The 576,716-nt window shown below is 38.7% G+C and overlaps 10 protein-coding genes and 2 long non-coding RNA genes across 23 annotated transcripts; 5 read left to right on the top strand and 7 right to left on the bottom strand.

Moving 5' to 3' along the window:
- Positions 1-10,078: 10,078 nt before the first annotated feature.
- Positions 10,079-102,991, bottom strand: tafa2 (TAFA chemokine like family member 2). Of its 2 annotated transcripts, none has more exons than XM_022189345.2 (6): positions 102,468-102,991; positions 42,745-42,848; positions 25,393-25,548; positions 18,702-18,826; positions 18,061-18,117; positions 10,079-11,027 (listed from the first exon to the last, which is right to left on the bottom strand). In XM_022189345.2, the coding sequence occupies exons 2-5, from the start codon at positions 42,845-42,847 to the stop codon at positions 18,088-18,090; spliced, it is 414 nt and encodes a 137-aa protein (XP_022045037.1). In that variant the 5' UTR covers position 42,848; positions 102,468-102,991; the 3' UTR covers positions 10,079-11,027; positions 18,061-18,087. The 2 variants fall into 2 exon arrangements, with proteins under 2 accessions (XP_022045037.1, XP_051807872.1); XM_051951912.1 differs by lacking the exon at positions 102,468-102,991 and adding an exon at positions 96,595-96,735.
- A 611-nt stretch (positions 102,992-103,602) lies between these two features.
- etv6 (ETS variant transcription factor 6) lies at positions 103,603-147,357 on the bottom strand. Of its 2 annotated transcripts, none has more exons than XM_022189343.2 (8): positions 147,010-147,357; positions 140,157-140,286; positions 118,281-118,445; positions 112,193-112,327; positions 107,615-108,220; positions 106,043-106,185; positions 105,622-105,722; positions 103,603-104,137 (listed from the first exon to the last, which is right to left on the bottom strand). In XM_022189343.2, exons 1-8 carry the CDS (start codon positions 147,037-147,039, stop codon positions 104,035-104,037), a joined length of 1,413 nt encoding a protein of 470 aa, XP_022045035.2. In that variant the 5' UTR covers positions 147,040-147,357; the 3' UTR covers positions 103,603-104,034. The 2 variants fall into 2 exon arrangements, with proteins under 2 accessions (XP_022045035.2, XP_022045036.2); XM_022189344.2 differs by having other exon boundaries at positions 140,157-140,283.
- LOC127535414 (uncharacterized) lies at positions 122,088-124,210 on the top strand. The gene is made up of 2 exons (XR_007944263.1): positions 122,088-123,347; positions 123,618-124,210. It is a non-coding gene; the product is annotated as an uncharacterized LOC127535414 (long non-coding RNA).
- An 8,003-nt stretch (positions 147,358-155,360) lies between the features above and the next one.
- On the top strand, positions 155,361-184,251 carry si:ch73-252i11.1 (uncharacterized protein LOC553517 homolog). Of its 4 annotated transcripts, none has more exons than XM_051953614.1 (12): positions 155,361-155,750; positions 158,007-158,142; positions 159,860-160,502; positions 160,586-160,636; positions 160,747-160,873; positions 161,539-161,704; positions 165,845-165,965; positions 166,056-166,152; positions 166,346-166,427; positions 168,788-168,918; positions 170,224-170,375; positions 179,565-184,251. In XM_051953614.1, the coding sequence occupies exons 1-12, from the start codon at positions 155,473-155,475 to the stop codon at positions 181,271-181,273; spliced, it is 3,693 nt and encodes a 1,230-aa protein (XP_051809574.1). In that variant the 5' UTR covers positions 155,361-155,472; the 3' UTR covers positions 181,274-184,251. The 4 variants fall into 4 exon arrangements, with proteins under 4 accessions (XP_051809574.1, XP_051809577.1, XP_022045034.2 ...); XM_051953617.1 differs by having other exon boundaries at positions 155,362-155,750; positions 166,349-166,427; XM_022189342.2 differs by lacking the exon at positions 179,565-184,251 and adding an exon at positions 173,092-175,196 and having other exon boundaries at positions 155,372-155,750; positions 166,349-166,427.
- Positions 184,252-187,530: 3,279 nt separating this feature from the next.
- LOC110947979 (synapsin-3-like) lies at positions 187,531-342,143 on the top strand. 2 transcript variants are annotated; one of them, XM_051957584.1, is made up of 14 exons: positions 187,532-187,686; positions 206,154-206,617; positions 222,440-222,497; positions 235,904-235,995; positions 251,986-252,142; positions 254,138-254,227; positions 308,908-308,970; positions 316,218-316,360; positions 317,747-317,821; positions 318,843-318,945; positions 329,033-329,164; positions 332,585-332,603; positions 332,704-332,860; positions 333,593-342,143. In XM_051957584.1, the coding sequence occupies exons 2-14, from the start codon at positions 206,214-206,216 to the stop codon at positions 333,714-333,716; spliced, it is 1,617 nt and encodes a 538-aa protein (XP_051813544.1). In that variant the 5' UTR covers positions 187,532-187,686; positions 206,154-206,213; the 3' UTR covers positions 333,717-342,143. The 2 variants fall into 2 exon arrangements, with proteins under 2 accessions (XP_051813613.1, XP_051813544.1); XM_051957653.1 differs by lacking the exon at positions 332,585-332,603 and having other exon boundaries at positions 187,531-187,686; positions 333,593-333,715.
- Positions 254,344-279,335, bottom strand: LOC110947980 (metalloproteinase inhibitor 3). The gene is made up of 5 exons (XM_022189339.2): positions 279,016-279,335; positions 265,507-265,589; positions 263,441-263,552; positions 259,499-259,620; positions 254,344-257,076 (listed from the first exon to the last, which is right to left on the bottom strand). The coding sequence occupies exons 1-5, from the start codon at positions 279,143-279,145 to the stop codon at positions 256,879-256,881; spliced, it is 645 nt and encodes a 214-aa protein (XP_022045031.1). The 5' UTR covers positions 279,146-279,335; the 3' UTR covers positions 254,344-256,878.
- LOC127536682 (uncharacterized) lies at positions 319,974-348,250 on the bottom strand. Its single transcript, XR_007945784.1, has 2 exons — positions 348,133-348,250; positions 319,974-324,251 (listed from the first exon to the last, which is right to left on the bottom strand). It is a non-coding gene; the product is annotated as an uncharacterized LOC127536682 (long non-coding RNA).
- Positions 348,251-358,792: 10,542 nt separating this feature from the next.
- Positions 358,793-426,322, bottom strand: rerg (RAS-like, estrogen-regulated, growth inhibitor). 2 transcript variants are annotated; one of them, XM_022213132.2, is made up of 5 exons: positions 426,174-426,322; positions 413,989-414,142; positions 375,137-375,193; positions 365,647-365,720; positions 358,793-360,233 (listed from the first exon to the last, which is right to left on the bottom strand). In XM_022213132.2, exons 2-5 carry the CDS (start codon positions 414,047-414,049, stop codon positions 359,823-359,825), a joined length of 603 nt encoding a protein of 200 aa, XP_022068824.2. In that variant the 5' UTR covers positions 414,050-414,142; positions 426,174-426,322; the 3' UTR covers positions 358,793-359,822. The 2 variants fall into 2 exon arrangements, with proteins under 2 accessions (XP_022068824.2, XP_051813484.1); XM_051957524.1 differs by lacking the exon at positions 426,174-426,322 and adding an exon at positions 425,457-425,655.
- A 91-nt stretch (positions 426,323-426,413) lies between these two features.
- zgc:194209 (uncharacterized protein LOC570908 homolog) lies at positions 426,414-451,296 on the top strand. Of its 3 annotated transcripts, XM_051957418.1 has the most exons (11): positions 426,414-426,537; positions 431,037-431,128; positions 432,193-432,318; positions 435,507-435,596; positions 437,564-437,685; positions 439,024-439,125; positions 439,519-439,671; positions 439,745-439,860; positions 441,176-441,336; positions 442,354-442,549; positions 450,433-451,296. In XM_051957418.1, exons 2-11 carry the CDS (start codon positions 431,049-431,051, stop codon positions 450,631-450,633), a joined length of 1,347 nt encoding a protein of 448 aa, XP_051813378.1. In that variant the 5' UTR covers positions 426,414-426,537; positions 431,037-431,048; the 3' UTR covers positions 450,634-451,296. The 3 variants fall into 3 exon arrangements, with proteins under 3 accessions (XP_051813378.1, XP_051813345.1, XP_022068826.2); XM_051957385.1 differs by lacking the exon at positions 426,414-426,537 and having other exon boundaries at positions 431,019-431,128; XM_022213134.2 differs by lacking the exons at positions 426,414-426,537; positions 431,037-431,128; positions 432,193-432,318 and adding an exon at positions 433,678-433,924.
- Positions 451,297-451,664: 368 nt separating this feature from the next.
- gnsa (glucosamine (N-acetyl)-6-sulfatase a) lies at positions 451,665-473,375 on the bottom strand. Its single transcript, XM_022213133.2, has 14 exons — positions 473,031-473,375; positions 471,254-471,313; positions 470,964-471,170; positions 467,790-467,855; positions 465,325-465,423; positions 464,340-464,507; positions 463,538-463,620; positions 463,236-463,354; positions 463,028-463,131; positions 461,405-461,506; positions 459,501-459,611; positions 459,308-459,418; positions 458,057-458,217; positions 451,665-456,779 (listed from the first exon to the last, which is right to left on the bottom strand). Exons 1-14 carry the CDS (start codon positions 473,190-473,192, stop codon positions 456,704-456,706), a joined length of 1,629 nt encoding a protein of 542 aa, XP_022068825.1. The 5' UTR covers positions 473,193-473,375; the 3' UTR covers positions 451,665-456,703.
- A 5,527-nt stretch (positions 473,376-478,902) lies between these two features.
- Positions 478,903-515,150, top strand: tbc1d30 (TBC1 domain family, member 30). Of its 2 annotated transcripts, XM_022213128.2 has the most exons (14): positions 478,903-479,514; positions 484,871-485,035; positions 496,698-496,759; positions 497,910-497,975; positions 498,807-498,932; positions 500,438-500,623; positions 501,080-501,149; positions 501,629-501,727; positions 503,011-503,179; positions 503,596-503,701; positions 503,789-503,895; positions 507,130-507,269; positions 509,561-509,794; positions 513,274-515,150. In XM_022213128.2, exons 1-14 carry the CDS (start codon positions 479,001-479,003, stop codon positions 514,425-514,427), a joined length of 3,198 nt encoding a protein of 1,065 aa, XP_022068820.2. In that variant the 5' UTR covers positions 478,903-479,000; the 3' UTR covers positions 514,428-515,150. The 2 variants fall into 2 exon arrangements, with proteins under 2 accessions (XP_022068820.2, XP_022068823.2); XM_022213131.2 differs by lacking the exons at positions 478,903-479,514; positions 484,871-485,035 and adding an exon at positions 490,704-491,257.
- An 8,802-nt stretch (positions 515,151-523,952) lies between these two features.
- Positions 523,953-557,723, bottom strand: prkcq (protein kinase C, theta). 2 transcript variants are annotated; one of them, XM_022222064.2, is made up of 18 exons: positions 557,607-557,723; positions 548,042-548,389; positions 540,835-541,034; positions 538,647-538,707; positions 534,240-534,420; positions 534,114-534,145; positions 533,942-534,027; positions 533,037-533,166; positions 531,226-531,335; positions 530,561-530,690; positions 530,300-530,466; positions 529,670-529,843; positions 529,467-529,558; positions 529,043-529,105; positions 528,793-528,931; positions 528,437-528,625; positions 527,534-527,662; positions 523,953-524,922 (listed from the first exon to the last, which is right to left on the bottom strand). In XM_022222064.2, the coding sequence occupies exons 2-18, from the start codon at positions 548,157-548,159 to the stop codon at positions 524,764-524,766; spliced, it is 2,160 nt and encodes a 719-aa protein (XP_022077756.1). In that variant the 5' UTR covers positions 548,160-548,389; positions 557,607-557,723; the 3' UTR covers positions 523,953-524,763. The 2 variants fall into 2 exon arrangements, with proteins under 2 accessions (XP_022077756.1, XP_051810840.1); XM_051954880.1 differs by lacking the exon at positions 557,607-557,723 and adding an exon at positions 548,822-548,842.
- Between the last annotated feature and the right edge of the window lie 18,993 nt (positions 557,724-576,716).

Here is a 576,716-nt window from a genome sequence, read left to right as displayed (position 1 = left end):
CCCAGTTTTATTGGTGAGAGAAGGACCAGATAACGTCAGCTCTGGTCGGCGTATGTGCTCGGGGATCTATTCCTCATCAAATTTCCAATAACTAAATATAGCAATAACGCCTTGGAGGGCCGTCTTAATGACATTAATGTGCACAACAGTGATGCATCACTGTAGCACCTGTAATAACGGCAAAAATTGTCGTCAGGGCGGTTCAGCATTTACGCAGCGGTTACCGGTACATGTGGTCTGAATTAAAAGTTTTCTGTTGTGCGTGGCGAACATCACAATGATGAACACGTCTTTACCAATTACACCGACTGCATGAAAGTACTGTAGGCACCTGTTGATTAGACAGTAGTTCCTCAGATTATTCAGAACCATTTATTCTCCATTCCAGCTTTTTGCAGTTGCAGTAAGACTTCATTTGCTGCTACAGCATGGGCTACAGATTCAGTAGTGCTGATTTAGGTTTTCTATTTTTCTCTGTTAACTGAAATTCAGTCTTATTTGTTACTCTTTTATTGTATGCACGTCACATGCCCTTCCGCCAGGGGGCCCTACTACTCCTGTGGCGCATGTTATTGTTCCAGAGAGTGACCATGTTTCTGCGGGTGTTGTTGTTCGTGGGCACATGCTGGAGGTGGTGTTACCTGCTAGAGGCAGTGGTCCATGCTAGAGGCATAAGAAAATAAATATTTCTGAACTAAATGAGGAGTTATCTTTCGAACAAACATTATTCACCACATACTTTAAGTCAGATATCAGTCCCACTCCTACATTTGAATTCTGCCAAATTTAGTGCAGAAACAGCAGCAACAAATCATAAATCAGCGTACAGAACCCATGAGTAAAATCTCAAACTTGTTGTGTTAATCAGATTTTAGAAAATCTGAGACAGCAAAAGTTATGTTCAAGCCCACATAAATCCACTGCATCTGTCAGAGGTAATTACAAAGTGCGAAGTAAGTGCTGTCATTTTGGCCCGCTAATTTGCAAGATGTATGATGTGTCGGATTAAGAATTCATTGCTGAAGCTGTAGTTTAATATAACCATTTGTTTTGTATTGAAAGCACATAATGAAAACAGACGTATTGATTTGCTTTACTCAGATACAACCTGTCACAGCAAAGAAGCAATTTACAGGATTCTGCAAAAGTCTTGAAACTTGTGAACGTGTCAGAAACAGCTCTATGGTGTCTTCTAATGTGTGACAACCACAGCACCCCAAACATTTGGTAAAAATACTGCAAATATGTGAGATTTCGCCATGACTGTAAAACTCCTGGTTTTAGCCCAGCTCTAAACTGACTGTTTCAGGAAGAAAACTCTCTCTGCATCAATGCGACACTGTCACTGCGGGGCAAAATAGGGCTGTTGACACAAACATGAGTGTGTTTTTACATGCAATTATCACCAAATTAAAGCACAGAAATTTAAACTCATGTTTGATAAGTTTTTCAGATGATGGTGTGGTTATACGTAGGATCAGTATACATGTAGTGTTAATTGATTGTATTGAATGAAACCTGTTTAACTGGGAATTCATTTGTATTAAAATCCAGTGTTATATGAGCACAGAGAGCAGGAGAGAAGCTAACAGTAATCCAACCAGTCCTTGTTTATGGTTTCAAAGCGCTCCTAAAGTTTGCACCATCTCTGAATGTCCCTCAGCTTTGTCGTTTCCACAGAGCTCTGACCTGTGGACATACGGTCAAAGCTAACGTTAACATTAGCCACATCAACCACAGAACATGCTGACACTAAGGATTTTCTTATTGTTGTGGAGACATTGCCATTAAATGTAAAGGTACCGCTGGATCCACAGTTCTTCAGATGCTGGGAGTGAATGAAGACTCTTGTGTTCACTGTTTCAGCAGAAAATTTGGTGTGTTTTGCTCAGTGCTGAAACATTTTACAATAAGCAGAACCAGATCTAGAAGGTAACTAAACCTGGTGGACTGAGAGGCAGCTGTGCTCCTAGAATAGATCGTCTAGAAACAGTGAAGGGGCAGAATTATGTTAATTTATTCCTCAGGTGAGACATGCCATTTTGGGAAAATTCTTACTCGACTGTAAACTTGGGAGGTTATCTAGTGTTGGGGGCTTAACAAGTGGCAGAAGAAAACCTCTTCATATCGTATATCTCACAACTTTTACTTGACACCTCCAGGTTTATAACCACAAAACACAATAAAAATAGATTTTTGCCATATGGGACCTTCAAATTTAAGAGAGAGGGAGAAGTGATAACATAAATTAAAAAAAAAAAAAAGCCTTTGACCTAAGATTCAATACGCTGCTGTTTGCTTGCATTCTGGTCACGACTTGAGTAGCTGTAGGTTAAACAGCTGAGACAAAGCAAAGTTAGAGCTGGAGTTCCCAGGCTTTACTTAAAGGGATTTCAACACACAGCAGAGAGAGGACTGCTGTGAATCAACACTTCTCACGGCTATAGCCTTTATTAAACCCGCAGAAACATATAAATAATTCCACTACAGCGAGTGTCTCTTTTGTTTTGATGGCTTCATGAATGCATCAGAGGGTTGCTGGATGCAAGGCGCATCAACAAAAAAGCAGCATTCATTAGTTGTATATATCTCACATGCACTGAAATGTCGCACACACTGCTACACTGCACCGGGAAAACAAATTACATGATCAGATGAAAAACTTCCTTTATGCTGGCACCTTGGCAAGTGACATTCTCCACATCTCCTCTTTGTGTGGAAAGTTTTGGAAGATTCCGTATCAGACGATTCATATTCACAACTGTAATTCTCTCTCAAACATGTATTTCTGACAAGTCCTTTTGTTATGTAAAACGATTAAATGAATTTAAAGTACAAAGCTGTTGATAGCATCAATGGGTTTACAGTGGGCCTGTGTAATGAAATTTCTTTTCCCAGAGAATCGATGAGCTCCATTCCCCTGGTGGACTGTGTAATTACAAAACCCTCATTAGATTATGAAACTATACAGCATATGGTGAGAGGAGGAGATTCCTTTGATGTGCTCTTGTAATGACTGCAGCTAAAAGAAGAAGAAAAAAAGAAAAACGAGAATTGCCAGCCTTTTACTTCATTTGAAAGAAATCAAAGCTTTGAAAGTGAGGTTTTTCTGTATTTGCTGCTTCCTTTCCCCCAAACCCTGGACACTCGGATACCAACCGGGAGTTTGGAATTGACCCTGGAAATTTCAAACAGTTTTGACATGCCGAGGCCAGCGGTGTCACGGCCTTTTGATTCACAGCGAGCGTTTTCTCGTTTTCGACAAAAGATGCCTTTGGTGAAGAAGAATGAAGCTTGATGTTTGAAGGAAGCACTCATTCCTCACAGAACATGAGAAAGGCGCTTTAGGCGGCTCTTGTCTTCTGTTCTCGCTGCATTTCAGAGGCTCACTGTTTGGAAACGAATAGCAGGCCGGGAAACACAGTCATTCAGTGTAACTATGTTTGACAGCAGAGACAAGCAACAGCGGCTACAGCAAGTGCAGAGCATGTTACAAAATGAAAACCGAGGTCTATTTAAAAACCCGAATACACAAGGAATATCCCCTTTTTCAAATTGTCTATTTTGTCTCTGTCTGGTGAGCATCTGCGGCTGAATAACCTCCTGATTATGCTATCTTCTCTGTTGTGGAAACATTTTTGTCTTTCCGAGCAAAAACAGGGGGAGATGTCAGCAATGCATCAAAAATAGTGTGGAAAATTCTGAGCAGTAATCTGGAGCAACGCCGCTTAAACTGTGGGTTGAGATCCAAATTGACTTACAGGCTTGTTGCTGGCGGGTCCCTTTATGACGAGGATATGAAATTTTTTAATAAGTCTGTTTCCCAGAGCAGGGAAAACTAATTTCTCACTGGGGTCCTCGGCTAAAACATTTAAGAACCTCTCATCTAGACAACAAAATTCTGTGTAATATTGGTAAATCTGTGGTAGAGATGCTGTTAGGAGCCATGTGTTTATTTAAAGGAAGAATTTAGCCGACATTTTTATATGCACAGGACTTAACATAGTGTTTCTCAGTTCAGAGCTGAGTCAGGCTGCAGTTTCTCTAAATAATCTTATGTAATCCATCAAGACAACACATCCAGTGTTCTCTTGGGATTCTTTGCTATTGTTGCACTCAGTTTAGAAATGCCATCAAGCAAAGAGACCATGGACAGTAATATAAATGGTACACAGCTGTACTATCAATGATTTGATAAATTATGAATTTTTACTGTACAGCAACAACGTCATAAATGAGAAGTTACAGAAACATTTGATCATACATTCCTGTAGTCTGGGGGTTTTCATTGTCATGACACTGTTGCTACTGGAGGTAATTCACACAGTTTTGCAAACAATTGTGTTTTTTGAGAATTAGCAAGATTATAAGTATGCTAAATTAGCGTTTGCAGTGTACATGTGCATGTACACATACACTATCATTCAGAAGTTTGGGGTCACCCAGACAGCTTAATGTTTTCCATGAAAACTCACACTTTTATTCATGTGCTAACATAACTGCACATGGGTTTTCTAATCATCAATGAGCCCTTCAACACCATTAGCTAACACAATGTAGCATTAGAACACAGGAGTGATGGTTGCTGGAAATGTTCCTCTGTAACTCTATGTAGATATTCCATTAAAAATCAGCCGTTTCCAGCTAGAATAGTCATTTACCACATTAACAATGTCTAGACTGGATTTCTGATTAATTTCATCTTCAATGAAAAAAACTGCTTTTCTTTTAAAAATAAGGACATTTCTAAGTGACTCCAAACTTTTAAACGGTGGTGTAATTATCACTGAATCGCTTTGATCATTTCTCTTCAAGTCTTCTTCACCTCTTTTGTTAGATCTTTACAGTAGCTTCATTATTTGTGTGTTACGTACTTCCAACCCTAACTGGAAAGGGTTGTGAGCTAAGCCAGCAGTTACTAACCGAAATTTCAAAACACCAATATTACAGTCGTGTTTAATTACATAAGAAGCTACTTATAGAAATACATTTATGTTTGATTTTATTCCCACAAATTCTAAAATTTGTTGCCGTTGACTGCAAGAGTAAACACAATAGTATTCATGCACTCCCAGCATCTGAGGAACTGATTGTCCAGTGGATTACTATAATTTTTGTTTCCAATGTCACCACAACGATAAGAAAAGTACTAGCATATGGTGCGACTAGTATGGTTCACGTTACCATTAGCTTTGCCTTTATGTCCACAGGTCAGGGCTCTGTGGAAGCTGTAATACTGAGGGACATTCAGAGTTGGTAGAAACTAGAATTTTAAATTGATAAACAAGAACCACGTGAGTTACTGTGTTTTCACATTACCTGTTGTGCTTCAGTGCAACCTAAATTCACCCACTGGCACATTCTAGGGATATGTTGGACTTTCCTAATTTGCTAAGAAAGGACACAGTATGGAACATGTGAAGGGGCAATTTGATTCAGAAAACGGTACTGTTACTATAAAACTGAGAAATGTAGTTAAACTAGTAACGCTGCTATTTGTAGCGACCCTGGTTGCGGTCTTAATGTTGCCTCTAAACACAACGGTATCACTTCATAAAACTGGTGTGATCAATGTGTTAGTTTAATGACCTCAAGACCAAAGAGGATGTGCAAAGTCAGTGACACATAACATTTTGATCCTTTGTTGTATTAAATGTAGATTTTAGCAGCTTTAATTTAGAATTTGTGTGTTTGCTGCAGCTGTGGCAGCTAGAAAATGGTTGCTTTTCTGTTATGAAGCATCAAGGTGTGATTTTGCAACGCTTTCAGGAGGACAACAATTCTCCTCAAAAGAGAAACGCAGAAATAGTCATTATTCACATGATTGTTTCATTTTGCAAAGAGAAAAGATTGGACTCCAAATGGGTCAACATCACAACAGATGGCACTCTTGCTGTGGAATAGAGGATGTAATTTTGGGGGGAAAAAACACAAAAACGAAAAAACAAAAAGCATCATTTGAACAACTGAACAAGAAACTACAAAGCGGAATAAAACTGTGGCAGGGCTGCACATTTCAAAATAAACTGGCCATTTTTCCCGCTGATTTACATCAAACACTTCACTTGTCTTCACTGTGTGATTTCCCCCACTGTGATAGCAGGAGCCATTACAGGCTTTTTACAGACGTGCTGAAAACCAACTTTGGCTGTTGATTTGATAACTGTGGCGTTTCCCTCTGAGGTGATGAGTTTGTAAAGGACCCTCGATGTTACAGGGGGAGTTTGAAATGACAGCAGAGCTGCTGATTGAACTCACATTCAGTCATCTGATGACTGTCTGGAAGCTGTAGATCGGTAAATTCTCTTTTAGAAAGAGTCTTGCACTTTTTTATTATATACTGCACACTCTAATATTTCATTGGACTGCCTTTAGCTTTGAGTATGACACTCATTCACTGTGGCATCATTTTGATAAGCTTTTGCAATGTCGCAGCATTTATTTGTGTCCAGAGTTGGATTCATTTTCTGTCAAGATCTTATATTGATGATGGGAGAGTCGGACCGCTGTGCAAAGTCTTCTCCAGCACATCCCAAAGATTTTTAAAGCAGCTGAGGTCTGGACTCTGTGGAGGCCAACCCATGTGAGAACATCCCCTCATTCTCAATGTGAGCCCCATGAATCCTGGCATCGTCATCTTGGAACATGCCTGTACCTTGAGGGTCCAAAAAGTCATTATCTTTAGGGAAGATGAACTCCACTGATGGACCTGGTCATTCAGTATATTCAGGTAGTCAGCTGACCTCATTCTTTGGGAACATAACTTTGCTGAACCTGACCAACCCCAGATCATAACCCTACCCCCCACAGGCGTGTAGGCATTAGGTATCACTTCATCCACCTCCCTTCTTACCCTGATATACCCATCACTTTGGAACAGAGTAAATCTGGAGTCATCAGACCAAATGACCTTCTTCCATTGCTCCAGAGTCCAATCTTTATGCTCCATAGCAAAATTATTTATTTATTTTTTCTGATTAGCCTCACTTATCAGTGGTTTTCTTAGAGCTACAGCTGTTTAGTCCCAATCCTTTGAGTTCACTTCACATTGTGCTTGTGGAAATGGTCTTACTTTCACCATTAAACACAGCTGTGAGTTCTACTGTTGATTTTTTTTTTCTGATATGATTAAGTGATCTCTGATCATACAAGAGTTTGTTCCAACCACATCTCTTTCTCAAAGATGATGATTCACCACTATCCTTCAGGTTTTAATAATACGTTGGACGGTTCTTAACCCGATTTTAGCATCAGCAATCTCCTTAGTTTTGTTTGCTTGATGCAGGTCAATAATTTGACAGACTAACATCCTTTCCATGACCAGAGGATATGTCTTCCAATATGGTTGTTTAAGAAATGAGAAGCTCCTCACCGCATCAGCTAGGGTTAAATAAGTTGTTGCAGCTGAAACATATTCATCACTGCAGTAATTATCCAATGGAAGGCTCTTACCTATTTGCTTAGTTAAATCCAGGTTATGTCAGTGTATGTCAGACTTTGTCAAAGATGTTAGCTATAAAGGTCTAGTTGTTGGTAACTTTAGTAGTGTGTCTTTTCTGTGCAGTAATACTCTTACTACACATAACTAAATCCAATCCAAGAGCCTTACAAACCCTTATCAAGGCTATCACATTCGTGCTTGGATGAGATTGTTCCCCTCTTTGGTCCTATTAACAGTAAAAAGTGTTTCCCAACATTTTTAGCCACTGTCATATTAGAGAACAACATTCAGTGCAAATCAGTTCTGTCAACACTGTCGGTGGAGCTTCCACAATTACCAGCTGAATCAACACCTCATTGACACAAACAGCGACAAGAGCCGAACATAATAAACTTTCTGAAACGCTGAATATATTGCAAGGCTGTTGTACTGGATTAGAGTAAGATACATTAAGTGTGCTAATAAACCCAGCAACCTGGAATGAACTACTTTATTTTACACTGTGAAAGACAAATAGAAACGGAATATAAAGCGTAAAAATCCAGATTTAAATGCAGGGCAGTTCTTTCATAACAGCATGGAACTTATAACCTGTGCCCCATCCCAGAATGGTGGAACAGAGATTTTTCATACACATTTTTTGCCCCAGTAGGGGAAAAGCACAACCGGAATAAATAACGTTAATGATGACTCGGTTTGTTTCAGGAAGCCATGACAGTGAAGCAGCGAGCCAAATTGCAGGATTTCCCTCTAAGTGGAGTGCAGCCATTAATAATATATCCAGTGTTGTTGCTTTTTTTTCTGCTGTGACATGTCAGAAATGTCAGCTGTGAAAATGGCTTAAAGCCCCAGGATTTAAAATCAAGTCTGACTCTCTTGCAGTTGAAAGTAGGTCTTCAACATACATTTTTTAGTACATCTGCAGCCATATGTGAGGTTATGTTGTGGTTCAGAACTCAGTGATGCTGCAGGTATGTCAGCATTTTAGCAGTACCGACATACAGATATTTGGCAAGTGTGATGTTCTCCTTGTGCAACATTTTAATGTCAGTCACTGGTCAGCTGCAGTCAGCGCGATGGTTTTAGCGAGTGGTGGTTGCAGCAAGACTCAGTTCGGGGAGCACTTCTAAACAAAAAGGTGATTTTTACACTGTAAAGTTTCAGATGCCTTTATCACATCAGCACAGCACAATGCATGAACAGCTAAAGACAAAACACAAGCTCTTTTTAGCACGGAGGCACTTTATATCTTAGCTTTTCTCCTGCTCTCTGTGCTCACAATTATTGTATTTTAATGTAGTCAAATTTGCAATAAAGCTGCTCTTATTTACATATTTTTTTCAGTTTCTGTTGTCGGACAGCGAAACGAATATAAAATAGTGTATAGCTAAGGCAAATATAAAATAGTGACAAACATGAGTTAGAAAAGGCCATGTGAATTAGAGTATAGTTTCATAAAGTTTGAAGCTACTACCAAAGTCAAAGCTCATCCGTCTGTGTGATTTTCCACCATGTTTAATATACAAACTTAACATTTTTACTTTCAAGAACCTTGGATTTCATTTCGAGTTGCACTACTGGACTTAAACAGTAAGTCTTCTTTATTTGTTTTTATCATGTTAGTTTCTTGCTGCACAGCGGAATAGTGGTTGGCACGTTCGCCTTGCAGCGAGAAGATCCCGGTTCGAATCCCGGGGTTGGCCTGGGATCTTTCTGCATGGAGTTTGCATGTTCTCCCTGTGCATGCGTGGGTTTTCTAGGAGTATTCCGGCTTCCTCCCACAGTCCAAAAATATGCTGAGGTTAATTGATCACTCTAAATTGCCCGTAGGTGTGAATGTGAGTGTGATTGTTTGTCTGTATATGTAGCCCTGCGACAGACTGGTGACCTGTGCAGGGTGTCCCCTGCCTTTGCCCTAGTCAGCTGGGATAGGCTCCAGCACCCCCCGCGACCCTAATGAGGATAAAGCGGTGTATAGAGAATGGATGGATGTTAGTTTCCAGTTTAACACTACATTTTTGTACTTAAGTATATAAACTTTTCTTTACATTGAGTACGATGCTGCTCCATACATACAGATTGTCAGAATACAACTAACTTAAATGAAATCTTAGAGGCAAATTCATTTAGATTAGTTGACTACTTAGTGAAATAGACAGAATATTAAATAACAAAATGAGTCATTAGTGGTAGCCCAAATGTGGTGTATAGCTAAGGCAATGTTATTAGATTTGCAGGAATTTGGACATAAATGAGACAAACTGAAACTTTGACCCAGTGATGGTGCCAGACACAAAGTCAAGAAATCACCAAGGTTACTTCACTTAAATCTGAGAGGTTAGTAAATGCTCATACCAAATTTTGTGGGAAGGCAATGCTTCCGACCTTACATGTCAACCTCATGGTGGCACAACAAGAAAACTCAGAATCACCAGAGTCCTAAAGATTACTCCTCTGGGAACCGTCAGTATGGAATGTTCAACCAGTTCGTTCAGTAGGCATTGAGACATTTTACTGGAAAAGTAGAAGGTTTGCTCTGCTGAATCCGTCCTCTGGGATAGTTGTGCTAAATTTCAACGCTAAATAAAAGAGAAATCCAGACTTCATTGGTGCACAGATGGTCAGAAGACTGGAGGCTTTAGTCACACAACCATAGTTTATTACTGATGTCATCACTTACACAGACGAAGGAGGTGTCAGCGATACCTGCTGAGAGGTGATCAGCAAATCATACTCGAGTAACTAGTTTGAAAAACAGTTTTGGGAACGATGCTGTCATCACCCAGCCGGTGCCCAGATGCTGTGCTTTTAATTTACACTGCTCTTGTCAAAAAATCTGAACTCCAGAGCTGCAATACAAAAAAAACAAAGTCTGACAGAAGTGGCAGAAAGTGGCTGAGAGTGATTTTCAGAGGAAAAATAGACCATAGCTGGATTCAACTTTTCAGTCTGTTAACAGCTGGTAGGTTTGATCAGTTTATACAGCTTTCAGTAGCGGCTTAGGCAAGCAGTCCTTGATTTTTCAACAGTATCTGGGTTGACTGGAACACCTAATACACAGATAATGATGAATGTTCCTGTATTCCTTTGAAAATCACTCTGAATGCCTGCTGCTCGGCCGCACATTTTCACCTGTATTTGAACTTTTTGAAAACTACACTTTGTTAGAGAAGAAAGCCACAAACCGACTGATAAAACAAAAGTCACACTTTGTGTTTCAGTATTTGCAATTCTTACACAAGATACTGACCTGCCGCTCACCCTGGACAAAACTTGTGATGCAGAATCCCTCCTGAAGGACATATTACTCTAGAAATTAACACTGAGGCAAAGGTCATTGTTGTATTCCACTACAAGTAATGTCAGAGAATAAATCCTGTCGTCCAGTAAGGCTAATCATACGTCGAGTCCTTCAATGAGAAGCGCTACTCCACTTGTTGATGTCCATAGAGTTCAGGAAGAAGCATTCAGAGTTATTTCCAAAGATTAATTGCAGTCCAGAAGAAAGGAAGTCTCTATTTACAGAAAGGTCCTTTGCATTATTCTTCTCCTTTTAAGATCAGATAGTCCAGAGCTGCTGGTTCATCTGCATCACAAGAAAAAGACTAAATCAGAGTCATGAAATCTACAGCAACACCAGAATACAATCAAAGAAAGGTAACACACAAGTATTACTATAACGGCATTTCCCTATTTATTGTGCAAAAGCGTCTGCGTAACCTGAAAAAACACGACTGGAACTGCATTCAATGTACGCAGACAAAGAAAACAGGAAAACAAAAGGGCACGGCCTACAGTAACAAAACTGAACTTTATCAACTGAAAACTCCCGCCTACACTGACTGACATGTCAAACATGTTGGCAGAGCCGCTACAAAATCAGATGCATAATTCAGCACTGATGCCCATTTTCGTTCTTGCAGTTTTATGCTGGCCACAAAACTCATTATCTTCATAGGAAAAATATGACTAAAGGTCTAAAAACCCCACCAGTGACCCTCAGATGAGAGAAACTGTAGAAATGCTGGACGAAACAAAGAGTATGTGGGCAGTTTTGGCTGTTTGAAGAATCCTAACAGTGGTTGGGTTTAGAGCTAAAGTTTATCAAAAGGGTTTATCCCACAGGAATCATGAATATTTTGCAAATTATCTCCCCAGTAAACACATTGTGTGAAGTTGGTGCCCTGAAGGTGATGCTGAGGGAGAGATTCTCTCCAGGCACCAATCTGTATTCATGAAAATTACATATTTAGAAGTTTTCTCCATAAAAATATTCCCTTCATGCCTTAAAATATCTTAAATGTGACTCTGCCTCCTCCAGTGTGTGTGGATCTATGAATATGTAATTTTTGCTCAAAGACTGTAGAACTACTCTGAACTACACAATGGCAAGTTGTAATATTTAGACCCTCCAGAAAAACGCGATTATGCGATCGCATGAATTCCCGCATTAATCATCAAAATGCTGCTGATTATGCGGGGTTCAATTATTTCCCAAAAGACCGCATAATCCCCGCAAAACAGCGCATAATTCCCGCAAGAATCACACATTTCCACGAAAAGAAGAGAAATATGCGGGTCCCGCTTGATTTCGCAATTTCCGCATAAAATGAGAAAACTGTAACCAATATAAATGGAGTTGTGAGTGAGTTTTTATGTGACGCCCGGCCTGATGTCATCAGTTCGCGCATTCACACACACATACACTAGAAGCACGAGCTGATGCGGAGCGTAGCGCCAGTGTTGCCAACTTAGCGACTTTCTCGCTAAATCTAGCGATTTTTCCAAAGCGTCCTAGCGACTTTTTTGTCTAAAGCGACTAGCCACAAGTCTAGCGACTTTTTCTGCCGTTTTGGAGACTGACAGGAAAACTCGGATCATTCTACAGTTACTGTTTTCAACAAGCAGCAGGTGCTGCTGTGAGCTTCTCCCCCTCCCAAAGCACAGGCTGTCAGTCCAGTAACCCCGCAGTAGACCCAGTGTCTGATTAGAGGACACATCCCTCGGCGGCCAGACGGCAGGTGAATCGCGCATATTTCACAACTATTCGCATACTTTGCAACTTTCCGCAATTTCTCCGCATAAAATGGCATAAAAACCCTGCATGTTTATTCGCATAATCAAGGATTTTAGCCCGCATAATCAAGGATTTTTGCCCGCGTTTTTCTGGAGGGTCTAAATATTGAAGTAATTCAGCCTGTTTAAAAACAATTCTAGAGAAGAAAAATGAAATCCTTCAAGTTGACAAGATTGATTCCTTAGGTTTGTTATGTATGAAACCCCAACTATCTGATTTAGAACCTGACAAATATACCAGTTTTGCCATTATTCTAGGCCTCAGTGGTGCAGAGTCAGGTGGCATCTTCACAGTAACCTGCTATGTTAATCAACAAAAAACCCATCATTTTCCCTTCTTAATGCAACTCTAACCTACAGTCATGAACAAAAGTTTACATACACTTGTAAAGACCATGCCATCACCAGTCTTGAGTTTCCAGTGACTCCTATTACTCTGAATTTTCCCTGATGAAATCCTTGAAGCCCATGATGTGTGTTTGGGTCATTGTCTTGTTGAAACACCAGTTCTTGCTGAAGATTTCAGGTTTTCTTGAAGGATGTGGAGATAATCCTCCACCTTCATTGTTCCGTTTACTTTGCATAAAGCTCCCGTTCCACAGAGCATGGTACTGCCACCACCGTGCTTGATGGTAGGCTTGGAGGTTTGGTGTTTTTGGGGTTAAAGGCCTCACATTCGTCCTTTCAAAATTATTTCTGGGCATTGTGGCCAAATAGCTATTTTTTTTCGTCTGACCACAGAACTTTTATCCAGAAGGCCTTTTCTATGTTCATGTGATCAGCAGCAAACTTCAGTTGGGTTTTAAGGTACTGCTTCTAGAGAAAGGTTTCTCAACCTATACCAATGTAAAACATTATGGACACTGATTGCTATGTTCTTCTAATTCATTACTGGCCTGCTTATGTTTCTTGGTCGACTCCTAACCATCCTAACTAGTTGGCTCTCAGCAGCAGGTGATAGTTTTTCTTCCTGATCACAGCCGTTCCACAACTGTACCATGCGCTTTACACTTCCCCTTTATACCATAGTTTTGGGATTTGTAGCTGCTTTGAATGGCTTCAAGTGACTATCCTGACTTGTTCATGTCAATAATTTACTTTTTCAGATTTGTGTTGTACTCCTTAGGATTTTCCCCTTTGTAGTGTTTGTGGCTGAGTCTAATGAGTGGATCAGATTGGCCCTGTTTAAATTGGCTCAGAGGAGTCATCAGCTGTAGTCAATAGCAATCACTTATGAGAAATTAGGAAGCCATGCCAGTAGAAAAATCTGATTAACACAGCTTTCTACATCACCAAAGACTGGTAAAAAACACAAGTTACTACCAAAATCAGGTAACCTTCAAACAATCAGTTGTTTATTATAATTAAATTGTTTTACTCTTTGTTAGGAGGTTTAATATTGGCTTGTATTTCTTTTAAAGTTGCCCCACTGAATGATATAATAAGCCCTCTTTTAACTCTACAGTTTTGCTCTTGATTATGCAAACCTTTGTTTAAAATTTGCACTGTGCTGCATTATACCATAATATACAGCTTGTCAAAATAAAATGAACCTAAATGAAATGATTATTTAGCTTTTTTTTCACAGCAAAGTCAAATGTTTCAATCAGTCGACTAGTGGTATAGTAGTTGATAGGTGAATCAATTTAAAACATATATTTTTTAGTGGCAGCCCCAGTTATGTGATAATATTGAATAATCCAGCAGCTTTAATGAAATATTTTTCTTAACTGACCAACGGTGGTTTAACTGTGGAAAAAAAGTGGCTCTTTCTCACTGTGTGAAAAACAATAATAAAGGTTACAATTAAAATCAGTTTTGGAAAACACCTGTGGAATTCTTTAAGATTCAACATCTGCTGAGTAACACCATCATGTATGCACATATTTTCCACCCATTAGAATTCTGTACAGTATTTGGGATGAAGATAAAAATGCTGGTTAGTTGGGTTTGAGGTCCACTCTGAGGTTTTTCCTCTCTGAGTTCGCTGCTGTCAGACACTCTGAAGACCTCCGTTCTCCTTGAGATTAAATTGCCTGTCATGAAGCTCAGTGGCTGACTGGCAGCTCCTCTGCTCTTCTAAAAGTACATTCTGGAAAAGACTCTCGAGGAACATAACGCAGCAACCTTCATAACGGCGTCCGCTATCGATTCCAGCTGTCTGTCAGCCGCTTGTTTGACGGACTGAGGGAAGCCATCGGCCGACTTGTAAGGCCCCCATTATCGATGCTGAACTTTTGATAGAAAACAGACAGTTCTGATAGCCAGTTAGATTAATTCACAAATGGGCTTTTTTGACACGTGATGGAGCAAAGTAGTAGCATGCCAGTGCATCTTGTCATATAAATCATCCTCAATTATGCAGAGAAGCAAAGCAATCCGCGAACCATCGGGCCATCACTTGTCAAGAAAACCTGCATAATCATATCAAACGCGGGGTAAAGAGTCTCCATAAATTTAGGTTGTTGCTGCACTTTGCTGGTCGCTGCACAGGCTGCAATAAATTCCTCCCTTTACACAGTCATTTACATTCGGCGCTGTCACTGTGATTAATGTGGTACCAATTTGAGAATAATTTCAGGCTGAAAAGACAAAGAGCAGCGCCGCTTCTTGTCAGAAGAGAAAATGTCTTCAGAGATGGATCTACGCTGTGACTCACTTTAGGAGGGGGGGGATAATCATTAACAGTATTTGAGTGGCTGTCTGAAACAAAGCTAAAAATACTGGGAGGAAACTCTAAGTCTTCCCCGGGTGTTACGTTCGCTTAATTGGTGGCTGACAAGTGCTGATTTAACTGGCAAAGGATTCATCTCCATTTAGTGCCTCAAGTAAGGTTGGCTGAGAGATTTAACACAGCAGGTGCAGGGCTTGTGTTTGTGTAATTCAGCCGTGTAATTGGCACACCGCAGTGTCCTTCTCAGCAATATGTTTGGTGTTATAACTACCGCGACTGGGCCATTTTGAAGATGCACAGGGCAAGATTTTTATGTGTGAATGTGCTGGTAAAATCAGCAAAAGCAGAAAAGCAGAGGCACTGCAGATATGCTTTTCTCCAAATTAAGTTTCACAGTCTGGACTAATGCATTTTTTTTTGGCCACAATTCAAAAACATAGCTTTTCTGTTCTTCAGGGAAACTTAGAGGTGAGATGCTGCTGTGCATTCATTTGAAATTGGTGAATAAATATAGCAGATTAGCATCACAGAAAAGGGAAAGAACGCAGAATTTACTACTACCAGCAAAACCTCTATCTCCTTTTAATTCCTCTTGAACAACATAGAAAACATTTTTGGAAAGAGGGATCTCATTTTCAGTGAGGCTTGAATGTTGCTTTCAGGGGTCAAAGTGATGGAAATCCTAAAGCTAAGGCTTTTTTGGTCTAAAATGTCAGGAAATTATGAAAAATGCTAATCGGTATTTCTCAAGGCGTGAAGTGACATCCTCAAATGTCTTGTTTTGCCCACATCCCAAATATACTCAGTTTACTGTCACAGTGGAGTAAAGAAACCAGAAAATATTCACATTTACGAAGCTGGAATCATAGAAATTGCTTGAGAGTGAATTTAATATTTGACAACTAATTGATTAATTGTTGCAGCTCTGCTTGGTAATGGCTGAAATATCATTTGTAGCTCTTAAGATAATGTGCTCCATGCAAAACAATGCTGTTGTAGATGTTTGATGTTTCTGAGATATACTTGGGATGGTTATGATAATCACAGAAGCACCTGGAGAAACAAACACTTTTGATAAGCAATGCTAAACATTCTAGCATTTGAGGCTAATGTTAGTTAATAAACTGATACTTAAAATCTCACCTCCAATTCTCACTGAAGAATAAACTACCCATGTTGACCACATCATCCCAACTATGGTCAGACTGGTTTAGCTTTTGGTTTTGTCACTGCAGAGTAGTATTAGTATTACAGGAAGTTGTTGCAGTCCAGTCTATATTTTGTTCACGTCTTTGGTGTTGATGATTATTGGTTAAGCGATTAACTGCCATTAATAATTTAACAGATTCAAAAAGTAATGTAGATTAGCTGTAGTACCTGGTTGAGCCACCAGGTGGGGACTTTCTGTTTGAAATGGCAGCAGACAAAGAGGTCACCTGGACTACAGGCAGTTCCATGTTGGCGAGCAGGGGGCATTGGTGGAGTTTGACAAGGGCCACCATGACCAAGTCTCCTGTGAGGAGTAATGCCTGCTGGCCTGAACTCTCGTATTTTAGACGAGCTGAAGTGCATGAAAATGGCATCAATGTGGTCCAATTGTTGATCAGATATGCCATTTAAGTGGCCAATGACCTGTACAGTTGTTTACGCTATGTGCCTGTGTTCAAATCGGCTACATTACTGAGCTCGTTTTGTTTTATATTATCAATTATTGGTTGATTGAAGGCTGCTGTGGACTGATTAAGAAAATTTGCATCCCTAATTAAGATCACATGAGGTGATGCACTACTCCCTGATAGCTAACTCGATTATCTTAATTATATCCTCTAGTGTTTGATGCGCCATTATTTTCCAGTGTTGCAGTCGCATCTGAGATTGCAGAGGAGAATAGCTGTGAAGTTTGTCCCTATATGAGTGATGCATCTCAATTTCAAAATCTGTCAGGACTTTATAACTCCTGTAGTGTGAGCCGGGCCTTATTGCAACTTTAGGAGCAAAACACAAAGCTTCCTGAGGAATAATTCTTCCCGAGCTGAGACTTCCTCATCTGCTCAAATTCGATTGTGAGTCTGGTATGAGCAGGTTATAAAACGAGCAGAAGTACAAACAGTCTAATAAAAAGCAGCGCTGTGTACACACCAACATTAGATTTTTATTCTCTCTCATCCCTCAGGTATAAAGCATCACAGACAGTGCAGGTCTCTGATGTACCTTTTGAGAATTTCTGTATTTATCAGTCTAAAAGACGCTGTTTAAACTGTTAGCTCAGGCTGCCATTTCTGGCTTCAAATGTACAAAACTCAGCAGCTCAAACACTTTGCATGTCAGGTTGCTCACCACGCTGAGATGCGCTCCACATGGACTGTATTCCCCGCTGTGTCCCGGGCTTTATAGTAGCCACTCACAACTTTGTTTACACTTTCAATTCCCAGCGTGTTTGCATTGTGTATGGATGCATTTCTGATGTAGTGCCACAGAGGTCAGTGTAGGGGGGGTTCCAGCTTTCTATTGTTCTGTTTTCCCCCAAACCTCAGCACAGGTGAAGAAGAAAGCACGACCCCCCCGCTGCTTCAAGCAGTCTGCAGAAAGATTTGAAACTTAAGAAACTTGTTTCTCTGGCTGAGATCAAAGGTGTGCAAGATAAATCAGCTGGGTAATGCTCGATGCTTTGAACAGGCTGTTGTGTGTATGAATTGTATACCTCTTCTAGCTTGTCTTTCCATCTCTGGTGTAGCCACACTGCTGGGAAATGCGGTTAATAATACCCTTAGACAATGAAATAGTAATAAGCCACATTGATGATTCATGTTTCTGTCTGTTTCAAACACTAAACCTTGAAATTTTAACATAATAAGAACAGATTAATCACCTGGACTCCGCTGTGAAGCATCTGACGTTACCAAAGCTGGTCTCTGTCAGCAGAAATCTTTCCAGGCGTTTGCGTTAAAGAAAAGAGAAGATGGTTTAGTTTCCTTACTTTGAGGTCTGATAATTAGCAAATATCTGTTCCCAGACATCACTAGACTTTCCCACTAACCCTCTCCGGACCAGTAAAAGAACAAAATGATTATATATAGATACATATGCATCCCATTTTGAGGTCCCGACAACTCCCCTCAATCAATAGCCCCAGGCTCCAGGCTCCCGGCTCCAGGCAGGTGTGGTGCAGGCAGTTTAAATAATTAAGCACATGGAGAGAGGCACAACTGAAGTCTACGGGTCGTCATAACACAGTGAAGGATATGGGCATCGGGTTACAATGTTAAAAGCAGGTAATTGGAGTGAGTAATTGGCCAGTTTGGGTGCTCAAAGTGGCCTGAAAGTGCTAAGGAGACATGACAGCCCATTGATTCGAGGCCCCTGAGGGTCCGAGCACCAGCTACAAACATTAGTTTTAGGTAAAGTCGTAACAGAAGCCACAGCCTGTTGACCTTGCGGAGCCGGAGTTGTCAGGTCAGACTCAACAGGTTCACAGATCATGAAAGTGACGGGTGTGTTTGTCAAACTTACCTTAGTAGTTTTGATCTTGTTCCCCGTAGCACAGCTCCAGCCCTTCAGATCAGGAAGAACTTTGCATTCCTCCCCATCAAGGCACGGATGCATCTGACACCACCACTTCTGTTCCACTATTGAGGCTGGCAAAAGACATGGAAGGTCAAAGAACAAACTGTCAGAAATGTCTTTGTTCACGCTGTCAGCAAAGTTTATAATCCGTAATACGTTCCAAAGATGATGCCAGTTTCCCAAAGCCCACGGTAACTTTGATCACTGACTGAGCATCAACGTTTAATCGCTGATCAATACAGTAATCCAATCAGGTGAGATGGTATAAAGAGCAACAAAAGGCTGTTTTAGACTGTAAAAAATGTGTTTAACTCAAATACTTTTGAGTTAAGACAACAGTTAATGAAATTATGTTCAACAAACAACAATGTTAAAGGAATTGGCTTTTCTTCTTCAGCCAAAAGTATTTTTGTGACTTACCTAATGATGGGTAGTACAGTCACAAGTAGACAAATGATTTACGAATGAAAATTAATTTGTTCCAACTAGTTTAGTAGGCAGAGTTTGGGAGCTTACCTAAAATTATCTACCTACAGTGGTCTAACAATTTTATCTACAGGTACAGAGTATAGTTCAGTCTGTATTAAGCTCAGAAAGAATTCTTCTTTAAATATTTCCATCAACAACCTGGTTATTACCATTCCAAAACATCAAAAAAATCTGGATATTAATGCACCTGAACTTCAATCGCCTTTCTAGACAACAGTCTAGATATTGATGCCCCAAAACATTTAAAACCTGCATATTAACACATTAAAACATCAAAACGCTGCATACTAATGCAACAAAAAAGGGTATGAACAGACCAAAACATAAAAAGTTGGATATTAACACAGCGAAACATTCAAATTTTGGATATGTACATAATGAAACAAAGCAAAACTTGGACAATAACACATCAAAACCTCAAAAACATGGATATTAATTTGCCAAATCATTTAAAACCTGGATATTGAGATATTAGAACATGAAAAACCTGGATATTACAGCACCAAAACCTTAAAAAGCTGGATGCTAATGCACTAAAACATTAAAAACCAGAATTTCCAAGCACCAAAACACAAAAACCTAGATATTAATGCACCAAAATATTTAGAACCGTGATATTAACACACCAAAACATTCAAATATTGGATATTTAAATAATAAAACATAACAGAACCTGGATATTAACACATCAAAACCTCAAAAACATGGATATTAATGCACCAAATAATTTACAACCTGGATATTGATGCATTAAATCATTTAAAACCTGAAACATCAAAAACCTGGATATTACAGCACCAAAACCTAAAAAAGCTGGAGGCTAATGCACTAAAACATTAAAAACCAGAATTTCCAAGCACCAAACCACAAAAACCTAGATATTAATGCACCAAAATATTTAGAACCTGGATATTAACACATCAAAACATTCAAGTATTGGATATTTATGTAATAAAACATAAAACCTGGATATTAACACACCAAAACATTCAAATATTGGATATTTACATACTAAAACATAACAAAACTTGGATATTAACACATCAAAACATCAAAAACCTGGATACTGTTGCACCAAAACAAAAATGTGGATATCAAAACTTCTTTGTCTGCTCTTTGGGTATTTTCACCCAGATCAGGTGTGATAGTATCAAGAGCATCAAAAAATAAATCAATGCAACAGTTTGCTTTTTTTTTTTTTTTGGATAAGATAACTTCTAATGAAATTGTGTTCAGCCATCTACATTGAGCTACATGAATTAGCTTTTTTTCCTTCAGTCAAAGCCACAAACCCAAGTACTTAAGGTGGAGCCAAAGGACTTACTATTTATAATTTACTATTATGAACAGAAGTGGTGTTTTTCTCCTCACATTTGAAAAACTAACTTGCTACAATTAACAGATTAACTGATAATCACTACCATCCTTAGAAAAGCATCATCTGGAGCCAATGAGTTGTTCTAATTCTGTCATAAAAAGTGACTAATTGATTTTTCGCCTTGTGATTTCAGCTCTGCGCCAGTTAGTCGAATTTAAATTTCCTCTTGACGTTAAGAGCCTGAAATGAGGCGTCTCCTCAGATATCCGTCAAATCGTCGCCGCCGTGTCTCATCGGGCCCCGTCACATTCTGACAGATAAGTGATGTAAGATTTGCTTTTTGACTGGTAACGCTCTCATCTATTTTGAGTCTTCAAACGCATGAGACTCCTCGCGATGCGTGTCCGCGTGTCGAGGATGGGATCTGGAAACAGGTGCCACTCCACTCAGAACCTTCAGCTGCAGTAAAAACACCGCCATAACAGAAAACATCAGGCCTCTGCGATGTACAAGGCACGAAGACATTTAAATTTGGCGTATTACAGAGGTCGTTATCCACATCTGCCTCCACCGGCATCAGCGTTCCTCCTAATGAAGAGGATGGTTATTATAATCCACACATAACACCAGAGCCTCGCTGGAGTAAACTGCACAGAATGAAGACTTTATGACATGAGGGAATCAATTTGTATTATACAGCCGTGGTTATGGCAGCGGTGCGATGTAAAAAGTGCATCAGGTCAACTGCGAGCAGATGGTGGTTGTGTAACAGCGGCTATTAAAAAGCCACAAAGGTATCTCGTGAAATGAAATGGGACTATTGATGACCAAACACACAAAAAAGTGCATGGGATTCATTCCACTTAACGGTTAATGATGCTTTAAAAACACGAGGGCAGCTCAGGCTGAAAACATCTGGGAGCAAGAGGCTGAGTTATGCTCTCCTGTATTTATTTTAATGTTTTATTTTTTTCCACTGGAGCTGTAAAACCTGCCAGTAAATCTTTGCTTTGACCTTGAGCTCGTATTCATAAATGAGCTGGAATGTTTATTTTGCATGTCTGTGGATGTTCAGTGCTCACACCTCAGTTCTTATGGGGTCAGTACATGGTGACAGCACATTGGTCAAATCTGTTCCACACTTAGAATAAAAAGAACTGTTGAAATGTGCTGGAGTCATACTATAAAAGTTCTGCTCAGTCCTGCTCATGTGCCAGTAAGGAAGTAAGATTTTTCAGGTGCTTTTTCCTCCCCTGCCATGAAAGAGGTGCTTCCAAATACAGAACTGCAAGATGAAAACACACTACTTTTGTTTAAGTAGATAAGTCTTTCACTTTGCAAATATTAATCTGATGGATTGACTTGACGTGGTAATGTTGCATCAACTTAATATTTTCTGTAATCGCATCTTGAATTTCTACATTATAACCAAACTCAAGATGCGGTAACAAAATGACGGTTAGGGTTGTGAGTTAGAGGACCTACAGTCCTAACAAACATGATACAAAGGTCTTTTTTTTATTTTTTAGAAGTAAATTCCATTAAGACAATGAATTCGGGAATATTTTCAATTATTTGACCAATCTTGGACTCTGAAACGCCTGTTTATTACACTTGCTCATACACTTGGTGAAATATGTTGTGCTACAAAATTTACTTAACGCTAGTTATCTTTAGCAGCGAAAGTTGTCCATCGTTACCCAACAGTTTAGCAAACTAATGAATAGGGATCAGAAAGTTGCATTTGCTAGAAGGCTTTTTTTCTATAGTCGATATCATATGTTGATTTGCACGTCTTGTTGTTGAATTAAGTAGTTTCTTAAAAGCTACAAAAACAGGAAGAGGCCTAAAAGTACTGAAGAAAATCTATTCTAAGCAACTTGTGTTCATGATTATGGTAATAAAGTACATAATAAACACAAGGAGCCTTCGCAATAATGTGGAAAACATGTTGGGATAAATCAGTTTTTGTAAGTAATGACCTTAACTATGTGTGTCCATACTACCAATCATTGAGTAAGTGGCAATTAAATAAACCTTTGATTGGAGAAGAAAATCTAATTCAAGTAACTCAATGTAGTTTGTTGGTTGAACATAATTTTGTTAGATGTTGTCTTTACTCAAGAAGATTGATGTGAGCTGTTGCTTTGATTTATTTGTTGTTCTTGATACTATCTCACCCAATCTTAGTGATAATACTTCTGATTAAATCTGAAAATGGAGCCAAGAAGACGTAAAGAAGTTTAGTTTCATCTCAGATCACTTGACGTACAATATACTGAAGGACTCTTAATTATTAAGGATTTTATTAAGGATGTTTGCCCTAAAGACACTAATAAAATGCTGCCAACTCCAGCTTTAAGCCTTCTTTGCTATCATCACATGACTGCGACAGTAGAAGCCACCATGATTGTTCAAGAAGTTTAAAATTTCATTTAGTCAACTTTGCTTGTATTTTCTGTGGCTACTGCTCATTCAGATCACTTCAGGTTTTCTCAGATGTCTGGAGGTTCATTTATCTTCATAGATAAAGAGGTTGTCTCGCACCGAGCGCAGCTAAAGGTAATCCCTGGTCGTAGAAGAAAGAATAATTAAAAGGTTAAGTGCTGATCATTTTTTTTCCTGAGATCACCCATGGAGCTTTAAACCGGGGCCAGCGGCTCACAGCTCTAATTTGCAGAAAATGTCAATAGGAAAATGTCAAGGAATAGGTCAAACATGTCTGGGTCTAGAGTTGAGCCAGAAATCCGCGCTTTTCAGACCAAAGTGAAGCAGCCACTTGTGCCGAGCCGGAGGTCTGACACATTAGCATGCTAAGAGACCTTCCAGGTCGTCTGCTCGACAGTCTGCACTGGACAGTCACAGTCGTTTATCTGTGAATTTAAAAACCCTCCAGGAGCATCTTTCATCACACAGCTTACAATTCTGTGTTTATAATGGCAAAAATAGTAAAGCTATTGCAGACTAAATAGAGAGCAGACTGTCATCACACAGGACAGGGAGTTCCAGTGAGTACTTCTTACGCTGCAGTATCACTTAAATTAATGTTCGCACTGATGCAACTGCTTGTAGTGCTGAACAAGACAAGTCACTTCATTCTACAACTACTTCTGGTACATTATTAGCCTACAACTAGTTCTATGCCTTCTGGCAGTATTAATCAAACTGCTGTACATTTAAAAGGACAATAGCAATGAAGAATTGAGGAAACTACAACAGCATAAAGCTTTAATTTTATATAAGCTGGAATTCAGGACTTATTTCACTGACTTTTGAATTCTAAAACCCAGCTGTGGGGAAGTTTGAAGAAAATCAAAAACTGTGACAAATTTTTTAAAGACTTGAATTTGGGAGTTTTCCTCAAAATATATTAAGGTACAGATGTCTAACAGTTTAGTATATATGTGCAAACCTGGATGTGGACATGCCAAAACATCCAAAACCTGAATCTTAGCAAACCAAAACATAAATAATATGGATATTAATACACTACAACATAATACAACTGGATATAATGCATCAAGCATATAAAATATGCATAATTATACACCAAGGTACCAAAACCTGGATATTAATGGGCAAAAACGTAAAACAAACTAGATATTTAAGCTTGAAAACGTCAAAAACATTTATCTTAACATACCAAAACATATAAAAATGGACATTAATGCCCCCAAACATTAAAAACCTAGATGACAATATACCATAACCTCATATATCTGGGTGTTAATGCTATAAAACACCAAAAATATGGGTCTTAACCAGATCCCCAGAAATTAACTCCTCACAGCGTTAATAAACTGGATATAAACACACCAAAAAAAATAAAAAAAAACTGGATATTAATACACCATAGCATCATAGAAATGGATGTCAATGCTATAAAACATCAACAACATGGATCTTAATATACCTAAGCATTCATAAATTGGATATTTATGCACCAATACATAATAAAAAGCAGGTAGTAATGCAGAAAAAACAATAAAAACATGCAAGTTAATGGGGCAAAACATAAATAAACAGATTACTAAAGCACCAAACTATAAAAAACATGGATATTAGTGCACCTAAGCATCAATAACCTGGATGTTAATATACCAAACCATCAAAAAACTCAAAGTTCCTACCATTTTCTGGCTCCAGACACTCTTATGTGGAGATATGCTCCTTTTTTTTTCTTTTTTTTTTTTCTTTTAGTCTTTTATGATAGCAAACATATTTGGGTGGTGTTGTTCGGACAATACAAGCAATATAAGCAGTCCAACTTGGGCTACATAAAATAGTGATGGACATTAATCAAGGTTTCCTGACATTTATAGAGGCTGAAAAAAGAAGAACCTCGTTTATCTTCTCATCTTCTCTCGACATTGTAAACGTTGTCCTTGGTGGAACACGCATGAAACGGGACTGTAGCCTACTGGAGCATGTTTTCATGTCAGGGATATAGGGAATAGCTAATTAATTAATCAACAGATTAATTAAAAACCCACAGGGTAGCAAGAGTTCAGTGAATAATTTAAGTATTTAGATATAGAAATTTAAATGGCAATGGCAGTTATCCCCAGCCCCTTCCTTTTATTACTACTTTATTAAATTTTTTGGATCCTGTTAAACAACAAATCACATACAGTTTTAATTCGATTAAAAAAACCAACAAAGAAATTGTCGATTATAGCATCTCTTAGACATCAGACTCTGTGTGCGCTGACACTTGCTGATGATTTCAGCAAAACTATCCCCCAAGATTGGCGGAAAGGAGTATCAGCAAAAAATAAAAAGACAGACAGGAAGGATCAGCCATGAAATATTCAGGTGTCAGGGTCGTACCATCTACACATGACGGGGCCGCTCTGGTGGTTCCGGCCACTTGTCCAGGGAAGCAGGAGCACTTCACAGTTTGCGATCGCTCCTCGATTTTGTTCTTGTTGCAGCAGCGGTGCAACGCCACGACCTCGCAGGTGCCTGTTCGGACGTGGTGCGCTGCTGGAAAGAGGAAAAAAAAACAAGTGGGATAATCAGCTGTAGTCGATAATTAGCGGTAGTTATAATCTGCACCCACAGTGCTGCTAGCAGTCTGTGATGATTCAAAACATGTCCAGAATAACTAAACAAAAATGTCCAGAATTATTCAAACTGACTCAAATATTGTCTATGCAAGTCCAAAATTACTTTAAAATAGCTGAAAATTATTCAAGTTGTGTTCGAATGACAATTTTTGTGCCATAATGGACAATTTTATTTTGGTTTGAAGTCTCTGTACCTCAACGTTAGAAAGATGTTTCACTGTGAACGTATCTTCCAACATCTTCCATTCATCACAGAAGGTTTGACTTGATTTTTATCACTTTTACGTGCTTATACATGGAGCATTCTGTAAAGTTGTTGGGCTCAGAAGTGACAGATTTATTGATTTAATCTTCATTCAAATCTGTAGGAGTCACTGAGGGCATGCATTCATTGGCAATAAAGTCGAGAGTGCAATCAAAACGGAATAAATAGGGCAATAATGAGAGAACAAATAGTTTCAAGAGAAGAGTAGTTTGTGATAATGGATTCAAATTGGTGCAGTTGTGTTAATGTTTGTCGGAAAATGTCATTTAAAATGAATTTTCACAGTGGAGGCAGCAGGGGCCAAAATATCCTGAGTTTTCATCTGTAGTATAGGTCCAAAAAATGCTGGATCTCACCCTGTAAAAAAAAAAATCAAAAAATATAGTACTAAATGCTGAGACATCAACAAATAAATCATCATTATAATGCAGTAAGTTTCCATTTTCTTATGTTTACATTTTTTTACTTAAGTTTACTTAATCATACATATTTCTTTAAATGTTAATGTTTTAAACTGAAAATGGCAAAAAAAAACAAAAAAAAAAACAGGTCAAAATTGTAAAAAGCGTCCCGATCAAAAATGTAATTTTTCCCATATGGTAATTCATTCATTTTTACAGAGTTTGACTGTAAAATCAAATGTTTTTGACTGGTTTAAAATAAGCAGAAAACTGCATTATCTTACAGGAAAATTTTGGGCCCTGAGGACTGAAAATTGATTCAAAAATGATTGTTTTTCATTTTTCAAATGTTTCCTTTTTCAATATTTCACATGTTGACTGTGACAGAAAAACAAGAAAACAGCCAAAACTGTTAATAATGTCCACATCAACAATCTGAGTTTTTCCACCCCCCCCCCCCCCCCACACACACACACACACACACACACACACACACACACACACACACAAAGTTCGACTATATGATCCCGTTGTTTATCTGGATTAAAATATGCAAAACATTTCTTTGTTTTACACATATTTGCTATAATTTAAAAAGAAAATTGTATGCCTTGAAGACTGAAAAATTATTCAAAAAATTTTTTTTACAGATTAAAATGTTTTAATGTATTCTTATTTATTATTTCAGATGTTAACTGTTAAAAACATAAGAAAAAACCAAAGCTGTAAATAATGTCCACATTAAAACAATATTCTGCTCTTTTGCAATGTGTGAACATAAAATTACTGCTTGACTTTATTTGAATCAGTTAAAAAATATCATTCTTGTACAGATACACCCAACACAAATATAAACGCGACACTTTTGTTTTTTGCTCCCATTTTTTATAAGATGAACTCAAAGATCTAAAACTTTTTCCACATACACAATATCACCATTTCTCTCAAATATTGTTCACAAATCTGTCTAAATCTGTGATAGTGAGCACGTCTTTGCTGAGATAATCCATCCCACCTCACAGGTGTTCCATATCAAGATGCTGATTAGACACCATGATTAGTGCACAGGTGTGCCTTAGACTGCCCACAATAAAAGGCCACTCTGAAAGGTGCAGTTTTGTTTTATTGGGGGGGTCCACTCCTCTTCAATGGCTGTGTGAAGTTGCTGGATATTGGCGGGAACTGGTACACGCTGTCGTATACGCCGATCCAGAGCATCCCAAACATGCTCAATGGGTGACATGTCCAGTGAGTATGCTGGCCATGCAAGAACTGGGACGTTTTCAGCTTCCAAGAATTGTGTTCAGATCCTTGCAACATGTGATGTTCTTGGATGTATGGCACAACAATGGGCCTCAGGATCTGGTCACGGTATCTCTGTGCATTCAAAATGCCATCAATAAAATGCACCTGTGTTCTTGGTCCATAACAGACGCCTGCCCGTACCATAACCCCACCTCTACCATGGGCCACTCCATACACAACACTGACATCAGAAAAACGCTCACCCACACGACGCCACACACGCTGTCTGCCATCTGCCCTGAACAGTGTAAACCGGGATTCATCCGTGAAGAGAACACCTCTCCAACATGCCAGACGTCATCGAGTGTGAGCATTTGCCCACTCAAGTCGGTTACGATGACGAACTGGAGTCAGGTGGAGACCCCGATGAGGACGACGAGCATGCAGATGAGCTTCCCTGAGACGCTTTCTGACAGTTTGTGCAGAAATTCTTTGGTTATGTGAACCCATTGTTTCAGCAGCTGTCCGAGTGGCTGGTCTCAGACCATCTTGGAGGTGAACATGCTGGATGTGGAGGTCCTGGGCTGGTGTGGTTACACGTGGTCTGCGGTTGTGAGGCTGGTTGGATGTACTGCCAAATTCTCTGAAACGCCTTTGGAGACGGCTTATGGTAGAGAAATGAACATTCAATACACGAGCAACAGCTCTGGTTGACATTCCTGCTGTCAGCATGCCAACTGCACACTTCCTCAAATCTTGCCACATCTGTGGCATTGTGCTGTGTGATTAAACTGCACCTTTCAGAGTGTCCTTTTATTGTGGGCAGTCTAAGGCACACCTGTGCACTAATCATGGTGTCTAATCAGCATCTTGATATGGCACACCTGTGAGGTGGGATGGATTATCTCAGCAAAGGAGAAGTGCTCACTATCACAGATTTAGACAGATTTGTGAACAATATTTGAGAGAAATGGTGATATTGTGTATGTGGAAAAAGTTTTAGATCTCTGAGTTCATCTCATAAAAAATGGGAGCAAAAACAAAAGTGTTGCATTTATATTTTTGTTGAGTGTATTTGCTGTTAATTTTACAAGATTTTACAGTTTTTGAGTTTTCCACCTTTATGCACACTACTAAGAACATTGTTTTTTGTCACAAAGGCACCATTTGAACAAATAACTCAAGTGTGATTCCAGATTTCTCTCTACAAGCAGCAGACTTAAAAAAAAAAAAAAGGAAAGAAAAAATACTCGGATATGTGAAGGCGAAAGTGCAGCGCTGCAGTATTTGGAGCCAATTTCCAGATCACGCTCCATTGTCTGAATTATTTAGAGCCTGAGCTGCTCCATTCTCTTTTAATTGCATGTGACATTTTCATGAGGTGTCCTTCTGCAGAGATACTTGCTGCCGCTGCGGTAAACAGTAAATCTGAAATGACTGCATGAAACCGGTGCTAACTGTCTGCACTGTAGCAGCTCCACTACACACACTTAATATCACTCGCAACAGTTTCTGGCTGCTGTAATGAGAAACTACTGACACTAAACAGCTACTTTTGGATACTGATTGATAATAAATGTGATAATATTCATCACATATGTGCACATCTTTCATTTGGGCCATGGAACTCATTACTTTTACACTGCAAAAACTCAAAATCTTACCAAATCTGTTTGTCTTATTTTTAATCTCACCCCACTTGATTTAAGATAAATTCACTTAACAAGTGACATTTCAGCAAGATGTAGGGACTTGTTTTAAGAAAATGCATCTTAAATATCTTAAGTCAAACAATCCCGAAATTATCTTGTTTTGAGTTGAATTTTACAAGAAAACTCAAAATAAGTTTAACCCTCGTGTCGTCCTGCGGATCGAATTGACCCGATTTAAAGTTTGAACATGTGGGGAAAAATCTAAATATTTTTACAGTGAAACTTCTGATGTCCACATTTTCAACATTTTTGAGAAATCTTCAAACATTTTTTAGTGGAAAAAAAGACATTTTAAAAATGTTTCTTCAGAACATTCACAAAAAATTATGTGAACGTTCTTACAGAAAATATTAGAAGTTTTACTGATATATATGGAATCACTTCAGATACTTTTTAGGATTTTTTTTGGAAGATTGTTACTCATTTTTGAAAAATATTTACAAGAATTTCTTGCCAAATTTGGGGGATTTTTAAAAATAAAACTCTTAAGGGAAACTTCTAAGGAATCATCGGAGCTCTCTTCCTGAAGGTTCTGCAAATTTTCAGAAATTTGGGGAATTTTTTGTTGAATTTTGGGATTTTTTTTTTTCAAACAAGGAGACAATATTTTTTGGTGACCATAAATGAGGACAACAGAAGGGTTAATACATCTCTAATTAGGTGGTTAAATGAAAGCGAAAATCTGTTTTTGAGCAAAACACTGCCTTTTTTTTTTTTTTTTTCAGATCTGGCTTATTTTAAGACGCGTAAGCTTGACAATCCTGGTAAAATATCACTTAAAATAAGTTTTCCCTGCTAATTTTAAGATCTCAATATTCTAAATATCGTATCTTATTTCTACAAATCTTACCAAGCCATTCTTCACTTATTCTATTGGCAGATTTTTTCCACTTATTTCAAGGTAAATGTTCCTTGAAATAAGTTTTTTTTTTTCTCTTGTTTTGAGAAGGGCATTTTTTCCAGTGTATATTCAGATTAACTGGAAATCTATTATTCTTTGCAGCGTATTGTGTTTTCTGCTCTGTGTGACGGGATAGCATCAGATATTTTGTCTTTCACTGCTGCTAGAATATGAAAGAAGTGCACAGCAGGTAGGAGAATACAATATAAACGGCTGAGAAACATGCAACAAACAAAAAAGCAGAAAAAGGTTGCCAAGTTCTGGTTATGCAACTTTTGATAGCGTTTCTGCTGCCACAGTCTCTCCACTGTCTTTCTTCATGCATCAGAAATAATGCAGGTAGGGGCCCAGAAGTAGCGGGATGCTCGCCGCCGCTCTGCCCCCGAACAAGCAAAGATATGAAACACAAACACACAGCAAGCTGAGCTGCTTTAGATGTTTGTGAGGGAAGCTGCTGCCAGGAGCTTCACACTGAGAGTCTGCGGCGTTTCTGACTGGATTTAGAGTTCTACTTGGACGCCTGCTCGGCCTCCCCTGCCAGCGCCGACAAAGAAAAGCATTTCGCCCAGGAATCAGTCAAACCCAGAGTCCATCTTTAAACCTGCTGCAGCTGAGGGGATCCTTCCCGCCCTCGGCTTCAGCTACAGTTGTGTTTTGCTGTTTCGTCTTTCAAAGTTTTATAAGACGCGGTGCCGTGAAATTTGAATAACAGGATGCAGAGGCACCCTGGTGGCAAAACATGACGTATAACTGCGACAGCTCCGGTTTAATTCTGACTGGGGAGCTTTTGTTGCATGTTGCAGCCTTTTATGCTTTCCCCATGTTTACTGTCAGCATCTTAGCTGTCTCTATGCACAAAAAGGTAGAAATAAAACTTCCTTACATGAAAAATTAAGGAGATATCTTGGAGAAAGACACTTAAAAGGGAATTGTAATTCTATGCAAAGATGCCTGAGCTGTCAGTACTGATACTGAACTGATATCACAGCAAAGAGCTAAAACTATACAGGATGTCCCTGAAGTCTAGACACACAGGAAATCTCATTACTTGTAATTTTTTTTGCCTCCACAAATTAAATATGGCTTTGTTGAAAGAAGAAAGAGTTGAACTTGTACCTCTCAGTGGACATGAAGGATGGATATATCAAAAGACAGCAGATGAATTTAATGCACGTCATCCAAGGAGGATTCCTCTGGGCTTTTCCACGGTGGTGAAGGTGGTTCAGAAGTTTAAAGAAACAAGCAGTGTCATGGACAAACCCTGTTCTGGATGACCAAATGTATCAGCCTAAACTGAAGAACGGCTCACGCCTAAAATTCACATTAGACCCAAAAAATCATTTCCCCTAACCTTAACAGTGTCTTTTGATATCGTGTTACAGCTTACAGTAACACGGTTTAATGTTACTTGTATAAAAGCTGTGTTTGCATGTAGAAATGTTTGACACATGAGTAAGTTTGATAGTTATGAGTATGTGGAGCTAATTAACTCTTTAAGCTAAAAAAAAAGTTTGCTTGTTAAAAAATGTATAAATAAAGTGTAATTATTGAATCATCAGAGACTGTCTCAACTGAAAACATATTTAGAATGTATTTACCATTGACACATCTGTGCATAATGAAGACGATCAAGACATTTTTCAAAGTAAGGTACCAAATGACCCATGGCCCGTGGGTTTTTTGGTACCGTATTTTGAAAAATGACATCGTCTTCCCGTCACTTCTGTCTGTGCTCGTAAAAACTATTTTTAATCATTTACTTTTTAAAAACAAGCGCAGGCATGTGTTATGCACGTGCACGTTATGTACGGATACTGAATCGTGTGACCTAAATATGTAGCGGGCGGCAGGAATTAATGGGACTCTGAAACACCCCCACAATTGAATCACTTGTTCCTTGTATCATTTCTGATGGATAAGTCCTGAAAGTCTGCAGTGGTGGATTTGTAGTAGGATCACAGTCATATGATCGTCATCAGGCAGCTGGTGTAGTGTTCCCTTGTTATACCGTAATTACAGTGACACCGTGCTGCCATCTACCAATGATACTAGGGCTGGACCCCAATATCCGAGTATTTGGTCGTGACAGTGGTATCCGAATATTTATTTTGAGATCCAAATATTTATCTATCTTCAGTTTGTGGAACATTTTGATGATTTTTTTGAAAATAGTTGAATGTTGTTAATAGTAAAATGGGGGTAGAGATGCTTTGTGTAGTTTATCAAACTTTCTAAGACTGTTGACAAAAGTATAAATATTGGCTGTAACAGTATTTATGACTGGAACTGGACTGGCGCTACACAAAATATAGTTTGACACAGTAATGTGTGTTGAGTGCAATGTGAAGTCAGACAAATTACATCAGACTTCATCAACTGTTTCTGCTGCTTGATACAAAAAGAAAACTCACTTCTCATCTCCGTGACTGATCGGAACATAATTTACTCTGATTTAAGAGTTCTTTGATACACAGACTTGTTTTTTTCTTTCTTTTTTAATTTTATTCAGAAGACTTCACAAGACTTGTCTACTCCACATGTGCACCGAGAAATGTAAGAGGGAAAAAAGGGAGATTTGGTGGCAAAAAGAGAAACAAAGTGAGTTGTATAGAAATATTTCAGCTATAGAAAGCATGATGTTTTAAAAAAAAACAGGTATTTTTTCTGCAGTGTCTTATAGTTTTCGCCGCCGTGCAAAAAATTTGTTTGACCATTTAAATCAATAACAAAAAGCTCTGCAGGATTTAAAGCAACAATCTACTTTGAATCCCGTATCAGGTTTTAACCATACAAGAAACATGTCTTTTTGCATCTTTTTTTCTGAATTTTTTAGTATTTTCAGTGCAGATGCACTACAAAATCACACCAATTATTCAAGAGTAATTATTATTTGCATTTTAAGTTAGCGAGTGAAAATTCCTGTTATTTCATATATTGCCGGAAATATAATTATCCCAATATTAATTTCACTTAAACTTATGAGGTTTATTACATATGTTTTCCACTTTCAGATTTAATAGATGACAAGAACCTATTTATATTTGAACAGAATCTCATGCAGTCTAATTTCACTTCCAAACCAAGCCCTGAGGTATTTTACATTACCTTGCCTGCAGGTGAATAAAGGAAATCGTTTGTAGTAAAAATGGACCCTTGGAAGACTTATTATTTTACGTTAAAAACCCTTCATGCACTGCCTTTTTCTTTATTTACTTTCTTTTCTTTTCTTGTAGCTAAGAACAAAATGACCAAAATACAACAGAAACAGTACAAAGTAGATGCTTTGCTCTGACGGGTCTGCTGATGACTTTGATGTAGTTAAAGCCAAGAAAAGACCAAATGATGCAGAGATCCAGTGAGCTGCTGACAAGCTCTTAAATAGGTAATAGCACCAATGTTTAGATCCTTTTTTTGTACCTGCCTCTCAGTTAAAACGAGCCCTGATAGCTCTCAGGATGTAGATCACAACCGGTGACTAACAGATTTCCGGGACTTTGTGCAAAGCAAAGTGACGTGACTTTCTACATCCACTCAATCTAAAACTTCGCTTTTGAACAAAACCCTAATTTCAAAATCCAGTACATTATTAAACACGAAGGACCAAATGAGCCGTGACAGAGAAAAGATGAGATATTTCATAAATTCTACCCACCGCTCTTCCTCCTCTGCTAGTTCTAAACTGCTTTTATCTCGAGGCCTTTTACTTTGGTCCTTCACTCTCATTTCTCTTATTTCTTTTGAAAGAACATTTCTGGGACTCGATCACAATGGAGCGGTAGCAGGGATATTACCAATATACCACGACTTTGTGTCTCTTTTCTGCCATTAAAATTCCTACCAAGCGACATGTTGTTTAAACCTCTGAACCCGAGGCAGTTTCTGGGCCTTTCTTTGCCTCATTCACATTTTAACTCACTATGGGCTCATTTTTCTCTCCAATATGAACTCCTGCGCTTCTATGGAAACAGTGCTAGAAGTAGAGAGCAGTCGAAAATGTCTTTTGTCCTGCGTAACACAACTATAATACCATAAAACACAAAAAAGAAACTAAAAAGGTTGAATTAGTTTATTTTACAAACATTGAAAAACCTCATATCAACATGTGCAGCATTTTTGTAAGTAGCCACAGGTGCTACCAATACTGGAGAGAAAAAATTGTCTATGTAGTATAGATGCTTTTACTATTTGAGTTTAATGTGTTTCCATACTTCTTTACACAGCCTGCAGTTGAGCTGAAAAATTCCTAAATTTCTGTAATTAGTAACAATTGGATTCGCATTTGCACTGGTGAGGAGCGGAAAATATTTTATCTCTATTATGCTTCACTTTTGGCAAAATTTGAAAGCAGCAAGTAGAATTTAATAATTTGAATGCAATGCAATATAACTAATTTTTCAACAAAAAGCCTCTTCACAGATGAGGGCTTCAAAGACCATCAGAAATGCGAACATCCGATTAGTCATTCTTTCTGGCTTTGAAATAGTATAGTTTGAATGATTTTTTTCTGTTTTTTTTTCTTCTTTTAAACACAAACTGCAGACAGATTTTATGGTATTGGTCTTTCAGAGTTTTTTTTTTTTTTTGCAGTTTGGTTATTTTTCAGTTCAATATAATGCAAAGATGGTTCATTCCACCATGACTGTGTAACTCCTGCTTTTATTCCTGTTCTAAACAAGTTGCTTCAGTGCCTGTAGTTTTAAATGCAGCTCGTCTGCTGCTGTTCTCGCCCTATTCAGGAAGAAAACTTCTCTGTATCTGTTAGACAGCTCGGAGAAAAACAGTTGACTGCATGGCAACCAATACAGATATGAAAGCGGGAGTGGAACCTGGACTTTCTTTGGCTTTTAACTTTCTCTGAACAATCATTTTCTATGCAAATGCCACCAAAAGTTGCTTTTAACTCTTGTGTTTGGCGAGTTTGTCAGACAACATTGCGAAAACGGTTACCATGTAGTCTTTATGGGCCGCGTTTCAGTCACTATTTCATACTTGATCTGTTGTCTGATGACAGAAACAGAAAAACATGTACATGAGAGCGGCTTAATTGGGAATTCTGCTGTCTTGAAATGCAGTAAATGTGAGCACAGAGAGCAGGAGAGATGCTAACAGACATAAACATTGAATGAGTTTAGGTTGTACAGAACTACAACAGGCAACAAACACACAGTTACGCACCCAATCTTTTTTAATGGTTTTAAAATTAAAGGTTTCCACCATCTCTGAATGCCCCTGAGCATTCATTACAGTGTCCACAGAGCTCCGACCTATGGACATTCGATGAAAACTATTGGCAGCATTAGCCACGTTAGCCACACAACATGCTAACAGTAAGGATTTTCCTATTATTGGGGTGACTTTGCCGTCATAACCAAAAGTATTCCAGTGGCTCTTCAGATAGATTTTCACTAAATGCAACCTTTGGACTGGAAAAGTCTTCCCTTTTGATGATCAGTACCACTCTATTAGATATAAAGCTACAGCTAACAGCTATTTAGCTTAGCTTAGCATTACAACTGGACATAGACAAACAGCTTGCTGCTAAACGCATTATATAACATTTATTAGATCTGTATAATAAACAAAATTTTAAACATTTTTGTGAGGCTGTGAGGTGTTTTTTTCAGGTCATTTAAACCCCAACAGCAGCTTGTAATCAAAATTACTTTCAACCCTGAGATCCGACTCCGATGTGAACTCTCGACACTTGGTGTCGACTATCAGACGGCATTTTGTTATTTTTGTTAACAGGCGTTTGTTTCTTTTAGTGGGTCTTTTGAACCAAAGCTGCTTACAGTGTGAAGTGATGGGCTTTTTCTCTGCTCCGTACTGAAATTACTTTGCTGGAGAAGCTTTTATACGTTGGCCTCTGGAGACGCAGAGAAAACTGCAAATGATGCCCACTTTGTATCATTCATGAAGCTGTTGTGAATGATAATGTAATCATTGCGTCGTTGTATGCAGCCAAAGGGAAAAAAAACCACCGCCTCTCATACTGTATATAGAGAAATTATCTATGACGATGAGCTCGCTAAGAATAATTCCCTCTATACAATTGTACATAATGAGGAGTCGAAGCGTCGTGTTAATAGTGACGAACAGCTTTTCTACTCAAAGTATTTGTTGTTAGCAGCACTTTGGGGAGTGACAGATGCTGAACCACTTCAGTTGATCTTATCAGCTGCCATCACAAATCAGATCCAGCAAGCCAGACCTGGTGGATTGATTGTTATATTTAACATGGGGCTCCAGTAGCCTCTCTGACTTTTAGTTACTGGCGCTCTCAAGGGTGCAAGCGGTGTTTTCCTTTCTTGGCAAGATGCTTCTTATGCAACATATAAGTCATTTTTATTGCAAAGTGCAGAAAAGTGGAAGGTGCAGAGCAAGCAACAATCTGAGGTCGCACGTCAGTGTAACATTTACAGTGGAACAGAAAAACAAATGATGTACTGCAAACTGAATATGCACTTGAACCACCTGCATGCTGCCGCCGTCTGAAATTACAGAGTGCGAGCTGTCAAAAAATATTTCATTCGTCTCAGGTTGAAGTTGCCCCCTGAGCAACACGTGTGCTTTGATTCTTGCTAAGTGGTTTCCCATTGTGGACGCTGAAATTCAAGGCTGTAATGTGTCTGCAGGGATCACGCAAGCGCACCGTTTCAAGGTCAGAATTTAAACCTTCTGCACCCACTTGGGCACCTGTAAGTAGTGCGAGCAGAGCAAAGGAATATAAAGTTAAGGTGGAGATGTGCCCCTGCCAGTTTTCTGATAAAGCTGTCAACGTCACAAAGGTGTTTTTTTTTTATATGACTTATTCAATATGTCGTCATTGACTTGGAGCTTCACTGAGGATTAACTCTTACTCAGGCAAATATTGTGGCTGAACACTTCAAAGTTTGACTCTGCAACGTGTTGGCATTGTCAGTGATCAACTTTGTTCGTCTTTGCATTGTTTTCGTTCCTTAACCCTCAAACCCCGAGCAGTTTCTGGGTGTTTTTTCACATTTCCATTCATTGTGGGCTGAGTTTTCACTGCAATTTGAAATCTTGCAGCTCTGTGGAAAAAACACAACCATTGCTGTAAGTGGATAAAAATAAAAGTGTCTTTTTTGCAGTATGGCACAAGTATAGTATGACAAAACATTTAAAAAAGAAAAATTGAATTTCTCAGATTTTTTTTTTTTATGTTCCAAAAAGTGGAAACCCCTGGATTCAACATGGCCAACAATTACCCACAGGTTTTACCAATACTGAAAGAAAATAGTGTTAAATGCAATAGATAATTTACTGCTTACACTTTTAATTTGTTTCCTTACACAGCCTGCAATTCAGCAGAAAAATCCCTGAATTTTTTTTTATCACATCACTGTTTGTCTCATCTGACTCGTAGCATCACAGTTGTGCTAATATGCTCACAATGTTGTTGTTTTTTTTTTTACAGAATTTGGTAAGTGAGCATGGTTTGTTTTTAGTTTTCTTTTAAATGAGACAAGCAGAATAAATAGATTTTTAAGAAATGTCACAATTGTAAAGTCAGATTTAATTGCGTTTTTCCATTGGAACAGTAGGACCATTGAGAACTTGAAAATGAAGTGACTTTTTCTGTTCTTACAGTTTTTTAGGTTGATAAATGCTGTAATTGTGGCAATTTTTTTTTTCCGAATAACAGGCCTTTCAAACACCCTTGCTTTTACAGTTCAGGAGATTACGTAGAAAATGTTCAGGTTGCTGTAAACGCTGTCTTAAAAGCCCTCAGCAAGGGTTCTCAACCAGCATGGTGCCCCTAGAAATTGCATCCACATTGTGTGACCCTGCACTTTCTAATTTATGTCCATTGCCAAGATTTGGCGTAAATGCAGGAAGTAGTGTGACCTAAATGTAACAATGGAGAAACCTTTTCCTGTACCTGCGCTCCACATTTTACGAGTCTAACCTTGCCTAAATTACTTGTTCAAAGATGTGAAGATTTACATCCAGACATGAAGGAGCCGCGATGTAAAAAATGGAGTTAGAGTCAGCAGCTTTCAACAAACACTGAAAATAAGGAGAGACGTCAAATCTGCTAAAGCTCAGACCATTTCTTGACCAGTAGTTGTCCCACAACTTCACAATGACAAGACTGCAGGAGATGAACTACACTGCACTAGCTTTAGACAAAGCCAGGCTAGTTGTTTCCAGCTTTTATACTAAGCTAAGCTAACAAGTTGCTGCCACATGCTTTCTATAGAGAGATGATACTGGTATTTACCGGTACACATCTTACTCTTGACAAATAAGCGTATTTTGCTAAATGTCAAACAGGTTTTGCTTGAAAGGACTAAAAGCCAAAAAAAAATTTAGTAACTGCGTACAAAATATTTCTGACTTGATGTTCAACTTTTTAAACATGGAATATATTTGGCGGCAATAAAACAGTTAATTTCTTAAGGTTGAAAGTTGATATGTTGGGACACCACAAGACACCTTTAGGGGTCCGTAGACTCCAGGCCTCAATGAGTCAGAACTCAGGATGCAGATTTTAAGAATTACCTCAACCGTCAGTAGCCTTAATAATCACTAATCACCTGATTGATAACATGAACTGAGCAGCGTATATATTTTTTTTATAAAGAATATGTATTAAGGACTCATAATGCTTCAGAAACACTGTCCTAGCAGACTTAGGATTGAATAAAAGACTTGACCTCTGGCCAGTGGGCCTTAATTACCACATCAGACTCTGTCATTGTGCCTGTTGTTTAGCTGAACTCCTACAATACTACCTACCAGCTAACACAGTGACCATAGTCCAAGTGACCACCTTTAAAGGATGGATGGATGGGTAGATAGATTCCTCTCCTTAGGGAAGTCCAAGAAATTGGACATTTCGGTTGAAATGAGATGTTTAAGTCCGTTCTTGGCCCGTTGTAACATAAGGAAGACCCACTTGTGTACGCTATTCTTCTCCCAACTATGTACATCATTTCCAGTAAAAAAAAAACAAAACAAAAACACTCAAAATATCGAGAGTGGCGCACAGGAAGAGCTCTGCTACATTATTAATCAATAAGAAACAGATATTGCAGCTAATGTACAATACATTTTCTATTAAATTGGTTGATTTATTCACGAAATTTAATCAATTAACTGTTAATAACGTCCCAAACCAGTGCATGAGGGGGAGTAGGCAGGTGGTTTTACTTTTGGGGTTGAATGACATACATTTAAAATACCAGTCGAACCAGCTGAATCTGGAAGAAGTGTGTAGAAGCACCTGAAAACAAATAACTCTGGGGATCAATTGCAATAGGCGATAGCTGCAAATAAATCAAATGTCCCCTCAAACTTCGAGCCGAGCCAGCCTGAGACTAATCCCTGCCTGATTCCTGCCTCTGCTCTGCTTCTTCCTGGTCAATAAAGAACAAGCGAGCAGAATGACCACAGACACTTATTAAGTTTGTGTTGTAAACATCCACAGTAGTAAAGGACAAACTCCTCTGGCTGTATCGCTGCCTGACTGAAGAGTGCAAAGGCAAACTTTTTTTTCTTTCCTCATACACCAGAGGGGAAAACAAACTGGATTTACATAACTGTCAGAGGAGCATGTTTGATGGTGAAGACATGATCCGTCTTCACTGACACAAACATTACTTGTAGAAACTCACGTGTCCTTGCTGAAATGAACTAGATTTGCCCTCTTATTCTTTCCTTTTCTTCCTTTTTCCTTGTTCTCGCTGTGAAGAAATACATATTCTCTGTTTTGGACGTGTTCTGGGTTCGTTTCATCTCTTGAATGATAACAGGTTTACAGCAACAGAAATAACACCCAGGGGAAATTAGGGGTTTGCGGTAGCTATCAGAGAGAAATTGAATGCATGCGAGATTATTCTGATCCACTTCCTGCCGAAATGATGAGCGCCTTGAGTGGGGATCGCTGCCAATCAAAGCCATGCAGCATCAAAGCGCCGCACTCCCGTCTAATTGGTGGACAACGGGAAGAGAGGTTTGCGTGATTTCTATCATGTTCACAAATGGATGTCCAATCTGGCGGCAGCTCTGATTGTACACCACCAATTACCTCAGGCTTTTCAGTGGGACTCCCAGTGATGAAACACGTGGGCCGGACTCTATTTGTAATGTTGCTGAGTTGCCATAATTGATCTCGGTGGGTTTTTACCAGTGACGACTCAACAGCACTTCTAATTAGACACCAAGTTTGACTCGTACTCTTTAAAATAGCTGCTTCCATCCATCCTTTTGTTTGTGGTGCAGAATGTTGAGAAACACGTCACACGAGAAGTGGCAGCGGTCCTCAATTTGCCCAAAACACAGTGACACCTAGCTAGCAACGGGCACCATAACAGAGTCTTATGTGGCAACTAATGCCCATCAGCAGGAGCTTAACTCTCACTGTGTTTTGGGAAAATCAAACAAGCCTCCATGGGTCTAGTTGCTTCCTGCTGAGCCGAACGAACAGATGGAATGAAACTTGTCGAGAGAGGAAAGTTATGTAAATGTTGGCATTGATGAAGACTTTATGTTGAGCCTCTTTGGACCACCTGGCACTTTTTTTTTTTTTTTGTACCAACCCAGCCTCCACAAAAGTACGTTTCTGTACAACTGAACTGCATTCTCAGTTACATTAGAGGGAAACTATTGATGAGAAACGTGTTTCTAATCGATAGCGTTGATTTGTTTTTTGCTATACTGTTGCTTCTTTTCAGCCAATCAAACAAATACTTGAAGTATTGGTACTAGAGAAATTAAGGAAATAGATTTCCTATTTCTTGTTACTCCATAAACATTATCTATTTTTTGCTATTCCCATTTCAAAAGAATACGAATGATTTAAGAGGCATCAAGAAAGGAGTTTTATTTTGTCATCTCCATTTAAAGAGAGTAAAGTTTATGGCACTGCTCCATCATGCTTCATCTTTAGTTAAGGAGACTTCAGGTCAGTTTAACCTGACAAATTTCACAATGATGTGGCCATTTTGGCTCTAAGTGTCATGCAGCTAATTTTGGCTTCTTCCCTTCTGTTGTAGAGACTCGAGGAGATGAGAAATCGCACAAATCATCTCGACAAACTTGTGGTGTTTCTGCGCTAACTGCTGCCAGATGAGGAGGAAAGCTGCTGCAAACAGTTGAGAAACCAGGAAAATTGCGTGGTGCTACAACTGATGAATCTGCAGCTTGTTTCGACGCCCAAACAAAAGACCATCCAGACTGGACGCTCAACTCTCCATACGGTAAGTAAAGGCTAAAATAGCTTGCTAAATGTCTGTTCAGGCAGCGCATTTCTGTGTTTGTGTTCAGTCTGACTCCATTATACATACAGAATCTGCTTTATTTGGAAAGTTGCAAGGAAATACATCCCACTAAGCTCAGTTTTCCCAAATCTGTACAAAAGAGATGAAGAGTGCAACGTTAGCAAGAAACTTAGAGCAAGGTTAATGTGAAATATGCCAGTTAAAAACACACCAAAATCATCCTTTTAAAGACATTTTGCAATGAATCGCTCTCATGCATCGACCATACATCAGCAAACAGAAGCAGGTGTTTTGGTCTAACTATCTAAACACATACAAGGAATTTAACTCTGCTGTTTTCTGTGCTCTTGAAATATTAAAACACTTTACACAACACAAGCGAATTAGAGAAAAAATATAACCAGTATGTTCAACCATAGACACGAGTTAAAGGAGTATGCTGAAAGTGAGCCAGAGTTTTACTGCAAAATACGGTTATTACTAAAAACATATGATCCGTGCTGATAAAGATGCAAAATAGCAATACACAGAAAAATAGCAAACTGTCACTATTTTAGAGGACTTCCACTCCCAAATATTGCAAGTCATGTTTTTAGGTGGACTCACATCTTATCAAGAGAAGCTCAGTTCCTTGTGGCGTCTCTATAGTTTCATTTTTATTCTTAGTTATTTTCCACAATCAGAGGAATCTGCATGTTTCCACATGTCCAAGAATCTGTACAATATAATAAGTATTTATCTGTGTTTATTATATATTTATTTTTAGTTTTTTTGTGATATTCATTGCATTTTTACACACTGCAAATCCTGCTGCTGTGGGATCAACATCATCTCTTATCTTATAATAAAGCAAGTAGTTATGTGTGTAAACTGTCTATTTAAGACCAAAGCATTTATCTGTGATTCAGATAAGATGGAAAAAATATGGAATCATTGTGTTACATGTTGATTTAAGCAATGCTTCTGTGATTTGTGCTGCTAAAATTTTAAAAGGTGCACGAGAAAAAGTTATGCTAGCTTTCTGTAAGAACACTTTATCAACTTTAAATTGCAGTAAATGACCAGCTATATCCTTTCCCACTATGACAGAGAAAACAAAAGCAGTAAAAAATACATGATTTTGTGTAAATGTGTCTGAGCGGCTCACTCTATAAATAAGCAATAACTTAGCAGGATAAACACAGATGAGGTTTCACATACACATTTGTTCCAATTCGACGTGTTCTTCTAGAAGAAAAGTGTCCAGATGTTGACATCCAGAAGCACTTATAGCTGCACTTGAGAAATCACAGCAACGAAGCCTGAAAGGAGCAACATGAAACCAGATGTTGCTTTTGTCTCACCTGTCGTTCCTTCTGTCGGTTCGGACATCTCGCAGACGCTGATCACGAGCGCCATTAGAAGTAGAGCTGCTTTGCTTCCGATCTGCGTGTATCGCTCACTCATCCTGGAGGAAAAAAGAAAGAAAAGCAGTGAGTGGAGCGTTAACACCAGTTGGTAATTATCTACAGCTGCGTTTTGTTTTTTTTGTTTTTTTGGCAATTTGAGGTGAAGACAATAACAAGAGCACATCATCACACTTCAGTTCATTTACATTTACAGGTGACAGCACCTATTAGCATCTCTGTCAGCTTTCACTTTCATTTTTTCACTGTGAGAGCTTGAAGGCTTCATGGCACGGAGCAGGTTCCACTAACTAGCTTTAGCGTGTTTGCTCTTATAAAGTAGAGATACAGCCTATTATCCTCCTTCTTGCCTTTCAAAACAAACTGCAGCTGTGAGTGCACCCTAAGATCACTGTCTCCAAATCCTCCCCTGCCTCCAGTGAGACCCCCCCCCCCTCCACTGCTCCTGCAGCGGGAGCGTGAACAGAAGGTGAAGACCCTCCACCGCCCTACCAGGCTTCAGAAAACCTCTCCAGGATCTACAGCCGAGTGCAGAGCGGGCGGCCTACAGCGGCTAATCCGCCCCTCCGCAGTACTTTTTCCTCTGCGCTGCCTCTCCCTAATGAAGTGTGGGGGAGCCGAGGCCACACTGCATAAACCATCTGGCACAGTGTGTTATCGCTGACAGACGCCGATCAGATTTCAAACGGGGGATGCAGGAGCGCTACGGTAATTACTGGAAGAGGCCCCGGTATCGTATGGCCGCAGCGTACAATGTTACAAGCTGCGTTTACGCCTTATTTACCGCCTCCCGCCTCTTATCTGCCTGCCGCATTGACATATAGATTGGCTAAACCTCATCGGGGAGCTCAGATTATTTGTGTAATTAAGTTTATTTTTGCAAAGCAAACATGACCTTTATCGAGGTTTTGTTATACCTCCCAGTGTTGCAGAGGAATTAGAACCCAGCGATGTGGCGAAACAGCACAGACAAGACTCGAATGTTTAGCGTGTCCTCTAAAATTACAGATAGATTCTGTCAGGAAGACATGCTGGGTACAAGAACACAAGGAGAACAGTTTCTTATACACTGACTCTGTTCCTGTTGATGTATTTATGTGGAAACTGTTGGCTTTTTTGACATAATTAGAACAGTGACTGTACATAAATATGACATACTTCAACTACACAATTAGGAAAATTCGCTTTTCAATCATGTATTTAACAGAAATATCAATAAATACAATATTTTCTTATGTGAAATATGAAAAACCAGCACTTTTTGGTTCAATCATGAAGCCATTATTGACTCCCAACAGTGACTTTTTGGTTGAACTGGGTTGAACTGCAGGCTGTGTTTACACGAAACAGACAGGAGGAAAGTAGGGAAATGAAGTAACAAACCAGGTAGTAAAATATCTGTCATGTATAGACGCCTTTTTTCAAGTATCAGTAACATCTGTGGGTACTTGAATGAAATGTTGTATGTTTTGTTTTCACTTTTGTACTATAAATAATCAAAGAAAGGTCACTTTAGTGATGATTCATGGCAGTATAACTGTCAACAAAACACTCAACTTCAAAGACTTTGTAGGACTCTATAGGACTTTATATCACTGAACAATGAAACAATGGTGAGTAAAAATAAGCTAATGCTCAGAAACTGCTTGCAGTTTAATCGTGCATGTCGCTAATTACTTAGCAAACAGTTATTTGGATCAGAAGCAGTAGATATAAGAATTATAAGAATTTTGAAACAAGTTTTATTTGAGTATCAATGCTTCTTTTTTTTTAGCATTTTGTGATCGTCAAAGTCTCTTTCGTTGCAGAATAAACCCTTAAAAACTCATCTCTATGCATTAAAGTGACATATTTTGAAGTTTTATACCTTAAAATGATCCCTTCCTGTCTTTAAATGTCTCAATTGTATCTCTTAAATGGTAGCTCAAGCGCATCAGCTCACCTGTTAATCTCCTCAAGCACTGTACTGCAAAAAAGACATTTTTGAATTTTCTGAGCTTCTAGCTATGGCCGTGCTGTTTCAACTGAGGTGCAGGACTAAAAAACGAGACACAAAATGGCAAAAACAAGGCACAAAATAGCCAAAACAGGACACAAAATCATACTACTGAGACACAAACGACAAAGATGAGACACAAGATGACAAAAACAAGACACAAGATGACAAAAGCGAGACACAAAATGGCAAAAAAGAGACTCAAAATGACACAAAACAAGACACAAATTGATCAAATTGAGATTTAAAATGGCAAAAATTGACACAAAATGACAAAAACAAGACACAAATTGACCAAATCGAGACTTCAAATGGAAAAATGAGACGCAAAATGGCAAATATGAGGCACAGCATGACAAAAACTCATTGTCCCGTTGTCCCATTGTCCACCAATTAGATTGGAGCATGGCGTGTCAATGCTGCATGACTTTGATTCCCCACTCAAGGCGATCATTTCAGCAGGAAGTGGATCAGAATAATCTTGCACGCATTCAATTTCTCTCTGATAAAAACACACAGTGAGTAAAAATGTGGCAGGGGCAAAAAAAACACGACCAGAAAGTGTTTTGGTTTTAGAAGTTTCAAACATTTCAACATGAACAGTGTGTGTTTTGTAAAGATGATAAAATCTAAGCTGTGCTCTGGACCATTAGGACTCAGCCACACATCGAAACAGATGAGCATTTTGTCTTTCGTGCAATCATCCTGCTGCCTCCAAGAAAAAATACAGCCGCTTAGAAACCTTCCACTGGACAAAGCAGCCTGCAGCAGAGCCTGTAAACACAATTAAATCTTGTCTTCCTCAGCGATGAAACAACAATATCAGGTGATGAAGCGTTGAAATTAACTTCATTTTCCCAACCTGCCTCGCTTCCATTACTATGTTTCCCAGAACGCTTGCTGAGCAGGATGGAAACATCTGAATGTCAGGTCGTTAAGCCACTTATCCACAAGAGGAAGAATAATACATCAAGCGGCTAAACGGACCGAGGCGCTCCATTATAGCTTCACGGTGGGTTTTTTTCTGTGACATACGGCTACGAGAGGCAGTTCGGTGTCACTTAACGGGGAATTCAAGGCATCCGGAGAAGGAGATTCACTCCAACGTTGAGTGTGATAGCCGTGTAATGGTGAGCTTTATGTATTTCCTCAAATGGAGCTCAGATTGTACGCCCAGGTGCTTGTATTAGAGCGCTGGGTGCTAATGTTCACCTTCAGCGGGGCAGATTTATCGCCGACGGTTAGCCGAAGAATTGCAGGCTGGGTTGAAACGGTGGCCAGTCGATGCAATTCACGCAATTCACAGCAACGAGCGCGTGTGGGAAAAAAAGGGTCATTGGTGACGGAGAGCGGGCCGCAGCGCTACAGCATCATTTGTCGGCCGCTGTCTAAGGGTGCAATTCCATAAATGACATCTCATTGTCCCTGAATGCGTCGTGTTGTCATTGGTGCAGCCGTGTGCTCGGCAGAGCGGCGCGCTGAAGATTTGTTACAGTTTGAGGCCGTTTCGCATCTTGACCTTGACTCTGTGGCAACTTCGGAGAAAACAACAAATACCATCACCGGCAATACAACACAACAAAGCCATCCAGTCTCTTTATAGAGTTCACCTGCATTTTTAAACGACTGGTAATTATAGAAGTAGTGGAATGTTGTAAAGGTGATTCATGTGACAGTTCTCTGATTGTTTAAGGCAGGAGCGTCAAACTCATTTTCATTCAGGGGTCGCATTCAGCCCAATTTGATCTCAAGTGTGCCGGACCAGTAAAATCGGAGCATTATAACCTATAAATAACCACAACTCCAAGTGTTTGTTTTAGTGCAATAAAGTACATTCTGAGCCATCTTTTTATAAAACATTATGAGCATCCTGACATTTCTTAAGAAAAAAAGTTACATTTGAACAACATTATGCCTCAGTTCAGTATCATTTACACATTACAACTTACTGATCAGAGTTTCTACAAAGGAACTAAGCATTTAGTCACAGGTATCTGGAACTGAACAATCTCATATTTTACTTTGTGATCAAACAACTTATCAAGGTTTTACAAATGTACAATTTGCAGTTAATGTCTTCTTTGTGATTTTTACACTTTGCAAAGTTGTCCTGTATGTTTGACACCTTGGTTTAAGGGAAAGAAACCTGATTTCAAGGGCAAAGGAAACCAACATGCATCACCTGCAGAAACCTAATCAGGAAAAAATAATAATGTGAATCCAAATTTAAGATGCATGATTTTTTTCATGTATAGTAGATTAATTGGAGGCTCAGACTCAAAAACCCGTGTAGAATAATCATCCAATCTTACAGTTTCCTACAGAATATTTTAAAAACCAGCTCAGTCTGGGTTTTTACAACCCTCTTACTGTTTTGGTTCAGTTTTACACTACTGTATGCTACCTGTTCAGCACAAAAAAGCCGACACATCTAGCTTTAAACTTAATGAACCGTTTTAGAGCTAAAGACCAAAGTGAAACGAAAACATCACGTTACTGATAATGGTATTGCGTTGCTACTAGTGACTGTATTGATTATTGTCTCTTTTACAGATTAGAAGGTCAATCCAAATGATTAGTTTCCCCACATAAAAGCATAACGACCATTTCATTTAAGTTCATTTAATTTAAAAAGAAAAGTTTGTTATGGTATAACGTCCAGAATGAAATTTTGTTGTATAAAAACGCCAAGCTGTTATACTGGAAATTTCAACACGATGAAAACTGATAAAAAGAAGGCCAAGTTTCTATTAAATCTCTCAAAGTGAAATATTTCATATTAAACCAATTGCCGCATGAACATTGTGGATATTTGACAAAGCAGCTGAAGCAACTTATTTTCATTGTGCTCCAGCCTTGGTAGTAGCTTCAATTTTTAGAAAAATACAACTGAATTCACAGCACAGATGTTTTTTTTTAAACTGGAGTGTATAGTAGGTTTGTCAGATGGATATAAAATCTGGACCACGAAACACTATGTAGGTCGAGGACGTCGTAAACCCATGACCTGGTGTATATTGTGCAACAACAATACACAGTACTACACCAATTACATAGTGATACTGAAGAAAGACATTTGTCAGAATTAACTAATGTTGCTAAAAACACATTTGTCTGATAAAAATATTTATGTTCACATTTTGAGCATCTATGTCATTAATTACGCAGAAAAACTGTGACCACCTGTGTCTGCTGGATGTATAATTAAGTCATTTTTTTGCAAACAGGATTGACCAAACAACATTTTACCGTGGTAATATGTCAGCCTGTGCAATATGTGATAATTCCTGCAAGGTGCAGTAACATTATTCAGTGTGTTAGCTATATGTCTTTCTGCTTTAATCAGTGCACAGAATGGACAGGTTGCAGATTGTAGGGAGATATTGACCAAAACTATAATGAACAGAATCATATACTCCACCTTTAATGCACAAACGTGACATTAGTATCAGCATTTTGTCTTGATATCGGGAAGAAAACAAGAGTATTATCCCAAAATGTAGAACTATTTGCTTAAGTAGCAACAGCTTCTGCATCATACATTCTTCTTGAATATTCCCTGAAATTTCATTAGCCTAAACAATAAAGAACAATAAAGATGATTCCCTCGGCAATAATCGCCCTCAGCTTTAATTCTTTCATTTTATACCTGTTCGGCTGGTGGAGCTTTTATTGGCAGTGGAGATTTTATATTGCAGATTATAACTGTAAGACTCAGATGGGCGTTGGAGAAGAAGCAAAGGCTGACTTGGAAACTGTGTGCAGTGCTTGGAAGTTTTCATTATCATTAAGTCTGACAATATTTTATGTAAAATGTACGCTTTAGCCACAGAATAGGCCCTGCAGTGGAACACATAATGTATGCAGATGAGCGCCATGAGCAAAAAACTGCACAGTGAAGTTGGAAAAGAAAAAAAATACTAATAAACTGGAGCTTAAATGATATTGTGTAATTATCCTTTGATTGTCTGGAGAGCTTTATTCCTCCCTGTGCCAGCAGAGATGTTTTTCTTATCTACTGTATATTGTGCAAGTACACTTGAGGATGCTTTCAAATGCAAATGAACACCTTTTATTGAGGAATAATGCATATTCTTTTCGGCGGCCACCCCAGTCGTTCTCCTGGATTTGTGTGCTCAAATTTATCCGGAGATTGGACTTTTATCCCTTTGTTATGAGTTGGCTCTGTTGTGCGGCGTGCGAGCCCGCCGAGTAGATCATCGGATTTCCTTTTTTCAAGAGCACAAAGTGAATTTGTTTAAAGCCGAACCAAGCAAGAAATCCTCGTCTCTGACCAAAACTCCTCTCCTCCTCCCCACCAAAACAGAACAAAGTGAATGGCAGCAGACCAGTGAGCCGGATTTTAAAAAAAGGCTCCGCTTTAGGCTTGACCTTGGTGAGCGAACACGTCGACTGAGGAGCCATCGCTTCTAAAAGACCCACACACAGATGAAAACCGCTTCAGTACAGTAGCATTAGCATGCTACAGTTCTCATCTCTGTTCTACTGTGGCATTGATGTCCCTGTACAAAGAAAAATAATTTTCTAAACAACGCAAAATCAATTTGTTGCCATTACAAATGCACAATGTTTTAACCATTTTTCAAAATGGGAGTGCAGTTACAGTATGAATTAAATAAAGATTAGTAGCCAGGTTCTGTTTTCACTGCTGGTAAGGATAAACAAGTTGGGCCAGAAGTTTTGACAGGAAAAGTGGAGTGAGTTCACTTTACTCCTGTCAGTGGAGGAATAATAACATTTACAGATGTATAATGTTGCCCAGAGACATAATGAGCAGCCCTAATTCTTAACACTTTGCCCGATCATGCTTATTCATTCCTGAAAAATGTTTCAAGTTATGCTCATAGACTGTATTTAAAAGATGGATGTAGCCTGAAAATGGGAGTTCCTTAAATCTGCATTCTTTCTATAAGCCAGCAGGGGGCAAGAAGAAATGTGACTGTGTAGAAGCCTGTGGTAAAATGCTGCTACTTTTCATTTGATTTGTTCCCTCTGTAAACATGTTTCTGATGAGTTTATAGTCTGTCGCTAGTTTTAAGTCTTCTTCAATACAGGATACTGCACTTTTAGCAAATTGTGATCCCAATTAGAGGAAAAAATATGATAAAGCAAGATATGTTTTGCATTCTGTGCTCGAGTTCTCAGTCAGTCCCACCCCTTCTTTGTTACGTCAAGTGTCAAGGAATGCTAGTGATTGTTACATAATTCTTAATAATTTCATTAGTTAAAATCGAATCGATCTGGAAATGCATGTCAGAAAATGCATAGTACATTAGCTGTAATACCTGGTAGTACCACCAGCTGGAGCCTCTTACTGTTTTGTTAGAAGGAGGCAGTCACATTGACTACCTGTAGTTCCACTTTTGCAACCAGAGGACATAGTGGGAGTTTAGCTAATGAAGTGCAACCATGAGGAAGTCTCCTGTGACACTTAATGGCTGCCAGTCAGAGCTGTGTTGCTGTTAGCATGCTGTCATGTGCTGCAACAGTGATGCAATAACTTACTGGCTGATTACTTGTACCAAAAGAGCAGCATAAGCTACATAAGATCTACCATGGAAGCAGTATATGTCACATGAGTGCAGTCAAAGAGGATTCCGAACTTGCATTACGGATTCGAACAAACCGTAATGGTAAACTAGAGGCTTCAGAAATGTATTCTAAAGAAGCAAACCATAGTGACTGCATCCATCTTTTATATAGAGTCTGTGCTTATATTCTCTTCTTCTACTCCTGAAAGCTGTATTGGAGCAGACTCCAGTATTAACTTTCACCACTTTTTCCTGACTTAACGTAAAGACAGAATCAGGATAACATTTTTTTTTCGGACAAGGAATTTGGTGTTGATTTGGTGCCATACTGAGAGTTTTTATTTGAAAGAAGGCTAAAAATATTCAAAAAGAAAGCAAGTATCGCACGTCAATAGACATGAAATGTTACGAGACCAACAGCAAGTTGACCAAATCCAAGGCCATACAGTTGGGTTGGCAGATATAGCTGAGAAGTTTAACCCCGCTAATTTTTATGAATCAGTTGATATTGATAATAATTACAATTTTTAATACCACAATCATTAAACCAATAAAGGCCAGAAGGACATTGATTAAATTTCAATTTAACCACCTCACATTGATTTCAACTAGAGATGCCCTGATCTGTTAGTATTTTTTAATATCTAGTATCTGCCAATATCTAATGCCATTTCCTGAGATGATACACACTTAAATATCATAAATTAGCTGTAGTACCTGGTTTTGACACCCACTCTATAGCAACCACAGGAGGCAGGCAGTTCTGAGAGAGCGTTGTGGGAGGTTAGCTAGCAAAGGGGCACCATGACAAAGTCTTCTGTGACGCTCAATGACATTCTGCCAGAGATTAAACGCGACAACGAGCCAAAATCGATTAGTGTTCCCATACCCTGAAGTAACGATAGCCTTTGCAGCTTATGTGTTGTTTGCTACTTAAAACAGCAACATCAATACAGGATAGGCTAATAAATAATGAACGATAATGCTGTATTAGAAAAAATATTCAAATTATGACCTTTGCTGACAAAGGTTCAGGTTTAGTATCAGTTAAAATTTGCCACAATTGGTTCATGAATTTAACCACTTCAACCCATTTATTAGCCCTATTTATTAAGGTACACAGTTAATCATTTTAATTGTAACACAATGTAATCTACACTCTGAAATAATCTAACATCACCTGGCTGCATAATACAGAGACACTGTGACAAGCTGCTCAAGCCAACATTCTGTTTCTAACATAATGAACTAAAAGTCTTTTTTTTTCACATATATGGCTGCTGCCAGATTTCTGATGTGTGTTTTCAAGCAGGTGAGAGCTTAAATACAATCACAGAAAGCGCCATTGAAACATATTCTTCAGCCTTTCTACCATCAGTGTGGAAAGAACAGCTACTGTCCTGATTTGGGATAGTGTCAAGACATGAAAAGAAAAAGTGACTATAAAGCACATTTGTTTTGGCAGAACAAGGCTGAGCACTTTAGTGAAATCAAGGAGTGGAAGTAGATTCTGACCCGTTTTCTCCTTGTTGTCCCATTTGTGTCACTTATTTTTCTTGCTTTGATGGGCTCGCACAGAGACACAACACTTTTCATTAGCGAAGTGAAGGACTCTATCGACCTTGGCCTATTAATAGCAAATGTTGTTATCAAAAGAGGTGCAAAAAAAAAAGAGTGGGGAATTAATTCTTCACCTGCTCTCTGCTGGCTCAGAAAGAACAAATTCTCCAACATGTTGACCATGTGTGAGCAGATTAGAAAAGGTTCTCACTAATGTCAAAAAAAGACTTAACAATAAACCATAATGTAGAGACTTTTGGACTAAAGTCACCAGTGAATAAATGTAATGCAGCATTAAAATGCTCTGTTTTCTTTAATTGATGCTGCAGATCAATTTTGGCAGATTTTTCCACCTTTAGTAAACTTTGTAGAAACACTCATGATTCAGTCTGTACATTAGGTTACATAAAATAAATATACCACATCTTCAACACGAAAGGTCACTCCTATAGCTGAAACCCTATTGATCACATTCTATTTATATGGTGTTCAATACAGAAACAGCTCAGGAGCAGCCATGTAAACATATTTTATATCACTTTATATTAAACTGGTGAATAATCTACACCTTTCGTAACAATTACATTAATGCCTGAACTCGTAAATTTGTGTTAAAAACTCTCCTCACCCTCCTGAGCTGCATGTCTTCTCAGTGTGGAGGTGGTGAAGAAGCAACAGAGTTCAGCTTACTTTTTCGTTTTACTGAGGCGACTATTCAATAGCTTTCTTTTGAAAAAGAAAGCTATTGAAGTCTAATGTTGGGGATGTACAAAAAGGACAAAAATCTAAGTCAGACATCTCTTACAGATATGTCCATGGCCCTTTCTGATGAAAATTACATTTTTCACCTTGTTAACACATCTATGTAGTGTTTTTTTATGTGCTGGAACACACATTATGACCAAAACAAGCATACAGATTGCACAGTCCTCCCCCAAGGCTGCTCAGTCGTTATGTCATTTCTGACGACTGAAATCTTTACAAAAAATTGTGGCAGAAATAACAGCACCATAGAATATGTTCATTTAATATAGACGTACCCACAAACAAAATCACCTTGCACTGAGTGCAGGCGTGTGTTATGCATGTGTATGTTATGGACAGATACCATATCGCGTGACCTAAATATGTAGCGGATGGAGGGGATTGTTGGGACTCTGAAACACCCCCACAAGTTAATCACTTGTTCCTTGTATCATTTCTGATGGAAAAGTCCTGATAAGTCCGCAGCTGTCGATTTGTAGTAGAATCACAATCATGTGATCGTCAGCACTCAGCTGATGGAGTGTTCACTTGTCATAGTTAGTGCCGCCATGAAGCTATCTCGCAATGACACAGAAATCTTTAACAAATCTGTGGATCCAGGCTATAAGCCACATCACTGCCGAAATCTAATCACTTGGTCCTTGTGTCATTTCTGACCTTCCCTGAAAATTTCATCCAACTCCATAAGTCCGCTTTTGAGTAATGTTGCTAACAGACAGACAAACCGACGCAGATCGTCACATAACTCTGCTGAGGCTCTGCTTCCTTGGAGTAATAAGCAGTCAGCATAATGACTTAGCGTTTCTATCTTGAATACAGGAACTTTATTCTATTTCAGAGTCAATAGAACACTTTCAATGCCACATTTTTATGCAACATAACGTTTTCAGAAATGTAAAGCAGCTGTTTGTCTTTTTCTTCACAAGCACAGATGCATTTACTTTACACTCCTGCTTCATGTATTTAAAGAATGATGAAGTTCAGTGGAATACCTGAGACAGTTTTCTGGCTCTGATCTGAGAAAATGTGACAACAGCAATCTGAGGGGACGGAGTGACAACTTTACAGACCTGAAACACCGACAGTAAAACCTGCTCCACCAGGAAACACTGCACACAAAGTGACTGATTTATTGATTAATTAGTGTCATTTGTTTGTTTGAGGGATCAAACATTAGAATTTATAGCTCAGATTTTCATAAGTTTTCCAAGTGAATGTCATGTCACCGATGAGTAGTTCAAGGACTGTCTGGAAGTTGAAAATCTGATAATTCTTTCTCTTTTTTTTCTTTTTTTTTTACAGTTTCTGGCTCAAATACATGGTGTAATATTACCATATTTTAAAAATAAAATAGCAATAGCATGAGAATAAATGAGGTAACTGTAATCCTTTAATATATTATAGTTATTTTGTTAAACTGCAGGTAATAACTGGTAAAGTCACTGGAAAAGTATTCATTTGCATGTTGACAATAATAAAACAAAAAAAGAAAAATAGCCAAAACCTGTGTATAATATCCACAGTCTAAATTCTCTAATAATACGAATGGTAATATTTATTTTACAACATTTTAATCTTAAAATGACACAATTTTTACTGTATTTAAGCCAGCATGAAATGCTATTATTTTAGATATATGCTGTTAGTTGGATGAAAAATAACATAGTTAAGCATTGAAAAATAATACATATTATTTGACTGTTACAAATTTTCCCATTTTAAAAAATACAAATATTGAGCAAAACTGTGCAAAATAAGAGTGACTTTACATGTTTATTCTGAAAAAGACCCAAACTACATGTAATCTCCACATCAAAACTTTGTATTAATTGCAGATTTATTCTTTTGCAATGTATAACTGTAAAAATGTGTTTTACTCTATTTAAGACGACTAAAGATGTTATTACTTTATAGATAATTGCCATTATTTTCACAGATTTTTGCAATTTTTGAAAATTACAGCTGCCACATTTTCACTTTTGTGTTTGTGTCTAATTAAGAAACATTTTTAAAATACAAATATGCAAACTATAAGGAAACTACAATGGAAAAATAAGAAATAATGCTGCCACAGATGCTGAATTACACACAAAATGGAATATTGTACATAAATGTCGAACTACTAATCAAGAAAATAATCACCAAATGAATCTAGAATGCAGCAGGATTACAGATCTGGAATCAAAGTGAACACAGAAACTTTCCCCATTCCAAAGATGGTTGTAAAACCAAATTCTGCACTTTCCTCGTGCACGGTGAAGGTCAAACATTTACTGAGGAGACACGTTTTTTTAACGGAGACTCCAAGTGTCTCATTTTGTTGCACCGTATTAAATTCTGTCCTGTTTTGGACACTTTAAGGCTCATAAGCCGGGTGTATTTTTTGCATAAATATCCGGCATGTAAGCAGCTTTAACATAAAAAAAGCTATTTTCCTTTCATGGCAATAATCATTTTAAAAGATTCAATTTGCAGTTTTTGCTCAGTTGCAGTGAGTGTGTAATCCTCAGTATCACAGAGATTGCAGTTCGGGCGGAGGAGTGTTTCTAAACCATGAAGAGCTGGACTTCGCCTCAGTGTTCCTGCAGCTGGATTCGATGCAGGGATTTACTCCCCTCCCTGTCGACTCCCCTCTCCTTCCCCTCCATCTCTATCTAACTCTTTACTTAGAGCGTGACAGAGTCTGTCACCTCGGACGGCTGCAGGGAGCCGATTGCTCCGTCGCAGAACAAACATCGCTCATTCTCCAGAACACAGATGTTCCCCGCTGACAGTCGAGGAGGGACGATCTCAACCCTGTCAAACCGAACAAGGGAGTTCGCCCGCTGTTTGTCACGCGCTCCGCGGAGCATCTGCCACAAATCCCGCTCAGTTCGCTTCATAAACAAGACGAGACATCTGTCAGGACGGTGCTGAAGTTGATGCCTGAACTCGGGGCTGTAAAAGGAGCAGCGCTTTAGCACATTGTCCTGACGACTCGCTAATCAAATCATTATAGAGCCGCCCGCAGCAGCGCAGATCCACACACTGAGAGATCGCTTCACTCCTCGGGCCTGCAGACGCACTCCTGATTATTTCTGCTTCACATCAAGTCTGGGGTGTAATTTATATCAGAACCAAAGCAGCTGACAGCACTGAGAACTATCCACATGCAACACGGATAAATATATCTTTCATTCTCAGCTCAGTCTTTGTCACAGAATCAACTCCACTCCGAGTTTCTTCACTTTAACTGCAGCATCTTCTGCTGAACAAACTTTTTCAGCAAAATCAGCTGATTCCTTCTGCTTTGCATCAAAACACACACAAAAAAATCTGCACTGAAGACAATGTATGGAAAAAAATCACTGAAGTGACCTCTACTGCCATAAATCAATCTTTATAGAATTCTTTCTTCTTGTTTCAGAGATTTTTGAAATTGAAGTTGCAAAAAATGGACTGAAGTTACACATCTAATGCAATGTAAACATGAATTGTGTTCACTGAAAAGTTTAAATACTGACATAAACTTACCGTAATTTCACAAAGATTTCTTCAGTACTAGTATGTATTCTTTTTCTGAAGTATTTATGTCTAAACACTTCAGAAAAATCACTTGATTCTGTCTGTTTTGGAAAAGATAAAATAAATATATTTTATTTTATAAATCCTCTTTGACTGCACTCATGTAACATAATTTTTATAAAATAAAAACTGGAGTTTTTAAAATCTGCGCTGAAGACTTTGTACAGAACTAAAACTTTTAATTTAAGTCATATATACTGTAATTAATTGATTTTCTATGGAATTTGTCCGTCCAATGTATGGATAAAAAAATCCTGTCACTACACCTCAATCTGAAAATCTGTATTTTTACAGGAGCTTTTCTTTTTATTTCTCTTAATTTTTTCTGTATTGTTTTATATGAATGAAAATTTCAGAAAAGTTTCAACAAAATAGGCTGAATTTGCAGTAAAAATGTACTTTATTTTTAAATTAGTGACACTTTACGTAGTATAATTTTACAAAGATTTATTTGGTAAAAATATAGTTTGTACAATTATGTATAGATGTTGAGTGTTTTCATCAGTATTTATTTATTTATAGGTTATTAATTTTTTTACACGTCTAAATGTCTTTCAATGAACATTAAAATAAATCCTCCAAAAAGCAAAATAAAACAAACTAACCTAAACACACACAAAATTTAATGTAAAATTATTAAAAAGTTTATTTTTGTTATAGAAAATTACTGTATTTTTTTGCTAAATGAGTTTATTGTACAATTCATGACAATTTGCAGAAAAAATAATTTTCTGTAGTTTCATGTAGATTTATTTGTTCAATAAATAATAAATCGATATATCTTGCATAATTACAGCCGTTTTCATAACCTGAGTGTGCTTCCAGCAGTATTTCTGTATTTATATGTTTTTTATGGGTTTTTTATGGGTGTTTATCACTTCTAAATGTCCCTCAGTTAACATGAAAAAAGCTCCACAAAATCTCATGTAAATTACTATAAAGCCTAGTTCTATGAAGTTAGTATTTAATATTAATTTACTGTACTTGTACTGGAGTATAATTGTTTTTATACTTTAACCAGTCAAGCTGAGTTTTTCCAGCTCTCTTTTAGTTGTAGGATCCACTTTGATTCCAAAAACTTTCTGCTGTTTGTGCCGATGATTAGCTCTCGAGTCTCGTGTAAAAGAGGTTGAAGCTGATCGGGGCGTTTCCAGCTGAGCGATGGAGGCCTTGATTTCAAGTTTCACCAAAGAAGAAGAAGAGCCAACATGTTACCTGACACTGAGGCTGAGTGCCCTTTCAGAGAGTTAACCACCAGGACGACCTTCCGTAACGACACGTCCAGATGCCATCTGAGAGGCGGCGCTCATCAAAACCGCAGCAGCCAAATGGTCTCAACCCGACTTTTCCTTTGATCAAAGTGTCCGAGCATCACTGGCTGCTATTTCAGTCCCTCTGTGAAGCCGTCGGCAGGTAGCAGCAGCAGCGCTCTCCACTAAAAACCGTCCTTCCACGGTTAAGATCTCATAACACGGCGTCCTATTGTTTGCCTCGCTGTAATTGCTCTCTCAGCTGAGGCTCCTATGAATTATCGATGAGCACAGTCCAAACATTTTAGTGACAAATATGTACGTTTGTGGCGCATTCGAGCTCAGAAAGATGATGTTCAGAGATTTAAAGCGGCTGTGGTGGAGTTTAATTAACAACTTTGACATAAGGAACTTTATTTCACTTGAATATTAGATTTTTTTATGAGTTCATTTCTCAATATATGAGAGAAAATTCTAGTTTTTACTGCACTGCATGAGTTTAGTGGTTTTTTGTTACTTTATTATGAGAGTAATTTAAATATTCTTAAAATATGATCTATATGAACAAAACAAAAAAAACAATAGTATGGAATAGGAGATTTTTATAATCAACTTCTCTGTATATCTAGAACATGTAGAGCAGGGGTGTCAACCTTATTTTAGTTCAGACTGAAATTTGCTAAGAAAAATAAGTTCAATTTGAACAACATTATGCCCCAATTTACCATTTAGACATGCCAGCACACACATCACACAGTGTCTACAAAGGAGCAAAACTTTTAGTCTCAACTATCTGGAACTGAACGGTATAGTGTTTTACTTTATGATCAACACAACAAAAGTCAAACAAAAATGGCAAAAATGAAACAAATGACAGGAAACAAAACAACAAGAGACAAAAAATTAGGAAAAAAGTTACAAAGGGATCAAGAAATGGTCAACTGACAAAAACGAGACAAAAAATGACAAAAGCGGGAAACAAAATGACAACAAAATAGACGAACAATACAAGCAAGACAAAAAAAACCCCACAAAATGACAAAAACTATACACAAAACAATGAATAAAGCAAAACACAAATTGACAAAAATACCACAAAAAACACAAGTGAGACAAAAAGGGAACGCAAAACAACATAAACGAGAAACAAAACGACAAAAACATGAGACACACGACAAAAGTCAGACAACATAAGACAAAAAAGCACCAAAAACAAGACAAAACATTATTAAAATGAGACACAAAGCCACAAAAGAGGGAAGCCAAATGACAAAAAATTAGACAAATGACATGAAGCAAAACAAAAAGACGACAAACTTAAAGAAGTTACAAAGGGACGAAAAAATTTACAAACGACAAAAATGAGACAAATGATGAAAAATAGACAAACACAAGCGAGACAAAAAGGAAATAAAAAAAATGCCAGAAACATGACAAAAGTCTGACAAAAACAACAAAAACAAGACAAAACATTATAGAAATGAGACACAAAGCAACAAAGTAGTGACAGCATATTGAGCTGATATTAATAAAGTTATATACAGTATTATTACACTATTGGATAGCATATGTAATATTAATGGATGTTTTTTTCTGCATTGCTACTCTTTAAGTAAACATTTAACATTTTGGTAGTAGCATTTGTGCAGTACTTTTACTTTAATAATTCTTTTAATAATATTTTTAATAATATTTTTATAATTACAAATATTTTTACAACAAAAATGCTGAATGAATGTGTTTTTACCGGTATGCATTATCTATAAGCACTGGTAATCTATCACCATACAGTTTTATCATTTTATATATGAATACTTTCTCTGTGTATCTCTCTAAATAACTATATAATTATTATATATTGTAGGTTATTTCATGGTTTTACATGTGAATATTCTTCATTAAACATTACAAAGCCAATGATGATGTGTCAAATTAAGACGAAAAACTGAATTTTACTTATAGAGAATTGCTACAGTTTTATGGGACGGTTCATTTCCATTATTTTACAGTTTTTACGTTGGAATATCATCGTTTTTTACAGTGTAAAACACCATGTTAATGTAGATGAGACCCAAATGTAGAAGTAAATGTTCATTTTTTCAGAATCCCTGTATTATTTTGAACATTAACTCGACATGCTAACTGAAGGTTCTTGCTAGCTGAATGGTTTTATTACTTTGTGCTTCCTCCCACTTCCAGTTTTTGTGTTAATTTAAGATAATCAGCTCCTAAATTCTCTCTTTCTTTAGTGCACTTCACTGATAATGCTTCTGTACTAACTTCTTCCACAGCTGAGCATCAGTGTCCTCCAGCTTATTATGTGTTTTTCTTTCAAAGCCAGAGGTGAAAATGTTTTATCTTTGCAAACTGAGCCTGCAGTGTAGTTTCATTTCATTGAATTGTTAAAATAAATACAAAAGATTCAAGTGTGTTTTAGAGTAGGAGCAATAAAAGGAAGAACTAGACTACTTTCACGGAGGTCAAAGATGAGTCGCAAATTATAAGTGTCACATTTCGTAAAGCAGTGAAGGACGTGCAGGAAATGAAGTCAAACTGTCAAAACTGCATCAAGGTCAGAGGAGGTTTTTTTAGTCTGGGCTGTTAAAACGTATATTAGACTAAAATGACAGCGTGGTGTCGGCGTGTCCTCGCTGCTCCGTGGCTGGAAGGTCGCAGGTTTGATTCCCGGCGTCCTTCAGCTCGGTGTGGATGAGCTCCAGAACAACACGCAAGATAATAAATAAATGATGTATGAAGAATTATATTTATCCCCGACAGCCAGTCAGGTGTGTGGGAGTCAGCAGGAAGCGCCACGTCTGATTTAATTTCACTTTTGTGGGTCACAATTTCATGCTGTTGCAGTTTCCAGCGCGTCAGGAAGTTTGATTTGATTAACTTCAATTGGCTGCATTGTCTTTCTGCCGCCTCAAAGAAAAACACAGATTATTACTGCCGTTTGCTGTTGTTCCTGTAGGGATGAAAAAGGGGATAACAGGACATGGCAACCTGAGCCGGAGCCTTTTTCTCCGTCCCTCGGCTCGGCTGTCAGCTACACGATAAGCCACAGCTTTGATTTTTACATGTATCAGAATATTAAATGCCATTTTTCTTTTGTCCCAGTTTGATAACGGTGGAGACGCAGCGTTTTCCAGATTATTTCTACGGTTTGCTCTGTTTATTAAATGCTTGAAAGTTACAGAAAATTAATATGTAGGTGGCAAAGATAGAAAAAATACTGGTTTTCTTGGATTTATTTGCTTTAACACTACTTATATTAACATTTGATAAGTTATTCATGTACTAAACTGATAAAGGGTCGTTTATTTGTAAGACTTTTGTCTTAATACGTGTTTTTACAGCACCATCCACCTCTGGTTGCCTACAGAAGAAGTTACTGTGGTTCATAAATAATTCTTTACATATTTAATCAAATAGGAGAGTTGCCATTTATGTATTTAACATTTGAAATTATGGAAACTCGATAAAACATTCCTACAAATGTATGTCATTTCAGAATTCGACGACATTTTTCCCTTCAAATTTCAAATAATCCACGTACAAAACACTAAATCATGCAGTTGTTGTGTAAATTGACTTCACCTGAGACCAAATCTAAAAAGAAAAAACTACAAGAAAAGAATGCTTGAAAATATATATTTAAAAAACCAAATAAGTTTGGAATTTCCCCTAAAATTATATTTTCTCTTGTCCCACCCCCCTGATGACCAACATGTTCTCAAATAAAAGTTAAAATTAAATTTAAATCTCCGTTTTTGGGTTTATTTTTTTTCATTGATGTCTGTTGTGGGCTGCACAGTGGGGTAGTGGTTAGCACTTTCGCCTTGCAGCAAGAAGATCCCTGGTTCAAATCCTGGCTTGGGGCCTGGGATCTTTCTGCATGGAGTTTGCATGTTCTCCCTGTGCATGCGTGGGTTTTCTCCGGGCACTCCGGCTTCCTCCCACAGTCCAAAAATATGCTGAGGTTAATTGAGTACTCTAAATTGTCCATAGGTGTGAATGTGAGTGTGATTGTTTGTCTCTATATGTAGCCCTGTGACAGACTGCCGACCTGTCCAGGGTGTCCCCTGCCTTCGCCCGAGTCAGCTGGGATAGGCTCCAGCACCCCCTGCAACCCTAGTGAGGATAAAGCGGTGTATAGAGGATGGATGGATGGATGGATGTCTGTTGTAACTGAGGGAAAAATTTTTTAATCAAAATAACATTTTAAATAATAATTACTATGCATGGAATATGAGTCCCAGAACAACCCTGTTAGCACAACCTTTTTAGCTGGTAGAAGAAGAAGAAAATGGTGAATCACTTGAAACGCTGAAATTAACATCATCAGTTTTCCTAAAGAATGAACAAAGCTATGTCCTCTCATCTATTTTTCATATTTTCATAACGTTGTCAGCTTTCATTGAATGTCTCACTCTACCTCATTTTATCAGTACAAGATAAATTCTTTTTACTTTTTTCTTTTCAGTTTCTCATCAGTCAGTTTGTCCTCTTGGTCAGCAGTAACAGCTAGCTAAATATCTAGCTTCTGCTGCTGAGAAAAAGCTAGCATTAGCATGGATTAGCAACCCTGTTACTGTGATTAGAGTAGGGTTAGCAAACAACAAATAAAACATGAAATAAAAATGGTATCATTGACGTGTAAGATGTCGTCCAGTTGTGGAGTGACCCATGTATTTATGCAGACCCACTAATTAAAAAGACGTTGCAAGCAAACTTCTCACAACATCCTGCTGTATTTTACAACGCTGGTGTCACCAGAATGTTTTTGTTGCATTTTTTTAAACAAGACTGACTCATTTTCAGTCGCCTAATGGAAATAATTGGAGTTGGCAGCTACAAAAAGATAAATTTTTGTTTACTGATGAAACATTTCAATTAAAGCACTTGAAATAGAATCTTATAATTTTGTTCTGCCTTTTAGTTTTTGTTTTCCACCCTTAGATTTTCAGTGCATCTGTCCGGTCACCATAATAATAATATATTTCTATAGGCGTCCTGCTGCAGATTGTTAGGGCCTTTAATGTTAATCTGAATGAATTAGAATAACCTTGACTTGGCTGATTATGTCTCAGTGGCGAGTTTTTTTTTTTAGACAACAAAAAAGAGCCTTTTGCTCGGACAGCCCAGATGAGATTAGTTTTGTTTAGCAGCAGCTTTACATTTTTTTGTGCATAAAGAACCCAAAACACAATCAAATTACAGCTAAATCGTGTCCGAACTGTGGAGGGGCCCATCGCTGCCTCTGTAGCTATTCATTTTTAAACTCTCAGCGGAGCTTTCTCACATAGAATAGGAATACATTATACTGTGAGGTAGGCCGACATTTATCATCATTATTAACCAAACGCCTGAGACCGAGCACCTGTACGGATACTTCCTCTCCCTCTGCACCTTCTTTACCCTTCATCCTGACAAGTTAAAGCACTTAGAGGAGCTTTTCGGCAACTTTTCCTTTCGCTCTGTGAAATAACACACCAGTCAACGCTCTCAACTTGCATAATTGGCTTTAAATCCTGCCTTTTTTTGCTTAGGAGATGTGCAGCAAACATGGAGCAAAATGAAAGAAAATAGAAACATTTGGGAGCAGAAATGCGAGGCGAGGCGAGTGTCAGTCAAAACACCGTGATATCCATTGTCACAGCTGTCAAAGCCGCCTTTGTAAACGCTAAATCGACTAATAAAATTAGCGGGACTGTGAAGACAACACTACAAGAGGAGGTGAGATATGAAAAGAACGTGAGAACTTTTCCAGCCATGTTTAAGAGCAATGACAGAAGCTTCTTTTCTCCTTCCTGACTCCGACTATAAATGCACTTCTTTGGTGACAGTCTCCGGCTCGGTGCACTTCCTTCACTCCCTGTGATCGGAAACCCTAAAAATTCCCACCTCGGATCAGTTGCAACCAATAAGCGTCGGGGAAACATGAATAAAGTCGCGCTTTGATGGGAAAGAAGAGGTGAGGAGCGAGGTGTCGGAGCACAGGGGAAATCTATTTTTAAGTGTCTAATGAAACTTCTCAGCGCCTCACCAGCAACAGTGGAGGAGTTGACAGGCGATTATGATTCTCTTTAATTAGCTCCCGAGTTTTGGTTTATATATGTTAGCCAATTATCGTCACTCAACACCGCGTTTCATCTTTTTCTACCTAGGTTTCATGTCAAACTGTTAAGAAATACGCACTGAATTTGTATCTGTGCGGGACTTTTCATTTGGGAGGCTTCGTGACAACGTCGTACATTTCATTTATTATCGCTGTCGACATGCATGTGCACACGTATGACGCATTCGACAGCAAAAATGCCGTCGAGATATTCGCAGCAGCTACAAAAGAGCAAATTTTTCAGACGCTTCACAAACGTGTAAAGACAAATTCATCGTCGAAGAGTCAAAGAGGCCAATTTTATAGATAAAGAGCTGCATGAATCTGTCTGTCTTCCAACACTTCTGTGATGAGCATTGTGGGAAATGTAAGAAGCCACTTTGATGTGTAATTCTAAAAGATTACAACTCGAAAACCTGCATTTAATGGCTGCAAATGCAGTTATTCGTCAACAATCTGAACCACAAGCAGTTTCTGGGTGTGTGTTTTTTTGCTACCTTCACATTTTTACTCTGTGTTGGCTCATTTTGCACTCCAATTCAAAGTCCTGCACCTCTATGGAAACAGAACAACTATGGATAGAAGTCGACAGGTGTTTTATAGTCCAGATCTGGTGAAAATGTTTCAAGTGAGGCATGTAAAATAAAGCACTTTTGACGAACTATCGTGATTTTAAGCTTTGTTTTGGTTAGTTTTTGTGACGCACATAGCACACAATTGCTTAAAGAGCTGTCTGAAAGTTAAAAATCTGATGGTTCCTCCTGTTTTTACATTTTCCGACTCCAATAATTGATGAGAAACATTTTTTTCAAACCCACTGGCAGGTTTTGGGGTTCAGAAGGTTAATCTTCTAATTATTTTGTTAATTATTCGAATATTGTTTGTTCTTTAAAACACCAGACCCAAAGATCTTTTATTTTGCAGGGAAAATCACCACATCCTTGTGTTTGAGAATGCTCTCTAATCTCGTCAGACAGATGTAGATATCTCAAATTGGATTTTTGACTAGTCAAATGTAATTACAGATATATTGAATTACAGTCTTGACTAGGTGAAATTGCATTGCAGATATGTTATTTCGTCAAAGGTACGGTAAGCTGGAGGCGGAAACATACTACTGCAGATGTAGCCACAACTGTTTTACTGCAGCCTTCTAGTTAATTACAGCCAAGTTTCCACAAGCTCTCCACTGATGAGCTGTACCTACTTCACAGCATTTTCTAACAATCTTAACCACAACAGCAGCCGTCATTACTCCTGCTAACACCGTTCAAATACTTTGCCAAACTAATATCCAGTGGAGATTGAATGAACAGCATCATGCACAGAAGGTTGGACAAGTCGCAATGAGTTATATGGGATGTAGAATGTTGTTCTATTCGATCCCAGTTTGTGTTAAACTCATGAGCTGTGGTCAGAGGTCATTAAGCATCCACAAAGACTTTGTCATGGTTCCTGTTTCTAGCTAAAAACCCCTGCAATGCTCTCTGCTTACCAGCTTGTACTATCTGTAGTCTGAGGGTGCTTTCACACCTGTTAGTCCGTTAGAGTGGTTCGTTTGGACCCAAAAGTTGTTACAATGTTGCTAATTTCAACTGGTTCGGTTCGCATTCACACCAGTGTTTTCGCAGTTGAACCAACTACGATGAATGTTATATCTCCCCCCAGTAGTTTGGCGGCGCTGTTCACAAAAATAAGGTGTTTTAGATGACGTAGGTGAACAGTGATTGCCGCAGCATGTGAAAAGGGAACAAAACAATGAACTATGCTCTCCCGTTCGTTCTTGTTGCCATATATTCGTATCATTACTTTATGCGGCAAGCACAAATACTCCTGTTGTTCCAGCATGAAGCTCTCATTCAGTACGAGAACATTACACAGTCGTTTTTGGCACGGAGAAGATGCATTGCAAGACGTTATCATTATCCCAAAATTCCCTGTGCAGGTTGCTACGGAAGCTCCCGTACACCAAAAAGTCTGCTGCGCCATCAAGCCGGTCCGAATGGAGACAGGTTTGTGTTCTCACCAGGAGCGAACCGAACTGGAGTTCACATAGAAGCGGACCGAGACCACCTCTCGAAGGTGGTCTCGGTCCGGTTCTTTAGTCCGCACCAAAAACATCTGGTCTGTTTTCACACCAGCCCAAACGAACCGTACTTGCTGGTGTTGCGGACTCCAGTCCGCTTTAAGCGGACCAAAAGGCGTATGTGTGAAAGCACCCTGAATGACACCTCCTCTGGTCACTACTGTTTTAAACAATAAGAACATCCATCTGGTTCAGCAACCAGGTACTACAGCTAATCTGCAATACATTTTTTGACATGCATGTCGAAAACACGGGGCTTGTTTAGCCACACACCGTTTAAATGCGTTTCAGATAGCATCTCACTGGAGCTTTATGGCAACATTCATAACCTAAATAACAATAAGGGACAGCTTGAAACCTGTTAAGTTGTCAAACATATGCACTGGACTGATTGTAATTTACTTGGAGTGTGTGTTTTGTAGAAAAATGGAGTGAGATTGGAACTTGGTTTTTGCATACACGAAATATTAAATGACTTGGATGGCACTGGGGGCAAAAACTTGATCAGGATAGATACCTGGAATAAAATTTGGACTAGTCACAGTTTAACTAGTCAAAATTACATTTTGATATGTGTAATATTAATTCTAGACAGTGAAACTCCCTAAATGTGAAAACAGCCATAGAGACAGTAGTCAGATGTGAGACAGACTGAGCTTTCAAGTGATTGTAACTGCCCTGGAGATTTAGAGGCAGTAAAGTTGCATGAGTCAAGCTAACTAAATGCTTTTGTAATTGTAGTGGCATGAATGTGTGTGTGTGTTTAAGTAAAAGGCAGACAGGATGAAAAATAAAGAGAGAGGACAACCCTGCCAGCTTTCCACAACTGATCCCTCAACACTACTGCACAAGTTGTATTTACATCCCGATCGTCTTTTGCAGTACACCGACGACGGTCCCGAACGCGCCTCGAATGACAACCTCCACCGACACAAGCCATAAATCAGCAGCTCCTCTTATCTCCTGCTTTCTCATGTCGACATCTCTCGGGTGTCTCCAACACCGGAGGCCGATTAGGTGGCCGACGCTTCCCTCCGAAGGCCGGCGGAAGGCTGCCGGGACGGGCCAGAAAAGGGGAAAAAAATCAATTTAATTACACAAAGCAATCGAGCAGAGCACATAAGCTTTAACTTTAAATTGCAGCAGTTTTTTTCTTCCTTTTTTTGGGTTCTCTCCCTGCTGTTTTACATCACGGAACAACGAGGCTCAAGTTATTTTAGCCATGGCCCTCGTGAGGCTTATAATCCAGGCTAAGTGACAGGCTAATTTGTGGTATTAGATTGCTTTCATCGGGTCGTTTGGGCCTGCTTTGAACGATAGCGGTATGAAAAGGCTGCTCTGCCTCAGCGGTCACATTGACTCGTACGCTGCGCGACTGCTGGGGGGTAAAAGCGGGAAAAGAGGCGGCAGCAGCGGGGTCGAAGTGACTCTCGGAGGCCATATTTCCTCGTCGTGTTCAATCTTCTCGCTGTAGATAGAAAACAAGCGAGAGGGAATCGAGCCGAAGGTAAGAAACCGGAGCAGCGTTGGGAGGGGGGAAACTTCCAACCAGCCGAGAGCAGTCGAGTGTTCAGTCTAATCATAGTGTGAATTTAGCCTGTTTATAATGAGTGTTGAGAGTTAAATTGAACTAAAGGTCCATGGAATGAGAAAATAGGTTTTCTGCAGGAATGGAAATCCATCAGAAAGGGACAAGAGGCGACTCTTGTGGTGTTAACACGGCTCAATTGTGAGACAAAAACATCCAGCTGAATGGGAGAGAAATCAAAGAGTCTGTGAGTGTTTGGAGGGCGTGTTAATGCCCGGCTAAAGCTGCAAGATATACCCTTATACACAGACACAAGGCTGTTTTTGTTTAACAATAAGATGGGACCCCTGCTAAGTCAACTTATTGCTGATGACCATTCAGAGTGTCAGAGGCCGGAACAAGTAATTAAAGGCAATAGAAAAATGGGGGATTAGCTGGAATTAATCCGCAACTTTTCCCATTTTCCTGCAGAAAATGCTGAAATGGAAGGATATGGAAATCTAGCAGAGCATAGCAGAACTAATGGGCTGGCAGCTCTTCCCCTGAAATGAGAAGGGACTAATGGATCGGCGGCCCTGGCTAAGATGGCTGAGCCAGATTGCATGTGGATTTAAGTGATTAAGAACACGGTGGCCCTGCTCCTCCTTTTGTCGGAGCAAATGTAATATATGAGAATGAATGCTAAAATATGAAATTCTTTATTTAAAAATTCGAGATACAATTGGGATGTGTCTTCTGAATGCACACTGGGGATGACATGGATGCAGAAGGCGTGTCGGGCAGGACGACAGATTTACTCTTCCATAGTCCGACTTAAATAACAGTTTTGAGAAGAAGAAACATTCTTTGCTTGAAAGGAGTTTTCTAAAGTGACATGACTTTTGTTCAGTGGAAAGTTTGGGGCTGAAAATGTTGCTCTAGAAACTTTAGGAATACAGTACCATTGAAATCACAATATTACAATATAGCCCGTTTACATCAGTGACAATTTTCCAATAAAGGGTCAAATATGTTACAACAAAACATTTTAAATGAATTGTGGTGCTACAGAGATTCCCCGGGAAATAAATGTTGTCTCCAGACCTGACCTGAAGAACCATGTTTGGCACAGATTGCAGCAAAAATCACATCATTTTGAAAATGTTGCTTTGTCGTGACCATTCTCACTAAAATTTTGAGTCATATAGAGATCGCATTGTCGTTTTTATTCTTTATTTTGTCATGTCAGCCAGTGGCTTGGTGGTAACACTTTCACCTTGCAGCTAAAAGATCCCCAGTTTGCTTCCCGACCTTCCTGGGATCTTTCTGCGCGGAGTTTGCATGTTCTCCCTGTGCATGTGTGTATTTTCTCCAAGCACTTTGTACAAGTACAATCCAAAAACATGCTCAGGTTTACTGGTGATTCTAAATGGTTCGTAGGTGTGAATGTGAGAGTGACTGTTTGTCTGCATATGTAGCCCTGTGATAGACTGGTGACCTGTCCAGGGTGTCCCTTGCCTTCACCCTAAGTCAGCTGGGATAGGCTCCAGCACCCCCGCGACTCTAATGAAGATTAAGCAGTGTATTGATAATGGATGGATGTTCAGTCATACTTTGCTAAGTATCTATATTCAGCTTTACTGTGTATCGCAAAATGATTCAGAGACAGAAAACAGCGAGCGACTCCGTAGCCTGTGACGAAAGTTTTTTAAACCTTATTGCAGCACCAAGTGTGCTAATTTTGAAGCATTTTGTATCAGATTGGAAAGAAGATTTTAGAAATGCAGTTTTTATGTCCTGGTGATAATTGAAATTGCAGATATAATTCTTCTTTCATTTAATCCAGTTCAAATCCAGTAGAAAGTTTAAAGTTTTTTTAAATTTTCAGTTTCTGGCTCTACTAAATGGTGTTTTTGGCAATTTTTTTAAGTAAATGAGAATTTCAGAGGGTTAAACAACACAATAAAATTATTTCTAGAAAGGAAATAATTATTATTTTAATTTAAAAGACATGCCCCGTATTTTCTTTTGTATATTTGCTGTTGCTTCCTCATGAAACAAACGCATTCTCCATCTGATTAATCTATTATTCTATGGAATCATTGGTGTAATGCTTGAATTAATATAAATAATAAATAGAGATAATATCTCACAGCTGCAGCCTGCACTGGATGAAAGACAACCGCTTGAAAAGACAAACATTATTATCTCATCATTTAGCAGAGTGTTTATTTCAAGTTTAATTACGAGTGGAATTAATAGTTGTCACAGGCAGCGTTGTCATAAAGACTGACGTGATTTATTCCAGTAATTAAAGCGTATAAAAGTGAGAATCTGACTGTGAATTTGTAAAAACAGTTTATGGATTAATGCTGCTCTTCATGTCAAAGTTCCTCCACATTTCTGACTAAGGGCAAGATTATAACAGTATGACAAGAAAAGAAGGAATTTGACAGTATTGGCTGTCGTTACTGCTTTAAATTTTATTGGATCATCATTTAACATCATCTCACACGGAGACAGGACAGCATAATGTAATACTGTGATGTTATGTTATCTGAGGATTGATTGCCTGACCAGACTTTATTGCATTTTCAAGCCATGTAAAGACGCAATTTATTACACTGCACCGAGTTATTACATAATCTATCAACAGGTAATGAAACACCAGAGGACATTGTGAGCGTGTGTCAATCTGACAAAGTAGAAACTGAGTTTGGGTTTACACATTAGAAAGTTACAGAAGTCATATGCAGAAACAGAAAAGAAAGTTAGAACTGTGGTTAATGTTAGATTTGTTTTCGAGAAAGATCGCTTGGTACCTCTTCCTCATAATTTTTCTACTTAAAATAAAGAACATGGATCACTTTGCAACTAATTCCAAGTTCTGAACAAACAATTGTCAATGTTTTAGGAATCTAATCTTATATTTTGACTGAAATTTGGGTTTTTATTCAACTTAGGCTGTCATAACATACTGATATTAGAGAAAAAAATGAAATGTGGACATAATTTTCAATAATGATTAGAAAATAAATTATATATGTGATAATATTGTACAATTAAAAAAACTCCAGTGCCAATAACTACATTATTCATACTCCCATAGGAACATTAAACAGCACAGTTATGGTTCCAGGCAGATTCTTGGTGTTTTTTGTTAGTTTTTATTCACTGTAGCCTCATTTTTTGTTGCAGTATAAAGTCCTGCTCCTCTATGGAAACAGAACAGTCATGGCTAGAAGTAGAGAGAAATTACAAATGTCTTAAATGCAGTATGGCATAGTCATGTCAGAAGACATAAAAAGAAAGTTACATCCTTTTTATTATTCATTTTATAAGAATGGACAAAATCTGGAATCTGCATTTGCAATATTTGGTGCCTGCAGATATTACCAAACCTGGCAAAAGAAAAGGCGACTGCACACTATTAATATTTTACGACTTGCATTTGAATTTGTTTCTATAAACATTCCCTATCTGTGTAAACACTGCCTGCAGTTCAGCCGGAAAGTGAGTGAATTTTTGTCGCATGACTTTGTTGCAAGAGAGGCACTATAGGGGGGTCTTGACGTACATTGGAATTCCATTCCTACAGCATGACGTAACGCAATTTTCAGCGTAAATCTGATCTGCCACATATACATAAGTACCTATGTCATTCACCTAAGCTAACATGAGCTAGGACTTAAAAAAAACCACTGTACAGTTCAAATCAGAAGAGACTGACTTATGCTTGGGAGAGCAATGAAGAGCAAAAAGTTCCAAAAAACAACACAAACGAAAGAAAGAAAATGCAGCACATTCCAATGTGGCGTACAACCGGCGAATATAAGCAAGTGTATAGTGCCACTTTCCACTTGCCAACTTGTTCCCATGTACAATTAGTTTCAATTTTGCAAACACTGTATGTCAGAATGATGTGACAAGACTTTGTTAATAAATTTATGGGAGATGGCAACATAACCATGAAGCACGGTAGGTCGAGGACGTCGTAAACCGAGGACCTACTTTAATGGGTTTATAGTGATGCCAAGGGGTGCAATAACTTTAGTTTTTGGCTAACGCTTTGTTTATTGTGAGATTTTTTGTCCTTCTTTCTGACATGGACGAATGGTGAAAGGATCATCTAAAAGTAAAAAATCACTGAGCGGTTTTCTCAAAATATAGAATATTTTGGAAACCAGCTGGTGGGCTTTGCCATTTAGAGGGTTAAAGATGAAATTGACTGAACTGAAAGTTTTATTTTTTCTTCAAATTTGCAACACAAATTCTTTTGGCCTTACATCATAATAATCTGATACAACCACAGCAGTAGTTCAAACATTTAATCATTTTTTTGAACGTGTTGCTCCACTAAGTTGGGAATGAAAAACGTCAGAACTGGTTGTAAACAGCAAAGTGAAAAGCCATTGGAGGGAGCGTTGAGAGCACTAAAGTGTCAAGGTTTCCATATAATCTTACATTCACTGCTTTGGAGTGAGTGAAATAGAAAAGCCTAAAAAGAAAGATCATTTCTACAACTTCTACAAACTCACATTCAGAAAATGAACTTCTGTAGAGAAAGAAGTTAATTGAAAAGTTGTAGAAACGTTCAGAATGTCTGCAGCTATTTGACCCAACAAGCAGTTTGACCACCAGTTTATAGTGAAAACTGTTACTTACTGATAAAGCTGCTTATGCAACAGTTCAGTCAGGTCATTTAAAAGCGCTGTAGTTGCCTGGTTTCTGTCGTTCTGCACATACGTGGCTAATTCAGGTATTTTTAAACCTGAGCTAGATGCTATAACCAGAAACCGTGAAGCGGCTGCAGCGTAAAGCCACCGGCTTACCGACTGTTTGTTTGTTCTGTTTTCCTGCCAGGCTTTAGTCGGCACCGGTGCCAGGTCAACAAAATAACTTTACCTCCGCTCTGTCTGCAGCAGGTCTCTCTGCTCTCAGAGAAGCAGTTCTTGTTTAGGAAAGGGTGCTTTAGTTTTCAGCTTCTTCTGCTGTTTGACTGGCAATAGTCGTTCAAGACAGTATAATGACATGATGGTCCATGGTCATAGACGGACACCAGTGTTTTTATCTGTTTGTAGCACAGCTGTAGCGTCCCCATGAACACCAAAGGTTGTCTGCAAAAGTTTCACCAACCGTTTTTTTTTTTCATTTTCTTTTTACCACAATTTGAAAATTACTATCTGTTTTTTGGACCTCAGTGAACATCTGGCAGCAACGGTTCCATAAACAAAAGTAGAAACAAAATGGTGGAATACTGTAACATTAAAGACTATAAAAAAATAATGTTTAATATCTGCCAAATATGGACATAATTTGCTGATTCAAAGGCAGTAAAACAGTGTAATTTTATGGTGAAACACTGTAAAATACGGCCTTTGGTTGGACACGATGAGTACAGAATCTGTAGCGAATGTCTGAATTTGACAAATCATCAAATGACTTAAAGAAGTTGATACTTATTTTAAGCTTTTTTCATGCACATTCTGACAAAAAGAGCTTTTTGGGAGAATGGTTGCATGAAAACACTGCCAAGGAAATCTGCATTAGACATCAAGAGGAGGAAACTGTTTTTTATCTTCAAACCAGTTTGAAGACAAAAAAAATACTTAAATTCACATAAAAATGCCTCATATTTGTTAAAACAGAGTTTATGAAGTTGTCAGTGGAGTTTGTTTTCTTATTATTTGTCATCTCCATTTGATTTCATGAATACATCTCTGGACTTGGAAGTAAACAGCAGCTCCTTTGACTCAAATGAAGTAAAACCTCCTAAGTGAAAGAGCTGAAATATCTAATGTTCGTCTACAAATCCTGGAGAAAAACTCAAATGAGTGAACGTCTTTCAAACGGCCTCTTTTAAAACAAACAATCTGGTGTGTTTGTTCCACAGCAACCCCTTTCTCATTACAGGAGCCATGAGGATGTAGCAGAGGGGTGGGACTTTACGCATGCCGTTTGAAAGCACCGTTGCGTTTCGGCCGCGACCGACTTCGACAGGTGCCGGCGGATAATTGGGCGCCGTGCCGACTACAACCGCGGCGCTGCTGTCTCCTAGAGCTCATTACTATCACTCAGAAGTTCCCCCTTAAAAACCTCCACAGCCACATGACTCGAGACGCATTTGCTAAACCGACAACTGGAATCTCCTCAAAATGCTGACATTAAAGGAGCCTGTGAGTTATTGACGCGGCGTCCGGACGGTAAATGAAAGCCTCGGGGGTTGACACACAGGTTCAAATGCATGCAAACACACACATATCATCCATCATTTTGTAAAATGGGCAATTATGGGTTTAAAACAGCACCTTTCTCAGAGATTAAACACTTGTATGTACATTTTGATTGGTTGTCCGTGATGTTTTCTGCACTTCTGCCTTCATTAGACACTTTAAAGCAGAGATATGATTGGATTCCACTAAGACAGCAGCATGTTATTACCCCTCTGACTAACTGACCGGGCAGAACGCCACCCACAGGGGCTGTTCGGACCCAGTATAACCGTCAGCAAATCGCCCTTCTGCGTTGGTGTTGTTGTGTTTTGCCGCTGAGAGTCTAGTTTAAAGGCTCGTCAGATGTCACGACAATGCATGAGCGGATGTTATGCTCCATTAGCGCAGGTTGTTTTTTGCAATAACGAGCAATAACTTTTTCTCCACCGTCTCGATGTCTGTGAGGTAAATTGTGAAATTAGAGAAACAACACAAGCTGCTCTGCCTAGCGGAGGTTTGCACATAATTAAAGGGCTGAATGATGTCACGTTGCAGCAGAAGTTGAGCTGTTTTTGCATTTGGTAGAACACTTCCTAAACTTCAGTGGCCTTTTCAAAGTGGTTCGTGTTCACTGTGTTCCCAAGAGGAGTCCATGTAAACCCCTTAACTTTTGGACTATTTGATCCTTCTGCAATTAGTTGGCAGAAACTGAGCCCGTTAGTGGAAATAAAAATGCATTTTTACATTGACATGGAGAAGTTTCCCATAGAGTTGCATTGTCGACTTTTGCAGTTACCAGCTGTAGCGTTCTTGCGGAATATTGGTTGACCTGTAAATATTTTGTCCGATTTATGTCCAAAAATATGGGACAATACGGCACTTTTTAAAATGCTAAAGACACAGTAAGAGTGCAAGGTTTGTAGTGGCGGACAGAATCAGCCATGTGTTCGACATATTCAAACTTGCAGATGTTAATTTGTGATGGTTCAGTGGTATACACAACTTCAATGTTAAAGTTTAGAGAAACCCAAGGCTTTGAAAGTGTAAGAGTACTTCGAATTATCACGAAACAGAAATGTGGTTTGTATACGTTACCTGAGTTTGGAAGGTCGACCACTGAAATTACTCCTCTCCTGCTCTCTGTGTTCAAATATACTGCATTTAATACAGCCAAACTCACAATAAATGGGCCTATAGACTCACTTTTCCAATGGTAGCACTGGTGCTACTAGCCTTCTTGGTCTAAGCTGGGACATCCATCTCTCTCTCCATTTTGTTTTTATAAAATTATGAGCTGTAGATAACAGCAAAACCAAAGAGAAAAGTACTACTTTTAACCACAGTGGCTAGTGCAGTAGTTGCGTGTGCTGGCTGAAGAAGCTCTAAAACATCCTGATGCATTTGGACCAATGAGACGATCTAACATTTCAACTTGCACTCTCTAAAAAAGGTTGCACATGCCCTGCAGTTGTTCTTGTTGACATATTTTTCTGTTTCTCTTGTCTGACAACAGAACAACTATAAAATAAAGACTAAAAGCGGCTCATTAGGAATACATGTTAACCAGTGGTCACTTCCAAACTACTACCAAACTCTCAGAACAACACAACACAGACAAATGGAGTTGGTTTACTAGGACCGTGTGTGTAAAATATACTTTAATATTCAGTCTGAGTCTACATGTTAAGGAGTTTGAAAGAAGCTAAGTGGATTGTAAGTTAATTAGGTTCTTATTCATCATTTTTTGGTGGTTTAGAAAAATACTGATGTTCCCAACAGCCTCATATTTACATTGTGTGTTTGCATGTCCTACATTACATAACCTTAAATTGTTAGCTTGCTAAGTGGTGAGGTCAGCAGCTGTGTTCTCTGTGTTACTACTTGAACACAAATTTTGTGTATGTAAGTTTCAATTGAAGGCAGCAACAGCCTGATAAACTTTTCTTTCAAAAGTCACTGTTTTCATGAGGATATTTTGTCATAAATTCTGGTCAAAAATGAACTTCCATGTTTAATGTCCTCAACTCAGCACTAAACAATAGCTCAGCAGTACGTATTATGTTGAAAACCTGTTGCTTTTCTGGTAGTTTTAATGTTTTTCTCTAATTACCTGTTTTACTGAGTTAAAAACAGTCTTCTTGTGTTGTTTATTGTCAGCCCAAGGGAATGAGAGGACGTTGTGGTTTAGAGTTTCCCAGACTTTTGTTTGGAGGAGATAAACTTTACAAATGTTGTTGCGGCTCCCAACTGCTACCTAAAGCAGTCAATAAAAACTGTAATTACTCAGCGCCTCTGTGACATCAGAGCTGTTATTGAGTCACGCTATTCTGATAACTGATTTGATTTCACTACACAACATTGTGACTGGGAGGCATCGTTAAGCTTTCAAACACACACCAAGCCTGAGATCAGAGACCAGACCTCCACGTTTACAAGCCGACTCTTCGGCTGTGATTATTTTGCTCCGTGGATGGAAGCCAAAGTCTGGAGGTGGACGACTAACAATGTCTAAGTAAGCAGTCAAACTGTGAGGTGGAAGAATTAGAGGATTCGATCTGCTCGGTCACTGCAGATCTTCTGAAAATGTTGTCATTGGGCACAGCTAGCCATGCTAAAATGGCTAATATTCTACTTCCTGTAGTCGATTTACATTTTCACAAACTTTCCTCTGAAATTACACCCTATCGACAGCTTCAAAAACACTTATTTTACATGTTGACAATAGTTCTGTAAGCAGATATGTCTATAAGTCTATATTCTGTTAGTTTGATTCTTTGGAGAACAGTTTGTTCTTATTAGCAGACTTTAAAACTTCTGTATACTCCCGCACAGACCTCAGTCTCATTAGAGTTCCAGACTGAACAGTATGTTTCAGAACTTACACCTCTGAATAATGTCTGGTGAAGAAAACCTACACCCCAGGAAGCGACTCTAAGTTGTTAGAGCGCTGATACCCTGAGTGCTTTCATAAAGAGGAAGCTAGCACAACATTTACTCCTTATTAAAGCCTTCAGTCTTCTCACATCAAAGCGTTTCGTAATCCGAACCCAATCTGCTCATTAAATGAAATAAATATGAACCCTCTGAATCCCAAAAGGGCAAAAGCCATTTTATCTTTTTTTAAAAATTGCAAAATTGCATCATTTATCAGAGCCAGAAACTGTAAAAACTAAAAGAATCATCTGTCATAAATTTTGGTCGGAAAAACCTTTGGTCCTTGAACTAATCATTTATGAACTGAGTTTGACTGGGAAAATTGAAATATTTCCTCAAAATTAGTTCAATTCACATCTCATTTGTAAAATGGCTGTTTGCTTGAACCGGATTCTGTCAATACCACAAAATTCTTCGCTCCCTTCTGCTACCAGCAGTCAGTTGTTGGTTGCGTTCCAGCACTGGAACCAAGTTAAAAATGTCATAGAATATCAATAATGTGCCACTGTTTTTTTGTTTGTTTGTTTGCTTGCGGTCTTGGTTACACTCATCGACACTGAAAAAATTGTAAATGTTGAGTCCAATTCTCTCAATTTTGTAAAACGGATAATTAAAGAAATTCAGCTGTTGTTGAGGTGCAAGACTTTGTATTGCAGTTAAAGTTAAAATGGAACAGGAGAAAAAAATGCCCAGAAACTGCTAGGAGTTCAGAGTGTTCAGTATGAAACAGCTTCTCGTCAGTGCAGGTATTGCTTTGTTTAATTTGCGTTTCCACACATGTAAAAACTGTTAATTAGCAACGTTCATGTAGTTTATTGTAAGTAGGAAGTACTTGATTATTCTAACCTAACTGATGTGTTTTGGTAACCTGGCAATAGCCAGATTAATAATTGTGTAGTACTTGATAGTACTCCACAATATCAATCTGGGACTGCTCCATGTAAATCCGTTCGGAGGAAAGAGGCACGGATTGGACAATGCAACAGTATGTCCCGCCTCTGACAGGTTTGTTTTTAGCCAATTGCGGGATCTTCACAACGAGCGGAGCCAATTGGTAGATTAGACTCTTACCAAAACCCGGTAGGTAAAAAAGCACAAACATCTTTACCATCCAGAAATGTGCAAAGCGCCTCTCGTTGTTCTTCCTTCAAAGAAGCGATAGGAGATTCAGCTAAAACTGACTTAATAGCAGCATCTACACAATCGTTGTCCTCCGTTGCCATGTTTGTTTTGATCTACTGGCGCTTGGTGTCGTCGCGACACCCGGATATCCCGCGCATTATCCCGCCCCACACACGAATACTGCTGCGTGATTGGCCCGAACCAACTTGGTGCTGTACGAAAAGTGAAGGCGGGAGCGGAGCAAGATGGTTTCTTGAGAGATTTGTGAACTCACAAATATCACGAGAAATCAACTTGCTGGCAAGGTTAGTGTTTTGGTCATTTTATTAGTATGAAATTTTGTAGCTTTCATGCTATATTTTTAGTGAAATTATTTCCCAATTTTCAGATTTCTTCAAACTTTATTTTGATCTTTACTATTAAGTTAATGAAAGCAAATGCTGATTATCTAGAGAGAATTAATCTTTAATAATGACGTATTTCTGCATTTAGCGACACATAACTCTCCGCTTTAGCATCTTGATGCCAGTTGTCGAAAATTCGCAACATACCAGTTTCATTCGGATTGCAGCCGAAATAGTGTACCCATTCCCCCAGTGCCAGTTTGTGCATATTCAATACGTACATCAGAACCGTTTGCAAGCACTGGTTTCTCATAGGACCGGTCGGAGTGGGACCTAATATATCTTTTGTTTTTTATTATTATATATCTGTTCTACGTGTAATAGATAAACTAACAATCTCCACTTATTTTAGCATCAGTTGGAAAGCAAAAACATGAAAAAAAATCATTTAATTGTGAATAAATTCAGTTGTCAAAGGTTAATTGTTGGTTTTTGGTTATCCATAGTTATATGGTGTGACAGCACATCACGAGAGCCCGATTTGTTTGTATTTCTTCAAACAATGACCTTAAAGCTCGTGTCCGGAGTTTCCGTTTGTTTTCAATTTATGTATCATTCTTTAACAAAGCTTAAATGTGTTAGTCTAGTTCGATACTATAATATAAAGTTAGTATAACGCGATATGAAAATTCATGAGCTCCGCCTTCCTCTCATAGACCCCCATGTTATTCCAAAAAGCGACCAATCAAGTTCGAGCTTCAGCTTTGTCATGCTGTCAATCAATGGTTACGCGCACAGCAAGCACGCCCATACAGAGGTGGGCGAGCTACGCACTACGCAACCGCGCGCACATTTGTTTTGCTTGTAGAGGAGAGAGCATCAGGGATCAGCAACTTCCAGAAAAGTTACCAATCCCACGGCTTGTCAGGCCAAGAGACTGCAGGACGTTTTTTGGCTCGGGGTGCTCGCGTCGCTCCCCGACCACAGCCTCCATAGGCCGCCTGACGGCTTCATTTAGATGCCCGACCTCTGGAGGAAGATGTTGGGGCGTCTGGGACATACTCTTCGTCAGAGGAGTCATGCAATTCTGAACTCTAGATAGAAATAAATAAACAATGTAACACATATACACGTGTAAATGCACTAAGTTTGATAAACAACGTCATCGAGAGGGATACACGAGTGTAATCACATATTGAAACTTTACTCGTTAGTCCTAGCAGATTCATGTTATTTTGGTATTAGGACAAGTTAGACTCAATACAGAATTCTAACGTAATTCCTTTATTATTTACTAAATGTACTAAATGCAGAAGAGTGGAAAACAGCAAAACAGGCGAGATGCTGCAGCACTCCGGGCACTCCTCTCATGTACTGCGCGCGTGCACAAATAAAGGGGCGAAATCAGAGGGAGGGAGGGACCAACAGTGTTTTGGGAAACGCTGCGATTCAAACTCCGGACACGAGCTTTAAGTGGTGTTTAGCCCAGGACAGAGGAATGGTGCCCCAAAAGATAAGCATGGGGGAAGGATTGTTTTGGTGGAACATTTTCATGCAGAGAGGTGTCTAATTGATCCAAAAAAAAAAAAACAAGCAGGCCTTCCTTACTGCACAATCCAAATCATTAGGACAACTTGACATTTTCAGTGTAACACAAAAATCGTCGGAGAGGAGGAAAATATATTGTGGAATGCCTTCTAAAGAACCAGAAGCTTTTACCTAAAGACAGCGTCTGGTGAGGTTTTTCACATTACTTTCAGAGAAGTTTTTTAGCACAGCAGAAGTAAAGTTGGATTTATTCTTCTCTGTACGCTTACAAATAGTGTCCATCAGCAGAAATAATGTTTGGGTCAATATGGTGCGTCTTTAGTGCCTCACCTGGTCAGTCTCCAATGCTGCAGTATAACCTGATGAAGGTTGTAGTTTCACACAGCTCTGAATATGACGACTCTCAACAGGCCGATGTGCTGTCTGACCAAGACAGAATTCTCTTTGCAAGTGTTTCCTCACTCTGGGCTTTGTAATTAGCTGTCAGCACCTTGAGCTTGACGACGTAATTGGTTCCTATGCTGTTTTAAACTCATTAAAGTGGACTGCTTGACAACTTGATTTGCGCTGTGTCCTTCAGAGTGACGGAAAAGGAAACATTCAGTTCACTGCAGTGTTTGAGCTATGAGGAGCAAAAAACAGTCCTTCACCACTGAGGACGTCTCAGAGGTCGGGGCTCGTATTGTATAAGACTGTCTTTGTACTCTTACAAAGACACTGTAGTTTTTTTTTTTTTTTAGATATTTGGAGGCCAAGCAGTGAAACTGCACAGGCATTTGTCGTGGTCTACCTGCTATTATACACTGACGAGCTACAGCGTTAATACCACCTGTCTAATATTGCATAGGTCTTTCTTGTACCACCATAACAGCCAGGGCTGGAGTCGGACTCATTTTCAGCCCTGGACTTTCATGCCTCAGACTGGCCCACTTTAGATCACGACCAATTTTTATTAAATCGTGTAATTATAACCTTACATGTTAAGTCTACAATAGTGCACTGTTCTGTAAACCCTTGTAATTCAGTGTCCATCCATCCATTCTCTATACACCGCTTTATCCTCACGAGGTTCGCGGGGGTGCTGGAGCCTATCCCAGCTGACTCGGGCGAAGGCAGGGGACACCCTGGACAGGTCACCAGTCTGTCACAGGGCTGCATATACAGACAAACAATCACACTCACATTCACACCTAAGATAAGATAAGATAGACTTTATTAATCTCACAAAGGAGAAATTTAACATTACAGGGCTCTTAGAAACAAAAAAACGGGCAATTTAGAGTAATCGATTAACCTCAGCATGTTTTTGGACTATGGGAGGAATGTAATTCAGTGTATTTTTCAGTGTATTTTTCTATAATATTTCCAATTCGGTGCAAGTAAGGGTTGCTTCACAATGTGGATTTATTTCAGCGTGGCTGCTTGATGTACATTGTTTTTCTATGTTTTCTGTGAAACTATCTCATTTTTTCTTCTTTGTTTTTTTAAGCTTAGAATAATTTGCAAATCATCTGTAAATATAAAGACATATGACATAAAGTAGGAGTAGCAGGTTCTTGGATACATATCCGGTCAGTCAGATATGGAAAAACACTAGCTGTGATTTGGAGTTGTTTCTGGTCACCTGCCAATTGTGAGACTAGTGTTGACTCTAATTTCAGCTCTGTTTTTGGTCACCACCAGCTTCTACATGTTCACCAGCTGACAACTAAGTTTGCCTCAAGGACTGGCATATAGATTCAGGGCAACATTTTGAGGAGCACTTGGCCACTAGGTGGTGCTGCAATGAGAAAAAAATTTGCTTTTTCTAACAACCTTTGATGCGTTCCACTGTCATTAGTGTGGAATGTCTCAAGGCCAATACATACATTTACCAGGTCAACCTAATTGATGCAACAGCCTTAATGGATTATTTTGAAAGTTTATACCACCAGTTTGTTCCACTCTTCACCTAAACTGGTACAGATGATCTTCAGACCAAGCCTCACAAAAATTATCACATGGATTTTAGATTTCCTTAACTGTTCATTCCTTTGAGCCAGTTGAACTTGGCGGTATCTTGGAATCTTGTTCGCGATGGACAGGAAAACGGGTTGGTTACTGCAATGCACCCTCAGTGTGTGGACCTTCCAATTCTTCTAGAAGTTCTCCAAATAAATGTGCAATATAACCACCAGCCAGAGTGGAAGCCCATTTTTCCTAATGTATTTGATGTGTTGGTGTTATCAAGGCAGTTGTAATGTCTGGTTATATCTTGGAAGATCCCTGTGATGGGACCTGACGCCAAGTTATGTCAACAAGTTTGTGCAGCCCCTATATTGAACTCAATCATGAACTTTGAAAAGTTTTCAGTGGGCAAAAATATCAAATATCAAAGGTTTAGCCAGTATAGATATGTGCACTTCTGCAGTTCTTTAAGCTTGCAGATCCTCAACTCAACGTGCGTCATCTTGTGCAAAGCAATCAAACCACCAAAACAAGAAGTTATCTCATGTGTCACTCAGACCCCATCTCTAAATTTTAACGTCAGTGCTTCCAGCCATGCTTTTACCATGATCAGATCAAGTTGTCATGGCAACTGTGGCCTGCTGAACTGCTTTACCCCCTCATTGCTGCTTGCAGCTATATTTTCTTTCATATATATTTTAATTACCGCTAATTAATTGCCATTGCTGTTTTTCACACATTTGATCCGATCCAGTACACGTCCTCACCTACTCACCCTGTCTTTGCTTCTTTACTTTTCATCCCTGTAGCCTGTGCTTAATCTGCCTCATTAAGCAGATCATCTGATTATTTAAAACATTTTACAGGGTGGCAAATAGTGTGATTAAATAAGCTGCTTTTCCTTCAGTAAATCAGGCGCGAGCAGCTATAATAGTAATTAGAATAAACCCATCCCTCATTTGTGCGCTGTCTGGCTGACGCTCATTAAAATACATATTCATCAGCTCCGTGGCTCAACTTGATCCTCAGGGAAATCCTTGCATATAAGCAATAAATAGGAAATAAGTCATAAATATGTTTTTTTCTCTGCATTATAGCAGAGACAGTGGAATTATGGTGGTGTCGGTGTGGACTGGGGGTGGCAGGGGATCAGGATGCTGGGCTCGGCATCCTGTTGATTGTCAGCCATCAGCCCAACGCTAATTAGAAACTCTTTGGATACACTGGTGCTGTTGTTGCGGTAACTAGTTGTCCAAATAAAGCAAAAAAGCCCCACATCTCCCAGAAAATACAAACCCAGCATGTAGTATTTTACAAATTCTGTCCATTAATTTAACATAGGGAAATGAGTATTTCCAACACACAGCAAGTCTCTACAACAGTTCGGATGTCATTATACCGTACATTATGATAGAAATGATAATGAGCAAATGCATAGTGGAATCCTCGACCAGCCAAAAAACGCGTCCACCATTTGCTCATCTATGACTCATAGTTATTAAGGTGGGTGCTGCTAGCTAATGCAAAGTCGTCCCACTTTTCCTGAAGGGCTTGGCGAAGTTGGCCGACATTTTTGTGTCAAAGATCGCATAGCTGGGCATCAATCTAGAGCTGATTTCTATGTCAACAAATGGTGAAATTCTGTATGTGGAACCAGTTTATACGCCCATCTCACTGCATTTTCCCGTCACTCGTGAACAAGATTTCAAGATACATTGAAGTTCAATTGGCTCTATGGGATAAATGCTTTTGAAAATCTAAAATCCATCTAATAACTTTAGTAAGGCGTAATCTGAAGATCATCAATTTTGTTGAAGATTAAAACAACGACGCTGTTGCATCAGTTCCATTGACATGACAAACTGACACATCTCAGTTTTGGAATGGTGTTCCAGAGTATTACCAGACACGACTATTTGTTAAAGGTGAGCACATCAACAGCTATTAGGAAAAACGCATTTAGGCTTATTGCAGTGCCCCCTTAAGGTCAAATGCTGCAAAAATGGTGTCCCAAGCCCATGTATAAAGTTGTGAGAGTACCAGGCTACAGCCCAAACTGAAATACCAGCAGCTGACAGCTTGTTCTCGTCTTTCTCTTGTCATCTGTGACATCACACTATTTGAAAAATCTGAGGTTTATCAGCTGGCCAATTACTAGTAAGAAACTACATTTGCAGCTCCCCCAAATCAGATGCATGAATCCAGTCTTGGGTCGATTGAAGGTGGCCAGTGAGCACCTTATCCTTACCCTCACAATAAAAAAATGACTAAAAGCATTCTGGTTACTGAACATGTCATGACAAATCTCTGTGGACTGTCACAAATTGCCAATGATATATTAGTTCTTTGACTTCTCGGCCTTAAGGCACGGAATCTGATGATCTCCAGCTTTTACTCATTTCAGTAAAACACTATTAAAATTCCACCTTTAATATATGATACTGTCCACAGGCCAAAACACACTGCTAATTGAATAATTTCAGCACAGACCTGTCCGGCAAACTATAACAAATTGGCGTTGGTCCCGGGCGGCACCTGGAACATCTGGCTCGTACATCAACAAATCAACACATCCTGAAGCCTTGAGCCTGGAGTTCAGTGGGCTCGGCGGTCTGGAGGTTTGCCGTTACTCAAATTTGGCATGTTACTCGACTTGCAAGCCAACGCAACTCCATTTTTCTCTTCTTTTATTCCCCCTCTCTCTCTCTCCCACAAGTGTATCGTAGCCTGACATTCAGCCAGAGTGGATGGGGAGCTACAGAGGCAAGGACGTGATGTAGAGTTTATTCATCAACGCCTCCACTGCTGCTTATTTCTCTTTCAGACTGAAAGAAAGGCAGCTGATATAAGACTACAGGATCACACTTAGATAGAGAAGGCACTCTATGTGACATTTAATTTAACGCTACAGGCCAACAGTGGAGCAGATTTGGTGCAGACTGGTTTTAATTTGACATTGATTTCTCAGAAGCAGAGACGCAGGACTGAAGGAACATGTTCCCATCGTGAAATACAAACACAGAAGGCAAACCTGGTTAACACTCTTTGACACTCAGCTTTGTTTCTGGTCTTGAGATTAGCATAGCAAAGCATAGGATGTGGTTGGTTTGAAAGAGGAGTTGCACATGCTCGTGATTTAGCAGCAAAAAATAAAATAAAGACTTAAAGGAGCAGTTCAACATTTTCAGAGTTATTGATTTTAGATGTCAGTGCGGCACACTGTAAAAGAAAATAAAACTAAATCCTGTAAAAAAAAAAAAAAAAATGGTGAAATCTGCCAGTGAGGGTGCCAGAAAAAAATACATAAAAGTAAAATATTTTTAGATGAATCTAAACACAGTAGAAGTTGCAAAGTTTTACAGTTAAATATTGTAAGAGGACAAACTACTATTTATAGAATATAACGGCTGGACGTTGAGACAGTTAACAAAGTTGTCAATTCTTTAACAAATTTTTCATTCAAGTACCAGAAAAAATTTGTAAAATAATGTTTTGCTAATTTAAATTTAGTAAGAATAGTGTGATTTTAGGGTCAAATGTTGTAAATGAATGAAGTACCATTTATAAAAAATACAAATATTTAATGTAGATGTTATTTAGAGTTTTGGCCAGTTGTTTAACAAATAAAATATAAATGAATGTCATTTTTCAGTGATTTCATTTGTTATTATCCATTTTAGAACACAATAGGATTTTTTTCTTTTTTAAATGTTCTCTTAAAAACTTAGTTGATTTTTTTACAGTGCACGCAGAAAAACAAAAAAACAATTCAAGAATTAGTCCCACACATAACCTCCATTAAACCACAACTTGTTATTTTTTCATTTTCTTTTTTGTGTGGACGGACCCAAATATGTTATTTTCATCACCAGTTAATCTGTTGATTAGTTTCTTGATTATTGATTAGTTGTTTGGTCTATATAATATGAGAAAATGGTGAAAAATGTCCATTAGCACCAAAGGCCAAGATGACAAATGTCTTGTTCTGTCTACAACCCAAAGAATATCAGTTTACTGTCACAGAGGAGAAGAGAAACCAGAAAATATTCCCATTTAAGCATCTGGAATAAGAGAACTTTAACAGTTATTTTCTTTAAAAATAACTCAAACAAATGAATGAATGATTCATTTAGCAGCTTAATTGTTGCAGCTCTACATGTGAACTAATTAGAGGTGATAGTGGGCAGATTTTGTTACCTTTTATTTCTTAGTTCTTTTACCAATTTTTAATTGAAGCTACGCTAATGGAGCACCATCCTTAGCTTCATATTCTCAAGGAAATATTTCCCAAAATACCACATGTCAGAGCATGCCTTAAATGTTTGCTAAATCATCCACTGGGTCTGAAAATGTATTGGGAGCCTCAAAAATGTTCATTATAAATAATGATGTGCTGCTTTCTCTGAACAGAGCTTTTCGACAGCAGTCGTTTAGTCTTGTCATGGCTGGAGAAGCTCTGGTATAATTCATACATTGAAAACGACTGTCTTCCATTAAGGTGAGGTGGTTGAAGGATCCTTGTGTTGAACAGTTTGGCTCACTGTCAGGGTTCGCTGGGAGGTTGTTAACCAAATCTCCCTCACCTGTGCTTTTCCTGCTGTGACAAGTCAAAACCTCTGTTAGCCATCAGATAGCCAGTTGCAGACCAGAGTGATTATTTCTGTGCTAATATTAAGGAATATGAACGTCTGAATTCTGAAAATGTGATGGTATTTGGTGTATTTGTGGTACAGTAGGTGTTAGAGATCCTGGACACCAACATTTCTAATGGCAGTGGTAAGTACAGCTGTAATAATGAGTCCACTGCAACATGTGGGGAAAAAGAGACTAAAGAGATGAAGATACTCGCAGCATTTGAGTCAGACGACCAGTGACAAGTTATAGAACACCACAAGTCAGCATGCAAACAGTGTAGGAGCATTTCAAACACGAGAAAACACCTCAGACCTATCTAAGCGGCTCAACCACGTTTATTAATTTTGTTGGTTTCCATAATGCATATTGACGTACATTTTGAAATTTTGCATTAGAATAGCTAAATGAAACGTCAAAATTCTAAAATAAAATTGGTTGGCAAAAATGTTTTACAGTCACTCGAGTCGTTTTTCTGTTTTTTTGAAAAACAGTTCATGTGCTTTATGTGAGATGAAAACACCCTTTCCAGCTTCTTTTTTTGACAGAATTTATTAATTAACACCTGTTTGCACTTGGGGAAATGCTGTACATGCTAGTTACACTGTTTTCAACTTTTGTAGAATAAATGATCAATGGAAATTTAACTTTTTTTTTTTTTGAATAGCCGTGTCATACTACATAAAACACATGTGAATTCTCTTTATTTCTAGCTGTGATTGTGATGTTTCCATAGAGGTGCAGGACTTCATATTGCAGTAAAAAATGAACCACCGGTGTGTAAAAATGACAGGAGCAAAAAAAATAAAAAATGCCTAGAAATGTTTTGGAGGTCAGAGTCAGTACCTGCAATTTTTGACACAATCTGACAAGATAAAAATACAGATAATTGTAAATTACTTTTTATTAGTGAAGTGTTGGGTTCTAATTGTGGTGTTTGTGGTCTTGTGATACTATTTAGAATCTGATCAAAACCATATTTTTTGTTTAACTTTCAACCCTTAAAGTTACTTAAACCTTCGTTCATTCATTTATTATCACTGTACAAATTTGACAGGGAACATGTCTAGCTGACTTGGAACATCAGTTGTATTTATTTGCGGTGGTGTTTCTGGCCATTCCCTTCTGTTTTAACTCAGTTTTTGGTCTCCACCACCTTTTCCTGATTGTTGGACCTAGTTTATTAGATTTTTTTTTGCAGAAAACAGCTGCCTTGCAATGACAACCGCAACAAAATGGCCTGAAAGGTGCTAAAATGCTACATAGACCTAAAAAGAACTGCAGCCTGTTTCTCTCTGTTTTATCACATGCAGTCATTTTGTCCAGTGTTAATGTGAAAATACTGCTTTGTTGAGCTTTAACTTAAAAGAAAATATCCATTCAGGGTCCCACCCTCTGAGGTTTAACTGAACCAATGACATCATTTGTGCTTCTGAGAAATATTTGCCGACCTAAAACCAACATGTTTTCTCCTGCTGCTTCATTTCTTTCCAGCTCCCTCTCTGCTCTGTCTCTCCCCTCATATCTCCAGCTGTCGCCTGGTATAATGTAAATGAGGCTCTCAGCAGAGCCTATGATGGTGTCAGCCCTCTCCTTAGTCTCTGGTCTCATTAGAAGCCTAGTGTAGCTGACATTTACCCGGCTACTGTGTTGACTAGCTCTTCATGCGGGGCACATGGGTCAAAACAATACACAGTGAAACTTCAACAATCCAGATCCCTCGGGATAGTGGGAGGATGCTGATTATGTGACGTGCAAATGCTTATATGAAAAGCCATTTTATTCTAAAGGGCCCGTGTGTGCTAATAATTTGAAGTGAAGCTGAAATTTCAAACCAGTCACACCGTGTCCTTGCTGCGTTGTGTTTGTGTTCTAGTGACGAATTCTTGGCAGCTGGACTGATTCCGATTCTGAATTAGCAGCAGATACTCCACATTTTTGTGCTTTTTATCAGCACAAATGCACTGCAACCTCCCGGCCTGCCCATTGATAATGCCACACACTGCCAACTTAATTCAGATTTGCTTTGATTTGGGTGAACTACATCTCCTGAGCCCCGTAGTAAGGTGCAGCAATGGCTCTGTGAGTTTGAAATTAATAGGATGGCCGCAGCTATTTCCTGACTCTTGGTTCTCTCGGGAGCTTGCAGCTCTGTTTTTTTTTTTTTTTTTTGCGGTCCTCTCATCCTGTTACTAATGCCCCGACTCTGTGTAACCCTTATCTCCATGCTGACTACATGGCCTGATAGGGCTCTGTGTGTAAGCAATTAAAACGGCTTATTTGCCAGATAAGTGAGGGAGAGCGGTCAGATTGAAAGCCACAGGCTGCAGTATCAGGTCTTTAGGTTACAGCCCCCGGGTTAAATAGCCTGGGGGGCTCACAGTGAGCCAAACGAGGCATACAGCTCAGCGAGATGAAACTCTGCCAGGGGGAAACACACACAACACACTCTGCATGTTTTCCACATACACCAGGATGAATATTTAACCGTCGTCGTGGAAAAAGGTGGGTCAAAAACCTGTTTGTGTGTGTGTGGATTTTGTACAAATAGAATAGAATATATTCATATTGTATGCTCATATCTAATGAGTAACAAATTCCGTGTGAAGCGGTTTATTTCTGGGCATCAAAGCGTGTTTCCACCTCAGATTTCTGACAAACAGCTGCAATATGATCTCGCACACACTCGCTTCAGGGACTCCAGCGATCTGCCACAGCATTAAAACCACCTGCCTTATCTCATGTAGGTACTCACTATCGCTGTCAAAACATCTTAACTGTGAGGGCATGGACAAGTTTTTTGGAGGTGTCCTGTGGTGTCAGGATGTTGGCTGTGGGTTCTTTGGGTAGTGACGTCTCCATGGATTCAACTTGGTCTGGTGCAACCTTCAGCTTGGGATCTGGGGAGTTCGAAGGTCAGGTCAATGCCTCAAGCTCTTTGTTGTGCTTCTCAACCCATTTTTAAGTAGTTTTTTATTTGTCATCAGGAGCTTTGTCCTGTTGGGAGAAGTCATTATGTTTAGGGGTTGGACTTGATCTGCAATAGTATTTAGATAGGTGTTACATGTCCACATAAATTCTACATGAACGGCAGGATTGAAAGTTCTGCTAGCAGAACATTGCATTGTGACTGGATGACCAATGTTTTTCGTGTTACCTGTCAGTGGTTTTAGTGTTGTGGCTGTAAATTACATAAGATGAACTTCCTTCAACATCCATCCATCCATCCATCCATCCATCCATCCATCCATCCATCCATCCATCCATCCATCCATCCATCCATCCATCCATCCATCCATCCAAGTTCAGGTCTTGGTGTCATCAGGCTAACCAGACCATTCCCTACCATCCCTTTTCCTAGCAGTTCTTTCCAGTTCCTCATGGGGGATCCCGAGGCGTTCCCAAGCTAGATGAGATACATAATCCCTTCAGTGAGTTTTGGGTCTATTGTGGGATCCGAATGAGGTACCTGAACCACCTCAGCTGGCTCCTTTTGAAGCACCAAATTTACTCCAAGCTCCTCATCAGATCTGAGTGAGTCCAGCCACCCTACAGAGAAACCACCTTTCAGCTCCTTATGTCTGCAATCTTATTCTTTCAGTTACCATTCAGAGCTCATGACCACAGGTGAGGGTTGGAACGTAGAGATGCGCGTTTTGGCTCATCTCTGTCCGGAGAGTCCGATACAACTCCAGCATTACTGCTAACACTGCACCAATCCGTCTTTCTATCTCGCCATCCATTTCACTTGTAACTAAGATCTCAAGACACTTAAATGTCTTCTCTTGGGCAGCAACTCAAGCCGAACTAGGGATACAAAATTTAAGCAGCTTTCTTAACCAATGTCAGCAGCGTTGCCAGTCGGTAATAAACTAATCATTAGCGTGATTATCCCGGCATTAGGAACGCCGCCTTAACAGAATAAGACATGTCTCAGAAGGATGAGCGCTACTCACAAGCCACTGACCAAAATAGAAGTTTTTGTCATACTGCCCCATTGCTAGTGAAACTGTGACAATGGAGAGCATCATGGGGAGTAATTAATCAGTACAGAGGACATTCTTTCAGCTATAGTCGGTTTTAGGGTGGCAGGGGTTAAACGACGACCATGTGTTTGCCCCGGTTTTAGAAATGCTGTCCTACCAGAGTAAAGTTTGACTTGAAAACGGAGGCACTAGCTACAAGCTATTGGCCACCATAGCAGTCTGTCATGGTGCCTCTTTGCTAGCTAAACCTCCACAATGCTCTCTTCTTGCCAACATGAAATTTCCTGTATTCTGACCTCCTCCGGTCGCTGCAGTGCTGAACAATCAAAAAGGTAGTACAATCATTATCATCCTTACATCCAATCCTAAAGGACTTCCTTTAGATTTATATATTGCTGTAAAATCTCCGCAGAGTCATCAGCTCTGGTGGTTCTTTAGCGCTAATTGTAAGAGAGTCACTGGCAGCTGCACAGTTCATCCATCCCACCTCGTTATGCTGTGTTTATTTCCTACTGTGTCTGAATTCTATATTTAAAATTCATCCCTTCCAAACTTCCCACAGTGGAACAAAAAAAATGCAGCCTTCATGCTATTATTGCCAAAATATCCACAATGCAAAGCTTTGCCCCCGTGTACAGTATCTATATGATGGTCCAAAAATGCTGAAACTACGTCAATATGCTCCTACGCTGATGCACTGCTTGTCATCTTCCTTCATTACTGTAGTTTATTCTGTGTCAGTCCCACATACACTGTCCGGCTGCCAGAAATCAGTTGCTCGAGCCCCAGACAAAAAAATTCTTTCAGTTTCAGTAACAGCTGCTAAAAACTGCAACTGTGACCGGAAGTTATAGCCTGTTATACAAAGAAACATTTTCAAAGAAAGACAGAGATGATAACAGACCTCCAAGAGCCTTGTCACATGACTAATAGCAGAATAATTAGCATTAGCCGGATCTACATCGGGTTTTCTGTGGTGTTGCTGAATACATACAAGTTGTAGACGTTTGAGTTTACCCTTTTTGCATTTTTGTTTTTTCTCTTCTGTCACGTTTTTCCTCGCTGTGGGGTCTTTTTTTCCTCTGCGACATAAAGTCCTGCACATCTATAGAAACAGTAAAACCATGACTAGAAGGAGATGAAACTCAGAAGTGTATTTTGTGTGGCCGAGCAGTTATAACATAAATCATAGAAAAAGAAAAAAAACTAAATTGACTTTATTTATTTTACAAAAATGGGGGGGGGGGGGGGGGGGGGGTGGAATTAACATGTTCAACATTCCAACAGGTGATACCAATACTGAAAAAATGGTGGCTCTACATAATATAGATATTGTACTGGTTAGGTTTGATTTTTAGCATACTATATTTTATCTAGTCTGTGTAAATACAGCCTGCAGTTCAGCCAAAGTCCCTAGTTTTTGGTGGTGTTCACAGTAAAGCCACTAAGTGCAGAGAAGTGCAGATTTTTTTTTTGGCTTGTTTTGTTTTCTGCACAGTTTGCTCAGAGCAAAGGGTTTATTTGTAGCAATTTTTTAATTAAAACATGTAGAATAAAGGGAAATATCACCATTTTAGGCTTAGATTTGATGAAGTTTTGCAACAGAATCACATCAGGGAAGATTAGTTCATCAGAAAGTTGAAAATCCAACAGTCCTCTCTGTTTTCACGGTTTCTGGCTGTAAAAAGTACTGAAATTTTGTCACTAAATTAGAAAATATATATAATAATCCAACATGCTTTCAAATCCATTGGCATATTTGTGAGGCTAGATGATTAATACAAGATGATTAATATTATACAGTTCGTGCATTTGCCAGAGACAAACATGGATATTACATTTATTTCTTTTCTTTTTAGTTATATTTTTAGTTGTGTTATGCTATCATTCTGTTTACATCAGATTTTTGAAGAAACGTAGACATTTCTGTTACAGAGATGAACATTTTTCCACAAATTCTTGAACAAATGATGTTCTGTAACTGAAAATCTTCAATACCAATATAATGATAATAATAATGCAAACAATTGTAAGTGTTTTTTAGAGACAATCCAGGAACTACAAGAAATGATTGAGGTGGGTTTTTGCAGCAGCTGAGTTGCACTAATTTTAAAGCAGATTCACCACATCAGGTTTATTTATTCTTACAATAAGTTCCAATCAACCTACAAGCAGTACCAAATGCCTCGCTATTATCTGGTGGACCACCATAACAGCCTTCAGATGTGGCTGCCGGGAGATTTGCTCTGAAAGCGTGACACGAAGACATGTATAGATTGGAAAAGCAGAAAAAAAATAAAAAGCAGCAGCAGCAGCAGAGTCTGCTTTCTGAAGTCGACTGAGCAGAGTGACGGAGAGGCAGAAGACTTCGACCTTGCCCGTGACCTGAACAAACTGTAATGAGTTCTGAACTTCTGACTCAGCTCGGTATTGTTGTGGTTTTCAGAGTGCTGAGAGCTGGTAAACAGGATATTGAGTCCCAGATGGGTTTTGGCTCACATCATGAAAGTACTGGAGGCCCACAGCTCTGCACACACTGCCGGCCGTCGAAATGAAACGGAGGGAAGAGGGACGGAGGAGGAAAGGATGTTTCTGCTGTCCAACGTATGAGTTTGTTTGGAGGCTTTCGGAGTTATCCTGCGTGACGGCCGCATGTTTATAAGCCACTGGGCCACACGCTGAGCAACACTAAGACGCTGCTGAAGAGATAAAACAGCCACATGGGGGGGAAAACCTGGACACGGACCAGCGGATCTCCCGTTTTCCCCCTCAACATCTTCTCTTCTTCTACTGTTTCTCCGCCTTCTTTCTCCCTCTGCATGAAATAGGATCACATCTAACTGGAGGAGGACTGTTGCATGAGGAGAAGGACAGCATGGAACGAGGAGGACCAGGGAAATACAGCAGAGAGGAGGAATCCTGGGATGGATGGATGTAAAAAAAAAAAGACAGCACAGCAGCTCCTGTAATTTGCCTTTTTTCATCACTTTACCTGTATTGGAAAAGCTTAATGCTTTCATAGAGGAGAGAGCGCTTCAAATTTACTCAGCATTATTCGGTTATTTTTCAACCTGGGCCTCGCTTTGGCAATTCTGCCACCGTTCCAACGAATTCCACCCACATTGGACTCCACGTCTCACGATTTACGTCCACGGCCAGCATTCAGTGCCAGTGCTGGAAGTAGTGTGTCCCTTTAAAGGTTCTGTTTGTTCCTTTAATAACCAGCAATTTTTATTTAACCACGAGGTTCGGTTGTCTTTCCTCGGTGACCTCAACTCTGAATTAGTCATTCAGTAGATTAACAGGAAGAATCAATGTTGGAATTTTGATTTGTTTGAAACTCAGGCAGGGAATAACCAAGTAATCCATCAATTATTTTACCAGTTAATAACTTAATCTAAGTAACTACTCCACCGATTATTCTCAGTTATGCAATGATCGGCGTAAGTTAGTCTGTCTGTCTGTCTGTCTGTTCACAACATTATTCAAAAACAGACCAACGGATTTGGATGAAATTTTCAGGGAAGGTCAGAAATGATACAAGCACCAAGTGATTAGATTTTGGCAGTGATACGGCTTATAGTCTGGATCCACGGATTTGATAAAGATTTCTGTATCGTGAGATAGCGGCACCTATCACTGTAACTATGACAAGTGAAGACATCAGCTGCCTGCTGTCAATCACATGATTGCGATCCAAAGACAAATCAACCGTACGGACTTATCAGGACTTATCCATCACAAATCATACAAGGAACAGTTGATTAAATTGTGGGGTTGTTTCTGAGTCCCATCAATTCCTGCTACTCGCTACATATTTAGGTCACGTGATTTGTCGTCTGTACATAACGTACACATGCATAACACACATCTCAGTGCAAGGTCATTTTGCTTGTTGGCACATCTATATTAAATGGCCACATTCTATGTTGCAGTGATTTCATTTCCACATATATTTCAAAATAGAGAAATGGCATAGATGTATCCCTCAACTTTGGAAAAAAAAAGTTGCACAATATCCCGTGGTTTTGTGTCTAAAGATTCTTATGTGTACTTTATTGTGTATTTTTACAAACCCATCACTGCAATGAAAAACTCTCTGAGACCTGGTGAATGTGTGAAATGTTTGTGGAACTCCCCAGTTTTTACCACCAATCAAAAAATGAATATAAAATCGTAGTGTCTGCGCTTTACTGGCCTCTATAGGGTTAAAATCAGTTTCACAACTCCGAAAGAAATCCGAGTTTCTTCCAAACCAGTGAACAAGTTGACAATGCTTCCAAGTAGTTTGTGAAATGGTTAATAGACAGTGATCAGTCCATTTTCTCTTGACAACATAACTCTAATTTGCTGTATGTCTACAGAACAGCAGGCGATGGATTCCAAATTTTTCTTCCACCAATATCAGGATCTAATTGCACGGATAATAAGTTGATCTAAAGTGTCTGTTTGCGAATATGAAGACCCTTAAAATTAGATCTTTCAAAACAAAAACAAAAAAATCAAAGCTATAAAAGAGCAAGGATGGTTAACGCTATCAAAATGTGATCAAAGTAGACTTTTTCTTCACATTTCTTACTTTCAGTTGTCAATTACAGACTGAATTAAGGGTGCTTCTTTTGTCGTCATCGCTGGCAGTTGGTTCCTTTCTGTGCAAAGTTTCGGTTTCCTCCCTACAGTCCGTGCAGTTTTAGGTTGTCCAGCCGCTGGTGTCAGCTCTGTGATTGATAAGCGGCCTGTCCAGCTGGGATCAGCTACCGGTAATGGATAATTTTCAGATATGCTTCTAATTTATCAATGCTGGCAGGTCAAGATGGATCTCGGTTATCATGTTCTGCTGATGGGCCCCTTTTTCCAGTCTATAAATCTTTAACAGTGTAAAAACCAGATATGTTTGTGCTCAAAAACAGCAAAGATCATTTGTTGTTTACAAAACTCTTGCCAAATCTGCATCAGTGCACTGTCATTCGGTGTACAAAGGAAGCCAGCACACCACTGTCTTTCAGATGTCGCTTCATTCAAAACTGTATCTCCTCTCAAGAGCTACATTATTTCTAAGTGGAGAGATAATGAAAAACATATACTTCAGGGAGACAATATTGAAAATACAGGCCCCAAAATAGAAACTGAAACACAAGTTACACAATCTATTTTCACTGGAACAGAAGTCCACCTGTGATCCCTTATTAGTCCCCCTGCATGGACACGGTTAGAAAATACTTGAGAATCGTTTTGGACCAATGAGCTGACTTCATGTGCATGTCTGCATTCTGGCTCCTTAAGAACTGCTGGAGGGATTGAACAAATCTGATTGTTTCACTCAGAGATGGAAAGATGGAAAAGGATACAGGCGGATCAGTGGAAACATTATATCAGTATTGGCAGAAATCGGGAGGTATAAAACGAGCCACGGTGCCACAAACCAGAGCTGCAGTGGTCGTCTTAATAAAATGTTGCCACACATTACCTGCACAGTTTAGCTCTAATAAACAAATACTTAAAACTTGGCAATGGGTAATCAATAAAAATCAGCTTCTGACAGTTCAGACAGTGTGAAAAACGGCCGATAATTTCAACCTCTGAGGACCGCATTGAAGAAAAACACCCCTGTTTGCCTTCTTTTTTTGCTAAATAACACAAAAAAAATAAATCTGATGAATGTTGGGAGCTCATTCTTTGATCAAATGAGACCGAGATGAATCAGTATGACTCGGATGGAGTCCAACATGTCGGTGTGAACCTGGTTAACACTACCACAGTAAATGCATAGTCCTGACAGTGAAGCATGGAGATGGGACTGTGATGATATGAGGATCTATGATGTCTTTAGATGGCACCTTGAATATTTGTGTGTATGCCAAAATGCCAGCTGCAGAAGCTTTGCAGAAGAGGAATATTCCACAAACAACAAAACTGTGACCTGGATAAGTATGTTGCCTGATTTTGGTCCAACAGAACACCTTTGGGGTATTTTAAAGAGAAAAGTGGAGCAAATCCACTAAAACATCTTCCCAGAAATATGATTTTTTTTCTTATGCAATGGTGAAGTGAGTCATCTAAAATAAAGGTGGACACATGAAGGATTGAAACAACAGAACATTTAAATCTCATCAGTGACTTTAGTTGCATTGAGTTCCTACTGTGTGGGTTGGTAGATTTTATGATGATTAGTCTGAACTGTTAATTGTTCATTTTACACCAAAGCAAATACCGACTATTTAACTTCTGCATTTACTCTAAGGCGTTAACTTCTGCTCTTTACTGTAATATTCAGGTGAAAGGGTTAAAACCAGCAACATCTGCCGTCACAGCCTGAGTTGTCAGTTTTTCGTAAAGATAGGTCCAAGTCTACAGCACCAAAAATGAAAACCAATGAAAGGAACAGTGAAAAGAAAAGCCTGCCAAAGACTGCCAGCAGACAAGTGTAGAGGGGAAAAAAAATCTAATCAGACGACAAAGACGGAGGTCAAAGTGAAAAATGTATAAGAACGCTTTGCTGTTATTTTATCATTGAGCTGAGCCGCTGTTTATTCAGCGACTGGTGAGTTTGCTTCACTTCAAATGAAACAGAGAGAGAAGCGAGTGAGCTGCACATCAAATGGAATGTGAAAGAGAGTGAGAACAAAAAAATAATAAAATGAAGCCCTCGCTTCCTACTTACATCAAACGCCGGCGCTGTGGGTGCCAATCAGCCGCCGATATTTTACACAAATTCCAATGGTTTTGTGGTGAGGAGGCAGAAACTCGCCTGTCAAGGAGACACATGACCTCCTGTGAAGCCTTTTATTTGGATCGCAGAGGATAAAATGTGCTTTATGCTTATAACTCATACATTACAAAGGCTTTAACTGCAAGAAAATGTCCACTTTGTCATATTTTAATTACTTTTTCCCAAGAAAAACGAGCTGCTTCCGTATTTATAAAGAAAATGCAGAAAGAAGGTTAAACAGAGCTGGGCAGTGTGGCCGAAATGGAAAAATCTCAACCATTGATTTTATTATTTGCACACTACCGTTCAAAAGTTTGGAGTCGCACAGGTAATGCCATTACAACGCAGATTTTTATTCATGAGCTACCATAACTGCACAAGGGTTTCTAATCATCAATGAGCCTTTCAACACCATTAGCTAACACAATGTAGCATTAGAACACAGGAGTGATGGTTGCTGGAAATGTTCCTCTGTACCCCTATGCAGATATTCCATTAAAAATCAGCTGTTTCCAGCTAGAATAGTCATTTACCACAATAACAATGTCTTGACATTTCTAGGTGACCCCAAACTTCTGAACGGTAGTGTATGTTTTTGCTGAAATGTCTCTTTCAACTCCACTAATCTCTTTTGGATTTACTTGTTAGGACTTTGGCTTCGTGAGAACATTATCTGGTGCAGTGGCGGCTGGTGATGAAATTTGTTGGGTGGGCTAACAAATGCATAATACCGATTAAATGGTTAACACAGCTGCAAAAGCAACATCACCTATGATACACACAGTTCAATTACAGGTACACTATACTTTTTTTAGTGCTCTACATCAACGCACGCGCACACACACACACCACTACAAAACGTGTTCCAACTGCAACGACTGCCCACAGATAGCCTACTGCAACTGTCTTATCTCCTCCAAAAAGTAAGCATGGGAAACAGAAAAGTGAATTCTTAGCTACACTTGCTGTTAGCCAGTCCTTTCTGTCAAACCAAGTAATGCAAAACTTACAATTTTGACGTTTGTCTCATTGAGTTATTTGAACATCGTTTGGCCGATGTGATCCCAGTCTCTTAACTTCTAGCTTTTCTTCCAAAGACATTGAGGAAAATGGACATGAAAGCAAATAATCCACCTCGTTCATGCTAACGCCCGCCATTGCTTAACCTTTTCTCCCTTCCCAACTCTGGCACAAATAGCAGCACTGCTGTGTTAACTCGCTGCTATTGGTCAAAGTCAGTGGCCTGTGGGCTGCCTGAAGTTAGCCCAAATGATCAGTAAATCACGGGGGCGGGACATGAGACCTGTCAATCACTTACAAGAACGAAATGAATGAAAGCGGACTGTATCTGCTGGGGCTGTAAAAAATAAGCCCATTTCGAGATATTCTATGTTTTTCTGTTGACTGATTGGTGCTGTTGCTACCTTTGGTTTCACCTAAACTTAAAACAATCTGTTGTAAGTTATTTGAAAATAATTTTCTCATCTTAGCCCTGTTAGCCCATTTATACCAGCCATCCCTGTTCTGGTGTGTTTTTATGTTTCACGTGGTCCAAGATGTGTGCAGTGTTTATGAAGGAGTTTCTTTAAAAGACTAACTCACTGACCCTCCCTCTGCTTGTGTGTCACAGCTGCTCAGATTCAGCGCTAACTCGGCCCGGTCGGCGAGGAGCAGTGGACCATGAAGCCTTCGGTGTCATCGCTCTGGATCGATGGCGAGGCAGCGCCAGGACGAGGCCACGTGACCCGCCGGAAGAAAGGTGACATTGGCTGATATGGTGGTGCTGGCCAGACAGTCGGCACCAGTCGGCCCAGCTGGACAGGGGTAGGTGGTGGTGGAGGGGATGGAAGGGGTCGGTCTGACCTGAGCCAGGAGGCCTGGAGCTGCTGGAGCTGCTGTTGCTGCTGCTGATGCTTCCAGCTAATGGGGGACCGACTGGGCTGCCAGTTCTTTTCTGAGGGAAGTAGGTGTTGGCTGCTAGAAAAGTTGCTCGGAGTTGCCAGGTGACGTCATAATATGTGAGAGACGGCAGCAGCAGCAGAAGAGGCAGTCGGATGCTTTATTCGAGTGATAGCATGTAAAAATACACTGTTAAATAAGTATTCAAACAGAAATACATATTAACCCTCTGAGCCGTTTTCTGCTTTTGCCACATTTTTACTCACTGTGAGCTCATTTTTCACTGCAATATTAAAGTCCTGCACCTCTATGGAAACAGAGCAATCATGACTAGAAGCAGAGAGAAATAAGAAATATCTTCCCTGACACATTTATAATGCCATAAATCATCAAGAAAAGAAAGAGAAAAAGCAAAATTGCTTTGATTACTTATTTGGCAAAAATTAAGTCTAACTTCCCACAAGTGTCACCCATACCGGAAATAAGTGGTAGCTTTGCATACTAAAGCTATTTAACGATAGATTTTTCCTACCTGCTCTGTGTAAACACAGCCTGAATTAATAACAGTTGATCACAGTCAAGTGACTAATAACTTCACAATTACACCAAAGAATGCAGATTTGTTTTTGTTTTCACAAAATCTGGTTAAAGAAAAGAGTTAATTTTTGGCACTTTTTCCAAATGAGACATGTAAGATAAGTGATTTTGATGAAATATCAAAATTTTAAGCTTAGATTTGGTTTATTTTCCTGTTGTACTGACACATTCAAGGACTGTTGGAATGTTGAAAATCAGACAAATCCTTCTATTTTTACAGGCTAGTTTTTTGGCTGATATCATTAAAAATATTTCTTTCAAACCTGCCGCCAGGTTTTGGGTTCGGCGGTTTAAATGAATCAGTTTCAACTATTCAATACACAGTTACGTTTTTCAGTGTTTCCCAACATCAGGGCCGGGCCGATCTGAAGAGTCACAGGACACATTTTTTGAGAGATGTGAGATGATAAAAACTTTCGTCTGAATCTATGATTTTGGTAATTTTTATTCTAGTTTCACCTCAAATAATCTCTCTTGACAAGAGACCTCAAAGTGTATATTCTGCTTTTATGTAAGAGGCCACTGGGCTGTATCTGTAAGTGCAGTAAATATCAGTGTGAATAGTAGTGAGTCATCAACGTAGGGGCAGATTCCAGAAATAATGCAGCATATACACCCCCCTTAATATTTAGTGCATACAAGTTTGTGTTTAGACATTGTGCCTGAATTTTGTGCTTTATACACCTATAAAATGACACAAAAAAGGAACAAATTGGTGCATAGAAAATCATCAGAATGTAGGAAATTTAGTGTTCATGCTCAAAATTTCCTCTAAGTGGACACCAGCACTCCTGTTTAATGAATATGATGCAGCAAAAAGCATTCTAAAAAATATGTATAATTGTAAAATATCTTGAATTAGAAAATACTAAACTGAAGAGCAAGTATTTAAATACAGTAACTGAGTCAAAGTAGTTGGTTAATTTGTGCCACTGAGAGACAGAAGTACTTTGTATCCATTTTGGGTTAGTTGAGCAAAACATGCACAAATTACAGCGGCGAGATTTTCTATTTTTATTTTGTTTTGGGGAAATTGAGGCGTGTGAACCTGAGATGGAGGCTGCTGACAGTAATTGGAGCTTCACAAACAAATGTTTCATGCAGAGTTTTTAGGGAGGACTGTTGTGATTGGTTAAAGGTCAGCAGGTGAAGTCGCAGGTTTTCTGGATGTGCGATGTCAAAGTAAAGGTCAGGAAGAAGGTGAGAGAAGAGGAAGTAAAGGAGCAGTTCTGAGAATCTGAGAACATTTGTGGATGAAGTCTTTTAATTTTGTTCTCGCATATAACAGTGATTGTAATTAAAGTCAGTTGTTGTGGGAAATGAAGTGTTTTTGGAGCATGTTAGAACTGAGAATCGACCACTGGCAATCACAGCACTGATATCAGTCTGACGATGGTGACATTTATCGGTCGGAGAGGCTGAAAACATTCAGATTACACATTGTGAACTGAACAGAATGTCACAGTAAGTTTTTAGCAACACCAAACCTAGTAGGAGATGTGAGGATTCTTTTATCTGACATGTCAGCAATAAAAGCACACCACAAAAAAAGTCAAATTATGTAGAAATAAAAAAAAAAAGTTAAAGTATGGCAACAAGGATGCCAGAAATAGTGGAATATTGTGACACTCAAAAGCTGAATATGACGGTAAATATGGAGTAAATATCCATATATTTTTAGCTGATCTAAACGCAATTTAAAAACGGTGTAATTTTAGGGTCAAACATTTTAAATTAATTAAAAGCTATGCGTAAAAATAAAGATTTTTTTCCATTTTTTTTACAGTAAGCATGTAAATTATTACCTTTTCTGTGATTTTATGAGCTCTTATGGAACAAAACAGTGAAAATCTGTAAAATAACGTTTTTATTCATGTATTTTATTTTTAAAACTATTTTCACTCCTTAATATACACAGTTCTTCTTTTAAACAACGGCAAATATCTGTAAAAATAATTCTATGTTTTGCTGATTTACAAATATTTATAAAAATGCTGATGTTTTCTGCTGGCCTGTTTTTTGAGGTTTACATGTAAATTAAAACATTTTTTCCTGTGATTTTAATGTGGATTATGTGTAATTTAACAAAACAGGGAAAACTGTAAAATAAAAGTAAATTGTCCAATTTTTTTTTAAAAAACAGCTGAAATTGATGTAGACCATTTTTTCAGCATTTTGAACTTTTTTATGTAGTTTGAGGGACAGCTGATTTACAAACAAACACCATAATTATTTAATAAATCATTGTGTTTCTGTAACTTTCAGGTTTAATAGCAAATGAGATGCAAATACTTAAACACCAGTAAATAAATGAAAGTTGAAGGCATTTAGACTTCTCATTCATATTCTCTGCAGTTTCTTCTGCCATTGGAGTTTCTGTAGCTAAATTAATGATAATAAATGACCTTCAGGAACTCACTGTTTTTACTTTTCTATAGTTAACAGAAAAGGCATGTAAAATCTGTCAAATCCCCTTTTTATTGCTGCTTGATTTGATGAAATTAAAAGTGCCGTGGCAGCAGGTGGAGCTGGGAGATGGGCCCAAACCTCCTGCCACTGTGTCACTGTGTTTCATCATCACAGGACTTCTTATTATTTGCTTCAGGTGCTTCTGCTGACATTAGCCTCAGCGCCGGAGGTCAAGCCGGTAAATAATAAAATAAAATTTTGCCTGCTATCATCCTGCCACACCTCACAGTGACGCCAAACCCAGAATAAATGTATTTCTAAGGGCTGCACTATATAGCAGCTTTGGGCAGCAGAGTCAGACTTGAAGCATCTGTTCCAGACTGAGTTAACCTCCACTGACTCCACTGTCAACCCCTTCTAGACGTCTATAAATGTTTATTTTTGTGTATTTATGTGCAGCCAGGACTCCCAGGAAGGCAGCAGTGATTTATCCAGTGATTTGCTTGCAGAGCTCCTTTGCTGTATTACTCAAACACTTTGCAAGGTTCTTCAAGTTTTAGAAACAACTAAGAGGCATCACTGTCAGGAAAATGACGCTGCAATGCAAATCAGACCATCTGATGTCTATTAGTGGAAGCCAGTGAAATGAATACATTAATATGTTATTTTAGGAGTGGATAAAGGGGTATTTTGCTCCACTCTGAGACAGATTCAGGACTGATCGGCCTCCACTCCTTATTCCTGTAATTGTTTCAGCTTTGATTGGATTTTGAGTAAACCCTGATGCTCCACACACGCAGCGGTTCGGTGCTTTTTCCGCCCCGGATCGTGCGCTCTCACCGGCTGGAGGGGTGGAAAACTCTCCCCAGCACCCCGGAAACAGAGCAGGAAAAATTGAGTGTCGCTTGAGCGAGTCTTACCTGTAATTGTCCCACTCCCTTCCCGCACCTTAACGCCCTTTTTAAACCATCTGTGGGGCTTCTGCTGCTACAATCCAGTGGCGAGTCTGTGCCGTGGAGACATTTGCGTCCTGGACTGGCGAAGATGGGGAAAAACGGGAGTGGTGGCTTTGTTTTTTCTCTCTTCCACTGAAGAAATCACGATTATTCTTCTGTTGGCATCTCATCCACCATCAGAAGTGAAAGTCTTCCGCATCCGAACCTCCTGCTTCTTTAAATTCCGACGGTCCGAGCAGAAACCGATCAGACTCGGGCTGATAATGAGCGTTAATTGCGTCCTGTCGGTGCGCCCTTTTTTTTTTTTTTTTTTTTTTTTTTAGGGTGACCAACACCCAGCAGATCAGACCTCACAGTTACAATGAATCAGTTGTCAAAGTACTGGATCCGTCTCGATCACTTGAGCTCCGAGTCTTTGCTCCGCCGCGTCTCTTCCCAGTCTGACAGCTCCGCTCTGTGCGCACTAACTTTTATGGAGACTCCGGAGCGCACGGCGCACCGCCACTACCTCAGCAGTAATCAGATTACTGTCACGGATTTCTGACGTTTTTTGACTGCAATTTACTCCATCTGCGAATATCCTACGATAATCGATTACATAAACGTGTCTAATTATCTTAGATTAAGACAAGCAGCAGTTCAAAGTGATATTTTAAAACCAAAAAAGTGCGCATTTTTGGTTTCCATGATGAGTAAAAAAAAACCCGAAAGCCTAAATTATTCAGATTCGTTTGTTTCAGACAAAGTAAAAAAAAAAATCACCAAAATAGGTCTTATAACGAAAAAAAAGTGCCACAGGTTCTGGATTGGGCGCATTTGGTGAAGCAGGACACACAAATGACCAATTAATCAGTGATAAATTGCATTAATTAGTGAAACTCGGTGCCAGTAATTACCCATGAAGACATCAGCAAAAGCTTTACATTCCCAAGCACCTGTGCCCATCTTCTAGTCGCTCTGGCAACCTCCTGAACTCATAAAACACTCTTTAATCAGGTGAACTGCAAACATACAGGAGCCTCTCCCTTCAAACCTTGTCCACTAGTGTCATCATGTGGAAGTCTGATGCAATAGCAGGGAAACTGCTCCACTATAAACATACAGTTTGATCAAAAATGTTTATTCCATGGTGAAAACATTCCTATCACATGTATACATCCAATTTTCTTTTTTGTTTTTACAAACAGCAAAATTCCAATAATGCATGTGAGGACACGGGGGGGAAAAATCAGAAAAGTGACATTAAGCACAAAGTGATTGGCTTTTGCAGCTCAGGAATAAAAGGGAAACAGTTAAAAAGTCCTTTCAGCTCCGTCCGTCGGAAAAATCGAAACTTTCTTTTTACTTCAAGATAATATCGTCCGAAGGCAAAAAGAGTTAGAGATGGGGTTTAATTTCCCTCTCCCGTGTTGGACTGATATGACTGAACGTCCGCGCGTTCTGGATTAAACATTGATTCTTCAAGCTGCTTCTGAAAGGCATCAGCGGCTGTAGTAGTAAGTAGTCCATGGACTCCTTTTCCCAGAGTTCCTCAGGATTCCTCCTTGATGTAGATTTGTTCATATGAGTCCGTCTCAAGGTGCTCCAGGCGGTCCGTCTGTCCGTTCATTATCTCGTCAGGGGTTTTCATAAACCTGGGGAACATAACAAAGACGAAAATCATGTTTTTACTTTGTTTAATCAGTAGTTCAAACCAAACAATAAGACCAGCTGCATAACCACTCCCAAAATATCAACACAACCTGGACTCCACAGACCTCTCAAGGAGTCCCGTGGTATCTGCCAAGATGCTAGCAGAAGATCCTTTAAGACCTGAAGGCTGTCAGGTGGAACTTTTATGGATCTGACCTGTTTTTCCAGCACATACCACAGATTCTCAATCGGATTGAGATCTGGAGGCCGATTTAACACCTTAAACTCTTTCTGTCATTCTCCTCAAACCCTTCCTGAACAATGTTTGCAGTGTGGATCGGACATTATCCCTTTGCCATGACGGGGTGTATGTGGTCTGCGATAGTGTTTTAGGCAGGTGTTGAGGTAAAATCCACATTAGTACAGCATCTTTCAGACTTTAAGGGCCGTTCTTGCTAAATGTGCGAGTCCTCAGGTTTGTCCCACTGTCAAATCATTAAGTATATGAGGCCTCTGATGCAGATTTTTTGAGGTTATTGTGAACCCTTTCATTGAGTCCACACATCTCTAGACTTTGATGGGGGACTACTGGCCCATAGTTCATGGGAAATTGGTGACATAAAATGGCCAATTTATGGTTTCTACCATTTCAATGAATATTCTTGAAAGGTACGTAGTGGCACGGGATATCTGGAGATAAGTTAAACTTTCCACGGTGTTTGGACTCCATCTTTGGAAATCATGTACAAATCAAAATTCCACTCAAGTCCTGCAGCAATTACTTCAATTACAACTCTTCGTGATGAATTATGAAGGTGTGGATGACTGAGAATTTCCTTGTACAGCATCTCCTGTGACCGGACTTTTGTTTTTTTTACCAGCATTTGTTTTCTTGACACGTGCAGTTGGCTTGATTGTAGCACCAACAGTCCCTTGCAGGTTTGAGTGAATGACGAAATTTACGTCATTGTGAAAGCAGAAAGCATGAATTGTAATATGTGATTCCTGCACTATATAAGATGTACTAGAAAAAAACATTGATGGTGTAATGAAGAACTCTGCAGTGAAGTTTATCTGTAAGGAACAGCATCTGCCAACTTGCTGTTGTAGTTTGCCAGAATCTTCTAAAGATATTCTCCATGTGCATCAATGAACCTTGGGCACCGTTGACCCTCTTGCCAGCTTCTTAATTGTCCTTCCTTGGACCACTTTTGGAAATCGCTGGATACTAGAAACACCCCACAAGACCTACTGCATCTTGTCAAAGTCACTGAGATCCTCCTGCTGCCCATTTCTCCTGCTTCCAACATGTTCCAATTTCACAAACTAACTGTTCACTTGCTGCCTAATACATCCCATCCACTCATAGGTGCTGATGGAACAAGATAATCAATGTTATAATCAACGTTATTCACTTTGTTGTGGCTGATCAGTGTCTGCTACAAACAGTTTAACAGATTTTAAGAAGATCTTGTACTTCATCTACCTGAATAGAAGTCTTTGTCCAGGCTCTTTCCTGATAATGTTGAGTTTGTAGTAGTGTCTCAGTGCTCGCGACATCTTCTCGTACGTCATGTTGGTCCTGTTCTGTTGGAGTTAAAGGAGCACAAGTGTCATTAGCGATGATAATACAGGAACATTTTCAACAATTCTGCTCTCTCAGTGCCATTTAAAGCTGCATTAGTTTGAAAAAGAGAGATCTGACATTTTATCTTTCACCTTATAAAGTTACAAAGGCAATTAAATTGGAAAACATTTTGGCAAACAACTGCCAAAACAATTAGCTAAACACGGTTGAGCGGGTTAAACAGTTGTAGCAAAATCTTTTCCTGTTGCCTTGATTGTGTGGTTTTCCTGCTAGCTGATGGAAGACAATAAGCAAACTCCTGCTGATAGTGTGTGTTTACCTTGTGGTTGCCCCAGAGCCTGGCCAGGCCGTTAGGGTCCAGGATGCGGAAGACTTTGTTCTCCGGATCCTCCCAGCGGATGTAGTTCTCGTACCTGCTGTCCGACAGGAGCTGGTAGACGTAGTCCCACAGCAGCCTGCAGTCTGAGAGCAGCCAACAGGGAAAACACTGAGTGAGCCTCCAGAGACTGTGGATCTCTGAGGAAATTCTAATGCAAGTCCAGCGTTGAAGGACTGAAGCCTCACGTGAGAAGATTTTTAATGCTTTGTGTAGAGAATAACGTAACTAGCATCCAGCTCTGGCATTGTGAAGTGCCATGTCTTGCAACTTTAACCTTCAATTTAATATAGGTTGTAATTTATTTATGATCTTACAAGCATTCAAAGCTTTGAATTTAAAGGATATAAATAAAAGTCTGACCAAAAGCTCTGAATGTTATGGAAACATATTAAATTTCTGTCATATGTGATGCTGGACGGCAACTTACTCAGATTTCCTAGATGGCAACATAAACAAATCACTAACTTTATACAAGCAGCAACCACCATCGCTAAATGCTAAAGCTGTAATATCATACACCTAAACTGATAATACTGAAGGGACTTTAAAAAAAAGTACATGAAATGGTTTCTGGTTTGCTAGTTTTGCCACAAAATGTTACAGTTTAGTAAAAACAAAAGAAATAGAATAATCAGGCTTTTTGGGGGGGTTTATTGACTAGCAATGCTGATGCACAAGCTAGCTAGTCAAATGAAACTTTAAAAAAAAACATAAGGTGAAATTATAAGTTAGAATGTAAATAATATTACATTTATTTATGATGGTTCAAGTCTTTAAATCTTTCAAATTTAAGAGCTTATAGAGACAGCAACACTTGCTAACTTCAAAAAAATATATATATATAATCGTTTTAATTCTTTTTCGTCAATGGAAGTATAAGGGGCTAAATAGCTAACTTCAGCATCACCTTTCTTACCCGATTTAGCTCAAACAAAAGCAGTTAGTGGAAGAACCATACATTGTATATTAAAGATGGACGTAGCAGTCATCTCTGGTAATTAACATTTTGAAGTCTTTGGTTGGGTTTTTAATAAAAAAAAATCATTCTGTGTAGTTTATTTATGATGCAAGTCTTCAAATTTAAGAGCTTGCACTAAAATATGAGGTCTAAAAAGCTAACATCAGCATCACCTTCAAAAGACCTAGTGCTGTAGGACTGCATACCTTCAGTTGTGCTCAGTACCCGATAAGTGGTGTTTTGGACCACTTCCTCTGTTTAGAGATGGTCCGCCTTTGAAGACATAAATGTCCAAATTCTGGCCAGAGATGGTATGAAAGAGGAGCTAAAGACGCTGTCCATGTTGAACTGGAACAACCGTACAGAGGTTTATGACACCACTTACCAGGTAATTATAATAGGGTGCTGGGATGCCTTTTAAAACAGTGTAACCGCCATTAATACCTTCAGTCACCCATCACCTGGTATGCTTTGTGTTGGGGATGAGATAACTACCATCCTGCTCTGACATTATGAGGCGTCATGTCATGCAGCTTTAACCATCTAAATCTTACCCGCTATCCGTCCGATGGGCATCTGCTGCTCCTCTGGAGGCGACACCGGCATGATGACGTGGTTCCTGTATAGCGCCTCCTGCTGCTGCAGTAGATGCTGCTGCTGTTGCTGCTGAGCCAGCTGATTGTGATGTCCATAGGCTTTCTCTTCACGACCGTTCTCCAGTGTCGCCTGGGTCGGAGGTCCTCCTCGGCTGTGCCTGAAGTCTGTGCCACCTCCACCTCCACCTCCACCACTCCGGCTGGGGCTGAGCAGCAGAGGGTTCATGATGGCGCTGGGCATGAGCTGGATGACTCGAGGAGGGCCAGCCTCCTGGGCCCCGGGACTGCCCGGGCAGGGGGCATCTCGGGGCGTCGCACAGCGGCCGTTTGGTGCAATCGGGGACACCGACAGAGGGTACATCTCCTCCGGCAGGTGGTGGTTGCTGTCAGGCAGCTGGGAGAAGGTCTGGTGGGAGTCCTCGTTGGCGGAGCGAGGGTGGTTGGGGTCTGGAGGGGAACGTCGTGGGGTCGTGTGGTGGGGGGAGCGGGAGCGGTGTCGCAGTTCGATGGTTGGTGGATGCTGGGGGATGGGTTCTGTACCACGTGGTCCTCGCCGTACCGTTTCTGAGGATACAAAGGACACGAATGAACCTTCTGAAACCCAAAAACTTCAAAATTGCTGAAATTACACCGTTTATTAGAGATAAAAATGGTAAAAACTGGGAGAATCATTGGATTTTCAACTTCACAGTCCTTGAACTCATCGTCTGCGGCATGCTGTTCAGTCATGATACTACATTGAAGCTTGAAATCATGGTATTTCATCAAAATAGATTTTTTTCAAGCATGCTTCATTTAAACATTTACTGAAATTCCAAGTTCAGCTACACTATTTTACCCTTTTGATTCCCCAAACATGCTCTTTAATCCTAGCAGCTTCAGTAGAAAGCAACTGGTCTTCTCTTTAGATCCTTGAACAGTTCACCTCTCATTTAAGAAGTCCAGCTGCTTTCTACTGAAGCTCCTATTATTAACATGACTGAGAATCTACACGGTCACATGTTGTCAAAACTACCAAACATTACACCGGTTATTAGAACCAGAAACTATACAAAGACAGAGACAAAACTGTTGTATTTTCAACGGTCCTTGAACTGATCATCAGTAACATGCTGTTCAATGCGAAAGCCAAACTGAAGCTTAAAATAGTGATACTTTATCAAAAATCACTTTATTCTACCTGCTTTATTTAAACATTTACTTGAACTGAAAAATTTGACTTCAACCCTTTGAATCCCTGAACCTACTGCCAAACAGCACCAAAAATATACAATCTATTATAGAAAAAAAACCACTGTTAAAACAGGCTCCTGTTTTCAACTTTCTGACTCTGTGAGCTACTCAAATGAACCAAATCTAAACTTTAAATCTCCTTAAAATCACTTGGTTCTGTATGTGCCATTTAAAATGTAGCTAAAACAACACCTTTGTTCTCATCAGATTATGTAAATAAACGAAAGAAATTCTGTGATTCTCGATGCAATTAGTGACTTAGCTGCGATTAATTGGAACGCGACCAAAATTCAGGGACTTCTCGGCTGAACTGCGGGCTGTGTTTAAGCAAAGCAGATCGAAAACAAGTATGGAAGCCAATTAAAAATGCAAATAGTAAATGATCAGTTGCATGTAGAGTCACCATGTTGACGCCCAGTATTGTTAACACCTGTAGGAACTTGGAAACATGTGAAAATAATTTTTAAAAAATTCAGCTTTAAATGTTTTCTTTTATGATTTATGACATTATAACTGAGTCATGTTACACAGAATCTATTTTGGAGCTCTCTCTGTTCTATTCATGTTTGTTCTGTTTCCACAGAGGACCTTAAATTGCTGTGAAAAATGAGCCCACAGTGAGTAAAAAAGAGCAAAATATACCCACAGGCTGACTTTGATTCTGTGAGTTAAATATCCAAGTTACAGTTTAGCATGAAAAAAGCAGATTTAGCCTCACAAATTGCTTTTTAACTTTATAAAAGTAATGAAAAGGTTTGTCAACCGTGAAAATAATTGTAAATATCGGTCAAAAGTCCGTCAAATGCCTGGTGGTTACACTGGTGTTTGCTGTAGAGGTGTGCCAACAGTAAAATAAATACAGACTCTGTCGATGGTAGAGCAGCAAACCTCATAAAGAAGAAAGAAAACAACACTTGGAGAAGATCTGATGTAAAAAAAAAAAAAAAAAGCCAAAATAACCGAAGCAGCATCTTTAACAGTCCTAACTAACACTCAAAACGGAAAGGGTTTGAAAAGTTGCACTAATTTTATTGGCTTGTATTAAAGTCTAGAGAGTTGTGATTATTTTGTCCACCGATTTAAGTTTGTCTTTGCTTTTAAATGCAGCAGCCTGAACAGAAACTGCAAGTAGCAACGCCTGAAACAATTTTCCCTTGTGCTGGAATCCGTTCACACTGCTGGAAAGTTGAAACGAAACTTTTTATTATTCAACTGTCTTCTCGCTATAAAACCACTAGGTGTCACTAATGTCCTACTGTTTGGCTGAATGAGCAGCTTTCATTCGATTTCTGATGAGTTTTGGTGAGAGTTTGTGTAAGCAGCAGCCTGAATGTGACCCTGAGTCGGTCAAAATCTATCTCAAGAGTGGAATTAAAAACAAGGAAGTCGGCGGTAGAAATCAAGCTGCAGTTTGTGTTCTGTTGTCTAAATAAATAAAGCAACGTTTCCTCGTGGAGCGGGTTTTACGGTCTGTGTTTCAGGTCTGTACAGTTACCGTTCCATCCCCTCTGATTGCTGCTGTGTCACATTTCCTCAGATCAGAGCCAGAAAACAGTCTCAGGTATTTCTCTGAACTTCATCAGTACTTCCTTGAATCCGTCAAACAGGAGTTTAAAGTAAACGCGTGTGCTTGTGAAGAAAGACACAAGCGGCTGTCTGACGCATTATGTTACGTAAAAATGCAGTCAAGCTAAAACTGCACTACTTTAACCCTCTGAACTCCAAAATCTGCCAATTAGTTGGAATTTTGAGTCGTGTATTTTTTTTAAAAATCCCAAAATGGCACCATTTAATATCGGAATAAACATAGTGTTGTTCTGTTGGAAAAAATGACTACATCTGAGCTTAAAATTCTAGTTTTATTTTTAAATTTGCCAAAAATAGAGCAAATGTTCTGAGCAGATTCTGTAAAAAACAAAAAATTTAGCACTCTTTGACACAACTGTGAAGAGATTAGTGATTCAGCTGCGACTGACACTTCCGTGATAAACATTCAGGGACTTTTTGGCTGAACTGCAGGCAGTGTTTACACCCAGCAGATAGGGGACAAGTATGAAAACAAACTAAAAATATAAGCAGTAAAATATGTATGCTATGTACAGCCACTGTTGTGTTTTTTTCCCAGTGTTGGTAATGTGTGCAGATCTTTCTTATAATTTCTTTGCTGTTTCCATAGAAATGCAGGATTTTATGAGCCCACAATGAGTAAAAATGTGACAAAAAAAGGCCTTGAGTTTAGAATATTAAACAAGAAGCCCTTTAATTCACGCAAATGCTTTATTTTCTACGTCACTGAATTATTGTATGCAGCTATGTTTGGATCAAATCAGCCTGACAGTAAATCACTCTACAGTGTTTTTGTGATTTACTGTGAACAAATGAAATTAGCATAAACATTCATTTATTGTTAAGCAACAAACAAATCACTGTAGCAATCTCTGCTATTAAAAAGGCTGTTTTACGTAGCCTAAACTGAGTCTAAAAACATGTCATAAAATAGTGAAAAATGACCAAACGTTTAGCTTTATTGTATACAAATCTGTACTAAGCTGAAGATATTTAACTTTTAGATCTCCAAGTAGTTTTTTGGCTTTTTCTTTATACATTTCTACTCACTGTGGGCTCATTATTCACTGCAGTATAAAGAGTCTGACGTCTTTTGTGCAGTATGATAGTAGTTCTACATTTCCTTCCAGTTTCCATACCTGCCTTATCTTTGCCCTGTAAACACAACCTGCAGTTCAGCCGAAAAGTACCTGCATTTTTGTCTCTTGTGGCCGTTTGTCGCAGCTGAGTCACTTGTGGCTTCTTGGAGGTCAAAAGTGCAGATTTTTATTCATTTTTTACAGGATTTGTTTAGTGCAAAAGGTTTAATTTGGTGAATATTTTGGAATAAGACATGTAGAATAAAGTGTTCTTAATGAAATATCACGATTTCAAGATTAGATCTGGTTCGTTTTCTCTTGTTTTTACATTTTCTGGCGCTGATAAATCATGTGAGTTGGGCAGTTTTTCCAGACAACATCCCTTTCAAACTACTTAGCTAACTCAGAGCTGCTGTAAATATGTGTTAGTTGCAGATAAGACACTAATGTCAGCTGGACATCTGTACGTATGTATGGTAGTGCCACATCAATCACTATGCCACACTCAGAACTCTCTTTATGTTGTATTGAAACAGTCCTAAGAGGAATCCATGATATAGTTCCAGAATTTTTCTTTGAATTTGTGTAATAATTTCAAGAAAATTCATTCCAGTGCTGAAAATGTGTGAATGAGGAATAAACTGCTGCTTGTACCGACCTTCGAGCTTCACGTGCGGCACGCCGTGTTCGTGCAGCGAATGGAAGGAGTTCCCAGGGAAGTAAGCGGACGGGTAAAACACATGAGACTTCCTTTGCTTCAGGATGTGCTGCAGCAGCTCATAGAGGACGTCTCCTGCAGAGATGCAAAGGTCAGAGGTTATCGAACGGCTCTCGATTGCATCAGTGCCTGCATATAGTGAGACATTAGCATTGGCGTCATCCACAGAATCGGGTTCCCCTTCTTGTTCCCTGCACTTTCCAGGCAGCGAGGGACTTAAGCAATAATGGAAGAACCACGGAGAGGACAAACACCCTGACGGAGTAGCACAAATCAAGACTCGTTTGTTCTTAGATATGTAACAGTTAATATTGACAAGTACAGAAGGTGCCAAAGGTGCAGGTTTCATCTCAGGTGACTTCTTGGTAAAACCTAGTTTACTTCCACAGAGCAACATGATACGTTAAATTCACAGAACTGGCAGTTTAGTTTGTACTTCTGCTGCATTTTTACTCACTTTACGCCCATTTTCCACTCCAGTATAAAGTCCTGCTCCTCTATAGAAACAGAACAACCATGACTAGAAGTAGAGAGAACTCAGAAATGTCCTTAAAAAGTAAAAGTTGAATTTCTTCGATGATTTATTTTATAAAAATTGCAAAAACTTGGAATCAATATTCGCGTCCTGGCTTTCCTGGGATCTTTCTGCATGGAGTTTGCATGTTCTCCCTGAGCATGCGTGGGTTTTCTCCGGGTACTCCGGCTTCCACCCACAGTCCAAAAATATGCTGAGGTTAATTGATGACTCTAAATTGTCCGTAGCTGTGAATGTGAGTGTGACTGTTTGTCTGTATATGTAGCCCTGTGACAGACTGGCGACCTGTCCAGGGTGTCCCCTGCCTTTGCCTGAGTCAGCTGGGATAGGCTCCAGCACCCCCCCAACCCTAGTGAGGATAAAGCGGTGTATAGAGAATGGATGGATGGAATCAATATACACCTTTCTAAAGGTTATACCAACACGGAGAAAAAATGGAGCCTCTACATACTACAGATATTTTACTACTTGCATTTACCTTCACAAACCAGGCATTTTTAACAACTAGGCATAAAAGAATGTCAGTTTGATTAAATATAATGTTAAGCTTAGATTTAGTTAATTTTAGTAGTTGACAGACAGCTTTCTGTTTGTAAAGTTTCTGCCTATAGTAAATGGACTTTTTTAGTTTTTGCAGAGTCGTATTAGTTTTATTTGTGAATTTTTAATTGAGACACGTACAATAATGGGATTTTGATCAAATATCCCGATTTCAACCTCAGATTTTGTTAATAAGCATCACAGGTGAGTAATTCAAGGACTGTCAGAAAGCTTAAAACTCTACAGTTCAATTTAGTTTTATTTATATAACGTCAAATACAATTCAGATTGTCTCAAGACACTTTACAGAACCCATATGCCTGAAGTCCCAGAGCAAGCCTGAAGGCGACAGCAGCAATAAAAGTTCAGTTCACTGTTTTTGCAGTCTCTCGCTCTGATAAATGGTGTCATTTTGGAAAAATTTTAAAAGATAACTTGCTTTTCAAACCTGCTACTAAGTTTGAAGGTTCAGAGGGTTAATCTGTGTTTTGAATCAGTGCCAAATTGAAAAATTGTCTGTTTTTGGCACTAAAAAGTAGAAATTTACAGTAAAATGTTGGTTTATACTGTAAAGACTGGAGTTAAAAAGCTAAAAAAAATCTAAATACCTGTGCACATGAGCTACTGCAGGCAGTTTGGTGTCTGTTGACATAAGTAAATGACCCTGGCGTTCTGCTGTAAGTGGTTATACAGTGGCGCTGTCACCGGGCACGAAGCCTGAGCAGGAAGTTGGATAAATGATTTACAGCTGTTTGTTTAGCCTCAACACCGACTCTAACCGCTCAGGGTCTGGCGTGACAAAACATTTCCCCGGCTAACGAATCACCGCAGGTACAGTTCATGTGATCTCGCAGGCTTTGTTAAAGACTTACCATAACAGGGAAATGATTCTCATAAAGGAAGTGATGGCGAACACATGCACACAAACAAACACACGCCTCTTTCGGTTCTCACTTCTTCAAGTCCTGTGGCATCGAACTGGAAGATTCCCGCTCTGACTCTGTATTTAAGCTTCCCACTTTGCCTCATATCTGCTCACAAAGGAGCAAACTGATAACAAGAAATAAGGACATTTCAGAAAGAGCTGCTGTTGAGCGTTTTCAAGTCCAAACAGGCCGCTGTAACGAAGCTGTGCAGGCTGTAACTGATTACTGGAAGTGAGGTGAAGACGTTCCAGGAAAGAAAACATGTCGTGTTCTATCGTATTATTATTCTCAGAGCCTCTACAAAGGAAAGTGTGCCACACAGCTTGGACTGATGGGAACTTACAATCATGCTAATGTGGAAAAAGAGCCAAATGACGGCCTTTTTCAGTAAGCTGACACACGGCTGAAACAACAACTGATGCTGACATGTAATTAATCCAAGTTTTATCATTTGAATTTGGGGGGGGGGAAGTGACCAGAACCTGTTGATGCACAAAACAGCCACAAACATTGAACAAAACCTATCATGTGAGTCACATTTTCCAGATTTTTTTCTCAGCCGTTTCTCGACAGGATGTGAATATTTTGCATAGATTGAACTTGGAAACATCCTGAAAACATCTGTCAGCTGGATCACATCAGTCTATAGCTGCAGATTGATCCTGACAACATGCAGTGTCATTAAAAAAAAAACACAAACTGACCCGAACAGAGCAGCTTTTACTGACTTTAACCGACTCACTGTTAACTTCTGTAGAAGACTTAACATGGTTCGTTCAATTAATCATTAGAATACATAAGGGAAAGCTGAAATATGTAAATAGCAAGAGACGAACAGATGAACACAATCAAATAAATTCCCACACAATCAATCAATTAATAGATGCTGCAGATAATGCAATGTGAAAATGGCAATTTAATTCAAATATGTTGTTTTTTTAACCACTTTTTTGCTGCTTGGTACAAAACAAAACCTGCACGACTCTCATTTTCCAAACTAATTTACAAGAGAAATCAAATCAAATGTAATTTAGCTGGATTTAATAGTTTTTAACCTTTATTTACAAGACATAAAGGTTGTTAAAGTGTTTTATGCATCATTATTTTAGCTTCTGACAATGAAAAGAACACCATCAGCTGCGATATCCACACGTACAATGCACCACTTGAAGAAAACAGTCCATTTTTATTGAATAATTTTGTTTTCTTGTTGATAAGTCTGACACTTGAATGCCTTATTTTACTCTTATTAAAATAAGTTTTGGTCGCACAGCTGTCTGAGCTGCTGTGTGAAGAAAGAATGACTTGGTGTTTATAAAATTAAAGATTTTTCATTATGTACAGTTCTAGCTTGTTTTTTTTAGCATCAGTATGTAAATTAATATTATTTTTCAGTGAATTCACCAGATACTGTGTGTAATTTTAAAAAAAAAAACTGAAAAAAATCTAAGATATAAACAAAAACTAATAATTTTTCAATCTTTAATATACTATTTTTTCCAGTTATCGAGTGCAATACCTGTAAATGAATAATATTTTTAGCTGATTTAAATACAGCAAAAGAATAATAAGTGAATAGTTCAGTGCAGCTGGTATTGGTGTTTGAAATGAAAGCATTTTAAGTGCGTTATAGCTGATGTGTATTAATAAAGTGATAGTTGTCTCATGGCTGTGTTATCTTTTTATAATATTTTACTCGTTTCCTCCCGTTCACATGACATCATCCTCGTCTCTGTGGCCTTTTCTTGTAAAATCTAAAATTTCCAGGTTGCTTCACTCAGTTGTCAAATCCTGTTTTGCGTCTAAAACCGAAATTAAGAAAAAAAAACTGATTGTGGAAAAGAGTTCAGTTGTTTTTTTTCTTGTTTGTTTTATTTTCGTCTGCCCGGCCGCTGGCGTTGCCGGGGTGACGGTTGAGGTTGCTTTGTGCTTCCTGATCAACCGTCTTGTACTTCCTCCCCCTGCAGCCTCTAACAGTCGCTCTCCATCCATCCAGCTGAGGGCATCGATTCTTCAAAAGGTTGTAATTTCTGGAAACGCGATGTTTTAAAGATGCTCTTGCGTCGGTTTTCACCTTAAAACTGGTCAGACTAACAGAGCAGGGCTGGTTCTGTGAATAAATGTGGGGTTTTTTTCAACTGTTTCACTCTTCTGTGGGTATATCGGACATTTTATTTTTGTTTTTCCTCTTAAAAACAGTGTGAAATGGCAACAAATTTCTGTGACGTTTCTGCTTTTAGTCCGTCTCCAGGATCTAAAATTGCTCTGCCTTCATAACTGCACTGTAAAAAAAAAGAAGCTTAAAACCAGTTTTTAGCGGTTATATATGCAATAATTTACTGTCATTTTACAAATTGTTCCTGTTTTTATAAAATCACAGAACTGTACATAACATCCACGTCAAAAATCTGTATTTTACACGTGATCATTTGTCCTTTTGGAATGTTTGACCATAAAATTGCAGCATTTTTCTCACTAAAAAGCAAAAACTAATGTAATTTTCCAGCTATTTGCCCCTATATAAAATAAACTATATTAAGAGTTGAAAAGTGTTAAATATGTTTACTAGTAGTTTCACAGATTTTGCCTGTCTTGTTAAATTACAAATAATATAATTCATCCCAAAATAAACTATTAATTTACATGTTAACTGTAAATAATGTCTACATCAAAAGTCTGTATTTACACAAATGGTAGCTTGTTCTTTGGCAATGTTTGACCATTAAAAAAAAATCACAAAATTATTTATATTTTACAGCCATTTGCCACTTTTTGAAAGAAAAAAATATATGGGTCAAAAAATGAAACAAAAATCCCCATAATTTTACAGATTTTTCCTCTCAATAAATGAAAAATAATTGGTAAAATAACATAATAAAGCATTAGTTTACATGTTAGCTGTTTTCAAAAAACAACAAAAGCTGTAATTGTCATCAAAAATATCTTTTTACAACATTTTGCCGTAAAATGACACTAATTTTACTGTACTGAAATTGGCAAAAATATGATTATTTTCCAGGTTTTTGCTGTTATTTGAAAGAAACATTATATATTATGTATAAAGAAGATTGGTTAAAAATAGTAATAATAAATTACCAGTTTTTTCACATATTTTCCATGCTTTGTTCAATTACAGATAATTTCTGGTAAAATTACAAAAAATAAGAATACGTCTGTGTTGACTGTAAATAAAAATATCCACATTAAAATCTGTTGTTAGGAGAGATTTGTTCTCAAACAATGTCTGACCAAAAATTGCACAGTTTTACAGTATTCACAATTAGCTTAAAAATAGAATTACTTGACAGATATTTGCTGAGAGTTTTACAGTTTTAAAATGTTGCAGTATTCCACAGGTCTTAATGTATTTTTTCTAGTGACATTTACAGGTTTGCTGTGTTTAAAACAGTAAAAACTAATCATAATTGTACAAATTTTTGTTGCTATTTTTGTCCACTTGCAGGTAATATCTACAAAAATTACAGAAAATATGAATACATTCATGTGTTGACTATAAATAAAAAATAATTTAAAAAATGTCCAAAACAATTTTTTTTAAAAATGAAGGAATAATTAGTTCTCTACCAACGTGTGACTGCAAATTACACAGTTTTACGGTATTTAAAATTAGCTAAAAAAAATCATTATTTTACAGATATTTGCTGTTTTTTTTGTTTGTTTGTTTGTTTTTTTGTTTTTTACAGTTTTAGTGTTACAATATTCCACTGTTTTTAAATGGGGTTTTTTCTGGCATTATTTACAATTTTGCTGTATTTAAATCAGCATAAAATATAACTGTTGCTCCGTTTTTACAGCTTTTGAACGTTATGAACTGTTTGTAAACGTTTTTTTTTCTGGCATCCTTGCGGCCACATTTTTAGTTTTTTATAGTCTTAATAGTTTATTTTTTGCAGTTTGAGTGCAGAAGTATCAACTGCAGTTAATTGATGTGACTCATTTGTAAGACATCTCCAGTTTTACGAGGCCGGACCGCTCCTCTAAACCAGGATCTATAAGTGTGAAGTACCGGAGTGGGGGGATCGGTAGCGGAAGTCCTCCTTGGTGAGCAGCAGCAGGGCTTTGCCGTTCATCTGGAAAGAGCCGCTGGTGATCGGCCGCAGGGCGAACTCCTTCTCGGCCCATCGCAGCCACTGGGCCACGTCCTCCCGACTCCAGAACACCGGCTGCAGACCTGGAGGACGGAGGAGGAAGAAGGTCAGGGTTTGGTGTAGGAGCAAGAAAATGGAGGTGAAAAGAAAAAGATGAAATCAGTAATGAAGAAAATGCAGAAGGATGGGGGCGGTGGGGGTTGGAGGGAGGGAGGAAGGAAAAAAGAGAGGAAGGCAGGAAGGAGGGAAGGGAGGGGGGAGAGGAAGGAAGGAGGCAGAGGCAGTAAAAAGGATATTGAGGAAGTGGAGATAAAAGCCAAAAGGAGGGAGTGATTACGGGAACGGCAGCGGAGATAAAGCAAAAAAAAAAAAGATGAAGAAGGAGACAGAAAGGCAGAGGAGGTTAGAATAAAAGATTAGAAGATGATAGGTTAAGGGGAAGAATACAGAATGAATCAGAGGCAGAGGCAGGCGAGAGGAGAAAGCCGGTTTTTATTTGATCTGTTATGATCTGTTCTGCTCTTTGCTCTCTGAACTGCAGACAGCACATCAGAGGACGGACACTTTATTGGTTTGTGTATAAAGAGGACAAGGACACATGGAGGGAAAAGAGAGAGCAAAGGAAACGGCAATGACAGTATCTTCTTTTTATTCTCCCTCCCTCGCACTCTGAAATGTTTCTTTCACTGCCGTGGGAACAGCAGTGTGAAACATCTGCACTGGTGACCAGCAAGCATTTAGAAGGCAACAGAGAGAACAGAGACGACTGTGGCCATGAAGAAAGCCGAAGAAAAGCTCAGAATGTTGTGCAGAAGAAAGGTTTAGTTGTAGAAACATTTTTTTACAACCGCTGTGGAGGCAGCTTTGGGAAAAAATAACAAACTAAAGATAGAAATGCACTTAATTTATATCATTTATGATGCTGGAAGACAACGTACCGAGCTTTTCTAGATAGCAACACATCCATATTGTTAACATGTAGCATCCGTCGCTAAATGCTAGAGAGATGCCATTGAAAAAAACTTTAAAACATGATTAAATAGTTTATTCTTTACAACTGTTGGCTTAAAGAATTGCAGTTTAAATTTTAAAAAAAATGCAATAATAGTACTTTTAATTGTTCTTTTATCCACCTAGGAAAAGCTGGCTAGCCAAATGTAGTGAAATACACCTAATTTTTCTCATTTATGATGCTGGAGGACAATTATTTGTGTCTAACTTTATATCAGTAGCAACCAATGACGTTTAAGACATTATTTGTAAGTTTGCTTCACTTTCCATATACAGCTTTTGCCCAGAATCCTAAAATCCATTTGCTAAGTTACCTCTATCTTTGCCAGTTGTCTTTTTTATAGAGACTCAGTCAGGTTTTGTGGCACTAAACTGGTCTGTGGTTCTGCACACTGAGGTTTATTTTAGCTGCTGTGATCATCTTTAACCATCGCCTTCTTGGTTTTTTTGAAACCAGATATAGCAAGCTAAAGCTAAAGTAGCAACTGAGACCGAAAACTCATCAGGAAAGTGTTTACTGAGGGAACAAATTAAATGAGTTGTTGTTGTTTTCCCTTGTAAACATATATACTGTATGTTCATTTTGTGTTTATTTTGCAATCAAAAGAGTCGTCCCCTGCTGGCTATTAGAGAGAATGCAGGTTTAAATCATTTGTATTAAATCCAATTGACTCCTCCATTTCTAATTATCTCAGTCAGATTTCATAAACCTAAATTGGTCTGCGGCTCTGCACGCTGAGGTTTTATTTCAGTCGCTGTGATTATCTGTGACTCTGATACGTCTGACATAACAGAATGCATATGTTTAGCATTACTCGTTGACCCTTAATCATCCCAGTCGACAGAGATACGCCACCTCATCGTATCATTTTGAGCTCTTGGTGTAACCAAATGATTTACAGCATGACTCAGGCACAGCTCCCTTCTTTTCTTCCCCTCCCTTATCCTATCGTCTTCTTGCTTTCACATGCAAACCCAGACTTGCAATAGCTCCGACCAGAACATCCGTGACACCCACAGCTACTCGTTTCTTGCATCCAAACTTATCGCCGGGCCTCAAACACTTCCCCCGGGAGTCGGACGGCTGTTATCTTTGGCCACCAATGTCACTGTCACACAAGTAATAGGAACCTCGTGCTCAGCCTCCCCTCCACCCGTCAAACAAAGGAAGTTTTCGCAGCGAGCAATCAATATAAAATGAAACCCTGTCTAGATTGTCAGCTTCCCATTTCTTCCCTTCCCCTTCCAGTCCGCTGTATTCAGATAGCGACACGAGCGGCGCTGATAAGCCAGGGAAGGCCTAGGTTATCTGAAGCACAGCTCGAAGCCTGTCAAAGCTCTGACCCTCAGCTTGTCAACAGACATCCAAAGAAAAGTGTCAGGGAATGGGATACAGGTGTTCCACAACCACAGGAGCCAGTGGTGGGCAGATAAGGAACTGTATTCTTTGGGTTTTCTTACTGGGTGTCTACTTTCTACAGGGTGGGCTTCTTGGCACAGAAACACAAATCGACATTATCTTAAAAATATACTGTACTTAAATGAGCAAATTCATTAAAAATCTGCTTTTCTGTAGAATAGTTCTATTATATTTAATGACTACCTTCACACAATGTGCATTTTCTGAGACACGGGCCTTTAAGTTCATATAGGTGGGTTAAAATTTTCACGCTTTTTAATAATTTTTTCAGCATTTTTGAGCCCTCATAACTTCGTAAGTACAAATGATAGAAACATTAAATTTTCAGGGGATGATAAACCCACATGAGCTCTGTGAAAAACTGCAACCAAACTGATTTTACATCCACTAATCCACTGCAGGTGGCAATATTTATAGCCAAAATCTTTTATTTTTCCAGCACGATTTGTCTCCAGCCTGTAGTAATATACTAGATGTAAATGAGCCATTTTATGAAAAATCTGAATCAGCCTATTTATTCATTTTTCTCTTCAGTAACTTTACCTTATTCAGTGACTCCACGTAAAATGTTACCTTCATACAAGGTGTTTTCTAAGTTACAGGCCCTTTAAGCACATATAGGTGGGTTGAAATTTGACGCTTTATAAGATTTTTTTCAGCATTTTTGAGCCCTCATAACCTCATGACTGCAGGTGATAGAAACAGTAAATTTTCAGAGATGTAAAACGCATCTGACCTCTGCCAAAAACTGCAACTAAATCAGTTTAATATCCAGTACAGTTAAAGTAATATACTGTATATAAATTAGCTAATTCATGAAAAATGTGAATCGGTTGATTTGTTTATTTTTTGTACCATAATTAATATAGCTGTGCAAAATTTTACCCTCACATATTGAATATTTTCTGAGTCGTAGAACATTAAGCTACATATAGATATATATATTTATAGTGTGAAAGTAGAATTTTGCATGGCTTAATAAATATAATGAAGTTAATGTGAGGGAAAAAATCAGCTGATTCTAATTTGACTTTAAATGAAACAACCCAAATGTGTTTATTCCACTATTTGATCATTAAAAGTGTGCATTTACAATCAGTAGTGGGAGAATTCTTCGAAACAATCCCAGAAAATTACCGCCAATATGTGAATTTAACTGGACTACACAACAGGATAGACGCAGCCTCCACTGGAGTACTACTAACCGACGACGTCACCGACTTTCTATCAATATTGAATCAAGCTGCCATCTGTGCCGCATCCACCAGCTGTACGCTCGCCTCTCGCAGCCGACTTGTGAGAGCGGCGAGTCCGGGCCGAGCAGCAGTGCAGTCCAGGTCGAGAGGTCATGGCTGCGGTATGCTTTCTCCAGGGCCGGAGAGAGGTGCTGCGCTGCCAAAACCCCTCCGAGATCCGGTCTGCCGGCCTCAGCCATCTGCACAGAGCCCAAAGGAGGAAGCAACAAGGGGAGCCGGGGGAGGAGGAGGAAGAAGGGGGCCCGAACAAATGTGTCCCACAACGCACTTTGGCAGGAAGCAATCCAGCGTGGGCTCAGTTTCAGCACAGGAAACTTCCCGCGGTAAAGGTTAGAGAGCAGAGCCGGGAGGTTTATTAATCGACAGAGGCGGATGGTGTGTGGTGACACAAAAAGAAAAAACGAAGGCAGATCAGGTAAAACAAGAGGACGAAATAAAAAAAGGGGAAGGAAAAGCAAACGGGAACGGAAACGAAGCCAGTACTGAGATGAAGTTCCCAGAGCAGGACAGCTCTATTCTTCAGGCCATCTGTATTTATTCTGGGAGGTAAATCATCTACAAAGCAAAGAAAGAAAAGCTACTTCAGGCAGTGCGCTCCACTCACAGGACATTTTCAGGTGTATATTCAGAGAATTTAATGCGAACAGAGACGGAATTGTCGGTTTTCATTCAGAATTTCTAAACCAGCATCCACTAGTCTGCTCTCCATCATCGTTTCTCCCAACTAGAGCTGCACAAATTTATTGAAGACAGCATTTCGACTCCAATGCTACGCCTTTTTCTGCTGCTTGACACCAAAAGAAAACTCACACCGTTCACAATTTTCAGGATTAATCCACAGAAGAAATCTGTCTGAACTAGGGATGTAACGATTACCGGTTAAAATGATAAACCGCGGTCTGACGGTTAGTACTACCGTTTCAAATTTTAATTACCGTTAAACCGTGTCTGATTGCTACAATCCGGAAAATCTCAGGAATAGGCCTACTGCTGTTGTGAGAAGTGCAGTGGCAGGCAGCCGATCGGATACATGCGCCCCGCGCGCATGCGCACTGCACAGTAAATAACTCGTAAATATGGCGGAGAACACCGGCAGTGGAGAGATTTTTTCACCGTCCAAACGTACTAAGTCCGAAGTCTGGGCGTACTTCGGATTTTATAAAGACGCGCAAGGGAGACTGGTGGAAGAAAGCAACCCAGTCTGCCGAAAATGCCACAAGAAAATATCGGCAAAGAGTGGAAACACGTCCAACATTCTGGCTCATCTACGGGACCCGCAACTGTGCAGCAAGTTAAAGGTAAGTTAACTTGGAATGAATGCATGTGGGGCTTAGGGAACCGTGAAAACTGTGCGTGTTCGTCTCGTTTCTGCTCCAGCACAATACTAGCTCCGTGGCTAAAGCTAAATGCACCGTTGTTGCCGACAGAAAGTCCGGTTAATGTTCAGAAGACAGCGTTACATGGTGTGGGTGGTTAGGGAGGGGTGTGTGTGTGCGTGCGCGCGTGTGATGATGAATAATAATTATTTAATAATAACCATTATAAATTTGCTTTCCTCTTATTTACAGAGAGGGCGTGTAGTGGACAGAACCAGGACAAATCCTCCAACAGCTTCTACTTCTTCGGTCACAGTGGCATAAACAATAACCCAGGCGTTTGAAAGGAAGGCTGCTTATGTACCGACATCGAAACATGCCAAAGACCTCACAGCAGCTATCTCATATTTTATTGCAAAAGACATGCCATTTCAAACTGTTGAGAGGCCTGGATTTTTGAAGCTGATGAAGGTTGCTGTGCCTCACTATAAAGTTCCTTCACGAAATCATTTTTACTTTGTTTTATATAGTAGTGTTATTGTATATTATATTATATTTGTAAGACTAGATCTTTCTGAGCACTGAATGTGAAGATAGTTACAATTTGCACAATATAAAGAATGTAATTTTATTTTAATTTTATTTATTTGTTAATCTTTATGAGGCAGTGGCACCTTACTTTTTTTGTTGGACTTTGTTATTCCTAATGTTGCTTTCAAGCAAACGGACTACCTCCTGGCTCTTTTAAGGTCCCCACTTTAATTTTTTAAGCTTTTTAATATGTTATTTAAGGTTTAAGCTCATATTTTGATTGGTTTTTCTAAAATAAAAATGTTGTTCATTGATTTAAGTGTGCCTATGAGTACTTTTTAAACATTTTGAACATATTTCACAATACCGTGATAATATCGATAACCGTGATAATTTTGATCACAGTTATCGTGATATCAGATTTTCATATCGTTACATGCCTAGTCTGAACATTACATAATTTGATTTAAGTGAGGTTTTTTTGGAACTCTATAGATGAGACATTTTTGCTCATTTTTTTCCAAATGAGTGAGAAACTGAAATGTACGATTTTCTTTCAAGATAGTTGTACAACAGCACAATTATTGGAGCTGTGATCATGATTTTGGCTTCTTATAACTAAATTTAACATCACTGACTATGATATTCATGCTTAAAATGTGCAACAGTCATATAAAATAGTCCATGTAGATAAAATTATTTGGTTTCAAATTGAGTAGATTGGACTTTTTTCACGCCTTTTTCAGTCATTTATGGTCACACAACTGTTTGAGCGTCTGTACTGCAGTAACTGAGTGGAGACTAGAAGCTTCTATGTGCACAGCCAACTCAGTTAGGTTAGCTTAGCCTCTGTGTGAGGCATTTAGGGGACACTGGTAAATTATAATGTCCGTCGTTAAGCAAATGTCAGGCTAATTGGGTGCAATTTGATTTATATTTTGCCTCTCTGAGAGTCTCTGGATTCAGGTTAACATTATTTTAATTGTTAATTAAGCACTGATTTGTACGCTAGCAGGAATGTAGTGTGACATGGACATGAAAAATTGTGTCTTTTCCAGAATTATTCAAGCCATTTGGAGAAACGTTGCTGTGTTTTCAAATCTCCATATACATCAGAAAATCAAAATACTGCAATGTCAGTTTTTTCCAACTCTGTGCAACCCTGATACAAAAAAAAAATGTGTAAGCAGAACCAAATCTAGAAATCTGTTCCAGTCGGATGTGATTGTAATGCTAAAGATGAATTAATGCACCGACAAATCTGTGCAGTTTCTGTTGCCATCTAAACCAAATCTTTTGGTTTTATCTTAAGTTTCGGCTACATACAGATCATATCATTCAGTTTCTCTCTCTCTTTGTCCTCCGTGCGAGTCGAGTTGACAAAATCTGATACTTGTTCTGCCGTCTAGTCAACGCGGATCATTTCTGATTCTCATTGAAGTTGCAGTTTCAGGATCTCGTTATAGCAAATATCTCATATCCGTGCGGTGAAGACAGGAACTGATTCTGAACATGATGGGAAACTCTCTGTTGCAATGCAGCCAGCAAGACACAAACATCCTTTTAGCTTACTCGGAGGTGGAGGGAAAATGGATGGACGGATCGTGAAGGGAGCAGAGAGAGAAAGCACCTCTGACCCTGACAGTCTGTTCGCTTTAACACATTCACACGCTTTCTGCAGCTGATAAATTTGTCCTTTCTGGTTGTTTTCTGACACAGAATCTCCAACAGATTTGTTGCAGGAAGAAAATCAATTTCAGTCTCCCTTGTCACCAGCCTGCCTTTGTTAAATGCATCTCAGGTTCACTGTGTTCATGATAAATGGAGCATATATATATATATATATATATATATATATGTGTGTGTGTGTGTCTATGCATGTCTGTTTTTGAGCATGTGTGTGTTTACGTTGAATAAAACCCTCAAGCACGACAACAGCAGGATCCCAAACCCTTGACTAAACCGTGGGCTCCTAATCCTCTCTGATGACACATAATTTTCACTCTGTGGTTTCTCAGGCCCCCGCTAATGCTCGCTAACACACACACACACAGCGCACAAGTTGCCAAGGCAACTCATAAGCGCTTGGGATGAATGAAGAGAAGAGGAGGATGAGATCACTGGTATCTTGTTTCGTTGTTGCGGTACAGAAGCCCTCCACTTCCCCTCTCAGCCAGACGAGTTAATGAGGTTCGTCCTGCGGCGAAGCTGAACGGTCCCGTCCAGAATCACAGCTCGGATCGCCGCCGCCGCCTGTGCTGCTTACACTTTTCCCAGCCCGATGAAACTTCAATGACTGCTTCTTGACTGACAGAAAAATGGCTTAAAATCGTAACCTCCCCCACCAACAGCTGTGCAGCTGTCCACCAAAGACCAACCATGCATTTCTTTGACTATATTTTGATTGGGAACTGATGATAGGGATGTACCGAACAAGTTTTTTCCTTTTATGTTTCCAATCCAACTCATGTCATTTAATATTTGTCAATATGATTTTCAGAGATAATAGACTTCATGTATTGCAGATTAGCCTGGTCAAGCACTCATTCTTTTTGTTTAAAATACTGTAGCAACCAGAGGAGGCAGCCAGAGCGTTAAGAGGTTTTAGCTAATAAAGGGGCACCATGACAAAGTCTTCTATGATGTTTAATGACGTCTGTCCAGCAAAGGAGTATTAAGTCTATGCCACAGCCCAGCAAAGACCAATTGTTATTTTCTTTCTAACCCTTTTTGCTTTAAGGACTGCAACTAACCATTGTTTTAACTTGACTGACAATGATGTTGATGCTTAAAATGCACAACAGTCATAGAAAACAGCCTCTGTAGATACAGTAAAATTACTTGGTTTTAAACTGAGTAAATTTGACTTTCTTCACTCTTCTCAAAGTAAGTTTTTGGTCACACAACTGTTTGAGCGTCTGGACTGCAATAACTGAGTGGAGACGAGAAGCTTCTCTGTGCACAACGATATAGCTTAGCCTCCATGTAAGGCTACCAAAGGGGCACCATGACGGTCTTCTATGATACTTAATGACATCTGGCCAGTAAAGGCGTGTTAAATATATGTCACAGTTAAGCAAAGACCAACTGTTAATTTCTTTCAAACTCTTTTTATCTTTTTAGGCTGAAACTAACTCATGTTTTTAGGGATGTCCCAATCAAGTTTTTTTTGCTCCCAATTTGATACAAATTATGTAATTTGTAGCATTAGCTGATACCATAATACACATTTATTTTCACTGTTTAATACTGTAGTGACAGAGGAGGCAGTCAGTGTTGGAAAACAGAGCATTATGGGGGTTTGGCTAGTAAAGCACCACCATGGCAAAGCCTATGGTGGTTAATGACATCCGGCCAGCAACGAAGCGTTAAATCTGCACCGCAGCCCGGCAAAACGCAACTGCTAATTAATTTAGAACTCTTTTTAGTTTAAGAACTGCAACTAGCCATTGTTTTTAGGGATATCCAGATCAAGTTTTTTCTTTCTGTGCACCCAATCTGATCCGAATCAGCAGACGTTAAGTCTGCTGAAACCATAACTGCAGATAATACACACTAAAAGTATAACCTGTAGTACCTGGTTGCACCACCTATTCTTACTGTTTAATACTGTAGTGACAAACCACTTCCATGTCGGCTAGCAAAGAGCATTGTGGACGTTCAGCTAACAAGCGGGAACCATGACAAAGTTTTCTGTGATTTAATGATGTCTGGCCACCAAAGGCATGTTAAATCAAATTGGGATGACTAGGATGGCATTCCTACATCGCAGTGGGACATGTGATGGTCGTTTTCATGACTTTTGTTTGTGAATGAAAAAAGCGAGTGAGGAATGAGGTATACAAGCAGAAATAAGGTCTTTAAAAAATGAATTCTATTGAATTAGTATTTAAAAATGTAGGGCATTTTGCAATTGCAGAAAAAATCTTTTCTGAGTAACAGAGTAAAGAAAACAGTATTAAATTCATTGTGCAGCTGACAGGCAACTGGCAGTTACTGTCACATTTTAAGGTGGAATTTTTTCTTGCATATTGCTAAGTCCACGGCATCATAAATCTATCAGTGTTCCTTAAAGTATCAAATGCTAACTGTGACCATTTGTTTGTATTGGCTCTCTTGCTTGATGTATGCTTTCATGGTGACTGGATGTTAAAGAGCATAAAAAACACGCACATAAGAGGCATTAAAGTCTGTTTAGAAAGAAACATGCAGGACTATTTCTTCTATTATTCTGCTGTACTGATAAAACAAACAAACATTTGGGGCTTTAGCTGCGAATACCTGGGCCCAATTAGCATTAATGGAAGTGTTTATCCTATTTTACAGCAAAATAAGCAGTTAAACTGATGTGTAGCTAATTTCATGGCATTGGTATGCCTTACAAAGTTAGAATATTAGTATTAATATTGGCCAAAGTGTTCATTTATTCTGGTATATAGCTAACTTTACAGTATGTAGTAGTGCAGAACTGGGGCACAATGTAGGAGAAGCTAGTATTCAAAATTAGCATTAGCGTCAGGGATTTTTTATTAACCTCGACTTTTCTCAAAATTTAGGGTATTTTGGTGTAAAGACCATATAGTTTTCTCTTATGTCTCTTTTCATGTTGCTTGTTTGGTTTTGTTGCTGTTTCCTAAGCAGGTTGGCAGATATCTAATCATTAAATCAGTCACGCTGACTGAGGAAGCGGTTTGTTCTTTGTATGTGATCAGTTTCATTTACACTTTCCATTCGCATCTATACTGAAAGGAATACATTTAACACAAGTTTCTTATTGTCATTATCCAGCATGACAGCCAAAGGTCAGATAAGTCTTAGTTGTTTCCAAACAGCTGCTGGTTGACTGTTCAGAGCTTCTTGTGCGTCACACATTTCTGCTTCCTATCTCCTTATTTGTTGGAAAAAGAAGCTGCACGCACGCTGTATTTTGAGTCATACTGAGGATCTGAAAGTCAGATATTTTCTGTCCGAAACTCCTTTTTTCCCCCCCATGTACAACAGTCTAAATATACACCAGCGATGCACAAACATCTCAGACAAAAGAATTTCAGCTTTGCCTGACCTGGACGAACCGTAACTAAATAAACAAAACAAAAAAAAATGGCTGCTTCGGGGAGGCTGAGGGACTTTGCTCTCAAAACTCAGAGCTCCTTAGTCACTCTGTTCTTCAGTAAATGTTTGCTTTTTCTCTCAAAGCAGAAGTAGGCGGATATTGGTGTTGCTATCTCAATAGGGTTTTTTTCTCTCTCCAGACAGAAGAGGAGGAGGAAGAAGGAAGGAGGAAGGAGGAGGAGGAGGTTTAGTGGTGACCTTCTGACACCTGACTCAGGGACATGTGGGTATGAGAGCGACATTATTTCCTCCCCTTCGCTTTGTCTCTCTGCACGGCGATTTCCAAGCTAAAACACACCTCCACATCTCCTTGCGCACTTTTACTTTTTCCATCCGGAGAGAGAAATCCCCACCCTTCCCCCCTAAACAACTGCATATTCATCCTCTGCTTCCTCCACCGGCATGCACGTGCCTGTCCCCGTCCGGCAAGAAAAAAGAAAAACTGGACGCCATCCAGTCAAAACAAACATAAAACAGATCATCAATCACACTCAACTTTTATGGCCAGGAAGTAGCACGACCTGTTTTTGATAGTTTGCTGTCGAGCGCAGGAGCAAGCCGGCTCTTGTAGGTTAGTTCCTGAATCCAGCGTCAACTGCCACTCTTCCTTTTGTTCAGCAGCCAGTTTTTTTTCCTCTTCCCCCTCCTCTCCTCCTCTTCTTTTTTTTCGAATTTGCAGCAGCTTCAAAGACATTTGTTAACTAAATCAAAAGGCCTTTGCTTGTCTACACACACACACACACCCTGCAAGCGCTCAACAGTCATTTTCTTCCTTCCATGTGCTGAATGGGAAGTCAGTGTTTAATGGAAGTGATTCTATCTAATGCAAACCTTTCTGTTTTAAAATTAAACAATGTCTACCACAGTTTGCATTAACCCTCCGAACCTCAGGCACTTTCTGAGCTTTTCTTGGCTCCTGTCACATTTTTATTCACTGTGGGCTCATTTTTCACTGCAATATAAAGTCCTGCACCTCAATGGAAACAGAACAACCCTGACTACAAATAGAGAGAACTCAGAAGTGTCTTCTGGACTGTATGACACAGTTATAATGCCATCAGTCCTTTAGAAATGGGGAAAAGGTAGATTTTCTTTCAATTTAAATTTTACAGAAATTTAGAAAAACCTGGAATCAGCATGTACAACATCTAAATTCTCCGAGGTGAACGAATAGTGGGAAACAAATGTCCTCTACATACACTAGATATTTTACTACTTGCATTTTTAAGTTGTTCCTATACTTGTCTTCTCTAGGCTCTCTGCTGTGTGCAAACACAACCTGCAATTCAGCCAAAAAGTCCCTGAATTTTTGTTACATGACTGTTGGTTGCAGCTCAATCACTACTAGTTTCACAGTTGTGACAAAGACTACAAAATTTTAGGTTTTTTACAGAATCTGGCTAGACCAAATCGTTCATTGTTGGCTTTTTTTTTTTAAATGAGACAAGTAGAATAAAGTAATTTTGTTGAAATATGATAATTTTCAGCTTAGATTTGGTTAAGTTTCCTGATGCAATGGTACAACACAGATGAGGACCATCACAAAGCTGAACTCTTTCTGTTTTCACAGTTTCTGGCTCTGATAAAAAGAGTAATTTTGACAATTTTTTTTGTAAAGATACTCGACTTTTCAGACCGACAAGCTGTTTACTGAGAGAAGCTTATACAATGATTGTCTGTTTCATTTCAGCTAGAAAGCTTTATAAAATGGGGATATTTGAAGAAAAATCATTTTATTCTGCATGTCTCATTTACATGTTTGCCAAAAATAATAACCAGATTTTGTACAACTCTGTTCTGTCTACTGGTGTTACCAATACTAGAAAAAAGATGGTGGCTCTAAATACTGGAGATAGCTTTACTGCTCACATTTGTCTGCTCTGTGTAAACACTTCCTGCAGTTCAGCCACATATTCCCAAAATTTTTGTCAAATGATTGTTGCAACAGAATCAGACATGCAGCAACTTGAATTATCAGTTTTGGTCATGTAGAAAGTTGTGTTAATACAACTGTCCTCGTGGCATGGGCTCTTAACTTCTCGTGAGTGATTACAGTTGACTACAGCTGCTGACTCCTCTGAGCCAATTAAAATAGGGCCCATTTGATACACTTTAAACTCAGGACTACCATGATATATATGATCTTTACAAGTGTATGGAAATTACATTTTGTTGATAAAGAAAATTGTGTTAAATACATTTTCTTGGTGGCATACATGGCATATGTGATTACGGTTGATTACAGCTGCTGACTCCTCTAAGGCAATTGAAATAGGGCTCATTTCATAAACCTAACACACACAACTCTCAATGTGTACATGGTCTTTACAAGTGTATAGAAACTCAATTTTGGTAGTGTAGAAAGTTGTGCTAATCAAATTTTGTGGTGCGGTGTGACCTCTTAACCCTTTAAGCTTCAGTCATTTCCAGCCGTTTTCAGTACAAAAAAATCGCTAATATTCTATTTTTAAATAAAAAAAATTACAAAAAATACAGGGAATATTGGACGGGCATCACGAGGTGCATTTCCTTGAAAACGACCGATTCGGGGATTTTATACGACTTCAGGACATGTTTTGGACAAAACAATTTACTGGCTTGTGTCGTCTGGATGTAAAAGGTTGGATTATGGCCGTTTTTTGTGGAATCTTTTTTTTGTGTGTAGTAATGAACCCGGAAATGTGAGTCGCGCTGTGTGCGTTGAAGCCGTGTATAGAGAACGGATGGATGAATATTCGTTTTTGTCGGGCAAATGTGTTTTTCTCACCTGCTGTAGTAATCGCATCTGAAAGTGGTTTATACCGGCGGATTCATGAGAATCTAAGCTTTCCATCGGCGTATAGTGTTTGTATAATCACGTTTGCACCCGTCGGACATTCTTGAAATTCCTATGCAAATTAGTAGGTGTACCGCCGGCGGTACACCTACGACGCACTGAAGCGTAAAGGGTTAACTTCTCATCAGTGATTACGTTTGACTACAGCTGCTGACTCCTGAGAAAATTTAATTGGGGCCTATTTTATGCACTTCAAACCTCAAACTGCCATGAGACATGGTTTTTACAAGAGTATGGAAATTCAGTTTTAGTGATGAAGAAAGTTGTGTTAACATAGTTTTCTTAGTGGCATGGCCTCTTAACTGCTAGTGAGTGATTATGATTGACTACAGCTGCTGACTCCTCTGATGCGACTGAAATAGGACCCGTTTCATACACATTTAAAACACAAAACTACCATTATGTACATGGTCTTTACAAGGCTATGTCAGTGGTACAGCACAGATTCTTTCATGCATAGAAATACTTATAGAAAAGTATTAATATTGCATGGATATGTCCCAATATTAGCCAGTCATCAATTATAATTAGTTCTCTTTTCTTTTCCTATAGAAGCCTAAGATCAGCTTTGTGATGTTTCGAGTGCAGCCGCCCCCTCGCTAGAAAAACGCCATGTGGAGTGTGTCGCGAACAGGAAAGAGAAGGGGGCTGCGCTCAGCTCAGTCGCTGGCATGTGAAAACAGTTTCCCTTTCAGAGGAGAGTTAAAACGCGCACACACTCACGCATGGTCACACACACACGGACACACAACAACAACAACAACATTTATTCAGGAAGCGCCGTCTGCCCACTCAGGAAATTCCTGAGGACAAGAGCTGCTTCCAGGGGCAGGAAATTTCCCCTCAGAAAGACCAAACACACACACACAAAAGCACACACAGCACACAAAAACATGAGCACACACACAGGACACACAAACACGCACACATACACTTTGTAACACCAATTCCCCTGCAGTAAAATGGGTAATATACCACAAAGAGACCAAAGGAAGCTTGTGGGGTGGGGGGGTGTTGTTGTATGCTGCAGTCATGTACGGTAACACACACACACTTACACACAAACACACACTTTTTCGCACACACACACAGTATACACCTACACTACCTCTGGCGAGCTTTGCACAAAGACACAAGATTCACTCACACTCATCCACCCACTCGTACAAGCATGCATAGTGCAAACCCAGCTGTGAGCGCACACACACAACACACACGCACACACCAAGGAAACCAGCCAGTCTTGTTTCCATGGACATAGATATTTTTTTTTAATCATCCAGGAAGATATTTCTGCTCTCACAGTCGCTGTTCTTTTGTGTTTTCATGTGTGTTTATTGCAACAAATTTTTTTTTTTAAAAAAGCACACAACCGCATTGTGTTGTGGACTTTAAATAACAATTTTTCTCATCGGAATCACGCTCTGAGTATGTAGGCGCCTGGACTGAGATTGAGTTCAAAACCCAACAAATCAGTTCAAGTCAGTGTATGTCTGTAGAAAGTATGTTAAGAAGTCGCACAAATGGCTACACAAAACAAAGTGACACAGTGGTTGACAGTTAACTCCTCCGCTGTGTGTCGGCTGTGTGATTCTTTTAATGGTTGGATTTTTATTATTTCAAAGCCACAGTGGGATGCAAAAATTAATTTATGGCTCAGTCTATTTCCTGAAAATTCTCTTTTAAAATAAAGCACATAGTTGCTACATACTTCAAAGAGATGTGTGTTTCAACCTACTTCTAAATAAAATGAAAGATGTTTTCAGAAAGATAAAGGTTCTAAACGTATTTAGAAGCTATGGTTCTTGGTGTTCTTTGTGTGATTCTTTGAAGTGCTACAGGTTCTTCATTTTTATTGGGGTTATTTGGTTGGTGGCAGCTAATAGCATACAATTATTTTCATTATCGATGGATCATCTGATCTATAAAAACATCAGACAATGGTTTGGAAATCCAAGAGCAGGGAAGAGCAAAAAATTATTGTCATTATCGCCCAAGTCTGGAACCCAAAATATTAAATGTGTTCTAAAGGTAGAGACTGGAATTGTTGGAATTGCTGCAAATTCTCTCCATTTGACTTGTTATGCTTGAAAAATACTTACAGCATTACTGATTTCTAAAAAGAACCAACTGAATCTACAAAAAACTACCTTGAAAATGGTTCCCTAAAGTAGTAGTAGTAGGAGCATTTTTTGAGGCACTTTTGATTATTTTTAAAGAACCTCTTGCTAAAATGTTCTTTGTGTGGTTCTTTAAATTGCTAGAAGGTCGGCATTTTTATTGGGGTTATTTGGTTTGTGACAGATAAAACCATAAATATTTTCATTACTGATTAATCATTTGGTCTATAAAACAACAGAGAACAGTTTCCGAAACCCCAAGTTAGCTCCTTGTATTATGTTGTTTTGTCTGAACAACAGTCAAGAACCCAAAATGCTCAGAATTGCTGCAAATTCCCTACATTTGACTTTTCTTGCAAAAAATTAAGTTCTACATAGAACCAGCTCAATCCATAAAGAACCGTCTTGAGAATGGTTCCCTTAAATACCTATTTGTGCTAAAGTTCTTGAAAGCACCTTTTATGAGGGCTAAAAAAAACTGTACAGTTTCAGAAACCCCAAGTTGGTATCTTGTAACATGTTCTGTCTGATCAACAGTCCAGAAACTGAAATATTTAATGTGTTCCAATAGAAAGAACCCAAAGATGCTGCAAATTCTTACATTTGACTTCTTCACTTAAAGAATACTTACATGATTGTCATGTTCTAAAAAGAACCAGGTGACTTCACAATGAACTGTTTTGAAGATGGTTCTTTAAAGAACCTATTGTTGCTAAAGTTCTGGGAAGCACCATTATGGTGCCTAAAGAACCATTTTTTGAGGCAGCTTTGGTTGTTCTGTAAAGAACCTCTTGCTAAAAGGATATTTTTAGAACTTAAAATGTATTTTTCTTGTAGGGCATCACTGGAAAGATCAATATTTTGGTTCCTTTAAGTGCATTTTTTTTTAGTGTAGGGTTTATTTTTAACCTCTGTTAATCGATTAGTCTGCAAAATGTCAGAAAATAACAACAAATTATGACGTAATTGTGCAAACACAACTTTCAAGAGGTGAAACATTTTTCTTTTTCACTTTTTTTTTCAGTCCCTACTTGCGCTCACAGAAGTCTTTAAGTTCCAGCTTTGACCTCTAAACTCGTCATATCATCTGAAAGCACTTTGAGGCTCAGAGAAGGAAAAACTATCGGGTTTTCTACAAATCAGCAAAGATTGAAGATAGGAATCCAAATTTGTGCAGCAGAGTCTCTTTTTTTTTTTTTAACCTGATTCTTGATGAAGCTCTGGTGACTCACAGCAGAGGATCTCGCCCTCTGGGTTGGGAATCGGCGACATAACACAAAGACAAGCTGGTACTTGAGCGGAAATTTGGCATTTTTGCTTGGAAAAGAAATGACAGAAATGAATTACGCAGTTATTAAAATAGCCGCAAGTCATTTTTCTGTCCAAAGATTTATCTTTTCAGTACAATAAGTCCTGTATGACATACAAGAAAGCATTGTTTGAAAAGATATGAAGGTACAACCAGAAGACCGTTAGCTTAGCATAGCATGTGAGTGAAAACAGGTGGAAAAAAGTAGCCTGGTTCTGTCCAAAGTAAACATCGACTGATTACTGAGGCCTATATTTTGCATTTTTATTATTATTGGTATCATTCCATTTCCAGATTATTGCAAATATAAGTTATCTTTTTAATAAACAGAGAAAACACCAGTAAGGACCAGCATTTCACTGAACTTTTGAGCTGGAGTTTGTGCTATTGTAAATTTTGATGACACAATTCTTAAATTTACTTGATATATATAAACACAGATGCAGTTTATTCAGGATTTTCTTTCAAATTTGATCTTTAATTTGATTTGATTTAATTATTTTATGACTGTAGATCTGTGTTTTATTATAAATGTACATACAGAGTTTCTATACTGTAGTATGTATGGATTTGTTTTATCAGGATTTGATGCATTTTCAGCACAAAAAATGTCTCGTCATGTATATTACAGATAAAAAGCACTGGTAACAATGTAGTTTGACAAAATCTGAGACGCTTTTTTGAAAGAGTCTCTTCTAATAAATGAAAAGAACAACTTTGCTGCAGCGATAACAACAAAAGCAAAAAAGGAAGCAAACTTTGCACCATCACTCGTAAATTTTACCTGTATTATTTATTGTTGTACTTTTGCAGTCCTTGGTGTGCTTCCGCCACACCTTATCTTTATCTAGCTGCTAGTAACAAATCCATTTCCTCGATGAGGAATCCAAGTGATTGATTTTATCTTATCTTAAGTCTCTTTTACTGTAGGCACATGTTTTAGTGCGTCGGCACATGTAGTCTATTTATATTGTAGCATGAATAGGTTTGCTCTATCATGATTTAAGGCGTCTGGAGCACAAAAAGAGTCTTTTGTCTCGTGTAGTTTGATGTTGCAACAAACTGCACTATTAACTACAGTAAATCTGAGGCGTTTCTATTGAAGTGTCTTCTAATGAATGAAAAAAATACTTGTAGTGATAAAAGCTAACAAAAAGTGGAAGCAAAACCTCTATAAACAAGGTAAAAGCAAGCCAATAAAATGCGTCTTCACTGGTTTAGAGTTTGTTACGTCCAACTTCTGGCTGAAAGGGTTCAAAATAAAACATAGTAACTGCTAAATATTGGTTAGCAATCTCTTTGATTGCTAATTACTAGCAACAGCCTTGAATATAGATCTGCTGACCCAAACATGCCAGCATAGATGCAGTTTATTTATTTTGCACCATCATTTGCACATCTATTCACTGTTTTCTTTCAAATTTGACCTTGAATTAATTCTATACAATACAAATGTGCGTTTTATTTTGTGTATACGTAGTGTGATAGATTCTATACTGTCGTAGTTGATGCATCTGGAGCACAAAAAAATATCTCTTGATTCTTATGGATGTACACTACCGTTCAAAAGTTTGGGGTCACCCAGATATTTTCATCTCAAAACATCTCTTATCCTGTAGATAGAGGTTTTAAAATACTGCACTGCTAATAATTTATCCACACAGGATCTGAGGGGTGTCTTTGCTGCAGAGATAAAAAGAAAAATGGAAGCAAAAGAGAGGCGGACGTCAGTGCGTTAAGTGTTGAACGGTGTTTGCTGCAGTGACGTCTTTCTGAAAGGGTTAAAAATGGAGTCTGGTAGCATTCTTTGGTGTGAGGAGCAGCAGGCTGCAACTCTCCCCGATCTAATCCACTTCCTCCTCAGGAAATGGAGAAGGCGGATTTCTGCCCACACTGCAATTTCCTCCCTCATTCTTTTTCTTTCTGTCTTTTTTTTTTCTCTTCCTCCCCTCCCCTCCCTCTCCTCCCCCTCCTCCTCCCTCCTGGACAAATCTCTCTCTGAGCGCTGAGGGTTAATGGGTGGTTTGTTCTGCAGCACGTGTGTTTAGATAAACGGAGAAAGACGTGTCTCCGTCCATCTGTCTGCCCGTCCATGGAAAAAAGAGAAAGATCTTTTAAACTAAACACTGAGGAGAATCCTGAGCTGCACAGTGACCGAGTTTGACATCTGATTAAAACAAACTTCCACGTCTGCGGATGTGAACCGACCCATCAGTCAGGAAACCCGACGCGTTCTTCCTTTTTCTGCGACAATGTGAAAAGAGGAAGCGGGCCGAGGGAGTTTCCTGAGCGTCCGCCGAGAAGGACCTGAACTTCACACTTTGCCAGAAAGAAAACAAACAACTGGTTAATTATTGACGATGCACACGGCTGAAGCAGCAGGTTGATCTTTGAACCAAACTGTGGAAGCGATTGGGCAACCAACCGAACCGAGGACTCCAAACATTGCTTCAATTTGTTTCCCCAAACTCGTTTTTCCGTCCTCTTTCAGTTTCTGCAGGTAGCATCCAATCTAACACCTGCAGTTGGTTTCTATCGGTCTGAACAAACACCAGAAAAGTTGTCTCTGCTGTTTGTTCTGAATCGCAGCAGCCAATTAATACAGACAATGACGGAGTCCAAACAGAAGCCACATGACTCCCAACTGTTCACTGGTCTCATCAGAAACGAGCTTCTTCTCTTCTCTCCATTATTCAAACCAGTTAAGGTCTCCAAAAAACAAGCATATATAAAATAAAAAAGGTGCAACATGGAGTTTGCATGTAAACAAACATTTAGGTGTTGAATGCGCTGCAGGCAGTGTATCACGTCGGACACATTAGCTCAATCATTATACAGTTGGACAGCTCATTTTAAAACGTATTTAGGTCCTGTATTATTTATCATGACAGACCAATTAACCGTAACAAATAAATGCCGTTTTTAGATCATTCACATAACTGATTACCATGGAAACGACAAACAGAGCTACGTTTAAAACCCAACCGATATGTCTGTTGGCCTTGATCATCAGCTATATTTAGGCTCTACAAAACCTAAAACCCCAAACACAGAAAATGGTTGAATGGTTCAGCGTTAACCAGGTTTTATTAATGAAACTCAAAGTGGCATTTGATGCATCATGTGACTCTTTTTCTACACGAAATGAACCAATGGCGTACCACCAGCTGTAGTCAAGAGGAACAGGTTGTGTTTAAATGGAGATCAAATAGTAGGAATATTGAAAAATATTACAGTAAAAAGCACTGTTGAGAGCAAAGTTGATGATCAGATTTGTAGAAATCACTTTAGATTTGGCCAAAATCAAAGTGAAATTAATGTTAGAACTTAACGATCCAATAGACTAATCTAATCTGTGTCTAAAACCAGCAGTGGATAAACAGGACCAAGCATTAAAACACAATTGTTCATTTTCTGCATCACCAACTGAATGCATGGCGGTTCCCGTGGCAACACGGTGTATATAGCTTGTCTGCTTTAAGTGCACGGCTTCATTCAGCTGCATCACTAACGTACAGCTCAACAGGTTTGCAGATCAAACCAATTCCCTCAACTGAGAATCTGTACCAGTCACAAGAGAGGAAACGAATCAGTGAAAGGAAGACGATTCTTGTAGCTGATTTAAACCCTAAACTCTGAACAGAACCTCTTCTTTAGCAGGTTAGCGAGCACAAAATCCACCTTTGTGACACCGAAAACTACGACTTTAGGTTCAACATACGCTGCTAACCCACTAATCTTGATCCGCAGTACAGCAGTTAGCTCTCAATGAACCAAAAGGAGCCCCAGCAAAACCGAGAACAGAACTGATATATCGAGTTCAGTTAAAAACAAAGCTCCAAAGGGCTACAGGTGATCCATTAAGTTGCCTGATAATCAGACTTCACCACTGATTAGTAGGTTTTGCTAAAGAGCTGCAGGAGACCATTGAATGTGAACAAAACACAGCAGCGGCACAAGTTGAGAAGCTAGCTAGAGATGCGAACATTAGCTGCCACAAGGTACTCATCAAACCAGACCAAAAAATGGTTGCAATGTTCGCTTTTTTTTTTGGCTCTTAAATTCCACTTTTCTTTCATAACAGAACAAATATATCTTTTATTCTTTCAGAATTTCCCTTTGGTGAGGGTTTTGTGAGACCTGTGCAGCTCTGTTAATAACATTTTCACAGCTATTTCTTTGGCAAGCTCTTACCAGCTCTGTTTTTTTTTTAGCAGGAGAGCAGCTAAAAGGAAGTGTTCAATCTATTTAAATCAGTTTTTTGTGAAAATGTGAGATGTCAGAAGCAGTTCAGACCTAATTTTATTACATAATGGCAAACTATTTATGTATTTGTTTGATTAAAGCTGGAAGCAGCGACTAACTCGGTGGATTCGAGGGTGTTCAAGGACGCTTCTAATTCACCGGTCAGAAGAAACATAAAGCAAACATCTCATGTATTGAATTAAAACTGGATCCTTGAAAAAGAAAACCTGCACAGATGGACGGATACGAGCGTCCAACTCCTTCACTTCCACTATTCAAGGCTCCACCTGAACCTGGTTATTCCAGAGCAGTAGGTCTGTCAGTTCTGGTCCAGTGGAAGCATGTACAGTTCAGAAGTCTGACCCCAGATCTGCTTCAACGCCTCTCAGCTGACGGCGTGACTGGATCCGCGATCATGCAGCCGTAATGGAAATATAAAAGGAATATTCCACTACATTTTTAAACCACTTTTTATATTTTCTGACGGGTGATTTCTGGGATGAGGCAAAACATTCACAGCTCGAGATGCAAAAAAAAAATCAATCTGTTCAAACGAACGACTGATCGATCGCGTGTAGGAGTCGCTGGTCATTTCGTGTGTGTGTGTGTGTGTTTTCATTAAAGTGTGTGTGACTCACGCAGGTGCGCAGGCAGCTTGGCAGGCTCGTCCTCCATTCGGCTGGCTGGCCTCGCGGCGGGAGCATGGACGGGGGAGGAAGTGGAGTTTGGCAGCGGGTTCGCGGAAGGACTGAAAGAGCTCCTCTCCTGCTATGAATAGACACAGAGACACAAAGCATGGCTCACAAAGCTCCACGATGCACCGGCCCTGAACCCAAACAGCCCCCACGCCGACTCGCCTTCACCTCGCCGTGCACCCACAGCAGCCACTCGGCATGCAGAGGAGAGCCGGCGCCGCTCGTGAACTGATGCTAAGTCGACTTCTGGAGGCCCGAATGTACAGGAAGCTCCACAACATGCGGCGGTATATGTCCTAAATGCTGGACAAGATGACGATGGGGTTCTCTTTGATTGTCAGGTGCATTTATATCAGAAAACATTTCAAAATTCTGCCATAATTTCAAAAATCAATCCAAAACCTTTGAGTTGTACATTTACACTTCCGTACAGAAGTTTGGGGTCAACCTGGCAATTTCATGTTTTTCATGAAAACTCACACTTTTATTCATGTGCTAACATAACTGCACAAGGGTTTTTTAATCATCAATGAGCCTTTCACTACCATTAGCTAACACAATGCAGCATTAGAACACAGGAGTGATGGTTGCTGGAAATGTTCCTCTGTACCCCTATGGAGATATTCCATTAAAAATCAGTCATTTCCAGCTAGAATAGTCATTTTCTACATTAACAATGTCTAGACTGTATGTCTGATTCATTTAATGTTATCTTCATTGAAAAAAACTGCTTTTCTTTCAAAAATTAGGACATTTCTAAGTGACCCTAAACTTCTGAACAGTAGTGTAAGTGATGTAAGGCAGATTTCAACCGCAAAAACTTGCACATATTTTCCGTTTGTTGCTGACGCTTTGCCAATTAATTGGCAGCAAAATCTAGAAGCTGCAGCTGTTACTGATGGATCCGTCCTTTGTTGTTTAAATGAAGCAGTTAGTGACTTGCAAAAATGACTTGATGTCTGATGTGCTGGAAGATATTCAGCTTAAGCTGTGACAGAAAATCGTCAAGTTTCAGTTTTACTTCATTAGTCAAAATCTGAACAGTGTTTTCGCAGTGCGTCTTTTTTGTTGGTGAGTCAGCTGAACAATATCACTTTATTCAGCTGTTTTGATGATAGATTTATCGTTCAAAGTCATTTTATCAGGCAAAACGCCACATGATGTTATATCTTTGGCTTTTTGATTGGTCGGATGGAGAAGAGAAGGTGTCACTCTCAGCTCTTCAATACACACTCAATGAATGAACAAGAAACGTAGGAAATAATCAGCAGTAAGGAAGTTGCTTGCATTCATGAACATGTAAGTGGGAGAATGTGACACAATGTAAAGCCCGACTGATATATTGCTTGGTTTGTAATCGGCAGATATCGGCATATATGCACCAATATGGACACTTTCTTGGGATAACGTAGAAATAGTCACATAGTTCGTCCAGCTTGTAGTTTCATGTCACAATAATACAAAACTAAACACAAAATAAATTATATTATGAAATACTCCTCACAAAATATAAAAAAAATGTTTTAAAATGTTTTTTTGTTAAATTTTTATAAGTGATTGAGCAGGTTTGACAAGTTGTGCCACAAAAATAAGCACAACTTTAGTTCTGGAGAGAAGTATTTCATATTCAATAGTACTGTGTATGTTTAGTTTTGTATTTTTGTCAGAAAATATCACCGGTTGACTTATGCAGTGTAAGTGTTTTGTTCAGGTGAGCTCAAAGATGGAACTTTTGATTATTTTTTGCCATATTTTAACTCGGCCATAATCACAGATTATTTCATCTTCTTGCCTGATATTGCAGATTATAAATCGATGTCCTGATGAGAAATAACAGAAAATTTCAGGCTTTTATCTTCCTGAGATATCGTCGTTGAAACAGCCTCAAATTTGCAAAAAAGGTGTGAAAAAATGTGCTTAAAGTGAGTGGACTGGCAATTTCAAAAGCATTTTATCTCAGAAATTACATGATATATGAGGCTACAATTTCACAGATCTCTTCATGATTATCCATATTTAAAATGGTACAAATTTAAGGCAAATCGGGGATGAAACTTTTGTAAAAATGAGATGATTTGAGATGATTCTTAATGAATGAATCTCTCCAGGAAGCTCTAAACTCTGCTCCTGTACCGAACACGACCTGCATCTAGATTAAAGCTGTGAGGTTTTCCACTTTGCGGTCGCCCGACAGCTTTCCTTTCCTGCAAACGAAGGCGGCGCACAAAGTTTCTCGAGGAAATGCTGCTCAGGTTTTTTTTTTCTTTCTTTCTTCTCTCCACCCTGCTGCTGTGAAACCTGCACACCAACTGCATGTACCAGGAATTTCCTGTGGAAGCCGAGCGGTAATCTGCCGGTCGTCTATTTCCTCCTCCTCCTCTCAGAAGCGAAGGCCTCTTTCTTTTCCCACTCGCTAGACATTCATTTTCTAAAAATCTAGTTGGCCGTGTCACTTTTGGAGGAGTTCAGCTCGTGATAAAGACAAATGCCGGCGCTGGAGGTGAGGGGGAGGCGTCCTCTCGCTAAAACTTCCCTCATCACTCTTCGGCCATCCAGCTCTGACATCAGACTCAGTAATGAGCCGACATCCCTCATAAACAAGACACCATATTTCACTTGCAGTCGCCCAACAGCTTGCATCGCTTTCAGCTATTTCAAGACTGACCTTGACATCCCAAATAATATTCCTATAATTATATGTCCCAATTAGAGCTGCGACTGGCCAAACGTCTGTTTTTGAAGAACAAAATGCACCAAAAAGGCCGCAGATGTCTTGTTTTTTCTGAACAAAACAAGTGAAAAAGCAGTAATTTCTGAAACAATTAAATGATTACTTATCTTTTTTTTTTTTTTTTTAAAGCAAATCCCCTGATCAATATTTGCTTTAATCTCTGGCTGTTTTCCTTTTTCCTCGGGATGTGACTATGGATTATTTTCATTACTGATTACTGGATGAATCACTGGGATTACGACACGGCAAACATCCAAAGCACAGAGTGGCTCAAAACCGTTTACACAGTCTGAGCGACGGACACGAGGGCCAGAATATTCATCTAAAAAAAAGGCATTTTAATTCTTCTTTGACTAGGTAATTGTGGGAAAGTCAGGCATTTCTCAGAGGTGATATGAGGAACGCTGACTGTCACATCTGTAGACAATTATTTGAGCTTATTTATCAATCAGTTTCTGATCAGATGACTAATGTTCAGCTGAAAAACAGAAAAGTTTAGGTCCGTTTTCAATGAAAATGCGATATTACGTTACAGATAAACTGGGGTAAGAAGCCCTTCTTAGCCAAAATGTTGATTTTCTTTTAATATATACACATTTTGAATATTAATTTAACGTGTACATGAGGTAAGTCAATAAATTTAGATGGCAATTCTCACAGACGATTATAATTATAAGATTAAATGTAAAATCTGATCCGTACAGGCATGTTTTTATGCATAGGATTGATTTTTATCACTTTAACTGCAACACGAATCTTGAAAAACACAAATAGAAATAATTTTTTACATTTTTTTTTAGCCTTTTTGATTTTTTTTATGCTCCTGTTTAGCTATTCTGTTACTGTATTATACAAAAGTGATCATAATTTATCTGAATCATTGATTTCCATGAGCTGTCTCCACACTTTCACATACTTCAAGCAAAATATTTGTTGTTTTTAGTTCAAACTGAAGGATAATCCTCCATATGACTCATGTAAACACTAAAAATATGTTCATATTCTAATAGTAAAAACAATGATTCTTATCTTTTTGTTCCATCTAAATGCTACATCAACATCCCTCCAAACCTCTTCCAGTGGAATGATTTCAATACTATTTAAAGATTAGAAAAAGGATGCTAACATTCATTTCAGAAAAGTTCTGAAATGAAAACCGATTAAATCTAGTCAGGAGGGAAATTATGAGGAAGGGGCTTCTTATCTCAGGAGGGCATCTCACTTAGTTTTACCCCGATGTGGTGCCAGAATGTGATTATCTGTCAAAAACTGATGCTTAAAGCCACTTCATCCTCATCTCCAGCTGATTTTAGGAGTTAATCTGCTCATAATGCACCAAAGCAGTTTATAGTGTGTATCTGGTGTGTCCAGTATGCTTGTTTAGACTGTAATTTACATGATTTACAGATTAATTTTACATATATATTTGCTAATCCACAACCCTGACGACTGAAATCAACTAATTTGGATGCATTAATAAGAGCTGTGACAATTAATTGATTATCAATAGGGTTGAGTAACATTTTAAGAGGGGAAAAAGGTGGAAAACCTCTGATTCCAGCCACTTTATACTTTTTATTCTGCTTTCTTTGCAGCTTTGGGAAACACTGATTGAGATTTTTCATATTTTTTGGCATCTTTTTAGACTAAGCAAGTAATCAATCAAGATGGAAATTAGGCATTACTTGACATCCTAATCCATATTTCTGTGACAATATTGAGGCTGCAATCGCTTTTTTACAAGTCAAAAACCGCATTATGCACTCCAAAAATGTGTGGGTTCAATCTGTCTTTTTGAGTTAGTTGAACCCAATTGCGTTAGAAGTTGTACAAACAAATTATAATAACTGAGCAAGATTAGCTTTACCTCTGCAATCAAAGTTATTTTTAACTACCTGTCGTGGCATGTTCAGATAGAAGAGGGAGCATGAAATCCTGAAATTAAGTTATTAAACCACCTCAACTTGGTTTTTGTTTTAAGTCAACTAACACTAAAATTTGAGTTGAAATCACACAAAATATTTAGTTGATGCAAGTACCGACAGCATTTTGTCAACATGACCCCTTGAAATGATGTTTACAACTGAACTAATTTATCTAAATCAGCAAATTAGATTTTTATTTGTAACTATGAATTGCAGTAAGTGGTGGGAATCGCTAACAGTGGGGATGCAAATTTGAGTTAAGATAACGTCTAAAGAAATTAGCTTAAACCAACAAACCATATGAAGTTAGTGGGATTAGTTTCTCCTCTTCAAAGAATGTTAGGATCACGGTGGTACTTTAAGAATTAAGTTTTTGAGCCAATTTTATTAGGTTACCTCAACTTGTATTTTGTTTTAAGTCAATTAGTGCAGAAATTTTAGTTGAAATTAAACAAAATATTAAATAGATGCAATTACCAACACTATTATGTCAACAAAACCCATCAAAATCCTGTCTGCAGGTTAAATAGTTGATCTAAATCAGTAAATTAGACTATTTATTTGCAACCATGCATGGAATTAAGTGGTGGGAACCAGTAGTTGAAGCTCCAATTAGCAATGTTTTAATCCCACTGTTGCTGCAATTTAACTTTTCTGAGTTCAGACAAACTTCTGATCAAATTATGTTCAACCAACAAACTGTAAGGTATCAAAGGTATTTTCAGTCAAGTAAAACTGTCCAGGCATATTGAGTGTTAAGTCAACTAAAGCAGAAATTTGAGTTGAAATTACACAAACTGCAAAGTTGACGTAATGACATCATTATGTCAACACAACCATGTTTGCAGCTTAGATTGTTGATCTAACTTAGTAAATCAGACTTTTAATTTGCAACCATTCCTTAAATTAAGTGGTGGGAATCATTATTTGAACCCCTAATTAGTAACACTTAAGTCCCAAAGCTGCTGCAACTTAACTTTTTTGAGTTCAAACAAGTTCCGATGAAACTATGTTCAACCAACAAAATATATTAAGTCAGCAGGATTAGCTTTTCCACTGTAATCAAAGGCATGTTAAGATTGGGGTGCTACTCGAACAATTAAGTTCTTGAACCAATTTTGTTCAGTTACCTTAACTTGGATTTTGTTTAAAGTCAACTAGTGCAAAAATTGTTGTTGAAATTACACAAAATTTTAAGTTGATGCAATTACCAATAATATGTCAACACAACTTATCAAAATAATGCTGGCAACTTAAATAGTTCATCTAAATCAGTAAATTAGGTTATTTATTTGCAACCATTCATTGAATTAAGTGGCAGGAACCAGTAGTTGAAGCCTTAATTAGTAACATTTTAGTCCCAATGTTGCTGCAATTTAACTTTTTTGAGATAAGATAAACTTCTGATGAATTTATGTTCAACCAGCAAACTATATTAAGTCAGCAGGATTAATTATCAAGCCAGTTTTATTAAGTTACCCCAACTTAAATTTGATTTTAAGTCAATACAGAAATTTCAGTTGTAATTAAACTGAATATAAAGTTAATGCAATTATCAACGTTGTTATGTCAACATAACCCATTGAAATAATGATGCTAAATCAGTAAATTAGACTTTAATCCTGCAGTAATGCATTAAATTAATGGTTAGATTAGATTAACTGAATTACTTTTCAGAGTGTTTGGGTTGAATTGGTTATTTAAAGCTGCTTCTACCACTAAAAATAACTGAAATGTTCTATTTTAGGTCCACAGTGGAGGATCAAATTTAAACATTCACTTTCATATTTGGCTCAACACTCGAATGTTCCTCAAGCAGAGACTTCAGCAGCTCCATCTCATATTTATCTCTGCAGAAAACCCTGATCTGTGCGGGTCAGACTACACCGATCAGACAGTCACGACTTGTTCCCGTCAGCAGCAGCAGCAGCAGCAGCAGCAGCAGCAGAGTGGAGGCGAACTGGAAGCGTGGAGCAACAGATGGCGAGCAAAACAAAGTGAATGGCGCCGCGGCGCTGCGCTCCGGAGCTCCGCGTCTGGAGGCGCCGTCGCGGCCGCAGCGAGAGCGAAGAGCCTCCGAGCCTCCGAGCGGCGGAGAGTCCGGAGGCGGGAGGAGGCGCGCACACGTCGGACAGCCTACCTTGCTCGCAGCGGAGGAGGATTCAGACATGATCTCCCGTCAACTTCTTCTCTCCGTCCACTTTTACGCAGCGCTTTTCTCTTTTATCTCCGCGCCTCTCCGCACAGCTGCAGCGGTCCGCCCGCTCCTCGGCTTCTGCTGGTGGGAGAAGAAGTTGTTTTTCTCATGAATCCCGCTTCTCTGCCGGGCTTTTCTTGTCTTTTCTGTCTCTATGTGCAGGCCGGGTCCATAGCGCGGCTGTCGGTGTGAAAACTTCTTTTGTCTGCGAGTGTTTTCCTTCACATGTCGGCAGCTTAATAATCCTTCCTGGAAGAGCGTGTCTCTCTCTCTCTCTCTCTCTCTCTCTCTCTCTCTCTCTCTCTCTCTCTCTCTCTCTCTCTCTCTCTCGCTCTCTCTCTCTCATTGATCTGGATGTGTGTAAAACGGTGAAATGACGTGAATTCCCAGCATCGAGCTCTGCCCCCTTTTAAAGGGAAACCCGAAGCAGGAAACCAGCAGCTCGCACAACTGCAGACAGACAGACAGACTGGTGTTTCTGTTTCTTATTTAATCGCAGCTTAATGCGGTTCCACAGTGAGCTGCTTTAATTAACAGGCTGTAATTAGACAAATGCAAAAGCGCAGGAGCTGGAAAAATAGTCAGAAATGCTGCACAGTAAGCATTAAATCATGATAAAACTGCAAAGTTAATCACAAACCAATGCCTCATATAACTCCATATCGATCATTATTGATAGATTTTGAATAAAAATGGACAGTATTTTTGATATGAAGTTAACCACTTTAAGCTAAACTATAATACATAGAAGTACGCTATAGTGTCAGTAATCATTCTGTAAAATCAAAAAGCAAAGATTTTAAATGTTGAAAAAAGTAAATAGGAAATCTTCACTGTAAAGCAGAGCTGGATGATGAAAGTGCAAAATTAAAAACAAAAAATGAGAAAAAAGTTGTAATTAGTTTGTAATTAGCTTAACTATAATACGTACATAAAACTAAAATAGAATAGAATGGAAACACTGTATTCACCCCCAAGTGGAAATTTCTTTGTTACAGCAGATAATCAAAAATGTGCAGTAAATAAAATAAACAATAAGAAAAATATCAAGTTCATAACATCCTAAGTAAAGAATGTACAAATGTTCAAGTGAAAAAAAATGACCAAATATGTCAGTAATCATTTTTAAAACCAAAAAATCATAATTTTGAAAACAATAGTTGAGGAGAAAAATAATCACATCACATTGATACACATTAAATATTCCATGCAAAAGAACTTAACACTGAGATAATAAAGTAAAACTGCTAAATTAATCACAAAGCATTCCTTATGTAACTCGATATCAATAATTATTGATGGATTTTCAAATAATAATGAGCAGAATAAATGTTTAATATGAATTCAGCCGCTTTAAGCTCAACTACAGTACACACAACTGCACTAAAAGTGATCAAACATTTCTGTTATTTTTTAAAAATGAAAGTCATGATTTTAAAGTTTAAAAACTCATTAAATATTCCATACAAAATCATCTTTCTTTAATGATTTACTGTTAAATACTACTAACAATAAAGATAAACCTGAAAAATACACACATAAAATTGCACGCACACACACAGAAGTTACAGTGCCTTGCGAAAGTATTCGGCCCCCTTGAACTTTTCAACCTTTAGCCACATTTCAGGCGTCAAACATAAAGATATAAAATTTTAATTTTTTGTCAAGAATCAACAACAAGTGGGACACAATCGTGAAGTGGAACGAAATTTATTGGATATTTTAAACTTTTTTAACAAATAAAAAACTGAAAAGTGGGGTGTGCAATATTATTCGGCCCCTTTACTTTCAGTGCAGCAAACTCACTCCAGAAGTTCAGTGAGGATCTCTGAATGATCCAATGTTGTCCTAAATGACTGATGATGATAAATAGAATCCACCTGTGTATAATCAAGTCTCCGTATAAATGCACCTGCTCTGTGATAGTCTCAGGGTTCTGTTTAAAGTGCAGAGAGCATCATGAAGACCAAGGAACACACCAGGCAGGTCCCAGATACTGTTGTGGAGAAGTTTAAAGCCGGATTTGGATACAAAAAGATTTCCCAAGCTTTAAACATCTCAAGGAGCACTGTGCAAGCAATCATATTGAAATGGAAGGAGTATCAGACCACTGCAAATCTACCAAGACCCGGCCGTCCCTCTAAGCTTTCACCTGGAACAAGGAGAAGACTGATCAGAGATGCAGACAAGAGGCCCATGATCACTCTGGATGAACTGCAGAGATCTACAGCTGAGGTGGGAGAGTCTGTCCATAGGACAACAATCAGTCGTACACTGCACAAATCTGGCCTTTATGGACGAGTGGCAAGAAGAAAGCCATTTCTCAAAGATATCCATAAAAAGTCTCGTTTGAAGTTTGCCACAAGCCACCTGGGAGACACACCAAACATGTGGAAGAAGGTGCTCTGGTCAGATGAAACCAAAATCCAACTTTTTGGCCACAATGCAAAACGATATGTTTGGCGTAAAAGCAACACAGCTCATCACCCTGAACACACCATCCCCACTGTCAAACATGGTGGTGGCAGCCTCATGGTTTGGGCCTGCTTTTCTTCAGCAGGGACAGGGAAGATGGTTAAAATTGATGGGAAGATGAATGGAGCCAAATACAGGAGCATTCTGGAAGAAAACCTGTTGGAGTCTGCAAAAGACCTGAGACTGGGACGGAGATTTATCTTCCAACAGGACAATGATCCAAAACATAAAGCCAAATCTCCAATGGAATGGTTCACAAATAAACGTATCCAGGTGTTAGAATGGCCAAGTCAAAGTCCAGACCTGAATCCAATCGAGAATCTGTGGGCAGAGCTGAAGACTGTTGTTCACAAACGCTCTCCATCCAACCTCACTGAGCTCGAGCTGTTTTGCAAGGAAGAATGGGCAAGAATTTCAGTCTCTGGATGTGCAAAACTGATAGAGACATACCCCAAGCGACTTGCAGCTGTAATTGCAGCAAAAGGTGGCGCTACAAAGTATTAATGCAAGGGGGCCGAATAATATTGCACGCCCCACTTTTCAGATTTTTATTTGTTAAAAAAGTTTAAAATATCCAATAAATTTCATTCCACTTCACGATTGTGTCCCACTTGTTGTTGATTCTTGACAAAAAATTACAATTTTATATCTTTGTTTGAAGCCTGAAATGTGGCAAAAGGTTGAAAAGTTCAAGGGGGCCGAATACTTTCACAAGGCACTGTATATGGCTTACATTTTCTATAGTCAGATTTAATAAGTACAAAAAAATACTTTAAACACAGAAGAAACTGGGGTGGTTGATATTGATAGCTATCAATATTTTTTTTTGAATTAAGACCAGCAGAAAAAAAGGTTTTATTTGAATTTAACTACTTTAATTTGACGTGAAATACACCTAAAGACACTGAACATGACATTAAAATGTATAGAAATAGTCAGAATATATATTAATCACAGAAAGTTCCGAAAGTTATATTAACACAAAGGTTGTTTTTTTTAAATTGAATTATTATTATCCGCTGCTCATTTCGAGTCTTTGTGTAATCTTGCACATTCTGAGACAAAATGCAACTGGAGCATTGCAAATATTTCTATTACTTTTTAAACCTCGGAGAATGGAGACGCATTAAATCAAATATTCCATCGAACAATTTTCTTTCTGTAATTCTCAAAGTGTCAGTCGCTGTCATTTTATTTAAAGTTCACTACGCTGTAATGCAAAGGGAGTATCGTCTTTACACATCAGTAGAGACTAAAACAAAGGGCACACATTCAGTATTTTCAAATAATTGCTGTCGAGTTGATTTAAACTTCTCTCCATTTCACATTGGAAAGCTTTTTTTAGTTTAAATGTGCAATATGTTGGATTTTGAAGATAAATATAGCAGTAAACAAGTATTTGTTTGGTAATATTAGTGGAATAATGACGTCCCTAGAGCGTGAAGTCACACTCACTCTGTTTGTTCTACAGTAATCTGAACGTCTCTGGTTCATGTTTTAGCAGTAGAGCTGCTCACACATTAGTGCATGTGAGTCCCTCCCTTTGAACCGTTGACCCTTCCAGTGCTTATAATCAAACCCAGAGTGACGGCCTGCGATGTGTTCTAATAGCAGAAGTGCAGCTCCAGAAAACTGAGGTATTTACAAAGCAGTATTTGAAGTCTTTTATCAGTGTCTCTACTGCTGTTTTTATTTTCCTTCTCCGTTCGTTTGTTCTTCTCTGATCTTTGTGTATCTGTTTCCAAACGCACGTTCCCTGAGGTTCGACGGACTCGAGGAAATAAACACAGAAAGACTGGAGCAAATACAACACATGTGAAGTTAAGATAACAATATAGAAGCTAACAGCAACTTCCATCCATCATCTACACACCGCTTCATCCTCAGTAGGGTCGTGTGGGGGGCTGGAGTCAATCCCAGCTGTCTTAGGGTGAAGGTCACCAGTCTATGACAAGGCTGCACATAGAGACAAACAAGCATACTCATGTACAATTTAAAATCTCACATTAACCTCAGCATGTTTTTGGACTGTGGGAGGAAACTGGAGTACCCGGAGAAAACCCACACATGTACAGGGAGAACATGCAAACTCCATGCAGAAAGATCCCAGGAAGGGGACGTGAACCAGGGATCTTCTAGCAGCCCAACAACTTGTTCAGTGTATTTTGCATTTGTGACTGAATAGTTTTTTGTCGCCCGTCTTGTACACAATCTTTGTAAATCCAATGCAGCTGTTTGTTTTGGTGCCGTGGCGACATTTAGTGGATTAGGATGACGCATACAGAACCTTTAAGCTGCATCATCTTTGAATGAATGAATGCTTTTTTTAATCTCGGACATGTGAGGGGGGGAAAAAAGCCAAAAAACATCAAAATATTCAAAACAACAACAAACAAACAAAATAAAGCAAAAAGTAAAAACCCAACATTCTCAAAAAGGAGTAGGACAAGGCATAAGCTTATGTTCTCCGACCCCTCCTCCATCTCAACCATCAGTCATTCAGTACATAGATTTTTATGTACATAATTACAAAAAAATAGAAAATAAATTATATAAACAAACAAATCCTAAATAATCTGTCATATACCCATATAGAATCCCCCCTCCTCTGTGCCTCATGAAAGCCATGTTTTGGTGCTGCTTTTTAAACTGGGCTTGCTTGATCTTTATCTTTATATTAACAGTTTATAAAAATTACTGAAAGTGACGCTAAAAGTGACAAACTAACAGATAATTATCGCCGCTTTGCAGAACTTTTTAGCCTGTATTAGCTAATTGTTTTGGTTTGGTTTCGGTTTCTTTTTAGCTTTGCAGAACTTTTTAGCCTGTACTAGCTAATTGTTTTGGTTTGGTTTCGGGTTCTTTTTAGCTTTGCAGAACTTTTTAGCCTGTACTAGCTAATTGTTTTGGTCTGGTTTTGGTTTCCGTTTAGCTTTGCAGAGCTTTTTTAGCCTGTTTTAGCTAATTGTTTTGGTTTTGGTTTTTGTTTAGCTTTGTAGAGCTTTTTAGCCTGTTTTAGCTAATTGTTTTGGTTCTGCTTCTCACAGTAAAAGACTCAAATGGCACTTAGCAACTTGCTCATTAGCCCTTTTTAGCATTTAGCAGCTGCAAAACCAGATATTTACCTCAAGAGATGGTGGAGACCAAAGCAGAGCAAATCATTTAGGTAGCATAAGATTACATTTTTAATATTTGTCAACTTTATAGGTTGGTGTTGTGTTGATGTCTGTGCTGTCTGCTTTAAATATTTCAGTTGCTACACACTCAGGCCATTGAAACCACTTGATTCAAACGGCTGCATCAAGTAAGTGGTTTGCATCTTTCGCTGCTGCACCATTAAAGTCGAACCATAAATCTACAGTTCAGCTGCAGCTTCAGGTTCGTCTGTAAATCTGGATGTTTGTCTTAAAACAGGAAAAAAAGGAGCAGTGAAATCTGAATAGTTTGTGGTGGCAGCAGATGGTGGAAAAAAAATCACTTCCAACATCTTTATTCTCTTCGGCATCGGAGGGGAGGGGGAGCAGGAAGTAATGAAGCTGATGGGAAATGTGCCGCCGGTTAACGAGAAAATGCAGAAGAGCGACTCTGAGGGGTGATAAATGTTCGTCCTGATCCTGCTAATGAAACATATCCATCCTCCTGTTGAGTCCAAGTCCATGAATTAGTTTGTTTTTGATGCATTTTTCTCCAAATCAAGGTCAAAACAGGAAGAAAAGTGCACTTTAATGTGGAAACAAATGTCCTGAATTTGATTTAACTCGTAACGCATGTCAGATTGCTCTTTTTTGTGTTTTGAGCTACAATTTGAGCTGAATTGTGGAATAATGGAGCAATTTGGTGGAATTAGACACTGTAAATATGTTGAATTTACTGTTAACTCACACTAAAACATGAGGAACCGTAGGCAGGTTTCTGGCTGGTGGCTGCAGATTACATTAACGGGATTAAAGCAATCGGATTTTAAAAAGAGGCAAATGTAATCTTACACACCTACTGTAAAAACACCGATTACTGACACTCTGAAAGGAAATAAAAGGAGGTCTGCATGCATTTAAAGTAAAAAATACACATTTCCAGTGAGTTCAGTTTTTTTTTACAACTGACAAACAGCTAATACGATGAAAAAAATGATGTTTTTTCTGTGTAATTTCAGGTTAATTTTACATTTCATGGGCCTGGATGACACTAAAATAGCAGTATTTATTGTTTGATAGCATGTTTGATGGTTCACAGAGATTCTTTAAGTGCAAACTGTCATGAAAAGTTCAGTTTCATGATTAAACCTCAAGGTGAGATGATTCCTTCATCCTTATTTATTGCTGTTTGTGTGTACATTTGTTTATTACTGTGATTTATTAAAATTATTAGCTTAATAATCAGAATAAAGTGCTTAAAGTCAAACTGAGATGGTTTTCTGCTGGTCTTAATTTCAAAAAAGGTCATTAAAAATGCCAAATAATTATATGTATTACAGAAATAGACTAAATGTAAAACATGTCAGCGTTATTTAAGGTGCTGTTGTTTCTTTATTTTCGTATATTTGCTACTTCCAGGCCTCTTAGATCCTCAAATTTAGAGAAATCCTGATTATTTTAGCATTCAGTTGCTGTTAATGGTCTTAATATGTAGTATTTGATATTAATATTATTTTAGAAATTTATCTTACAGATTTCTACCCTATTTTGCCTTCTTCACATTTTTTAGACTATTTTATTTTGTTGTATAAATACATTTTCTGAGTCTTTATGCTTTCTGGTTTTTGCCGCATATGTCTGTTAAAAGGCTTTCTTCAAATAATTATCAATATTTTGAAGATATTCTGTAAAATAATACATATTCTGGTTATATATATGTATTAAAGTCATTTTCAGTGTTTTTATATGTGGGTTAAAGTGCTTAGATTCAAATTAAACCTTTTTTTCTGCTGGTCTTTATTAAAAATCCATCAATAATGAGCAAATTTGAGTGACCTGGGGCATTTTATCATGATGAACTTTACAGCTGCATAGCCTGGTCCGGTCCGGCACTTTTAAAAAATGAATTACTGTTATATTTAGGAAAATGCCATTATAAATGTATAGTTTGACTATTTATATATTGTCATTTTCAGTGCGTTTGTATGTGTGTGACTTCAGGAGGTGACTGAACCTTTATTCTGCTCACTTTGATTAAAAATCCTTCCATAATTATTTATATTAATTATGGACATGAGGCGTCTTATCAGGATGCATTTTTAGAAACTGATTATCACTTTTTAAATTCTAAAATCTATCTATCCATCTGTCTATCTATCTGTAGACTTATTTTCAGTGTCTGTATATGTGGCTTACAGTAGTTAGATTCAAAACAAACCTTTTTATTGCATTTTTTTATTAAAAATAAATTAAAAATCCATCACTAACGTGTAACACTGCAATTTTAAACAAATTTGCATGAGTATTTTCAGGAAAATTCTGCTGTTAGTATTGTTAGTATGTAGTTTGACTATATATTTTTACATCGTTCAATATGTTTGTGTGGAATTTAATATCATTACATTCAAATTTTAACCTTTTTTGCTCAATCTTATTAAAATTGTCAATAATTACTGATATTGATTGACATGAGACGTGATATCCTGTTTTGTTTTGCTTTGTGTTTTACACTTATTGTCCGTATTTGTAGTTAGTGTCTGGTATTAGAGTATAATCAGATTATTTAGGTGAACTTGACTCCACTGAGTTCAGCTTAAGCAGGCCTGATGTCTAAACTACAGATCGGTGTCGCTCCCAAGCGGCCAGCAGCGGCGTTGCAGCTTCACTCAGTTAACTTTCGGTTTCCAATCATCAGAAATGAAACCCAACTTCCCCTCCTCCTCTCAACCCACAGCAGCTGCGGTCAGCCAGCCTGTCTGTCGGCCTGGTGGAAGCAGGGATCCGCAGTCTGAGCTCCATGGAGGCCACAATCCTCAAGATCATCTGCGCCAACCAGGGCGCGGTGGGGACCGACGACCTGATGTACAACCTGTTTCCAGGGGACTCCTCCAACGTGTCGCAGGTCATCTGCAACCAGGAAAAGTTCGTTCTGTGCTGCCCGAACGGACAGCCGACGGTGGTGGTCCGGACCCGGCTGAGGCTGTGCAGAGTGAAGGGGTGTCCTGGAGGCTGCAGGGGTTTACACCTGTGCCAGTTCTACCTGTTCAAAGGCTCCTGTGGCTTCGCTCTGCTCAGGTAAAGTCCTAGCAGTAAGGTCTTCTGACCAGGACCTGACTGCTGCCGTTGCACAGGAAGGTTAAAATAGTCTGTAAAACATTTGAAATTGTAAAAACCATGTCTTTATACTGTAATTTAAAGTTATTTTAAGCATAAATGAGCTACCACAGATTGTTTTGGTGGTTTAGCTGGAAATTTAATGTGGTTTAAAGGCCTTGTCATGGTGCGTTCAAGTACGAATGGGAAATTTCCTTTCCAGTGTGACTCTCGCATGTCTCCCAGTCATTGTGTTTTTATTGTGTTTCACAGTCAGCTGGTTTATTTTTACATCACTTAGCTTGTAGTTTTAAATGTGTTTTATAACAAAATTAAACTTTGACCTGCAGTTTTGTTAGAAAACTGACCTGGAACAAACACGGACGACGTCAGTTTGAGCAGTTTTCAGTTGGAATAAAACTCAGAAAAATTAGATATGTTCTTTTGAATGAGAAAAGAGAAAAAATAATGCAAAAGTGAGTCACAGTTTGATCCACAATGACTTCTGATGTGAGTTTTAGCAACATTTTAAGGAATAAAAGTAATAATATCGAGTTAAGCTCAAACGTCTTCTCTATATTTGTTATGGTGAATAAACAGTCAAACGTACAACCTGCGAGTCACCGTGTTGTTTATTTTGTAACATCTGGGTTTTGATTTTGAGGGCAGTCCTTATTGTTTGTTTCTAAGCAGGCAGTGTCTGTGTTCAGTTGTGACTAACACCAGATAATTTGGGTGTGTTCCCTGAATCACCAGCAGCTGTTAACCGACTGATAAAGTAAACATGACCTGTCTACAGGCAAAGCAAGGTGTCACTGAGAGAAGTCATTTTACATTCCATCACTGGTTTAAAATAGTTCAGTCAGCCTGTGCTGTCATAAGTGAACAGGCATTTATATGTGCAAAGACAGGAGGTATGTGCAGGTGAGTCAGTGATTGAGTAGCCCGATGGCCTGTGGATAGAAACAGTTTTTTAGTCTGGTGGTCCTTGCTTTCACACTCATGCAGCGACAGTGGAGGCATGGCTGTACTGTCTAAAAATATAACATGTACTTATACTTCAGGATGTGAGGCATCCCTGTAAATAATTGGTTTGGATCTAAAATAAACAGTTTTTAAAATATAGCTTTCAAAAATAAAATACGTGTTTTCTTAGCTCAGCTTTAAAGAGATTGAGCCCTTAGAGAAAAACTCTATTTGTTGCCATTTTTATGTCAGTGTGAATCGATTATGTTGAAGTCAATCTGTCGCCATTTGTTCATCCGAAACCTGGTGGGCACATCCTGTTCTCTTGAACCCTGTTCTGGTTGCTAATTGTTTGTTTGTTTGTTTGTCTGTTTGTCTGTCCATGAATCACTTTAAAGTCATTCTGTTGATCTTCATCTGCCACCAAACGTATGGACTTTCCATTCTTTACTTCTTCTGCAGCTCTCTCCACATGCTGAAGAGAAGTTGAAGTCCTGTCTGCCTTCCACTTGTCTCAAAATCTAAATTCAACAGCATTTTGGCTATAAAATGAAAAAAAAAAAAAATACGATGTCATTATTTACCAGTAATCATATGTGGGAGTCAGTGGCTCAGCTTCACCCACTGCCACCTTTTTAACTGAAGTGCATCATCCAAGCACTTTAGAGCTGCACTACAGTTCAAAAGTTTGGCCTTGGTTTTCCATGAAAACTCACACTTTTATTCATGTACTAACATAATTGCACAAGAGTTTTCTAATCATCAGTTAGCCTTTCACTACCATTAGCTAACACAATGTAGCATTAGAGCACAGAAGTGATGGTTGCTGGAAATGTTCCTCTGTACCCCTATGGAGATACTCTATTAAAAATCAGATGTTTCCAGCTAGAAGACTCATTTACCACATTAACAATGTCTAGACTGGATTTCCAATTAGTTTAATGTCATCTTCATTGAAAAAAAGTCCTTCTTTCAAAAACAAGGACATTTCAAATTGACCCCAAATTTTTGAACGGTAGGCTAAATGTAAAAGTGGTGTCAGGGTAATGTCACTGCTGAACAAAATGTGTCTGAAACCTCAAAACCATAACATTTTTAAACAACAAATACAGTTGTATTTATGAATGCAACTCCATATCCATTCAAGAATGTGTAATTTTCGAGAATTGTAATGTTGTTATGAAACATTATGGAGGAATTTCTTTCATTTCTGTGCAGCTGGTTGTGATGAGTGACGGTCTTGTCTGAATCGTGTGAATTCTTTGGCAACAGGAGAGGCTGCAACTTCTCCCATGAGCTGAACTCTGACCACAACCAGAGGATACTGAGGGAAAATGAGCTGGAGAGTCTGACCCTGGAGGAGCTTCGAACGCTGCTGCTACAGAGCGACAACACACTGCTGCCTGCTGTAAGTCTGGAAACACGCAACCACAGCATTTTTTTCTGTTATCGTTTCTTTTGTCATCTCTTTTTTATGTATCTTCACTCTCTACACTTGGTCTTACGGCAGTAAACTTTAACCTTACGCCCTTTCTTATTCCCTGACACTTTATCAAAATATATTAGCTCATGCTATTAACAATTTTCTGCCAGACAAAATGCCAATATTGGCCATTATATTCAGTCTGCCACTAAAAGAAACAACTGCCGTCTTAGTTCAGCCTTCAGACAAGCAGTAAGAATAGATGAGTATTGATGTTGAACTCCGACTGCGTTTTGAAGTGTTACATCATGTAGAAACCAGGTTTTATCCACTTCAGCCTGTTGTGCACCAGTTAGAGAGAATGTTTGGGGTTTGTTTATGCAGCCATACTTTGCGTTTTCTAATGCATTTAAGTGAAACTAGAGCTCCAGACTCACTTTTATTTACTGGTGGCACTGGTGCAATCAAAAAAAAAAGATTCAAATGATGCATCAAACAAACACTTTTATAGGAGAGTGCTCAAAGCCTGATGAAGAAAACGTGATTAACGAATAAAGTTGATAACCACCGAGATCTCTAATTGGGGTTTTATGTTTGCTTGATCCGGTTAACTCAAAGAAAGCCTGGGTATGTTAAGTTTGCTTAGTAGTAAATCTCCCAGATGAGAACTGATGTCACACTCTTAACAAAATGTAATATCTTATAGAAACCAGGTTTTACCCACATTAGCCTGTTATGATAGCCTAGCCGCGCTAGACCCATGTTCTGAATTCTGAAGGCACAAGGGTCTGGGGCCGCTCAACAGGGAGGGAGGCGGGCTAAAAGGTTGTCTTTCAAATCACTCTGCAGCAATTGGGTAGGTATACAACCAATCAGCGCAACGAATAGGCTGACGGAGTTCCTAGAGCACAGGCGGATTGTGGCTAAGTCCCATTAGCTTCCCAACCAGCGGAGCTAACTGGTATATTAAGGATTTGCCATATCCCGTCGGCATAAGTCCAAATACGTCTTTCTTTTCAATGAAACACTTCAGTGCCGTCCTTTGTTTATCTTTCAAGTTGAATTTTAGCTTCAAATCTTTAAGGGCTGTGGCCAAAGCCGAGTCGAAAGATAACTGTTTATTGTGCGCCGGTTGTTTCTGTCAGAAATGTCACGCCTCTGTCGTCACTTAGTTACGCCCGCCTTCTGACTCTACACTTCATGGTGATTCGTCCGGCCAGTTTTAGGAGAATCCAGCCTCGAGCCTTATGGAGGGTAACTAGACCCACCCTGGCAGAGAATTAAATTCATTGCCGTGGGTTGTCTAGCACGGCTAGGCTACTGTTATGAGCCAGTTAGCAGCCAAACTTTGTATTTTCTAATGCATTTCAGTGAAACCAAGGCTCCAACCAAACTTCCTAACAGTTAGCACTGGTGCAACCACCGAAAAGAGTCAAACAATTCGGCAAACTACTACTTTTATTGGAGCTTGATAAAGAAAACCTGGTTAAAGTTGATGAAGACCGTTGTGTTACCCGTCAACTCCGATTGGGGTTTTAGGTCTTGTTGAGCCAGTTAAGTCAAAGAAAGCCTGGCTATGTTGAACTTGTGTCACATTAAATCCCTCATATAAGCGGTGAAATGTTACCTCAGACAGTGTCCAGGTTTTTTCAATTCTGTATTGTAACTATCTTTCCTCCTTGTCTCTTCCTCACTGCGTCAGGTCTGCTATGATTACAACAACGGTCATGGAGAGTTTGGTCGCTGTCAGGAAGGAGATGCCTGCAAACGACTCCACATCTGTGAGAAATCCTTCAGGAGTGAGTGCATCTGCTACAGGAACCATGATTTCAATGCTCCACAGCCACTACGAACCCTGCAGGAAAAAGGCATCCCAGACACCCTGTTTCAGTCCCTGAAGGCTGCCTACGTGAATAAAAAGGCTCTGAGGTTCTCTGACAACACTGATGGAAGAGGAAGAGGTGGCAATAGAAGGGGCAGGGGCAGAGGAACCCCTGGCAACCAACCAAGGGAGACACGAGCCGCTTCCCTCAGCGACATCCTCAAAAACATCGACACCTTGGATCTGTACGGCGCTGATGAATCGTCCGATGGCGAGGCATCCATCGCGAGTAGTGAAGGCAGCAGGCACAATGAACATCTGAATAAAACTTCTGCAGCTTTCAGAGGAAGAGGTGGCAACCGGGGCAACCGGGGCAACCGGGGCAACCGGGGCAACCGAGGCAACCGGGGCAACTCTCACCCCATACCAAAAACCTGCTCCACCAGTGACCTCTTCGCTGCTGCCGACGCCGAAACTGTAAATGCCAGTGATGCTCCGAACAGACGACCAAGGCCTGTTAGAGGTAAAATATGTCAGCTGATTTCAACGAACTGCTCTCCATTTGTGTAGAATGTAAAATAAAACTCATACTTTTGTTTCTTCCAGATAAAACTGAGATCTGCATGTTCTTTGTCAAAGGACACTGCATCCATGAGGGTGAGAAACCAATCACGGATCACAGATCATTATGTGAAATAACACTGAAAGTTCTTTTGTGTGTTTATTTGACATCAGTTTGACCATTAATCTTTGTTGTGTGTTCTCAGATCGTTGTTTCAAAGCTCATGACAAGATGCCGTACAGATGGGAGGTGAAGGAGGGCGACCAGTGGAACGCCATGCCTGAGAACGAGATGATTGAGAAGGATTACTGTGATCCCAAAAACACGTACAGGTACTTTGATTTTCACCAAACTCAACACCTCAAGGTTTTTACTGTGACATATTTCCGTAGTAGACCTAAAATAAACATGAACTTAATCATCATATACACAGCAGAAGCACAGTGATACCTTTAGTAATGAGATTCTGTTGACAAATCGCAGCATTTCTGCTTTTAATTCTGCATAGTAAAGGATTTAGCACTGTGTTTCTTTAAAGCTGAAGAAACCACAAGAGGAAGATCATAAGGAGTGATTCTGAAAAACCAGAAACACCTTAGCTGTTAGTCCCTGATGTCTCTGAAAACATTCGATCCTACGGCTTCCTAAATGCTTCCGATTCCAAGCTTCAAACTAAGATAACCCTGTAAACCTTGATGTGTAAAATCAAAGTGTTTTTGTAAATTGCTGGTTAACACAGAGAAAAGAGTAAGCGTTAGCTGAAAGGGATGATTTTGTTGCCACACTAAAATGCAAATGTTTCTGTGGTGTTCCAGGAAGCTAAACTCTGGATTTAACCCAATACGTGACTTTCTTTTGGATCCTGTAAACTCCAAAACTTCCCGGCGGGTTTCATGATATGTTATCCAGCAGTGAAAAATTTGATTACTAGAAGGGTTTTTTTCTTTTCAGTGAAGTTGATTATGTTATTAATAGATTCCTGATTTGTTGTCTTTAGTACCACCAGCCAAGTTGTGCATTTCGACACGATGACCTGTGGACCGAACAAAGTGCGACGCCTCTCCACCGTGAACTCTTTGCTTCAGCCGACTTACATCCTCACCACTGAGTGGCTTTGGTACTGGCAGGATGAGTACGGAAAATGGAACCAGTACGCTTCAGATGTGAGTAACTCCAGACAACGTTACACTTTTCTGGTGTGGATGCTCGAAAAATGCCAGGAATTCTGAAACATATGGTCCACCACAAATTCAAACCCAAAATCTAACCAGTTTCAGGGCTCTGAAAAGGGCCCCCGCACTCCAGAATCGACATTTTTATAGAAACAAAGGATCAAACTCAGCAGTTGAGCTCACCAAAGCATTTTAGAGCTTTTCAGCTTTTGTGTTTTGGTTGCTTAGCTAGCCGCTTTATCAATTTTGTTCAGTATTACAGCTCATTAGCATTGATTGAAACTGGCAGCCTTTTTTCAATTAAAAGAACTTAAAACTACATTACACACTGCGTGTTGAACACCAAACAAAGTTAGGTACTAGCTGGTTAAAATAGTGGCATATTTAACACCTGTAAAGCTAGTGTTGCTAACAGACTGCTGGAGACTGCAGCTGTTTGCTAACATGTTCATCACATCAGCTTTTAAAGGTCCCATACTGAGCTTCTATCCAGCAAATTAATGGAAGTTGAATGTCCACAGAATGTGTAATTTAATTTTTTCTGAGCAGTAGGCTATACCACAAAGAGGGTTCATTTTGCCATGACAGCATAACTTCTGGTTTTAGTTCTGTTCTAATGGGCTGTTTTAGTGTCTGTAGCTTTAAATGTAGCCGAGTTGTTGCGGTCCCTGCCTCCTTCAGGAAGAAGACTCTCTCTGTTGTTATTATTTTGCATGAAAATATTGCAAATTTCTTTGGTGAATTAGTCAGAAAATTTCAGGAGCGTCTTCATTTTGCTCTGCGTTTCCATGCAGAACTGGATTGTTGATTAACACACAGAGAAGAGGTTAAACATGAGTTGAAAGGTTATTTTTCGAAGCTGCAGTAAAATGCAAATGTTTGTGGGTTGTTCAAGCAAGATAATGTATTGATAAAAAACCAGTAGACTTCTTACAGCAAACAGTTGTAAAATCCGTAGATTAGCGGCTCTGAAGTGACTGCTGGTTAATTTGTAGTTTCAAAGAGCTGCGTTTCAGTGACTGTTTGATACTTATTTCCTTGTCTGACGACAGAAATAGAAAAATATGCAACTGAAAATAGCTTTTTTTAAAAAAGGATTTCAGGACAAACAAATCACAATACAGCTGGATTTTTAACCAAATTGGTGCTTTAATATTTCTGTCATTTTTGTCATTTGTTGCTCTGCCAACAAGGAGCGAAAAAATAACAGTAAATTCTAAATATAGTAAATTTCTATAGATTTGCTCATGACATTGGGCAGTATTTTCATCATCTCAGTTCTAAAATGCTGAATTGATGCTCTGCTATCTCCTCTCTGAACAGTGGTCAGTCAGCCTTGGGATTTCTGCTCATTCTGACACGATCAAAGTTTGAAGTCTTTGCCCTCTGCAGCGCCACGTCACAAAACTTGTGCAACGCTGAAAAATAGCAGTGCCAGTTAGAAAACCGGCATGGAAATCCAGCTGCAGCAGCCCAGAGTTTGGCTGAAGATATGCTCCCTGACAGCACGTCTCTGCTAGCAAACCTCGTGGAGCTGATTTGGGCTAAAAATGGCCATCGCACTTCTGTTGCCGTGACATTTTAGAAGCCTCACCGCAAATCTAAAAGCTGCTGCAGTGACCGCTGTTTTTGTACTCAGTCTGATAAATGCTGCTCATGATTTTAAAAAAAAAGACAGTCAGAGATTTATTTAAAAATGAAACTGATAAAGTGATGCAGTGCTCAGCTATGTGGCTGTGGTTTATGTGGACAGTTTTAAACACATTAGACACTGAAATGTGGCTGAACTTCCCACTCGCGGTCCACTAAACCTGCAATGAACTGACTACTGTATGAGTTTACATAACGCTGTGCTTCTGTATATTCTCTTTTATCTGGTTTATCTTTCCTTTTTCTCTGATGTATTCTCTTGCTAAAGCTGGTACTAAACATACAGCTCTTCATTACAGTTATAATCTTATTTTTTACACTTTTACATCCATACAAAAACATCCAACCGAGGCACCACACAGCTCAGACATCTCTGAGGAGAGATTAGCAGCTGATTGCTGCCAGATTGGACAAGTTTGAATTAGTCGTGCTCATATTCGACTGTTGGATGAAACAAAAGTTTGAAGATTCAGCTCTCAAATTCTTGTTTATCTTTTGCCCCTCTGGTTTACATTTTCCAAGAGAACATTACATGAAGTTACATCTTTCAGACCTTTAGTGAGCATAAAATTCTGAATAAAAGACGCTAATTGTCGGATATACGTCCCTCTTAATCTGATCTGGGAACAGACGGCAGATCCTCATATTTTAGTCAAATTAGTTCAAGTACTGAATTTTCAGGGTGCACTTTTAAATTTGGTAATCCTGCTCCCAACTGAGAGCTCTAAATTCACCATGTTAGAATATTTAGGCCTAAAATAAGTTTAAAAAAAAAAAACTTAACCAAGGAAAAATTAGACGTTAACATCCCACTGTTTTCAGTATCAGATCTACTTTAAAGGTCCCATTTTGTGGTAATTTTTTTAACAAATTAAAGTCCCAGAATAGGTTTTTAAATCTTTCAACAGTTGAAAAGATGGTTTCATTATGACTATACAACTCGCTGGATAACATGTAGTCTGAATTGATTGCATTTCAGTCACTATTTAGTATTTATTTTGTTGTCTGACAACAAAAACAGAAAATATGGAAATGAAAACAGCTTTTTTTGAGAATTCAGTTGTATTCAAACACAGAGAGCCGGAGAGAAGCTAACAGATGTAAACATCAACTAAATGTAGGTGAAAACCCAGTTATACACCCAGTCCTTGTTTATTAGTTTCAAATTGGTCTTCTGACCATCTCTGAATGTCCTTCATGTTTACAGCTTCCACAGAGCTATGACCTGTGGATGTACAGTCAAAGCTAATGGTAATGTTAGCCACATTAGCCACACAGCATGCTAGCACAAAGGATTCTGCTATTGCGTTGGTGACATATTTATCAAAAATCAAAGTAATCCACTGGATCTTCAGCTCCTCAGATGCTGGGAGTGCATGAAGACTCCTGTGTTTACTCTTGCAAACAACAGCAGAACATTTGATGGTTTTTGCTCGTAGCAGGGACATTTTAGAGTTAGCAGAAGCAGCTCTAGAAAGTAAACAAACCTGGTGGGTTCGCTGCTCTTTCTAATAGTGGTTTTTGGTTTATTACTGTTATTCTTAGCTCAATAACTTTTGGTTTCTTAGTTAAAACATAGAAGTGTGGTAAAATTCTTGTAACGTTGGGAGCCTAGCTAGTTTTTGGAGCCTTAAGGAGAGACGTCTTCATATTTTAGCAACTTTTACTTTACACCTCTGAGTTTATAACAACCACAAAACACAATAAAAATAGTGAAAACTAAACATGTCTTGGTCCAGTGGAGTGCTGACTTCTGAAATGATAAAAATTGTCTTCAGCAACGGAGTTTGTCTGTCAATGGTTCATTTCTTGCAAGAAAGGTCAAGCAGGTCAACAGAGCATCCCGGTCTGGAGAAGAAAAGTGACAAATATAAGGAAATGCACAGAACCCTGAAAGAAAGAAAGGAGGAGAAAGGGAAAGGGGAAGGATGGGTTGAGGACTAGCAGGTGTTCACTAATGCATACTTTTGTGAGCTGGCCTTGTGAGATATCATCCCTGTCTCCTCAAAACTATGATGCCCCAAAACGGAGCAGAATATTGTAACCGTGGCTACGTCCTTGAGTGGTGTAGATAGGAGATTAAAGCTGTTTCGGTTACATCTGCAAAAACTCTTCTACAGGATGAACTATGCTGGTCAGTAATTTTCCATTACGATCTATTTTCACCATATGGGACCTTTAATTCTGCAAAACCTTTACAGTTTACCATCTCTTGACTAAAACCGACAGGCAGCAGTCAGTCAATTATGCTACTAAACTGGTTGCCTGAATGTTAACAACATTTGGCAGATTTTGTTTCCTTCAAACAGTTCAAGGCTGTTTTACATATTTTATAGTTATTTCCCTAAGCTAAGCTACCAGCTCAAGGGAAACAGCGGCTTTTACTTATTTTCAGGTTCTGCTGGTGATAATACTTTGGTCATTAGGCTAATGGAGGTCAGTTTCAGGGTTTAAAACGGACTCTCTTGTCTTGTGTTGCAGACCGGTGGACACAGACCATCAGACGTCGACAGCGCAACTCTGGAGCAGAAGTTTCTGGACAATGACAAAGACGTGGTGGAATTTAAAGCTGGTTCACAGACGTACTCGCTCAGTTTCCAGGGTAAACAAAGCTCTGTTTTTTTTTCTATATTCTGCTGTTTTAAAAAAAAAATAAGAATTACAGTTTAAAATGAAACTTCTTTCCCCTCAGACATGATCCAAACAAACAAGCAGTTCGGCACTCTGAGGATCGTGTGTCGACGCCCTCGCTTTGTTTCTGCTGCCGATGTTAAAGAAAAGAAAGTGAGGTAAAGAGGCCCAAATAAAGCCGCTTCAGAAAGCATTCAGAACCCTTTCAGTGGTAGAACTGAGGATGTCTTGAGAACTTATGCTTTGGTACCAAAGTTCTGCACACTGCACTGCTCTTAGTTGTGTTTCCCACATTTGAAACAGCGTTTTATCCAAACCAAGTCACAATAATCATCCTGACCTTCGTCTCAGCAGAAAACCTCCGGGTCAGGCCAACTCCACCCCTGTGCCAGACAACTGGGACAAGACTCAGATCCCAGCCAAAGGATACTCGGTACAGTGAACACACCACATCCTCAACCTGCATGGCAAATACAACTTCAAAGTCTGTGCAGCTAGTTAAAAAGTAGATGTAACTGCTTTAAAACTGTGTGTATTTCTTGCACATCGTATATTTGGTTATTTAAATATTTGTTTAAATGTGCTGTATAACTCATGTTTTTCTGTTTTCCTACTTTCTTGTTTCTTTCTATGTTAATTTTATAAACTCTGAATAATTTGGAGGGGAAAAAATGTTTCAAAATTACAACAAAAGATGATTTGCAAATATATAACTTACATTGTTTGTGTTGTTTTTTGTTTTAACTCCAGTTTCTGTTGATATTTAACCATATTAATACTTCAACAATCTTTAAATCTTGTCCATTCTTTGTGCAAGTGCTTCAATTTCTACAAGGAAATCAGAATCTGTTGTCAAACCTGAAATCTTCCAAAGCTCATTAGGTTTACCTTTCATAATTTTCAGCTAATTGGATTTAAATGACCTCAAAAAGTCTGAATACTGGTGTTCTTAATGATAGATTCTAAATATATCAACAGAAACATTAAAAGAGGAAATAAATAATGTAAGAAATCCAATTTTTTATGATTTATGGCATTTATAAGGATGTCAAAAGCAATATTAAACCTTTTGTAATTCTTCTTTTTTTTTTTTTTTTTTAAATCCTGCTTCTGTCACTGATCATTCCGAATCGTGTTTTCTACATGTTGTTAAACACAAAAAAGTCTGTTCTCTGTTTTCTTACCTGTTTGATTCACATATTTGAAGATGAGGCAGAATCTTTCCTTATTCTAAGCTCGTTCAGTTAACTGCTTTTTCACAATTTATTTAAACATCATCTTAATTTCTGAAGGAGGCTCCTCAGTTTTCCCTAGAAATATATTCAGACAGGATTTAGGGAATGTCTATCTTGTTGTTTGAATAACTGAAGGTGCAACTTTTGTCATTCTGCTGAATAAAATGGTGTGCAATACCTGGAGCTTTTATTGTTTATTTGCTGCCAAATATGTCTGAGTTTAAATATATTTATTGTAGTCTGGAAGCTGTTTTGTTAGATCTAATAAACATATTTATTATTCATATAGAGGAGATTTTAATTGATTAAAAGTGTTTTAAACATCTGAACACCAAAATCTGACGGCAAGATTGAAAAAAAAGTTACATAAAAAATAATCAAAATTCATCAGAGCTAGAAATGGAAAAAACAAAACATAACAAAAAAAAACTAAGAAATGCCATATTTTTGACTTTCTGACACTCCTTGAATTACTCATTTACCATAGACTGTTTCATTGGGAAAAATAGACATGTAATCAGAATCTCCTCATTCCATGTGTGTGATTTCAAATTTGACCAAAAATGAACCATTTGTGCTAATCATAGTGAGTAAACAACAAAAATAAATTGCATTCCTTTTCTCAACTGTGAAACCATTAGTGACTCAGCTCTAAGCAACAGTCAAATGACAAAAATTGAGGGATATTAAGTGAATATATTTCAAAAATATTACAGAGAAGACATTTCTGAGTTCTCTGTTCTTCTAGTCATGGATGTTCTGTTTCCATAGAGGTGCAAGACTTTATACTGCAGTGAAAAATGAGCCCACAGTGTGTAAAAAAACACCCAGAAACTGTATTCATATAGCGTTAATTTAGGATTTGGGTGTCACTATTCTCCCTTTGTCTTTGAAAATTATACTTAATTTCACTTGTGAGAGCTGTTTACCAGACATATTTCTCATCAAATAACATGCTTTATTTGGATTAAATGTCTCTGCAAAAATGGCATTTCATAATCTTGTCAAATGGGATCCTTTCTACCTCATGAGGATTTATATGGGACATCTAAAAGCCTGCTATATGTCCTCTCATTTAAAGTCTAATTCAATTTCTTCTCTGCTATTATCATTTCTGTAATTCAGGCCTTAATGCATCCCAAGTAATACATCAGGAGAGGGTTTATCTAGATGTCTGTGCGTCCTCCTTAAATCACAAATGTCCTTTTTTCTTTCTGTTCCTACAAGTTTGTCACATCCAACTTTACAACCCAAACACCCCCCCACCCCCCATTCACATCAGCGTTTGGAGGAGAGGTATCGAACAGAATAAGAGTAGATCTGATGGTAGATATCTTAGTGCTCCTGCATATGAAGGCTTTTGTGCCTTAAAAAGTCAAACTCTCAAAACGTGCGAACAAAAGCTAATTTTGTTTTTCAGCTATTTGAAATGTCCTTAAAATCATGTTGGCATTCGGTGCAGCATACATTTGTCACTCATTTTAAATCTCTGCAAAAAAAAGGTTTAAAAATCCAATTTTGCAACTGATAGTGACTGAAAATGTACCTGTCTTTCCAGAGAATCACTCTAATGAGCACCTCGGATGAATACAAGGAGGTTCAAACTCTTTTCTGTAGAACCATGCAAGGCTTTGATATCGTCAGCATCGAGAGAATTCAGAACAGAGCTCTTTGGGAAGTCTTCCAGTGGTACGTATTGTATTTAACATGTTCTTATCAACATTGCTTTACCAATATACGATACAAGCCAGCCATGGATATATTGGTGTGGACATACTGGTTGTAAAATGGTCTTTTACAGAATGTAGAATAAGATCCTTGAGTTCATTTAGATATTATGTCATTGAATAGTTTATTCAGAAGAGTAGCTCCATTGTTTGCAATGCTGGTAGGTTTGTCTGCAGCACATGTAGAAGAGCACAAGTAGTGCGGAGTCAAGCGTTCATTATAAGTTCCTAACTAGTTTTTGAAATATAATAGACAATGTCCCCACCATTTTCCATTTTGTAATGTAACTCTAACATATATCTGAACATCATCTGCCAATCAATACTGGATTTTCTTCCTCCCTAAAGTTGGCATCATCCTCTACAATCCAGTATTGGTTGAGATCTACTTATCATTTCGTCACTTAATTTCTTAAAATAACCGATTCTTAACTTCCTTGTATCTCTACAAGCAACCTCCTCTTTCTGATCAACAAAGGAAACCTATCCAACTTTTTAAAGTGAAAAAGACTCATTCTTATTTTTACAAAAGTTCAATTTCAAGCTTTTGCCACTACAAGTAGCGTTAAAGGCATTATGGAGGATGTTTTTTTTTTTTGTTTAATTTGTCTGATTCACATAAAATGAATATACTGACCTTTAGTGGACTTGTATGTATGGTTTCTTAAAAATAAAAAAAATTACTGTGGACATGGCAGGACCTGAAAAACATCAGCCAATCAACGCGCTCGGACCGAGGCGTTTGGTTTGCTCCCTTTCCTGTCAATCAAATATCTTCCGGCTCAGGCCTAGTTACGTAGATTACGTACGCCTTGGACTTACGTGTTTTCTGTATGTGTTGCTTTGGTATAGCTTCATAGTTAGCTGGCGACTTGTTTTGCTCATCTTTTTTTACATAATGGCAGATAAAGATCCAGGGGGACCCAGCCGTAAAAGACAACTTCACGAGTGCTACGCAAGTTTCTGGAGGGCAGCGTTTCTTCGTAAATGTTAAAAGGGGGGAGGTTAGAGGGGGGTGAGGGAGAGGTTGTATGTGCGCATGCGCATGCTACGTTCAAAGTCGTAGGAAATTAAATCTCCTCTAATGCCTTTAAGGATGGCTATTGCTAGCAAACATTACATAGATATTGCTCAGTACCTGATAGTATTCTCTGTTGATTTGCAACATATTAGCATTGCAGTACAACTTCTGACAAACAACAGAAGCTGCAATATCATACTTTGCCATTTTAATTTGAGTTTTCTGATTTATTTGTCTAAACTCAAGGCAGAAGAATCAGATGAAGACCAACAATGGAGGCCGCACTGTGATGGAAAGGAAGCTTTTCCATGGCACTGACAGTAAACACATAGAGGCCATCTGCCTCCACAACTTCGACTGGAGAGTCTGTGGAGTTAATGGAACTGCTTTTGGCAAAGGTGGGTAGAAGACATAGTCATTATGAGTTGCTCAGTGGATTGAGAACTAAAGATAAGCTTTTGTCTTAAATTACAAAGAAAATTTGCAGTGATTGGGAGGAACAGCATGTAAAACTCACTTAACACTAACTCAAGTTTGAAAGAATATTTTGCAAAATCGCTTTATTTTGCCATTTTTCTGTTAGAGACTGTTATCTTTGCAAAACAGCTGCAGCTGATTTGATAGTGGATCAGTTGTTCTACAATTCTACAATTTCATTTAGCAGACGCTTTTGTCCAAAGTGACGTACAACACAAGCAAGAATTCAGACATAAGGAAAAACCTGTAGTAAGTGCAAAAAGTGCTTCAAGTGCGATTGGTCAAAGGTGTTGCCATCAAGTTGCAGAAGGATTGCCAACCACCCCACCCCCCACCCCTTTTTTTTTTTTTTTTTTTTTTTTAAATCTTTGTCAGCGCTAAATAAATGCTGGGTTTTGGACCACCTGACTTATTCTACCCCTAAGGTGGAGTCAGATTAAGTGTCATGGTGTTCTCTAAACAATTGAGTCTTCAATTGTCTTTTAAAAGTAGAAAGGGACTCAGCAGAATGCACAGAGTTTGGTAATTTGTTCCACCATTTGGAAACAACAGAGGAGAAGAGTCTGGCTAGAGATATCGAGGGTTTTGGACCACCTGATTTATTCTACCCCTAAGGTGGAGTCAGATTAAGTGCCTAGGTGTTCTCGGAACAATTGAGTCTTCAATTGTCTCTTAAAAGTAGAAAGGGACTCAGCAGAACGCACAGAGTTTGGTAGATTGTTCCACCATTTGGGAACAACAGAGGAAAAGAGCCTGGCTGGAGATATCGAGCCGTGCTGGGCTGGAAGCACCAGGCGTCTCTCACATGCAGAGCGAAGTGGGCGTGAAGGGGAGTAGACCTGGATCAGGGAATCCAGGTAGGCTGGGGCCGTTCTTGTTAATGTTTTGTAAGCCAGGAGGAGAGTTTTGAATTTGATTCTGGCTGGAACTGGAAGCCAGTGAAGAGAGATGAACAGGGGAGTGACATGAGCTCTTTTGGGCTGGTTGAAGACCAGACGTGCTGCTGCATTCTGGATCATCTGTAGAGGTTTGACTGTACATGCAGGGAGACCTGCCAGAAGAGAGTTGCAGTAGTCAATGCGTGACATCACAAGAGCCTGAACCAGAAGTTGTGTGGCCTGTTGGGTCAGGAAGGGTCTGATCTTCCTGATGTTGTAGAGGGCATAACGACAAGATCGAGAAACTGAGGCCACGTGAACCCTAAAGGTCAGCTGGTCATCAATCATGACACCCAGGTTTCTGGCTGAGTTTGTGGGCACAAGAAGGCTCGAGTGAAGTTGGACACTGATCTGAGGCTGAACAGATGGACAAGAGTTGTTAATATCTGTTTATTTGTGTGTCCCCCTTCTGGCAGCAAGGGTTGTTACACAAATGCTATCAACAAGTACTTTAGACATACTTGGTGTTAATTGCTATCTTTTTTAGACTGCAATCCTTCCAAACTGCTAGTTGCTGTAGCTGATTATATCTCTGTCATTATGGTTGCTTCGGCTCTAACAGACTAATCTGATGCACAAGTTTGGGAATACACTGCATAGTAAAGAGGATGTACTAGATGCTAACAGATTTAACTCCCTTTCCAACATGCTCATGCTCATGGGCACATAGTTGTTCTAAATTATACTACTTTCCATTCCTCTTGGACGACTTGTGTCAAACATACGACATCAACGTCTACGTCTTCCACTCTCACATATTACTGTGAAACATGAACAGTTCTGCCCTTGTAGCACAAATTTTGGGCTCCATGTGGATGTCCACAGAGAGATTTGTACTGATTTTGAAGGACTTGCATAGATGGAAATTTGTACAACTTGGACCCTAGTGCACCTTCTCATACTCTAATGTGGAACACCACTCTTAATCAGCATCACAAAAACTCTTGTCAAGAGAATGTAGACATTTATCTAACAAAACAATTTTGACTTTTTGGGACAACCTGGGCGCTCCAAAAGGATGTTGTTATGATTCAGATTTTCCATTTTCTTCTGCAAGTTGAATCACGGTTGCAGCAGGCAAAGCAGCAAAGTTCTCCATCTCCTCCTAGGGAATCCGAAGGTGTTCTCAGGCCAGATGAGATATGTAAGCCCTCCAGTGAGTTCTGGTTCAAACCCCAAAGTCTCCTTGTAGTTGGAGGTCCCGAAAAACCTCCTAAGGAAGGCACCCTAATCAGACTCCAACCTCCCTCCGGGTGTCTGAGCTCCTCACTCTTTCTCTAAAACTGAGCCCAGCCATCCAACCCCAGAAAACCCATTTTGACCACTTGTATCTGAAATTAAATACTTTCAGTCACTACCCAGTACTCCTGAATGTAGATCGCCTGGCAAATCAAGACCTTTACCTTCTGGCTGATCTCATAGTACTGCATCTGTCCATGTCACATTTCCCTTTCTCGTCACTTTTAAACAAGATCACGAGATATTTAAATTCCGTCATATGGGGCAACAACTTGCATCCAAAAAAGAGGAATTCATCCACCAGTTTACGACAGAGATTTTTCACCTACAAAGAATTGCCTTTTCAAGCAAATAATTTGTTTATCAGTAACTAATATCATACTTTGTTGCCCTTGCCCTAGAATCTTTGCCCGTATGATGACATGTTTTCTCACGATCATGTCTTTGTGTCCAAACCCAGGTAGCTACTTTGCCCGGGACGCCAAATACTCCCACGACTACACTGGCAACACCGATGTCAAAACCATGTTTGTCTCACGGGTGCTGGTGGGAGATTATACCAAAGGGGAGTCTGAGTACCGCCGACCTCCTTCCAAGGATGGCGGAGACATAAACTTCTTCGACAGCTGCGTAAACGACGTTATGAACCCGTCCATATTTATTGTATTCGAGAAGCACCAGATCTACCCCGAGTACCTGCTAAAGTACAAGACCACAAAGCTGCCAGGTGACATATTCGGTGCTGCGACATACCCTGTAGCAGCACCAAACCCTGTGCCGGTACCGAAGCCAACTCCGGCTCCAGCTCCAAAACCAGTACCTATTTTGAAACCAACACCTGCGCCGAGACCTGTTGTCCGACCAAGCGTATCAGCTTCCCAACGCAGCACAGTCTCATACACACCACGCAGCACATCCTCATACCAGTCCAGCACCTCGTCTTACCAACCTATGACCTTGCCTTACCAATCCAGCACTTCGTCTTACCAATCCAGCACTTCGTCTTATCAATCCAGCACCTCATCTTACCCACATAGCACAACATCCTCTTTGTACCGACTCACTCAGTTTTCTCCACCTTCCCCACCTCCAAAGAAGTCTAGCCAGTGTGTCATTGCTTAGGGAGGATGGTGAAGTGAGGGCAGATGTTGTTTTTGGAACAGAAAATAATATCTGAAGGAGCTGGATGCTTTGGGCTATTGGGCGAGCAGCTTAGATATAGCAGTAGTATAGTTAAAGTATAGAAGCGTGTGGCAGTGTAGCTGAAAGTGCTTTTTACTATGGAGGGCCAAATAGCACTAAAAATGTTCATCACAAATTACACTAAAAAGCTTAATGTTAGTGACTGCTGCATGCTTCACAGTAGCCGGTTAAGTTTCCAAAATCGGTAACAGACAGCATGAATGTTATTCCATCCACTGCTGTTAATTCTAATCAGAAAGTGGCGCTAAGTGGTGGGATTCAACATTTTCCATTTGATTTGAAACATAAACAATATAGAAACTTAATATAAATACGGAAGGGTGAGTATGTTAACCACATGCTAATACGATTAATTCACTACCTTTTAGATTGCACTTTGTAGATTTTATCTATACACCACTTTTCGATGTCAACTAAATGTAAAAAAAAAAAAAAAATATGAGCAAACTTTTGTCCCAACACTTCACTCAGGTTTTTTCAACTAAAAATATGCATAAAATGCTGATGGAGGTGTGGTTTACAGAAAGTGCAGCACATGTCAGTCGGTGTTGTAAAAAGCAGCAGTCGGCTAAACGTTTAGCAAAAGTTCCCGAGACTAGTTTTTATAAATCTTGCTCAGGAATTTTTATTATTAAAAATCCAATATACTGTTTTAAATGTGTCAGATAAGGCTGTTATGGAGTCACATGTTCTGGTGTTGACTCGGCTGAGACACATAACAGAATACTCGCTGGTAACCGACCAATCACTGCTTGCTGTTTTTGATGACCTGCGTCATATCATTAAGAAGCTATTACTAGAAACATACATTTAAACAAGCAACGGCGTCACAAGCAGTGTGTTGTGTCTGGTGGGATAAACATAAATAAGAAAAACACGATGGATACACTAAAGTGACAATATGGTGGTCGTTCAGTCCTGTAGCCTGACTGTCACTTTGCCTTATTTTCAATGTTGTGAGGGCTCTGAGCTCCTATTATTTAACGTCAATGTTGCGGTACAATGTAAAAAATAAAACGGAAGAAAATCGAGGGCTGCACCAGATACAGCATCAGTTTATCGTCAACAGCGGTGAATGTTCGCACCACAGCCTCTACCAACCAGTAGAGGGTGACAAAATACCCGTTGGAGCTCACAAATATATAAAAATAATACATTGAGGATGAATGAGGCTTTGTAGTGTGCTGAACAGATGATTTGTTTTGCATTATGTTTAGAATTGTTAGAAATTGCAGATTTTGTGTTGAATGTTCTGATTTCACTGCAAAATAAAAAAAAAAAACATGCTGTTTTCCGAAATTATTTGTTAGCACTGTTGATTTTGTGCTTTCAAAAATCAATAAATTTTAGATTCATCTTAAAGGCACTCCAGCAGTGTTTTATTTTCAAGTTCATATTACACGGCTTGTGTTTTGTTGAACATTTTGTGTCCTTTCCACTGTAAGTGTACTTTTCAGCCGTTTTTAGATATTTTTCAAAACAATTTATGGTTATTTCATACATATTCCCTGTTGTTTTCAGTTTTGGATAACTAGTAAAATTGCAGAAAAAAAGTGTTAATTGACACACTAACACGGGAAAAAAATAGCTAAAGCGCAGATATGTCCACATCAAAACCTGTAGTAATCTTGGGAAAATTAGCTAAACCAGCAAATTAAAAAATGTAATATTCAGGTAATAACATTATAGAAAAACTTTATAATAAAAAAAACTTTATACTTTATAAACACAGCATAAACTGTGAAAATGTAGTTTTGTTTTTTCCCCACAGTTTTAACAAGAATCTTTTGAGCAGTTTACTGACATTTTATAGATTTTTCCTGGTCTGATAAATTATTCTATTAAAAAATAAAAATCACAGGAAAAAAGCTGTTGATTAAAGCATTAATCTATATGTCACTGCTAAAAAGAAAAGCAAAACATAATTGGGCATAATATTAATTCTTGATTTTCAAATTGCACTTTTTTCACTGTATTTAATTCAACAAAGGATAATTTCTGACACATTGTTTACCGATTTACACAGGTATAAATCATTTTTCATGACTATATTTGGACATTTCTTTTCAAATCTGACAAATAAAAATGATTTATATCTAGGACTGAAACAATTCATAAATAATTTTTTAACTGTTATTTTACAAATTTTTGCAATTTTGTAGTAGAAAAATCAGAAAAAAATATGAATTTATATATTAATTAAAAGCAGCCCTAATCTGCCCATTATGTCAACATCAAAAATCTTTATTTTTTTTACAAATATAATTAGTTCCTCGACATTTGAGCATAAAATTAGACATTTATACTATAATTAGTTCAGCTAAAAATGATTGTTTTAGTAATATGTGCCCTAATGTTCAGTTTTTGAACTTTACGATATTCTATAGTTTTTGCTTTCTGACACCATTGCTGCCAGGTTTGTGCAGTTTTTTTTTAATAGCGTGTGTCATTCAGGCAGCAAATCTACTTGGCATTCACACATTTTTTTTAGCGTGCACTGCAAATATGATGAAGTTAGAGGGATGGTCATCTGGCAGTAGAAAGAGCTGTGGATCTAAGGTAAAAGAAGAATGATCTCCTGATGCTGCTGCAGCAGATGAGTCAGGATGTGAGAGAGGAACTATAAGTGTGATCCTGGGTTGAACATGGCCTTATAAAGCATAAAAACAAAGTGAGATGACCTGACATTGCCTTTTTTGAGCCATAATTAGTTTTCCCTGAAGCATCTCTGCTACTGATCTGGTGATTGAACTACTAACAGACAGAGAAAGGAAAAAAAAAAAGAGGGAACTTTACAGAACAACCAGAGCAGAATAGAGGAAGGGAAGCCATGAAGACAGATGTTATCAGATGGAGAGTCCACTGATTAGACTGCAGTAAGTAATTAACAGAAACAGAATCCCGAATGATGTGAATTTGTGACTGGAATAATGAGATCTGATCACCCCTATAGGATGGGATAGAGCATTTGCTTTTGTGCAATAAGATAATAATTGGTGTCCAAATGACTGTGAGAGTCTGTGTATAAAATCAGTGGATAAATAACATGTTTATGGTCAAGAGATACAACTTAAAGGAGCAGAAGTGAGATTTTTTCTGCTTCAGATAATAGCAATCATAATAGTCAAATAAGGCTGCTATTTTGATTTTGTGTCGTGAAAGGCAGCTGCCCGACCAAAGCCTTTCAGTTCAGAGTGCAGAGTCTCACGTATTCATTTATTTTTGCTCGAGTGACTTAAAAATGTCTTAAAAGCACCTCTGGGAATTGCAGTTGTGTTTCTGTCTCTGTAGGTCTCATAAGTTGATTAACAACAGCAGCAGCAGCAGCAGCAGCAGCAGTCCAGTCGGAGTCTTTAGTGTAATGAGGGAGGGCCTGAAAACTGATCGATATGGCTGCTGCTTCCTGTGACATAAGAGGCATGAGGCCTGTAAATAACCACCATCACAACCCCCTCCCCTCAGCACACAGATGTTCCTCCAATAGCAACCTCCTCCTGGTGTGTTTCCAGACAAACTGCAGGATGAATGTTATGTGTGCATGCTAGGATTGGATATGTCTGTATTTATGCGTCCTAATTTGTTTCCATTGGCGCTGACTGTACATAAAAATGTGCAAATCCTTCATCACCCAAAGTTGCCCTGAATAGTGGTTTTTGAAACTCAGTGGACTGTCCGATGACCGTCAAGCAGCTACACCATTAATCATGTTTATCTTTAAGTAGGGTGACCATATTCTGTTTCTCTGAAAAGAGGACACATTTCCAGCTCGCGCACGAAAAATTTTCAGTCCCCCCCCCCCCCCCATTTTTAGGGGTTTTGCGTGGGTCAGGGGGCTTTCTGTGCTTCAAACTCAGTTAAACAGATATTCTGAATTCCCCAGAAAAGAACACTTTACCTGGATATACAGAAAAATAGCCCAAAACACTCACAAACAGTTGCTTTATAAATAATATATTTATTAAATTAAAGCAATTCTCCTAAACAATATAATGAGTCACATACAAATATGGCATGCTCTAGTCTTTAATAGTTATTGACTCAAGTTGTGTAGGAACACATGTATTCAGATGTTTAACAAAATAAGAAATAATCATCTCTCTTAAGTCTGACACTTACACCTTAGTTAGGAACAGTGAGGTAGAGTACCATTCTTCAAAATAACCTCCAAATTATCAATTATGTAAAAATAGAAATAATGCCTCAAAATATTAAACAAAAAGAAAAAAGAGAGGTAGCCTATTCTTCAATGTTCAGTTAGCCCATTCTTCAAAATAATGTGTCTAATGGCAAATGAAAAAAATATAGAAATAATGCCTCAAGTCAACAGTCCTTTTTCCTTCTTTTTCCTTTTCTTATTAGCTACAGAGACATAAGTCCCAGCTTTGCAGACTGTACATTCTGCCTCCCATTTGACACGACCCGGACGAAAACAGGGGTACTTTTTTTGCATTTCATCAGTGAAATGACATTTGCGTTTCGGCATTTTCTTTCTGTTCGAGTGCTCTCTCGCAGTGTGCCTACCTGCCTGTCAGCCTGCGAGGAAGCGAATCTCCAGCGCCGGCGCTTCAGAGACGCAGCGCTGGCGCTCCGCAGCGTGTGCAGTGGAAATTGTCTGATAGAAGAGAATGGGTTCTAAGTGCTGCGCAGTACGATTCAAGAGCGCGGCGGTTTCGCGTTATGTGGAATTTAGGGAATCAAAAACCCGGACATTTGAAGGACTTTATAAACACCGGCCGGACAGCCTCTCAAAAGAGGACATGTCCGGGCAAAAGAGGACGTATGGTCACCCTACTTTAAGACTTAATACAATTTAAATGGGCCACATAAAAAAATTACATCCCACACTGCTGCCATGTGTGGAGCTTCCCCCCCCCCCCCCCCTTTTTTTATGATTTATGCCATTACAGCTGTGTCATACTACACAGGAGAGTTTTTTGAATTCTCTCTACTTCGAATTAAATTTGTTCTTTTTCCATAGAGGTGCAGGACTTTATGTTGCAGTTATAAAAGAGCCCACAGTGAGTGAAAAGATGACTTAATCCAAAAACCAAACAAGGCTAACAGGGTGTATGCAACCTGCCCAGCACTAATCTCTGACAAACAAAGGTGGTAGCTAATTAGTGACCTTTGTGGAGCAGTTCATAATTAAAGATCCAAATATTTGCTTCAGAAACTTGTTGGAACCAAAAAACTGAGATTAAAGTTGATGCTGCCATAAATATGACTTTTCAGTTTACAGCTTATACATTATTAGCAATATCAGCAACTGCTAAGGCTGAGCCCTTATGGAGAAAAGCCCTTTCAGCCCCTTGCGCCTGTCGTCTTATTCTTTCATTCACTATCCAGACTTCATGACCATTGGTAGGGTTAGAATGAGAATCACCTGGTAAATCAAGAGCTTCACCTTCACCACGACAGTCCAGTTCAACACCCATATTAATGCTGATGTTGCACCAATCCATCAGTCCATCTCCTTTTTTCCATCATCCGTGAACAAGAACACAAGACACTTCAATTCCATGACCTTGGGCAGTAACTCATCCCCATGCAAGACGGAGCAATCCATCGGTTTCCAGCAGCAATTTTTTGCCAAGCAAGGAATTGCCTTTTCAAGGAGACCATTTGTATATTTATCAAGAATTACAATAATCCTTTGTTGCAGTCCTGGAGTCTCTGCCTATATCTGCCAATGTAATTATCTCACATTCATGTCTTTGTGTCCAAACCTAGGTAGCTACTTCGCCCGGGATGCCAGATACTCCCACAGCTACACCGGCAACAGTGAAGTCAAAACCATGTTCGTCTCTCGGGTGCTGGTGGGAGATTATACCAAAGGGGAGTCTGGTTACCGCCGACCTCCTTCCAAAGATGGTGGGGAGGTAAACTTCTTCGACAGCTGCGTAGACAACATCATGAACCCATCCATATTTGTTGTGTTCGAGAAGCACCAGATCTACCCCGAGTACCTGCTACACTACAAGACCATACACCTGCTGGTCGACATATTTGATGCTGCACCAGTATCAGCACAGAAACCAGCACCACAACCAGCACAGCACCCAGTACTGAATTCAGCACTGGCACTCAAACAGCTACTGGCAATGCAACCAGTACTTAAACCACAACCAGTACTAAAACCACAACCAGTACTGTCATCACAACCAGTACTTAAACCACAACCAGTACTAAAACCACAACCAGTACTGTCATCACAACCAGTACTTAAACCACAACCAGTACTAAAACCACAACCAGTACTTAAACCAGACCCAGTACTGCCATCACAACCAGTACTTAAACCACAACCAGTACCTAAACCAGAACCAGTACTGCCATCCCAACTAGTACTAAAACCACAACCAGTACCTAAACCAGAACCAGTACTGCCATCACAACTAGTACTAAAACCACAACCAGTACCTAAACCAGAACCAGTACTGCCATCACAACTAGTACTAAAACCACAACCAGTACTTAAACCAGAACCAGTACTGCCATCCCAACTCGTACTAAAACCACAACCAGTACCTAAACCAGAACCAGTACTGCCATCCCAACTAGTACTAAAACCACAACCAGTACCTAAACCAGAACCAGTACTGCCATCACAACTAGTACTAAAACCACAACCAGTACTTAAACCAGAACCAGTACTGCCATCCCAACTAGTACTAAAACCACAACCAGTACTTAAACCAGAACCAGTACTGTCATCACAAGCAGTATTCCCACCACAACCAATACTAAAACCAAAACCAGTACTGCCATCACAACCAGTACTTAGACCACAACCACTACTAAAATCAGAACCAGTATTGAAAGCAGACCCAATGCTGCCACCGCAACCAGTACTAAAACCACAACCAGTACTGACACTACAATCAGTACTTAAACCAAAACCTGTACTGCCAACACAATCAATATTTAAACCAGAACCAGTACTGAATCCAGAACCAGTACTAAAACCACGAGTTCTGACACTACAATCAGTACTTAAACCAAAACCTGTACTGCCAACACAACCAATATTGATACCACAACCAGTACTAAAACCTGAACCAGTACTTAAGACAGAACCAGTACTGAAACCAGAACCAGTACTTAAACCACAACCAGTCCTGTCATCACAACCAGTATTTAAACCACAGCCAGTACTAAAACCACAATCAGTACTGAAACCAGACCCAGTACTGCCAGCACAACTAAAACTTAAACCACAATCAGTCCCTGCACTGAAATTGGTACCGGCCCTGAAACCACCAGCAACACAAGCAGTTCAGTCACCACAAGCAGTGCTGGCATTAAAGCAAGTGCCAGTACTGAAGCCAGTACTGCCACCACCACCAGTATTGGCACTGAAACCAGTACCAATACTGAAACCAGTACCGGCACTGAAACCAGTACTGCCACCACAACCAGTATCGAAACGGGTGCTATGAACTGGTATTTACAGGATGTTGTATGGCCCCCAAGTGCGGAAACAAAATCAATTCTTACTGCTATAAGATACCAAATCCATAAAAACTCTTTGCCCAAAGTGTTTGCTCGTTTAATCACATGTATAAGAGCTGGAACAGTAAATTGGCCACAAAATCTGCCATTAAGCTCTCTGATGAATTTGTAAGTTCTTCAGTATCTGTACCCATGCAAAACATTTTAAAAAAGGAGAGTAGTTTCACAAACAACCTGGGACCTCTGAAGTAACTGGATCAATTAAGGGCTACAATAAATACAGTAGTAACCTGATGTCATCTGGTTTCATTGCGTCAATTTTACCTAATCCTGAGTCATTTCAAAGTAAAGTATTATTATAAGGTTGGAGGATTGACAGGACTGATGTATGTGATTAGCTATAATTGAGCATTTTTTTTCTCTTTGGTTTAACACATATAGTAGCTGCTTTTTCCTTTATGGAAAAGGAAAACGGATCCAACTATGCATTAGTCTACAAAAAGACAATTCCCAGGGTGAAAACAGATTTGGCTGTCGCTTCCACTGCATCCATTTATCCGCCACCCGTGCTTCATTGCTGCCCATTAAGATGGAGCAGTCCTATGGGAAATGCAGCTGTGCCATGCAGGATGCAACAGCCCACCCGGTGACAGTAAATATCCACTGACATTAACCAGCCCAAGCAACCCCTTCCTGCCTGATGCGTGCCCATGCCGGCCGCTGTGTCTTTCCCCGGCTGCTGTTTCCTGGTAGGCTGAGCAGATCCTACAGAGCCAGCTGCCAGGAGCTTCCAGGCCTCAGCATATCGGATGATCTGGTTTTCCTGTATTGCACGAGCTCATGAATAAAAAATGACTCCTTCGCCTTTGTTTGCGTGCACACCTCCTCCCGGTGTTTGAGATGTTTATGTTTTTGCTGAGTCACAGTGGTTTAGCACCAGTCGATGGAAGAACGCTATGGTGGCAAACCCCCTGGGTGAAGGGAAATGACTCAGATCTTTATTTGGCCGAAAGCGGGAGAAGTTTTTGTCGAGTTTGTGATGAATTAAATAACAGCTGCAGTCAACAGATCTACTGTATGTGTAGTCTCAGTGGATCAATGAAGCATCTGTTCAGCTGTTTATAAAAGATGTAAGGTGACAGATGCATTATTCGGTATTATTTCTGTTTTTAAGGTCTTTTTTATGCAGCATTTTCTATGCACCAGTTCTAGGGTAATGTTGCTGTATACAGCAGAAGCAATCAAAACTACATAATCTGTTAATAATTGCATGATTTCAGGGCTCATATGTAGAGTATTCTGACTTATAAACAAACATTTCAAAGAGACTGTAAGATAAATACATCCCCCAAAGCAGTAAATCACTGCAATAAAAGTGAAAACACCTGTGATCACCAAAGCTAAACTGTGTGTACCTATGATTTCCAAATAGCCGAACCCATGAACACCAGAGTTTTCTCGGTTTTGGATCCTATAAGATGCCGATCCACATGTCTGCATCGTGGGTCCTCGTGAAACAACTGCAACAGGAAATTAAAAATCTGATTGTGAGACTTTACAAAGATGGGAATGATAGTGGAAGACCATTCACCAACTAGAAATGAGTGAAAACACAGTTGCACGCAGTAATCAGAAGGTATAGAACGAGACATAACACCACTGATCAGAGCTGCAGTGGTCGTCCTCCGAAATGACACCATGTTCAATAATGTACTTAAACTATACAGCTCTGAAAAACAGATGGACAGCTACTTCACAATTGGTTTTCAGTGGAAATCTGAGTGTCTGTGATTGCTCAGGCAGTGTGAAAGGCAGTACGTAACGTCAACCTCTATGGATGTTGTCCGAGGAATTTACCGTCAGTGCTGTTTGGAAAGAAAAACTGCAAGATGAAGTTTTGTTCAGAAAACTTTAAAAGTAGCTTCATTGTAATTGGGAGCACATTCTTTGGTCAAATGAGACCAAGATAAATTTGTCTGGCTCAGATGGTTTCCAACATGGTTAATGTGAAGTTACCTAGGACTACCATAGTGAATGCATAGTCCTGATAGTGAAGCACAGAGGTGGGAGTGTGATTCTATGTGGCAGAAGATTTTGTGGAGATTACATTTATAGATGTACCATGGCTGTATGAGGATAAAGCAAAAATACTGGCTGACAAGATGATTTTCAGTTTACAGAAGTTTGTCAGAAAAGGAATATTTCAGCATGATAACAATCAGAAGCACGTCATCAAAACATACAAACAGGAAAAAGTGAAAATGATGACATGGCCCAGTATGGTGGGTGACTTGAATCCCATGAAACAGCTCTGGGGTATTTTAAAGAGAAAAGTAGAGAAACACAATCCCTCCTGCAAAGAACAACTGAAAAATCTATTGAATATATTGAAAACATTTTGGTACAGACTTCTTTGCATGGACTTCTTACTGTGGGTCCTGATTTTTAGATATAGGAAACCAAAACTCTGAGTACTAAATCGTACCTCAGTCCAAATGCCTGCTGTTGTACTTAGAAGTAATACATATACTGTAATTTGATATTGTTTTTAATTATTTGGTGGTTACTGTACATATTGTAAGTACTGTACATGAAGCCAGTGGAACCACAGAGGAGATGACCAAAGCTTTCAGATATCCTGTCCATGTTCATCCACATTCACAACTGTAATCCTTAATTATTGATGTGGTTAAACAGAAGATGTTTTTGTTCTCTCTACGTGAAATAAGCTGATATATTGAAACTGGAATTTTTTTGCTGTAAAATCCAGTATCTATCATTCAGTATATATTGTGCCATTAGCTTCAGTGTATATAAGTATGAAATATTCCAAAATGCACCTGTGCTGACATAAAATGAAGAAGATAAAAGTGTTGAAAATGATTTTTTTTTCTATTGCTTTCTATGCTTCGACCTCTACTTCAATTTCTGTACCAATATTTCTTATATCTAATAAAAATATACAAACCTGTGCAACAGGGACCTGAGTCATCTGTGGCTATACCTTCATGTCGGCTTCTATTTTTGTGCGTCTTCTGAATGCAGATGTGTGCTGCTGTGGCTGGATGACAACATTTGTGTTGCACTTTTGAGGATTCAGCTTTTGACACAGATACATGCAACAGCTGCTTCACAGATGTGAGATGACCTTATTGAAGCACAACAAGAGGCTAAAAGCTGAAATGAAGCAGCATAAAGCATACGTATAAAGGCTGATTCATGTATGTGCCTATAGATAACCATCGTCATGCCGATGGAGAGTTTTGCTGCAGTGCAATATAAAAAAAAGCGGAATTAATTAGTTGCTATCGCAGCATCTGTGAATGTGTTTGTATCCAGAGTGCTGGGAGCTGGACCACAGCTTCTCATTAAAGTGTAATTAGCTCCAACACAATCTTGGGATTTGTACATTCATTCACACTGTTACCCATGAATTTATTAAAAGTTTTCTTGATCCAGCTTCGTGCTTATGATGCTTTTGTGTGACCGGAGAGAGTAATGTCATAATTGGACTTGCTATTATACAGACATTTTGGACAGAAGTGAAGACATGAATATTTCAAACATGATCCCAGTCACTGCATTGGCCTGCAGCTTTGATTCCACAGAAGCTCAGCAAAGCGTCACCTTTGGAGCCGCTCGGTGACGTCATGTCTGGAGACGGTGGCTTGAAAGAGATTAATGATGTTGTTATTGCGCTGGGTTACATCGGTGACAGCTGTGGGTCCACTTACTCTCATGTTCTGCCCAAATGTTGTCATCAAATATTTACCGCTGCTGATATCAGCAAGACAGGTTTCACAATCGTTTAACAGTGTTTTGTAGGTTGATTGTTTTGTCATTAGGGCGGTAGCCGGTCATATGACCACTTGGAGGCAGCAGAGAAACCTGTGAAAAGAAGACACATGGTGGTTATGTTAGTGGAGAGTTGCTCATATCAATATGTATATTCATTTGGAGTTCTGTTTGTACCTTGTTGGTTTAGGTCCAATATTCACTCATCTTTTAGCTCAGTTTTGTTCGCCACCAGGCTCTTTAGTGGCAAAATGCACCCCTGTTCATTAGCTAGCTTCTTGAGATCTGTCATATTATCAGCATCATAATTCAAATCTATGTTTACCAGGGCCAGAGTGGGACTCATTTTCAGCCCTGGACTTTCGTGCCTCAGACCGGCCCACTTTAGATCACGACCTATTACTGTTAAAATCATGTAATTCTAGCCTTGTCTTGTAATTCAGTGTGTTTTTCTAAAACATTTCCAATTCAGTGCAAGTAAGGGTTGCTTCACAATGTGGATTTATTTCAGCATGAGTGCACATCTCCAACATTATTCTTTACAACAATATCAGAATCTATATTCTGTTCAAATAAGTGTTCAAGGATATCCAAACCTTAAAAATGAAATAAAATAAGAAATAAGAATATTAAATTTAAAAACAAACAAATAAAATAAAAGGTGTTGCACTTTCTAATAACACTATCATCTATTTTTCCTCTGCAAGGAAACAGTTCCATCACAACTAAAATTTCACAAATATGAGAACATCAGTTAAAGGGCTAATCCCCAACACTATTCTTTACAACATCACAATGTCCTTTTATGCAATATCAAATATCAAGCAAATTATTGTTCACAGATATCTGATCCTCATGAATAAAGAATAGTTATTGCACTGTTGTCTGCAAGTTTGTTATTCACCGTATAACATAATTTGCTCATGAAATTTTAAAAATGCTTTGATTTTCATTTTATATTTACAATAACAAGAAAATAAAATCAGTGAGAGACAGAAACGAAAAAGGGTCAGTTTTTTCATTTTCTGGGACCGGAAGTGGTCATCAGCAAATGTGGAGCCAAACAGAGAACGGTGCATAGACTGTATATATATTTTTTCCGTTAGTTTTCATGGTCAAAATGAGAGATCAGGTGGCCGATCTTAAAATAAATCAATATTTTTTTTATAGAACGTTAAAGTTTTGCGAAGATATCTATCTATCTATCTATCTATCTATCTATCTAGCTATCATCTATCTCTGTGCATTTCATTTGGATGCTTTCATAGATTTATTGTAGGTCTTTTGGAAATATGACAAAATCTGTTTGGTCAGATTTTCTTAGTGGGATGAACTCCTCATAAGTGGTTACAATTGACTACAGCTGGTGACTCCTCTGAGCCAATTTGAATTCGCTCCATCTGGTACAATCAATAGACTCAGCTTCAAACACTACAGTTGCATGCTGGGAACATGAGGGTTGTAGTCTTTTTATTACTGCAATGTGGCTCATTGGGTGAATGACTCAATAACCTTATAAAACAAACATCTAGGGTTAGGTAACCTCAAACTTAAAGGGCAACTTCGGTTTTTTTCAACCTGGGGTGTGTTTTCATATGTCATGTCATACATGTGAGTGATGGAGAAATGAATTTTCGACATAGCTCCAGTATATAGCCAGGCAGGCAGCTTAGCAGCTCAGCTAGCAGCTCAGCTAGCGGAAAGTATGGGGCAACTTGCCCCCGTGCCGAAATCGCGCACGATTTCAGAACGAGATTCACTTTCTAGCGTCCCGAGATTTGGATACAGACCACAACAAATAGCGATTGCCAGGTAATGTGGAGGTTTTCGTTCACTTCTCATCTCTAGTATGTTGTGGGACACTCATTGAGACTATCCGAGCTGGTCAGTGTGGGGAAAAAAAGCACGTTAGGGCGGACTTTGACGCGGGGGGGGGGCAAGTTGCCCCATACTTTTCACTAGCTGAGCTGCGAAGCTGCCTGCCTGGCTAAATACTGGAGCTATGTCAAAAATTCATTTCTCCATTACTCACATGTATGAAATTACATATGGAAACAGACCCCAGGTTGAAAAAAAACGAAGTTCCCCTTTAACTATCTTATCTGTTTTAATAATATATTTACAGAACTGAACTCAAATTAAACACAATGATTTAGTAAAAATACGTTTCAGACTTATTTAAAAAGCTTATTTTACTGGGTAATGGGGTTTAAAGTGTAAATTTGTTATATTTTAATGTAATTTTTATAATGATATTTTTCCGCATTTAAAAAATGAAAATATCCAGTTAATTATAAATAAAAAAATAAATCCTGAAAATTACAGATTTTTGTATTTACAGGTTATTTGTTTGTGTATCCACTGCGGTAATGAAAAGACTACAACCCTCGTGTTCCCAGCATGCATTGTGGGAGGAGAGAGAGAGGGAGAGGGAGAGGGAGCGAGAGAGAGAGAGAGAGGGAGCGAGAGAGAGAGAGGGAGGCTGGAGGAAGACCTGAGCGCAGAAGAAGAAGAAACATCATCATCCTCATCTTTAGAAGAAGAAGAAGAAGGAGCAGCAGCAGGGTCATCCTCTAACCGTCGCTAATCACTGACAGCTGCTCAGGTAAATTCTCTCTCTTTTTGAAATTGTTCTTATTTTTGGCGCATTTTTCCTCCAGCGTCTTTTCCTGCACGTTTGCTCTCCAGCCTTTTGTAGGAGGTTTGTGTTGCTGCTTCGGGGAACCAGCTGCAGCACACAATGAAGCTCTTTCTGTTCCGGGTTTTTCATTTATCTGCTCGTTCTCGTCGCGATCACCTGGGAGGTGCAGCGTCGGTCGCTAGTGTTCAGGGATTCCCTCCGCCGAGCCTCCGCAGACCCTCAGTCCAGGAGGTGAGCCTGGCAGAGCGGATCCATTTCACGGCGGTGACCGGGGGAGCCGCTGCGGTGGAAAGTCAGTTTATGGCACAACGAGGCAGATGTCTGTATCCTGTCAGCAGCAATCAAAAATACAGACAAAAAACAGTGCAAACCTCATTTAGAGACACAAAAAAGCTCTTATTGGTCCTAATTAAGCTGCTTTATTTTCTCTGTTTTGCTTGCTTGCCCACCCAGAACCATTTAGATTTTTTTTTAGTATTTAACTATTAGTATTTTTAAAAAAATAACCTAAATTGCCGTTATTTTAAACCTGCAGCACCTTAATTTTTCCCCATTTCGTGCCAGCAGAAACAAATACAATGGTGACACAGTCTTGCAGGTTGCCAGGATGTTTTTGTTCTTATTTATCATCTCAAAAATACTTAATAATATACTTAATTTCACCATGACTGTTTAACTTGTGGTTTCAGTCTTGTTCTCAGTGGGCTGTTTCAGTGTCTGTAGCTTTAAATGCAGCTGAGCTGTTGCTGTCCACGCCTCCTTCAGGAAGAAGACTCTCTCTGAATGTACACTACCATTAAAGAGTTTAGGGTCACTTAGAGATGCCCTTATTTTTGAAAGAAAAGCTGTTTTTTTTTCACTTGAGTTAACATTAAGTTAATCAGAAATCCAGTCCACACATTCTTAATGTGGTAAATGATTATTCTAGCTGGAAATGGCTGAGTTTTAATGGAATATCTCTATAGGGGTACAGAGGAACATTTCCACCAACTATCGCTACTGTGTTCTAATGCTACATTGTGTTAGCTAATGGTGTTGAAAGGCTAACTGATGATTTGAAAACACTTGTGCAATTATGTTAGCACCAAGTCATTTCTGACTAACATGTCATCTTAATGGGCTGCTTTTCAGGCATAATTTTGTAAGATTAAAGGCCTTGAGGCTGTTCCACTATCTGTACCTTTAAATACAGCTGACCTATTGCGGTCTGTGCCCCTTTCAGGAAGTAGACTCTCTGTTCCGTGATTGACAGTGCACAGCAAGCAACACGTTAACCGTCACAGTTGCATCCATAGAAGTCATTAATCATTGCATCATGGGAATATCGCAGAATTCTCAGTCGTTTATGTACTCGTGTCATCAAATCATTCATTTAGTAGTGCAGAGCAGCTGCTGGAACACATAAACCTAAAGCTTATATTTAGTGAAAATCCATATATATTGTATTTTATATGTAGGAGGTGTAAAGTATACGCTGTGAGAGTACAAAAGATGATTACTACTGCCATTCCTCCACTCGACAGACTACTAGCTTTTTTAAATGCACTGCTTCCACCTGATCATTTCAAAAGTGCTGCCGGCATACACTCAGCAGGTTTATTTAGTGCTAGAGCTACTTTTGCTAACTCTAAAATGTCTTGGTTATGAACAAAAAACACCTAATAATCTGCTGTTTGCTGTAAAAGTGAACACAAGAGACTTCATGCACTCCTAGCATCTGAGGAACTGAAGATCAAATGGCTTACTTTTAATTTTGATGGCAGTGCCAGCACAACAATCCTTAGAGTTAGCACATTATGTGGCTAATGTGGCCAATGTTGCTGTTAAATTTGATCATATGTCCACAGGTGACAGTTCTGTGGAAAGCTGAAACAAGGACTGTGTTAAGGTGTTTTCATGTCACCTGTTGTGCTTCAGTTCAACCTAAACTCAGATGTTGTTTACATCTGTTAGCTTCTCTCCTGCTGTCTGTGCTCACCAATACTGCATTTTATTACAGCCAAATTTCCAGTAAAGCTTATCTTATTTCCATATGTTTATTTTTCTGTTGCCAGACAATGGATAAATTATGAGAGAGCCACCGAAACGCAGCTCATTGACATTGCATGCTAACCTGCAACTAAAACAATGACTTTATAACCCCATAACCTCGGTATTGTCAGACAAACTCCCCAAACATGAGTTAAAAGTAACACCTGTACAGTGAATTCAGAGATATTTCCATTAAATGATGCTCAGAGACAAAGTTAGAAGTTGAGCTCTGGTATCAAATACACATTCACGTCTTTGTGGTCAGTTGTTTTGCCACAGAGAGAGTCTTCTTCCTGAATGGGGCATGGACAGGAGCTCAGCTACCTTTCAACCTACAGACACTGAAACAGTCCATTTGGAACAGAAGTAAAGCCAGGAGTTACACGATCATAACAAAATGAACCATCTTTGTGGTATTTCTGGTAACATTTGCTGAAAAGGGATTTCTTGACATGCAGTTGGTTAACTATTTACACACCCAGCAAAGACTGAGCCACATCAGCATTCCTTGAGGGTAATTATGTCTAAATGGCAAATTTAAGTCCAATATAGGCTGTTTTTAATGCTTCTGTGAACTAAAACGAAGAATTTCTCTTGAGCCTTCTAAATAGCTTAGACACTAACTTTACTGTTTTGCAGTAAACTGGACATAATAGAGCTTTTTTGCTGAAAACAGCTGCATGCTGCAGACATAAGCTTTGCTAATGAGAGCCGTAAGAGTCAACCAAAACACTACTGGAGGGCAGGAAGATCAAAACGATGAGCTTTAACATGATAAAATGCCTTGTAATGCTGAAGGGATTGTTGCACCTGGTGATAATTGTCTTTGGGTTTGTCTACAAAGTGACATCTTTACATTCCATGCTGTCTTTAGCCCATTTTAAACTTGAAAACATTTGTTTTGTGAAGCTTTAAATGCAGTTTAAAGGCTCAGAAAACATATTTTTTTATATTCAGATTGCGGTAATTATTTCTTTATGCTTTTCTAGCTGGACTTAAACTGTTCGCCAGTTGGAGCTATGTTTTTCCCCCTCCAGAATCTCATAATGACTGTAGGCTTTTTTGTTTTTGTTGCCGTGCAGCTGTCAATCACACCTAATTAGGCCACGCCCACACAAAATGGTGGTCTAAACTAGATTTTCTCTAAATTTAGTCTAACTGAACTGATTTAAATTGCTGAGTTCATCTTTAACATTGGAAAAAAAAGCTTTAAGAGTTGGTCACAACACAGTTTTACTAATTTCAGCTATAAATATCCAGTAGAAGCCATGTCAGACCTCAGCTCTGAACACTGACTGAGAATGACGCCATAGTACCAAACAAACACCATGAAATATTAATCAGGCCATCAGGAGGCGGACACAGGCTTTCCGTCCATAACTAGTTATCTATATTTCCTCCAACAGATGCTCGTCAACATGAAAGGCCAGCAGCTAATGATCCCCGTTTTCTGGCTAAACGATGATTTGCAGAGCAGCGTTGACCTTTTCATGGCTAATGAGCTGCAGAAAACCGACCAGTTTGTAAACACTGATGCAGAAATAAAGTTGTAGTAATGCGGGGGCTGGTTTGTCCTGAATGAATCGATACGCTGCTGATGCTGTTTGTATGGAAATGATTCATTGACAACCTCTTAGTCATAACTAAGACTCGAAGCGGCCGAACGGTGGATTGTTTTTCAGTCGGTTTGTAGTTTTGTTTGAAGTGCAAAGCGGTGAAAATCTTTAGAATTACTGCATTTTACATGAACACAAATCCTCATATTGGCTGGTTTATTGAGCTTTAGTCCAGCATTTTGGTTCCTCTGATGCTCAGCTGCTGTTCTCGAGCCAGATTAAGTTGTTTCAAATGGACCTGTCTAATCTCTGCAGCGGTCCTGTGTACGAGCAGATAGAAAGACGTCTGCAGTGAGGTCGGTGTTTGGTGACTCGGCTGCAGACTTTGACGCTGCTGTCGCCGAGCTCTTTCTGCCACTGCAGTCGATGAGGTTCACAGTTCAAAGACCTCAATTCTGGTGGCTTCTCTCTGTAAGAGCAGAAACCAGCCAGAGTGTCAGATTAGGTCGTAAGCTTCATGGTTTTTATATTATAGGTCGATTTAGTCATCATAATTACGTCCATGTTAGCTTAACCCTCTGAACTCTAAGCAGTGTCTGGATGTTTTTGCTCTTGGGCTCATTTTTCACTGCAGTATAAAGTCCTGCACCTCTGTGAGAACAGAACAACCATGACTACAAGTAGAGGGGACTCAGAAATGTCTTCCGTGCAGGATAAATCATGAAAAAAGAAAAAATATGAAATTTATTTGATTGCTTATTTTAAGAAAATTGGGGCAAGGAAAATCTGGAATCAACATGTACAGCTTTTTTCCAAGTGCCAACAGATGTCATCAATACTGAAAACATTGAAGCTCTGTATAGCCTTTTGTTCTCGATTTGTTTTTCTACTTATTTGCTCTCTGCTCTGTGTAAACACTGTCTGCAGTTCAGATGAATAGTTTTTGATTTTTTTTTTTTACAAAATCTGTGCGTTTGAAAGTGTTTACTTTTTGCTATTCTTTTAAATGAGATGTAGCAAACAGTGATGTTGATGAAATATCAGTATTTCAAGCTAAGATTTGTACAGTTTCCCTACAAAACGGCACATCACTGCTAAGTACTTTCAGTAACTGTTCGATCTGTCAATTCTTTGTGTTATCACGGTTTCTGATGGTGTGATTTTGCCAGCCTTTCCAAGATATCTTGCCTTTCAAGTGCCCATGGGTATTTCCAGTTCTGGAAAAAATGGGGAGTTTTTTTTTCCTACGATAGATATTTTTCTACTTGCATTTTTATTTTTTTTTAAAGACTTGTCTCTTCTCTGCTTTGTGTAGACACTGCCTACAGTTCAGCCAAAAAGTCTCAATATGTTTGTCATGTGCCTATTGGTGCCAGATGAGTCAGTCATGGTTTCCTGTTTGCAATGCAGCAAACCATGCGCAGTTTTTTTGTTTTTTAACAGAATCTGGTTCAAGCCAAAGATTTCATGCTTGGCAAATTTTTAAATGAATTTTTAAATAAAAGTGATTTAGATGAAATGTCAAGATTTTTGGCTTAGATTTGTATGAGTTTCCTGACAGAACAGCAAGTCTGACGACTCTTCAGTTTCAGGCTGTAATAATGTATATTCTGGCAATCTTTCTATGATAATACGCCTTTGAAGTACCTACAGAAACGGTGACTGCGTACTAGACATAATTTACAATTATGTTTAATTTATTTCTATACGCGTCTCCTATCTTCTGTGTAAACACTGCCTACAGTTCAGCTGAAAAATTCCAGAATTTTTGTCATGTGACTCTTGAACGTAATTGAATCAGTCGTTGCTTTTATGGTTGCGCTTAGGAGTGGAGAATTTTCACTTTTTAAAGAATATGTTTAGTGCTCACAATATATTTTTTGCAAAATTTTAAATGAGACATAGTGAAAGATGATGTGATTAAATGCCAGTAATTTAAGCTTAGATATGTATGATTTTAAGAAGTTTGACTGTCATTGTTCAAAGTCAAATTTGTACAATTTCTGGTGCTGATAAGTGGTGTAATTTTTGAAAACATTGCAGTTCAGCCGAATAATCCATGAATTTTTGTCAGGTGACTGTTGGTCCCAGCTCAATCACTCGTGGCTTTTTAAGTGCACCGTAAAGAGCAGAGTTTTTATTTTTTTCCACAAAGTTTTAGGGTGCAAAGTTTGTTTTTGGTGAATTTTTAAATAAGGCTTGTAGAAAGAGTGATTTTGTGAAAATACACAATTAAGGGTGCTTTCACACATATGCCTTTTGGTCCGCTTAAAGCGGACTGGAGTCCGCAACACCAGCAAGTACGGTTCGTTTGGGCTAGTGTGAAAGAATTGTTGGATTCAAGAGCTTTCAGAAAGCTGAGAATCCAACAATTCTTTCTGTTTTTACAATTTCTATCTCTGATAAATGGTGTGGTTTTGATGAAAGGCAAAATACCTTTCTAACTCGCTTAGCAAGTTTCGAAGTTGAGAGCATATCAGAGTGTCTTGGTTGCTTGTCCTGTTTGAAAATGTCTCCAAAATAGCAGCAAAGCATCTCACAGCATGTCACTTCTTATTGGTGCACTGAAATCAACAGCCCGAGCCTAATAGTGTCTTCGCAAGCTGCCGTTTTACAAGTTTGGCAAATGGCTGATTAAAACAAGCAGCAGGATTCCACACACGCTCTGACAGGAAATCAAACACCGAGGCTGAGAAGGTGGTTAAAGATACCGAACATCGTGTGTAGAGCGTGTTGTTGTGTGACTGTTGCTGGAAAAGATGCTGCAAAACCTCTTGTATCTTCACATTTGACTTGGATTTTTGAGTTCTATTAAAAGCCAGCTGCAATTTTTGTATAGAAATTCCAATAATGGCTTCTAAAATGCTAATTAAATGCTAGTTTACTGTATGTTGTATGCAAATACGGTATATTTTGTTAAGAATGTAGAACTGGGCATTAGGGATCCACTGATGTAGGTATTCCAGGGCTGATGTTGATTCTTTATGATCAGCTGAGGCTGATAACCGATATTTGGAGCCAGTATTCATCAGATGTAATGTTTTAACAGCATGCAATAGCAGAAAACCTGCCATCCATAACTAGTTTTCTTTATTAATAATGGTGACTATAACTGAATATGCAGAATAGAAATAAATTCTGACGCTCTCGACTGATATTGATCTGTTTATCTCCCGCTGTTCTTCTCTGTTTTCTTAATATTTCACAGTTTTACCACTTCTATTACTCACTAAGATCCATATCTTGAAGCTTCATTAATTATTGTTTTCCTGACTCTGTTTCATGTTAATCTGTGGCTGCCTTCTAACTTAGCCGCTAACCGTTAGCATAGCCACTTAGCTTAGCAACTGTGAGAGAAGCTGTTTTCCTGGTTTGTTTCTGGCTCAGTTTTTGCTGCTTGAGAGACATTTCTGAGACCACAAGAGGAGGCTGTATCAGACTTGAAGTAGAGCATTTAATTTATCAATAATCAGCCAGTAGAAATACCGATACTGACAAACTGGAAACCGAAAAATATTGGCCACAATAAAGGACCAGGCTGTTAATCGATCTAGTCCCAGTGTTGAGTCTGTTGTGGTGTGAATGTTGCTGGAAAGATGCTGCAGAACTTCTTGTATCTTCAAATTTCACTTGGCTGTTTCAATTAAATTAAAATCGAGCTATTTTTTGCGCAAAAATTCTAATGTGTTTTTTTGCATTTGTCAACATTACAGGAATAAAATCAGTAATCTGTCGTCATAACAGCAGCTTAGAAATGTCTCTGAAGTGACTTCTGGCTAAAATGTTGTCTTACCGACCTGTTTATCTGTCATTATTTCATCTGGTTATATGCCTTGCAGCTGTTTTAGTGTCTGTAGCTTCAAATACAGCTGACTAGCATCTGTCCACGCCCCCTTCAAGAAGAAGACTCTCTGTTCTGTGATTTACAGCACAGACCAAAACAGTTGACCGCACGAACGCCGTCACAGTTGTGTGCATCGCAGTCATTTTTACATGGAAATATTGCAGAATTTTCCTCACAGTCATTGTGTTTTTCACTCATGTTTGATAAAAATCTAGTGTGATATTCATAGTGTGGAGTCTGTTGTGGCGTAAATGTTGCTGGAAAAGATGCAGAATTTCTTGTATCTTTACATTTGACTCAGACTTTTGAGTTTTATTAAAATCCAGCTGCTATTTTTGCATAGGAATCCCAATAATGGCTTCCAAAATGCAAATTGAATATTGGCTAAGGTCTTGCAGAGGTCATTTTATACTATAATGGTCAATATATTCTGCTGAAACTGTAACACCATGCATTCAGTGTAACAGCAAAAATGTGAAGTTTTCTGGCTCGAGTCGTGAAGTTTGGGGCTTTTATTGTGGCGGTGTTAATGCACAGTGACAGTTTGTTGGAGGAAGCCTCTGCAGATGCTTTATTTTTCCCTCCTCGCAGCAGCACTAAGGAGGCGGCAGAGTGCTCGACACACAACGATGACTCATGATGTCAACATCAGCGTTCCCTGAGAAGTCGGAACGTTGTGCTACCCGGTCGGGCTGCTGCCTTGCATGTAGGACTAAAGGTGAAAAAAGGCGGCAGGTTGCCAAGCGACTGCAGAAACCCTTGTCTGATGCTGTTTAGTTGTTACAACCTGAACAGGACGGTGTAGGATACAGTCAGTGGTATGTAAAGATGAGTCAGTGTGGGATAGTCCAGTTTTTTGTGGATTCAAGGATGTTTAAATGACAATATCTCAGGAACATTTAAAGATGAAAGCCTGAAAATTTCACTCTTATTTCTCATCGTGTCTTTGATTTAGAACCTAGAATATTGGAAAAATAGATCAAATATTCTTTGATTATGGTTAAGATGAATTATGGGGAAAATTTAAAGTGTCATGAAAAGTCCCAAATTAACAAATAAACTGATAAAGCAGAAGTCGGTGATATTTTCTGAATAACACTACTGTTCAAAAGTTTGGGGTCACTCAGACAATCATGTTTTCCATGAAAACTCACACTTTTATTCATGTGCTAACATAATTGCACAAGGGTTTTCTAATCAATTAGCCTTTCAACACCATTAGCTAACACAATGTAGCATTAGAACACAGGAGTGATGGTTGCTGGAAATGTTCCTCTGTACCCCTATGTAGATATTCCCTTAAAAATCAGTCATTTCGAGCTAGAATAGTCATTTACCACATTAACAATGTTGAGACTGATTAATTTAATGTCATCTTCATTGAAAAAACTGCTTCTCTTTCAAAAATAAGGAAATTTCTAAGTGACCCCAAACTTTTGAACGGTAGTGTATATGTAGCTGCATGTCACAATAATACGAAACTAAAGATAGAATAGTATTAATATGAAGTATTTGGTTGCAAAAAATGGGGGGAAAAGTAGATTTTGTCAAATTTTAACAGATTGGGGAGATATGACCACAAAAACAAAATAGTTCTAACTTTTTTTGCTTTTTTAAAAAAATTATAGAACATTTACACACAAAAAAATAAAATATCTATGCACTCTTTGGCACAACTAAAACTCAGGTATGATCAGCAGTAATGTGATAAAAATTCAGGGACTTTTTACGCTGAACTGGGTTGAACTGCAGGCGGTGTTACACAAAGCAGAGGGGAGAAAAGCAAGGAAGCAAATTAAAAGTATATATAGTAAAATATCTACAGTATGTAGAATCATCATTTAGTTCCCAGTATTGGTAACAGCTGTGAAGACTTGGAAATTTTTTTGCATATTAATTCCATTTTTTTGTTTTTTATGTTTGTGAAATAAATAACCAGAGTAATTCAACTGTGATTTTTCTTTCTTTTTTTTTAAAAAAAATTCTTTTTATAACGCTGTGATTTTTGCCATACTGTACAAAACACTTTCTTGAGTTCTCTCTACTTCTAGTCATGGTTGTTCTGTTTCCATAGATGTGCAGGATTTTATATTGTAGTGAAAAATGAGCCCTCAGTGAGGAAAAAATGTGATAGAAACAAAATACTTGTGGTTAAATAGAGGAAACTCACACAGGGAGAAAATGATGGACAGAGATGATTAAGTGAGTTGACACATAATTATAATTTAATAACAGCGATGATACAAACACACACTGACGGCACAATGCAGTGAATAAATCATAGGTCCAGATTTTTACATTTTTTTAAGGGTATTTTTGCTTCTTCAGTTACAGATATTTTGGTGCCATCGAGTCAAATGTTCACGTCAGATAATCTTAGATGCTGTAAATAATTATTGTATTTTATTTAAGGGGAAACCAAGAAGCCCAGCAGTCTGGTTTTAGTTGAATATCAAAGTAGAGGAGAGGGAAGCATCGGACGGAAGCAGAAGCACAACAATGATTTCATTATTCTGAGCGCCTGGAGGCAAGACGGAGCTACAGAAGAGGTCAAGGAAATTTAACGAGGATCCAAGAAATGGGCTCGGCCTATTTCCTGGCTGTCTGCCTTTAAGATTTCCATGTTTTTACATTTGTATATTTTTTTTTTTCCTCAGTTGTTTAAACTGTTGTTTTGTTGGGATCTGTCATCCTCTGGGACCATGAATGTTAGCGTCCGTCTGATCACTGCCGGATGGTGATCGATGTACGGTAACCATGGCGACAGAGCAGCCCCTCACTGTAAAATCTCAGGATGGCAACTGTCGCCGACATCCATCTGGCAGCAGGTCCCACTCGTGTATTAATAATCCCCAGAATGCCTCGGGGCAGGTTTTCTCTGCCTCCTCGTCGCAGCTTCACATCGTTCCCACCTCAGTTTCATTTCTGAGTCCAGCCGGCGACGCTCTCTGCTCCGACTGTCATGAATAACAAAAGCTTGTAGTGACTCGCTGATCCCTGTAAGCCTGTTTCAGTTTAACAGCGATGGACAGTGATGCTGCATGTGTCAGTGTTTTTTTACTGTGAGGTGTGAAGAATTTTGTACGCCTTTAAAGGCTGTTGTCTTTTCAGATTAAGCCTGTAAACCTCAGAACCCACCAGGGAGTTTCAGAGGGAGGCTGTCATTTTAAAATCACCAAAATTACACCCCTTGTTATAGAAAAAAACAGTAAATTTTCAACTTTCTGATGGTCCATGAAATAGTGACGTACTGTTTGAATGGTAATATTAGCCAGGCTTAAAGTTATTTTAGTTTTACCAAAATTGCCTTATTCTCCCCAAAGTGAACAAATAAAGTGAAAATAAATCACGCTTTAAAAGTGTTTTTATTTTACTCTAACACAGAAACCTAAAATTTAAACCTCTGAACCCCAAAACCTGTTGGTGAGTTTGAAATCTTTAAAAAGATTGCCAAAGTCAAGCTCTTTATCATAAAAGGAAATTGTACAAACAAAAAAAAACTTTTTCAACTTTCCGATGGTCCATGAACTGCTCATCTATGATGAACTGTCTCAAGAGACAAATAAGTGTAAAAGTAGAATGTTTTATCAGAATTCTCCACAAAGAGAAAGAATTGAAGTGCAAATACTGCTGAACACTCATTCAAGTTTAAAATTTTTTTTCTTAATTTTATTTACTGAAACTTAAAAGTTAACCCTCTGAACTCCAAAACCTGTCAGCAAATTTGAAGAGTATGTTATCCTTTAAAAACAAAATACAATTCTATCTATCATAGAAAGAAACTATAAAAACCAAAAATATGGTCAGATTTTCAACTTTCTGGCATTCCATGAACTGTTTCAACAGAAATATCTAAGCTTTGAATTGTAATATTTTATAAAAATCGCATCATTTAAGACGTAGCCAAAAATAAACCACCACAGAAAGGGTGGATCTGGAGAAAGACAATAAAAATGCTTAAACACTGAGGCCCTTTGTTAATATTCCTCCAAAAATATATTAGTGTTTTTTAATTCATTCTAACACTGAAGCCTAAAATTAATCCTCTGATCTCCAAAAGCCATCTACAAATTTGAAAGGTGTACTGTCTTTTAAAAAAATCACCAAAATTGCATCATTTATCAGAGCCATGAACTGTAAAAGCAGGAGGAGTTGTCTGATTTTCAACTTTGTAGTGGTACTTTAACTTATCATGTGGGACTTTACGTTCCAAATCGAATCTTAAAGTGGTGATAATTTGTCAAAATCACTTCATTCTACATGTTTCATTTAATATTCTACCAAAAATAAACTTTGTGCACTTAAACAGATTCTGTATAACCAAAGAATTCTGCTTTTCACAGCGCAATAAAAAGCAACGACTGATTAACCAAATCTGAGCTTAAAACTGTGATATTTCCTCAAAATCAGTTTGTTCAATATGATTTATTTGAAGATATCCCAAAAATGAACGACGTGCAACATGAAAATTCTGTGAAAAACAATAAATTCTGCTTTCCTCAACACAACTGTGAAGCCATGAATGATTCAGCTGCAACATACAAAACATGGCAAGAAATCAAGAACTTTTCAGTTGAAGGGGGCTGAACTGCAGGCAGTGTTTACCGCAGATAGGAGGAAAATATAGAAACAAATTGAAAGCGAAAGTAGTAAAATATCTGTATTATGTAGGGAAATGTTTTATGCAGTATTGGTAATACCTGTAGGGACTTGGAAAATGTTTTACGTCTTATTGATTCAATTTTTTTCAAGTTTTGTGACTTGAATAATCAAAGAAATTCAACTTTAGCTTTTCTCTCCTAATGATTTATGACATTTTAGATTTGTCTTACTGCACAAAAGACATTTTTAAGTTTCTCTACTTCTAGTCATGGTTGTGCCGTTTCCACAGAGCTGTAGGACTTCATTTTGCTGTGAAAAATTAGTTCATAGTGAATAAAAATGTCAAGAAAACACCCAGAAATGTTCTCTGTGACATAAATAAAGGAAAACCAAGTAATTCTGAAGATAACTCCTCTTAAACTCCCAGTTTTTTATTCTATACCCGAAATAAAGATAAAATGTGACGGATGCTGCTTCGATCATCTCTACTCCGCTTCAATTTTCCACCACTTTCAGATAAATGTGCTTTCAAGCTGTGAGCTGCTAAAAGAGGAAGGTACTTGAAAACCGGAGTGAGGAGCCACTAAGCCTCTTGTTATACATCTGATAGCCACCGATAAGCCACAGTATGGGATCAGTGCGAGTAGAACGGGGATATTGAATGGTCAAAGAAGTCTTTTTTGTATCGGCTGGTCAACAAATCTAACAGGCTTTGATGTGTAAATTCACAGACCGGCGATGGATTTAACAGATTCGCAGATCGGATGTGAAAAGCGAAGGAGCTGCCGTGTCCCCTCGCGTCCTCTCTTCGAGATTACGAGATTTTTAAATATAGAAATCCGCACAGTGTTGATCAGCGGGGATCTCAGAGTCTGGTGTGGTATTATCCTGCACCTCCCCGTCATTATAGCAGCGAGGTGTTTAAGGACTTTCATGCTGCTCAGTGACACTCAACGACTCTCCGTCTGGAAATAATGAGCATCAGATATGATTTTGACATTAAAGCTGCATTGTTGAATTTTACGATGATCCTCAACTGGCTCCTCTAAACCCGCATGTGGGTTTTCTTTCCAAAGTAACACCAAAAGTACAACATTTATTAGAGGCAGAACAAGTAGAATTTCAACTTCCTGACAGTCCTTGATCTCCTACAAAATGGCTACAGATGTTTTAGTTTTTACTGTTTATTTCTGAGTTGTCTTTGCTTCTAGTCATGGTTGTGCTGTTGCCATAGAGGTGCAGGATTTTTTTTATTGCCGTGATAAACCGTTTTTTCAATCACTGCTTGGGGTTCAGAGGGTTAAACTACAACACAAGGATTATTCAAAGAGCATGAATACGTACGTTGGTATTACATTTTTAATATACCACAGGAGCTTTGCTGAACGAATCCGGAACTCTCTATTCTCTGTTTGACCCTCTTTCTGCGACTTGGTTTTTCTAACACAGTCTTATCGGTGATGTTTGCCACCAGGTCAGCACTAACACCGGATTGCTCCCAGTGTGGAAATAAGAAGCCTTTAAGGACCTAATAGCTTCAGGCACAGACAGAAAGCAGCTTATGGGGTGTTGAGAAAGTGCCAGTGGTGTAAAGGTAGTGATTTCCAGCGCTCCTTATCTGTCCGGTGGGATGGATCGGTTAGAAGGAGGCCGGAGCTGGCAGTCGGGGGGGGCATCTGTGACTCTAATTGCCACTGTTTGTCTTCATTCTGTCTGCTTTCTAGCAATTCTGTATAATTTGACATAAGCCACGGCGGTTTTGCTGCGGAGGAGGAGCTTTATGTTGAGTATAATTCTCAGAGGGAAGCCCGTTCACTCTGTGATGGGATACAGTGTTCATCCCCACAGCTGGGAGGCATCTCACATCTCCTGTTGTTACTGTTAGTTGTCACAACAACAAACATCTTCCTCACTGAAATACCCCCGGGCGAAACACCGCAACACCCACAAACTCGAGAATTAAGGATTACTCTGATGATTTTCTGTATTTTATTGCTGTCCACACAACCCAGGCAGAGATAACTAATTAGGAAGTGATGCTGCTGAGAGAATAAATTGGATGGAGGTAAATATTCCACAGCTTTGTTCTCGTCCACCAGTTATTACCACCATGTTGCTTTATTAATTTGAACATGTCGACCCCTGGTTCACCACCATGGCCATTGAGTTCCTTCCTGGCCTCCATGGATAGAGCTTTTTCTGATGGATGATGGATCGATTTGGGTTTTGAGAACGTTGGAGGCTCTTGGTCGTGCTCCTCTAGCAGTTCTTTTGGTGTGATGGAGCACATTGTTCAGTGGTGATGTTGTCATTGGAAGGTACCAAAACAATATTTAACTGGGTGATATATGTCAAATTATCATCCACATTAATGCCAAGATCCCAACGTTTCCCAAAAGAACATTGCATTGAAACGAGTACTGCCCGACTGATTCTGGATTTTGGGGTTGAAACACATTTTAGGAACAAAGAAATTCTGATATGGGTATATTGGCAGATATTGTTTATATATATATATATATATGTATATGTATACTTGTTTGTATATACACTGTAGAGAATAAAACCACAGAGCTTTGTCATCGTCCACCAGTCGTTACCACCATGTTCCTTTATTAGTATTAACATGTCAACCCCTGGTGCTCCAACATGGACATTGACTCCCTTGGGTTGCAGGATATGGTCTCCATGGATAGAGCTATTTCTAATGGATGATTGATTAGGACCTGTCCAGAGTGTCCCCTGCCTTTGCCCTACGTCAGCTGGGATAGACTCCAGCCCCCCTGCAACTCTAATGAATGAGGAATAAATGGTGTATAGATATTGGATGGCTGGATGATTGATTGGTTTGAGTTTTGAGAACTTTGGAGGCTCTTGGTCGTGTTCCTCAAACGGTTCCTGATCTGTTCTTTGAGTGCAATCGAGCACATTCTCCAGTAGTGGTGCTTTTTGAAATTTGAAATGTGTTCATCGTGCCTGCTGTCTAGCAACTGGTTTGATGTTTATTTTGGTGTCTTATATGCCCATGTTGGGGCTGGGCATACTTAATGTATGTAACACACAATAATAAAAAAAATTCATTCATTCATTCATTCATCGAAAGGTGTAACAGAACAACGTTGAAGTGGATGGTATGAAAAAGCTACTAATAGAGTTGGTTAATGCGCTAATGGGATTTAGTGTCATTGTCGTAGTGTATCAAAGCTAAATTTAATAATTGCGCACTGACTGGAAGTTATTACGCCTCATATAAGTCTTTATCATGGTGCTTCTATACTGACTAAACCCCCAAAATGCCAACATGGAAGTGACTACCTCTTCTGGTCCCCTGGTGATCCAATCTGGTATTACATCTGCATTTATAATGTAATATAATATAAAACCACAGGAAAAAATATTTAAATACAATATAAATCTTGTATTTCAATCAGCAGAAAATCATTGTTTGCTGTTGTTAAAAATAAAAATGATGAATATTAAGGAAAATAGTAAATACTTTATTTACATGTTGACTGTGGAAAAAAATGCACAAAACAGACCAAAACTGCACATATTGTCCACGTTAAAATCTGTAGTCAAGTTCTTCCACAATGTCTGAACGTGTAATTGGACTGGATTATATTAGATACTTGTCACTTTTTTAAAATAGTTTTTTCCAGTTTCAAATCTTACAGTATTCTACCATTTAGAATGTATTTTTCTGTCACCTTTGCTGCAGAGTTTTAGCATTTTTTATAGTCTGTCTTTTAATATTGTGGTTAAAAGTGCAAGATATTGATTCAACGTTAAGGTCAGAAATTAGTCAAACCATTGACCGTTCATTAGAACGCTGCTAACAGCTCTGACCATTAGAAGAATAACACTTTGCTGTAGGGCTGCTTTAATTAATTTGATTAATTCGCATTTTTAAAACCTGACGATTTGAAAATTTGCCAAATCGTGGAATCGAGGAGAGCTTAAATATATAACAATACAGATTCTTCTTCTGCCTTTCATGACTTATGCACTGGCGTTTGCTTCCACTTCTTATCTCCTTCGGCCAAAACACTCTCACCCCCGTCATGGCGGACAGAACAGCAGACGAAGAGTTGGCCGCGAGAAAAGGGCCTCGTGTTACATTGATTATATGGAAGTGGTTCGGCTTTGACAAGACTGACATGGAGCAAACTACAGTCATGTGCAAGGTTTGCAAAAGTACTGTGAAAACGAAGAGTAGCAGCACAACTAACCTCTTTCAGCACCTCCAACAGAGGCATCCTACAGAATGGGAAGAGTGCCCGTAGCTACGGGAGTGCGGTATGGCTAGCACTAGCCATAGCAAACAGACCGCAAAGAAACAACAAAAATCGATTAGAATTGTAATCGTCCAAGATGGCTGAAAAAAAATCGCGATTTTATTTTTTGGCCATATCGCCCAGCCCTACTTTGCAGTCTCAGTTTGGCTCAGATGTGAGGTTTTGCCTTCAATCTAGAATCTGCATCTTTCAGACATCTTGATGGCGATCGCCCGACTACATTAACTTGTCAAGATGAAACGTATTTTCCTGCAGCGTTGGGCTTGTTAGGCCCTCCTCCCCCTTTAACTACAGAAACACAGCTCCAAACACCGTCTCGTCGCCTGGGACGTGACGCCTCGATAAGAAATGCACTTTCATCTCATCCGAGCTCCATTTACTATGAGCACAGCCCAGTTTTAATCAGGTTTAAGAGTTTCTTCTCTGCAGCATCCCTGTTTCACTGATAGCTAATCTGTTCGAATGTCTCCTCTCTGCCACACTGACTTCCACGTCTTATGTAACTGTTTGCTTTCTCCCAGCGGGCTCTATCTGCTTTACAATGAAATGAGCTGTGAATCCCTTCCAACTCTGCATCCTCACTGCTGTGTCACTGAATTATTTGCCAGCGGTTTTCTCTTAATCTTATGCAAATTAAACTCCCAGCAGAATACCTTTTCCAACATAACAGCAGCATCAGCTCCCGTCTGGCACCTTTATAAACGCGACACATGAGGGTTTTCCAGGTTTCTCCAGAGATCCGATGTTTGTTAATTAGTGTGAACATTAGAAAGTAGAAGAGTGTCGTATTTTTAGCAGTTTGCTCCTGGGAGAATCTTCTGCCACAAAATCCACTCCTCAGCAACTTTTGCTCTGACTGCAGCCAGTAATTGTCTACATTGTTGAACAATCTGTTTGTTATTTTTTGAATCGATTAGCTGATAGTTAAAAGTGTCACAGAATGGTGACAGATGTCAGTTAGTGTTATTTCATCCAGAGCCTAATGATAGTCAGTTTACTGTCACAGAAGAATAAATAAATCAGAAAATATCCACTTTTAATTAGCTGGAATTAGAAAATTCAGACTTTTTATTCTTAAAACCTCACTCAAAGTGATTAATCAATTATCAGAATATTTGTTAATTAGCTTATCAACACTCCAGAGTTATGTGTTGTTACAATAATCTTATTTTACTCACTTTTGGAAGCGTCTAAAACCTTTCTCAGTGAAATATCTCGCTATGTAGCTGCTACAATGGCTTTAATTTGTTGCAAAAGCACATAAATTACTGTTACAGTATTAATATTTTGCCAAAATAAGATAAAACTTATAACTAAATAACTTGGAATCAACATTTTTTCCACATGCCCTCAGGTGATACTAATACTGGAGAACAATAGTGACTCAACATTCTATAGATTACTTAGATTTTTTATTCATACTTGTCTCCTATCTGCTGTGTGTAAACACTGCCTGCAGTTCAGCCGAAACGTCTGAATTTTTGTCCTGCTACTGTTGGTTGCAGCACAGTTAATAATGGCTTCTCTATTGAACTGAAGAGTTCAGAATTTTTATATTTTTACAGAATCTGGTTGGAGCAAACAGCTATTTTTAGGTGAATTTTAATTTTTAATTTAAATGAAACATGAAATGTTGTGACTGATTGTAAAAAAAAAACATGATTTCAAGCAGGTGGTTAGTTCAAATAATAACCAAATCAAAAGTTTGGTGACTATTTTTATTTTTATAATCTCTGGTTTTGATAAAAGTTGTAATTTTGCTGACATGCCTTTCATACTTACCAACCGGTTTGGTGATGCAGAGAATTAACGGAGTACTATGAATTCCTTTTAAAGCACTGCTAATTTCGGTGATTTTGATGAAAGATCATCACTTTAGGCTTTGACTTTTCCCAATCCAATGAGACTTTGCACACTACACAATTTCCTCTTCTTTTCCAGTTTCTGGCTCAGACAAATGGTATAGTTTTGGAGATATTGTAACAACAACATGCCTTTTAAACATATTGGTGGGTTTTAGGGTTCAGAGGACTAAAACAGAACTCTAAGGTGAGGTAAAATGACAAATAAAGAACTCTTCCTGTCTTTCTGTCTCCTGTGAAGGACCTCAGGTGTTCTTCCCCCTCACCTCCTCTGGCCTGACCGACCCACCAGCCCGTCACCATGAACTACCTTCGCCGGCGCCTGTCAGACAGCAGCTTCGTGGCCAACCTCCCCAACGGCTACATGATGGACCTGCAGAGGCCGACGCCGCCGGGTTCGTCCACTTCGTCCCCCGCCTCCCCGGCCACAGAGAGGCGGCAGCCCCCGAGCCTCCCGACCCAGCCTCAGGGCTCCGGATCGGCCCCGGTCTCCGGTTCCGGTTCCGGGTCCGGCAGCTTCCTCAGCTCCTTCTCCAGCGTGGTGAAGAGCGCCCAAATGGCCCAGAACGTGGCTGCCGCTGCTCACGCTAAATCGGCGGCAGCTTCTGCAACTGAAGGCGCCTCTGCAGCAGGAAGTCAGCCGGCCAAACCTGTGATACGCAAACCCAAGATCCTGCTGGTGATCGACGACCAGCACACAGACTGGTGAGTGGAAAATGAATACATTCACATTATGCTGCTGGTTTTCTGAAGATCAGTTCAACAAATAATGAACTGAGCTGTGGGGTGTTTGTTTTTTAGTGGTTCTTCCAATTCATTTAAAGTTTTGCTCCATCAGTGAACATCTTGGCTCACTTACTGATTTCACCGAGTGGAAAGAGCATTTAAACAGTTCTGCTACGTGAAGCTGAGCAGAATCTGGAAATAGGAACTGACAGATCAAACTTTGTTTTCTTGTTCTCCTGTCTTTCTTTAGTTGAACCTCTGTAAGACAAATTTACTACACCACCTGTCATAAAAACAAGAAAATATATTAGAAGTCTGTTAAAAACTTCTTTCAAACTAAACTTGTATTATTATTTATGAGGTAAATAACAAACTGGAGCAACTAAACAGTCTTTATTCACATATATTAACCAAAAATCTTCATATTTTCGATGACCTTCTTTAGTCCTGATAACAGCTGCATTCTTGCTGCTGTTGTTTTTATGTTCTTTTCCACAGTCTCTTTTGTTATTGAGTTCCAAATGGTTTCTGGCTGTTCCCAGAGATTTGCTTTGGATGAAACTTTTGTGCGATCGATTTTTGGATTCAATAAATCCCAGATCTGTTCAACAGGATTCAAGTCTTGACTTGGCCAGTACATCAGTTCCAGTGCTCCAGATTCTTTTTTTCTTGGTCCAGTAGTCTCTGTTCAGGTCTGAAGTGTGCTTGGGGTCATTGTCTTCTTGGTAAATGAACCCACAACCAGTCAGGTTCAGTCCAGAAGGGATTCTTGTTTTTATGACAGGTGGTCTTATAAATTTGTTAAGCACTGTAGGTGCCAGCAGAAAGACATTCACATGTATAATTACCATGCATTTGCATTTTAAATTGAGCCAGAATGTTGTTCCTTCTCATCTCTAGCAGAATAGTTTATTTGGGTGCATGCACTCATTTGCTTTTGGACAGATGGATTAAAAAAAATGTTCAATGGAATTTTCACTAGTTTCACTTAAATGCAACTTCAGATCATCTCCCTGAAAACCAATCTGCAAGTTACATGAGAAAATTTAACAGGTTGCTTTTCGATGATATTATGCAATAAAACAACAAAGTCAGTCTGACCAAATGAGTGCAGACGAAGAGAAAGTTGTGGATCAAAAGGACAAGTCAGCTCATAAATATGGCAAACTCATCAGATTGTCAGCTTTCCGACGCCCTTTGAACTACTCATCTGAGACACAATGTTTCATTGAATCTATTGTTACATTTATTTCAGAGAAATCACTAAAACTCTACAAATTTTGTTTAAAAAATTAAAGATTCTGTACAAAACAAAAAAAACTGCCTTACTGTGTGCAACCAAGAAGCCATCAGTGACTCAACTGAGACCAACAGTTATATGTAAAAAAATTCAGGGACTTCAGCCAAATTCAGGATTCAGATGAACTGCAGGCTGTGTTTCAACAAAGCAGAGAACACGAGCATGAAAGCAAATTAAAAATATAAGTAGTAAAATATGCATATGTAGAATACAGAGCCTTTTTTTGTATTGGGAACATCTGTACATCATCTTGTTGTACATCTTGAGTTCATTTAAATTTTAGTTTTGTAAAATAAAAAATCTAAGAAAGTATACTTTATTTTTTCCCTTTTAAATTACATAATTTTAGTATACTTTTCACAAGGCATTTCATAGGTCTCTCTGCTTCTATTCATGGTTGTTCTGTTTCCATAGAGATGCAGGAGTTTCAATTGCAGTGAAAAATGAGTCCATAGTGAGTAAAAATGTGACAAACAAAACATGCCCAATTTTCTCGTACTTTGACCAAAGAGCAGCTTTAAGATGCAACTTTAGAAACAACTTCTGAGCAAATTCTAAGCAGAATTCATTGCCATGTGACGAAAAATTCTACCTAGTAAGTGGCTTGGTTTGACTTTTTTTTGTCCTAAATCAAAACGATTGTTTTGCTTCAGTTTTGAAAACGATGAGACATCTTTTTGTTTATAACGGATTCAAACGTCCTTGGCTTCAGCAGGTTCGCACTTTAGCTCTGTGCCGGAATAAAAATCGTCATGGTAACGAGAGGGAAAAAGTCCTCTTCAAAGGAGATGACAGGAAAATAAATGGGCTTTAATTAGACGAGATGGGTTCATCTCTCGGCAGCAGCACATGTATGAATGTTGGAGGCCGATATCAGCTGCCTTTAGCCGGAGGAATTGATTTCCAGAGCTGCAGCCAAGACATGCAGCAGCCCCGTTTATCATGTTTGTCTCCCCGGATCGATAACCCGCTCTTTCATTTCATGAATTGTTATTCTGTTGCCTGACATTTGCTGGCAGATCGACCTCGATGAGGCTGTTATTAGCCACATCCAGCCCTTTGAATTTATCTACAGAATTAGAGGGGATCATTACGTACAGCAGCCTCCTCTGCAGGGGAGAGCGGGTCGGGGTCTAAAAATGATCTCTAAATTAAAGCTCCCCGCTGACAATCGTGTCAAAAGCCCAGAGATTGCTCTCAATTTTCTGTAAAGCTGGAAGGCGTCCTCTTTTCTTTAAGCCGGCTGGCTGAAATCCCAAAAGGGCTCGATTCTCTTCATGGTCTGGTGTTTCTGAAATGAGCCGTCAGGGGGGATGAACCTCAGTCTGTAGAGGAGCAGCAGCTTCAATTCATCTAAACAGACTGAGTTACTTAAATAAAGACACAAGAATGACAACAGACAAGTGTTCATCTGCTTTGGTTTGGTACTTTTTGTGAAGGACTGTGGTTTGAGCAGCACATGTGTGAGATAATGCAATACAGAGCAACATCCTGGCAATACAACCTACTGTTGTGAAGTTTTGTTTTTGATGATACTGTCATATTCACTTGGATCAAAATAAAAACAATACATACATATATGTATAATTTATACATATACAACAAAATAAAATAAAATTGTAGCTATGACAGCATTTTTTTTTGTACTACCAATAATCAATTTCATAACCAGATTTTGTTCGAAAAAGGGTGTAGGAAGAAGTAAAAGAACTTATCTAGTCCCACCCCTTATTCCTTATCAAAATGCATCACTAAATTCACCCTGAAACACTGTTCAGGTCATGGCCAGTCATTAGTTAACAACAAAACAAACAAACTGTGATGAAAAGGTGTTGATTCAGAGTTTGTGTTGTTGTTGTCATGGATTACAACCCCAAACAGGCATATGGTGTGGTGTCCTGTTTCCACTGTTTGTTGGAAAGAGTAGTTGGAGACGAGTGTAAGGTTTTTGCTGCACAAGTTGCTTAGATTTTCATAAGTGACGAAAACTCAAAGTTCCATATGGGGAAAATCCATTTTGTTGTGTTTTGTGGTTGTTATATACAATACCGTTCAAAAGTTTGGGGTCAGCAAGGCAGTGTTTCAACAACTTTTCCATGAAAATACAGTTTTTTTTTCATGGACATAATTGCACAAGGGTTTTCTAATCATCAGTTAGCCTTTCAGCACCATTAGCTAACACAATGTAGCATTAGAACACAGGAGTGATGGTTGCTGGAAATGTTCCTCTGTACCTCTATGGAGATATTCCATTAAAAATCAGCTGTTTCCAGCTAGAATAGTAATTTACCACTTAAACAATGTCTAGACCATATTTCTGATTAATTTAATGTTATCGTCATTGAAAAATAATGCTTTTCTTTCAAGAATAAAGACATTTTTAAGTGACCCCAAACTTTTGAATGGTATTGTACATGGAGGTCTAATTTACTAGGAGTTTTATTCAGTTTCTGTGTATAAACTAAGGAACCAATAGTTGTCTAGTTCAAACTTTTTGTAATCCTTCACCGCTTCCAGGTGACACATTCAAAAAGTACAGCTACCTCACAGTTCTCCAGGTTAAATACCGTCGAGAGCTGCTTCGACAAAACTCTAAAACTCACCAAATGGCCGCAAGAGTGAACACAAGAGTCTTTATGCACTTCTAGAATCTGAGGAACTGAAGATTCAGTTGATTACTTTGATTTTTGATGGCATTGTCACTGCAACAATAGGAAAATCCTCAATGTTAGCATGTTCTGTGGCTAATGCAGCTAATGTTACCATTGTTTATATGCCCACAGGTCAGAGCTCTGAGGATACTGTAACACTAAGAGACATTCAGAGATGGTAGAAGCTTTAATTTAAATCAATAAACAAGGACCAAGTGGTTTACTGTGCTTTCGGGCTTCAATTAAACCTAAACTCAGCTGGTATTTACATCTGTTAGCTTCTCTCCTGCTCCTTGGGCTCATAAAAACTGCAATTTAATGCAGCTAAATTTTTAATGAAACTGTTCTTGTTTACATATTTTTCTGTTTATGTTGTCGGACAACAGAATAAGTCTGAAATAATGACTGAAAAGCAGCCCATTAAGACAACATGTTAACCAGCAGCTGGTTTTATAACTCACCAGACACATTAACAAAAACAAGTTCTGAGCTGAGAATTTTCACAACAACGATGTAAAATGCTCAGGGAGAACGTCTGAAGCGAAAGAAAGTCCTGGTCTAACTCAGTTAATCACAACAGTTTTACTCCATCATGTCAATCACAGACACAGAGGTAGTCTTCTTCCTGAAGGGGACGGGCACAGCTGCAGTTCAGCTGCATTTAAAGGCACTAAAACAGCCAGTTTAGAACAGGAATAAAACCAGAAGTTATATAGTTATGGCAAAATGAACCAACTTTGTAATATTTTAAACTGAAAAAGATACATTGTGGGAACATGTGAAACTTTCAGTAATTTGCTTAAAAGGACTGAATATGAGTTTTTAATGTGTTTTGCGTGTTAATTCATTTGGACGGTTGAGCTTCACTGTGCAGTTTGACACTGGAAGACTGAGCTAAAAGCGATCGGTTGCATCACTTTCTTATCTGTCGACAGCAACTGCACCTGCAGTCTGACGAATCAGACGACCGCTGGCAGGGAAGTTGAGGAAATGTACCGCCAAATTAAAGCACTGTCTGACGGCAAGATGAAGCTGTGAGAGCATTCTAAATATAGCTTCAACAGATAGTGATTTTTTTTTTTGTATTAGGGGGCTGAAATACATTTTGCTGCTGACCCCGTTCACAGCAGTACGTAAATGAGCTTCCTGACTTGACTGTGACGCACTGAATATAGATACAACTCCACTTTAAAGGAACCGAAGTTCATTTAAGATGTGTACTGTAGGTTAAAATGCATCTTCAGGCATCACAACTGTCTGCAAAACAAACTAGATCCAGTATGCAACTTGCACAAGCTTATGTGGATAATTAAGAAATGTTTTTATTTCTTCAAACATGTCTGGAGGGAATCTTTAACATCAGACAAAGCAAGAACTTTATGAAGCGTCTTTCTCGCAGCTTTCCTTGTTTCCTAAAAGCAGCGTTTCATGAAAAAATCGAAAGCTGTTGGATGAAAAGATGTTCCCTAAGTCTAGCAGCAAATGTTCAGATCTTTGTGTTTGTCTGTGACAGCTTCTCATTATGTGCTTTGTCTGCCTCGTACACTGACGGATAATTTCACTGGTTTTAGTAAAATTCAGACTGAATGGGAGATAAAAGGATGTTTGTTCCACAGAGCTGCTAAGAAAATGTTTAAATGTTTGGCTTTTTATTCCTGAGAGCCAAAATCAAAGGAATAATGTAGAAAATCATCACGATTGGATATTTTTTTTCTACTTTTACTGATCAGAAAAAAGCAGTTTTCAGAAATTAACATGCAAAGTGAGTTTCAGGTTATTTCTGACTGTATTTATTGAGGCTGGACTATATTAGAGGAAACAGACATTGCATTGTTTTTCTGATGTGTATTCTGTGATACACTGCAAAAAAATCAAAGTTTTTAACTGTTGCTTTTTTTTGGAGCAATTTGCTGTTACTTGTTATTTTGACTATTTTCAGTTTTTTGTATTTAAATAAAAATGTTATTTAAGAGATTCTTACAGTCTTTAATTAGGTATATTAAGGATTGAAAAATTTCATGTAGTTTTTTAAACTGTTATTTTACATATTTTCTGCTTTGTTAAATTACTGATAATATCTAGTAAAATCACAAAAGAAGTTTTAATTTGTGGGGGCTAAAACTAAACATAATGTTCACATCAGAAGTCAATATTTTCCACAATTCTTAGTTATTTTACAGTGTATCACCATAACATTGCTGTTTATAGTCTGTGAATTGGCTGCACGATGTTATTATTTTATAGATACTTGCTTTCTTTTTCACAGAATTTGCAGGTTTTGAGCATTACACTTTTGTAACATTTTTAAAACGTGTTTTTTTAACACTGTTTTTCTAGATTTTGTTCCCTCAGTGTATGAAACAGAAAACTTGTCACTAGTGCCTTCTCAAATGCACCACGGAGCTCAGAATTATTAGCTTTGTACAGAAGCTGATTTGAGTAAATGGTTGTTTTTTGGTGGTTTTTTATTATTATTTCAGCGAGATTATGGTAGAAAATGATATTTTCAAGTTTTATGACACAATGTTATGTCACAGATGAGTAGTCCGAGGACCATGGCAGAGTGAATAATTTGACAGTTATCTCTTATGGTTTTTGTGGCTGCAATTTTGGCCGTTTCTGTAAAGATAGCATGTCTTCCAAACCTGCTGGCAGAGTTTTTGGACTTGAGAGATTCATTACGAATTTGGAAAACCATTATTTCATCATTTGTACATGAACACTGATCCTATCCCCTCTATTGTCTCATTTTGCTGCTAGAACAGCTTTTAACCCAGTACAGCACTCAATATTTCTCTCTTCATTCTTTTGAACTTGAACATTTCCATTATTTGCCACAAGATGTCACTGTAGTTCACCTAAATCCTCTCAGATCTCAGTTCTTCTGATGCTGTGACGACTGTTTGACCAGCAGATGGAGACGTCTGACAGCTGCTGAGGTTCATCTCAAACACTCTTCTCTCACTTCAGTCACACGCAGATTAAAATTCTTCACAGTGAAATGATTCATAGGTTTAAATTCACCAGCAGAAGCAAATGTGGTGCACAGCAACACTGGACATGAACGGGGGTTCTGCATACTGTAGATATTTTACTGCGATGTGAACACTACCTGCAGTTCAGCTGAAGAAACCCTGAATTTTTGTCAACTAACTGTTTGTTGCAGCTCAGTCACTAATGGTTTCACAGTTGTAGTGTAGACCACACATTTTTTCACTTTTTACAGAATCTGTCTCAGCCACAGGGTTGAGTTTTGGGATTTTTTTAAAAATGAAGAATATAAATTAAACGATTTTGAGGAAACATCATGATTTTGAGCAAATTTCTTCTTGAGATACACCATTAAAAAAGTTGAAAATCATAGAATTACTCCTAATTTTAGAGTTTCTGACTGTGATAAATGGTATAATTCTGGCGGTTTTCTTTTAGAAATATGTTTTTTCAAATCCACCTGCAGATTAAGAGGTTCTGAGGCTTAGGTTTCAGTATCAGAATAAAATGAAGAACATTTTAATTCCTCTTATAGAAGAATCTCTTCAGTCTGTAGCAGATTATGGTCTTTCGTTCTTCCTCTCCTCCAGATCCACCTGTTCTTCAGTGGTTCATTTGCAAGGTATCACCAAATGTCAGCTGTAAGAGCGTCTGTTAAAGATAAACCCGCAGCAGCGCGAGGTCACGGCTCTAAATGTCCTGACGCCCGCCTCGTTTAATAAATGCTCAGAAAGTGGCCGTAAATCCCAGACCTTTCTCAGACTGTTAATTTCAAATGTCACCGAGTCTCAGAGGCCACTTCAGAGGCTGCAGGTAGAAGCAGCTCCACAGACAGTGCTCGGCTCCAGACGAAAGAAAAACTCGTTAAAAAGCCAAATATTTGGCTGCTGCTTTGGCAACGTGACACGATGCGCCTCTAGGACGATGAGAAATCTGGTTGTGAGCCACTCGTCCTGTTGATCTGTTTGGAAACACTGTTTGTTGCTCTGCTGCTGTAATCTCTGCTCGCTCAAAGGGAAAAGTTAAGATAAAAGTCTCTGAGGCCAAAGTTCTGATTTACTTCATGGCCCCGTATTGATTCCAGATGTAATTTAGTTTTTATTTTTGAAGCCACGTGTGTCCGAGAGGCTTCCAGCAGTCGCTCTCCTCACAGATGTGTCGGTGTTTTTCATGCATTTCCATAAATCAACATTGATCTTATCCAGTCTGCGGTTTAACTGCCAGCAGAACTGTTTTATCTGGAGGAAGAGCTGTGACGGACGGCTGAAGACGCGTCTTTACTCTGCTGCTGGCAGATGTTCAGCAGATAAGGAGACAAAATAAACTGTAACTTCCTCCAACACCTTTTCTCTCCCTGAATCAGTTCTACATCATTTTAACTCACTGTGGGCTCATTTTTCACTGCAAAACAAAGTCCTACAACTCTTTGGAAACAGAACAACCATGAATAGAAGGAGAGAGAACTCAGACATGTCTTATGCAATCGAATAGAATTAGAATGCCGTAAGTCATAAAAAAAATACAAGTAAAAGTTGAACTTCTTTGATTATTTATTTTTACAAAAATTGGGGGAAAAAATGGAATCAACACGTACAACAATTTTCCAGGTGCTCATATTTGTTGTCACTACTGGACAAAAATATGATGGCTCTACATACTACATATTTTACTACTTTCATTTATAATTTAATGCCTTGTAAGCAGTATAGTAGAATAAAAATGGTACAATTCATCAAAAAACTAACAATCTAAAGTACATTTATGTTTTGTTTTTAAAATATGTTGTGCAACATAAGTGTTGGGATGGCATAAATCAGATAAAAGAAACAGCAAAAATTAGGTTTCTTCGATTACTTATTTTTACAAAAATGTAAAAAAAAAAAATTTCAAAATTGTGGTTATTTTTAAAACAAAAAAATCAGCTTCTTTGTTGATCATTTTTTTGTTTCTTGCTTTTAAACCAAAAATAATAAGAAAAAAAAAACATTTTGTTTTGCAGTTTTAAACCAAAAAATTAGAAAACTGTCCTAATTTTCAGTTTTAAACCGACCAACCAAAAAACAATCTTTCTTTTTTAAAGCAAAAAATGGGAAAATAAGTAATCTGGTCATTTTTGTTTTCATTTTTCAAAAAAAAACAAAAACAAGGAGGAGAAACTGTCAATTTTTTGTATGTTTTAATCCCAATACGAGTAAATAGGTCCATGCTTTTATTTTTTGTTTTAAACATAAACAAACAAGAAACCTTGCTTATTTTTTTATCATGCTCTTTCAGATAAAAACAAACTAACAAATAAAAAACAAGGGACTTGTCCCCATAAAAACATTTTAAAAAGAGAGAGAAACTGGGTTCATATTTCTAATTATATGGGCAGTGGAAAAACAAAAAAAGTTTGGTTGAAGGTAGAAAAACCAAACCTAATAAAACATGCTGAGTCACAAACCAATCACTGCTCATTTATATAAAATTAGTTGCTACCAGGGCAGGAAAGTTGAACACAAAAAGCAGCTCTGAAAGTCCAGTAAATTCTAAAAAAAAGTCCAGTTGAATAATTAGCATCGACTCTTTCAGGTTGACTGTAACTGATGTTCATCTGTATGAACGCTGCAGCTTTATTCACCAACTCAGTCCATTGAGATCATTTTAAAGCCTGTAATTGCTTTGTGCCATTTTTTTTTAGCAGTTAAAGTTGTTTTATATCATTTGTGATTTAACAAATGTGCATCTGGACAGATGTAAAATTTTCCTTCATAAATTTACGATTTATTTAATTTGAGCGGATTTATCGTAGACTCTCTATTTTTTTAAATTTTTATTTTAGAAATTGGATGTTGGCCATCTTAATTCTACGTTTCCTGCAGCACGGTATAAAGGAACTGCAGCATTTTGTAAAGAAATAATGCTTTGAAGGATCTCCAAATCATGTTCTTGAAAGGTTAATCACCTGGAGAAAGTCTGTAAGCAGGTGAATGTTTGACTCAGTGCACAGAGAAAGGTTTGAAGTTAGTTTAAGGAGAAGATATCTGCAAAATCTTGCATCCCGTCAGGTTGTTATCAGACTTTGCTGTAATCTGAGAATCCTGAGGTTGAATTAAACGAAGACGATCTCATCAAATCTGATGTGAGGCGCTGAGATGTCATCATTTAGACTCTCAGATCTGCTCAGAAGCCTGCAGATAACAGGATTAAGTTCCCCTAATTATGTTCAATACCGTCTTATCCTTTTAAGGACTTTTTAAATAGTTCTTTGCAGCGTCGGCCTGCTGCTACTTGCACTTTGCAGTTTCTGAACTTTTGCCCTCTCTGCGAGGATTAACAAATGCCACGAGAGGATTTTCGGCTTCTTCTTTTTTTGTGCCAGTGTGTGGACTTCCTGCTTCTTCATCTTCATCTTCTTCTGCAGACAAACATTAAAATCAAATCACAGCCGTCTCCGTATGGCTCAGGGCGACCGGGAGGATCTTACGGTACATGAAGAGGCCAACGCTGCCAGAAGCCGCTGAATTGAGCAATCAGACGCTCCTATCATTCAGGACGCTGTTCAAACACTCTGACAGCTACTTGGCGGACGCTGGTCGGCGTCGGCCTGGGAGAGAGCTGGGGAGGCAGAGAGGGAGACATGGAGGCAGAAAAGGAGGGATTGTTGCCGGTTGCGGTGATGCTCTCAGAGCTGTGTACCGCTTTTGTGCATCAGTCATTGCTGGAGGCCAAAGCTGTCAGTGCAGAGCGCTGTTTCCCCGGAGACCTCAGCCTCTCCGCTGGAATGCCCAGGAGGAAATTCAGCCTCAGGGGGTGAAGGATGGACGGACGGACACCACCGGCCTCCACTCTGATACGTCCACTCAGCATTCGAGTCCCATTGTTCAGGAAAAACCGGAGAAAATGATGAATAACCTGCAAGACGTCAGAGGGAAAGATCAAGACAAGACTTGACACCGAACACCTGCAGATTTTAGTGGTTAAATTTGGGCTTCAGGATTTTTCACTATTTTCACCGATAAGTCAAACAACTGATTTAATTGTCAGTGATATCAAAGAGACTTGGACACTTGTGAACTTGTAAAATGTCAGTTACTGAGCAAATTAATTTAGATAGCATGTAATCACACATTGAAGAAGTTATTCAAAGTGCTTTACGGGAAAAGGTTTAAAAAATGTCAACTAACAAGTTATTTTAATACAAGATGTGATAACAAGAAAAGCACTGAGAGAATCACCAAGGCTGCTCAGGCGTTGTATAATTTCCAACAGATAAATACACAGAGGTCAATTTGTAGAAGAATTGTCAGCAGGCAGCTGATTTAGTGTTCACGTGTTGTCATGGTTACATTTAGGGATGTGCTCGACTAGTCCTTTAATCGTTTAACCGCCTACTCATTTATTAAACATTCAGTATTTTACTAGTCAGTTAAACGCTGCATTAAACATCATGCACCTTGTTCTTCGTGCATCTGCCTCGGATTCTTTGTAAACAGGCTGAGCAGCCAGGGAGAGAATCGCTCCTCCTCCCCTCCCCTCACCTCACACATAGCAGGGGGCGGGGCCACACAGTCTGGGGAAGAAAGTTTGGAAAGGTAAAGTGAGAAGATGGCGACGCTCCCGCATAAGAAAATCAGCACCGTTTGGCAGTATTTTGACGCAGCAGATGACAAGGTCGGCTGTGTAAGCAGAAACTCGCTTATAACCACTCTACCGGAGCGATGAGAAACCACATCCATAGTAGACACCTCGATGTAGACCTGCAGGGTGAAGATGGCGCGGCCGGGCCCGGCGGGCATGGCGGTGTGATGACGCTGTGATGCTCACCGCACAGCAAAGATTACACAACTGATTTGTGAAATGACTGCCCGTGATATGCTGCCGCTGTCTTTTGTTGAAGGCAAAGGCTTCACAAAGTTAATGCAGTATATCGAGCCTGAATACACAGTGCCGATTCGCAAAAAAATAAAAAAAAAACATTTGCATTTTAAACTTTTAATGAAATATATGTACTAAATTGCAAGTTTTCTGGCTTTATGGACTAGCTGACTAGTCGCAAATAAAATTTGCGACTAGTCGGTGGGGAAATTAGTCGAAATTCCCATCCCTAGTTACATTAAAGCCATGCTGCTATCTCGCAAGGACATAGAAGTCTTTAACAAATCTGTGGATCCAGAATATAAGATGCATCACTACTAAAATCTAATCACTTGGTCCTTGTGTCATTTCTGACCTTCCCTGAAAATTTCATCCAAATTTGTTAGTCCGTTTTTGAATAATGTTGGTAACAGACACAGATTTAAATAAACAAACCCCAGTACCGACAAACTGAATAAAGTGTTGTTTTATGTACATTTAAATCAAAGGTTCAAAAAACAAAAAATGTAACACGTCAAAGACAAAACTAGGATAAAATTAGATTATTTAAATTGATCACAAACAGTATAGAAAAGCTGAATAAAGTGAGAAAGTTATTATTAGTGTGTTTAAAAATTCAATTAAATAAACAAAATAGATATGTGACAAGTTGAATAAAGTGCACAAGTTATTTGACTGTGAAAGTACAGTTTTCACTGTATTCCATCAGGCAAAAAAAGTTAATTTGCAGATTTTTGAAATATGTTATGTAAATTAATGATTGAAAAAATTGTAATTTTTGAAATCCTTAATTTACAAACTTCACTTTTTTTTTTTAGCTATAGGTAATATTTAATAAAATAACAGAAAAAAATATTTTTCATAAAAACATAAAAACATATAAAAAAAATCTATATTTTGCAAACAGTAATTTGTTCTTTTACAATTTGTGAGAGAAACACTGCATTAATCAATCAATCAACCAGACTTTATTTATATAGCGCTTTTCATACAGTTAAAGCAACACAAAGTGCTTTGCAACATTTAAAAACATTTAAAACAAGAAAACCCATCCCTCCCTCCACACACACACACACACACACACACCACTGACTGACTAGCTGATTTACTGTGTTTAAATCAGCTAAAAATTGCATTATTTTACAGATATTTGCCATTAATTTCACAATTATTTAAATTTATTTTACAGTTTTTAAACATTACAGTATTCCATCGTTGCTTGTTGCTGGATTTTTTTTTTAGTGTTACATCCAGTTTTGTGGAGGAGATACAAATAGAAGCAGTGATAAATGCTGAAACCCTGGAGGGACAATGCAGTCAGTTTTGTCCCCATCTATGACTCATGCGCTTCCTATTAGTGGTACACAAAAGAGGGAACATATTCTCATGGTTTAAAAAATCAGGAATCCAGCTTCTCTGTGTTTATGTAGTGGGTGTGTGCTCGGCTGAGGGACGGAAAGCCCAGAGCTCTCTGCGGAGCCGAATGTTTACGTTTGAACACATGTAAAACTCTTGTCGAGGCCCGGAAAACCCGGCAGCCTGTAAATTAGATCGATCGCTCAGAGTGACGACATGTTTTTGCAGCACCTTGAAACGCATACCGGTCATTTTTAACCTCTTAGCCGCTGAACGTATGTAGGTCGCTGAAGATTCACGGCTTGCAAAAATTACACAGAATGAGCAAAGCAAAACTTTCAACTCCAGCAGCTGGGAGACGTTAAGATCCTTCTTGGTCGCCGTGATGAAAAAACAGAGGAGGCGGACAAGTGAGATGCAAAAAGGGAAATGTGTTTAGGTTCAAAGGTGCCCAAAATCCCCAACCAGCCCGTCCCAGTAACCGACGCCCTCCAGCATGAAGCTCAGATCTCCAGCCCGAAGCCAAGGACAGATTGTCCCACGCCTGCGATGGGTGAGAGGTCAACGCTGAGACCCGGAGATCTCTGAGATGAGGCCATGAAGACGAAACAATCACAAAAGTGCTCCTGAAAGCGGAGATCTGGAATTAAACAGCTAATATGCATTGTCAAATTAACATGAGAACATGCTGGAGATGATTGCTGCAAGTTGTATGTTCAGTTTTCCTCCAAATCACACCAATGATAGAACTTTTTGCACCTAAAAAGCTACATTTTAGCAAGATGTGTTGCGTCTGTCCTCAGGATTTGAACTAAAGTTGGTCACCACTGCACGAAACTCGACTGTTCTTGCAAACAGCTTCAGTAAAAACTTAAAATAATAAATCTTTCAGAGGTGTTGAAGTAACCCTAATATGAATTTTATGGTACAGGAAAGGTTGTTGCAAAACAAACTAGCAGATTTCCCTCTAATCTGAACTTGTGGCTCACAATGTGAAAAGAAGATTAGAGGTTTGTGGTTAAAGTTCTGCTGCAGCGGTTCAAAACTCTGCATTTCTACAGTGGAACAAAAAGGCCTCTCAGAGAGCCTGTGCTTTCTTGTGAAAATCATTTCTTCTTCCTAATTTTTGAGGACACGTGCATTTCTCAGTAAAACGTTATCTACTGTGTGCTTGTGATTGTTCATGTTGTCAATACCTCACAGTGAAAATCCATTTTTATAGACATAGAAACGGAGGAACGAGTAGTCATCGAGCTAAAACTTTGCAAAATCCTACCCCTTCACCGATCTATTCAGAATGAGCAGCTGTCTCTCAGTCCACCAGGTTGATTTACCTTCTAGATGTGCTTCTGCTTGAGTGATGCTGCTCAAATATTAGGAAACAGCACAATGGTTGGTTGGTTGATTGATTGATTGATTGGTTGGTGTTTACTTGGTGGTTGGTAGGTTGAGCGGTCGGTTGGTCGATCAGTTGGTTGATTGGTCCATCCAGAATATAATATCTCAAACACTATTGCATGGATTACTATGATAGTTAGTTCAAGACGAATCCTATTAGACTTAATGAACCCATGACCTTTTCTTTTGCCACCAGCTTGAGTTTGGCATTTGTGATATTGAGTGAAACATCTCAATGACTACTGAGGTGCCAGTAAATTTACTGCAGACATTAATGTTCACTTTAGGATTGATTGTAATACCTTTAGTGGCGTCTTCACTGTTTTCAACTCGTCCGTTACTTTGATTTATGACCAAATACTTGCAAAACAAACAACAGCCTCAATTAGAAAACAGTTTGGTTACTGGAAACTGTGTTAGGTTGGGTCTTAACCTCTGATTGGTTGGATAACATGTTGGCAGAACTAAACAACCAATAAACAAGTGTGATTGTCCAATGTACACTTAAAATAACCAAAAAAACAGGACCATGTCAACTTTCCACAGTGGTTTTTTTTTGTTCTGTATACAAACTAGGCCTTTAAATAGCACAGAGAATCCACATGTGTGTGTTGGTTGGCCTAAATACTGCAGGTCTGATGGTCAGTGAGATAATTCTGCCAGTAACTGGAACCTCCGAGTCTCAAACCGAAAGCAAACCGAATGCTAAACTTTAAATCAGTGACTGGATGCTTTGATTTGTTGGATTAATTTAGTTTCACCTTGACCACAAACCAGATTATGACTGGAGTAAAAAATAAGTAGAAATAACAGGAGCTATCTCTCAATCAGTTATTGGAAGCCTTTTATTTCACTAGTTGCTCTTTGTCCAGCGATTCTGTTTGCTCAAAGCAAGGTCAGATTCTGTAATCATGGAAAATATGAGTCATTATTTTTGCCTACTTGCAAGGTATTTTGGAAGGTCTGTTGAAATTTCAGCTCCACTTCAATCAAATAAACAAAGATATTTTAAGGTTGTTTTGACTGTCGGAAGAGTTCAGAGCACGAACTCTGTACTGAAAGGGAAGAATCCACGTTTAGGTGCACATGTGGCTAAAAGGTAGTAAAAAAATCAACCTGTGCAGTATACATTTAGCATTTGAAAGTTGATTTAAATTGCAGAAGTGGCATATGTGCAGGGTAGAACCTAAATAAAATGCTCAGTTTTTTGTCTTTTCCTTCACATTTTGTTTCCTTTTTCGATTGCAGGGCGAAGTATTTCCGAGGAAAGAAGCTGAACGGAGAGTACGAGATCCGAGTGGAGCAGGTACGGCTTATTTATGAAAAATTTAAACGCTACAAAACTCTGTTTTATACATTCAGACAGCCTTTAATGCATTCACATGCTGGATGATGTTTACAAATGTGGTGTAAATGAGCAGATTACCTTCTGCCAGCCATGATCAAACTGAATAATATAATAGATAAATAGAATTTTTTGAAAAGCGGTGGACAAAAGTGACAAAACCAGAAATGAATAATGAGCCACAAGATGTAGCATGAAACGAAAGTGACTGTTTTCTTTGCTGAATGAATTGTTTTTCTGTGTCAGAACACCTCAGAGTATATGATCAGTCTTATTCCATGTATAAATCAAAAACTGTTTTCTTGTGAAATCTATTGTATTATTGTGACCTGGCTTACTTATCATATTCAATAGGATACTAGCATTTGTCCTTTTAAACTTTTTGTAAAGTAAAACTTGGACACTTTGAGAAATGTGGAGGTCATAGCTGGGAGGCCATTAGCTTAGCTTAGCATAAAGACTGGAAGCAAGGGAAATAGTTAGCAGGTAAAGCAAAAATCTGCTTACTAGGATGTCTAACGCTTACAATTTCCGTCTTATATCTCATTTCTTGAATCTGTACAAAACCCAAAAAACAAAATTTGCGATTTTGTGAAGGAATGCAGCGTTTTATATTATTATAGTAAGAATTATGGACAATTTGACTTTTGGATGTTTTCATTTCCTAAAAGTAAATGAAAATGGAGAATATATTTTTTGCCTTTTTTGTTTTCAGTCCAACTGTGACTCCAAAACTGAGATAGATTTTAGATTCTTCCAGTCTTTTGCTAAGCTAAGTTTAGCTAATCACCTCCTATATGTAGCTCCACAAGCTTCTCATTTAATGCTTGGATGGATTTTAATCCGATACAGTTGGGACAATATTTCATACAGTAAGCATAGAAATCTGTTTATATGTCTAGACATGCTGTATTTGTGTAGATGGGGTCTAATTTACCTCAAAGAACTGCTCGGTGATGCATGTGTGAGCCATTGTTGAGTCGGTCTTTGAAACGGAGTGGTGGGTTTTTATTGGAGGAGGGACTAGTGATTTTACAGCCTCTGTACTGTTGTGGTCACATCGTCTTTCTGGGACTTTCAGGGTTGGAGAGAGTCGAAACTTTACCATGATTTGTGATTTTTCCTTTTTTGTGGCGTCTTAGTTATTGAACCCCAATAAAAACTGGACAAATTAAGTCGACCCGTTGACTTAATAGACCCAATGAACCCCTCAAAGCTCAGATACGTCTTTGGCTGACCTATTTAGAGCCCGTTGGACCCTCCACTCTTTCCCAGAAGCCTTTGCATTGACGATAACAAGCCAGTCACTAATTGCCTTCAGCAGCCAGACTCTTCCTCGGCTGTTTGTGCACCTCGCTGAGCCCGAGGACGATGGAAACCTGATCTCTGTGTGAAAACTTAGCGACATGCAGAGATGAACCCTTTTAGGGGATGACAATAAAACCCCAGAAGCCCTTTGCACTTTCTCCTCCTTTCTCCAATCCAGCTCTTGTTGGCTTTTAACGTCTTTAAGTATCTCAACCCAGCAAACACTTGGACGTTGAACAGTCTTTTTACATTGAACTGAACTTATATTGAGAAAGTACCGATATTAACCCTCTGAACCCCAAAAACCACCAGCATGCTAACTTCTAAAACATATTTATACCATTTATCACAGCCAGAAACCTTAAAAACAGAATGTTTGGCACTTTGGGAAAAAAACAACTTCAACACAAACTTCAAATTTTTCTAGGGAGTAGTGGTAAAGACAACTTGGACATGGACAAAAATGCATAAAATGTTGTTTTTTTTTGCACGGGAAATATTAAGTAGGAGTTCCAGTTGAACCCACTGAACCCCAAAATCCACTGACAGGTTTGAAAATCATATTAACTTAAAACTGTTGCCAGAAACTGTGACAATTTACACACTTAGGCACTTAGCGTTGTAAATTTTTATATTCTTCTTTTTTATTCCTATTTAATTGCTAACCTCTCCATTAATTGTGTATATTTCATTGACCTTTGCTTATTGTACTCTGGCAAAACAGTTTCCTCCGGGATGAATAAAGTTTATTTTCTCTTATCTGAAATAAGCAAATGTAACTTTTACTGTTTCTTTTTTATGATTAATAGCATTCTGACTTTAACACAAATTATATCTCCTCAGTTTTCTTAATATTCTGTTTCAATAGAATAAATTATTCCACAGTGAGTAAAAATGAGACGGTTAGGGAAAAAAAACCCTCAAAAACTGAGCTACAGCAGTAACAGTGACAGTTTTATCATATTCTGATCTCTGTCATATTGTGTTTGTCTTGTTTAAATGGACTTTCCACTCGGCCAGCATATGCTAGATGCATTGTGGGTAAACTCCCCAACCATCACTCTGCTGCCATATAAGGTGCCATCTTCAGCCTCACCGCAGCATGTGATGCAGAGAAGAGGCCTGACGCCGATCTGTGTGAAGGAGCTGAAGACAGAGCGAGCGGCTTTGAGTAAAGCTGCCACCTCCACCATCCCCAGCCGCTGCCTTGTGGCTCATTTGTGCAGCCATTATTGTGGATTACTCCCTCTTATTTACATGACCCACTTTGAAGTTACATTTGGCGGACGCCGGAGGTCCTGTGTCCACCGGGCAACTCCGTTTTAACCACCGAACAGATGCTCTGGGGAGCGCCGGTGGTGGTTTCTTTGTACTCCTGTAAGTGACTAATAAAAACAGGCTGCTTTTATCACAGAATCACGACATATGTTCAGTAGTAGCTCTCGAAGCTCCCGGTGCCGTAAACATGCCAAACCTGCCTCACAGCTTGATCTCTTTAACAGCCAGGGGTTTCCGACTTCAAGGCCAAATATTAAAAAGGTCCCTAATACACTGAGCATGTCCAGAGCTGCTCTGTCAGTTAATCCTCGGTGGGCTGAAAGCAGAGTTAATGTGCAGTCACATCAGGTCAGAGCTGATACATCATCGTGAGCCTCTGAGTCACTTAAATCCTGGAAAACAACAACACAGAAATACAAAATGCTTCCGCTCACTTTCCGCTCCAGCATCCGCTTTTTTTCATGACCCGAGTCGTGTTTTTAACCAGATTAGCTGCACTAACAGCTGCGTGAGGCTGTATTTAGACCTGGCTGTGCTCTGAGCTACATGCTAATGGTAATGCTAACACGCTAATGTTTAGCAGGTATCATGATTTATCTGTTCACCGTGTTAGTTTAGCTTGTTAGCATGCAGCATTAATGACTATTTTTCTATGAATTGATCGATTTTACCATTTAAAAAAAACAATAAAGCAAAATGACTGTTTCTTTAAGGTGCTTTCATTTTGACAAACCATGCAATACAGTATGAAATGTCCTATTTTCACATTTTTTTTAAATACAGCTTTTGAGGATTATCATATTACGCTATTTTTCACATTTTTTCTGGTTTGTGCTGCCAGATTTTCTTCTTTTTTGTTAGTTTCTTTTTTATAGTGTACACAATGTCAACATTGATAGTCAGTATATTTACAAATAGTATTTTATTGTTTTTTCTGTATGTAAATCAGCTTAAAAATATTACTTTGCAGATATTTTTTCAACATTATCATATTTCATTATTTTTCCACATTTTTTCTTGCACACTAGCTGTTTTTTTGTCTTTTTTTAAACACAATTTTCTTAATTTATTTTAGTTATGCATTTTCTTTATTTATCTTTTACAGTATGCATGGTGTCTGCAGCAAAAATCTGCATTTTTACAAATAATAATAATTACTGTTATTTTACAATGAGGGATGTAAAATGACCCTGTTTTACTGTTTGTAAAGCAGCTAAAAATATAATAATTTTACATATATTTTCTATTATTTTAGTGTGGTTTTTTTTTTACAATTTTTGAGCAATGTAGCATTCTACTTTTTTTTTTTTTTTTTACATATTTTTTATGGCACACTTGTTGCCAGATTTTCATGTTGATATTTTTTCTTTTCTTTACATTTATTTTTCATTTTTACAGTGTACATAATGTCAACATTAAACATCCCTATTTTTTACAGTAAGTGACTAGAAAATTACACTGTTACTCTGTTAATCAACTAAAAATATCTTTATTTTACAGTTATTTGCCATTGTTTTCTGTTTTTGAATTTTACAATATTCCATGCAGTTTTTATGAGAATTTTATCAACTTCTCTTCAGTTAATTATTTTTTGTTACATTATAGAAATTAGTTTACTCTCCTCTCACTTATGTGTTACGTCGACACATATGGTCACCACTTTACATTAGGAGTTAGAGGTTTGGTGTGATCATTCACTATTCACACAGATCTTTGGAGCTCAGAGGATCAGATGTCGACTTTTATGTCTTTTGTGCCCTTTGAGGAATCTTAGACTTGAGCTTTTCCAAGTCCTGCTCATTTGACATCTTGCACCCTGAACTCTTCCATCAGGCCTGCAGTGTTTATTGGCATTTTAGAAATGACGACGATCTTTGGTAAAAAAAAAATAAAAATCTCAAAAATGTTCTCAGCAATCAAAGCTGATCACATTTGTAATGACGCCCAACAAAAGCCTCCCAGACAAACTGCCTGTTTACTGCCCACAAGTCATAAACACTGCAATTTACACAGTTGGACAAATTAAACAGAACTGAAGAGCTCCGTTGTTTGGAAATAAAGAACAAGGGGCGGTTCTGTCGGGGCTTTTGACGGCCCATGTGGGGTTTTGGGTCGTGCGGGGCAACATCTGCTCAGCAGGCGAATGACCTCAGCGCTGTCCACACTCAGCTGTCTGTACGATAGTCTTCTTCGGCGGGTATTTAGCCATGACACGGGGCATCTGGACAAAAACTCAAGACACATGATTCGGTTTGTTGTTTGCTGCAGACTTTTTGCTACTCTTAGACCTTCTGTTGCTCTTTTTGCATTCAGCATCTGTCTTAAATTTCACCATTTAATGCCCCAGTGGATTAATTCACTGCTGTACAAGGTGGTAGTGATTAGCAAATACTTCTCTGTGGGTCGCATGAATAGTTCACTGTACTTCAGACTTCACAATTGCATCAGTGTGCGATTCAACCGAGCTTATCGAGAATTACACAAGAATTTCAGATGTAGTCAACAAGAAAGTATCTGCCCTGCAACTACTGTATGTTTCCCATGTGCCGAACACTGCAGTCTGCTTTCTTTTAATTAATGCGTAAAACTGATAAACTGCCACATTGAACGATAAAACAACACACAATGCAGGTATATTTAACAGCTGTATTTTTGTCGTATTTTCTCTTCAAAGTTGTTCATCTAGGCCTTAGTTTTCCCCAATGAAACGAGCAATAAAAGAAACTCTTTGTTTCAGAAAACGTCTATTTTCAGGTGAGCAGAAACCACACAATAAGAGTATGGGACAGAGTGATTTTTATCAGCATCCACTGGGAACCCAAAATGAAAAAAAACAACTATCATTGGAACAAGGTCAGCATTAAAAGGAAAATAATAGGCACTTGTGAAGGGGAACAAAATGAAAGTTCACTCGGGTTAATAATAGCTTAGATCTGCGCAAACCGTTCTGGGAACATCTATTTTTTTTTTAAATTTGCCTTTGTGGCCTCCCTAAAACACATGTTTCAAGTGCTCTTTTTCATAATTATATCTATGAAGTAGGCTTTGCTTTCAGTGTTGAATGTTTATTTAGGATTTTTAAAAGTAATTTATATGTAAATACACTCAACAAAAATATAAACGCAACGCTTTTGTTTTTGCTCCCATTTTTTATGAGATGAACTCAGAGATCTAAAACTTTTTCCACATACACAATATCACCATTTCCCTCAATTATTGTTCTCAAATCTGTCTAAATCTGTGATAGTGAGCACTTCTCCTTTGCTGAGATAATCCATCCCACCTCACAGGTGTGCCATATCAAGATGCTGATTAGACACCATGATTAGTGCACAGGTGTGCCTTAGACTGCCCACAATAAAAGGCCACTCTGAAAGGTGCAGTTTTATCACACAGCACAATGCCACAGATGTGGCAAGATTTGAGGGAGCGTGCAATTGGCATGCTGACAGCAGGAATGTCAACCAGAGCTGTTGCTCGTGTATTGAATGTTCATTTCTCTACCATAAGCCGTCTCCAAAGGCCTTTCAGAGAATTTGGCAGTACATCCAACCAGCCTCACAACCGCAGACCACGTGTAACCACAGCAGCCCACATCCAGCATGTTCCCCTCCAAGATGGTCTGAGACCAGCCACTCAGACAGCTGCCGAAACAATGGGTTTGCATAATCAAAGAATTTCTGCACAAACTGTCAGAAAGCGTCTCAGGGAAGCTCATCTGCATGCTCGTCGTCCTCATCGGGGTCTCCACCTGACTCCAGTTCGTCGTCGTAACCGACTTGAGTGGGCAAATGCTCACACTCGATGGCGTCGGAGAGGTGTTCTCTTCACGGATGAATCCCGGTTTACACTGTTCAGGGCAGATGACAGACAGCGTGTGTGGCGTCGTGTGGGTGAGCGGTTTTCTGATGTCAGTGTTGTGGATGGAGTGGCCCATGGTGGCGGTGGGGTTATGGTACGGGCAGGCGTCTGTTATGGACCAAGAACACAGGTGCATTTTATTGATGGCATTTTGAATGCACAGAGATACCGTGACGAGATCCTGAGGCCCATTGTTGTGCCATACATCCAAGAACATCACATGTTGCAAGGATCTGTACACAATTCTTGGAAGCTGAAAACGTCCCAGTTCTTGCATGGCCAGCATACTCACTGGACATGTCACCCATTGAGCATGTTTGGGATGCTCTGGATCGGCGTATACGACAGCGTGTACCAGTTCCGCCAATATGCTGCAACTTTGCACAGCCATTGAAGAGGAGTGGACCCCCCCAATAAAACAAAACTGCACCTTTCAGAGTGTCCTTTTATTGTGGGCAGTCTAAGGCACACCTGTGCACTAATCATGGTGTCTAATCAGCATCTTGATATGGAACACCTGTGAGGTGGGATGGATTATCTCAGCAAAGGAGAAGTGCTCACTATCACAGATTTAGACAGATTTGTGAACAATATTTGAGAGAAATGGTGATATTGTGTATGTGGAAAAAGTTTGAGATCTTTGAGTTCATCTCATAAAAAATGGGAGCAAAAACAAAAGTGTTGCGTTTATATTTTTGTTGGGTGTATATTATCTGCAGATAATAATTTTCCTATCCCACAAATGCATAGTAGTTGCTGTTAAACTCCTTTCTTGTCTGCTTGGAGTCCACTTGGTAGATTCCTACAATTTCTTGCTCGGATACATAGTGTCAATTTGGTGATTTTTCTGAAGATAATGTGCCTTTAAATACCGCTTTTCATGTATGTCCAGTTTTCAAAGTTGCAGTTTTCACCTACAATTATAAACACCAGCAAACACGCTTTCTTTGAGAAAGTAGTAATCATCTTTGCTTTCAGAAGAGGTTTCAAATCCTAGTTTAGTTGTAACGTGTCAAGCTCTCTCTAGTGTTGACGGTTTGATTCCTGACCAAACAAAAAGCACCTTAACCTCCTGAACCTCAGTGACACCGGTGAGTCCAAAGCTAAAAATACTCGCAGAGATGAGCTGCTGTCAACTGGTGTTTACTGCACTGTCCACAGGATCACATGACTGAGTACACACAACACTGCAGGAATACATGACACTCGCCTGTAAATTGCTCTTCCTCTGTGCTAATATTGCCTCAGACCCTCAAACTATTTGTCAGGTTTGAGATATTGTTAGCTAAAGCAGAGGATGGTGTTGATTCAAATGACACTGGCATATGAATAAATGCTTGTGCTGCCCTGTTGTTTTGACACAGCAGTGATGGAGCTTTTACAAGAGCTGTTGGAAAGAAAGAAATGTGTACTTTTCTAGCTGGCTTGCATTGCTCTATAAACAAATCAGGTAGCAGTGGGCAGTGAGAAAGATTTAAAGATTTAAGTTAATCTTGAGCCACAGTTGATCTTAATTACAAGCTAACTTACTGACGAGCAAGTCCTTTATTACCCTTCAGAACTCCCAAAGTGCCAAAATTACACCATTACACGGTCAGAAAATGTAAAAATGGAATGAGAATGGAACATTTGTCATCTTAAACTTTCCGGCAATCCTTGAACTACTCATTTATGGTGTGACACTTTGATTTGGAATTTTGATGTTCCATTAAAGTCAGTTAATACTGCAAGTCTGGTTTAAAAATTTGCCAAAAAGAAATAATTTGCTCCAATTAGATTCTGTAAAAAAAAAAAAAAAAAAAAAAGAGTTCCTTTGTGCAGCTATGAAGCTTGTAGTAACTGACCTGTGACCAATAGTCATGTAAGGAAAATTCTGTGATTTGTTGCTGGCTGTGTTTAGACAAAGCTGATACAAGTATGGAAAACGCTTAAAATGTACAATATGGGGGTGTCACCATTTCTCCAGTATTAACATCTGTGGGCTTTGTAAAAGAGTTATATGTGTTGATTCTGGGTGTTTTCATTTTTTGTAAAATGAAAAAATTGAGGTAATTTTTAATAATTTGTTACCGTATAACTGTGTCCTAATGCATGTTTTAGTTCCCTCTACTTCTATTTATGGTTGTTCTGTCTCCATAGAGGTGCAGGAGTTTATATTAAAGTGAAAAATGACCCCACAGTGACTGAAAATGCGACAGGAGCCAAAAACGCCCTGAAACTCTGGGTACTCGGAGGGTTAATTCAGCCTAAATGCAGGTCAGCAGATGAGAAGAATCGGCTCTGGAGGCAGTTGTCGTGTATATGACTTCCTGTTTTCCTTTCCCAGGGCGAGAGCTGCTCCAAGACAAGTGTCTGAATGTGTTACCGTGATGGTAACCATGGTGCTGTGAAAAGCCTCCTGTCCTGGCTTCTGGGCCTGTGCCCTGCACCAGCCACTCCATCCATTACCGCCCAATGACGGCGCCTGTTCGCGGCCCTCTTACCTCCGACCAGCCAATCGGAGCGGCCGTGGAATGCCCGGCCTCTGCCAAAAAGCTGCCCACTCTCTGGCTTTATCTGTCTGCAGCAAAAGTCACCGTAAGCCCCTGTGTTTGGACTTGTTTGGAGGGCAGAAGGTGTGGCGATGCGCACATGTGCAATGGGAGTGTCTGTGTGCATTTTGGGTGTGTTATGCATTTTCTTTTTTGGCAAAGGCCGCTGTGCACACAGATGTTTCTTTCTGGGTATCCGTAGAGAAGGAAACCAGAGCCAAGTGCATGTCCTTGAGGCACAGTGAGCGTGAGTGGCGCCTTGTTGTCCCTTAAATAAGATTATGGCATTTACTCGCCCCCTGCTCTTCCCTTGAGAGTGCAAAACAATAAATAAAAGAAGTGGGTGTTTTTTTTCCCCCCCTCTCTCTGTCTTGGTGAATAAAAAATCCCAACTTTGTTACATTGGCTCATTCTTTTCAAAGCACTCCCTCATACAGAGTTGACACGGGCCACAGCACTGGATGAAAGGGAAATTTATCTCTGAGAGAATATTGCTGATAATATTCCCTTTTTGTGTAGATGAAAGCCCGTGTAAAGCTCAGCAAAGCAGGCTTAAGGTCTCAAATGACGATCGCAGCATGAGAACGTGGAGATAGCGATTCATTTAACTTGCTATGCAAATTGGCAGAGCTGGGTTGAGTAGAGGGTCAGCTGCAGGATTTGCTTCAATCTCCCTCCAATGTTGGCGTTCAGGAAGGCTGATCTGTGAGAGACGTGCTGCACCGCCGTTCTGTTGAAGTGCACAAAGCATGCAGGTTTATTGGCACTATCACATTTGCTCTACATTGTGCAAATCAAAAATGTTTGTAGATAACAAGATAAAAATTTCTTTGAGTTTGTAGAGAACTGTTGCAAGTTCTTGTGTAACCCTCCGAGCAGACGGGGTTGGAAGTCATGTTGTTGTTACAAAATCACCACAAATACATTTCTCAGAGCCAGAAACTTCAAAAACAGGAAGATTTATTGGATTTTCAACTATCCAGTGATCTGCAGACTACTCATTTGTGACATGTCTGTTGGAAACATGATCCATATCTAAGCTTGAAATCATAATGTTTAATCAAAAATGTTATATCTACATATGCTATTTTTAAAAAAGGCCAAAAATAAAGTAATGGGTCTAACCAAATTCAGTAAAAAACAAAAGAAATTATGTGTTTGTCAATGCAAATGATAATCCATTAATGACGTAGCTGCACCCAACAGGCATGTGACAAAAATTCAGTTACTTTTTAGTTGAACTTTGAAGCTATATGATGTAAATTCACCTGGGCTGAACTGCAGGCAGTGTTTAAACAGCAGCTAAGTAAGGAGACAGTTTTAGATGTGCAGATCAGTCTTCACAAATAATATCAGGATAAAGTTTCTTGAAGTTTGTAGCGTAGTTGTATGTTGCAGCTGATTTAGCTCAAATGTGCCCCCCAAAAAATCGCAAAAATTGCCAAATGTATACCATTTATCAGTGCCCGAAACTGTAGATGTATCACTTTACAACTTTTTTTTCACCTTTCTGACAGTCGTTGAGCTTGTAATGTGTGCCTTTGTGCTCCAGTTGTAAAATAAACCAAATGTAAATTTATAATCATATTTCAAATGTGCTCTTTCATGTGCAAATGAAACTGTAACATTTAGACATTTCTTCAAGTTCTTGTGTAACCCTGTGAACCAAATCTAAGCTAAAAATCAGAATCTCTTCAAAATGACTCTGTTTAGTTGGAAAAAATCTGCACTTCAAGGCACAACTGTGAAGCCATTAGTGACTCCAGTTTGGAAACTATTTGGAAATCACAGGGTCTGATTGAATCCACATCACCAGCTATAAAGTACGAAAACAAAGTGGCAGCGTCTTCATCTGTGGGGTCAACAAAGCAACGAGTCTTTGCAGTCAGAGAAAACTTTCTCACAGTTCTTCAGTCTTCTCAAGTTTCTCATGCAAATGTTTCAGATGCAAAACGACTCCAAAGGCTTCGTGCTCTCGTGTTTGGTTATTTATTCATCACAGCCAGTCGAGGATTTAATCAATGAACCCTGCAGTCACAAACCCATTTCTTTGATTAGCTGACTGCTACATGTCATTAGCCATGTGCTGGACATGTGTGCACTCCAAAACACAAATTTGTTTTTCTCCTCTGTTTTCCCGGAAAATGATTTTTATAGCCAAATTGGTCTGTTTTTAGTAAATGTAATAACTCAATTCATATGAAATGGCTCTAATAGAATGGGAGCATTATGTTGCAGAGAATAGAACAAGATGTATTTTGTATTTTTCATATAATAACGGCGTCTTCCGTTGGAGTCTGTTCAATGTGATGCACATTGATGCAATTCCAGTCATTCTGGCTGAGCTTCTGCAGCCATAAAGCAGCGCTGACGCACACTGCTGTTGAGTTTTTGTGTTGTCTTCGGTTTCAGGACGCTGCAGCCATGTGACAGAGCGGAAAACAAACCCAGCTTCCAGTTTCTGCTGATGGCGGTTTCACTCGGTTATTTTCCCTTTGAGGAATATTTCGCTCACGGTGGTGTTTAAAGCGAGTGTACGGATGACTCAGGATCACGGCCCTCACAGATAAATGGACCGCCGCCATGTTTCTCTGTGTTTGGTAGCCGGCCACGCCATGTCAAATTGAATTTTTGAGAGTCAGCAGGCTACTTGTTTCAGGCCCATTAAATCTGAGACATTACTGTCACGTCTCATCATTTAAAGTGATGTGAGGAGCAACAAACGGCAGCATTTCGTGTCTTTAGGGCTTCTGCACCTGCAGCTGATTGAACTTTACAGTGACCCCGACAAAAAACAAACAAACAACTGCCAAGAAACATGGGACACTTTCTCATTGTTCTCAGCAGGCCTCAACAATACCTTCACTGCTGAGTGGATAAATGGATGCATAGTGAAGCAGACTCTTAAGCACTATAACCAGAGTATTATTATCATATATACTTTAATCCTTTGACTCCTGAATTTATTTACAATTTCAAAAAAAGTTTTGTGTGTGTTTTTGCTTTCTAGCTGATGCTAAAATAAGTGGAGATTGTTAATTTGTCTATTACGCATAGAACAGATATAAAATGATAATAATAACAGATATATAATAATTAGGTCCCAGTCTGACTGGTCTTACAAGAAACCAGTGCTTGTGAGGTACGTATTGAATATGCACAAACCAGCACTGGGGGAATGGATACGCTGTCTTGACTGCAGTCTGAATGAAAGAGGTATGATGTGAATTTGCGACAATAGGCGTCAATTTTAGTTAATTTGCATAACTACCTTTAATAGACACGGGTAGTTTTGCAGCAGATCTTCAACCCTTTTAACCCCAAAACTTGAAATGCATGAAAAAATCGCCAAAATTACACCATTTATGACAGCCAGAAACTGCAAAAACAGAAAGACTATCATCTTAGTGGTATTTTGAGGTAAAAAATGTAAAAACACATTCTGGGAACATGTGAGACTTTTATTATTTTCCTGGAAATGGGCACAATAAGGGACCTTTAAGCCAGACAAGAAGCCCTTTTGTCTCAAACTGCATTGTCACTCTTACGTAATTCTACACCATTAATGTGACAAAATGATTATTCTCAGAAATGCAAAGTTTGTTCACTTGCATCAGTCATTACAAAGAACATTGAATTGTCTGTCTTGGGTCCCGTCTGGGCTGCACAGTGGTTGGTGGTTAGCACTTTCGCCTTGTAGCTAGAAGATCACCGGTCTGCTTCCCAGCCTTCCTAGGATCTTTCTGCATGGGTTCCCAAAAATATGCTGAGATTAACTGATGATTCTAAATTGTCTGTAGGTGTGAATGTGAGTGTGACTGTTTGTCTTTATATGTAGCCCTGTGATAGGCTGGTGACCTGTCCAGGGTGTCCACCACCTTCACACTAAGTCAGGTGGGATAGACTCCAGCACCCCGTGACCCTAATGAGGATTAAGTCTTGTGTAGATAATAGATGGACGGATGGATGGGTTCCGTATATTCCCAGAAGTCCCCTCCTTTCCAGTGTCTCTGGGAGTTTGACGGAGTCATTAGGTAGCCGGGTTACGCTCTTTCACAAGGCCTGCACTGTCCAGGCCACAGACTGAGGATAACTCAATTTGCCTTCTCCCACCAGCTCACTCTGTCGCTGCAACTCTTCTCTGTGGAAATGAAACGGAAACATGAAGTGAAAGAATCTATTGTAGCAAAGACATGATGCTTTTAGGAACCTTTTCTGTAAATTCAGAAGATGTCAAGTTAAAGAGTCTGAAGATCGACACGAGAAAGCATTTTACTTTCACTTTTAATACCTGTGTTTCTGCAAAGAATCCAGGAGAAATAAGAGTCAGTTTCTGTGCATGATGTTGGTGTTCGTAGCCTATAAACTCTTGTCTTTTTATTCCCTCAGGCGGAGTTCTCAGAGATCAACCTGGCCTCCTATGTGAACTCCGGATGTATGGTTGACATGCAGGTCAACAAAGGTGGCACCAAAGTGGTCAGGTGAGAAAATCATCTTAAACCATCCTGCACGGAGGCATTTTCTCTCTGCATGTTTAAGAAAACACAGATTGCACTCAGAGAAATCCAGCCTGTAATGTGATCATGTCAGTGGGTAACCTAAACACAGCTCAGTGCATATTTTTAACTTCTCTGGGTAATGTGTTAACAAAGAATGCTTCAAAATATATCATCTCGTCGCCTCTTCTGCTGTTTTAATGTGCTTTTGAGAACAGGTTTTAGCTCCTACAGTGTCACCGTGATGTTATTCTACTCTGCAAAATGCTTCTTAAACAACCAGGAGTTGCAGCTAAGTAGCTGATAAATCCTGCTGGCTCACTGGTTGCAGTGCCAGCACCTTATCGGTAATCAGGAAGCTACTTATTAGCTAGCAAAGCTGGTCTTAATTAATCTGCAAGGTAAAAAACAAAATCAAAAAACGGTAACATTCCGGCTGCTGTAGTGCCAAAAAAATACCGTAAAATATGGTAATTTTTCATAATTATGTATAACTTTACATTAGATCAGGTGTATTTTTTGCTTTTAATGTTTAACAATAACAATTTGCATGCAATAGTAATAATAATAATATGAAGAATGTAGATGCATAGATCACATATCAGATTTTTTGACAGGTTCTCAGTGCTTATAGCGACTAAACACATTTATTCTACATTTTTGTTGTGAAACTTACAAGATATTTTTCATTCCACAAACAAATCTGTGTAAAGTTTCCGAAGCAATACTTCTTTTTCTGTATATTGTCACTAATTTAATGGCATTAACTTCACCACTAAAGCTTGCTATTGTTTTTTTTGTTTTGTTTTTTCTATAAATCTAAAATCTGACTGCATATTGCCTCCACATGTACACACTACAAAAAACTGTGAAGAAAGTGGAACATTTAGCTGCTCTAGTGCCTGAGAAGAAGCGGTTGAGACCAAAATTGTGCCAAAATGAGAGTAAATATAACATTTACTTTTGTCTTGTAGCCAGAAACACTTACTGCTGTTGTTGCAAACATGTCAACTTAACTCTCAAAATACCACAAAAAGTGGTATTAAATCACTGCTGCAGCTACAGGTTGTTGAAATTAGAAAGAAAATTAGATTCTTTGTTAAACATATTCCACTTGACAATGTGGTTTTCCTTCAGTAATGTGTGTATTATATGGAATGCCCCAGAAATCTAACAAATTTCACTGCATATTTCAGGGGTAAAGTCATTGTCATAGCTGTTAATATAAATAAATGTGCACACCATTCCTGTCAGCTAATCTGTGTTTTTGGCCTCGTCTCCACACACTTACGGGAACGAAGTGAGAACAATCGAGCGGCGCTAATGTGTCCGACGTTACAATGAAACCTGTTGTCGGCTGACACTGAGGTTTATTGTGTGGACGGCTGTAACGACAGAGAAGCTGAATTGGAAGCAGATGGTGCAAATGTTTGTTTCGCTTATCATTTATTACTTAACTCCAAATAATAAGACGGCTGTTTCAAGCTGGCAGCCTGATTGGTTGATAATATTGTTGAGGTCGCCGACAGTGGAGGGTTCTTTGGATGGAGGAACTAGCAACAATAACCATGATTAAGATCTTTTTATAGATGAAACTAATGCTTTCTTTGTGACTAATGTGTTTGATTAACCACCAGATGATTGTTTAAACACAGAGGACACATGAATCACGCTCTGCAGGACTGAACACATGCGTTCAGGCACGTTCCTGTCGTGTATTTAAAGCAGGTTCCGGTTTTTCCACGTGTCCTCGATGGTGTGTTCACTGCAGTCCGACCTCTGACTTGAACACGTCTCCTCTGCTGACTTTCTCACGGTTCTGTGGTTTCACTGCTGCTCATGCCATCTTTCTGTCACTCTTGTCATGTTTAGCTATGAATTGGATAAATATTAATCTGCTTTATGGTTCAATATGTCCAATCCAATTGGAGACAATGTATCGTACATGATACCTAAAGAATATTTAACCCTCTAAACTCCACGCAGGTCGTTTTTTTCTCCTTTTTCCCCCGTCAGTTTTCCTCCATGTGGGCTTATTTGTCACTGTACTATGAAGGTCTGCACCTTTATGGAAACAGAGCAATTGTGTTTAGAAGTAAAGAGTAGGGCTGAACCCGAATATCCGAATATTCGTTTGCTACGGCGGTATCCGGATATTAATTTTGATATCCGAATATTCGCTCCCCCCCCCCCCCCCCCCCCCCCCTTTTTTTTAACAGAATCTAGTTAAAACAAACAGTGCATTTTTTTTTTGTACAGCTAAATATTTTGGATAAATGATCAATATTTGTCAGATGTTCAGCTGAAAAGTCTTGTCACATGACAGTTGGTCATGACTGAGTCAGCAGTCACTTCACGGTTATGCCAAGAACCACGGAATTTTTTGGTTTTTACAGAGTCTGGTTAAAACAAACTGTATATTTTTTCTAGAATAAGCTCTTTTTGATCAAACATTTAAAAAAAAATCTTTTCATACTGTTCTACTACCTGTTCTGTGTAAACACTGCCTGCAGTTCAACCAAAAAGTCCCTGAATGTTTACAAAATGGCCGTTGATCACAGCTGAGTCACTCATGGTTTCATAGATGCAGATTTTTTTTGTTTTTTTACACTATATACTGAACTTTTGAATGTAGAATACAGTGTTATGAATGTTTTCCTTTTAAAGATCAGATTTGGTTGTTTTTCAGTGAGAAACTCAAAGTCACACATGAACTATCTGAAGATCTGATGTTTCGTCCTGTTTTTACAGTTTGTCGCTGTGATGAATGGTTTAATTTTGATACAAACTTGTCTAATACACTATCCGCTGATTAATTGAATGCACTGAGGAACAGAACCTGAACAACAACTAAAATACATCTGACTGTTTGAATTCATATTTTCTGGACTGTGCAGATCACTGTGAAGTCGTGCAACGTGGCATGAGCTGCACATCCTCCAGCGCTGCAGAGCGTCGAGCTGCAGCAGTTATGTCATGTTCCCTGCTGCACTGCTGTAGTCAGCCCTTTGGCTTCTCCGCTCGCTGCTGCCAAAACCTCCAGCTCAGAGCGGGAATCTGGCCGATCACAGCAGCCAGAGGATGGGAAGCCACAGAGCAGCGTTCCTGTCCATCCTCACAGCACCTCCTGTGGTCAATAAAAGCAGGCGATTAATTAGTGCTGATTAAAGGGGAACTTCGGTTTTTTTCAACCTGGGGTCTGTTTTCATGTCATTTCATACATGTGAGTGATGGAGAAATGAATTTTCGACATAGCTTCAGTATATAGCCAGGCAGGCAGCTTAGCAGCTCAGCTAGCAGCTCAGCTAGCGGAAAGTATGGGGCAACTTGCCCCCCCGCGTCAAAGTCCGCCCTAACGTGCTTTTTTTCCCCACACTGACCGGCTCAGATGGTCTCAATGAGTGTCCCACAACATATTAGAGATGAGAAGTGAATGAAAACCTCCACATTACCTGGCGATCGCTCTTTGTTGTGGTCTGTATCCAAATCTCAGGACGCTAGAAAGCAAATCTCGTTCCGAAATCGTGTGAGAGCTCGCGCCGAAACACCGGTTTTGGCGCGATTTCGGCATTGTGGCGTCTTGTGGCGGAGATGGCCCGAATATTCAGATCCGTTCGTCTGGTTTCCCGGGTCCAAATTTTGCCTTTGTTTTGTCTTCAGTTAAACTGAAGATTTCCCAAACAGCGGAGGTCTTCGGCATCTTGTCTTGTGTTTATGCAACAAAGTGAAGTGAATGTATTAATAATTGCATAGATCCAGTTAATTAGTGCAGTTTCTGTTGACAAATTCTGTTGATTGTGGCACAGATTCTGTTTATTATTGCACACATTCTACTGATTACTGCACAGATTCCATTGATTATTCCACAGATTTAATTGACTGTTGCACAGATTCCGTGGATATTTCATAGATCCCTTTGATTGTTTTACAGATTCTATTGATTATTACAAAAATTCATTAATATTGAGCAAATTCTGTAAATTATTGCACAGATTCTACTGATTATTGCACATATTCGATTGATTACTGCACAGATTTTACTGAGTATTGGACAGATTCTGTTGATTGTTGCACAAATGCTCTTGATTAGTGTGCAGTTTCTACTGATATTCCACAGATTCTTTTAATTATTGCACTAATTTTGTTTTCTTTGTTACAATCCATTAATTATTACTTAGATTCTCTTGATTATTGCACAAAGTCCACTTATTATTGCTCAATTTTTTATTGATATTGCACAGCTTTTAATAATTATTGTACAACTTCTATTGCTATATCATGCAGCCCTCCTCCATAGTGCTACTAGCGGTCAAAAACTCTACAATATAGCATTCATCAGAGGTTGGAAAGCCGCTGTTTTAGTCAGTTTAATGTGCTCATTAAACAGATGGAGGATGTCCTATTATTCATGCTCACCAGGAGGCACATTTATGGCAGTCAGAAGTAACAGACGGACATTTCTGTCTTATTATCACGTACAATTTCAGTCCCTAATGTGACTCAGTAATTTTCTGTGAATATGAAGCCATACTTTAGATTAGCTGACAGCTTTTGAGGAAGCGATCAGCTCTGATAGGCGTTTTTATTCCATGTGTGGGCCTCGACTGAACTGCCTCGTCACATTCCTCCGTCCCACAGATGGAGGGAGGCAGATTACATTAGCAGATCCTTGTCTGATTTCTTTTTCTCTCCCTCTCCTCTCTGCTTCTATTTAATTTTCTCTCCTGAAAGCTACCAGAGAGGTCCACCCCCTCTTTCCACCTCAATCCCTTCAGCACACGTAACAAGACTACGCTGCTTCAGTTACCTGAGGTGACAATTTAGCGCTTAGACCACACAGACGATCCTAAAACCCACTCCTTCCCCTTGACCCCCTTCTGAAAACCTATTTTAATCAGTGGAGGAACCGTCTGCCTGGAGCTGCCTCAATACCTAATACCTCAGACAGGTTCATCTTGTTACCGAGCAAATAAATCCCGCTCACAGACTCGCTGGGTTCAGACGTGGCTTTAGGAGGCCTCGGGGTGGTTTCCTTTAGCAGCGCTGTGACTGTAATGAAAGAACTCCACCATCTCCGCTTTTTGTAATATAGCCGTGAATACAAATGGTCCCGCTAATTCACTCAAACTCCTAACAACACTCATTTCCCTTCCTGCCAGAGGTCATCTGGCGCTCTATCGCTCTTGCAGCTCCTTTCCTCATTACATCTGCCTCCCATGGGACTCTTCTCCAAATCCTCAACGTAATCACCGTTAAGCAACTTAAACACGCTCTAATTTGTTTTGCTGGTCGCTTAAACTCTCCTGTTTAGATTTCACACGTGATTGACACGAATCTTTGTTGTTTTACTTGTCGCCGCCTGCTTTATGTTTGTTATCTACGTGACCTTGGCAACTTCCAGTGCAGCGTAGAGACGAGCTCTCGGCTGGAGGCGATGCCGAGCCGCCGCCCAGGATCTGAGACGCTGCCAGGCTACTCTGGTGCCACCGAGCCGCAACCACAGGGAGTCCTAGATCCAGGCCAGGACGCCACAGCATGATGCTAGACTGCAGGGAAGCACTGCACACAGAGAGGAAAAAATATGGGTTCTTCAGGGCCATGTTAGCTTTATATGTACAGTCAGATGAACATAAAATCAAGCAGCTGCCTAATATGTTTCAACTTCAAAAATTCTTGAATGGTTTGAGTTGGGACTCATGTCAAGTTAAATCTCTGGTTTTTACTTAGTACTTACTTTTAGAACCACAGCTGTTGCTCCAAAGTGGTTTCCAGTAAAAAATAGATTATGATTAATGTTACAAAATTGATCTACCAAGTTTAAATATTGGAGTTAAGTCACTGTAGTGTTATAAAAGTGTGCTTTTACCAGAATAATTTACACTACCGTTCAGAAGTGTGAGGGCCACCCAGACAGTTTCATATTTTCCATGAAAACTCACACTTTTTTCATGTCCTAACATAACTGCACAAGGGTTTTCTCGTCATCAGTTAGCCTTTCAACTCCATTAGCTAACACAATGTAGCATTAGAACACAGGAGTGATGGTTGCTGGAAATGTTCCTCTGTACCCCTATGGAGATATTCCATAAAAATCAGCCGTCTCATCTGGAATAATCATTTACCACATTAACAATGTCTAGACTGTATTTCTGGTTAATTTAATGTTCATGTCACTGGAAAAAAATGCGTTTCTTTCAAAAATAAGGGCATTTCTAAGTGACCCCAAACTGTGTAAACATTAGTTAAAACGTTCAACAAAACATAAATAAATACTACTTTACCTGACATTAGGGATGTTAATGGATAATCATGACTCTAATAATTGCTGTTAATAATTTAACTGATTGAAAGTATATTAACTGATACAACAAAAGATGAAAGAAAATGTATTGTAGATTTTCTGTAGTACCTGACTGCACCACTAGTTTAACACTGCTGATACTAGCAGAGTCTTGGACTGCAGGCAGTAGTAAATAAAGAGCGTTGCATCAGTTTAGCTAGTAAAAGGGCACCATGAGAAAGTCTGCTGTGATGCTTAATGTCTACCGACTAGCTCTCTTGTGTTGTTGGCAAACTGAAGCGCACTTAGAGCAGAAAGTTTGTGAGTTTTGGTCATGTTGGTCACAGGTGAGTTGCTCGTGGCTTCTTGGTTGGACCGAGGAATGCAGAATTTTCAGGTTTATACAGAATCTGATTTCTGCACATTATTTTTTTTTGCAAATTTTTAACAAAAACATGTATAAGAAGTGATTTTGATTAAATATCCTAGTTTTTAGATTAGTTCTGGTTGTTTTTCTTGACAAAACGGAAAGCCAGTGTTGGGGTCCATAGGGTTCTCAGAGTATTAAAGAAAGTTCAGTTTTGCTGTGTGCCCACATAATAATTTTGAGTTATTTTTTTCCCTCCAGAGTCTCCTAATAGGAAAGCGCAGACTTTTCTTTCTAAGGTGCATTTCCCTCTGACGACGGAGAGCCAACATGGCACAATGCACCATTGTGTGCGAGCGCTGTGCTGATCCTTGGTATGTACTGTTTGACATTTGTGGCATTCCCGCCGAGTTCTACCCCGATTATCCTTATCAATGAGAGACAGACTGATGCAGGAAGATAAGGCCCTCACCAGCTTTTGAGCCAGACACAGCGCCGGTATGAGGACAAATGTTCCCTACAATTCAGACATCCCTTTGGAGCCTATTAGAAGGTCAGAGATTCTGTATGATAAATGGATCTGGAGACAAAATGGCAGCATATTGTCCTGAGTTTGAATAGTTTCCTGCTACAGGAATGCTGATGAAAACATCCTGTTGGCATACAGTATTTTGTATAATGGGCTTATCTAACTGTCAGGCTCGCTGTGTATTTATCTATAAAGTCTGTTTTTTTCTAGATTCAACCCTTTGAACCCTAAAGTCTGTCAGCAAGTTTAAAAATAATGCTAACATTACATCATTAATCAGAGCCAGAAACTCTGAAAACAGAAACAATCATTGAATTTTTCACTTTACAACAGATTTTAATCATGTGTGACCCTCACTGTCATTGGAATCTAAGCTTAAAGTCATGATATTTCATCAGATAAATCACTTCATTCTGCATGTCACTTTTAAAAAATGTGTGCTAAACGTAAAACGCTGACAATATTTTGTAAAAAAAAAAAAAAAAAAATCTGCAATCCTTAATGTATGTGAGAAGCCATTAGTGGTCATATGACAAAAAATAATAGAGCAGCCAGGAGCGACCTTTTTTTTTTTCTAGTATTGATAACACCTGTAAACATTTAGAAGAAAATATGTAAATGTTGCTTCCAGGTTTTTAAGATTTTATTGTCAAATGAATAATTAAAATAATGAAATATTTTTTTAAACCAGATTCTGTAAAAATAAATAAATAAAATAAAAATTCTGCGCTCTTTTGCGACTTCTTGGATGAACTGCAGGCTGTATTTCTGTGGAGGTGCAGGACTTTATATTGCAGTGAACAATAAGGCACCAGTGAGTTTTTTGAGGCTTTGGTGGTTAGCTGCCTTTTCTGTGTAATTCTTCATCATTGGCTTTTCATCCTCTGTGAAAATTAGACAAGATATCTGGTCTGGGATCTTGGCATGACCGGATGTTTGTCCAAGATCTTTTGGTAATGTTGGGGGTTTATGGATAACTCCGCTGCTCGGATAACATCAGACATGATTGATACTTAGGAATAAAAACCTGGCTGGCCATGATTATTATGTTATCACTATTCTAGTCATTGATGGTGACCTCAGGTACAGAAAAAACTGATAATTAAGCTCTTACCTCCAATTCTCGCTGAAGAATAGACGGCCCATGTTGAAAGGAACTCCCCAACCATTTTCTGATCCAGACTCATTTCTGCCTTTTCTGTTTCTCACTGCAATAAAAGTATTACTAGCATTATGGTTAATCGTTTTACCGCAGTCTCCATTTAGTTCACCCCATGATATCACATGAAGTGGTGTTCTGCTCCCTGACTGCTTTCTCCAGTACAGTAATCTTAATAATATAATGTAGTATATGGCACCATTATTTTCATATCTTCTAAAGTGTGAATGTTGTTTCTTCTTTGGTGTGTGATCAAACGCGATTTCAGTATCTGTTCTGATTAGAAAAGTTGGGTAAATAACTTTAATTCTAAGTATTTGCAGTGCTAACCGAGTCTCTGAACTGCACTTTTTCTCTTACAATGTTTAAGTTTGGACCAACAGTTTCAATGGAAGGGACTCACATGCACTAACTTTTACCAACATTCACACAACTTGCTATCGAAACCTGGACCAGCTATATTATTGTCATATTTCTCCTCACAATCTCGCATATTGCACCTTTTGTGGCTCAGAAATCAGTCAGTGGAGTGAAATGACTCAATTCGAGTTTCATTTTTTGCAAGTTTATTTGAGTTGACTGTGAGGATGAATTGATCGCATGGATATTTTTTTCAGCACAGTGGTCTCTATTCATCTCAATTTACTATTCAAGTGTTTTATGAGTGGGCTTATGATTCCACATGGATCCTCTGTGTCCTCGTGTCCTAATCTATAACCCTGCTATCCCCCATCAGCGCCTCTTATCAGCCTTTATTGCACCACTGATAACCCATTCAAAGGGTACATTAGCATATCGCCCGTGAAGTGGTGCCTCGAGGGCCCGAGCGATTCGGATCGTAAAACACAAACGCGCTGCTTTAGTGCTAATCCATGACTCGCGGGGTGCCCTGATTCGGAAGAGCGAGTCCGAGTGAGGGGAGACAAAAACAAAGTTAATGGGTGACAAACCTCATAACGCTCCGCTGCTATAGGGCAATGCCTCCATTAACTGTAGCTCGGTGAAAGCCATCCCACTGAGCTGAATGTCTCCTGCATCTGGCCTTTCTGTTGTAATGAGGTAGCACAAAGGTCTAGTCCCTCTTATATGTGCAAGCACTTAGCAGCACAGTGAGACAACAGTGTTTCCGTGATGTAAGACGGTTAATCTTTCTGTAGTGAGGAGATCTTTACATAGAACAACAAAAGATAAGCGTCTGTCTTGACTTACTAAACGCTGCAGTGTGAATATGTCAGACACATGGAAATCTCAGTGTTGGAGTGTAAACACGTTCTTGTGAAGTTCAGGTTTGTTTTTAATTGATCACCCACCATAATCCTTTGTTTTTGCTTCTGATCCGAGTCATTTAATATTTTGTATCTGCTGACACCTGATACCATCTTCCTAGATAGTAGTACCTGGTACCTCGTATTACTTAATACTGTAGCAACCAGAGGACACGGTCAGTTTCCTCTTGGCAAGCAGAGAGCATTATTGGAGCTTAGCTTGTAAAGGAGCACCGTGATAGACACTTGTAAGAGGCTTACTGACCTCTGGCCAGGAAACAAGTGTTAAATTAAGCTGAAATAAAGTAGGGCAGTAATCCCATGTCTTATTAGGACATCTGATGGCTGTTTTCGAGGCACTTTTCTCCAATTTCTGCACGACAATAGATGTGAACAATTTCAGGCGTGGGTTGTGTTGATACCGATCACTTTAAAAGTCCTGTGATCGACCCCGATCCCAGAATTGGGATGTCCTTCGTAGAAGACTTGCACACCAGTTTATTACTAAAACACCAAAAATATATAGTTCCAACTTTTCAAATGTGTCTGTTTCACTTTTTGTTTTTTTCAAACCACAGAGCGAGTTTTTTGCCCCCCTCGATCCAATTCATTTAACATTTTATATCAGCTGATATCCAATATAATTTTCCTTGACAATATACACTTGTGGATTAGCTGCAGTACCTGGTGCCTCTTATTGCTTTATACTGACAATCTTGTGCTGTGTTTGTCCACTGTGCTACATCCCAATCTGCCACCAACTGCTATATCCTGTAAAAAGCACAAAGTCATAAACAGCTTTTTAGAGACATCAGTGAGAGTCCCGTGTTAGTTTTTATGCGTTCGATATGAAGGCCGATGCAACCGTCTGCAGACTAAAATGTTGTAGTATGAACAGAAACACCTGTGCTGACACTTTCAAAGTCAGCATCAGTCACCCGAAAATCCTGAATTCATCCAGTAGTCACTGCATGCTCTCCTTGGCTTCGAGTCTATATTTCGTTTCAGCCCGATAAAGTGTAATAAATCTCTTAGTGAAGCTGCACGGTGTTCATTAGAATGTTGCTCTCCTTTAACAAGGTGTTCGCTACAAACAGCATGTTACATGGATGAACTCATATTTTTAAGACACTGAGGAAACCGTTGAGTCTGGTTTGGTTCTGGAGTCCCAATAAACAGCTCTGTCCAGTATAAATAGCAGAGCAGAGTGCAGCAGCAGGGAGGAACAGCTGTAGTCGCTCTGTCGCCGAGGCCAGATCACTCCTCAGCCGTCCTGCCAGTCTTGTCCGAACTGTCTAACATAAGCAACACTTGAGGACCCCGAACCTGCCGGAGGCCCTGGCTGAAATTTCAGCTCACAAACTGCAGCCTTCTGCCGTGTGTGTGTGTGTGTGTGTGTGTGTGTGTGTGTGTGTGTGTGTGTGTGTGTGTGTGTGTGTGTGTGTGTGTGTGTGTGTGTGTGTGTGTGTGTGTGTGTGTGTGTGTGTGTGTGTGTGTGTGTGTGTGTGTGTGTGTGTGTGTGTGTGTGTGTGTGTGTGTGATCAAGTGTCTGCATCTGCAGGCAGCCTTCTCAAAGCTTCGGCTGTTCACCTTTTGTTTGGGTGTTGTATCGTCGACTTGTGACAACCAATTTACAGTCATTTTTACTTTACTCCGCCAAGGAGCGCAGCAGAGTTACGTGATGATCAACATACATCCGTTCGTCTGTCTGTCTGTTAACAACATTACTAAAAAACAGACAAACAGATTTGGATGAAATTTTCAGGGAAGGTCAGAAATGAAACAAGGACCAAGTGAATAGATTTTGCCAGTGATGTGGCTTATAGTGTGGATCCACGGAGTTGATAAAGATTTCTGCAAGATAGCAGCATGCCGTCACTGTAACTATGACAATAAATGAACACGACATCAGCTGCCTGTTGACGATCACATGATTGTAATCCTACTACAAACCAATCGCTGCAGACTTATCAGAACGTATCCATTGGAAATGATACAAGAAGCAACTGATTAAATTGTGGGGGTGTTTCCGAGTCCTATCAATTCCCACCGCCAGCTGCATATTTAGGCTACGTGATTCAGCATCCGTACATTACGTACACATGCAAAACACACGCCTGTACTCAGCACAAAGTAATTTTTTTTAATATTTCATCTGTCAGAAATGATACGACTGAGCAGCGTTGCTCTCTGAGTGATTTTCTTGTTTTATTTAAGCTTCACCCAGCAGAGAATTATTGCAACTCTGGAGTTCCATTAACTCTGGTTTTATGGCCCGCAGGTTTGTTTTGGTTGTGTCTCACTGCTCTCACGATCGCTACTTCCAGCTGCATCAGATTTTTTTCTGTAGAAAAATTCCTGATGAACCTATTGTGCACAACGTGTCCAGCAACAAAGTTACTAACTAGCAACTTTAATTAACCTGTTTAATTTATAATTTTGACTTTACAGTTATTAAATCATTAAAAGATTCATACATTATAAGCCCCTTAAACCTCTGGACAACAAAACCAGGCAATCGTTTAAAATTCATGGTATCTTTTCTTTAAAAAAAAAAAAAAAAGACCAAATTGCACCAATTATCAGAACCAGAAGCTGTAAAAACAGAAAGTAACAACAAATTGCCAACTTTCTCACGGTCTGTAAATGAGTCAGTGGTGAAGTTGCAAAACTTAATCAAATCTGGAACTGAAAATCAGATATTTCATCAAAATGACTTTATGCTAAATTGTCTCATTTCAAAATTCATGGAAAATACCTCATTTGCACGAATTCAGGGAGTTTTCAGCTTAACTGAGATCTTCTTTACTACTGGTAACACTTGGAAAAATGCAGAACTTGTTAATTTCAGGCTTTTCAATTTTTGCAGTCAATAAAAATCATAACTATTGTTGATTCTTTTTTCTTTATTCTGGCATTCTAACTTAACTTCTGGACATCTCTGAGTTCTCTCTACTTCTAGCCACGATTGTTCTGTTTCTACAGAGGAGCAGGACTTTTATATTGCAGTGGAAAAATGAACCTATAGTGAATAAAAATGTGACAGGAGCATAAAAACACCCAGAAGCCGCTTTTGGCTGGAGAACTTTCCGAAACATTTCTAAAGATTTATACTTTATTTTCTCAGGGAAGTGCAGATGGAGTAAATTAGCTTTTCTCTCATGTAAGATTTATGTTTTTTGTACATGATCCCTAGCCTAGCCGCGCTAGACAACCCACGGCAACGAATTTAATTCTCTGCCAGGGTGGGTCTAGTTATCCTCCATAAGGCTCGAGGCTGGATTCTCCTAAAACTGGCCGGACCAATCACCATGAAGTGTAGAGTCAGAAGGCGGGCGTAACGAAGTGACGACAGAGGCGATTCTGACAGAAACAACCGGCGCACAATAAACAGTTATCTTTCGACTCAGCTTTGGCCACAGCCCTTTAAGATTTGAAGCCAAAATTCAACTTGAAAGATAAACAAAGGACGGCACTGAAGTGTTTCATTGAGAAGAAAGACGTATTTGGACTTATGCCGACGGGATATGGCAAATCCTTAATATACCAGTTGGCTCCGCCGGTTGGGAAGCTAATGGGACTTAGCCACAATCCGCTGGCGCTCTAGGAACTACGTCAGCCTATTCGTTGCACTGATTGGTTGTATACCTACCCAATTGCTGCAGAGTGATTTGAAAGACAACCTTTTAGCCCGCCTCCCTCCCTATCGAGCGGTCCTAGACCCTTGCGTCTTCAGAACATGGGTCTAGCGTGGCAAGGCTACATGATCCCTATAATAAACCAAACTATTATCACTATGTGCATGTTTTTTTGCATGTGAAGTACAATGCTAAATCTGCACTGAAACATATGGACCACCAAATTAATGCACATACTTTAAATGCAGAGAAGTACAGTGTGGTTTGTGAATTTGCATTTTTCACCTTTACTCTCCGATCGATTACAGTTTTGGGAAAAGGGTTTCGCAATGTGGAAAACACAAGTATAAATAGTAAATGCTTGTATAATGTCTTTCATCAGCTCTCCGCAGAGAAAACAGAGAGCTTCTTACCAGGAGCCAACAAGTAAGAGCATGAAAGATGGAGGGAAAAAAAAAGAAGCAAATCAAAGGAATCTGAGTTGCACAATGCCCGAATGAAAACTGAAAATATTACAAAAGTCAAAAGTGAATTCCCTGAATTGTGGGCTGGTTTGAAGGAGCCCTGCAGGTGCTCGATGGGCCGTCTGGCACTGCTCCCAGAACAGTTTGTAAAGGAAGGATTAGGCTGTTAATTGGATAGATGGTCCAAAAAGATTAGGTGCTGTGAGGAGCATTTCTTCACCCTCTCAGCCCAGTCGGTGAATAATGGAGCCCCCGACTGTAAACACAAGGCCCAGATACAGTGTGTTAATGTGCCAACAGACTGGGAGGAGCCAGTGAGCTGGAGACGACTGACCTGAGCTCTGTCGGGTCAGGTGTTAAGCAGAAAGGTGGTTCTTTGGCCTTTAATTTGAAAATCATCAGTCAAAAGACGAACATTCTATTGCTAAATATGTCTGTAAATCCACCATTCCTCTCTAATTTAAACGTAAAAGTAAGTTTTTATTGTGTTTTGTGGCTGTTTTAAGCTTAAAGTGTAAAGTAAAAGCTGTTAAGATATGAAGACTTTCAAAATTTCTCAATCTACCCCCACAACTCGATATCCTCCCAGCTTTCCAGGCGAGTAAGAATTTTACTGAACTGCTACATGCCCACTGATAAATCAAGAGTCATTTATCTTAAGCTTTGCATAATCTTTCCCTCCTGAGTCATCCAGAAATAATGGCTCCCTCTCAGTATACCAGGTTTATTTACTTTCTAGAGCTGCTTTTGCCAATTATAAAATGTTTCAGCCATGAGCAAAAAAACACCAAATGTTCTGCTGATGGCTGTAAGAGTGAACATAACAATATTCATGTACTCCTAGCATCTGACGAACTGTAGATCTATTGGAGTACTTTAATTTTTGATTGCAATGTCCCCACACCAATAGAAAAATCCTTACCGTTCGTGTCTTGTCTGGTTAATGTTGCTGATGCTACTATTAGCTTTGATTGTATACTTACAGGATAGAGTTCTGTGGAAATTGTGACACTAAGGGACATTCAGATGGTTGACACGTTTATTTGAAACTTGGAAAGAAATGACTTGGTGTGCTGCTGTTCGTGTCAGCTTTTGTGCTTCAGTTCAGCCTAAAATCGGTTCGTGTTTCCATCTGTTTACTTCTCTCCTGCTCCCTGTGCTCACATTTACTGCATCTTAATACAGTCGAGTTCCCAATAAAGCTGTTATCATTTTCCTTATTTTGCTGTCAGACAACAGAATGAGTTTGAAATAGTCGCAGAAACACAGCCCCGTACTACATGTTAATCAACAGTTACTTTAAAGCCATTTCCCAACTGCAGCTCTGCACCACTAAAGCGTCTCCTGACAAACTTATCGAACATATGAGTTGAAAGCAACAGCTGTGTGGTGCACTTCGTGATATTTCCATGTAAAATGTTGTTCAGCGAAAGTTAAAAGCAATAGAAAGTCCGGGTCTCACACACTCATTCATGTCTGTATCAGCTGTTGTGCAATCACCTTTCGATCACAGATGCAGAGTGAGTCTTCTTCCTGAAAAGAAAGAGGCAGGGACAGCAGCAGCTCAGCTACATTTAAAGCTACAGATACCGAAACAGCCAGTTTAGAACAGGAATAAAACCAGGAGTTCTATGGTCATGAGGAAATGAACTATTTTGAACTGAAAAATTGAAATGTGAATTGTGGGAACATGTAAGACTTTCATTAATTTGCTGAAATGGGACACAGCCTAACCCTAACTTTTAAATGATGTTCAGAACCTTTTAGTGTCGTGTAAAAGAACTAAATGGTAAAGCACTTATCATGCTAACAGTTCAGCAAATAATATTTCCATGTTCAGCATCTTTTTTTTTTTAGCATGTTAGCATGCTAACATTTTCACATTGATGCTAGTATACAGCTGAGGCGAAGTGGAATATTAGCTGAGCAGTTACTGGTCATAAATGGAAGTACTGGACTAATTAAACTGGAGCTGGTCATAGTGCTAGATGAAAATGTACCAAATTTCTTTTCATTGTGATGCTACGGGATCACTAAAGTCTGCAGTAGTTACCCTCTGGGTGTCGTGACTGTCGTTAAAACTTTTGTAGCAATCCATTTAGTAGATGTTAAGATATTTCAGTAGTTTTAATTCTGCCTCTTCTGCCTTTAATTTCACCACCCAAGATCTTAACCGTATGTTTCCAATCTCCCAGAACCCTCCAGATTGATAATCTGAACCTTACAGCATTCACAGCTTCATGGTTTTCTTTCTCATGTCCGTCTCTTTGCAGGTCCTTCAAGCCAGACTTCGTGCTGGTCCGCCAACACGCCTACAGCATGATTCCCGGTGAGGATTTCCGGAACCTTGTGATCGGGCTGCATTTCGGCGGCATCCCGAGCATCAACTCTCTCTTCTCCATCTACAACTTCTGCAGCAAACCCTGGGTGGTAAGCGATCTTTAACAGCTCTCTGTGCTCTACTTTAACCCACACAGAGCAGTTGTGAGTCGCCGCCTGAGTGGCTGCCTCCAACTGATTTATTTGGGCCGTTAAACGGAGCTGTAACACCTGTGTCTGGAGCCGGCGGAGCAGTCGGCGTCCACTACCACGTGTTATTAGTCACTCTGTACTGAGGGGAGCTACAGTGAATAGCGTGTGGATGCTTGAATCTGCAGGAGTTCATAATTGCAGTCTTGTCACCTTCAGTGTGAGTTTAAAGCAACAAGAGATGACGCATCATTTTGCTGAAAAAAGGGCAGTTCTTCTCCACACATTTACAGCCCTGTTCACTATTTTTCAAAGCAAACCTCAAGTTTAAAAGTAAAATGAAAACCTTTGCGGTCAGTTACCAGTTATGCACCTTGCATCTTTGGATTTATGCAGTTGTAAATAGCAGCGCTCCTTTTTATAGATGTCATTTTGCAGACAATTACACAGGAGGTATTTTTAGAGCCAGTGCAGCTCTATAGTCAGGCTTACGTCACCCTTATTTAACCCACTTCTGAATGCAGTATGTATGAACTCTAAGCAGCTTTTGGGTGTTTCTTCAGTTTTCACTGCAATATAAAGTCCTGCACCTCTTTAGAAACAGTACAACTATAACTAGAAGTAGAGAGGACTCAAAAATGTCTTCGGTGCAGTCTGACAAAGTTAGAATGCCATAAATAGTTAAAAAAAAGTTCAAACAAAAGTTGAATTTGTAAGATTTTTTATTTTTACAAAAATGTAAAAAGCCTGGAGTCAACATGCAAAATATTTTTCCAAATGCCCGGAGGTGTTACCAATACCAGAAAAACATATAGTGACTCCACATGCTATAGATGTTTTGCTACTTACATTTGTAATTTGCTCTGTGCACACACTGCATGCAGTTCAACTGAAAATATCCAAAATTTTTGTCGTCTGTTTGTTGGTCACAGCTGAGTCACTCATGGCTTCATTCGGTTAAAACAAACTATACATTTTTGGCAGTTTTTAAAATATGAGATAGATTTGGTTAAGTTTTCTGATGAAACAGCGCCTCAGAGACGAGTAGTTCAAGGACCATCAGAATGAGTTTTTACAATTTGTGGCTGCTAAATGTTGCATTTTCTTTCTTTCTTTCTTTTTTTTTTACAAAAGCAACTGGTCTTTCAAGCTCACCAACAGATTTTTTTCACCAGGCTGTTGGTCTCAGTTAACTCATTAACAGATTCACAGTTGCATTGAGGAGTCCAGAGTTTTTTTCATTTTTTACAGAATCGTGCTGATGCCAAAGAATTATTTTTGGCAAATTTTAAAATAAAATATGTAGAATAAAGTGATTTTGATGAAATATTATGATTTCAAGCCTTGACAAACTTGAATATTTTTACTGATGGAATACCTTGTAAGAAATGATTAGTTCAAGGACACACAAAAAGTAGAAATTTCAGCATTTTTTTCTGTTTTTACATTTTATGGCTCCATTAGTCAGTCCGAATAAACATTTCTTGATTTTAAGCTTTAATTAAGTTTCCGACCAAACGGCACATCACGGATGAGTCATTCAAGGACCACCGGAAAGTTGGAAATCACATCATTCTTTCTGTGTTTACGGTTTCTAACTCTGATAAATGGTGTAATTTCAGCATTTACTTAAAGCTGGTTGGTGCTGCAGGTTAAAGAGTCAACTGAAGCAGATGAGGTGGTTTAATATACCGAATATAAATATCAGTTAATGGATTGAACAACAGGTGTTCAGGCACACACAGTCAGAGTTGAGTCTAACTGTACCAGGATATATTTTATCAGCATCTAAAAGGGTCAAAGAAAAAAAAACTCACACCATCCGAATCCCAGATGTTGACTTCCACTCCGGTGTCTTCTGGTTATAAACGTGAGCACAGGTGTAGCTTCTAGAAGCTTCTTTCTGACCTCCACGGCCAAAATAATGACGTCTGACTTGTTTATTTCTTCTTGCAGTATTCGCAGATGATTAAGCTCTACCACTCCCTCGGCCCGGAGAAATTCCCCCTGAACGAACAGACCTTCTATCCCAACCACACACAGATGGTGAGTGCCTCGCAGATATTATTCTTCATTTAAACCGTACAGAGAAAGCAAGGGAAATACACTTTCACATGCACAAAAAATGGAAAAAAAGAAGATCACCAGAGACCACCTGTGGCCCATTTTTCATTAAATCTTTATTATAAAAATATAAAACACAGAAATTAAGTCAAACATTTCTATAACCCCTACAAGGAAACACCCCCCACCCACACAGCTCAGGAATCAGTGTTTAAACACAGACTGTACACAGCTTCCTTGATTGGATTTTTCTTTTTCTCTGAAAGGATCAAACTTGACTGTTTCTGTGTTAAGCAGACAGTATATTTACACGAACATGAACCACAGAAATAATGACGCAGAAACGCCACAGCTGGAGGAACAGCCTCAATGTCACGTGTAGAGACAGAAATGGGATGTTTTGGAAAGTTGGTTTGCGTTTTTTGTTGGATTTTTGTGTATTTTTAGTATTGACAAGCTGGTGTTGACAGGTTCAGTCGAATCTGATTTAATCTCACTTTAGCTGGTGGGAAAAAAAATTTTCACCAAAATGGGAAAATACTGAATTTTTGTCACCTTGGAAGTAAAGGAATAAAATTCAAGTCAGCGTAAAAACTGCAAGATCTCATGTATGTAATACATTCATTGTTGTTACTCATAAATATTTGTACAGTATGATGGTTTGTAAGTGTACGACACACTGGCAGGCAGATTTTATTGCCATAAATCTGTTTCCTGGTATGCCACTGTAAGCTAAGCTAATTGAAAGTTGCCTTAAGGTTTAATTTTAGACACGAATTGTAACAATTTTCTTATCTAATCAAACAAGCATATTTCCCAACTGTTTTAAACACTTCTTACGATAATAATCTCACTTTTAAGCAGTTAAAAATTAACTATGTTAAGATTTTATTTCTATTCTTATGTTTATTTTTAGAAATGGTGACTGTATATTTGGAATCCCAATCAATGCAAATCAAATGAATGTAGTACAATGGATGCTTTTCCGTTTGCTAATATAACAGCTTTTAACCACTGACGATTTTAGCGCAAAACAAGCTGCAGCCTTCCACGGTAAATAATATTTACCGTTATTAATCTCTTCAAAGCTGTTCCAGTTTCATGGAAGTTCACAAATACTGCTGCAGTAACTCTGTCAGTCCAAAAAAACCTCTCTATTTTTAGTACGTTTTATGCGACTTTATCGCGTTTAACTACAAATTTTCAGTCTTTATTCCCCGTTCGTCTTTGAAAACTAACTTGGTCAAAGCAGCAGTTTTCTATACTATTTTAGAATAAGCAACAAAGAGGCTGTTTCTCCGTTTGAGGCGAGTCTGTGTCCGTTAATGGAATGAACTGAAGGGAAATAAGAGAAAAACCCTCGATGAGAACAGGTGAAGAAGAATGAATTTAGTGACAACATTGTTACTTTCATTTATATATATAATGTCCATTTCAAATAGTTAAATACAAAAGATTGAATATACACTTACAAAATATCTCATATCTCTCTGAAACCTCTGCTTGTACTGCACTTTTATTGGATTATTGGTACCAGTCGGGGATCAAGCAAAAAAAAGAAAAAGAAAAAAAAGTACCATAAAATATTGAACTTGCAGATGCTGGTCCTTCATTCTGGACGGTTTAAACATGCTGCGCTGGTTTTCACAATGTAGTTTTGGCCTGTTTATATATATATATATATATATATAAACTATTCGGCACATATATAACACGGTTACTGTGTAATCCAATAAACATATAAATAAATGTATTACAGAGGTTTCAGCTGAGTTGACTTCTGTAGCTTATGTTATATACAGCAAAAATAAAATATCACTTTCTCTGCAAGCTCTTCCCTGCGTCGGCACTGCATTCCATTTCTTTTTGTTTGTTTTTATCAGTGCACAACGGACAGGACTGGCTGTTTGTGGCGCAACTGCAAAATGAGTTGCGCTACAAACGCTCAGGGAAGCAGAGAATCTACCATCATAAAGACACATGTTACAGTAGAAACTGAACATAATCGATGTGTACTTCACTGTGAAACAATACCGTTTTCAGAAGCCTAATAAGAGCTGTAAATTTCAGAGATCATACCTTATATGTTGGCACGAAATGAAGATTACTGGCTGCTTTCTGTACTTCAGATCTCTAATTTACATCATGTTGTTGTTCTACTGATTTTATTTCATCTTATTCTTTAAGAATTATAGTTTTCAGAGTTCTTGATTGCCGAAAAATTACCACAATACTGTCTAAAATCTTGAATTTATGAAGATTAGTTGAAAATCCCAGCAGAGGTTGATCAAAGTCTTACACTTCTTATTGGCCTTTTGTGTCTTTGCCACCTCTTTAACACCACTGAACCTTAAAGAGACAGTTCGGTGGACTGATTGTTTCGTGAGAAAAACATCATAGATTTACAGGGTGATCTGTACAACAACAAAAAAAGGTATTGTTTTCTATCAGAAGTGCTACGAACAGGCACTGTAATGGATTTTCTCTTTTTTTTGCCCCCTTTTTTTGTTTGTTTTGACAAAGTGGGCGCTCACCCAGGCCAGCGAGCTTCGAAGAGTCCTGTAATACTCTAAAAAGTGATCGGGGATGGAGGGACGGAGTCAGGGGAGGTGGTTTTCGGGTTCAGGGTGGGCTCAGGGGTCGGTGGCGTTGATGGTGGTTTTATCGCGGGCGGTCATGCCTCGGTACCAGCTGCAGTAGCCCTCCTTCTGCTGGATGCAGGCGTAGTGCCGGGACTGGTAGCCGGGGTAGCCGAAGTGGGACAGCATGTCCGTCCATAGGCACTCGTTCTTTGAGGTGACGAAGCAGGGCAGGTAGTGGCAGGGCTTAATCTACAGAGACAGAAGCGACACTAAGGATGTAGCCATGAAGCAGGAAACCAAACTATGTGCTGGCAAGACCTACTGTAGACTCACTGTTTTTATGTTTGGGAAAAAACGGCTTTTTTGGTGAGGATTAGAATACAAGTTTGATACCACTGTCATGTCTGGAGGAGAATGGTAATAAAATCCTCCTATTTGGTCATTTTTGTTTTTGATGGAGCTCCATGCTTCCATTTGCTAGAGTAATGTCATGTTTAGCCTACAGGTATGAGAGTGGCATCAATTTTCTTTTGTAAATCTCAGCAAGAAAGCAAATAAGCATAATTTGAAATATGAAGACATTCCTTTAATGCTACTTAACCCTCTGAATCCAAAAACCTGCTGGCAGGTTTGAAATATATGTTGTCTTGAAAAAATTGTCAAAATGACACAATTTATCAGAGCCCAAAACTGTAAAAACTAAGAAAAATGGCCAGATTTTCATCTTCCCGATGGTTCTTGAACTGCTCATTTGTGAGGTGTGTTTTCATCAGGAAAACTAACTAAATCTGAGCTTAAAATCTTCATATTTAATAGAATTCACCTTATTCTACATGATTCATTTTACAGATTCTGAAAAAAAATCTTATTTTGCCAAAAATAATCCATCTGATTTAACCAGATTCCGTAAAAAATGAAAAATTCTGAGCTCATTTGTGCAAAGTTATTTGCGACTAAGCTGCAACTAACTGTGACTTTACAAAAATTCAGGGACATTTCAGATGAACTGCAGGCAATGTTTACCTCTTCAATTTTGTATGATTTATGGCACTGCAACTGATTTATTCTGCACAAAAGACATTGCTAAGTTCCATTTACTTTTAACAACAGTTGTGCTCTCTTTATAGAGGTGCAGGACTTCATATTGCAGTTCAAAATGAGCCTACAGTGAGTAAAAATGGGACAGGAGCAAAAGAAAAAAATCGCCCAGAAACTGCTTGGAGTGCAGAGGGTTTAAGATTTGCTGCTCTTCTTTTCTAACATCATCAGAAACTTTTACAACAGTGAGTCTACAGTGCAGAAGTTTGTGCAACTAGGCCAAAGTGGAATTAGCTGAATGATAATTATCATATGAAAAAAATGGAATCATTAAAGAAAGCGATGATTGAAATAGTTAAGGAGGGAACATGCACTTAGTGAAACATCCAAAATGTGCACTTAAATCTTCGCTCTACTGCTTTTCAGCACATTAATAGATCAGGTGTAAGGGGAAAAATAAAAGGTTTTTCAACACTCAAGCACAAAACCATTAAGCTGGCATTCTGTGCAACGTTCAATGAGCTTCAGCCGCCTTCCTGAAGCCGTGAAGTTTGTGTAGTTCCTCAAGAATTGGGTTAAAATCTCACTCAGCCCCTCGTGCGTCACTACTCCAGGTGCTGTCACAAAAAGCAGCTTCACGCATGAATATACGGCAGGAAGATTCACACAAACCAGAGAGGTGATGAACGGAAACGCTGCGTTCTAGTGACTCATCGGCTGCAACGAGCTGCACTTATCTGGATCTGAATGCGCCGACAAATTCAATTAGCACATTAGAGGGCACACTTCCCATTTTTGGCTGTTTTTTTATTTCTTTTTTTGAGTGTGTCCTCCACGTTTCAGAGACGTTCGATGTGGCTTCCTGGTTTGAGTGGTTTCAATGATCTGTGGAGAATAGTTTTCTAACTGGTGCAACACGCTCACTGCCTCTCAGTGCAGTAAATCATCGTTTGTGCAGGAATGCGGAGTGTGTTTAATACGTGTGATGATGTTTATGCCTGCCTGCGCTCACCGGCTCTCGTTCTGAAGCCTCGCTTGATCGATGGGCCTCTCCGGATGCCTCTGGGCTGCTGCCACGTTCACTCCGACCACAGTTTACAGGCTCTGGCCCGCATTGGGAACAAATTTGTCTCTCTGCTAATCCACTTATACTGATAGGGGCTGAGTGTGTTAGCAGATGTCCAGGACACTGCTGTACAGTAGGACGTTTATGAGGCAGGTCAGCAGCTGCACAGCGGCAGGCTACATGATCAAGTCACATGAAACTGGGAATGAAAACTTGAGCCAATTCCAGATTTGTTACTTAATAATTCCCAGTGATGGTAGTAAAACTAGTTTTTTCTCCGTCTCTGTCTCCGCTGAACATCCGTGATGTATAATAGTGGAAATTAGAGTCTAAAAAGGAGTTCATATTTCACTTCTAATAAAAATAACATCTCCATTTGCTGGCTTGGAGCAGTTAAACAGCCTGAACTGATTTGACCCTTCACACACCATGAACAATAACAGATTTCCTTCCCCCCTACTGGTCGAGCAGCAGTTTCGCGTTGAGTTTTTTGCAAAAAATCCTCTTGATCCTCCTCCTGCCATCTTTCTTGTCCTTGTCGGCCAGAGGCAGTCTGTCCTCACTCACCCTGCAGTTGCAGCCCAGCTGGTAGCGATGGTTGATGCCTTTCTTCTGGGCCAGCGACAGACGCTCCCACCGCTCGTTGAAGTTGCACAGCCCCGTGTAAACCTTGCCGTCGTACACTCGACCTGCAGACAGGAAAAAACGAAGAGAATCCGTGAGCTGTGTTTGTGTTTGGAAAGACATTTCTGAAGTGCCACTTGAAGATCTGCAGTGGAACTTTTTCCTCATAGTTTTGACTGTGTATCAAGACTAAAACAGTGTCTGTCTCCATGAAATATTGGCTCTGGAGTGCGTGGCTTTTCAGACATGGTGTTGTAGTATGCACAAGGACAATAGGTAGTAGCCCTGCATTTCATTGTTTTCTTGAAATCTTTGCGTGACGATAATAACAATAATGGCTTTACTGACTTTATACTTGCTGGTGAAAATCCATTTTTTTTGTGTTTGTTATAAACTTGGACATGTCTACTTGTGCCATTCCGCAACAAACTGCTACGTTCAAAATGACCAACCAAAAGTCATCGAGGTCAGAATTTGTATAATAATGCCTTCACTGCTGCTCCTTGCTCACAATTCAGCAGGCTTGTTTGCTTTCTAGAGCTGCATCTGCTAACTCTAATGCTAGCATTGAATGTGTTCACTTGTGTTCACTGCTTGCTGTTGGCTGCAAGAGTGAACGCACTCCCAGCATCTGAGGAACAGAAGATCTAGTGGATTATTTCATTTTTGATGGCAGGGTCACAAGAACAACAACCTTAATGTTTGTGTTTTGTGCAGCTAAATTAGCTACTGTTATCATTAGCTTGGATCATGTACTGGTCAGGATTCTGTGGAAACGCTAAGACAATTAGTATTTTTTTTAAGTTTAGTTTTTTGGCCCTTTTTAGTGTTCATTCTGTTGGACAGAGAGAGCAAAAGACAGGAAACATGGGCAGAAGAGTAGGGGAAATGGGGAAAAATCCAGCAAATGGCTGTGGGTCAGACTCGAACCCCTGAATGCAGCATCGGGAACGATAACCTCTGTTTGTGGGTCGCCCGCTCAACCAGTTTGACAGCAGTAAACGTGCTTCAATGCAGCATCTGTTAGCTTCTCTCCTGCTCTCTGTGCTCACGTATGTACCATTTTAATATGACCAAATACCATTTCTGTTCCTGCTGTCTGACAACAAATGTAGTTTGACATAGTGACAGAAATGCAGCTGAATAGGACCACATGTTAACCAGCAGAGCCATTTACAAGCTGTTGCTCTCTATTGAACTATAACTGCAAAATCATTCAAAACATTACCTATACATGAGATAAAAATACCAGCTGAAACTTAAAATTAAGCTACTACCAAAGTCAGAGGGAAAAAAAATACATAATAAGGACAAAAGTTGTTTGTTAGAAACTTGGATTTCCTTTGGAGATGCAGTCCTAACTTGCATAATAAGCCCCCTATTTTCATGTTTTTTAATCATGTTGGATTTATGCACTTTAATATACAAACTTTCACTTGCATTTTGTACTGAGCTTCATCATACAGTGACATACAGCTTGTCAAAATAAATCAAACTTAAATGAAATTTTCCGTTTCTGGGAATAAAGTTAGATGTTTGGATTGACTGACTAATCTTAAATAGTCGATACATTCATCAAGTCCCGAATGGCATCTATACAAATCGAAATGTCTCAAAGAATCTAATAACTTCATTCACTTTAATGTAATTTGCAGTCACTTGATCACAGTTAACTGCTGGTATCTAACTTTGCAAAAGAGCAACTTTATGCCACGAGTGCACACATGCTATTTCATCATTTGTCTAATTTAATAATCTTCCCCGTGTAATACGGCTCCGGCTTGTTTATCTTCGGTAAGACAATCTCATACAGTAAGCCCGTATTAAACCAACACCCCTATTTCTGAATACCCAAAGGTCAGCAGACGTCTATTTTTAGCTCTGGACCGTTTGCAGCTCCCCGGTTCCTGAGACAGGTGCAGCCCAGCGGCCCGAACATCACAATTTGTCACCGCGCGTCTCCTTCACGGTGTTGTCACCATGTGGGAATCTGTCAGCTCACAAATATGCACTTCTTTGACCCCCCGTGAACCTCCTGCCCGGCCTGCCTCCCTCCCAGATTACTGAAGTCGCTGGCGGGCTTATTACATGGTGTTGAGTGTGTGACATGCTCCTAAAATACTAATCAGGGCCCGCAGCACTCGAGGCTCGATCAAAGAGAATCAACCGGGCCTCTTGTGCGTTTAAACTGCGGCCTCCAACTTATTATAGACGCCCTGAGAGCAGCGAAAGACGCTGGTGATGTCACTCGCACCCAGAACCGGGTAAACATAGCCGCCGCTGCCTGGCAACGGCGCCTCGTTGGCCTGCACTTACAGTATTTACAGGTCGGGACTTAGCGACAGTTATACACACCGAGCGCTGCAGGGTCCAAAGTAAACTGCACCTCTGTTGGAAATAGCAAGTCATAAAATGCTCCCGCTGGAAAACGCCAGTCGCTTCCTGCTGCCTGTTAATTACAAGTTGTGAGAAGGAGAGAAAAATCTGCTGTTTCTGGCCTTATGAGCTAAAGGGGGAAATTGGCGCACAGAAATAAAAAAAAAACAACAACAAAAAGAACGGCCCCTGCTTTGAGTCCTGCACAGTGGCAAACGGGAGGTTATAAATAGTGGGAAAGTTTGTGTCACAGGACAAATGAATAAGTCCTTGGGGGGAGCCGGGGAGGTGGGGGGAGCGTCGGGCCAAACAAGCTTGTGAGACTGAAAGAGCCTCTGAGAGGGAACAAGCTTATGCTGGCAGCAGAACGCTAACGAGAACATTTTCAGCAGCTCGCTGGTGGAAATGGATTCTGTTTTGAGAGTCATGTTGTGTAACTTGGTTGAGAAAGCTGTTTATAGTTTAGAGCACTCAGGAGTTCTGCAGACTTATTGGCAGATTTTTCTAGTCGGGCTTTGACCTGATGACAAAAAACTCATTTCACAGACTGAGTAATTACTAATGATGCAAAAAAGGAAATTAATGGAGTTCAGCTTTAACCTTCGCCTGCTTTAAGAGACACTGCAGGAAGTAGTTTGCACACTGAAGTTTATTTTGCACAATTTTTTTATCATATCTAATTCTAATTCCTTTTTACTCTACATATTTGTGTATATATATTTAAATCAATTATATATTTATAAAATTGTGTTTTTGTGATATGCAGACTGCTGCAATTTCCCTTAAAGATTAATAAAGTAAATATCAATCAAGCTATTTGGACCCAAATTTGACAGGTATAGTATTGTTTTTTTTTTAAATCAACAAAATTATACAAATTATTAGATCCAGAAACTATTAAAACAGGAAAAAAATGGTCCCTTTTTAACTTTTCTAAGATCCTTAAATGTATCATGTGTGACTTTCACTTTCTTCGGGAAAATTAACCAAATCTAAGCTTAAAATCATGATATTTAATTGAAATAACTTTATTCTACATGTTTCAGTTCAAAATTTATCAAAAACTGATCTTGTGCTAGAACAAAATTCTGCAAAAAACTAAACAAAATCTGCACTTTTCAGCACACCCATGAAGGCATTAGTTATTCAACTACGACCTGCAGTCATGTCGCAAAAATTCATACACTTTTTGGCTGAACTGCAGGCAGTGCATACACAGCAAGAGGCATGTATGAAAAAAGCTAGAAATGGAAGTAAAATAAAAGAAAATATCTAACAGTATGTAGAGCCACCATTTTTCCAATATTGGTAACACCTGTGGGCAGTTAATTCCACTTTCCAACATTTTTAGAAAGAGATTAATAATCAAAGAAAGCAAAATTTTGTGAGTTAAAAACGAAAACAAACTGCTTCAGCGGGTTAACAAAACAACAAGTCCAGTGGTCTGCATACAAACACACAGTAAAGCAACATTTAAGCATTTATGACCTGAAACTGAAGTCAGCTCACCTGTGATCAGATACTGGTACTTGTTGATGTCAAACTTGACGCCGCACAAACTCTCAGAGGCGTCTGTGTAAATGTGCTGCACGTGCTGGACTTTGTCGAATCCTTTGTACATCTGTAAGACACCAAAGTCAACAGTTTAATTCAATAAACTAAAAGTGAAACGTTGCCCTCACCGTGGCACTGCAGCTCTGACTTAACCGCTGCACATAAATAGTGAGGCATGGAAACCGCTCGCTGGCTTCATCAGATAACGTTTCTTGAGGAATTCCTCGGGGGAGAAGCAGTATTAGGCTCTGCCCTTAACTAAATCACAGATAACATGGTTACATTGTGTAATTTGCTCCGACTTTGATGCCGCTTTGGCAAAGTCACTGCTGATCTGTGGGCATCAGCGCCTTCCATTCAGCTCAGGTATGCAGAACCCAAAAGTCACTGTTTACTCTGAGAACTGTTGTGTTGTTTTTTTTTCCAGAGTAATTTATTTGTCTGGGAACAACAGGAAATCCCTGTTGAGACGCGTCGCTCCCAGAAAAGCAGAACAAACCGTGGCTTGAGCCAGAAACTACGCAGCGTTGGGAAAGCCAGAGGCATCCGTCTCATAGGATTTGTTGAAATTTTGGAGGGAATTGCGTTCTTTCCAAAGGAAAACCGCTGTTTGCAGTACAAACCGGCAGGCTGTAGTGCAAACAAATAACCAAGGAGGTGCAGAGGTCACATCTAATGCCCGAGGATAATCCTTACAGTGATGATTGCTGCGCTCCACCAACGGGAGGCCACTTAATGCTTTTGTTACAAACTGGGATTGTACTGGTGCAGTGCATGACTGTGTTGGATTGTTTGCACTCAGAGCGAGGAGTTTGGTTGAGCTGTAATGCCCGTAAGCCCGCTAATCCTCCGGCCTGGCTCCTGTCTGAGCAGCAGGCCGATGTCAGCATCTGTCAGAAATATGCAGCGTTATGTAAGAACATAGAGGAAGTGAAGAACGGGCTTTCAGGCTAAGATCCCTCAACTGCTTTTCCGCTATTACACAGCAGCTGAAGGGGCGGAGACACAGCAACAAACACTGGCATTATCCTGTTTGTATTCAGTCATATGGCACTGTGAGTTTCAACAGCAGGCCAAAGACTGGAACTGAAAAAACCAAGTCATGACAATATGTAGCTGAATTTAGCCAGAAAACATCCTAAATATTTTAAAGACGCATCTTTGTTGATGGACGTGGCTCCAATTTCAGGACCACATTTCCACCTACTAATTGGTCAACTAATGGAGCAGCATGAACGTAAATCACACTGTATTTGTTCAACACCAAAGGCTTTTCTGATGTCTTCTGTTGGACAGAAAAGTTATCGTTAGCGTGTCAGCTTGAGTAAGTCTTTAGGCTCTGAAAACAGTCATCTTTTAGCTAATGACGGCTTGCTGCAAAACAAACTGCTGGATTAAACTGAAGACGATGATAAAACCAGTTGAAATGATGAATGTTAAAAGAATTCAGGGCAGTCTTACAAAGTTGTATCTTATGAAGTTGTGAACACGTTTATAACCATGCCAAGTTGTAATATATTACACTTATTAGTGTCATTCTCACTTTTTTTGAAAATGTGTAAATAGGTCAAAAGAATTTGTGTAAATTTAGACTATGCGGTTTCCCACTGGTGACAACTGTTGCCGACTATAAAACCTACATTTTCACGAACAAAACCAACATGAAATGAAAAAATGTATACATACTATGTGTTAGGGAGGTCTAAGGAGTAAAACACATGCATTTATTTTGCAGGGAAAAATCTGGGAGTAAACAGGTTAATTAATTACGTCATATCTTGTTTGTATGACATGTTAATTCATGGGTTTTGCATATGAGGCTAGCAGTTCTACCCTTTGTCCAGTTTCTATGCTAAGCTAAGCTAGCCATACTGGCTCTAGCTTCTTATTTATCCCACAGACTGGTGTCATTCTTTTTATCTTTTTCTTCGTAAGAAAGACAGAATGTGTGTTGGACCAAGTTTTCTGCATGTCTTTTGCAGATGAAATAAATTCAGTGTCTTGTTCGTCGATGTTCTCACCTTCATCTGCTTCACTGTGTAGCGCATCGTCCCAAACGGTCCGTCTCTCAGCAGCTTCTTGCCCACAACTTTAGCTCGAATCACTGTGAAGAAAAAAGAAACACATTCCTTTTAGCACTCAGGTTTTAGCTTTCGTTTCCAATCCATCAAATACCGCATCGCCTCGACCAGTAGGAGGCATTACCCCTGATAAATACCATTTCAGGACCAGGTTGGCACCGCAGTTAATCCGTTTATCCGATTTTCTGCATTGCTGCATTGTTTGCCAAGGAGGGCCGATGAGGGAAAAACACTGAAGGGACTTTGGAGTTTGATACAGAAATTAGGGGGAAAAGAGTGAAAGAGGCAGCGTCCAAGTATTATAAAACCATAAAACCACGCGGCTCTGTGGCTCAGATCGGATTTTCTTAGATGGCTGCGCATAGCAACGTGCAGCAAACACTAGAACATCACTTTATTAACTCTTTCATCGCTCATATTCAGTAAAAATGTGACTCCAAACTGATTTTTTTGTTCCTCAAACCCATTTGAAAGGCACGTTAACTTTTACAAATCACACAATTTATCACAGCTACAAACTGTTAAAACCGAAAGCAGTCATTGGATTTTCAACTTTCCAACGGTTCTTGAACTACTCATATGTGATGTGCCGTTATGTCACAAAATTATCCAAATCTAAGCTGAAAGTCATGATATTTAACAAAAAACCATTCCATTTTACATACCACATAGTTAAAATCAGCAAAAAAAATAAACAGTTTGCAGTAACCAGATTCTGTTGCACCCTGTTGGAAAACTTAACGGAATTCAAGCTTAAGATTTGATATTTAGGTCAAATCACTTTATTCTGCATGTCTCATTTAAAAAATCTGCCAGAAATAATCAGTTTCCTCCAAACAGATTCTGTAAAAAACTAAAAATTTTGCACTCATTAGCGCAAAAGTGAAGCCTTTGCTAATTTCACTGCAACCAACAGGCACATGACAAAAAATCACTGACTTCTCGGCACAGCAGACGGGAGACAAGTATAGAAACGGGTGAAAAATCTTAAGTATAAAAGGTATTGGGTTCTGTAAAGCGTCTTGAGACGATTTGACTGTAATTGATGCTATATAAATAAAATTGAATTGAATCGAATTGAATTATGCTTCTTCGGGATTGGTAACACCTGTATTTAAAAAAAGTAAAGAAAAGAAATAACACTATTTATCAGAGCCAGACATACCTGTCTGAACATGTTAACTGCACAAATTACATTAATTAGAACCAGAAAGTGTGTCAAAAATAGAGAAAAAAAATCTTTGGATTTTCAACATTCTAATCCTCTTTGAAATTTTTTCTAGTATTAGCAACATCTATGGACACTTTGAAAAATATTTTATATGATGATTTCAAGTAATTTAAATTTTTGTCTAAAATAAATAATCAAAGAAATTAAACTTTTTTTTCTTTTTCTGATTTATGGCTTTATAATTTTGCTATACTGCACAAAAGACATTTCTGAGTTCCCAATACTTCTAGTCATGGTTGTTCTGTCTCCATTGAGGTGCAGGATTTTATATTGCAGTGAAAAATGAATACACAAGTGACTGAAGCAACAAAAAAACGCCCAGAGGCTGCTTGGGGTTCAGAGGGTTAAACGGCTCTATATTTGGATCAGGGCTTGAACAAGATCTTATCCGCGTGCAGGACCCTCATGTAAACGTCGGCCAGGTGAAAACGCTCAGCAGCGACTTTGATTTGTTTGCTTTCACTCGTGTTTTAGTGGAAGGTCTGGAGCAGGGAGCGTAGAAATAAGCTGCTGGATGAGGCCGAGCCGGAGCTGCGGGACCCTCATGAGCGCCGGATCCTCTGAAGTTCACCTGCTGCCCGAAGCCCAGCGGCCGCAGACACAACTAACACTGGCCATGTTTGTTATCTTCTCTCGGTGGAATTTCCTTTCCACATTCTTTGGGGGCTCACGTTCCCCCAGAAAGGGGGGGGGCTTTCATTCTTTTTTCAACTGGAGAAAGAAATGAGGCATGTGGCATCTTCTGCTGGGTCGTCTCTACTTCGAGGGCAAGTGGAAATTGGGCATAAAAATACAACTCAAACAGGAAGCAGTTCCAGCGAGGCCACCCAAAAAGTGGTGACCGCAGATTTATTTTGGACATAAAGTCCCCGATTTGAACCTGGAGTTTATTTAAATAATCCCAAAAGTCCTATTTTGAGCGAGTATGAACTGTTTAAAGAAACGGCAGCATACCAAGAGAAATACAGAATAACTGGGTGTAGTTTTCTTTAATGTAATGCATTTGAGGAATGTTTCTGACCAGTAATGAAAGTATTAGTATAAAAAATAGTTATTTTATTAGACAATGGTTTCAGTTGCATACATGGAAGTAGTCCTGTACATGAACCAACAAGACATATTTTTACTCGCTGTGGGCTCATTTTTCACTGCAATGTGAAGTCCTGCACCTCTATGGAAACAGCACAACCATGGCTAGAAGGAGAAATAACTTTAAAGTGTCTCCTGTGCAGTATGACAGAGTTACAAAGCCAAAAAGTCATAAAAAAGTTAAATTTCTTTGATTATTTAATTTACAAAAATGTATAAAGCTGGAGTCAACATTAAAACATTTCTACACCCAAAGGTGCTACCAGTACCACCAAAATATGATAACTTAACATACTGGAGATATTTCACTACTTACATTTTCATTTTGTTTCAATACTCGTCCCCAATCTGCTCTGCGTGAACACAGCCTGCAGTTCATCAGAAAAATCTATGAATATTTATCACATGACTGTTGGTCACAGTAGAGTCACTAATGGCTTCACTTTTGTCCTAATGAGTGCAGAATTTTTCTTTTATGGAATCTAGGTACATAAATTGGTTTCATTTTGGCAGATTTTTAAATGGGAGTTACGTAACAATCTTAAGCTTAAAATTGGTTATGCTTTCCAATAGAGTGGAGTTTTTTTAGTTGTTTTTACAGAATTTGGTTTTCTGATGGAACAGCACATCACAGATGAGTAGTTTGAGGACTGTCGGGAAGTTGACAATTCTCTCTGTTTTTAAATTTTCTGGCTCTGATAAATAGTGTAAGTTTGGCAACTGTTAGAATAAAGACTGCATCCTTTTACACTCCTGTTCATGGTGAATTAGGGCTGTCACTGCTTTTTCAAAATCTACACTATTGTTCCTATGTTAAATGTACATTTATACCTTTTTTCTTGTCATCAAATTTGGGCAGTAAAAGCACCACAAGTCAGTTCTATAGTGTAGTTTAGGAAGAGGTATCACATTTTTTTTTAATATAAATCCAAACAAATTTCATGTTACTTTTCATTCATATGAAGTCCATCTTTTTCAGTGAACGCCTCATTCAACACCAGTGGTGCTTTTCAGCTTCACCATCCACTCAAAACGCAGCACAACGGAGCTGCAAAATGCAAAAGCTTTCAAACTGCATGTGAAGTGACTCTTTGCCTCCTCGGCGGAGCTCATTGGAGATTTTTTTCCCTACCTGCCAGCGTTCTGCTGTCACTGACTTTCACCGACGGCTTCACAAGAAAGAAAAAGCCGAGTCCTTTCAGGATGAGCGTCCAGACCCCCCGCCTGCCCGCCGCTTTCTGACCCTCCACAATAACCTGCTGCAGAACATTCGATCCATTAATCTGTCAGCTCGCTTCATTATGAACCCAGGAGCGCCGTTACGTGATCGAGCTCTGCTAAATGCACCCAAATGCCGTTTGACAGACGCTACAATTACAGCAGAAGCGGGGCACAATTACACAGGAATGTGCCAACAGAACAGGATACTTTCTCCTCGGTTAAACACACCGCTGTCGCTATTTTCAAACATCACCCCAAAACCTAGTTTCCTCCTCTGCCCTGAGCTTGAAACCAGCCCCGAGGGGAAACAAATGTTGGTGTTTGAAGCGCCACAGGCCAGCGGATTGGACTGAAGTGCGTCCAGATAGGAGCCCTCTTGTTGGACGGCTGCTACTAAGTGGCCGGCGATGGTGGCATCACCCGGAGGAATGTGTGAAGGGCCTGGGCTTCTCCGGAGACACAGGATTTGTCATTCGCCTGCAGTGACCTCCTGACCTCTTCCGCATTCAGCAGTTATATTTACGCGCGACCACAGGGCCGCCAGCTCCCGTCAAAAAGTCGACATTAAGAGTGTTTATTTAACCCAGTTTCATAATGTGATCTAACATCACCCCGATTCAGCAGGAAACCGTGTCGATAAAGCGTCAATTCAGCCTTCTAAACTACTCCACCTGTACTGACTTTACCTCTGCTTGTACATGTCGGCTCTCATTGCCTTAGTCACCAGTTTACACTTACTGACACTTACACTGCTGTTTTTCCTACAAAGTACCGTAGTTCGATTTCACACTAAACATATGTTTAAAGACACACAGTGAGAGACGTTTGCTAAATAACCTCATTTACGCAACAGATTATAGATAATATGTTAGCTCAAGAGCTTGTACTTGAAACTTTCGAGTCTAATACTTAATATTCTCCCCATTTCAACAAACTAACCTCTGAACCCCAAACTTTAAGTGCAGGTTTGAGGGCTGTGTTGTCTTTTAAAAAATTGCCGTAAGTAACAAAATTTGTCAGTCTGAAAATGCAAATAAATGAAAAAAAAGAAAAAAAATCATTGGATTTTTAACTTTGACTGTCCTTGAACTACTCATGTGTGACAGGTTGTTCCATCAGGAAAAATAGCAAAATTCAAGCTTAAATTTGTAACATTTCATAAAAATCACCTTATTTTATACTTCTAATTTAAATGTTTTCCAAAACTAAACCATTTGCAGTTACCAAATTCTGTTAAAAAAAGAGGAAAAAGGAAAATCAGGTGCGGTTCTATCAGGAAAAACAACTAAAATCATTTTATTTTACATGTGTGACTTTAAAAAAAATACCAAAAATAAGTCGCTTGCAGTAACCAGATTCTGTACAAAACAAAACAAAAATCTTCTCTCCTTTGCAGAACCATGTAGCCATCAGTGACTCAGTGACAAACAGCCAATTGACAAAAAATCAGACTTTTTGGCTGTTTACACAGAGCAGCTAGGAAACCAGTATGGAGACCAATTTAAAAAGCAATTAGTAAAATATCTACTGTATTTAGAGCCACTATATTTTTTAAATCCAGATTTTTTTTGATTTTTGCCAAATAAATGAGTAAATATATCCAACTGCAACTTCTTTTCCCCCTTTTTTAAAGGGATTAATGGCGTTTTAACTTGGTTTTACAGCACAGCAGACAATTTTGAGTTCTCTGTACTAGAAAACCGTTCCCAAAAAGGTGCAGGACTTGATATTACAGTGAAAAATGACACCACAGTGAGAGGAACAGTGCTATATAAATAAAGTATTATTACTGTCAGTACTTCAGGAATAATGCACATGGGATAATAATGTAAATAATCAGGAAAAAGACACAGTACATTGTGGTTATGAACTCTCTCTCAGCCTCCTTCTACTTGTATTTGAGTGTATTTCTTTTCAAAAAAGAGAAAAAACTATTAGACTTTTTCAGATCTTCCTGTAGATAACCATCAAACACAATAAACTGAAAATCTGATTCCACTACACTGAAATCTAAGAGTGGAATTGCAGGCCGGAGCTGTGACGCACGAGGATTCGTCTTCTGCAGAGGATCTGACACACATTTTCGAGAGTGGGAGGTTTTTTTTTCGTGATAAGAGAGGTAACCAGGGTCTGACAAGGAATATAAAAAGAAGAAGTGAATCCATTTTTCGCTCGGTATCTCTTTGCCCAAAGCAGGGGATTACGCAAGCGTGAATTGGACATGCTAAATCTTAAGGTGAGCATGTAATTCAGTTCAACATTTATTTCTGCCCACGTACATTGTGGCAAACTGCGGGCATGACGGGAATAAGGTTACTCATTTTGTGTGTGAGGGATTGAGAGGGAGGGTGACGACGGTTTCAGGATGCAGAAAGTTGCCCAAGCTCGAGGAGGCGAGTGGGAGGAAGAGGAATTCTCAGGACGACACACTACCACGCTCAAAAATAAACACTGAAACCCAATCACTGCTGTAGAGCTTCGTGTCGGATGGAAAACACCGGCGCAGAAAGAATCCGCAAGCAGAGGAAGCTTCTAAAGCACAAAGCCTGTTTATTTAAATCATTCTGACACTTGAGTTGTTGTAGTGAAATCAAAGAGTGTCTTTAATTGAGCAAGAATCCACTTCATTGCTTAAAAATCTATTTAAAAGTGAAGGAATCTGCTCTGTCTTTTGTCATTTTGCTAAGCTGTGGTACACAAAATCACCTCGTCTGTCATTCTGAATATAATATAATCAATAAAAGACAATCAAAACTGTTGTAATGAAAAAATACTGATACACCAGTGGTTAAGCTGCTTATTTTAAATTAGAACCATCTTCAGTTGGCAGAAAAGGTCATCACTACACCAACAAATTTTAACTTCACCAACCAAACTAGTCATTTAACCCTTTGAAGCACATAAAGTTTCTGGATGTTTGTTTACTCCTGTTGCATTTTAATTCACTGTTTGTTCATTTTCACTGCAATTTAAAGTCCTGCACCTCTGTGGAAACAGAACAATCATGATTAGATGTAGAGAGAACACAGAAATGTATTTTGTGTGCAGTAGAATAAAGTTAGACTACCATAAGTGATTCAAAAATACAAGTAAAAGTTGAATTTATTTGGCAAAAATTTTAAATAAACGGAGTCAACATGTACAACAATCTTCCTTTGGTGTCATCAATACTGGAAAAAAAATATGATGACTCTACATGTTATATTTTATATGTTTTACGACTTAAAATTACAATCTTATACCATGGTTTTGTCTCAATGTGTATACAAAGCCTGCAGTTCAACTGAAAAGTCCCACAATTTTTGCTACATGACCGTTGGTCACAGCTGAGCCATGAATGGCTTCATAGTTGTGTTGAGAAGTGCAGAATTTTTAGTTTTTTACAAAATCTAGCTAAAGCAAATAGTTCGTTTTTGGTGATTTTTTTATTTTTATTTCAAACATGTAGAATAAAGTGATTCTGATGAAAAAATATCACAATTTTAAGCTTAGCTACAGATGAGTAGTTCAATTCTTTTCTCGGTTTTTCCAGTTTTTGGCACAGATAAATGTTGTTTTGTCTTTTTTTTCCCCCTTAAGCATGCCTTGAAAACCCACTAGCACTCAGGTGGAAAAATGTGTCATAAATGAGTAGTTCAAGGATCGTTGGAAAGTTGAAAATCCAACAATTCAACAAATTTTTACAGTTTCTGGCTCTGATAAATATTAAAGCTAAAATTAGTGCCATTTAATAGACTTTAGTTGGCCTGCTGCTCAACAATGAAGCCGTTTCTCCACATTAACTGCCAGCCATATCTGCAAACACATGGTGTTACTGTGCATCGCTGCTATCTCAGAACGTGCTTTGCATTTACCTCTTTAACTGCCTTTTCTTTTAGACTCATTACACAGATGATTGTGTGACTGCTGTTGAAATGTCAGTGATATTAAACGAAATCATGTCTGTTCTTGGGTTTTACCTGGATGATCTAGTTTTGTCTGATTCTGGTCTTAGATTTGTAAGTTTGTGGCATATTAGTCGGTGTTTTTCATGTGTTGGTCCGCTGTCCTTCCCCCCTGTTTGGGCCTCTTGTTTGAAACGGAGCATCCTGGGAGGCTGTGTGGTCATCAGCGTAGGGAGGGTTGGACTGGAGATCTGATACTCCTGACTCAGGGGAGGAACATCCCAAACTTGTACGGAATCCAGACCCCTTTGACATCTCATCGCATTTTAACTGACTTTTGGGAAAACTCCGGATCCGAGCTTACACGATGCACGTCTCACTCAGAGTCCTGGCTTTGCTCCGGTTATCACCCGTCACCTGCTGACCCGCGATTTAACGGTACCAGGAGAGCAAATCACAAAAACCCCAGATTTCACTCAAAGCTCCTCTTGTGCACAACGAAATATCCGCAGCAGGTCGGCCCGATACCGAGAATAAACACACATCACGCTAATCCTCGGCGAATGCTTCTCGATGCGAGCGTGCAAAGGTTTGCCGCTGCCAACCCCGAGCACTTGGGAACCTTATATTAAATTTCAGGGTCAAAGCTTAGTGCCGGGCCTCTAATCTTGCTTTGGGAGGCTTTGGAAAAACAAGCGCTGCTCATTTCCCCCCTTGTGAATGGGCTCCCTCAACCCTAATAGGAGCCAACTGGGTCTCTGCAGCCGGGTCAGTGTTCAGGTAGAAACTTGCAGACGTGGCCAAAGTCGCTCACCTCATTAGCAAATGGTCGAAACCGAAAAATGACCCAAGCCTCAACGAGAAACTTCCCCGCACACCTTCAATATTTCAATTTTCTCAAGTAAAGAGACTTCAATAACCCAATTTCCAGCCCTTTTAACCTAATTGTGATTCATCCAGCGGAGTGCCTGCGGGTGATTATGGGTCAGAGCCAAGAAAACAAGAGCCAAAAAAAAAAAAGAAGCTTTGAACTCCACTGAGGGTCTTAAATTGGGAAGATTCGGGCCCGCTGCCTTTGATGTCGACGGTGAGAATTACAGGGTTTCTCCTTCGTCGCATTAGCATTTCAGCCCCGTACCTTCTTTGTTTTCCACCGTCTCTGTGTTTTTAACTAGGCTGGCTGATGAAAGCACAAGTTTAAGCTCGCAGGGAGAAAAAAAAAAGACGTTCGGTTACAGAATTAACACGGATTGAAGGATCAGGTTTGTTAGTTAATAAATAAGAATATGTTCTCTACATATTGTACCTGTGACCTGATGCAGCTCAGCACATTGCCTTAATCTGAACTTAGTTAAACACACTTTGGAAGTTCATGTTTCATCACAAGTTTAACTCTTTGAACTCCAAGAAGTTTCTAATGTCTTTTGCTTCCGTTACATTTTTACTCACTGTTTGTTCATTTTTCACCTCAATATAATCCTGCACTGATATGGAAACAGAACAAGCATAAATATAAGAAAAGAGAACTGAAATTAATGAAAATAATGGTGTCTCTACATACTACAGATATTTTAATACTTTGTGTAAACATGGCCTGCAGTTCAACCCAGTTTAGCTGAAAACTTCCAGAATTTTTGTCACGTGACTGTTGGTGGCAGCTGAGCCATTAATGGTTTCACTGTTGTGCCACGAAGCGTCCAATTTTTTCTTTTTTACAGAATCTAGATAAAGCATATAAAATATTTTTGGCAATATTTCAAATAAGACATGCAGAATAAAATGATTTTGATGAAAAATCATGATTTTAAGCTGAGATTTGGTTATTTTTTCTCAGAAAACCACAAACACATGGAACATTCAAATACCATCAAAAAGGTGCAAATTTTCGTATTTTTTCTATTTATGTCGTTTTTGGTTTTAATAAATGATGCATTTTAGGCATTTAAAAGAAAACATGTTTAGACAATTTAGTTACTCTTTTACAGTGTCTCTGATAAATGGTGTCATGTTGCTGATTTTAAAAAGTAAAGAACAGATGTTATAAATACAAAAAAAAAATTGTTGCTCTACTTATATATTGTTTACTATTTTTTTCTTTACTACTTTTAACTACTTACACTTTTAATTTGTTTCTATGCATTTCTCATTTCTATTCTATGTAAACGGCCTGCAGTTCAGTTGAAAAGTCAAATTTTTTCCATGCGACTGTTTTTTTGGGCTGAGTCATTTTGGCTTCTTAATTGCACAGAGGAGTGCAGAGTTTTTTGTTTTTTACAGAATCTGTCTTGTACAAAGGATGTATTTTTGGCAATTTTTTTAAATGAAGAATATGCAATAAAGCAATTTTGATGAGTAACATGATTTTAAGCTTGAATAAATTCAGATCATTTTCCTCATAGGATGCATTGTCACATGATTAGTTCAAGGACTATCAGGAACTTTAACCCTTTAAGCTTCAGTCAATTCCAGCCGTTTTCAGTACAAAAAAATCGCGAATATTCTATTTTTAAATTAAAAAAATTACAAAAAATACAGGGAATATTGGATGGGCATCGTAAGGTGCATTTCCTTGAAAATGACCGATTCGGGGATTTTATACCGACTTCAGGACATGTTTTGGACAAAATAGTTTACTGGCTTGTGTCATCTGGATGTAAAAGGTTGGATTATGGCCGTTTTTTGTGGAATCTTTTTTTTGTGTGTGTAATAATGAACCCGGAAATGTGAGTCGCGCTGTGTGCGTTGAAGCCGTGCATAGAGAACGGATGGATGAATATTCGTTTTTGTCGGACAAATGTGTTTTTCTCACCCGCTGTGGTAATCGCATCTGAAAGTGGTTTATACCGGCGGATTCATGAGAATCTAAGCTTTCCATCGGCGTATAGTGTTTGTATAATCGGGTTTGCAGCCGTCGGACATTCTTGAAATTCCTATGCAAATTAGTAGGTGTACCGCCGGCGGTACACTGAAGCTTAGGGGGTTAAAATCACACAAATATTTCTGTTTTTACAGTTTCTGGCTCTGACAAATGGTGTAGTTTTGGCATTTTGTGAGAAAAAACATGCCTTTCAAGCCTGCCAGCAGTGTTTGGAGTTCAGAGGGTTAAATTCAGATGAAACTTTGATTAAACTCGACCCAGATTAATCAATGAAACATCAGTGTGACCTCTCAGTGCATCCAACCAGTGTTTCAGCAGCGTTTCTCTCCGAGCGACAGGGTGTAAGAGGGGCCACAAGCATTCAAAGCACACCTCGAGCTAAGCCATGACCTTGGCAATGGGATTTGTGGAGCTCACGACTGCTCACTGCCCCCATTGAAGTCAGTCCCAGATTCAACGCTGGCAGGTCTCAGCGGGCGCCAACACCACGAGCTATCTGGAGATGTGAAGGACTGTGAGAGGCATTGCAGGAGTGTTTGCGGAAGCGGCATTTTCACTCAGTCCAACCGGGTCACTTGGCCGAGGAAGCACCCAGAGGCCTGCGGATGTGGAGCTTCCAAAGTTCTCAGTATCCCGATCCCGTTTCACAGGCTTCCCTTCATAAAGGTGGATCCTCCAAAGTCTCCTCGGCTAAACCTGCAAATTTTCTCCGCTACGGAGGATTCACCAAAGCATCATCATGAGCTACCGCCCACGTCAGAGCTACATGAAGTGATTTACGCCCACAGAGACATTCTGGTTGCGTCCTCTAAATTTGGGCAAAGAAGCCTCGTTTTCACATTCTGGAAAAGCCTTTGGAAAAAGGAAATGCTTGTAGAGCGATTATGATGACACATTGGAAAAGGAAACTGAAGATGAAGTGGCATTTCAAAGGCAGGCTGTGTCCTTAACGTCAAGTTTGTCTTGCTGTTGCAGGGTTGAAACATATAAAGCAAGCAGTAGATGAGTCAGGAAGAGGAAGATTGTTTTGTCTCATGCTAGAGAGCAGCAGAAATGGTTTTAAAAATGCTGTAATATTATTCTAACCTTCTGATTCTAAAATCCACCGGTGGGCTTAACAGCAATGTTGCTTTTCCCAAAACAAATGCCACAGTTGCACCATTTATCAGCCAGAATTTGTTAAAACGGACTGAATCTACAAAGTATCGACTTTCCAACGATCCTTGAACTCCTCATTTGTGACACACCATTCCAGCTGAAAACTTAACCAAATTCTTCTAATTAAAAATTTGCCAAAAATAAACTGTTTTCCTTAGCTAAATACTGTAAAAAACAAAAAATTCTGAAATCCTCAACGTAACAGAAAAGCTATTAGGGACTCAGCTGTGACCAACAGTGACATGGCAAAAATTCAGAAACTCTTCGGCTGAACTGCAGGCTATGTATTCACAGAGCAGACAGGATAAGAAAACAAACAATTAAAATGTAAGTCGTAAAATATCTGCAGTATAAAGAATCACCACATTTTTCCGGTATTAGAAACACTTGAGGGAATCTGAAAAAATGTGAAAAATGTCGAATATAGTTTTTCTATAATATAAATAATCAAAGAAATTCTTTCGTTTGGCTTTTTGTTATGATTTATGGCATTATAAGTTTGTCATACTGGGAAAAAAAAAATATTTTTAAGTTCTTTCTACGTTTAATAATGGTTGTGCTGTTTCCATAAGGGTGCAGGACTTCATATTGCAATAAAAATTAGGCAAAATGAGTTAAAAATGTGAGAGAAGCAAAAAAATAAAAAAACGAGGGTTAAAGTTGCACTTATTCTGACAATGGAAGTAAAGGCACAACTCGGCAGCAGTTTATTCCCATTCATTTTCTTGCTTAGAGTTGGAACTTTGCCATGATTTTCCAGATTTTTAAAAAAAATTGAAGCTTAAAACTGCAGTGAGTTAGCTTAGCTTAGCAGAAAGACTGGAAATAAAGGGAAACAGCTAGCATGGCTCTGCCCACAGCCACCCAGCAACATCTATAAAGCTGTTTATTTGTCTGCACCTTAATTGCAATGATAAGTAAAAGGAAAGAAACATGCGGCTTTGTTTGGGTATTTAACACTGAGCAGTCTTTCATCCGATTTTAAAGCATCACTGAGAACCTGCCGTCGCTGTCAGCCTCTACTGGTGGCCGGCAGTAAGTGTGATCCCATTAAAGTGTGTGTGTTTACAGAGGCGTTGCTGCAGAAACTAGTAAATTCATCAACAGCAGGGATTAGGGCGAACACATGGGCTACACACACGGCTGCAGTGCCTCGGTTCGGACTGAGAGATTATTGTTTGATTGTGCGTCAGGAGCTTTAGAGCGTCTCGTGACAGTTCTGCATTTTTGGGGTCAAATGGGCAGAGACATGAAATGTTTGAGCTTCACTCAGGAACAACGTTGGGTTCGGGACCCTCCTGCAGAAGCTGTCTCATCAGAAACACCACCATTAAAAACAACACACGCTCTGCTTTCCCTACAGGGCAGATCACATAATCCTCCAAAAACAGAGGCCAGGTTGGAGCCGGGAGTTCATATTATTCTGGCGAGTCAGAGAAAGCATAAGCAGGGCAGTAAAACAAGCCGCCTCCCCACAGCTCTGCTTGTGGAGCAGAAGGCTGTCAAATTACAGAAACACCAGAGTGTGAAGATAAACAAGCAGAAGTTTTAAACTAGTTCTCAACTGGTGTCACATCTCAACAGTTTGCATGAGATTTAAGCTGCATGGGGACACATTAAAAGAGCAAAAACAGAGCGATAATTCACCATCCTCAACATCTTATGTGGCTGAATTGATGGAAAATGATGATCAGAGGTAGAAAATGATGTACTATGGAATTAAATGCATGACTTTTATTGTATTAGTGTAAGAAACATCACTTTTTAAGCATCTTAGCTGGAGTAAAGCAGCACAAGTTTGTCATACTGCAAGATATTTATTCCATGAAATGGTTCACTTGGCTGAAATAGAGCAGTCTATCTGTGTTTTCCAGACAGCAGGTCGGTCCTAATTCCTGCTCTGGTTGAAAAATTGCCCCTTTATGTCACCCAACAATACAAATACAACGGTTTTAGCCGGTAATAGGCTCCATATCATAAGTCCTTACCTATGTCGGAGTTGCAGAATGCGTCCTGCGGGTGCGTCAGAGCGCACGAACAGCCCTCCGTCAGCTGGTGAACCTGCAGGCTGCTGAAGACGAACAGCAGGCTGATCAGGTGCTGGTACACCGACTGCATCGCTCCAAAGTTTTCCCCCCGCTTTCTCTGATAAACTGTACGGAGTCCGAACACCCGGCTCTGCTGGTCGTGGAGGCAGTGGGACTCAGTGCGTAACGTCCAAGTGGTTTCTGTTTCTGTCGCTGCCTTTGCTCTCTGCTGCTGCTGCTGCTTCTCGCCTCTGAAGCGTCTCTCTGGACCCGGACACGAGCACAGCCGTACATATAGCGCGCTCACGTTCACGCCCCCTTTTTCCACCTCTGCAGCTCGCGGCCGCAGCGTCCAATCAGAGGCCGGTGATGCCATCTGGACAGGATGACATAAACTGCTGGACTTCACCCTGTTTCTTCCTCTTATGTTCCCAAATAGAAAAAGTGCACAGAAAAACTACTTATGAATAACAGTAATGATTGGATCTGTTTTCTAGTGACTTATTTTTCTCCTTTGCTTCTTTATAAACAACATAAAATATTCAATCATGTGATGCAAATTGCATATTTATGATTTAAATATATGTTATAAATCAAATAAACTTCACAAATTCAGTTAACTGTTGACAAATTTCTCCAAATGTGCCAACTTTATCTGCCTTTCTGGTATGTACACTGTAAAAAATTCAAGTTTTTTTTTGACAAATTATGGATAATTACGACTAAAGTCTGAGAAAAAAGTAAATTTACATTATAGCATTTAAACTCGCCAACATTGTAAATAACGTCCACATCAAAAATATATATTTTTGCAAACCGATTGGTTCTTTCACAACATGTGACTTTAAAAAAAAAAATATTAGTTTCTATTATATAAAAAAGACAAGTGTGTATATCAATAATTAGAAAATGGTACAAAAATCTACAGTTTTTTTTTTTTACAGTTTTTTCCTGTTTTTGGTAAATTACGGATAACTGAAACCGCAGAAAATAAGTATTAATTTACACCTAAAACTTTTTTTTTTAATGGAGCAAAGCTGTAAATAATGTCCATATCAAAAGTATATTTTTGTAAATAGTTTTTAGCTTTTTTCGGCAGCTTAGAATGGGCTCTGAAGTGACTGCTGATTAAGTTTTAGTCTTAACTGATTGCATTTAACCCACTATTTCATACTCGCTCTGCTGCCTGACAACAAAGACAGAAAAATATTTAAATCTATACAGCTTTTTTTTTTAAAATTTGGCTGTATTAAAATGCAGTGAATTTGAGCACAGAGAGCAGGAGAGAAGTAAACAGATGTAAACAACAGCAGAGTTTAGGTTGAACTGAAGAACTTGTTTCATGGTTTCAAATTAAACTTTCACTATCTCTGAATGTGCCTCAGGTTTACAGTTTCCACAGAGCTCTGACCTGTGGACATACGATCAAAGCTAATGCTAACAAGAGCCAAATTAGCCACAGAACATGCTAATCCTGATGATTTTTCATTTGTTTTGGTGACATTTTCTTTGGTATTAAAAGTAATCCTTTGATATTTTAGTTCATCAGATGCTGGGAGTGCATGGAGACTCTTGTGTTCACTCTTACAGCCAACAACAGAACATTTGGTGTGTTTTGCTTGTTGCTGAGGTGTTTTAAAGTCAGGAGAAGCAGCTCTAGAAAATCAATAAACCTGGTGGACTGAGAGACGGCTTTTAGAATAGATCACCTGGAAACATGAGGAGGAAGAATTATGCAAAGTTTTAGCTCGACAACTGTTGGTTCCATTCCAGTTCAGTAAACATCTTAGTGGTTTGTAATGCTGGGAGACTTCCTAGTTGATTGGTGGCTTGCCAGATGGCAGAAGTGAACATTTTCATATCTGAACAGCTTCTATTTTACCCCTCCAAGTACACAACAACCACAAAACTCAATAAAATGGATTCTCACCATATGGGACCTTTAATCTTGCTCCCTCCAATAAAAATGGATAAACACCATAAACCTGTCAACACTTTATTACCCTGTAAAACCATAAAAACAGTAAATCGCCACAGTGACATAGCAAGAACGAGGTAACGATTTATCAAAATATTGGAGTTTAACTACCAATTGATCGATGGTGTCTACTTTAATCTTGGAAACACAGTTTTCTTTCTGAAATGCTTTATTCCTTTATTGTGCTCCAAGCATTTTTCTTTTTGCTCACTTCCCTCCCAGGAGTCGCACTTAGTCATCCTGCCCACCGCCTGACGCCCCCTTAATTAGTAATACTTATTGAATCCAGTCTGCTGCAGCCGTCGGAGGCACCCAGATGACTGTTTATCTCCAAACAGAGAAATCAGAAGACGTGAATTCAAAGGAAGACATGCAGTTCTTCTTTTTAAAGTGGGTTTTTTTAGTTTGTTTCATCCCTCAAGTTGCTGATTAGGCACAAATCAGAGAAATTGGCTAATTTAAACCCCATTTTCTTTCATCCCTGGAGTTGTGTTATCACTGTTGAGGCTTATCTGGGAGCTATGTTAAGAGTCGATGCTACTATTGGTTACATAAGCAAGCCGGAAATAATCAGGTCAGGACCTCTGACCCTGAGCGTGCTCTCATTAACAGCTTAAAGAAGCTGCACGGTCGCTGAAAAGCTGCAAATTGTTGAGCTTAAATTTCAAATAAAGGCTTTTTTCAATCATTTGATGCAAGAAAGTTCAACCTGCTGCAAATAGAAAGATTAACCTATGGTAATATGATTCAAGCAAACTAAACATCCATCCTCTATACACCGCTTTATCCTCACTAGGGTTGTGGGGGGTGCTGGAGTCTATCCCAGCTGACTCGGGCGAAGGCAGGGGACACTCTGGACAGGTCGCCAGTCTGTCACAGGGCTACATATAGAGACAAACAATCACACTCACATTCACACCTATGGATAATTTAGAGTAACCAATTAACCTGAGCATATTTTTGGACTGTGGGAGGAAGCCGGAGTACCCGGAGGAAACCCACACATGCACAGGGAGAACATGCAAACTCCATGCAGAAAGATCCCAGGCCCACCCCGGGATTTGAACCGGGGATCTTCTTGCTGCAAGGCGAAAGTGCTAACCACTACTCCACTGTGCAGCCCGCAAACTAAACACATTGATTAAATTTGAAATAGAACACTGGACAAGTCATCCTTCACCAGTGACTCACATCATCCACTCTCAGTTTGTCCTTTCACTATAACTAGAAAAATAAGCCGGTGTTTGTTCAGCGGTGCATTCAGGTGCAAAGCATCCGCTCATTTCTGTTTTCAGACCGGCAGAGAAGAAACTGCAGGATGTTAGAAATCCAACGTCATCTTCACAGAGTCCAGAATGAGCAGCTCCAGCAGAAATATTCCAGCTGCTCGGCCCTAGTTAACCATTAATGACTTATTGTTTCAGCCTCCAGCCGTCAGCAGGAGCCCACATGTTTGTGACATTCCTTAGTTATGCATTGGATTTAAATGTTGGACGGCCTAAAACAGGAAGGCTCGCGGGAAATCGCAGTGAGGCTGGAGGAAGCAGTGACTCATTAGTATGACTTTGGTTACACATAAAGAGGTGAAATGCCTTCATTCCTAACATACATCCCAAAGATAACAACCTGGAAGAAAGCCTAATAAGGGAATTAATGTGATCAAGACTGCTTTAACCCGAAAGACCTGCCAGCAGGTTGTGAAAGCATGTTTTCAATTTAAAAGATCACCAAAATTACACCAAGAAACTTTAAAAACTAAAAGACTTGAGGCATTTTCAGCTTTCCAGTGGTCCTTGAACTACTCATCTGTGACACACTGTCCCATCTGGAAAATTAACCAAATGTAAGCTAAACCTGGTGATATTTCAGTGGATATTAAAGTTGCGTGGATGATAATCCAGCGTTGTGGCACGACTGTACTAGAATTTAAATGGGTGAGTTATATAAAAATCTGTCCTCTTTATAGTTATTATACTTTATAGGCTGTAAGCATGTTTATTTGTGCTGTTTGAGGCATTTTGACATGAGAGTCTCCACCTTCACAAAAAAGAAAGCTGTTCATTGCTCTTTTTAGATTTTTTTTTGATTTTGGAAATACACAAAATGTATTAAAAGTACAAAAATGGGAAATTAATTTATATGTCAGGTTTAGAATAACATTAAAAGCCAGCAAAGTTAAGTTACCATAACATTTCCATTTTTTGCAAACAATTACCTTTTTTTAAATAAAAATCTGACTTAATATATATTTACCAGTTAATGATAATTTAACCTTTATATATTAAAGATGGACCTGTCTCAATTAAATACTTTAAATATATTTTTCTGAATTAGTTCCATTTACGAATAAATAACAGATAAAGAAGCTTTTTCTCTAGAATTTTCCACAGATTTACGTTTTATAATTACAGGTTATCACAGAAAAAATGTTGAATAAACTGAATTATTTTCCTATAAACACAGGTAATCAGTGAACATACACTTTTTAAATTATTATATCTATCATTTTTGTCATCGCATCTATTTATCCATATATGTTTTTACGCCTTTAAGTGTCCTTCAGTAAATATTAAAAAGTCAAAAAAATACATAAACTTATATAAAATTAATGCAATAAAATATATTTATTTATGGAATATTATGTATTTTTATTATATGGTTATTTTCTTTAATTTTACAGTATTTTTTGGCAACCAAACTCCTTGAATATGACCAATTTTTTCACATTTTTTACAGTGTATTTTGATTTACTTGCCTTTGGAACCAGCCTCAAGTGGAAATTTGTGGAACTGCAGTTTTTTTCTCTTATTGATTGGCCTAATTTTTCAGGCCTGCAGTTTGCCCCTTGGTTTGTACGTTGACATCACTGTTTAGCTCCAAGCAAACTGTAGAACCGCTGCAGTAACTCTGCTTGCCCACGGTGACTTCATTTTGTTCTGGGACGGATTGTTTTGTTCTTTATCTGTTTGGTCCTTGCAGAGTTGCCTGCAGACTTGCATGTGATAAAGAGCTATAAATGAACTTGAACTTGTGCCGCCTTCCAGTCTGTTTATTCCCTCTGTAATCTGGACAGAAAGCACCAAGCGAACCTCGCCGTCTGGTTTCTGTCAGCTAGAATTCTACAAAATGCAGCAAACTGAAGGTTTATGAGGTGCACTGATGGAAATGGAAGCAAATTGGAGCACAACGCTTTGTCGCAAAATGCGTTTTGGAATGTAGGAAGTATCAGAAAGTGATTTTTTTTTTTAGGTGTGCAAACATTGTGTTGATGGGTTGTAGTCAGATAATAGTGTTGGTAATTACTCCAACTAAACATTGTGGGTGATTTCAACTGATTTTTTCTGCATTATTTGATTTAAAATGGTGTTCAAGTTGCAGTAGCGCAATAAAATTTGCTTCCTAAAGGATTTTTTCTCAACCTTGAACTCAGGATTTCAACCTTGTGTTCATGCTACCAATTATTAAGTCACTGATATTTAAAAAAAATCCCATTGATTCTAGAAGAAAAGCTAAATCTCCTAACTAAACATAGTTAGTTGGTTCAAAATAATTTCATTTGAAGTTTTAGCAACTTAAAAAGACTAATGCAAACTGTTTTTGTTTGGCCAAAATATTTGTTTTCAGAGTGCATTTGGATGTGAAGAGCTGCTCACATACAAAAGTGGTTCCATTTTTACAACTGAGAACTAAATATTGCTATAAATATGACTTTTGCACGCTTAAAAAGCCCAAATTTATACACATATACAGATTTTTACGGTCTACTGGAATATGTTTACTTGCTTTATCCCTCTAAACCCTAAAACTCATCAGCGGGTTATTTCATTCTAAACATCCATCAAATTACACCATTTATTAGGACCAAAAGCTGTTAAATTGGAAAAAAAATATATTTGGATTTTTAGTTTTCTGATGGACCTTGAACTTTTTATGTGTTACTTATGATTTCATCAAGAAAGTCTAAACTAAAAATCTATGTTCTCTGAGTGGAATTTACTTGAGCTGTTGTTGCAGAGTTAGTCAGCAGGAAGTGAGAAGTTTGAGTGAAAAAAATCAAGTTAATTATGCTTTAACCTCAACAATCACGGGTCAGTTACATGCAATAACTGCCTGCTCTACTTTAAGTTTACTATCAGAAATGGGACACGGTACAACCGGCCGAGTCACCAGGATATTCTGGAAGTGTGTTTCTCACAGCTTGTCACTGTGACTCCATCCACACACAAAAGAAAAAAGAAAAAACTCAAGGCCCCTCTGGAAATGGTGTCGCCAAAGTAGGACGACATACTGTAAGCATAACGCAGAGCAAAGTGCATTTCATCTGAAAATGTCCAATTATAGTGAAAAGGCCTGCTTGGAGGCCGGCCGGTCGCCGGGGGAGCAGACGGCAGCATTGTTCACTGCAGGCCTTTAAGCCTCTGCGTGGTTCTGCTGGACAAAAGAGAAGAGAGCGGTGACTCAGAGGAAATACCTTTCATCTGGCTGGTCTAAAGAGACAGGAAGAGGCGAAACTTAAAAAGATAGCGACCGCCGGGAGCGACGGTTAGCTAGGGACGACGTCCAGGCCTGACTCACTCATGTCAGTCCGGCTAACTGGGACGGACAGACGACCCCTGAGCTCGGAGGCGGCGGAAGTCGGGTCACCAGAGGCGAACATTAATTGGATGTTTCCGAGTCCCACAGAGCATTTGGCTGCAGGACACGAGGAGGATTTGGGATCTTGTGGTTTGGATCTCTTTCTGACTTGCTGGGTGGTTCTGCTCTGACAGAAAGGAAACACCTGTTGTCGAGTGTAAAAGTGACCAATGATATTAACGTGTAACAAGGTGCTTTTTAATGGCATTACTGGACTGATGATCGAATCTTATCAGTAAGAATTAAATATTGCAATAAATAAGACTTTTGCACACTTAAAACTCCCCTTTTATGCACATTAACAGGTTCATGAATTGATTTTTGTGGTCTTCTAGAATATGCTTTAAAACCCTCTAAACCCATCAGCAGGTTGTTTTACTTAAAAAATCTATCAAATCACATGAACCAGAAACGGTAAAATTTAAAAAAATTATTTGGATTTTTAGCTTTCTGATTAATGATGAACTTATCTTGTGTTAACTGTAATTTTGTCCGGAAAAATAACCAAATCTAAACTAAAAATGGTGATATTTTAGCAATATTAGTTCATTCTACATGTCTTATTTAAAAAATTGTCAAAAATGAAGTGTTTTCATAAAACGAGATTCTGTAAAAAAAAAAAAAAAAAAAAAAGTGCAGTTTTCACTGCAATTGAAAAGCCATGACTGACTGAGCTGCAACCAACAGTCGTGATAAAAATTCAGGAAATTTTCAGGTGAACTGGACTGAACTGCAGGCAGTGTTTACACAAAGCAGATAGGAGCCAATTAAAATGTAAATATAAATAATTATAGTAAATGCTTTGTATTCACTGCTTGAACTTATTGTGTGAGTCTTGCAATTTTGACAGGAAAAATAGTCAAATCTGAGCCAAAAACCATGATATTTAGTGAAATTTGACTTTATTTAAATTTACAATTAAAAATAGATAAATAAGAAAAATCAATCTTCAGTTTTTGCCACAACTGAAAATCTTCAACTGAGTCAGCTGACACCAACAGCCATGTGGCAAAAATTCAGGAAATTTTAGGCCAAACTGGGCTGAACTGCAGGCAGTGTTTACACAAAGCACGTAGGAGAGAACAGAAGGCAAATTAAAATGTAAGTAATAAATATAATAAATACTACAGATGAAGTTAATGTCTATAGTATGTGGAGACACCTTTTTTTTCCAGTATTGGCATCACTAGATCCCCTTATTACTCTGCCAAGGAACGGTGGAGTTACGTGACGATCGGTGTACATTTATCTGTCTATTAGCAGCATTACTCAAAAACGGAGTAATGGATTTGGATGAAATTTTCAGGAAAGGTCAGAAATGACACAAGAAAATTGATTAAATTGTGGAGGTGGTTCTGAGTCCCATCAATTCCTACCGCCTGCTACATATTTAGGTCACGCCTGTGCTCAGTGCAAGGTCATTTTATTTGTGGGTACATCTTTATTAAATGGACACATCCTATGTTGTTGTGATTTCTGCCTCAGAAATGATACAATAACTGAGCAGCCTTGGCGGAGTACTGTGCTCTCTGAGTGCTTTTCTCGTTTATCTCTGGTTAGATATCAGTCGTTGTTCTCGTCCTCGACCTCCCAGCTGTATAGAAATATATATGGAGGCCTGGTGGTGCCTTTGTTAGGCCTCCAATCATCGCTGAGCATTTCAATAGATGCTCACCGGTTTCCAAACTGCAGCACGTCTGTCATCCGATGTGGAGTTAAGACATCAGAGGAGGAAACACAAACATGGCCCTGACCCATGAGCCGGCTCACAACAGGACTCCCCCCTGCAATAAAATATGATGAACGGTCAGTAACTTCCTACTCAGCCGGGCCAAATGCAACCACAGCGCTCGCCGCTCAGACGCAGGGTCCCCTGCTGTACTCTACTGTACATATTTGGTGTGTGTGCGGTCAGGAAACCCCACAAAATGACTATGTTGTATTACGGCATGAGACAATGAGACACCAGGCCTGACCATAAACACGGCCGTATGACAGCATGGAAATAGCTTTGAAGAATTCCTTCAGCTTGAGGGAATGCCTAAACTGGTCCGATGCTGAGCATGGTAAAAACAAGATTGTTGGGTTTTAGTCTTTTGGTGCTTTTGCTCTGCAAAGATGCTCTAAAACTGGGTCATCGTGGCATTAATCTGTCACATTTTTGTTAATAGACGTGTACATTTATATTTTGACTGTTAGATGTATTTTTTAGGGTAACAGAATTATAACAGAGAAGTAAGGATGTGACAATCATGTGTATACAGCTCAGTAGTTTGACAAAAATGTAAAAAAAACAACAAGTAGATAATAAAGGATCAAAGCAGAAAATACATGAAAAAAATCATTTAAAAAACTTCTGATTGACATGTAGATGTTGCTAGTCTTGTTTCGTGACTACATATGAAGAGTGTAATTTTGAAAACACTGAAAATGAGCTCTGTGGCAGTTTAGCATCTCTTTAGTTGAAAAGGCTGACGGCTCTGTGATTTTTTTTTTTTTTAGCATCTTTTTCGGCAAAAGCTGTAACAGCTAAACAAGTCCTCCAAGTCATACGACTGCATCGGTCGTATGCACCGTGCACCGGAATACGACCTATGCGGTCGTATGAACGTTTGCGCCCCTACGGGGAAAACGAACGCATTACGGGATTTAATTCGCGAAACGGCTTTTCCGTCGCAAAACGGCTTTTTTCTCACTTTCCCAACACGTTTTTAGGGTTATGGTTAAGGTTAGGGTTAGGGATAGGGACAGGGATAGTGTTAGATAAAAGTTTGTTCATGATGACGTTTCACCTGCGACTCCAGAGTGTCGATATTTACTCAACCGCCAGAGGTCGCATAGTCAAAACGTAACACTGGGTCGTAATACGGGCGTGTACAGACGACCTATGTGGTCGTTTTTGGTTTGAGGACAGGCTCCTGTGGCGGTCTAGCATGTTTTCAGGCAAAAAGGCAAACAGCTCTGTGGCGCCTTAGCAAATGCACCTAAAATTGGATGAGAAATTGAATTTTTCTGCTTATAGTGAAGTTCAGACTGGACTACAAGACAAAGCTGGCAGCTGCTCCTCATGAGCTGACACGCCAAAGAAGATGACATTTATTTTATTGGTCACATTTTTCATTTGTTCATGTCCTCGTAAAAAGATGCAAATTAAAGGCTGTTTGTCTGAAAAGTACTTAAACTGTTTTGAGAATCGAGAACAAACTGAGAAGAGTGTTCCTCTAGCGGTCCTTGTTATTCTTTTGCAAGCATTGTTAAGGTCGCTTTATCAACTGTTTGTGGTGGAGTGCATCTGGCAGTAAATCGCACCAGATCCTTCCATTGAGAAAACTGTAAAACAAACACACAAAAAAAGGCCAGTGATTCCCAGAAACCTGAGCAGCAACGGGAAGGTGTATGTGGGAGGAGAGAAAGTTAATTTTGGGATGACGGTGGGTTGAGTCATATCGACAGGTCAGAGGTCGAAGGTGTCGGCAGGGTCCACAGGAAGCAGACGTCAGGGTTAAATTCAGGCATTACATCAGATTCTTTTTCCACTTGTCCTTGCATACTGTAAGTTAAGTCTCATTTCAAAACAATTTCAGAGCTTCAGTGGCGACCCGACATGTGTAACAGGAAACTAAGACCACTGATGAGTTACTGTTTGAAGAGTGAGTCACCCAACCTCTCCTTTAAGAAGAGTGATCATCTTAAAAATAGCAATTTCATTGTCTCTGTGGGAAGTGAAAGATGCTAAAGAAGTGGCTGTTTAACAGTGAGCAAGAACCAGATGGGTCTGCAGGGAATTACCGATTAATTCAAGCAATATGCGCACGATGAATTGGATGCAACACTTCTTTGCTCCTATCACATTTTTACTCACTATGGACTCACTTTTCACTGCAGTATAAAGTTCTGCACTTTTATGAAAACAGAACAATAACCAGAAGTAGACAGAACTCAAACATGTATTTTGTGCAGTTTTGCAATATTAAAATGGGATATATGTTAAAAAAGAACAAAATTAAAGTTGGATTTCGTCGATTATTTGTTGTACAAATATTGACATGTACAACATTTTTATAACTGCCCATAGAGGTGTCACCAACACTGAAAAAATACATAGTGACTCTACATAATGCAGCTGTTTCCTTACTGTCTTCCCATCTGCTCAGTGTACACTGCCTGTAGTTCAGCTGAAAGGTTCCTGAAGTTTTGTCACATGATGTTGGTTGAATTGCTGAATTTTTAGTTTTGTACTGAATATAATTTGAGCAAATGATTTTGTTTTTGGTTCTTTGTTTTTTGATTTGAAAGTAAAATAAAATGATTCTCATTAAATATCACAATTATATTCGCTGAGAAATTATAAAAGCTGAGTCGCTAATGGCTTTACAGTGTTGCTAATAAATGCAGATTATTTTTTTATTTTTATTTTTTTACAGAATTAGTTTCAAGCCATCACTTTAATTTTAATTTAACCTTTATTTATACGAATAATCTCATTGAGACAAGGAGTCTCATTCTCAAGAGGGACCTGTCCTAAATTTTGACTTTTAGAATCAAATGAAAAAATTTTATGAAACAGCACGATTTTAAGCTTAGATTATATGGCACAAGTCATCCATTTCTGGTTCTAAATGTTGCTGTGCTGCTTCCATAGAGGTACTGTGAAAAATTAACCCACAGTGAGAAAAATGTGCCAAAAACAACCACAAACTGCTTGGAGCACAGAGGGTTACGCATCTTTATTAAACCCAAAAGAGTCGAGACTTTTCATAAGACATAAAGAAGTTTAAGAGAATTTTGTACAACACAAATATGTTTTTCTGTCTTATTTATTTACAGATTTTGTGACTCCTTAGATCTACTGTCTGGTTTCATATTTTGGAAGTGTCGACATCCATTTTCCAAAAAACATCTTCTGCTACATAAATGTCTAAACATGACGTCTTACGTGCAAAAGAAAATAAAATGCCTCATCGGTGATCTCCCACAAATTTCACCAATATTTGTTTTGAGCCGTAATAAATGGCTGTTGGGAGTTTTTCCTTCGTTTGCATGGCTCAGTTTTTCTGTGGGCAGCGATGAGGCGTCCCTCGGTGAGACCAGAGGGTGTTGGTTTTGTTGTCCGTCGCTCACCATGAGTTTACTGCACAAACCGCAGCAGGAGGTCAGTCATCCCACATTTATTTTTATGGCTGGAATCCCCCATTAACCAGACAGGAGACTCTACACAAACATTCATGCGCAGCACGGAAACACAGTGACGTTACGCGACTGTTTTCATAGCTGCTACGAAACGCATAATAGTGTTTAGATAGTTTCCTGAAGAGGGGATCTCTACCTCTAATCAAAATTGTATCACAAACACTCAACCCTTTGGTATTTTCTTTGTGGTTTCCTTTTTCTGTTGATATGACACAGTGTTTCATCATATCTCTAAAGTAGTGGTTCCCATCGTACGGATTCGGGCCCCCAAGGAGTGTCACAAAACCAATCCAAGCGCCTAAGAAACAAGAAAAAAATACACTACAGTCCATTCTGTGTAGGTTAAAACAGCAAAATTCAGGGATCACTTTCAAAACAATGTATTTAAATAAAGTATTCAGAAAAGGAAAGTGGCTCACGTAATTGCACAGCATTCATTCATATGCAGTCTGTGATAAAGGGTCACAAATAGATGGGGGAAGGGAAAATTAGAATCAAAAAATCATGATTCATCGCGATGGTAAGATTATGGAGTTGATCAACTTTTTTTAAAAATATATTTTTATTGGAGAAAAAATAACAATAATACAATACTTTCAATCACAAAATACAAGTCACCATTTTTTTTTTAAAACATAATCAGTAATAAACCCCCCATCCACTCCCAAGCAGAGCTCAATATGACCAAGGAGTTTATCAACTTTGGCAGAAAGATAAGGAGTTGAATAACTGGATGGACATGGCAAGAAAGTTCTGTTCTGAAGCTCTGCAAACTGAGTGAAAGTGGGAAGGGTCTTATGGTTTTTTACTTTTTTGTAGAAGTTAATGCTAATATGACTGATACATATGACTTTTTTGAATAAAAGCAGGAGAGAAGTAAATGGAGGCAAATACCAGCTGAGTGTGGTGGCTTCAGGAATGGCAATGTAGGTGTCTTTGTGTTTTCAGAGCTTTGATTTTCCACCTATAACTTTTAAAGACATAAAAACATGGAAAAAGAAATGGATATTCAGCATATACGACCTCGATGAAAAAAGCGGTTCCTTTTCTAAAAATTATGGACATCATCCAGTCAACGTGATCTGTCTTGGCGCAAATTAGGGATGGGAATTTCGACTAATTTCTGAACCGACTAGTCGCTAATTTTATTGGCAACTAGTCGGTTCGGAAAACTTGCAATCTAACCCTTTAAGCGCCAAAGTCACAATATTGCGACAAGCGACATTGCTGAACATAAGCCATAGCTTCAAATATGCTGCCTCGTGTGCCTCATGTACTGTACACCAGGAGATGGCGGACATCTGGAACTTCAATCTGTGGGCGTGTTTTCATTCAAAGTTTTGGAGTTTACAGAGTTTGAAAACCGAGGAGACGAGACTCGCCGTCGGAGCGTATCAGAGCGCAAGACGGCACATTTTAGAGTGAGAAAACTTACCATACCCAGAGGTCTGGTCAACGCTGACAAAGTACTTTGTCAAGTAATGGCTTACTCATATTCTGAAGAGGAATATTCACCCTCTGATGAAGATGTTCAGTCGTCCACTGAGACAGAAAGTGCCGCTGCGTCTGTGCGTAACGGCAGCGGGTCGGTGCACCATGACAGTCCACGAGCAGCACATACTGGAGCCGATGCTTTGCTTCGGGGTGGCAGGAAGGGACATGGCGGGTGTAGCTGGAGTGGTCAAAACACCGCTAATGATGAGGGGGATCGCAGGGGTTGAAAAAAGAGACAAGCATATGCTACTGGCAGGATCAACCAGGTAGCCCAGACGGGACGAGCGTGCGGCGCACGGCCGAGCGTAGAGCTGCATGGCGACGCCCGGTCGGGGTGGGGGGGCACACTAGCGTTTAACCGACTAGTAAAATACTAAACATTTAATAAATGAGTAGGCGGTTAAACGATTAAACGACTAGTCCGCACATCCCTAGTGCAAATCCAGATGGGGACTCTATTTTCTTAGCATTTTCTGTTTTTGAAATATATTTAGACTGTTGCAGTTACTGCTCGCTGTCCAGTGGAATTCAATTTCTTGTTAATTTATTAATATTGCTGCAGTATTTTACAGAGAAGCACCCATTTCTGCAGCTGGAACAGCCACATTAGCCTTCCTGTATCCAGCTGTTCCAGAATCTCTTCCTCCTTGATGTCCCCCCTCTGTTCTCCCTACGTACCGGCTCTTAATTGAAAACAGTAGCGCTGCTGACATTTGGGCCGAGCCCTGGTATGTTCTCTGCTGCAGCCCGCCTTTCCTTCCTCTGCTGTCAGAAAAGTTGCCGACTCCTCCTTGCCTCATTTACTGCATCTTATCAGCAACACAGAGCAGAAAATGTTTTATTAATGCATCATTCTTTGACATGTGAGTGAGCTGTTTGATTGTAGAACTCCAGAATGCAGCTTCTGTGTTTGCACCTGTTGCAATTTAAACGTTGAAATCAGTGTTTTATTTGCACATTTACACTAAATCTGCAAACTTTAATGAGACACAATAATCCTTTCTTAGTGGAGATGTCATAATAGAGCCTGAGTCGCCTTCCACCTTTTTTCCCCTCACACCCAGGGTATAATGAAGGCCTGAAAAGACCAAAACAATGTTGTAAAACCTCAAAGTGAAAGCCAACACAGTAATTACAGTACTTTGAGAAAAGAAGCTGAAATATGCAGAGCTTTCAGATTGTGCAGCCTTTATCGAATGCATTTAAAGCATGTAGTTATTATCCCAACAGCCTCTACAGGTGAAAGGGTTTAGATTTAGCTTAGATTTACTTATTTATACAGACTTAGCAATAGCTGCATTAACCCTCTGAATCCCAAAGCCTGCTGGCAAGTTTGAAAGGAGTGTTATTTTTTAAAAATTGGCAAAATTACCCCCTTTCAAAGAGCAAGGAGCTGGAAAAACAGAAAAAAAATCATTAGATTTTAAGCTTCCCAGTGGTCCATGAACTATTCATCTGTGAGGTGGTATCCCATCTGAAAAACAAGAAAAGAAAAAAAGAAAAGAAAAGCACTCAGAAAGCGCAGCACTCCGCCAAGGCTGCTTAGTTATTGTATCATTTCCGAAAGGAGAAATCTTGAAAACTTTGTGGCAGAAATCACGGTAACATGGAATGTGACCATTTAATATAGGTGTACCCACAAGCAAAATGACCTTGAGCATACCGAGACGTGTGACCTAAATATGTAGCAGGCGGCGGGAATTGATGGGACTCAGAAACACCCCCACAATTTAATCAGCTGTTCCTTGTATCATTTCTAACAGTTAAGTCTTGATAAGTCGACAGTGGTGGATTTGTAGTAGGATCACAATCATGGGATCAAAAGCAGACAGCTGACGTAGTGTTCACTTGTTGTCACAGTTACAGTCACGCCGTGCCGCTATCTCACAATGATACAGAAATCTTTAACAAATCCATGGATCCAGACGATAAGCTGCATGGTCCATGTGTCATTTCTGACCATCCCTGAAAATTTAATCCAAATCTGTTTGTCCGTTTTTGAGTAACGTTGCAAACAGACAGTCAGACAAATGTATGCCGATCATCACATAACTCCACTGAAGCTCTGCCTCCTTAGTGGAGTAATTATCCAAATCTAAGCTGAAAACTGTCGTATTTTCAACAAAATTACTTTATGCTTCATGTCTTGTTTAAATAAGGACACAAATTAACCATTTGCAGTAAACAGATTCTGTAAAAGACAAAAAAAAAATCTGTATTCCTTGGTGCAACAGCAAAACCAAGTAGTATTCAGCTGTGACAAACAGTTAAATACAAAAAAATCCTTGACTTTTAGGTTGAACTGCAGGCTGTGTTGACAGAGCAGACAGGAGACAAGCATGGAAACAAATTAAAATTGTATCTAGTAAAATATCTATCGTATGTTTTCCCAGCATTTTTTTTCCAGTATTGGTAACACCTGTGAGCAATTGGGGAAAAAAAGTTGAACATGCCAATTTTTAAAAATTTTGGAGTGTAAATAATGAAAGAAATGCAATTTTTGTTTAGTCCTATATATGATTAATGCCACTTTAACTGTATCTTACTACACACAAGACATGTTTAAGTCCTCTCTTGTTCTATTTATGGTTGTACTGCTTCCATTGACGTGCAGGACTTCATACTGCAGTGAAAAATGAGCCCACAGTGAGTAAAAATATGACGGGAGCAAAAACTTCCCAGAAACGGCTCCATGTCAGGGAATGACAGTGAATTAAACCACTGATTGTTGTAACAGCCACTTCAGCGTTTAGATTTAGCTCTGATTTGCTTCCTAATTGAATGAGTTTACTGGTTGAGCAGTCTCAGTTCCCACTCGACCCGTTGCTGCGTTTCAAAATAACTTGATACCAATTTTGGGGGATTTAATTTATGCTTTGGCGAGCTGTAATTTTCTTGACAATGTTGCATGAAACTGTGGCGAACCACGGAGTCCAAGCCCAGTGTGAACGCAGTTAAAGCGACACTCCATCTGCTCTGTCAAATCCAGACTCTTAACATCTGCTTTACATCCTGAACTCTACAATGAAGCTGCATATTTAGAGCGTCCAGCTTCCTTCGTTTAATGTACTTTCTGTGGAAACAGGATATTGGGCTAGGACATGGTGCAGGAAGGAATTATTCAAAAAAGAAACTACACGGACGTTTTCTTGGAAATCACACGGTCGGAGAGAGAAATAGGCAGCTGAGTGGCTTTAATGGCGACTTCCAGCGGTGACCTCTGACCTCGCTGAGTGGATACCGACATGGCTAAAGGGAAAATGAAATATATTTGACCCTGTGAGTCAACAGTTTGTTCATTTGCGTACTCATTCACGTGTCACGTTGCTCACAGGTGCAGGTTTTCTGATTGTTTTTGCCAGCATCGCTGAGCTGAAAGGATTGACTGAATGATTCCATTCACCCCATGCATCATGTGGGACAGGGAATCCAAAACTGCACACAGCCACCTCATTTCTGCTCAGCCTTTTCCGAGCCCCTGGAAAATGGGAAAGAATCATCGCTTTTCCTCTTAGACTGAGAGGAATGTGGCACAGCGTTGATGGGTTTTGCAGGATTGGCTTCGCCTGAGGCTCGTCTGTCCTTTTTCTTCTGAAGCAGGAATGTAGGTTTGTGAATTGATTATCGCTAATAAGGCCTGTCCAGGTCCCTATTACAGCCGGACCGCAGAGAAGCCGGACCTAAATAGCTCCACTTCAGTACAGTCTGGACATGTACTTAGCACCGACTTTCAAACAAATCTGTGTTTATTTAAAATGAATGGACTGGACTGGAGTGGTGGCTGTGTTCTGTTATTAAAATATATTGGTTAACCATCTGTAATATTAACCACCTGAGATCACTCACATATTACATTCGAGTCTCTCATAAGAAGAGCAGTTTTTCTCAGTTGTTAATATCCTCAAAGATGGGGACAAGGGACATTTATAGTTGTGCTTGAAGAAGTTTTGATGTCGCTTACAGGCTTCTTCAATAATGTAATTACAAGTCAAGGCTGCAGCACAGACGGTACAAAGAGTATGTATGTACATAATCAATCATTGCTCTGTTTCACAAAGTAAATGTTTAGTCTAGAACTAAAGCAGCCGCTCAGGAGGTACAGCAGGTTGTCCATGTGTTGGAATGTGAATATTCAAGACACTAAACCTCAGCTTGCTCTTGTTTATCCTTCTTGAATGTGATGTCGCTAGCAGTTAGCCGCTTTATCAATCAATAACTGATTAATTGGAAACACAACGTGCACTCTGTGGACATCAATCTGTGTTCTGCTTCAAAAATGTGGATGTGGTTTCGCTCCGTGCATTTTATCTAATATAAAACATACGAGGCATTAAGCGACACAGCCAGCATTCTCATGGTGGCCTTTCACTAGCTAAACCCTAACAATGCTCTCTGCTTGCCAACGCAGTACGACTGGTAGTCCAAATGACTACCTCCTTGGGTTGCAACAGTGTTAAACCCTTAGAGACTCCCCCTGGTGGCACAACCAGGTACTACAGTGGATCTGCAACATAAATGGTAAAATGGTAAATGGTTGTATTTATATAGCACTTTTATCCAAAGCGCTTTACATGATACGTCACATTCACCCATTCACACACACATTCACACACTGATGGCGGAAGCTGCCATGCAAGGCGCTAACCACGACCCACCAGGAGCAATTAGGAGTTCGGTGTATTGCTCAGAGACACCTCGACATGAGCTCGACGGGCCGAGGATCGAACCGGCAACCTTCCAGTTACAAGACGGCAACATATTTTCTGACATGCATGTCCTTCGTCTTCTGCCTTATCGGTTGATATATAATTAATCTGTTATATTTTTAATGGTAATTGACCAATAATCATTCATACCTGTAGTGGAGAATAAAAAGTGTGCTGTTGTTGCCAAAATAAAGCACTCAATGCAACTTGAGCTATCCAAATGCTAGAGTTCAATAAGGAAAGATCACAAGAAAGAAACAAACTAAATTTATTGCAGAAATATCAGTATGCCATGTTAGTATTTCAGTAGATAGACTCTGATGACAAAGACAGTTGGAGCTGAATAAGGACAGGATCACCCAGAGTCTAGATGCTGCTGGTAGTGCAGCAAAGTTAGCAGAAGACTGTTGACTGACAGAGATACCCTGGATAACTTGGATGAGGTGGAGATGGGGAGGTGGATGCATTGTATGGACAAGAGTAGTAGCATTCAAACTGAGAATGAAGCAAAGCAAATGACAAAGAGAACAGAGCAGGAGAGGTTGAAGTCATTGAGAAGAACGTAGAAAGACTGCAAGTGAACAGTAGCCTAGTCGCGCTAGACAACCCACGGCAACAAATTTAATTCTCTGCCAGGGTGGGTCTAGTTACCCTCGGTAAGCCTCGAGGTTGGATGCTCCTAAAACTGGCCAACGAATCACCATGAAGTGTAGAGTCAGAAGGCGGGCGTAACTAAGTGACGACAGAGGCACGACGATTCTGACAGAAACAACCGGAAACAACTAGCCTAGCCGCGCTAGACAACCCACGGCAACGAATTTAATTCTCTGCCAGGGTCGACAACAAAAAAGACAACAGTCGTTGAGCTTCATTAGCACCGACTCTGAATAATCTTTCTGTTAACATGTCTGTAATATACTTGAGCTTCACCCATTGACTGTATAAATAAGGCTTCACTGAACTACCTCATCCTCTGATTTCCGGTGCTCTAGGAACTACGTCAGCCTATTCGTTGTGCTGATACCTACCCAATTGCTGCAGAGTGATTTGAAAGACAACCTTTTAGCCCGCCTCCCTCCCTGTCGAGAGTTCCTAGACTCTTGTGTCTTCAGACCCTGGGTCTAGCGCGGCTAGGCTAGGTGAACAGATCTTCAGTACTGAACTCAACCTCAGATGCCTGAGAATATTACAGTAGAACTCGATGTTAACAGTCAGATCCAGGGGTAGAAATTCATGGTGCACCACATTAACATGAAAATTACAACATGCATGGTTCGCTCCTGACTTTCTTGAGGACTGTGGGATCTTCCCTGAAGATTACTGTTTGGTCTCTGGGTCAGAGCCATAGAACAAACACTGCAGCCGATGGCCTCACCTGCTGTCCTGCCACCCCATCCCATCCCCGTATAAATCGTAAAACAAATCAAATAAAAGTTGAATGTCTTTTGTTGTTTGTTTTGCAAAAATTGAAAAAGCATTGACTCAACTTGTGTAACATTTTTCAAGTGCATATACAATACAATACTGTAATACTTTATTACAGTATAATAATAATATATAATATATATTATAACAATATAATAATACAATACTTTTACCAATACTGTAAAAAAAAAGGTTTAATTCAATTCCATACTTGTCTCCTATCTGCTCTCAGTACACAATGCCTGCAGTTCAACCGAGTTTAGCAGAAAACTTCCTGAATTTTTGCTGTGTGACTGTTGTTCACAGTTAAATCCCTAATGATTTTCCAGTAACACTGACGGACATAGAAATTTTTTTTCTGTTTAGAGAGAATTATTTATTTTTGGCACATTCTTAAATTAGATGTGTAGAATAAAGTGATTTTGATGAAATATCACACCTTTAAGCTTAGATTTGGTTTTATTTCCAACAAAATGACCCATCCCATCTAAGTAGTTCATGGATTGTTGGGAAATTCAACAAGCTCTCAACTGTTCACAACTTTTGCACGGGCAGAGTCAAGTCCTGTATCAGCAGAAAAACCAAAGCTGCTGTCCTTTGCTTCCCTTCCAAACACCACCAAGTGGTGATGACAAAGCAGGTGGCTTGACCACCAGAAGACACCACCGACTCAGTCCGTCACGTCTCCATCAGCACCTCAGCACTGTTGGGAAGCATCCGCCCTGGAAACTTCCATCCTCGGGAATAAGTTGTGTTTTCCAGACAGCTGCCCGCCTCATGGAAACACACCAGGATGGACGCTAATGGAAGCCAGATGAGCTTAAATTCCACAACAGTAATTACCATGCAGCATTAGACAGCTTTTACTGTACACACTTTAACACAATGGGCAACTGCTGCAGTTTTGGGCGGATGTTGATCTGGGGGGTTGCTATGACAACTTGTCTGTTACGGGGGTCGTATCCAGGAACTACTGTGTGTGTCATGCTGATGTCACTGTTAGTTTGTGGACACGTGTTGAAGTTGTTTTGATGGTTTACAGTCGCAAGAGTTTAGCCCTTTGGTGTTTTGTGACTCATTGCAGGTTATGTACAAATTAAGAGCCATTTGTAAGTTTTCTGTTGAAAAAAGACCCCAACAAAGACATTATCAGTCATAGTTTATAACACAGAATGGCTTCATATTGGTAGGAATTTAAACTGTAATGCAGTAATTTGATTTGATAGCAGCAACTCGGCTGCATTTCAAGCTGTGAACACTAAAACAGCAACATACAACATGATTTTGTCATTAGACTTACTGTTAGTTCCCTGAATTTACTTATGCTAAAATTAGGAAAACGGTTTTAAAGGACAAAATGTCCTTTCAATTTGGTAGAATCCACTAAAGTAAACTGTCTTCACCAAAGTAGAAAGAAAAGGTAGATTCAAGCAGAACAGCACGTCAACTGCTGCTCAAATGCACTTTTTACAGTGTAATAATCAGTTTCATTTTTAAAAAGACACAAATCAATCCTTAAAGTCTACACCTGTGTCCACCGTAGCTCAAAGAACGTCTTCCCACAGATTTTTGGTGGTTTTTTTTAGGTGTTTTTTTTTTGTTTTTTTTAATCTGTTGGCTATCTCTTAACTCTGCATTTCATTTGAACCAGTCTCAAGTTTACGTGCGACACTTTCAAAGTGAGCTGAATCCTGTCAGGTGTGTGAATCCAGTCGGTAACTTTGTCCTGACTGGCGTGATAAACATGACTGGTCTCTGGAGACTCGGTTAATCCTCAGGCAGGGTTTGATGTGGGCAGGCTGTCTTTAGTCCCAGTGCGGTCGGACTCTTGAAAAGGATTCTGGGTCGGGGTCCCCCATGCTCTCGCCGTCTGTCTAAACCATCGCGCCTCATGTCTTCCCCTTGATGTGGCAGCTTTGAGTGGCCATAATAAAAATTAAGAGATCATAAATGCAGGATGGATGCACCATGTGTTTTGCTTTATAATGCATGTGCCCCCAAAGAGAGGGTTTGACTCCCGCTACCAGCTTCTCGGTGGATCCTGTGTGTGTGACCCATATTTGCTCAGCTTTGTGTTTCAAGCTACATTTTTTGGTTTTATTGTATGGATTTAATAAGCAGTAAATACCAGTTTTAATGCCTTCTATCGAACAAAATGGCCATAATTCTAAGGAACTGAAAGGGTTGCTAATCAAATGTCAAGCCAAGATTCAGCTTTAGAAATACCGACATAAATTTTATGCTTTTCTCTCCCACTGTGACGGCATTAAAGCCACTGACGGACTACAGTAATTTAGTATAGTAATTGTAATGTTTCTGTTTGTTATAGATGTCAGTTAACCTTCTGAACCAAAACCCACCAGTGGGTATAAAAGGCATGCTGTGTTTAAAAAAAATTGCCAAGATTACACCATTTATGAGAGCCAGAAACTATAAAAGCTGAAAAAATGTTGGATTTTCAACTTTCTCACAGCACTTGAACTACTCACCCGTAACATGTGGTTCAGTGTGGAAAATTAACTAAATTCAAGCTTAAAATTGTGACATTTCATCAAAATCGCTATATTTTACTTGGTTAATTTTACAAAATACCAAAAATAAGCAGTTCGCTCTTTCTAGAATCTGTAAAAAACTAAAAATTCTACATTTCTCGCACAGACATTAGCGATTAGCGACTCAGCTATGAACAAAATTCACGTGACAAAAATTCTGACCGTTCGGCTGAACTGCAGGATGTGTTTTCTGAGAGCAAATAGGAGACGAGCATGGAAACCAATGTATTAAGTATGAAAATAACTATATTATACAGAGTCACCATTTGTTTTCCATTATTAACAAAACCCGTGGGCACTTGGAAGAGTGTTGTACAGGTTGATTCTACATTTTATCAATTTTTTGTAAAATATGTAATCACAGAAATTAAACTTTTGTTTTTGTGTTTTTACCATCTATGGCATTATAACCTTTTAAAACTCATCTGCAGTAACCACATTCTGTAAAAAAAAATAAAAAAAAATTAAATTAAATTCAGCGTTCCTCTCTGCAACAGTTACATGACCAAAATTGTGACCTCTCAGCTGAACTGCAGGCAGTGTTCAAAGCGAGCAGATAGGAGACAAATGTAAATGTAAAATCTCTATTGTATGTATTAAACACAATGTAACTTCATTAACTTTATTAGTTAGTAAAAATGTGTCCGAAAGTGCTTAAATTTGGAGTGTTAAGTGAACCTAAAGCTGCTTTCATGAACATTTTTGCATTAATTACTTGTCATTTAAGAAAGTGTTGAACTTGTGATGAACCCACACTGAATTATCACCTCAATTTGTAGTTTAATGGATATTTTTAGCATCTTTCAGCAATTAGTTTTGGTTTTTCAGCTTCACTGTAGCTTTAATATTTCAGTCCAGCCTTTACATTTACATTATTTGTAGCCTCATAAGATTAATTTGAGCTTTTTTCTGAACCACTTTAGAGACATTTTCATTATGTTGTGATCAGTTTTTGTCCATTTTACTGCCGGGATGCTGTTTTTTTTGTGCATTAGTGAGTTTAAATGTCCTCACAGATGCAGCACAGATGGTAGTTTCCAGAAAGGGAATGTCACATGTAGATGTTTTGAAGATACGGAAGCGTGATTCACCTCAGACACTGACCTGAGCGACGATCTCTGCCTGACTCACCACACCGAGCCGGAGGGAGGGCGGAGGTTTGGAGAGGATGGGTTTCCCTGAAGTATTTCCATCATGTGCCAGGTCTGATCGTCTGGCACGTTTACTGCAAAAGCGAAGGCAGCCTGTGTGCTTTCGAAAAGTACACCAAGACTGCTGAAATCACTCGGCATATAATTAGCTTTTTCAGCATGTGATTTCTTAACATCTTTACCACACTGGATACCTTTTACAGATTTCTGCCGGGAACAAAAGGCTGAGTGGAACAGATGAAACAGAAAGCTGAAGTTTTAAACCAAAATTTCCACATCTGACAGCTTCGTGGAAGCTAATGGCCTCCGAGGGTTTTTTTTAAAGGACGGAAACTTGTTTTGTTGAACAATCTCGTTAAGAGAATCAATCACTGTAAAATGAAGAATCTTCCAATAAAACAGACTCCCTCATGTCTGAAGGAAAGGTTACAGACACATAAAATGCTTTCCAACAGCTCTAAGTTATTTAAATTACAGTTCCTGAATAAAGTTAGACAAAACTTCACAAAGAATCTAAACATATAAAAGCTTTCAGTAACTTTAAACTGTCATATTTCCATTCCTTGTAGACTCACCTTTCTCTGTTATATGAAGTCCTGGACTGCTATGGAAACAGAACAACAATGATCAAAAGAGCACACTTATAATGCCATAAATCATAAAAAAAAGAAAAAAAATAAATTTTTGTTTCTTTATCATTTTTTTTAATTGCGAAAGCCTAGAATCAACATATAGAACAATTTTCCAAGTGCTCACAGGTGAAAACAATATTGGAAAATAGAAATAGTGACTCTACATACTATATAAATCCTACTACTTAGATTTGTGATGTGTTTCCATACTTGTCTCTTGTCCGCTGTGTAAACACTGCCTGCAGTTCAGCCCAGTGCGACCAAAAAAATCTGAGAATTTTTGTCACAGGATTGTTCAGTGGACCTGAGTCATGAATGGCTTTACAGTTTCATTAATGAGTGCAGCTTTTTTTTTGTTTTTTTACAGATTCTGTTTAGAGTAAACAGTTTAATTTTTACAAATTTCTAAAATAGACGTGTAGAATAAAATCATTTCAGTGAAATTTCATGATTTTAAATTTAGATTGTGTTCATTTTTCTCATAGAACAATGATTAGTTCATTGACCACATCACAGTTTACAATCAGACATTTCTTTCTGTTTTAATAATTTTTTGCTTTCCTGATTATTGAGCTAATTTTGATGATTTTTTATTTTTAAATGGCAACATGCCTTTACAACCTGGCAGTGGGTTCAGAGGGTTAAACTGCTGCACAACAGTGGAATTATTTGCACACAGTTTCAAGACAACTGTGGGAACTTCTTGTCCTGTTAGCGGCCAAGTTCATTGGGTGTTTATTTGGTGGGACGCACTCGTAGTTTTTAATGACATCCATGTCTTGTTCATTCAACTGTGAATACATGAATCAGAAGTCGCCTTGAACCAAGTATCTGCCAAAGTACATAACACGATGTGATAAATATCAAAGCTTGACGAGCACTAGAGCATTCAGCTTGATAGCATGTTAGCAGTTAGCTCCACTAGCTGTGGATCATAGTATGCTTTTAGGTGTATTATGAAGGATTGCATTTAAAAAAGTTAATGAAAATGAAACTTTTAGAGTTCAGGAAAACCATTCAATGGCTTTAGAAGATATCTTATTTTCAAAACAAGACACCCAAATGTACCATTAGTCAGAGCCAACAACTGTAAAAAAAAAAATAATTGTCACATTTTCAACTTTCCAGTGGTCCTTGAGCTAATGAAGTGTGATGTGCATCTCAAAACATAGCCAAATCTAAGCTTAAAAGTAAGATATTTCATCAAAGCGACTTCATTTGATTTTTCTCATTTTAAAAAAGTGAAAGAAATAAACGATTTGCTGTAACTATATTCTGAAAAAAACAAAAAATTCTGCACTTTGCGACGCAACAGTGGAGCTTTTAATGACTCAGCTGTGATCAACGGTGATGTGGCAAAAATTCAGGGACATTTCTGGTTTGTTTTAGTTTTGCTTTTTTGAAATAGTTTTTTGTGGCATTTTCAAAGTTTGCTTGAAATTCACCTGACACTTTCTGGAAACACGATTACAGATGCACAGTGATACAGATTATTAGAAGTATTCTGAAAAATTGCTTTGAAATGAACCAGTCCAATGTTTCATTTCTTCTTCTATGGTGTCTATAATATCAGTTTTTCTGATCAGTGAAGACAATGGCGAGCAGACGCCTCCGTCTGATGCTCCGGTTTCACCCGGGCAGGAGGATGTGGTCGTCTGCCGTCATTGGCAGGCTGATGGGAATGACTGGGAGGAATGTGTCCAGACAGAGTGGGAGGTTTCCACCCAAAACATACATCCACACCGAGCTGCTCTTCTCACATACTTGGTGAACCTCGGGCAGCTTATCGTTCGTCACACACATGTGACTGCTGGGCAAGTCCTCCACTCCTAGCCGCCCTTAAAACAGACAGAACACATAAATAATTCATATGTGAACCATTAAATCAATGCACTTGTTGCTAATTAGGACAATTTACATGATGGAACATTTCAGTTGAATCTCCTGAACATGTTGAGAGTGATGAGGACGTGTCTGATTGTGCAACAGCAGATCTGCAGAGATGAATGGCCAAATATATCGATGGGAGTTTTTAAGATTGAATTCTGTCACTGTGGGAACAATAGAAGTGACGGCAAAGGATGGTGTGGGATGAAACAGCAGGAATTTACCCACAGAAGAATAAAGACAAAGCACAGGGATAAAAGATGTTCCTTATTGAACTGCTGCCCAAGTTTTATGTGCAAAAGATGAGTGGAAGTAGTGAAAAGGTTCATTTCCAGCTGCATAGGCACCAAAATAAATAAATAGCAGAAAATAATGGAAAATAACCATCTTGTAAAAATACAATAATTTTCCATAATTAAACTACATTTTTGAGCCTTAATTTTACGTGACTAATATGTATTTTCTGTTTGGTAAGGCTAATAAATATTTACATGTGAAAACAAGAAATGACCTATAATAAACACATAAATAGGTAAAAGGATAAGATGAAAAATTATGTATATTATGAAAAAAATGTATTTTCACTGGTTATTTGTATTTATAGATATAATACATGGATGGAATGTTTTTTTCGACATTTTTGTCGTGAAAAATGTCTCCAATTAAAAAAAATCTACATAAAATAACGAAACCAGCACTTCTTTTATCTATTAATTATCACTAATTGTATTTACAATTATAATTACAGTGTTAAATTAGCCCTAACCCTATTGATTACATTTTTTAAAAAATTATGATAAATTGGCAAATGTATTTTACACATTTTTGTATTTATTTAAAAAATAGAATTTCCTTTAAAAACTTTAATTTTAAGCTTATTTACAATTCTGTTAGTGTTATTGTATATTAGAAATGTACATTCATTGTTTATTTTTGTAATTTTACTGATGTTTTTGTGTATTTCAAACATCTGGGGAAAAATGTGAAGTTTAAAGGAAAAATTCTGTGAGATTATCCATTTTTTTTTAACAGTATAGGGTAACTTGTTTTTTTGCATAGCTCCACTTATGTAATGAAAAGAATATGTGAACCTCATTCCAGCTCTGTACATTGTACGCAGCTTTCTGGCTTTTCTATTTAGGTACAAAACTGTGTAAAATCAAACAACATAGTGACTGATTGTGGCACATAATTTCATTGCTGAAGTTAATTACTGTGAATATTAGTGGTGCATTTTCTCCAGTGAGTTTGGAATTAAATCAGCACAAATCAGAAGTTCTCCACTAAATATGAAACTGGGTCTGATTTCAATAAGGGGTTAATGATTTAAACCTTGCAGTCATCCTTGCATTTCCATCCAGGGTGCCTGAGTACACTTCACAGAACACTTCATCCATTCTGTTAATCCCCTGGAAGTGGATGACAAAGTGGACTTCGCATTGCAGCCTCTCCCCCCTTCTCTCTCTTCTGGCTCTTGTAAAGCGATAATGGAGACAATTAGAGCTTCACTTTATCTTGGCAGCGCGTCGACCGGGTCTGCTCTGTCAGAACCTGTCAGAGTTTTACGCCCTCAAGCAGCCTCGTGTCAGATCGAGGCTCGGCTCCAAACAAGCTGACAGCAGTTAGGACGAGCCGTCAGCTATCGGGGAGGGTCTGGATGAAGCTAAAGCAGCTGTTGAGGCGTTGGCGTCCTCCTCACAGGTCTGATCTTATGTTTCCAGGCAGCGTTTGTCCTCAACATCTTCGGTTACCGTGTACATTTAATTGTGGGATTCGTTTGTAGGCGTGTGCGGAGATAATCGCTGCGAACTTTGTGTTTTGATTCTAAAAGTACAGAATGTGCAGCTATGTGTGAACACAACACAGATGGAGCACCAAAGCTGCCATGAAATGACTGTTTTTCTGTCAATTACTTGATAAATGTAGACGATATTTTGCCTGCTACAACCTCTGCAGCATCGATACACACACTGAACAAAAAGATGTCTACAACTTTACACTTGGAAACAATCTGAGCAATAAATCTACAGGTGTTTAGGTCCAGCTGTCCTGTTGTAACTGCAGTGAAGTTATAATGGGGAAATATATTTACTAAACTGGGTGGCTTTTCATTAACTCATTGGCTCATGACATTTTCTGCTTTTTGTACTGCCCATAATTGGCCAAAAATGCCATGAAAGTAGAAAACGAGTAAGAAAATATGAAACAAAACTGTGATTAAGAAGTAAAAAATAATGTGCAGACAATTAGTTTTCTGATAAAAAGGAAAATGACCATTACATTTAAGTTTTGTTTCTAAAAATAATGCAGCACAGTATGAAAAGTAAACAAATGCTTTTATATTGAAGTAGGTCAATTAAAAAAAAAATCTTGAGAAGTTTTCAGTATATCAAGCTAAATGGTTACAATTATCTATATAAACACTGATGTTTTATGCTGTGAAAATTTCAGGCAAATCAGAAAAGATCGAGCAGAAATTGTTGTAAAATTTTGATAATTTGTGATGGAATGAGCCGTATGTGAGCACAGAGAGCAGGAGAGAAGTCAACAGATGCCAAATGTTATTTCTCTTCGGGTTTTTGTGCATTGGAATGGAAACTACAAAGAGTGTATAAACCAACTTTTTGTTTTCTGGTAATTTGAAGCTCTCCTATACTTTTGAAACCTTGCAAACTTTTACACGAAACTTCAATTTTGCAGCGGACCAATGACTGGAGCCAAAAACAACTGATATAATGATGCAATAATTTCACAATGATGCCAAAAAAAACACTTGCATAATAAACTGAAGTATAAAATAAATAAAGATATTTATACAGAAACCTAGTCACCTTAATCCAGCTCTGTGCAAAGTGTACAGATCTAAAATACCCGTATTCCTTTAGATTTTGTCACAGTCTTTGTTAATGTGCATTAGTGGAATAGAATAGAATCACTTTATTCATCCCCGAAGGGAAATTAGTGGTGCATATTCTCTATTAAGTTTTCAGTTAAATCATATGAAAACTGCTGTAATTAGACAATAAAAAGTCTGTCTGGAGAACTGGTTTCAGAAACTGAGTTCAAAAGACATTATTGTAGGTCAAAGCTCAATGCAAATTGGGGCTAATTTTCTCTACAAGTGTTTGCACATCTGTATTTCAACATCCCAGCTGCAGTGAAGTCAACCTAAAGGCCTCCTTTATGTAACTTGGCTTCGCTGCCTGAAAGCTATTTCACACCAGAGTGGAGGAAAGTGCTCCAGAAACTGGAAAAGTCCCTCTTTAGATTACGTCCCATTTACAATGGTATCAGTAGATTTATCAAGGGGCGTTTAAACCGCAGGGAGGTTTGAAGTAATCTGTTGATGTTTCATCCACTGCAGCTCCACAAACTATGAGAAATCGCATGTTTTCAGTCCGTCTGCTTCGTCCCAGTGAGCTGTGGTCTTCCACCCGGCTTCCCAGAACCCTTCTGCGCCATAAACCGACATTCTTCCGACTTCTCCTCGTGCCTCCTAAACTGGGCAACTTCAGCTCAGTGGGATGGCACGAGAGGAGCCGGTGAGTTTCTTTATAAGGCTTCGGTTGTGGACGCTTGATGTACACATCCGATCAGTTGCAGAGGAAATAGTTGTCCGCTTTTGGTCGTGTCTCAATGTGGCATTTACCACACGTCTGTCCAATGCATACTTAGAGGAACGAGCATAATTCTGAATGTCCCTACTTAGTCTGACATCCTTTTCCTGCATATTGTTGGTTTCTTTTATTCTGTAGCTTCAAGTCTGACCCCAATGAAATGTTCCATTCCTGTTTTTCATTGTTCTTTCAATGGATTGACTTATTTAAAGAAGCAAAAATAAACATGTTAAAAATGCACTGACCAAATTGCAGTTTTCAGTAAAAAATAAATGTGATGAACTCACAACATTCAGCAAACACAATGTCTTTAGCGAAAGCTGAGAAAAAGCTCGGTGTTTCCCTCAGAGCTAAAATAAAGTGAAAAATGAAAGTGAAAAATGAGCCCACAGTGAGGAAAAATGTGGCAGGAGCAAAGACAAAAAATGGCCAGAATCTGGTTGGTTTTCAGAGGGTTAAAACAAATGCAACTTTAAGCAAAATAATGGTGAAAAATTTGTGTTTGACCTTTCATCTCCTTGTTGGTGGTTAAAGAAAAGTAGTTTTTTCTGATTTACACTTAAAATCTGATTTCTTTTGTTTGCAGGTTACAACTCCTACCTACCCTGTGGTTGTCAAGATGGGACATGCCCACGCCGGCATGGGAAAGGTAAGATCCTCAAAAAACAGTCAAACACATGAATTTTACTCGTATATCTGAGTTGCAAATCCTGGATTGTGAAATTAGCCACCTTAGTCTTGACTTTTGAGTCTAAAACTGGAATTGAATTGAATTCCACAAAGCAACCTGGATTTGGGGTTGAATTGCTTCAAAGTAATTTCAACAATATGCTAACCCCAAATCCAGATTGTTCCTTGGATAGGCATTAAATCTTAAAACTACACTATAATATCACAGATTAACAGCAGATGTCAGTCTTTTGTTGACCATCACATCCTTGTCAGAATAAGAGAATAGAAGTTGCATCTAGACACATTATCGTAAATGCTGCTCTGGCCGGATGGCATTAAATGTCGCAAAAGTCTCTGTCATGGTGCCCTTTGCTAGCTAAACTTCTACACTTCTCTTTGTTTGTCAACATGAACGTGTCAAGTCTGAAGTTTAAACAACTCAAAACAGAAGCGAAACTTAAAACTGCACTTCTCCTATTAGTCTTCTTGATTGTTGCGAATACATTCTGGGATACTTAAAAAACGTTTACACAAGCCGGCTGCCGATGCATTTTTGAAGAAAGTTTAAATTTCATTGAAATAAACTGTTTAGCAGGTGTTTAGCGTTCATGACAGCACTTTGGTCAACTCAGTCGTTTTAATACGTGTTGTATAAATAAACTTGACTTTTTACTGCTTTGCCTTAAGCCAAGAAGGTTCTCCAAGTCTTTTAGCTGAACCGATGGACTTAAGATTCCTTTCTTTACCAGCCAACCTCAGGCTCACACATAGATTTGTCTTGATTCCAGTCATGCAAATTTAAACATGATATTATCGCGACTGGTGTGTAGCTTCAGACATGAGGGCCGGAAAGCCAAACCCCCATCTGTTCCCGTCTGTACAGACTTTTGTTGTCTCTCTGTGGGCTACAATCAGACATAGTGGCTAAAATCGCTGTTATAATCAGGCTAAAAAGTGTCTCTGAGTTTACTTTCACTGAACAGATTGTTTCAAAGGAGTGATAAAGTCTGAGTACAGTCAACCGGTCATCTTACATTTACTTTGGGTAGTAGATTGATGTTTATCTCTGATTACATCATGAGAAATGAACAGTGTGGATCTTTTCCTCTCCAGAATTTGTTAGGTGTTTATGATTTATTTATTTATTTGAAGGCATTACAGAATTCTCCCTCTTCCAGCAGTTATTTGAATATCTGTTGGCCTCGTCTGTCTGGATGGGTTTGGTTTCCTGTTCGGCAGCCAGACATGCTATAGAATTTCCCATAATGCTAAAGGGGGAACTTGGAAGGAACTTGTAGAACAGGACCTCGTTTAACCCCTCAGACCTCACAGAGCTCTGAGTGCGCTGGAACATGTCGGATTTAAGTCACTGCTGTTCTGTTTTTGCTTTTCTTGACAGTAACTGGAAATACTTAGAGAAGCAGAACAAAGACTATTAATAATAATATTATATCAAACTGACCATAAAATAACTCTCAAAGTTAATTTTAAAAGCAGACAAAAATGTCAACTGTCCATGAACTGCTCATCTGTGATGTGTCGTTACATCAAAAGAATTAACAGAATCTAAACTTAAAAACATGATATGTAATCTAAATCATTTTGTTCAGCATGTCTCATTTAAAAATTTGACAAAATGTTGCCAGGTAGTGTAAAAACTACAAAATTCTTCACTCCTCAACGTAATGAGAATCCATTAGTGACTCAGCTGTACCCAACAGTCATGTGACAAAAATACAGGAACTTTTCACTTGGATTTGGTTGAACTGGAGGCTGTGTTTATACAGAGCAGATTATTGACAATTATGGACGCAAATTAAAAAGGCAAGTACAATATCGATAATATTTTTTTAACAGAATTGCTAGCACCTATGGGCACTTGGAAAAATTTTGCCCTTGGGGATTCCTGTTTTTTTTTCAATTATTGTAAAAATAAATAACTAAATTCTCATCTGCAAAACAAGTTCACACGAGTCTTCTCCAGATGTATACTCAGTGAAGTGGGTGGAACCAAAAGGAAGCGAACTTTGACTTGGAATACTCCTTGGGTTGCAAGTGCAACATGTCTAAGTATGAATATCCTGAGCCGATGTCAAGGATCGAGGTTTTTTCTGAGCCCAATCTTTTGTTGATATCTGCCGTCACACCCATGTGAGAATGAGAGAACAAGCATGGAGACATATGATTTTAAATGCAGTAGTACAGGTCAGATGGTGTTAAGTATCACAGAAATCTCTGTCATGGTGTCCCGTACTAGCTAACCTTTCACAGTGCTCTCTGTTTGGCAACTTCAACTGCTCTCAGTCCAACTGACCACTTCCTCTGGTCGCTACATCAGTCAATAATAGGAGGCTCCACCTGGTGGCACAACGCAGTACTACAGCTAATGTTCAGTACATGCTCTGACTTGCATGTTGAGAATACAGGAGTTTGCCATCTTTTTCTATTGATTAAATTGTCAAACTTCTACACTGAATTGATTTTAATGACCATAATATACTTAGTGTGTGTATTATTTTTGAAAACGGTATGAGATTAGGAGTTGGCAATGGCAAACTAAATTCTGAATGACTTAATGTGTACATTTCTAACAAGAATGCATATTATGAAACACCCATTTTCTCATTGGTAGTTATTTTACAGTAAAATGAGGCACTGTGTTTTCTTGTTTCTTAATGTAGTTTTCATCCTAAGGTTGCTATAGGCAGTGCGATGTCACTGTAACTTCTAAGGCCAGTAAAAGAGCTAACAAATGCTAAGAATATGCTTGTATTAGCTTGGTGATGTTACCTGGATGTTGTTTTCATATTTACAACTTGATAGTCTCAAATGTAGCTGCTCATTTGACCTGTTTTCATCTGATTGTTGACACCAGTAGCAGCACTTTACCCACTTTTCCCATTACGTTGGTTGCACCAGTGAACCTCTGTATTGTCGCAAGTGTGTCATTTTGTCTGAACATTGACCAGCATGACGTGATTTTTTCCACCCGGCGCCGTTATTCTTCCTCCATGCCAGTGTTTCACCTTCTCTGGCGTACCTTCTGTTTCTGCTTGCATCATTATGGTTGGTTTGGTTCCTCAGAGGAATTGTGTAATTCTCTGGACGGGTTTTGGTGCTTACAGCTCAGAGCTGGACCTGCTGCTCGCTATCAGGTTCTACCTCCTGAGCCATGACGTGAACTGTGACTCACATCCCTTCATTCGGTTGGTTTTGTTGCTTCTTCTTCTGCCCGTTCGCTGCAAATGGGAAAAGGTTCAGTTCTTCAGTTTGAAGGTTAAGATGTTTAGCGATGCAGTATGAAAGAAGTGACCTGAATGCCTCCATTCACTTACGCCTATATCATTTAGTAAACGGTACAATCGAGCATGAATAACAATACACATGACAAACTGTTTTCTGTCCAAGTATTTATGATTTTCAGGGTCTTTTCCAACCAAATAGTGCTTTTTTTTTTAGTAACAAACAATAGTTTTGAAGGTTTGCTTCATGCAAAAATACTAATTTATGTCCAAGTACTTGTAGTTGTAAAGATTCGCTCCACCTCAAAATAGTACTGACAGTTTTAAAGTTTTTTTCCCACCCAAATAGCCCTTTCAAACAAACTAGTTATATTTTTAAAGGTTTATTACAACCAAAGTACTATTTTCTGTCTAGTAGTAGTATAGTAGTTGCTACTACTATACTATACTATACTATAATACTTTCTGCTTAAGTAGTTATAGTTTTAAAGCTTTATTCTACCCAAACAGTGCTTTCTAACCAGGACGTTATGGGATTAAATGTTTATTCCTCCTAAAGTACTGCTTTCTGCCAAAGTACTTATAATTTTAAAGATTAATTTCACCGAAGTACTACTGTCTTCCAAATGACTTACAGTTCTAAAGTTTTTCCACCTAAAATGCTATTTTCTGTCCAGACCTTCTATTTAAAACTGTCATTCTATTCCATTCAAACAGGACTGTCTAATAACTAGTACATTATGGAATTAAAGTTGTGGAAATAGTACTTTTCTTATCATTTAAAAAGTTTATTCTACCTACATATTACTTTTAACTACCAAGTTATGGCTTTAACTGCTTATTTATTCATGTCTTATCCGGGAAGCCAATTGAGAGGTTTAATATCTCTTTAATGCTTTAAATGCTTCTTTGTGGGGTTGAAAACACAAAAATTCCCACATCCGAAAACATAAAACTCTCAAAATTGAGCGAAAATCTTTTTTTTTAAAAATAGAACTTACTTTTGGGTTTCAGATAATAAAGAAGTGAAGTTCGTGCTGCACCTTTAAATCTGAATTCGTCTGACATGCGCTTCATTGACTTGAAGATATTTACTCGTCTTTCTTCTGAGCTCATTTTAGAAACTTCACTGATTTAGTCGTGTTTCCACAAGCACATTCATGTTTTTACCCTTCAAAGTGTCAACACTGTTTACTGCACCACATAAACCATCAAAGTTACTCGCCCTTCTTTTAAAAATTCAACCCTGCATTTATTGTTTCTCGACCATTCTCACTCTTGCTAAGCTTCCCTTTATTTGTTTTCCTACAGTCCGTTCTCTTCTTCATTTTCTGGTGAAGGTTGCATCACTTTTAAAAGGGATTTCTTTGTTCCACCCAGATAATTTGTGTCTTTCTCAGCGGTTTGAAGGATTTGTTTGTATGTGAAAATGCTCTGAAAGTGGAATCCTTGTAAACGTGCTGTGAAACCGTTTCCTAAGACCTCACAAACTGTCACATGTTGACGCAAGTGTCTTGTGTCTTGGGTTTCCACTCCATCTTCAAAACTCCGAAACCTCCTTCATCCCGTCTTTAAAGCACATTAACAGAGAGACAGACACGAAATATCTGTCTGACAGCAACAACCATAACAGATTTCTGAATCGTCTGTATGTTGATCTAGAGGCGAGACAGTATTTACTCATGTTATACACAATCAGACCTTGTGGCACAACGCAGAAAAAGGACATAAAACCTGGTTTGGATTAGTTTTCCATCCTGCAAATAAATAAAGAGTTCAAACCCCAGAAGATGAAAAAGGGCCTGTTTTTCTTATCTGGTTTGTCTTTTTTCACGATGGCATGTCGCTGTTCCCACCATTTCCTCTGTGATGATACCAGTGAGGAATATGGTTGATGAGTGACTGGAAGCTCTGGACTGAATCATTTTAGCATCTCAGACATCGATCTCTGACAGCTAGCCGTACATTAAAGCTGTCGATTGACGGGTTTGTCTGCCAAGATTCCCCATTTCCCACGACCTGATGGAATGCACCTCATAAATCTTTGCATTAACTTAATTGACCAGCTAAATTCCAAGTCGTTTTTTGCTCTCGTTACATTTTTACTCACTGTGGGCTTATTTTTCACTCTAATATAACGTCTTGTACATCTATAGAAACAGCACAACCATGACTACAAGTAGAATTTGTCTGATTTTTCATTTTCCAGCCATTGGAAAAAAAAATGGAATCAACATGTGAAGCATTTTTCCAAATGTCCTCGGGTGTTACCAATACTGGAAAATGCAAATGATGACTCTACATACTGTATATATTTTATTGCTTACATTTTTATTTAGTTTCCATATTCGTCTCCTATCTGTTGCCTCGAGCTCAGCCGAAAAGTTGTTGAATTTCTGTCACATGACTGTTTCTCGCAGTCAGGTCAATCATATCATCACAGTTGCACTGGGATGTGCAAAATTTTTAGTCTTTCATAGAATCTGATTAGTGCAAAGGATTTTTTTTTCAGATTTTTTTTAATTAAAAATAATACATGTAGAATAGAGCGATTTCCAAGAACATATCTTTTCCTTAGAAATTAACCAAAATTTAGGTTGGGTTAATGTTCTGGATAGAATTATACATAGTTCATGAAATTTTGGAAAGTCAAAAATCAAACAACTTTCTCCATTTTAACAGTTTCTGGCTCTGATAAATGCGATCATATATGTAATGGAAGGCAATTTTGATCAAATATCCTGATTTTTAAGCTTTGATTTGGTTCAGTTTTCCAACAAAATGGTACATTGCAGATGAGCAGTTCAAGAACCATCAGAAAGTTATAAATATGACAATTCTCTCTGTTTTGACATTTTTGAGCACTGATAAATGCTCGTATTTTACTAATCATATGTGTAAAATGATGCAATTTTGAAGACATAGCCTGATTTTAAGCTTTGGTTTGGTTAAGTTGTCCAACAGATGTCAACAATTAGTAGTGCTTTCAAACTAACAAGTTGTGGTTCGAAAGGTTTATTCCAACCAAAATACTATTTTCTGTCCAAGTACTTGTAGTTTTAAAAGTGTATTTCACCTAAATATTGTTTTTTAAATAACTATGTATAGTTTTAAAGGTTTATTCTACCCACATAGTGCTTTTTAACCAGAAAGTTATGGTATTAAAGATTTATTCCTCCCAAAGTAGTGCTTTCTGCCACAGTACTTAGTATTTAGAGAGTTTTTTCTGATAAATGCTCATATTTTTATGTGTAAAATGATGCAAATTTGAAAAAAATAGCCTGATTTTAAGCTTTGGTTTGGTTACATTGTCCAACAAATGTCGACGATGAGTACTTCAAGGACCATCGGAAACTTAAAAATCTAGAAATTCTGCCTGTTTTTACAATATCTGGCTCTGAAATATGATGTAATTTTGAGAATTGCTTTAAAGAGAACATAGCCATGGGGTTTGAAGTTCAGAAGGTTTTAAAAGAAACCATCTGTAGAAACATCATCCAAATAAAAAGCAAATCAAACTGAAGCTTTTTTAATTGACATGTGACTCCTCTTTGAATAAACAAGAAGTGTTGTAGATCAAAGTAAATGGGGGTCTTAAATTCTGACAGATATTTTCCCCTGAAGTACCTCTGAGGGGTAAATATTTGTGTCAGCGTTACGCAGTCACACCTCGTTGTTACCTCATTATCTAAAGGCTTCGGTGAAAAAAAGTTGCTGAAAATTTATGCGATGGATGCGTTTTGTGTTGCCGGGCAACGTTGCGTAATTTTCCCTCCGTCTGCAGTCTACTGTCTAATAACTTCATGGGAGCGAGGTGACGTAGTTCAAAGCCGCCGCTGGCAGTGTTTCCATCTAGGGACCCTTCATTATCCCGGCCTGTGTACAAGTGTGAGATTCCTGTGGGATCCTGAGTGGCCGCTGCCAGCTTTAACGGCATGCTTTGTAATTAGCCGCTCGCTAACAAGTAGCGTCTCTCCCACAGATTAAAGTGGAAAACCAACAGGACTTCCAGGACATCACCAGCGTGGTGGCGCTGGCCGGAACCTACGCCACCACCGAGCCCTACGTCCAGTCCAAGTACGACATCCGCATCCAGAAGATCGGCAACAACTACAAGGCCTACATGTAAGACCGCCGCCTGCCAATGTTTGGTTGATTACAAAGTCAGAGTGTGTGGAGTTCAACAAGTGCATTTCCAGGCTGTCACAGATAGAGTGAAGCTCCCTACAAAGCTCCTGTTTTGATCAACTATCTGTCATGTTTTCACCATTTTCACATAAAAATTCAGGGGGACAGAATCATATTTAAAAATTTAACAAAATATCACAAAACACCATCCTGTGAGAACAAGAATAATCTCAAATATGGTCACAGGTGAACTTGTTAGCATGAATTTAAGGACTCAAATCATAATGACTCACGGAAATAAAAACATTGCTCAGTATTTTTAAAGAGAACTTGATGCATTTTCAGTTGAAGCAAGGGATTTTTAGACCCGGCATCTAGTGGCCACCGTTGGAATTGCAGGTATGTTTTACAGCTGTGAAGCAGCTTCTTGAATTTGATGTGACAGTTTTAGTTGTAGGATTTGACAATGAGGTAAATTAGTTATCAAGAAATTATAAATATAAAAAAATATTATGTAGAAGGTCATGTAAAGCATTGGTATATTGTGTCCTGAAAGAAAAAAAACTATGAATGTGTTTGTTTTCACCTTTCATTGGTCTTTAAACCACTCATCTATAGTGCTGTTCCATCAGAAAACTTAATCTAACCTTTAAATTGTACCATTTCATCAAAATCAATCTAATTTGGAAATTTAATTTTAAAAATTGCCCAAAATGAGAAGTTTATAAACGGATTTCCAAATTGTGGGAACAAGTAACTCAGCTGCAGTCAGCCAACAGTCACATTTATATAATTCATGGCATTTTAATTGTGTTAAACTTCACAATAGATGTGTTCTAGTTCTCTCTAGAGCTAGTCATGATTTTGTTTATTTCTATAGAGGTGCCAGACTTTATATTGCAGTGAAAATTAGAGAAACAATCTGATACTACTGCTGTAATATTTTGTGCCATCCCTAATTAAATGCACACACAGTTACACTAAAGCTCTCTTCTAAGATTTCTGCTCCTGTTTTCAGCATCAGTTTCTGCACTTTCCTGGTCTAACTCCTTCTTTAAACACTCATTTGGAATCAAGAGACGTCGCGCCGCCAAGCATTTAGTGACGAAGATTCTGAGTAAACATCCTCTTAATCATTTTCAGGTCTCTGTATCTAAACAGTTGCCCAGCCATCTCATCTTGCTTTCCCACGGTCTCATCATGAGAAATGTTTTTAATGGGCTCTGACACAAACGTGTAGGTGCAGGCGATATTCGTGGTCACTGATGAACAGACGAGGTTTTCTCTTCAGCCACACAAACAGATGTTGTGAGTGGCTTTCATGTTGTCCGGAGGCAGGTTGATTCATATCCTGATGCTTATTTGTTTTTTCTAATTTTTCAGGAGAACGTCCATTTCTGGTAACTGGAAGGCAAACACAGGGTCGGCCATGTTGGAACAGATCGCGATGACCGACAGGTACGCTGACTGACTCAGAGACTTTCTGGGAAATTAAAAATCTATTTGCGTGATTCAGTATTTTTTTTCATGATTTATATTTTGAAGCAAAAAGGTCTTCAGTAAAACGCACACTGACTCAACTTTTAAGCGCAAATCTGAAAGTGAAATCGTCTCAGACTTTTTTTTATAAAAAAGGGATTTGTTGAACTCTCTGAGCTCCAAAACCCACCAGCATTTTTAAAAGGAAAGTTGGATATTCAGAATTGTCCAATTTATCAGAAACACATGCATGGAAACGAACAAATCATCAAATTTTGAACTTTTTTGAAATTCTCATTTGCACTGCACCATTTAGCAGGAAATCTTAACCAAATCTCGGCCTGAAATTGTCATATTTCAGCAAAAACACTTCATTTTACAGGACACATTTAAAAATTTTATGAAAATACATTGCATGCTTTGGCCAGATTCTGTAAAAATCCCAAAAATTCTGTGCTTTTCTGCAGAACCGTAAAGCCAATGGTGATTCTTTAGGTCTGAACTGAGTTTCACAGAAAAGATAGTAGAAAAAATATGGTCTCCTAACAAATTAAAGACGCAAATGTTAACTTATGAATACTATGTAGAATCGGGAAGCACCGGTGGTTGTTTGGGAAAATGCTTTACTTTTTTTTTTTACTTTTTTAAATTTTGTAAAGGAAGTAATACAAGCAAATTCAGCTTTTGTTTTTCCTTTTCCAGTGATTTATGGCATTATAACTGTCATACTGCACAAGAGAGATTTCTTTGTTCTCTCTGCTCCTAGTCATGGTTGTTCTGTTTCCACTGAGATACTGCACTTTAAATTCTGGTGAAAAATGAGACTACAGTGAGTAAAAATGTGACAGGAACAGAAAACAGTCAAACTGCTCCAGAGCTCAGAAGGCTATTAGTATCTGTGAATCCTCTAAACCCAAATCTGTCCTTCATGTTGTCTCCAGAGATGATTGTTTGTGCGTTCTTGGTTTTTCATTCAGTTATTGGTGTGACTCTGTTCCAGATATCGGATGTGGGTGGACTCCTGCGCCGAGATGTTTGGCGGCCTTGACGTCTGTGCTGTGAAAGCCGTCCACGGAAAAGACGGCAACGACTATATCATCGAGGTCAGTGTGTTTTCAAAACCTGAGATTGCAGCCTGTGGAGGAATTTGCTGCCAGTAAGATACACTGAATATTCTGCACATTTAGCACATTTTGGAACACTAAGCTCCAAATATGTGTCTGAAATGTTCCCTCGAATGCTGCAGGGCTTCATATCAAAGGTTCTCCAGGTGTTCTGGATGCTCAGAGCAGCTTTTTGTAGATTTGCACGTCCGAACACCAGTCAGTGTAAACGTTACCTTGGATTCAGTGTCTTTTCCTGCTGATAGTACTTCATATCTCGGTGAAGTCTACAGGGAAGGGTGTAGCCAGACTTTGATTGCACACGTGATCGTCGGACCCTTGAAAGAACGATTATGCCGTAGACCAAACACAGGCAGCAGGACCAAAGCAGCTGCGAGAGTCCACGGCTGAGTCACTGTTTCTGCTAGCACAGCCTGTTTATTTGAGTCCACGGGTAAAGTTTGGCGTCGGACTTGTCCTGCAGTTTGTAGACAAATGAAATTGCGGTGGCGCGACCTGACACAACCAGTTTGGTCGGAGGTTTGGGGTTTCGTTCCCCCGACTGGATGAGCACAGCAGTAACAGCCTCGGTTAAAGATGCTAAAGATACATACATTCAAGGCTGTGTCATGTCACATCATGCAACGTGTGCTGAAGCTGCTACAGTCAGCGTTTTTATTTTGACACTCGTCGGTGGACACTGTAAAAAACATGGTCAAACCACTGGTCAAATCTGCAAAATTAAAGTAAAATGACTTGATTTAAATGTATCACAAAAATACTACATTTACAGACATTTTCATTGCAGGATTTGTGAAGAAACACTGTTAAGTTACAGATTTTACCTAATTACTGAAATGAAACACCTTCAATAACCTAACAGATCAAAAAGTTTTACAGTGACAGAGTTTCATTTTACAGATTTGGCCTAAATTATTACTATTAAACACATTAGATTAAGTGTTAACATGCTTAAGATTAGTAAATATCAGTCTTATTTTGGAAGACAAATGAAATGCACACCACTGTTGATTCTAAAGCACTTTTTGTTTAATTTATTCCAGTACAAAATTGCAATATCAGCCAATTATTCACAAATAATTCTGCAAAGCCCCACAGTAGGAACATTTTTGCGTTATGACCCAACTCATATCATATTTTTACTCACTGTGGGCTCATTTTTCACAGCAATATAAACCCCTGCACCTCTATGGAAGCAGGACAAACATGACTAGAAAGAGAAAGAGCTTAAAAGTGTCTTTTGTACAGTATGACACAGGTAGAATGCCGTAAACCATTTTAAATAACGGCCAGAATTGTTAGTTTTTTTCAATTATTGATTTACAAAAAAAAAAAAAAAAAAAAAATGGAATCACCAAGTCAAGTCTTTTCCCATGTGCCTACAGATGTTAACAATGATGGGAAAAAATGGTAACTCCACCTGCTATAGATATTTTACTTCTCACATTCTTAATTTGTTTCCATAACTGTCTTCTCTGTATAAATACATGGCCTGCAGTTCAGTTGAATAGTTGATTAATTTTCATTATGGGACTGTTGCTGAGTCATGGCTTTGTGATTAGGCTGGTTAATATTCCCAATGAAACAGAAAGTCACAGATTAGTGGCTCAAGAATACTTGAAAAGTTTGAAATCTGTACAATTTCTCTGTTTTCCAGCTTGCTGCTGTCATAAATGTTGTATTTTTGCAGATTATTTTAGAAAGAAAGTTTGTGCTGCAAATGTTTTGTGGTTTAGACGGTTACTATTTTCATGCAAGTGGAAAATATACTACTTTAATTCACATAATTTATTGAAATCCAACAATTATTTCTGTATTTACAGTTTCTGACTCTGGTGAATTGTGTCAATTTGGCGATCTTTTAAAGACAGCATGCCTTTCAAACCTACCGGTGAGTTTTAGGGTTCAGAGGGTTAAAGATTACACTAAATCAGGAGACAAACGGTTGCATCGGTTTTGTTTTTAGAGCAGCTTCCTATGTTTCAAATCTGAGGAAACAGGCCGGTCTTGGACTTCTGACATTCCCATTTTAGGCTGAGAGCATGACATCACTCCTCTGTCTATCTGCTTTGTGGGTGAGGTCAGCAGCCTCCTTTTTTAAAACTCATTCTATCTCAGGAAATATCTACCAGCTCCCCTGGGGATGTTCTGACTGTTTGGACAGAGAAGCCGGTGACACAGTGGAGTAGAAATGTTCCTCCTCCATGCGACCGCATCTCTTTCTGGAATTTAATTAACCGCGACAGGGAAGAGCTGTTGGTCCGTCATGGTGGGAATCTGCCGCTTTGTTCGAGACAAAAGACAAACAGCCGTGACACCTCTCCCTAATGAAAAGTAATGAGCTGCTCAGAGGCGCATCATTAACAGTTTACTGCAGCTGCTTTTAACCTCCGGCAAACTCAGCTTCACAAGTAAAGTGTGCAGATAATGGAGGTGCCGTTATGTAACACAATGTACGATGATGTGACACGACAAACACAGTTTAATGACAAATGACAGGACGGCAAAGTACGGTATGGTCGATCAAAAAGTTCCAAGACTGGTGTGGTGCAAAAGGAATAAGATAAAGCTTAGATAAACGTTGGTGATCTTTTATGTGGGGAATTCACATCTTAGATATAAATGAGGCATTGAAGAAGCCAAAAAGTACAATAAAGCTCAAAATAAAGGTGCAATATACACATCTTTCATGTGTACAGAAATGGCATGATGGCTAATGTACATGAGTAGAATTGTGCTTTTATTGACAAAGTGTAAACTCAGTTACAAATCAAGGCCAGAGTCCATGACTTGACCGTGTTTCAAACATCTAAAAAGTTTTTTCTTCAAAAAAAATCCCCAACAGAAGTCATCATATGGAGGGCAACAAGATTTATTTGTCGACAAAAAATCCACGAGTAATTCTTAACATTGATAACACCCGAATAAGAACTGAAGATACTGAGCTGTGCGGCGTCATTTATGCTGTGAGCGTTGGTCATTTTTCCATATCTATAGGGCGTATGATAGAAGAGACAGTTTTGACACCATTATAGCTTTCTAAATCTATTGGTCAGATCATTACGTCAGGTTATCATATTTCAACCTACATCTCACTCTACAGAAGACGTGCACAGACAGTTATCATTAGGTCATCTTTTACAGAGAACATGCCCAGACATGTTCAGATTTTTTTGCTCTACATCTTACCCTTATTATTTTGTGATCAATTTATTATTCCAATACATAACTTATAATACATTTATATCATTGTGTTTTGAGTACACATGTTTTACTTCTGGTCTTCAGTCTAATAGCATTTTCCATAATTATATCATCTCTTATTTTTAGCACATCGTACCCAAAAATATTGCACTGCAGAATATTAGTGCTACATTTCTGTTATTGCACTCATAAAGTTATAGGGTGAGAAGACCAGAGCTAACATGATATAGTTGCACACGAAGAGCTGTTTTTAATTGTTGTAATGTGACATTTGCACTATTGTTCAAAAAATTTGGGTCACCTAGAAATGCCCTTATTTTTTTTTTCAATGAAGATAAAATTAAATTAATCAGAAATAGAGTCTAGACATTGTTAATGTGGTAAATGACTATTCTAGCTGGAAATGGGTACATATGGGTACAGAGGAACATTTCCAGCAACCATCACTCCTGTGTTCTAATGGTACATTGTGTTAGCTAATGGTGTAGAAAGGCTCATTGATGATTAGAAAACTCTTGTGCAATTATGTTAGCACATGAATGAAAGTGTTAGTTTTCATGGAAAACATGAAATTGTCTGGGTGACCCCAAGCTTTTGAATGCTAGTGTATGTTGTGAATTTGCACTATATAAATAAAATTCAATTGAAACCCACTGGCAAGTTTTGATGTTCAGATGATTCATATTTAAGATGCAAATACTGTAGTTTTTGCTCAACTCCACTAATTTCACTGATAGTTTCGGTTTGATTGGTCAAAGATTCAACGTTGTGGATAAAAACAAACATGAAATCTGGTGTATTTGTACAGATTAACGCCTCAGAGCATGATTAACGGAGTCCAATAACATCAGCTAATCTAACACTCTGACAGGACCTTCTGTGTCTTAATTTGAGTTTGAACCATTAAGAACATGCAGCACCAGGCATAAACTAACCGTGACGTCACCCGTTGGTTTCAACGCCGAGAAAATGAAGCCCGGATTTTGCTACTTCCTGGTCGCCGTTTTGGATTTTTTGGAGCCAGTGACGTAAAAAGCGTCATCAAACAGGCTGGACCAGAGAGCAACTAGGGGCAGGATTGGCTGAGGACTCTCTTATCCCGCCCACATTTTGCCGCAGAGGCTTCTGTTGCTGTCAATCAAGTATAGCCACGCCCCCTGGCTCCACCAACTTTAACGATTTATTTAAAATTCAGTATTGATTTATTTTAAGATCGGCCACCTGATCTCTCATTTTGACCATGAAAACTAACGGGAAAAAAATCCTGAGCTGTAGAACATCAGTCTATCAAATTTTATTTTTTCCAAAAATGAATTGGGGACGATGGAGAAAAAGCTTTTTGGAGCCAACCCTAGCGGACGGCGTGATATTGCAAGTTTTTGACACTTCCGGGTTTGCTTCAATTCTGGAGCCAGATGCTACGTCCACTTTATATACAGTCTATGTGCAGCATAGAAGACGGGACAGGACACAGTAACGTTTTGACACTTTGCAGGAAAGAAAACATTGGCTTTTGTGATGAAATTATACAGGATAACACATGATGTGTGCAAAAAAGTGACAGAAGAGGATCATAAAAGTGATTAATCTACCAACAGGGAGGAGCACAAGATGCTGCTATCTTAAAGCTGAAGTTGTTTTCCCAGGAAAGCGTCGCCCTCGGCCCTGCCCTGCACAGCCGCTGCACCATAATTTTCACATGTTCTGCTGGGTGAACTTTCCCATGCAGCCGGCTACATTGTCCAGACAGCTGCTCAGTAAAAGTGCAGAACAACACCTCAGTGTTCCAGCGGCAGCTCCAGCCTGCTGCTCTGTGACTCTGTATCCTAATAAATCAGCAGGGTGGATCCCGGCTCCGCTCGCCACCGCACGCCGTTTGAAGTGGAGGCCGCCGTTGCCCTGCCAGGCCTCCGCTCAGTCCCCTGTGGTCGTGACTCAACCGGCCAAAAACACCGAACCGCGCCCCGCCTCGCCTCGCCGCCAGATCCTCGCCAAGACGCTGGGCAGAGAGAGGACGGGCTTTAGCGGGTTCTCTGATCTGGGTCGTGGTTCTGTGCAGGACAGTATGAACCCAAACAGATCTGAAAAACAAAAAAGAGGAGTGAAAAGCGCAGACAGGTGGATTCGTTCAGTCGGTCAGATGAGTTTCTTCCATCTTAGAAATGGAGATTTTGATTTGAGGTTTGTGGTTTTTCTGCATAAAACATTCACTAGTGTACAAAAGTTCGGGGTCACCCAGACAATTTCATGTTTTCCATGAAAACTCACACTTTTATTCATGTGCTAGCATAACTTTACAAGGGTTTCTAATCATCAATTAGCCTTTCAACACCATTAGCTAACACAATGTAGCATTAGAACACAGGAGTACAAGTGCTCCTCTGTACCCCTATGGAGATTTTCCATTAAAAATCAGCCGTTTTCAGCTAGAATAAACATTTACAACATTAATTAACAATGTCTAGACTGTATTTCTGATTCATTTAATGTTTTCCTCATTGAAAAAAAACGACCTTTCAAAAATAAGAACATTTCTAAGTGGCCCCAAACTTTTGAACGGTGGTGTAATGTTGAAAGTGATTGCAGATCACTTGGTGAGTTCATGTTTTATGGAATGTAACTTTTACAGACTCTACTGAGTATGCAAAGACCTTAATGTGCTGCAAAGAAACAGAGCGAGTGGTATTTTTATTCACTAAAGCAATATGGCCTGCAGTGTATGGTGCAGTATATAACAATATATTCAAGGACAGAACTTCTTCTAACCTTTACATTGTTCTCTACATGTTTCCTCATTCCCACCTTATAAGCTTTTTCCACATCTGTCACTATTAATTATCAAGACGATTGACAGAAATTGAACTTTTTAAAATAAAAAAGTTGTGTAACCCTCTCAACCCCAAAATAATCAAATGAACCAGTCAAAATGCCATTATTTTGCAAGTATTTGCCATTATTTTTGTCATATTTGCATTTTTTTTAACTTTATACTATTCAACATATTTTAATGTATTTTTCCCCTTTTCTTGCATGAAAGCATTTTTTTACTGTTTAAATCAGTCAAAATGGCATTATTTTACAAATATTTGCCATTATTTTCATCATTTTTACTTTTTTCACTTTACTTTATTCAAACATATTTTAATGTATTTTTCCTTTTTTTCATGATAGTACATCATTTTTACTCTGTTAAAATCAATTAAAATTCCATAAGTTTTTTTACAGATATGTGCCATTATTTTTAACATTTTTATTTGTACTTTACACTATTCAAACATATTTTAGTGCCCCCCCCCATCTTAACTTTTCTTTTTTTAAATGTAGCTACAGTATTCTTTGCAGTTTAACCAAATACTGCACCAAGTGATGTTTGCAAAGCAGCTGAACCTGACAGTTTTCTGAATTTAATTAACCTGATGACATTAATAAAAGGAACCTCTGTGTAGTGAAGCTCCAGCTTGCTACTGAACGGTGTATCAGTGTTTAAGTCCTCGGGTCGGTTCGGGCCTCAGCCTGGTCACCACATCTGTATTAGCATCTGCAGCCACACTGCTGCCGTTTGTTTTGATGGTGAGTCTCTGAGCTCCATGTGCTCTGTGGTTCTGCTGTGCACGTGAGAACGCACGTGAGCTCCTGTGGTGGGACGCTGTGGTGTTTTCTGTTGGAGGTTAATTGTTTGTGTGGCGATGATTCGATCTGAGCTTTAAAAAAAAATTCTGCAACGTCATGGAAGAGCTGCTTCAGATTTGCACACAGAGGAACATTTTATCTGCTGCACAGTACTAGTACTGTTACTGCTGCTAGTACTACTACTACTGCTAGTAGTAATAGTGCTACTGTTCCTACTACTACTCCTACTAACACTAAAACTCCTACTGCCACTACTTTTACTCCTACTCTTGCTTCCACTCCTACTACATCTGCTGCTACTACTCCTTCTGCTTTTACTTCTACTCTTACTCGTACTACTCCTACTGCTACTGATACTTCTACCACTATTACACCTACTACTACTTACGACTACTCTACGAATACTGACACTTCTATTACACCTACCACTACTACTACTACTACTAATACTACTACTACTCCTATACCTCCTCCTACTACAACTCATACTACTACTACTACACTTCCTCCTGTTACTAAGACTACTTCTCCTACTATTCCTACTCTATGCTCTATGCTTGCACTAGGAATTTGAAATGAAGAGCCACTGTGGCTCACTCATAAGAATAACAATGAGCCGCAAAAAGCCACAAATTTCTGTGTCAGTGATAGCGGAAAAAATGGAGTCATTTTCCTGCATTCTGGTCCATTTTGAGGTAAAAAATGCTCAATTAAACAGTTCTATCTATTTTAACTATTTTATTTCTACTTATATGTATGTATGTTGTTATTTTCATCGTTAGGGTTAGGGTAAGCTTTCAGATCCAAATTTAATGTTCTTTTCATAAAAACAGGCAGTCAGGGGTGAAGACACATCCCCATGTGTATATGCATTTGGCCATTTAAAAACCTGCCCCTGAAACATGGTCATGATCAAAACTTTTTGACCCATAAAATTATTAATTTCATGTCCAGTTTACCTTCTTTTCCTCCTATGTCCAATTCTTCAACCCTCACTATGTGCCATATCTCACAACTGTAGCATAAACTCAACAAAAACCTCCTCTTTCTCGCTTTTCCTGATTGCAAATGACTCGTCTTGTGGCACACCATTCAGAGATTTCACACAGTAAAAATAGCATGCTTTTCTGTGATTGGCCGAGAGCGGGTCATGACCCGGGCGCGTGATCAAGATTCGGGTGGCTCCAACCATTTCAGACGCCTGCCAAGAGAAAAAGTTTGTTTTTCTTATATTATTGCTTGGACGTTTCGAAGAAAAAGTAAGTTGAACCCTTTTTTGTTGCTTTTTACAAGAAAAATAGAGCGCCATTGTGGCTCACACGGTTCAGAATGACTGCGCCATCCAGCAAAACGATGTGCCAATGGCGCTGTGGCCATCGGTTAGTGCAAGCCTAGTGTACTACTACACCTACTCCTACTACTCCTACTATTCCTAGTCCTACTCCTTCTAGTAGTACTATTACTCTTACGAGTCCTACTTCTACTTCCACCACTACTACTACTACTCCTTGTAGTATTACCACACTTTACTATACTAATAGTACTACTATTTCTATTACTATTACTCCTATACTACTACTATTATTCCTGCTTCCCTGCTATTACAAGTCCTCCTACACTTCCTCCTCTTACTACTTATACTACTACTATTCTTACACTTCCTCCTATTACTATGACTACTTCTCCTACTTAGCTTGGAAAATCCAAACTGAATCTCCATGTAATCTCCTATCTCCATGTTAGGAGATACAGGAGAGTCAGTTTGGCATTGGGCAAATTGAATCGCGTTTCCCTCCTGGGAAAGTTTGGTACGACCAATCATAGCACGGGAGGCGGGAGTTAATGCTGCGCCATCTTCAGCGCCTGGATTACCCATAAAACACATGCGCACCTCCCGTAACCAAACACAAACATTAACAAAGTTATTCCTAACACCGCTAATCGTTCAGAAGGAGTCTTTTGTTGCGTAGCCTTTTCAAAAATAAGTGTTGTACTTGAGAATACCCCATGTATTCGCAGATTTTTGTGACAAAAACAGCAGTAATCATTCACCGCGACGCTTTCTCGGCTGCATGCCATTGTTGTTTGGACTACATGGACTACAAGGTCGATTTGTTTGTGCGTCACAGCCGTGTTACGCTGATTGGTTCTTTCTCGTTCAAGCTGCATTCGTTAGCCCCTCCTTTTTGAAATCGTCTCCTATCATCGGAATGCCAGACTGCCTTTATTTGTATTTATATTAATACATAAATAAAGTCAGTCTGGATTTTCCAGGCAATCTCTTACTATTCTACACTTACTGCTTCTGTTAATCCTCCTATTACTACTACACCTATTATCAATCCTACTAGTTACTACTACTATTACTACTTCCACTACTCCTACTACTCCCCTCCACCTTCTCGTAAACCTTCTACTCTTATCTACTACTACAACTCCTCCTACTACTAATCTTACTACTACTCCTACTGCTCCCCCTCCACCTTCTCATACTGCTTCTACTCCTCCACCTCATGCCTACACCTACTACTACTACTACTACTACTACAACTTCTAATCCTACTACTACTACTACCTTAGACAGACAGGTGAAGTCAACAGTGTATTTATTATTTTCTGTACTCTTCGATAAACCAGAGAAAACTTTCTCACTTCCAGTTCCTGCCTCAGCAGCATAATATTTACAGATGGAGCCACATTTTATCTGCTGCTTTCTGGAACTTCTAACTTTGGTTCTTTTTGTGCTTCTGAGGGCGGCACACAGAAACCGAGGTTGGAAAGATTAGACGAGCATCTTCAAATAGACCTGTTGAGTTTTTCCAAAGCTTAAACGGAGGTCAGAAAGTGTCGACGTTTTTGTCTCGTGAATGTTGGGAATGAAACTATAGCACAAGTTTGTCTCTTCACTTCAACTGGTGTGGTTCAAATCATGAAAGATGGTGGGACGGGTGCAGGGTGAGGGGTTTTCTGATGGGAACAGTGGGTGTCATGCTCAGTGCATCCGGCCTTTAACTGGATTTAAGGGTTGCAGAGCTTCTACCCTCTGACCTCCACAGATCTGCACTAAATGACTCATCATTTCTGGCCTCTCACCAAGGAGTCCATTCTCAGCGGCTTCATGTGGGCTCTGAGTGGCTGTACATGACAGGAGGTGCAGCGCTGCCATCTAGTGTTGGACTTGTGTAGGTTCAGTTGATTTGTGGAGGCTGATTGGATGCTCTGGTCTGTGCAGGTCATGGACAGCTCCATGCCTCTGATTGGAGAACACGTGGAGGAGGACAAACAGCTGATCACGGAGCTGGTTATCAACAAGATGGCCCAAGTGCTGCTGGGAGTTTCCACACCTCAGCCTTCCTCTGTCAAGGTGCAGCTCCATGAGAGGAATCACACACAGTAAAAATCACCAGAAAATAGATTTAAAAACTGTAAATAAAGGTTAAATTAGCACCATGCATCTATAAAATGATATTTTTAACACTTGAATGCCATGAAGCAGTGTAATTTTATTGTTGTGCAATCTAAAAATAATTGCTACAAAATACAGGTTTTTGTTGCTGTCAGCATAAAAAATCAAAACTTTTTTTCCTCTGCAATCTGTAATTTAGAAACAGACAGGAAAGTATGTAAGAAGATAATATTTTAACTGATTTAAATCCATAAAAATTATGTAGTAATAACAATAATAGTAATAATATTGTGTTTATATAGTTATTGTTAAAATATTATTGTTGTATTCATATTATATAAAAACATAATATTCTAATAATAATAATTATAATATTGTGGCAACAACAGTAATCATGTCATGTAAATAATAATAATATTAATAATAAATGGTCACACACTTCTAGAAACACATATTTTAAAAGTGGGTGTTATTTTCAGTTTTGACTTTCTTCTATTTCACAGTCAGCAAATATATATATATATATATATATATATATATATATTAACATTGTCTTCTGTGATTTTAATAAATGTAATCTTTAATTTTTTAACAAATAAAAGGAAAATTTGCAAAATAAATACCACTTTCAATTCTTAATTCCCATACACTTTCAACTGAACTGCAAATATCTGATATTTTTATGGTTTAAATACAGTAAACAAAAAAGAGTTTAATTTTAGTCACACATTGTAAAAGAAAAAAAAATTTCTAAGAAAACCCCAAATGATCTGAGGTGGACATTATTTACAGTTTATTTTTGTTTGTTTGTTTTTTCACAATCAACGTATAAATCAATGCCATTTTTTTCTGTGATTTTACTGGATGTTGTCTGTTACAAATTGGAAAATCTGTGAAATAATAATATTTTAAATTATTTAAATCTATATAAAAACAATGTAATATTATGGTCACACATTTCAACAAACATATTTTGAAGGTGGATGTAATTTTTTCTAGTTTTCACCATTTTTTATGGGGGGTTACTAGATATTATCTGTAATTTAACAAAAAACAAAAAGAGAAACATTTGTAAAATAACTGTAAATTACACACGTGGACAAAATTGTTGGTACCCCTCAGTTAAAGAAGGAAAAACCCACAATTCTTACTGAAATCACTTGAAACTCACAAAAGTAACAATAAATAGAAATTTATTGAAAATTAAATAATCAAAAACAGCCATTACTTTTGAATTGTTGATTAACATAATTATTTAAAAAAACAAACTAATGAAACAGGCCTGGACAAAAATGATGGTACCTCTATAAAAGATTGAAAACTATTTGACCAGAGTGACATGATTAACTCAGGTGTGTCATTTAATTGACATCACAGGTGTTTCCAAACTCATAATCAATCAGTCTGCCTATTTAAAGGGAGACAAGTAGTCACCCTGCTGTTTGGTGAAAAGGTGTGTACCACACTGAACATGGACAACAGAAAGCGAAGGAGAGAATTGTCCCAGGACATCCGAAAAAAAATTATAGACAAACATCTTAAAGGTAAAGGCTATAAGACCATCTCTAAACAGCTTGAAGTTCCTGTGACAACAGTGGCTCATATTATTCAGAAGTTCAAGACCCACGGGACAGTAGCCAACCTCCCTGGACGTGGCCGCAAGAGGAAAATTGATGACAAATTGAAGAGACGGATCGTTGGAATTGTATCCAAAGAGCCCAGAGCAACCTCCAAAGAAATTAAAGGTGAACTCCAAGGCCAAGGTACATCAGTGTCAGATCGCACCATTCGTCGTTGTTTGAGCCAAAGTGGACTTCATGGGAGACGACCAAGGAGGACACCACTGCTGAAAAAAACTCATAAAAAAGCGAGACTGGAATTTGCAAAAATGCATGTTGACAAGCCACAAAGCTTCTGGGAGAATGTCCTTTGGACAGATGAGACCAAACTGGAGCTTTTTGGTAAGGCACATCAACTCTATGTTCATAGACTCAAAAACCAAGCATACGAAGAAAAGAACACTGTCCCTACGGTGAAACATGGAGGAGGCTCAGTAATGTTTTGGGGCTGCTTTGCTGCATCTGGCACAGGGTGTCTTGAAAGTGTGCAAGGTACGATGAAATCTGAAGACTATCAAGGCATTCTGGAGAGAAATGTGCTGCCTAGTGTCAGAAAGCTTGGTCTCAGTTGCAGGTCATGGGTCTTCCAACAGGACAACGATCCAAAACACACAGCCAAAAACACCCAAGAATGGCTGAGAGAAAAGCGTTGGACTATTCTAAAGTGGCCTTCTATGAGCCCAGATCTGAATCCCATTGAACATATGTGGAAGGAGCTGAAACATGCCATTTGGAGAAGACACCCATCAAACCTGAGACAACTGGAGCTGTTTGCTCATGAGGAGTGGGCCAAAATACCTGTTGACAGCTGCAGAACGCTCATTGACAAATACAGAAATCGTTTAATTGCAGTGATTGCCTCAAAAGGTTGTGCAACAAAATATTAAGTTATGGGTACCATCATTTTTGTCCAGCCCTATTTCATTAGTTTGTTTTTTTAAATAATTATGTTAATCAACAATTCAAAAGTGATGGCTGATTTTGATTATTTAATTTTCAATAAATTTTTATTTATTGTTACTTTTGTGAGTTTCAAGTGATTTCAGTGAGAATTGTGGGTTTTTCCTTCTTTAACTGAGGGGTACCAACAATTTTGTCCACGTGTGTATGTCACATTTACAGCCCCTAATATACATACACTTTAAAACAAACTATATTTTTTATTGATTTAAATACAGCAAAAGTAAATAGTGCAATTTTAGTCACACACTGTAAAAGGACATATTAGTATGTCTAAATACAAGAAATATTGCTCCCGACAATATAGCTTCTGTAAAGTTTTGGCCTGTATTTTAAGTCAATATATTCTTTTATCTTTTTTATTTTATTTTACTTGATATTATCTGTGAATAACCACAAAAGAACAACTGCAAACAAACAGTAAAGTGCCATTTCAATTCCTAATATACATATATTTTCTTTCAAATAAACAGTAAGTATCTGTAAAAAAAAAAAACTAAAAATGAAAATTAGCATTAACTTCAGTACAGTGAGAAATAATGTCATTTTATCATTCACATAATGTAAATTACAATTAAAGCAGTTTGCATTGATTTTGCTACATATTATCTGCAATTCAACAAAACTGAGGAATTTGCAAAATGTTACTTAACAATAAATCAAATGGATCTGTTATGGACACTTTGTGTTGGTGGAGGATGTGTTGTACTTTTGCTTGTAGAATGCAAGAAGTTGTTTTTCAGTCAACAATACTCTGTCTGTATTTGTCATGTGTTTTTCTGTGTCTGTCCATATGCAGACCACACAGCCCAGACGAGGTAAGAAAACTGTTCATTACTCCAGCTGTTTGACCCTCTGCAGTAATAAACAGGGAAATCATTAACGTTCATACATGTTGTTTATGTATTCGTCCTGCAGGGGGACACCGCTCTGCTTCCGCTTCTCCATCCCAGTCGGCCCAGGGCTCTCCTCAGAGAGCCCGATCAGCCACCACCTCTCCCAGCCAGGCCTTCCAGCCGGGTCCCATCCCAGCCTCCTCTGGGCCTGGAGCTCAGAAACAGTCACCACAGCTGAAGTAGGTCCTCACTGGAATTACTATCAGTACTGTGTTCTTTGCTCCTGTCACGTTTTTACTCACTGAGGGCTCATTTTTCAGTGCAATATAAAATCCTGTACCTCTATGGAAACAGAACAACCATGACTGGAAGCACAAAATACTGAAGCATATCTTTTATGCATTGTTTATAAGTTATATATCCATCAATCCTAAAAAAAAAAAGAAAGTTGAGTTGTGTTGATTATTTATTTTTACAAAAATGGAAATAAAGCTGGAATCAACATGTACAACATTTTTCTAAGTCACAGAAGTTTTGTCATATGAGACTCGGTTGCACCTGATTCAATTAAAGTTTTACGATTGTGCAGAGGTGTGAAGATTTTTTATTTTTTATGGAGTCTGGTTAATGCAAATTGTTTATTTTTGGTCCATTTTTAAATAAGACATGTAAGATAAAGTGATTTTGATGAAATATTGTGGTTTTAGGCTTTGATTTGTTTAATTTTACCAAAGAAATCTCATGTCAGAAAGTTGAAAATCCAACAATTATTTCAGTTTTTGCAATTTTTGGCTGTGGTAAATGATGTAATTTTCGTGATTTTTTTCAAAAATAATTAACTTCTCAAGCCTGCTTTTAGGTTTTGGGGTCCATTTTGGTTTAAGCAGACATCAGAGGAGTGACGCTGACATTCAGAAGTTTTTTTGCATTTCATGTTTAGTAGCTAAACTGTTGTTCTATTAATTCCACAGCAAATCCCAGTCGCTGACCAACACCTTCACAGAGACGTTACGAGGAAGCCTGACTGACGACGAGGCCAAAGCTGAGACCATCCGCAGCCTCCGGCAATCCTTCGCCAGCCTCTTCTCCGACTAGAAGCTTCCTCATCCTGTTGGTCGTCAGGTTTAAAGAAAAAACAAACAAAAAAAACCAGAAGAAACCCAACTACTTAATCTGTTACGGAGTCGCCTCTGTTCTCCAAACCTCAACTCCTTTGGTCCTCCATGTTTGTGAAGTTTAACACCCGATGCAACCCGCTGTCCTCAGACCAATGACGCATTTAACACTAGAAAGGTCAATACGATGGGAACTTTGAAGGCAGTTTTGAGATGTCATCAAGTGTAGGTGCAGAAACAAACCAAACTCCATCCATTTTCCCACAACTTTTACTGGTTTCTGTTACTTCTTTGCCATTTATGCCGCTTAGAAAACCAATATAAATCAGTTTCTACTATTATTTTGTCAGTCTTTATCTACATTTTCCTCCTTAAACCCATTATGTTTTGTGTTTTTATGAAGCGTGTTAGAGAACTGATACATTTTGGTGCTGTTAAACCTGAAAAACATCCATTGAAAGTTCAGATTGGCCTTTCTAGTGATAAATTCTATCCGTAAATACTCATATTCTAGCTCGTACTGCTTGGTATTTAATGGTTATTCTGCATCGTCTTCGTCCAACCGGTGAAACTGTTTCTGTGTTCACACTTCTGCACTTGTTTGCGTCTACCGTCATTCTTTTAATTGACACGCAGCTTCCGAAATTGAGATATATACGGCAATATCCGCCAAACTAATGAAGAAAAACACAAATCCTCACGGTTCACCAGCGATCTTCTCGAAGCATCTCAGCCAGCAGACGCATTTCTCAGACATCCTTGTGCTGTAGACGCATATTGGCTCCTCTACCTTGGCCTAACATTTACCAAAGTGCTTTTTAATAAAACATAGAAAAAAAATACCCCCACCCCCGTCCCTTTCCACCTCCTGCACTGGGTCAAGAAAACAGCTGAACCTTTGTGATTTTTACGAGGTGCAAACGCTGTACTGGTTTACAGCCGTCGTCTTCCATCCCAGCTCAGATCTTCCCCTGCAGCCGTTCTTTTTCGTAACGTTCTGTGCTTTGTGAATAGCACTAAGAAGTATTTGTCGTGGGGGGGATTTGTACCATAACTTCTACCGCTGGGTCTCTGAAGGCGAACAGTGAGGATGTAATATTTTGAGACTTAAATTTTCCACTGAGACAGAAAATGCTTTTGCTTGTTTAACATCTTCTTGCAATTTCAGCTATGATTGCAGGTAATTCATCATTTTATTGTTTTTTGGTCTGCAGCAGCTGGAACATACACACATGTATGCTGTAGCTGCAGTGGGAGCAGATTTCTGCATGTAAGTGGATGTTGTATGTAGAGTTGAACTGTTTGTTTTTTTTATGGAGAATCAACAGAAGCTCATGATTTCAATTCGTTACCATGATAGAATAGTTATTCTATGGGAACGCTCTCATTTACAACTTCTTAGGACGTTCCCTGGAAAGAAAAATGATTGTTTTTTTGTTCAGATTATAGTGAAATTACATTATAGAGAAAGTACTTTGAGCCTGTTCTAGATGGATTTTCAGATGCAAAGATGGAATGTGAAAACACAACAGAGCCTTGAAAGAAAAATTCAGATTTAATGGATGGAAAACACAGACAAAGATCCCTTTTGTTTTGAGAGTTTTATTTAAAATGTGCCATATGCTACAACATTTTCTTCTTTTACCGACTGTCTTAATTTTCCTTATATTAAATACCAAAATATATCTATTTTTAAGCAATTAGGAAACTAATCAAAAGCTAAAGCAAATTGCTAGCAAGCATTTCTTGCCCAAAATAGTCCCTCGGTGCAAATGTTGTCGCATCCAGCTCACAGAAGCAGACAAACTGCATATTTGGCTTTCAACGCAGAGCACAATCAGAATCTGATGATCTATAAATTGATCCTTTTGCAGGAAATTAGCAAGATGCCTGGTAGTTAGCTCCATAATTATATTTCCCTCCCTGTCTATTTAATTAAAGATCTGTACAAAAACAAATGTAATTACAGACTGCAGAGCGTAGAAATAGGATCTTAGAATGTCTGTGAGCAGTATTAAAAGGACCTGTTGAGATCAATAATAAGAATAATATTAAGAATAAGAATGGCCCCTGTTTTATGGTAAAATTAATTCAAATGCATAAAGGTGTATATAGTTTTGTAGTGGTGTGTATGAGAGTGTATGTGAGCCTAAAGTTGTAAATTTGCTATTATTATTATTATTATGATAGTACCACAAAAAATTTCCTTTGCAATAATTGTATTAATAAGAAGTCTGACGCCATTTTCATTTTAACTATGAAACTTGACACTTTAAGAGAAGCTTTTATTTTTTACCAAGTATTTATTTGGGACTTTGCCTTCTTGTTAGCCTAGCCGCGCTAGACAACCCACGGCAATGAATTTAATTCTCTGCCAGGGTCGGTCTAGTTACCCTCGGTAAGCCTCGAGGTTGGATGCTCCAAAAACTGGCCGACAAATCACCATGAAGTGTAGAGTCAGAAGGCGGGCGTAACTAAGTGACGACAGAGGCGCGACGATTCTGACAGAAACAACCGGAAACAACTAGCCTAGCCGTACTAGACAACCCACGGCAACAAATTTAATTCTCTGCCAGGGTCGACAACAAAAACGACAACAGTCGTTGAGCTCCATTAGCACCGACTCTGAATAATCTTTCTGTTAACATGTCTGTAATATACTTGAGCTTCACCCATTGACTGTCTAAATAAGGCTTCACCAAACTCCCGCATCCTCTGATACCTACCCAATTGCTGCAGAGTGATTTGAAAGACAACCTTTTAGCCCGCCTCCCTCCCTGTCCAGAGTTCCAAGACCCTTGTGTCTTCAGACCCTGGGTCTAGCGTGGCTAGGCTACCTTCTTGTCTCAGTGGTGGTAACTTTTTTTAAATAGAAAAAAAACTGTTTTACTTTTACAAACAGTTTCGCTGAAGGCAGAAATGATCAGATTGGCTGCATAAATCAGCAGTGGGTGAGTCTACAGAATCCCAGGTGTTAGTTTAATTGCTCTTGCTCAAGGTTTCTGGTCTTATAAGGTAATTATTCAGTTTATACGCCAAACGGTGGCAGATTATTAGTGAAATAGCAGGTCCTTGATTAGTTAGCTTTATGATTATCAGCTAGCATGACAACAGTTGCTAACTGGCTAGCTAATTATGCCAACATCAGTTCTATAGCCTGATTTGACTTCATGTTTCCAGTTCAGTTAGTAAAAAATGGCTATTAAATACATGATCTTATGCTAAAAGACTGAGGCTAAACCCCATCAGATGTCAGAATACAAATAACGACAGGATTGTTCCTGTGTCATAGTGCTATTTATTGTAAATTAACTGTACACTGTTATATTAGTTTGGCTAAACACTGTTTATCTACTTAGCCAGCAAACTTTCAGAAAATGCGCTTTACCGTTTGTATATTCAGACAATGTTCCAATTTAGTCCTTTGAAATGAAAGCAAAGCAATATTTTTCCCAAATGCAATGTTTTTCAGGGTTTCTTAACTTTTGAATTCCCCAAATCTGATAAAGAGTTTGACAAATAGGTTTACTGTCAACCAGATAGCTGTTGTTATGCAATGTCATTAAACCCTGAAAATAGAAGACTGACGCAGGTTTTCCACTGTAGGCAGTGAGCCATTTCCTTTTTCATGCTAAGATTAGCTGTTAATCGCTGTTAGTCAATTTAAATTATATGAACTGATGAGGAAGAAGATGAAGATGTGAAGTTTAAGTGTCAGAAAATGTTGCAGTTTTGCAGTAGTAACTGGTTGCACCACCAAATGCAGCCTCTGACTGTTAAATGAGATGGAGTTACAGTTATGTTTGCTGACCGCCTGTAATGTTTACATAAAGCAAACATGCTTCCTTGCTGTCTAACTGACAGTTATGTTGATGAACTCTGTAGCATAAAGTTATAAAAATGCATCTGGCAGCTCTCCAGTTTAGGTAGCTACCTGAAACTTAAGCTAATGCTAAGCTAGGATATTAAAATGCTAACACAGGCTGGGAGCTGAGTGTCTGTCAGCAGAGATCAGCAGCTTCAACCAACATTTGGACCTAATGATGATATCAGTGATATCTCTGAGTATAGATAACTCTTAGAGGAAGTAAATACTGACAGATTTTTTGGACTGATAAAGTTTCTGCAACAATGTTTGTGCACATCTGTTCCAGTTGAGCAGCTCCAGTAAACAAGTCAGTCCATCACGTAGATCAGCAAAGAGGATTATGTTGATATCAGACTACTGTGAAGACAAGTATCAGTGGTAAATACGGTTATATGGAGCAACATTCACTGTATTTCATTCATTTTAACAATAAAATGATTATTGATTGTTGATATAGCCATCTATCGGTTAAGGAAATGGTTTAAAATTGGCATCCTGAAGACCCATTTAAAATCACTCCACTCTCTTTGAATTTAGAGTATTGCTTTTACAGTCAAACACAGAAATCTTCAGCACATATATCCAAAATTTGCTGTTCAGATTGGGTAACTGAAGCAGCCTTTTACAGCAATTTATAACTGTGGTTCTTTAGCTTCCTGCAGTCATCGATTGTAGTTATTCTGCCTTTGAGGGTTGTTTGTAAAAGTAAAAGTTCAGTTCTGCAATCGGCTTTGTCTCTGAGTCAATGCAACCTTTTGTCATTGAGCACTTTTGCAAGCATTTCATAACCTTTGGCACTGTGTCAAAAAGGACCAAATTAGCATCTCATTGTGAGACCCCTTGATGGTTTAAATCATAACGTTGTGTCTTTATTGTAGAGAATATTACCACTTAGTGTGTAATACTGCAGTGCGATAAGCCATAACCAAACCATGAGGATTTACTGTCCCTTATGTGCCACGCAATAATGGCTGTGACATCACTGATAAACTGACATATTGATCACTGTGTCCGTGGCCTGTCCTGACCTGCAGAGACACACAGCACTTACTGTTTTTGATTTTGAGTTCAAAATCGAGATACCACAGAGTTTAATTACTTGCTACTAATCCTTCTGCTGAGATGAAAGACAAACCTTGATGTCACTTTTCTCTGTTTTACCTTTGGGTTTAAAATGCAGTTTAGGATCTTGCTAATGCCATACGTGTGCTGATCTGTTTGGTCAGGCTGTAATCGATGACCAGACGTCAGCGTAGATTTGCTTGTTTAACTCACTTGGCTGCTTTAGCTTCACACACCGAATTAATTTATTTATTTGTTTTTGACTCAATTGGAAATGAGCTGCAAAGTTTACTAGTAACTACCTCAAGTTCAGCAGTGCTCTGCGAAAAATTGACTACAGAGTGGTAGTACTGGACAAGGTTTTGTGAAATGAGCACAGTTCCCTTCACCAAAAAGCAAAAATATAGTGTCTGAGATTTCAAACCGAGGGTGATCAGCTTCTAGATTTCATGCAACATCCAAGTGTCCAGGTGTGCTGCATGTAATAAGTACGACTACTCAGTCACTCAACAAACACCCTCTTCTTTAAGTCTTAATGTTCCCTTAATGGAAATACGCTTAGTTTCATAGTTCTGTGTGCAACATTGAGGAACACTGGATATCACTAAAGCGCCATCATTTCAGGGAAAACAAGCGTGCACATCGGCCACACTTCCCCATCCCTTCGCATTTCATTGCCAACAAGAAAGGTTGTGTACACGAGAACCAACAAAAAATAACTCAACTACACAACCACTACTATTTTCCCACACAGGTGGGCAAAGAAAATATTGTCAGCTCATCTTATCCGCTCTGTTTATATCTGTTTTCACATATAGTTAGACCAAATGAAACAGACCTGGTCTATCCACCAGTATGTAGAAACAAACACACAAAGAACATGAGAAAACCAGAGGTCGAGCCATCAATCCTGGAATCAGCAGGCTAAGACAGACATCCCTCTCCCCAGCAATGTTTTCCAGTTCCTCCTGCTGGAAGCCAAAGTGTTCCTAGGCCAAATGAGATATGCAATACTTCCAATAAGTTCTGGGTCTACCCCTGGGTCTCGTCCCAGTTGAATAACTCAGAAAACCAAAGAATGTTGCCCAGGAAGTATCCAAATCAGATGCCCAAACCACATTAGCTGGCCAATGTAAACTCCCTCCAGATGTCCAAACTCCTCACCCTATCTTTAAGACTGAGCCCAGGCAGTCTGTGGAAGAAACTCATTTGGGCAGCTTGTATCCCATTGTTGCATTCACTACCCAGAGCTCACGACTGTTGGGGAAAGGTTTGAATGTTGACTGAAAGCTTTGACTTCCAGCTCAGCTAGATAGTGATCTTGTCTATGACCTGCATTCCTGCTGATGCTACACTAATCCATCCATCCCATTCACACTCCATTTTACCATCACTCTTGAACAAAATCTCAAAATCTTTTACTTGGGTCAGCAACTCAACCCCAGTTTAGACTGCACTGTCCCTTTTACATTGAGTCATGGGAGAACACCGCTAGTCTGTTTATAAATGTACACTGACAGTCAATAGAAACTTTGAGACCATATTTTTCAACATAATTTTTATTTTGAAGCCCGAAACTGGATTTTCTTCATATGAATCATTTGTTTAGCATATTGGCATACAGAAACAAAAATCTAAAGTTTCAAGAATGATTTCAAAATAAAGAATTTCACAAAAGAAAACGGCACCTGCCAAACACAAAGTCACAACAGTCAATACCGAGTATGGCCTCCATTTGCTTCGGTGCAGGCAGCAATCCGTCGGCACATGCTTTGGACCAGGCTTCTGATTGTGGGTTGGAAACAGCCCATACGCCTGGCTACATCACTGTAGCTCAAACCGGCCTCCACCATACCCAGTGCCCGGAGACGATGTTCATGTGATAGACGCGGCATGATGCTGTTCACTGGACTAACAATGGTGGCCTTTTTTGGGCCTTTACGCCTTCAAAACCCATTCTCAAATTGTGCAGATACTCACTGAGTATTGCTTGGTGTGTATTTGGTTCACTTTTGCAAAGTGACCAACCCATGTGCAATGAATCATGACAAAATGACAACTCATCATTATCTCAACTACCAGGGCACTAGATCATCAGTAAATCCACAATGAATAATTACAACCCCCCTACAAGTAGAATTCTGCGTACATTTCTACATCAAAGTTTCTATTGACTGTCAGTATACTAAGGGCCAACAGTTTCAAGGGGAGGGACCTACATGCACACATGGCCATACCTGCTACCAAAACAGAGAACAGAGAAGCTTAAAAATAACCGTGTGAGTGTGACTTCATTGTCTGCTAAAGACACCTTTACTCCACTACATCTTTGCATGGCATATCGTTGTTTGCTGCCTTATTAATGCTACAGTTACTTACCAAAACTGGATTTCACCATTAAATACATGTATCAAGTACCTTTTTAAAAAAAAATGGACTCGATATGATTTAAAAACTTTCTCCATTCGTAGTATGTCAGTTAACAAATGCCATTTTTTAAAATATGTGTCACTGAAGCACAGTAGAAACTGAAATGATGCAAACATAAAGGTGGCATGTTCCTTTTTAGCTAATTTTGGTCCTTTCTTGTAAGACTTCTGTATCCATATCAAGTTTAAATGCTGTATCTTCATCATTTCAGTTGCTATTGTGCTTATTACACATGCTACATATTGATGTCAGTTATTTTCTTTGGGTTCAGAAATACCACATTACTGTTTATTAATTTAGAGGAACAGTTCAGAGATCATTTCCCACAATAAAAATAATAAGGCTTGAAGAGTGGTGTGTTTTAGATGTTTCGTCCAATCATAGCACCGGTTCCACTCAAAAACTTTCACAGCGTTCTTGGAATTTGTGCTTGTTTCACTAAACATTGTGAGGCAGAGTTGCGTCGCTTTATCCCCGTCACATGGTTTCAGTTGAATATTTCACATTATATGGAGAAAAGGCAATACTCTGCTCCTTTTTTTTGTCTTTTGGGTCTCGACATGGTTGAGCCATCATGATCCACTCTGGGTGTGTTGAAGCGATTAAATATCCGAACACTGAAGTAATATGCAGCCACAGAGACTTGCCATTGAATACAGCTAATACTGCAAGCAAACTCGCGTCCACTTTGAACGTGGCGCATGTACATGAGAGAAATAACGTCATTGCACGGGTTTAGTTGCCGATCTTTCAGTCCACTGTGTCCCTTCCTCTCTGCTGAATGGTGGGTGGTATTGTTTGGTACTTTCAGTGTATTAACGTTCTGTATATTGGTGTAAATGTGGCATGAAAACCAACCCCTCTTGTGTGCCTCAGGTGTGTAAATTTGGTCGTTACGTGATCTCAGTGTCTGGCTGCTTATTTGTGAGAAGTGCGATGCATCTCATGTGTTTCTGTAATTTATTAGTATTAATATTATTTCTGTACTTTTGTTCTTTTGTCTGAAAATCAAGATTTCTGTTATTAAAAGTAACAACTTTTATTATACCCACGGCTTTGCATTCCAGTCTCTATCAGTCATCCATGGGGCTCCACATGAGGAGATTTCAATGTTATTTTCTCCATTTATGGTCACTGCAAGAGAAGTCTTTGCTCTCACTCCACTTTTAAAAAGTCCAGTTTGAAAAACGCAACTTTCAGAATGTGTAGTGATAATCCCCAAATCCCTCCACCATGGCTGAGTAGCGTATTTTATTCGTCTTGGCAAGAAGCTCAGGGTGTTAAAAGCTGACTGGCAACGCAAGGCCACAGAGGGAAACCTGCTGGACTCCGGCATTTCCTTTCATCTGCTGCCCACTTCACGTCAAGATGGGGAATTAATTGCATTAAGCGATGATATGAAACACATTCAGTCGTGGATGCGTCGCTGCACATACACTCGTACACTCATATTATGGCTTTTCAAACAAGGCCATCATCACTCAGATATTTCTGAGACCACTTCATGACTGAATGTGTCCAAAGGATTCAAAATGTTTAGTGTTATTTTTAAGTGAATGCTCAGCTTTAACCCTCTGAACCTCAATAACTGACTGACAGGTTTGAAAGGCACGTTAGATTTTGAAAAATCACCAAAATTATACCATTTGTCAGAGCCAAAAATTGTGAAAACAGAAAGAATAATACGTTTTTTTTACCTTTCCAATGGTCCTTGAACTTAGCATGTGTGAGCTGTGGTTCCTTGAGAAAACGTAACCAAGTCTAAGCCTAAAACTGTGATATTTCATCCAAATTACTTTTACTCTTCGTGACTTATTTAAATTTTTAAAAAATGCAAAAAAAAAAAAAGGCCATCATCACTCAGAGACCACTTCATGTCTGAATGTGTCTGCAGGATTCAAGATGTTAAGTGTTATTTTTAAAGTGCAATCTCATTTTTAACCCTCTGACTGGCAAATTTAAAAGGCAGGCTATGTTTTTAAAGAATCGTCAAACTTACACCATTTATCAGAACTACAATCCATAAAAACAGAAAGAATGCTTGAATCCTCTCCAGTGCCCCTTTAACTAAGCATGGTAGACCTGCCGTTCCTTTAGAAAACCTAACCAGATCTAAGCTTATTTCCTCAAAATGACTTGCTTCTATGTGTCCTTTTTAAAAATAAATAAATAAATAAAGCATTTGCCCTGACTGTGCTCCATGGTGCATCCATGAAGTCGTTGGTGACTCAGCTGCAAACCACCATCATGTGACAAAAATTCAGGGATTTTTCAACAAAACTGGGCTGAACTGCATGCAGTGTTTACACAAAGCAGATACCAAAGTAAGTATAGAAACAAATGTCTATGGTATGTGTAATCACTTTCCTTTTTTAAGTATTAGTATCACCTATGGACACTTAAAGGATTTATGGCATTATAACATTGCCAACTGCAAAAAGAGACACATTTGACTTTGAATTGAAGTGAAAAATGAGCCCATAATGAGTAAAAATGGAGCCAAAAAAAAAAGAAAACACCCACAACCAGCTTGGTATTCAGAGTTAACTTCAAACAAGTCTGCAATTTAAAGTTTCTTCACATTCTCTGCTTTCATTATCTCGCAGTTTGATGTTCTTCCAGATTATCTCTCAGAAGTCTGACTAAGATAATAAAGTGATGACAAGTTAAACTTAAAACACTGTTTTGTTAGAGCTAAAAACACCGCAGACTGCAGACCACCCTGATTATATTCAACAGCAGCCTATTTACCCAGTGATTTAGAGATAAAATGTAGTACTATATGGCAATTTACTACATTATGTGCCTCCTGGAAATGCATTTATCTCCAGCTTACATCACGTAGGTGCAATTTACTGCCATGTTCACTAAGTGTTCACCTCATATGTTGATTTATATCCTCCTATCCGGGACACATCAGTCGACCTCCGGCCCCTACAACCCTGAAACTTCCTCTTAGTTTTGTCTGGCCGTTCAAATTTGTTTCTCGGACCAGAGACACGTGCCGCATACCAGACCACTGGCAGCCTGATGGTAATCTGCTGCCACTGTGATTTCTCGCATTCTTAAGGTGGAATGTCAAATCTTTCATCTGCCACAGGTCCCTGCCTGCCTGGTTCCCTGCAGCCGTCACTACAAACACTGCAACTCAGCGACAGTCCCTGCACGTAACATGTACATGCATGTAAAAATGCTCTAAAAAAGGCAGAATTATAAAACCTATGTTATCTTGCACTCCCATAGTTGATAAAATAAACCAGTAGGGGGCATTGTCCTCCCAATAAACCCCTTCTTCCTTATATCCACTGTTATTCTACCTTCTCATTACAGTATTGGCATTACAATTGTTTTCCATTTTTCATTGCACAATCATGTCAACAGAATCCAGTTTTATCGTACACTTAATATAAAGAGGATTGAAGACAGTTACTTTATGTAACGGATTAGAAAGACATGACACTAAACAAGCAGAAATATTTGAGCTGCGCTAATAATAGCTTTTTGAATGAAAAGATAGAAAAAATGAACTGCGAATGCACGGATTATGTCATCCAGCTCTGCAAATATACAGTGTTTCTCATCTTTTGTCCCTGTTTTTGATAAATCCTCACTGCTGTCTTCAACAGCTCTGATAAACTCTATGTACGCACAACTAAACAAAATTAGTCCGGGGGGAAAAAAAGGCAAACATCCAATGAGGATCTGTATAAAACGAAGTAAACTGCCTCCTCCCTTCACTTCCATTTACAGCCAAAAAGGTTATGTACACAAAGCCAGCAAAAATAATTCAGCTGTAACCTTTTGCCCGCTGTAGCTTTGTAAAACACACTGAACTGCTGTAACAAGCTGTTGTCAGCTTCGGTCTCCCTGATATATCTGCTCTCCTGTGTGGTGTAGAAGAAGAAAGAGAACCATATAACAGCAGTAGAGACTTTTACACTGAGCTGAAATGAAACAAGTGCACATAAAATGTGTAAATAACATAGATGATGCTTTGCTTTGAGTCCCCTCAACCCCAAAGCTTGCTAGTATGTTTGAGAGGCAGATTAGCTTGAAAACCATGCTAAAATACCCCCATTTATTGGAGAGAGAAATTACAAAAATCTAAAAAAAAATGGTTTGATTTTCAGCTTAAAAACTAAATAATAATAATAATAATAATCTGCCAAAAGAAATAAAATGAACAACAAATCCACCACTGTGGACTTAGTGGGACTTCTCTGTCTGAAATCATGCGACTGAACAGCCGAGGTCGAGTGCTGTGCTCTCTGAGTGCTTTTCTTGTTGCTTGTATTTTTTGTTCTTTTGTACTTGTCTCCTATCTGCACTGTATGCACATCCTGCAGTTCAATCAAAAAGTTATGCTGTTGGCACTTTTTTTGTTTTGTAAAGAATCTGCCAGTAAATGGTGTATGTTTGCCTAAATTTGGCAATTTAATGATTTGGATGAAATAGGATTTTTTTTTTTGCTTAGATTTAGTTAATTCATTTTCCTAACTAAACTGCATGTGACAGACAACAGGAAAGTTAAAAATCCAAACTTTTTTTCTGTTTTCACAGTTCCTAGCTCAATTCAATCGTGTAATTTCAGTAATTAAAATAAATTAATTAATACAAGTCACCTACCTTTCAAACCCTCCAATTAGTTTTGGGGTTCAAAAGGTTAATGCTCTATTTATGTTCAAAATCTTGCATAGTACATTTTTAAATACACATATAAAGCAAGGAAGCAACTTTTATTTGTCCACATTTTAACTCAATGTGATTAAATATTGTTCTCCACTGATAGCATGTCAGTAAATAAATGACATTTTTCCAGTGTATGTCATCAGTGCACAGAATAACCTGAAACGAGGGAAATCTACACTACTGTTCAAAAGTTTGGGGTCACCCAGACAATTTCATGTTTTCCATAAAAACTCACACTTTAATTCATGTGCTAACATAATTGCATAAGGGTTTTCTAGTCATCAATGAGCCTTTCAACACCATTAGCTAACACAATGTAGCATTAGAACACAGGAGTGATGGTTGCTGGAAATGTTCCTCTGTACCCCTATGGAGATATTCCATGAAAAATCAGCCGTTTCCAGCTAGAATAGTCATTTACCACATTAACAATGTCTAGACTGGATTTCTGATCCATTTAATGTCATCTGTATTCATCTTTCAAAAATAAGGACATTTCTATGTGACTCCAATCTTCAGAATGGTAGTGTGAATGCGCCGCCTTCAATTTTAGCTAATTTTGGCCCCATCTTATAAGAGTAGTGTGCCCAGATATAGATTTATTCTTGGATCTTTATTATTTGAATTAATATTGAGCTTATTATTGAGCTTATTATTCATGCTACATATTGATATCTTTATTTTCTTTGGACTCAAAGGCTCAAGTTTCCTGATGGGTACTTAAAGGCAGTAGGATGAATACATTCACAGACTGGTTAGCTGGGCCACTGCTCGTATTTTGTCCAAGGCGAACTTGTAGTTTATTATGACCCTGGTCTACTTGCACCGTCTTTATTGCTTTAGAGGAACAGTTCAGAATCATTTTCCATGACAAAATAGTTCAGCTTTTACTCCACTAAATGTTTGCACGGCAGATTGGTTTGCTACTGCGTCAATGCCATGTTTATGTTCCGAATCTCATATTCCTGCACCTTTTCCTGATGCTTTTTTCAGGAGCTGATGGAGTCCAAACCGCCAAGGCCATGCAGACGGCTAGAAATGAATGCTAATGTAGCACTCTATCTGCTGAATGCATGAAAAGCCCATATCAGCAATATGTCAGACTCTTCCAGAAAAATTCACTCGAGCAGCTTTAATCCAACAATATCGAAGTTGGACTTGTCCAATCGGTAAATGTGAGCAGCGAGGATGCAAGAAGACGTTGCTTAGCAACAAAATACACTTTTTTCTTCAACAAATTACATTTCCGATGTTGTTTAAACACAATAGCGCCTTCAATCTTGTACTTTGAGACGCTGTTGTGATGCAGCTTCAGGGTCCCACGTTATCATATTCTGATGGAAAAAGTCAAGCATTGCATTGTGGGATTGTTAGCAGAAGGTAGTGTACATGTCATGGACGTGACTTCCTACTTGTTCCACTGTTGGATTCATTAACGCACTCTAGTACACAAACAGAATAAATGTAATACACAAAATGGTCAGTATGTTGACCAGTGATTTGGCAATTCGTAGTTTCCTCTGATTTCTATGAATCACATGTTGTTGCCATCATGAAAGCTGATGTTTTATTTCCAAATTGCAAATGTGTAACAAGTCAGCCTGCAGGAAAGAGGTTCATTGATTTAAAGGAGTGGAGCGCCATCCCTATATTTAACCTTCACTCCATTTTATTCAGCTCTGTTTATATGTCAGACCCTGAAAGTCTCAGCAGGCACTACAGGATTCATGAAATTATTTATGTTTGTATATGTGTGTGTGTGTGTGTGTGTGTGTGTGTGTGTGTGATTTTAAGTATCCTGCATTCACACACACACACACACACTTGTGAGTGAGAAATCCCTTTTGTCCGCTCTCAGACCTGCCTACTCTACAACAGCGCCTTGGTCACCATAGCGAGTATCTTTAAAACAAGGAAAGACCTTGGTTGTCATGGCAACTGCAATGCTTCACAGAGCACAGATGGGCAGAGGAACATGGAAATCCTCCACTTTAGTTTCTGCAGTTTGTTGTATTTCCACCGCTGACAGTTCTTGTTTCACACAGAAAAGGATTAATGCACTTCTTGATGAAAATGTAAACTACATCAGTGATGGTGCTTTTACATAAATAAACGTCTAATATTTTTTGGCTTTATGTTGAAAGCGACATCTTATCCAAATATGAGCTAGGGGAGCTGAGGATCAAACTGCAACCAGTGGATGAGCTGGTTTACCTTCTACTGCAACTTTAATGTGATGTGTTTCCTGTTTGAGTAGGATGTCGGGTCAAGGCAAAACGTAGGAAAAATAGAAAAGTGGTTGGATTTTTTTTTTAAGTGTTGGCTCACAAAAATCAAAGAAACTCACCCAGTCAGGCATCTATTATTTCACAGGACGTCTGGAGACTCGGGCTACATCCACACCAACATATTTTCATTTCAAAATGCAGGTGAAGTTCTTTCAGTCCCATCGTATTGGGTTAGTTGCACTGTAAAAAAAAATGTTCATAAATTTTATGATAAACTCTCAAACCATGACGGTAAAAATGTGTCAACCTGAAAACACTTTGATACTGATTGTTTCACACTGAATCACTGTAACTAAGGTAATCGGGAGAAAACTGTATTATGTCTCTTGAATAAATACATTTCCCTACTGTTGCATTGTTATTTAATGGAGAAATGCCATAATATGTACACTGTCCATCCATCCTCTATACACCGCTTTATCCTCACTAGGGTTGCGGGGGGTGATGGAGTCTATCCCAGCTGACTCGGGTGAAGGCAGGGGACACCCTGGACAAGTCGCCAGTCTGTCACAGGGCTACATATACAGACAAACAGTCACACTCACATTCACACCTACGGACAATTTAGAGTGACCAATTAACCTCAGCATATTTTTGGGCTGTGGGAGGAAGCCGGAGTACCCGGAGAAAACTCACACATGCACAGAGAGAACATGCAAACTCCATGCAGAAAGATCCCAGGCCCACCCCGGGATTTGAACCGGGGATCTTCTTGCTGCAAGGCAAAAGTGCTAACCACTACGCACTGTGCAGCCCCATATACACTGTAATATAGAAATAAATATATTTTTATGGTAAAATTCTAGCAGCTATGGTTGCCAGAATGCTACTGTAAAGTTACAGTAGAGCATTTTCTTCTTAAAAAATGTGTTGATGCTGTTGACTTTATGGTCAATTTATTCCATATTTTACTATAAAAAAATTTTTTTGAACCTTTAAAGAAAGTTTAGTTTTACTTGGGAATTTACATGAAAATGCCTATAAATAAAGTTTGTGTGACCTATTATAAATATTACAGCATTTTTCCATGATCAGCAGACCTCAGCAGTACATCAATTTGGCAGGTACAAACTATATTTTTTACATGAAATAAATGCAAAAGTCACCATGTTACAGTACAAATCTCAAAAATAATACCTCAAACTGAAACTAGAGACGCCACCAATGATGAAAGAATGGTAGTTTTTGGTAGTGGATTTGGTCCGTGGATGTGGATGAGGACCACAACTCACGATCTATTTACCCTGTGAAATAATTAAATAGCATATCTGCAACTTCCCGAAGTAAATACTTGTATATTGGTTTAACTACAAATGCTAATTTACTGTCATGCCCCTTGCAGTGTATTTGTATGTCTATGGAGGAAAATCCATTTACAAAACAACTCAATAATGTTAAAAAAAAAGACATTTTCCTACTGAGTTTATGTTCTAAATGGGTAGTTACCTCCGCCAAGGAGGTCATGCAATCGGGTCCGTTTATTTATTTGTCCGTCTGTGTGCATGTCTGTGGACAGGATTTCTCAGAAACTACTTGTCGGATCTTCATGAAATTTTCACCAGAAGTGGATCTTGGCCCAGGGAAGACTCCATTCAAATTTTGTGTTGATCCGGATAAGGATCCCTTGGTCCCTTGGAGGTCAGAAATCTCGGATTGCTCTTGTTTCAAGTGCCTCTGTGTGGTGTCTTTAAGTTATCAGTCAGACCCACTCCTCACTTGTCATATTTGGTTTCAAAAGACTAAGATGACTAAATTCCAAATTCAAGGCTTAAAAGTTGGTAGTCCACAAACCAGTTGGTGGTGTCACAAAAGTTTATTATCATTTATGTGCACTGTATGATTTTACATTTCTGACCAATTTAAGTGCAAACGTTCTTACATTTTCAGTCAATTCCGTCAGAGAGAACGGAATAGAAAATAGGCACTGAATCATCCTCGTGGGATGAAGAAAAAACACACTTTCATGACACATTATGTTTGGAATTTCTGAGATGTTTTGCCTTCGGGTACTCCTGTTAAAAGGGCAGAACAAAAATGTTTTCATTTCATCATAACCACTGAAAAATGCCATTTCATGTTTGATTCTTTTGTAAGAACTGAGTGGCTTCAATAGCATAGTTGGATTTGGTTGTGGAGCAGACGTTTAATGAGTTCATTTATCAGTGTCTAAAAGTTTCACATAAAGATTTCCATATGTGAAGCGCAATAATAATAATAATAAAGGATCATTATATCACTGTTTATAATATAATCTGAAGTTGATGAAATTAGATTTTTTTAAAGGTTTTCACAAACTCTGAATGATGCAGTTTTTCACCCTAAATCCAACGAGCCATGGATCACTTTGGAAATAAACTCTTCCAGCTCAAATTAAACAGCATGTCAGTGTATCTTCAGCCCACTCAGGGAAGAAGTATGTATTATTTGTAAAAGACTGGACCGAAGAGGAGAGACGAGCTTTGGAGAGTCAGCCTGTTTACAGAGAGAACGTTACCCCTCCGAGAACGCCTTTCATTTCCTCTGCTATGAAGCTATTGTGTTTTGTTTTCCTCCTCTGCTTTGTAAAGGAAAATTTAATTAAGAAGGTCTCCAGAACATGCCTGCTACCAATTAAGTTCTTAAAAATAAGCATGCAGTACACAGGAACATCCAAAATCACTTTTTATTGACTTGTAATTGATTCATCTCTGGTTGTTTGCAATAAATGATCAGTTACTCTGTGTGAATCTCACTCATGCTGCCCGTCAGTCATAATTCTCCGTCATGGTTTCCAAAATCGCTGCAGAGTTCATTTTCCCCATGGTTGCATGTCTAAACAGGATGTATGGGGACATCAGCATCTGCAAGGATATGGGAATTATTCTCGCTCAAGAGACGTTTGTTTCCCTCCAGAGATATTAGCAGCGGTGGCAGTGAGAGGTACGTGCTTTCCAAGAGTGGATGCTGAATGTTTTTCCTCCTCCTGACCACAAAAGACTGGAAGTTGGTTACCTATAAACATCTTTACACAAAAAAACAAGGTCAAGGTCTGTATAGGAGCTGTTCTGGAGCTTTTAATCACATCACATTGTCTTTATTAACAGATAAAGAGAGGTTATTTTGCCTGCTGTTTCCAGGGCCGAGATTGAACAATAAAACTCCATTTATATGCCAACAATGGCACAAAGTCCAGGAAATGAGGAGAATTTCAACACTTGCAATGCCATGATGCTGAAGTAGGTCACTGATTTTACTCCTGTTGGAATATTTTATTGTTCTTTCAGTTATGCTTTTGTATTTTAGAATTGTGCCTCTATAAACCGAAAACTGTCACTGATTTAAATTTCTCTAACACCTCCATCAAAGTCGTCTCCATGTGCAGCGATGCACCGCTCCCAGTGCTCCTGCAGCTTTTGGAATGCTTCCTGGAAGTCTGGTTCTAAAAACATGGCAAGCATCATCTGTGCTAAATGCTGAATCTCTGAAACCGTGTCAAAACAGCGACCCTTCAACTTATATTTCATGTTAGGGAAGAAGTCACAAGGAGTCAAATCTCGCAAGCATGGCAGGTGGGGAGTGATGATTGCGTATACGGTGGTAATTGCCACTGTGACCGAACCCACATCACATTTAATCTGAATCAATGAGATGATGAGAAATGACAGTGAGAATTTTTAGGGTTTTGCCTTTCATAGTTTCTAAAATATTGTCTTTCAAAAATAAAATTTTAATGTGCAAAAATAAAAAAACAATAAAACTCAAAGTGAGTCGATGGGCAAAATCTATTTAAAAGAAGTGTTTCAAAGTATTCCATATGCTAATCTAAAATTTCACAGATTCAATTTTAAATATCCTTAATGTATGTTGAAGCAAATCAGAGATGCACAAGGCCCCTTATAATTTAAGATGGAACAACCTTAAGATTTCCTGAGTATGCTGAAGTCGCTTCTTACTACACCTCCCTTTATTTAATTAACAGATTTTTTTACACATATTTATAATTTATGTATATTTTAAAAAATTTAAATGATGGTGGTATAACATTGTCTTCATTAATAGGCAATTTATTAGCATTTGAAATGTCCTTCGTTTCGAAAAGTCCTTGAACCTGGTTTATCGGATTGCTTTGTCGTAATTGGTCAATGAAATGTCTGTTTTGTGTTTTAGCCAATCAGCACCGTAGCTATCGCTTCCTGAGTAGGCGGGGTTAAGGAGATACAATGGCGTGAACCGGGATCGATCGGTAAGAGACAGAATGCCACTAGTTAGCGTCACGTTACTGAATGTTTATGAAATGAGTCTTCTTTGTGTCGCTTTTAAGTCTGTTTACTGGGAAAGTAAGTCTGTAAAGGAGCCGTTTTCTGTCAATCCAGTCACTTCACCACCTAATTAGCTCACTTAGCTGCTAATTAGCGAACTTAGGTCGATCCACTGCTTTGGAAACACACTTTAAACAAGCGAGTATGGTCAATATCTACAATTTTTTGTGTTCGTATAGACATTTTGTGGTCAGACAGCAAAGTTTTATTAGGTTTTGTATTGGTTTTTTTTGTTTTTTTGTTTTTTTCAAGATGATGCCACAATGCTGCAGTTCAAGTGTCAGAGGAGCCGATCTGCTGCTGGGAGCTGTGAGTACAACAGACTTGTGCTAACTGTATGCTTTCATAATGCTAGACTGAGGTTGTGGTGGACATTTAGTCAAGTTAAAATGGGAGATTCTTGTACTTTGCTTGAGTACAAGCACCTCAAAATGTCATCTTGGTCATCATGGTGAAAACAAAACCAAACTGTTGTCTGTCAACAGGTCAAACTCTTGCACCTGCATTTCCAGCTGCATTTAAGTTTCATTTAAATATTTCAAAACAGACTGTCGTGTGTAAAGCTTGTTGATCGGAATGCCTGCATAGAAAATACAAAAGTGTGCACAGCAACAGCAATCATTTTAAGCAGTTGTATGCAAAGTTATAGGTCGGTAAACTGAAGTAAGTTCAAAGTGCTCACTGTGAAATTTTATTCAGGACAGCACCACAGCTGTTTCCTGAGCTCCAGTGGCTGCTGTCTCTGTTCTGCATTATGACAGCACTCAGGAATAGATGCTTTTATTCTGGAGATCTTTTGTGGGATGGAAGCTTGTAAAAAGATGTCTTTCCCTGCTGCTGTTATGAGACGTGCAATATGCTGCTTCACAACTTTTCGGCCCGATAACAAGTTTAAGAGTACAAAAATGTGCCATTTCCTGCATTTCCAGTGTCACTGGGGTTGTTTTAACTGGGAGTGAGTACCCCATATGCACTGAAATGCTTGGGTGACTGTGGTCTTCTATAGCTTTAAAGTTCATTACAATATTTGTTGTTTGTTTTAACATAAGTCATCGGAAAGTAGTTTTATTAAAGACCAAGAGGAAAAATGCTTAATTTGAGTTTTACCAGCTTACTTAACCACTTGAGCCTGTTTATCAAGGCACACAAGTCATCATTTTACCCCAGAATACAATCTTGTACTTTCTACTCCACTGCATTTCCCTGACAGCTTTAGTGACTTTCAAGATCAATATTTTATACAGTGGATAAGGTAACAAGCTTTTTAAATTCAATCCATATTTAAAGATTAAAGCAGTAGTTTTTCCAGAGTTTGTGGCTTCTTCCCTTAAAGCTGTGTGTAGTTAGTCTCACTTTTCAGATGTCTGAGTTGTTAACAGCTAAACCAAATAATATTTAAATTTCCCTCCAAGCTTCTCTCATGCTTTCATTTCAACAAATGTTCCAGTGTTTCAAATTAAAACAGCAAAAATCAAAGACTAGAGAAACGCTGAAGCAGATTCATGTTTCAGAACTTCTTCTTGCCTCTTCCATAAATCATATGAAGAACCACTGAGATTTATCTGCTGTCTCTGTATGTTAAACTGCACATATAGTAGTAAAAGTGGCTCCAAATGCAGCAGCTACAACATTAACATGCTGCTGACACACTGATGCTTCGCTATTAATAATCTAATGATGTCATTATAATAAAGTACCAGTCAGAGGAACCCAACTGATACTTTAATTTCAATACTTTATCTTCATTTTGGTGCTTATACTTGTTGTTTTATTAAGTAAAGGATCTGAATACCTCTTCCTTGTCATTGAATTATTATTTAGCCCTGAGCACAAATGGTTTGGAAGTAAATATTTCATTGCGTTAGTACATTTACGCCTTTGCAGTGTAATATTTTTGCTGGTTGCATATGAATTTGCTCTTTAAAGCTCAGGGCTCTAGTAGTTGCTGAATGACAGAATGTGTATTTTTAAGCTCTTTCCAGTATAGCTTTGTCATAAGCTCAGCGGGCCTTTCTGCACTTCCTTCATTCATGAGTCATAACCTCAATTTGTTGCTTTAGACACATCCTGAGTGTAACATTATAGTGGTAATTAACCTGTCATTAAAAGGTGCTTCTAATAATTTTTAGATATGCCGCAGTCTCCTGGTAAATTAAAAATTGTGTGGGTGGGCTATGCAGACGAGGAGAGGGCTGTGAGGTTTTCTGCATGACGTAAATCATCTGCATGAGCTCTCTTTGCTTCACTCCCGACAGTATTCACAAAGTGTTCCCTGTGCAAACCTAAAGGGAACCATTAGAAGTCATTATTACAGTTACCCAGCAACGGATTGCAGCTTCAAAAGTCTTTCTGCGCTCCAACAAATGTCTGTTGTCTACCTGAGACGGTAAAATATCTGCCTTGGACAAAACCTAACCCTATATGGGACTGTTGGTATTTATTGTATGAAAAGTCACAATTTCATTCCAGTATCGATGGTCGCAGCAGCAAGAACAACAACAACAAAAAAATAAATAAAAACACCTAGAAACTGCTTTTGGTTCGGAGGGTTAATGCATAAAAACACAATCACATCATTACAATATATTCAGCATAGCTCAAAACTATACACAGAGGAGCTAGTTGTTGGAAAGTACATTCGGCATGCTGAAACCTGTTCTACATTCAGTGTGCATGAGTAGTAGCTTGTTGAGGTGTAAAAGCATAATTTGGTAACACCTCTGGGCACTTGGAGAAATGTTGTACAAGTTAATTTCCTTGTTTTTCAATTTTTGTAAAAAGGATTAATCGGAGAAATTGAATTTTTATTTTTGAGTGATTTATGACATGCCTTTGTTCCACTGCACACCAGGCGTGTTAGACTCCTCTGTACTTCTAGCCACAGTTACAGTGCAGTCAGTTGTTAGTTGTTCTGTTTTAATCGCCGTATGGGACTTTATACTGCAGTGAAAAATGAGCTGTAGCGAGGAAAAATGGAAAAGGAGCAAAGCAGCACCACAAAAAGTAGCCAAAGCCACCCAGAAACCGCACGGGCTTTGGAGGATTGAAGCAGAAAGACGGAGGAACTGTAGCTTATGCGCTTCAATATTTGGTTGTTTATTGCAAGTTATATCGTCATTGCAATGTTGAACAAGACTTGTTTTAGTGGTGGTGCTCGGCAACGCCAAGGTTAGATGTTGAGACTCACAAAGTTGCTCTTTCTCCTTCCAGTTCCTCTGTCGGTGTCCTCAGTTTGCTCTTTGATTGCTCCCTACTATCCAATAGCTAATCGATGTAAGTTGCAGTTGCACATCTTGTTGCCGAGAAGCAGAAAAACTCTGCAGGCAGCAAGATATGTGTGGCTCAGTACATATTAGTTCCTTGAACTATCAAACCCATTTTGCACCAACTTTCAGAGCATCACACACTTAAAAAAGCAAATCTCAGATCACCAAAACCGGTGTTTTGGCGCGAGCTATTGCGCGATTTTGGAACGAGATTTGCTTTCTAGCGTCCTGAGATTTGGATACAGACCACAACAAAGAGCGATCGCCAGGTAATGTGGAGGGTTTCGTTCACTTCTCATCTCTAGTATGTTGTAGGACACTCGTTGAGACTATCTGAGCCGGTCAGTGTGGGGGAAAAAAAAGCACGTTAGGGCGGACTTTGATGCGGGGGGGCAAGTTGCTCCATACTTTTCGCTAGCCGAGCTGCTAGCTGAGCTGCTAAGCTGCCTGCCTGGCTAAATTCTGGAGCTATGTCGAAAATGCATTTCTCCATCACTCATGTATGAAATGACATGAAAACAGACCCCAGGTTGAAAAAAAACGAAGTTCCCCTTTAAGTTCAGCCGTCATTCTTCCGTCTTTCTGGGGTGTTTTGATTGCTTGTTTTTTTTCAACTGTAGGTTATGGATACAGAACGAATGCTGTACCCATCTGTATGTTCATGTGTGGTCATTGAACTGAATGATTTTGATGTCAAAAGCTGCGATGAACAATATTTTTACAATAACAGTTAATAATTTCGTCACGCACCTTTAGGCATTTCAGTATCATCAAATTTACTGTTGCTCTGTTGAAATTCCGTTAATAATTGTTCAACAGTAATGTTAAATCAACACTAAATTTCACAGTAACTTGTGTGCATTCATGTGAACTTTGGTTTGATTTCCAAAATTAGAAAACCCACCAGAGCCAGGAACTCTAAAATGATGAAACAGTGTTGGAATTTCAGCTGTTAAACAACATTTTCACATAATCACTTGTGACTTAAGAGTTTAGTTGGGAAAATGAATCAAGTCTTAGCTGAAAATTATTGTATTTTCTCAAAAGCATGCCATTTTACATAACTAATTTTAAATAATTTGATAAAAAATAAACTGCTAACAATAACTAGATTCTGTTTAAAAACTAAAAAAAATCTGCACGCCTCGGTGCAGCTGAACGGTCACGACGAACGCAACCTCAGTCATAATAATAAATCAAGTATTTTTGAGATGTTAATCATTTAACATCCCAAATAAGTGTAAATAGTAAAATGTCTGTAGTATGCAGAGCCACATTTTTCTAATATTAGTAACAATTTGAAACACTTGAGTCCAGGTTTTCAATTTTTCTAAAGTAAATAATTGAGGAAATTCAACTTTACTTTCCCTTTTAAAGGATTTATGGCTTGATAACTTTGTCACACTGCACAAAAGACATTTTCAAGTTCTCTGTTCTTCTAACTATGGTTGTGCTCTTTGGGCTTTAGAAGGTTAAAATTGGTAGTAAGATGAACATTGAAGGAATATAACATCTCATTATTTTTTACCACAACCTGCTGGTGGTGTGGAGGAAACTGTGACGTGTCTGTGTGTGCTTTCAGCTTTCTAGTTTCACAACACACTCTTGGGTTGTTTAAGGCCTCAGAGATTATTGTAAAAGTGAGTCTTTGTACTTGGAAGTTGACCCTCTGACTGGATGCTGGTATTTCAGGGCTTTAGGATCCTTCAAAACCACCAGAGAATGATGGGATCTCATTGACCTGCTGCCTGTCAGAAGAGAAAAATACTGCAGTTTGGCCACAAAAACTTAAATTTATCTCTTGTGTCACTAAGGAAGACTGTTCCCATTTACAGTGAATATTTACTGCAGTGATGGGAAAACCTGGAATTGTCTTTTTCTCCAGCTGGTTGGGGCGAGGAGGAGCACTGTGGTTCCTTTCACTGGCTATTATGAGATTTTCTTCTCCAGTAATTAGCTGCCAGATAGCTGCGCCACTCCTTTCTGCTTCACCCAAGCTAAAGAAAGCCATTTTAGTTCTTCTGTTGTCTCCATTAGCCTGCAGTCTATTTAAAGTAACAGGTCGTATTCGGTGGGAGGTTTTGTTTTTTTAAGCGTAGTTGTCTGTCAGAAGTGGGTAACCCCTAAGCTTTGATTTTCCTGGGTACTGTAGAGCATGTGAAATGGAGAAAGGCTTAAATAGGATGTCACTCCAGCCCTAAATCCACTGAACTCCAAGCAGTGTCCGGGCATTTTTTACTTACATTTTTACTCATTGTTGGGTCCTTTTTCACCACAATGTAAAGTCCTGCACCTTTATTAAAACAACATGAGCATGGCTGGAAGAAGAGAAAACTCAAAAGTGTCAAAAATTATCATAAAATAAGTAAAAGAAAGGTTGAAATTCTCAGATTATTCATTAAAAACATTGAAAAAATGGAGTCCTAGTACTATAGATATTTTACTTCTTTCATTTCCACATTTCAGATGTTTCATCATAGTTAACACTTAAAAAAGACCCTTTTGTGCAGTAGAACGGGTGAAAACAAGTTATAATTCCATAAATTGTGAAACATAGAGTTAAGTTTCATTGATAATTTATTATATACCAATTTTAAAAACTGTCAAAATTGAGTAAAAAAAAAAGTGACTGGTGCAGAAAAACGCACCTAGAACTTGCTTACTTTGAGTTCAGAGGGTAAATAAAGCTTAAAAGCATCATTAAATCGTTAAGCTTCCCAAAATCATTTTGTGAGGCTTTTCACTAATGTAATCTATCAACATTTTCTGCGTCATCTTTGATTACAGTGAATGCACCTATTAGTTATTTTATCTCCGTAGCTACATTCAATTATTTGACATGTGAGAAGAAAAGCTTTGAGATTTAACATCAACATTTCTAGTAAATGCCGTAGAAAACCAGATGAACTCAAGGTTGCAATTGAGGATATAAAATTTTATATTTAACAGTCGTTGAGCTGGAGATCGTCGCTATGTAAATGTGACATTTGATGGTCCTCCTCCTGACATTTATTGGTCTGGTTGAAGGCATCTGGATCAATCACAATGATTATTATTTGAAGCTTAATGCGCTGCTAAGTGCCTCTGCTGAATACCACACACCCCGTGATGACATTTACAGCTATGAAACATACGGACTCGTAAAAAGCAAAAACTGGTGGAATATATCAGTTTTTAATTACAAGTGCACAGCTGATTGTTTTGATCAGAGACAGCTCACATAGATATCACATTTATACAATTACAGTATCTCCTACTGTAGATGCCTTTGGGTTCTGTACACACCTAAGACACAGCATCGCTTATATGCTATATCACACACGCTGTAGTTTACAGTATTAACATTACAGCACATGAAGAATATCCCTAAAATGTGACGTCGCGTCCCTTCGTGCGTTTGGAGAAAACAGCAGAAATGTTCACTCTTGAGCCTCGACGTGTTCTAGACCTGTGCTTTGGTTCCTTGAGGAAAAGATCTTGAGTTTAAGTGTCCTGAACAAACACAATGGGTCCGACAGTCCATCGCAGAACAGCTAATGTCAACAGAACATAGTAGATTCACCACAAGGCTTGGACGGACATCAACAACTCTGGGGGTTTGTTTAAGATTGACATAAAGCACAGAGGATCTACCTTTATCTAACAGCAGTGCTCTGATCTTAATGTTCTTTGACCGCTGTCGGCTGAACGGTTACACATGTTGGCAAGAAGTACATCACAACATCCCTCTACAGACAACATACAGAGAAGCAACCATAAATCCTCGTCGTCGGTATTAATACATTTTTGGATTCCCAGCATGCTGGATGGGACACTTTGCATGCATCATTTTCAGACTGCTCTCTGGCTTGTTTAATAGCTTAAGGAGAGATGAATGAAATATTAAAAGAAAGTCAAGAACCTTTCCGTGTTATTGATTCATCTTGATCTCCTCAGTATTCAGAATTATTTGGGTCCAAATGAAGTCTGTTTTAAATAAGGAATCATCTGCTACGGCTCCCGTGCCAAAGTTGCAGCATCATTTACCTCCTCCAGAGGGAAGAGTCATTGCACTTGGGACTTTTCAATCAGAAATAATAAAAAACACATTTTACATTAAGTCACTCATCCATTTTGGAAGGAATAACTGTCTAAAACATTTCCATAAGAGGAATTTACATTTTTTTGTTTCTTTGCAGCGCTTCCCTAACTGCTGATCTTGGTCAGCATCTTGTTGATGGCCTGTTTGACGTGGGTGGTGGAGCTGCGACGTCTGACTTTTCCCTGCACAGCTTTGCGGCGTCGCACCTCTCGGCAGAGCTCGTGGAAAGCCTCGGCCACGGCGCCGCCCTCGTCAGCGCAGGCCGAGCATTCGTAGAAGGCACAAGCCATTTCAGCTGCTAGTCGCTCTCCTTCATCGGTCCCGACCTGCCGGACGTGGTCCAGGTCGGACTTGTTGCCCACCAGGACCAGAGGGACGTTCTTCGGCTTCTTCACCTCCTCCAAGAGGCTTCGGAGTGGCGCCACTTCCTCAAAGCTTCCCCGGTCTGTGATGTCGTACACAATGACGAAGCCATCGCCCCAACGCATGTGGCCCTCCTTCTGCTGGATGTCCTCCTGAGATGAAGACCAGAAATACAGCAATGAAATGGGTAATTCCAAGTTTTAAAGATTCTGAGGAGAATAGCAGTCAACATTTTAGGAAATACACTTGTTAGCTTTCTTGCCTATTGCTAGAATAAGGAATGACCAATTACTGGATCCAGTGTTCAGCATTTTGTAGTTTTTTTTTTGTTTGTTTTTTTAAACCAATTTCCATTAAAATAGTGTACATGTGACTACTTGGTCTTCCTCTATTTGTAGTCACCATTCTGTCCTACCATCAGTGCTGTCTGATTGGTTACTTGTAGGAATGAATAGCCTAAAAACATGAGGATAAATCTTGAGAAGTTCTCTTTAAATAAGCATACATCACCCTCCATAATTATTGGCACCTCTGGGTAAGATGTGTTCTTTAGCTTCTAATAAATTCATTTTTTCCTAAATAATATAGGACCACAATGGGGAAAAAAGAGGAAAATCCCACCTTTAATTTAACTGCATTTATTCAGTGGGGGAAAAATCACACATTAAAGCTGCTGTCCGGAGTTTGAATCGCAGCGTCTCCCAAAACACTGTTGGTCCCTCCCTCCCTCTGATTTCGCCCCTTTATTTGTGCAGGCGCGTAGTACATGAGAGAAGTGCCCGGAGTGCTGCAGCATCTCGCCTGTTTTGCTGTTTTCCCCTCTTCTACATTTAGTACATTTAGTAAATAATAAAGGAATTACAATAGAATGCTGTAATTGAGTCTAACTTGTCCTAATACCAAAATAACATGAATCTGCTAGGACGAACTAGTAAAGTTTCAATATGTGATTACACTCGTGTATCCCTCTCAATGACGTTGTTTATCAAAATTAGTGCATTTACGCGTGTATATGTGTTACATTGTTTATTTATTTCTATCTAGAGTTCAGAATTGCATGACTCCTCTGACGAAGAGTATGTCCCAGACGCCCCAACATCTTCCTCCAGAGGTCGGGCATCTAAACGAAGCCGTCAGGCGGGCTATGGAGGCCGTGGTCAGGGAGCGACGCGAGCACCCCGAGCCAAAAAACGTCCTGCAGTCTCTTGGCCTGACAAGCCGTGGGATTGGTAACTTTTCTGGAAGTTGCTGAGCCCTGATGCTCTCTCCTCCACAAGCAAAACAAATGTGCGCGCGGTTGCGTAGTGCGTACCTCGCCCACCTCTGCATGGGCTTGCTTGCTGTGCGCGTAACCGTTGATTGACAGCATGACAAAGCTGAAGCTCGAACTTGATTGGTCGGCAGCAACCGGCGCTTTTTGGAATAACATGGGGGTCTATGAGAGGAAGGCGGAGCTCAGGAATAAATTTTCATATCGCGTTATACTAACTTTATATTATAGTATCGAACTAGACTAACACATTTAAGCTTTGTTAAAAAATGATACGTAAATTGAAAACAAACGGAAACTCCGGACAGCAGCTTTAAGAAATAATTCTTTTAACATCAAATCATGTGTTCCAAAATTATTAGAACCCCCTTTTGCCAACAAAACAGCACCTAATCTTTTCCTATAATACATTCTTCTACAATTTTCAGTGTGAGAGTATGCTTCTGCAATAAAAATTGAATTCAGTTTAAGGCTTTTAACACATCTTAACCAGGGGTGCCAATAATTATGGAGGGTGCTGTATGTAACCCATAAATCACCAAAGTTAAGCGTTGAGGTTTGTGTTTGTCTGAAATTTGACAATGGGGATTTCAGGTTCACTGCAAATGTATATCCGTTTTAAATTCCATCTTTCACTGCTTTTAAGAATTAAACTAATTAGAAAACACTGGGAAAATGTATTGTAATGTAGCTGTAGTACCTGGTTGTACCACCAGGTTGAGTCTCTTCGGTATGATTGTGAAGGAAGAATTCTGTTGTAGCCCAAGGAGGCGGTTGCTCAGGCTATGGGCAGTTCCATGTTACCACAAAAAATATGGTAATGTTGATGTTCCAATCCAAATTGTTAAATGAACAGTTTCGAGAGTGTTATTTCAGTAGTATTGTGTTTGAATTTGTATTTTTGTGGACAGGGTTAGTGGTTATTTATGGTTGTGTGACTGAGGGTACCATGACAGAGACTTCTGTGGCGGTTAATGGTGTCCGGCCAGTGATCTTATGTAGAAAACAGGTGTAAGTCTACTTGGACAGCCTTCCTGTCTTTATGTTTTGACTGTAATAGAGTGAATTATAGCTTTAAAAGGGCTTAATCGGCAGACATCATCCACTGTACTGTGTTCATATTAATTGGTTATTGGTTGATAACAAGAAAAAAAATTGCTTAAAATTTGCATCCCAAGTTAGTCATAACTGGTAACTGCACTGGCCCTGAAAGAAACAATATTAGTAAATTCCTAATGGATACCATCCTCATGTTTATGTCCTAAGTGTGTACCTGCCACAGTGAGGTGTTGTATAAGAACTGGGAGCAGCTAAACAGGCTTTGTCTTCATCTTTAAAAGTCAGTGAAAAACTGCTAAATCTTGTTTGTTTTGTATAAAACCCCTGTTGCTGTGAACTTTAAATAAAACCTTTCTGGCTGCTCCTTGTTCTGAGGTTTCACAGTAGGCTAAGCTAAGCTAGTTGTCTTCTGGCTCTAGCTTCATATTTACTCTACAAACTTACAACAACATGTTTGTGTTGTGGGTAACCAAAGGAGATAAAGGAGAAAAACATTAAATGCTAGTAGAACAGCTTTAGAGGTTAACGGTTTGCCTTTCTGTGTTTGAACACCAAAAACGCAGCATATGTAAAACATTTAGTTTGTCTGTGGAGAAGCTTTTGTTTTCTGCTCCTGAATTTCTCTCCGCTGTGTCCTTCACCTCCTTAAGGTATAAATTGAATTGTGCAGTCGTTTGACGAACGCAAACAGTCGAGCATGTGCTCCTAATTTGATCACGTCGAAGCAGAAACGGTCCTTTCGGCTGTAAGAGGACCTAACCGGCGGTGTGGCACACTTGAATCACAACCTGACTACGGGGAGGCACACAGACTCTGATCTCATAGTTATTGTTTGGAACGAGCTTTAAGAAAAACACCACATTCCTGCAGAGGACGGATGAGAGAATTTGACGTTTGTGTACCTGACCGATTTCTGAACCAGGAATTTATGAGCTATCGAGGAAAACTCCACCTCCACAAATCACGAGAGGTAGCACAATGCTTTGATGCAATCAGAGCCAGGAGAGGCCTGACATCCACCGGTGCCGTGTCTGGAAACATTCAGACCTCATCCTGATGCCGACTGAAAATAGACTCGAGTGTAATGAGAGAGAGATGACTTGGCCAAAGTGTCGCAGGGGAAATCGGCACCAGCAGAACACCTACGCAGCACTGCAGCATAGTTATCTCCAGCCCGAGGGCTTACGCAAGCTCTCCCTCATGGTCAGAACCAGCCGGTGCTTTTGTTAGACTGCAGGAATTTACCATCTTTAAATGCCATTCAGTATCATTTCCAGTTCAACAGTGGTTCAAACCGGAGCTGAATATCTCCAAGAAAGGCAGCAGAGGGGGAGGATGGCACCTGAGCATGCTGACGACAGGCTTTTCCACATTAAAACAAGTGGAGCAAACGGGCTTTCTTCAAACAAAATTAGAGTTTAACATTCAAGACTTAGATTTTTCCTCTCTATGCCTTTTGTGCAATCACAAAATGTCAGATTGTCTCATTTATGGTAATTTTTAATCAGCCCTTTCATCATTTTATCAATGCAAAACGATGAGTTTTGAGTCATTTGTGAACTGTCTTACTCAGAACCGCGCAACAAAGCTAAAAACGGGCACTGATGATACACAGAGACCGACTTGTTTGTTCGAATTGCAAACACCTAACCACTTACGAGGAAAAAGCCTGGGAGAAAAGGGTCTTATCAAGATAGGCTTCTAAAATCGGGCACATGAACAAAGGTTTCTTCAAAGGTCCCATATGTTTAAAATCCATTTTTATTGTGTTTTGTGCTTGGAGGTATAAAGTAAAAGCTGTTAGGATATGAAGATGTTTACTTCTGCCATTCCTTAAGCCCCCTAAACAGAGCTCCAGACTTGCGGGGGAGTGAGTTTAAACCTTTTGTGATCACATTCATTGAAGGGTTTCGTGATAATTAGGCTGCTTTGGAGACATTTCAATCGGCACTGCAGCTACTACGTCAGCTATTGTGGTTGAAAATGGTTCTTTTTCTTCATCAGTGGCTCAGTCAGTCTACTGGAGTGAAAGAGTCCATTCAGGTGTTACCATTATCCAATGATGAAGCGTCTACAGCTGGTTATTTTAGAAAACAATAGAGAAGAAGAGGCTGGTGTAGATGGAGAGATCTGACACACCTGATGCTAAACAGTTCAGAGATGTTCACTGACCAGCAAAGAAGAAAAACTACTACATTTAAATGGCTAATGCAGTGCAAAATTATGCAAATATTAACAGCAGTCAGGATTTTGACTTTTCACTATTAAATTCACTTGATTCATGGTGGTATTGATATTTAAAATACGCTTCATATATGGAAAACTGGTTTCAACTTGGGAAAATCGTAGATTAGAACGCCTTATTTCACTGTTTTCCTGCAAATTTTTGGTCTTGTGAACTGCAGCTACATGGCTATCATGTAACTTAATCTTACATGTGAGGCGTTCAAGGAGCATTGATAAATTGTATTGTCCATAGATAAGCTAATGTACTTGTGTTTTTTTTCTTGTGTTGTCCCAATTTTACCGCTATGAACTCCTGCTTTGCTTATTTATATTTTCTGATTAAAATGATGATGCAAAGCTAGATTGGTTTAATTGGAAAAGAAAGGTGGATTAATAGTTGTGGCGATGCTGTATCAAAATGAACACGGGGATTTAGTATTTTCAGGTTTAAGCCTCCGGTTTTGCACTTTTGTATTTTTGTCACAGTAAACTGATTGTAAATATGGTATAAAATGGTTATTGTACTTTTTACAAAGAAAGGAAATCGTTCAGGAAATGGACTAATCACTAAATCAGTCGATAGATTAATCGATAGAAAAATGGTCATTAGTTGAAGCCTTGGATTCAGTGTTAACTTTTATAATATTTCAGGGTAAATTATTGTGCCTGTTTGATCACAACTTTCAGAAAGGGAAAGCAGGTTGTTGGTCTTTTTAACACGAAGACACTTCTGGTTCACATGGGAATCAAAATAAACAGTTGATTATATGACTCGGTATTCAACCAAAACACTTCATAACATGAAAAAAAAACATTTGCCAATTACTAATTTAAAAAGTCCCGACTGTGTTCAACAAACTATGTTGTTAATATGAATGAGTTTTGTTTTGCACGACTTTCTGTTTGGTTCCAAATGTTAGGCATATTCAGTAGCGCCAACAATTATCTCATGTTTGTCTTTGAAAAGGTGCTTCACTGTGAGCAATGACGGCTCGGATAGTTTGTCTCACCTGCCCTGCAGTGTCCAGAATCTCCATGGTGACAACCTCATCATCGATATTGGCTTGGTGACGATATGTTGATTCTGTAAGACGAAGAGAGAGTTAATTAGTTTTTAGGAATGCGATGCAATGTGAATCATCATTTGATATTAGTGACACCCAGCGAGGGAGTAGAACTCATTAAAATGCTTTTTTATGTGACTGAATGTCACATCACAGTGAATGTAGGCAGATTTTCAACGTGTTTACAAAAAGTCATCACCACTGAAGAGGTGAATACAATTCTACCCACAGTTCTTTTGAATATTCAGAGGTTCACACATAAGGTGATGATTACTGTGTGTGCATCGTTCTTATGCTAAACCAGTGCTTCTTACCTAATCTTTAATGCTAAAAATATGATTTGCAGTGCTGCTGGAGAGAAAGAACCTGCAGAAAGGATGCATCCTAGAGCTCCACTACAGCTTCTTCAATATTAATCTGATTAGTTTGAAAAGAAGCATGGCAAGTGTTGTACATGCTGGACAATATAAACTTGTGTACCATGGATCAGTATGTTCAAGGATTAACCATTTATTCTCAATGAATTGCGCAGTCTTGTGTAGCCAGACTTATTTCTACAACACTATGTCTTCTCTGGAGAATGGTCTGATTGCACCCATGATCATTTTGCTGTAAGCTCTGGCTTGTTTGTATTTGATTCAACCATTCGCAGTCATCCTGGGCAGCACCAAGCCCAGGATACAGTGATGGTGCCCCTGCAGTACCGCTAACATGCTTAGAAACTTAAAGTTTTGGTTTACAGCAAATGTTGTGAAAGTATTCTTTGCAAAGCTTCACAACCATTTACTGATTAAACCAACCATGATCCAAATCTTTGTCAAACTTGGCCATTTTCTGTGTGCCAATTGTTGGCTCAAAAGGTGTTGTTGTTGTTTCTTGTAGAAGAAGACATTTTGAAACAGTAATGTGCGAAAAGTGAAGAGAATTCCTCATGAAATACACAGCTTGACTTCTACCCACAATCTCCATCCATTGAGTCATTTCATTTTATGGTGACGATTTCATTTTCCTGTATTTTCGGAGCTCAGGAATAAGTTTTGTCAAGGCGCACTTCATTTGAGTTGATAATGATTAGGTTAATACAATGCGACAAGCCTTTGTTCATCTCTCAGTGGGGAAATTTGCATTGTTACAGCAGCAGAAAAATATGTAATAAATAAACCAACAACATGCAAAAGTTCTAGTTTGGTTTCTCTTATCCATCACAGGCCTCTGAATGAAATCGAAATTGTGTTGTGGTTCAGTGAACTGATAAAGCATTGCATCATGACGAATCCTGGGTTTGACACCTCTAGTTAGTAGCTAGCTGGTCATTACCCAGATGATGCACCACCATAGTTGATGGGTTAATGCAAACCCATGTTTTTTAGGAGCCACTCATGATGCACCTTCACGTCTAAAGTGAGGGATTTTCTGTTGTACGTTAAAACCAGAAGACACGATTGTTTCCGCACGGCTCAAAAAGATACTGCGTTTGAAAAGAGAACAGCATGTTTTCTCCTGCTGCTTCTTCCATTAAATCATTATCTTATATTTTGGAGCCGAGTGCGTCAGCTTCTTGTCGGCATGCTGTCGTAAGCTGCTGGTTACCGGATGACTCCTTCACCGACCTGAAACGACCCAAACTTCACCTCTGGCTGATTTGAAAAACAGCGTAAGAGCTTCACAGGAACACAGGTGTGAACTGTGACCATGACCTTTCGTTCCACCTCACACAGGAGTTATCTTCCTGGATTGCCCCCTTGTAAAAACCCCATCTGTGTAAACACCCCGCTGAAATCCTTCTTCAGAAGGCGGCTACTGCTGGATTTTGTCGTCGTTTTCACCGGAGGGTTAAAGGCGGCACTTTCTCAGAGCTTTTCGACTTTGTGATTTAATGTGCGGTTGTTGCACTCGGTCAAGAAATCCATTTTGTGTTCAGTGTTAAAATGCATGTTGATTATTAGCGTTGGGTGAAGAGGAGGCTTGTTCTGGAAGCCTTTTCTCCCCCGTTTCCCATTTGTCTCTTAACGTCAGAGCTTATTCATTACACCGCGAGTCTGCTTTGATAGCTTTTACTGGTGCAGCAGGAAAATTATAAGCTTGTGATTTCCTCCCAACATGGACCTCAGCTGTCATAATTAACCTCTCAGCGAATGTTTGAATGTACGTGGACTTTTAAATTAAAGAACAAGATCATGCCCGACACGGTTGACTAAACCCTGAGAGTGCACCAGGCGTCGCTCATACGGCAGAATGACTGTGCATTTTATCTTTTGTCATAGTGTTTTACACAGAATATTGCTTGTTGATGCTCCCACATACTATAAAATGGAGTGGAAACTGTGCAAATAAAGCATAGTGGTGTTTTAACCATTGCTACTTCTATTATGAGGTTCATAACGAAAAGAAAAAGCTATGTTGACTTGTTTTACTCAGGTCTGGTCCTTGATATATAAGGAGTGTTTTGGCTTCTGCTGGTTTTTCAGTATTTAGTGTTGTACACAGGTATCAAGTGATAGTAAAGCAACATCTTTTTATCTCATAAATTAATCAGTATTGAACTGTAGGCTTAATAAGGCTGATAACGTAACAAGTCAAAAGGTGTTTTACTGGATTTTGTACTGTGACAATGACGTTGATGCTGCACGTTTTTCATTTTTATAGTATTTAAATTAACAAGAAAATTACTTGTTTGTAGGTTGTATCACAGCAGTAGCAGAAAAAGAAAAGCTGGAGGAATACAATTCTTTACAGAAAAATACAGAGCACTAACCGGCACTAAAGGTAGTTCTATCAACCCAACTACAGCAGCAAAGTGTGCAAGAAGCGAGGAATAGTATGTCAGCACTTAATCGATACTCTGGTACATGAAAGATCTAACCATCTAGCCTCAGCGCTCCCTAGTAGCCTCTGTATTTAAACATGTATGGAAAGTAGAGGGCAGTAATTGTATACGAGTGCTGATATCCACAATGCTGACAAAGTATATAAAGTTTTTATATGCATTCGTAAGGCTGACGGACAAAATTCAAGATGGTTTATCAGTGTTGGAGTAGAGTAGTTCTACACGTGTTCTAACCATGAAGTGACCTGAACCTTCAAAGCTCTAATTCAACCCTCTGAACCCACCAGCAGGTGTGAAAGGCTTGTTAGTTTTTCAAAATTTCAAAAATTACACCATTTATTAGAGTCAGTAACTATAAAAACAGGATTGGATTGGATCTGTGGTGGAACAGACTTTGGTTTCAGCTGGAAAAACAACCAAGTCTAAGCTGGAAAAACAACCAAGTCTAAGCTAAATAGTGGGATATTTGATCAAAAACACTTTATTTTGCATGGCTTATTTAGTAATGTTGTAACAAGATTTTGTAAAAAACTAAAAGTTATTTGCTTCTTGGGGCCACTGAGAGGCCATTAGTGACTCAACTCTGACCAACAGTCAGAATTTGGAGACTTTTCAGCTGAACTGCAGGCTGTGTTTATGCAGAGAGAAAGTGTAAAAACGGGAAAAAAAGACTAATACTTCTGATGGTCAATGATGTACTGATCTGCAACACAATACTCTGTAGCAAAATTTAACTAAATATAACTTAAACATTGTGATATTTTCTTACAACATTTTAAAAAATTCACAAAAATAGTTTACACAACATTATGTAAAAATGATATAATGAATTCTGCTGCCCTTGGTGCAACTAGGAGGCCATGAGAAGACATTCTGAGTACTTTGAACTTCTAGTCATGGTTGTGCTGTTTCCATAGAGGTGTATGGTTTTAAAATGCAGTGAAAAATGGGTAATAATGTGACAGGAGAAAAAACTGTCTGGGATAAGGTGTTTATGTTAAATATAAACTTCTTTCTCCTCATCCTTATTTTAAAAAATTGTATAAAATTATAAATATTCATCAATATAAAGTGACATTAAGCATTTCTTCATAACATTTTCAGCCCTGGTCATAAATACTACCTCACCAGACTGACATTAACCTATTGTGATTCCTTTAGTGACAAGTTCAAAAGGTGAAGCCAGCAGTGATTCAGGAAACCCGTCAGACAGATGTTCACACTCTCAGTGACGAGAGAGTTAAGGATGGCAGGTCCTGCTCGACCACCCTGCTGTGTCTCAGGTGTGTTCGCTTCTCCTGGGGAAAAACTGTGACGTAAATGAAATGTCACGGAGAACCGGAGGCAGCAGCTGTAACAGATGTCTGACTGGAGGCAGGAGAACCAGAGTCTAATACTGCATCTTCTGGGACAGTTTATTTCAGGAGGCATCAGTCCCTCAGCTGCACCAGCGCCCACTCTGTCCACCATCAGTGAATCTGTTGCTAAATGCTTTGACAAGGGAGGACTGGCATGATTTAACCGGCCCCGCCAGCTCTGTAAAGGTCTCAGAATGAGACAAAGCAGGAAAATCTAAAACCCAGTCAGAAGGAATTTAGAAATGTCTTCTGTGCAGAATGACATGAATCATAAATACAAAGGTGGAGTTTCTTAGACAAATCATAATCATAATTAGACAAAAAACATTCACCCATACTGGAAAAATGGAGACTGTACATACAATAGATATTTAGCTATTTAATTTTTTCTTTCTACTCCACACATCAGCTCTATAAAGACGCTTCACCATGCTGAATGTATCCAACTGTTTTTGAGCCGTGCTGCGTTTATTTTATTCATCAATTATGTTTTATTTTGCTCTCAGTCTTTTGAATTGGCCTCCCTGCTCGTTTTTTTTCAGTTCTGTCTCAGCACAGCCTGCAGTTCAGCCTAATGTTCTGGACATGACAGAAAAAGAAACTGTCAGCTCACACTAAATACAAATGTGTAAATGTATCAGTTTTAAGCAGTTTTTATTGGTAACTGCCGGAATGATTATTTTACAGGATTTCCATATTTTGTTGGAATTTTAGTGATAAACAAGTTTAACAGTTGCTTTAAAGATTCTCCCTGTCTTTTTTTGTTTTGTTTTTTGTATTAATTTACATTTTAGACATAAAAAAATCAGACCAGAACTGCAAATAATGTCTATATCAAATATAGATTTTTTTTTAAATAAACGGTAATATTAAATAAAATTGCCCAGTTTTTACCGTATTCAAATAAATGTGCAAAAAACATTGTTGTTTTCCAGATATTAGCCGATATCTGAAAGAAAATGGATGTATATTAAGAAATAAAAAATGACAAATAAGTTTATCGGTTACTTCAAAGATTTTCCCGGTGTTTTTGTTGGGGGTTTTTTGTATTAAATTACATTTTAAACATAAAAAATCAGGACAGAACTGCACATAATGTCTACATAAAAAATCTTTTTTATGTGAATGGCAATTAATTCTTCACATCATTTGACCATAAAATTACACTCATTTTATTGTATATAAATGAGCAAGAAATATTATTTTACAGAAAAATGCAGTTATTGAAAGAAAAAATATTGTACATTAATTTTAATATTAGAAAATTAAAATCAGCATTTTTTAGTTATTTTACAGATTTTCCCTGTTTTCCTAAATTAATTAAGATCTGGTAAACTACATTAATTAAAGGTACAGATGTTTTCGATTATTTTCTTATTTTTCACTTTTTTTTTTAAACTTACCTTTACAACTTGCTACCATATTTTCACTGTTTTTGTGTGCTACAGTTGGAAAAAATCTTCTTTTTTTTTCACATGGCTCCACATGCATGTTTCCATACACTGTTACTATAAATCAGAGATAAATGTTTTTGCTTGCACATGTTTAAAAGCACTTTTCATCACCAAAATGTTCACACAAAGACTCCCTCTGCATTATGTGATACAAGCAGCACAAAGTGCATTTGTGTGAGTCGAGGGAGATTAGATTCTGTAACTGGATGGTTTGCAGAGACAGAACTGCTGCAATATTGTGGCCATCTGTATCCTGAACGGCGCCTGTTCTCTGTAGTGCCACAGGAAAGAGATCCAACTGGTCATCTTGTTTTTACGGGATGACACGCTCGCAGGATCTGCCAAGAACATACGTCAGCAGATGGACTTTATGCAAGCGCAACAATCACCTTCCCACAATGTTAGGTTTATTTGTGATGCATTATTCTTTGTGATACAGGTACAATGAATATCACACTTCATTGATAGGTGAGTGACAAGTAAAGATTATATAAGGCGGTAATTATGTTTTCAGCACATTTTCCTTCCCTGGAGCAAAATGTGAGGTGAGATTTGGAGTAGCTGCCATTTATAAGTGAGAGAAAATGTAAATTTGTTCTCTTAGCTCCACTTGACATAAATATTTTTAATTGGTGCATGTTTTTTTCAGTGTCACTGTGTAATTGTTACGGCATGACGCCAGATGTTTGAGCAAAGTCTGACTCAATTCAGACTAAATGTTTCCAAAGTTTCAAAGCTTTGAAAAAATTGAAGTATTTCAAATTGTCCAAGAGAAAAATGTTAGTTTTTAAACTGCAGAATTTTGACGACAATCTACCTCACCGAAATAGAAACACTAGAGGCACTTAACGTGAAGCCTTTTTTCATTTAACTTCTCTCCTGCTCTCTGTGCTCACGAATAATGTATTTAAAGACAGCCACCTTCCCAAAAACACTGTTATCATTGACATATATTTTTTGTTTCTTTTGTCAGACAGCGTAACAAGTATGAACTTGCAGCTTATTAAGACCCCTTTGAATGATACTGCAAGCCGTCAGGGGAACAAACCCATCTTATCTGAGTTGCACTTTTATTATACAGACTGAACTTTTTGACTTTGTTGAAGGTCTGATGGTGAATTTTGCTTAAATAATAAGACTTATTTTTGTTTTTGCTATTTTATTTTTATCATTTCAGACTTCACAGTATTTTCGCACTTGTCAGCTGTTCTGCATAACACAATGACTTGCAGTTTGTCAGAATAAAATAATCCTTAATGAAATGGTAATTTAGACGAATTGACTGATTGGTGAAATGATGTGAACAACAGTAGTGGCAGTCCTACAGGTCTTAATAACAGCTGATCTGGGTCTGCTCTTTATCAGCTTATTGTAAATATATTAATGTATACTGACGTCTGCCAACAAAAAGCAAGAATTTCCAGCTCAGAAATGCCGACGTAGGTTAGAGATAATTTAGAAACAGTGGCTCCACTCCATGGCATTTTTGTTTTTCATTTTTCAAACTGGCACATTTACACACCTCTGCTCGAGTCTGTGCTGATCATCTTAATCAGCTGGCACGCTCCTTTGTTAAAATGAAATTCTACATGATATGTGATTTCCGAGCCCTGAGCTGATGAGAATCCATCTCCCAGCAGGCCTGCACATCAGTGGGTCTCCATTGCCTGAAACAACAACCGAGCCCGTTTCTAAACCTGATGCAAATAAATAGGTAGATAATAAAGGAGGATGAATGGTGAGCCGTCACCACTGAGAGGCATATTGAGAATGATGCAGCGGTAATATTGTGTTTTTTATACCAGCAGTCTGCCTTTACTTTTGACATGCCCATAATTGTGTTTAAATTATGGGTCGGCTACTTCTTTGGTAATTTCAGTCTGTTTGGTCACAAAAACCCTCTGATGATGCTGCTTTTTCCCCATTATGGACATCAATCTGTGCTTTTTGTAGTTGTAACAGCGATTCTTGTGGTAACCAAAGAGGCAGCTGTCGCGCTTTTGTTGATTTCTAAACCACTTGCACCACTTGGAGTTTATACAGCAAACCCATATTACGCTACCACTTCTAATGTTTAAAGGCACCTGAGTTCTTTAATTTATGCTAAATTTTAATAAAAAGCAGCAATATCTCAGTGATCTCCATGTATTGAGAGGGGACACAGAGGACATAAGGCTGCGATCGTCATGCTGTTATGTGAAGACTTAATTAGACATGATAAATAGTGTGTGCACTCTGCTGCATCTCACGTCACCAAAAGCAGATGTGCCATTTAGAAGATCATTATATGACCAATCCAGAGACTCTGACCTGCCATGTGCTGCCAGGAAATGAAAGGCACCTCACCGAGGAAGCATGATGCCTTTGTGTCCTGTAATTACAGTGTAAAGAGTTGGTTCAACCGGCGTCACCGTGTTAAAAAGGCCGCGTCTATATTATGCTTCGGTTAGAGAAAAAGAAAGGCCTTTTTTTGCATTAAATGAGGTTGTGTCACTTCCAGTTTTGCATTCAAAATGAGCAAATCTTGCCTCGTCACAGAGGCTAATTAATGAATCATTAACCTTCTGAACCCTGAAACCTTCTGGCGACTTTGTTACATTTATTTAAAAAATGGCAGATTACACAAATTATCAGAGCCAGAAGCTGCACAAATAGAAAGAATCATCATATTTTCAACTTTTCAAGGTTTTTGAACTTGTGTGACGATCGGCTTCATCCGGAAACCAAATGTTTAATCAAAATTGCTTCACTCTGCATGTCACATTTAACAGCTTGTCAAAAATAAACTATTTGCATTAATCAAATTCTGTAAAAAACTCGCAATTCTATGCTTTTTGGTGCAAATATGAAGCCATGAGTGACTTGGCTGCAGCCGATAGTCACATGACTAAAATTATGGGAATTTTCGACTGAACTGCAGGCAGTGTAACAAGTAAGAAAACAAAATAACACTGTGAGAGGTGAAATATCTTTAATATATATATATATATATATATATATATATATATATATATGTATAAATAGTGTCACATTGTTTTATTTCCCAGTAGTGGTAACATCTGAAGGCACTTGGAAAATGTCATACATGTTGATTCTCTGGTTTTCAGATTTTGTAAAATAAATAATCTAAGAAATTTAGCTTTCATTTTTTTTAAATCATGTATGTCACTATAATTAGTTATATTGTGGAGAAGCCATTAATTTTTAAGTTCTGTCGATTTCTAGCCGTAGTTGTGCTTCTTCAATATGGAGTCACAGGAGTGCCAAATCAAAATATAAATAAATAAATAAATAAATGTGGAAATATAAAGAGAAATAAATAAATAAATGTGGAAATATAAAGAGAAATAAATAAATAAATAAATAAAGGGAAAAAACAGAAAAGGTAAAAGCAAAGATAAAATTTTCCTATTTATTTATTTATTTCTCTTTATATTTCCACGTTTATTTATTTATTTATTTCTCTTTATATTTCCACATTTATTTTTTATTTATTTCTCTTTATATTTCCACATTTATTTATTTATTTATTTATTTCTCTTTATATTTCCACATTTATTTATTTATTTATTTATATTTTGATTTGGCACTCCTGTGACTCCATACATCAATACATATTTGAGGGAAAATAAACCCGTACAGAGTAAAAATGTGACAGGAGTAAATTAAAAAACAGAGCAAGCGTGTAAAGATATAATATATATATATATAAGTAGTGGCATCCTTAGCAGTCAGAGAAAAACAGTTGTACGATCAGTGGCAGTAGTAGGACGAAGTATTTGTTCTGCTGGTCTTACCAAGTGTTGGGTCATACTCCCAGATGAAGCGTCTGGTCAGAAATCTCACCACCAAAGCTGCAAAGAAAGTCAGAAAAAAACGTGTTTATTCTATGAAAACAGAATAGGAGAAACTGAGCAGGCTGGCAGTTTTATTTTCTGTGTTTAGTCTCAATGTATGAAGGGCATGATTTTGTTATACAACACATTATGTTGATTTAGCAACCTGGAAAATAAACTGCCTGGTTCATAATAGTGCTGATTGTAAAAGGCTGCAGCCCTAATGTGAACATTGTCTGACATGTCTGAATCAATAGCTAATCAGCTGTGGACAACCCACCAAGAGGCCTTAGGAAACCGCTTTAATGCACTTTTCATCTAAATGCTAATACCTATTTGAGCAGTTCCAGATGATCAAGGCGTTCAAACTGCCTTCAGGAAGAAACACCGTCTTACTTCTTATATGGGATAGTTAGTCTGCCCTTTATAGCAGCAACCGTCCTCGAAGACAAAACAACATCCCAGTGAGACAGTGAGTCACCCTTCTAATGGTTTACCGTCAACAAGTAATCTGCTGCACGGAAATGTTGATGTCTGTTCAGATGGAATTACACAGCTATCAAACCAAACAGTCTTATCCTCTTTGTGACAGTTAAACTACCAGTGCACACAAACGTAAAATGGGCTTTTTAGTCTAAACGCTGCAACATCAAGTAGGCAAGGTACCACTGAAAATAATGTTGTTTTAGGAAAGAGCAAAAGTAATCCTATAAAGGAATGTGGAATACTGTATTATGTCAGTTTTCTTTATACAAAGATACAGTGGAAAACATGCTTCTACCACTATTTAACCCTCTAAACTCCAAGCAGTCTCTGAGCGTTTTTTTGCTGCTCTCACATTATTATTCACTGTGAGCTCATTTTTCACTGCAGTATCAAGTCCTGTGGTTCTATGGAAACAGGGAAGGAGAGAAAAATCAAACATATCTTATACTGCATAACAATGCTATAAAGGTGCAACTTGATGGCAACACCTTTGACCAATCGCACTTGAAGCACTTTTTGCACTTACTACAGGTTTTCCTTATGTCTGAATTCTTGCTTGTGTTGTACGTCGCTTTGGACAAAAGCGTCTGCTAAATGAAATTGTAGAATTGTAGAAAGGTGTAAGTCTTTCAAACAGAAAATTGAAAATTTTATGTCTTTAACTATTTGTTTCACAAAAACTGATGTTATGTGCCCACAGGTGTGTCCAGTACTGTAAAGAAACGGTGACTCTGTATGCTGTAGATATCAAACTACTTCTAATTTTAATTAATCTGCAACAGTTCACAGTGAAACACAAAAGTCCCTGAATTTTGGACATAGAACTGTTGCTTGCTGCCAAGTCAAGTAATGGCTTTCAGTCCGTGCCAAGGAATGCAGAATTTTCATTTTTTACAAAATCTGGTCACAGTAACGGATTTATTTTTGGCAAATGTTTAAACTTGACATGTAGAATGATTCAATTGTTAGCTTAGAACTGTTGGTTTTCCTATCGAAACCCAAAGTCACAGCTGATTAGTTGGTTGGTTGTGACCAGTGGTTATTTCAGTTACTGTTGTCTTTCTATCATCTCCAACCAGTCTGCCCATTCTCCTCTGACCTCTCACATCAGCAAGGCATTTTCATCCACACAGCTGCAGCCCAGTGGATATTTTCTCTTTTTCAGACCGTTCTCTGTAAACCCTAGAGATGGTTGTTCATGAGAATACGAGTAGATCAGCAGTTTCTGAAATACTCAGACCAGCCTGTCCGGCACCAGCAAGTTCAAAGTCACTTAAATCCCTTTTCTTCCCTATTCTGATGCTCGCTATGAACTTCAGCAAGTTGTCTTGACCATGTCTACATGCCTGAATGCACCGAGTTGCAGCCATATGATTGGCTGATGACCTATTTGTATTAAACAACTGAACAGTACCTAGTAAAGTGGCTGGTGAGTGTGTGCTTCAATGCATTTTTTTTCCTAAGTCCTACAGTGTATAACACAGGGAATTGTTGAGGTATAAAAAATTGATGCCACTGCAGCCCAGTGGTCGTACTGTCAATCACCCTCTCTGCTGGAGCTGTCATGTGCCTGAGCGGTTTCCAAAGGGAAATCTGAGTGGCCCTCTTGAGTCCAGGCGAGTATCTGTGTCCTCATGTCAACCCTCTGAGCTGCTGCTGTGGGAAACAGACAATAGGGGAAATAGTTTTGCCTTTGAAAGTCGCCTTTGAACTGTGGAAAAACATCTGTCTTAACCAGGCCTGTTTTCTAATAAACCACTACAAGGAAAGGGAAGAAACCCGATTATGTTGGCTGCAGTGTCTCTGTCATTTTTATCACGCTCCTAAAGAAGTCACATCCAGACTCTGAGCTCAGGATGGAGGTTGCTGACTGACTTTGTGCAAACAACACTAGCACATATGGAGCAGATTTTTTTTATTTTTTTTTTATTAACGGCATCTTGTTGCTTTTGTTCCTCAGTAAACCTCATCCGCCCTTTCTTCCCTAACACACTTCATGTGTTTTCAGGCAAAGGAAGCATGTGTCATGCTACTTTCAATTATTGGCTACAAGCAGAACAGCAGCACATAATTTGTCCTGCTGTTCAGAAAACAGACTGATGTGGATGTTTCCTCTGCGGGCACGTTTGCTTCCTTGATGGCCCCGAATTTCCCACTGAGGTTATTTAGTGTGGTGTTTCTGCCCACAGCGGCCTGGATTCCAGGTAGACAGAACGGCCAATGGGGTGTGAAGTCCTTTCCTCATTAGAGGTAACTGTATCTGCGGCTTTTCACTGCCACTGGAAAGAAATGTACACATAGCAGAGAGGAGCCTTTGTTAGCGTGCGTCAATATGGACATTGTGGGCCAGATTCAGTGAAGGATTGCAAAGGGAACAACGTGCACTCTATCACCAGGACGACCACATCACAGAAAGCTGATCACAGAAAGCTGATCACAGTGCTGCTCAGAAAGGATTACTTCTGGATGTATCCCTCCACAAACGAGTCAAGTCGTAGTTTACATCCACGTCAGTCTACACTCAAATATGCAGAGAAGGCCTGACTAAAAGACACTTGTAAAAACAATAAGTATATATTCTAAAGAAAAGTAGAAGTTAGCACTATTTTGATGTGTATAATTCCAGTGAGAAACGTACTAACTTCCCCTAAACTATGGATTTTGCTAAGAAGCAACACATTCTAAAATTGAATTCACTTTCACGTTTGTTTATTTGCATTTCCACATACAGAGTTTTTGGGAAATTAATCTTGTTTCTCACAACTTCAAGTGCTAGCACAAGTCTATGTACAAAAAATGTGAACATGCAAAAGTTCAGCTCTTTGCAAACATCATGTGCTGTAAGAAGCGCAGGTAAATAGATAGTAATCACAAGAAAACTGCATAAAACTTCGCCAGTGTCACAATTGTTGAGAATTATGAAAATATAGGTATAAAATGCATGTGAATAAAACTGTGCAGCTGAATTATGGCTTTTATAAAAATAGAAAATAGAAAAATATCAAGCTAGTGATGTTTGGGTACATATCTACACTACCGTTCAAAAGTTTGGGGTCACTTCGAAATGTCTTATTTTTGAAAGAAAATCGTTTTTTTCAATGAAGATAACATTAAATGAATGATAAATCCAGTCTAGACATTGTTAATGTGGTAAATAATGACTATTCTAACTGGAAACAGCTGATTTTTAATGGAATATCTCCATAGGGGTACAGAGGAACACTTCCAGCAACCATCACTCCTGTGTTCTAATGCTACATTGTGTTAGCTAATGGTGTTGAAAGGCTCATTGATGATCAGAAAACCCTTGTGCAATTATGTTAGCACATGAATAAAAGAGTGAGTTTTCATGGAAAACATGAAATTGCCTGGGTATAAATGAATATATAGTGCTGGATTTTACCGACACTTCACCTCAGCTGCACAGAAACTTCATAGAGTTTTGAGATCCAGGATTAGTGTCACCAGTTTAAACCAAATGTGAAATATAGTAAGGATCTCTCGTTCTTTTCCCCAGTTATGGTGTTGAATAACAACCAGGAAAGTGTAGAAGCACTTCATGGTTCTACCCTACTAGACATTTATGAGATTTTTTTATTCTTTTAAAAATTCTTGAATTGTGGCAACAACAACTAAAAAAGTGTTTTGTGAGTTCACAGTCACCTTGAATCAATAAATTAAAATCGGTTCATTGTTGAGGCCAAGTGAACATTTAAGCCGGGGTTGAAGAAATAAGCTCAAAGTGTTCCTGAGGAATATAAAGGCTCTGACCTCAGCTGTCACTGAGGCACGAAAAGAGCAACAACACAACAGTTGCTATGATGTTTCCATAGCAGCAATATGTGACAGGTGTAAAGCGGCTTCTCCTCCTTGATCTTTTTTTCTCATTATTTTTTACCTTACCCACAAGAGCTGTATCGATAAGTCTAAGAGCTACCCATGTTTCATTCTTGTATGCAATGTCATTAATAAAAAATGATTTTTTTTTTTTCTGTTTTGACATTTTCTGATGTCATTTTGACAATTTATCAAACCCACTGCTTAGTTTTGGGGCTCAGCAAGTTAATGTCAGTACATTTCCAGACTTTTCTTTTATGCTAAAGTCTGGATTTACAGTTTGAAAGACTCTTCAAGTTCTTGAATGATTGCAAATTTTGGTTAGCCCTGACATTTCTACAGATTTTTTTTCATCGTTTAATGTTTGGGTAGCAAGTGATTGACGGGACTCCTGAGACTCTGACACTAAATATAATTTTTTTCATGAAATACATACACTACAGTTCAAAAGTTTGGGGTCACCCAGACAATTTCATGTTTTCCATGGAAACTCACACTTTTATTCATGCACTAACATAACTGCACAAGGGTTTTCTGATCATCAACGAGCCTTTCAACACCATTAGCTAACACAATGTAGCATTAGAACACAGGAGTGATGGTTGCTGGAAATGTTCCTCTGTACCCCTATGGAGATATTCTATTAAAAATCAGCTGTTTCCAGATAGTGTAGTCATTTACCACATTAACAATGTCTAAACTGTACTTCTGATTACTTAAATATATCTTCATTGAAAAAGTGCTTTTCTTTCAAAAACAAGGACATTTCTAAGTGACCCCAAACTTTTGAACGATAGTATAATATATGTTTTTAATGAAATACTTAGATTTTGCCATTATTCATGGCTAGTGGAGGAGTCGCAGCACTTTTTGTATCGTGTTAGAAAGTAAATCAGGTTGGTAGAAGCTGCTGTTGGTGTTTATTCTCCTTCAGGGCTTAATATGCCTGGCTGAGAAACTTCCTGCCTGCTAACCGAAGCCATATGATATCTGGGATCTGGCACGTTGGCAAAATCAATACTCGGTCGCCCTCTGAAACCAGCCGACTGTGTTTGTCACACTCTCAGGCTGCACACTGGTTTGCCACAGCTTGGTATTTCTGCACAAATACAGCAGCGGAAGTCGATTTTTATCAAACTCTGCACTCCAGACTTCACAGGGCCGCTGTGAGTTGATGGATGGATAGATGCCGAGTTTTCAAATTGACGTCAAACACATCATCGGCGGGAGGTGTTTGCCAAAAAGCTGCTTTTATCCAAAGTGACCTGATCACATTAGCGGCACAATGTTGGACTAATTGCAAACAAAGCTGGAGCAATTAGCGGCGCCCATGGCCCTGTTCTGAGCCGGTGCTGTGTTACTCATTGAACGGCGTCTATTGATTCCCTGCGGCCATCAGACGGACACCCACGGCTCTTTGGTTCCCTTCGCCCACAAAAATGTCTGTTTAGTGGCTTCCCAGCGCTGTGCTGCTGCAGTCTGGTTCTGGTGCTATTGTGTTCATGTCACATTGGGTCATGTCATACAGCCAGCTGTGCTGATAAGGTGGTCAGACTGGAACAGGCTGAAGGAACTGACAGCAGTAGATTAAAAACTAATGATCAAAGAAGTTGTTACTGTGGGAAACAAATGTAGAGTTGTTGCTAGGTAATGTGTGAGCTCTGTGAAACTACATTTATTGCACCATATTTCAGGAAAACAGCAAACTAGACAGCTAATTTCAGACAGTTATATCAATAGATGTGTATCTGGGGAGATGGCTAGCCTTAGCTAACACGAATGCTATTTTTAAAAATATTTAATTGCCCATAATTGGAGAAAATAACCAGAATACAACTCTAGCTAAGTTCATCTTTGTAAGTAATAGTACTGAAAGATCTTAGCTTGAATGTTCATTTTAGTCAGGTAAATGTGTATTTTTATATACTCTTTTGCAGCGTTTTAATCCCTAATCTTTAAATTGCTCAGGTAAATTCACAGCACAAATAAAATTGTAGGTCTATTCAAACTTGTTCGATGGCATTTTCTTGCATTTCTACTGGAAAGCTCTAAAGGAACTTTAGCTGTTGTCTTTTTTCTAAACTGCTGCTAAACTTAATGTAACTGGCAAGTCTCTGAACTTACCATCTGCGCATTAGACTCTGATGGGAACTTATTACATTGTATATTACTTTAGTATCCTGGTTCAACCCTCTGAACTAACAGTGTTGAGGTGTTTACAATGGAGGCTCTGCATCCTGTACATATTTCATATCTCCAGTATTTTCATTTTTGTGTAATCATGGCATTAGTTCATTCCATTTAACTGATATTTCACAGCTGAGAAACTCATAGCTTCTTGGTTGCATTGAGGACAACTAAAAAATTTTTGTTTCAACGGGATTTGAGAAACACATTTCTCTATAGATTCTGTTTGGGAGCAATCTCCAAGGAGAGTTTTAAACTGCCACTAAAGACTTTTTTTCTGTTGATTAATCTGTTGACTATTTTACCGATTAGTCAATTAATCTAAACAATGAACTTTCCCTGCAAAGAAAGCAGAATGATCTTTTTCAAAAAGCTTGTACAGCTGCTTTCTTTTGTCTTTTATTGGACAGTATCGATGAAAAATGTGTCTTAACCTCGTTTATTTGACACTTAATGCAGTATTTGGACTTAATGTTGTCAGTAACTTTATGACCAACTTTAATAAGCATGTGAGAGCTCAGAAATGTGAAGAATGCAGGAAATCAGTCAAATCAATCAGTAATAAAATGCTAATATTTTAGCGTTTGATGTGATTTGGACGGTGCTACTCGGCTGTGCTGATCAAGCCATCAGACCTGTTGTAAATGTGTTTCTCTGCTGGCAGGAGATTATTATTTCAGAGAAGAAAGTGCATTTCTCATGTTTTATGTGAATAGAAAAAGGCTGAATCATTAACCAGACAAGCCGTTTCTGGGTTTTTTATTGCATTTCTGTCAGAAGAAATGCACACGATCGCTGCCCCGCTGCTCTGTTGGCAGACAAAGAGCTACAATTTACACACAACGTGGCCCCGAGTGCTTGTAAAGGACTAACGCTCTGAAATACGACGTTAGCAGGAGTCTGAAAAACAGAACTGACATTTTTGTTCCAGTTCTGTCAAGTGCTTTGAGATTGGAAGAGTCATTACGGCTTCTAAAGACAATGAAATTACTATTTTTGCTGCAGCCCCTCACCTCTAATCAATATCCTCCCTATTCATTAACAGATACGTCGAAAACAGGACCACAGATCGCTTCAGTTATCTTCAATCATTGATTTATGGTTTCCTCGCAGATCCACTCAGCAGTTAAAAAGGAAACGGAGAAAAATAGAGCCGGTTTTGTCTTAGTTCAAGGATTAATTCTGTGCGTCTGAAAAGCTTCTTCACCAACGGAATCACTTATCACAAAGGAACGATTAGAGAACTGGCATAATGTGAAGCAAAGGACAGACAGAAGAGGCAGCAGCTTACAAGGAAAATGAAAGAAAAACAGGGTTTCCGCAGCTCTTATAGATTTATTCACCTGTTTTGTGACAGATCAGAGTCACTCTTAAGTGCTGCATTAAATCTGTTGGAAGCCAGCAGCAGCCAGTTCTCTTTCTTTTATTGTATCTTCTAAGAAGTGAGAGATGGAGACATTCTTTAAAATTTTTTCTGATTATTTTTGGGTCATTTTTGCTCTTTAACTGTGGCAGTAAAAATAAAGTCTGAAACTGTGCAGAACAAATGATTCACCCACATTTCTGCATTTTTTCCTTTTTCTACATAATATTCAAATGAATTTTTAGCATTCAGGTGTTGATTTGAACTAAATGAGAAGCTCAGAATTTTTTAAACATAATTTATTTATTTTTGGCCAAATTATAAATGAGACAAATGATAAATAGATTTGATTTGATTAAAGGGCAAAAATGACCAAAAATAATCTGAAAAAAAAAGAGAAATGCTCTTATTGTTCCTAAAATGCCACAGGAATCCACAGAGAAATGTCTTTGTAGGTCATGTATTCTTCTATTATTCGATGTTGCAGTACATAAAAATAAAGTGGCAGTCGAGAGAAAGAGCCTGGAAATGTAAGGAAAAGAAAGGGGACTTGATGTGCAGCAAATGGCTTGTCCACATTTCGACATTTTTGAACGTCTCTAAATCATATACAAGCTTTAAATGCCTGTCTAGTTCTACTTTCTCTTCTGCATGCATTATGGTATGGGATTGCTTCTTCACATACGGAGAAGTGACAGCCCTACTGCAAGAAACAAGCAAACAAATGAGCTACAAAAGCAGCCAAACCACTTCCCGAACAGGTCAGGATACTATTCCCAGTCTCGGAGCTTTCCCAGAGTTCCTTTCACCACCACGCTCTCCCTGGGGCACGTCTGCATCCCAAACCACCAGCGCCGAGCCTCCATGGAACTGCTGAACAGACCTAAACTATTTTTCTCACTATGAGGAAATATATGTACGTCTGTCCGGTTGGCACCAGTGGAAATATCCAACCAAAAGATATCATGTCAGACGTCTTATCGTCTCCGTCCCTTTCCAGATCAGATTACAGGTCACCACATTGGCCTCAGTTCATTTTTTTTTGTTTGTTTTCCAGGGTTTAATAAATACCCTAAAAGACCGGATGTGGGAAATCTGAAGTGAGCAGAGTAACAATAACACACAAGGCGGCCGTAAACTTGTCATCTCCCAGGATTGATGGCGTCACTGTCTGGGCCAGTCGGGAATGAATGTTTCAGTTTGTACGGGTAGAAGTAGAGCAGAAGAACTCAGAGCCAAACAGTAGTTTTGCACGAGATGGACGACAAAAAATCCATAAAACAAGGCCTACGTGACGAATAGTTTCTGCATCTGCTACTAGTCACGTTGGGGAGAGTAAGACGACTTAGCTGAAGCATATCAACTTTTTTTTGCTGCTTGATACAAAAATAAAACTCACATGGTTCTTATTTTCCACAGCTTATCTACAAGAGAAATCTGTTTTTTTTTTTTAAATAAATTATTTTCAGGACACAGCTTGTTGACATGCAGGCTCCAGATGTACACAGAAAAATGAGGGAGGAAGAGGATACAAAAACAAAAACAAAAGTCACAAAAGACATGAAGAAACATTGGCTGCAGGGCTCCACAAGTAAATTAATATTAATCGCAATCATGATTTTGGCTTCTTACAGTTATATGAACATGATTAACTGTGATATTGAGACTTAAAATGCTTTGCACCAGGAAAACCTATGCAGATAAAATCACCAGGTTCCAACCTGGGTAAATCTGTTATTAAAATGTTTTATTTCCATCCTTTTAAACTAGTTTTTGGTCTCAGACCTGTGTGAGTTGCTGCAGTAATTGAATGGAGACTAGAAGCTTCTCTGTGCACAGTCAGCTTAGCTAGCATCTGTCATAGCCTGCATGTGAGGCGTTGATGAACATCAGTGAATTGTAGTGTGAATCAATAAGCAAAATATCAGCGAATGGAGGCATCTGGGCTTCAATTATGTTTCTATTTTATGTTGAGAATATGCACTGAAATCACTAATCATTATTCAAATTTTGTTTTTTCAAGCTTACCTGAACACGATCAACTGTGATACCAACACTTACAATGCTCCGTTCAAAGAAAACAACCCATATATAGAAAATCACTTGGCTTCAACTTGAGTAAATCTGACATTATGACACTTATTTCACTCAATCGAAAGTAATTTCTGGTTTTCCATCTTACTGAGCAGCTGCATTACAGCAACTTAGTGGAGACTAGAAGCTTCTCTGTGCACAGCCGCTAGCATAGCTAGCTGCTAATGTAGCTCGTATGTGAGGCGCAGATGGAACGGTCAGTTGTAGTGTGAATTACAAACAAGTGGGGCATTTTGGGTCCAATTTCATTAATATTTTGCCATTAGAAGATGCTTTGAATTTGGGTGAAGATGAATTTAATGCAGATTTGTACACTGGGCAACGTGAACATGGAAGCAATGTAATTGTAATTTTAGTACGCTACCCTTCAAAACTCCCACTTTTATTAATGTGCTAACATAACTGCACATGGGTTTTTCTAATCATCACTTAGCCTTTCAACACCATTAGCTAACACAATGTAGTATTAGAACACAGCATTGATGGTTGCAACAGTTAGTAAGTTAGAGGAAGGGGCTTAGCCAATGGTCAAATGAACCTCAGGTATCTTTACTTTGCTCTTCTTTGTTGTGAGTCATTTGTCTCTGTGCAACTTTTTAAAATTTTATCATCCGTGTAGCACAGGTGGAAACTGACAAAATACAACTTGATGCAGCTTTTCTGCCTTTCACAGAAAATTATTGAAACAACGTCTATTCCCAAAATATGAAACCAGTAATACTTGAAGAAATCTCATCCTCCCTCTCGTTCTCCTGATCACATTTCAGCTGGCCAATTCTCAACACCTGACTCATTGCTTTGTTCTCCGAGCCTGCATATTCATCAGTGACTCAGGGTTGTGGATTCCTGGTTATTACACGTTATTTAATTTAACAAGATGTGGGGCATAATTAGCGTGACTGCTCTTCTGAGAGAAATTGACCAACATGCCATTTTCTGCTCTTTATTTTGCCACTGGTGAATGTATAATTATTATTTTTTAGTAAACAATAGGTAAAAATCCCACGTTGAATATGAGCAGCTCTTCAGTGATGAGTGGGTTTTTTGCGAAACCCTCTTGACCGGTCACTTTCCGGCTTGCGAGCGTTGTCCCGGCTCATCCAAAACAGGCCAAATTAATGACTGTTTTAGCTGCATGATGTTGGTATACTGCTTTTTGAGTCATGAATCCCCAGTGTCGCCCAGGAGAACACCAGCTGTGAAAATGAAAACATCTCTCTTGATATCATCCGCCAGCCTGATGCGGGCAGACAGACTATTTAAATGTTGTTGTGCAGTAAACACATTCCCTGCGTCACAAGAGGGTATTATGGCAGCTAAATTGGTTTTGCCGCCTCAAGCCAGGTTCTCCTTATGAATCAAACTGCAATTAAGCCATCAGATGTCGCAGTGTTTTACTTTCCAGAGCTATTAAATTGTTTCCTCGATGAATCTCTGATGCGGTGGGATTTGGTGTAATTAGATTCGCCGGTAATGCCGCTTAGACGAGGAAAGATAATGATGGTATTGAATGGTACAAATTCAGATTGTGTCCTTCAACACATGCATAATTAAGGATTATATATGATTATGTCACCCAGCCTTGTGGTTCGTCTCAGCTCTACAAAGCGCTTTGGCTTCTTTTGGGTCATTGTTTTGGTTTTACAGCTCTCAATGCCCTCATTAAACTTGTCTTTATTGGACAAAATAAGTCAAATAAATATAGTGTACACTGGAGAATCAGCATGAAACAACAGACAAAGTTAGCAGCGAGCTACACAATGGAGAATGGAGCTGTTGAATAGTCACATACACACGTGGACAAAATTGTTGGTACCCCTCAGTTAAAGAAGGAAAAACCCACAATTCTCACTGAAATCACTTGAAACTCACAAAAGTAACAATAAATAAAAATTTATTGAAAATTAAATAATCAAAATCAGCCATCACTTTTGAATTGTTGATTAACACAATTATTTAAAAAAACAAACTAATGAAATAGGGCTGGACAAAAATGATGGTACCCATAACTTAATATTTTGTTGCACAACCTTTTGAGGCAATCACTGCAATTAAACGATTTCTGTATTTGTCAATGAGCGTTCTGCAGCTGTCAACAGGTATTTTGGCCCACTCCTCATGAGCAAACAGCTCCAGTTGTCTCAGGTTTGATGGGTGTCTTCTCCAAATGGCATGTTTCAGCTCCTTCCACATATGTTCAATGGGATTCAGATCTGGGCTCATAGAAGGCCACTTTAGAATAGTCCAACGCTTTTCTCTCAGCCATTCTTGGGTGCTTTTGGCTGTGTGTTTTGGATGGTTGTCCTGTTGGAAGACCCATGACCTGCGACTGAGACCAAGCTTTCTGACACTAGGCAGCACATTTCTCTCCAGAATGCCTTGATAGTCTTCAGATTCCATCGTACCTTGCACACTTTCAAGACACCCTGTGCCAGATGCAGCAAAGCAGCCCCAAAACATTACTGAGCCTCCTCCATGTTTCACCGTAGGGACAGTGTTCTTTTCTTCGTATGCTTGGTTTTTGAGTCTATGAACATAGAGTTGATGTGCCTTACCAAAAAGCTCCAGTTTGGTCTCATCTGTCCAAAGGACATTCTCCCAGAAGCTTTGTGGCTTGTCAACATGCATTTTTGCAAATTCCAGTCTCGCTTTTTTATGAGTTTTTTTCAGCAGTGGTGTCCTCCTTGGTCGTCTCCCATGAAGTCCACTTTGGCTCAAACAACGACGAATGGTGCGATCTGACACTGATGTACCTTGGCCTTGGAGTTCACCTTTAATTTCTTTGGAGGTTGCTCTGGGCTCTTTGGATACAATTCGAACGATCCGTCTCTTCAATTTGTCATCAATTTTCCTCTTGCGGCCACGTCCAGGGAGGTTGGCTACTGTCCCGTGGGTCTTGAACTTCTGAATAATATGAGCCACTGTTGTCACAGGAACTTCAAGCTGTTTAGAGATGGTCTTATAGCCTTTACCTTTAAGATGTTTGTCTATAATTTTTTTTCGGATGTCCTGGGACAATTCTCTCCTTCGCTTTCTGTTGTCCATGTTCAGTGTGGTACACACCTTTTCACCAAACAGCAGGGTGACTACTTGTCTCCCTTTAAATAGGCAGACTGACTGATTATGAGTTTGGAAACACCTGTGATGTCAATTAAATGACACACCTGAGTTAATCATGTCACTCTGGTCAAATAGTTTTCAATCTTTTATAGAGGTACCATCATTTTTGTCCAGGCCTGTTTCATTAGTTTGTTTTTTTAAATAATTATGTTAATCAACAATTCAAAAGTAATGGCTGTTTTTGATTATTTAATTTTCAATAAATTTTTATTTATTGTTACTTTTGTGAGTTTCAAGTGATTTCAGTGAGAATTGTGGGTTTTTCCTTCTTTAACTGAGGGGTACCAACAATTTTGTCCACGTGTGTATCTGTCAAGGGAGTTAGTCAAAATCATGTTTCTGGTGACCTAATAGACCCAGCATAATTTTCTTTTAGTATTTTTGGCCCAGTTACTATTGTAACGAGCAAATATCAGTAATTATGTGATTTTTTTATTGGGTAAAGCTGCTTCTAAATTGCATATTTAAACACATACAATTGAGAATTACATTATTACTTCGAGCAGTTTCTGGGCTTTGTTTTTGTTCCAGTCACATTTTTAATCACTCTGGGCTCATTTTTCATTCCAAAATAAAGTCCTGCACCTTTATAGAAACAGAAAAACTATTACTATGAAACTATGAAAAGGGACTTTCTCTGTTGTAATGAAAGAAAGTTTAATTTCTTTGAGTAATTGTTTTACAAAAAGAGTCAACTTTTTTTTCACAAACAGTATCCTAATATAAGTTACTATAAGTAATATGCACAGCCTGTAGTTCAGTCTGAATTTCTGTCACGAGTGAGTTATCTTTACAAAATTGTCATTTGTCACTGCCAGAAACTGTAAAAATGTGTAGGATTTTCAGCTTTTCAACAGTCTGTGAACTACCCATCTTTTACACAGCATTATGGTGGGAAAATAATCTCAATCTTGGCTGAAAATATTTAATCAAAATCACTTTATTCCATGTAAACAAAGCCTGCAATTCAGTCGAAAAGTTCTTCAATTTTTGTCACATGACTGAGTTGTCTTTAGAAAATGTGTCACAGCCAGAAACCACAAAAACATGAACAATTTGGGGATTTTAAATTTTGCGACAGTCTGTTAATTAATCCTGTGTAATGCAGCATTCCTCCAGCTAAACTGTCCAAATCCTGGCAGAAAATATTTAATCAAAATCAGCCATAAGCAAACCGTAGACTACTGCAGAAACTACTGGAGGTTCAAAGGGTTAATTACCTCTACACATGAGACACTTCTTACCGGTACTGGAAAAAAGGAAACTCCAAATACTAAAACTTACTTATAGGTAATCTACAATTTACTTTTCTAATTATTTTCCATACTCGTTTCCTATCCTTTCCGTGTAAACACAGCCTGCAATTCAGTCTGATTTTATTGTCACATGACTGAGTTATCTTTAGAAAATTGTCATGTGTCAGACCCAGAAACCGTAAAAATGGGAAGAATTTTCAACTTTTCAACGGTCTGTAAACTAATCATGTGAACATGGCATTCCTTCAGGAAAACTCTCCAGATCTAGGCTTTACATATTTGATCAAAATCATTTTATTCTTCATTTTTCATGTACAGGTTAGCCGTAAACAAACCGCAGAAACTAAAGGTGCTTCCAGACTTCAATAACAATTCCATCAGCCATTATTAGACAGCTAGCCGCTCTCCAGACTGCATCATATTCTTCTGATCAATACACACATTTAGTGGTACAGTCCAACATCTGGTAAACAAAGTGAAACCAGCAACGAGACGCTTCACTTCCAACTTTAATTTGTCTGAAACTGTTCCTCGACACCAGTGTGCTGTACACAAGGCCTCAGCTTTTCAATCCCTTTGCTTAAATGCACTTTGCCTCCTTGCTGTGAAGACGGATGTGCCTTTGTTTGAGCACAACAGTCCATATCAAGTTCACTTTGAGTGACAGTAAAGGTCAGATAAACTCCCCTCTGCTCTGCTTTGGACGAGCTCCATGGACACAACAATGGCTGAGAAAGAGGCGGCGATCCTCCTCAGAGCCCCGCGGCTCCGTAAAATGGAACACCGGAGAGGCTTTGATTTCACGTCTCTGAAGATGCAAAAAGGACAGAAGGAGGGCTGCATTCGCGGGGTTATAACAGGAAGGGCGTGAGGAGCCGAGCGCCGCATTCATCCCTTTAATTTAGTGCCTAACAATAGCATGGCAGCGCTATTCATCACGGAGGAGGAGGCCGATGAGATGCTGTGGCGGCCACACCTCAGAGGGCGATACCCACCGCGATTACAGGCATAAAGGTGAAGCGCTGAGAGCAAGCAGAGCACCTATTTTCACCAAGAATACTGCCAGTCTGGGGGATTAATTCTAAATTTTAAATCATGATCTAGATTTAAATCATTTTAAATCTAGATCATGACAAGTTGTTTTGATCATGAAGTAAAATACTAGATTGCTCGTTGTTCTTTTGTCATTTTGTCTCGTTTTTGTAATATTTTGTCTTGCTTTTGTTGTTTTTTTTGCCTGACTTTTGCCATTTGTTTCATGTTTGTCATGTTGTTTCTTCATTTTGTTTCTCTTTTTTGTCTCGCTTGTGTTTTTTGTCTTAATTTTGTCATTTTGCGTTTTGCTTTATTCATCGTTTTGTTATTTTGCCTCGCTTGTGTTTGTGTGTTTTTTGTTGTTCTGTTTTTCGTTTTTGTCATTTTTTGGTCTCATTTTTGTAATTTGTTCATTTTTTTGTCGCTTTGTCAATTTTTTTTGTCTCCTCTGTTTAGTTTCGTGTTTTTCTCTCATTTTTTTGTCATTTTGTTTCTCATTTTTGTCATTTTGAGTCTCATTTTTGGAATATTTTGTCGTACTTTTTTGTTTTTTGTGATCGAATTTTGTCATTTTGATTATAAGGTAGAATACTATATCATTCAATTCCAGATAGCAGCGACTAAATGTTTAGTGCCTTTGTAGACACACTATGATCTATCAGTTGTAATGTGTAAATGATAAACTGAGGCATGATGTTGTTGAAAATGCACTTATTTTTCTTAAGAACAACAGGTTGTTTACAATGTTTTGTAAAAAGATAATTCCTTACATGTGAACATTTTCAGAATGCACTTTTTTTGCACAAAATCTCGGGAAAATCTGGTGTTGTCATTATTTATAGGTGATTTGACTGATCTGGTCCACTGAAGATCAGATTAGACTGAATGTGGAACCATAACTAAAATGAGTTTGACATCCTTGTTCGATAGCAATTCAGTTAAATTTGGTTCTTTTTTTTAAATTCATCATGAAGTCCAGATATCCTTTCAAGGCACTGAACACCAAAAGGTCAAGACTTCACAGTATTGCTGAAGTGGTTATTTGTGGTAGTTGTGGAGTTCGTGCAGTATCCCCTTTAGGTAGAAGTACAACTTGTATCCTGCTAACAGGTTCTGTGTTGCTCTAACAGCATAGCTTCTATATTTGCTCCTGTCAGCCTTCATGTTTCACAGAAACAACACAAGAAGGATGCTGTTGATTGATCCTGGTTTGGGTGTTGTTACACTCTGATGGTCTGTCTTCTCCCAAAGTTTGTCTGAGGAACTAAGAAAACTTCCTGCCTTCAAAAGCACATGAATGAATGAATGAATGAATGAATGAATGAACGAATACACGCAGAGTGACGCTTTACACTAAAATTTATTGAAGATGAAGTGAAGCCCTGAATATTAAACATTAACCCGAACCCCCATCAGTCGATAGCGGGGGCCTTCAGGAGCAGAACAGAAACTACTTAATGGATCCATCATGAATTTTTAAAAGCGCCGCTAATCTCCAGAGAGCGAGCTTGTTTAGAAATAACCGGCGATGACTCACATGGCGGCCGAGGACAGCGGCGGCCGTCAGAGCAACACGAGTGGAGGACGGACAATGTGCGGAGGCTGAGGAGAGTCGGAGGTGTTTTCTAAAAATAGTCCGGCAGAAGAAATGAGCACGACCACTCATGAAGCCCACCTTCCTGTGGCACAGTCATTTCCCTTTATGGCTCTGCAGCGTCTTTGTGCGAGGCGAGGAAGCAGGACTGATTAGTTTGCTGGTATTTATACCGACAGAACATTGGCTACCTTCACTCCAGAAATACGTCCTTTCTGGAAAAACCTAACATTGACTGAACCTACGTGAGCGTGTGGCAGGTGAATAGAAACATACAGGAGGTTTGAAGAGGCTCACGCAGAAGAGGTGAATGATAGAGGAGGACAAAAGGAAGCTAAAGATAGAGGACGTGTGGGCTCGCTCAGGGAATTCAGGGTTTTTGACATTTTAGTGAAGCCTCAGAGCTAATCAGTGGAGGTAACACTCATTATCTGCTGTCCAAATATAACATTCTGCATTTTGATGATTTCATTCACTGGAAAAAATACAAAAAATATGAAATCTGTAATAAAAAAAAAAGAATTTCATAAGTGGCTGAAAATGTGTCTGCAAAAGTGCCAGAAAAAATATGTAAATGTATAAAAATGTAAAAAAAAACACACACTAAAACTGACATCAAATACCTTTACATTAATTATATTTTTGTGGATTTAAAAAACGGCAAAAAATGTAATTTTATGGTTAAATGTTGGCATACAGATTTTCAATGTGGGCATTACTTACAGTTCTGGCCTGCTTTTCTTTTTTTGTTTTTAAACTAATATGTAAACTAATTTTTGTTTTTTTCTGTGAATTTTCTAGATTCTTTAACAAAACAGGGAAAACCCCGTCAAACAATAGTTTTAAAAGGAATTTACCTCTTCCCAGACTTTCCTATATATTTTTTTTCTTTTAAATAATGGCAAATACCTATGAAATAACCAGATTTTTGTTGATTTAAATAAAGTAAAACTGTACTTACAATCGCACATAAGAAAAGAACAAATTACTTCATATACAGATTTCTGAAATGGACATTATGTACAATTTTGGCCTTTAAAAAAAAATCCATTATACACTCAATCTTTCAAAAGTAGTTTTCCATTTTTCACTCTTCAGCATACATTAATTTTTCTTTCGAATAGCAAAAAAAATCCCGTAAATGAATCGTACTTTTTGTTGATTTAAATGCTAACTGTACAAATAGTGTCATTTTATGGTCATGTGTAGAAGAACAAATGAAGAAGATGATTTTTTTTTTTGCAGTTTTGGCCTTTTTTTTTCCACCTAACATGTAAATTTATACTCATTATTATCTGTATTTAACAAAACAGAATCTGTGAAATAACAGTAAGTTGCTCATTAAGATTATAATTAATCTTCATGTATTGATTCATGTGTGAATATGTTTTCAGACAGAACGTACAGTGAATTTTAGATCAAGCTTAATGGCATTTGGACATGGAAACATGGAAGTTGACGTAAATCCACCTCAGTCAGCGTTGAATAAATATTAATTTAACAGTGTTTTTTCCTGCAGTCACGTTTTTACTCACTGTGGTTAAATTTTGGCAGTGCACCTCTATGGAAACAACATGTCTATTCACACAGTCTTCTCTTTATGTAGCATTAATTAAAGCTCTCCAAGCACCAAAATAGTTGAATTTAATCTACATTAAAGGCAGCTTAATATTATTATCTCTTAAATACATTGCAGCATGTTCCTGTTTTTTTTATTTTATTTTATTTTATTTTACCCACCTGACCTTGGATAGGCATTTGTAAGCGTCTACTTGACTTCAAATTCCAAACAGTTACAAAATGCCAGAAGCTTCGAAACCAAAAAAAAAGAAAAAAAAAACTAGAGCGTGAAGTTTAATAAATTCTTACGTAACGCACTCAAGTACATAAAAGTCACTTAACGGTGTGTGCGACACGTCTCTCACACAGTGAAAGCCACTTTGCAACCTTTTCAGATTGCTTATCTAAAAGAGTCAAATCTACCTCAGATGGCTGATTAGTGCACTTGTGCTGCGGCATAATGCATCGGATGAGTCACACCTTGCGGCTGCTCGGCGTGTCCGGCATGCAGGGAGAAATCAAACAGCTGTGGGCTCTCGGAGCTGTCAAAGGCTAAAGACGTGGCTGGAATCCCAAGCAGCAGGATGGCGACTCAGCTTCTGCTGTATCCTGGTAATTACTGTGCAGATCCAGGAGCTTCACACAGTAATGCAGCTATTTGATCACTCTCCAGGCCTTTTATTCCATCCAGTAGGCAGCGCAGGTAGTTGATTTTGGAAGCAGCAGGGTCACTTTAGCAGCTATTCAAGTGTAGAGGGTTGGGTATGCCAGCTTTCAGCAGGAGGTGTGTTTTAAGGTTTTAAGATCATGAGCTCACAATGTGTCAGATTCATTGTCTTCTTCATAGAGCAGGAATCCAGACCGATTTTCTCAATTGCTCGCACCTTCCACCTTGTCACAGATAAAACGTCTGCTTATCGATAGACACAGCAATTTACCAATGTTCCCTAAATGCTCCACATTGCAGGCTGCGGTGCTCAGACAGGTGTGTGACCAAAAATGACCTTGAAAAGAGGAAAGTAAGACATGTCCGAGATAAAACCAAGTGATTTTTTTCTACATGCGCTGTTTTCTGTAAACGGAAAAATCAACACGTGGAGAAGCAAGAAAAGCGCTCAGAGAGCACAGTGTTCCGCCAAGGCTGCTCAGTCGTTGCATCATTTCCGACAGCTGAAATCTTAAATAAAAAATGACTTTTGGTCACAGTCTGGAGCTCTGGAGAGTCCAACACAGTGGCTGTCTGTCCTGTATTGTTTCTGAGGGTTTGTCCGACCCGTCTGGCCACTTGTTTATATCCCACTCTGAGCACACTGTCCTGGCACTGGAGGTGGTAAACAGTAGTATTTCTCAGGCCACATGTTGGCCGACTGCTTTGTTATTGTTCTGCCTTCTAGCCGACAGACAGGCCAAGAGAGAGAGAGAGAAAAAGGAAAACAAAAGGAAGCTGTATGTTCGAGGAGCAATGAGACTTTTTACGAGTCAACACTACACTCCATAAAGTTAATTTCCTAAATAAACTTCCAGACACCTCCAAAAACACACCGTTAATTCTATGTGACTGTAAAGATACAAAGATTTAGTCCTATTCCTGGATGAAAGTCAGCATGTGGCTTTTTATTAGTATTAACTAGTTCGATTTATGTCTGACAAAAGATAGAAAAATAGATCTTTATTTGTCATCGTACAGAGTGTCCCTAAAGTCTGGACTCATAGGAAATCTCATAAACTATAATTATTTCTGCCTCCACAGATTAAATATGGCTTTGTCGAAAGAAGAAAGAGTTGAACTGGTACTTCTCAGTAGATTTGAAAGATAGGGTTAGGATTAGAGAAATGATCTTTTTATGGGTTCACATGAATTTTAGCCATGACCACTTCTTTAGTTTGGGCTGATACATTTGGTCGTCCAGAACAGGGTTTGTGCATGACACCGCCAGATTCTTTGAACTTTTGAACCACCTTCACCATCGTGGAAAAGTCGAGAGGAATCCTCCTTGGATGACGTGCATTAAATTCATCGGCTACGCTTCCATATGTCCATCAATCACGTCTACTGAGAAGTACTAGTTCAACTCTTTCTTCTTTCGACAAAGCCATATTTAATCTGTGGAGGCAAAAAAAATATAAAGAGATTTCCTATGTGTCCATACTTTAGGGACACTCTGTATAAAGATACAATGAAAAACAGTGAAAAACTTCAGTTAAAAAAGTGGAATCAATAAAGAGTCGAGATAAAAGTCACAATAAAACACTAAAAATGACAGTTTAAAAGGGCAGAAAGTGATCAGTGCATATTTGATATGTGATAGACTTCAGTCTCTTGTGATGAAGGGGAGGAGGTGGGATTATAGTTTACAATTTACAGCTTTTGGAAAAAACAAAACAATATATTTTAGTCTGTTGGCTCTGCATTTGATGACTCTGTATCATTTGCCTGATTTAAGGGGAGAGGGGAGAGAGAGATTTAAGGGTAGTGTTTAAAGTGGGATGGGTCTTTTATATAATGAAAGAAAAGGTGGAAAACATTTTAAACTCTTTTATCCCATAATGCTCCCCTTTTCAGCAAATTAACGAAAGTCTTGCATGTTCACAAAATGTGTCTTTCAATTTTTCATCCCAAAGTACCACAAAAATGATTAATTTCTCCATGGCTATATGATTTCTGGTTTTACTTCTGGTCTAAACTGGCTGTTTTTAGTGTTCGTAGCTTTAAATGCTATCTGTCGCTGTCCCCACCCCCTTCAGGAAGAAGACTCTCTCTGAGTGTTCCTTTCTCTTTTAACTTTCTCTTTGAACAGTCGTTTTACATGAAAATATTGCTGCAAAGACGTTGGTTTGAACTCAACATACAGTTTCTAACAACCACAAAACACAATCAAAAATGGATTTCCAACATATGGGACCTTTAAAGCTGCTTTAAAATAGTTTTTTGGCAACAAAGTGAGCACAAAGCTCACATATAATCACCATATAAAACAGAGTGATTCAGTAGACAGCTGTAAACTAAACTGGTTTTACGCAGCATATGGACAATAAATTCAAATGTTTGTCTACGTTTTGGAATTTAAGCACGATATCTACTCTCTTCATCTGTCTATGTATACATGGGCTACATATTTTGTTATTTTTTTTGTGAAAGCCCTAACATTGAGAGAGAATTTAAACTGTAATAAAGCAATAAAACTATAAAAGAATGGCCTGAAAGATGCTAAAACGTTGAGTGCAACCAAAAGCAGTTGCAGAGTCGTGATAGTTGTCGGTAGGTGTGTCACAACAAGCAATACTTTTTATTTTTTACACATCCCTTGTGTTATTGTTGTGAGAGAAATGCAGCTTTAAATGCTTATCTCATCTGTTCAAGAGCATCTTCACTGGCGGTCCATCAAAGTTTTACCAGACTACAATAATGAGCCAATTACAGGAAATTGAATTAGTTTAATATGATGAAGAAACTGCCACTGGAAGCAGCAGAAAGTCTGTTATTTAGTTCTGTAAACCTTCAAACAATCCAGGCCTGCTGAAGGAATAGAGACTGAAAGTGGCTCTATGGTTAAATATTGATTCAGGATCTCCACAGCGCAAAAATCATCTGCAGTCGTGTCAATAAAAGTCAAATAAAACTGACATAAACATGACTGAAGGACTGAATGTTTTCTTAGTTTACTTCTCACTGCTGGACTCTATACTATGGGGTGCATGTGGGTGGTTAGCAGGGACTCTGTTGGAGGTTCAGCAATTGGATAAATTTATCTAATTTCCGGACTCCACTTTCTTTCCACTGAGTCGATGAAGCACCAGAACAGCCCCGCTAGAATGAATACACCATGTGCTAGATCGCTCTGCAGGAGTCCAGCTCAGACCATCACTAAGGCCCCAGGAAACCCCCCAGCAGGCATGCAGCTGCTCATTAGGAATCATTACTAAGAGCAATTGCCCCCAAGACCCGGCTGAAACAGGAAACCCTGGCGTCCAGAGTAAAGATGGAAACACTGGATGGCAACGTGAAGTCTATCTGAAGCCTGTAGTAGGCACAATTAGAAACAGTGTTTGTCTACATCTGTACTTTTTAATGCTGTTGTAGAAACTGATAGCTGTCAAACCTGTAGAGATGTGGCAACAAGCGTTATTGTTTGGTGTTTCGCACATTTTTTCTCATGAACGTGGATCTTCATTTGAAACATCTTTATTGTCATCTTTGATTGACATGCTAAAATAACACAAATAATACTGTGGGCTCATTTTTCACTGCAACATAAAGTCCTGCACCTCAATAGAAACAACTCAACCATGGAAAGAAGTACACAGAACTATATGTCAGTTTTAATGGCATTAATCATCAAAAAAATAAACAAAGTAATCCAGCTAAAACTGATTATTTATTTTACAAAACCAAAAAAAACTAGAAACAACATTTGTGACAGATGTTACCAATACTGGAAATAAATTGTCTCTCCATATATTATGAGTATTTTAAATTTTTAATCTGTTTTAATACTGGTCTCTTGTCTGCTTTGAGTAAACAATGCCTGCAGTTCAACCGAAAAGTTTCGGAATTTTTGTGAAATGACTGTTGGCCTCAGCTAAGTCCTTAATGGCCTTTTGGTTGTGTCAAGGGAGGCAGAATTTTTAGTTTTTTACAGAATCTGGTTAGTGCACGTGGTTTAAATTTGGTGAATTTTTAAACAAGGCATGTAGAAAACAAATGAATTCACTGTTTTTAAAGTGTCTTGCTTTGATAAATGGTGTAATTTTGGTATTTTCTTAAGATAAAATGCCTCTCAAATCCCACTGGCAGGTTTTGAAGTTCAAAGAGTTAATATTTCAATCTATGAAGTGACAAAAAATGTCAAAAAATATCCTCATCTCATCCCAGAGCTTAATTTTTTATTTTAACTTACTTGTTTTATTTAACAAAAGGTCCACTTGCAACGATACGGAACAGAAACAAAAATAAAAAAGCCTCATGTTCGAGAAGGAAAAAATCTAAACGGTTGTGGCATTTTTGCTTAATAACTTACTACAATTCTATCATGAAATATCAAAAACATCCCCAGATAAGTGTTCAGATAGATACAGCACATGTTTAGAAATTACTGTCTTGCTCGAGGACACTGCGTTTCGGTTTGTCGATGAGAGATTGTTGAAACCCCGTCGCTTAAACGGCTGCACAGTTAATAGAGATTTATAAACTATAAAAGAGAGCTCACTTTAATGCATAAAAGACACAAAACAACATGTGAAATCTGGTTAGCGTCAACGTTTTCCTCCCCCTCTTACTCTGCGTGTGGTATAATTTATTGCCCGTATCCAGATGTTTGAGGAGAAAACCGATTCATTTGCATTATCTGTGTGTTTCTGCTAAAAGGGCTCTGTTTGGATGAGAGCTGTTCATTGTTGGAAGGGATCACCGGGGCTCCGTTTAGCATCAGATGTGACAACAATGACTACTAGTCTTTTTGTGCATGAATAAATATCATAGAGAAGCACGCCGGTGACTGAAGAGGATCAGGAAGAACTGCGTGAATCAGGTGTCCATGTGAGAGGAGAAGCCTTTGTTGTTGTTGAGGAGAGTTTTCCAGTGAGCAAATAACGACTTTACCGCCAGAACAGGAGTGGGCGGAAAACTAGAATTATTGACGCTCCTGTTTGACTTGAGGCTTCTTAGTTTTTGTTTCCTTCAGACTCAGGAGACAGAGAGACAACTGAACTGTCTGGTCTTTTTAGAACAGTTTGATCTATTTGTGCCATATTTTATTAATTCCTTTTATAAATTTAAGGGAGAAGTAATATATGTGGGTTTTTTGGGCACTAGCAGAGTAGCTGTAGGGATGATCGTGTCACTCAGTATGTGGGTCAGCGGTTCCAGACTGTAATTTCACTATTGATTGGGTTCCTATTAGGTTTGGTGTGGAATTTGTGGTCCTGAGAGGATAAAGTCTTCAAACTTTAGTGAGCCCTGACACTCAGAGAAAGTAAAATATATTGGAAACCATGACTAGAGATTGACTGATTTATTTATTTTTTGCCATTTTATGCCATCTGTTGGTAATCAGGAAAGGTCGATAACCAATATTTACAGGGCTGCCAACTTGTGACCAGACTTTAGAGTGAGATCTGGTTTGTGCGGGATGCTGACAGGGGGTCTAATTTAGAAAATTATTGATCCTATTTCCTGCATTCTGGTGTAATTTAAGAGCATCTTGCCTGTTAAAATCTTATTACAGAGATAACATTAAGGGATAATAAAAACATTGAGCTTTAAAAAAGCAGAAAAAAAACAGAGCAAGGGCAGGCAGTATTGAAAATGGTTCTTGTAAAATATGGATGAAAGTTCTGTGGCTGGATGTGCACAACACATTTCAGTATTTTCCATAAATATCTGCATAATTGAAATAACTCCAGCAACCACTTTGTAACATTTGTCTTGGAGGATTTTAATGCACTCAGCAGCTTCAAGTTGACCACATCAGCAACTAAACAATAAAAAGTGCTGAAGGAAAAACAAAACATATCTTCATAACTTAAATTATCCATTCACTGAACAGAATTACAATCAGACACTAAACTCTCTATTAAATGTCAAAACAATCCATGTGACTTAAAAATTCAACAGCTTTACACACTCTAAGATTAAGCAGCTGAACTAAAGACAGACTTTGTGATTTTTCTGCTCACATGTTGTGTTGTTGTAAACTTACTCTTTCAACCTCCTGGAAACCAGTGTTTGTCTTGTTTTTGTGTTGCTCCTCAGTGACCCTAGACAGCCGGTTGTAATGTTTTTTGAGCAACATACCATACTATGATGTTTTTAGAGTGAAGGTTCTACTATGGAACCAGTTTGACATGTTCAGGTGTTCTTTGTGTGAAAAAGAGATTTCAGGGATCAGAAGGTGGTTTTCAACTTTCTGCTTCAACTTTAAACTAAATTTCCTTCACTAAGCCAGCCCTCTGGACTTCCAGTAAGCTGTGTTCCTATTGGCTGTCCAGGTGGCTGCTTGGTGTTATCAGGAACACCTGAGCAGCTCAGTGTCTTCCTCCTTTATGTCTGCAGTCAAACATTTCCTCTGCTTCTCTTCACTGAACCGGGTTTGGTTCTGTTGCTTTAGTTTGTTCTTTAGGGGTTGACTTGCAGCTTCCAGCAGTAAAGTCATCTTGATGTGTTTCTTGGTGTGTTTTCAGGCATTGTACTGGATAGTTGTCTTGGTAAATGTGGTTCTTTAGCCACAGTTAGCACATGGTGCTAATGTGTGCAGTGATCAGTGGATTTGGTGCAGCTGAGTTGTGTCTTTATCTTGGCTGTAGTGAGTCTTTAGAGGTTTGTGGTCAGACACATTCTGTATTCTTGTTTGTGAACCAATGTTGGTTGTCCAGAAGGTAAGAGTTCCTGTCCTGATTCTCTGTTTAAAGCGCTTCTCTGGTAGGCTGCAGGAGACTTTAGCATTTGGGTTGTGCTAGTTTGGTTTTTGTTTGGTTTCATTTGGACGACTGTCTTGAGGCCCCTCGATGTGGTTTAGTGAGGTTTTCTGTAACAGTTCTACAAAGCAACCTGCAGCAGAAGAGACTTTGAGAGTTTTTAGGAAGTTCTGGAGACCAGACTTTAGAGCAGCAGAAACATTTGTAAGCAGTTTGAGCAGGAGAAGGTGAGCTTCAGAGTAGAAATGAGGAGAAGGAAACATGTGGTGAGGTCCTGTACCAAGAGTTTGAGCAGGTTGTGAAGAGTCTGTAGTTCTTTGGTCTGAAAGCACCAGAAGAGTCGACTCATTAAAAGAGAAAACGGGAGATGTTGTTGGTTCTTCTGTCGCTCTGCAGTTTCCTTAGACTGAATATCAAATTTCTATTTTAAATTATTTATCATGTGAGCCCAACAAACCGTCAACAAACGCACTCCGTCCCCTGAACACAACATATTTTATTACCATGTTAATCTTTTTTTATTTAAATATTTTTGAGTTTCAGTCATAGTTATGGCATCGTTTTTTCTCTTTGCTTGTTTAGTTTTGTCATCTTTGTGAAAGGTGCTAAACAAATAAAGTTGAATGGATAAATGGAATAATTGACTAACTCATGATTGTGACAACAGAATTATTTTTATTGTGATTTAAGAGTTTGTTTCAGTTTTAAGGTTGGGGTTAAAATGTTGACAGAAAAAAGATTAAAGAAATTACATTAAAAAGCAATTAAATCAAAAGAAATAAACATTCAATACAATAGAACTTACAATAGAAAAAATTAAACATTAAATACTATTACATTATTTTAAATGGACAAAATATTTAGACAATTGAACAGAAGATACAAAACATGTAACTATGAAATTAAACATTTTTAAACAAAAATATTAAACATTAAAGATTAAATATTTTACATAAACATTTAAAAAATACAATTAAGAATATTAAACATTTAAAAATGCAAAAAAAATAATTAGATTATTAAACCTTTAAAAAGTGAAAAGTTAATTAGAACATTAAATTTTAAAGACAAAACTTTAAATAGGAATTAAACAGAAAATACAATGAAGCATTTAAAAAGAGAATTAAACATTAAAAGGTGGTAAAACATTTAAAAAGAAAAACCTTAAAGATTTAATCTAAAAATTAAACATTGGGAAAGAAAAGGAAATTTTTCAAACAAGCCGTTAAAACATTTGAAAAAACAATTAAACATTAAAAAACCAACATTTCAAAATCAAATCGAACATTAGAAAAGAATAAAAGAGTAAAACTAAACATTTAAGAAGAATCAAACTAAATACAAAACATTTGAAAGACACCAGTTAGACTTTAGAAGATCAAATTTAACAGAAGAGACAAAACTATGAAAAAAAAGCAAAAACGGATAAAGGTCTACAAGTGTTTTCTAGTCTGAAATGAAACCATCAAGTTGTTTCTTCAAACATTTCCACTTTCTATATTCTTGGTTTGATTGTGGAAAGATTTACTAAGAACTCATTTCAGAAAACTGCTTTCCAGATAAAGTCTACTAATAGTTGAAGGCATCAATCAAACTAATGTTACCTTCTGATCTCCACAAACTTTACTGTTCAGTGAAGAGAATCAAAGTTTGTTCAGGATTTCTAAAGAACCCAAAGATGAAGGTCTGAGAAGAACTCAGATCGATGGTCTAAATGTGACATCAAGGCTCACGGTCACAAGTTTTAAGGCTTCTGTTAACCAGAAAGTTCAAACTAACAGAGAAACTTTTAAAACTTCAGTCCTCAGACTGTCTGAAGGTTCAAACTAAAAGAAAACTGCTCAAGAACTTTTCACATTTCAGTCCTCGAAGTGTTGAAAGGTTCAAACTAACAAAGATCTGCTCAGGAACTTAGAAGATATCAGTCCCTGGACTGTCTGAAAGTTAAATCTAACAGAGATCTGCTGTGGGACTTAGAAAATTTCAGCCCTCAGACTGTGTGAAAGCTCAGGTTCTGAGGACTCGGGAGGTCTCGAGGCTTTGGAAAGTCTTGGAACTGAGGGTTCAACCCTCCAGCACAAAGGCTGAAGTCCAACCTCCTGAGAAAAATGGTCGAGACGAGACTTGAGTTAAAAAAAAACAACTCGAAAATGGGAAAAAATCGATGATAAATGCGCAAAAAAAAGAACAATTAGTATCTGAGCAAGTAGCTCAGGGGTAAGAAGAGAGACTACCAAGTGGAAGGTAGCAGGTTCAAGACCTGTCACTGGCCTCTTTCTTTCTTTGGCTAAGTTTTTCAAAATATTTTAGAAGGATCTGGTCTTGAACCGGCAACCTGCAGCTCTATAGGCAAACCCTTGACTCACTGAGCTACAGATCAGACAAAAAAAACATAATTTCGTCCTCCCTTTGTCATCGTAGTTTCCAAGTGACCACATGGGTGGAGCCAAGGCGGAGTCTGGGTGGAGTCTGGGTGGAGTCAGGGCGGAGAGTAGGAGGGGAGGTGGGTGGTGGCATCCCCCCCTCTTATCCCCCACCTCCCCCCACCGCCCCCCTCTACTCCTCCACCGCCCACCACACCTTCCCCCGCCCGACGAGTTTTTCGAAAATCCAAGTCTCGACGGGTTTCCCGAGTTTCTTGAGTTTCCACCAGGTCGGAGGCAGAAGAATTTGTCATGAAGAGGTGTTGAAGTCGGCGAGGATGGAGTGACTTTTTACAGCAACTAGGAGGAAGACAACGAGAAGACCAGGCCTTTAACCACCATCCCTAAAATCCATGGAGTCGGTTCCAGAGAAATGAAGGAAGGTCAACTTTTATCAGCCTCTATCCAGATGTTCAACTTGATATCTTTACTTTGAGATTTTTAGCACCATAAACCTTTAGTATCACACTTTATTATCATTTATTAGGACTTTAATGGAATCCATCAGCAGATTTAGTTTTTGTTGAGAAACTTTATTCTTGTCGTCGTGGGACTGCAGTATTTAAAACTGTTCCTTCTATTTGACCTCATGTTTATTAGTTTTAATGGAGAAAGTTATTTTAATTGTTGATTAGTCTCTTAAAAACAAATAATAAATTGGATTAGTCAAGAGGTTTAAATTTCTTACTTTGTCATATTTTAAATATGACCAAATATAAAAAAGTGTCTTAAGACAATTTGACCTGTAATTGGCGTTGTATAAATAAAATAGATTTTAAATTGCATGTATCTTGTAATGTTGGAGTAATTCAGCCATATATGTTATAAAACACATTTTCTTTGTCCTTTAATCTGTTCATTTTCTTCAGCAATTAATTTCTTGTTTTGGTTTATAAAATGTCAAACCCAAATATATTCAGTTAACTGTCATTAAAACCAAAAAGATTTACATTCATGATGCAGGAATTAGACAGTTTTTCACTTTTTATCTTAGTTTAGTCAGAAAGATACACTATATTGCCAAAAGTATTCGCTCACCTGCCTTGACTCGCATATGAACGTAAGTGACATCCCATTCCTAATCCGTAGGGTTCAATATGACGTCGGTCCATCCTTTGCAGCTACAGCAGCTTCAACTCTTCTGGGAAGGCTGTGCACAAGGTTTAGGGGTGTGTTTATGGGAATTTTTGACCAGAGTTCCTTTCACTGGAACTAAGGGGCCAAGCCCAGCTCCTGAAAAACAACCCCACACCATAATCCCCCCTCCACCAAACTTTACACTTGGCACAATGCAGTCTGACAAGTATCATTATCCCAGCAACCGCCAAACCCAGAGTCGTCCATCACGTTGCGAGATGGAGAAGCGCGATTGGTCACTCCAGAGAAAGCATCTCCACTGTTCCAGAGTCCAGTGGCGGCGTGCTTTACACCACTGCATCCCACACTTTGCATTGCACTCGGTGATGTATGGCTTGGATGCAGCTGCTTGGCCATGGAAACCCATTCCATGAAGCTCTCTGCGTGCTGTTCTTGAGCTAGTCTGAAGGTCACATGAAGTTTGAAGGTCTGTAGCGATTGACTCTGCAGAAAGTTGGCCACCTCTTGGCACTATGCGCCTCAGCATCTACTGACCTCGATCCGTCAGTTTACGTGGCCTACCACTTGGCGGCTGAGTTGTCGTTCCCACACACTTCCACTTTCTTATATTACAGCTGACAGTGAAATATTTAGGAGCGAGGAAATATCACGACTGGATTTGTTGCACAGGTGGCCTCCTATCACAGTTCCACGCTGGATTTCACTGATCTCCTGAGAGCAACCCATTCTTTCAAAAATGCTTGTAAAAGCAGTCTGCATTCCCAGGTGCTTGATTTCATACACCTGTGGCCATGAAAGTGATTGGAACACCTGATTCTGATTATTTGGATGGGTGAGCAAATACTTTTGGCAATATAGTGTAGTTGATAATGTGTGAATTGTTGCAGCTTGTGAGCCGTAGAAGGTTTTAATCTTTGGGGCCGAGTGTCAGAAAACATTTAGAAACCAACATCAACGAAACATTCAAGGTTTTGAACATAAAGGGAAATCCAACTTTTACATGACAATGTCTAATTAAAGGACACTTATTTCCAATGTAAATGTGTGATATTCATCCTCTGGAACTTCTCTTCACATCATCTTGCACCTGGACTGGTTTGGTCAGGAGCATGTGCAACAAACATTTGAAAAACTGCACTTTGACATGAATGAATGACACTGAAGTTTAACCTCTGGATGTGCTGCTTTGTCATTAACTCCTAAGTTTAGGGAAACTTCAAATAAAAGAAGACAATTCAGATAAGACTTAACAATGAGCTTATTTTGAACAAACATCTCAGACTTTCTGAGCTTCAGCACCTCTAGCAAGATATGTGAACAACAAGCAACTCAAGAGATCCAGAAGTTGGAGAGAGTTCGCTTTAGCTGAACCACAGAAGATGTGGGACGCTAATCTAGCAAACATTTCAGACTTTCCTCTGTGAATTCTGAGAAATAATTTCCTATTTAATGACAGAGCTACATATCTGAACTCAGTCTCATTAAAACAGACTAATTCAGTGTCATCCATCCATCCATATTAAAGTGCAGTTACCCAAAATGTTCGCTGCATGAGCTCCAACAAAACCTGTCCAGGGAGAAGGCCACTTTGACAAACAGGAAGTGGAAGATTCCAAGCAGATTTATAGAAGGGGGAACTGGACTGTACTAAGTGTGGTTCAGTATAGAGGGGTGTTTTGTGGGTTTTTAAGGCTGATAATGATTATTAGTGAGACATTTGGAGGAGATATCATTTGCAGTAAATGAAAGTATTTTAAATCTTGGAGTTGATGGCATTTTTTTTTTATCACAAAGGCTACACTATGATGTTTTCTCAGAGACATACTATGCTACTCTGTTTTTAATTTATTTTATTTAGCCTTTATTTATACAGGTAATCTCATTGAGACACTAAATGCCATTCTCAAGAGGGACCTGTCCTTAAATAACATTACAAGACAACACTGAGTCACTGACAAACAACACTAAGGGACCTGTACTAGACAATGTAACAATACAATATAACACTGAGTTCCAGACAAACAGGGTCATGACAAAACACAACATAGACATTAAAATGGATGTGCAAAGCACCGAGCAATGAAGTTGAAATGTAAAAACACTAAGAACAAGAACAAGTCCTAAAAGATGATTTTTCCATAGTGTTTAAAAGACATTTGAAGTTGTCCAGGGGAATCAAGTGGAATCAAGCTTCAGACTCTGCTGAAGTGAGTTCCCTGGGTCGCTGCACTCCTCCTCTGTTATTTTCTGGATTGTTTTCAGCTTCATGCCTTCGTCCACCCGGCCTCCGTTGACTCGTCCCGCCTGTCGTCTCTGGAGCTGACGCTGAATTGGATCAGACCAAAGTACCGTCCAATCACGATGCCAGCTGCCTCTCAAAAGGCTCCTTCATCTGGTGGCACTTCTACTGAGGTGAAGCTGAGCTTCAGCAGAACTTTGGAGATGTGTTTCAGTGGTTGGTGGATGTGTGGGGAGATAGAGAGGGACTTTTGACTTGTTCAGAAAGGAAAACAGGGAACTCCTTGGTAGTTTTAGTTTAGGGTGCTACTGTGGGGTGTTTTTGAGTTTTAAGAGGTGAACAGGAAGAGGTTTTTTTGTATTGATTATCTTTTACTTTGTTCCGGGTTGGAATGCCCAGCAATATTAACGTGAAGTTCACTTTTATTTCTGTTAATTTATTTTTATTTTACTAACACCCATTTGTTTTTAATCCCCTCACATGTTGTGTTGTTGTAAACTTACTCTTCCAAATAAATACTCGTCTAACCCTCTGGAAACCAGCGTTTGGACTGTGTTTGTGTTGCTCCTCACCTACTTCAGACAGTCGGGACAAAACAATGTTTTGTGGACCAAAGGCTAAACTCTGACGTATTTTACCTGCTATACTGGGATGTTTTTGGAGGGCCTGCTATACTATGGACGTTTTCTTGTCTAAAGGCCATACTATAATGTTTGTTGGGCGACACGCTATACTATAGACTTTTTTAATTGACATATTACTATGACTTTTTTATTTTAGTTATTTTTTGTTGTTTTTTTTAGCAACATATAAGAATTTGAACAGTTTTAAAATTACTATGCTTTTACTTGTGCAATGAACTATTATTCTATGGCATTTCTTAGACCACATATTATACTCTGACATTTTCTTGAATAACATACTATTTTTTACAATATACTGCTCTATGATATTTTCTGAACCACATATTATTCATGACAATTTTAGGCAACATCCTATCATTTTGCGCTTTTTGAACAACATAATAATCTGTGGTTCATGGTCTATCATTGGTGTCTATGGAGTGCACGGGGACTGTCTGCAAATTGCAGAACTGCTGCAACAGTGAAGAGAGACACAAATATTCAGTAACTTCACTCTGATACACTGTAGTGTCACCAAAATCCCATCTACTGATTCAAATCTGTGGTCCTATGTACTGATTCATATCTATGCACACTAGTCTGGTCCGTTGCAGTCTCCATGATGATGTTTCATGAGTACGTGAGAACGCAAGTAGGGACAGTTACGTCCTGAGAAACGGCCACAGTCTTCTTACCTCAAAGGTACAAAGCTGCTCATCTTCTCCTCCGGCATCAGGAAACGTCTTTAAAGCTTCTTCAATTCCAAACGAAATACAATGAAAAGATCAAACTAACGTCATTGGTGCATTCAGTTGCAGTTGGACAACGAAGTTGCGTTCAGGAGCGCCGGAAATCGGAGTATCAGTAAAGTGAATTTCCAACGAAAATTTTGGAAATTAATAATATCAAATTTTTCAGATCACGGGGGAGCAGTGGCCCCATGGAAGATCTGCCACTGCCCGGGCAGCGCTACACACAGGCTTTCAAACACAGCTGGTCGCTCAGAGACAGCCAGCCTGACAGCTGCACAATGAACTGGGGGGCGTGTAGGACGGAAAATGCGGACCGGATTTTGACAAACCTGGCATTCTCTGGAGTAAAAACGCGAACTGGATTTCCCCAAAGGTTACATATTCCTATAACAGCAAAGTGGAATGTTTTTTTGTTTTGTTTTGTTTTTTTACCCGTGTGACATTTGGAGTGTGACGTGAGAGCGTGTGAAGGGACTGAGTTGCGTGTGTCTCACGGCCAAAGCGTGAGAGTTGGCAGCCCTGTATTTAAAGCCGATATACTTTAATTGTAATGTTTTAACAACATGTCATAGTAGAGAACCTGTCAATCATAGCTAGTCTTCTTCACTAATACGGGTGACAATGTACTAAATATGTACAATAGAAATAGGAGGGATTAAATTAGGATGTTCTCGGCTGAGATTAATCAGTTTGTCTCCTGCTGTTTTCTGTTTGCTTAATATTTCACTGTTTTTTCACTTTTATTGTCCACTGATGTTGATATTTCATTATTAATTCTTATTTTCTAGACTCTGTTTCGGGTTAATTTGTAGCTGCTTTCTATCTTAGCCATTAGTGTAGCCTTAGCCACTGTGAGACAAGCTAATTTCCTGGTTTGTTGTGTTTCTTGTTCAGTTTTTGCTGCTTGAAACATTTCTGAGACCACAGAGTGATGACAGACAGAGAGAGGAGGTTCCATCAGACCTGAAGTAGAGCATTTTATTCATCAATAATCAGCCAAGCTGGTAATCGGTCTCTTGCTATACCAATACCATAACCAACCATTGCCGTAAAATTGATGTTCTACGTAGGACTAATTGTAATTTATTGTAAACTTTGGTGATTCTCTTCCTTTGCACCAGTGACAGGTTACATTTAAAATGTTCCAACACAATCTGCTAAATGCTATCAGCCTTTGGCCTGTGCATCTGAGGTTGTAGCCTTTAATGTATGATGAATAGCTCTGACTCTTGATAAAAAAAATTTGTTTGTTTTTTGCCCTAGACAACAGTGAAGTCTCAAACATGTTTCTTAGTTTTGAAAATTACACAGAAACTTTGTTTAATCAAACATTTTTTCTGTTGAGAAACAGTCTGCGAGTGTTTCTGTGATCACTCAGTTGCTTTATGATTTCACTGCAAAACTACATTTAAAGGATGTCGAGCAAGAAAAAGATTTATTTGTCTGATGTATTATCACATAAATACCTTTTAAATGTTTTATTTAGGGCTGTTTAACCCAGTAACAGCTGTTAGGCAGCTGCAAATATACCTGTAACAACTCGAAATAAACATCTACAGTAGATATCAAAATTAATTGCTCGGTACAGAAATTCGAAAAGCAGCAAAAAAATGTTTTATTCTGCTATCTTCTGGTACATAAATACAATAAAAACCATCATTATAATTACAGTATTCACTACGACTAAAGAGGGAGGCAGAAAACAAGTGCAATATAGGTTAAAATGCACAATGAAGGTAAAACCAGAGGTGAGGATAAAAGTAGACTAGAGCAAGAGACCTTTAAGATGATACTAACATCTACAGCTGCTGTTGTAAGAAGCTTTTTTAACTTGAAAAGCTAAAAATTTGTGAGTTGGGTTAAGCCTTTACTTTTGTAAAATCCCAACAAGTCTCTGGGCTCAGCTGGTTTATTTTTAGTGCTAATTAGCTGATGCTACCAAGCTAAGCTACAAAGATTAGCATGATAATCAGCAGCATTAAAATAATGTGATTTTTGAGTTTGTTAACATCTTAATGGTCACATTTAGTCCAAGCCACTGCTGTGTAGGGCTATAAATATTTAGTTGATTTTCTTTTCATGATGCCACAGATTTCTGACAATGATAAGAATATTTCCACAGGGCTGAAGCAAGTTGCAGCATTTCTTCTTTTTCATCACTTTACTGGTGTCAGGCTGCACACTGTAGCTGCCTGTGGAAATGCCTGGTTTAACAGATCATTTTATCGAACGTGTTTTATCTAAGTGTGAGCTCACAAAATACCTTTGAACTGCTGCAATAATGGCAAAAAAATCAATGTTTTGACTTTTCCCCTCAGGCTTGCTCAGGGATCACTGAATGTCACGGAGGAACGTACAAGAGCTGAGATCACAGATGGGGCGTTATCAGCCTGTAGCATGACTATATACCTGCATAGTAAGATGCAATGCAGCGGATTCCCATCTTCTATATATTCTACAGAAGAATTATCACTAATGATTTTCAGTTCTGTCTTAACTTTAGCTTGCAAGTTTTGAAATTCAGCAGTCATCACTGAGGTGCTGTTTTCACAGAAAATGAGCAGTAATTTAAGCAGAACAATACCTTGGTCAACTGTTTCCAGAATTTCAAATGCTAAGTTGGAAGCTACAGAGCAGAAAGTCACACTAAAACTGAGGGTAAAAGAAAAAACAAGAAAAGCACTCAGGAAGCGCAGTACTCCGCCAAGGCTGTTCATTCCCCCATATGACATTGTCAGAAATGTAGCATTTTTTATGTAGAAATGCAACATTTGTTTATTAGATATTGGTGATCAGAAATCAACAACAATCTCATTTAAATATAGATGTACCCACAAATAAAATGACCTTGCGCTGAGCACAGGTGTGTGTTATGCATGTGTACGTTATGTACGAATACAGAATCACATGACCTAAATATGTAGCGGGTGGTGGGAATTGATGGAACTCAGAAACACCCCCACTATTAAATTAATTCTTCCTTGTATCATTTCCAATGGATAAATCCTGATATGTTCGCAGTGGTGGATCTGTATTGGGATCGCAATCATGTGATTGTCAGCAAGAAGCAGATGTAGTGTTCACTTGTTGTCATAGTTACAGTGACGCTGTGCCGTTATTTCGCAATGATTCAGAAATCTCAATCAAGTCTGTGGATCCAGACTATAAGCTACATCACTGCCAAAATCTAATCAGTTGGTCCTTGTGTCATTTCTGACCTTCCCTGAAAATTTCATTCAAATCCGTTAGTCGGTTTTTCAGTAATGTTGCACACAGACAGACAAACAGACGGACAAATGTACAGCGATCGTCACATAATTCCACCAAGGCTTTACCTCCTTCACCACTGCCTCGGTTATATCAGCAGTGGTGAAGCTCATCAAGATGACTGACAGGTTTTAAGAGGATGACCTTCACTAAATGAGGAGAAGGTGAACAACACGCTTCTTAGTTCTTGGAGAAAAGCTGCAGATTTGACCTCAAGTTTTCCCGAACAAGACCACAGACTTTCATGACGCCATCACAGTTTCTGTCATGTTTCTCAACCGCACTTCTTTTAACTGAAGGTTATGAACTCCTCAGCCATTACGCTTTTCTGCGCAGCACTTCAGTTGACCTCCTCCGCCGTATTAATGGAACATGGGAGAGATCCCGAAGCATGTTTTCGAACATCTGCTGCACAGAAAAAGCAATCTGTCTTGATTTGCTGCCAACAGGAAACACATGGTCCACGTTATTGTGGAGAAAACGTACAGCCGAGCCGCCGCTGTTGCAGCTTTTCAGAGGAATGCCGAAACCAAACGATAATGACTCGACAGACTTATCTGTGGGAGTAGAGGCATTTAAGCCAGACCAAAAACAACCACCTACTGTAATGTCGACAATGCAAAGAAACTCAGCTGGAGGAGAATTTACAGCGAGCATAAAAATACCCATGGGATGATGGAGGAAGACACTGGAAAGCACAAGACGCACAGTGGAGACGTAAATGAGGCGGAAAGAGATAAAACACCCAAAATCTGAAAACTGTAGATACTCCACAACATGTTTGAGAGTTAAAGTGTCACTTGGGAATGATTTTAACCCTCTGAATTCTCGCCACTGTCACATTTTTATTCACTGTGGGCTCATTTATTACTGTAATATAAAGTCCTGCACCTCTATGGAAACAATAAGAACTAAGAATGTCTTTTGTGCAGCATAAAACAGTTATAATAACATAAATGTTAAATATAAAAACAAATTTTTCATTTTTGATTCCTTATTTCTGCTCTGAAAAAGCCTGGAATCAACATATACCTTGTTTTTTCAAGTGCCTATAGGTGTTATTAATAAGGAAAAAATTGCGACTCAACCTGCTATTGATATTTTAGCTCTTCCATTTTTAACCGGCTTCCATATTTTTAAACACAGACTGCAGTTCAGTCGAGTGTCCCATAAGTTTTGTGATATGACTTTTAGTTTCCCAGTTGCATCCACTGGTGTAGAATTTTACACTTTTTACAGAATGTAGTTCAAACACATTCTTTGTTTTTTTGATTCATTCTTTTCTTTAAATGGCACAAATTCTAAATAAATGGATTTTGATTAAATATTATATTTTTAAAGTTTTCTATTTGGGTAAGTTCCCTGACCAAACTGCTACATAGCACATGAGTATTTCAAGTACAGGCAAAAAGCTGAACATTCTAGCTGTTTTTGATAAATGGTGTAATTTTTGGCAATTTTGTAAAGTCGAAATGTCTTTCAAACTCGCTTTGAGGTTTTGTGGTTCAGAGGGTTAATATCCAGTCTGCAGTTCAAACATTTTCAGCTGAAAGTCTATGAATTTCTGTCATGTGACTGTTAGTCGTAGCTAAGTTAGCTATGGCTTCCAAGTTGTACTGAGGAACCAAGAATTTTTACATTTTTACAGAATCTAGTCAGAGCAAAGGCTTTTTTTTGAGACTATTCAGATGAGACATGCAGACTAAAGTGATTTATTATGATTGTAAGCTTAGATTTGGTTGCGTTTCCAGATAGGTAGCTTTTAGACTGTCGGAAAGTTCAAAATCTAATAGATTCTCTCTGTTTCTACAATTTGTGGCTGTGATAAATGGTGTAATTTTAGCAATTCTGTAAAGACAAAAGGCCTTTCATACTTGCTTTCAGGTTTTGCGGTTCAGGAGTTTAATATCCAGCCTGTAGTTCAAACATTTTCATGACTTTTCTGAAAGTCTCAGAATTTTTGTTGTGATTGTTGATAGTAGCTAAGTAGCTCATGGCTTCCCAGTTGTACTGAAAAATCAAGATTTTTTTTCTTTAGTTTTTACGGAATCTAGTCAGAGCAAAGGCTTTATTTTAGGAGGATTTTCAAATGATGACACTTAGAATGAAGTGATTTTGATGGGATATTTTGATTTTAAGCTTGGATTTGGTTGAGTTTCCAGCTAAGTAGGTTTAGGACTGTCGGAAAGTTCAAAATCTAATAGAGTCTCTCCATTTTCACAGCTTCTGGCTGTGGTAAATGGTGTAATTTTGTCAATTTTGTAAAGATAACATCCCTTTCAAACCTACTGGCAGGTTTTTCAGGTTAAGAGGTTAAAGTCATTCCGAACGCCAAAATGAATCAAATCGGCCTGCTCACAGTCAAAAAAGCAGTCCCGAATCAAAGTGTATTTGAGCAGAAAGAAAGACATGAAGATTCTGACAGCATTTTGTAAGGATAGCACACAAACAAACACTGCAGTTTACCTGACTTGCCCACGCCAGCTCTGCCGAAGACGGCCAGCTTCACCTCCGGGCTTTTGGCCATGACAGCAGCTGCGACCAGCGAAGCTCAGCGAGCCGATCAGCGAGCTCCAAGGTCAGCCGAACATCCTCTCGTCAGCACAGGAGGAAGCAGCGTCTGAGGAGACACACAGTGATGCATTTTTAGAACATGTCAACAACTGCGCCCGCACACACTGGAGTGCAGGATTCTCCTTTCTACAGGTGATATTTCTTGAATGCGCTTCTACTTTTAGCTCAACAAAAAATGCTTCTTCCACCACCATTTGTGAGTCATAGGGATTTGTCAGTGTCCTCCAAGTAACAAATGTCGAACTATGACTGAAAAGATCAGGAAACTCGCAGAGAAATACCACAGTTTGGTTTTACAAAGTAAAGTCATGTAAAGCAAAGACTTTTAAATTGATTTTCAACATGACCGTGAAACCTTGTGCTGCCTGCGAGAATCTAGACAGGAATCATGAAATGTCTAGCTGGATTTGTATTATCAGATATTTCAGATACTTAAAGCGTGAATATTTCCTCATGATTCTTACAAAAAACTTGTTTATATGTCATAGTGTGTCTGACTTAAAGGTCCCATATTTTCCCTGCTATTTTCAACAAATTCTTAAAAACGCGCATGTACCCACAATGCGTCTTTGAGTTTTTAAGCTCAAAATAGCACAAAGATGGTTAATTTTAACATAATTCCTGATCAATGGGCTGTTTCAGTGTCTGCAGCTTTAAATGCAGCTGAGATGCTGCTGTCCATGCCTCCTTCAGGAAGAAGACTCTCTGTGATTGACGGCAACTGGTTACCATGTAGTCTCAATGTGCTGCCTTTCCGTCGCTATTTCATACTTTGCAATGTCTCACAACAGAAACAGGGAATTATATCAATTAGAATAGCTTTGTTGAGGATTTAGTTTTATTAAAATGGACTTTAAGTGAGCAAAGAGAGCGGGAAGAGAAGCTAACAGACGTAAACACTAAATGATTTTAGGATGAACTGAAGCACAACAATTGACATCAAAACAAAGTAACACACACAGGACTTGTCTATTAGTTTAAATTAAAGTTTCCACTATCTCTGAATGTATCTCAGTGTTAGAATTTCTGACCTTTTGGCATAAAATCAAAGCTGATGTTAGCCACATTAGCTGCACACATGCTAACACTAGTGATTTTCCTGTGGTGGTGGTAGTGGTGGCACTGGGATCAAAAATGAAAGTAATTGAGTGGATCTTCAGTTCCTGAGATGCTGGGAGTGCATTACGACTCTCATGTTCACTCTTTCAGAAAAAAGTTTAGTGAGTTTTGCTCGTGGCTGAAACATTTTAGAATTTAGCAGAAGCAGCTCTAGAAAGTAAATAAACCCGGTGGACTGAGAGGTGGCTGCTCATTTTGAATTGATCGGTTTCTGAGTGACTTGTTAAGCTGGGAGGCTTAAAAAAATGCATTTTTCTTATTAATTGTTAGCCTAGCCGCGCTAGACAACCCACGGCAACGAATTTAATTCTCTGCCAGGGTGGGTCTAGTTACCCTCCATAAGGCTCGAGGCTGGATTCTCCTAAAACTGGCCGGACCAATCACCATGAAGTGTAGAGTCAGAAGGCGGGCGTAACGAAGTGACGACAGAGGCGTGACGATTCTGACAGAAACAACCGACGCACAATAAACAGTTATCTTTCGACTCGGCTTTGACCACAGCCCTTAAAGATTTGAAGCTAAAATTCAACTTGAAAGATAAACAAAGGACAGCACTGAAGTGTTTCATTGAGAAGAAAGACGTATTTGGACTTATGCTGACGGGATATGGCAAATCCTTAATATACCAGTTGGGTCTGCCGGTTGGGAAGCTAATGGGACTTAGCCACAATCCGCCGGCGCTCTAGGAACTACGTCAGCCTATTCGTTGCACTGATTGGTTGTATACCTACCCAATTGCTGCAGAGTGATTTGAAAGACAACCTTTTAGCCCCCCTCCCTCCCTGTTGAGCAGCTCTAGACCCTTGTGCCTTCAGAACATGGGTCTAGCGCGGCTAGGCTAATTAATTGTAGGATCCAAATGTGATTTCTAGGTCACAGGCCTGATAACATGTGAGAGGTTTGTGTTTGTAGCTAAGAGATTTCTTTTTGCAGTTTTAGTTTGCTAGCACAGCATGGTTCAATCAGAGAAAGAGAAAGAGCACAATGAGGGCATTGTCCATCAGTAAAAAGCTGAGGGCAGCTTCAGTAGCATTTTGCAAGCTGATTTTTAAATGCATATATTTTCAATTGTTTTTATTTTACAATAATTTATGTTACCTTTCTCCACAAATGATCAATTCAGACACTTGATGCAGCTCTTTTTTTCTGTTTCTGTTGTAAATCAATAACAAAAAAGTTAAATTTACCTATAAATACTCGCTTCTTATCAACTTTTCGCTTCTAAAAGAAGTCCCTGCCTTCTGTACTTAATAATGATGGGTTATAACTTTAAATTCTTCATGCTTTCACTGATATTTATGCTTTAATACTGTTTTGTAATTAATAAAATACAAATCCATTGATGTGCTTTGTTTGGAAGATGAAGTAGAACTCAAAACACGCTTTCAAAGTGAATTAATTTCAAAGTTAGCTGTCAGTTCTTTCATGATGACAATGGTTTCCGTGAAACTACAGAAACTTCCGTTCTAATAAGTATTAGAATGTTGATTATGAGTTTCAAACAAAACTTGTTAAAAGTGGGCAAAATATGTTTTAGCATTAGAGTTCTGTTTGAATAGGGTGCGCTGATTTCTTTTTTTTTGTGATTTTTGGCATATTTATGTTCAAAATATACGGTATTTTATGTTGACTGTATTTATTGGTCACAGTGGCTTCCATTTTGGAATAGATACCAGCCTGGTGTGTAGAAAATCACAGAAAATATTCCACTGGGATCAAACACTGCAGATAAAACACTCACAGACCTCACACACCTCTGACTGTCCATCCAAACATGACGAATCAATAAAACAACAAACTGGGAAGCATGTAGGATAAAGACGGCGTTATCGGTCTGTTTTGGGGAGTTCTTGACCTCAACTTAAATGGAAGTTTTCATGGAAGATAAAGAGAGCAGAAGACCGACAGCATTGGAGTGTAGAGCTGAAATCATCTGTTCAAAGAGAAAACATAACTGCAGCCCGATTAAACAACCAAGTGTGTTTAATAAGAAAACAGCGCTCTGTGAAGCTATCTCGCCTGGTAATTGACTCTAAACTTCTGGCCTGAACACGCTCTCATTTTTCTCCCAGCTTCTGCTCCAACTTTTGCACCACAGAACAAACAGACACCAATGACGGTCTAATTGAAATCTATATCTTTGTTGACTCCAGAGGAATCCTGGGACAGACTGGCTGGAGGATGGTTCATTTCCAATTAGCAGCAACGCTGACAGAGACAACAAACAGCAGCCCGATGGGGAAATGTGTTTATAAAGGGGTCACAGTTCAGCAGCCCTGAAGCTTGTGGCTGAAGAGAAATTCTCGTTCTCCTTAAAATGAGCCGCAGAATAGTGCGACAACAAAAACCTTGACTAGAATACGATAGAAACGCTTGTCCTCCACATCGACCTGATGAAATCTGCAGTGCGAACCAGAAGTTAAAGTGCTGTTGCACTGCAGCTGGAAAAGTAAAACATTTTTCTAGAAGCTTACACTGCAGAGGAGCTACTCAATAATAACAGCACATTGTTAAAGAAAGCAGTGACTCAGGATTACACTGAGCTCTACAGTTCTTATTGGGCTGCTCAGGTTTACATTTTGAACATTTTTGTAATATAAAAAAAAACAAAAAAACATATGGTTTAGCTGATTGTTTATTACTCAGCCAAGGAATGGCAGCGTTATGTGACGTACTTCTGTCTGTCTGTCGGTCTGTCTGTCTGTCTGTCTGTCTGTCTGTTTCTGTTCGCAACATTAATCAAAAACAGATAAACGGATTTGGATGAAATTTTCAGGGACATTTAGAAATGACACAAGGACTGACGGACACTTGGGAAAAAGTTGTACATGGTTGATTCCACTTTTTTGTTGTTTTTTTTTGTAAAATACAAATCAAAGAAATTGAAATTTATTGTTTTTCTTTAAGCACAAAATACATTTTTTGAGTTCTCTCTAGTTCTAGCTATGGTTGTGCTGTTTCTGTAGAACTGTATATTGCAGTGAAAAATGAGCCCACAGTGAGTAAAAATGTGACCTGAGCCTTCAATTATGCTTAAATTTAAATCTTAAAACACTTTAAATGGGTGAATTCTGTAAAATTTCACCCCCTGTACAGTTGTCAGGAACTGGAAAATAAGCAACAGAAACCAAAACCATTTTTGTACCGGGCTGTAAACATGTTTATTTCTGCTGTTAGGTTGGACATTTTAACATGGAGGTCAATGGGGATTGATTCACAGCATCTAGTTGGCATTTGAGGAACTGCAGCTTTTGCCACTTTTATATTGGCTTCATCTTTCGGCCCAAGATATTTCTGCTTGATGCAAACTCTACTATCTAACTGTCGAAAGATAAAAATGATTCCTTAGCTAAACTGTGTTGAGTAACGCTGTAGTGAAACACCGAGTAAGCGATTGTAGCTGACAGAAAAACATTTTGATAATCACGACAGCTACTTTATATCCTGCTTCAGTCTGGCTGCCATGTTTGTGAAAAGATCCATCACCAGCAGCTGTTGTGTACATTAAATCAAATGGGAAAATCTCTTCGCTCGTCTCTCTCTATCAAGCTACACAGCAGAGAAAATGAGAGAAAACTGAAAACAGATCACAAGTTCGGCACACTCTGCCCAGTTCAATAAAGCCTGAAAAATGTGTTCAGGGGTGTGTGTGTGTCGGTGCCAGAGACATGTTTGCCAACTTCACACTGGTTGAAGTTATGAAGTGGCAGACTTCCAGTTTTCTGCTCCTTCATTCCAGACACACACTTATCCACACAAACACACTCAGGAGTTTAACCTTTTTCCTTTGGTACCAACACAAACTTTGCCCATACATGGTTTGTCTTTAGCTCAAGTGGAGGTCCATCATCCATCCATGTTTCCAGTTTCAGACGGGGTCATCGTGGCAGCCGGCGATGTCTTTAAATATTTGTTTTTGTCATTAATAATGTGGGCTCCACCAACCAGACAGCGCAGTCAAAACAATGAAAGATACCCTGGTAATGTTGGAATAGTGGCAGCGGTAACATTTTGTTCCGTCCGATCAGTTTGGTTTGGGGATTTGCAGGCGAAAGATGGAGCTTTTTGTTCCATTACATCCTCCAACTAGCTTTCAAGACATTGTGATTCCTCAGTTTGCAGACGGCAATGATTTGTAGCACCAAGAAATGATATTTAAACATTAAATCTGGCTCTGTCTAAAGCTGGATTCACCTCCCATCTATAAAGCTCATAAAATCATGTGTTATCATGTGTAATCCTCTGAATTCAAAGACGATTCTTGACGTTTTTATTCACTGTGGGCTCATTTTTTACTGCACATAGAGTCCTGCACCTCTATGGAAACAGCACAACCATGACCAGAAGTAGAGAGAACTCAAAAATGTCTCTTGTGCAGTATTCCAAAATTAGAATGCCATAAATCGTGAAAAAAATTAAGAAATGAAAGTAAAATTTCTACCAAAAATAAAAGAATCCTGGATTCAACATATATACAACAATTTTCCAAGCATCAACAACTGTCACCAGCACTATCGGATAAATATTGATTCTGCTATTGATATTTTATGACTTATACTTTTATTTTTGCTTACATACTAGTATCTAGTTTGTTAACACTTCCTGCAGTTCAAGTCCCTGAATTTTTGTCATGTGAGTGTCGGTGGCAGCTGAGTCACAAATATCTTCCCAGTTACGTCGAAGACCGCAAAATTTATTGTTTTTTACAGAATCTGGTTAGTGCAAACTGTTTATTTTTGGTGCATTTTTTAAATTGGACATGTGGAATTAGGTGATTTTGACCAAATATCACAATTTTAAGTTTAGATATGTGGAAGTTTTCTGATTAAAAGGCACCTCATAGATGATTAGTTCTTGGACTGTTGACAGTTCTTTCTTCCTTGTTGTAATTTTGGCAATTAATTTATGCTTTTTGAAAAAAAAAAAGCAACTTTCAAACCTGCTCCTGGGTTTTACAGTTTAGACAATTAAATTTGTGAAATCAATAATACCCAGCCCTCATTTTCAATAATAGATGATGAAACTTCGGAGTTATTGGGCAGCTAATTTTGTTATCATTACACTGAATTAGACTGTTTCCCCTTATTTAGAGTCTTTATGCTAAGCTAAGCTAAGCTACTCATCTGCTTCATATTTAGTTACAAATTTCGTCTATAGACGTGTCATTGGTATCAATATTCTTAAAACAAAAACGTATGATGGCTAAGTCACTCCTTTTACGAATCTGCATCTATAGAGTTTTGACAGTTTCCACGTCGTCCAATTCAGATTTCTAGACACACTCATTCATCAAACACAAAACTTAACTAAAGCGTGTCAGTTGTCTTGAGTGTAAAGACATGCATAAACCATATTCCACCTTTCCGGCAACTGAAAAGTTGTTGGGTTGGTGAAAAAATAGATATTTTCATATTTTTTGTGATTGTTTTTTTAGCATTTGCAGGGACTACCATCACGTAAACCAAAGCAGCACATCCTATAGGAGGGACTGGAATAGTAAAAACCCACATCAATAACCTGCACGGCTCTTTTTAGATTGTTTGTTTGCCTTGTTTCTCACGTTTACTTTCCCATTTCTGTCTATCTGTTTTGCATCTCCCACATATTGCAGTAGCCCGTCGTACACCACTGCAGTGATCCCTCGCTCTCCCACGCAGCAGCAGGGAATCACCAGAGAGGAAGAACACCGACACACAGCAGTGTTTTCCTGCCAACACACTCGATTCTTCCTCACATTTTTCCATTTATGGCCTCCACCCACTCCACCCATCAGCTGGACTCACACAAACACACCTCAGTCCCGCCATGAAGTCACTAGATTTACCACTTCAGTGAGACTCAACACATGGGGAGCAGCAGCCGCTTCCATCAGCACAAGACAAAAACAAATAAAAACCTTGTTCCAGCATCACTCTCAGGCCAAAATAATAACATACAAGGTGTCTGCAGGATCAGACGGAGACAAAACCAACTCGCGCCCAAGAGAAACACTACAGCAGCAGACGTCATTGATCATTATCACCTTTATCTCGGCCGCATCCAGTAAAGAGTTGGACCCGTCATGACAGGTTTAGCCGAGCTTAGCACCAAAACTGGAATCATGGGTTAGCTTAGTGTTAGCAAAAGTGCTATTACATGTTCTGTCTTGTTGGGTAGAAGGCTAGCAAAATGCAGAATGTAAATAGGGTCTGTTTTTTTGTTTTGTTCTGTTGTTCTTCAGAAGACCTTGCAGAGGAAAATAAAAACATCTCTGCAAAGATGAAGCAGGATAATGCAGTAGCTGGCCGACACATGACTGCTTCTGAAATCACAAACGAATGGATATCAAGCCTCTCAGAAGATTTTCGGTATTAAAAGCTGATACGCTATTTTATGTTTTTGTATCGTGCAGCACAGGAACATAAATAGGTGCCTATTTTCCCAAATTATTCCTTTAAATTACATTTCACTTACACTACTGTTAAAAAGTTTGGGGTCACCAAGGCAGTTTCAAGTTTTCCATGAAAACTCACACTTTATCCATGTGCTAACATAATTGCACAAGGGTTTTCTAATCATCAATCAGCCTTTCAACACCATTAGCTAACACAATGTAGCATTAGAACACAGGAGTGATGGTTGCTGGAAATGTTCCTCTGTACCCCTATGGAGATATTCCATTAAAAATAAACCGTTTCCAGCTAGAATAGTCATTTACCACATTAACAATGTCTCGACTGGATTTCTGATTCATTTAATGTTATCTTCATTGAACAAAAATGCTTTTCTTTCAAAAATAAGGACATTTCTATATGACCCCAAACTTTTGAACAGCAGTGTATGTTTAAAAACCTCTTAACAAATCAACTGAAAACATATGAAGAACAAAAATGATTGTGGCTGCGACTGACAAGCTGCATGTTATTTTATAATGCAGCACTGGAGAATAGATACGTGCCTGGCTTGCATAACTATTACTTCAAATTGAGTTTCGCTTTTATTTCAAAACCACTTAACAAATCAACAGCAAAAGCCAAGATAAACCCCAGAGTTAAAAGCTATCAAAGTACCAAGTATTAACTAAATTGCATTACATAACTATCTACATAGCCCGTGGAGTCGGAGTGCATCTTACACTAAAACTATTCCTTTTTGCTTTCGTGGAAGAAGAAAAAACATTTATCCTGAAGTACATGAGACTGATGGACCTGATGCCCTCCATGCAGCATCCACAACTTTTTCTCTTCCCTCTTGGACCTCTGCTCTACAGGGAATCCGTCCAAAACTGTCAAACCGGGCACGTGTGTGTTTTTTTTCCACCGTATGCCCAGCTGGCGTTTGTGTCATTTATACCCTGAGAAACGAATCTGGGTGGTGGTGCTGTGGTTGTGCGAGATTACAGACTTCAGAAGTCCAAACCATGGGAGGAGACCTGCTACACCACAGGCTATAGAAAGACGGCAAACCGCAGGCCTGTCATCAAAATACATACGGGGAAATGGAGCGCTGCCTCTGGAGGGAAACGACTGGGAAAAAGATTTCTACAAAGCCCTGCTCTAACAGCACAGCTAAATGATATTTCAGTTGACTAAAAGAAGAGCTACAAGTCTAAAAATAGATAAATTTCAATTAAAACTACAGATTAAATCTCAAAAATTACACAAACAAATTATTTAAATTGGGGTTAATCAGTAAAAAGTGTTTTTCACAGTTTAAAAAGATTTACTACAGTCACAGTCGATGGTGTTGTCAACTAGTGGTAACACGTCTCTGCACTGACTGGCAGTATACATAAGAAGTGAGTACATCCCTCAAACAGACACTTTACAAAGACTGTATCAAAAACACAAGCCCCAAAATAGAAACTCAACACGATACAACAAAAGTGAGTGAAACAAATTGAGTGCAATTCTGATTTCCAATTGACCTAAGTGCATGAGCATGGTTCTAAAACACACTGTGAACACCAGAACTTTCTCAGTTTTAAACCTGTGGGCTGTGTCCATCTGCATGTTTACATCATGGCTCCAAGTGGTAAATAATTACCAGAGGAACTGATGAAGATTGGCGAGCAACTAAAAATCAATGGAAACACAGTAATCAGGAACCGTAAAAGGAGCCATAGTACCACTAATCAGAGCTCATCTATGATCTGTAACAAGATCTGGGATCACTGTCCTGGGATGATTTGGAGAATGATCTTCCAGATGAGTTAATTCATGGCTCCATGCAGCAAAGAATTATCAGAGAAATAGATTATATGTGATTGTGAGGCTTCCCCCAAGGTTGGAAAAGAATTCAGAAAGATTGGTGAGCAACTAAAACTCATCAATGGGAACACAGTAATCAGGAACTGTAGAAGGATCCATAAGTGCCACTAATCAGAGCTGCAGTGTCTACATCATGTAACCATGTGAGAAAGAATTACTAGAGGAATTGATGAAGATTGGTGAGCAACTAAAATCAATCAACACGGTCATCAGGAAGTGTAGAAAGAGACATAGCATCACTAATTAAAGCTGCAGTCATCATCTTTCTATGACCTGTGTCATAATGCATGTTTACATCATGGCTCCATGCAGGAAAGAACTACCAAGTATTTGATTAACACTGCTTGTGAGGCTTCCCAAAGATGGAAAAGGATCCATGAAGATTGTTTAACAACTAAAAATCAATGGGAACTCAGTAACCAGGAACTGTAGAACAAGCCATAGTACCACCAGTTAGAGCTGCAGCAGTCGTTTATCTATGACCTGTGTCTATCCGCATTTTTGAATCATGGCTCCATGTGGGGGGAAAAAATCCCAGAGGAACCGATTAAATCTGATTGTGAGGATTCCCAGAGATGGAAAAGAATTCAAGAAGACTGATGACCAAATAAAAATCAGTGGAAACAGTAATCAGGAACTGTAGAGGGAGACATAGTGTCACTAATTAAAGCTGCAGTGGACGTCTTTTTAAAATGACATCTTGTATAATGAAGTAATTTCACAATCTAGCTGTGACAGAGAAACTGGCAGCTTCTTCAGACTTGGCTCAGGAGTAATCAACGGAAATCATTTCTGTGAAGCTCAGACAGTGTAAAGGACACTTTATGACACCAACCTCAACGAAGGAGGCCAAGAAAAACACCCTTACCTGCTGTTGGGAGCAAAACTGCAATAACAAGCTCTGCTAAATAACACAAAAAGAGATGAGACTAAGCTCAGCTTTCAGCTCAGATGGGTTGCAGGACGTTTAGTGTAAACCTGTTTAGCATTACCACGGTGAATGCATAGTCCTGACAGTGAAGCACGGAGGTAGGAGTGTAATAATATGAGGCTGCATTAGTTCACAAGATGTTGCAGAGATGTTATTTATACATAACAGTTTGAATATCTGTTGATATGCTGAAATACTGACTGATAAGATGACTCCAAGTCCACAGAAGCTTTGCAGATGAGGAATATTCCAGCATGAAATGATCCAAAGCACAAAATTACCCAAGAGTTTCTACAGAGGAACAAATTGAAAGCTATGGACAAGTATGTCGCCTGACTTGAATCCAACAGAACACCTTTGGGGTATTTTAAAGAGAAAGTTAGAACAACACAGCACCTCCAACAGTGAGCAGCCAAAAAAAAACAAATTAAAGTATCCTCTAGCTAAAAAGGGTCTATTCTTTTATGAAAAATACATGTTGACATGTCAAGTACTCAAAAAATAAAAGATTTGCGATATCGTATAAATTTTGTTGCATATGAGCAAACACCTATTGCTACACTTAAAGGCGATTCCATTAATGTAACGTGTTGAATCATTTGACATTTGAGTGATATTTAGTTGCATACTGTAAATCCACATGTCAACACAAGTAGAAATGTCACGATGCAAAACAAAACCTGTTAGAAGTCTTTGATTTAATCTTACTTAAGCTAAAGTTCAGATGTTTTTGGGCCACAAATGAATAATTTAAAGGTCAAGTTTTGTTTATGTTCAGTGGACCCACCCATGTAAACATTGCTAAGTGTCACTGAGTGCCATTAAAATGTTAAAAGCTGAAGGATTTATAATCCAGAATGGCTTCCAGAGCACAATATATTATATTATTTATGTTTATTAAGAGCACTCGAAATTGCAGTTGGTCAAAGTTGAGATATGAGTCTTTAATGTTAGCTAATGTCATATTGTACAAATTAAAGTATGTTGAATTTTAAATGAGAAAATAACATTTAAGTGGAGTTTAAATAGTGTTAATTAGCAGAAATTGGAAGTAGGCCTACCTTAGAGTAGTAAATCTTCTCAGGGTTGCTGTAATTTTCCCTAGAAGATGTCCTGCAATCTCACCTTCATCATCTGCTGGTGCTGATTTAAACACAGTGTCTCCACTCTACCATGAAAACATTCTGCATTTTTGCTGTGATTTTGCCCCTAACCTTCCTCAGGACCCCTCAGAGTCCTTCAGCCTCCAGCTTGGCAGCACCTGAGTGGGTTTGTGCCGGCTGACCCTAAATCCCATTGAGATGTTGGGTTGTTATGCAACACCGGGAGCTGCTCCTGAATGCCAATGACGTCCTGGAACCCAACAAGGGACGGTGGAGGGGGATCCAGCCAGATGAAACTGCATATTCATGAGAATTAAACCAGAGATCCACTCTCATTTTCACACTTTACCTTGGGTCTGCGCCAATTTAATATCTGAAATGACTCACTGGGAAGATGTGTCTAACTTCTAAATTGTTGTTTTTTTTTTTTCAGTTTTATTATCAGAGATTTTATTAAACTGAGAATCAAACAGAGGGTTTAAAGTCATTCCAGGAGCACATGAGGATTATAGAAATGTTATTTTTTACCGTGCCTGATCTCAGAGGAAAGAGAGAGTATGTCATGACCTTTATTAAAGGTCTCCTCGTGTTAAAATAACACCTCAGACCTGCTGGCCTCAGTGCTGCTGTCACCTGAAGGGACACAGCTCAGACAAACACCGGATGGAGACTCACCAATGACGGCTGGAAGCTGGAGCGATCCCCCGGTGATGCAGCCAGGTGGAGAGGAATGAGGGAGAAGAAAGTTGGCAGGTCGGCTGGTTGGAATAATGATGTGTGTGACCTTCCCGGATGGAGATGCGTCGCACCGCTGGACGGGTTTGAGGGATCCCCAGCTGGAGGTGCAGACGGCGGCTGGACCGACGGATCGTGTCCGGACAGACCGAGCAGCGGCAGCTCCGACCGGGATGAATGAATCCTGGGAGGAGGGTCAGAGTGAATATACGGAGCGGAGCTGCTGGAGTCCCCGACACTCTGCTGCCTTTGACCGGCTGCAGCTGCGTGAGGAACCGAGGGAGGACAGCGACCTCTAGTGGTGGTAGGTGGAAACACAGGAACCTGCCGATGAAGCAGGGATGTTAACCCTCATGTTGTCCTGCAGGTCAAAATTGACCCGTTTTAAAGTTTCAAATATATTTAGGGTCCGAGCACCGAGGGTGCGAAGGACAGGTGGTGCCAGGGCACCGACTGTCCAAGGCACCAGCGGTGCCAAGGACCCTATTGAAACCCTAGGGTTTATTATTATTATTATTATTTTTTTTTTTTTTTTTTCTCCCGTAAAGTAAATTGGCTTTTTGGCGGCCTTATCATACTCCAAAACGCGTGAAATTTGGCATGCACATCAGGACTGGCGAAAAATTTGATATTTTATGGGAGTTGCGCATGTGCGTGGCAAAATGGCTCTATAGCGCCACCTGCAAACTTGAAAAAGTAGTCATTAGGCCAACTGCCACAATGTTTCATGTACAGCTACAATATTTGGTGGGCATATGCAGAACATCTGGACACACCAAAAAGTCAATTACAGCCACGCCCTAAACCCAACAGGAAGTCGGCCATCTTCAATTTGCTGTAAATTTTTCAAACTTAATCGCTCCTCGGGAAATGACTTGCCTTTTTGGCAGCCTTATCATGAACCAAAACGCGTGAAATTTGGCGTGCACATCAGGACTGGCGAAAAATTTGATATTTTATGGGAGTTGCGCATATGTGTGGAAAAATGGCTCTATAGCGCCACCTGCAAAATTGAAAAAGTGGTCATTAGGCCAACTTCCACAATGTTTTATTTACAGCTACAATATTTGGTGGGCATATGCAGAACATCAGGACACACCAAAAAGTCAATCACAGCCACACCCTAAACCCAACAGGAAGTCGGCCATCTTGAATTTGCTGTACATTTGTCAAAATTTATAGCTCCTAGTGGATAAGTCTGAGAGAACTGAAATTTGGCCAGTACATTCACCAGACCTTTCTGATGAAAAGTTATCAAAAACTCAACCAGAAGCCAAAAGGTGTGGCCATGGCGGAGCCTCAAACAACTGATCCTTCGCCATGAAACAGGAATTGGTGTCTAATTCTTCTCAACATGCTCCAATCTGCCTGAAACTTTACATGTATGATGACAGTCCTGTCCTGATGTCATCCACATAGGGATATTCATTGACTGTCATAGCGCCACCTTGTGGTTTCAGGAAATAGACATCTTTTACACTTTCATGCCCTATTGTTACCCGGTTGATCATATTCACTTCAAATGCAGTGACAACAGCCTAAACACATTGATGATGCATCCCAGTGAAAATGGTGACTTGTCATCAAAGGGCGTGTCTGTGGCGGCCAAACCAATTTCGATGTTTCGCCATGAAAATTTAACGATTCATATCTCAGCTGAACAACATCCTATCTGCCTCAGACTTCACATGCTGGATACCAGGTCCAGTCTGAACACATCCACACTCATAAATTTTGAAAAAGTCATAGCGCCACCTGTTGGTAATAGTAAGTTTAAGGCCTTATATTTTCAGGTACAATGGCCCCAAACTTGGTGATATCATGCTGGAAATTGGTCAGTCGAGTCTTCACCTCTTGACAATCACACACTGTGAAGGGTGTGACATTTCATGCAACGCTGTTGCCGTAGCAACCAAATATCGCCATGAAAAACAAAGCCCTTTCTGACAGGTTAGGAATACTCCAATGCTCACAAAAATTACCACACACATCACCATTGACCCAAGGAACAACACTGTATGCATCTCGGCACTGCACATGCTATAGCGCCCCCTACAGTATTTTTAACAAACAGCCCCCCCAGCACGTTTCACCTACATCCATGAAATTTGGGAGGCTTATAGAGCACATCAGGACGCACAAAAAAGCCTCTTGGAGCCATGTCCTAAACCCAACAGGAAGTCGGCCATCTTGGATTAATTGTGAGATTTTTGATGATTTTTCTCATTTTTGAGAGTTAATACCTCCTAGGGGATAATTCCAGGAGACCTGAAATTTTGTCAGTCCACACAGCAGGACTTGGTTTGGAAAAGTTATCAAAAGTTTAACCAGAAGCCAAATGGCGTGGCCATGGCGACCATTAGAGTTTTGATGCTTCGCCATGAAACAACAACTGCTGTATAACTCTCCTCTGCATGCTCCAATCTGCCTCAAACTTTCCATGTGTGATCACAATCCAATCCTGATCACATCTACAGGCCAACAGACACTCTCAGTTGCAGCGCCACCTGTTGGAGGGACAATAAATGCTGTATAACTGGCCTCTACATGATCAAATCAGCCTGAAACTTTTCATGAGTGATCAGAGTCCAGCCCTCATCACATCCACTGTTTGAAATACACTCTGAGTTACAGCGTCACCTGGTGGTGGATGGGCAGGAAATGCTGTATAACTAGTCTGAACATGCTCCAATCTGGCTGAAATTTTACGTGTGATTAAACTCTGGTCCAGATGTGATTCAGAGGCCGACACACACTCTCAGTCACAGTGCCACCTGGTGAACGTGCATGGATTCGCCGACCAGCGTGGATGCGAGGACCCGTCCATCGCTGCTTGCAGCTTTAATTTCACAGTGAAACTTCTGATGTCCACATTTTCAACATTTTTGGGAAATATCTGAACAATTTTTGGTGGAAAAAAATAAATGTTAAACATGTTTCTTTAAGAACATTCGCATAAAAATCAACCAAAATCCAGCGGAATTTGATGAAAATATTAGAAGTTTTACTGATTATATATGGAATCACATTAGATATTTTTACGATTTTTTGAAAATATTTACAAGAATTTTCTTGCCAAATTTGAGAGATTTTTTTAAATAAAACTTTTAAGGCAAACTTAAGGAATTATCGTAATTTTCTTCCTGGTTTTGCAAATTTTCAGAAATATGGGGATTTTTTTTTGCTGAATTTTGGGATTTTTTTTTTCAGACAAGGAAACTGTATTTTTTGGTGCCCGTAAATGAGGATAACAGGAGGGTTAAACCCATTTTAGTTCAGGGGCCACATGCAGCCCAATTAGATCTCAAGTAGGCCGGACCAGTAAAACCACAGCCTGAAAACTTATAAATAACCACAACTGCAAAAGTTTGTTTCAGTGCAAAAAAGTACATTCTGAAAATCTTCACATTTCCCTCATGAGCAATAAACTAGAAAATCATTAAGTACTTCTGTCAGTGCAGTATTCAATACATATACATTATTCAAACCTCATGTGCAATATTCTTATGTGCCATATTGTAATTAAAAAATATTCTAATATATTACCCTGGTTTTACACTTACTTTTACACAGTACTTCTTATACTCAGACTTGTCGCATTTCTTATTTAGAATTCACAGATTTAGATTTGTTTATTTATTCTTTTACTATTTTTTTCTTGTCACTAGGTACTGTTCTCTATACACCAAGTCAAATTCCTTGTGTGCACTCACTTGGTAGTAAAGGCTTTCTGATTCTGGTATAATGAACCGTCTTTTTTACAAAACATCATGAACAACCAGAAATTTCTAAAGAAAAAACAAGTGCAATTTCAACAATATTATGCCTCAGTTATCATTTATACATTATAGCTTACAGATCATAGAATATCCACAAAGGTACAGAACGTTTAGTCACAGGTATCTGGAAATGAAGAGTAAAAAGAGTCCGGGTCTGAACACATCCACACTCATAAATTTGAAAATACTCATAGCGCCATCTATTGGCAACAGCAAGTTATTGTCATTACATTTGCATGTGCCATTGCCCGATACTTTGTCATATCATTCTGAAAATTAGACAGCTCAGTATTCACGTCTTGACGATGCCACAGTGTGAAAATTTTGACGATTTATAAAACGTTGTTGCCGTGGCAATGGATTGTTGCCATGACAAACAAAGTACATTTTGACAGGTTTGGAACCCTCAAATGCTTGCCAAAATTACCACACACATTAGGACTGGTGAAGATTTGATATTTTAGATGAACTGCACATGTGTGTGGAAAAATAGCTCCATAGCGCCACCTGGAACATTTCAAACACTTACTACGGCCAGTACCTGTCATCTACAGTTATGAAATTTGGTAGGCATATGTAACTCGTCAAGAGGCACAAAGATGTAATTGACACCCATGCCCAGAACTCAACAGGAAGTCGGCCATTTTGAATTATGTGTCATATTTTTGACAATTTTGGGTAAATTTTGACCATTTTCAAAAGCTATATACTCAAACAGGGTCACACCGAGAGAGCTGAAATTTGGCCAGGATGTACAGCAGGCATGGGTGATCAAACGTTATCAGACTGCCTTGCAAAAGTCTGAGAAAAAGTTGGAAATGGTGAAACAGGAAATGCTGTGTAATTGCCCTGAATGTGCTCCAATCTGCATGAAACTTTACACGTATGATCAGAGTCCTGCCCTGATGACAGTCACATGCAGATATACTGCCAAAGTCATAGCACCACCTGGTGGATGAAAGAAAATGCTCTTTAACTAGCTGTACATGCTCCGATCTGCCTGAAACTTTACATGTGTGATCAGAGTCCAGTCCTGATGACATCAATCTGCCCAAATACACTCTCGGTCGCAACGCCACCTGGTGGACATGCATGGATTCGTCGACCAGCAAGGATGTGAGTACCCGTCCATCGCTGCTTGCAGCTTTAATTATTTTTTTAAATTTACAATTGTAGACAGTAAAATTACACTATCTCCAGTGTATACAGCAAAAAATGTCATATTAACTGACAAACGATTTATTTACTTATTCTTTAATTCTATATAATATATTTTTCCTATTTGGTAAGTAGGCCTGTGACAGACTGGCGACCTGTCCAGGGTGTCCCCTGCCTTCGCCCAAGTCAGCTGGGATAGGCTCCAGCACCCCCCGCGACCCTAGTGAGGATAAAGCGGTGCATAGAGAATGGATGGATGGATGGATGTTTGGAAAGTAACAGTTACTATTTTGTAAATTCATAGAACATAAATTGTTTTGTTTGTAATTTTGGTGATTTTTTTTAAAGATATGTGCCTATCGATGCCTTTCAAACCTGAATGGGTTCTGAGGTTCAGAGAGTTCATGCATCATTTGTTAGTTGACACTGACACCAAGTAAAATCCCAAATAAAGTTTGCTTTAACAATAATGAATGTGATGTGTACCCACTAGATAGATGTTTCCTTTTTGTGCCAGCAGAGGTGCCGTTTCCCACTTGTTGTACATGGAGATATCCTTTCCCTTGATCCAACCTTCTCTGTTCGGTAATGACGAAACTGATTGTTGTCAGTGTTACCTAAGTACAAAGAATACAAGTCTCTGTTTGCATAAATGATCCAATACTATAACGTTGTCATTATTTTCATGCTAATTTGCATCACAAAGTAGATTATTTTGTTCATAAACTACAGTCCAGCCCATAATGACGTGGACAAATTCACAGTTTTTTGTTCTTCAGACTCGGTGCTTTGCATTTGTTTCTAAGTGACTCGAGCACACTGTCATTTACAGGATAGATCTGATCAGATTGAGTCAAATGCACTGAAACTCATCAGGTGACATTTAATCATTTACTGGACCAATGTTTCCCAACATATGACCAAAACAACAAAGAGCTTTTAAAGGTGAACAGTTGGAAAAGCCTCAGCTGGCCTCGATCATCTGATCTCAGTCTGATGTTGCTGCTTTCCACTTATTGAAGACCAGACTGGAGGAAGAGACCCACAGCAAGGAAGAAGTCTGAAGTAAAGGCCTTGAAAACCTGCACAGATACAAAGTGTGTGGAAGACTTCAGGGGCTTGACCACAAAAGGATTTTCAACAACACAGTAAGTATGATCATTTAGTTTGAGGTAAGAAATCCATTTGGGCTGCTTGTATCTCATTCTTCTGATCAATACACTGAGCTTATGACTGTAGATGAGGGTTGGAACATAGACTGACTGGTGAATCCTGAATTTTGCCTTCTGATGGAGCTGCTTCTTCACCATGGTAAAACATCCACATTAATGCTGACACCACACCAATCCAGTGGTCCATCTCACTCCATGAATTCCTTGCGATTACTACCTGTTAACAAGATCTTGAGATACTTAAACTCCTTCGATTGGGGCAGCAACTCACCTCCAACCCAAAGGAACCCATGGCCCCAGACTTGGCATCTTGGTGAGTCCAACAGCACCACGTTATCCACTAAAAGCAGAGCCAAGAGTAGTCCCCAAATCAGACGTCCTCACCTCAGCTGCACCTTGAGATACTGTCAATCAATAACACAAAATTGATTTTGTACTTTGTATAAAAGCTGTCCAAAGTTCAAACAAATCCTGAAGGGTAAAAAAGACTTTTAGCAATGTTTGCTGCTGTTAAGCTAGTTGTTTTCCTCTGTTTACAGTCTTTATGCTAAGCTAGGCTAACCTAAGTTGATGAGTGCCTGTATCTTCATCATTACTGTGTGTACAAACAAGCACAGTTCCCTCAGATCTTTAGTCATGGCTGTCAGAGTTTCTTTTTGTGTTGCATCTGCTTAGTGATGTGTTGCAGATGCAGCAGCTCCGCCTCTTGTCCTCTAGTTGACCCCACCTCGAATAAACTCACAGCAGAAGAAGAAGGGAGTCCTCCTCCTTCATCCTGCTGCACCAGACAAAACTACAAACATGTGAAGCTGCAGGAGTGAAATGAAAACACATCCGGGATTAAACCAACTCTGCTTTCAGAACAAACCCAGTTATAATTCTGATGTGGATGAAATTTTGACATTAACACATATTTTGTTGCGAATACTTTTTATTTATTAAGCTTAACATAATGAACACCAACAATAAACGTACAGTTACGACACAGACCTACTAGTAAATAATAATGTAAATGAGGAATATGAGTTGATTGATATGTTTTGTATCAGGGCTAAAATGGGCTATTAAACCTATTTTACTAAAAATGTATTACACACACACACACACACACACACACACACACACACACACACACACACACACACACACACACACACACACACACACACACACAATGTTGAGGTGTTGGATTACACTTTTTTCTTTTTTGTGTCTCCAAAATTAATAGTTTTTAGCAGAATGTTTCACAGATGCTGAAAATTAAAAAGCAAAAAATAAAACAGTTAAATGAGAAATAAAAAGGGATGGAAAAATAAAACCAATAAAATATTAATTCTTTAAAAACATATAGAAAAGAACACCCAATAATAATGCCTAATTTACGCACTTGCTCTAAATTTCTCATCAAACGATACAAATGAGCCTGAAATAAAGCGGCTCTTATTTTGAAGGTGAACATCGCAGGTGTTCGGTTTCACTCGGGTTTGTTTTCGGCGCCGCTTCGTGCCGGCTGAGAAAGCACATTGATTCAGACCTGTTTGATCCAGCAGAAGGGGGAGACGCTCAGCTGAAACTCAGACATGTAAGCTTGACATTTAAATTCCACTTTATGTCTCTTTAAATAAACCACTCAGTTCGTCTGTTTAGGATTGTAAACTGTGTGAAAGTTCTCCGCGCTTCGCCAAGCTCCCTTCAAAAATCTGCAAGTTTTAACTTCACCTGGTTTGTTCTGAATGCAGACGCGTCGTAAAAACAAATTCAATGCGTTTTTGGAGCCAGTATGAGTTAAGCTGCCTTTCGGCTTGAATAAAACTTCGACAGCATTTTTAATTTAGCTGATTTCAATGATCTAAATGCTGCTCCTGCATGTTGAAGTTAAGCAGGAATCGCAGAGCTGTGGGCGTTAGGAAACTGGGGGAAGTTACCTAAACTCACCACTGCGTTCACATAATCACCTAAAGTCTTATGAGACTAATACAATCCAGAACTTACTCATGCTCTAAGAAAGAATAAAACTTCTAGATTTGTTTGCAAAGGTATCAGATCTCAGGTAATCTTAAAAAGCCAACTTTTTGACTGTGCATTTGAACGGCTTTTCCAGCTGATAAATAAATCATGTTTATGTGCTGCGTTCAGGCTCCCATTTGCGAGTAATTAAGTTCATATTTCTTGTTATTTCAGCACTATAACCTCTTGAACCCACGTTCCCAACCCACATGTGTCAGGTTGAATTACTGTCCTCATAATTAAAGCTTCACAGTGAAAACAAGCATGAAAAGCACTAAAAAAACAATGTGTGGCAGACATTTATGTAGATTAATGCCTTATAAGTTAACCGTGCATTAGCTTAAATATGTGAAAACATCATTTAAAGTGGATGGAATCTTAATTTAAAGCGAAAGTTGGTTGATAATCATGCAAACTGTCATTCAAGTTCCTCAGTTTTTCCTTTTTTTTCCTTGCAAAACTGTCACAACAGAAACTAAATTGTTGTGGATGATTAACATCACCCGAGTTTACTTCTGACGGGAAAGAACAAAGAGCCAGTTTCCATTTTTTCTCTCAGATTTAAGGGGAGTGGGTGCAGCCTTGTGTAACTTTGACAGTCTGGAACATCTTAAGTCAAAGTTCACTGCATGATGCAACGCTGCAGATTGTGGCCTGTAATCATTAGAAAACACAATCAGCTCATTTAAACACACACTTTTATCTTAAAGCTGACTTTAAATGTGCATTTTTTAGGTAGTAATGCAAAATTAAGGCTTTCAGTTTAGTAATTTAAGAGAAAATTAACGTATATTAAGGTTTTAATGTAATGTGCATGAAATAAAAGACGCATATTATCATTTATTTGCTTTTTTTTTACAGATATTTGCCTCAATACCTGAAATTAACCCATTAGTAGTCAATTAAAAATGATTCCCCAACTATTTGTAGTTCTCTTTTAAGAAAAATATTTTCAATTTTCTGATTCCAGCTTCCTAAATGTCAATGTCAACTGAATCTCTTTGGATAGTTTTGAGCTTTGTGGCTCATTTTTCATTAATTTTCAGACATTTTCTACACCAAGCAACTAATTGTTTCAATGAAAATAATCATCAGTTGCAGCCTTTATTTACATTCTTCATTAGTTAATTGATTTTTTCCTGTCTTCTCTCACTCAGGTTGGGGAGGACGTCTTTGTTCGTGGCTCTGCTGGCTGTAGTTGTTGGACTTTACCTGCTGCCGTCTCCAATTGACCCCAAACCACATGTGTGAGTGATTTTAACCTGATAAACAGCAGCTACTGTAAGAATTCCTGGAATACATTGTTTATCTGTGGAGCGGACCCAGCTTCAGCCCTGCAAACGGTCTTGGAAATGTAGAAAAATTACTAAATCAACTGGTTTTAGCTGTTGTAGCAAAGTAGCGAGGTGAGTGTGGGTCAGGCGCTTAATTTCCTGCATTGTGATGAAATTTTATGCACCAATTTGTTCCTTTCTTGCATCAATTTATAGTAAAACCAGTCTATTGTTATGCAGAGGAAAACCTAAAATCCAGGTTTCGAGTAACAGTGCAAAATATAATGGAATATAACACAGTAAGATTCACCTGTAAATCTGCTTTTCTCATTTATTATTAAGGCTGATGGTATTGTTTTGTGGAGCTGGATGGTTTTCTTTTGTGTCCTTTGTTTGGGGGAAACAACATCTTAAAACAAGAAAAGCACTCAGAGCTCAGTCCTTCACCAAAGCTACTCAGTCATGTCATTTCTGACAGATGAAATCTTGAAAAAATTCATGGCAGAATTCACGGTAACATAGAATATGTCCATTTAATGTAGATGTACCCACAAATAAAATCACCTTGCACTGAGCACAGGCGTGTGTTATGCATGTGTACGTTATGTATGGATACCGACTCATGTGACCTAAATATGTAGCGGGTGGCGGGAATTAATGGGACTCAGAAACACCCCCTCAATTTAATCAGTTGTTCCTTGTATCATTTCTGATGGATAAGTCCTGATAAGTCCACAGCGGTTGATTTGTAGTAGGATCGCAATCATGTGATCGTCAGCACTCAGCTGATGGAGTGTTCACTTGTTGTCATAGTTACAGTGACATCGTGTCGCTATCTGACAGTGATACAGAAATCTTTAACAAATCCGTGGATCCAGACAATAAGCCACATCACTGCCAAAATCTAACCAGTTGGTCCTTGAGTCATTTCTGAAAATTTCATGCAAATCTGTTATTCCGTTTTGGAGTAATGTTGCTAACAGACAGACAGACAGACAAACGTAGTCCGATCGTCACATAACTCCGCCATTCCTTAACAGATTAAATAGCATGTTGAAATCGATTTTTGACAACCAAACACAGTCAGTATTGAGTGTGATGATCATTTGCATTTAGTGGAATCAGTGCAATATCTTCATTTCTACATAAAGAAGAATCTGTACAATATCAACAGTACAGATGCCTATTCTTTGTTAATTTTTCTAAAGATGTTCCTACATTTTTGCTGTATCCCATTTGCTGCTTTAGCACTGCAGATTTCCTCTGTGGGATCAAAAAAAGCCTTAGCTTGTCTCATCTTAGGGAATTTTATTATTATCTTTTGGCAGTCATCACCTTGAAAGGATTTTCATGTATTAATCATTAAACTAGTTATTTCCACATCTGTGCAATATCTGATTTTTTTTACATTATTTTTCAGTTTTCTAGGGTCATAGTGTGTATATTTATATAATAAATACATGTAAATATGCATAAAAATCTAGACTTAATTTACCGTGACTACTACTTAGTTATTTTTCTTATTATCTTTGAGCAGTTTTCTCCTGGAAAAGGTTTGCTGTAATCTCTGAAGCCAAGCCGTTGCTTCTCTTTCAGGTCCTTCATTCAGAGTAGTTTTTGTTGTTTCTTTCATTTATTTGCACAATAATGCTTTAAAAAAGAGGATAATTATAGACAGTGGAAGAAACAACAGCTACTGTAGAGGAAAGAAGCTTCAAAAGCTCTTTAAACTAATAAAAATATGACTATTCTTTAAAATAAATACTGTATGCACATTAACTGTGTGCTGCTATTATTTAACTCTATAATGGAATAATCACAGCAGTTTTAAATCCATCAGTATTTTAGCTCAGAGTGTTTTTGATTTTAAAGATTTAAAGCTGGACACTGATATTATTAAGCTGCTGTGTAGTTTTACTGCTGGTTTCCTGTCTCCTCAGACTGAAGGGGCCTCCTCCGGCCCTCGAGGGCCCGCTGGCTGTAAACACTCGCCTGCAGAAAGGCCGGAGGCTGTTCTCTGGGAAACTACACGGACCAGAATCCTTCACTGCTGATGAGGACGGTGAGTGGGGTAGATTTTGTGTCTCCTCGGCCCTAATTTGCCCTCAGAATCATCCGTAAAGGTGCATTAATTCCCTTATTGTTCCTCTGAAGAGAAAAGAAGCAGCTCATTTCTTGTTTATTCAGGTAACGTTTCACCCTCAGGCCTGTTTCTAGGTGAACAATCAGAGTATTATAAAGACATTGCTGTATTACAGGCTCCACCTTTAAAACATATCTGATGGTGTTTAGATGATCATCTTCCACCACCGTGGTTAGAAAAAAGCAGGTAATACGAGACCTTGACTGGTATCAGCTCACATCAGAGACACATACAGTTCATTTGAGGGTCTTTCTGTAGGTTAAGAGTAAATAATGTTTTCAGTGGAGCTCATAAAATTCAGACTTTCAGTAAAATACTTTCTCTTATAGCATTTTGTTGTGACTTTTTATCTGATTTCTGAAGGTGCCATAACCGCTCGATACACTTTCAGGTGTGATTTTTAAGATACAGACAGAGAAGTTTAACATTAATGTCCAAGATCCTTATTCATACAAATGTTTATAATCGTCTCTTTCCTGCTCCCGTTGTGGGCCATGGAATATGTTGAATTTTTTCATATTTTTCATTGTTATTATGTTATAGTCTTATTTTGTAAATTTTTAACAAATATTTGTATAAAACAAACAGATTTAATACAAATGAAATTCTCTGGCATTTTTTTTGTTTATTTTATATTATTTTATATTAACATTTTTGGTCAATTTTTTTACACACCAGTAATAAAATAATAATCATGATAATAATAATTATCATTATTATTATTTATTGTTATTATTAGCAGTGTTCACTTTTCACAACTTATTTATTATATAATACTAATAAATATAATAGTAATTATTATTAGTAAGAATTACAACAGCAATAGTAATAGTGATAATAATTATTCATACAATAATTCTTACTATTATTACTATTATTAGTAGTATTAGTATTATTATTAGTATTATTTTATTAGTATTTCCAAACTGAACTCACAAATTGCTTGACAAAACATTAAAATACACAAACCAATAGATACGACTGTAAAAGACATTAAACATTAATGCATTTTAAAAAGTGCAACCTTAAAAAGAAAAAAGTTTTAGAGAAGAAATAAAAGGTTATATTAATGGTTTTCTGGACAGGTGGATATTTAAAATATATAGTTCAGAGTCTTCAATTTTAAGTAGTTTTAAGGGATCTTTATGCTTTTCTCTCCTAACAAACATAGCATTTACCCCGGAAAATGAAAACCCAGCAGCACATCTGTGTGGAAGCTGATTTCTTGATGTTTCATTGTGTTTTCTCGTATTTCAGGTAATGTTTACACCGGAACGGTGGACGGGAAGCTGTGGAGGATCGGACCTGATGACAGCCTCACCCTCATCACACACATGGGACAGAATCTACCAGAATGTGGTTCGTAGTTTATTTTCTGCTTCGTCTTCTCTGTTTGTTCAATGTTCTTCCTTTTGTCCTCTTTTTTTCCCACATTTTTTTCTGCGTTTAACAACTTCAAAGTGTTAAAATCCAACTTGTCTGAACTTCAAAAGAAGCTTAGAATCAGAATTAGCTAAGAAGCTCAACAAATGGGATCTTAACATTTTTTTTTCTTTTTCAGCACTAAGTACAGTTTCAACTGACTTTACTGGATTAACTACAACAGATAAGGCTCAGTTTGAGAGAAAGCTGCATTTTCTGGGTCTCTCAGTACAAGTTTTTAGTTCTTCTGCTCCGTTGTTCCCTCTGTTTGGTTAGTTACAACATTTTTGAGGTAAAACTAGAAGCTAAGCACATGTTTTGTGTCTTCAGGAAGCAGCACAGACTACGAGCCGGTGTGCGGTCGTCCTCACGGAGTTCGTCTGGATCGTCACGGTCAGCTGATCGTTGCCGATTCTTACTTGGGGCTGCACAGCGTCGACCCCAAAACCGGAGAAAAGACGCTGCTGGTGGCTAATTCAGAAGGTGAAGTGTGTTTGTTGAGGCGCTAAATGTGAAAATAAAGGTCTCTTCTGAAGACAGTTTTGTTTCTCCTCAGGTGCTGATGGCGTTCCCTTTGCTTTTCTAAACGGCCTGGAGATTTCCCCTGAAACTGGGATCATCTACTTCACCGATTCCTCCAGCCGATGGGGACGAAGACACGTCAAACTGGAGGTGAATCGCTGCTGATCAGCTGCATATCTGAGCTGTAAAGTAGTTTTCCTTTAGATTAGAAGCTTCCTAAAGAGTTGACACGAGGGTCGAGTGAAGCATTTGTGTGACTCAGTTTGTTCGTCAGGAAAAGGGAAAGCTGATGCAGGCGGTCTTCGTGAAGGTTTTTCAGCGTTGCTTGGTAACCGCAGGCCTCCAAAAACACACAAGAGGACACTCGGGCTTGTTCTTCAAACCGTCCAGGCGCTTTGCCAAGAAACAGAAAAAAAAAAAAGTCCATTCATCGCCGCCTGTGAGGCTCCAGGATGTTGATTAACGTCACAAACGTTTCAGCAGGACAGATTTAAAAAAACTGACATGTAAATGAGAAATCTGACTTCCTGGTTAAAGCAGGTGAGTCAGACGTTTAAAGAGGAAAGACGGTGAAGATATTAAAATATGGAAATTCTAAACCAACCCAGAAAAACTGATCATATCCTCTAACAGGCTGCTGGATTATGATGTGACTTGTTTTGACATTTTGGCAACTAGATTCATTTTGGAAGTGGCCGAAAAGGTTTGCGTTCATGCGTGTGGTTGTGTAGAACTTTCTCTTCAGTTTTTCTTCTTTTTCCTTGTTGGATCAGATTTTTCCTGAGCAAAAATATTTAGTTATAGGTGGCTTGGTGAGTCATTTCATTGGGCACAGACGCTACTTAATGATCATAGAAATAACTTAAAAATTGATTCTGATGTATGAAAACTACAGGCAGCTGTGTTTCTGTGAGCCACTTACACTAATCTGTAAGTTTCCGTTGATTCTGAGCATTTATAAATTACAATCTGAGTTAGGGATCGACCACTTATTGGAGCCAATATTTTGAATTTTGTCAATAATCCGTATTATCAGTTATCTTTATAAACCAATTACAAATTAAAAACATGCTCAAATGTGGCTCTCTTTGTCTGTATTCACTTAGTGGTCTTAAGCTATTTCTCAGCCATAGCTCGATCTTTTTGGTTAGTTTTGTTTCAAGTAACAGTTGATTAACAGTTAAAGCTACTGTTTACAGACAGGTACAGACGAGCACAGTGGTGAATTAGTAGAACTGTGATTGGAAGGTGAGGTTGCTTTTTTTTGACAGAAAACGGCCCTTTAATTCACAAAAATGTCTATTACACTTGCAACAATAGCAAAAACGGGTTGACAAAGTTCTTCTGTGCAAGAAAAACCCTAAAGACTTGCTTCTGTTAAGATGAATCAAACACTAATCTGAGCAACTTTACTTCAGTTTTACTGCGTTTAAACCAAATTAACCTGTACTCTTGGATGTTTAAGGTGATCGAGCTAAACAGCCTCGGCCGTCTCCTCTCCTACGATCCTCGGACAGGGAGTGTGAAGGTTCTACTGGATTCTCTCTACATGCCCAACGGCATCGTTCTGTCGCCCGATGAAAGCTTCCTGCTGCTGGCCGAGACCAGCATTGGACGCATACTGAGGTAAACATCATGTTTCCACCACTTCAGAGTCCAATTTAATCTACCGTTTGGGTCACCCAGACAATTTCATATTTTCCATGAAAGCTCACACTTTTATTCATGTCCTAACATGAATGCACAAGGGTTTTCTAGTCATCAATTAGCCTTTCAACACCATTAGCTAACACAATTAGAGCACAGGAGTGATGGTTGCTGGAAATGTTCCTCTGTACTCCTATGTAGATATTCTATTAAAAATCAGCCGTTTCCAGCTAGAACAGTCATTTATCACTTTATCAACATCGACACTGGATTTCTGATTCATTTAGTGTCATCTTCATTGGAAAAAAAGAAGCTTTTCTTTCAAAAATAAGTACATTTATAAGTGACCGCAAACTTTTGAACGGTAGTGTGTTTATACAGTGCATTTAAAACAGAGTTGAACCAAAGCATTATTAGTCATTGTTTTCCAGATACTGTTTTATGGTAATCTGTGACTGCCTCTTAACTTGGCTGCTAGGTCTTTGTGTAGCCATAACAACTGTGAAAAAAGCCATTGCCCGATTTGTGGCAGTAGATGTACTTCTTGTTAACTTTTTGCAGGTTATTTCTCTGCTGGGGAGATGTGTCTGTCAGTTAGGACAGACTTATAAAGTTCATTTTACTTTACAAAGGTGTTACAGTATTCTAGATACCCTGAGCTGCCTCTTAGTAATAGCCTTAACCTTCCACCATCAGATAAACATGTTCTAGCTGCACTGATATTTTCGGTGTAACAGGGAAACTATGCATGCTTTTGGATTATTATGGTGTTATTAGAAGTTCAACATCTGCTGCCTCACATTTGAAACACAGTTCTGCTAATTCACTAGAGCTACTGCAAGTGTGCTCTTCTGTTCCTGTCTGTAAACTGTAGCTTTTTGTCAGTAATAAAATAATAATATAGATAATTGGAGAAATTTATGTCCGTACAACATGAATGATATGTTTACCATCACACACAATGGGACAAATATTAAATTGACTCTCTGCTCTCAGATTTTGGCTGAAGGGTCCGAAGGCTGGTATCAAAGAGATCATCCTGGACAACATGATCGGTTACCCCGACAACATCCGCCTCAGTGACCATGGAACGTTCCTGGTCGGCATTACAACGCCTCGCTTCCGGAAGCTCCTGCCTCCTTTCCTGGATATGATCGCTCCGTACCCAGCAGTCAAACGCTTCTTGGCCAAGGTGATTATGTTCACCGTCAGCACACACTCACTCAAACCTTTGGCAACTTACTACACTATGACGTTTTTGACCAAAAATTTGATGACATACTATACTATGACATTTTTGACCAAAAATTTGATGACATACTATACTATGACGTTTTTGACCAAAGATTTGATGACATACTACACTATAATGTTTTTGACCAAAAATTTGACATTTTTGAAAAAAAAATTGACAACATACTATACTATGACGTGATTGACCAAAACTTTGATGTTTTTGACCAAAAATTTGACGACATAAAATACTATGATGTTTTTGACCAAAAATATGATGACATAATATACAATAGTATGTCATCAAATTTTTGGTCAAAAACGTGTTAGTATAGTATGTCGTCAAATTTGTGGTCAAAAACGTCATAGTATAGTATGTCGTCAAATTTCACATCAAAAACTTCATACTATAGTACGTCATGATACGTCATAAATTTTTGGTCAAAAACGTAAGTGTAGTATGTCGTCAAATTTTTGGTCAAGAATGACAAATTTTTGGTTAAGAACATCATAGGATAGTATGTTGTCAACTTTTTGTTCAAAAACATCATAGTATAGTATGTCGTCAAACTTTTGGTCAAAAACGTCATAGTATAGTACGTCGTCAAATTTTTGGTCAAAAAAGTCATAATATCTCATCAAATTTTTGTTTAAGAACGTCATAGTATAGCATGTCGTCAAACTTTTGGTCGAAACATAGTATAGTATGTCGTCAAATTTCATATCAAAAAAGTCATAGTATACTATGTCGTTTAATTTTTGGTCAAAAACACAAAATTTTTGGTCAATAACGTCAGTGTAGTATGTCGTCAAATTTTTGGTCAAGAATGAAAAATTTTTGGTCAGCAACGTCATAGTTTAGTATGTCATCAGATTTCACATCAAAAACGTCATAGCATAGCATGTCATCAAATTTTGGTCAAAAACGTCATCGTATAGTATGTCGTCAAATTTTTGGTCAAAAACATCATGCGTAGTATGTCATCAAATTTTTGGTCAAAAACGTCAAATATTTGGTCAACAAAATCATAGTCTAATATGTCGTCAAATTTTTGTTCAACAACATCATAGTGTAATATGTCGTCAAATTTTTGTTTAAAAACGTCATAGTATATAGCATGTCATCAAATTTTTGTTTAAAAACGTCATAGTATAGTATGTAGTCAAATTTTTGGTCAAAGATGTCACACTATAGTATGCCGTCAAATTTCACATCAAAAACGTCATACTGTAGTATGTCATCAAATTAATTTTCAAAAACGTCAAATTTTTGGTCAACAACATCATAGTGTAATATGTCGTCAAATATTTGGTCAAAAACATCATACTATAGTATGTCGTCAAATTTTTGGTCAAAAACGTCATGTCATCAAATTTTTGTTTAAAAACGCCATACTATAGTATGCCGTCAAATTTCACATCAAAAACATCATAGTATTAGCCTAGCCGCGCTAGACAACCCACGGCAACGAATTTAATTCTCTGCCAGGGTGGGTCTAGTTACCCTCCATAAGGCTCGAGGCTGGATTCTCCTAAAACCGGCCGGACCAATCACCATGAAGTGTAGAGTCAGAAGGCGGGCGTAACGAAGTGACGACAGAGGCGTGATGATTCTGACAGAAACAACCGGCGCACAATAAACAGTTATCTTTTGACTCGGCTTTGGCCACAGCCCTTAAAGATTTGAAGCTAAAATTCAACTTGAAAGATAAACAAAGGACGGCACTTAAGTGTTTCATTGAGAAGAAAGACATATTTGGACTTATGCCGACAGGATATGGCAAATCCTTAATATACCAGTTAGCTCCGCGGCTCCGCTGGTTGGTGTTACGGGCACTACCATATGCGAGGCTCCTCCTCCAGGTACTTGTGTGCATGTGTGGTGTGTTTGTGTGTGCATGTGCCCTGTCTTGGGCTGAATCCCAAACCGCCCCCTGCACACTCCCCCTCCACTACCGAGTGTCACTCCAAAAGAAGTCACACTCGCAGCTGTGGAGGGCACCGAGGGTATAAATACGATCGGCAGGAATGGGACGCCCTGTTGCCTCACCGGAAAACGGAAGACGTCATCGCCATGGTAACAGAAAGACGCCTACTGTGCATGGCTGTAGCGCTGTGGCACAGGTTGCAACTAACAAGGATCGCTGCTGCTTCCAGAAGACGAAAGCATCCCACTTTTTTCACTCACATTTTTTCCAATCCTATTATCTGGCATTTCAGATCCAACAAATGAATAAATGAATTCTGTCAGTTGTGTTCAAATTTTAAGGTGTCAGGGGGTGCACAATTAAATCAAACGTCAGCAGAGAAGAAGATTTGTTTCTTTTGTTTTATCTTTTTACACCACTCTTTGTGATGCTCTGTCAGTGTGAAAAAGGCGTGGGAGAAATAAAGAACGCATGTGGAACTTACATCGATATGTTTGTTTCCTCCTCCATTTCGACGTTGCACTTCCTGAAAAAGTTGTCCGGAGTGAGCATCAATGCAGACTCGCTATTTAAGGGCTGAACAGTCCACTCTCCCTCCGCACTACGCGGTTTGGGACGGCCCTTAATATGGAGGACCCTCCACGGGAACGCGCAAACGGAGGGGTAGTGTGTAGGGATAGTGTGTAGGGGGCGGTTTGGGATTCAGCCTTGCTCTCAGGCTGCTGCTGATTGCCAATCCTCTTCACCTGTGTCAAGAGACGAGTAGTTGGAAACAGCTGAGGAGCGGGAGCCAGCCAATCCGGTGCAGCCGTGGACCGGCATAAAGACGCCAGCCAGCATACAGATGGGGAGCTCGTCGCTGTATCCAGCCTTGCTCCTGTGCCTCGCTAGATTTGGAAACCTTGTTAGATTGGCACTTTGTTGACTTGTGGAATCTTGTGACCTTAGAGGCACTAGTCTTTTTGTTTGTTGTTTACACTCGCTACGCTACGTTGATTGTAAAGTTTTAGGTTATGATTTGTTTTTGATAAGTCTCTTTGTGTTCTCGTTTGTATTTTTATTTTGGGTATTTAAGGAGTCGTTGCCTCTCTTTTTCTGTTATTGTACCTTTTTCCTTTTATTTTATTGTAAATAAACCTCTTAAAATGCCAATTTAATATCTGGCCTTTTAATGTTACCACCCTTTACCCACTAAACGAGCCGGGGTCGTAACAGTTGGGAAGCTAATGGGACTTAGCCACAATCCGCCGGTGCTCTCGGAACTACGTCAGCCTATTCATTGTGTTGATTGGTTGTATACCTATCCAATTGCTGCAGAGGGATTTGATAGACAACCTTTTAGCCCGCCTCCCTCCCTGTCGAGCTTCCCTAGATCCTTGTGCCGTCAGAAACATGGGTGTAGCATGGCTAGGCTATCATAGTATAGTATGTCATCAATTTTTTGGTCAAAAAAACCTTATAGTTACCTCCGCCAAGGAGGTTATGTGACACCCGGCGTTTGTGTGTCTGCCTGTTAGCAAAATAACTCAAAAACGCCTGGGCAGATTCAGATGAAATTCTGAGGGGATGTAGACTATGGTAAGAGGAAGAGCTGATTTAATTTTGGTGGCGATCCGGAAAGGATCCTGGATTCTGGATCACTTTGAATTTTTTAGTATGTTTTAGTATGTGGTCCAAAATATGACAAAAACATCATAGGTTAGTATGTCGTCCAACAAACTGGAGCAAGGTGTCCTAATAGCTCAACTGGTTAAGAAGGTGATTCGTAAACAGAACTGTGTCAGAGACGCAGGTTCAATTCCAGCTCATGATCCTTTACTGCATGGGTTTCCTGTTTTCCTCTCTATCCTTGGTGGAGGTCTGCGCTCTCTGAGTGCTTTTCTAGTTTAGTATGTCGTCAAATTTTTGTTTGAAAACGTCATAGTATAGCATGTCGTCAAATTTTTGTTTGAAAACATCATAGTTTAGTATGTCGTCAAATTTTTGGTCAAAAACGTCATAGTGTAGCATGTGGTCAAATTATTGTTTAAAAATGCCATAGTATAGTATGTCATCAAATTTTTGGTCAAAAATGTCATAGTATAGTATGCCGTCAAATTTCACATCAAAAACATCATACTATAGTACGTCATGAAATTTTTTGTCAAAAATGTCAAATTTTTGGTCAAAAACGTCAGTTTACTATGTCGTCAAATTTTTGGTAAAAACGTCATAGTATAGCATGTCGTCAAATTTTTGTTTAAAATTGTCATAGTATAGAATGTCGTCAAGTTTTTTGTCAACGATGTCACACTATAGTATGCCGTCAAATTTCACATAAAAAACGTCATACTGTTGTATGTCATCAAATTTTTTTCAAAAACGTCACATTTTTGGTCAGTAACATCATAGTGTAATATGTCGTCAAATTTTTGGTCAAAACGTCATCGTTTAGTATGTCGTCAAATTTTTGTTTGAAAACATCATAGTATAGTATGTCCAGTGTTGCCAACTTAGCGACTTTCTTGCTAAATCTAGCGACTTTTCAAAGCTCTTAGCGACTTTTTTTTTTTGTCAAAAGCGACTAGCGACAAATCTAGCGACTTTTTCTGCCGTTTTGGAGACTCTGATAGGAAAACTCAGATCATTCTGCAGTTACTGTTTTCAACAAGCAGCAGGTGCTGCTGTGAGCTTCTCCCCCTCCCAGAGCACAGGCTGTCAGTCCAGTAACCCCGCAGCAGACCCAGGGAAGGGAGGGGGAGGGGGAGACCCACCTCACTCCACGGCCAGACGGCAGATGAATCGCGCATGCGCAAAGTCACTACAGATCCCATCCAGACTTACGGAGCCATATCAACGAAAATGTTTCTTCACTGTCATGCGAAAATAAACCACAGCATTTAGCCTCTAGTGAAAAAACATATTTTGGGTGTTTTATACTCACTTTTTGGTCTCTTCCACAACGATATTTCTCTCTCCTACAACGTTGATTAGAATTACATGCAAACTGGGAAATATGCAAAGTAGGCGATGACGTCATTTAGCGACTTCTAGCGACTTTTAGGACAGCCAATAGTGACTTTCCTTGCTGAGGAGTTGGCAACAGTGAGTATGTCATCAAATTTTTGGTCAAAAAACGTCATAGTATAACATGTCGTCAAATTTTTGTTTGAAAACGTCATAGTTTAGTATGTCATCAAATTTTTGGTCAAAAACGTCATGTCATCAAATTTTTGTTTAAAAACGTCATACTATATAGTATGCCGTCAAATTTCACATCAAAAACATCTTAGTATAGTATGTCATCAAATTTTTGGTCAAAAAAACCTTATAGTTACCTCCGCCAAGGAGGTTATGTGACACCCGGCGTTTGTGTGTCTGCCTGTTAGCAAAATAACTCAAAAACGCCTGGGCAGATTCAGATGAAATTCTGAGGGGATGTAGACTATGGTAAGAGGAAGAGCTGATTTAATTTTGGTGGCAATCCGGAAAGGATCCTGGATTCTGGATCACTTTGAATTTTTTAGTATGTTTTAGTATGTGGTCCAAAATATGACAAAAACATCATAGGTTAGTATGTCGTCCAACAAACTGGAGCAAGGTGTCCTAATAGCTCAACTGGTTAAGAAGGTGATTCGTAAACAGAACTGTGTCAGAGACGCAGGTTCAATTCCAGCTCATGATCCTTTACTGCATGGGTTTCCTGTTTTCCTCTCTATCCTTGGTGGAGGTCTGCGTTCTCTGAGTGCTTTTCTAGTTTAGTATGTCATCAAATTTTTGTTTGAAAACGTCATAGTATAGCATGTTGTCAAATTTTTGTTTGAAAACATCATAGTTTAGTATGTCGTCAAATTTTTGGTCAAAAATGTCATAGTATAGTATGCCGTCAAATTTCACATCAAAAACATCATACTATAGTACGTCATGAAATTTTTTGTCAAAAATGCCAAATTTTTGGTCAAAAACGTCAGTTTACTATGTCATCAAATTTTTGGTAAAAACGTCATAGTATAGCATGTCATCGAATTTTTGTTTAAAATTGTCATAGTATAGAATGTCGTCAAGATTTTTGTCAAAGATGTCACACTATAGTATGCCGTCAAATTTCACATAAAAAACGTCATACTGTTGTATGTCATCAAATTTTTGTTCAAAAACGTCACATTTTGGGTCAGTAATATCATAGTGTAATATGTCGTCAAATTTTTGGTCAAAACGTCATCGTATAGCATGTCGTCAAATTTTTGTTTGAAAACATCATCGTTTAGTATGTCATCAAATTTTTGTTTAAAAACGTCATAGTATAGTATGTCGTCAAATTTTTCGTCAAAAATGTCAGTTTTGTATGTCGTCAAATTTTTGATCAGAAACGTCATAGTATAGTATGTTGTCAATTTTTTTTTGAAAAACGTCATGTCGTCAAATTTTTTTTTAAAACGTCATGCCGTCAAATTTTTGTTTAAAAACACCATACTATAGTATGCCGACAAATTTCACATCAAAAACATCATAGTATAGTATGTCATCAAATTTTTGGTCAAAAACGTCATAGTATAGTATGCCGTCAGATTTCACATCAAAAACATTATACTATAGTACGTCATGAAATTTTTTGTCAAAAATGTCACATTTTTGGTCAAAAACGTCAGTTTACTCTGTCGTCAAATTTTTGGTCAAAATGTCATAGTTTAGTATGTCGTCAAATTTTTGTTTGAAAACGTCAGTTTAGTATGTCATCAAATTTTTGGTCAAAAACATCATAGTATAGCATGTCGTCAAATTATTGTTTAACAATGTCATAGTATAGTATGCCGTCAGATTTTACATCAAAAACATCATACTATAGTAGGTCATGAAATTTTTTGTCAAAAATGTCAAATTTTTGGTTAAAAACGTCAGTTTACTCTGTCGTCAAATTTTTGGTCAAAATGTCATAGTTTAGTATGTCGTCAAATTTTTGTTTAAAATTGTCATAGTATAGAATGTCGTCAAGTTTTTTGTCAAAGACGTCACACTATAGTATGCCGTCAAATTTCACATCAAAAATGTCATACTGTTGTATGTCATCACATTTTTGGTCAATAACATCATAGTGTAATATGTCATCAAATTTTTGGTCAAAACGTCATAGTGTAATATGTCGTCAAATTTTTGGTCAAAAACGTCATAGTATAGCATGTCGTCAAATTTTTGTTTGAAAACATCATAGTTTAGTATGTCGTCAAATTTTTGGTCAAAAACGTCATAGTGTAGCATGTGGTCAAATTTGATGGCATACTATACTATGACATTTTTGACCAAAAATTTGATGACATACTATACTATGACGTTTTTAAACAATAATGTCATAGTATAGTATGCCATCAAATTTCGCATCAAAAACATCATACTATAGTACGTCATGAAATTTTTTATCAAAAATGTCAAATTTTTGGTCAAAACATCATCGTTTAGTATGTCGTGAAATTTTTGTTTAAAAACATCATCGTTTAGTATGTCGTCAAATTTTTGTTTAAAAACGTCATAGTATGTCGTCAAATTTTTCGGCAAAAATGTCAGTTTTGTATGTCGTCAAATTTTTGATCAGAAACGTCATAGTATAGTATGTTGTCAAAATTTTTTTTAAAAACGTCATGTCGTCAAATTTTTTGTTTAAAAACATCATACTATAGTATGCTGACAAATTTCACATCAAAAACATCATAGTATAGTATGTCATCAAATTTTTGATCAAAAAACGTCATAGTATAGCATGTCGTCAAATTTTTGTTTAAAAACGTCATAGTATAGTATGTCATCAAATTTTTGGTCAAAAACGTCATAGTATAGCATGTATTCTATTCTATGACGAAAACCTGACTTCAAACTGAATATTTAACCGAAATTCTAGAAATAGTTGTTCTAATTACAATTTAACCCGTTAATGTGTCTGCAGGTGATTCCTCTGAGTGCGTACAACATCCTGCTGCCTCGTTACGCTCTGGTTCTGGAGCTCAGTTTTGACGGCGACATCATGGCGGCGCTTCACGACCCGGAAGGCCGACTGACGTGGGCCATCAGCGACGTCTTCCAGCACCGAGGCAGAACCTACCTGGGCAGCACCGACCTGCCGTTTCTGCCCGTCCTGGAGAGCTGAGACTGGATCAGAGCTGAGGAAACACTGAAGACTCAACGTAGGATAAAACATTTTTTAAAATTTTAGTTTTTTGTTTTTCACTTCTGGAGGCTGCCTATGTCATTTTGTGGTTTCTGGAGACAATTTATGACCCATCAACCTCTTTCAGAAGCAGAAAATAGTGATAAAAAGTGACTTTTTAGAGCAAAAAAACATGAAAATAAAGAGCTAAAATGGTATTATATTCAAAACATACAGTGCTGTTTAATCATAGAAAGCAGGACATGGATCTGCTTTTACATAGGAACAAAAATTGTCACTTTTTCCTCAAGTCATCTCCTATTAAGTAGAAACTTGAGATGAACTGGTGATAAAATAATTCCATCAAACTGGCTTGACAAGACGCTTCTGCACTGGATGCTTGCAGACGAGCTGCAGAGGAAGAAATTGGAATAAAAATTAAAATCTTCAATCATCCTATGATTGTTATTATATCTAATAATAGTTTAGTTTGGGTCAAAGCTACCACTAAGATTCTGGGCTTTATTGTGAAAATTTACCAACTTTTTTCCTGTAAAATTTAATATTAACACTGGAAATTTTAACTGTCTGTAAACTGTACAAATGTACACTTAATATCATGTTTGAAGGTGAGACTTGAAAATAAATATTTTCTATTATAAACACGTTTTGAGACTCAATCCTGGATAAGACATTGGTTGCAAATTGAGATGAAACTGGTAATTAACTGATCAAAATGTGAGGATTTTCTTATTTTCACTGTTTTAGGTAAATGCAAACCAGATTTGTAACCAAAAATGTAATTGAAAAAGCTAGAAAATGCTAATTAGCTTTAGCTTGTTCAGCAAACTTTCAATTTTCATTAGTTTTCAATAGGAAATGCTTCGTAGATTGCTACTTGGACGTATCTAAGAAGCTAGCTCTGTGTTTTTTTAAAGCAAAAAAACAACAACTTCAAGAGCATAAAGATAACTTTAGATTGCACCTTTCTAAACACTAAAATCAACTGATGACTTAACTGGACAAGTCTATTCTGTGATCTCTTGAGAATATCTTTATTTGGACAAAATCACAAGCCAAAAATACATCATCATCATCAAAAACTACTCTGAAAAATAATACTAAAGGGTGCCAAAACAACAAAACAGTTCTGACAGATTGGAAAGTGCATCAGTGAACTGAAACAAAAAGTAATCATATACTGTAGAGTGAACGTTCAGTCTGGTGGCCTCGGGAGGAGTTTAACTCACACGAAACATTAAATTCAGTCCAGTCATGAATCTGATCAGGTTGAATCCAGAGGAAGAAAGAGCTGCATGAACACACAATTATCCAAGAACAACAACAGTAGCAACAGAGCTTCACAGCCGGTTTGATGCGTGTTTGTCAGTCATAAAAATACTTTTTTACCCAAAATCAACACACAAAAACAGATTCCATCGTTTACAACAAATATCAAGTGGATGTAAGTCGAAGAAGAGTTTGTGAACGTCACCTTCCTCCGTTTAGTACTCGAGGATTTCCCTCTGAAGTCTTTCACAGGCAGCATTTATGAAATAATTCAACATTTTGGGAGACAAACTTCCTACAGAGTCACTTTCGTTAATCACATGTAAAGCTCCATCCATGAGATTGTTAGCTTAGCATAAAGACCAGGAACAAGTTGAAAATCAGATGTAAAGCTTAGCAGTTATCACTTTAGATGCTCTAAAGGTGCTGGAAGAAGAATTTTGCTTGACTGTTGTCACTCACACAAAGTTAAGCTAATAAGCTACTGACTAGGTACAGCCAGGAGACCTATAGCTTGGCTTAGCTTAGCATAAAATCTCTGAACGATCAGAAACCGTTTACCTGTCTTAGACTACTGGCACTTCTACAGTTCACCAATTTTGAGGTGCTGATAGGAAGATTTTGTTTGTTGTCAAACTTCATAATGAGCTAAGCTAAGTAGCCAATGGCTAGCTAAGGCAAGAGACCATTAGAAAACCTATCATAAAGACTGGGAACAGAGGGGAAAGCAGCTCTAATACTCACTAATTCACTTTACAGACTTTAGAGGTGCTGGTCGGAAGATTTTGTTAAATTGTTGTCAGACTTCGATAGGCTAATCTAATTAGCTACTGGCTAACTCCAGTCAGGAGACCCTTAGCTTAGCATAAAGAATGCAAACAAGGGTAAACAGCTTGCCTAACTCTGCCTAATATCACCTGTAAAACTTGTGAATTGTGTTTTTAGAGGTCATGGTAGACAGATATTGTTCCCAGTCTTTATGCTATGCTAAGCGAATTAACTGCTGGCAAACTACAGTCAGGAGCTTAGCACAAAGACTGGGAACAAGGGAAAGTGGCTCACATGTTTCTGACTACTTTAGATATAGAAGTATTTTGCTTGATTTGTCAGTTTTTATGCTAAGCTAAGCTAATCAGTCACTGGTTTGCTACAGCTGGGAGACTGTTAGCTCAGCATAAAGACTGGGAACAAGGGGACTAGCACAACTGAAGGTCACTAATTGTCATTTTAGAGGTGCTGAAAAGAGAATTTTGTTCAATTGTCAGTTTTCATACTAAGCTAAGCTAATCAGTCTCTGGTCCGCTACAGCTGGGAGACTGTTGGGTCTACTGTAGCAAAAAACTTTCAACGATTAGACCAGCCCAGCTTAAGCTCACTAATCATTACTTTAGAGGTGCTAGAAGGAAGATTTTGTTTGATTGTTGAGAGTTTTAATGCTAAGCTAAGCTAATCCGTTACAGATAAATAAGAGTGTTGCCGAACGTTTTGTTTTAAAAGTAACAAATATCAAATTGCGGCCACAGAAGGATTTTAGGAAATTACTTTTTATATATATGTATATATATATATATATATATATATATATATATATATAAAAAAGTGCTTTATGGCATAAAAATAAACATCATCCAAAGTAAAAAACAGGTTCCCTTAAAGTTTGAAGGATGTCATGTTTTTGTTTTAACATTAAATGTTTACAGACCAATTAAAATTCTTTATTTGGCCTTAAACATTCCCACATCTGACCTATAAACGAAAATAATTATAATTTAAACAACAATTGATCTAAAGCTGAGCTTATTGAAAGAGGACGTCTTTTGGCACCTATTTGCTGCTTCCTCCTTCCCATTAGGCCGTTCTTTCCGTACTAAAGTTAGTTTTCAGCTCAATTACATGCTATAAACATTAAAGTATTGGTGAAAGAGTTCATTTAAATTGTTAGTTTTCTCTAAACATAGAAAGTTAAACTGAAATATATCAGCACACTAATCAATTCAAATTCAGGGACATACATTTTTTGTTAAAAAATAAACACAACGTAATGACTATTATTCCTCTCATGAATGAAAAGATGCTTCTGTTTATGAGGAAAATGAACTAAAATGATATTAAAGGACATGAAAGTCAGGTTAAATGAGCCGGAAAATCAGATTTCTACACTTATAATCGAGGTTTCTTTTAGTCAGACAGACAGCAAAGGTGCTTTATTGAGAGTTTAACTGAAACCAACCGCTTGTTATCTAATTTAAATGCAGCATCTGATCATTTCTAACAAAAATTTGCAAAACTCTTGCTGGGAAATGATGTCTGTGACCTTTATTCTGAAGCCTCTATCACACCTCATGCTGGCTGCTCTCAGTGTATAATTATTATCTCACCTCCTCTCCAGCCTGATGTTAATGAAACAGTAATGGCTACAGGGTAATTGCAGGTTTTGGTTGATGTTGTTTCTATGGGTTACAAGGCACTGATTTGTGTTAAATAATTACAGGTTTTCCACTGCAGGAACTCGCAGGTCAGTTTGATGCAGCAACTGTTGCACTAGTAGAAAAAAGGACCAACTTTTGGGTAGATGAGTCTAATAATCTGCAAACTGAAGCTCAATGCTGATTGGTTAAACTTGGAGAAATGGCGCCATTTTCCAGCCTTCTTGGAGTGGCAGTTTTGCTCCTTAACTACTCCCATCAGGAACGCAATATTTCCGAAAAAGCTAACCCAACAAATGGCAACCATCTTGATTTTCTCCATTAAAGGTGGACGATTTGGTCTTAAGATCAAATGATGCTTTTTTGAGGTAGAATCATGATAAAAATCAGAATTTTCTCCACTAATTGGTCAACTGTCACTTCAACTCAACGGTAAACTCACCGATCACTGTTGTCTCCTTGATTTTACTATCAATTTCTAAAAATAGTGATTAATATCCATTTTGCTGATTGTTCCACATCTGTTTTCAAGCCTGCAGGTTGTTGTTACTCAGATGCTTCTCCAGTGTTTGTTATCCTACAGTGAAGCTTCAACTTCACCGTCTTGGACTCCAGCCGGCGATGGTAGTCGACCGTCTCGTCATGGACTTTATGGTGTCCTTGTTCAGCTCCGCAATCGAATCGGTTCTCCATCTACTAGATGGTTCTAGTTTGTGGTTTTCCAACATCGCCAGCTGCAGTCCAAGACAGAAGAGTTGGAGTCCGTCTGTTGGAGGAAAGACTCACTGGAGAGAAGCTGAATTACCTTCCAATCTCTACTGGTTTAATGTAAAAGTATTGTCACCTCGAGAGTCCAGGGGATTCTACACTATAACTGAGCTATAAATGTTAGGCTCGATTTCCTGCAGTGGAAAGATGCCCGTTGATGTGTTTTCTAGTAAACTTCTCCTTCTGTTTGTCTTTTTGATCTCATAGGGTAAGGGAGCTTCTTTCCGTTTCTTTACGATCATATTAGACTTCTGTCCATCGGATATTTGCTTAAAATATCTGCCAAACATCAACCAACACTGATTGGAAGTGGCGGCCATTTACTGTAGCATTTATAGATTTACCAAATTATCACACTACTAGACTGCAAAGTGCAGCATTTTGTGATCATACTAGTCAATTTTGATTTAGTCCCCACAGCAGAGGAGTGTAATCTCATTGAACAGAAGGGTAATGTGATCGTACCAAGCATTTTTTTTTAGCTGCATTTGATTGGTTCTCATCAGCTTTGGAGGTTAGAGTGTTTTCAGTTGCTTCACACAGGCTCTTAAAAATCACAGATAAATTAAGTAGATGCATTAATGTGTTTAGTTACCATTAATCTGTTTGCAAATGATACATTTGGGTTAATTAATAGCATAATTTTGGTAATTTCTTCTTAAACCTAACCACTTACTGAGTCTTGAGTGTAACAATGTGGATTTTTTTTACAGTTTAAAGGTCTTTGAAAGAATCACTTTGCTCTGAAAACTTGAGATTTCTTGATTAACTGGATTGTTGAAGATATTATGTTGCTGCCCCTTTAACTGCATGTTGTGAAGGATAATTTTAGTATTTTTAAATCTCGGCACTGCTCAACATCCAAATATTTTTGTCTCTCTTAATCATTTAGTCCCAAATCGATGGGAAAGTGGATCTCCGGTTAAAAAATACCAGAATTATTCTTGAAGACTGTCTTTAAATTTGTGATAAACACGGCTGCAACTTAAGATTAATAACAAGTTCTCAGAGAAAAATAATTTCTTTAAATATGTTGTAACAGTCAAGAAAATGAAAGATTTGTTAAATGCAATAACAGAATAATGGGAACATTATCAGTACTAACAGCAAAACTTACTTTACAGTTGCCATTTTAGTGTAACTTCCAGCTGTAAACTTAAGTTTCCAAATTTCTGAGAACCACCCAAATGCTTTGAAAATAAACAGGGCATCAGATATTTAAAGAAAAAGGATTTAAATAGAAATGAGTGACCGAGCAGACGTTCAGTGCAAAATGACGCTTAAAAAGAATACAGGGTTTGAAATCATGGCTTTCCATTTTAAATCAGTCTTGAGTAATCTCGCTTTCTTTCACAATTACTATCGTAACAGCCGTCCAAACAGGAAGTTTAAAAGGTGGGTTCTTTACTCCGAAAGGCCTCCCATCTCCACGGCAACCCACCTATATTTCCCTAAAATACGCCCCATTGATCCCTTCTCCATCCACCTTCTGGCTCCGAAGGCCGAAAAACAAGGCAGCAACAGCAGGAAAGGCTGAATGTAAAACACGACACAGCCCTTCTTCCTCTGTCCTTCGTCTGCTCTTCTTATTTCATCCTCTGTCGGAGTTTGCTGAGCCGCCAGCTGTGGCTGGTGAACATCTGTCGAGGGTCGAATCTATACCTGAGGAGAACACAGGAGAGGTTCATTAATGCTGGTGCTTAATTAAATAAGACTTAAAATGTGGCTACAGGTAAGGATCAATACAAGTAGAGAATTAAGATTTAAATGGTTTCACTGGACGTTTTCTTAGGATATTTTTTCTTCCTAATTCGTACCAGCTTGTAGGTAAATTTACTAAAAATTACTGATATTACTTCAAAATTTAAGACTGTAGTTAGTTGTGACGGACACAGTCCGAGGTGTTTATTATATTTTTTTTTTTTAAAGTATGTAAAAAAACTATCTGAACTAATACATATATGAATATACATGACTGTTCAAAAGTTTAGGGTCACTTGGAAATGTCCTTATTTTTTTTGTTCAATGAAGATAATATTAAATGAATCAGAAATACAGTCTAGACATTGTTAATGTGGTAAATGACTATTCTAGCTGAAAACGGCTGATTTTTAATGGAATATCTCCATAGGGATACAGAGGCTCATTTCCAGCAACCATCACTCCTGTGTTCTAATGCTACAATGTGTTAGCTAATGGTGTTGAAAGGCTAACTCATGGTTAGAAAACTTTTCTGCAATTATGTTAGCACATGAATAAAAGTGTGAGTTTTCATGAAAACATGAAATTGTCTGGGTGATCGCAAACTTTTGAATGGTAGTGTATATTTTGGTATATTTTTTTTATTTTTCTATTAAGATTCTTTAAATGTTTGCACTATCCCCTTTGCAAGATAAAATAAATTCTAGTCTTATCTTACATTCTGCTTGAGAAACAGAATAAAAAGAAAGTTCTGGAGGTAAATTTGCTTCTAAAACTAACTGACAATGCAAGCATGCTTTTGGTTTAACCATGACTTGTTTTTCCACTTATTTAAAGGGACTCTGGTGCATCATTTAGCAGCTTTTTATAACCATCTGCACAAGTGATAGACCAGGTTGCAAGCTAAAATCAGGTATTTTCTGGCCACATGTACATAAAATGTGACAAGAATTGAAGATAAAGTGCTAAAAATGAAGGCAGCTGGAGCTGGTGTACTGGACAGCATTACATTTTGAAGTATTCTTGATAATTAGCACCACAAATGTATTTTAATGAGGTGTACAACATATTAAGAACTCTTTTAATGTAATGCATCTACTGTGACGCCAATAATAAAGCAGAATTTTCAGTCCAGTGCATATATTGTACATTAAGCTACTTCTGTAGTTATTGTAGGTTTTATTACAGCAGGTAACATCTGTCTTGAGGGTGTCTTTCAGTGAAACTTTCAGTCTGACCTTGAGTCGTAAACACCGGGGGTTCGACATGACTGTCCGGAGCAGGACTGCAGCATCATCAGCCGATGGTTCATCTTCTCCAGGATCTCCTGGTCGATGGTTTTGGCGATGTTGCTCAGCTGGAAGGGGTCTGCGGTCACGTTGTAGACTTCTACAAACACCTATGGAGGGACGGACATCCAGTAATATTGTTAAAATGTGGAGCTAAAGAAAATAAAACAGGCAAAAAGCCATTTGCCACAGAGTCATTACTGATTTCACCACCAGATGGCATCAAAATGAGGAATTTAAAACCTGTACATACTGTAGTGAGGACTTTAATTAAGAGAGAGAGACTAATTTAAAAACATGTTTTAAACCTACTGAGAGGAGACGTGATGATGATAATGAAAAGCACACAGTGATTCTTACTTACAATGACTATAAAACAGCCAAGATCATGTAAAACAGGTCATATACATACAAGATAAACTGAAAATATAATAAATGATTTCATATACTAATAAAGCACTGAACTGTTCTTGTAAAAGACAGAAAAGAAGCAAATATATGGAAGTGAATATTAAAAAATACAGGAATTTTGAAACCCAAAAGCAACTGGCCAGTTTGAAAGACAATATATGTATTTTAAATCACTAAATTTACACCATTTATCAAAGACAGTAACTGGAAGAGGACAAAAAGAATCAGCCAATTTTAAGTTGTCCTACGGTTTTTGAACTACTCATCGGAGACATAATGTTGTGCCAGAAAACTTTTCCAAATCTGAGCTTAAAATTAAGTAAGATTTAATAAGATTTCAAAATCCCTATATTTTACGTGTCTTATTTAAAAAGGTGGCAAAAATAAACCATTTGCTCCAACCAGATTTCGTAAGAGGAAAAAAAAAAAAAATTCTAGCTGCAACCAAGTAAAGAAAAAATAAATCTGTGAAATCGGCTGAACTGTAAGTCGTGTTTACTTACACAAACCAGACAGGAAGCAAGTATGTAAACCTATACGAGGAAGAGCCTCCATGCTTTGTTCAGTTTTTGTTAATAGACAAAGATATTCTCTTTTTTATGACTTATGCCATTATAACTGTGTCACACTACAGTCTGAGTTCCCTCTACTTCTAGTCATGGTTGTTCTGTTTCCATAAAGATATAGGAGTTCATATTATAGTGAAAAAAGAGCCACAGAGAGCAGGTTGGGGTTCAATAAATGTACACTGTAAACACAGTGAGGCAAAAATGAAAAAGCTCTCTGTACCTCGTTGTCATCAAACTCGCAGTACTGCAGGTTGGCAGAAGAGGCCACTGTTCTCACGCAGGCGTAGGTGTTGTTGTACGAGTCCTCGCACACACAGTCTGGGAAGCACTCCTAAAACAACAAAGACACCTTTTTTCAGTTTTTTTAGCTCCACAGATGATATTTCAGCTTTGTTTGGTGCTTCCTTTCATACCGACACTCCTGGTCCCAGCAGAGGACAAGCCGGATCAGAGACGTTGCTTCCTTCACCTTCGTATTCCACCAGGATGTCTGTTCTCCAGCTGCTGGCGTTCATCTTCCCCTCCTGGTAACACAAGAGACTGTTCTGATGACAACAACCCACCGACTAATTTCCAGCTTTAATTTTCTTGATAGCCAAATTCTGGTACAACATTTTTACTTCGCATTTGTAAATCAAAATGTGCTCTTTACCCTGTAAAACCCACTGCTTCAAGAATACAACATCAGTTTTATTCTTTTTATTTTTACTTTCTATTATATATAAATAATATATATTATGAATTTGTATTGCTTTATTTTTGCTCATTTTGGGTCATACAGGGTTAAACGATAGTCTGCAGCTGTAACACACAACATTTGGACACTTTTCAACTCAGCCAATTATAACATGTGGCATCATCTATAAGCTACTCGGTGCTGGTTCCCCAAAAGTAGCGTGTTGGGGAAGCACGCTGGATAGCTGCCACAGGTCAGTAGCACCTGTTTCCATTAAAATAATCTGTCTAACTTACCAAAAATACTCATCAAATGGTTATATTACTTTAGTCCTCGTCTGCCGCGGGAATAGAAGCCGTTGGTCGCTGGGTATGTCGGAATCGTCAAGGGAATTGGTGAGTCCGTCTGTTCGTTGTTTGTTGGTTGCGCTAACTAGCTTAGCGCTAGCATGTCAAACGAATGTAATCCCTAGCCTTTGACACGCTAATGTAGCCCTCTCATTCATTGTTTTGAGTGGGTCTAGTGCCGATAGATTAGTATACAAACATTGCTCCATTGGTTCGATTTGTACTCTGTGTAATTCAGTCTGATATATTGGGAAGGGAATATTTTGTGAACTTTTCCAATTATTCTGTTATTGCAAATGGGATGAGTTGTGATTTATGAAGTGAAGTATTGATGGTTACATACTGTGTACACAAGAAGATAATGAAGTAACTTAACAATACTTAAGTTCCATGAATATAAACTAGCTAGTGGTAATGATGAATTCTGATACATGGTCCTGTTTATATATTATACAGGCCAGCTCCCCTTGCATCCTTTGGGATGATCACCAGATGGCGAGCTCAGTTACCTGGAGCCCAAGAACCTCGGTCTATACCTTCTGCTGGTACTGGTAGGAGGCTGTGGCAGCCTTAATCCACCCCACGCTTACTCACACACACTCGTGCGCACCACCCGAGGCCGATGGCCTGTGGAGATTGAAAGATTCTTGCGTTGGACACTCAAGGACTCTTTAGATTGTGCCCAGTCAGAACGAACTGAACAACCTGCCCGGAACGAACTGCGCATTATCAAACCTGTCTGTGTGTGTGGTCAGTCACCAAACTGGTTTCCCCACTGTGGGCCGAGTGGTTATCGTTTCTTTTCGATTTATCATTTTGTATATATTCCATTGAAGTGCACGTATACCATATTTCTGCAGATTATAAATATTTGGGTTTTCTGTTTGTTTTATATGTCAAATTCACTTTGATATATGGTACCAACACCAAGCTTAAATCCCTGCTTCACTGTGTTTTATTATTGCTCTATCACCTCCGAGAGCCGAGTCAGATCTTCTGAACTAGCCTACTTCTAAATTTTAAATCCTAAAATATTAAAATAAATATTCTTGCCGTGTGTACACGTTACACATATGTAAATTAATCAATCCTTGTACCATTGTCTTTACTAAACCTTAATTATAGATGTATTTTTAGCTTTACTTGTTCTGCTTCTTTCATGCCCTCATCTGTATCCAGCTGCTGTAAAGTTTATCATATCCTAACGTGGCCACAATTAAAGTAAAAAAAAAGGGCCACATGTGTTTTCTGTTTTGTATTAATCAAAATAAACACATAAGCAGAGCGATTTTACCATAACAGGCAGGAAGGACATCCCATCCATTTGGGTTTTGTTGACGTCGTAGCCGGCGATGTCTAGGATGGTCGGACCGAGATCAACGTTCGCCACCAGCATCTGACAAAACAATGAATTCAGTTCAACATAAGCACACTGAGAGTAGCTTGTTTTGGGATTTTGGTTTGCTTTTTCTAACAGATAAAGACATTAAAAATGGTTTCAGCACAACTTTGCCAACATCATAACATGTTTTTAACCAGTTTAAAGGTATTATGGAGGATGTTTTTTTTGTTTAATTTGTCTGATTCACATAAAATGAATATACTGATCTTTAGTGGACTTGTATGTATGGTTTCTAAAAGAATAAAAAATAAAAAAATAAATAAATAACTGTGGACATGGCAGGACCTGAAAAACATCAGCCAATCAACGCGCTCGGACCGAGGTGTTTGGTTTGCTCCCTTTCCTGTCAATCAAAAATCTTCCGGCTCAGGCCTAGTTACGTAGATTACGTACGCCTTGGACTTCCGTGTTTTCTGTATGTGTTGCTTTGGTATAGCTTCATAGTTAGCTGGCGACTTGTTTTGCTCATCTTTTTTTACATAATGGCAGATAAAGATCCAGGGGGACCCAGCCGTAAAAGACAACTTCACGAGTGCTACGCAAGTTTCTGGAGGGGGCGTTTCTTTGTAAATGTTAAGACGGGGGAGGTTAGAGGGGGGTGAGGGAGAGGTTGTATGTGCGCATGCTATGTTCAAAGTCATAGGAAATTCAATCTCCTCTAATGCCTTTAAGTCAAACTGCATTAAAATGACTGCCATAACTAACCCCAAAATAAACGAAAATCTGAAAATCCACTTAAATTTTAGTCGTTTTGCTTCCAAACAATCAAACACGCATATTAAAACGTTTTGACAGCTTTAAATTACACAAACTTTAGCCCTAGACACAGGAAAATTAAAACAATTAGGATTAAAACTACTTACAGACAGTTCTTAAGCTGTAAAACTGTACTTTTGTTAAGTTTATTGTCTACTTTGTTTAATTACTATAAGATTTCGTCAGATTGAAATTATACAGCACAACTAAATACAGTAAAAATCAGTCACTAAATGCAGACAAAACTATTTAACCATTCGTGTCACTAAAATAAACAGTTTCTGATGTTAGTGTCTGACTTTACTTGACAGCTAAACCACATTAGAATATTGTATTAAGATAAAGCTGGTTGAGGTTTCCTGTGTCAAAACAGACTTTGCATTTCATTTAAATGTAGGTCTATTTTTCTGCACACACAATGAAAATTTGTTCATTTAAATGACAGAAATAGACCAACATTAGCACATCTTTAGCTGCACAGTTCAAGAATTCCTGCTTCCTTCTGTAAAATGTCACTAATGCATGTTTTAAATATAGAATACTGTTTATTTCTCCCTGGCATAAGAAGTTAAAAGTTTTATATGAGGGGTTGATTTTAGTACACAGAGGCAGACCATCTAAATAACAAAGTTTTTAAAGCTTTACTGTTGTTTGGGGGAAGCTTGTGAGTGTTTTTTAATGCCAATCTGTGCTGTTTGGGCTCTAAGGGTAAAAAAAATACAGTTTAAAATCACAGTATAATAGTGTGTGTGTTGGTACCTTGCTGGTCTGGTTGGGTTTGATGTTCGGTCCTCTGACCATGAGAGGAACTCTGATGTCAAACTCGTAGAGCTGTCTTTTGTCCATCGGCAGCGAAAATTGGCCTGAGAGACAAACAGACATGATATTTAGAGTTTTTTGGGGTTTTTTTTTTTCAAAAAACTGACATTAATATAAATAAATTCTTTAAAAAGCAGCAGATACACACCTGTGTGGTAGCCGTTGTCAGAAGTAAAGAAGATGTAGGTGTTGTTCAGTTCACCTCTGACCTCCAACCTCTTCACTAGTTTCTCCACCAGGTCGTCCACTGACAGCAAAGTTCGCCACCTACAGGTCACAGGAACACATTACACAGAGAGAAAGGGAAATTTTTGTCACAGCGATTAGATTTGGTTTTTTTTCTCAGTAAAAACAACCAGAAGACATTTAAAAAGATGCAGAAAGAGAAGAGAAACAACAACAGAAAGGAAATGCTATGAAAGAGGAAGGTGAGGAGGTGGAGTGACGGACCGTTTCCTGAAGGCATCATCCAGAAACTGAACGGACGAGTTGGTCATCGGAGTTTTAGCCTGTCTGATCAGCCAGTGTTTGTCCTGAGGAGAGAAAGAATGACAGATATGTTGAGGATCAAACTTCTCCTAGACCGACATATGAACCAAACTCAACAGTACGAACAAGCTCATGAATTTTAAGACATTATTACTCTTAAATTCAGACAAACCCACAAATGTGAACTGCACTTGTGTTGTATAATACATTATAGCGTTACAATCAATGACGCTATAATGTATTAGAGATAATTAATAATAATCATAATTATTATTACAATTACTACGAGTATAATAATCATAGTAGTAATTGTTGTTGTTACTATTACTACTCCAGAATTATCTGTTAATGACGGTACATCAGAGAAAACTACAAACACCTCGAAGCGACAAAGAACATTTTAAAATGTTGTCAAATCCCGGATTAAATTTAGTATTTGTGAGTCTCATTAATCTGAATTCTCAGTTTCACTTGCAGCAAACCTTTATTTTAGGCACACTTCAGTTTGTAATAGATGTGAAATTCTAGAGCAAAGTGAATTAAAACATACAATTTCAGCACAGAAACTGCTTCTTTTGCTCTCTGTGATGTGTTTGAACGAATATTTGAGCAGAAATGTGGAAAAAGCTCATTAAGAAAAGGGAGTCTGCATCTAAAAGTGGCTATATTGTCTTGTTTTTGTAGCAGTGGGACTTAGAATAAAGTGAATCCTTGTTCTGAAGTTGCTGAGAAATTATCCTTGAGAATGTTTTGCAGCTCCTACCTTCCCGTGGACGTTGAAGTTGGGGTCTCTGGGGGCCTTGGTGCTGTTGTATCGGTCCTGGTACTGAGGGGCTGCTGTCCAGGGGGAGTGGGGGGCCGGAGTGGAAACCATCATGAAGAAGGGCTGGGAGCTGGATTTATACTGGAGGAAGTCCAGAGACATGTTGGCCTGAAACAGAAACACAGCGCACAGAAAATTCTATTAAAACTGAATTTCCTTTTAGAATTAACAGATCAGTTGATGACTATTTGGGGGAAAAAAGTTTTGATATTTGACAATTATTTAAAGTAATGTTATTTATCAAGAAAATCTCTGGATCCAGCTGCTGAAATGTGAGATTTGAAACTAAAGGAACTTGTTGCACATCTGTTTCATGAGGCAGGTGCATAGAACAGGAATAAATATGTCCAAAAATCATTTCATTTAGATTCCTGTACACTAATTATTGGAAGTTTCTGTATTAAACCTTCACTCCACTATTTACCTGATGAAGATATACCACTCAGTGTTACGCTTATAAATATATTTTTGCTCGTCAGACATTGTGTCTGACTGAAACAAATGTAGGAATTTCCCATTTTTGTCAATTTTATATCATTCTAATCTAATTATCTTTTCCTATTGGGCTGTTGGTCAGACTAAAGAAAGCAATATAAAGACACAGTTTTACAATACATTATGAGCCAAATTGAGAAAATCTAATGAATCAAATATGGAAATAATAATCATTTGCAGCTTTAGTTAGGATTATTCTTCTTGCATAGCAAAAATACAGTTAATTGCCCTTAATGTGTCTTTTCTTGTAATTTTTCTTGAAATTCTTACTACAAATGTGAAAATTAACATTAACTATAAAGTTATAAATCAGTTATGCTTAAAATTAGCAACTGCCAACATGAAGTTAAACATTTAACAAACATTTATAAAGAAAATTAGAGCTGTTGTATTTAATCATAAGAAGCATACAGAATCAAACACGTCTCACCAGTACGTCTGTCAGATAGTCTTTACTGTATTCGGCTCCATGTTTCTGGGCTTTCCCATTCACAGACAGAGTGTAGTTGTAGTATTTAGAGTTCTTCTCCTGGAAAACAGAATAAAACACTGTCAGGTTTAAAGAGTCCCTCCAGTCATGAAGGAAAATGTGCATAAAAGACTAGAATAATGTGTGTCTGATGTGGATTTTACACTAAAGGGTCTGTTAGCTGGATAGAAATTCAGAATCCTGAATTAAACAATCCAGAATTTCTGAATAATTTCAACTGAAATCATTTAATTACTGAACACAAGGTGGAGTTTTTGAGAAGAAAGCTGGATTTATTGGCCACTGATGTACTTTTAGAAGTCCAAAAATGTTATTTCATTGTCACTTTGTGTTATTTATTCGCTCCACTTACTCTGAGAAGCTCAGAATAAACTAGCAAGTTGAGAAAAGTTGTTTAGTTGCTTATTATTTAAGCACAATACTCACTTTCCTTTGAGGTCTGACGTTTGACAACATTTTGGTTTAACTGAGAGGAATTGACAATATCAATTTGCTCAATAATTGTGGACTAAATTAGATCAAAGATCTCATTGGTGAAAGGAAGAACACCAAATCCTGGCAGGAAAAGCTTGAATGCATTAGAAAGAGGTCACAAGAGCTCACACATGACCCAAGATCTGCTCTGAAATCAGCCAGTTTTTCCCTCAAAGACACAGAGAGGCTCAGATGAGTAAGAAGATCCCAGAAAAACCTGCACGAGTCTGTTGTGATAAACTCTCCGGTCATGAGATCTCTGTTTGTTCAGCCTCTAACAGCGAAGATAAACTCCTCTGACATGCTGTGACGTGACCACAGAGTAATCATTTCTGTAAACATGTTAAAGCGTACTGTAAATTCAAGAAAATCACATTTTAGCCCATTTATTAGTTTGGCTCCAGTTTCCATTCATATGACCGCATCAATTTCACAGTGAATTAGAAAGCAGACAGATCACAATTCTGGAGTAAAGCTACACAAAAATAAACTTTGCAAAGAGTTTTTTAAGGAGATTTAACCTCATAAGAAGTCAACAAGTATGACAGGACATCAGATGTCTGTCATATTTTCAGGCCAACATGGAAATAATCAGAAAAGTTTGAGCATTTAGAAACACTGAAAAGCAAAAGACGTTTTGGCATGTAAAAAAGTACTTTAGATTTCTGATCAAATTTAAGCAAATCAGTGGATTTAACTGTGTGGACAGAGGTTCAGATGAGGGTTTGATTAATTGATCAGAGGCTTGTTAGAGTAAATCAGCTCTGGATCAGTTGTGTCCAAAGTACTAAAAATGACTTCATCATCAGAGGACTAACACGAAACTTTGTTTTTGAGAGATAAATAAGCAGCTGTCACTGCTGTGGAATTTACAAAATACAGACCACAAGACTCCAATCAGCAAAAATAAACTCTGAACTACGTCTCAGGAGGGCAAATGAGGTCAAACTCTCCTCGTAGAGCTGCAACTAATGACTATTTCACTGGTGATAAGTTGTTTGGTCTAAGAAACGCCAGAAAATGGTGAAAAATGTTGATCGGAATCCAAAATGACAAATGTCTGGTTGTCTACAACCCAAAGATATTCAGTTTAATCTCACAGAGAAGGGAAAAAAGTAGAAAATATCACATTTAAGAAGCTGGAATGAGATAATTTACACTTTTCTCTTGAAAATAACAAAAAATCTAAACAGTTTACAACTAATCGGTCAGTTGTTGCAGCTCTATTTCACAGTGAATGATGGAAAAAAACTGCTATTTACTGATAAATCCTAGTTAAAAATGAATGAAAATAACAGAAATGTGTATGTTAAATATTAACCTGCAGCAAATAGACTCCACCCTGACCAAAAATAAGCAGCATTCCACTTCTCAAAAATATGCTTCTCTGTCTAAAATTTTAATTGTTGTGCAGAAGGATTCACTTTGCGGCTGCATAATGAGCTCAAACATCTCAAACCTTTGACTGAAAACAACAACTACAGACTTTTGTCCCACAGTTGCCTGATCTTAACCTCATTGAACATTTACAGAGAAACCACAACATTTTTGACATAATTCCACATCAAGAAGCTCACTGGAAAATTGTCAAATCATGCCAGGATACCATTGCTCATCAGATTTGTACAAACATGTAGAATTCATTCCAATAAAACAGAACGAGGGCAGAATAAAAATCTAAGGTTTTCTCATATTCAAAATTTATGCAAAATTCGATATGAAACGCCAATAAAACATAAATATAATCCCCAGAATATTAGGATAATTCATGCAAAGAGCAGCTGAACTGGATTTGAATCAATGAGAGCTTCAGATTTATAGCGTTAGAACAAGTTTTTGACTAAAAATTCTGTCCAAAATTGGCCCTCGGCATCATACAAAGACCTAAAATGTGGAGCTAAAATGGCAGAAATGCAAACTTTCAGTCTTACCAGTCCGACCCAGTAGCTCCAACCCGGAGGAACATGTTCAACCCCACCAGCCTCAGCGTGTCCATACTACAAGACACAAACAGTCACATTTAATCACATATTTTTACAGTGCATTAGTAGGATATTTAGTAAGATAAACAGTTTTGGTCCATAAAAACTTGCTAAAAATGGACGTATAATCATTTCAACTACTTACATGTTACAATGAAAGACTGTATTTATAACTCCATGATTTTGGGTTCATTTAAATTTACTTTATAAGATGAAAATTCAAAACATTTTTGCCAAAAGTGATGACATGTTGTTTTGTACATGCCCTCAGTAGTGATCTATTTGTTCTACTAATCAGTTCAGTGTATGAGGTGGCTGGAAACATCAACAGTGACATTTTTTCTGAATATAAAGTTAAAAACTGAGGCGTCACAAACAAATATTTCTTAGTATTTAGGTCATCTGAAGCCAACAATGTCAGAAAAAAACTGAAAAGCAAAGATGTGAGGAGTGAAAGTGAGAAATGAGGAAACTGGTCCTGAGGGACTTTTTGGTAATTCGGGTGAGATCTCTAAAAATGCAAACAAAGAGGACGTCCTGGTTCCTTATTTGACCATCTGTTGATCACAAGGAGATTCAATCTGATACTTTATTGTGACATTAAACAGTCTGACAGCAAATCATATGATTGATTTCACTGTTAATCAGCTGAAATTACTTGACTTCGAAGAATCTTTGACACATCAAGGGTCAGGGATGAGTTAGGGCACCGATGGAGAAATTTTCTGCTGCTGTATATAACTAAAAGAGTAAAATATGATCTGATTTCCAAAATGTAGAAAGCTAAAGATGACAGACTACTTTTTTTTAAAGCCTTTTTAATTTTAAAATAACAAGAAACGACCAAAACTGTGGGTTTCCTACATGCTCGGTGCTTTAAAACATCTTCTTTGGCGAGTATCAAATGCTTTCTGCTGCAGTTAAGAGTCTTTCTCTTCTTGTTTTAGGGATATTTTCACTATGCTCCTGACAAAAAGTTGCTTAAAAAGTCTTGGTTCGCCTTCTACGAACAGCTCTGCAAAGGTTTGTCCAAGTTTTTATCAAAATTTTCAGGACTTTCAAGCATCTTTAGCTGTAGAAGCTATCCTCTTTTCATTTTTAGCTTTTTAACAGATGATGTAATGTTTATTTCTCGTATTTGTCCCTATATAATTGAATCCAATCTTCTTCATTAGTGAAATGTTCTCTGCACCACTGCTTGTTTAAAAAAAGTATAATTAATCCATCCCTGTGTTTAACAGCTGGAGAGTTTATTTTAATGAACATGTTGGTTTGAACATATTTTGAACATTTTTCCTGTTCAGTAGCTTTAAAAATTCAATAACGTACAACAAAAATGATCTAATTTCATTCATAAAGTTGCATAAACTACAATTAAAAGTTCAGCCTGAAAAGCTAAATTAATTAAATTTTTTATCAGCCTTTAATATTACAATAAACAAATCAAGCCAGCCAAGAATTGTTTTTGTGTATTTTCATTATTTTACACATCCAGAGGAATCTGAATTTCTACATAACTTAGAATCTGTACAATATAAACAGCAGTTATGTAAATATCTTGTTTATTTTTTAATTTTCCTACTTTTTTTTTTCTTTTTTTTGTCTGCAAGTCCGCTCAAAAATGACACCAACCAACCATGGTGTCATTGCTTAAGCTTCATGCAATTTTTTTCTTCTTTGTGACTGTGACCATCACCTGCCCTCATGGCAAATTAACCTATCATGTTTATTTCAAGCTGTTTCCTACATTATGCCATTGAGGGCTGTGCACACCCAAGTGAAACATAAAGTAAACAGGACAGACAAAAAGGTGAGGCATAGACAGTGTTCTAAGAGAAAAGGTGCATTTTATTTGTTTGTGCTCTTTAATTCACACCTTAAAACCATTTACAAATCTAAGACCCTTCACAAACACCAAATACGACAAAATCCCAACTGGATCAATCATGAAGATGTCAGGAGACCACAGGAAGGATAGATAAAGCAGAGTGAGATCCACAGACACTAACCCTGCAGCCTCCACTGACTCAGCGACCGGAGGAACAAACTCTATTGAGTTTTGGTAGGTGCCGGTGTGGTGGGTCTGGCATGCATGAAAACCTCCACCAAAAGGAGGGAGCTGTCCCCTCCAGCCCAAGGAGGCCCACACTGCCCCCCCCCCCCCCCCCCCCCCCCCCGCAGGAGCCACCAAGCGGAGACCCAGCCCAGGAGCCCGGAGCGACCCCCGCCGACACAGCCAGAGCCCCAAGGCCCGCGCAGCAGAACGGGCCATAGCAGACCCCCACGGCGCCCCACCGGCCCACAGCCCCACTTCCCCCACGACCAACCCCCCCCCCACCCCCACCCCACCCTCCCCCACAACCCGACTCCCCCCGCCCCCCAGCCCCCAAACCCCCGCCCCCCACCCACCCATACCACCCCCCCACCACCCCCCACCCCTCGCCCAGCCACCCTCCCCTCCGCCAGATCGCCCACCCCATCCAGCCACACCACCCACGCCACCCCTCCCACCCCCAAATCCGGGAGGCCACCCGCTCACCGGAAAACAGCACCAAGGGACCGGGCAACAGCACTGCAAGGGCAAACGAGCCCAGCCCACCCCTGGCCGCCCAGAGAGATGTGATCCTGAGGGAGGGAGGGAGGGAGGGAGAGGAAGGAGCACCAGGGGAGGCACAACAATCCAACGATATAATAACTGCCTCTTTGTCCTGCCGTTGTGACATGTTAATAAAATTTAAGAGCCTTCTAATGTTGTTGGTAGAATGTCGACCTTTAATAAAGCCAGTTTGATCATTATGAATAATTGTTGAAATTACTGTCTCTAGTCTAGATGCCAAGGCCTTTGAAATAAGCTAATATTATTAAAGCTAATGTAAGCTTTAATTTTCCTACTGATGTTCCTACATTTTTGGACTTTTCCCTTCACTGCCATGACCAACAGGAAACTAATCAACTTTGATGTTCAAGTAGCAAATACAAACATAACTGAAGCTTTACTGGAAGTCGTGTTCACTCCCTTCATTCTTCAGATAAAACAGCTTTGATCTGAAGCCAAATCAATGAGAACTGATCCTTTTGTGACTCCAGTTTGTGCAGATTTAGGCGGTTTTAACCTCCACTCACCTGGTTGAGGTATTTCCCGGCGAAGAAGGTCTGGTATCTGGCGTAGGTCCTCAGCAGGGCGGGGAAGGTCTGGGCCTCCTCGCTCTTCTGCCAGGCTTTGCTGCTGCAGTTTCCCTCCAAGGTGTTGTTGATGACGTGGTGGTTGTGGGGGTACTTTCCCGTCAGGATGCTGGCTCGACTCGGACAGCACAGCGGGCTGGCAACGAACTGAGGGAGGACGGAGGGGAAAAGTCAACAGAATGACAGAGACAGAAAATGGGGCTTTTCATCAGCTTTAACATGATACTTACTGCATTCGTGAACGATATTCCTTCATCACCGATGAGTTTTTTCGTCTTGCTCAGTGGATTCTGAAAGACAAATGAATATTTTGTTATTTAAAATCATGAAACAGCATAATTTATTGGCCTCTTATGTACTCCGAACAGATTAGGAAGCTGATGTTTTGTTTAACAGTCATCATTGAAAAAAATATACATACGAGTTAGAGTTGTGTTGTTCTTAAAACTATCACTGCTTCCTTTAAAACACCCCTACTGCATCAGTACATAGTATAGTACTGCTGATGTAATGTAGCCTCAAATATAACAGTTTACAGGCTTCTGGAAAACAATAATCAAATCACTTTGTAATGGAAGTTTCAAAACAGAATTACTGTTTTGCACCTCTTCTAACTTCTCAACAACCACCAGGTCAATGGCAAATCGTTGAAGCTAGTTTTCGCCACTGTAAAGCTCGCATATTTTTAGAAACTAGAAGATGTTTCCTTTCAAATAAAGTCTCAAACATACATTCTAAACAGACGGTTCCTCTGATATAAGCATTTTCTCTCTTTAAATACAGTAACATTTAGTCATTTTATGGTCACACACTGTAAAAGAACTCTCCCAATAAATAATTATTGATGAGAAAGTGATGCATAGTTTCTTTATAGGAAACATGTTAATTAAAACTATTTCTGCAGTTCTATCAGAAATTATCTGTAATTTAACCAAATCTTTAAAATTTATAAATGATAATAATAAAAAGAATTACAATTTTCAGTCCTTAATGTACATAACCATGTTTTTAAAGAAGAGCAAACATCTGTATAGTGATTACATGTTTTCTTAGTGTACTTTCATGGCCAAACGTTGTAAGAAAAAAATCACTGAAGACATATGTAGACGTCACTGAAAGTTTGGGTGTATCTTTTTAAGGTCAACATAGAAAATAATTATTTTTCCCTCTAACTTTACTGAATATTTTCTGTTCTGTAATTTCACAAAACTGTAAAATTATTTACCACTTTTCAATCCTTAATGTAAGTTATAAACCGTCTATGAATAGCAAACATCCATGGAATAATGATAGCTGTTAGCTGATTCATACACAGTAAAAAAAAAGGTGCAATTTACTGTCAAATGCTGTAAAAATATGAAACATCTGTATTTGTAGAAATACAGATGTTTGATGTGGATGATATTCACAGTTTCGGCCTGTTGTTTTCTGTAGTTAACACGTCATTGATTGTGATTTTTCTGTAAATTTTACTGGACATGATCTTCAATTTAACAAAACTGGTAAAATCTGTAATATAACAGCACTTTTTTTTTCCAAGATTACAGATAGAAACTAATGAAAACGTTATTTTTTGCAGTCTACCCTTATATTGAAGCTGATGGTCTGCATTTTAAGCACATACATAACTTACATGTTTAATAAACAGCTAAAACACTGTCAGTTATCATGTAAGTATGGAGCTACTAATCGAAGTAGGCCTTTAAATTGGTTAATTTTTGAATGAGGCTCTAAATGTGTTTTGATCAAAGAGGGGGGTTTTCCCCCCAAGGAAAGTGGGTGTGACTGGCTGCTGACTCCGTGAGATGCTAAATGATGTGTCCAAGCAGGAATATGAACTGTCAGCTTTACTACATTGCACCAAATGTCAGTTTTAAACCAAATAATCACATTTAATCATCATTTTTGCTCCAATTTAGCTTAAAAAACAAAGTCGGGGCCCTTAAATAAGCTGCTAAATGATTAACAAGACAAAGTAAAGTCAGCAGAATAGCAAAATGTACTAACCAGACCCCCGATAGCGACGTCCAGGTCGTCGGTGAGGATGAGGACGATGTTGGGTCTCCGGTAAGAACCGGCGGACGCTCCGCTGCTCAGGTGGCCCCACAAGGTGACGCAGATCAGGAGACGGTTGAGTAACGTCGAGCGGCGGCAGCAAATTGAGGCCATTTTTCCGAATTCAGCTGCAAACTGCCGACTCTGTCCGTGTGTGGCCGCAGTTCTGCGCCTTATAACAGCGTGAAATGCGGTTAGCGAGCCCTCCGAGGGGGGAAATAAGGCACAAGCTCGGCCCAGTTTCTGTTACAGACAACACTTCCTTGTTTGACGGTCATGTGACGCGCCGCTGCGGAAGTCAGCTGACAGAAGACGTGAAGACCCCCACGAGAGAGAAATAAATGATGTAATAAGTTGTTGTTGTAATAGGGTTTTTAATGTATTTATTTTATTATTTTATTTTATATTTTAGTTGTTAAATATTTGTATTTACCTATTTTAAAACAAAAATAAATCAGTCATATACATTTCTATTATAAATATCAAGGTAGGGCCTTAATCTTAAAATGCATTTTTAAATTTACCTAAATTAATCAGGTAAGTTTGTACAGTAAATAACATTGCAAGGGCTTAACCGTAATATTTGCATTAATATTTAAAATAGTCTAGTAAATATAAAGAGCATAAAATATTGTCGGATATCAATATTGATATTGAAATTACTCTGGTAATTATATTTAATTTTAATCTAATTCAGATAAATATGTGTTAAAAATAATATTAAGTCTAAATGTAAATATTTAAAAGAATCAGGCATATTTGCATTATTAATTAAATAGTATGGTCCTAATCCAAATATGTGAATTTCTCTGATAGATCATTCTTATGTTGTCTCAGTCTTTAAATGAGTCTGGTAAATGTGTGTTCTGCATAATATTATAATCATTTAATATAAATATTTTGATAAGTCAGGCATATTTGCATAAAAAATGAAACAGTCATAGTCAAACGGTCTAAACTTTCAATATGACATTAGTCAGGTAAATTTGCATTACATGTATTCTATGTACTGTAGAGTCTTCATCATAATATTTAAATTAGTCTAATTTTATATTAAGCAATTTTTTAGAGTCTTAACATTGCTATTAGTTGGGAAATTTATATTGTCGGGTCATAGTATTTGCCTTCATATTGCAATTAGTCAGGTAAATTTGTATATTGCATAATATTGTCGTGTCTTAAACATATTAGTTACCATTATATCTAAATTAATTGAATGAATCTGTATAATGTATGAGAATATAATTTCTTTAGCTTAATGTTTAAATCAGTTAATTGTTTTATATATAAAATAGCAGATTGTTAACCTCAACATTAAATTAGTCAGGCATATTTGTATCAGAAATAAAATTGTAGAGTCTCAACTTGAGTTAATAAATTAGTCAGGTTAAATTATTTTTAATCTATGAAGCACTTTGACTTAGCGTCTGTTGTTTATAATGTGTTATGTCAAAATCAGTGACTCAACTTGGCTTTTATACTTCAATGATATATTTTCCCTCTATTTTTAGTTTTATTTGACAAACGAGCGGTTATACACCCACCTACCATTTGTTAACGATAGCTTTAGCTTCAAAAATACATTATATTTTAGAGAAATTTAGAAATATCTATTTTAAAATTAGTTAGAATAATGTTATATAGGGAAGGGAAATTTTGTCGTGATTTACGAGGCAAATATATCAATCAATTACGCTTCAGAGTATTTCAATACCCACAAAATATTCAATAAACATTAGGGATTTTATGTACTACTCTCAGTTAACTGTTTAATCACATGCATGTTAAAATACTGGACAGCTTTACAGTCACACACATTTTTAAATCAATGTTTTTCTTTGTGCGTTGACATATTATTTGGGCTTTTTTTTAAACTTTCAGTCTTAGGGGATATATGGCTTGGTTCGGTTTCTGATTGAGACACCACTTCTCTGTTTGATGGTCATCTGATGCTCCACTACTGAAGCCGGAGCAGCTGATCTGAAGACTTGAAGACGTCCACATGAGTAATGTGAAGTAATCATGCAGTCTACGGAAGCAAGAAGTTTTATCTTATGACGATTTTTAATTAGCTTTTTTATTTTATGTTGTTTTTGTTGATATTTTAGGACTGTGCGATTAGTTTCATTTTTTGTTTTCATTTTTTATTTGTAAGGGACATTTTTGTCAAGAAATGACTTTGGCCAATATTTCAGGAAGATGATGTTAAATATAATATTACTGGATCTTAACCTCTATATCCACATTGGTCTGGTAAATTTGTGTGATATATAATGTTGAACTGTCTTAAACTTAATATTTAGGTTAGTCAGGTTGTATTATGTGTAATATTGTAGGGTATTAACGTTAATATTTCAACTTGATTGGGAAATTGATGTAATATCACTTATAACATGAAAGATGTGTGGAGGCAGTTTTTCAGGTTTTAATTTGAAAAAAGAGAACAAAGCAATAATGACTGACTTTGAGTTTCTGCACATATCTGGAGTCTAAGTATCATATTTTATAATGGAAGAGAATGCTAGCTCAGTGGTGCTTCCATAATATTTTTTTTTATTTTTTAGAAGTTTACATTTATTATTGATAATAATTCCTTGGCTATTTAAGTTGCTGTACCAGTAACTGCTCTGATATTGCCACAAAGTGTCTCCCTTGTATCCTCACAGATTTTACAGTTACAATGATGCAATAAAGATTTTAGTAATAAATTTACTCCATGAATACTTTCAGCCTTTATGCTTCCTCATCCGAATGACTCTTCTTGATAATAACTTAAGATATTAAATTGAAACAACTAGTCACATGGCACCAATTCGAGTTTTAAGTCTATAAAATGCATTTAATATGCCATCTTGTTTCCAATATGGCTATTTTAGTGAGTGGTGTCAATTTTCAGCTGTTCATTCATTCAACTGATTAAACCATCATCATTTTAGGGGAGGTGGGAGGGGTTGGCATGGCTCAATGGGTAGAGTGGCCGTCTTGCAACCAGAGGGTCGCCGGTTTGATCCTTGGCCGTCAAGAGTTCATGTCGAGGTGTCCCTGAGCAAGACGCCGAACCCCTAACTGCTCCTGTTGAGCCGTGGTTAGCACCTTGCATGGCAGCTTCCCCCATCAATATGTGATAGTAGTTTCATTGTACTCTGTATAATGACAATATAGACATTCTTCTTCTTCTTTTAGCATGAAACAGATGGGCTGCAAGCACTAGAAGACCACAAACCCGTCAGCTAAGATCAGCAGACTGAGGCTACATTTCGCACAGAGAGAAAATTGGAATGACTCTCATGAGTCTCCACTTCAGCTGTGACATTCAGATGGTCAGAATTTGACTTAAACAACATAAAAGCATGGATCCATGCTGCCTTGTATCAATGGTTCAGGCTGGTGGAGGTGTAATGGTGTGGGGGATATTTTCTTGGCACACTTTGGGCTCCTTTGTACCCAATCTATGTTTGTATCAACTGATCATTGTTTAAACAGCACAGCCTACCTGAGTATTGTTGCTAACCGTGTCCATCCCTTTATGACCACATTGTACCCATCCTCTGATGGTAACTTCCAGCAGGATAATGCTCCTGTCACAAAGCTCAAATAATCTTAGACTGGTTTCTTGAACATGACATGAGTTCTCTGTGCTCCAGTGGCCTCCACAGTCACCAGATCTCAATCCAATAGAACCTTTGGGATGTGGTAGAACGGAAGATTTGTATCTTGGATGTGTAGCCGACAAATCTGCAGCAACTGTGTGATGCTATCACGCCAATATGAACCAAAATCTGTGAGGAATGTTTCCAACACCTTGTAGAAAATATGAACAATTAAGACAGTTGTGAAGATAAAAGGGGGTCCAACCTTTCACTAGGAAGATGTAGAAAATAAAGTGGTAGGTGAGGGTATACTTCAGTTTAGCCTTCCTTCCACATGCAACCACCATGTACATCTATGTCTATTAAAGATATAAAAGGCAACTGCCGTCCAAGTCAAAACAATTTTAACTAAATAAACATACTATACATAAAAGCAAAAAATATCTAAAGTTTAAAAATATGAAGGTGCTTCATAAAATGAAATTTAAAAAATATGAAATCCTTTAAGTGATGTGTAATTGCTATGTTTGTGTTGTGTTTAATCTTGTCTGCATTAAACTGAGTTCATCTGTAAAGCATTGCAGACTGCTCCTTAAAGCTGGCAGATGAAAGAAATCACCAGCTGTAGTCAATTATAATCAGTTTTGAAACTTAAGAGGCTGTGTCACTGAGAAAATTAGATTTACACAGCTGTCCGCATCACCAAAATTGATTGCTGTATGTGCACTCTTTTGTACTTTCTTTTGGTTTTGAACCAAACCATATGATTGATTTTTGTGAAAAAATATGCACATGCTTCAATCATTCTATTAAAGAACATTAGGAGTTGTTCAAGTTATTGTCAATGCAAGACTGCCATGACATATTATATTTTACACTATATATATATTGTACCACATTTAAGTAGTTTTACATAGTTTGTCATTCTTTCCCAATGCAACCAGAACCAACAACCTTTAATATACACCTATACTACCGTTCAAAGGTTTGGGGTAACCCAGGCAATTTAATGTTTTCCATGAAAACTCACTCTTTTATTCATGTGCTAACATAATTGCAAAAGGGTTTTCTAATCATCAATTAGTATTTCAACATGATTAGCTAACACAGTGTTGTTGACACTGAAAATGGGTCCAACAGTAGTAAACTGTGAAAGCCTGCTGCTTAAAGGTGGCAGCTGTGAGAAATCACCAGCTGCAGTCAATTGTAATCACTCACAAGATGTTAAGAAGCTGTGCCACTACAAAATCTGACTATGCAACTGTCTGCACTACTAAAACTGATAATTAAGTGTGTTATGAATCACATGAATTATACTATATTTAAGTAATTCTATAGTTTGCCATTCTTTCCCAATGCAATCAACACCAACAACCTTTAATATTACCTATGCCTATTATCAGATATCAACTGCAGCTGCCACCTAAACTAAGATACCCTTTTAATTGACAACAAAAGAAATCTTAAAGTATAAAGGTGCTTCAAAAAATTAAATAAAATCAGTGATCCTTTGAGTAATGCTCAATTGTCATTTTTGCATGCTTGATTTACCAAGATGCATGTGCTTGAATCATTTTATTATAGAAAATTAGGGGTTAAAAGAGTGATTGAAAACTCAAAAATGTTATGATACAGTTAAACATAGTATTTGCAGTGTATAAAAAAAACTACATTTAAATAGTTATATAGAATTAGATTTTTCCTGCCCAATGCAACCAGCAGGTACACCTATTTCTATTAAATATATAAACTGAAACTCCCATCAAACTAACATAGACTTTGAACTTGATAAAAGTACAAAAATAAAAAATGCAGTTTAAAAGTTTGAAAAGGCCTCATACAATAAAACTGAGCTTTTTTTATTTTCTTTTAGTAATTGTCATTTTAGTGTTGTGTTTATTGTTGACGACAGTAAAATGACTACAGTAGTAAAGCGTGGCAGCTTGCTCCTAAAGCTGGCTGCTGATTGGTCTGCACACTTTTGGCTTCTCTCTGATTGGTCCGTCGAGGCACCTGCCGCACCTGTCGCGCACCTGTCGCGCGCCTTGAACAAAGTTTGGCAGAGAAGTTGAGCGCAGTGGGCCGGACCATTGTTGAGTCCTGGAGGGGGGAGCAGACACTTCCAGTCGGGAACATTCAGGAAGGAGAGTGGAAACCACCAGACGGGTCTCCACCTTAGCGAGGTGAGGAATGGAGCGCTCCAGGAACTCCGTCCTCCTTCAAACGCTCAAATAAAAAACTTTTTAAAGGCCGCGTTTGGTCCCGAAAAATGACAAGCAGCGTTTAAAAAACAGTCACAGGACCTCAAAGTTAATTAACTCGTTTACTGTTAATGGCAACAATGGCGAGGGAGCTGAAATTAAATGGGATTGAACTTCTGGAAGTTGACATATGCGACGGCGGGGTGGGCTCCGAGGACGAGAGCGGCGTTTACGTGAACTCCGCCGCCTCCCTCCAGGATGAGTTCTCCGGCTTCCAGCAGTGGACGAGCCCCGCCGAGTCACGGAGTGACACATCATCATCTCCGGGACAGCAGGAGCTTCGCGGCGGGCACGGAGCTCCGCCTGGCACCGCTGCTGCCACCCAAAGGACCAACGCGGCCGGTGATAGCGACTCTGAGTCTCTGGGAAATGGGCTGAGGGCTCCGCGGACCTCCATCGTGGACTGTCTGCTGGTGGAGCTCTATGAAACCTGCAGCAGGAGACACGCCGACAGCTGGGACAGCTCCACGGAGGCATCTGGCTCGGATGCCTTCCTGGGCCGCAGTAACTCTGGGTCCAGCTTCCTCCAGGAGCTCCAGGAGAAACACACCAGGAGGCACCAGATGAACTACCTGGCCCAGAAAGGTGAGTGCTGCTTGCTTGTGTTCACATCCTGATCCTTGACACGAAACTTTAAAAAAAAAATCCAAAATCTGTCAAAAAACCACTTCAGTGAGTTTGTCTTTGATTGGCTTTAAAGGATGCATTTAAAATAGGACTACTATGCTCTTTATTTACTCTTCCATAAATCAGTCAAATGTTTAATCACCATAGAAACCTGACACACAGCATGTAGATTATATCCTCTTATATGCACCATTTTCAAGTTATTTCAGTGTTAATTGACTAAAAAACGTTAAATGTGATGCTCTCTGCAAACTAAGGTCACAGTCCTTGCTCTATAATCATATCACATTGAGTGCAGACTAACCTGACCACTGGTTCTTTATCAGTGTGCCTTGAAATTAGTCTTATTTAGAGTGATTTACACTTATCAAACTAGATTATGTTTAATACTAATAATGTGGGTGACTGGCCATGTAAATAGTCCATGAGAAGACATGCAGACGCTGTTATGACAAATTTCACCCTTCAAGTCCCCAAATCCCCAATCATTAACAACTGTGTAGCTGATCGATTTCAACTGCAGCAACTTGTAAAAAACAAACAAACAAAAACAATAAAATGCATTTTCTCTGTTCCTAGGCTAACTGTTATCGTATGTTGTTTATTAGAGAGGCTCTATACGTAGTCATGGGGAATAATCCAAACACAATAATGTCACTGCTGCAAATATCCTGCTGTGAGGCTGTGAAATGGACATCATTCTCTAATAAAACACTTGACATAACAGAAAGTAATAAGCGATATCCTTTAGTTTTTATGAACTATACCATGATATTTTCAAAATATTTAATACATAATCAGCATGACAGATGAATAGATTCAAGACTTTAAGAAATGAATAGAATTTAGCCTTGGATCTAAGCAAACAAGTTTAGATCTATTATTTGGACACCCAGACCTAACAGCACCATTGGGTCATACTGATTACCACACTACATAAGATATAGCTGTTTGCTTTTGTCTGTCTGGTTATTCTTTTGATTACCTAACCCTTATTAATACCTCTCTCTCAAGTTTTCGTCTACAAAATATAGAATGCCCTCAATTTATTTCCTAAAAGGACTAGATATTTGCCTCACTACTACAGCAGAAATAGCAAACATACAACCCTTTTAAAAGACCACAAATGTTGTAGGATTGGCGGGTTTTTGCCTGTTGGAATGCTGCTCTACTGGGACGTTGCTCTATCAGCGGTGTATCCCAGGTGTCCTCTTTGTGGACACTGTTTCTGCACATGAAGTGCAATGCAAACAGAGTAACTTGAACTGAATAAATAGAATCTTAATGTGTCACATTTGCCTCAAGTATTATCAAAAGCCATATATCCAAGTAGGTCTGCAAAAATAGAAAATAAAAAAATCCACATTGTGACTGTTTTGACAGATGTTTGAGTGGGAATGCTCACTTTTGTATTTCTTTTCCACTGGAAAAAAAAGAAAAATGATGATGTATTTATTTTTGCTGCTGTCTGTTCCAAGCTACCATGTCCCCCTGCATCCCGTTAAGAAATGACTGATTAGTGATTTTGGAGTATAAATGTACAAGTGAAAACTTCACTGAAAATAGTAGCGATGTACTTCATGTTCTCCTAAATGTAAAATAAAATGCTGACACTTCAGGTATTTGTAAATACTGAGAGACACTCATCACCTGTTAAACTGCTTCCACACATGCTTCTTTTTGTCAGATCAAGTCCTTTTCTATTTATTTATATATATATTTACATTTATATATAGTTAATTAAAAACAATCACACAAATATGCCTGACTATTTTGAATATTAAGGTAACTGTAAATGTTAAAACCCTCACAATTTAAAAAAAAGAATGTAAACACTGACCTTAAACACAAAGCTAAAGTACCTACACTGTTTTATTTAATGCAAATTTTCATGACTACTTTAACTTTTAAGGCAACTATTAAGCCTCAGGCCCTAAAATACTGATCATTGCTTTATCTATTGATATAAATAAGACAACAATATGCACCAGGAGCTGTTGTGGCACAAACTGTGTTTACCTGCTCTGCATAATAAGGTCAGTTCACGGGATGTTTACATCTCAGCATAATAAAGTTATTTAATTATAAATAGGCCTGTGGTGGCCCTGATTGGAGGTCATAAATCATGAATGTTTTAATTTACATCTACATATGAGGCAGTGACACAATAACAGTGGATTCTTTCTATATTTAAGTCTGAGAGCAGGAAGCAGAAGGAGATATTTGATAATGATCTGTGACTTTTTTTTGCGCAGGCTTGATTTGCTTGTTTGACAACCCAAATGTTTCATAATTCCCCTACAACAACTTGTTGAGAACAGTGTGTGTTTGTTTGATTCGGTGGTTTATGTAGATGCGTCACTGGTTTGTCTGCTAGGCTTCAGTGTTATCAGATATTAGAAACAGACGTACATTCTTGTTTCACAGACCTGTACATACACAAACACAGGAGAGAATCGGTGTGTTGACAGTTGACCTATACGGCTCCTTGGGGAGTCCTGCTGTGTTGCCTCAGAGTCTTGAATGGCATTTTGCTGCCATTGTTTCCTCTGTTGGAGTGGAGTCTGACTGTAAACACTGGCAGGCCGGTGGGTTCAGTGTTTGCCCTCTACACAGTTAAACAATGCAGAGGGCTGCCACTCAGGAAGAGGAAACGCTCTGATAATGGCTCAAAGAACAGGCAAAACATAAGAGGACTGTCTTTTCTAATGTGTCTGGTGAGGGATTGATGGTCTGTGGTGAAGTCAACGTCTTTACAAAGTATTTATTGATCAGAATCTGTGCGTTTTATCAAGTAAGCTAATGTGGTAATGCTGAAAAAACACCGCCAAGGAATGTTTTTCATTATTAGTTCTGTTTTAGTACACTTTGCAACTAAGATCTCATCTCTTCTTTTTTGTTTAAATGCTTTCAAGGTATTTTATGCAGCAAGGTGTAGCAAACATCAATTAAAATGGCATGGTTGACCTTTTAATTTGTGTGAAAGCGAGAAAAATGATACTCAATCAAATTTAATCTTCAACCTGCATACAGCTCTTGCTCTTGTTTGAATTACTCATGACCTCATCTTTGCACTGGTATATTATGATCTTTTCATGTTAATGTTGATGCCATGCAGTCATTGAATAGATATCAAGTCAAGTCACTGTTTTTCAGATGACACGTTCAAAATAACAGACGTTGCGCTGAAGTGTTTTCTAGTAAAACAGACTCTGATCTGAATTACAAACTCACCTGAAAAGTTTAGATATTGGGGTTCAGGACCCGTAGTGTTGTTTTTAGTGTGATTTTAATCCTACAAAAAGGAAATGAAACACTACTTTACCTGATTATAATGCATATGAAGACCCAGACACTACAGCATCATTAGTTATGGAGATTAACCTGAATTTAGAGCTGAAGTTTTGAACCTACAAGAAGTTTAGCTTAAAATATCTATGTAATAATCGGTTAATGTTATATCGTATCATAGTTGTCTGATTTGAAAACACTTTATTGAATAACCTTACCCTTAATTTTGTTAGTTTCTAAGCAAATATTTTTCCCAATTTCTAAGTCAAACAGTTTCCTACCATCATGATTCTGGTTTTTCCATATTCCAGACAATCTCCCCTGCACATTTAGGAGAATATATCTCTATTATCAGTATTTTATGGAGAGATGCATGTAAAAACAAACTAAATATAATTTTTCCTTATATAAAGGTGAATATAGACCTCTGCAAGTTGTCATATAAGCTGATGCAAGATATGAGCTGAGACTTAGAAAAAAACAAACAAGATGCAGCAATTCTGGCTATTAATAAAGTAAAGGTAGTGAAATTACCCTGAAAATGGCTAAAATATAATATAATAAGATGTAGATCAGCAGCAAATACTCACATAAGGGCAAACATGTTATTTTACCTTTAAGATTCACTCATTCCAATAAATTTCTGTAAGAGGTACAATAATGGGGTCAAAGCAAAGATTTGTTTTTTGTTTCAGTAGAGAAGATAAGCTCAGTTGTAATGGATGATCATCTTTACTATTGTTTTTTTTTTATCAGTGTTCGCATTCACTCTGCTGCTCTTCTGTTTCAAAGTTGGATTCATTTAGTTCATAGTTAAGTTGGTCTGAGTTTAAAACACTTACAACATCACCATAATATCACTTTGATTTCACTTTAATCCACATTTATTTTGTTGCTCTAAGAAGACTTGTTGTGTTTCTCTTTCTGATATTGTAAGATCTTGACCTGACATGACTTACTTTATCATTTGGTGCCACATAAATATCCTTTAATTGAATTTTAACCACAGAAATACAACAAAACAATAATAATAACTGTCGTGTTGATCTCTTTATGTCTCCGATCTGTGTCATTTTCAGCTCTTATCAGATTTTAAAGGTTATGTTTCCATAAATGGGAGCAGAGTGTGTGTTGTTTTTTTTTTTTTTTTTTGTGGAGCGAGTGTTCTGGTTTTCATTTCCTCTTTGCCTGCAGCCTGGAAAATAAACTAATGAGTGTGATTTGTGATCTATTAGTGGAGTGCAGGCGCCACGTGTGATCAAGTTTCAGCCTGGTTTATTTATCATGTTTTGCACTGACCTGACGAAAGACAACGGTGTTATGACTCTTAAACACATGAGCAAAACTGAAAAGTAAAGAGAAACAACGAGTGGAGCTAAACAATTAAGCAAAATAACTAGAGTGTAATTTTAAAATGTAAAGGTAAATGTGCCATAACATAACATTTTAAATGAAGCATTGTGGTGCTACAAAGAGGCTTTGTTCTATATATTATATCCTTCAGACTTAAAGGAACATGAAAAAACAGTTTTGGTGCAAAAGAAATGCAAAAATTACCATTCCATCTAAAGTTGTACTTACTGTATCTATCAAAAAATGTAAAACCGTTTTTTTTGCACATTGTTAAGCCCTACATTAGTTTATTTTTTTTAAATAAATATAAACTTTCCCTTTAAAAAATCCCAACCCTCCACTTTAGTCAAAGAGCAAATTTCTTTACAAAAGTATGTTATTAAATGAGACTCATATAATCAGTTGCATATATTTTTGGATTTGTGACACAATATTTATTTTGCCTTTTTTGTACCTTAATTATGATGGTAATGTGCCAATAGGAAAGTCTGACAGGCTTCTGAGCATGTTGATGGGATATTTTTACCTCTAAGGGCTGTGTGTGTTTTCTTTCTTTCAGCTCAAGAGAAAAGCTGACAGTGAACCAAACAACAAGAATAAAGTCGCATGGTAGAAAGTCTGAGACCTGTCTTTGATAACAGGATTATTGTCTGTGTTCTTTGTTTTTCAGCCCCGGAGGAGCTTCGTTCAATCATCCAGGAGGTGAAATATCGCACAGGCCTGCAGTCGGCCAAACTGATCCGGCAGCTGAAGAGACGAGACAGACTTTGCCACAAACTGCAGAAGAACTACGACATCGTCACAGCGTGCCTTCAGGCCGTCTCACAGAAACGACGTAAGACTGCAGAATCTGCAAACACAACACGTATCAGATTCATCACAAATCCGCAAAAGTCCACCCATTAAAGGGTTACAAACTGCCTGTCGGGGTCCCAGTTTTAACTTTAACTGTAAAGCAAAATCCTGTTTAAAAAAACATGAAAATGACAGCAAATATCTTTAAAATTATATTTTTAACTGATTGTGAATACAGTAAGACTGTAAATGTACGGTCACCCATTATGAAAGAACAAGAATGTTTTCTGTGGACATTGGAGGTTTAAGCTGTTTTTAATTTATTGGATTTTACAAAATAGTATCTGTAATCTGCTAAAAAGAAAGAAAGAGGGAAAATCTGTTCTAAGACTGAAATATAATAAATACTGCCCTTAAAAAATAATGCCTTTTGCTGATTTAGATCCAGAAAAAAATCGTGTAATTTACAGTCAAATGAGTAAAATACCAAATTACCTTTTGCAACAGTTTGTGTTAATCAACATAAAATTACTATTAGCATGTAAATTTAACGTTTTTTTTCTTTCTGTGATATTACTTGATCTAATCTATAATTTAAGAAAACCGGGAAAATGGTAAAATAACTGTTGAGGAAATAATTTTCTATTTTTCAGTGTTTACTGTGTGCATTTTTTATTTTAAATACAAACATATAACTGTAAAATAATGTTATAAATAGTGTGATTTTATGACAAACTTTGTAAAAGATAGATTTTTGATGGTTTGGGGTTTTTAGAGGTAAACCAATATGTTTTTTTTTTCATCACTTTATGAGATATTAACTATAATTTAACAAACAGGAAAAATGGTAAAATATCAGTTAAAAAATTGGTTACCATTTTTCAGTCTTTGAATTGCACATTTTTAATTTTTAATACCGGCATGTAACTGTAAAATAATGATATAAATAGTGGGAATTTATGAGACACTTTGCAAAAGATTTAGAGTTTTGACATTTTTTAAATTTTATTTTTATTTTAATGCATTTTTTTCCTGTGATTTTTGCTGGATATCTGTAACTTAACAAAACAGGGGAAATCTGTTAAATCCAAGTCAATTGTTACAAAGAAGAATTTAAAACTGTTAGAAAATAGAACTTTTTTCAGTGTATGTTGTTTTAGGTCCCTGTAAGCAGTGTGATAATGTGGGACTCTTAAACAACACCAAAGGTATTTTGAGGATCCAAATGCTGCCATCGTTCATTTGATCTGCTTCAAACTTAACATTACACTTCTTGGCGCCTCCGATAAAACACCTGCCAAGTTTGAAGTGCATCAGACGTGTTGTTGTCGAAGTAAGAATGGAGCGACACAAGCAGAGATTTCCTTCATTTATAACAAAATGCACCTATTTTGTTTCACCTGACAAGAGTTCTTAGCAAGCTTTATTCATATTTTACAAAGACTTTTGTGTATTTTGTGTACAGTTAAAGTCAAACAAAGCAACATTAGAAAACTATTTCTCATATATTGTGGTGATTCTCCACATTTCTGCTCTTCAAACCGTCACAGCTTCGACACATATTTCTCCTGGGGTGAACACATTTGTAATAAAAGCTCTGTACGTTTTGAAGGCCGCACACAGTAGTTATATCACACGTAGTATGAAAATTACTGTCTCAAATTTGCATAATAGACCAAGGCCCAGAGCTCAAGGCCACTGGGGAAATACTCATTTTCATATTCCAATCTCCTCATTCTTCAATTTTCAAAACTACCCCTCAAACAGTTCAGCTGAATGACCTGTTATGTAAGAGACCTTAATGTAATAACAGGACTGGGCATTTTTGTTTGTCCAGCGTCGAGATTATGGATTAAACATCATCTAAGAATAATATGTGCGTGACATTTAATATCCTGACTCTACTAATCAGAAACCTAGATGGACTTTAGACAAAAAAAGTCCACATGTGAACGGAATTATTTCACTTTTTTCATTTATTTCACTTAATTGTTGATTGTTTTTAACCTCTTTTCTGTCAAGATGCAGCATGTTTGCTCACAAGGTGGTAGAGCTATAAACAGTACGTGGGCTTTCCAGTATTTACATAGTAGTTTATGTGCCATTATTTCCATAAACTGAGCTGCCAGTTACTCAGCAGTGAATAATAACACGGTAATGTGGAGCCAAAACGGTAACTACAGTGATTTTTACAGGATCCATTTAGTCAAAAGCAGCTGCTGCACACCAACAGGTCTCTGCAGCTGAGAGGTGGAAAGATTCAGATGATAGAAAACACATTAGAGTTATTAGTGATGCCACCGGGGGGAAGCATCTGCAGAGACGAGGCCGTTTATCACGAAGCATTGCTGCTGATGGAGCATTACCATCGAGGCCTTTATTTATTTTCATCGCCAAGGCTGTTTGCAGACCACGATTCAGGACGTCGCTCAGACTGGATGTCTTTTCCACTCAGGAAGCTTTTACTGCACCCGAGTCGTCGTGATTTACTTTGCAAACATGTTTTCTGGGATTTGCCGTCCGGTGTTTGGTGGATATGGTGGCGAGGAGAGTTCTGCTACATTTTAGGATTAGATCACAGGTATAAGAAAATATGAAAGATGAGTTCCAGTATTCGTCAAAAAATGGATGACAGTTCCATTCAGATTCATTTATATGGTGCTAAATGTTAACATAATTCATCTCATGGGATGCATAACATTGCATCTCCATTAGTGCCATCAGTGGCAGTATTCTGTTATTTAAACAAATGTCACTTTTATGTTAATTTGCCTCATGGCTTTGTTCAGAAACACCCACCACAGTGATGGAGAGAGCTGCAGAACACATGCAATATTTGTCATTTTTGATAGATTAAACCATAAGACCAAATGATTTATCATGCATAATAATGCAAAAACAAGCAAAAGACTAAACCAATAGTAGCTCATCAAACTGTCTGGATAAGTAGCAGACTAATTTATTTATGATTTCCCAACCACTACTGCATTGTAAATAAAATAAAAGGTGCCTAAAGATAGAGAGAGACCGATTATTGTGCCTGATATTCCGGTATTTGGCATTTTTCCGAGTATCTGTATAGTTATTGATGACTTAAATGCTCTATTTGAGGTCTGATCCAGCCTCCTCTTGTGGTCTCAGAAATTTCTCTCAAGCAGCAAAAACTGAACCAGAAGCACAAACCAGAAAATTAGCTTCTCTCACAGTGGCTAAGCTAAGTGGCTATGCTAATGGATAGCGGCTAAGGCAGCCACAGATTAACCAGGAACAGAGTCTGGAAAACAATAATTAATAAAGCTTTAAGATGTGCACCTTAGTGGGCAATAAAAATGATAAAACTGTGAAATATAAAGAAAACAGAGAAGCTACAGGAGGCAAGCTGATCGATCTCACATGAACAAAGGAGGACGAAGACTAGTTATGAATGACAGGTTCTCTGCTATAACATGCTGCTAAAACATTACATTTAATCTGTATCGGCTCCAAATAAAGACCTTTCTTGGGCACCAGTAATCGGTGGAGGTTTGTCATTTAGAGCTTTGTATGTGAGGAGGAGGTTTTCAGTTGTATTCTGGATTTGATACGGAGCCAATGAGGAGAAGTTAATAGAGTATAAACATGATCCGTGCTATTACTTCCTGTCAGGACCCTCACTGCAGCACTTTAGATCAGCTGGAGGCCTTTCAGAGGAACTCAGAGAGAGATTCAGTGCATTAGAGCGAGCAGCATGACGGCAGCTTTCCTGGAAGTCACTGCTGCTGTAACCTTGTTTCTGTGAACACTTTAGAAAGATGTTTTGAAGCATTACAAAAAAAAGGTGATGTTCTTGATGAGATCTGGTTTGATATCTGAAGGCAACAATTAAAATAGTTTTTGGTTTTCCACAGTTAGTTCACATCCTTCTGCTTTTCTTCTGCGAACTTTGAGCTGAAATGATCAAACAATGCTCAATTAAATGTCCAGTTTTATAGGATTTTGGCTGATCTGTTGGCATAAATGGAAAATACTGTTCCTAGTCATGTTTTCATCCGTGTTTAATCACCTGAAAGTATGATTTACTGTGCTGTGTTGTGCTCTGTGTTCGCGTGAAATGTACAAACCACACTCTGTTTCGATTTTTGGATTTTTTTTAGGAACCACCACAGGTTTTTCAACATGAAGTCAGTTTCTTTCAAATAACCACAAACATTTGTAAAATAATTATATTTTCTGATTGAGAATACAGTAAAAAAAAATGATGTATTTTACAGTCAAACATAAAAGAACAAATTACCATTTGTAAAAAATATGCAATTTTGGTATGGATGTCATTGACAGATATTTTTTTTTAATGGCTAAGTAAAACCAAAAAATTACAATCCATTTCTGTGATTTTATTAGTTATTGTCTGTAGTTTATCAAAGCAGGAATTATCTGTAAAATAGATTATACATTTGTTAACCATTTTTTCAGTTCGTAATATACAGAATTTTGTTTTTCAAATAATGACAATTATCTGTAAATAGTTTTTCTTGCTGATTTTAAGTAAAAATAGTGTAATTTCTAGGCTCGAACATAGTAGAATGAATTGTTGGTAAAAATGTAGATTTTTGACAGTTTTCCACAATTCTTTTCATTTTTTATTTTTAATTGGAGATAAATTATTTCTGTGATTTTATTAGTTATTGTCTGTAATGAATCAAAAAGGGAAAATTTGTAAATTAGGTTATGAGAATTTATTTATTTATTTATTGTTTATTTAATAGGGACCAGTGTATACAATAAACATGTATAACACTATGACATTTATAGCCAGAGCTAATTTTCAATGGTAATTTATTCACCATTTTCGGTTTTATTATAGAGAATTTAGTTTTTCATACAATGACAAATATCTGTAGAAAAAAAGAGATTTCTTCCTGATTTATTTGCAGCAAAAATAGTGTCATTTCTATTGTCAAAGATAACAGACTGAATTATTCTTTGTAAAAAAAAAAATTTAGAAAAAGAAAAATAATAATAAAAAGTATTTTTGACACTTTTTTAGATTTTTTTAATGATGACCAGTAAATTAAAACTTTTTTGCTTGGATTTTACTATTTAGTATTATCTATAATTTAACAAAATAGGAAAAGTCTGTAAAATGTGTTGTAAAAATATGCATAATTTTTACACCTTAATGTACAGAGGTTAGTTTCTCAAATAGCAAAACAATCTTTTAAAAAAATGTTTTCGACTGATTTAATGCCGTAGAAATCATGCATTTTACTGTTAATCGTACAAAATGGCCATTTTTTGTAAAAGTAGAATATAGATTTTTGAGATAAAACTTCACAGTTGTGACTTGTTTCTTTTTTTTTACATTTATTAAAATATTTTGTCTGTCATTTTGCAATCTGTCATTGAACAAAACAAGAAAAATCTGTAAAATGACAGTAAATTGTTCAAGAAATTACACTTTCAAACTGTTAAAAATCATTGCATTTTTACAGTGTTCTAGTCTGACACTCAGACATTAGAGCTGAATGTAGTTCTGTGTTAAAATGTGTAAAAGTCTCCTCAGTCACTCTGTTATATCTAAATGAAATATTTTCTTTATGATTGTTCAGTGGATTTAATAAAACCAGAAATCCTCCCCCCACCGTCCTCCCTCCTCTCCCCCACCATTACCTCATCCTCACCGGCCTCCCCACGTGTCCCTCCGTCCTACCGCATCTCTCCATCCTCGCGCCTCCTCCCGGTGACGCCAAACCGGAGGAGGATGAGGAGGTTCAGCATCAGCAGCACCGACATCCCGACTTCCTCCTCCAGCGACCCGCCGCTATTTTGGACCTTTCTAATAATATTTTACGCAGAGTGCGGACGTCGGAACGAGGCTTCCTCCGCCTCTCCGCTCCACACCGGACAATAACCGGGAGATTTACGCTTTCCCCGGTGTTAACCCAGAAAGAAGACACCGCTGTGGGAGATTTAAACATCACTTTAATCGATTATACATCTTGGAGGAGCGTTTGGAGCCAGCAGCTGCGGCTCTAAACGTCTGGATTCAAGGGAAGAATTTTAAAAGCGGGACCGGAGGATGAAGTGATTGACGCGGGGTGACGGCTCTGATTCTCCGGGATGAGGCAGGAGAGGCTCCCCACCGCCGGCAGGAGGCCGAGGACGGGCTTGAAGCAGCGGCAGCAGGGATCGGGAGGGGTCGGTAACATCATTAGCAACGTCCTGAAGAAACGGAACGGCATCTCCAGGAGCGCCCCGAGGCTGCTGTGCACCTTAGAACCAGGTGACCCGAAGCTCAGGGGCAGATCAAGGAGTCTGATTTAAACAATAGATGTCATTCAACCTTTATTTAAACACTGAACTCCAGAGCCCTCATTTTAATGTACACTGTAAAAAAAAACATAGAAAAAATATAGAAATATCTACATTTTTGTTAACAATTTATTATTGTTTTACAGAATTGTCCTAATTTGTTAAATTACAAATAATAATAATTAGTCTAAAAATGACAAAAAAGTTTTAAAATTTACAGTTAACCTTAATAAAAAGGCTGAAGCTGTAAATATCATTAGAGTTCTGTATTTTTACAAATGATTTTTTTCCTTTTGGAATGTCTGATGGTAAAATGACACCTTTTGTTGTATTTAAATGATCAAAAATATGAATTTGCACAATTTTTATATATTTCAAAGACAAATGTACACTGTGAAAATAAATCTGGCAGCAAGGGTGCCAGAAAAAAGAAATGTAAAACAGTGGAATCCTGTAACATTCAATTCATCTAAAAACTGAAAATATCAGCAAATAATAGCAAATAACTGATTTATTTGACATACAGTATTTTCTCAGTTTTGGTAATTTACAGATACGTAAAATCACTGAAAAATTCCAGATTTTTCCTGTGTTTTTTAAACAGTATTTTTAAACATTTCTTCTCATAGTGTAGAGGACCTAAACTGTATTTTGCACAGAAAAAAATGTCTTCATAATATAATACTAATTTTATTTATATAGCCCTTTTAAAAACAAGACTAAATATTGAGATTTTCAACTGCAAAACCCAGCATGTCGGTAATAATAAACACAGCAGAAATAAGAAAATTATTTAAACCCTTTAAAAGCAAGCCTATAGAAACGGGTTTAAGAAGCGAGCAGCGACCAGAGAAGCTCCACCTGAGGATCTGAGAGTCTGGCTCAGTGTTTCTGCTGTGTAGCATACGGTTAGACGGAGACGAGCTTTAAGAGTGACCCGTAAAATATTAAAATCAGTTCAGAAACGAACAGGGAGACGATGGAGAGAAGCCAACATTTGTTAAAATCCTATAGACCATTCATTCATGAACCAGATTTAAAAATGTCTGTGTTAAAAATCTTTGCCTTGTTGTTCATTTAATCTCAAAAACGCTTCTCTGCGTATCAAAGTCTGCCTTGTAGAAGTCTGAATTTGGGTTTCTGAGATTGTCATTGCCAATTTCAAGCTGGAAATGCTCAGCTGTGGTGTTGGGTGCTTATTTTGCTTGTGATATGTCTTCTAGTGTGTAAAAATCACCATGTGGGCTTTTAACAACGTAAAACAAACCTTGATTTTCCCCTGATGGTCTTTAAACCTGAACTCTAGTTTAACTTAACCTGAGCTTTGGATTTCAAAACGGGTTCAATCAACTCTAAATTAAGTTCACCCTAATTGAAATGTGTGCATGAGGAGATTAATTGCCCTTATCTGAAAGCCTTGGAAAACGAGAAAAAATGAAGGCTCAGTCATCCTCTGTTATCCTGGTTAAGGTAGAAATAGTAATACATGCCATGCCGAATATGAATATATAACCTATTTAAGAAGAGAATAAAAGCAACACTTATTTGGCATTTGTACTGTTACACAATAAAACAAAATAGCTTATTGACATTCATTTTTTTTAAGAATTGCTGTTATTTTACTTATACTTACTTATACTTAATAATCAGTATAAGTATTGAAAAAGTTCAGAATTTATATGTTAAGTATTAAAGAAATATGCCAAGTCACAGCTGAAAACTGATATCTCTTCTGTTATTAGGTCAGTGTGATAAATTATGAGATGCAACCTGAACTCCATGAACATCCTGTGTCGTCTGAACTAGATTCTGAACTCACTGGAGCTTCACAGGATGATTCAATCTGGTGAAAATGAGCTCATCTGACACTTAAAAGCAGCAGATTATTACTGTAATAGGACAGTTTTCTGGAAATGTTTCTAATATGGCAGAATGAAGTATTTCAGCAGCTTGTGTGATGAAGAGCACTGCTGTAAAGACATAAAGGCACTCATGAATCAGCAGGGCTCTTTAAACTGGGAATAAAATAAATATTTTACTAACACATGATGGAAAAATTGCCTCCTGTAATATTATTAGCTTATAAACCCAGTAATTTACCAAATTGTACATAATTATAATGGGTTTTTCATGCTAAGGTGCAGCTGTGTCTCCAGATCTGTACTCTAAGCTTTTTGTTTGTACCTTTTTTACCTTCTTATATTACTTCATGACTGTCTTTTAAAGTGTCTCTTGACCAAACATGCTTAAATGACTTGATTAAAGTTACTTAATTTGGAAAATCCAGTTTTACTTTCAGTACAACCTGGAAAAAATGCATTTATATCCTTTAGTTTCATCATATTTTACACCTAGCTGCTCTTGTTTTAGTAGATTCATTTCATTTAATTAATGTTTTTGCCATTGTCTTTGCTTTCCATGTGAATACTTTTGTTTTTGTACGTCTACATCTTTTATTATCTTGCTCCACTGTAGTGCAACGACTTACTGTAAAATTACAACTAAATGCTAACAGTAGCATGTTGTTTTTATAATCTGATGTTTTTTAAAGAGACATTTATGACATTAACAGCAGGATACAGTAAAACCTGATGTTGTGAATTGTGGAAAAAGCTTTATCATTAACCTCACTTCCTGCTTTTGAAAAAATATAACCAATCCATTAAAAAAATATAACTTCCTTTATAGCATTAGGTGTTTCAGTGTTATATGCATTTTAAAAAGCTGAACAGAATTCTCAATTCTGCATCATAAATATTAAAGGCACATTGCTATTTATGGTACATGTCTGCAGTTTCTACATTTTGAAGGAGGAAAATGTAATTTACAGGTAACTCCTGGAAGTAGAAGTGCTTCAAGGATACTAGACTTTAGATGTTCTTTGCATTTTTACATTTGTGGGTTTATTGTTGACACACAATTCAAAAGGCAGACTCAATTTGCATGAACTTGCATTTTATGTCCCAGATTGTTCTGAAGAATTCCAATAATAATGCTAAAACAGCTATAAAATAATTTCTCAGTATGTTTGTTGTTCATTGCTGGTGATGGAAACGGCTGATCCTAACATGTGATATGCTTCAAATAATGATTTCTCTCTGTTGTGTTTTAGAAAGAACAAACTTGACCGTGTTATTTCTTTTAAATTACTGTAAAAACATGGCCAGATTCCTACTATAGTGTACCATTTTCCCAAAATACAGCTACATACTGTCAAATCTGGTACTTTTTTGAAAGCAAAAAACAAGAATGAGTGTTTACTGCAGGCTGATGTTCAATCATCACTCATCCTCCCTCCAAGACACCAACATAAACGTTTTGTAACATCAGTCTGAGAAATGAAATTTACACTGAGAAATTTCCCTGAAAGATCCACATTCACAAACCCTCACATTTTATAGTAGAATTCAGTATAAATTTAACTGTTTGAAATGAATCACAGCAGTAATTCTGTAAAAATACAGTAAACTAAGAGCTTCCAGTAGTTTACTGTAATTTTACAGAAAGATTTCTTGGCTTTACTCAAAAAGGTGTTTTGGGTAAAACAAATGAATTACAAAAAGGTTCAATGCAACAAAAAAAATCAATGTAAAAATGCATCTTAAAGCGTTTTTCTGTTTCAGTGACGGAGTTATTGCACAGATATTAAACTGTCAAAAATGAAAGCTGTTTAAGGAGGTTATCCCTCAGATTGTGATTTAATTGCCAACCCAGACTTCCTCTCCTCCTTTTCTCTCTGACTGGGTTTATTTCCTCACTTTCCGTGGAGAAGGTGCAGTAATAAGGTTTGTCCTGGTAGCTGTGAGAGATAATCTGAACCGGGAAGTAGGAGGGTTTTCCGCGTTAATCCTCCCCGGAGCTGCGACAGGACACCGGGACAAAAGGGAGGATGGCGCAGGGCAAAGCGACGGAGGACCGAGCAGGTTAAACGCTGTTCTGCTTTCTGTTGGGAATAAATCTGACTTTTTAGAGTTTTATATATCCAGCTGCGGGGTTGTTAAAGAGAAAGTCCGCGGCCCTCCAGAGGCTCCGCTGCGGGGAGCAGAAATGGCCGCAGCCGGAGCTTCAGGCGCGCAGCCGAGACGTGTCGGGACCTCAACGCTTAACTTGAGATCAGGATTTCATTTCCCCCCTCGGAGGGTTTTAGCCCACTGCTCCAAATCTCCTCTGGAGGAGTCCCTGTGGAGGACAAACGCTTTAAAAGATGTCCGAGCAGAGATTGAAACTCGAGCAGATTCAGCACCACGAGGAAGGACAGCTCCAACAAATACCTAAACCACAGCCTTCAATCACGTTTTTGTTCGTAGACAAACATAGAAAGCTGCCACTATCTTATTATAACAGTGCAAATTATATATTTAAGTAATGATTCACTAATGCAGGACCAGGAAGAGCCACACAGTATTGTTTCACCTCTCAGTCTTACTGTTTGCTTATGCACACTGTAAAAAAAAATGGCGTTTTTAAAAACATTTTTTTAGAGCACTTGATTTTATTTTATAGAAACTCCCCGTTTTAAATTACAAATAGAAATTTTTAAAAGCACAGAAAGTTTTGCAAATTTCCATTTTGACTGAAAAAGGGCCATTTTTTGTTTATTTTTATTTTTTTGTAAAAACTGTGACTTGTTTTTTAAATCTTGTTTTACAGATTGTCCATGTTTTGGTACAATAAATTTGTGATTCATTTTAAACAGATTTTTCCAAAATATACTTTATTTCCACCATTAAATCAGCAAAGTTAAATAAATAAATAAATTACTTGTTAAATCAAAAAATATGTAATTATTTTACAGACATTTCCTGTTATTTAAAAGAAAAAAATGATTAATAATATAAAAATGGTAGATCAAATTGATAATTTTTTAAAATGAAATTTTTGTTTACTGATTTTCCTTTTTCATTTAAGTAAAGAAAATATCTAGTAAAATCACACAAAAAATATGAATTCGTAGTATGACTGTAACAAAAAACAAAAAGAGACAAAAGCTGTTCATAATGCTCACATCAAAAATCTGTAATGTGCTCTTTTAAAATGTGTGACTGTATACTTACATCGGTTTACTGTACTTTCACCGACTAAAAATTATATTTTACACGTATTTCCCATAGTACTTCACTATTTTTATTTTTTGTGTTGTTTTGTTTATACCGGTAACCTTGTTGCCAGATTTTTAACTTGGATCTTTTTTTTAAGTTTGTTTCGTTAGCTCACTTTTACCTTCTGTCTTAGAATACAAGATCACTTTTTGTGTCCTTGTCCTTTTCACTAGCTTTGGTGTAGATGTATAATCTTTTGTTCACTGTTTTTGCACATGTTTGAAAACAATTCTACACATTTAAACAAGCAAACAAAAGTCTGGAAGCATCAGATAAAGACTCCACTAACCAACTGTTTCTGTTTGTTTGCAGGAGTTGACACAAGGCTCAAGTTTACGATTGAACCGTCGCTGGGAAAGAACGGATTCCAGCAGGTGAGGAGTTCAAATGCAACCCGGATCCTAACTGTACATCCAACATGTTTAGCTGCTGATATAAAGTTGTGTGTTTAAATGAGTCTGTAAATGTGTTTTAGCATGTAAGCGAGTGTGACAGCGCTGTCTCTTTTTGTCCATGCACATTCTCAGTCATCCAGGTCTTGCTAATCTGAATTGCTTTGGTAGAAGACAGCTAAACTTTTCTTTGGTTCAAGATGTTCCAGCTCTAATTCAAAAAGCTGAGAGCTGTGGGAACATACCCTTTAGAACTTGGATACACTTTTTTATATCTTTATTAAAGCAAGGTGTGAGCAAAAATCTCTAAGACTGTGCCTATAAACATCAAAACCATACATAAATCTGGCCACCATCCCCTTCAAAGCGGTTTTCTTGCGTAGTGACATGAGGGCTCTCTGGAAGCCCTGTTATGTAACCACGGCACCATCTGCAATAAATGATGAATCTCTTCAACTGTGTCACAGCAGCGACCCTTCAACTTTTACAAATTTACTTTGGGGATGAGAAGGAAATCACAGAGAGCCACATCTGGTGAGTTGAGCGGGTTGAGGGTGATGATTGAGTTGCTGTGGCCAAAAACCCCAATGCACAATCATTGCACAGTTACTGGACATGCAGCGATTTTGACCATTAAGATGGCATTGTGCTACAGTTCAGCAAGTTTGTGCCGAATGTTCTCCAATAATCCGACCCTGGGGAGGAATTCTCACTATGCGGCCATGTGATTGCTGAGGAAAAGCTCCTGCTGTTGCTCTTCTTGCCTGGTTTTGGAAGCTGAAGCTATTACACTGTGAGAACTGCTGTTTCTTCTCCTGATGGTAGCCACAAACCCACCTCTGATCACCATAATGATCCTCCACATGAGGGTTGGGTCATCCATCTGCTGACTGTGATGTTTTATTCTCTGCTCCATGACAAAATCGCACAGTGCACTTATAAGCGGTCACAAAAACATCTTTAACATGTGCCCTGATATTGATAATGTAACGTTATCTGATCTCCTGGTTCCTAAAAGTTGCTGCTTGCTGTTGTTGCACCAGTTGTTCTTGTCCAGTTTTCATTTTGTATGTCTGGATGGCATATAGCTTCAGCTTCAGGGTAAATTAAACTGTGGTTTTCTTCCCAACAGTGGTATGATGCCCTCAAAGCTGTGGCCAGGCTTCCTACTGGGATACCAAAGGAGTGGAGGAAGAGGGTATGTAACTTTAAAGATGCCTATATTACTCAAAAAACGAAATTAAGGCAGCATTTAGTCATCATAGTATAACACAGATTGAACTAAAGTTCTGGGATATCAATCTGTCCAGTTAGGAAACTTAACTTATGGTGAATCCCCCTCTGTGGGTTAATAACTCTGTTCTCTGCTGTCCAATCATTGATTTATATTGTGTAATTTATTGAGAACAAAATGACGTAAGAATGAAGTGTTCCCTCACATTTCTTTAGCAGTTGTTATGAATTATTTATCCCAAGTGTTGAGTCTTTTCTGCAGTCAGGAGTGTAAAAAGTAATGTTAGTGTCCCCAGCCTTTGAATGTCTATTCAGGTGACAAATATCTTCCATTTGAAAAATACCTTTGGCAAACAAGACCTTTTAAATTCCTCTAGTCTTATTTGTGTCTGAAGTGATGACCCAGCTGTGCTATTACCAGGTCTTTAGAGAGACAGAATGTTCCAAAAGAACAATACGCAGAGGCACTTTGTCTACAACACTGCATTCATCTCACATCAAGACTTCATCTATTGAGGGGAGAGAGAGAAGAGACGGGGAGTGGAAGCGATTACTTTCATCTTGTCCGAGTTGATGAACAACGAAATCTTGTCTCTTGCGTGAACAAAGTGAGTCACTCTGAACAAGAGGCTTCGTACAGAAGAGCTGCAGGGAAGAGACACAGAGCAGTTTAAATGTTTGTTTAAATCACTCAGTGGGGACACTGAATGAAATCTGCATTTGTGATCTTTCACTGTTTCTCACATTAGCTGCCTTCGTCTTCCAGAAGCTTTATGTGGTTCATGTCTGTGTGCAGGTTTGGCTAACGCTAGCAGACCAGTACCTCCACAGCATCTCCATCGACTGGGAGAAGACTCTTCGTTTCGCCTTTAACGAGCGCAGCAACCCAGACGATGACTCCCTCGGCATCCAGATCGTCAAGGTAACTGGATTGTATTTGTGAGTTGGGGGTTGAGATGAATGTATGTGCACAAGAGTATACGAGCGTTTGTGTGTCCTGAGTCAGCAGCTTGGCGTCCAAGGTTGAAGCCTCAGCATGTGGATGAAAATAAACAGAAGCACAAATGCTTTCTGAAGCCCAGTGCAGAGACTCCGCAGGGTCAAGTTTTTATACAAGAAAATGTATTCGATTACAATTATGTTAGCAGAGAGCGCAATCTGTTTGCTACTGAACCAGGTTTATGATGAAATAATCACTCACACTGATCTTGAATCTGATCAAAGTTTAGCACTTCAGTCACTTCAACAGCCTCCAAATCAGCCACAGAGTCGAACCAATGTGGCTGGAAATCAGTTTCCACGAAATTAACAACAAAAGCCTCCTGATGGCAGGGATTTTTCTGCACAAAGGGATTTTTGGCATCCTGCAGAGAGGTTTTAGGCAGTGCCACAATGAAAAGAATTGATTATTTTCAAAAATAACTTTTTTTTTTTTTTTTGGTCAAAAGGGTTAATTTCCTCTCTAATGTAGACATTTTTGTAAATAGAATGGTCAGAATTAATAGGAAATTGCAAAACTGATGTCAAATATGGTACCACAGATTCACTACCCTCAGTGTACAGAGATCAATCAGACTAGCTGTTGTGTGTAGTCAAATTTTAAAGGCTCTGTCTGAACCCGGAAATACTCTGGAAGGTAGGATTTATTGCAGGAATGTTGTTAGATTGCATTAGATGTATGTAGGTATACCGAATAAATTAGCAAATGAGCTAATAATGAACAGCTAATAGCTAATTTCATCACACGTCTCACGTCTTCATCAGCAAATATTTGACCTGCTAATCAACAAATAAGGATAGATTGACATTAAAGCTTCAAAAAAGCTGCAAAATGGAGCGTGAATGATAAATGTTTTGTCAGAGCATTTTGTTATTTTGAGACCGAAGACTTTGAGAATGTAAAATCCATTTTTTGATCCTATATGGTTCCTAAAGATCGATCCAGCTGACCACTATTTGATGCTGAAGTCCAACAATAGGTAGCGCTTAAAGACGCACAGTGATTTCATTTGACACTCTGAACCTGTTGAGCCTTTTAATTGAAATAATCCTCTCACAACAATCATCTTTTCTCTATGTATGAGCTTATCCAACATATAAAACACAGTCTGGCCTTTGAGAGTGGCTGTGACTGAGCAGAGCAGCGCTCGGTTGAGGATGTTTGCTTATGGCTGTGCGTCAGAGAGCAGGATGACTTCATGGAAACACTGCAGCTCTTTTCTACGTCTCAGTGACTCAGAGATTCAACAAACTAATGACTGCTTCCGTCAACAAGGCAAAGTCCAGTCATCTGCCTCCCTCCTGTTTATCCGCTCGTCTCTGTTTAGCACATCAAATGATTTATCGATGTGTGTGCAATTGATTTATCCAGTTAATGCGCTGACTGGTAATTGGATAATTAACGCTTTGCATCCTTGTCGTCACCAGGATCTGCACAGGACAGGCTGCAGCTCTTATTGTGGCCAGGAGGGCGAGCAGGACCGGGTGGTGCTGAAGAGGGTGCTGCTGGCATACGCCCGCTGGAATAAAGCTGTGGGTTACTGCCAGGGATTCAACGTACTGGCTGCTCTTATTCTGGAGGTTACAGAAGGAAATGAGAGCGATGCACTGAAGGTACATACACGGCATTAAATAGCATGTAAAATATGACTGTTTTCTTAAAATATTTAGTGTATTCTGCAGGAAAAGATGTAGTTTTACATAGTTTTTGGATCTCACAAGCTGCTTAAACTGTCTGATGGTAGTTTTACGAGGTTTTTTTCTGCATAAAGAAAATTTTGGATTCCGTTAAAAAGTTTTACCCTGCCTTAGTGGGAGTAGAAATTTTGGTTTCTATTTCTTCTACCTGTTTTCTTAATTGGGCTCATATCATAATGCACATTTTTGTTGATAAAATGGCCAGAACTAAAGGAAAATGCATAGATTTCTGTCAAACAAATCAGCACAGACTCATTTCCTTTATCGCGTGCTGACTGATTGTGCTTCTTGATAGCCCAAAATGTAATTCTACGCTGATTAAAACGCACTGTAACTAAACTGTCTCATCTTTTTCCACTCTTCTGCATTCAGGTGATGATCTACCTGATTGACAAAGTGCTGCCCGACAGTTATTTTGCCAACAACTTGCGTGCGTTGTCAGGTAAATACAATGACTCACACACGCAGCTTGATGCATTTTGAAACTGAAGACAGCCCCAGAATGAGAGAAACTGATTCGATATTACATATTGGAACAGCTTTAGATTAAAGCTGAACTACAAAAGGCACAATTTTGTACAAAACATCATAGAGACTGTTCCATTTGTAGTAGCATTTGGTGCAGTTCTCTGATCTAGAGATGAAAGGATTAACGGATTTGATTGAACAAGACAAACAATGAAATATGTCAAGTTTTTCTCTGGGAAACTGTAATTTGGCATTTTTGTCGCAGCCAGATCAAATCAGATAACCAGTAATTAACTTAGATGTTTTAATTTGGGATTCATCAGCTAAAGCTGTTAATACATGTGGTAGCTGTGATCTGAAATGTGTCAGACATTTGAACATTTGTACTGTTACCATGACAAATCTACACTCCCTACCAATGTTGTGTTTAATCCTTTTTCCTTCTTTAATCAGTGGACATGGCGGTGTTCAGAGATCTGCTGCGTCTAAAGCTGCCCAGACTGTCCCAGCACCTCCACCACCTTCAGAAAGCAGCAAACCGAGAAGCTGGAGGTACGCTTCTGTTTGAGTGCATGTGTGTCGGTGTTTTCCAAAAGGTGTCTCGTATAAATGTTGTTTTTTTTACCTGCTTTTAACGCTGAGGTTATATGAGCACATAGCACATTTTACACATTTGAAACATTGCTGCTTTGTCAGTCTGTTAAAGTGAGTTATAGGGGAATTTTATGTCAGTATTACTCACTGATAAAATAACACAAGAGAAGATAAAACTGTATTGATCCAGAAGGATGGTCTTGTGCCAGATATTGGACAGAAAAAACAAACGGACATAAATGAAGTGCTCAGTAGAAAAGCAATAAGATGGAAGATAAAACATTACCAAGTAACCTAAAGTGGGCTAAGTAAACTGAAATAAGAAACAGAAGTAAAAGAATAGAAAAGTAATGCTGCCATTGATGCCAAGTAATCAGTAATATCACACACGATGATGAAAAATGCGTGTGAAATTAGAATATTGCTCATGAAATCCAAAATACTGCACATGACACTGAAAACGAATACACAGTGGGGCTTTGTTAGATCCAGATTAATCCTCTCACAATGCTGGAGGATAATTTATAACTATTGCAGTTATTGATGTTGTTCCACATGCATAAATGTGCAAAACTCTCTCTTTGGAGACACTCATATGGATCCCGCTGCTGTCTGATGCTGCAAGTATTTAATAAACTCCACGGACAGACTCCTACAAACTAAAATTGTTGCTTCCAGCTTTAACCTGGATTACACTCATTACTGAAGAGTCTCAATAATCTGACCTGCTGCAGGAAAGTTTTATTTTTTATGGAGATTTCAGTTTGAAATAAAATTGTAGAGCAAAATGAGCGATAAATGTGTTTATCTAGCTCGCATTTTTGCACCAAAATGGTGCTGAAATATGGGAAAAGCCTTTCCCTAAATCACTTGACACAACTCGGAGTATATCAGTTGTGTACAAACAGGCAATTCAGGCTTCTACAGTGTTGTTAGTAATACAGAAATGTGACAATATGGTACGGTATGATAGGACTGCTGTTCTGACTTTTAGAGAAACGTAACCAGATTGTTCATTTAGACGCAAAGTCAAAATGTTTTGTTCAGAGTAGATAAAGAAAAATAGCAAAGAGTGCATGTTTGAAAGGGGCTCATGCCTAAAAATATAGTATCTGTAAGTCATTTCAATTATAAATGCATATAGGAAAATAAGTTGTTTATGTCTCTATGAGTTACTGTTTTCATCTTGGAGTGTATTGTTAGCCACTTGCCTAATATGTGTGTGTTTTTCTGTCTTCCAGGCAGCTATGAGCCTCCGCTGACCAACGTTTTCACTATGCAGTGGTTTCTAACTATGTTCGCTACCTGCTTGCCGGCTCCCACTGTGCTCAAGATCTGGGACTCGGTTTTCTTCGAGGGATCAGAGGTGCTGTTTCGGGTCGCCCTCGCCATCTGGGAGAGACTGGGGGAGTAAGTGGAGCGCTTGACTAAACTCCAGACGGTGGTGTAGATTTTGAGAAATGATCCCAATGTTTGTATGAGTCAGTGCGCCAATTTCCGGCACTTTGTTTTGTCGTCGTTTTCAGACTGTTTGCTGTTAAATCTGTGCTTGTGGAGGTGAAAAATCCCCCAATCATGAACACTAATAGCACCTCTGCTGCTTCTGCTAATAATAATCTTTGAACATGATGGGATATTTTCTGAAAATGCTTGTAATAGGAGGATAAAACATAGGCCCATTGATCGATTTTGCCATTAAAGAAACAGCTATAATCATGTTTTTATGTGCTATCTGGGTCTCAACTGAGCCAAATAACCATCATAGATAAGTCCTCTTCCATTTGTCCTTTAATCACAGTCTGTTTCTTTTATTCATGTCTGTCCAGGAGGATTGAATACTGTCAGACAGCTGATGAGTTTTACAGCACCATGGGATGCCTCACTCAGGAGATGCTGGAGGACAACCTCATCGATCCTGCTGAACTCATGCAGGTAACAGACAACCGGCACACATTTAGACCTAGTCTGTAAATGTTGCGAAAAAGCTTTTCTTAAATCTCCGTCTTCTCTGTCTTTCAGGAGGTGTACTGCATGGCGGTGTTTCCCTTCCCTCAGCTGGCCGAGCTGAGAGAGAAATACACCTACAACATCACTCCATTCCCTACCTCAGTGAAATCCAACGGAAGGTTTGTTCTGTTCTATACTTAGAAATTCAACAGTGTTGTGTAAAACACTCCACATTTTGAGATGCGACGTTGTGGTGGACTTTGATTATCATTTCCACATTTAGCATGCATTGCTAAATATGATGTTTTTGATAAATAGTAGGTGACATTAACAGAAATGTGTTTGTTACCAACATATGTTTAATGTGGAAGAAAACGCACTCCTTTTTTGTTCGCTAAACCATCTGAAAACTAATCAGTTTCTTGGTGAATTCTTACTATGCTCCTGTTGCGTTTTTACTCACTGAGAGTTCATTTTTCACTGCAGTATAAAGTCTTGCACCTCTATGGAAACCGAATAGCCATGGCTAGAAGAGAACCTGAAAATGTCTTCTGTACAGTGTGATTTTATTAAAAAATATAAGGTTAAATTGCTTTTATTACAAAATAGAACTGCAAAAACTGAGCAAACCTTTTTCCATTGTCTGCCAGCATTATCAATGCTGCAAAAATGGGAGCTCCACAGGCTCTAGAGAGGCTATTTGATCACTCCTATTCAATATTTAACAGCTTCTACAAGCTTTTCATTCACTACTCTGCAGATCAACCTTAGACAGACTTTTCACCATGCTGTATGTATCGTCCAACAACATGCTCTTCTGTGTACCGTTTTTTGAGCCGTGCTGCATTTATTTTATTAATCAAGTATGCTTCATTGTCTGAAAACTCTAAGAACTTTTGTCACCTGACAGCTGATCACGATCATATCACTAATGGCTTTTTGGTTGTGTTGAGGAGTGCAGAATTTTTAGTTTTTCGCAGGATCTGTTTAGTGCAAATACTTTATTTCTTGGCTAATTTTTTGAATGACACGGAGAATCATTCTGATGAAATATCATGATGTCAAGCTTAGATTTGGACTTTTTAAAAAAAAATCTGACAGAACAGCACATCATTGATCATTTATTCAAGGACCTTTTGAAAAATTGAAAATCCAATAATATTTTCTGTTATCACATTTTCTGTCTCTGACAAATGTTCTAATTTTGGCATTTTATAAAAGATTACAAGCCTTCGTAACCTGTTGGCATGTTTTGGAGTTCAGACGGTTAAAGTGGCAACAGACAGCCCTTAAACTTTACCTACCCAACGTTTCTAAGTCGTATTACTGCTGGTCATTTGTTGTTTAAGACTGGATTGCTTTCTGTTTTCTCAACTACAAGCAACACAGGACACAAATGATCAATACCACTTAGGAAATAAGACTGAGGAAAGAAGCTATTGATTACCTTTCTGGCTGTTACCCAGTAGGCAATAAAAGGCTTGGTGCTATTGACTTTGTTAGCACAGTGATCACAATATATCCCCCTTTGTTAACCCACCATCCCATCTCTCCATCATGTGGTAGCAGAGAGTGCAGGAGCAGACAGGTTGTTTGGATGAATATGATCCTTTAACTGAATGAGCAAGTTAAATCTATAACCCCCGACTATGGATCTGAAATAACAGTAGTCACTGTGCAGAGTATCTGATAAATCCATGCTGCTTTAAGGATTTTAGATGGTGGCCCCACATGTACTGTATTATGGGAAACATCAGAAAACCTTTAAGGCGTATGTGCTCTTTACTTTGATGGTTAGGTAGAGAATTGTAGTGAGAGAAGGAAGATAAATGGATAAAATATAATCATAGAAGCAGAAATGAAACAGTTATAGTTAAGGTGTCCATTGGGAGGTGTATGAAGGGATACTGTAAGAATCCTAATTTAAAATACATACTCAGATCACAGTTTTGTGACAAAAGCAAAGTAATGCACCTGCCTGTAGTAGGAATTAGGCAGGTTCTAGTGATCTGGTAGAAATAATGCCAGCTGAATGTTAGTTTCAAACCCTTTCATGTCCTGGAGCTTCACTCGTCACTTTTTGTCATCTTTACCTCCTCCAACAATGGGTCTCTTTTCTGTTGCCTGGTTGAGTTTCCAGTTATTCTGGTTATTTTTTTTTACTGTAAATTGAACCTTTATTTCCTGGTAGATGTCCGACCTGTTGGCAGACAGAGCTGCGTAGTAAAACTGAGACTGTCTGAACACTTATGGTGTCATTATTCTATCACAGTTCCATGTGCAATCAACATTTAGTTAAAATAAAAACACATTATTTCCACTTTAAAACAAGAAAATCCAAAAGGTTTTTGTAAATGGGATTTTTAGAACAATTTCTGCTTTCTGATCTGATTTTTTTTCTATCATAAAATGTGGATATTTACGATATTTGTGAATTTTAGCTTCACATATCAAATACTTTCGAAGATAATTAAAAACGAAAAGAGCTACCAACCCACTTTCAGTATTTTTCTGTTTTTGTTTTTGCACATTAAAATTTAAAGCTATCAGGAACTATGAAGGATAAAAACCACAACTTTTCACTGTTATTTCTCGTCATAATTCCCTAAGAAATAATGCAACACTCCATGAAAAATCTCCTCCAAACCAAGATTGATGTCTGCAAAATGGGGTCCAAAAAGTTAAAATATGTCCAATATATGTTCTTAACTACCCTTTAAGAACCATTTTGAAACTCCAGAACCATGTTCTACTGAGATTAGACTATTTAACAACAGTTTTGTTTTCGTGCCACAACTTGTCATACTTGCTCAGTTATGAAATTCAACAAAAATAGCTTTCTTTTCAGATTAAAAGCATCATACATGTTTCGACATGCAGCTACACGTAGTTCAGAAAATGTCACTGTATGATCATTTTTTTAGTTTTTCATAGTTCAACTCACCCGTAATCAGACGCTGTTTGATGTATTTGTCCATTATTGCAGATGCCAAATCAATTACATAAGCAGGAATAGCAGTGAAAATATCTGGGCTTTATCTTTAATTGTTTTAAGATGTTGTTATTCAAAAAGAATCAAATTTCAATGCACAAAGAATGTGCTATAAGTGGATCAATGGAAAATTTCTATATGTTTTATCTCAGAAAACACTTGATATATTAATCTAAAAATTCCCCTACACAATTTGAATTTTCTATAGTTTATGCTTAAAAGTTTAAAGCAAATTAGGCTGCTGATGATTTGAGATGAAATAACCAACAAGAGTCCAGAATGTAGTTTGAAGCACCTGTTTGACAAACATTACGTCTAACTGCTCATTTAACAACGTGCATATTCACTGGAAAAGTTAATTTTTAAGTGGTGATAATGGGAGCAAGTGATAATAATAGTAGTGGTGATGATCTTCTTCCAGTGGTGGTCTGGGCAGCTGGGACAGCGATGACGACGCCGACATGGATGACGAAGATTCGGTGGTGACGGCGCTCGGCTGTCTGGGGCCCCTGGGTGGCCTGCTGGCCCCGGAGCTGCAGAGATACCAAAAGCATCTGAAAGGTCGGCTCAGACACATAAAACAGCCCACACGGCTGAAAAAGAGAGAGTACAGTCGGGCGCCAAGCGTCTCTAGACTCACTTCTGCCCCAGATCCTCATGATCTGCCCCCGATTTGACTCCAAGTACAGTCTCTGATCTGTTTCCTCCAGACAAATCCCCGCTTCCTCGTCCTTCAGCGACTAACACGAAAACAGCCCGAGGGATTTAGTGGAAAAACATTGGCTAAGATCTGAAGCAGCACTTGTCACACTGTGGAGAGATTTAAAGAGGGCTTCAGATCTGTGCACTTTCATTTAACCTAAGAAGATCCAGCCGACTTGACCCGCTTCAAAGGGGGAAACGTCGCTCGTTATTTTGGAGAAGCAAAAGAACGTCAACAAATCACGAACGCAGTCAGTTTGTGGAGATGCAGTCAACAAAGCAGAGCAGCAGGCCTCCAAAAAGTGTTCTATGGTGCACAAAAGCAGGAAGAGCTGCTGAAAAGGTGATGGAAAAAAATGCTTTCATCACTCAGGGAAGCTAGAATTCACTCAAGTAAAAAACTCAACAAAACACACTTTACCTTGTTTTCTGCTTTGATCTGAAAGCATCGTAAAGCAGGAAAGTGTGACTCAGTCTGTTGATTCAAAGGCTTTGAAAATAGACTCTAAACGTCCACAGTTATGAGCAGAATACGGTACATCGTAGAGTTACATTCTGTGTAAGTAAACAACACAGAATCCACAGATTTTGTTGTTCAAGAGGCTTTTTTCTCGCTGCTGCTTAGTTTAATGTCTCGCGTGGTCAGCTGATTTTGATTAAAGTCGAACTCGGGGAGCAAATAAGAAAGAAAAGGAGCTTAAAAAGCTTAAAAAAGGCACATTGGATTATGTCTGATTTGTGTATTTTGCTTCTGCGTTTTGAACCGGAGCATTTGACTGAAATCACTTGAATCTCTCAGTTTCAGTTTTTCCGTTCAGTTGGCACGAAAGCAATCATGCTGTCAAAAAACCTGCAAGAAATCAGTCTTTTTATTTAAACTGCACTCAAAAAAGCATTAATTCAGAAAGCGGCTCAGCATTAGATTGATATTCAGCATTTTTTTTCAATTATCAGTGTCGCTATTTTCAAACAATTCCGGATAAAATACTTTAACCCTCCGGATGCTTTTGCTTTCTGTCACATTTTCACTCACAGTCGGCTCATTTTTCACCGTCCTCAAGTCTTCCATGAAAATTTCAGTGCAGTATGACACGGTTAGAATGACATAAATCACAAAAAAGAAAAAAGAAAGACAAATGTTGAATTTCTCTGATTATTTTTCTGACAAAAATTGAATAAAAATTTAAATAACATGCACAGCCTTTTCACGAGGTTTTATCAATGCTGGGAAAAAATGGCTGCTCTACATAACATAGATATTTTACTATTAATATCTTTAGTTTGTTTCCATATACAGCCTGCAGTTCAGCCAAAAAGTCCCAGAATTTCTGTTATGTGACCGTTGATTGCAGTGGAGTCATTGATGTCTTCACAATTACACAAAGGACAGTAGAATTTTTGGTATTTTACCGAATCTGTGAATCTCTTTTCAACAATTTTTAGAAATTTTATTTAAATTAGACATAAGACGAAATGATTTGGATTAAATATCACAACTTTTAAGCTTAGGTTTTGATTATTTTCCCAGTCAAAAATCAAACTATTCTCTCTGTTTTTGAAATTTCTGGCTCTGATGTGATTTTGGTGATTATATATATATATATATATAAAAAAAAAAGTACATTTATTTTTTGTTAAAATATGCCTTTCAAACACACTGGCGACTTTAAAATATGCTCCCAGTACTTCTTTACCAGCCAATCTACTCTGACGGATAAATGTGGAAAAGCTAGGCACTGAAAGCAAGAAAATCTATGTTGGTTTTTGTGTTTCCTCACATTTTTATTTTTTTTACTGCAAATCAGTTACAAGAATAGGCTGCTGGTCTTTTTGATAACTAATCATCAGTATCAGCCAAAAAACAAAAAAAAACATATCGGTGTGTCGATTGTATTGCTTAATATTCAGAATTTATCTTATCCGTGTGCTGCGTGTGTCCAGGTTATTTACCGTCACAATCTTAATCCACACAGTCATGAAATAAATCAAACCATGCTTGTTCAGCTTCATTACTTATCATAGCTCTAGGTCACATTGTCGTAACTACCTTTCCTTTGCTCTGGTTCCACTTTTGAAGACATTCCAGATTGTCGGGATAGAAATAATCGTCTAATCCTTCCCTGACCTGTGTGCTGTTTTCTTGCCTCCAGACCAGCGAGCCGAGCAGGGGAACATCGCAGAGATGAGCCCAGGAGCAGTGGGAGCTGGAGGGGCTGGAGGAGGAGGAGGAGGAGGAGCTGGAGGAGCGAGAGCCGAGCATCAGGCTGCCATCAACAGCATGATGATGGAGAGGATGAGCACCGACATCTACGCCCTGAAGAAGCAGTACGCCCGGATCAAGAGGCGGCAGCAGCAGCAGGCTATGCAACTCTACATACGCACAGGTGAGCAGGAAAAGAGCAGCAGTGATAGTAGCTTAAAGGTCATTTTTTTAATCCACCAGTGAATGCATATAGGTAGAGAGAGACTTAAATGTTATCAAAAGACACACTTTTAAGATGATTTATTGCTTACAAATGTATAAAATTTACATTTTACAACAAAATATATGATATAATTTAGAGATTCTGTCATTTTATAATGTATTTCATTGACATTTCTGGCTGATTTTTGCTCATTTTGCTCACTGTGGAGTCATTTTGCACCTCTATGGAAACAGAACAACCATGACTAGAAGTACAGAGAACTCAGAAATGTCTTTTTTTTAATGGTATAACAAAATCATAATACCATAAACAATTAAACAAAGAAAGTTGAAATAACTTGGAACCAACATGTACAGTGCCTAATGGTGTTGCTAGTACTGGACTAGACCATTTATGTTTTCTTCTCTTTCCATACGTGTGCTCTATAAACACAGCCTGCATTCCAAGTGAATAGTCCCTGTTTTTTCATCACATTACTATTCGTCCCAGCTGACTCGCTAATGGCTTCACTGTTGTCCCGAGGATCACAGAATTGTTAGTTTTTCACAGAACCTAGTGAGCAGAAATGTTATTTTTTGGTGAATTTTTAAATAAGACATGCAGGACAAAGTGATTTTCATTCAAATAAACTTAGATTTTCCCAACAAAACGGCATGTCACAGATGAGTAATTCAAGAACTGTCAGAATTGATTATCCAACTCAATTTCCCTCTGTTTTTACACTTTTTTTTAGCTCAGATAAATGGTGTTATTTTGCATATTCTTTACAGATAACATCCCTTTCAAACCTCCTAGTTGGTTCTGGGGGTCACGTTGATAGACCCCAGTAATAGAGAAGATTTAAAAGTTCTCTGCCTTTGTTTATTTATGAATTCCCACATGTTTGCAAGTGTCATATAATGGCCGCAGAAAAGGGCTTAAACTTTAAACTTTGAATCATTAGCAAAGCAAAAACTAATGAGCTGGTACACATGGAAAAAAAATGAAGACGTGTGGACAGAGACGGGCTCAGCGCAAATCCGGATGTTTGATGATGCTGTGCGACTCGTAGGACCTGAAACTGAAGTGGCCACGAGTCCAGGGGTTCCTCAGGAGGGTTTCAACAAACACAGCGACCGTTCTGACCACAGCACCGACGGTACTGGTGTCAAACCTGCATCTGAAACTGGGACTTCTGGGGCTTATTTGATGATTTTTATGGATTTATTGGTGATGGATTTGAAGTAATTGAATGGCTTTAAACTACTGGTCATGTTGAGTTTGGTCCCACAGCAGATTTCCAAATGAACTTTTGCAATTTTACGCTAAATGAAGAAAATAACTGCGCTAATTCAAACACATGGCTTCAAAGTTTTTCTGTTGAGATTAAATGCTTGTTTGAACCAGTTTTCCCAAGAAAACGCTGGAAATCTGCTCAGAGAACTCCTCAAAAATCTAAAATACTGCATTCTTTATGGGTTATTCAACTATAAAAAGTGATATAAAGCGCAAAATCTGGCTTCATAACTTGCTCTCAAAATGCTAAATATGTCTGATTCATTTTGTGAAGCAGGAGAAGAGTCCATGTTTAGAAGCATTTTGAGAGTATTTTTGAAACTGGTGCCACACTTTGCATTAATCTGATTAATTTTTCATTAAACAGCGGTGTGTTTGGTGAAGGGAATTCTGCAGCCGGAGCAGCCGGTGGTGGGTTTATTCTGGTTGCGGGTGGAAATTGCATAATTAAACCCAATAAACCAGCTGTAATTTATTCTAAATATTTATTTGGAGACACCTGTCATGACTGCAGATGCATAAATCACTGTTTTTATAACTAAAGCATTGATCAAAATTGCATAAAAATTTAGCTGTGTTAAAATGTTAACTATTATATATAGTCATCCAATTTTACAGCATTTTGCAATTAGAAGTGTGACAATTTTGCTTTTAATGCATCTATAATTTGGGAGAGTATTAGTATACGTTTCATTTAACCAAATAATACATTTGTGCAGTGACAGGTGTTTCCAATTATATTTGATTTTTGCAAATGATTCCTGTTTTTTCAGCTGCATGTTGGAGTTTTTCTCAGATTCGGGCCAACTGCTTTTACTAACCTTCATTAATAGATTCTTTCTCTGTTCCTGCAGCTCCTCCGTCTCATGCAAACCTCTGATTTGTGAGGCTTGTGTAACAGTATTACTCTGAGATTTGATGTTTTCCTCCTTCAAAACATCTGCGCACACAGTCGCTCCTCTTTCCACTGTAATCATCGGTCACATAAAGACAGTAATCAGCTTTTATAAAGTCCTGTTTATATTGACATGGTTTACTTTACTGTACACATTATATAACTGACGAGGAATCATTAAATACTGCAGGTCTCAGTAAAACAGAGGCTGTGGCGCCCCCTGGTGTCTGCTGCTCTAAACAGCTTCTTGTTTCTCAGCTGCTGGATGATTGCATCATTTCTGTCATGAGTGTAAAGCTGATTTAATTAGCAGTTAGTCATTGACAGAATGTTTATTGATGAAAATTATAAAAGTAATAATCTAATTAAAATCCTAGTGCATCTAAAAAAAATCCTGTAAAAGCTTATTATTTTCCAGCAGTTATTTAAGAATGTAAAACTTTTTTTTCGAGACTCTTTACACATAAAATTCAATATTTCAAGTCTTTTTTGATTAGAATTTTGTTGAATTTGGCTTCTAGCGCATGAAAATCTGAAATCCATTTTCTCAAGAAAATTGGACTATTTTTCCTAAGATCGGTGTATTGATTATTGAATATATAAACCTTTACCTTTTTAAATATGAAAAGAAAATTATGATGTAATTATTCTAAATGTACTGCTACATATTTAGAAGGTACACTTTTTCATATGTAACGATAAGAGTTCCCTTTCTAATAATATAAATAAATAATTTTTTTTTCTAGTAATATCAAGATTTTAGTCAGACAAAATTAGTTTAAGATGTTATTTTTGGAACTCAGAAAAGATATTTGTTGATAATTTGGTTGCTCATACAGACCACTGAGCAACATTTAGCCAGTAAGGCGAAACTAAAAGAAAGAAGACCAAAGAAATAAAATTGTAAAAATGCCAAAAATGTCCTATGAAATATAAAGAATAAAGAGAATTAACAAATAAAGGGTAAAATTGTTAAAAATAATAAAAGTAATATTATTAATTATAGTGAACAATCAAAATAAATAAGTAAATGAATAAATTACTAAAAAAAAGAATAAATCAGACAAATAAAATTGATGACATCACATCAGAGCAAGTCTGTAAAAATGGGTTTCTTTCACCTACATTCATTAAATAACCACCTCAGGCATCTCTTATATTCTAGACTCGTTGTTCTGTGTTTAGACACTGTTGGTACCTGAACCGTGTTTCCATAATAATCCTGTTTCAATATGTTTTTCTGTCTCCACCTTCATCCTCCCTCCAGACAAATGTCCTGCCACCCGAGTCCTGGCCTCCCAGCTCAACCCTTCCAGTTCAGTGATCAACCACCTCCTCCTGGGCCGGAAACCCCGCGGAGCTCCCCGAGGCTGCACCTCCACGCTGCCGGGGTCCCGACCTCCTTCCCTCTCCCAGGGCCAGAGCTCCCCAGGCAGGCAGCGCTGCGGCTCGCTGCCCTCCACCAGCACCGGATCTCCAGGGAGCTCGGCGGGAGGCGCCGGGTCACCTTGGCGAGCTCACGTCCGGCAGCATCGCAGGAACATCGCCAGGGCTCGAGCACAGCTGGGCTTTGGAGATTCAGAGGAAAGGGAGGATGAGGAGGAAGAATCAGTGAAAGTGGAGGATGAAAAGGAGAGGAAGGATGAGGGGAATAAGAAAGACGATGAGCAGAAGGAGTGGAGCGACGACTCGGTGCCGCCATCTCCTGATTCCTCCGGTGCAGGGTCAGCAAGTGAAGAACCTCCACAGGGTTCAGATGTGATAAAAGAAGCAGAGGTGGCTGAGGTGGTGGTGCAGCTGGACTCTCTGAATCTAGAATCAAACAAAGAACACGCATCAGCCGAGTCCAAACCTGAAGTCCAAGTCCCTCTTCTCCCTCCACCTCCCCCATCAGGCCGACACAAAGAGTCCGACTCCTCAGGTTCAGATAGAAACTCTGACAGACACTTTCCCTCCATCGCTCCTCCTCACCACTCCTCCAACCCTTCATCCTCACCCTCCACTCTATCCACATCTCCTGTTCCTACATCTTCTTCTCCTCCCGCAACCTCCACCCTAAACTCCACATCCCGCCTCCCATCTTCCTCATCAGCCAACGGTTTATCAACTCTCTCCACTCCTTCCTCCTCCACCTTCTACAAGACATGCTCCCCCTCCACTCCTTCTCTCTCTTCTGTCTCCTCATCTAAATCTCACATCTCCTTGTCGCCGTCCACCCCGGCGTTCTCATCTTCCACTACCTCCACCCCCAAACAGCAGATCTACAACCCTTTTCCTTCTGTGAAACAGCCGAGGAAATCGGCGGCGGCCAGAAACCTCGGCCTCTACGGTCCCACGTCCAGAACGCCGACCGTCCACTTCCCTCAGCTCAGCCGCAACCTCAACCGGAGCAGCGCCGCCGGGACGACGGGGAGCCGATGAAAAGCCGGACGCTGCGATCATTCTACAACCGCACCACGATGCCTCCTTGAGAATACACCCCACATCGAATCTGAGTGAAAGCTTGTGGCTCACCTGATGGAGTAAAGAAATCCATGAGCCATCACAGACAGACATGTTAGAAGTAGCAGACTGTTAAGTGTGAGGGAAATTATTTGTTTGCTTTGGCTGCATCGGTCCTCTATATGGGAGGAGTTTGGGCCAGAATCAAGCCCTTTACAGTGACCTATGCAGGTTATCTCGACCGTAACAGATACATCATATACATTAAAAAAAGGAAATACAATTAGTGACGTTAACTACATCTTTTTAGTAGCACTACAGAGGATTCTCCAGGACAAATGTGCCCTGCTGGACTTTCACGGATCACATTTACCAACATAATGAAGTATCTTTTCCTCTCAGTTTGCACAATAGCCATCCAGTTGTTTCTAAGCCAAGTATTTAAAAAAAATAAAACTATCGACATGTAATTTCTGTAAGCGAAGAGTCAAAAACTGTGTTTGTGCTCAAGCACCTTCTCAATCTCAATGATGTCCTGAAGCACTTCTAATCGTAAAACCATTCTGTGTGTGTGCCACCTGTCCAACACAAGGAATGTAATCATCTGAGACCAGCTCGGTTGTTTGTTCTGACTGTCGGGGTGTGAATACTGTGTAAATGAAATGTGGTGAAACTAAATATAAAGCAAGGTTTTCACTCTCATGCTGCTAACTGGGATTTATTGGTTCTCATTATACGGTGTCTCAAAATGTGAAAGAAAAACTCAAATCAATCTCAGCTGAAAATAAGCCGACACAGCACTTTTAAAGATGTCTTATTTAGAGTTGAATACGCTTATAAATAGTGAATGTACAGAAAAGTGTTAGGGCAATTTTGTTGCTTCTCACTGGGCTGTAATTGCGATCCAGTTGGGTAAATAAAGTAAAAATCCCAGCATGGTCAATCATATTGCTGCATTGCCACTGTTTTTACATTTGAGACACAGATGATTTAATTTGATTTCCAGAAATCAGCCATAAACACAAGTTTCTCTGTATAAATGTAAGCCAAACTTTGACGGCTTTTATTGCCGTTTTGACACGTTGCTACTGGGACAAACATTCATCAAGCTTTGCAGGAAGTAAATTGGACCTCAGCTCATTCGCTAACCTATAATCTGCTTTTAGAAACAGTCTGACACTGAAAAAAATAATGCAGTATTATCTATAGTAGTCTCATTATTGCATTAATGATACAAACACAGTGGATAAGAAAATGAACAGCCTAATAATAAAAACGCAGGTTATCATACACAGCGTATAAACTACTGCAGATACTTTCATTGGGTCTGTGTAAAGTCTGTTTTCAAATGTATGTTCTGAACCAGCAAACAAAAGAAATTATTAAGCAAAATTATTTGAAAAATGACAAATAGTCTGCCACTGCAGTGCGTCTGGTACATCTGAGATTTTTTTGGACTTCACAGAGCCTCGGTGAGATCAATTTAATGCATTTTGAATGCTGCATCATCCAAATACCAACTAAAAGGTACAAAAAGAAACATGAAATACATCAAAAATGAGAATCCTGTTGGAAAATGTCTATTTAGAGAGATTTAATTTGCGACGTCAGACTCTGAAATGTCATCAATTCAATGGAAATTAATGGAATTTTAGTTTTTTAAAATGGCAAGTTCAGCTGTAGCCTCTCAATCACAGACTGTATATGAAAGAAAACTGTCTAAAAAAGTATTCATATATAGTTGAAGATTTGATTCTACTCCACATAGGACAATGTAACTACTTTTGAATGGATGAATAGTCCCTATATCTATAAGCAGGCTCGGGGTGGCTAATCGGGAGGACCAGGACAATTCCCGTTGGGCCGGTCTGATGTTTGGGTAGCGAGGGCCGGTGTTCAGTCACTGGGTTGATCATTCTGCTGCTACCACTGTTCCTGGGCCGCCTCCACTGACAGCTCTTTTTTTTTTTTTTTTTTGCAAACATACCATGACGTAACACATTGGTGCACATGGTCAGAGGTTTTGAAAGGTGGAAAACAGGAAGAGCAAGGATGGTGTGGAAAAGGCAAGAATTAAAAACAGGAAAGCTCTGGAAACAGACGCAGCCGAATGTGCAGAAATTGGAAACTTTTTCACTAAAGCTGCGGTTTGAAACGACAAATGAGGACGAGGAAACGGATACGGACTTTGTTGAACTTTGCAAACCACCATTCAAGTTAATTATCAAATCAATTAATTGTGTGTCATTGTGGGGTAAAACATAACATTATATCTTCTTTTCCTTTCGGCTTTTCCCTTCAGAGGTCACCACAGCGAATCAATTGCCTCCATCTAACTATGTCTGCCCCATCCTCTTCTCTAACACCAACTACCTTCATGTCCTCTAACCACATCCATAAACCTCCTCTTTGGTCTTCCTCTAGGCCTCCTGCCTGGCAGTGGGAAACTCAGCATCCTTCTACCAATATATTCACTCTCTCTCCTCTGGACATGTCTGAACCATCTCAGTCTGGCCTCTCTGACTTTATCTCCAAAGCCTCTAACATGTGTTGTCCCTCTGATGTACTCATTCCTGATCCTATCCATCCTGGTCACTCCCAGAGAGAACCTCAGCATCTTCAGTTCTGCTACCTCCAGCTCTGCCTCCTGTCTTTTCCTCAGGGACACTGTCTCCAGACCAAACAACATGGCTGGTCTCACCACAGTTTTGTAAACCTTTCCTTTCATTTTAGCTGAAACTCTTCTATCACACATCACACCTGACACTTTTCTCCAGCCGTTCTAGCCTGCCTGTACACGCTTCTTCACCTCCGTTGCTCTGGACTGTTGACCCTAAGTACTTAAAATCCTCCACCTTCTTGATCTCTTCTCCCTGTAACCTCACTCTTCCACTTGGGTTCCTCTCATTCACACACAGATACTCCGTCTTGCTGCGGCTAACCTTCATTCCTCTCCTTTCCAGGGCAAACCTCCATGCCTCTAGCTTCTCCTCCACCTGTTCCCTGCTCTCACTACAGATCACAATGTCATCTGCAAACATCATAGTCCATGGAGACTCCAGTCTAACCTCGTCTGTCATCCTGTCCATCACCATAGCAAACAAGAAGGGGCTCAGAGCTGATCCCTGATGTAGTCCCACCTCCACCTTGAACTCCTCTGTCACACCTACAGCACACCTCACCACTGTCTTACAGTCCTCATACATGTCCTGCACCACTCTAACATACTTCTCTGCCACTCCAGACTTCCTCATACAAAACCACAGTTCCTCTCTGGGCACCCTGTCATAAGCTTTCTCCAGATCTACAAAGACACAAAGCAGCTCCTTCTAACTTTCACTGTACTTCTCTATCAACATCCTCAAAGCAAATATTGCATCTGTTGTACTCTTTCTTGGCATGAAACCGTACTGCTGCTCACAGATGTTCACCTCTGCCCTTAGTCTGGCTTCAACTACTCTTTCCCATAGCTTCACCGTTTGGCTCATCAGCTTTATTCCTCTGTAGTTGCCACAACTCTGCACATCTCCCTTGTTCTTAAAGATGGGCACCAGCACACTTCTCCATTCCTCGGGCATCTTCTCACTATCTAAGATCCTGTTGAACAACCCAGTCAGAAACTCTACTGCTACCTCTCCGAGACACTTCCATACCTCCACAGGTATATCATCAGGACCAAGTGCCTTTCCACTCTTCATCCTCTTCAATGCCCTCCTCACTTCATCCTTACTAATCTTTGCTACTTCCTGGTCCACAACAGTCACCTCTTCTACTCTTCGTTCTCTCTCATTTTCCTCATTCATCAACTCCTTAAAGTACTCTTTCCATCTTCCCATCACACTATTGGCACCTGTCAACACACTTCCATCCTTATCCTTTATCACCCTAACCTGCTGCACGTCCTTCCCATCTCTGTCTCTCTGCATTGCCAACCTGTACAGATCAGTCTCTCCCTCCTTACTGTCCAACCTAGAATACAAGTCATCGTAAGCCCCTTGTTTTTCCTTTGCCACCTCTACTTTCACCTTACGCTGCATCTCCCTGTACTCCTGTCTACTCTCTTCAGTCCTCTCAGTGTCCCACTTCTTCTTCGCTAACCTCTTTCTCTGGATCCACTCCTGCATTTCCTCATTCCACCACCAAGTCTCCTTATCTCCTTTCCTTCCAGATGACACACCAAGTACTCTCCGACCAGTCTCCCTGATCACATTTGCTGTAGTCATCTGGAAGCACCTCCTGACCATCCAAAGCCTGTCTCAACTCTTTCCTGAAAGTCATACAACACTCTTCCTTTTTCAGCTTCCACCATTTGGTCCTCTGCTCTGCCTTTGCCCTCTTCATCTTCTTCACCACCAGGGTCATCCTACACACCACCATCCTATGCTGACTGGCTACACTCTCACCTACCACTACTTTGCAGTCACTGATCTCCTTCAGATTACACCGTCTACACAAGATGTAGACCTGTGTGCTCCTACTTCCACTCTTATAGGTCACCCTATGTTCCTGCCTCTTCTGGAAGAAAGTATTCACTACAGCCATTTCCATCCTTTTTGCAAAGTCAACCACCATCTGTCCTCTCCTGGATACCAAACCTGCCCATGACCTCCTCATCATCTCTGTTTCCTGCACCAACATGTCCATTGAAGTCTGCACCAATGACAACTTTCTCACTTCTAGGGATGCTCTGCATCACTTCATCAAGGTCCAATCAGAATTTCTCCTTCTCCTCCAGCTCACATCCTACCTGTGGAGCATACCCACTAACAACATTGAACATCACACCCTCGATTTCTAGCTTCAGGCTTATCACTCGATCTGACACTCTTTTTACCTCCAGGACATTCCTAACAAACTCTTCCTTCAAGATAACTCCGACTCCCTTTCTCTTCCTATCTACACCATGATAGAACAACTTGAACCCTGCTCCTAAACTTCTAGCTTTACTACCTTTCCACCTGGTCTCCTGGACACACAGTATGTCCACCTTCCTTCTCTGCATCATGTCAACCAGCGCTCTATCTTTTCCTGTCATAGTTCCATGATTCAAAGTCCCTACTCTCAGTCCTAGACTCTTGGTGTTCCTCTTCTCTCTCTTCCTACGAACACACCTTCCTCCCCACCTTCTTCGACCAACAGTCGTCCATTTTCCACCGGCACCCTGTAGGTCGACAGCACCGATGGCGGTCTTTGTTAACCCGGGTCTCGACCGATCCGGTATGGAAGTCATACATTTGATTCGCATGATTGATTTGGCCAAAGTTTTACGTCGGATGCCCTTCCTGACACAACCCTCTGTATTTATCCGGGCTTGGGACCGGCACAATAAGACACTGGCTTGTGTCCCCTTGCGGCAACATAACGTTATATAATTTAAATATTAGTATGATGCGACCACATACCCGGGAAACTTTGTCCTGTAGCCCCTCAGAGTCAGAAGAAAGATTTCAGTACCAAGCAGCAGCCAAGAGCCACGAGTCCAGAGTGGGAGGCAGGATTGTTCATTGAGTGAATATTATTAGAATGAATATAATGAAGAGTCTGGTGTAGACCTGCTCAATATGAGAAGAGCCCTGAGATGTAAGATGATTCAGCTCTACATTAATGAAACTGACCTGACGGCTCTGTAAAAAGTGGAGATTTGTGCTGAGAAGTTTGACTATTTTAAAAATGTGATTTAGTGTCAGAGGCAGAGCCAGTAGTGATGAGGGGATTACTGCTGTCAGTATGAAGGAACAGGTGAGCTGTTGGAACAGAGTGAACAAACAAGCATTAGTTCCAATACTTTCTATGCCCAAACGATAGTAGTGACCCATTTTATTTTTATCATTAAAAGATAGTAAATACACAAAGCCCACAACTGAAAGGGAATAGGATGAGATAAAAACATTTACTTTCATTACTGATGTTGTCCAGTTTTAATAAAGTTCATGCTACTTTTATAAAATGATTAAACTGAATAAATTGTATTTCTGTGAACTGTGTTTGATTTCTGTCTTTTCTCCTGTCATCCAGATGTTCAGAGGAAGCTGATCCCACATCTGGTCCAGCCGATGGAAGGTGTTGAAGTTCTCTGACTGAAGATGGTCCTCTCACTGGATTTAGGTTCAAATGCTCAGGAACAAACTCCACCAATGAGTCAACAGGGAAGCTTTAGGTTTATTGAATGTTGCTGTGAAGCATGAAGACTAAACTCTCCACAAGGATCCAAAATAAGTTGGACTTCTACATGAGAGCTTTAGTTATTCTTCATCTACTTCCTGAAAAGTTTGGTCAATAAAAAAGACAAAAACTAATATTTTCAGCTGAACTAAAGACAGACTTTGTGATTTTTCTGCTCACATGTTGTGTTGTTGTAAACTTACTCTTTCAAATAAATACTCATCTAACCCTCTGGAAACCAGGATTTGTCCTGTTTTTGTGTCACTCCACACCTACTTCAGACAGCCGGGACAGAACAACGTTTTGTGGATCAAAGGCTAAACTATGGAGTTTTTAGAGCAACATGCTATACTATAGGCTTTTTTAATTGACATATTACTATCACTATTTTTTGTTTTAGTCTTTTTGTTGTGTTTTAGCAACATATAAGAATTTGAAGTTTTAAAACTCACTATACTTTTACTTGTGCAATGACCTATTATTCTCTGACTTCTATAATTTTTTAGACAACATATTATACTCTGATGTTTTCTTGAATGACATACCATTGTGACAACATACTGCACTGACATTTTCTGAACCACATATACATGACAATTTTAGGCAACATCCTATCATTTTGCGCTTTTTGAACCACATAATAATCTATGGTTTGTTTTTTTCGTTAGGAAGGAAATAGTTTGAGAAGGAAGCTCAGATCTGCACATCTGATCAATCGCAGCATGAAGTGGGTTTCAGGGTTTGTCACAGGGGTGGACCAAAATCAGGCCTTATATTCATTGTTGGGCCGTGACTCGCCCTGCCCCATCTCCTAACAGCTGCACAGTCCACAGGCATCTCCACCCTGACTGTAGCCACCAACCAGGTAACACTTAAAGCAATTGTATTGTTCATAAGCCTCAGTTGCCACACGGTGCAATTATTTGTCTCTGTTGTGAAGTAGCCTGTCTCATGCAGCGCTAAGCAACCGTGCCAAATTAGCCAACTGTTTGTGTTAGAAAGCCCTAATATTTCGACTGGAATATTTTCTGGGTTGTGTTTTTATGTGCATTTCCTCCTTTGCTGAGTTAATCGAAAGTTAATGTTTTTTTCCGTAATGTCCCTGAACGCATCTCGAGTGCCGTGTTTTTCTCTTTAGCTGCTGTTTGTTGACTAGTTTCTTCCCTGCACATGCTCGGATGAATACATGTTGCATTTTCCTTCACTTGCTGTTTGTAAATGACCAAAGGTGAGTGGTCCTGTGTTCCCCAAATGTAGAGCGTGATTATTCACTTTTCATTGATATCTGTTGATCGTCATTGATCCTTTATGTGACGGACATTAGCTTAGCTGTTCGCTTATCAAGTTGTCAGTTGTCAGCGTGTCTGGTTGCGTTGCTAATGTTATGTGAGTTAATGTGATTGAAATGCTAAGCCATACACAATATTTTGCAGTTTGTGCTGTGTTTATGTGCATTTTATGTTATTTCTCAGTCTAATTATTATTATTGTGGCTGTAATTATGATTTATTATGCCTGTTTGTAATATTTCAGAACCACAGCTATCACAGCACAGCTATCTGCCACAGATCTCTATAGTACAACAGCCTTTTGAGTTATCCAGCAATGAATACCAATAACCTGGAAAGTCTAACACCTCATACCTTGTGCCACTCTGAAACCACCCACCTGAAGACCCTCTCTCCTTTTTTGCCCGCCTGCTTAACAAGCTCCAGGCTACCCATAATAATAATAATAATCAATTAATCGCCATAACGTGATGAAGTTGACCACACAACCAATGTTATTTGGTGAATTGGTACAGCATATGATCAGTATACTATACCTCAATATTTAGTTTGTGTAGGTTTATTATTAGCCTTGTTTTACAGATAAAACAAGGCTAATAGGTAGCCTTGTTGCCTTAAGTAGAGGCAACACTTGCTGTGACTTATTTGTTAAATGAGAAAAAGAAAAAGTAGCTTTCTGCCTTGTTGTAGCCTAATGTCAGGAATCAGTCTTGATGTTTTCGATCTAATTTACCAATTGCAACATGCCCAGAAGGGAAAGCATCAAGAGAGACAAAGAAAGGGAATTATTAAGTTGTTAAAATAAATGACTTTACAGAAAATGTGTTCCTGATTTTTATTTATTTTTTTCAAATCTCATGCTGTTACATTAAGGCAGCCAGTGGTTCTACACGCTGCATAAGGTGCCCTTTTTTCCACTGAGCATCTGCCCCTCAAAATGTCTGTGCACGCCACTGTCTTTAACTGTTAGGTTTGAATCTGTGACATGACGGCCATTTTCGGTGTCTTGTCAAAAAGTCCATGTCTATGTCCATGATAGCAGAGAGATGTTTTTCTGTTAAGCATTATCCCAATAATTAATGATTTTTGGAGGAATGTATACAGATTATAGCCTAAGCAGTTATGAGCTTAGGCAATCCTATACAAAATGCTTAATATGGTATGATAATATCCGTGTTTATATGTGCAAAGTAGACCCTAATTACTCCATCCATCCATCCATCCATCCATCCATCCATCCATCCATCCATCCGTTACTGTACTGTATATATGATGTTTTTTCACTCAGTTCTGCTGTTCTTAGTTCTTAGTTGCTGCTTGGTTCTAGTTCTGCTTCCTTGTTCTTAGTTTACCTGTTTTTGCTCTCTAGTTCGTAATTTACGTAATTTGTGCCTCTTCATATCTTATTTTGCACATTACATTTCTAAATTTATACTATTTCTTTTATCTCAGAACCGTAGACGTATTTATTTAATGTCTACTGTTGCATGAAGAGAGAGTAACGTAATTTCGATTCTTAGCATGTCATGTACATATTGAGGAATTGACAATAAAGGTGACTTTGACTTTGACTTGATGATACATACACATTATCTCTTGTAATTATCCTCGGGCCTTTTTTCCTTTAAAATACAACCGTCATGAATGAAATCAAGTCATTTTGATGAATTAACAACCTTTCAGTGACAGCATAGGGGCTGAAAGTCAAATTTTTTGGTAACTGGAAACTGCATCATGAGTTAAATTGGTCCTTTTAAAGCAGTTAAAAGAACAAGTATGGTTGTAGAGTAGAGCAGAAACAGACATAATGCATTTGGGAGCCATGTAAGGGATATAATTCAGTTTTCTGAATCTGAATTGTCATGTTTCTTAACTGATAAAACCATTTTCCAGTAAGTGTTCTTTGGAAAACATACGGTAAAGTTGAGAGGAAAAAATGACATGGCTATTTCTGTCAACACCTCTGATTTTACTTTCTCAGTATCTATGGTGAGTAATGGTAATCTTGACACATCAGACCTCTTCCTTACTAGAAGAAACACTGACGACATGACTAAAAAAAAACACATACACTTTATTGTACAGGATTCACAATGAAAATAACAATAGAAACTACAGTATGCAGGGACCTAAATACATCATCAGTAAAACTCCTGAGAGACAATAGGAACACACATGTAAACAATAACCCTGGTACATTAGCAGATCTACAGCCAGCTGATGGCACTATATATATCAATATAATTAGATTACAGTTATTTACACAGAGCAGGTGTTTTTTTTTAACATTAGTACCCAAAAAACATCAGGGTATGCTATGGAATAGTACACAGGAACAAAGAAAGAAATAGGACAAATTTGGTGTGTCCAAATTTTGCAGTTTGCTTTACTTGAAGGCAGGAGCTTCGTAGAGTATTATGAGGCACCATGAATTTATTACAAGCACATTTCCTACTGATAAACACACCCCAGTAATATTTTTTTGTTTTTGAATATTTGGTGTACAACATGTGGGTTGTTTTATGACAAACCAATTACACACTATTATTATTACACTTTTGCTTCTAGTTGACTTATTTGCAGACGAATCACAATTGACTATAGGTGCATTTTCATATGTATCATTTCATATTTGTTGTGTGGCTGCTTTTGAAAGATATTTAATGTGTGTTTTGTGTGAAAGCTCATGATCCAGTCACAGTTGTGTCCATCACCCTGGTCACCTCTTAGTGGTTATCGTCGTCGTGTTTGTGGATACGGTTGAGTTTTGTGACTTTCAGTCTAAAGTCTGTGCGTTTTGTTTTGGTGACAGTTCAAGTGCTGGTTGTGACCGAGCAGCTTGTTCGTAGGTTTTTGGTCGGACGGTCAGCGTGCTGCGACGCGAGCCATCCCCGGGTTAACGAAGGAGAAGTTTCTGAACATCGTCTGGTCCACGCTGTTGATGAGCGTGCGGTCGGCACACGATAGTCGCGGTTTCTCGTTGATAAACTCTTTGTCGAAGTTGCTGCAGTCGCTGGGTGACGTCTGCATGAAAGAAGAACAAATGTCTTAATACACACAACAATATGTACATCACACAACTGAGCAGCTTTGCAAAATGGAGTCAAGAGCTTAGCCGGTTATTTTATTGTGTGGCACAAATAATTAGTCTACTTTGCCATTTTTACATGTTTGCCATTAAGATATAAACCTCAGCTTGGTGTCACTACATGCTGAAAGAGTAAAAGGCTCCTGCAGCACTAGAATTTAGAGTAGACACTGGAAAATAAAATGGTATCCTGAGTGCTCATGTTTCATTTTCTCTGGCAAAATGAGTTTGGCCTCCCTCCTGTTTAAGCAGATTTCCACTCAGCCTGACCTATACGGGTCCAATCACAACCTTAAATCTAATATCAGTTGGGTTTGACTGCACAGAGGGATGTGGAGTGACCTTTTAAATCCAATATTGGGTCCGTATTAAAAGAGCTGGATGTCTATTGTCTCTAAAAGAAATAAACAAACAGATTTGCAGTGCTCGATTTAGACGGTCGCCAGGTCGCCGCGAGCCCCGGGAATGATAGGAGGTTGATGACATCATACAAAGTGGCTGCCTCCATGAAGAAAACATGATACGCGGTTCAGCCGGGTCGCCATTTGTGACTAAAAACATTGCAAATGGCGACCCGGCGACCGTCCAAATCCGCTCAATCGAGCTGAACCGCGTATCATGTTTTCTTCATGGAGGCAGCCACTTTGTATGATGTCATCAACCTCCTATCATTCCCGGCGCTCGCGGCGAACTGGCGACCGTCTAAATTGAGTGCTGGATTTGTCCTCTTGTTTATCCGCCTGTTTATAATGCTCCTTGGAAACTAAAAATTAACTGAGTGGTTTGTCACTAATTCGCATTCATGCATTTGTTTGTCGATGGCAGCCTTATATAGACTAGAAAGTCACTGAGAAAGCATTGATTTGCAGATTGATTTGTGCCTCCATTCTTGTTCTACATTCTCGCAGTTCTGCTTAATATTTTAGTATTGTTTTACCTTGTGGATCTTAAAAACATCAGCTTCAGGATTCATTTTAACAACCTTAGTCTCACATCAAATGCTGATCAGTGACAAAACTTGTGCTACTGCCTCTTACACAGTATACGTTACTGAAGCAGCTATTCAATGATATTTCTTTCAGATGTTGTGTAAATTGGCCAAATAAATAATTTGGGACTTTGATAAGCTGAGTCATATGAAGAAGATGTGATTACAGATGTTTCTCATTCCCAATTTCACTGTTGATTAAATGGAAATTTTCATTTAGAGAAGTTAACTAGTCTAACAGTAAAGGGAAAAAACACACTCAGAAAGCATTCCATTGACTCTATGCTAATTTCCCTGTGGATTAAACTGAAATTGAAATTTAAGAAACCTTTGACAAAGCTGATGTACACATGATGAGCTGTGTTATCTCTTCAGACTGAGGGGGTTTGCTAGCCTAGCCGCGCTAGACAACCCACGGCAACGAATTTAATTCTCTGCCAGGGTGGGTCTAGTTACCCTCCATAAGGCTCGAGGCTGGATTCTCCTAAAACTGGCCGGACCAATCACCATGAAGTGTAGAGTCAGAAGGTGGGCGTAACGAAGTGACGACAGAGGCGCGACGATTCTGACAGAAACGACCGGCGCACAATAAACAGTTATTTTTCGACTCGGCTTTGGCCACAGCCCTTAAAGATTTGAAGCTAAAATTCAACTTGAAAGATAAACAAAGGACGGCACTGAAGTGTTTCATTGACAAGAAAGATGTATTTGGACTTATGCCGACGGGATACGGCAAATCCTTAATGTACCAGTTGGCTCCGCTGGTTGGGAAGCTAATGGGACTTAGCCGCAATCCGCCGGCGCTCTAGGAACTCTGTCAGCCTATTTGTTGCGCTGATTGGTTGTATACCTACCCAATTGCTGCAGAGTGATTTGATAGACAACCTTTTAGCCCGCCTCCCTCTCTGTCGAGCGGCCCTAGACCCTTGTGCCTTCAGAAACATGCGTCTAGCGCGGCTAGGCTAGGAGTTTGCAGCATTTGCGGGTAAATTATGGTTTACAAAGGGTGACTAGCTTTAGCGGTGCTAGCACTAGCAGCTGCTTTTACCTGCAGGTTAAAGTTCATATGTCTTCTATCTGTAGGTACACATTGCTCCGGTCAAGTGGCTTTATGGCATCTTATTTTGACACAGCTAACATAGAACTCTGTTTTTATTTTCTGCCTCATCCACACTGATTTACGCCATATAGTTGGACATACTTTCCACCCTGCTGGTTTAAAAAATCGGATCATTAGCTGGTAGTGGCGATTGACTACATAACATTTTATGGTCAACAAACGAGGAGTATTTCCAGTCCTGAATAACAAATGTAGTAGCTTTTAATCATTTAATTGGCTAATCTCGCATATACCTGCATGTAACATGATCACATTGCCACAGTATTTTGATGCTGCTTACCATTTTAATTATTTGCAGTAAACAGTATTTAAGTTTCATTAAATGATGTTAAGCATGTGCAGGTTTCATACTCCCTGTAAATAATGAGGATAATGTATGGACACATCTAGCTGGACTTCTTTTATTGAGTTGCATGTACACAGACCCAGCTGTACTTACTAAAGTTGGTCTGAAGGGCGGCGCAACCTGTCGTTGTTCCAGAGCGTTCCAGTCGGTGCTGCTAAAGAAACTGTGCTGTCTGATGTTTCCTTTCACGCCCAGTCGCTCCTCAGGTTCCCTCACAAACAGCTGAAGAGCAAACACATGCAGAGTTAAACTGCTGTGTTCTGATTGCTGGTATGGCGGTGAAACATAGGCAATAGCAGTTTAAAACTCTGCCAGATATGCAAAGATACTAACATTCGACAAAGGGAGTCATGTGTCATCTAGCATTATGGCATCATGGAGTTTCTGTATTTATGGCTCTTGATAATTTCAGTTTTTAAGAAGAAAGCTGAAACATTATAGAAATCACAATATTACCAAGTTCAATATCCAAATCACAGCAGTTGCAATATTTAGATAAAGGTAGGATGTGCCACAGCATATACTGCTATAAATGAAGCATTGTGGCCTTGCCTACAAATTAGACACTCCAGCAAAAATCACATCATCATTTGAATTTTTTTTCTCAAAAGAAACGAAACAAAGACCTCTCCTGATAAAACTGAGATTAAAATCTGTGAAAATAACAGAAATATGTGAAATTTTGTTTGCATGTCATTAAGTCCTAATCAGCAAACCCAAAAATCATGCAGTAGTTTTTAGCCAAGGAGTTCTTTCTTTCTAGATCTCTAGCACTTTTTTCATTCTAGTCAATGCTAATTTGTGAGATCTATGATAGAGCATAAATCTTAGATAGATTTATCTTAATTGTGCTTTTTAAAATCTAAAAGAATTAGGCTTAATCTTGTATCCAGTTATCTCTCCATAACATCTGTGTGTGTGATCTTGCTCTTTAATTTGTTTAGTGCTCATAACGGGCACACAACCTTTGAAGCACCTCTGCACACAGTGTCTGACCTTGACTAGTATGTCCTTGGCAGCTTTGCTGAGCCATTGAGGATAAGTAGGGTTGTCTGTTCGTATGGACTGAAACAGCTCCTCTTCATCACGACCGTGAAACGGAGACTGACCAATCAGCATCTCATATAGCAGCACCCCGAACGACCACCAGTCCACTGAGCTGTTGTACTTCTGCCCCAGCAGGATCTGAGACACAGTTATACACACATATGCTGGTAAACTTAGCCAGAAGCCATGTCAAGTTAGATAAAACTTTTTTTTAGGATATCTGAGTGTGTATTTCATTAATTGTCATGAAACCTGCTAACCTAGAGGCAAAAGATGTCATGTTACAATTCAAAGTGTGTGGTCACCTCAGGGGCGATGTAGTCGGGGGTTCCACAGAAGGTGGAGGTCCGCGAGTCATCCTGCATGTTCTCCTTACACATGCCAAAGTCTGCTATCTTTATATGACCGTCTGAGTCTAAAAGTACATTATCCAGCTTCAGATCTCTACAAAGTGCAAAGAAGCGAGAAAGAAACATTGTCAGTTTAACCTGTAAATTGTACATCGTAAATTCCAGCTCAGTTTCTTTTCTTTTTTTTTCTATTACTGACACCTACCTGTAAATAATTCCTCTAGAGTGCAGGAACTGGAGCCCACAGATGATCTCAGCTGCATAGAAGCTGCAAGAAGACACAAATAGAAGAGAAGAAAACATAAATTTGGTGTGTTGTTTTTGTTTGCACTTCACTTATTTCAGTTGCATTTCTAAAAAGATGAAAATATTAACGATGAAGATAAAGTGAAGCTGTATCAGACAGTGTAATCAGTTAAAGTTGCAGTAATGGTAAGGAGTATAGATAAAGACAACAAATAATACAGTAAGTTTTGCATCAAGTCGACAAAGTTATTCACTTGCCAGTAATCTTGTATGTTATGAATTGTGCGGTGGCACATACAAATATTGATAGAAACATAAAAGCATCCCACCCAGACAGTACAAACCCTTATTACGCATTTTTAGTCTTTTGATTTGATACATACGTGGCTCTGTGTAAGTCGAACTTGTGGCAGTTTTGGATGTGAAACATGAGATCACCTCCGTTCAGATACTCCATCACAAAGAACAGGTTTTCCTGGATGTGAAAACACAGGAAAGTCAGTGCTGTGGTTGGCTGAGGAGAAATGGTAGTGGACTTCCTGTGTGAATTTCTGCAGACTTTCGTTCAAGTGTACGTGGTTATCACCTTGGTCTGGAAGGTGCAGTAAAGATGGGTGAGGAAAGGATTCTCCCAGGCTAAAGACAAAACCCTCCTCTCCACCATGGTGCACTCCACGTCGTCGTCCATCAGGACCACGTCTTTCTTCAGGGCCTTCACAGCAAAGAACTTGCCGGTCTTTTTCAACTCGGCTAAAAACACCTGGAAACAAAGCAAAAACGGCTAAAAGCCTTTGCGGTTGGACACCATGTGTTCTTAGTCCTGCCCCCCCACCCCTTCTCATGCAAGATGTGGGTTTTCTGTGGAAACTGACTGCAGAAACAAGTGTGACCACAAGCCTCACAGTGTGGTGTGTGTAAAGGCCATATGTTGATGAGAATGACTAAAATTTCATGCTTTGAATGCAAACTAACAGAACAAAATAGCCCCTAGAAATTCCATTAAGAATGTGGAAAAAATCTGCTGTATGTTTTTTGTAAGTTTTCTTCATTGGTGCTTCCTGCAAAAAAAAAACTCCTATTGCATCCATTTTTAGCTAGCGACAAATGACGAATCTTCACTCTCATCGAATCTTCACCCTCATTGTTCCTCCTGTTTCATAATATTCAGGATTTTCTATTCCTCAGCTCTCTTGTTGCTTCTCTTCTTCAGACCTACCTTGCCGAAGCTGCCTTTCCCGAGCATCTTGTGCAGAACGAAGTCATCAATGATGAATTTGGGCTGGTGGTCCTTCCTTGGAACGGCATACAGAGGTTCTTCTGTTGACGCCTCGGTAACCGTCCTGCTGATGTCTGTTGGTCCCTCCCATGAAATCCCCTGTGCATCTGCAACAAGAGGCAGGTTAGAAAACATAAGATACATTAAAAAAAGAAGAAATGACACCTTTCATAAAAAAGGAAGCTCTAAGAGGTCGTGTACCTTTATTTGCAGGTGTAGCGACAGCAGGTAAACCCATTACTAAACCCGACGGGGCTCGGACCATTCCTGGCTGGCTGACAGTCACCGGACCTTCTCGACCAATGATGTCCGTCTCTTTGGTGCTTCTTTCCTAAAGGCAAAAGGTAGGAACAGCAGCAAACTAATGAATTCAAAAGCCCTGCTAATGTTTTCCCCTTGTAAAATATTTAGAACAATGTCTAGATTTTTCAGCCTTTTAAATTCGGTAGAAAAATCACTAAAATCTGCTTATAAACCATTTTGTGGCTCTAGACCCTCATGAGTTTTCATACTATGTTAAGGTGAAATTTGCATGGAATAATTCCATTTATTAATTAAACAGAGTACATTTAATGTAAATAGAGATAGCCGTAATGATAATGATTGTTCAGTGAACTTACAGGACTCAGATGGACCCATAGGCTATATTTAAAAGCATATGCTTAGATTCACAGATGATAAGGATTTTTCAAGCTTTACTGAGCTGAAACTACGTCCCAAATACTCACTAATTCATTTTCTAGGTTTCTTATCAGCCACAGGATGAATTTCCTGAAATAGGAGTTGATAAAGGGAACCTCTACCGTATCAGTTCTTAAAGTCTACACAGCTTAAGTCTAAGAAAGTCTATATATTCTTTGCCTGACCTGCTGTTTGCTCTCGATGATGGCCAGAGCTTCAGCCATCAGTTTCTGGTTGACCCCACAGAGGTTGGCTACTTTCTTCTGGCATTTGTGGTGGACATTCATGCCGCATTCTGCACAAGAAACACAACGTTAGCACAGTTCAAATATCAAATAACATTAAAACTGGTGCAGCAATAGCAATATTTCATGCATTTAATAAACTACAAAGTTGAATAATGTGCGATGAAATTAAATTAATGATAAATTGTCTTTGAAGATCAGAATAGGGGAATATAATATATTGTGACAAATGTAGAAAAACTTTAAGACACACATTGCAGATTTTTGTAATAGTGTGTTTCATTTGGTATAACAGGCATGCTCCTAATGGGCATATTTCTCATGTTGTCTCGTTATGTTTTCAGAGATTTTGATGTATTTTGTAGAGAGGCAGAGCTGCAGTGTCTAAATTGGTTGATGTGCTATCATCTGATCTATCATTGGTTAGACAGTCACTAGTCCTGCTTTTGTAAGAGGAAAACCAGCAGGAACAGACGATAATCAAACACTTTTACACCTTTGAGCTCTGCCAGCCTAATGCAGGGCTCTCACCTGTTCAGCTTCAATTTTACTCAGTTGTGTCCAAACTAACGGACTCCATGTTGAGGAAGTCGTTGGTGAGGACGCTTTCTGTTCAAACAGCTGGCCAACAAGTCCAGTGTAAACTTTGCAAACAGTGGTTCATAAATTACAACTAAAATTGCAGGTCGTCTAAAAACACTGGTCGAGCTTTACTGTATTATGCCGCTCGGCAGTTCTTCTGCTGGGATCACCAGGTGATATAGTTCTGTTTACAGAAATCATAGTCACACAGGCAGGTGCACGCTAGTTTGTTATAAATTTAGTGTAAAACAACCAGGTTAGAGTGATCTAATATTCTGCAAATACCAGCTTTTTATGTTTGTATGTAATCTAGACTAATAACACTAACAAAGTGCACTGCGGTCCATTTACTTAATCTGGAGATAACATGAAGATTTTTGTATTTGTTCCCTGCATTCTTTTTTTTGTGTGTTTGTGAGAATGATGTCTTAACTCCATGTGTGCATGAAGAGGATTATCCTCTCATCTTGCCATTGCAGTGCTGCTCTTCTTTACAAAGGAAGTAGCTTTTCCTGTGCTATAAATTCTGCTTGACAGTTTGTTTCGCTTGTGGCATGCTCTTCGTTGTTGCACATGCTCCCTGCAGGCAGTATACCCAACCCTAATACCTCAGTCACACTGAGGGCATCAGTGAGTTGGCTGGTACTGGGAATGTGATCAGTTTCACCGGGAACACTATACTTAGCACCTGCTGTGGCAGCTGCATGTGTTTCAATGCGTAATTCAGATGGGAAATGATCAACTATCTGCCCTTATGGCAGCTGCTGGAAGTATATCATGTTGTGTTGTGGGCTAAATTCTGATTGCTGTCTGGCCAAAGCCTTGTATTGTCACATCTGTTCATTCTGACTTTTCATATAGAGGAAAGGAATGATACAAGCTGGGAAAATGATCCTCTTATGTTACGTAAAACATTTAAAAACCCTCTGATATCTGTATATTCTAATCTAGAACATTTCATCTTTTAGAAGAGAGATGTTTCTATTGCTCTTCCTTTTACCCTGTTAAATATTTTGTCACAAAAGTTGCTATTTCATGTATTTTACGGGACAGAGATATATTATTCAGAATATATTACTATAATGTTAGACATTTGTGACTGTTTTAATACATCATGTATGCGTTTTCATGTATAAAATCACAGAAATTAAAAAACTCCTGCCTCTCACCCTCACATTTGAGCCCCTGCTTGGCGAGACCCCACAGCAGAGTCCCGCAGTGTTCACAGAAGGTGGGACTTTTGTAGTTGTAGACTTTAAACCTGTGGGGCATGTCGATCTTGAAGCGCTCCTTGTGGATCTGCAACACATCATGCGCATTATCACAGAGGCCTCACTAACCAATGAAGAGAAACAGTCTTGACTTAATGACTGACTGCTGTTTTATTAGGATAAACTGAGAAAATGTGTTAGACTTGCTGTAGTAGCTCATTGCATTGCCAGGTGGAGCCTCTTACTGTTTATGAGATGGAGTTATGAAGAGCACATTTAAACAAAATCATTGTGTTTTTTTCCCCCCATTTTAGATGTTGATATTATCTGTTCTTCAGATTTGTGATTTAGCAGAGCAGAACATTAGGTGTCAAACCTTTTTCTATTTGTATGTGGCATATCCACTGTGTTTTATTTATTTAAGCTATTAATTGATTATTACTGATTAACATGACCAAGTGCTGTTTAGGAAATTGTTTCAAATTTGCATCCATAGTTGTGAACTCTCAAAATCAGTCCAAACACTTCCTCTATCCAAACAGTGTGTGGCAGATCTATCCGTTTTTTTAAATGACAGTCGCCTTTTCTTAAAGTGAATGAACATGAACGCAGCTGGAATGTGACTGAGCAGGAAGTGAAACAAGAGAAAAAAAGATAAAAGCAGTACATGAGACAAGACAAGAACGTCTGGTGTTAAGAAACCCCTGTAGAAGCTGACGGATTCATCAGTCAGCATTACACCAGAGGCTTAAACGTGTCGTGTCAGTAAATGTGGAGTTCATGTCTGACTGGAAGACGTGACGCACTGTCAGCAATTACTGTGAAACCATTAGTCTGAAAATCAGCGTGAAGCAGTCACTCACCATTGTTTCTTTGCTGTTTATGGCTGAACCAGTGCATTTGGCGATCACTTTGTCGATGCATTTTTTGTGGATCGCTGCGTTGCATTCTAAAAGACACAAAGATGACCAGGTTAGACACGAAGGCGCCATTCAAACCAGACTATCCCATAATGTCAGTGGAAAATAAACTCACGTCTGCACTGGTAGCCCTGCTTGTTCAGACCCCTGCAGTGGAGAAAAAACAGGTGAAATGACTCATGATGAGGGGAAAAAAAAAAGACTAATTTGGCGATTTATAATATTGCAGCCCGTTGCGCACCAGACGAACTCTTTGCAGACGGAACAGAAGGTCGGTTGAGGGAAGAACGTGGCGCTGAACTCGTGACATTTGACAACGTGAACTTTGGCCTGTTTGATGGCGCCGCGCCGGTGGTGGAGGGTGAACAGACCGTCTCGCTCCCGTTCCGACTCCGGTTCTCCTCCAGACTGACCTGCAGCGTCTGAAACATCAAACAACCTTAATGTCAAAAGGAAAACACTTTCAAGATTCAAAGGTGCAACACAGTACGCACAATTGTGTATTGACAGATTCATTCCCTGCACGCTACTCACGCAGAAAAAGAATAGAGAATAAATAATTAGGAGGATGAATTAAACAATCTCGCAGCCTGAGGAAGCAAACTGTTCTGTAGTCTGACAGCATCAGCAGCAGATATTTCTGCCAGACGACAGCAGGGTGAGCAGGCTGTGGTTTGGCCGGGTATTTGAGTTTCAGTTGGGTTTTGCACAAATTCATCATCTCACAGCTCGGTTTCTGCATCTCAGATCATCAGGGGCCTCCTGCTCAACAATCTCTGATTTGCTTAAAACTTTTTTTTAACACAAACTTTGGATATCTGAAATGGTATCTGTGAAATATTAGCTTGATATATTTCCCCACTTTCAGCACTTTATTTTCTCACATTGAAATTCGAGGCTGTTTAAAGGCATTATGGAGGATGTTATTTTTTGTTTAATTTGTCTGATTCACATAAAATGAATATACTGACCTTTAGTGGACTTGTATGTATGGTCTCTAAAAGAATAAAAAATTTAAAAAATAACTGTGGACATGGCAGGACCTGAAAAACATCAACGCGCTCGGACCGAGGCGTTTGCTTTGCTCCCTTTCCTGTCAATCAAAAATCTTCCGGCTCAGGCCTAGTTACGTAGATTACGTACGCCTTGGACTTACGTGTTTTCTGTATGTGTTGCTTTGGTATAGCTTCGTAGTTAGCAGGAGACTTGTTTTGCTCATCTTTTTTTTACATAATGGCAGATAAAGATCCAGGGGGACCCAGCCGTAAAAGACAACTTCACAAGTCCTACGCAAGTTCCTGGAGGGGGCGTTTCTTTGCAAATGTTAAGAGGGGGGAGGTTAGAGGGGGGTGAGGGAGAGGTTCTATGTGCATGCGCATGCTATGTTCAAAGTCGTAGGAAATTCAATCTCCTCTAATGCCTTTAAGTGACTATATCTTAGTAAATTTTAAAGATCTTTTCACTGTTATTTCTCATCGCATTATTGATCATTTTTGCTCAATCTGTTATGCAAGCTCAGTGGAAATAAGTTTCAGTTGATGTTTGTGACCAAATACTTAATATAAAAAAGTGTTGTCAAAATTTTGTTTCTATTTTTGTGACATGCAGCTACATATGGTTCAGACAATACCGCTACTGACTTCTGCATTATCTTTTTTTTTTTTTGCTACTTTGCGCTCAAAGATGAAACTTTTCATGATGCCTTCAATTTTTCAGCTATGAAATTTAAACAAAAATAACTTTCTTTTAATTTTTGGACGCAAGTGTTTCTTGTTAAACACATGAACTGACCCATAGTGAGATATTACCAGATTCAGATAAGAATATTCAGATATCAGAGGGTTTCTACAGATTCTGGACCAATGACATCATGAGAAATAAGAGTGAAAATGTCAAGTTTTTAACCTTTAATAGTTCCTAAGATACTGCTGTCCAAAAGCCTAAAATTTTAATGTGGGGAAAAAGTGTGCTGAAAGTTGGTTGACTGGCAATTTTCAAATACAAGTTGTCTCAGAAGATATGTGATATATCAAACAAATATTTTTAGAAACATCTGTAAACGTTAGGAAGAACTTGGCACAGGACATTAACTTTCTTTATGTCCTGAGTGTGTGTATATTGTTTTATTTTTTTTGTCTGACACTGCACAAGAAAAATTAATCCACCAGAATCAGTGTTGTTCCTCATCGCTGACATATCTCTGCCTGTGATAATCCGTGACAATCAAGAAGGAACATCAACAGTCAGATAATTTAGCAGAAGCGTATTTTTAGATGCAACACACATGCAATTGTTGAGTTCAGCTTTCCGCACACAGAGTGATGACTCACTGCTAGGAAGGTGGTCAGGATTTCACAGTTATTTAGTTTCACATTGAGAGCGGCTTCTTCTCTATACGTCAGTTTCATCATAGAATAGGTTTCTGTTGCAGTATACGTCCACTATATGATCGAGCTTTACAATTTTTTTTTTTGTTTTTTAACGAAAAAATGTACGAAACACTAAAATTATAGAAGTGTCGCCAATAAATGAATGATCCCAGTGTATCAAACTGACTCTGGTGTACCTGAAAAGATAATCCCTTAATGATTACTTGTAACTCAAATAGTTAATGTTGCATTTAATTCAGGCTTTACCCACCAAAATGGATTACTGGAGGTAGTAAGTTCTCTCACAGCATTGTTTACAGAATAATCACATATTTGTGTTTGCATATCCTCATTCGGCTTTGTTGTGCTTTTGGCTGAATGTCTGTTCTTTCTGATTTCTGCTCCTGAAGCAGGAAGTGCACTTTGAGCCACTAGAAAATAGTTAAAATTCGCTTTATGTGTACTTAGTTTAGCCAAAAACCTGATTGTGACTCTGTTGTCTTATATCAGTGTTGCAGAATGTCGGATTCTTACATCTTTTTTACAAATTGCTTAATCTTTACACCCCCTATTTTTTTGTTGTCACACACAGCTGTAAACAGTCAAATGAACGCATTATGAGGCCTGTCATAATTATTACATGATTGCCTGATTGGAATTATTTAAGTTGAATGCAATAACTTTTCATGATCATTCACCTGTCTAGAAACAGCAGGGTGAAGCAAACACAAATGCCATATTTGTACCAGTATTTCCTTTTTTACTGTTTTTGTGCCTCATTGCTCCGCTATGGTTTAATGACACTGACTGTTAATCCCTTTTGGTTTTAAAGTAAATGTAGTAGAATGGTCCCAAAGGTGGTTCACATTCTTAATCTGAGACAAATAGGTTCATAAAATGAACAGAAAGTCTTTAGTATGATAATGATGTGCATCATCTGCTGAGCTGAATCAAACTGATCCGCATGCATCTCGTTTTATTAATGTAATTTACTCAACTCATTACTTTTGCGGCTTTTGCGTTGTGATGTAGCATGACTGATTGTTTTCAGGCCTCATATTTTACAAAAAATAACACACTGTGACACCAGTTCTCTTTATAGGCTATGGGTCACACGGAAATGGTATTAAAAATTGTTACAAACTTAATATCTATAAATATTAGACAGCTCAGAACAATTCACCATGTTTTGTCTAAAGATTTTTGGAAACCCAACCAGGAAGACAATAGCTATGATATTGATACAGTTTAGATTGTTTTTTATACCAATATAGGAACAGAAATTGAATTGATTGTCTGAACTGCAACCTCACAGCGACAAGAGTTCACTTTCCTTTATGTAGCTCATCCTAAAACTGCTAAACTGTTGTTGCCCCCGACTCAGGATGTCACTCAGACACATTTAAGATAGCTGTAATCTATTCTGCTCTCGTGAAAGACACATTTCCTCAAAGGTCGATCTATGCCTTTTCAAATCATCTGTCTAACTTATTCGATCGGCACACTAAACCTGTGTATGACATTTTAACAAGCTGCACGTGTACAATATGTGTTTGCATGTGGGGGGAAGTTCCCCAGATCAAATGATCACCAGCCTCTATTCCACCTGTTGTTCTGAGCAGTGATTTCCTATTTGCTCCGTCTATATATAGATTCATGAGATGGCTTCTTCCTTTTATTCCTGTGTGACTTCTCAGGCCTTGGCATGGTGTTAATGTCAGGGAAGTGCCAGTGAAAGCACAAAGCGATCACAGAACCATTTGCTGTGCTTTGAGCCAGTAGGGGGCAGACAATCAAAACTCTTATTAGCTTGAGAGAATGTAATTATGATGGCACGATTAAGGCTGGTTAAGACACACAAGTGTGCAGCTGCTGCAGGCCTGTGGCGGACAATTAGGACGATTCCCCACTTTTGCAATTACATTCACTATATTCATGCAATATTTGATCATTTTCTGCTTTGTAAAGTCTAAAATATTCCCTCAAATATCAAAGGACTGATGCATGGATGCATTTAAAATGATAAAAAGTGGAAACATCACGGCTTAAAGTGGCAGAATAGGTCTAAAATAAAATAAAATATGTCTAGATGGCTGTCAGATTTCTGTGAAAATCTAATGTTTAACATCAACAACTGACAGAAAAGTTATTATTTTTGGCTCTCGCTGTCATTCAACCACGCTTTAAAAAGTCAGGTGTTTACACTTAACTGTGAACTCATTAAATCCCTTTTGTGTTCAAGGGCAGTAAGTTGAGCTGTGAAGGTTTAAAACACTCACCGCTTTTCTCCAAGTAGTACCTGGCCTCCATCAGAATGCGACCCTGTGGCTTCAGCTCCAACTGAAACAAAAAGACAATAAAACAAACACAAATATTAGAATTTCACCCTCACGTTCATCAGAAAACTGCGGAGAATGAAAGAGGAAGAGCTGCGGTTATGGAGGAGGATGATGAAGGCTCGGCATGCTGTTTGGGCGTACACAGACTGTCTGGCAGAGGTAAACACACATAAGGAGCAGACTGGAGGAATGTATTTGATTTCAGTCATCTGTTTACTTTACAATATTGGTTTGATTCTTAGTTTGGTGTGAGAGGCAGCTGGCATTAAGCCTCTGGTGTCACCCAAAGCCAAGTTTTTCTGCGGGGAATAAAATCTCTGGTGTGCAAGAAGGGATCTGTTTATAAAATTAATGAGTTAAAGCTGATTTAAGTGAGAGCTGGGTAATTAGTATGAGCAGTGATATTCTATGACCTGGATATAATTAGATGTAACAATCATAGATTCAAAACTGAACCCCTTTACGTGGAAACTGGGGAATTTGCGATTATATGGCCAATTAACATGCAGCATTCTGATTTTCACCTGTGTGAATACCTTACAAGAAGCCAAAAACACTTCTTGTCAACTTAAACAGATCTTAATTTTCTTCGAAAGACTGAATTTTATCAGAGTGTCGGTTTGAAGGTTTCATAATGATTTGTTTCTCTGATTAATAAGCTGACCTTACAAAGGTGAAACAGTATTGATACCTACAGTAACCACAGGTTGTATGAGTGGTAGCCCTCTATTAGCTGCCAGCCGCTAGCAAAACCCAGCAGTTCAACCAAATCCGTTCAAACCACAACAAGGAGAGATGCCATGTTACACAGCGTTTTTAAAGTGGCACCCCGCAGCATGACACTTTTAGCATAGCTCTGGCCCCAGTTAGCATTTTCTTCCAAGATGCTTGGACTGCATGAAGACTCTTGTGTTTACTCTTACAGCCAACGACAGAACACTGGGCGTGCTGTGTTCATAGCTGAGATGTTTCAGAGTCAGCAGAGACGGCTCTAGTAGCGAGACAGGCATTATGGAAATATTTCATAAGGTGACGTATAAAAGCAACAAAAGACAATCCTATTCTTAACCCCTTGGCGCCTGAATTTATTTACTACAAGAGCAATCCGAGATTTCTGACCTCCGCCAAGGGAAGATGATACGAAGTTGGAAAATCTAAATCCGGATCCAGAATCCAGGTCCTTAACCGGATCAACACAAAATTTGAATGGAGTCTTCCCTGGGCCAAGATCCACCTCTGGTGAAAATTTCATGAAGATCCGACAAGTAGTTTCCGAGAAATCCTGTCCACAGACGCGCACACAGACAGACAAATAAATAAACGGACCCGATTGCATAACCTCCTTGGCGGAGGTAATGAAATGAATATAATTTCTTTGTCTGTTTTTGCTTTCCAGCTGGTGCTAAAATAAGTGGAGATTGTTCATTTATCTGTTACACAAAGAACATAGATACATAGATATATAATAATAAGGTCCTACTCCAATGAGAAACTTGTGCTTCTGACGTTTGTATCGAATACGCACAAACCGGCAGTGGGGGAATGGATACGCCTTCTTGTGAATTATATAGGTGTCAAGGGGTTCAAAGAAGGAGTTTCAGGCAGTTGAGAGCACTGTTTTCTGTGAAAGAGAATAACTTGACACTGGGTTTTTAAAGCTATAATGTGCAATAAAAGGGAAAACCTCTAAAAAGCATTTATATTGGCTCTTGAACCAATAAAAAAAAAAAACTCCAAAAAAAGTTGCCATCAAAGATTCAGTACAGACTGTTTTTTCATTCATAGCAGCAGAATCACATCCATAGTTGGTAGCATGAATAATATCTGCATTCTAGTTCTATGTTCCACTAAGATATTGGTGTTGTACATGCTGACTTACTCACAATCCCTACATGATTCAGAGTCATCATTCAGAGTTAATCAACACCATTTTGTGTTCAGGGCAGATGATGATGCTTAGTCCTGAAAATGGCGGCTATGATTTTTAATGACTAAAAGGAGGATTACCCCTTCAAACATTTGGTCCTTTGACCCCGAAGCGAGACGGCCCATCTGGATTTTGCCACCGCAGCAAAACAGCTGGTCTGCGGGTTCAAACAAACACACACATCCATCCTGCTGCACTAACCCAGATCTCCAGCTTGCCGTTCTCCTTCTTGCAGCGAGTCGCCAGTGAATCCAGAGCCACCGTGGCCTCAGACTTTAGCTCTGCCGTCCGGTCCTTCACCATCACGTGCATGATTCGCCCGCGATGGACGTGGGCATCGAACGTGGTGCTCCATGGCGGGTACATGGTCGGCTTCTTCTGCTTGTACACTTGACCCTTTTCTGTAAAGGAAACACAAAAGAAGTCCTCTTTTTTTTTTTTGGCTGAACTGTTCTTCTCAGCAACAGACAGGAAACAAGATGACTTCACTTTGTGTGTCAGCAAACTAAATGTCTCCTTGTAAGTTGGAAATTGTGAAAGATGGACTTACCGCTGGTAGACACTTAAAGAATGTGTCTGTATTTTAATTACTATCACCAAATCTCATGCAAACATCTGTATCTACAACCTGAAAGCTTCTTCCTCTGTGCCACAGAGCTCCATCTGTTGTCCAAAAACTATTAAAAACACATCAGTGAGCAACACTCTCGCTCCCCTCAATGAATTTGGACTTTAAACCCGCATACACTTGATGTGTTGCTGCCTGAAGTACTAACTAGAGCACCAAATGTGGATTAGTCTGCAGCTGAAAATAGCGCCCAATATGGTTTACCCTTTCAGTTAAAAAAACAACAAAAAAACAGTGCACAGCTGTTTGAGAAGATGTTCAGATTTACCTTTAACTCTCCGAACCTCAAAACCCACCAGTGAGCTGGACAGACACATTTTCTTTGAAAAAACATCAACGCTGCTCTATTTATGAAGACAAGAAACTGTAAAAACAATAAAAGAATCATTTAATTTTAGCTTTCCAATGATCACTGGAAATGTCTTGCATGATTTTCATCAGGAAAAAAAGGCCAATTTCAGGCTTAAAATTCTCATGTCTTATCCAAAACCGAGCCAAAATTAAACTATTTTAACCATTTTCCATTTAATACCAAAGAATTCCATGCTCCTTGTTGCAGCTGAGAAGTCAAGAATGACTGAACTGCAACCAAAAGTCACATTACACAAATTCTACAGAGCAGAGAGGAGAGGGAAATTAATTTGACTTAAGCAATATAATAAAAGAAATATGCTTAAAAAAACATATAGACATATACAGAGGCGCAAGTTGTTGGAAGATACATTCAGCACAGTGAAAAAGCTTTCTGGATTTCTTGTTCAGAGTAATGTGAAGAACACCTGTTTGTAGAGGTTGAAACAATATAAATAAAAAACCTCTATAGCATATGTAGCCCATATTTTTTTGAGTAGATTATTGTACATACATTTTGTTATCTTTTTTTATGATTTATGGTATTGCAACTTTGTTAAACTGCACGGGAGATATTTTTTAGTTCCCGCTTCTTCTAGCCACGGTTGTGACATTTTCATAGAGGTGCAGAACTTTATATCACAGCGAAAAATGAACCCACAGTGAGTAAAAACGTGACAAGAACCAAGTACAGCCAGAAACTGTTTAGGGTTATAAAGTAAAAGTGGTTATTTGTGAAATGTTTTGCATCCTCTGTGGGAAGCTGAAGCATAGAATATCACCAGCCGTGTCCTCTGAGCGTTTAACTTGTTAGCTTTGATTAATAACGTCCGGAGGAGGATCCGGAGATTTCCTGCCGGTGGTGAAAACTAACACCGGGAATTAATCTGGGAAAACAGGATGAATGTATAGTGTGTCGCTCTCTGAGGATTAGCTGCTCTTTTTCAGTGCCAAATTGCCATTTAAAGCAAGTCCGTTGCTTTTATGAATCAAAATCTGGTCACCTTATGCCGTGACCATGCTAGTGTTGTTAAAACTTCACAGTATTATTCTCCACCGTTGCCATGAGTAGCACATTTAGTTTGCTCTGCAGCATGTTAAATATCTGAATATTTTCAATAGTATCATATGGCCAGAAAAAAAATGACCCCTTCTGGCCTTCATAGTTGACATCTGCAGATTTTTCTCTGCAGTACCGTCCCATATATCCACTTACGTAACAGCCACATGCCATCCTGCTGCTTCAACAATAAAGCCCGCTAAGCTTTTTACTCCCAGTGTGATCTGCAGCCCTCCTCGTCACTGGCGCATCGCCTGCCTGTCCGTCGGCCAGCTGCAGCGTGTGCTGATTAAAGCATACAGAGAAGGAAAATATGCGTGTGCCTCCCCAGACACATAGGCTTCAGCAGATCATGCGTGTCTTTCAGAAAGTTTCCTTACGGTGTCGTGGAGGGTGCGAGGTGAAATGTTTTGGTGTCAGACAGTACTCAGTCAGTTCCTGTGTTCTTTGAAATGTACCAGTGTGGCATTTAGACTTTAGACTCATCTCTCAGTTTACATTTTCCTGTCTTTTCTGTGCTGTAGGTGTATTATCAAAGGAGTTGTGTGCAGACACAAAGTTATTGTATGTTCCTGCTTATTTAAGTTGAGGTATCACCACAGCAGAGCAGAACAGAGCGTCTCCAGTCACTAAACAAAATCTAAAACTCTCCACTAAAACAAGTGTGTCGGCAGCGTTTCAACTTAAAGCCGTGATTCATCAGATTCGCCTCGTTTTATCAGAATTGTAAAAGTGGAAGTTAGCTAAGAATGGGCAACTGTTTGAATGAGCTGTCAAACAAGATTTTCCATTCACACATGAGGATATATCTCATAGTGTGAAAAAGGAACTGTGCAACGACCGTTTCCACTTCAACCTTTGTTGTGACTTCAGGACTTTAATCCAGCTATTAAGATAGATTCGCACAAAACTGTCTGTGTTTGTTTCCTCACTGGCAGTATATCTCATTATAAGACCAAACTAACAATCCTCTGATCTGACTAATCGGTATTTTCTGTGTATTAAAAATCAGCTCTATCTTGCTGTTCTGTGCCATAGAGCCCTCTTTAGTGGCTTTTCACTGCACAGACTCAAAGGAGGCAGAAGGTGGCACAAATGTTTACATCAAGACCTTGACCTTTTAGCCTTTTTGCCTCTTTCTGTTTCCATTGTGGTGCAGCTTCATCTCCAAAAAACACCAGGTCGCTAGAGGTTCCTAGATGTAATTCTAGTTCTAGAAGCATGCAGTAAATGCAGTGATGGAGGTGTGTTATGTTACCCTCGATGAAAAATAAAAGTTCACATAAAGGCTCAGACCACCTTAAATGGAACACAAGTTCCTGCAGTGGAAAGAGGCATATTAAATTGATTCCTACCTGCTGCCAGAAAATGCTTGCAGAGCATTAAATGTGTATTAATCCACCTCTGAAAATACTCCCAACCAAGCTGCTGTTTACTCCTGCTAGACTGTGTTTGAAAAAAGCTACAGTGCTCATCTTTATATCAAATTATTGTGCTTCTGAAACCTGAACTCTGTATTTGAAAATTGTCTGTAGAGGTTTACATCTTGGGCATGAACCAACGGGTTCAAGTCAGGAAATGTAGACTAACACTTCATTGAACACATCAGCGTTTCAGTTATGAGACTTGTGCCGGCTTTGACGGTATTTGGGATATTGCATTTGCAGGGATCGTTGAGACATCTGCTTAGTCATGTCTCAGACTGAAATTAGTCTTCTGTTTACTGATTTACTGCATGTTGTTAGCACAGGTGTTTGTGATGCTTACAATGAAAAACAGCAAATCAGTCTGACATTCTTCTAACTGTGGGCTAAATTCATCTGACTTTGGCTGTTGAAAATGAGACCACTTCAGCTTATAGCAAGCGTAGCACTATTAATTAATTCTAACATCAATGCGGCGAGAACAACAGGAAATATTAAACCTCAACTTTGACGGCTCTCACTGAAAATGGCTGCTGTAGAGTTGCCATGATGGACTTCAGTGACCACGATTGAGTAAATCTGCATGTCGTTAAAGCATCTTTTTACCAGCTCTGTGACAGAGTTGAGCCATTCATGAGACCAGAAGAAACAGCAGCGTGAGCACCAGTTCTGTTACTGATGTGAGTGGCCGTTGTGTTGTACAAACTGTGGGATAAAACGACAGGAGTGTTCTCGTTAGCATGTTTGGTGTTTACAAAATCGAGATCTTATCTAGGTTTCTTAAATTGAGATTTGATGTTTGCATGTACACATACAAAAATGGGATGCTTCGAAAACCTAATCACCACCAAGGTACTTGAGTCACGTGATAAATGCAATCATTGGTATTGCTGTTTTCATGGTGTCTTTTGAAATTAATATAAAATAAGCCAGCTTCAATCTTTAGGGAAGAATGTGTTTTTAGAAGTGGAGATACAGGCACAATTTGTATAATCAGCTTAATTCTGTGGCTTTTTTTTATGAAAAACAATGACAAATATAGAACTATCATCCCTTAAAATATAAATGCCAGCTCCAGTTTATATTTTTAAATTAGTTTTATAGAGTGTATTACTATATTATTTTGAAACAAACCCAAACAAGAGGATTATAAAACAATAATTACTTGAAGCCCTTCTGAGCGTCGTTGCGCTGGAATAGACAGGAATAGATTGGCACAGAGAAGCAGATTTTTGGCTAATCACGCATACCTTCATGCCAACACTATTTTTGAAAACAAAACCATGAAAACAGAAAGTCACAGGGCCCTTAAATGTTGCATTTTTGTGCTTGGCCGAGTTGAAAAAAAAATCTGAAAGGAGGCCGAGCACTTGCATACGGACGACTTCAAAGCAGAGCTGTTTATCCAGCCTTTCCATCACTTTTATTTGAAGATAGAATCGGTTGCAGCGAGCCAAAGTGACCGATGGGAGCTATCTTTGGTGTTTTTAGGCAGCCTGGGAGTTTCTCATCATCAGCTCTTAATTTCACAAACTCAGCGTGGTGCCAGCGAGCAACGTCATAAACACTGCAACCGCTAGCTTATTTCATGAACAGTTGTGTGCTTTCAGAGGTAAAATCTAGCAGTGAATGTCTTCATATGTTGTGGCTATTTCAGTATTATAAGTCTGTTATTTTTTACTCTCGTCAGTGTCTCATTCATACTTGAAAAAGATCATTGTCTGGGGTAAACTGAAATGAAACTAAATGACATTGACCCCCAGTGAGTGACTAATGTGTAAATGAAATGCACAGTCGTTCTCTGCTAGCTCGTAATACAAGTCTTGTGGTTTCGCCAAAGAGGAAAAGAAACAGAAGTGCCCTCCTCTTTCCTTTCAGTGACACTCTGTTTTTAGCTTCATGCTGCCCTCATGCTCACCAGTGGTTAGACACAGCCAGATGCAGAACAAAGATATCTGCCGCTCGTCTCTTATCACCCCAAGAAGTTTCCCAAAGTGTGACATTGGAAGTGAATCCACAACCGAAATCAAGTTCTTATGATACGCAGGCTTAGCATTCTATTAATTTACAGTGCTATTTTTATTTGTTGCCAGCAGTCCACTCATATCAGGCTTGCCATCCTATACATCAGTGTCCCTTACAGTGTTATTTACAGTACAGGAAGCATCAACGCCGGCATCAGTTTGGATGCCTTATTTGTTCTAAAATCTACATTTACTACAACAAGACATCCAGTGTTTTATTTTTTTTTAATGAAAGTGAACATAGCTGATTGTCTAAGAAAATATTTAACGATAATCTGTTGTGCAATACTCGTTCCTGGCATTTTTGCCCCGTCCACCACGTACTAAAAATAGAGATACTACTTCTTCATTTCTATTTCCAACTCCCACCAACATTGCTTCTCTGAACATTCTGTACGTCACTTCCTGGGTGGTAGAAGAATAGTCTTTTCTAGGAAAAACCCCAGTGAACATGAAATGACTGTCATAATGCAGAGTTAGTTGGGGTTAGTCATGTCATTGTTATGCAGCACATTTAAAACAGCAGAAGTTGACCCAAAAGATTTTTACAGGAAAGAAACAAGATTGCTTTTACGTATTTGCCTAACAAGATCAAATATTAAGGTTAAAACTCGACAATATTGCTTATTAGACAGATTTACCCAGTCATAAACTTAAGGCTAAGGTAGGACTGTGAAAAATGTTTATTTTCATTTAATTTATAAAGGGAGGAGTTTATGTATGTGTGTGTGTCTGTTCTTAGCTTTTCCAAGCAACTATTTACCAGATCTTCTTAACACTTGGTGGGTGTATTGCTGCAGATCTGTAGAAGCGCAGTGTCGAGAGTGAAGCTGTGTCCATACATGGTCCTCATATTTTACCTAAAAGTTATTTTCTGTTACACTTCCACAACACTATGTTTCCAATTAGTTCCTCAGCCTACTTCCTGAGACTAATTTAGTCTTTTCCTGGGTACTGCAACTGAGGTCTTCTTCACTTCCGCTCGAGTCAATAAACAAAAACACGATACGAAAAAGGCCACCATGCCACTGCACGAGATGCATGCCCCGCTCAGGATTCTGTAAACCACTGCTTGTAGCTTGGTGATGTATAGCTGAGTCACTAAAGCACTAGCAAGAGTCTTTATGCATGAGGCAAAACACCATGCAGCTGAGTCATACGAAGCACGAGATGCATACAAGCCGCGATCGTCCTGCTTTGAAAGGGCACTAAGATGTCAGAAAATAACCAGCTGTAATAATCACGATTCCCCCCCGAATCCCAAGACAACAAAATTGCTTGTTTTGTCCAATCAGCGATCTGTGTAACAATCAATTTTACGATCATAGCAGTTGGAAAAAAGCAGCAAACAATCACAGTTGAGACTCCAACTGATGTTTGGCATTTTTCTGAATACATGACTCAGTTAGTTATTAGCTTGCTTCAGCTCTGGTTTAACTATGAGACACATAAACCACAGAGGATGCTTTCACCACAACCAAGACATGTTCAACAATACAAATATGTTTGAATGCTCCGCTGGGTGGGTTAATTTAGGGTCAGTATCTTTTCATAGATGACCACAGTGCTATCATGTTAACAATTTGTACAATAAAAATGTTTGTAATAAACCAACAGCACCACAGATTATAAGATACTAACTGGACAACATTGTGATTGTAAAAAAAAAAAAAAAAAAAAGACTGATGTCGGCTGAGATGTACAGTAGGATAGAGTAGAACTTTGTAAATTAAATTATAATAGGAATAAATGCAATGCTGAATGGAATATCAGTAAGGTTCAGATACGAAACAAGACTAAAAATAAGATCAAATAGAACACACAGCAGTCTGATCCTACTGGCATCACTACAGTTAATTGATTCTGTGATTAGTGGACGAGAAATAAATTGTGATTACTGATTAATCATTAAGTCACTGACCTGTGTCAATGGCCTCCTTCATGTAAACAGCGCAGTAAGGATTCAGCACCTCTTCATGGTAGGCCAGGCCAGGATCGATCTCGAAGTTGGAGAACCCAATCCGTAGAAACGGCGACATGGCTGCGAATTATCACCGGCTGACCTCCACTCAAGTATCCGAGCAAACACCTGGAAGCCTCAGGATGATGTGATGAGATTTGTCAGACGTTTGGAGACACCTCCTGTGTTTCCTCCACCGCAGCAACACACCGACTGCCCCTTTTCCTCCGGAGGAAAGATGGGTTGGCAGTGGGGAGGAGGAGGCAGAGGAGGAGGTTTTGTTTTTCCGCCCTTGACGCTTTAAACAACCTGCGAGAGGAAGAGACAATATTTCATCACCCGTGACGCTTTAACCACAAGATCTGGCTGCGAGCGAGTTTCCCAGCAAACTCTAAACTTTTGTCTGCTCCAGCTGGCTGTCAAAACGGGTTTAGAGCTGAATAAACAACAAAATATCTCCCCCGCACCAAAAACAAAAACTGTTTTATGATGGGACGGAGAAATGTTTGCAAAGCCTCGCAGATATTCACACCTAAAACCCCAAGCAAGATAACGAACCAGCCTGCTGGATCCTCAGTGTATCTAAAATAAAACCGCCCATACCTTCAGGACTTGTAAACACCAGCTGTAATACTTGGCGAAGCCTTTGAGCACCTTGTAAAATAACATGTCTTGCAAAAAAAACCAACAATGCTGCTTTGTGGGATCAGCCATAAAATATAAATAACTACAGCAGCACACCTGTAACACGCTTCCTCTGCCGCCACAGTTTTGATTGTGATAGTCCTGGTGGCGGTCGATGTGATATCCGAGGCCTGCTGGAGAGCTGTGGGTGTGTTTTTGTGCGTTTGTGTGTCAGTGCCGGTGGCGGTGAGGAGGCCGGGAGGTGACTATTAATAGAGCTGAAATACTAACCGCAGATCAGGAATATATGACTGCATGCGCCTGAGTCTGCAACACTGGCCGTCACAAACTGGCGCAAGTCACCGTCTTTACTGTAAACCTCACTGGCCCTCAGTCAGCTGTGTCATGTGAGCTGTCAGATATAGACACAAGTACACTATTTATAGCAGGCCAATACTTTTCACCATCTTAACATTCGAGGTTTTTTTTTTATGTTGCCAAAATTTAACGTATTCAGTACTTGATTTACACTTTTGTTGGTGTGGCAGTAGAGAGGACATAAAATTAGATATTGGATAAATACTGATGTATTTGTGTTAAAGGCAGTGTAGAAGAAGACTCTACATTGAGTACTACATAATACATTTACTTTCTCCTAAAGTTTTAGTCTCTCCCTGTCGTGATAGATCCATTTTAGTGGGGAAAAGTAATAGTAGTACTTGAGTGCAATTTTGAGCCACTTTAACCTAAATATTTCTTCTACTTCTAGTCCACTACAGTTCAGACGCAAGTATTGTACTTTCTACTCCACTACACTGTTTTGTAATATTTAATTTAGCTCAATAATACACCAGGCTATATTGTCGACAAATTAATTACAGTGTAATATTAATGATCAAGACAAAACATTAACGATTTCCGAGGGGAAATTCACAAGTTATCCAGTAGATATAAAGTAGTTAAACCGTTTTTATCAACTGCAACATTAAATTAATGAACACGTTAATGAATCAGTATGTTGTATTTATATTTTGATGCTAATGCTTTTGTACTTTTACTGAAGTATGCGGATAAATTACTTTCGCTTGTAGCAGAGAATTTGTACAAGGTCCTGTTGGTGCTTTTACTCATGTACAAGATCCAACCACTTCTTCCATCTCTACTGTAGCGTTTGTCATTATGCTGTTAGATGTTTTTTTACAAATACACTTATAAATACTTTTATATTACCAGTAGACTATTATTTTGTAGTGCATTTGTAGTGATTCAAATTAATTTCCCCACACCTCAATACCATATTTTAGCGTCTTTAAGGTAATTGTTTCGATTTTATAGCTCACATTTCCTAAATTATGGCCACTCCCATCGATCTTGTGAGTTCCAGCTGGTAGATGGTTTTGGCATAAAGCTCTAAAAACCCTCTGTGTTGTACACCTGATCCACATAATACAGCCGTCAGATAATTCTGGATTAATTTGGTGAACAGTGAAGATTTAGCAACTGAAGAGCTACGTATCTTTCTCAGGAGTTTAGAAGAAACAAATGAGATGTAAAATGCCAGATATTGGACTTGCACCAACCGTACTGAGAACTGATTATACATTTGCTCACCTTTTTGGTCCGTGTCCTTCCACCAGTCCAAACCCCCAAAGTATTTAGGTCAGTATTGTAGGGATTATAAAGGAACGGATGAATCATTAAACTGAAATACTGGACTGCTAATTAACTTTAGAATTGTCTTTTTGTTCATTTTATACCTCTATTAGTTTAGTTTGGCAGTTTTAGCACATTTGCCTACTACGGATTGCTTCAAATCTGGAAGGTTATTGGGCTCTAATTTTTCATTTGGCTTAAACCCATATGTTCCTGCTAAATCCATGACGTAAAGGTTATTACACACATCAAAAAGCAGTCGTTGAATATTAAAAATTAAACGCCATTTGTTGCCAATGACCTTCAGCACAAGAAAGGACACAAAGAGTGAAAAATGACATGTAAATAGTGTTTCATACACTGTTTTTACTGAGGTGAAAAACAACGGTTCTAATGATTGCATTATTTGAGCTGACGCAATGATTTTTGGATGTCATAACTGTGACAAGCCCACAGTTGCATAGAAACCATAGGTTGACGATAATAAAATTCCTCTCTGAACTGCTGCTGTTTAAGCTTTCACATTTTTCGTTGTAATTTGCCATGAGAATGGTAAATTCGAGTTAATTTTGTTATTTTTATCTGAGGTAATGTCCTACATATTGTTAACCAAAACACTGATGACATGAAGCAGGTGGTATGAAATTGGGTCACAGCTGTAGACTAGTTTTACTTTTAATCTCTGTTTTTATTGACGGTGAGAACTCCTCCGTTCGCAATTCAGTGCATTCTGTTCAGGGAACCTTAATTATGTGAAGGTGATCATATCAATTAGTGAATCAACTTAATCAGTAGCTGTTTAAACATCATAACTGGGTTAAATCAAATTTTATATTGAATGTTGAATGAAACATTCATATTATAATGAATAGTTACCATCCTTTTCCTCGTGTAAATATCACATTTTCCCCAATCAACCAAATTGCACACATTGCTTCGTCACTATATGCCACATATTATTTGAACATAAACACAGACTGATATTCTGATGTTGAAATTATCTCACGCCCACACACTCACACCTCTGAACATCTCAGATTCAAAGATTTGAAATGCACAGAGCTGCAGCCTCCCATCATGCAACCTGTTGTACGAAGAGGAGTTAAACTTCCGGTGCCGAAGTTACGACGATGTAACCACACTTCCTGCCTCTCAGCGGTTTCGTTTTTGAAGCCTCACAGGTGGGGCTGTCGCAAACATGAGGCTGAAAAACACCACCAAACATAAAACACTGCTGCTCCCAATTTTGAAAAGGTGGGCAGAGAACAGCAAAAGAAATGTGAACGCTTTTGAGTTGTTGTTGCGCTGTTTCTTCAGTAAAATCCCAAAATCTACTACATTTGGGTGAAACCTGATGAATATGTCTACACATACAAAAGTTTGGGGTCACACAGACAATTTCATGTTTTCCATGAAAATTCACACTTTGATTCATGTGCTAACATAATTGCAAAAGAGTTTTCTAATCATCAGTTAGCCTTTCAACACCATTAGCTAACACAATGTAGCATTAGAGCACAGGAGTGATGGTTGCTGGAAATGTTCCTCTGTACCTCTATGGAGATATTCCATTAAAAATCAGCTGTTTCCAGCTGGAATAGTCATTTACCTCATTAACAGCATCTCGACTGTATTTATCATTCATTTAATGTTACCTTTTTAAAAAAAAAAACTGCTATTTTTTCAAAAATAAGGACATTTCTAAGGGACCCTAAACTTTTGAACAGTAGTGTAGATATTTTTCTATATGATATGCAGACGTGATATGCAAAAAAAAGGAAGGTAGTGTTGTTTTTTTTAAATATCATATGTGCTTGAGAAGTTTGTCTAGCATTCTGTGTTTTTTCAACAATACAATTGGAAATTGGAAATCAAACTAAACTGACAGTTCCATTGACTATCACCTGAACTTGTTTGTTCATGCATTAAAGGAAGCTTTAGACTGAGGCTGACACCCTTGTAATCATTGTGATTTATTGTAGTTACATGCTACTCAACAGCCTAATTCAATGTATGTTAACGTGTATTAAACATGGTTAGAGCTCAGTGTAATTTATTAAGTGATGAACTTTGTAGATTTTAGCTCGTAAAAAAAAAATGAAAACATTAAGTGTACATATAGTTTTTTCTCAATTCGACTTCTTATTTGTAATTTGTGTGTTTATATTTAAAAGCTGACTTGATCACATTTGATTAAAGTTAGATGCACCAATTTTCTGCCATGGTCTTCTTGCAGTAAAATTAGTAGATATCAAAAAGTGCAAATTCGCAATTTTACTGAAAAGAGGCCTGTTTCCTGTATTCTGCCTCAGTGTTGACACTCAATAGTTGCAAATGTGATGCAAGCACTTGTGTCTACTTGTTTCTGCAAATGCAAAAGCTGCAAGGGGATTTTAATAGTCTGTTGTACTGTTACTGATAAATGAACGCCCCCTCTCTCTGTGGAAAATTACACTCACTACCAAACTAATTTGACAGACTACTTTCCTGGGAAAGCTTTATATATATGTAGCGCTGCTGAAATGAGCTGAAAACATTTGATGTGAACAGTTTTTGTCCATTGACGTATGCGCTTCATCCAGAAGTAGACAATAAAGCCCAACCGATCTATCGGCCGGCCGATTAAATCAACTGGTTATAACCCTTTTCAAAATAATCATCATCGGCTTGCATATTGCCGATTAAACGCCGATATATTCTTAATTTCTCATGAAACAGTAAATGCTGTTAAGTGTCGTTTGTCCAAAACATGGAGCTTTGACTCCATTCAATCCTCAGTCCTCACCGCTGTCTTCTCAGTAACATACAGGAGTAAGCTACAGTCAGGCCAAATTACAGGAGTGGGCTAAGCTTACAAGCATGTTTATAACGATGTAGTGAAATTATCAATGACTCAACATGTCTCCCATTTCAGTTGAACTCTCTTTGCCATGTGTCATGAGGAGTGACGCGTGCTTCGTTGCGTCGGTCATGCTTTTCATTTACGTTGCGTTGCTGAAGTTGGGCTAACTTAGCAACATCACTGTAGTTATTCCAACCTAGCATAGCATTAGCTAGCAGCTTAAAAGCCAGTAACTGCAGAAATAATGTAAGTGTACAAAATATTTGAGAGTGCAGAACGACCGTTCATCGCTCCATCAGCGACGTGTTGAGGCGCATTTAAGCAGGAGCGATGTGAATGCAGAGGGGAGGAGTTTTATTCAGTTAAAATGATTAACATTACTGTCTGTCTTCAGCAACCGTCATGATGTCATGTCACTCTTAGTTTTACTTTGTCAGAAAATGCTAGAACGTGACCCAGGCTGTAACAGCAACTCACTGTGAGTTTTGTTATGGAGGAACATTAGTGTCAGACTATTTCTGACCATGATATATTTAAAATGCAAACATGTCAAAGGTGACATGTTTTGCATCTGAGAAAGGCGTCTGTTTTTTTATTTTGGTTCATATGGGTTCTGACTTCACGGCAAAGAGAATAATGGAGGAGAGAAAATGTGATTTTACTATTAAAGGAGATCAGAGGGCTGCAGAAATAATGTTTTACAGTAACTTCACTCATTACTATACAGCATGCATATATATATATATATATATATATATATATATGCTCTAATTTGCAGCAACAACAAGTACAAGACAAGATATATTTCATAACTCATTTGTAGATTGACTCTTTTTAAGGTTTTATCATTTCTCAGAGGTTTAATGCTTTGTTGCACATTTTTGTTCTTGAAAATTACTGTCTGTTGTAAAGTTAAACAAATACTAAAAGACAAAGTATTGTAAAACAGTAAAATGTTCTGCCTGTGATTCATATCTTTGTTGTAAGCATTGCGGGGCCAAAATAATATCGAAATTGGCATCGGCCTCAAAAATTGATATCGGTGGGGCCCTAGCAGACAATATAAATGTGTTGTTGTGAGGCTTTTCCTGTGAATCTCTGATGAAGGCGCATTGCTGCTAAATGATTTGCTCAAGGATTAAAGTTCATCCGGTGCCATTATATGTCTGACCTTTTTTTGGCTACCTCCACTAATACGTTTTCTTTTTAAAACGCGTAGTTTCTGCTGTGCTTACGCCTATTGTGCACACAACTCCGCAGTTTTAGGAAACCCAAAAATGAAGACTTTGGAAACACTGCTGAGCCCATTTTAGTTTGAAAACTCCAGGTTTGTGATTTAGCCTGGATAGGCAGAACCTGTTCTGAGACTTTGAAAATGATGACGCAGATCTGTACGTTCATTTTCTGATTGGGTATTACCATCACCACATTACTTCCCTTATCAAATGACAGCAAAGATATCAGCTTAGTCTGCCAGTGGTTAATTTGACTGAAATGGAATGGTTAATTAAGCAAGCAGCTGTTGTGCTATGAAAGAAATCTCAGTGTGTTATTCTTTTATCTTATTTCCTACAACGACCTGCTTTATGTTACAGCAGCACTAGTGTGTCCATGTCCATGTTAAATGCTGTGTTATTATGCACAGAGATTATTTCTGATCGAAGATCGTTTTGCTTTTAAAATGCTGTTTTTGTACAAAGACGTATTAGTGTGGATGTAGACTTAGTTGTTCTCTATTAAACGTCATGAGAATCAGTGACCCGCTGGTGGGTTGGTCATTCTAAGATCCACAAATAATTAAATAAAATAACAGATGAGAAAAAAATGGCACATCCCGACATGTTAGCAAATATCAGAGTGAATGTTGGTAAAATGACGTACGTCGGATATTTATCAGGGATGTTCATAGAAACAAAGTCCAGGATGTGAATGTATGTATGTTTTCCTGCTGAAGAACCTGCACAAATTTAAGCAGGAAAAGGTGGCAGCACATAAAAGCTGGTGTTATTTTAGAATTTAATCAACAGCTGGAACAAGCTGCTTCTGTCAGACAGTATTTTGACAACCTTAAAGCCATGTAAGAGGAAACAAAAATGAGAACTATATGCAACAAGTTGGTTAGATTCACGGCATTAATGCTGATTAATGTTTGATGCACCTATGATGTGGATATGAATAAGGAGGCAAGTGTGATTAGCCAGTTTCTGATGTGATTCTCTGAAAAAAAAACCTCATATTCCCTAGTATGTAAAGTTAAATAACTGACTTCAAAAGACACCAAACGCTGCGCCGCTTTTCAGCTGATGTAATATGAAGTGTAATGCCTGTGGTGACGTCCTAAATGGATTAATCTGTCCATGCCCTCTTTCTTTTCTTTGTCATAAAGTAACCGAGCTCTAAATGCAAGTGGATTTAGACAGGGCGAACACAGGGGTCATTGTTAAAACAAGCTGCTGAGCCTTACTTTAAACCCTTTGATTACTATTTTTAACCAAACAGCAGCTCAAATGGTGTAAATCAGCCGCTAATGAAACCTAATGTGTGTGTGTTTTCCCAGCACATAAGGGCACAAACGCAGGCTTTGTGCTGCAGCGAGGGTTTTTGGTTCTTTAATATTGAGGCCTCTGAGCAGAAGCCATGAAATCTCTGCAGTATCCTCTCGTGGCTGACGTTCCTCTCCTCTCAAACAGCCAACAGAAAGAACAGACAGACTTCATTATGTCGTGTTGTCTTAGAGCACAGACCCTAATGTGTGCAGGCATCACGGTGCCATCTGAGTGGGAGGATTTGCTTTTCTGCAGCCCCCACCCACCGCTAATCGCACGCAGAGATGCAAAGAAGGTCAAGTGCCCATGTGGAAAAGCTACAGACCTTTTGAAAACCTTTCATGAGAAAAGACAAAGTCAGACGAGCCTCAGTGCCGAGCGCCATCAAAGCTCAGTGTGTGTTTTTGAAGTAGCCAGAAGTGGAAGCTGGGGATCTTTGTTGTTATTGACAGGAGGCCCATGTGGGTGACGGAAGCCTTTGACCATAGGTGCCGCTTTGACTCTCAAAGAGTCCCTGAAGTGGTCATTCATTCAAAGACAGAACACAGCACCCACGGGGATGTGACCCTCAGCAGCTTACATCAGTCCATTTACTCGCTGCGTTAGGTAACACTGCGTCAAACAGCCGCATATGAACTGTGTTTTCATGTAAGAATTAATTCTCTACCTGCGGAAGCCAAAGTTTTTTTATTTCCTGAAAAGATGAAAACGAGATCTAATTTAGATGTAATTATATCTGTAACTGTAGGTGGTGGAAAATGAGTTAAACGGGCTGCTGTCCTGTCTAATTTGCTGTGTGGGATTGTAATTGAGCACATTTACACAATTATGAAGGGAAATGATGCATTTTTGCTCCACTATCATAATCGTCTCTGCAGTTTATTAGATATTTTAATGACCTGTTATAGCCTGAAAGACCAAAAACACAAACACATTAAAATACTGCTTACATAATTCAATGGCATGCAGAAGTGACGTACTTATAGTAATTGTTATTCTGTAATATTTTTTTGCTATGTTTTCCTTCTACATCACAGCAATTCAGTAACAACCCAATATGTACAGTTTTTAAGATTTCACACATAAATCAGGTTGTGAAACATGTTGCATTCTTACTGAATCAATTACATGCTGCTAACATGTTATTTCTAAAGTGATAATATAAAGTACAGTACTTGCTAGAATAAAGCTTTTTTACAGGAGATGCTTTGACTCTTCAAAGGGAGGAAAAGCGCAGGTGTAATTCATAACATTAAAACTAACAGCTAATGTAACTGAGCCATTGTTGGCAAAAGTCTGCCTCACCTGTGCTTTTCCTGCTTTAAGTCACAATGAATGCAGTAAAAGTTGAGTGAAATGTTGCACTTTTCACTTGTTCTTTGTCACATGATCACTTTGTCGAATCAGTTATTATTGTACAATAATATAGGTTAACATGCCATACTTAAACTAGTCAATATTGGCTCCTTCTGGACCAACTATAAGACTGGAATACATCCCTACTCATAATGCAGTCTGTAATATATACACAAGTTAGCAGATACCAGGTCCAGGCTTTAAGCAGGAATAAAGGGCATGTGGTGTTTCATTCACAAAATGAGTAACTCCCAGTGTCTCTGCTGTAGTCACTCAAAATGCTGCAGAAAATCAGTACTGGATAACTCTGTAAATCCAGCTTCTTACACGTACTAATATGTAGATTTTCACTGATCTAGCCATTGATTTTGAACCCAGTGTTTGTTTTTAAACTGAGCCTAGTAAGCCAGTGACAAAGAAAACGGAACACTGAAATGTTGCAGCCCGTTTCTACAAACTCGTCATAAACGGTCCAAAAGCTCAAAGAATAAAAAGGTGTACTGACCTTAGAAAGGCAGCAGTGCTCTGTGAAGTTTAGTGTTTGCAGACAGAAGCTTCTCTCCATCTGAACATTTGTCTGACAGACCGCAGGCAGCAGAGGCGGTGAATTTAAGCGTGATAGCATGAGGCGTTCACTGGCTGTGGGAACATTCTGACTTCACCAGTTGTCAGATGTGGCTTTGAATTAAACCGTATAAAGCGGAGGGAGGCGGACGGATTTTATTGTTTGTTTGTTTTGCTTGACCCACAACCTGGTCAAAAACAGGATTATTTTAAGTAGGAATAGAATTAAACAGTGTAACCTATTTAATGCAGTGGATCCTGCATTAAGCTACTAAATGCCTGTTGCACATTAACTAAACCTAATCCCTGCGCCTGCTACAGCTCCATCCTGTTTGACTTTCACTGCCTTTTTAGTGTCTCTCTTTGTGTGTGTGCACAAACAAGCGTTGAAACTTCCCAGGAGACAGTGAACGCAACTATGATCCATCCACCCACATACAAAGTGAAACTTACTTGTGAAACAACGAGTCAAAGACAAATACCTTTCAGGTCACCTTTTAGTGAGCTCGCATAGGAAAAGTCGTAGTGTTTTACTTAAAGTAGCGCACATGTGAAACAAGAAGTGGCAAGAGTTTCACTACAGTTTGAATTTTAGAGTTGGTCTGTTTGCTTTTCTTTTTCCAGAAAGCTGAGGGCAGTAGTGAGCGATGTGAGCAAACACGAGAGGGGTTGTTGTCATATTGTGTGTTCTTTTTTTGTTTTCTATAGAGCTGTAGCGTTTTCGAAAGTCAAAAACTGTGGTCACAAAAGATCAAACCTCAAACTAGCAACAGCAGATAGTAGACTGTTATCACTATAACCCACAGGATGGCGACACAGATTACCCGATAAAGTGGAAAAAACGCAAACACAAACCTAACAGCTGTGTGTCATTGTGATAATTATGACATTTTTTCTATTGCATTGACATTTTACGGTAGATTTTGGTGCTCAGTTGGAAGTTTAAAATCTAATTTGTGTGAAAATCCTCCAATTCTTTCAACAAAAAGCATATTTTTCCGTCTAATCCCCCAAAAAACAAACAAAAGAACCAAAACTACACATAAATAAATAGTTATTGTGACAAGTCCAACCCTTTTTCTGCCCAAAATTAAGTCATGTAAGTTGGTGCTGTCAAAGTCTTGGTCTTATCTGTCTTATGTTCTAGCACTTTGATTTTTTTTTAAATTTTCCTAATTTTATTCTAATACGTTTATTGATGTAAAAAGTTGCACATGATGTGTAAACTGTGATTATTATTCTCTTCACGTTCTTCCATCTGCTTTCTATGATGGACAAATTGTATAATGCAATGTAAGGCAAATAATTCTTTAAAATATGTAAAGCTTTCTTTATCAATAAAATTGTGTGATTTCACGATGAGAAATTCTCTAGAAATTATTATTCTGATACAAGACAAGAAAACAAGACAAGTTTGCATAGCACAGTTCATACACAAAGGCAATAAAAGGTAGTTCACACAGTGTATAAATAACATTAACATTAATTAAAATGATTAAATACAAAGAAAAACAGCATTCAAATTGAAATCAAAATAAATAAACATCTTATTTTTTTAAGTGCAGGCAGCATTAAATTTGAAGCAGAAAGAAACCATGTTAAGCATAGTTTTAAAAAAGAAATGTGACACATTTCAGGCGACATGATTCCAGCAACAGACACACAAAAAAAGACTGAAGAGGCAGATTTTTGTCTCATAAGCAGAATACGATTTTAAAACACATTACTTTTAGATTTAGAGATTTGCTGTAACCATAACAGACATAAAATGTTCTAATTTCTCCACCAGGAGGTGCCAGTGTTCATGTAATGACCTTTAGAGAAAAAAAGATTTCCAGATGGTTGATGTTGGGGGAAGCGCTGATGATTACTACTAATGAAAAAGTAATAAATCCACTTTGTCAAGATTAAATCTCTCAGATTGAGGTGCGGTTTAAAAATGAACTGATGCCTGTTTCATGCTAATGTTTCATTTATGTTCATAAAATGGCACAGCTTGTGATCTGTATCTGTTGCAGGATTAAAAGCCCAGATGTAGTTTTCAGCATCCATCCATCCATCCATCCATCCATCCATCCATCCATCCATCCATCCATCCATCCATCCATCCATCCATCCATCCATCCATCCAGTGCAGGGAGCAGTCCGCCTCCACAGCCAATCACAAGATTAGACTAAGTGCAGATAATACAGCAGCATGTGCCTGGCAGCCAACCACACTCCCATTTGCTCCTCCTTTGTGTATTTATTTTTTCAGACATCTCATCCATCCTGTTTGCCACACACTCCGTAATGAAGCTACTTTTTACTTTTTTTAATTCGCAGCAGAACAAGCCGGCCCGTAGTGTGTGTGTGTGTGTGTGTGTGCGTGTGTGTGCTAATTGTGTTGATGAGGTCACACTTCCTTCCTATAACTGCTGAGTGTTTAGCACCTTTAAGTGTTTTTTCTGAGTGCAGTAATTGTTCAAAGAGTCCTGCACGCACCCACAGAAGAAACAGTGCTAATTACTAATTACAGCTTCCACAGGGCAGATTTACAGTACACATGCTGATGGTGCTCGTCTACACCGTGTCCCACTCTTATTTACTGGACTGAACTCTCTCCTGCTGTCCTGCACTGACTTTCATTCTATTGCAGTATCAATAGCGTCTAATACTGTCTCCCAGAGTCATGTGCTATCTTGTCCTGCATTGACCTTCGCTGTATTTTAGTTTATTTTACTGTACTGTGCCGTTCTTTCCTGACCCGTGCTGCCTTCTGCTAAACTGTCATCCTCTAGTGTTTTTTTTTCCTAAACTCTGCTGTACTGTACTTTACTGTCCTCTAGTGTCCTTAACTGCACTGTCCTTTGCTACTGCGGTTTCAATGGCCAAGAGGTCACAAGCAAAGGCTTGTGAAATAATCAGCCACATAGGAAGGGAAAGAAAAACAGCTCGGTTACAAAACCTTGTTATTTCTGGCCGACATTTACCCAGTCTTTGCTTTTTTCACTCTTGTGGTAAAGCGAAAAAGTGATTAGCAAGATAGAATAGATATGGATAAAAGGAAAATAGCTCTATATATTAAGTTTTTCTCTTATTTCTGAAGACTTCCACCACTTTAAGCCTCTAAAATTAAACCTAAATTACCTAATTTGAGAAGGGAGCTTCCTGCTGTAGCCAGGGTTGCATTATGTGGAAAGATTAGCTCAACTCATCTGGAAAAAGCAGAAATTATAACGCAATTAAAGAGCTGTGAGGACCAGATCGGGTTTGAGGCGAAATTAAGCAGAAATAGACAGTGAAAGAATGCATAAATGATTAAAATAGAGAATAAATAGTTGAAGTAGCTCGCTAAATCCATGAATAAAGAGTTCAAATTGTTAGATAACTGTAAGGACTAAAGGTGAAATTGCTGGCTATAATTATGCGTTAGCTTAAAATGGTAGGTAGGTAAATCTATGGGTAAGCAGATGAAAGTGTTAGCTTTATTGTAGATTATAGCTGTTAAAACCTGAAAGTAATAGATAGATGTTGAAATACATAACTTATACCAGTTCAATAATATCTGCTAGTATATAATTGTATGTTTAACTGGTTAAAATGAGTTCAAATGGATGCATTTGAACATCAGAAGTGGCGCTGAAGGAGAACGTTTGATTAAAAGAAAGGCTGTAAATCACTGATATGCTCAGTGTGTTTTTCCTGCTGTTTTCATTACTCTCCCATAGTGTACTGTTACTACAATGTCTGTGTGTACAAAATACAATTAATCTTTATTGTTTACATACATGAAGATACAGTAGCAGTATGAGTTGTAGTGGGCACCAGAAATCATAATACAGAATATAAGAATGGTATGGTCCTCCTGCTTTCTACTACATTACTGTCCTTTGGTATACTGTCCTGTGTTATCCTCTACAGCATTTCTATGTATTGACAACAGTATTACTACTATTCTCTCCACTGTACTAGCTCCAGAATTGTCCTGCACTGTCCTCTGCATCGCTGTTTTGCAATTTACTGTTTTCTACTGTCCTGTGGTGTACTGTCCTCTAGTGCGCTCTACTTCCCTGTACTTTCTTCTTCTTTCCCCTACAGCAGTCCTGTACAGTTCTTCCCTGTGCTTTCAACAACAGCCCTCCTTTATCCGCTCTCATCTGCTGTCTTTCTCTGTCCTCCAGCGTCTTACATTACCCTCTGCTGTATTGCACTGTCCTGTTATGTCCCCTAATGGGAATCTACTGTCCTCGCTTTACTCCACTGTGCTGTCATTTAATGTCCTCCACTGCGTGTGCTTTAGAATGATGTCCAGAGCCGTCCTCTCCTGTTCTCTACCAGAGTTCTTAAAGTCGTGCTTCATGGTTGCTACTGTATGTTTCCCTGTGTGGATCGGGGAACAGTAGTTCTTTAAACAGCCAAATATTGCTCTTGGCCTGCAGCCCGTTATGTAGTAGATTTTGAAACTAAGCTCTGCGCTGCTCTAAATTTCACAACCTCAACTGTGAGCAACGAGAACCTTAAGGGATTTGGAGGTGCTGTTTGGCAACAAAACCTTTGAGAAAAAAAACTTTTGAACAGGCTCCTGTTTGTGATTTTAGCCACATGCGGATGTTAGAAGACTATATATTATATAACAATAAAATACAAATAAAAACTGTTAAGATTCTTTTCTAATATATTGAGGAAAAATCCACTGTGTGTACTGATAGCTGACATCAAACTGCATATTGCTAATGCAGAATAGCTATGGATATATGCAGCAAGTTCCCACAAACTGAATTCGTTTTGTTCCACTGATGTTGTATTTCTCCTGAATCCATTTGGTTTCTGTGTCTCCTACTTTCTTGATATTTCATCCCGGAAGAAACGTTTTCCGAGTTTGTATTTTGTGCCAATGAACCAAAAAAAAAAAAAAAAAGCAGGTTTTTGGTTTATTTTCAAAGACCAGGACCCCCTTTTCTTTTCTGTAATTAAGCGATTCATCACATTTCCTGCCAAAGCCAACCTGCTTTAGTACAAGGGCTGCTCAAGGTTGACAGTCTTTACACCACTGCTGGCATTCATTTAACTGTTCCGCCTTTAAACCTTCATTCTGTGAAGCTTTTGCATTCAGCCTGCTGCCAGTTAATCATACACAACACCAGCTACCATCCTGCAGTTTAATAAAAAAAAACACCAAATGCATTAAATATTTTAACTCAGACATCCTCTAATTTGTTTGAAGCCTTTTTAATGTTTGCTTAAAATGTTCTGCCAGGCATATTCAGAGTGAGATGATAATAATAATAGAAGTGTTTCTACATGGATTATAAACCCAAGTTCTTTGTTTTTGAACAAAGGCTGTCTGTGCGGCTGGAGTTTACAAAGCCGGGTCTGTTAAATGGTAATTTAGTCGATTCATAAAATCAGTCATTTCAACACAAATCATCAAGCTTTGTTTCTGTCAGTTGAGACGATATGACGCTGGCTGCGGGCAAAAGGTGACTTGATGTCATTTTCTGCGGAGAGTCCCCTCTGTAGGTGGTTTTTCAAACTATTTTTACAAGCAGAACCACAAGCGTCCTTCACTGGGTTTCCCCATGCCTTGTACTAAATTAATCCTCCTGCACGAGCTGAATATGCAGCAAATCCTGCAAAGGCTTTTCCCCTATCTGATCAGCTCTGTAGAGAATATGCATTTAGACGAGGAGATCAGTTTAACAATACTTGCACATTTATTTAGATTAGTGCTGAGCGTCTGTACATTGTCTCTTAAGGAAGCTTATTTTTCAATATCTGTCAGTTTAAATGTAAAATGTTTTTTTTTAAAAGGAAGCAATTGAGATAATTCACTCAGTTGGAGTTGAGATGAAATCCAGACATGGAGAGAAAGAGACGGAGCGAGTGGAGGGCATGTGATTGTAAAACGTTATTCTTTTGTACGGAGCATCGATACGGGACTGAGGGACGGAGCCCGCACTCTTTTTACACACGTTGCCATGGAAACCAGCCCAGCAGCCAACCAGCTGCTGCAACAATCCAGATAGCTGCCCCCCCTCCTCCCGTCTCCTTCCTCGCAGCTATCCTCCACACCCCCCTCCATCTTCCCTGCACATTCATATTGCATACCGGCACATGGATTATTGTAAGCCGACCACTGAGTGTTTTTTTTACACTAAAAAAAAAACCAAAACTACAAAAACACCCTGCAAATAAGACTTAAAAAGGAAACCCTCAGATGTTCACCTTTTACCTGACGAGAATAAACACCTATGCACACATTTGCATACAGTGCAGAGAGCTGACGCATAGCTGAAGTGTGACATGGTTGTGCAGCAGTTGATGATACTCAGAGGAGAACATGACAGGAAATGAGTCACTTACTTAAAAGCACAGAGATTACCGCAGCATTTGAATGCAGATAAAATCAAAGTGTAGAATTGGATTTAAAGGACGCGAGCAGCAAAAATTGTTATGAATTTTTAACTGACTAGTACACATATGCGCACAAATGGAACATGATAAATGCACCGCCTTGTGTTAAACATCTGGCACGGTGCTCAGTGTGTGCAGTATGTCGCTAAGCAAGAGAAACCGATGGAAAAACTAAAGAACTAAACGTCCTGAATGCAGTATTTTACCCAGAAAAAGTACATCATTTTTAGACCTGTCAAAAATGCAAAAACATACACGGCATATTAAATACAGTCTCACCATTCAGAATATTGCTATTAATAACGAATAAACTGTTGCTGCTGTTTGAAATGGATCTAATTTTTAACTATTTTATGGCACAAATTTTAAACAATTTTTGCCTTCACATCATTTTAATCTGCTAAGTAACAACTGCAGCTTATAAATAACTGTAATAATCTTAAAAGTCTCTTAAAGTACACATGTAAAGTGGCAGTAAAAGTCAAAACCCAGGTAAAATGCTTATTTACAGCATTGTGTAAATGTACTTTTTGCCACTTTCTGTCAACATTTAGCATATATTTTGTGTAGGATTAAAAATAGTCAAGACAAAGAAAGAAAAGTCTGTATTACATTAATTCATATGTAATGATTTTTCCATTTAAAGCTGTAGTTTAACTTCTGTATATTTCAATGAGAATAATGGAGTGAAGTATTTGTATTTGAAATAGGGCTAGATAATTAGCAATCATCTTTTAGTTTTATCCTGTAAGGTGAAAAATGCCCCTAGTTGCCACTCATGTATGTATTTAGTTCAGTATATCTGCTTAGTTTTACTTTTCATGCTCTATAATGTCTTTACTAGATGCTCATATTGAATAAAATGATGTGGCAGTTCATTGAATTGATGAATCAGTTTATTGTAAAACGTTCACCGGCTGCAGATTCTCAACTGTGAGGGCTTGTGTTTGTTTTCATTCATTGCAGATTCAATGTCTTTTATCTGTTTTCGCTACATTTGATAGATTTTGGGATAAACAGATTATTCAAGAATGAAAATAATCCCTACTTTTTGGATTATTTATCTGTATGACTCTCCAGAATAAACCCAGGGATAATCAATCTCTTTTTAAACTGAAGAAGGTCTGAGTGATACTGTGCCAACAAGAAATCTAAAATTGCTGAGAAAATGTGGTGCAAAGAAGGAAAATATTTGCAGACTTTTATCGCCTGTTTTACTGCAGTTTTGCGCAGAAGGAAGTTGCTCTGATGACACAGAAGGTCCGATATATAATCAGTCCAGCCTCGGTTTGTTATGCATGCAAACGTGTCGTCTCGGTGAGGTTTTCAATTTCCCTGACGCAGTGAGAAAGAGGAGAGCTGTATCACATCGACCTGCTGGAGACGGACCCCCTGATCACCCTCACAGGTCTGAGCTCACGTTACTGACGGAGCCTCAGGGACGAGCTCAGACCCTCCGTGGTGCACATGGACACAACATCCGTGATAAATCTCCTTTTTCTTTACAAATCAGCAAAGTTTCTGATGGGTTTTCCTTGGATTCTGTGTTGTGTAAAGTGAGTTAAAGCTGTTCCTCTGAAAAGCTTCAGGTAGTGCGCTTCACTCCAAAATTGTCAGTTTGGGAGGCTGACAAACTCCATCTCTGGCTGCTGTAGCTACCGCTTCATTCTTTGGGGGGTTTTTTGACACAGAGTACAGGACAGGTTCATTAAATATGGCTGTTGTCAGGGGAAAATCTTGAATCTCCACTTTGTCAGCTTTTCAGGCGCTCTGGAAAAAAAACCAGCCTTGTTTTCAGATTGAAGATGCAGTGCACTGTTAGGAGTCTAAGGAGTACAAGTGGAAAGCAACAGAGGACATTTACTGTATTTATCTGTTGCTTAGTCTAGTATGATTGCACCTAGCTCCTAGAAAATACACATTGTTTAAAGTTAAACTAGCGCTGTTACCCTGTACAAAAATGTCACATTTGTCATATTTAAGATGTTTCACAGTGTTGTTAGCAGTTCCACCAATGGCAATTTCCATTTTCTTAGATTAGGAATCGACCGTTATGTTATTTTCAAAGTGCAAATACCCATTATTATTGATCAGGGGGACTGGGAACTGATCTTGGTGTCATATTTTAGCATAAGACAGACTCCAGTGCAAAACACTGTTGAACTGCCTTTATTTTTGTTTTACCTATTGCATTAATTACTTCAAAACAACTTTTCTACATTTATCTGTCAGAGATGATGCTTTACATATTGCCAGTCTCATCTTCTAGACATGATTTCTTCTGATGCCAATAATTTCTAATATTGGCATATTTTGACACCCATAAAATGGAACATTTGAGATTCTACTTCCTAACAGAATGACAACAATGATGATCCCCACATGATCATTATCCTGATTCACAAATGTTCAAACAAAGATTACATGTCATCACGGTTGTTTACGATCAGATGCTGGAAACGAGCAGACAGAACAAGAGCTGAACGGATCAGAATAGATAATTAACTCTCAAACAAGCACTGAATGCTGCAGGCTGGTTTGATTAATGTGATTTGTCCAAACTATTGTATAAAAGATGCGAACACCAGTGTTGCTTCTCCATTTCACAGCTGCAGGCTACAGTTGCAAGTGTTACAATATGATGACATTAGAAAAGGATTTTCATACCAGTTAACTCATTACTAAAAGATGAGCCTGTGGTATCAAAATGTCGGTAAACACTGGACTTTTCATTTGCTACAACTTGTGTTGACCAGCTACCAGCTATCCCACATGGTGATGTGTGCACTTCTTTGTTTTATTCTCCCCTTTGAATTATAAGAAGTAGACATTTTTCTCTCAGTTTATGTCACTGATGTTAAATGAGTACAGATAGATAGATAGATAGATAGATAGATAGATACTTTATTAACTGCGAGGGAGATTCAAGAAAATTTAGATTCACTGTTTAAACTTTGAAGTATACCTTGAAATTGATGCTCAGATTTGGTCATATAAAAGAATGTGATCAACAGAAATTGATTTCTGGCTTTTGATGTTGAAATTGAGGTGCAATTTTCAACATAAATGTGTTTTTTTTTTCGTCCCTGAAAACTTTATGTGCCAATTATCTTTACATGTGGAATAATGAGGGATCAACAATACGGGAATAAATAACACAAAATTGTACCTTAGGGGCTTTTACATCAGTAAGATTTTCATTAAATATACCAATGCTAATGTACAAAAAGCTCAGCTGATTCTGAGGGGGTCAGGAAGGAAGCACTGATTAATTTTTCATGGAGTGACCCGGGTGACTGTGTCTGGAATTATCGGGGTGTTTGCTTAAAATCGGGTGTCGGCCCATCAATATTATCTGCGTCTAATAGGACGGATTTGGGGCAGATTGATTGATTATATACTCGGTGTATCGTATAGATCAATATTACACTGGAGCACGAAGGGAAATCTTAACCTACAGGCAAGTCCTGATAGAAATGTCAGGCAGTTTCCCCCTTGTATACACACATTAGTGTGGGCCCAAGGTGAGATTTTAGATAGAGCTAATACATGTTGATGTATGAAGGGCAAATTGAATGTTGGTTGATATGTTTGATCTGCTAATAATGAACGAATCCACAAAGAAATGTAAGTCCATACAATAGCTCCTCCGCTGTCTCCGTCTCCTGACTCCTGACTGTAGTCTTTTCACACACAATATCTGCTCAGAAATGCAGTAAAGTCACAAGAATATGCATCAGCAAAATACATTTTGCTGCATCAGAAGATGATCACAAAGTCTGTAGTTGAACTTACATTTACATCCTCAGTAATTTCATACCCATACTTCCTGTTTAAAGCTGCAAGTCGATCCACGGCGGATTAAGATTTAAATTTTCCCTGAAACTTCCTCTCCTCGCACTTAAATTCCAACCTTGAAAACAAAGTGGATTAGGAGCAGAAGTGACCCAAGAAAAAGGATATGACAACAAACCGGCTCTTGTTATAATTACTGTGTTTACATCAGCGTTGGTAAGCCAAAGCCGAATCCTACTGTGGCTTCATCTTAACCTTCCATTATACAGTCCATAGAGGAAGCTTTATTTAATCTAACAGGTTCTGTCTCCATCTACCACATATCAGAACTGTAAACGAGCAAAACATAGAAAATACAGACGATTTAAATGAGGAAAATAAATAATGCGGTGCTGAAAAGTGGTCCTTACAGCATCATTATCCTCTTGGTCTTCTTTGTCAGGGGTGTGTAAGTCCTCGAAGGATTGTAAAAAACAAAAACAGGGTTTTAATCCATGTAATGTTTATGGCCCCTCTGATTGTGTATTAATTTTCCCCCAGTTTTAGCAAGCACATATTGTCTTTGATTCATCTTGTGAAGCAACGTGGAGAATGTCTGAACCAGGAGAGTTTCATCTTTAACCCTCAAATATCCAAAACTTGGTTGAAGATTAAAAACCATGCAGTCTTTCAAAAAATAGCACCATTTATCACAACCAGAAACCATAAATAAGGAAGAATTGTTGAGTTTTCTACTTTCCGATGGGCCTTGAATGAGCCATGTTTGCCATCCAGTTCTGCTGTTTACAGTTGTAATATTTCGTTCAATCCGCTTTGACCGACATATCTCGTTTAAAAACTTGCAAAAGTCAAGCATTCCTACCAGATTTCATTAAAGCAGAACATTTACACTCCTTTATGTGACTACAAAACAAGCATTAGTGACTCAAGTTGGACCAACAGTCATGTGATAAAAATTCAGGAACTTTTAGCTGAACTGCAGGCTGTGTACGCACAGATAGTAGACAAATATGGAAGAAAATTAAGAATTGAAGTAGTAAAACATGCAGTCACCATCATTTGTTAGTATTTGTACCTCCTGTGGACGCTTGCAAAAATATTGTACATGTTTTTACAACTTTTGTAAGCTAAATGATCAAAGAAATAGAACTTTCATCATTTCTTTTCTATGATTTCTGACAATATAATATTGTTATACTACAGAAAAAAACTGTTTAAGCTCTCTGTGTGCTGTTTCCATTGAGGAAAATTGAGCCTACAGGAGCACAGAAATGCCCAGAAACTGCTTGTGGTTCAGAGGGTTAAAGGGACAGTGTTCTGGTATAAGTCTTAAGACGATCTTCAGGCCATGCTGAGCACAAAGAGAGGGGATATGACTCCTGCAGTCATCACTTCCTCCTCACTCGGGTCACTTCTGACCTTTGATTTGCTGTATCAGAGGTTACATCAGTCACTCAAGTCACAGCTCTTCCTCAGCATGAAGATCTCTTGTTAATTTGGTCTTAACCCTTTAAACTCTGCAATAACACTGCAGCTTAATGACTTGATTTCTATTTTTTTTTTTGCATGAAAATATTAAATTCACAGCTCCAAGAACAAACACAAAGATGTTGTTTCATTGTTCCATTTTATGTCTTCAGTCTGTTTCTTCCCGAGTAAACTTACATAAGGCTGTTAATAAATGATAAAGAAACCAATGTTGAAACAGCAAAACGAGAAGACTTCTCTCAGTCTTTTTTTAGCATTTCCTGTGTCAAATTATTCAATGTGATTTTCCATGTAGGCAGACTGCTCGGCCAACTCTTAATTATACAGTTCTTTCTTTGCAAATTCCCTCCCACCCACAGCCCTCCAACACACTTCTTTCTTCCCACACCAGTCCTGTTGTGGCCCACCACTCTGCTGTCTCTGTTCAAAGCGGCAGTTTATCATTTCATCAGTCGCCCCTCAATGATAACATCAGTGAATGCATCGCCTTTTGAAAGAGAGATGAAGGGAGCAAAAAGAGCTGAATTTATACCCTCCCTCTTGCTCCCTCTTTCCATATCAACCTCGCTCGGTCGAGCCTCGCATATGGAAATGGAGCCGGAGCAGATGGGAGGGAGTCCCACAGGCAGTCCAGATGACTAATGAATAATGAACAATAGAGAGGAAACCGCTCTGTCGTATAAACAGAGGTGTGATGTTCAAGATAGGCCACCGTTCAGTCCCCGCTAAACATTAATCAATATTGAATTGTGTCTCGCCGTCTGAATCACATGAGCGCGGCATCAATTTGCTTCCACTCAGGCATCTATTAGCTTATCAAAAGCTCAGGGAGCGCATAATTTATGAGGCATGCCTTGCTGGATTCCGATCTGTTGATGCAGGGGATACATGCATCTCTCGGTGTGATTCATTAGAAGAAGAAGACAGATTATTCCCAGAGGCAGGAATGTGCGCAAGTTTGGATCTTGTCTGCAGTACTGGTAGTTAAAGCCGGCGCTGCTTCGGCTGCTGCTGACGCACTTTAAAATTCTAGGAACATTCTTAAAGCCTGATGTGTTTTTAGTTTTAGTTGTTTTTTTTTTCGTATCCTTGTGGATGCTGGCCAAAGTTAGAGGATCACATGAAGAGATTTCCATTTGCAGCTACTGAATAATGCAGCTGTTCACAGTCGACTTTAAAACGAGCAATAAATGTGAGGTTTTACTGTCAGTCCTCCAGAAAAACAGCCAGAGATTCCTGCTCAAGCTGCGATTTTGGACGGCGATTTTCAACACATTCTGAAAAATGAGGAGAGATTTTAACACTGTGTGGTAATATTACACCTGACCTTCACCGACTTCCACCACCCACAAAGCCAGAACAGAACACAAAATACCGGAGTAGCACCCAGAATAAAAACTTCTCAGGAAAATTATCAAAAACCACTCACTGATACATTCAGCTCTCTTTTGATGCATTTGAAATACATTTTAAAAGTTGTGTGACTTTCACTAGAGCTGTCTGAGAGCGACACCCTTCCTTGCATCACCTGCTGACCTTGAAAAGAGTTTCGTTTTTACTGCTTAATGCTTCATTGTCAAAGAAGGCGAATCAGTTTGAAGAGACAGAAGCAAAAGATGACACTAAAGCCACACTGGATGCAGGTTTTTTTGTTTTTTTTTAGAAAAACTAAATGCTAGACTGTAAAGCTAAGAGAAAAAAACACCAAACAAAACGTATAAAACAACTACAGCCTCTACGTGTCACTTAACCTAAAGTTCATAATGTTATTGTTGTATAAAAGCAACAAAATGTGGCTGAAAACTCTAAAAAGCTACAAAAAAAGCGGACATCTCTGAGAATATTTTAAGACATTAAACTTTAAGCTCATGTCAGTATTTTCTCTTCCTGCAAATTTCTTTACGCAAACATATTAAATATAATTTAAATGAATAAATTAAATATGTATGTAATAATCTATGTGTTAAGAGGGAACAAAGGGCCAGCAGGACAATCCTCCAGACAGTAATAATATATTTTATTGTGCTAAATTGCGTCTCTTCTTTTTTATGTACCGTAACTGCTTTTCCACCTCAAGTGTGCATAAAATCTTTGTTTGCAATATTTGCATGTATTTTTTGGTTCAATCTGTGACTTTTTCCACTGATTTTTGTTCATGCGTGAGCTGAAAATACATTAAAAAAAAGAATATATCCCAATATGTATCTATAGAAACATCATCCAATCCAAACTCTAGCAATATGTAGGCTGAGGAAACTGCCATTGAGGAGCCTCTCAACAAGCAAAGTAAGAAAGTCTTGTGTTAATTTTTTGTTGTCATAGTAACACTGTCTCATATTTGCACTACTTCTATGTTTGTGCTCTATAAAAAGACTCTATTACTCCTATTTCTGCAGCTAAATCTTCACAGCTAGTCTTACTTTTAGTGGAAAAATGTAACCTGTAGAAATAAGAGGACACCTACTGGTATTCATACATGTATGTTAATGTCTTGCACTGAACTGATCAGTTGAGGTTTTCGATTGCAGACACAAGCTAAAAGACGTGACTGCCTTTTTCTCAGTTGGAAAAACTTGCTCACACTTCTAACCCACAGCTCACTGCAACAAGTTCACACATTTTCTCTCTCGTGTTTCAAACCATCGAGTCACACCACAGGCAAGGCAGGTTGAGAAAAAGTGGCTACAACAGAGTAGAAGAAGAAGAAGAAAGAAAGGGGGAAAAAAAAAAACACGCAACACCTCATCAAGAAACAGCTTCTGAGAGCCTGCGAGCGCCGAAACGCTGATGAAATCTAACAGCGTTTTTCTTTTTTTGGGGAGGGCGGATTTAGCGAACGGTCTGAAGTCGCTCTGTGGTGAGCTGACAGATCGGGCCTCGTCTTCATCACATCTGATTGTTCTGTCTCTGCTTTAAACACTGTGTGTGTGTGTGTGTGTGTGTGTGTGTGTGTGTGTGTGTGTGTGTGTGTGTGTGTGTGTGTGTGTGTGTGTGTGTGTGTGTGTGTGTGTGTGTGTTAGCCTGACCTAGATTTCAAGTCTGCACTGCAATGCAAGTGATGGTTTGTGTGTGAACGAGTGTGTGAAAGAGACAAAGAGCTCAGTCTATGGTTAACCGTACACCTCTCCTTCCCCCACATCCACTCATACCTACACAAACGCAGAGCGAAATTACCTTCATGCAGCAGTGTCCTGTCACACTCTTTTAAATGTAATTTGCGTTTTGTCCTCGGTAGCTTTTAGCTCCAGGTTGTTGTTCACAGACCTGCGATGTTTTTTCCTCTTTACTGTCAGTCATAATTAATTACAGCCTAAACTTCCAAATGTGTTTGTTGACTGATGTAACGATGATTGATAGTTAATTAGTCATTTGTGGGTTGACGGAGGATCATGACCTGATGTTTTTGTTCTAGGAATCGAGGAGAGTTGACAGTTTCAAGTCCTCCAACCTAAATGACTGTAGAGGTCATTAGGGGTGTTTCCTGAATTAACACCCCTACCGGCAGCAGGCAGCATAGCACGGATGTTTTTTTCTTTCTTCTCTGGTTTAACAGTTCGCTTCGGTTTGGATAAGATTCATAGCACCTTTGTCGTCATAGTCACAATATTAACCCTCTACACCCCAAGCAGCTTCTGTGCATTTCTTGTTCCTGTCACATTTTATTCGCTGTCGGCTCATTCTCCATTACAGTATAAAGTCTCGCGTCTCGAACACAACACAGCCATGGCCGGCAGGAGAAAGAACCCAGAAATGTGTTTTGTACAGTGTACCACAGACATGACATCAATTGTGAAAGAAAAAAAGAAGTGAAAGTTGCATTTCTTTGATTTTTTGTTTTTTTTTGTTTTACAAAAGCATCTTCAAATGCCTAGAGGTGTTTCCAATACTGACAAATGGCTCTACGTGTGTAGAGGGTTTCTTTGACTTGGCTTTGTTACATTTTTACAAGTTAAATTGGCACAAATCATTCATACAAGTTGAATTACAGTGAATATTTACTTTCCAGAAATGTTATAAAAAGCAAAAAAAATCAATGCCAATCAATATGTACATTTATTTTCCAAGTGCTACAATACTTGGACTATGCTTAGACTCTATTTACAGTAAAAGTGGCTGAACATTCACCATACTTTGCACATCAACTCTACACCATGCTGATTGTGTCTTTCAATGACTTGCTGACAACTCACACCCTTGTATACTATTTTTGAAGCATGCTACGCTGATTTTATAGCTTCAGTATGTTTTATTTTGCTGTCAGTCACTTGGATTTGTTTCCATAATTGTCTTTTTATCTCCTCTGTCTAAAAACAGCCTGCAGTTTAGTCAGAAAGTCCTTGGATTTTGGTCACATCGCTGTCGCTCACAGAATTTTTTTTTTCTGCAGTTGATTCATTTTTGGCAAGTTTTAAAATATGGCATGTAGAATAAATTGATTTTGATAAAATATCACAACCTGGTTAAAGATCTAAAACACTCTCAGCGGGTTAAACACACAGTTATGAAGCGGTCATGGTTGAAAGTAACATTTACTTTAGACTATTAGAGCCCATTGTTTTGCTGAGCCATCCATCCACCCCGACCTCCTCCCTCTGTGACCTTCGTAGCTCTTTAGCTATGTTTCCTCACGTCCTCCTCTGGTTTTATAATTACAATAATATAACATGACTGTGGATTGGAGTAAGCTGCTTGCAGATGTTTTCATCATATACATACAGATGTAGAGACACAGTTGTCTCATTTGGTGGATGATTTATGTCAAATTATGATGGTGTGATAATCTGACAGGTGTCAAATACTATGTTATGTTTGGTGTATGACTTCATCAACTGTCATTTACATTGTGTTGACACTCAAAGTTGTTTAGACTTTAATTACTGTGACAAGTGTTTTGACAATTTTACTGAGTATGACAAGTTTTTACTAAACTCTGAAAGGCTTTGGCGACGTTTAACTGGTTTTATGGAAGCAACGATGCATGATTGGAAAAGAATTAATTATAGGCAATACAAATTGCTACTTTTTTTGATTTATTTTCACTGATTAAACTGTCAGTTTTTTAAATTAGCTGACCAGTTTTAAAGATAAATGTCAGATTAAAAACAAACAGAGAATACAGAGAAAAGTAGCAACACCCCACATTTGTGAGGCTGGACCTCGACTGTGTTTGGCATTTTTGTAATACTGCTAGCCTGAAAAGGTCTGGATGTTTCTTGGTGTCTTCCAGGATCCATATGATGTTAAAGCTGCTGTTGTTTACATCTGTATGTGTGTTTATGGCATCAAATGTGGTCTTGGATGCAGCTACTGTAACAGGATCTGCCACAAATGTTGTTTTGAGTAGTTTGGCAGGTGTTTGTATGTCTTTCGTATCGCACATCACTACCTCAGAGTGCAGCAAAGCATTGAGCCAGAGTTAGCTGATGTCATTCCATTTCTATGAGGAGGACAGCAGTAATGTTTGACATGCTAACCTCTATGAGAGAGAATACTGCTACTCCACTAGACCATTAAGAGGGCAGAAATGTTGTTCTTCCAAGATAAACTAGTCAGTGTGGAGTCCCACCTAGTCTGCAGTTTATAATTGTTCTGCTATAGGGGAAAAAAAATGCTCTGGTTAGTTTGTATTTCTTTAAACCAATCACAGTTGCATTGAGAACAGCTCAGCGTAGGATGCCTAAACAGAGGGAATTGTTTTAGTAGAACATTTGCACACAGAGGGGCAAAAACTGTAATTAAAATAGCTAATTTACCAACAAAACAACAAAAACTAGCAGGGCTGCATGTTCTAAATTCTCAGCAAAAACTTGAAATTTTCAGTCTGCTCGATTACTAGCTTGGATGTTGTTGTTTTGAGAGTGTAGCATGCACACAGCGGGAGTGATTTACTCAGTAAAATATGCTGCCAACACTTTTACCTGCAGCCTGCATTAAACGGAAAGAGGTTCTGCTGGGGTAACTCCTGTGGTCAAAACACGCAAAAAGATTTGGGCCACGCTGAAGTGAACCACAAGTTCCTGCAGTAGAAAATTGCTGAAAGTGTCGGTGGACATTGCAGCTGCCCTGAACCCATCACAACATGTTTACAATCGGTCTGCCTAATTCTGCTCTTCTGTTTCTCTATAGTGTCATTTTACCATTTTAATTTCTGTCTCCTCTGTGTAGATAGTATCTATTGCAGTTCTCTCAGTGCTGCATTTCTTTACCCTGCGGTTTCTTCCCTTTTTATTGCTGCTATTTTGTTCCGTGTTTACAGATTGTGAAACCAAATAATGTGTGATTTTAGGCGACAGAAATGAGACTGCGTTGGTTCAGCTCCATACCTCCGTGTTGTTATTGAAACACAGCCGCATACGTATAAGATAAAAGTAGGTCGGTGTCGTCTGTTGTGACGGTTGTTGTGTGAGGCATAAACATATTGCTGCCATGGTAACCCACAGTTTGATATACCATGCTGGCTGATTCAGAGCCCAGATAAACTGTCGATCAGGATGTTTGATGTGTCCTGATGGACCTGTATCACTGACTGTTTTGTATGGCTGCGGTTTAACGGGACCTTTAACACATTTTAGTGGAATTATGATGTCAGAGCAGATAAGTGGTGATTACAATGTGTTTCAATATGTGTCATCTATACAGACACGGTTACATTTTAATGTTGATTAATATGCACTGTTCCTAATAAATGAAATACATAGAAATGTAGTGTAAATGTATGTTTGCAACATTTAGTTAGAATTGCTACTGAGCTGTATTAAACGATACAGCAGCATATTTTTCACCCCAGCTGTGTCTAGACCTCTGTCTGTATTGATTATCAGATGAAGGGTAGTGACATCATGTCCTGAGTACACGGTAATGTCGTGGACGTACTATTCTGAGAAGTGGAAATTTTATCTAAATAAAAGTGAAACTGAAGGGCACTGAAACGGAAAGCTAAGATGGTGATAACAGTCATGATTACTTCTCTGGAATCTCTCCAACGCTTTTTGATCAGTTCTGCAAAACAACTTCAATCAAAGTACTTGATGTGCATCGTATCGCAGACGGACGCAACTGGAGTGAAATGCAAATGAGCAGCGATGTGCAAAAACAATCTCAGCTAAAGATCTGCTTGGCAAAAACAGTCTCGTAGTCTTCAGCAGTTTTCAGACGTGATCTCGCTTCATCTGTCTGTTGCGTGGTCCATGGCTTTTTGTCATTTAGATGTCATGACTGACCTTTATATTATTGTTCCTTATTGCTTCCTTCAGACATGAAATGCATTTATGGAACCATCACCAGTGCTTCTGGGGGCTTCGGGGTGTTTTTTTACTCCACCAGGGAACGCAGCGGTGTTGTGTAACCATTGACGTACGTTCGTCGGTCGGTC

Source organism: Acanthochromis polyacanthus, chromosome 1 (genome assembly GCF_021347895.1).
Source record: "Acanthochromis polyacanthus isolate Apoly-LR-REF ecotype Palm Island chromosome 1, KAUST_Apoly_ChrSc, whole genome shotgun sequence".
Lineage (NCBI taxonomy): Eukaryota > Metazoa > Chordata > Actinopteri > Pomacentridae > Acanthochromis > Acanthochromis polyacanthus.
The sequence above is the reverse complement of the archived record's forward strand: the minus strand, read 5'-3'. Positions and strand labels throughout refer to the sequence as shown.

Excerpts from the sequence above, each read along its gene's own strand:
- si:ch73-252i11.1 (XM_051953614.1), top strand. The coding sequence starts at position 155,473 with ATGGAGGCCACAATCCTCAAGATCATCTGCGCCAACCAGGGCGCGGTG. Across the intron at positions 155,751-158,006 it reads TGTGGCTTCGCTCTGCTCAG|GAGAGGCTGCAACTTCTCCC; the intron begins GTAAAGTCCTAG and ends CTTTGGCAACAG. Across the intron at positions 160,637-160,746 it reads AGGACACTGCATCCATGAGG|ATCGTTGTTTCAAAGCTCAT; the intron begins GTGAGAAACCAA and ends GTGTGTTCTCAG.
- LOC110947979 (XM_051957584.1), top strand. The coding sequence starts at position 206,214 with ATGAACTACCTTCGCCGGCGCCTGTCAGACAGCAGCTTCGTGGCCAAC. Across the intron at positions 235,996-251,985 it reads GGTGGCACCAAAGTGGTCAG|GTCCTTCAAGCCAGACTTCG; the intron begins GTGAGAAAATCA and ends GTCTCTTTGCAG. Across the intron at positions 317,822-318,842 it reads CAGATCGCGATGACCGACAG|ATATCGGATGTGGGTGGACT; the intron begins GTACGCTGACTG and ends ACTCTGTTCCAG.
- tbc1d30 (XM_022213128.2), top strand. The coding sequence starts at position 479,001 with ATGGCAACAATGGCGAGGGAGCTGAAATTAAATGGGATTGAACTTCTG. Across the intron at positions 498,933-500,437 it reads TCGGCATCCAGATCGTCAAG|GATCTGCACAGGACAGGCTG; the intron begins GTAACTGGATTG and ends TGTCGTCACCAG. Across the intron at positions 503,702-503,788 it reads ATCCTGCTGAACTCATGCAG|GAGGTGTACTGCATGGCGGT; the intron begins GTAACAGACAAC and ends TCTGTCTTTCAG.
- rerg (XM_022213132.2), bottom strand. The coding sequence starts at position 414,049 with ATGGCCAAAAGCCCGGAGGTGAAGCTGGCCGTCTTCGGCAGAGCTGGC. Across the intron at positions 375,194-413,988 it reads AGCTGGCGTGGGCAAGTCAG|CTTTGGTGGTGAGATTTCTG; the intron begins GTAAACTGCAGT and ends CTTTCTTTGCAG. Across the intron at positions 360,234-365,646 it reads TTCTGGACACTGCAGGGCAG|GAGGACATCCAGCAGAAGGA; the intron begins GTGAGACAAACT and ends TCTTCATCTCAG.
- etv6 (XM_022189343.2), bottom strand. The coding sequence starts at position 147,039 with ATGTCTGAATCCTCCTCCGCTGCGAGCAAG. Across the intron at positions 140,287-147,009 it reads CCTCCTCCGCTGCGAGCAAG|CAGGAGAGGAGCTCTTTCAG; the intron begins GTAGGCTGTCCG and ends GTCTATTCATAG. Across the intron at positions 105,723-106,042 it reads GGCTCTGGGGCAACCACAAG|AACAGGACCAACATGACGTA; the intron begins GTAAACACACAC and ends TAACTCCAACAG.
- gnsa (XM_022213133.2), bottom strand. The coding sequence starts at position 473,192 with ATGGCCTCAATTTGCTGCCGCCGCTCGACGTTACTCAACCGTCTCCTG. Across the intron at positions 471,314-473,030 it reads ACGTCGCTATCGGGGGTCTG|AATCCACTGAGCAAGACGAA; the intron begins GTTAGTACATTT and ends TTTGTCTTTCAG. Across the intron at positions 461,507-463,027 it reads AACCCAACCAGACCAGCAAG|ATGCTGGTGGCGAACGTTGA; the intron begins GTACCAACACAC and ends TTGTTTTGTCAG.
- zgc:194209 (XM_051957385.1), top strand. The coding sequence starts at position 431,025 with ATGTGTGATCAGAGTCCAGTCCTGATGACATCAATCTGCCCAAATACA. Across the intron at positions 435,597-437,563 it reads ATTGACCCCAAACCACATGT|ACTGAAGGGGCCTCCTCCGG; the intron begins GTGAGTGATTTT and ends CTGTCTCCTCAG. Across the intron at positions 439,126-439,518 it reads ACAGAATCTACCAGAATGTG|GAAGCAGCACAGACTACGAG; the intron begins GTTCGTAGTTTA and ends TTGTGTCTTCAG.
- prkcq (XM_022222064.2), bottom strand. The coding sequence starts at position 548,159 with ATGTCGCCGTTTCTACGGATTGGGTTCTCCAACTTCGAGATCGATCCT. Across the intron at positions 531,336-533,036 it reads GCAGGGGCTCAAATGTGAGG|AATGCGGCATGAATGTCCAC; the intron begins GTGAGAGGCAGG and ends TTTCTTGTGCAG. Across the intron at positions 530,467-530,560 it reads CGCTACACCTGCAAATAAAG|ATGCACAGGGGATTTCATGG; the intron begins GTACACGACCTC and ends CTCTTGTTGCAG.
- tafa2 (XM_051951912.1), bottom strand. The coding sequence starts at position 96,698 with ATGTGTCTCCTTGACAGGCGAGTTTCTGCCTCCTCACCACAAAACCAT. Across the intron at positions 42,849-96,594 it reads CCACAGCGCCGGCGTTTGAT|GATGAGTGAGCGATACACGC; the intron begins GTAAGTAGGAAG and ends TTTTTCCTCCAG. Across the intron at positions 18,118-18,701 it reads ACAAGATCAAAACTACTAAG|ATTTCTGCTGACAGAGACCA; the intron begins GTAAGTTTGACA and ends ACGCCTGGAAAG.
- LOC110947980 (XM_022189339.2), bottom strand. The coding sequence starts at position 279,145 with ATGCAGTCGGTGTACCAGCACCTGATCAGCCTGCTGTTCGTCTTCAGC. Across the intron at positions 259,621-263,440 it reads GTACCAGTATCTGATCACAG|GTCGAGTGTACGACGGCAAG; the intron begins GTGAGCTGACTT and ends TCCTGTCTGCAG. Across the intron at positions 257,077-259,498 it reads AGCTGGGCTGCAACTGCAGG|ATTAAGCCCTGCCACTACCT; the intron begins GTGAGTGAGGAC and ends CTGTCTCTGTAG.